We start from the raw sequence: 407,361 nt of genomic DNA on the forward strand, positions 1-407,361 counted from the left end.
GCTGTCGCTGCAGAGGGTGACTTCCACCCTCCTCACCCTCGCTACGTTCTCCTCCCCACCTAGGAGAGTGCCAGGAGGTGTTCGTGGCTGTGCGGGGCAACTTCTCCAGCCCGCAGTACCCCGGCTCCTACCCCAACAACATCCGGTGTCACTGGACCATCCGCCTGCCTCCTGGCTACCGGGTCAAGGTCTTCTTCCTGGACCTGGATTTGGAAGAACCCAACAGCCTGACCAGGACCTGCGACTTTGACCATCTGGCAGCCTTCGATGGGGCCAGCGAGGAGGCGCCCCTGCTGGGGAGTTGGTGCGGCCACCACCTGCCGCCGCCCGTCACCTCCAGCCACAACCAGCTCCTGCTTCTGCTGCACACGGACCGCAGCACCACCCGCAGGGGCTTCTCTGTGGCCTACATTGGAGGTCAGCTGGGGCAAGAGGATGGGGGCCCTGGGCGGGGAGTGCTTGGTAGCTACAGCGCCTGCCTCCAGCCCACTGTCCACCCTGATCCGCACGCGGGCTCTCCTCCACTCCCTTCTCACCACCGCAGGTGTCTGCGACCTCAGAGGCCACAGTGGCGTGGCCCTTGCATATTTCCCCTGTTGCAGGGCCCTCCTTTCCCAGCGCCTAACCCTGTGCCTCCTAATCCTCCCCGTCTGGCTCCTGCCTCCCTTGGGCTCCTGGCCTCTCTTGCATTGTGGTTGCTCTCTGGTATCCAGGGCTAACACACAGAACACAGTTAGATGGTTTATGGCAAATAGTCGGTCTAGCCATGCAGATGCCCGCCAGCCCTGTTTGTATCATTCAGAAATACTGACTCATTGCACAACAAGAAGTCTGGGGCTGGGCAGCCGCTGTGTTGCTCGGGCTCAGCACTGTTTCCAGGGGTATCTCTGGGATTCTCTTAGCCTCATGGTTGCAGAGTAGCTGCCACAACTCCAGGCATGGTATCTGTGTTCAAGGCTGGGAGAGGTGCCGGCCGCAGTATCCCTTTATTAGGAAAGCAGAAGCAATCCCGGAATCTTCCCAAGTTGCTTTCTTGTGTCTCAGTGTGAACCCCAGCGACACCACGCCGTACTGCAGAGGAGGCTGAGGGACGTGGGTGCTTAGTGTTTTCCCACATCTCCATGGCACTGGTTAGATTTGTCAGCCAAGAACGCCACCCTCTCCCCTCTCTTCCCAACACCCTTCCATGGGCTATGGGCCCTCAGTGCCTGTGCCCTGGACCCACTGTGCCCTCTGCCTAACCTGGCCAAGCTCCTTGTTGTGCAGATGGGAAACGACAAAGGGCTTCATTGCAGTCCCGCGGGCAGCAAGCTGGTGGTGGGGTCATGACCCTGGGCAGTGCCAGTCCCCCTGAGCTGTGTAAGCTAGGCCGGGAAGCCAGGGCTCTGCTGGGACAAGCCCCTCCCTGATTCTGCCCCCCCCCACCGTGGGAGGGCTGGTATGTCCCGCCCTCTCTCGGGGTCAGTCCTCCCACTTGCGAATGAGGACGCGGACTGGAAGGTTCTGAAGTCCCTTTCACCCTTGACATTCCCATCCTCTCCCCACTCTGGGTGATTGTCTCCCTCGGTGTCTCCAGAGACTGGGGCCAGAGGCAGCTCCAACCCTGGTTCCTGTTCCTGGGGCTACAGAGCCGGATCCCACGCCTGCCCCTCCTCCATCCCTCTGCCGATCCCTGCGGGAGCCTGGGGCAGGCAGGGCGCGGGCCCTGGTCGGGGCTCCAGATGCAGCCCAGGCTGCAGGCAGCCTCACTCCCCACCCCCACCCTGGGGAGGGCAGCCACAGCATCAATCAGGGGTGACACACAGTTCAGCGCCACCGAGATCATCGCAGGAGACGGCGGGCCCATAAATCCCTGGCTGCCCAGACACCAGGGGCTGAAATATGTCTGAGCCATTTCCCGAAGAGGGGCTGAGAGTGCCAGGCCCTGGCCCGCCAGCCCTCTTTCCCTCTCCTCTGCCAGCCATGGCCTTCCTTTTCCCCACACTCGCCCCTGCCCCCATCCACACAGACACACACACACACAACATGTGTGCACAAACATGCACACACACATGCAGATCCAGACACTCAGAGTCATGCACACCCACCGGGCTGCAAGGGCATGGGGGCGGGGCTGCCGGATGTCGGGGGGAGAGTACACACTTCAGAATCCTGCAGACCCCAAGGTCAAAACCCCAGCTCATCTACTGCAAACAACTTCACCTCTCAGCTTCAGCATCCGAAACTGTAAAATAGGTTTGCCGTGTCTGCAGCACGGGGTCAGGCTGGGAGGGAAAATGGGGCTCCCCTCCCCACCTTTCCCAACAGCACAGCCGTCCTCTGCCTCCTCCCTGTCTTTCTGCACTGCTCCTCCCGGGCACGCTGATGCTTCTGTGTATTCTACACGCCGCGGTCTGTCCCCCAACTGCCACCAGGCATTTGAAGCTCTTTTTTTTTTTTTTTTTTTTTTTTTGGTTCATTTCTGTATCTGTGGCACTTACAATAGTGCCTGAACATAGTAGGATATCAATATAGGTGTTTGTTAAGTGATTGAGTGACTGAATGGCAAATGGCAGAACAACTAGCAAAGAGTGGCTTTATTGTGATTCGTTCATTCATTCAGCATTCACTGGGCCTGCCAAGCTCTGTGCTAGGTGTAGAGGACAATGGGAGCTCCAGGCAGGCAGGCGGAGTGGGAAATACCCCACATCGTGCCCCGTGGGATCCCACAGAGCCTTCCCCACTCCACGCCTCAGTTTCCCCTCCACCCTGGGGAGACGACGGGGAGGAGAGGGTCCAGCTGCCGGCCCCAAGGCCTCTGGCTCCTCCCTCTTTTCCAGTGGTGCCCATGAACGTGAGCTGCTCCCGCACAGACTTCCAGATCCTCATCTCGGCGCAGGCGCTGGCCCCGCTGGAGCGCACCAAGGTCTACCTGGGCAGCCGGAGCTGTGCCGCCCAGGAGGTCGGTGGCAACTTCCGGATCCAGGCCCGCTTTGACACCTGCGGCACCGAGTCTCAGGTAGGAGTCCAGCGAGTGGGGGTGGGGGAGACACGGAGGTGGGGGCGGCTCTGCCCCCTGCTGCAAGGCACCTGCCATTCCAGAGAACTCTCCTCCTGGCTCTGCAGATGCCACCAGCCTGGCTGTAGCGCGCTGCCCCTCTTGGCCTTATTTAGCTGTACACATGTGCTCAGGGTGACCACCACACAGAACCCAGTCGGGCTGACAGCCCAGCCCGGGGGCTCCGCTGGCCTCTCCTCCAGAGAGCCCCATCAGCTGGGCCACAGCTAGGTTCTTTGCCATCCCCCTCATCCCCAGGAGGGGGGGGGGTTCCCTCCCCTACCCCGACCTCCCACCCCCTGCCAGGCCACTAAAGTCCTCACCTCTCCACCAGGGGGAGTTGTGGGAGCCCGATCCCTCCCGGGCCCCTCCCACCTGGCATTCCAAGTCCCCACCCCCCAGGCTGCGCCAATACACGGCTTTTCTAGCCCTGGCAGCCACCCAGGCAGCCACCTCCTGCCAGAGCCTGTGAGGCTTGCAAACCAATGTTTTCTAATCGCCTTGTGTTTTGCATGCGGTGAACCAGACGTGGGGCCCTTGGAGGGTCACAGGGCAGTGGCCCAAGCCCCCCCGCCCGCCCCATGCATCCACAGGAGACAGGTCATGAAGAGAGTGGGAGAGAGGAAGAGCGATGCCCCATCTCGGGCTATGGGGGTGCAGCCTGGCTTGACAGCAAACCCCGGCGCTGGCCACACGTGTGCCGCGGGCCCTGCAGCCTGCCCCTCGGCCTCCCCAGCCCCCTGGCCACCACGACGTCCAGCTGTCATCCCCATGCCACACTCTAAGTCCTCTGGGGGATTTCTCTGGGCTGTGGATTCGCAGGTGAATGTGAAATCCTAGAACCAAGGGCTCGCAGACACTCAGGGTCCCAAGGTCATGGAACCACCAGAACTTAGGGCCTCTTTGCGTATCTCTTTTCTTTTCTTCTTCTTCTTTTTTTTTTTAATTAATTAATTTATTTGAAAGGTGTTGTTACAGAGAGGGAAAGGCAGAGGCAGAGATTCACTCCCCAAAAGGCCACAATGGCCAGAGCTAGGCCACACTGAAGCCAGGAGCCAGGAGCCTCATCTGGGTCTCCCAAGCACTTGGGCCATCTTCCACTGCTTTCCCTGGAGCAGCTGGGACTCCAACTAGAGCCCATACAGAATGTTGTATGGCCCTGCCCTGATTTTGTATATTTCTTTCTTCCCTTTTTTTTTATTTTATTTTTATTTTATTTATTTTTTTTTTTTGACAGGCAGAGTGGACAGTGAGAGAGAGACAGAGAGAAAGGTCTTCCTTTTCCATTGGTTCACCCTCCAATGGCCGCTGTGGCCAGTGCACTGCGGCTGGCACACCGCGCTGATCCGAAGCCAGGAGCCAGGTGCTTCTCCCGGTCTCCCATGGGGTGCAGGGCCCAAGCACTTGGGCCATCCTCCACTGCACTCCCTGGCCACAGCAGAGAGCTGGCCTGGAAGACTAGACTAGACTAGAACCCGGTGTGCCAGCGCCGCAGGTGGAGGATTAGCCTGTTGAGCCACGGCGCCGGCCGATTTTGTGTATTTCTAAAACCATTAGAGGGGCCGGCACTGTGGTGTAGTGGGTAAAGCTGCCGTCTACAGGGCCAGCATCCCCTGTGGGCAACAGTTCAAGTCCTGGCTGCTCCACTTCCAATCCAGCTCCCAACTAATGTACCTGGGAAAGCAGTGGAGGATGGCCCAAGTCCTTGGACCCCTGCACCCATGAGGAAGACTCAGAAGAAACTCCTGGCTCTTGTCGGTGGCTTGGCCCAACCCTGGGCTTGCAGCCATTTGGGAAGTAAACCAGCAGGTGTAAGCTCTCTGTCTCTCCTTTCTCTGTAACCCTGACTTTTTTGTTTGTTTGTTTGTTTTGTTTTTTGACAGGCAGAGTGGATAGTGAGAGAGAGAGACAGAGAGAAAGGTCTTCCTTTTGCCATTGGTTCACCCTCCAATGGCCGCCGCGGCCGGCGCGCTGCAGCTGGCGCACCGCGCTGATCCGATGGCAGGAGCCAGGTATTTATCCTGGTCTCCCATGGGGTGCAGGACCCAAGCACTTGGGCCATCCTCCACTGCACTCCCTGGCCACAGCAGAGAGCTGGCCTGGAAGAGGGGCAACCGGGACAGAATCTGGCGCCCCGACCGGGACTAGAACCCGGTGTGCCGGCGCCGCAAGGTGGAGGATTAGCCTAGTGAGCCGCGGCGCCGGCCTGTAACCCTGACTTTGAAATAAATAAATAAATCTTAAAAAAAATCCTGCTAAGGACTTGACTTCGCAGCCGTCAGCACCGCACCTATGTGGCTTTCCCATCCTTCTCAAGTCTTTCATCAAAACCCCCTTGCACCTTCCCCTCCCTCCCCTCCCTTCTTCATTGTGCAGGTTAACCTGGGCCTGTCCCTGGGGCCCCTGGCACTCCAGATCCTGTCTTACTTTGTTCTGTACCCTGATGTTGCACCCCCCAAATCCTCAGAGGGTAGAGAGGAAGACGGGCAGAAGAACAGGGAATCAGAGGAAGTGCAGAGGGGAAAGGGACCCACGGACGCCTGGTCCCTAAGCCTCTGGGTGGGGCGCCCTGCAGCCCCCCTCCGAGGGATCAGATCACCCAGCCCACCGGTGCTCGCTGCTTTAGGCAGCTTGGATTTGTAGGAAACCCCCTCCCCTCGGAAGTGCCACCCACAGGACACGGCCAGTGTGGGTGGCCTGGAGAGGGGAACGGTGTGGAGGGGGAGGTGGCCTTGCAGCCCTCCACTCCAGTCCACTCCAGACTCGCATGCAGTCCCCGCCCCGCCCCTGGGCCCAAATGCAGCCTGTGTCCTGTTTCCTGTGTCCAGCGGGTGGGGAGGAGGGCAGCACTGGACCAGGCGCCCCACCTCTCGCTCCTCGCTGGCTCTTCCCAACCCTGGGCTGATGTCCCTGGAGTGACCCAGGACTCAGCAGTAGGGACAGCTGCTGCAGACATAATTGGGAGGAAAGATTCCAGAGGAAGACCACGCAACGCCAGGGACAAGCTGCTAACAGAGGGGCGGGAGACTTGCCTTCCAGACCTGGCTGTGGGCAACCTACTGCCCTTCTGGGCCTCAGTAGTCCCATCTGTAAATCCCTGAGCACGGGGATCGGCTGATGCTCCACCAAGTCCCCTTGGGTTCTGTGTTCTGAGGTAACAGCACAGTTATGAGTTGGGCACAACTGTAATGCTGTGTGACCTCAGATGAGGAAATGAGCCTCTGGGCCTCAGTTTCTCCATCTGTAAAATGGAGACATTAATTAGAGAAGGCTGTTGTGGGAAGCAAACAATACACTTACAGCACAGAGCCTGGATCATGCTACATGTTACATATTACACACTACATGTCACATGCTACATGTCACATGCGACGTGTTAGCTGCTGTTGCTGCTGCTTTCTTTGACCCTGGCTCCTGGACGCTGGAGCAGACGTTGTCCAGTCAAGTCTGACAATGTCCTTCCAGACAGCCCACCCTCATAGCGCCCCTTTCCCAGAGGGGAACTTCGAGGAGCCAGTGGCCGAGTTGGAGTGGAACCCGGGCTGCCGGGGCTCAGTCCCCTTGGTGCTGCGTCCCCGTGTGTCCAGGGGAACGGGGGCAGCCCAGGGCCCCTCAGGTGTGAGCCAGTGCCCTGCGTCCCCGCAGAGGAGAAACAACACGGCGGTCATCGTCAGCGTGCTGTACATCGACTTCTCGGCCGCCGGGCGGGAGGACGTGCACGAGTACGAGGTCCTCTGTGAGCCGCGCCGCAAGGAGGCGGCCGTGCACCTGCTGTCCGGCTCCCACTGGCTTGGGCCCTACGCCGCCACTGCCGAGCACCTGCAGGAGGCGCCGCCCAGGGATGAGGCGGAGGTGCTGGAGGGCTCAGGGACCGTGGTGGCCCAGGACACCAGTGACATCATCTTCCTGGGCCTTTGCATCCTGGCCGGAGCCCTCATGATCATCGCCATCGTGGTCCTGATGCTGCTGTGAGCGAGCAGGGCGGGGCCCAGGTATCCGGCATCCCTGGGGCAGGCTGGGCACCCGCATAGGGGCGGGATGGGTGTGTGACCATCGGTGGGTCCTCTCCCTCCCCGAGCCTCTGCCTCCTGGGGAGGACCCTCTGCCCTGCTCTGTCACGGGGCTGGCACCAGACCCAGCAGGAGCGGGAATGAGTAAGGGCTTTGCAACCTGTAGCGTGCCGTGTGTGTGTGTGTGCAGTCGGTGACGTGATCCTCAGAAACCTCAGAGCTGTCCTGCTACGCGGAGGGCTCTCCCGTGTGCTCCCTGCCTGTGCACTCGCTTGCGACTTGTGCAGTGGCTGCACCAAGGCAAGGCACACCTGCCCCCTTATTTTCCCAGTTACTGGCTCATCCCCAGCCTTCATTAGCAGGGTGTTCAATGCCCATCCAGGGGCCTCCACCCTCCTGGACTGACCCAGCAATCCTGAGGATTTTGTCTAAAGCAGTCAAGCTCTCAATTTCAGGAACAGAGAGAGGCAGCAGCTTTACCTGCTACACCACAACGCCAACCCCTATCTTGCAAACCGACCACCCCTCTCCAGAGCTCTCCCTGTTATCAAGAGTGGAGCAATCTTAATAATAATAATAATTATAGTAATAATAATAAAGGGTTATCACGACCACTTTCTCTTGCACGCCCTTATGTTTGCATAATGATCGCTCAGGTGAGCCTTTTCACAATAACAGAATCTCCAAATTGACCGCGCTGGTTGCTGGTATCATGATCAAGACGGTGGCCCAGTTGCAGTTCAATGAACAACCCACCAGGGGCTGGTGCTGTGGTGTAGCAGGTAAAGCTGCTGCCTGAGGGGCCGCATCCCATATGGGCGCCAGTTCAAGTCCCGGCTGCTCTACTTCCCATCCAGCTCTCTGCTATGGCCTGGGAAAGCAGTAGAAGATGGCCCAAGTCCTTGGGCCCCTGCACCCACGTGGGAGACCTGGAAGAAACTCCTGGCTCCTGGCTTCGGATCGGCATAGCCATTGCAGCCATTTGGGCAGTGAATCAGAGGATGGAAGACCTCTCTCTCTGCCTCTGCCTCTCTGTAACTCTGCCTTTCAAATAAATAAATAAATCTTTAAAAAAAAAAAAAACACCAAGCAGCCATTGCTTCTCAGGTTTTGCATCTGTGGTTGTGACCAGCCCCAGGCCTGCTACAGTGCACAAACAGAACAGACTCCTGCCTCCAGGATGCTTGGATGGTGGCACAGCAGAACTGGGGGCAGGGGCAGGATGAGCTGGTGACTTGGAGAAAAAATAACAGTGAAAAGAACCAACACAGTAAGAAGTGCATTAAACAAGAGGAAAAACTGTCGCCTGGACATTAGGAATTGAATCAGGTTCAAGTTCACACTCTTCCGCTTCTTACAAGTCACTTTGATTCTATGAAGCTTAACTTCTTCATCTGAAAAACGGCACTGACCATGTGCGACACCAACCTCCACACTGTGTGACGGGGTGGGAAGAGCAGAGACGGGCAGGGGTGCTGATGGACAGAGAGCAGGGTCTGCGGCGGGGGCTGGGCGCGGAGGCCCCCTGCTCTTCCCTGCCCCCTCACCATCTCCATGCTCTCTGAGCCAGGTCCCTTCCCTTCCACTCTGCAAATGCCTCACAGACCCCGGGGGTCTTAATTTCCCTGACTGGGGGGCACTGCACCCACCCTGGAGCTCTGCCCTCAGGGACCGTGGACTGAGCCTTGGTGTGCCGCTGGTGGGACCTGGGCAGGAGCCGAGCTGGGCCTTGTCCTTGTCAGCTCTTGGAGAAAGCAACGGCCTAGCCTGGGTCAGGCCGGATCATGGCAGCTGCATGTGTGCACGTGCGTGTGTCCGTGAGTGCACGTGCGTGTGTACCTGTGTGGGAAAGCTGGGGGCTTCATTTCTGCTCCCTCAAGCTGCCCTGCAAGGCCAGTTCCCACAGGCCCTGTGCTGGGCTATGCCAATCACCTGCCTAAGCCCCACCCTCTCACCTGCCACGGAAGGAGAACACCACCTTCTTCGCTGGTTCCTTGTGGGAGTGAGAGGAGCTAGGGTATAGGACAGCACCCAGAACACAGTAAGGTGTCAGAAAAACACCGGGGACCTGAGTCCGTGGAGACACCCAGAGCTAGAAACTCAGGTCTGGGCTCGGCTTTGCTGCTGATCTGCTGCGGGGTGACCTTCGGGAAACCCATTCCCTTCCATGGTCTCAGGTTCCTTATTTGTAAAACGTGACAAACGTCATGATTATCTCCCGCACCTGTCAGAGCTCCTGCCCCTCGGTGCTGATCACGTGGCGAATCATCTCACTGGCGTCACCTTTCCAGGTGGGCATCCATACCCCCATTTTACAGACAAAGAAACTGAGGCTTTGGCAAGGCCACACAGCTGGGAAGTGGGGAAGCCAGGCTGCAGGGAGATGGTTCTTGCCTGAGTAGAGGCCGTTGTACGGCAGGCCAGGGCCTCTTGGGGACCCTAGGCCCATGTCCTCAAGCGTGAGGCCATGGAAGGGCCTGGGTCGGCAGAGGAGGAGAGGGTGGCGTAGTCTTAACAGACGTGCCCAGACCCGCCATTGCCAGCCCTCCAGGCGGCCAGCGCGCTGATTACCTGCGTGAGAGCGGGAAATGGCAGCCTTCATGGCAGCACAGTGCCTATTAGAAACGAGAGAGCTGAAATGATAGCCACTCGCCTGGCGCCCTGGCGCCCCGGCCCGGGGAGAGTGTCGGCCTGGTGGCAGGACGCGGCCACCCGCTCCCCTGCCCATTCCCCTTCCCAGAGACTGGGGCCTGGGGGAAGAGTGGGGCTGGAGCTGTGTGCGGCCTGCACCAGGAATGGGGGAGGAGCGCTGGGCTGTGGGATCCACCTGTCACCTACAGGGCTGAGCCCCCCCCCCCCCCACCCCGGTAGCCGCCAGCAATTGAACACACTGATCTCAAGGAATGCCCCTCGGCTGCAGGTCAGGAAGACCTGGCTTCACTTCCGGTTCTTTCTCTGACGCTGTGGGACCCTGAGCAGGCGGCTTAACTGCTCTGAGCGTTAGTTTCCACGGAAGTGGCTAGAAACACCCTCTGCACAGATTATTATGAGGATTAAGTGAGAGAACAGGAGGAGAGCGCCCACAGGGGCTTCCCACGATGGAGTCAGGCGGAGGTTGGCAGGGGGTCCTGGGCTGGGCGCGGGCTTCCCATAGGAGTCTTCCGATCTAGCGCCCTGCTCATGCGCCTGGGAAAGCAGCAGAAGATGGTCCAAGTGCTTGGACCCCTGTACCCATGTGGGAGACCCAGATATAGCTACTGGCTCCTCCCGGCTTCCACCTGGCCCAGCCCTAGCCTTTGCTGCTGCCATCTGGGGAATGAACTGGTAGAAGGAAGAACTTTCTCTCTGTCTCTCCCTCTCTCTCTGTCACTCTGCCTTTCAAATAAATAAATAAGCACTTAAAAAAAATCTTTAGCCGGTGCTGTGGTATAGTGAATAAAGCCGCCGCCTGCAGTGCTGGCATCCTATATAGGCGCTGGTCCAAGTCCCGGATGCTCTACTTCCAATGAGGCTCTCTGCTATGGCCTGGGAAAGCAGTGGAAGATGGCTCAAGTCCTTGGGCTGCTGAACCCACATGGGAGACCTGGAAAAGTCTCCTGGCTCTGGGCTTCAGATCAGCCTAGCTCCAGCTGTTGTGACCAACTGGGGAGTGAACCAGTGGATGGAAGACTTCTCTCTCTGCCTCTGCCTTTCAAGTAAATAAATAAACCTTTAAAAAAATCTTAAAAAAAAAATAAGAAAGGAAGCAAACACGGGCTACGAAGGGACAGGAAGACTCTGGGTCGCTGGTGTCTTTTCCCTTCACCTGCTGCACCTCATGCTGTCTGCAGGCCAAGCTGCCGCCTCCTATGGAGTAACCCCGGCTGAGCAAGCCCCCAGTTCTCTGGGTCTGCTTCCGGAAGCACTGCCTGTGCACCCACCAGGAGCCAGGACCAGGCTGGGGCGTTAGAATCCAGGGAGGGGTGAGGTCGGGCCCGCGTCAGGAGACGGGGTTCCAGGTGTCCCCACCCTGCTCTGCCTCTTGCTGCCTGGAAGCCCAGGCGGATTCTGTGACCTCTTTGAGCCTCCTCGTCTTTAAGTGGGGAATAATAGCAGCCATGTTTTTTGAAATTAACTCTCCACCAGACATTTTTCTTGATTTTGCTTTTTGCATTTATTTTTCTTTTTTTTTTTTTTTTGACAGGCAGAGTGGACAGTGAGAGAGAGAGACAGAGAGAAAGGTCTTCCTTTTCTGTTGGCTCATATTCATAGTTTTATTTGAAAGGCAGAATTACAGAGAAGGAGAGAGAGCGCTTCTGTCTGCTGGTTCACACCCCAGATGGCTGCAACGGCCAGGCCTGGGACATCTTCCGGTGTCCTGGGTAGGTGCAGGGGCCCAAGCACTTGGATCATCTTCCGCTGCTTCTCTCAGGCGCATTAGCAGGGAGCTGGGTAAGGAGCAGCCGGGACCCAAACCGGCACTCATATGGGATGCAGCTTAACGTGCTACGCCACAACACCGGCCCCTGCATTTACTTCCTCACGTATGTCTCTAAAACAGCCCCTGTTCTTATTCCTTCTAAGAGAGGAGGAGAGGGAGTAAAACCCTGGTGGTAGGTGGAAGAGCAGGTGCCAGATCTCAACCATTAGAGGGGAGTTCGTCCGAGGCATCCCCGGGAAAAGACAGCAGCCCTCACACATGTTTAAGGCTGAAACAGAATACACCCCAAGCTCTCAGCATGCAGCCTGCTGCTGTTCTAGGAATCTAAGCACTTTCCGTGAATAAGTTCTCCGAATCTGTGTATGAACATGAGGACGATACTATTATGGGCCCCATTTCACAGATGAGGAAGCTGAGGCCCTGTGCGAGCAGCAGGTGGAGGTCACAGCTAATAGCTCCTGCTGGGTGGAACCAGGAATCGTTGTAGGCACTCACACTGTAGAGGTCTCATGACCGAGGAACTGAGCCACAGAGAGACATTGGTGACTCGCCCACAGCCACGCTGCTGGCCCTGTTCCCAGCCCCCAGCTCCAGCGCTCCCCCTCCACAGGGAGAGGAGGGCCTGGGCAGAGCGTGAGCTGATGGTAGCACTGACCTACAAGACGCAGGCCTGCCAGGGGGCTGGACGATGGATGCTGGGCCCCCGGGCTCTCAGAGGAGCCCTGAGAAGCTGCTGTGTGTCACAGGGGCCTTGTCAGAGCTCAGGCTGCTTCTGGACAAGGCTTCCAGGAATCCGTGGCCGCCCTGGCCTTCTGGTCGTGTCCATGCAGGGACCAGGACACAGAGCGCCGAAGCCGTGCCCAGCTGCCCTGCACACGGCACCTCGGGGCCTCCCAGAGCTGCCGGAGCTTCTCCCCCCAAGCCGCCTTCTTCCTGGAAAATCACCCAGACTCATGGTCATCTGCTGGTTCCCTCCAAGGGAGGGGGGGTGTACCAGCTTTCCCAGCACCCTCACGCCACCTGGGGCTGGCGCTCTCTCAGACCCACAGCCTCCCTGGCCGCTGCTCCAGGTAGTGCACTGCACCGTGCCCTGGCCGCCAGCTCCCTCACCGTGGCTGGCAGAGATGGCACTACAGTGACAGCGCACCTGCCCTAGCCCTCACAACCAGCCCGCTTTGCAGGTGGGAAAGTGGAGGCCAAGCAAAGCTTAGGGGCTCACCGAAGACCACCCAACTGGTGATGGAGGAAGTGTTGAAGGGGGACTCAGGCCCTGTTCCATGGGGAGCCTCTTTCCATTGCATGGGCTGTCCCCAGTGCCCACCGCCAACCGGGGGTCACTTCAGGGGTATTTGTTTGTGGCTTAGAGTGTCAGGCCCCAAGCCCGACGGATGTTGGTTAGACAGCAGCAAACGCAGGAGTCTGGGGAGACCCTACCCCCAAACCAACAGTGACACAAAGTTAGTGAGCAGAAGAGCCCGAACACAGCCTTGGGGAGGGGGGAGGTCTCCTGCAAGAGGCTGTGTCTGGGCGGGGTCCCAAAAGGTGCCAGGAAGAGAGGGGAGAGAGGTGGCCAAGGTGGGCGGTTCAAATGGGGGCGGCTGCCAATAAGGGCTTGGGGAGGCTCAAAGCAACTCTAAGTTCACACGATGGCTTCAGTGCAGGGCGGGAAGGAGCAGAGGGGGGCAGGGAGGCCAGAAATGAGTCAGGGCAGGCCTGGCTGGAGCCAGACTCCCCACACAGCAGGGCAAGACCTGGGGAATCTTGGGTGGCCAGTTTCTGGTTCCTGTTTGGTGGCTCCTCCACCTCTGATGGAAGGGGCTCTCCCCATCATAAGTTCTGTGCACCGCCCTTTTTAGCTGAAGCCCAGAGAGACTGATGGGCCCAAGGCGGCCCCAGGCAGCTAGAACCACACCCAGGGCTCCTGGCTCCCGGGGACAGTCTCACTGCCCTTTCTCCTCCTGGGGGGGCTGAGTTTCAGCCTGATCACCGCAGGGGGTGATCAGGCGCCCCAACTCTCGGAGTTCCCCTGGCAACTCTGCTGCCTAGGCCCCACCCACTTCACCTGGGTGAGGGAGTTTTCCTGTTTTTGAAATTAAACACAAACAACCCCCAGAGAGCTCCAGATAAACCCGAACCCATGGGGCGTGCACACCTTTTGGCTGGCATTCAGGAGAGGGGAGGAAGCAGATGGGGCTCAGTGATTTACAGTTTGCAAGGTGCTTTCCCCAGACAGTCTGTCCTCTGAATGAGCGAGCGAGTATGTGGCGCCAGCTGCATACAAAAATAGGACCTAGCGGGTTTTTTTTTTTTTTTTTAAAAGCTTTATTTATTTATTTATTTGAAAGTCAGAGAAAGAGGGAGGGAAGGAGAGACATCTTCCGCGCACTGGGTCACTCCCCAAATGCCCACCGTGTCTGGGGCTAGGAAGACAATACCAGGGGCCTAAAACTCCACCCGGGTCTCCCACAGGGAGGGCAGGGACCCGAGCACTTGGGTGATCACTTGCTGCCTCCCAGGGTGATCCTTAGCAGGCAGCTTGAATCAGGCAGCAGGGACTCAAAGCCAGGCCCTCTGATGCGGGACGTACGCACTCCAAGTGACATCCTAACCACTGTGCCACAAGGCCCACCCCTCACAGTGTTTCGGGCACCAGCCACGTGCCAGCTGTTTTGTCTGGGATCAAGGCTGTGAGACTTGGGCTAGTCCTGCAGAGGCCTGCACACTGGCACATGTGTGAGCACACACGCTCACACACACCCACAGATGCACACAGCACAGCCAGCCAGGCCACACTCCTCTCGCGTGAGGTCACACTGCCTCGCCCACCGCCTGGCAGGGTGAAGGAGCCTGCAGGCCAGGTACCAGGCGGAGGGCAGGGCCGGGGTGGGAAGGAGCGCGGTGGGCTCTGAGGCCCGCTCACCCACTTCCTCCCCTGGCCCTGCAGCTTGCCAGCATTCGGCACTGCCAGCTGCGGTGGGCTGGTGAGATCCTCCCTTTTATCCGGTCTCCCCACCCATGCAAGCCTGTACAAAACCACAACGGCCTGTGTCAGAGGGTGCCAGCAGGGTCCTTGTGCCTCTGGCAGGCTGGGCCCTGTGCAAACAGAGTTCTTTACAAACAGGCGTTACTCAAAGAGATTCATTGGGTACCCAAGGCCACCCGGGAGCTCTGATTTAGGGGTGCTGGACCCCCTGGCCCAGCATGCCCCTCAAGTCCCAGCAGGGTCCACCAAGCCCCCTTGAGGGTCTGGTAGGGGACACCCAGCCTCAGGGAGTGGGGAGGGAGCAGAGCCTTGCCGGGGCGGGGTGCTGGTGGGGCGCAAGAGCATGTTCCTGGAGCTGACACCAGGGCTGAACTTGGTGCTGGCCAGGGCCAGTCTGGAGGTGTAGGGTGACCTTAACTGGGCCCCAGGCCCTCTTCCCCGGCTCAGCTGTGCAGCAGGAAGGGCCACTGCAGGGCCCGCTGGGTGTCAGGTGTGCTGTCCTCATGGTGGTTCTGAGCGTGGGTGAGTTGTGTGCCACGCGCCCTGTGCTGGCCACAGGCATGGCTGCCGCCGGTTCCTTGTGTGTGTGTGTGCCGCCGGGGCTGTGCATGTGTGGGCGTATCTGGCAGTGCTGGAAGATGTACGTGTGTGCAGTGTTGCCCCGCTGCACCCTCACGGTGCCCGGCCCGCTTCAGTCTAGGAAGTCCTGTCTCCTGCAGGCGCTCATGTGATGCCCACCCTGGGGCTGGGGGGCACCGTGGTGGGGTCCTGGGAAGGGAGACTGCAAGGGGAGGAAGGTAGGGTCCCTGCAGGGCTCCAGGACGGGCGCCTGCCTGCAGGAGGAGGCGTGTGTCTCTGTGTGTACGCATGAGTGCGTGCCTATATCTGTGCCTGCGTGTGTACATACATGCACGTGTGTACTTGTGCGCTCTGTCTAGAAGGACTGGAACTGATGCTGCCTTAGTCCCTCCACTCGGCCCCCTCTTCCTGCAGGGCATTTGGGGTCTGGTGGGCAGGAGAGTCCTTCTGGGGACAAGGGTGGCTTCTGTGTGTGCGGTAGGTGCGTGTCTGAGCCCCTGAGCCCTACTGGATGGCAGGGGTGGGGGGGGGGAGCCACGCTCTGGGGACTGCTCAGCAGTCCTTGTGCCCACCTGGCAGAGGCCTGGGTTGGCGATGGGGACAGTGCCACCTTGTGGGGCTGTGGGGAGGGCTCTTGTGGCACCCCAGGGGAGCTTATGGCCGCTCTGAGGAGAAAGAACCAGGAGGAGCGTGGCCTGGGGGACTGGGCCCTGGGGGCCATGCACACCCTCTCTCCTGTCTGCTCCTTCCCCTCCTCTCCCTGCTGCCTTCCTGCCCACACCCAGCCCCACTGCCTTCAGCTGTTACCCTGGTTCATCCAGACCCCAGGCTGACCGCGGAGTCTGGTATGGGCTGGGGGATGAGGGAGAATGCTGGCCAGGGCCTGCAGCCAGGCCCCAGGTCCTGGGAATCCTCACTACGCCAGCCCACGAACACGTTGTTGTCCCGACCCCACACTGCTGGGACTTGGCTTCCACCTGCTCCTCGAAGGGCTCCGTCGGGGAGGCCAGCCGTGCCAGTGCAGGCCTCTCTACTCTGTCCCCATGGTGTGGCTGGTGGGGCCTCCCGCCTGGGCACCATGTGCCTCACCCCCAACCCCCAGGCTGAAGATAGCTCCTTAGCGTGGCCCCAAGCCCTGCGTGGCTGGCCCCACGGCTCCTGCAGCGACACCTTCGGCTGCTGCTTTTGCCCGTCTCTGCTCTGCTATGGCTTTTCTGTGCTCCATGGAGGATGATCATGTGTGTGCAGCGTGTGTGTACTTGGTGGTATTTGTGTGTGTGATGTGACCGTGTGGGTGGCTGAGTGATGTGTGTGCAGTGGCTGCATTAGTGCTTGTGAGTGCACAGTGGTTGTGATGAACATGTGTGATGGTTGTATGGCCTGCATAATGGTTGTTGTGCTATGTGGTTGTGATGTGTGTGTGCATGGCTGTGATGGTGGGTGTGACAGTTGTGATGGTGTGCGTATATGGGGTTGTGGCAGTCTTCCCATGGTGGTGGTGGTGGTGGTGATGGGTGTGATAGTTGTTGTGGTGTGTGTGTGGTTGTAGTGGTTGTGATGGTGTGTGAGGGGTTGTGATGATCTGTGTGCACTTGCAATGGTGTGTGTGAGTAGTTGTGATGGATGTGATGGTGCATGTGTGTGCTGGGGGGTGTGGTGGTGGTGTGTAGTAGGGACTGATAGGGACGCCAGGCCACTGGCCTCCACTTGCCCCACTTGTTCTGGAGAGCAGGGCCCCACACATGACTTTGTAACAGGGCTGCTGGGGCTTTGCCAAGTTGGGAGCTGGCTGCTCCGGGCAGAAGCAGCGGCTCGCGCTTCTCCTCGGTGCTGGCAGGTTTTCCTCTGCTCCCGAGGGCCTCCTCCTCCGCCGGGGGGAGGTGGCCCTGGCCAGTGCCCAGCTCCACTCTGCTCTGTGCCCCGTCTCAACCTCCTTTATGTCCCTGTCTCATCTGTGGGAATGAGAGCTATAGACCGAGTTCTTTCCGCTAATATCCCCCCACCCCCACCCCGGCTCTACCCTGCTGACTCACACGGAGAGGAACAGAACCCCCGCCGGGTTCTCGGGCAGCATGCAGCCTGGGGGAGGCAGACACACAGATGATGACATCAGGGACACCAGCACTGTGACGTGGGGGAGCCTGGAGGCCCCGACCCAACAGAATGGAGGCAAGAAAGGTTTCCCAGGAAAAATAATGCCCCGGCGTGGTTGTAGGATGTGACGCGTGGGGCTGGAGGAGGGGTGGGGAAAAGGCCTAGGCAGCAGAGACCGCATGTGCAAAGGCCCAGAGGCACTGGGAAAGATGCCTGGCTCCTAAGGTGAACTGGAAGCATCAGAGACTGCCAGGGTGCTTGTGGGGTACTGTGGCCTGACATAGGGGTTGGGGAGGAGCCACGCCACAGGGGCCTGCCCAGGACGAGACCCTAGGGAGCTGGAACTTCATCCCAAGTTGCAGACAGCTGAGAAGGTACTGACAAAGTCAGACTGAGCTAAAAAAGTAACATACTGGGTTGAAATTCACATTAACCTTGAGCACTTCAGAATGACCAATTCAGTGGCATTGTGTGTGTCCACAATGTTGTCCAAGCAGCATCTCTAGTTCCAAAATGTTTCCATCACCCCACAGTGAAACCCTCTCACTCGTCCGGAATCGCTCCCTCGCTCCCTCCCCCACGCCCTGGGGACCGCCACCTGCATTTGGCCCGTTATGGGTTTATCTGTTCCGGACACTTCACATCAGTAGACTCACACGACCGTCTACGTATGGCCTCTTCACTTAGTACGGCGAGTCTGAAGTTCACCGCCTACGCCATTCCTTTGTGTGCATGAATGACATTCCGCTGTTTGTTCCTCCATTCACGCCCTGGTGGACAGTGGCCGGTCAGGGTCACTCTTGCTCCATCTGTGTCCGTGCAATGGTTTACAGGGACCAGGAAGATGAGCTGGGGGTGGCTCAGCGGTGCAGGCCTAGGGCAGGTGGTTGGAAGGGAAGGAAGCTAAAGAGAGGAGTGAGAAACGCCTCCCGAGTCTGTGGCTTGTAAATTCCATGGTGGCCTTCTCCGAGAAAATCAGAGCGGAATCTGAGTCTGGCTGGGATCTTGCAAGTCAGAGTTGCTTGTGGCCCCTTGAGGTGTGGGCGTGGAGCTGGGAGAAGGTGCAGGAGGGAGGTGGGGGCCCGGCGTCATCAGCACGCAGCTGGCACAGTCAGGAGTGTGCTGGGGAGACAGGAAGGGCTGGGGCCGTCAGACCGTGAACTCCGGAAGGCAGGTCCTCAGCGTCTAGCTCATCCCTTTGTCATCAGACCCAGGCACGGGGACCCACACATACAGTCCTTCCCATCCTGATTGGATGAACGACGAGGGGCCCCCAAAGCCAGAGAGTTAGGATGTTAGAAGCACAGGAAGGAGCAGGTTTCAAGAGCTGTCAGCCGGGGAAGGACGACAGCCTGGACTCTGGTGTGGGATTGAGGTCAGCACAGGTGGCCCAGCAGGTGAAGCCGGGTCAAGGAGGGTGTGGGGGTGAGGAGCCGGAGACAGGGCCAGACACGGGGCCCTGCAGAGCTCAGCTGCGAAGAGCAGGGGCCGGGGGTGGGGTGGGGTTGCCAATGGAGGCAGGCAGAGGTTTGATTGGTTTGTTTAGGATTTGGTGTTGAGGATGAGAGGGTTTGGGTGCTTTTCGATATTGCTGGGAAAAGCTAAGGAAGGGGGTGGGTGGGGACATTGACGTGGAGAACCCTCCTGTCATAGGGCCCTGGATGGCACCTCCATCCCAGAGAGCCCAGCAGGGGGCACACCTGCCGGGGGAGAGGGGAGCTGAGGGAGCCCATGGGATGCTTCTATTCCTTCATGGCCTGGGAGGCAAGGCCATGTGTTTGGAATACGGGAGGGGATGGTGGGTTGGAGGGCTGAGGCCCGGGAGAAGCCGGGAGTGGGGGTGCTGGCCACAGTCAGGCGGCAGAGGGAGTGCCCTGTGGAGGGCTGGCTAGGAGCTGCCACTGGGACCAACCTGCTGCTCCAGGAACAGCTCGGTGAGTGGCATGAGGACAACAGCCGAGGCTGCTTCCCACTTCTGTGCCCCACTGCCCAGCTGAGGCCTGGCACGGCCAGGAACCATGGCGCCCAGTGAGCGTCAGGCTTGCAGACTGGGGTGAAGCCGGGGCAGTCTCAAGACCCTTGTGGGCAGCAGACAGTGAGCTGGGAGGCCTCCTCCACGTGGCTGGGCCCTGGCCCGGAGGCCTCATCTGGCTGAGAGGCCCTGGCTGATCCCTTCCCCTCCCAGGGAGGTGAACGGCGGCTGCTTGTGGAGATGAGCGGTGCCCACTTGGTGCTGTGACGAGGCCCTTGGCCCTGCAGGGGAAGCGCTCCTGCCTCGGGAGTGCGGACGGAGGTTTCAAGTGGCCCAGGGAAGGAGGTGGGTGCACAGAGTCAAGCTTCCAGCTGCTCTGCCAGGATTTTCAGGGCTCCGAGATGGTTTCTTTCCTCCCCACAGCTGAGATTTGCCGTAAGCCCCAGGCAGGCACATGGGCTGGGAGCGGGGAAGGCACCCGGGAGAAGCTGGGAGGCACCAGGAGCACTGGAAACCGGGGTTTGCACTGCATCGATGGCTCAAAAAGACAGGTGCTCGTGCCCGCTTTGCCTGTCACTCACAGTCCTACCTTGGCCTCAGGCCTGAGCGTGTGCAGGGTCAGAGCCCTGCAGGGCTGGGTTAACCAGCACAGCTCCTTCCCACCCAGCTGCTGATTCAGTCCCACCCCCAGGCCTGCACGGCTACCAAGCGCCCAGGTGCTGGCCTCTGACCGACCCTGGTTCTCCTGCCTGTCTCCTCCCAAGGGGTGCTGGGAGGCTCAAAGCAAAAAGCCATGTGAGTTAAGGCACTCCTGAGAGCTGACCGAACTCCCCACAGGAAAGGAAAAGACACCAAGGACCAGCGAGACGCAGCCCGGTCTCACAGTCAGCATTCGGAATCTGGGAGGGGATGCTGGGTGGGAGGGCCGAGGCCTGGGAGAAGCCTGCAGCTGCTGCTGCTGGCTTCAATTAGCTCCCAAGCAGCCTCCAGCCCCCTGGCATGGGCCCCAGGCTGTTAGCAGCTCGTCTTTCAGATGAGGCAACACTACTTGGTGCTTGTAGCAGATGCTGGGGGTGTCCTGTGCCCCTTGCTGTTCCCCGTTCCTGTGCATGCTGATCTGTGATTCTGCCCGAGGGTTTTCTCTGGCCTCAGTGCCTCTCAGGCCTGGCCTGCCTGCACGCAGGAAAGTACCAGGGAGCTAACACCCATTCCCCGATGGCAGACCCCAGTCAACGACCGCCAGATGCACACCCCTACTCCCCGCCCCTTGGGGCACGTTCCGCGCCATTGTCCAGAAGTCCTTAGTGGAGTCGAGCCCTGGCTGAGTACAGCAGAAATCTGCTAACACATCCTGTGTTGGCTTCTTCCCCGCCCTGTCTCACCTTCAAACACTACTACAGGTGCTTTTCCTGACCACCTCTGAAACCACTTGTCTGAAATCCTTGTTTCCTTTCCTGGGGAACCCGCCTCGGAGAGTATAATAAGAATGGTGCCTGCCATTCACTGAACACCTACTGTGTGCCAGGCATTGCACACATGCTCTCACGTGATTTCCATGACAACCCTTACTGGTGGTTGCTATCTCCCTGTGGCCACTTGAGGTTGCTCAGGGTCAGAGAGGTGAGGCAGTCTGGCCAGGGATCCCCAATCCACCAGGGAGAGGGGGAGCAGGTAGGTCAGACTCCTCTCTGCATCTGTTCCTTAAATGTTATTTATTTGAAAAACAGAGCAAGGTGGGGGGGAGATAGAGAGAGAGAGAGAGAGAAACAGTCTTCCATCTGCTGCTTTACCCCCCAAATACCCATAATAGCCAGGGCTGGGCCAAGCCAAGAACTAGGAACTCTGTTTGGGTTTCCCACATGGGTGGCAGGGACCCAAGTTCTTGAGCCATCAGCTCGTGCCTCCCAGGGGGCACATTTGCAGAGAGCTGGATGGGAGGCCGAGTGGAGGTGGCATCTCTGGTATGGGATGTGGGTGCCCCAGGGGCAGCCTAACCTGCTACAGCATGATGCCCAAGTCTGCAATACATTCAAGGGACCTGGGCATTCAGGCCCAGTCCTGTGACCCGTGGGTGGCCATGCCCAGAGAAAAGGCGGTGTGGACACCAGGATGTGACCCCTTCGGCCCCGACACTGTCCTCGTGGTAGACATCACCACCAGCAGCTGCAGTGGGACGACTTCCGAGGGCTGGTCCAGGATACTGATGGAGGAGGAGGCTGAGCTGGAGAGGAGACCTGCAATACCTCATGGTGACTGCAGCTGATAGGCTGGTTTGTGGCTATTCTTGGGGACTCCCAGGAAGAATTAGGGACCCCTGGAGATGGGTAAGTTCTTGCTTACGTAGGCAGGGGTTCAGGGTCACTGTCTTTCGGGTCAAAATTTTGTAACCCAGGCTTAGGAAGCCATAAAATATGAGGCTACATCTGACAACATTTCTACTGGGTTTCTGGGGACAGAAGATGGTCTTGGTGTATGGAAATGCAACGCTTTGCTTCTGGTTTAAGTTTCAATGCAAGTCTCCATGCTGCACATCTTTGTTACAGGAGCAAGCAGTTGGGTCACGTGGTAGAGCAGCTCCCTCGATGGTACTCAGGGGCCCCCATCAGACGTCCCATTGCTGGGAGCTTTGAGAGCATCTTCCTGCGTCTGGCCTCAGTCCCCTCATGTGTGACAAGCCAGGCGGCTGCACCGGCCCCAGGCTCTCTGAGGTCCCACGTTTGACAGGGCCCCTGGCTCTCCCTCAGTGCCACCTGGAAAAGCTAGGCAGGTTCCTGCCCCAGCCGGGCCTGGACGCAGATCTGTAATTGAGCCTGCAGGGTCTCTGTGACAGGCAGAGCCCGTAAATCGCAGCCGGGGAAGCAGCCCAGGGAGACACAGTGTGCAGCTGCTCTTGCTCGTGCTCTGGGACAGCCTGTCCCTGGGGTTCACACGGAGAAGGCGGAGCTGCCACGGTCATTCCCCACGGTGCAGACACCCAATGGGCTGGAAGATAGGAGGCCCAGGAGTCGTGGTGGGGTGGTGCTTGCTCCTCAAAGCCTGCAGACACAGACATGGACAACTTACACAAATTGGGGCTTGGACAGAAGGAACACACTGGCATGGAGGGGTCACACCCCCCTCTCCCCTCCTCTGGGTCCCTCCCTGGTTCTCAGACCAGAGCTTGGTACACCCAGCACAGGCACCAGTAGAGAGCAGGCATCACTGAATACAAGTGGCAGAAAATAGTAATGACCTGGGCCAGGCCCTGTGCTTGTTACTCTATTTCTACGATTTACTCCTACGTAAGCCCAGGAGCTACCCTGATGCTTGAGCCGAGAAGACACCTCCAGAGCACCGGGTGTTAAAGAACTCGTCCAGGCTCACTTAGCTAATGACGAGTGGCTAAGGCAGGCTTCAAACCCAAGCCTGGGGTTTTGCTCCAGAGCCTGGGCTCTGAACCACGCTGGGAAATGACTGGTAGTGATGATGACAACAATGCAGACACCTGTCACAGGGACACGGGGGAATCAGCAAAGGATGGGAGGAGTCGGCCAGGAGCCCTGGCAGAGGGAGCGTCAGGTACAGAGGAAGAAGCCCTTGCAAAGGCAGGTTTAGAAGGACTGCAGTGCAGAGGGCTGCGCTGGGAGATGACCCTGGGGCCAGGTCCCTGAGAGCCTCAAGCTAAGGTGCCAAGTGGAGGGGTACGGGCTCTAGCCAGTGGCCGAGGTTTTCAGCAGGGGCAGGGGCAGGCAGTGACATGGCAGGGTACCAGACCACCTCCCAGTGGCCCTGTGGCCTTGGGCGCATCACTTCCCCTCTTAGGATCTCAATTTCTGTATCCGAAACGAAGTGATCTTTCCTACCTCACAGGGATGAGGCAAGGACTAATGAGACAATGGACAAAAAGGATTTTGTAGACTCCTGATTTTACAAATGCAAGATGGTGGGTGGGGTGGGAAGTGGCGGGCAGATCAAGTCAGCTTGTTTTACGTAGAGGCTCCCAGATTCACTCCAACTTCATTGCTACTACAAGCTGATATTTGCTATTGCCATCTGGCCTTCATTACATCACCTGAGGACACCCCAACTCTTCTGAATCGAAAGAAATTCTTTCCATTTCACAAGTGAACACACTGAGGCCCAGACAGGAGCCAGCCGCCCCAGGCCGGCAGCCCAGAGGGGCAGTAAAAGCAGAACCGTGTTACAGCTGCAGAGCTGTGCCCTGCCTCCTCTGCGTTTCACATAACCCTGTTCATATAGAGCAGTTGGTCTGAGCTGATGCCTACAAGTGGCAAACCATGGGCACACAGGGGCAAGGGGGCAGGCAAGGACTAGGCGCCATGGGGACTGTAACACCCGAAATTGTCATTAACCTTGAAGGTCTACAGCAGGTCATAAATTCAAATTCTTCAACTGCATGATCAGTGTGTGCACCAAAAGCCCCATAGCGAGGAGTCCCGCCTACGGCCTGGTGTACGTATCTCAACGCAACCTCCGGTTCTTCCTGTAGGGACAGCGTAGGCCCCAGCACCGACCTCAGAGTCACCCCTTCTGTAGCTCAACCCCAGCTCTGCTGCTGGAGGCTGACAGGTGCTGGAAAAGCCGCATCCTGGCTCTGAGCTTCAGTGTCCCGGAGGTAATACAAGGATCATACAGGGAACTTCGAAAAGGTCACAGAAAGTGAAATTAAAAGATAAGCTTATTTTGGTGCAAAAACAAAACCAAAACCAAAAAACCCTGAAATGCATACATACTTGTAACACCTACCTACAGGGATGTTGAGAGGATTAAATGAGACATTCCCAGACTCTCTGCAGGACGCTCAAGGACCTGGTCACAGTGTGGTCTTGGGAAGGCACACAGGGGCACAGGGAGGAAGACTGACTTTTTTGGGTAATCTTTTTTTTTAAAGACTTATTTACTTATTTGTAAGGCAGAGAGTTACAGAGAGGTAGAGGCAGAACAAGAGAGAGGTCTTCCATTCGCTTGGTTCACTTCCCAGATGGCCACAACAGCCAGAGCTGTGCTGATCCAAAGCCAGGAGCCAGGAGCTTCCTCCGGGTCTCCCACGCGGGTGCAGGGGCCCAAGGACTTGGGCCATCTTCTACTGCATTCCTGGGCCGTAAGAGAGAGCTGGATTGGAAGTGGAGTAGCTGGGACTCAAACCAGCACCCATATGGGATGCCGGCACTGCAGGTAGTGACTTTATCCACTATACCACAGGGCCAGTCCCAACCTTTGTTTTTTTAAGCAATGTGTATAGGGTTCTTTGTTCAAATTAATGGAATTTCAAGAATGAGAAATTGCATGTAAAGCACTTAGGACAACCTTGGCACCTAATTAGACACAATATTATACTGATTTTTTTAAAAAGGTTTATTTGAAAGTCAGAGTTGCACACACACACACACACACACACACACAGAGTGAGAGCGAGAGAGTGAGAGAGCGAGAGAGCGAGAGAGAGAGAGAGATTCCATCTGCTCATTCACTCCCCTAATGGCCGCAACAGCCAGGGCTAGGACAGGCTGAAGCCAGAAGCCAGGAGCTTCCTCTGGATCTTCCACGTGGGTGCAGAGATCCAAGCACTTGGGCCATCTTCTCCTGCTTTCCCAGGCACAGTAGGGAGCTGGAGCAGAAGTGAAGCAGCCAGGACAGGAACCAGCACTCATATGGGATGCTGGCATTGCAGGTGGAGGCTTAACCAGATATGCCACAACACTGGTCCCTATACAGTGACTTTTAAAGAACTCTGTGAGAAAGGACCCCTCCCAAAGCTAAATGCTCCTTGATGGAACTGAAGAGAAAGTAGGGAGCTGAAGACAAGTGGCCTTTCTCAGCCAGGGCACACCTGCCTTCCACTTGGCTCTGTGTTGGTGGAGCCCGGGCAGGAGCCAGAGAACCAGGGCAGGGCAGCTTCAGTGCAGAGGGAGGCGGGCCCACCAGGAGGGCCGCACTGTCCGCCAGTCGCTGGTACAGCCTGTCTCTGTGGCCTATTGGCTCAGTCCCAGAGCCTCGTGGAGCCATCGGTTTTGCATGTATGGAATGAGGACAACACTAGTGGACAGTGTGCTGGGCTGCTGTGAGGGCTACACCAGGCAGCTGGGCAACAGAGCCCCCAGTCTCAGGTCCCACGAGGCCCCTCCGAGCAGCACCCCAAGCAGGAGGATGGCTCTGGACTGTGGCAGAGAGAATCTGAATGTAACTAATGGCGCTCTGCCTTGTCCCCTCGCGAGGAGGGGGTCGGTGTTTACATTTGTTCTACTTTGAGCAAAAGCAACTCCGACTGCTAAAAGCTGTGCTTCCCGGTGGGCTCCACACCATCTGCTGGCACGTGCACCTGGATTAGCTGTGCTGCTGGGCTGCGTGCCCTCCAGGGGCCCAGCTGTGGAGTGGGGGATGGGTCCGGGCCCACCCTTGCATCCACACATTCATTCAGCGCATTTGCGCTGGGCCCTGTCCAGGCTATACCTGGTGCCGGGCACTGGAGAGACACGCAAGGTCGCTACTCCCAGGAAGTGTGTGCTTTGTGGGGAAGAAGCCAAAGAAGTAAGCAGAGGAACGGATAAGTGACTATGGTGAGTCCCGAAGTCCTGATGTGTCAGAGAGCGCCTTGGGTGGGCCTCGTTGGAGACAGTGGCGGTGGAACAACTCTCCCTGGGCCGGAAGGACAAGGAGGCCCCATGAGACCACCAGCGTGTGCTGGGCAAAGGGAAGAGCGGATGCAAATGCCCCAAGGATGGGGCACAGGCAGCGAGGCTGAGGGACAAAGCCCGGCGTGTCTGCAGACAACATGGAGACAGCGCCAGAGCGCAGGGTACTCGTGTCTGAAGCGCAGGCAAACAGGGTTTTATGCAGAGAGTGGTGGGAGCCACGGAGGGCTCTGAGCAGGGCAGCGGCGGGACGTGCCCCTGCGCTCACCGTGGCCACTGCTGCATGGGGAGAACTGATTATGGCAGGCGTGAGAGGCCCCCAAGGAGACCAGGTCCGAGGCTCCAGCAGGGGGACGAAGTGATTACTGAGCAGGGATACGCTGGGCAGTGGCAGTGAGACTGATAAAGTGTGTGAGGCCCTAGAACCGTCTAGCGTGTGGCAGCTGCTCACTGCAAGGTGGCCGGGGCTTGGAGCCCCCTCGGCCACATGGGCTCCCTACAGTAATACCTCTGACAAATACCAACATTGGATCAGCACAAGTACTGGCCTGGAGGCCGCTGTGGGCTGGCCTCCAGCGTGCATCCCAAGGCCACGTGGGCTGCTCGCCTCCGGAGGACACTGCCACAGGCCGCGTGTGCTCTGGCTCGGATTCGCACCAGCCTTCGGGCTTCCCCAGAGTCTCACTCCGCGTCAGGCAGGACAGCGTGCGGTGCCTGCAGGGAGAGGGTCCGGCTTCCAAGCCAGGCGTAACCGTGGCTGAGGGAGGGTTTGGCTCCCGGTCCTGCCTGCTGTTCAAATTTGCTCATTCAGTGTTTGTCGAGTTCCTGGGCGGACCAGACTCCGCCGGGGATTCAGAGATGCACCTGACGCAGTCTGCCATGGAAGTCCCGTTTGGGTGGAGGGGAGAGCAGACACACTGGCCCGCGTGTAACACGTGCTCCGTATTTGTTGCTAACAAGCAGGGGCCCCCACAGTAAGCCCCTGGTATGTGGAGCCAGATTATTACTCAGGAGTTCCTTCGTCCTGAAATCCTTGAACTTCTCCAAGCATAGCTTCCCCGCCCCAGCATCCGGGGCCCCGCTTTGCTCTTGTCTCACGTGAGGCTACTCTTCCTCTTCCTATAGCTTGGCTACCGCCATTATCACACGATTTATTGTTCCCTCTTCTTAGACAGTCCTCAGCCTACGCAGTCGCACACACCCTCCCTTGGGCCTGGCTACCTGGTACCTGTTAAAGCCCAGTTAAAAAATCAGCATTTTGGGGTAAGCACTGTGGCGTAGCGGGTAAAGCTGCCGACTGCAGTGCCAGCATCCCATATGGGTGCCGGTTCGAGTCCTGGCTACTCCACTTCCGATCCAGCTCTCTGCTATGGCCTGGGAAAGCAGTAGAAGATGGCCCAAGTGCTTGGGTCATTTGGGGAGTGAACCAGCATATGAAGACCTCTCTCTTTCTCTCCCCTTCTCTCTCGGTGTAACTCTTTCAAATAAATAAATAAATCTTAAAAAATCAGCATCTGCAGAGCCTTTCCTGCCTCCCTCCAGACTAGGCTCCTCCTCCACCCTGCACCGCGTGCCCCTTTCCTGTTCCTGGGCGGACCTGCCACTGGGCGTGGCTCAGAGGAGTGGGTGGTCAGCCAGCACTGCCACTTGCGGGAGTGGGTACTGGTTTCTATGAGAGTTGCCATAACACAGGAGCACAGACTGAGTGCCTTAGGCCAAGAAATTTACTTCCTCACAGCTTTGGAGATCAGGATGTTGGCAGCTTTGGCTTCTCCCCAGACCTCTCTCTCTGGCTTGTGGCCGGCTGCGTTCCCGCCGTGTTTGTGTCTTCGCCTCCTGCGACCAGGCTGCCAGCCACACAGGATTCGGGTCTACCGACAGAACCTCTGTCAAGAAGCTATCTCCAGGGGCCAGCGCTGTGGCGCAGAGGGTTAATGCCCTGGCCTGAAACGCCGGCATCCCATATGGGCGCCAGTTTGAGACCAAGCTGCTCCACTTCTGATCCAGCTCTCTGCTACAGCCTGGGAAAGCAGTAAAAGATGGCCCAAGTCCTTGGGTCTCTGCACCCATGTGGGAGACCCAGAAGAAGCTCCTGGCTCCTGGCTTCAGATCAGAACAGCTCCGGCCATTGCGGGCAATCTCTCTCTGCCTCTCCTTCTCTGTGTAACTCTGACTTTCAAATAAATAAAAGTAAATCTTTAAAAATAAAAATAACACACTACCTCCAAACAGGGCCTCATGCCCTGGTACTGGGGGTTAGGACTTCAATATGTGAATTTGGGGGAGGGCCCAATTCAGCTCACAACAGGCTGTGAAGGGCAGCAGTGTCTGTGGCATCAGTGGGCGAGAGGCACAAGGGGGAGGCCAAACAAGCCGGCAGGTACTTGGCTGGCGAGCTCTTGAGCGCCAGGCCTCAGGCTAGATTTCAGCCATGAAGATCAAGCTGAGGAAGAGGAAAACTAACTCCCACTTAGAGGGGCGAGAGCGCAGGGAAGGAGAACTCTTTGGGGCTGGGATAGGGGATATAAATATTGATCATGTTTATGAGATGTTCTCAACGGCTATTAGCTCCGAGCTCATTTTCCAACATAAATAAAAGAAGATAACCATTAAGGACTGAAGGTCTAAGAATAGGCAACAAAATACCTGGACTCTCATAAACAACAAACATTCACCCCCTTCTCCACCTCTGAGGCCATTTCAAGAAACATCCCCTTACTTGAAGGGGGAACTCACATGGGGAGAGGGGAAGCAGCTCCTCAAAGGCCGCGCGTCTAAGAGCAGGAAGCCGACTGCTACCCTACTCACAGACAGCCACAGAGAGGTACAGAGGCAGAAATCTTGCCAATCACAGGACCTGTCAGGACCTGTTTCTCACCTGCCACTGTTATCTGTATATTTTCCCGATTAAAAAATAAGCAGTACATGAATTGTCTTCCCCGTGAAGACAAGAATCAGATCGCAGTGTATAAAACGCAGCAATGAGTTCACATGGACATAAATTATCTAACTAAGTGAGGGAGAGAGGGCAAATCCTCCGGACAGACGGTTCCAAATAGCTGAAGGAGGTCCCAGCTCTACCCTGCAGGAGGGGAGCCGTGGTGGGCCCCAGCCCGCCCAGCCCTTGTGCAGTCTGGATTTAGACTTCCTTCCAAGGAATCAAGCACCGAGCGTGGACTGTAACTCACCATGGAAACGTGCCTGTAAGCACCACCTTGACCAAGCATTGCCGGTGATTAGGTCAGGTGGTTACTGTGTGCCCACATACCCAGTATGACGTGAGGAGAAGGGTGCCTTACCTCCACTGTATTCTTCCCTAGAACCCATAATCCCAATTTAGTCAGAGGGAAATCCTCAAGCTCAAGTTTAGGGCCCGTCTACCAAGTACTTGTGGCCATGGGAAGAAAGAGTGAGACATGGTCATGGAGCAGGAGATCAGAGAGACGTGACGGCCAAGGCCAGCCGAGTCCTGGAACAGGAACAGGGCATTAGTGGGAACACTGCTGAAAGCTGGCTAACAGGAATACATCAAGGGTGGGGTTTTAATTTTGACAAATGGCCACTTTAAGGTGTGATGTTAATAATAGTGAATAATAGTGGATACCAGATGTGGAGTATACAGGAACCCCACCTTTTGTAAGTCAAAAGTTATCACAAAACGTTTAGATAAGGAGAGAATGACTCTCCCCCCACCAAAAACAAACAAACAAACAAACAAAAAAACACAACAAACCAATAACACCTTTCTCTTCTAAAACCTCTCTCTAAATTGGACATATATCTGTACATATCTTTTCCTTTTTCCCCACTATGGAAACAGCATTTTCCTTGCATAAATGGTTCATATTATACATATGGTACTGCAACTTCCTTTTCTTTTTCATTTAAAAGTATGTTTCCACGTCAGTACCTACAGATCTCCACTATCGAATATAGTAGCCACACGTGTGGCTATAAGCACTTGAAAATACAGACAGGTCAAACTAAGATGTATTATAAAATAAACACAGAGACAAGTACTTTTCCCCTAAAGAATATAGAGGGGAGTGTTGCAGCACTGTAGGTTACGCCCCTGTTTGAGATGTCTGCATCCCACACTGTCTGCCTGTGATCAAGTCTCACCTCTGCTGCTGATCCAGCTTCCTGCTAATGCACCTGGAAGGCAGCAGGTGAGAGCTCAAGTACTTGGGTCCCTGCCACCCACACAGGAGACCTGCATGGAGAGCTCGGCTTTGGGGTGGTCCAGCCCTGGCTGCGGAGGGCATATCCAACCAGCAATGGGAGATCTCCATCTCTGCTACTTTGCCTTTCAAGTAAATTTTTAAATGAATAAACATTAAACTATATTAAATATCTCAGTAATTTTCATATTGATTACATGTTGACATGGTAACACTTTTCAGTATATTTGGCTCAAAATATATTATTAAAAATTCATTTATGTTTCTTTTTACTTTTTTTAAGATTTATTTATTTGAAAGGTAGAGTTACAGAGAGGGAGAGGGAGAGGGAGAGGGAGAGAGAGAGAAAGAAAAAAAAAGTCTTCCATTCACTGGTTCACTCCCCAAATGGCCACCATGGCTAGAGCTGGGCCAATCCAAAGCTAGGAGCCTGGAGCTTCTTCTGGGTCTCCCACGCAGGTGCAGGGGTTCAAGGACTTGGGTTATCTTCTACTACTTTCCCAGGCAATAGCAGAGAGCTGGATTGGAAGTGGAGCAGCTGGGTCTCAAACCAGTGTTCACATGGGATGCCGGCACTGCAAGTGGTGTCTTTACTCACTGCACCACACTGCCAGCTCCTCTTTTTACTTTTAATGTGGCTCTTAAGTTTAAAATTACATATGTGATGTGGATTATATTTCTATTGGCCAATGCTGTTACACAGCCTAAATTTACTTTTTTTTTTGCTACACAGTATTCCAGAATCTGGATACATTACAATTTCTTTATTCATTCTTTTTTTCTAATGTACATTTAGACTGTTTCTGAAGTTTTACTATTATCAACCATGTTGTAATTAAAATCTTTGTACATGTCTGCTTTGTATACACATAAAAAAAGTAAACAGTAGCATATGAAACAAATCAAAAGCATGAAGCCTATTACCATCAGCAGACCATGTAGTTCATTTTTTTTTTTTTTTTTGACAGGCAGAGTGGACAGTGAGAGAGAGAGAGAGATAGTGGGAAAGGTCTTCCTTTACTGTTGGTTCACCCTCCAATGGCCGCCGCGCGCTGCGGCCAGCACACCGCGCTGATCCGAAGGCAGGAGCCAGGTACTTATCCTGGTCTCCCATGGGGTGCAGGGCCCAAGCACCTGGGCCATCCTCCACTGCACTCCCTGGCCACAGCAGAGAGCTGGCCTGGAAGAGGGGTAACCGGGACAGACTCCTGCGCCCTGACCGGGAACCACTGTCTTGACCCCTCAAGGTCAAGATTGCTTCCCAAGAGGTTAAGTTAATGGCTCTATGACGTCCACACTCTCAGAATATCAAGGTACACAGGTCCCTTCCCAAGCAGGAGCTCACACATGGTCAAACTTTTTGAGGTTTGAGTGCCAATAAGCTAATGAGCTCAAAGGCAAAGGCAGGAACCCACCCCAAGGTCTGGACTACGAAAACTACTGACAGTCACAGAAGTAAGGTTCCAAAGAAGACTGTCAACACAGCATCCCTCATGGACAGCACAAACATAAATTCAGGGGAAACACCTGTGGCATCTCAAACACTATGTAGTTTGGTAATCTCTTGAATAAAAGCAAACTTTTAAAAGATTTCTAAGACAGAATGATGAAAAATAATGTGGTAAGCTGGCGCCGCGGCTCAGTAGGCTAATCCTCCGCTGGCACACCGGGTTCTAGTCCCGGTCGGGGCACAGGATTCTGTCCCGGTTGCCCCTCTTCCAGTCCAGCTCTCTGCTGTGGCCCGGGAGTGCAGTAGAGGATGGCCCAAGTACTTGGGCCCTGCACCCCATGGGAGACCAGGGGAAGCACCTGGCTCCTGCCTTTGGATAGGCGTGGTGCGCCGGCCGTGGCGGCCATTGGAGGGTGAACCAACGGCAAAGGAAGACCTTTCTCTCTGTCTCTCTCTCTCACTGTCCACTCTGCCTGTCAAAATAACAATAATAATAATAATAATAATAAGGTAAATGATTATATTATCAGCTTCCTTGTAATGAAATCCTATCAAATACACAGCATTAAAAAGTAATCAAAGGGGCTAGCACTGTGGCGTAGCGGGTAAAGCCGATGCCTGCAGTGCCAGCATCCCATATGGGCACCGGTTCGAGTCCCAACTGCTCCAGTTCTGATCCAGCTCTCTGCTTTGGCCTGGGAAAGCAGTAGAAGATGGCCCAAGTCCTCAGGCCCCTGCACTCATGTGTGTTTTCCTAATGGTGGGAGTGGGGTACGGAATCATTTGTCTTTTTTTTTCCTTAAGATTTATTTATTTATTTATTTATTTATTTACTTACTTACTTATTTGAAAGGCAGAGTTAGAGAGAAAGAAAGAGCAAGAGAAATCTTCCATCTGCTGGTTCACTCCCCAAATAGCAACGGCCAGGGCTGGGCTAGGCTGAAGCCAAGAGAAAGGAACTCCATCTTGATCTTCCCAGGTGTGTTAGCACGGAGCTGGAGAGGAAGCAGAGCAGTGAGGACTCAAACCAGTGCTCACGTGGGATGCTGGTGCTGCAGGCTGCAGCTTAACCTACTGCACCACAACACACGTCCCAAGACTCACTTATTTATTTAACAAACAGATTTCCCACCTGCTGGTTCTCATTTGTCTTTTACTTTGGAGAGAATGTCCCTCGCATATCTGAGTCCACTGGCCCCTAAAAAATGTTACTGGTCTATCAGGCCCCTGAATTTTCACGGGGTTTCCTCACCCTCTCAGGAAAGCACGTGTCTCATTCAGGCTTCTAAGATACTTGCTGTTTCTCGCTCCTTTGGCCCAGAGTACGCTGCAGCAGTGAGACGTTCTGCACAATGCCTAGGCAGCACAGATCTCTTCACACCATATTGTGAGAGGGCAAGGGAGCCAGCCCTAGGCAGCACGGGGAATGTACTCGGCCTGTTGCAAGCAAATGCGAACGATTTCTGACTTTCCTTTCTGGCAGGGAAGGGAAAGGAATTCATTCACATCAATAGCAACATACACGTACCTGAGAACATGCTGACACACTCGAGAAAGATGCCGCATTGGCACAGCTGCCACAGGAACTACTGCTCGGTGGATTCTGCTGTAATCCCCTTTCAGGATCCTACTAGTTTCTGTGGGGAGCAGACCAATGACTGAAAAAGAGGCCTATGAGGGGCCGGCACTGTGGCGCAGCAGGTTAGCGCCCTGGCTTGAAGCACCGGCATCCTATATGGGTGCCGGTTTGAGACCTGGCTCCTCCACTTCCAATCCAGCTCTCTGCTATGGCCTAGGAAAGCAGTAGAAGATGGCCCAAGTCCTTGGGCCCCTGCACCCTGTGGGAGACCCAGAAAAGCTCCTGGCTCCTGGCTTTGGATCGGCGCAGCTCCAGCCATTGTGGTTATTTGGGGACTGAACCATCAGATGGAAGACCTCACTCTCTCTGCCTCTCCTCTCTCTGTAACTCTTTCAAATAAATAAATAAATCTTAAAAAAAGAGGGCTACAGGACCCCCTTGCCCCCGAATCCTTTAGGTCTTGAAGGATGGCATGAATCCTTTGCCATTTTCCCGATAACCAGCAAGGCTGAACATCTTTTAATGTTTACTGGCTTTCTGATTTCCTTTCCTTTGAATTCCTGTTAGTCATAATGCTTATTGTCTGTCTCCTTCACTAGACTGGAAGCTCCCTGAGGCCAGAGACGGCCTTACTTATCCCTGTGACCCTTGTACTTGGCACGTAGGAACTCGGAACATGCACACTGAATGAGTGACTTTCACAAGACGGAAAAACAGCACTTGAATGGGTACCACAGTCTTCTTGGCTCTTGAAACTGGTCTCCTCTGCTTACGGGTGAGTCTATCCCTGACAGCATCATGTCATTTTGGTTGATTTAAAAGAAAACACAATGTCATTCGATCAAATGGTCTTTCCTTTGAAATCATGGCAGTGTTACTTAAACTAATCGAAGCTCCCAAATCCTTGTTTTCTGGATGGACTCCCTTTGACGGCAAGACTGGGCAGTAACAAACTGAGCCCTCGCCCCATCGAGCTGTGATAAACGCATCCAAAACACATTACAAATCTCATAGTGAGGCCCTGGGGCCTGAGGCAGCAGCAAAAGCAAACCAAGGTTGACAGGCACAAGTTTAAGAACATTATATTCTATAAATGAAAAAAGGCCAGCTGCCTGTTCCTTCACCAATAAACACAGTAAATGCATTATCTGGGCCTCCTGCCATTTTTCAAATCTGGAACTCTTTAATGATACCTGTTCGGGCAACTCTAAACTTCATTTGTCAAAAAAAGAAGAAGAAGAAAAAAAAAAACCACAAACCCACACACTTTAATTTACTGACTCTCAAGTGTTTCTTTGCTTTCCTTTAAATTTTTTTTTTTAATGTTTCAAACTTTTTTAGGTATCTGTACAAGAACATTCTCATGCTTCTGAAACACACGTCTTTAATTTTTTTAAAGATTTATTTATTTATTTGAAAGAGTTAGAGAGAGGAAGAGGCAGAGAGAAAGAGAGAGGTCTTCCATCCACTGGTTCACTCCCCAGATGACTGCAATGGCTGACACCGTGCTGATCCGAAGCCAGGAGCCAGGAGCAAGAAGCCCCTCCCACACAGGTGCAGGGGCCCAAGGACTTGGGCCATCTTCCATTGCTTTCCCAGGCCATAGCAGAGAGCTGGATCGGATGTAGAGCAGCCGGGACTTGAACCAGCGCCCAAAGGGATGTCGGCACTGCAGGCGGTGGCTTTATCCACTACCCCACAGTGCTGGCCCCGAAACACACATCTTGTTAGGCCCTGGCCTCCTCAAATACTTTCACAGACTGCCATCCTCTGGAGGTCGAGGCCAAACTCCTTGATGAAGCCCTCCAGGCCCTGGTGACTGCTCTGCTCCATTTCTCACCACCACTCGGAAGAATCTATTCTTCAGTTTCCTTGTGCTATTTGCCTTTACTGAAACTAGCCATGATCTTCACTCTGCTTTTGTACACAGACTGCTCCCGGCCCCTTACGCCTTGTTTCAAACATGATCTCCTACATAAGTACTTTCCTCCTCTCAGGGCAGTGTTGGTCACTCCTTTCTGCATTTTCTCAGTATTTTAAATAAACGTCTATAGAACACCCAATATGCTATGCCCTAATTATTGACTGGTGCGCCTGTCTCCCCACCAAACAGGTCCTCAAGCATGAAAATCAAATTTCACTGGTGTTTCCCCACTGCCAGTCCTTAACACACAAGATGAACAACACCTATTTGTTGAGTGTATGAACAAAGATAGACTCAGTCTCTACCAAAAGACAAGGAGCTCCAATTTAACCACTTGCAAGAAAAGCATCAGTGAACTGCCCATGCCAACTCTGATGGTGTTTACTTTCCCAAACTTCCTCCAGAAACTGAGCACACTTGGAAAACATGGGTTCACGCCTAGATTTACAGGTAACTCAGAGGCCCCAGAATACCTCTCTGCCCATTTCAGGCACATCTCTTTCATTTTTAACAGGCTAGGGCCCCAAGGCGCTTCTTATTGGGTGGGCAAGGATGTCTGCAAGGCTCCTCCCCTTCGGCAAGTGTTCAGAATAGCTCCATTAGTGATCATGGGAATTCTGTAGACGCATCAAGAAGAAAACAGCCATAAACAACACGGCCTGCTTTCCAAATCTCCAAAGCACATCTCTGCAATCACTCTACTTTCTAACCATCACCACTGAAGACTTTCAGCCAGAGAGCGCTTTGTTTTCAACTTACTCTGGATTCCTAAGTTAGCAAACTCTTTGATTGATTATGAGGCTTCCTATGTCCAGTCTCTCTTCCTGCCCCAGCTTCTCTTCACAAAGCCTGTTAACACAAACCTGACCAGTTTCTGCTTGGAGTCAGCCCCAATGTCTTTACCCAATTCTCAAGTCCCTTCCAATCTGGTCCTGGGCCTAGGCCTGGCCTTTCTCTCCTGCCTCAGCTCCAGCCCCACTCCTGTGTGTTCCTCCTCTACTGCCACATTGATCAGCTTCCAGTTATCTCCATCTGAGTCTTTGCAGACCCTGCTCTCCCTGCCAGGCGTCCACTTACACCCTCCCATGAACTACTACTGCCCTTAGGACAGCACACAGGTGTCACCTACTCCAGGAAACATTCCCTGACTAGATTACATGGCTTTGTCTTACAACCACATAACCAGTCATTCAACTATTCAATCAATAGTTAAGGAGACCTAGAATGTATCAAGCTGTATTCCAGGTACTGGACTATGGCAGGGAACCAAAGATTCTGCTTTCATCAAGCTCCAATTGTTAAAGTGGAGGGATACACAAAATATAAATGTGAGGCTGGCGTTGTGGTGTAGCAGGTACAGCTGACGCCTATGATGCTGGCATCCCACATGGGCACTGGTTTGTGTCCCAGCTACTCCACTTCTGATCCAGTTCCAGCTCCCTGCTAATGTCTGGGAAAAGCAGCAGAAGGTGGTCCAAATGTTTGGGCCCCTGCCACCCACATAGGAGAACCCGATGAAGCTCCTGGCTCCTGGCTTTAGCCTGGCCCAGTGCTGGCTCTTGTAGCCATCTGGTGAATGAACCAGCAGATGGAAAATCTTTCTCTGTGTCTCCATTTCTGTGTGTCAAAGTGTACTAAACATTCTGAAGAAAAATAAAGCAAGGTGGAGTATTAAAGGGTAGTCGAGAGGGTAATTTTAGTTAGGGTAATTAGTGAGGCTGTTCTGATAAGAGAAATCAAAACCCTGAATCTCGTGAGGGGAGGATCATGCAAATTAGACATCTGGGAAATGAGCACTGAAATCACAACAGTAAGTTCAAAGGCCCCGAGGAAGGAGCATGCTTAGGATGCACATGTAAAACAGCAAGGGAACCAGGGGACCACAGGGGAGTGAGGTAGGGAGAGAGCAGGGAAGCTGTTGTGTAGCTGGTAAAGCTGCTGCCTACAATGCTAGCAACCCATATGGGCGCCAGTTCATGTCCCGGCTGCTCCACTTCTGGTCCAGCTCCTTGCTGATGACCCAGGAGGGCAGTAGGGGATGGCCCAAGTGCTTGAGTCCCTGCCATCCATGTTGGGAGACCCAGATGAAGCTCCTGACCTTGGTCTGGCTCAGCCCTGGTCATTGTGACCACTTGGGGGTGAACCAGCAATGGAAGATCTCTCTCTCTCTCTCTGTCTCTCCCTTTCTCTGTAACTCTTTCAAATAAATAAATAAATCTGAAAGAGAGAGAGAGAATGAACGAATATGTCAGAAAATGAGATCAAAGAGGCAGCCAGGGCTTACATCACTCTGGGTCCTGGAGGAGACAGTAAGAGCTCAGGATTTTATGCCAAATGAGATAGAAGCCTCTGGGAGGTTATAAGCAAGGAAGACATGATTGTCTTACATTTTTAAAGGTTCATTCTGGTTACTCTGTGGATAACAGACTAAGTGGGGAACAAAGAAGAGCACAGACATCTGGACGTCAGTAAATTCCACATGTATCTGTGGGCTACTCTATGGACAAATACGTTCCAAGTGCCTAAGATACCCAGTAAAACAGGCTTTCTGACTTCAAGGAAGTTAGTCTAGTGGGAGACAGGGTCCTAAGCATAAGCAAGGAACACAGGTACAGCAGAACACAAGGCTTTTACAGCAGGGGCCAGAAAAGGAATTAGGGAAGCAGAAACACATGACAACGCTCAGATGCTTCAAGAAATCTGATGCAGTCAGAAACTGCAAGCAGCCTCGTGAAGACAGAGGGTCAAGTTGGGGACAGAGCTTGGAAAGAGGTGAGAATGGCGAGGGAGGAGACCTTTATATTAATTCTTAGTAAAATTAGCCTAGATCATAGACAGCCCTGTACACCAAGGTTAAGGTGCTTATATTTTACCCTACATGTGATAGGGATCCACGGATGGGTTTCAGTGGAGAAGTGATGGATCACTAATTTTGTATTTGTATGTTTTCACTTTAAATATTTATTTATTTATTTGAAAGGCAGGATGAGATAGAGAGGGAAGCAAAGAGAGAGAAAGATCTTCCATCTGCTGGTTTCACTCCCCAGATGGCTGCAACGGTCAGGGTCTGGCCCAGGCTGAAGCCAGGAGTCTGGAACTCCAGATCTCCCACATGGGTGGTAGGGGCCCAAGGACTTGGACCATCTTCCTCTGCTTTCCCAGGCACATTAGCAGGCAACGGGATCAGAAGTGGAGCTGCTGGAACTCAAACCCACACTCTAGCATGGGCAACTGGTGTCACAAGCAGCAGCTTAATCTGCTCACCACACCACCAGCCTGGGGTCTCTAATTTTGCCATGTCAGTTTGTTTATCGTGTGGAGAGGCAACTGTGAAGAGGGCAAGACTGGGGTAGAGAGAGCAGTTAGGAGGTAAAGTAGTCTTCTGGGCAAGTCCTGATGTGATAGCACAGATGAAGAGGCAGGAGATCCCAATGTATTTGGGGAATAAAATGTTTAGGACATGGCTAGCTGTGAGTAGATGTGGGTTTCTGCTGAGCTCCCTGGGGTTCCTACCTGAAGACTGAGAGAAGACATGTTACATCTTAGATGTCCCTGCGACATCCAGGAGATAGCATCTGAAACTAGGGCTAAAGGTCTGGGCTAAAGATACAAACTAGAGTATCACCATATGATATGAGCTGGGGGCAGGTGTTTGGTTCAGCAGTTAAGACACCTGCATGCCATATTAGAGTGTTTGGGTTTAAGTCCCTACTCTGCTTCCAATCTGGCTTCCTGCTAATGCACACCTTGGAAGGCAGTAGGTAAGAGCCCAAGTACTTGGGTCCCTGCCACCCACATGGGAGACCCAGATGGAGTTGTGGGCTCCTCACTTTGGCCTGTCTGAGCCCCAGCTGTTAAAGGCAACTGAGGAGTGAAATCAGTAGACAGAAGATCTCTGTCATTCTGCCTTTCAAATAAGTAAAAATAAATTTTTAAAAAAGAAACTGTAAGGATGGATTAAATCAACCAAGGAGACTGTCTACAGTCAGAGACCTGGGTTCTGAATCTCAGAGCTGTAGCGCACTATCTGAGTCCTGAGTAAGTCACCATACATTTCTGAGCCGCCCTTTTCTCATCCCTAATTGGGTATAAAGGTTACCACAGTGCTGGCACATGGTACCCACTCTATTATTCTAGCGGGAAGCTGAGCAAGATGCCTCTGCTGGGGGAGCCTCAGGGGCTGGCGTGGAGCTCCTGCTCAGCAGCCCCTGTGCACCATGAAATGGGTACTCAGCAAACGGCTGCTGAACAAATGAGTGCATCTAAAAAGCTGAAACAGTGCTGCCTTCACGGAGCAGGTGAGAGAATGAAACAGGACTTTAAGCAATATAAAAAGATCCACGTAAATGTTAGCAAATCATCTTAGGAAAAGTACCTAGCACTGGGAAAGCTAAGACAATAATGTTAGCCCTTTCTCATCTATTCTTGCTTCTCAACCCTTTCTTCTTTTGGGGGATTTTAAATCTCCCCCTCTCCACTGGCTTCTTTTTAGATTACAGATTTGCTTTGGTCTCCTCTAATCTAAAATCCCTCCCTGGGTTATTACCTCCCTCACACTTCTGTCCCATCACTCTTCAATTTCACTAACTTAACCCTTTCTCAACTCAAAATACTTTTAAATGCACAAACCACTCCTTTTGTTTTAGGAAAAAAAACCCAGTTTATTATTTTTAAAAACCAAGTATCATTTACATAATTGTTCAAACAGGCCCATATAGAGGTACTTCATTTTAAATTATGGATGGATGTAGTTTTTTCGACTGCAATAATTCATTTCAAGAGAAATTTCATTATGTATCTTCCACTGAGCCCCAGACCAAGAGCGGCCGCCGTATTCAAATCAACCCCGAGGTGGGGGGAGCTGGAGGCCAGCTCCTCATTAGAAGCCACAGCATGGGGGCTCCAAGACCAACGCGGAAGGTCTTCCAGGGAGAGCTGAAACGTTCAGATAAGTGAGCTCTGGAAAGAAGGGTAGTGTGCTGGCTCTGGCAGGCTCACCCCTGGGGTAGAGCAAAGAGAAGCGAAGGGGAGTTCTGAGAGGCACCAGAGCTATCTAAACTCAGGGGGATGGAACCGAGTGAGCAGCAGCAGTAATTGAGTTTCAGTTACCTGCAGGGTGGGGAAATAAAGCAGTAACTTCATCTGCCTGACATGGGGAAGTTTAGAGGTGTCCTTGGCGTACTCACAGTGAAATCCATCACCCTTTCACCGTGTTGGGTGACGGCAACCGTACGGCGCTTCCCAGTGACAGCCAGTGTGCGTCCTGTTAGGCAGCGGCAGCATGCTACAGCTAATGAAGCATGTTCCTGCAGGCCTGTCTCCCAGGGCTCTCTGCTTCCTCCCTCTGAAGGAATGGCACCATGGGAAAATTTAGCACAGCCCTCACCAGCCATCACCCAAACTCAAAAGAGTCTTTGAATGGCAGAGAGAGGCCCATTTCCTCTCTGCCTGGCCCAGGGTTGGGACCGTCCCCGGGTCACTTTTTGTGGGTCTGTACAAACGTGCCGACCGGCAGCGAGCCGCTCTTCACCTGAGCCCGGATTTCAGCTTGGTGCTTTAATGTGAAGACCAGAGCTCTCACCGTCCGCCGGTATGGCCCATTAATGAGGCGGGAGCAGAGATGAAACGTTTCCCGCTCAATATTTTCAACCAGTAGGTGATCCATCTAAAAAACAGCAAAATTATCAAATTAGGTCCTTGCATTGCATAAGGATTAAAAGCAAGAGAGGCTGGAGCACTCTGCTCAGAGGCCTCCATTAATCAAGTGAAATTCAAGGACATCTACTTCCTGTCACAAGAGAAACAGGAAGAGCAAATTAATTCCACCCTGGCAATTAAGGAACAAGGCCATGTGCTTTGTGACAGGGACCTCATTCACAACCCCTGCCGGGTGGTAATATTTGCCATTATAACAGGAAACTGGCCTGAACTAAGCAACGGGTACTGGGCCCTGTACTTTACCAACCAGGAAATGAAGACCAAGAGTAATAAATCAGGGTAACAGTTTATACTTTGTGTGTGTGTTTAAGGTGCCTTTTAACCCCTTATAGCATTTTAGAAATGCTAGGTCTGGATCCTTACATGTGCATAGAGCAGTTTATAAATCACTTTTTGTAAGATTTATTTTATTTATTTGAAAGACAGAGTTACAGAGGGAGGGAGGGAGGTGGGGGAGAGAAAGAGAGAGAGAATGAAACTTCCATCTGCTGGTTCACCCCCAAAATGGCTAAAATGGCTGGGGATGGGCCAGGCAGAAGCTAGGAGCTTCATCCCGGTCTTCCACGTGGGCTAGCCCAAGCACTTGGGCTATCTTCTGCTGCTTTCCCAGATGCACTAGCAGGGAGCTGGAGCAGAAGTGGAGCAGCTGGGACTCAAACTGGTACCCACATGAGATGCTGGTATCGCAGCCAGCAGTTTAACCTGTCACTACAACACCAGCCCTCCATTTTTCACATTTAATGCTTGAACTCTTAGGATCACATTTACAGATAAGGAAACTGGTTCAAAGGTGAAGGGTCAAGGTCTTACAACTACTAAGAAACAAGTGAAACGGGGACCTAGACTCCAGGCTGCAAAAGTTCATGTTTCCTCCCTTTCACTACACTTACTACCCCCTCAATAGTCCAGCTGAGATGGGCTGAATTTAGAGCGACCCCTGTAGGTTCAGCTGATCAGAGCAGGCCAAGGGGATGGGATCCCTAGAAATTCTAGGGTAATGCCAGCGCCGCGGCTCACTAGGCTAATCCTCCGCCTAGCGGCGCCGGCACACCGGGTTCTAGTCCCGGTCACCGGGTTCTAGTCCCGGTTGGGGCGCCGGATTCTGTCCCGGTTGCCCCTCTTCCAGGCCAGCTCTCTGCTGTGGCCAGGGAGTGCAGTGGAGGATGGCCCAGGTGCTTGGGCCCTGCACCCCATGGGAGACCAGGAAAAGCACCTGGCTCCTGGCTCCTGCCATCGGATCAGCGTGGTGCGCCAGCCGCAGCGCGCCGGCCGCGGCGGCCATTGGAGGGTGAACCAACGGCAAAGGAAGACCTTTCTCTCTGTCTCTTTCACTGTCCACTCTGCCTGTCAAAATAAATAAATAAATAAATTAAAAAAAAAAAAAAGGAAATTCTAGGGTAATTAATCTGCCTCAGCCCCAAGCTATCCTGAGTCACAGACGGAAGCAAAGCCAGGTCTGGGATTTTGCTCATATGCTGTGGCCAGGCCAGGCTACTTGTCAGGGCATCCCAAACCTACCTTCCTCTCTAGGACCATCCCCGCTCTCCCCCTCCCCAGTGCTGGCCATGGCCCAGCTTAAGCACTCCAAGCTGTGTGCTGCACTGCCCATGCACCAGCACATGCTCCGTTGGCAAGGTATACTTTTCCTTAGGAACCACACTCTGCCTGTGTGTCAAAACATAGGCAAACAGCCTAATAAAAACACCCCAGCACAAAGGACGGATAGTTCTCCAGACTGCCACGATGACCTGAGCTTCCTCATTATTATCAGAAACCATGATGTGGTCTATATACTGCATTTGTCTCTGTTGGTAGTAACTTCCTGAAAAGTTCTCTCTCATTTCTTTTTTCTTCCATTCCTTCCTTCCTGACCTCAGCCACTTATTCAGGTATTTGTCTAGCACTTGCTTTGTGCCAAGCTCTGCGCTTAGGCCAAGGAACAAGCAGTGACCAAGGAAGGCCTGGCCTTTGGGTCCCTGGGGTGGGCGGTGGGTAGGAGACAGAGATGGAAGCGGGGACTGTAACAGCGCTGAGCAAGTGCCAGGAAAAAAGAGAGGTGCGAATGCTGGCGAGCAGCTACAGCAAAGCCGCCCAACTCACAAGGGCAGCACCTGGCTCCAGGAGGCAATGTTTAACCACAGACCTGGAGACAGAACAGGATCTGGGTGTTTGCTTCATGACGAATTCTCTAAGCTGTTCATCTCTGTTTTGTGTACTGTTCCATACATATATTGTACTTCTACATAAAAAGCAAAGTTTAAAAAGAAAATATGCCTCCCCCAAAAAAGGTCACTTGACATTTGATAAAATGTCCTAACATAAAAGACAAATAGGCAGTCCAGGGAACCATGGGGCAGCGTGACAGGTGCAGGACCAGCAGCGTGGTGGGAACAGGAAGCAGGCACATGACAGTTCTCATGCATGCCTCTTCTTAAGGGAGGACCAGTCAGAATGGAGAAAAATATGGGACATTAAAATGCAAATCACAAGGGAAAATGATTCATGTGCCATGTGTTAAGTCACTTACAAAGTGAAGAATGCCTAATTTATAACTGCCTTTGGGTAATACAAACCTACTCAGCAGATGAGTCCCTTCCAGTGTGTCCTAACCTGGTACCTCAGGTAAACCCCTTTGGTGAAAGGACCAGAGGCTCACCAAGACTTTGAGAAAAAAATTTTTTTTCTATGAGATATAACTATGTAAATGGGATTGGGAACAGGAATGTTGCAAGGAACCTAGGGGTTTACTGAGGGACCCAGATCCTTTCTTTGTGTTTCTCCTGATCTGCCTGGTCTCTTTCTCACATGCTTTGGCTCTTCTCTGTGGGTATTACTAACAGTTCTAACTGCCCTCCCCCTAGTGTACACATCTTCTCTAACCAACAGCTCTGCTTCCTCAAAATTCCTTCAACATCCCTTCCGTTTCAAGTTGTTTTCTTGGTATTTCCTGGTTCCTACTTCTCAGACACAGAGAATCTGATTTGTCTTCCTTATCTGCCTGTGCCTGTGTGTTGTCCAATCTTGGATGAACCGGCCATCTCTGGGGGAAAAACATAAAACATGATCACCTAGAGCTGTGCTTCTTCAAGGATTTTGGATTTAGTGGGAAATGGCCATAATCAAGCAGTGATGGCTGCCATCTGTAAGCTCTTTAAAAGCAGGGGAAGGAGTTCTTCATGTGGTTATCCTAACTGCAGAACTTCCCACACTGTTTTGTAACTATTTGTCTACCTTCTTCAGGGGAATGCTTGTGTCTCTAGGGCCCACACCACATTGAATCCATTTATAAATCTCCTATGTCTACCACAGGTACTGGTAAACAGTAAGTGCTCAATAAATATTTATTACATAAATGTCCTTTCTCCATACATGCATCTCTCTCCATTCCTGCTCTTTCAATAACATCATGTATGTAGCAGATAAAATTCCTATTTTATATGTTTTGATTTTATGTGTATTTTCTTGTTAGCAAAATCCTACCCATCTTACAAGGTGAGTCCAGTTGCCATTTCTTGCATGGAAACCACCCAGATTCCTGTATTAGATTTAACCACTTCATATTTTGAGTGTCTATACACTTGCTAATGCCACTGTCTCTGATTTAACTAATTTTAGTTAGTCCCTTACAGGCTCTCAGCCAGAACATAGTAGGCTTTAATAGAATACAGAATGCAACTCATTTGTTTGTATTCTCCCCTGGTAGTCAGCAGATCCCTACAAAACACTTGTTGAGTTGAATAGCTGCTGAAAGCAAACTTTGTGTGGGTTTTCCAGTAGCATGAGTGAATTTGTACATATCTGCCCACACTTCTTTTTGACCACTTGAATACATTTATGAGAGAGCTGGTCAAAGCCAGGGGGTACAGTTTGAGGCCATTAAACAAAGAAAAAAGTAGAAGTCCCACATGGGGACATACCCCTGACCTGGATCTCATTAGCACCATCTGACAACCAACTGAGCCAACCAGCCAGTGTTTCCTAACTCTTAATGATACAGGCTCACTCTGAGAATCAGGTTCATTTTTTTAAATGACATAATAGGAAAATGATCACAGGTTGGAGGTAGGAAGAAGAGTGGATAATGAGGAAGGGGAAGTAAGAGAATGACACCACAGGGGACGTTCATACGAGGAAAGATCTAAAAGACAGGGAGGAACAAAGAAGATCTGGAAGGGAGAAAGTAAAAGGGAATGGAGCCCCGGTTTCAGTGATGGAGTTTTTATTCATCTATCCCATTATTCCAAGAACAAGGAAATAATCCATGGATCTAGAAAGCAAGCTCTGTAGGGTAATGAAGAGATGTACCTTTAGTTGTGTATATATTCTTCATCTGTGGCTTTTACTATTAAAGGCTATAACTGAAACAAGAAAGACGGAAACATCTTTCTCTACAAAAATGCAATCGGTACATCTGGTGTTTGCAAAAACAAATGCTAGGATCAAATTGAAAAGGCTGTTTTAGTACCTGGGTTGGTAACTTAGCCCACGGTTTACTACTGCCCGATAAAGTACATTTATGGAGATCTGACGCTGACTTGAATGTACTCAACACTGTCAAAGACCAGATACTGGATTAAGTGGTTCACTGATTTGTCCTAATATGGAAATGCTTTAGATGATGATAGGTGCTAGAACTAACTTTATGTAAAAATGTTTGTATTTATATTCTTTGACATGCCAAGCTAACAAAAATACTATCAAATGCCATTTGTGCAAGAAAAACAGATTGGTTTTGTGGTGTTTTTTTGGCCAAGGAAGACAGTGAGATGCATATTTTTAATTTTTAAAATTTACTCTTTGGGAACAAAACCATTCAGCTGTGCTTAATCTTGATATTTCTTCCAATTACATTGGAAAGCACTAACGAATGTATCACTTTTTTAACTTTGCTTTGTAACACTTGAGTGCTTACCACTTGATGTGCCATTTAAAGGATAATTAATGGATAAACTAAAAGGATAATTATTATAGAGTTTAATATAGCAGGCAAACTGCTCATTAATCCTTGCAAGCATAGCTTCGTTATTATCATTTACTTAAAAAGATACCACAGGGAACTGGTATTTACCACCACATTAACTACATATTATATACCCACACTGTATGTTTCTACAATAATTTTAGTTCATATAAAAATAAACTTTATTTAAAATAGCAAATCTTGCTGAATTGATATTCTGACTTCATATTTTGCTGTTCTTTGAAAGGTTTAATATTCATTTTAAAGCTTCCTTTAAAAAAGTTACACAAACTTACAGCATATCAATTCACCAAACTGTCAAATAGACATTAAAAATTATAAACATGAAAAAATAAAGACATTAGGAAAAGATATACAAAATGACACTAACCGAAATTGATCAAGATTAAGGAGACAACACAAATATAAATAATTATGTCAATTTTCTGCAATGCCATTTGAATAATCAATAAAAACATCTTATAGAATATTTGGAATATAATTCGCTTTACGCAAATCTCAGATAACTGTAGCTTGTCCAGATTCATTGAAAAAGCTATAATAATTTACTAAAAAAGGAAATGCACGAAAATGTTAATAAGATTATGTCTTGGTGGTAAGATCAATGGTGATTTTCTTTTCCTCTTCATATTTTTCTCATTTTCTATTATACACTCAAATTTTAAAAATCTAAAACTTTCTTTTGTAAACAAAAGTAAATGATATACAAAAGGTCCGTTTGCTTTTTTTGTGTGTATAAATAGTTGAGATAGGTTAAAATATCTTTTCAGAAAATGTAGTAACAGATCTAACATTTAAGCCATATTTTTGAATTGCTTCTTTTGTTAATAATATTAAATGACTCCTTAAAAAATTTTAATAAGAATACCCTAGGATATCTTGGAGACAGGAAAAAATATATTTATGTCTGATTTTCCAGAATGTTAATTAGCTTACAAGACCTGTTGTTGATGACAATGACGATGAATATTACTGTTAATACACAAAAATCCCTCTCCTAGCAGGAATACCTCAAACCATTAATAACATCCAAACTGCTGGTTATGAAGATGACAGGAAATATGTCTATCCAAATGATTTTATGTCCAAGAACTAAAGATGTGGGTGTCGTCAAAGAAATGGGGGAGTGGAATCTTACACTTTTACCTTGCCACTGATATTCCAAAACATAGTCTACCCTAGAATTTTTACTTGAGCGGGAAAGGAAAGAAATTCTGATGGGAAGATAGCAACATTCATGAAATATCCTCTAACCAGCAGGCACACACATCATTTCTTTGTATAAACGGCTAATTCTTCCTATGACCTCACATGGTAGGAATTATATTCTCATTTTCCAAACAAGGAAACCAAGTCTCAGGGCTGGTGTCGTGGCACTGCCTGTGATGTCGGCATTCTATATGAGTACTGGTTCAAGTCCTGGCTGCTGTACATTTGATCCAGCTCCCTGTAATGTGTCTGGGAAAGCAGCAGAAGATGGCCCAAGTCCTTGGGACCCTGTCACCCATGTGGGAGACCCAAATGGAGTTCTAAGCTCTCAGCTTTGGCCTGGTTCAGCCCCAAACCTTATTTCCACCTGGGAGTGAACCTGCAGATGTAAGATCTCTGTCTCTCCCTCTTTCTCTGTAACTCTGCCTTTGAAATATATAAATATTTTAAAAAGAAACAAATCAAGTCCCAGAAATCGATTTAAGGCATCAAAACTAAAAGGTACTAGTAAAAGGGCTTCAACTCAGGTGTTGCTAGTTCTAAAATATGCACTCCTACGACACTGTCTCTCAGAATGCTTAAAGAATATCCTGTTTGAATAAATCCACAGCATTAAGATTACAAAAGCTAGGGACTGGAGTTGTGGAGCAATGGGTTAAGCCACTGCTTGTGACATCAGCATCTCACATCAGAGCACAGGTTCAAGTTCTGGCCACTTTGCTTCTGATCCAGCTCCCTGCTAGTGCACCTGGGAAACAGGGGAAGATGGCCCAAGTGCTTGGGTCCCTGATTCTCATGTAGGAGACCAGGATGAAGTTCATGGCTCCTGGCTTCAGTTTGGCCCAGACCTGGATGTTGTAACCATTTGGGAAATTAACCAAATGGAAGATCTCTATCACTTTGCTTCTCAAAATAAAAGTATCATGAAAACATAAGGCTCATTTATCCTAGAATACCTAGCAATCATATTCTAACCAGGACATTACCTTTAATTCCAAGGCTTCTGACAGTAATTTTTTGGCATTTTTCCTAAAGGACTCAGTTTTGGGATCACTTCGAACTTCAATAGCAGGTCTATCCAAATGTTTTTCAATGAAAGTTTTCCACTCAGTATATACTTCTCCGGCAAGACAAGCCACCTCTGAATCTGAGTGTTTGCGCATCTTGTTCACAGTATGACCTGGAACAGGGAAAGAGAAACTAGAGGTAAGGTTCTTCTGTAGTAATCTGAAAAGCACAGGACTAGACAGACTGATGTGTGGCTCTAAGAAACTCATGCATGGGTCCAGAGCTGTGGTGCAGTGGTTTAAAGCCCCAGCCTGCAGCGTTGGCATTCAATACAGGTGCGGGTTTGAGTGCTGGCTGCTCCTCTTCTTTTTTTTTTTTTTTTTTTTTTTTTTTTATTTTATTTTTTTTTTTATTTTTGACAGGCAGAGTGGACAGTGAGAGAGAGAGACAGAGAGAGAAAGGTCTTCCTTTGCCGTTGGTTCACCCTCCAATGGCCGCCGCTGCAGCCGGCGCACCGTGCTGATCCGATGGCAGGAGCCAGGATCCAGGTGCTTTTTCCTGGTCTCCCATGGGGTGCAGGGCCCAAGCACCTGGGCCATCCTCCACTGCACTCCCTGGCCATAGCAGAGAGCTGGCCTGGAAGAGGGGCAACCGGGACAGAATCCGGCGCCCCGACCGGGACTAGAACCCGGTGTGCCGGCGCCGCAAGGTGGAGGATTAGCCTATTGAGCCACGGCGCCGGCCTTTTTTTGCTCCTCTTCTGATCCAGCTCTCTGCTAATGGCCTGGGAGAGCAGTGGAAGGTGGCCCAAGTGCTGGGGCCCCTGCACCCATGTAGAAGACCTGGAAAAAGCTTCTGGCTCTTGGCTCTGGATTGCCTCAGCTCCAGCCACCAGGGCCATTTGGGGATCAGCTCAGCTCCGATCACTGCAGTGGTTTGGGGAATGAACCAGTGGATGAAGACCTCTATCTCTTTAACTTTGTCTTTCAAATAAATAAAATAAATCTTAAAGAAAAAGAAGACTGGTATGGAATATCTATACATAAAATATAATTAAAAAAAAAAAGAATAAACTCACTCACATATCCAAGGTTCTTGTGCAAATGAGACTAATTTCACAAAGGCTGAAACAACAAGATAACCACTGGGAAGAGCCACCAGACCAGCGGATGTGGTAAGTCATAAAACAGAAGCATGACCAACTGATTCTCTTTTTAACTGTTTATTATTTGCATTTATATCAAGGAGTGAGACACAGAGAGAAAGAGAAATCAATATTCCATCTACTAGTTTACTCTGAAGTGTTCACAACAGCTGGAATTGGGCAGGCAAAATCCAGGAGCCAGGAACCCCATGTGGCGGGGCTCAACACTCGAGCTGCCTCCCAGGATGTACATAAGCAGGAAACTGGATCAGAAGAGGAGGCAGGACTTGAACCAGGCACTCTGATAAGGGATACAGCAGCATCTTCACCCACTCTGCCACAATGCCTACCCCATATCAATAGATTCCTTAAAAGAACAAAAACAAAGGCATCAATTCCTTAATCTAAAAGTTACAATAAAAGAAAATTAATTATGCATTTTTCTTGCTTTTTTGAGTGTATTTCAAAAAGAAACAGACAGTTCTCATTGAGAGAATGTTCTTTATTTAGCTAATAAGTAGGGAAAGATTGACAAATTAGAAACGATTTTTGCACCTCCTGAAGAAATAATTCATTCAGTAGACAATCATCAGTCGATGAAATTATTACGTTCAATGAAAGGCTGATGGGGAAATGTAAAATGGGGGTCAGGATAAGCTTCATCACTTGAGTCCACTACTCAATGCCAACTTCCCGAAAAGTGGGACCTTCGGGCAGTGGAAGTACTTCATAGCCCTACCTATGAAGCAGTCTTACACCCTCTTCCCAAACAAGGGATGAATCACAATCCATTAGTCATTCGGAGCTCACTTCCAGCTTATAGGAAGTAAGAGAGAAACAGATTATAGAACAAATAAACAAATTCAGAATGTGGGATATTCCACAGGACTACAGACATGGTCTCTTCAATAGTCAGGGGCTTTTTTTTAAGGGATTAGGGCTAAGAACTGTTATAGATTAAAAGTGTCCTTAGAGGGGCTGGCGCTGTGGTGTAGTGGGCTAGTCTCCACCTGTAGCACCAGCATCCCATACATGTGTCAGTTTTCAAGTTCTGGCTGCTCCTCTTCCGATCCAACTCTCTGCTATGGCCTGGGAAAGCAGTGTTGGATGACCCAAGTAGTTGGGCCTCTGCACACACATGGGAGATCCAGAGGAAACTTCCTAGCTCCTGGCTTCGGATGGGCTCAGCTCCAGCCACTGTAGCCATTTGGCAAGTGAACCAGCAGATGGAAGACCTCTCTGTCTCTTCCTTTCTGTCTGTAACTCTACCTCTCAAAATAAATAAAATATTTTTTTAAAAAGTGTCCTTTGAATCCAAAGTACCAAGTAAGACATGTGATTCAAATCCCAGCTGGAACAAATCAACTGCTAAAAGACATTTTGAAATAAACAGGAATGTGACTATCTACTAGATATTAAATTATACAAAGAGGGCCAGCACTATGGTATAGCAAGTTAAAGTCCCTGCCTGCAGCGCTGCATCCCATATGAGTGCCGGTTCATGTTCCAGCTGCTCCTCTTCTGATCTGGCTCTCTGCTGTGGCCTGGGAAAGCAGTGGAAGATGGCCCAAGTGCTTGGGCCCCTGTACCCTCATGGGAGACCCTGAAAAGGCTCCTGGCTCCTGGCTTCGAATCGGCTCAGTTCTGGCCATTGTGGTCATTTAGGGTGTGAACCAGCAGAATGGAAAACCTCTCTCTCTCTCTCTGGCTCTACCCCGCTCTGTAACTCTGCCTTTCAAATGAAGAAAATAATTATTTTAAAAAATTATACTAAGCAATTATTGTAATTTTGTTAAGCATAATGGCATTGCGGTTCCAAAAGCAGGTATCCATATTTTTTAGAGTTACTGAAGCATGTGGAGCTGGAAAGACAAAAGGTCTAAGATTCTGGTTTTTTTTTTTTTTTTTAAAGATTTATCTATTTACTTGAAAGTCAGAGTTACAGAGAGAAGGAGAGGCGGGGGGGGGGGGGGGGGGAGGTCCTCCGTCCACTGGTTCATCCCCCAAATGGCTGCAACAGCCAGAGCTGTGTGGATTCGAAGCCAGGAGCCAGGAGCCTCTTGCAGGTCTCCCATGCCGGTGCAGGGGCCCAAGGACCCGGGCCATCTTCTGCAGCTATCCCAGGCCACAGCAGAGAGCTGGATCAGAAGTGGAGCAGTTGGAACGCAAAAGATTCTGCTTTAAAATAATTCAGTAACAACACAAAAACAAAAAAGGAAACAATCAAATGGGGCTAAAACTTAGTAGTCACTGAATCTAGATGATAAACATCTAGATGACAGGAGTTTGTGGCACTATTCACTTTATGTTTGCATATGTTTGAGATTTTCACAATATAATGGGAAAAAGAGAGGAAAGGTCAAAAGTATCGATATATAAAAGTACTTAAAAATAAATATCTACAAAAGCCAAGGAAATCAAGTAAACATTTAAAACTTAAAAAAAAAAAGGAAGAATGTAAGACAGATAAAGTCAACAGTTTTCTTAAGTCAGCAGCAACTAGTCAGAATACAAAAAGGAGAAAGCCCTGTTTAAACAAACTAGTAGAAACCACCCCAGTTAGTAAAACATCCACAAGAGCGGTGTGTGAGTGTGCGCACACACTTCTTGTGTACTTCCTAACTACTCAAGACTCTGGAATTGCTCCACCCCTGTCCTTCCACCCTGTAGCTAGAATGGCCTTTATTTAATGTCCATGGGTTTTCTTTTAGGGACATTTTTTCCGAGAACACACATTTGGCCATTTCACTCCTCTGCTTAATTCCTTCAATCACATATCCAAACTGCTATCTTTTCAGACAAGTCCCTTCACAACCTGCCACCCGCCCACCTACCTTCTGCTTCACTTTCCTCCACTCTCACGGTCAGCCTCATCTCAGCTACTTGTAGCTCCTAAAGTATTTGAATATTTTGTCTTGTTTCTTTTAAACACACACCCCAGCGAACATCCTGTTTTTCTCCCCTCTTTATCTGGCTTATTTTCTTTTCTTTTTTTTTTTTTTCGCCCCGACCGGGACTAGAACCCAGTGTGCCGGCTCCGCAAGGCGGAGGATTAGCCTAGTGAGCCGCAGCGCCGGCTATCTGGCTTATTTTCAATGAGCCTTAAGATTCATTCAGGGGACGGGCGCTGCGGCTCACTTGGCTAGTCCTCCGCCTGTGGTGCCGGCACACTGGGTTCTAGTCCCGGTTGCTCCTCTTCCAGTCCAGCTCTCTGCTGTGGCCCGGGAAGGCAGTGGAGGATGGCCCAAGTGCTTGGGCCCTGCACCCCATGGGAGACCAGGAGGAAGCACCTGGCTCCTGGCTTCGGATTGGCGCAGCGTGCCAGCCACAGTGTGCCTGCCGTAGCGGCCATTTGGGGGTGAACCAACAGAAGGAAGACCTTTCTCTCTGTCTCTGTCTGTCTAACTCTGCCTGTAAAAAAAAAAAAAAAAAAAAAAAAAAAAAGATTCATTCAGAAGTCCCTCTCTTCCAGGAAGTCTTCCTTAATACCCTAATTTTGGTTGGTACCACTACTCTAAGGTTTCTTAATACCTTGTCAGAATAATTAGTATAGTATGCTGTAATTATCTGATGAGTTAATCTTTTTCTTTTTTTTTTAAGATTTTATTTATTTATTTGAGAGGTAGAGTTACAGACAGTGAGAAAGAGAGACAGAGAGAAAGGTCCTCCTGTTGGTTCACTCTCCAAATGGCCACAACAGCTGGAGCTGCGCCAATCCGAAGCCAGGAGCCAGGAGGCTTCTTCCAGGTGTCCCATTTGGGTGCACTTGGGCCATCTTCTACTGCTTTCCCAGGCCACAGCAGAGAGCTGGATTGGAAGAGAGGCAGCCAGGACCAGAACCGGCGCCCATATGGGATGCTGGTGCCGCAGGCAAAGGATTAACTTACTGCACCACAACACTGGCCCCAATCTCTTTTTCTAAAATTTTTATTTAAATATTTTTTGAAAGATTCATTTTATTTATTTGAAAGACAGAGTTACAGAGAGAGGCAGAGACAGAGAGAGAGGTCTTCCATCTGCTGGTTCACTCCCCAGATGGCCGCAACGGCTACAGCTGTGCCAATACGAAGCCAGGAGCTTCTTCCGGGTCTCCCACATGGGTGCAGGGGCCCAAGGACTTGGGCCATCTTCTACTGCTATCCCAGGCCATAGCAGAGAGCTGGATGGGAAGAGGAGCAGCCAGGACTAGAACTGGCACCCATAGGGGATGCTGGCGCTTCAAGTCAGGGCGGTAACCCGCTGCGCCATAGCACTGGCCCCTATTTAAATATTTGAAAGGCAATTAGATCTATGTTGAGCCGGCGCCGTGGCTCAACAGACTAATCCTCCACCTAGCAGCGCCAGCACACCGGGTTCTAGTCCTGGTCGGGCCCCGGATACTGTCCCGGTTGCCCCTCTTCCAGGCCAGCTCTTTGCTATGGCCCGGGAGTGCAGTGGAGGATGGCCTAAGTCTTTGGGCCCTGCACCCCATAGGAGACCAGGAGAAGCACCTGGCTCCTGCCTTCGGATCAGCGCGGTGCACCGGCCGCAGCGCGCCGGCTGCGGCGGCCATTGGAGGGTGAACCAATGGCAAAGGAAGACCTTTCTCTCTGTCTCTCTCTCTCTCACTGTCCACTCTGCCTGTCAAAAAAAAAATGTTGATTTGCTGTTTCCCTCCCCAGATGGCCACTCCAGAGTAGGTGGCAGGGATCCATCTTCCATTGCTTTCCCAAGAACATTAGCAGGAGCAGTACCAGAAATGGAGTATTCAAGACTTGAGCCAGAGCTCTGATATGGGATGCCAGCTTTGCAGGCAGCGGCTTAACTTACTGTGCCACAATGCAGGCCCCTGGTCAGGCACCTCCTTTGCTCACCACCGTGAGCCTTGAAAGAAACAGCTGTGACATATTCATCTCTATCTCCAGCAGTGAGCACAGCGGCAAGAGACAGGGACCAGGAAAGGAAGCTGGCTGAACAAGAGATCCATATGAAAAATAACATGCATTTCTACTGTATTATACTGTACTATGAGATAGAAAGATAAAAACTAAGATGCCAATATAGAAATTAACTTGTAGATTTAGCGAAAATCTCAATAGGCTATCTTTATTAGAATGCAACCAAATGGGCCAGTGTTACAGTGTAGGTAAAGCCACCACCTCTGATGCAAGCATCCCATATGAGCGCTGGTTTTAATCTTGGCTGCTCCACTTCTGATCCAGCTTCCTTCAAATGATCCTGGGTCCCTGTGAATGTGCCTGGGAAGGCAGTGGAAGATGGCCCAAGTACTTGGGCCCCTGACACCCATGTGGGAGACCAAAAGGAGTTCCTTGGCTCCTGGCTTCAGACCGGCCCAGCTCCAGCTGTTGTGACCATTTAGGATTTAGGAAGTGAACCAGCAGGTAGAAGATCTTTCTCTGTCTCTGTAATTCTGCCTTTCAAATAAATAAATAAATATTTAAAAAAAGAATCCAACCAAAGATTTCTGTACTTTTTTTTTTTTTTTTGACAGGCAGAGTGGACAGTGAGAAAGAGAGGCAGAGAGAAAGGTCTTCCTTTGCCGTTGGTTCACCCTCCAATGGCTGCTGTGGCTGGCGCGCTGCGGCCGGCACACCGCGCTGATCCGAAGCCAGGAGCCAGGTGCTTCTCCTGGTCTCCCATGGGGTGCAGGGCCCAAGCACTTGGGCCATCCTCCACTGCACTCCCTGTCCACAGCAGAGTGCTGGCCTGGAAGAGGGGCAACCGGGACAGAATCCGGTGCCCCGACCAGGACTAGAACCCAGTGTGCCGGCGCTACAAGGCGGAGGATTAGCCTACTGAGCCGCGGTGCCAGCCTCTGTACTTATTTTAGAACTACATCTGGGCAAGAGTAAAAAACAGTATTCTGAAAAAGAGGAATTCTGAGGTACAATAAGCCTTATAAGGTATTAGAAAATATTATAAGGCAAGAAACTATTTAAAATTCCCACATTCCATAGTGCAGTGCCTGAGTTCAAGTCCTGGCTCAGATCCCAAGAGGCAGCAAGTGACGGCTCAAGTGGTTGGGTCCTTGTCACTCACATAGGAGACCTAGACTGAGTTCTTAGCTCCTGGCTTCAGTTTGGGCAAGGCCCAGCTGTTGTAGGCTTCTGGGGAATAATCAAGCAGATGAGAGGTATCTGTCTCTGCCTTTCCTCCTTTCAAATAAATAAAAATTCTTGGCGGGGGGGGGGGGGGGGGGCATTGTGGCATAGCAGATTAAGCTGCAGCCTATAATGCCGGCATCCCAAACTGGAGAGCTAGTTCAAATCCCAGCTGCTCCTCAAATTCAGTGCCCTGCTAAGGCACCTGGGAGGCAGTGGATGATGATCCAAGTCCTTGGGTCCCTGCCACCCATGTGGGACACCCAGATGAAGTTCCAGGTTCCTGGCTACCGCCTGATCCAGCCACACCTGTTACAGTTATTTGGGGAGTGATCTCTTTCTCTCTTGGTCTCTCTTCTCCCTCTCTGTCATTCTGCCTTTCAAATAAATAATAATAAAAAGAAATTAAACTGTTTTAGTGAAAATAACAACAAACTAATGGTTAAAACACTATTTAAAACTAAGTCATGGCTGGCACTGCAGCTCACTAGGCTAATCCTCTGCCTGCGGCACCGGCACCCCGGGTTCTAGTCCCAGCTGGGGCGCCGGATTCTGTCCTGGTTGCCCCTCTTCCAGGCCAGCTCTCTGCTGTGGCCCGGGAGGGCAGTGGAGGATGGCCCAAGTGCTTGGGCCCTGCACCCCATGGAAGACCTGGCTTTGGATCGGTGTGGTGCGCCAGCCGTTAGCGGCCATTTGGGGAGTGAACCAACGCAAGGAAGACCTTTCTGTCTGTCTCTCTCTCTGTCTGTCTAACTCTGCCTGTCAGGAAAAACAAAACAAAACAAAACAAAAACTAAGTCTTACAAAAATAGATGGATTGAGCTCAGCATTGTGGCATAGAGGGAAAAGCCACCACCTGCAACACAAGTATCCCATATGGGTGCAGGTTTGAGAACTGGCTGCTTTACTTCTGACCCAGCTCCCTGCTAATGAGTTTGAGAAAGCAGAAGATGGCCCAAGTGCTTGGGCCCCTGTATTCAGGTGGGAGACTCAGAAGAAGCTCTGGGCTCCTAGCTTCAGCCTGGCACAGCCCTGGCTGTTGTGGCCATTTGGGGAGTGAACCAGCAGATGAAAGTTTACTCTCTCTCTGTAACTCTTTCAAATAAATCTTTTTTTAAAAAAAAAAGATGGGGGCTGGCACTGTGGCACAGTGAGTTAAAGCCCTGGGTTGCAGCATCAGCATCCTGTATGGGCTCCAGATTGAGTCCTGGTTGCTCCGCTTCCAATCCAGCTCCCTGCTACCGCACCTGGGAAACCAGCAGAGGATAGTTCAAGTCCTTGGGCCCCTGCACCCATGAGAGATACCCGAAAGAAGCTCTTGGCTCCTGGCTTCGGCTCAGCTCAGCTCCAGCCATTGTGGCCATTTGGAGAGTGAACCAGCAGATGGAAGACCTTTCTCTGTCTCTACCTCTCTCTGTAACTCTGTATTTCAAATAAATAAAAATAAAAATAAATCTTCAAAAAAGATAGACATATTTATGGAATAAAAAGTAAAGCTCAGACCTAAATTATGTAAGAATTTAATATAGAGTAAAAGAGGCATCATTGAACAAAGGGCAACAGAAAAAGGATTTAAAATTGGAGAGATGGTAAAAATATATAGGAAACTTCTCCAATTATGTCCCTGCATAGCCTATAGCTTATTTATTTATTCTCCACTATTTACTGAAGGCCTATTTGTGCTAGATAGGCAACTATGCCAGGTACTAGTCATGTAGGACTTGAACAAGAAATTGTCCCCACTTTAAAGATTCTATTATAAAAATCCTAAAGGTAAAAAAAAAAAAAAACACTCTAAAAGGGAGACATGGATAACATAATATTAATTCTTTAACTTCACACTGTAAACAATTATTTATCAGGAATTTTTCTACTGACCAGGGTACATCAATCCTTAACAATGAGGAGGAGAAATGCAGAGCACTCATTAGAAATGATTTAGTGTACTTCCTTGCAGGCAGTGCATAGGAAAGTGCTTCTGAAACACACATTACTTAAAAGCAGAAAGTGCTACTGGGTACTTCCCCTTTCTGGGCAGAGCTCTTCACGTCCCTGTGAAACTCAATCAGAAAACAATTTCTGTGTGCTATTGGTCTGTCGTAGATGACATTCAAACACTTGGATGAGTATCTCCTTCATGCCTGTGCTGAGGGTGCAGAAGTGAGGAGGACACAGTCACTTGCCCTGACAAAGTGTGCAGAGAAGATACACACAAAAATACTCTCCAATACCGTATGCGGTGGCGAAAAGCTGAAACAACCTACAAGATCATTACTAAAGGTCTAAGATGTTAAATATGTCATAGTTCCTTTAAAAAACAATTACTTTGCAATTATTAAAACCTGGAATAGCTCTACATGTAGTAACATGGCCAGATGATCACTTCCTTCAGTTAAGTGAAAAAAGCAGGTCTCAAAAGAGCACACAGTATGAGCCAATATTTATTTTTAAAATTACATATGTGTATACATATAAACACCATATTTGTTTATATGCAGAGAAAAAAGTCAAAGAATTTACAGTAAGATTATTAACTTGTCTCTTCGGCAGGATGCATACATCTATGCTGTTCAGCTCGCAGTCTAGTGGGTGGGCTCAACATGTAAGCATTCCTAACGGCCAGGCTGTGCTATCACGTAGCCACATGGACGTGCCTCGGGAAAAGAGAGCCTTCCCTTCATGGGATCCCCACCTCATCCTTTTCTCTCTCCAAGAAAGGCACAGCTGCCCCAGCTTTCAGAAACGAAGATGCATAAGTCCCTCAGACAGAGTCCTACTCGCCAAATCCGGTGGAACTGACATTACTTTCTCTGTGGCATCTGAAGCTGCTGTGTTTTCCTTCAGAAATACTTTCACTGCCTTTTTTGAGATACCATGTGTTACTGACTCTCCCTTTCCTTCTCTATCTCTTCTTCTTTGCTAGATCTTCAATTATCTGCGAACCCCAGCTTGGGTGTTATCCTTTGCCTCTTTTTCTACTGCCTTCTCTGAGTAATCTTCCCCACTCCTATGGTCCAACTAACATTTGCAAGTAGGTGGCTTCTAATAATCTAACTCTAGCCAACAGTTTCCACTACGCAAAGACCCCAAAACTTTAATCCTCTACTGGACATCTTCACCTGCTTATTCTATAAGCACCAATAAGTCAACATTTGTTGTCATAAAATAGCACCACCACCCACCCATTCCTCTAGGTTTTACCGTCTTTTCTCACGTTCACTCAATCATGCCAAGTCATACAGATTCATTTCTTTAACATCCTCTGTACCTTCTCTTCTTGCCAAGCCATACAGATTCACTTCTTTAACATTCTCTGCACCTCTCTTCCTCCCCACCTTCCTGCTCATTCCTACTGCCCCTACTGTCCTTATCACCGCTCCACTGGTCTACTACAACAGTTCACTAAATATCTCCCAAGTATGGCCCTTCCTAACTCATCCTCTAAACTGAAGTCATGATGACCTGTTAAAAAAACGATTTGATAACGACACGCCCTTACCAAAATCCTTCGATGGCGTTCCAATGCCTTACAGTTAACTTCTAGGTACAGCATTAAGGTTCTGGATAATCTGGAGCCTCTTCGGCCTTCCTCTCACCAGGTCACCCTCTTCCCCCCTCCCCTCAACCCCAGCCCTTTCACCCCTTGTCCCCCACACACAAAGTTCTTGCCATAGAGAGCAACATTCATGTCCTTGTTTTAGATAATACTCTTTGGCCTTCTGACATTTCTGTGCCTTAGCTCATAGTATTCCCTCTGACTAGAAAACTTAAATGCCTACTTTCTCTTCTAACATCTTGAGAGCAGAACCTTTACCTTACATCAAGTTGTAGTCCTAGCTCCCAGAAGAGTGTTTAACACAGAAGAGACAATGTTTACTGTACTGAAGCAAACAACTGAATAATAAATTATTTGCATTTGGCTTTCAAATTGGTTTAATACTAACATTTGAATATGAAAGCAGTTGATTGGGAAATCACACAATTACACACCAATTAATGGAACTATACTGTGAAGAATTGAATTCAAAGGTTCTATTGAAAGAAAACACTGGGGGCCGGCGCCATGGCGCAGTAGGTTAATCCTCCGCCTGCGGTGCCAGCATCCCATATGGGCGCTGATTCTAGTCCCGGCTGCTCCTCTTCCAATCCAGCTCTCTGCTATGGCCTGGGAAAGCAGAAGATGGCCCAAGTGCTCTGGCCCCTGCACCTGCGTGGGAGACCGGGAAGAAGCACCTGGCTCCTGGCTTTGGATTGGCACAGCTCCGGCTGTTGCAGCCATTTAGGGAGTGAACCAACGGATGGAAGAACTTTCTCTCTGTCCCTCTCACTATCTGTAACTGTACCTCTCAAATAAATAAATAAAATCTTTAAAAAAAAAAAAAAAAAGAAAGAAAGAAAACTCTGTAATTCCTATCCACTGCTGAGAATCCTTACTGCTTATCAATACAGGCAAATTATCTCATCTAATTTTTCTAACTAAACAATGGATTCAGGGCCACTATTATATCTCTTTTTACAAATTATAAACTGAAGCTCTGCACAGTAACTTGCCTAAGGTCTCACAGCTATTAAGTATGGAAGACAGGATTGGAACACCTGATTCCATTTGAAGCAAGTTGATTCCAGGGCCTGCACACTTAACCACTAATATCCTATACTTACCTGCTATTAGGAACTGGTTATTAGAGAGTGTTCAATAAGGCTCCTTGGAGATAATGCTGTTCACCTTCTTAGTATTCTCAAACCAAATGCATCAGACCCTGAGAGGAGGCTAGAGGGTGGAAAGCATCAACTCTCTGGTCAGGGCAGTGGAGTCCCTGCTTCTGGCCTGCAGGGGCAGTACACCCCACAGGTATGTCCACAGGAGCCATACCCAGACTGGTCCCACATGGAGGAAACCAGCCCAGGCAGGCAGAGCTATAGGAGCTTAAGGGGAATTTAAGTCTAGCAAAAGAGAAGAATCTCCAGAGAGTAAGAGCAAGAAAGGCAATCCAAGGTGCCGGTGCTGAGGCGTCGCGAGTAAAGCCACCACCTGCAGTGTCGGCGTCTCTTATGGGGTTATCTTTTTATATTTTTAAGATTAATTTATTTGAAAGGCAGAGTTATAGAAAGGCAAAGGCAGAGGCAGAGAGAGGTCGGTCTTCCATCCGCTGGTTCACTCCCCAAGTGGCCACAACAGCCAGAGCTAGGCCAACCTGAAGCCAGTAGCCAGGAGCTTCTTCTGGGTCTCCCATGCAGGTGCAGGGGCCAGAGTACTTGGGCCATCTTCTACTGCTTTCCCAGGCCACAGCAGAGAGCTGGATCAGAAATGGAACAGCTGGGACTCTAACTGGTGCCCATATGGGATGCCAGCACTGCAGGTGGTGGGTTTACCCTCTACGCCACAGTGCCAGCCCCTAAACAAATCTTAAAAAAACAAAAACAAAGAAAGGCAATCCAGTCTGGGACAAGGAAAGAAGAGAGGAGATCTGAGGAATTCCCTTCTAGAAAAATATGGAGCAAAATCGTAAATCTTAGCTCATAAAGGAAATTTCATGGCAACATTAATGACAGCCATTGTGCCAAACACTTTATCTATCTTAACTTAGTCTTCAGAACAACTCAAGGAAGTGAGTGTTTTTGTAATTTTCCATTTTAGAGGCAAAGTACCTGAGGTACTGAGAGGCTAAGTAATTTGTGAAGCACGGCAAGAAACAGAGTCAGGTTTCAAATCCATACACAGGGAGTCCAGTCTAGGACTCACGCATCCAGCCTATGTTACTGTGTCCTCTTGATCTGGATGAAAAACATGAGGCTCCATGACCTTTCCCCAAGGTCACAGGAAGTTAATGGTCTGCAAAAAGTCATTATTTGCTTCATGAACTTTACATTTTTAAGTAGGCAGTGTCACTGGCTGGTCTTATAACCTGGGTCAAGTCCCCTGGTTTTAAGGTCAAGGGGCTTCTACCTTCCAGCACACTGTTAAAGACAAATTTCCTGCGGGAAGCAGTCTCTTGTTCATTTAACAAACACAACCAAATACCAGACATGTACCAGGCCCTGTTTTTGGGCACTTGGATAGAACACTGAAACACAGCCCTTGGTAGTGTTCAAGGAGCTCTTGGTAGGTCCAAACACAAGGGAAGCACTATACTTCCTAAGACGATATTGAACAGAGAACCTCATGAAGGGCCAAAAGGATAGAACAATCAGTTGAGCTGGCAAAGGGGCCCAAGGATACCATAAAAGGGGTAATACTTATCTCTAGTCTTGACAATGATTAAGGAAGGCAGAAATGGGAAAAGGAGCAGAGTGAGCAAGAGCACAGAAGCCTGAAATAGCAAGGCATAATTTAAGGATTATGGTAGACAAAACAATGGTCCCCGAAGGTGTCTATGCCCTACAACTCAGAACTCATGACAATGTTACCTGACATGAGAAAAGGGACTTTTGTAGGTATGCTTAAGGTTAAGGACCCTGAGATGGAGAGATTAGCCTGGATTTTCCACCTGGGCCAAATCTAATCACATGAGTCCTTAATATGGAAGAGTCAGAAAAGTGGATAAGAGAGATGGAATGTGGGAAGAATTTGATCATTGCTAGTTTTAGGATGGAGAAAGGAGACCACAAGTCAAGGAATGCAAGTGGCTTCTAGAAATTGGAAAAGGCAAGTAGTTGTTGTTGGAATTCCATTCCTTTATGGATACTGTCCACAGAGCTTCCATAAAGGAATGAAATTCCAACAACAACTTGATTTTTACTTTCTATGCATCTTTAGGTTTTAGGAGGTAGTATAACATGGCATAAAAGTATCAGCTTTTTAAAAAAATAGATCCATTTTATTTATTTAAAAGGCAGAGTTTCAGAGAGAGGAAAGGAAGGAGAAAGAGATGGAGAGAAAGAGAATGAGAGATCGATCTTCTATCCACTAGTTCACTCCCCAAAAGGCCACAACAGCTAGGGCTGGGCCATGCTGAAGCCAGGAGTCTGGAACTCCATCTGGGTCTCCCATGTGAGTGGCAGGGACTGTAGCACTTGGGCCATCTTCTGCCATTTTCCCAGGTGCGTTAGCAGGGAGTTAGATTGGAAAAATGGAACTGATGGGACTTGAACCAGTGCACTATACAGGTGTTGGAGGTGGCACTTAACCCACTATACCATGATGCCAGTCCCAAAAGTATCTTTGCTTTGCCACTTATTTGGTTGTCTGATCTGGGACAAACTACTTTCAACTCTCCAAGCCTCAATTTTTCCATTTGTAAAGTGAAAAAAAAAAATAATAATTACACTTCCTTTCAGAATTGTTATATAGACCAAATGAGGTCACATATGTATATATAATCAATCATAATTGAAAATAAAGCAACTCTGAAACCAGATCAATACGAATGACATAGTTTCCTGAGAATATTCATATACACAGTACTGCAAAGTGAAGCTTGCCTGCTCACCGGGTTGACATTGCAAGATCTTAATTCCACGGCCTCATCATCAGCTGTCTGACAGATACCTCCTGACCACTAGTTTTCTTTGTAACAAAGGCACCCATTCACAGAGGCCCTGTAACTGCTAGGTCCATGGGCTTTTTCCCAACTGGCCTTCAGCTTCTCTTGAGAACAAGGAGGCCCTCACAAGCGCTGCCTACACAAGCACTCTCCTCCACGGCCTGCTTGTCCCTGTACTGCCCTGCCTCTCTTCCTCTCTCTAGCCACACTCCCTCAGCTTCTTCCACTGGCTCTTCTTCCTCTTTTCACGTCTCTACCATGATTTTTCCCCCAGGTCCAGGCTTCAGCTCCTTAATCTTTCTTTTTACTCAGAGAATTCACCAACTTATGTGATTTTAAACAAATACTTCCTGGAAAATGACTTCTCAACATGCATTTCTGGTTTAAACTTCTCAGTTGAGGGGTGGCATCCATATGGGTTGCCAGCTCCCTGCTAATGGTCTGGAAAAAGCAACAGAAGATAGCCCAAGTGCTTGGGCTCTGCAACCTAAGTGGGAGACCTAGAAGAAGCTCCTGCTTCAGCCTGGCCCAGTCCTGGCTGTTTTGGCCATCTGGGGAGTGAACCAGCAGATGGAAGATCTCTCTCTCTCTCTCTCTCTCTCTCCCTCTCTCTTTAACTCTGAATTTCAAATAAATAAATAATTCTTAAAAAAACAGAAACAAAAAAATTACCAGTTGAGATTCAATTCCACATCTTCAACTTCCTACTGGACATGTCTACCTAAACAGTTTACATTAGGGCAAAATGCTAGGGATAGTAATGAAAATGCAAACACTAGGGTGAGACTGCCATTTGAAATATGCAAAGCTCTAAATTCTGATTTACAAGAGGTAAGACTGAGCAGATGGCAGACCCATAGAGATGGTCCAATAAAATAAAGGCACATATGGCTCAAGTACAGGGCACAAAGGCAGCCTGCTCACCAGGAAGCAACACTGCCCAAGAGATCTGGGTTCTCATCACATCTCTGGCACTAACTCACTGTGTAGCCCTGGATAAGTCACTTCATTTCCCTGGGTCTCAGTTCTCCTGTTTCTAAATTGAGCTAGTTAAATGGAATTATAAGGATTACAACATTGACATTTTTACAAAACTCACAAAAATGGATGAGAAAAAATTATAATATCTCAATTATAAATGGACAAAGAACACAGATAATTTACAAAAAAAAAAAGGACTAAGTACTACTGAAAACAATTCATTCTCTACAGCAAATGAAAATAAAAGGCTATTTTCACCTAGTAAATCAGTAGAATTTTAAGAAAGTGGTAGGATTAGAAGTAAATTAGAACAAACTTCCTAAAAAACTAAGAAGAGTGGGCTTTTGGCACAGCAGTTAAGATGCTATTTGGGATGGCTGGATTCCATGTCATGTCTGAGTTTGAGTCCTGCCTCATCTTCCAAGCTAGCTTCCTAATAATGTGCACCCTGGGAGGCAGTAGTAATAGCCCAAGTACGTGCATTCCTGCTACCTACAAGGGAGACCGTGATGGAGTTCTTGGCTCCTGGATTTGGCCTGACCCAGCCCTGGCTGTTGTCAGCATTTAAGGAACAAAACGGTGGGTAGGAGACCTCTCTCTCTCCCCTCCATCCCGGTCTTTCAAATAAATAACTAAATAAAAAGGCTTTTAAAAATCTTTAAAAAATGAAAATCAGGGGTTGACGCTGAGGTGTAGTAGGCTAAGCCTCCACTTGTGGCGCTGGCATCCCATGTGAGCGCCGGTTTGTGTCCCAAACACTCCTCTTCCAATCCAGCTCTCTGCTGTGGCCTGGGAAAGCAGCAGAAGATGGCCCAAATGCTTGGGCCCCTGCACCCATATGGGAGACCCAGAAGAAGCTCCTGGCTCTGGATTGGTCCAGTTCTGGCTATTGCAGCTATTTAGGGAGTGAACCAGTGGATGTAAGACCTTTATCTCCATCTCTCTTTCTGTCTGTAACTCCACCTTTCAAATAAATAAACAAATCTTAAAAAAAGAAAAAAAGAACCAGGACAAAAGATCCATGACCAAGAGGAGTCTGGATTAAGGCTTCAATTAAGCTGGTTTTCTGGCTAAGTGTTCTGAAGCAACAACAAAAGACTGAGAGTTGAGCTTTAGGGAAAAGCACCCCTGTTAGGGGAGAGCGGACAAGGACAGAAAAACCAGAGAAAGGCAAGAAACAGGCATATAGAAGGCTAGATGAGCCATGGAGAAAATCTTGTCCAACTTTGTCATTTTCCCTCATTTGACAAATATATCCTGAACTCCCACCATATGCCACATTAATGCCTCAAATATACTTGCTGAGTAAAATAGCATGGTCCTGGCTGGCATGGAGTTAACGCCTAACAAATAAAAAAAAAAAAAAAAAAAAAAGAAGTAAATAATTAAATAAGTCATTACAAACTGAGATAAGGGCTATGAAGGAAACAAGCACTTTAAAAATAGATAGATACAGAATTGGCAACCAGTTCAGTGTCACTTATGTCAACAGAAAGAGTAATCAATGGTTTCAAATTCACGGTTCTGGGAAGATGAGAACAGAGACAAGACTGTTGGATCTGGATGGGATGAAATCACTCGTGTCCTGGCAGAGTAGTAGCAGTGTGGGAGAAGCCAGCTTAAAAAAGCTTTAATGAAGAGATGGGAGGGCCAGAAATGGGGGCTTGTATCAATCATTTTTAAAGGAATTTGACTGTAAAAGGAAGAGAAATAAGGGTCTGGAAAGTGGCAAAGACAACTAAAGGGAAAGATCTGTACAAGTCTGAAGGTAGGAAAAAGCCCATGAAGCGGAAGAGCGAGGCGACAAAGTCCAGTCCACTCCCCCCAATCGGTTCTCTGTCATCTCCACTGTCCTCCACGTGTTCACAGTGTCTCATCTCAATGAGCACAGCCGCACTTGGTCCTCACAGTTCACTCTCTCCCTGCCTTCAACTTTCCGCTCAAAGGTCTCTCAGTGAGGCCTACTACTGCTTCTCTCATAAACGTTCATAATCCTGCACTTGCTCTGCTTTTCTCTTTTCCATAGCACTTTAAACAAAACACTGTCTCCTCACTAGAATGTAAGTTTCACCAGGGTGGGGATTTTTGTCTGTTTTGATCATGGGCTTCCAGAATAGTGCTTGGAATGTGGCAGGCATTCAATAAGTATCAGCTGAACAAATGCCTGACCGACCTCCTATCTGATCTCCTTTCTCCATTCCTTCCCTATACACTCTTCTGTTGGCCACCAGAAACCCATACCATGTCATTCTATAGTTTAAAGACATTAAACTGTTCCAACAGCATTTTTTCAAAAGCTCATATATGTTGCTAACAGATACTCACTTAAAGAAAATTCCTTGGAAAATCTTGGATAAAATAAATTAAACAGGCTTATTTATTGTGAGATTTTTCCTGGCCTATAACATGAGAACATGCACTGAAAATTTGTAAGGGACACAAGACAGTAACATAGCATTTTTTCCAATTTATTTGAATCCAGAGCTTTTTCTTCAAAGTATGCCCAAAGAAATACACACTTGAAACTAGCATATAGGGTAAGCATATAAGGAGAGCTGATTAGTTCTCAAGTTTCTTTAAAACCAGGCTCCATCTCTACCCAATTCTGCCTACCCTAGTCATGCATCCTAGACTTTAGCGGTGCTCAGGATTTTTAAGTTTTCATTCCCCCCTTGCTCTTATCTCTACTGGCAATGAGCTTGCCATTTACTAGGCCACTCTGACCCAGCAAAATTCTGCCTCCCCTATGAAAGCCCCTCCTAATTTACCCAAGCAGTAGTCATTATCCCCCCTATATTCCCACAAATCTTTGTACATCCCTCGATTTCAGCATTTTCACATTATTCATAATGATAAACTATATGCCTATTTCTTCAGAGAGAGTATGAGTGCCTTATAAATATGGAACATGCAGTATGCCCTAGCACCTAGCGTAAGGCATCATACATGGAAAGCCCTCAGTATGTGCTGAATGAAAGAATGACCCTAGATAAAACACACATATCAGATGATGATCCAAGGTGTTTGCTAATCCTCATCTTACTCATCAATCTCAACAATTTAGGGTTTCATCCTTTTATCTTTCTCCTACATTAACTTCTCTTACTCTATCAGATTCTTCCCACTACTATTCAAAATATTGAGTCTCTCCTGTCTTAAAAACCAGAATTTTCTTCAATTTTACTTCCTTTTCTGATATTGTCACCTTTTCCTTTTCTTTCAACACCAAACCTCTGGAAAGAGTTATGTTTTCATAATTTCATTCCACATTTCCTCCTTGTTCCTCAAGATTCTGCCCATAATCTTGCCTTTGAAACTCTTCTAACCAAGATAATACCTTTATTTTATAAAATCTAATGTATAGTTTTTAGACTTCGCTTACTTGGCATTTGACAACAATGGACACTGTTGTCCTCACATTTATCCCTTTGCATTCCATGACTGCATTCTCTTCCATATCCCTGGTGACACCCTCTCAGTCACCAAGTCTGACTTGAGACCTGTCACTCAAACATTGGTGTGCTTCAGAATTTGGACTTGGTTCTTCGCTTTTCTTATAAACTCTACCTGGAAAAGCTTATCCATTTCCTTCACCTCAATTCCAAGCTATATGTTGATAATGACTCCCAAGTAGATAGTCAGTCTGTCCTTTGCTTCAGCCTTCTACATTCAACATCTTGGCCATTCCCTCTGGGATGTTCCACAGTAAGTCTAAAACTGAACTCATTATTCCTCCCTACTGCCAAACCTGCTGCTCCCCACCTTAGTAAGTGGTACTGCTACCCACCTACTTACCCACATCAGAAACCTGTGCTCAGCCTTCACTCCTTCATCTTCATTCCCAACATTCACTCTCTGGGTCTCCTGGATGTTACTACATGTATTTCTCTTGATTCCAACTACATTTCTCCAACTTCATGTCTACTATTCCATCCAGGGCACCCTCATTTCTCATTTGGATGTTTTAGTAGCTGGGAAAGCAGTAGAAGATGGCCCAAGTCTTGGGCCCCTGCATCCACATGGGAGACCTGGAAGAAGCTTCTGGTTCCTGGCTTCAGGTTGAGTGCCGCTCTGGCCATTGTGGCCACTGGAGAGTGAACTAGCAGATGGAAGACCTCTCTCTCTCTGCATCTGCCTCTCTGTAACTCTGTCTTTTAAATAAATTGATTAAAAAAAAAAAAAAGTTAGCAAAGGCTAGAAGAATAGGATCAGGGAAGAGTACAGTAACCCAAGGGCTACTAGCAAAGCAGGGACCAGTCACTGTGGTGCACACTGCTGCTTGCAATGCTGGCATCCCATAATATAGTGCAGGTTCAAGTCCTGGCTACTCTGCTTCCAATCTAGCTTTCTGCTAATATACCTGGGAAGGCACAGCAAGATGACCCAACTAGTTAGGCCCCTGCCACCCATGTGAGAAACTCAAATGGAGCTCTTGGTTCCTGGCTTCAGCCCAGCCAGGCCAGCCCTGGCTGTTGAAGGCATTTAGAGAGTAAACTAGCAGGTGGATGCTCTCTCTCTCTCTGCCTTTCAGACAGATGCATAGATAGATAGATAAATAAATAAATAAATCTTAAAAAAGCCTAGCAACACTGCTGAAATACTTAGCTTTAGGCCCGTGGTAAGGTAAGAAAGCTAATCTTGGGACTCCCACACTGAGGTGGGATCCTTGAAAGGTGAGCTAAAGTACTCTAGGTCAGCGGTGGGCCCTGTTTTATGCAGAAACAGAAGAAGCTAATCCCCTTTAGTGGGAAGTTTCTTCCAACTTAGTCCCATAGGATTCCTACAGCCTGAAATAAAACAATGAGCTCACAATAAAAAATCAACAAGCACATGGGAAAACATGCACCATGTGAGTCAGCAGAAACAATATATAAGAGATTTAAATCCCCAAACACTATAAATATTATTGAAATTAAGAATATAAGAGCTATATGTTAAAGATTTAAAGAAATAAAAAGTACAATAACAAGACTGCAAATAACATGTATAGGACACGGGGGAAAAGGAAAATGGTAAAAATGAAAACAGAGGGGCCGGCGCTGTGGTGCAGTGGGTTAACGCCCTGGCCTGAAATGCCGGCAACCCATATGGGCACTGGTTCGAGACCTGGCTGCTTCCAATCCAGCTCTTTGCTATGGCCTAGGAAAGCAGTAGAAGATGGCCCAAGTCCTTGGGCCCCTGAACGCAGTGGGAGACCCGGAAGAAGCTCCTGGCTCCAGGCTTCAGATTGGCCCAGCTCCAGCTGTTGCGGCCAATTGGGGAGTGAACCATCGGATGGAAGACCTCTCTCTGTCTCTCCTCTCTCTGTATAACTCTTTCAAATAAATAAATAAACCTTTAAAAACAAATGAAAACAGAATTTGTGAAATGACAAACTGAGTGAATGAGTTAAATAACAGATTAGAGTCAGCTGAACAGAGAATTAGTAACTTGGATTAAATATATCTAAAAAATTACAGATTTCTGAGAGACAAGAATATAAAAATTGACACAAGCTGAGTGATATGGAAAATATAAGGCTTAACACTTGTAACTGTAGAATCTCAGAAAGAGGTAATAGAGAGAATGGAGGCTTTTTTCTTTTTTTTTTTTTTCTTTTTTTTTTTTTCTTTTTTTTTTTTTGAGAAGTACAGAGAGTCAGACAGAACAAGCTTCCAACTAGTAGCTCACTGCCCCAAATGCCTACAATAACTGAACTGGGCTGTGCTGAAGCTAGAAGCAAGGAACTCAACCTAGGTCTGCCAGATGGATGGCAGAAACCCAACTACTTGAGCCATGATTTGTAGGAATTCAGAATCAGAATTTGAGACTCAAACCCAAGTATTCCAATATGGGACACGGATATCCTAATCTGTCTTAACCTCTACCAAATGTTCAAGAGAGGCATTTTTTAAAAAAGATTTATTTACTGATTTGAGAGAGTTAGAGGGAGGCAGGGAAGGAGGGAGGGAGGTGGAGAGGCAGAGGGAGAGGGAGAGGGAGAAGAGGGAGAGGCAGAGGCAGAGGCAGAGGCAGAGGGAGAGGCAGAGGCAGAGGCAGAGGCAGAGGGAGAGGGAGAGGGAGAGGGAGAGGGAGAGGGAGAGGGAGAGGGAGAGGGAGAGGAAGAGAGATCTGCTGGTTCACTCCCCAGATGGCTACAACAGCTGGGGCTAGGCTAGGCTGAAGCCAAGAGTTGAGACCTCTTCTAGCTCTCCTACATGGGTAACAGGAGCCCAAGCACTTGAGCCATTTTCCACTGCTTTTCCCAGGCCATAAGCAGGGAACTGCACCAGAAGTGGAGCAGCAGAGACAGAAATCAGTGCCTATATGAGATGCTGGCAGTGCAGGCAGTGGCTTTATCCACTACACCACAACACCTGCTCTGAGAGGCACTTCTACAGATAAATTGTGCTAGGCTGCTAGGTCCAGCCTAGCAGTGTGTCCTACTTCATAGTAGCTGGATTACAGCCCCAGCTCCAGCTCTTGATTCTAGCTGCCTGCCAATGTGTACCATAAGAGGCAGCAAGTAATGGCCCAAGGCTTTGGGTTCCTGGCTACCCTTGGAGGAGATGTGGACTGAGTTCCCAGCTCAGTTTCAGCCCAAGCCAGTCCCACCTGTTATAGGCATTTAGGGAGTTAACCAGTGGAGGGGAGCTCTGTCTCTCAATTAAAAGTAAATAAATAATGGCTCTAAGTTTTTAACAAATGAACATGGAATGAATCTGCAAGTCCAGGAAGTGTAACAGATCTAGGATAAACAAAAAGTACACGCTGTGGTAGCCAGGCTACAGGGCAGCCCTTAGATTCCGATTTCCTGGTAGTCATACCTTTTTGTAGTTGCCTTCCAAATCATACTAGGATTGGTCTCTGATCCACAGAGAATGACAAGAATTGTGCGTCACTTCTGAGATTAGGTTATACAAGACATTGTGGTTTCTGTCTTGGTTGTTCTCTCCTAGATCACATGCTCTAGGGAAAGCCACCTGCCATGTCCTAAGTAGCCCTAAGGAGAAGCCCATGCGATGAGGAACTGAGGCCTCCAGCCAGCAATCATGCCAGTGAGCCATTCTGAAGCAGATACTCACACCCTGGTCAAGCCTTCAGAAGACTGCAGCCCCAGTCAACAGCTCAGCTGTATCCTTTCGGGAGACCCTGAGCTGGAACCACCCAAATAAGCTGTTCCCAGATGGCTGACCCTCAAAAAAACTGTGTGAAATAATATTTTAATCAGTTAATTTTACACAGCAATGGATAACTAATATACATGCCAAGATCAAACAGTTTTGAATGGCTTACCAAGAGCCTTCTCCATGTGGTCCAGACTGTCTCTCCAGTCTCACTTCTTGCCACACTCTCTCCAGCACATCACATTTCAAACACACTAAACTTCTTTTAGTTTCTGGAATGTGCATGTGCTCTCCCACCCCCACATTCTGTACAGCTCACATGTTGTACCCCCTATCTGACACATTCTTCAACACCTCTCCCCTTCTCCCAACATATACACTTACTTGGCTAACTTCCTCTCATCATCACACTTGTTAAACTATCTGTTTTTCCATGAGACTTCAGGCTCTAAAAAGGCAGAGACAATACATATTTCCTTCATTATTATGCCAGCACAGTTCCCAGCACAAACAAGGACTCAGTAAATATTTGTCCCTTATAACTCACAGGATAGGGACAGACAGGAAGGCTAAAGGTTGAAAAATGTAAACGCTCTAAGGCAGTGGCCCAAATGGTATCTTTAGCATAGCAACTGACATAACTACCATAAAGGAATCAATAAACTCCTATATACCACACAACCTCAGGTTTAGGAAAGGCTTGGGGTGGGGTCAAAACTCAAAAATTAGATGGCTTCTGGCTTCTCCTAAGACAAGTCCTTATATGTGCCTTCATTATGACCCTTGAATTGAAATCTCTTAATATCAGATCCAATCATTCTTGTAAGCTCACTCACAATTATACCCAAAGGCCAATTAGAAATGATTTTTTTAAGATTTATCATCTATTTTACATTTGTAGGACAGTCCAACCTATTATGTTGATATTTAAAATCTGATCCCATATGGTAGTTGTGGTATGAGCCTAAATATGAATATATATATACACATAAATGCACACTTATATACATGTCATAAAATATTAATCATTAGTACCCTCTACTGGTGGAAATTCCTTATCTGCTCATATGAATGATATTATTGCCCTCTAGTGACCACAACCTATAAAGACAGAAAATCCAGCAGCAGATGGAACAATCTCCTTGGCTACAATGATAGGGTTTTATGTTCTTTAAGCATCTCATTTTCTCAGATTCTGGTTTATATTACAGGGGTACAACTCTAAAACTCTTGGGGGGCCCTCTGGGGATTCCACACAACTCTTCCCAGCTGTTAGGGCCAGTGTGAAGCTGCTCTCTCTCCTATTTCTCATGAACAAGAGGTCAAGGGAGGCAGACAAGGCAATGGCTGCATCAGTGAGGGCAAGACAAGCAGCTGTGAATGACTTCCCTGGACTCCCTGGGGAACCGGGAGCAGCTTGAAGAACACATGTTGGCTCTTCCTTGCATATTATCCACAGTTGAGTACTGTACTAAAATGGCAATTCAATGTAGTCTCTCACCTCTTAAATATCTCCAAAGCCTCAGTAAATGATGCAGTAGCAAACACTGCTATTATTTGGTTCTATAAACTAAGCTTTCTAAGTTATTTCTACTCAAGATATAAATCCAAATCTCTTTCCAGATGTAAGTGAAATGTCCCCTCCTCTATGAGGCCTTTTCTGAATTCCAAAGACATGACTGCTGTCCTTTGTGCTAGCATATACCTTGTATAAATCAGAATGGCACCCAGAACATGAATGTTTCCCTTTATAAGCTGCAAAACTGCACTGCCCCCATTTGTCCACACGTTAGGCTTACCTTCCAAACCCTAAGTTCCCTGAGGTCATGAAACATGTCTTAATCACTTCTGCACACTCAGCACCAAGCACACTCAAAATGTTATCCATATACTATTATTAGTCCACAGGATCACTACAGAAACTGAATGCAAGCATTGAGGAGCTTTTTTTGCAGTTTGACAGAGTAATTTTATAACTACTAAATCTAATAAAATATTGGGAGCTTATATTTTGTATACTTCAATTCCATTTCTCAGATAATTTTTATTCTATACTATGGAAGTATTGACTGCCAACAAATGGAGAATTTTTAAAACAATGGTCCTTTACCAGAGATAGTTTGAAAAGCACTGATATGGCACATAATGTAATATTTGAGGAAGTGAAGAAAAAAAAAACAAAATTCACTATTTTTCATAAAATTCAGAAGGAACATACCTATCCTTGTTGATTTTAACACTTCCCTGGAGGGTATTTTCTTCTTTAATTCTTGTAAGGCTTCAACTAGATTCTCTTTGGTTTGATTAGGAAGCTCCAACATAGTATTCCATCTTTTTATGTCTTCTACAACCACAACTCTCTGGGAAAAAGAAAAGTCATTTGGAAAATGGAACATTTTCATTAGAAAGACATCTGCCTTCACCTGAGCTAATGGGGCTCCTATTGACATATGAATTATTGATTTTGACCTGAACTGAAGCACAGTGTGTCTGATGGCCCCAAATGATGCATAATTGCTTAAAAGCAGGTCCTGCTTACTGCAAATCAGGAAGAGAGTTGCATCTATTAGGAAAAGTGCAAGTTTTAATCTTACCATGTCGGACACTACTGGGCACTTAGCAGTGAGAGGCAATAAATATGAGAAAAGAGTAACGAGGCTGAGGTGAATCAACGCTATAGCTCACTGAAGAGTGTCTTCATTCATAGGCAAGGACAGAGAGCAGAAAAATCAGATGTGTTTATTTCAACAATAAGAAGCACTCTTCAACGGCCCCCCACCTCCTGCAGGATGAAACTCAAACTTTCCCTAGTAGAAAGAATCTTTCAAAAGTTCAAATGTGTAGAAAGGTATAGAGTAATCCATTTATAATAAAAGAAAGTTTAAGATGCTGCCATCCTATACAATCAAATGTTGTAACGTTTGAGTTCCTTTACATCCTTCACCAAATTCACTCCCTTCCTTCTCTTCCTAGAACAAACTATCATCTCACAGTTGGTATACATCTTTCCAGTTAGTGTAAAATATTAACAATTAAAGAATCTGGTGAGGATGGGAAAGTTCTTTGTACTATGTTACAACTCTTCAGTAGTTTTGAAATTATCTCAACTAAGAGTGAAAGTAAACTAGGAGACAAAACACTGAAGGTGCTTTCATACTCATTAAAGAGATACTCACCTTGGATCACTACCTTGAGGAGGCGGGCTCAGTTAAGAGACTGGAAGAATTTATAAGACTCTTGTAAAGTTTCTTGATCTAGAACTAGTGTCTTCACATTATGAAAAATCCCACAGGAGGTACAACTAGGATTCATGTAATTTAAAAAATTCTTTTAATGACTGATTTTTTTTTTATCTGAAGGAGAGACAGAGAAAAGACAGAAATCTATCCACTGATTCATTCCTCAAAAGCCCAAAACAGCCAGGGCTAGATCAAGCCAAAGCCAGGATCCGAGAACGGCATCCAAGTCTCCCACTTGGGTGACAGGGATCCAGGTACTTGGGCCATCAACTGCTGCCTCCCAGGTACACATCAGCTGGAAGCAGAGGTGGGACTCAAACCCAGACACTCCGATATGGGATGCAGGCAACCTAAGTGGTGTCTTAGCGCCAGCCCTTGTGTAGCTTTCTATATGGTAGTCTGACAGAAATCAACCAAAAAGTGTTGTCTCCTTCCTTTAACTAGGGTCTACTTCCAGCCTAGAAACTGCTGGAAAGGGGGGGTGTGATTCCCCTATTTCTCATCTTTGCTTCTCTTCCTCCCCAGTCTGCTTATCTGCTTTGGTTTCTGGCCCTTCTAGGTTCAAGCCTTAGAAAAGGAGGATAGGAAATCAGGCTTTAGCCCTCTAGGGACTTGGCAGACGTAAACTTTTTTTCCTCTCTTAAAGGGTCGTGCCTTGGAAAGCTCCCTTCTCGGAATCATGTGGCAATGCCTCTTCCAGCCAGCTGCTTGCAAGTCTGCCCTGACGACCCCAGCTTTTGAGAACGCACTTCACACAGATTCTCTCTATAAGGATCCTTGTGAACCCAGCCACTTTAATTCAAGCCCAGGCCACCATTTTCTCCCACCATTGCCCACGTCTATGTCCTTAAAAATTCTGGGAGGGTAACAGCCTTCTCCATGTAGCCACTTCTCCCTTTGGAAACAATCACTCTTTTTTTTTTTTTTTTTTAAACCTTCCCAGGCACAGGTGTAATGTGTTCATCAACTCAAGGAACTGAAGTCAAGTTCTCCAAGTGAAAATATCAGCACTCTCACTTAATTCAAAGGAATTCTTTCTCCTATTCCTTCAATTTCAATCTTCTATAAAGCGATGGGATCAGGACTCTGAAATTGTACTGCTGTTACAAGTTCTGGCACAGCAAGTTAAGACTGCCTGAGGTACTGACATCCCATATAGGCCCTGGTTCAAGTCCCAGATGCTCCACTTCCAATCCAGCTCCCTGCTAATGGCCTGGGAAGGCAGGTGGCCTAGGTGCTTGGGCCCCTGCACCTATGTGGGAGACCTGGAAGAAGCTCCTGGCTCCTGGCTTCAGATTGGCCCAGCCCCAGCTGTTGCAGCCGTTTGGAGAGTGAACCAGTAGATGCAAGGTCTCTCGTTCTCTCCCTCTCTCTGTAAACTCTGCCTCCCAAATAAAGTTATAATATATAAATATATTACATAAATATAATAATTATTTATTTACTTGAGAGTTTAGAGAGAGGAAGAGACAGAGACAGGAGCTTCTTCTGGGTCTCCCACTTGGGTGCAGGGGCCCAAATAGTTGGGCCATCTTCTGCTGCTTTCCCAGGCACATTAACAGGGAGCTGGATCAGAAGTGGAACAGCCAGGACACGAACCAGTACCCATACGAGATGCCAGTATCAAGGTAGCAGCTTTACCCATTGTGCGATGATGCCAGCCCCTAAATAATTTTTTTTAAAGATTTATTTATTTGAAAGAGAGTTACAGAGAGAGGTAGAGACAGAGAGGTCTTCCATCCGCTGGTTCACTCCCCAAAGCGGCCACAACGGCTGGAGCTATGCCGATCCGAAGCTAGGAGCCAGGAGCCTCCTCCGAGTCTCCCAAGTGGGTGCAGGGGCCCAAGGACTTGCGCCATCTTCCACTGCTTTCCCAGGCCATAGCAGAGAGCTGGATTGGAAGTGGAGCAGCCAGGACTAGAACCAGCGCCCATATGGGATGCCGGCGCTTCAGTCCAGGGTGTTAACCTACTGTGCCACAGCGCCGGCCCCAAAAATTTTTAAGACAAAAAATGTCATTTAGGAATACTGTTTAATATCTATTGCTTTGTTTTTGCCTTTAGGGCACAGTCAAAATTCAAAGTCCTTTTTTATTATTCATTATAATATATAATAGTATTATTAGTGTTAAATGGTATGAAAAAGAAAAGAAGCCAAGGGGATGTTTTTAATAGGAAGGTGTAAATATCATGCTTTTGACATTAAATTTTTTTAAGATTTATTTATTAATTTGAAAGAGTTACAGAGAGAGAGAAGGACAGGCAGAGAGAGAGAGAGAGAGAGAAAGAAAGAGAAAGTCTTCCATCTGTTGGTTCACTCCCCAATTGGCCACACCAGATGGAGCTACGCTGATCCAAAGCCAGGAGCCAGGACCTTCCTCCGGGTCTCCCATGTGGGTGCAGGGGCCCAAAGACTTGGGCCATCTCCTACTGCTTTCCCAGGCCATAGCAGAGAGCTGGATTGGAAGTGGAGCAGCCAGGACTTGAACCGGCACCCATATGGGATGCCGGCACTGCAGGTGTCAGCTTTATCCACTATGCCACAGTGCTGGCCCCAATGATGTATTTTTTTTAATATTTATTTATTGAAAATCAGGTTTAGAGAGAGAAAGAGACAGAGAGATACTGATTCATTCCTCAGATGGCCACAATGATCCTCAGATGGCCAAAGCCAGGAACCAGGTGCTTCATCCAAGTCTCCATGTGGATAGCAGGGGCCCAAGCACTTGGTCCATCTTCTACTGCTTTTTGCAGACCATTAGCAGGAAGCTGGATCTGAAGCAGAGCAGCCGGAACACAAACTGGCACCCATATAGGTTGCTGGTGTCGCAGGCAGCAGCTTTACCCACTAGGCCACAATGTGCCCCCTCCCCTATTCCTGTGATCCATTTTAATAGTATTGGACATTATTCCATTATTTTTATATACAAAGGTCTCAGAATTTCAACATCTATTTCCCCATGGGTCTTTGGGGGTTTCCTTCTGCCATTATTTTTCCTGTTGTAAACATGGCTTCAATGAGGTTCTACCAATGACAGTTTCCTTTGTACATTGTCTTCCATCCTTTTAAACTTTCTGGGTATTTTGCTTTAGCATATATTGCTTTATTTTGCTTCTGACTATATCTGAGAATCTTAGGCATATTAAGTCCATTTGTATATATATGGTTACTAATTTTAAAATCCCTATTATATGTTTTCTTTAATATTTCTGTATCTTCACCTCTCTGTGATACCTTCTAAGCAATTTTTTTGGATCTAGCTTTCAATTCACTAGTTCTCTAGTTCTCTCTCTCTCTTTTTTTTTTTTTTTTTTTTTTTTTGACAGGCAGAGTGGACAGTGAGAGAGAGAGACAGAGAAAGGTCTTCCTTTTGCCGTTGGTTCACCCTCCAATGGCCGCCGCGGCCGGCATGCTGCGGCCGGCGCACCACACTAATCCTATGGCAGGAGCCAGGTGCTTCTTCCTGGTCTCCCATGGGGTGCAGGGCCCAAGGACTTGGGCCATCCTCCACTGCACTCCCGGGCCACAGCAGAGAGCTAGCCTGGAAGAGGGGCAACTGGGACAGAATCCGGCGCCCCGTCCAGGACTAGAACCCGGTATGCTGGCGCCTCTAGGCGGAGGATTAGCCTAGTGAGCCATGGCGCCGGCCTTCTCTCTCTTTTTAAGGTTTATTTGAAAGCCAAGGTGACAGAGAGAGGAGGAGACAGAGATCTTCCATTTACTGGTTCACTCTCTAAATGGTTGCAATGGCTAGGACTTGGCCAGGTCAAAGCCAAGAACCTGGGACTCCAACTGGGTCTCTCGTGTGGGTGGCAGGAGCCCAAGTAGTTGGGCCATGTTCCACCGACTTCCCAAGTGCACTAACTGGCATTCATATGGTATGCTGGTGTTGCAGGTGGCGACTTAACTTACTCAGCCATGGTGCCAGCCCTCCCCCCGCCAAGTTTTCTCCTCAGCTATGGCTTGTGTACCTTTAACCTATTTAATGCATTTCTGCTTCAACAGAAATGATTTTATTTTTTTCCTCCAAATCTGTTTTCTTTTCATAGTGTGCTGTTCTTACTTTATGATTTCTATTCCTCTCTTTATCTCAGGGAACATTTTAAATGTATTTGGCTTAAAATTTCTTCAGGTTGTTCTCATTATTTCTATTTGCTGGGGTAGAAATTCTATTACTAACATTTGCAAATTTTCCCTTCAGATATTTTCTTACAGAGTTTATAATTTTTGACCATGAATTCATCTTTAAGGGGGAATATTTCCCGTGAGAGTTCTGTGTACTCTACAATATGAAGAATCTTATCAGGGAAATCTCCCATTTGCCTCTGCCAAAGTCTTTGAATTTTCTTGGTTCTAGTTCAGTTTTTATGTTAATTTTTTTAGCTTTACAGATAGTGTGAATTTAAATTACATATGGTAAGAAGTCTATGGTTCTACTTTATTATAAATTAATTTTCCATCCAAAATCTTGAGATTATAATCTTCATACTGCTTCCTGGGGCCAGTAGACAGAGTTTCTTAGCTCATTTTCCACAAACATCATAATCCTATTCTGGCCTCTAGCTTCATATGTGAGGTCAATTCCAATTCCCCATATCACATGAGCTTCAAGTTCTATCTCATATCTCCATACTGATCTTAAAACACCAGTCCCAGGCTAGGCACTGTGACACAGTGGGTTTAACGAATGCTTGGGACACCCATATCCCATATTAGAGTGCCTAAGATCAAGTCCCCCCTCTGCTTCTAATCCAGCTTCCTGCTAATACAAACCTTGGGAAGTAGCAGATGATGGCCCAAGTATTTTTGGGTCCATGCCACCCATATGGGAGATCCAGATGGAGTTCTTAGCTCTTGGCTTCAGCTTGGCCCAGCCCTTCTCTCCATTTCTTCCTCTGTCACTCTCCTTTCAAATAAATACGTCTTTTTTTTTAAAGCCCTCCTGAAATGGGCATTTGATCTAGCAGTTAAGATGCCAACTAAAATGGATGCATCCCATATCAGAGTACCTGAGTTCCAGTTCTGGCTCTTCTTCCGACCCCAGCTTCTTGCTAACGCACACCTTGGAAAGCAGCAGGTCATGGCTCAAGTGGTTGGGTTCCTGCCACTCACAAAGGAGACGTGGATTGTGTTCCAGGCACCTGGTTTCAGCCTCACCCAGCCTTAGCCATTGCAGGCTTTTGGAAGTGAACTACGAGATGTTAGCCCTCTCGGTTTGTCCATTTCTCTGCCTCTCAAATAAAATAAAAATACAAAATAAACCCAGCTTCTAAGCATTATATATGGTTTTAACATTCCTTGAACTGTTCAGCTTTAGCTCCCACTTTTAGCTCTAGGATGAGATTTACTCTCTCTTCCTCGAAGCTGGGGATTTCCCCTTCTTACTTTCAATCAAGCTCAGCTCTTTACTGGATACCTTAAAAACAAAAGATTTATTTATTTGAAAGGCAGAGTTGCAGAGGAAGACAGAGAGAGATATCTTCCATCCACTGCTCACTCCCCAAGATGACCCCAATAGCCTGGGTTGGTACATGCCAGGGTCAAGAGCCTAGAACTCCATCAGAGTCTGCCACATGGGAGGCAGGGGCCCAAGCATTTGGTCATCATCTACTGCTTTCGCAGGCACATTAGCAGGGAGCTGTATCGGAAGTGGAGCAGTGGGGTTTGAACTGGTACTCATAGGGGATGCTGGTGTTGCAGGCAGCAGCTTAATCTGCTGTGCCACAATGCTGGTCCCTGTATTGGAGACTCTAGTATTTCCACGTGGTTGGAATCAGGTTAGGGGTTCCATATCAGATCATCTCAAAACGGGTAACTACAGAAGTTCAAACTCTTCAGCGTGGCATAAAAGGTCTTCCATTACTTGGCTGCTGACATCCTTTCTGGTCTCCTAATTTGTTCCAGATACACCAAACTATATGCAGTATCCAAAATGAATCACTGTACTTCAAACCCTTTGCCTGGGATGTTCTTTGTCTAATACACACCTATTTGTTTACTTATTTATTTTTAAAATTTCATTTACTTGGAGGGAAACACAGAGAAAGTTCTTCCAACTGCTGGTTCACTCCCCAAATGGCCACAATGGCTGGAGATGAGCTGATCCAAAGCCAGAAGCCAGGAGCTTCTTCTGGGTCTCCCATGCAGGTACAGGGGCCCAAGGACTTGAGCCGCCTTCCACTGCTTTTCCAGACCATAGCAGAGAGCTGGATTGGAAGAGGAGCAGCCGGGACTAGAACCAGTGCTCATATGGAATGCTGGCTGCTGCAGGATGATTAACCTACTGCGCCACAGTACTGGCCCTACATCTATCTATCTATCTATTTATTTACTTATTTATTTTTTAGAGGCAGAGTGGACAGTGAGAGAGAGAGAGAAAGGTCTTCCTTTTGCCATTGGTTCACCCTCCAATGGCCGCTGCGGCAGGCGCACCACGCCTATCTGAAGGCAGGAGCCAGGAGCCAGGTGCTTCTCCTGGTCTCCCATGGGGTGCGGGGCCCAAGCACTTGGGCCATCCTCCACTGCACTCCTGGGCCACAGCAGAGAGCTGGCCTGGAAGAGGGGCAACCGGAACAGAATCCGGTGCCCCGAATGGGACTAGAACTCGGTGTGCTGGCGCCGTTAGGCGGAGGATTAGCCTAGTGAGCCACGGCGCCGGCCTCTATTTATTTTTTAAGACACTCTTGAAGAGCCGGCGCCGTGGCTCACTAGGCTAATCCTCCGCCTTGCGGCGCCGGCACACCGGGTTCTAGTCCCGGTCAGGGTGCCGGATTCTGTCCCGGTTGCCCCTCTTCCAGGCCAGCTCTCTGCTGTGGCCAGGGAGTGCAGTGGAGGATGGCCCAGGTGCTTGGGCCCTGCACCCCATGGGAGACCAGGAAAAGCACCTGGATCCTGGCTCCTGCCATCGGATCAGCGCGGTGCGCCGGCTGCAGCGGTGGCCATTGGAGGGTGAACCAACGGCAAAAAGGAAGACCTTTCTCTCTGTCTCTCTCTCACACTGTCCACTCTGCCTGTCAAAAAAAAAAAAAAAAAAAAAAAAAAAAAAAAAAGACACTCTTGAAGCATCATTTCTTCTATGAAGGTGTTTGCTTTTTTTTTTTCTTTTTTTTTTGCCTTCCTCCTATCTAACCATACTCCCCTTTGGATCCTGTTGCCACTTGGGACAGACTGCTATTACTACATCTATACTTTCTGTATAAACTTACGAAGTAGGTTGTCTTCCCCATTAGATTCTGAATAACTTAAGAACCTCAGCAATTCCTTCCTTCCTTTCTTCCCTCCCTCCCTTCTTCCTTTCTTTTCTCTCCCTCTTTCTTCTTGAAAGGCAGAAACACAGACAGAGCTCTCATCTGCTGGCTCACTCCCCAGATGCCTAAAATCAAAACTAGAAGTTGGAAGCCAAGAATGCAATGCAGGTCTCCAATGTGGGTGAAAGGCACCCAAGTATTTGAGCCATTACCTGCTGCCTCCCAGGGTGCACATTAGCAGACAGCTGGAATTGGGAGTGAAGCCAAAACAAAAATCCAAGTACTCCAATATGGGACATGGGCATCTGAACCAGTAGGCCAAATACTCACTCCTGGAACAATTTATTTATCTATCACCAGGGTATTAGTAGGTAAAACTGAGCAAACTTTTACCTTCAAGACTCAGTACTGGGGCCGGTGCTGTGGTGTAGCAGTGCCTGCATCCCATATGGGCGCTGGTTCGAGACCCAGCTGCTCCACTTCCGATCCAGCTCTCTGCCATGGCCTGGGAAAGGAGTGGAAGATGGCCCTAGTGCTTGGGCCTCTGCACCCGTGTGGGAGACCCAGAAGAAGTTCCTGGTTCCTGGCTTTGGATCAGTGCAGCTCTGGCCGTCGTGGCCAATTGGGGAGTGAACCAGTGCATGGAAGACCTCTCTCTCTGCCTCTCCTTCTCTCTGTGTAACTGACTTTCAAATAAATACATACATCTTAAAAAAAAAAAAAAAAGACAGTACAGTTTTAGGGTAGAAATAGGAAAAATAGTCCCTTCTAGAACAAAAGAAACCCATATATATATATGTATATATATATATGAAAGAAATGTCTCCTAATATCTTTCTAAATACAAGCCAGAAAACAGACATTTCAAATTCTTACCTGAATTATTCAGGACACAGATGGACACAAGAGAAATGGACCCAAAATATCAATAAGGAAGCTACAACGAATAGTGGGACGGTTTTTGCCAGAAAGAAGATGTGCTCTCCAATATACCATCTGGTCTTACAGTTGTGGATGGCTGAAATATCAGGTTTGACAAAACCAATTAGAGAAAATGATTTACTCAAAAGCAATAACATGGGAACTATTTCACTGGTCAGAGCAGGAAACAACATATTGGCTAGTCAATTCTATAAAGGTTTATAGAGCACTCTAAGTGCTGAACCTAAAAGTATTAGCATATTCTAGGATATTTTCATAAAAAAATAAAATCTATTGTAACCAACAGAAGAAATCATTTCCCTTTAAGGGAGCAAGAAGAAATTAACCAAATTAACCTTTACCATTTAAACATGTATTACATAAGCCCTAGTGAATATTAGTTTTATTCAATGTGATAAGGCTATGACAAAATCACTTGTAAAATTCTGATAAAGAACCACAATGGTCCTAACATTTGAAGATTTTTATAACTATTCAGCTTGGCATTCATAAACTTCTAGTTTAGTTCCCCTTTTGGGGGCACACTATGAACCCAGACTGTTTAGTTAAAACCCCAGCTCTGCCATTTATATATGTAAAACCTTAGGCAAACCACTAATACTTGATCTCTCTGTGCTTTAGAGTCCTCATCTATAAAATACAAATGATAAAAGCATGAATTTCACAGAGCTATTATTAGGATTTAAAGAGTTAATATAAGGGGCTGGCGCTATGGCCCAGTAGGTTAATCTTCCACCTTTGGCACCTTGGGCACCAGTTCTAGTCCCAGCCGCTCCTCTTCCAATCCAGCTCTTTGCCGTGGCCTGGGAAAACAGCAGAAGATGGCTCAAGTCCTTGGGCCCCTGCCCCCACCTGGGATATCCAGATGAAGCTCCTGGCTTCAGATCAGCCCAGCTCCAGCCACTGTGGCCATTTGGGGAGTGAACCAGCAGATGGAAGACCTCTCTCCCTCTCTCTCCCTCTCTCCCTCTCACTGTCTGTAACTCTACCTCTCAAATAAATAAATAAAATCTTTTTTAAAAATAGTTAACATAAGTAAATATTAGCACAATGGCTGGCCCACAGAAATGGGATCAACAAATGTTACTAGTTACCATTATTAATACCATTACTAGCATCATCATCATCATCATTCTGGGCTTTAGTTGGACTACATAGTTTCTTTATTCTTACATGAGAAGAGAAAACTACGTGCCAGGCACAACGCACAGCCCTTCCAACACGATGATCCTGCAGATTAGGCATTTATATTCCTGACAAAACTGATGGGGAAACTGAGGCCTGAACATTCAGCAGATTCTTGGTATTAAACCATGACGTTAGCATGTGGGAATAAGTTATTTGGCAGAGAGTGGGCTTATTAATACTCTAGAATTGACAATTAACTCATAGTTTTTAAAGTATGTTTTAAATTTTTTTCATTTAGAGGCCAGTGCTGTGGTGTAGTGGGTAAAGCCACCTCCTATGGCGCTGGCACCTCATATGGGCACTGGTTCAGGTCCTGGCTGCTCTACTTCCCATCTAATGTGCTCCCTGCTAATGTGCCTTGGAAAGCAGCAAAGAATGGCCCAAATCCTTGGGCCGCTGTACCCATGTAGAAGACCCAGAGGAAGTTCCTGGCTCCCGGCTTCAGACTAATCTGGCTTCAGACCAGCCCATCTCTGGCCTTTGTGGACATCTGGGGAGTGAACCAGTGGATGAAAGATCTCTCTCTCTCTCCTCCTCTCTCTGTAACTCTGCCTTGAATTTCAATTAAATAAATAAATCTAAAAAGTTTTTTTCGCTTATTTAATCAATCTATTTATTTGAGAGGCAGAGAAACAAAGAGAACTCCCATCTACTGATTCATTCTCCAAATGCCCAAGGCCAGGCTGAAGCCAGGAGCCAAGAACTCAACCCCAGTTTCCCATGTGGGTGGCAGGAACCAATTACTTAGAGCCATCATCATTCAGTGGGTCTGCCTTGGCAGGAATGTAGAACCAGGAGCCAGAGCCAGGAATTGAACCCAGCCATTCTGAGATGGGATGCAATTGTCTTAACTGCTAGGAAAACATCTGCCCAATTTTTTTTATTAAGATTTATTTATTTATTTATTTGAAAGTCAGAGTTACAGAGAGAGAGGGAGAGATAGAGAGATCATCCATCTGCTGGTACACTCCCCAGATGGCCACAATAGCCAAGTTTGGGCCACCTTGAAGCCAGGAGCTTCATCCAGGACACCCAAGTAGGTAGCAGACGCCCCAGTATTTGGGCCATCTTCTGCTGCTTTCCCAGACTATCAGCAAGAATTTGGATGAGAACTGTAGGAGCCAGGAAGCGAACCAGTACCCATATGGGATGCCAGTGTCACAGGCAGAGGCTTTACCCACTAGACCACACTTCCCACCCCTCCAACTTGTTTTTAATTTGCCACTGTGTACATATGGAAGTACTGTGCATGAATAAAGGAAACAGAACAGCATATCATATACCACTTATTAAATCATTATATGCCAGTATTTTTGTCTACCTAGCCAGATCGTCAATCTCCTCAAGGCGCCTTGCCACATAGCCTTTTCTGACTACTGAAACACTGAGCTCTCACCGCTCTTAACTCTGTCTATATGACAATTTTGTAATAGATCATGTATGGTTTTTGCATATCATGTATTAATTTCTTCCATGAAAGCGCATATTTTGAATTTAAATTTCTCTTGCATTTACTATAACATCTAGCATAATATAGGACATAAAAAGCTATTCAGCAGTATGTGTAGAATGGTATATTATCAAAAACCCCTGCAAGGGCACACCAAAATAAGGATGAATATTGTTCATTAAATAATTTTTCAAAGATTTATTTATTTAATTGAAAGGCAGTGGGGCTGGTGCTGTGGCGTAATTGGTAAAGCCGCTGCCTGCAGTGCCGGCATCCCATATGGGTGCTGGTCTGAGTCCTGGCTGCTCCACTTCCGATCCAGCTCTCTGTTATGGCCTGGGAAAGCAGTGGAAGATGGCTCAAGTCCTTGGACCCCTGCACCCGCGTGGGAGACCTGGAGGAGACTCCTGGCTCCTAGCTTTGTATTGGCATGGCTCCAGCCATTGGGATGATTTGGGGAGTGAACCAGCCGATGAAAGGCCTCTCTGTCTGCCTCTGAACTCTGCCTCTCAAATAAATAAATAAAATATATTTTTTAAAAAAGGCAGAGTTACAGAGGCGCAGCGAGAAAGAGAGAGATAGAGAGAGGTCTTCCATCTGCTGGTTCACTCTCCCAATTTCCCTAATGGTTGGAGCTGAGCTGATCCAAAGCCAGCAGCCAGGAGCTTCTTCAAGGTCTCCCACACGGATGAAGGGGCCCAAGCACTTGGGCCATCCTCTGCTGCTTTCCCAGGCCATTAGAAGGGAACTGGATTGGAAGTGGAGCAGCTGGGACATGAACCAGTGCCCATATGGGATGCTGGTGCTGCAGGTGGCAGCTTAACCTACTATATGCCACAGCATCAATCACTCATGAAATAAATTTTATATACAATGTAGCTGGCACTGCATTAACTCTTAGAGCAGAATTAGAACATAGCAAGATACTGAGGAGTTTTAGTGGACTGGGAAAAACTACAGGTAACCACATACTTACAATATAGTAAAATAAGTGCCACGACAGACTATTGAACCTAGTGTTAGGAGAGTACTGAAGGGGAAAGGATTAACACTCCCAAGGACCCAGAAAGCATTTCAACATTTATTAACAACGATTTACTGACTACTTATTGTGCGCCAGGCACTGTGTAGGTCCAAGGACACAGAGATAAATAATCAAGGTCCCTGAACACATGAAACTTATCATCTAGGATTAAGGGAATATGGTACTTCAGTGGGTTGACAGGTAAGTAGGAATTCACTCTGTAAAAAGAAAGAGAAGTGCTTTCCAGGAAAGGGACCAGCATCAAGCCAAAGAAAGCCCTGGAGACATGAAAGAGACTACCTTACATAAAGAACAGCAAGAAAGGGCATATGGCTGGAATGCATTCATATAAACGTGTGAATGGTGAGCCACAAGAGATGAGATGATAAGGCATGGTGGGGTGGCACAAGAAATGTCTCATATGTCATGTTGAGTCTTTTAAAGTTTTAGCTCAATTGCTCATTTAGGAAAAAATATTGTGGCCTACTATATGACACATTCTGGGAACACAAAATCAGAAAGATACAGTTTCTAAAGACGCTGAGAGTGTAGCAGGGCACAGGCATTTAAAGAAACAACTGGGCCGGCGCCGCGGCTCACTAGGCTAATCCTCCACCTAGCGGCGCCGGCACACCGGGTTCTAGGCCCGGTCGGGCCCCGGATTCTGTCCCGGTTGCCCCTCTTCCAGGCCAGCCCTCTGCTGTGGCCAGGAGTGCAGTGGAGGATGGCCCAAGTGCTTGGGCCCTGCACCCCATGGGAGACCAGGAAAAGCACCTGGCTCCTGGCTCCTGCCATCAGATCAGCACGGTGCGCTGGCCGCAGCGTGCCGGCTGAGGCGGCCATTGGAGGGTGAACCAACGGCAAAGGAAGACCTTTCTCTCTGTCTCTCTCTCTCACTGTCCACTCTGCCTGTCAAAAAAACAAAACAAAACAAAACAAAAAAAGAAACAACTGTATAAGTAGGTGTAATGATAGAGGCATGTGAAACTTATAGTCATGGCTCAGAGAAGGGATTAGACTGGCTCTGTACCCCGGGGAGAGACAGGCGGTCAGCAAAAGTCTCATAGCAGACTCTCGAACTAGATCATGGGAGTCAAACAGGATTTCATAAGTAGTAATAATAATGAGCACAAACAAATTCAAGGACTTGGTATGTACCAGACTCTGTTCTAAGCATTCTACATATGTAGCCATACTCAAACTTCATAAACAGATATTATTATTAATTCCCATTTAATAAATGAGGACACAGAGGTCAAATAAACCAGCCTGATGTCACAAAGGTGGTAAGTAGCAGGGCTAGGATTCTAACATAGGCAGTTCTGAGTTATTACACTGTGTTTCCTCCAAGATAAAGAGATGGTGAGGCCAGCGCTGTGGCATAGCAGGTAAAGCTGCCGCCTGCAGTGCCGGCATCCCATATGGGCACCGGTTTGAGACCCAGCTGCCCCACTTCTGATCCAGCTCTTTGCAATGGCCTGGGAAAGCAATAGAAGATATCCCAAGTTTTTGGACTCCTGCACCTGTGTGGGAGACCCAGAGGAAACCCCTGGCTCCTAGCTTCGGATCAGCACAGCTCTGGCCACTGCAGCCAATTGGGGAGTGAACCAGCAGATGAAAGACCTCTCTCTCTCTCTCTCTCTCTCTGACTCTCCTTCTCTGTGTTAACTCTGGCTCTCAAACAAATAAATAAACCTTTTAAAAAAATAGAAAAAGAAATGAGGGTATTCCAGGCAGACAGAAGATTGTATGCTATGGTGCAGAGGTGAACAAGCACGATGTCTTTGTGGAACTGTGAGAGGATGACAACGATGGTGAGTAAACAGTAACAGCTGCAGTGGGGATCTGGCCTAGCAGTTAATAGGCCAGTCAGGAACACTCCCTGCATCAGAGCGCCTGGATTTGAGTTCCAACTCTGTGTCTGAGTTGGAGCTTCCTGGTAATGCCTACCCTGAGATGCAGGGGTAATGGCTCAAGCAGTCGACCTTAGTCAACAGAGTATGGAACTGCTCTAAGTGAGAAATAACAAGATTTTTAAATCAAAGTGAAAGACACGAGTATTGGCAAGAAGAGGCGTTATGAAGCAGAACTGAAAACTGGATTTAAGAGAAAAGAGTTAACAATGGTTCTTAAGACGGGTGTTGTGGCACAGTGGGTTAAGCCACCGCTTGGGATACCTGCATCCCATATCTGAGTGTCTGGGATCAATTTCCTCCGTGGCTTCCAATCCAGCTTCCTACTAATGCACTAGGAGGCAGCAGGTAACGGCCCGAGTGCTTGGGTTCCTGTCACCCACATGACCTGGATGGCAGTCCTAGCTCCTGGCTTTGGTCTCACAGTCCAGGATGTTGAGGGCATTTGGGGAGTAAGTCCATGGGAGGATGCTTGCATGCTCGGACTCCATCTTCCTGTCTGTCACTCTGCTTTTGAAACCAATAAATACATCTTAAAAAAAAAAAAAAAAAAAAAAAACATGGTTCCTAGTTCGAATTACTCGGTAGATAGATACAGAAGTAGGAGAAGAGGAACAAGTTTGGAAGAAAGCTAACACATTTAAGGGGCATGTTAGCTATTCCACATGCCTGTTATTTATTCAAATTTTGTAATGTTCACATCACTAACTTTCATCATCAAACTGATTCCCAGCTGGGGCACAAGTGGGGACTCAAAAGGGAGGAAGGGTAGGTGGAAGCACAAGAGTAATTCAGAAAGTGTGGAAAACTTGAATTAAGAGACATGTTTATTTTGATGCAAAAAAATTTGGAACCCATCCAGTTTTTTCATAATACACATTTTCCATGAACTTTTGGAAGTACCTTCACTGTTAATTATTTAAGCAGAATTTGGTTCCCCAAACTCATGTAGACCTTTAAGCCTTAAAGTCTTTTGTTAACAGTTAATGAATTAATGTTAATGGTTAATGGATTAGGGTGGAGGACTGATCCTGTTATGGTGTCTGAAGGTGGGCCCTTTGGGAAGTGACTGAGTTACGTTGCTGAGGTAGAGCCCCATTATGGAATCACAATGGCTTTATGAAGACACCACACAGAGGGTAGATGAAGAGTGTGTTCCTTGTGACTCTCTGCTTTCTGGCTCATCACATGATCTTCCCTCCATATGTGTATACCATCCATTGCCCTCATTAGACACCAGGCTAATGCGTTGCCATGTCTTAGACTGTGAATCTCCAAAATTGTAAACCAAAATAAAACTCCTTATTTCCTAAGAAATCCCTCTCAAGTATTTAGTTAAAAAATAATAAAAAGTTATTGGGGCCGGCGCCGCGGCTCAATAGGCTAATTCTCTACCTAGCGGCGCCGGCACACCGGGTTCTAGGCCCAGTCAGGGCGCCGGATTCTTTCCCGGTTGCCCCTCTTCCAGGCCAGCTCTCTGCTGTGGCCAGGGAATGCAGTGGAGGATGGCCCAAGTGCTTGGGCCCTGCACCCCATGGGAGACCAGGAGAAGCACCTGGCTCCTGCCTTCGGATCAGCACGGTGCGCCGGCCGCAGCGCACCAGCCGTGGCGGCCATTGGAGGGTGAACCAACGGCAAAGGAAGACCTTTCTCTCTGTCTCTCTCTCACTGTCCACTCTGCCTGTCAAAAAAAAAAAAAAAAAAAAGTTATTGGAGTGTCTAGATTTGCGTCCCAACTCCATTTCCAATTCCAGCTTCCTGCTACTGTGTACCCTGTGAGGGAGCGGGTGACTGCTGGTTCAAGTACTTGGGTTCCTGCCACTCATGTGGAAACCTGTATAGAGTTCCTGGCTTCGGCCTGGTCCAGCCTCAGGCATCTGGGGAATGAACCAGCAGACAGAAGATCTCTCTCTGATTCTGTCTGCGTTTCAAACAAATGAAAATAAATAAGTAAAAATTAAAAAGAAATTAATGAAACTAAAAATAAGTAATGCAATGAAAAGCTAATACACTTGTATATTAGAATCTGGGTGTTCATAGGTATATGTGTATGTGTAATCTAATTATTATCCCCCTCCACTGTCCTCCACAGAGTCTGATACCACAATGTCTCCTTGAGAATCGCTGTCTACTATATCTATGAATATGCCGATAAAGAAGATGCTGTTGAGAAAAATGAATGTGTCCCATGAAGTCACAGAACTGTAAGACTAGGAGACTTTAAAGAACATCTGCACTTACTAGGAGTCAACCAAGAGCTGCTTGGAAATACACAAGAGCATTTTTGGTTGTCATAATGGGAGGTGCTACCGACATTTAGTGCCTGACAGCCCAGGGATGCTAAGCATCCTGGAAGTAGAGGACAGCTCCAAATGTGAAAACTGCAAGGGCCAGGCATTGTAAAGTGGGTTAAGACACTGCCTGTGACCCTGCATCCCATATCAGAGCACAGGTTTGGTTTAAGTCCCAGGTGCTCTGCTTCTGATCCAGTTCCCTCCTAATGCATATGGTAAGGTAGCAGAAAATGGCACAAGTGTTTAGGCTCCTGGCTTTGGTCTGGAACAGCCTTGGCCACTGTGGCCATCTGGAGAGTAAACCAGCAGATTTAAGATCTCTCCCTCCCTTCCCTGCTCCTTCTCTTTGTAACTATCTTTCAAAAAAAAAAAACTAAAAAAAAAGTGCAGAGTCTTCAAAAAGTTCACAGAAAACACTAGTTACGAAAACTATGCATGGATTTAAAAATCAATAAGTTTATCTTTTAATACTTTTCCAGGCGTTTTTGAAGCTCCCCTGTATCTTGCCCCAAACCACAACTGCACCCTTTGAAGAAAAACTTTAAACTCCACATCACATAGATGAGGGAACTGACATCCCAGAGAAGGCAATGATTAGCACCCTCCTGCACAGAAGGGCCTTTTACTCAGGGCTTTTGTCCATATGCCTTTTTTTTTTTTTTTTTTTTTTTTTTTTTTGACAGGCAGAGTTAGACAGTGAGAGAGAGAGACAGAGAGAAAGCTCTTCCTTTTTCCGTTGGTTCACCCCCAAGTGGCCGCTACAGCCAGCATGCTGCAGCTGGTGCACTGCACTGATCCAAAGCCAGAAGCCACGTGCTTCCTCCTGGTCTCCCATGCGGATGCAGGGCCCAAGGACCTGGGCCATCCTCCACTGCACTCCCAGGCCACAGCAGAGAGCTGGACTGGAAGAGGAGCAACTGGGACAGAATCCAGCGCCCTGACTGGGGCTAGAACCTGGGGTGCCGGCGCTGCTAGGCAGAGGATTAACCTAGTGAGCCACAGCGCTGGCCATATGCCTTCTTTACTGCTTTCCAGTGTGGTTCTGGCAGGCTTGTGGGCCATCACACTGCCTTGTTATCACAGCCCATCTTCTCTAGTTCAAGATCCCCACCTTCTCTTTACAGAGATTTAGGCTGGAGATGCAGATGTGAAAGTCATCAGACGGCCGACGCCACAGCTCACTAGGCTAATCCTCCGCCTTGCGGCACCGGCACACTGGGTTCTAGTCCCGGTCGGGGCGCCGGATTCTGTCCCGGTTGCCCCTCTTCCAGGCCAGCTCTCTGTTGTGGCCCAGGAAGGCAGTGGAGGATGGCCCAAGTGCTTGTGCCCTGTACCCCATGGGAGACCAGGATAAGTACCTGGCTCCTGCCATCGGATCAGCGCGGTGCGCCAGCCGCAGTGTGCCAGCCGCGGCGGCCACTGGAGGATGAACCAACGGTAAAGGAAGACCTTTCTCTCTGTCTCTCTCTCTCACTGTCCACTCTGCCTGTCAAAAAAGAAAAAAAAAAAGTCATCAGCATAGAAAGCCTTGAGATGGGTGAGGTCACTCTGACCAAACATAAAAGCAATACACAGCTCTGGGGACATAAACATTCAGAATCTAATGGAAAAAGAGGAACCAATAAAGGAAATTGAAAAGAAAAAGTCAGAAATGTAGGCAGAGAGGTTCAAGATGACATAATGAACTAATGATAAGCTCTGTTTGTTTTAAAAATAATGACCACTTATCAGTACCTACCTTCATTGACTTATTGAATGTATTCTTTGTTTCTTCCTTGCTAACACAAATCAGAATTGAATTTGAGGTAGGCAAGGATCCATTAAGTCTCTTTCCCAGTCTCAGCTGTGGCTGTGGAGGCCATGTGATCCATCCTCACCAGTAAGATGAGTGCGGTTGGGCACCCCCTCTCACGCCTGACTGAGCTTCTATAGGGCATAGAGAATCCTATTTGGTAGGTACTCTAACATTCCTAACAGAAAAGAGAATTTTTCAAAATAACTAAGGGAGCTTGTCCTACCAGCTGGCGAGCATAGCATCAAGTCCAGCAATGAGAAGAGCCTTAAGAGGCACAGGAAGTGATACCCGGAAGTCTGTATGGGGTTGGAGGGAAACTACAGAGCGGGCTGGTACACTCTGGGGAGGGGTTACAGCTTGAAACAGTCCATAAGAGAACCCCTCGAAGCCTCCCTGCTACACAGTCCCACACCCCTCTCACCTTCAGAGATTCAATCGTGGCCTGCCTGTAAGTCTTCCCTCCAGCATCTTTCTTCCGAGGGCTACTCTGGACTCTGGGCGTTCGAATGACGAATTTATCCATGGCCAGGGGACTTCCACTACCTTCACGTGCTTGCAGCGTGTTCTGCGAGAGAGAGAGAGAGAGAGAGAGAGAGAGAGAGAGAGAGAGATGCTAAAGCTTCCCCGAGACTGCTGGGATGTGTGTTCCCCAGAGCGACACGGCTGGGGTCTTGGGGAGCACTTCTGGATTACGGGAGCCCTTGGGTGGGACTGCCAGGAAGGCTGCTCCTGGAAAAGCAAGCTCGTGCCGAGAAATCAACCTGGGCACAGTGATCGGTCTACTTCCTGAGCTGGGGGGGGGGGGGGGGTTCCTGGCTTCCAGGGGTGCACACCATGGAGGGCGGTCCGACATCGCGCCGGGCGCTCAGCCTGCAGACTTCGAAACCCTCTTCCGACCAGGACTGGGCCGGTTAGGGATCCACTGGGCTCAGCGAAGCCCGCCTCACCACCGCCCATCACAGCCGCAGGCCCAAGGATTGCCTTGACAACCAGCACTAAAGACTACCGCTCCTCAGCAGGGACCATCCCCAGGAGCACCTGCCCGGCGCTCCCAGGACGCTAACCACGACGGTCACGCTCTGGACCCTCGAGCGAGACGAAACGGGCACCCGACACGGGTGTGACAGGAGACCCACCAGGGAGAACAGCCTTTGCAGCAGCAACAGCAGCAGGGCCTCCTCAGAGCGCACCCTCTGGGCCCCCAAGGCTGGGTCCGAACGCTGGAACCGAACCGATGCCCCTCGCCCCGACCACGGGTCCACAGAAGCGGCTCCCGGGACGGCGCGCTCGGGGACCCCGCCGGCTCCCGCCCCGGCATGCACTGCGAAGGGAGCGCGCGGCCGTGGTTTCCCGAGAGCGCGCGCCGCCGCCGAGAACTACCCGCCCCAGCCTGCCCCAGAAGGCGCGCCGGCCGCGCTAACACTCGCGATGGTTGTCGCCGCCTCCGCACTCCTGCCTACGAGTTCGTGGACACCGAGGGGGAGCAAGAGGCTGCGGCTCCGGCGGAGGCGGAAGCGGAAGCAGCGGGCGGCGGGGCGGGGAAGGGGGCCGGCCCCGGAAGGAGGAGGAAACCCTGAAAAGAAAACAGCAACAAGCCGAGCTGCCGTGACAGAGGGGGACAAAATGGCGGCGCCGAAGGGGACCCTCTGGGTCAGGGCCCAACGGGGGCTCCCGTCGCTGCTGCTGCTCACGATGGCCCTGGCCGGGGGCTCGGGCACCGCTTCGGCTGAGGCGTTTGACTCGGTTTTGGGCGACACGGCGTCTTGCCACCGGGCCTGTCAGTTGACCTACCCACTGCACACCTACCCCAAGGTAGGGCCGGTCCGAACCGGGCTACGACCCTTCCTGGCTCCCCCACCCCTGCGTGGGCTCTGGGACTCTGGCGGTTGAGCGCGCCCCTGTTATAACCGCTGCCTCCCGCCGGGGTGGCTTCTGTCTCCCTCCCTAAGCCTGCCTGCACCCCGTCCCTGCCGGAATCACCGGAAGTTTGTGCTGCACCAGGCTGGGGGACACAAAGATGGGACAGACCGGGTCGCGTTCGTGTGGGAGCCCGCCGGGTCCTCGCGGGGCGGGAGGCAGGCGCGTAGCCGCTGCGTTGCTGCGCGAGGCCGGGGGAGGCATTCCACGTAGCCGCCCCCGGGCTCAGCGGCGCGACGAAGGGCTCTCCCCTTGTGCACTTGCTGTGTGCGGGAGACGCCGCGCCCGGGGGGACGCAGAAACTTGGCGCTCTGTGCGGCTGGCAGGGAACCCCTGGAGGCCGACGGGAGGCCGCCTTCCTAGGGCTTCCCAGCTCGGAGAGGGGGGTGACGGGGTCGCCCCCGGCCCGGGCTGCTGCCTCTTACAATTCCACTCCCCCTCCTCCAGGCGCTCTTTCAGCTTCTTAAGAACAGTGTTTACTCAAGATTTTAAATTGCTTGGTGTCTCTCCCCACACCTTCGCCATATATAATTTGGGTGCACACACCCTACGGGTTATAAAAGCTTCTGCTGATGTTGCTGGGTTTTTTTCTTCTTGTCCCTGACACACACACACACACACACACACACTCTCTGTGGGTTATAAAAGCTTTTGCTGGTGTTCTTGGTTTTGTTTTTTTTTTTCTCCTCCTCTCTCTCTCTCTCTCTCTCTCTCTCTCTCTCACACACACACACACATACACACACGCACGCTGTGGGTTATAAAAGCTTTTGCTGGTGTTGCTGGGTTTTTTCCTCCTTGTGCCTTCGTCTTCTGTAAGTTGTTTGCTTACCCATTGTGGCTGGCCTCTCTGCCCTCAAACTACAAAGTGAAGTTGAGGATGTTGCGTGGTGGCAAGTGCTTTCAGGTCCTCCAAATGAAAAGTGCTCAATGCTGTCACTTCCCGTGCTGTACTTATTGCCAGTTTTCTCATTGCCTGAGGCTTATATCTACCTTCAAGGAAAAAGAGTGGGGGGATTATCCTAAATCATTGTCAATCAAAATAAGAAGTTGTAACTTCCAGACTGAATATTGCCCCTTTCTTTGATGAACTTAACATCATTAAGAGGATTGTATGAGGAAACTTATTAATATTGATTTGATCTACAATTGGGCTGAGACTTTATTTTGTATTGTTCTAACGCGTTTCCTTTTTTAAGATGTTTTTCCTAGCAAATTTGTAATATGAACCAGAATGCTGGGAGAACAACGAAATTATTTGAAAGGCTATACATTCCTGGAATCTTTTGATACTTTTTATAATATCTGTTGTTTTCTTTTTGGGAAAAAAAAAGATTTATTTATTTGAGAGGCAGAGTTACAGAGAGAGGAAGACACAGAGCAGTCCATCCGCGGTTCACTCCCCAATTGGCCACACCAGATGGAGCTACGCTGATCCAAAGCCAGGAACCAGGAGCTTCTGGTTCTGGACCCAGAAGGTCTCCCATGTGGGTGCAGAGACCCAAGCACTATGGGCCATCCTCCACTACTTCCCCAGGCCATAAACAGAGAGCAGGATCAAAGTGGAGCAGCCAGGACACGAAATCAGTGCCCACATGGGATGCCAGTGCCACAGGCAGAGGCTTAACCTACTGTGCCACCAGCACCGACCCCTGATATCTGTTACTTTCTAACAATTGGTGTGATACCTATAAATAATTTTTTACTTACTCATTCCAGCTATTTTTTTTTAACATTTATTTATTTGAAAGAAAGGCAGAGACAGAGAGGTCTTTCATCTGCTGGTTCACTCCCCAAATGGCCGCAATGGCTGGAGGTGGGCCTATCTGGAGCCAAGAGCTTCTTCAGGGTCTCCCATACAGATTCAGGGCCCAACCTCTTGGGCCATCTTCTACTGCTTTCCCAGGCTATAGCAGAGAGCGGGATTGGAAGTGGCACAGCTGGGACTCGAACTGGTGCCCTTATGGGATGCCGGCGCTGCAGGCAGTGGCCTTTACCCACGCCGCCAGCCTCCCAGCTGTTCTTGACAGGAACTCCAAATCCTCTGACCCCCTGTATGTCTGGTCTTAAAACTTACTCTCTACTTAAATCTGTTTGCCAAATATAAAGCAGGGGAGGGGAGTTTATCATGTCATTATCTCTAATTCTCAAGACAGCCCTGCAAAATGAGTTTTACAATTAAGTAAATTGAGGCTCCAAAAGGTTAAGAGACTTGCCCAAGATCACGTAACCGAGAATAAGTGGTAGGGTAGGAATTCAGTCCTAAAATTTAATACACCAGTGCTGCCTCATGTTAATTAAGTTGCATCAAAATATTTTTGTTTCACGATTTCTGTTGGGCCTGTCTTTGAATTATTGTGCTTTGCAGCTAGGAAAATGCAATGTATATTATAAGAAATTAGATTAATTTACAAGTCCATATTGCCTCTCTTGGTTTGATATTTGTAATTGCCAGATAGAAATCTCATTTTAATGACTCTTTTTCAGAATTAATATTGCATTGCAAGAAAGTAGAATACTTTTCCTGTTTGTAAGTAGTTACTTTTAAATTATCTTTTATCTTTTAACTGTGCTCAAAAATATAATTGCACAATTTGCCTAGGTTCTAATACAACTGACATGTTGTGTTAATAACAAAGCTAATTAGAGCCAACCTAATTTTTTTTTAAAGATTTATTTTTTTATTTATTTGAAAGACAGAGTTACAGAGAGAGCTAGAGACAGAGAGAGAGGTCTTCCATCCACTGGTTCACTCCCCAATTGGCCGCAACAGCTGGAGCTATGCCAATCCAAAGCCAGGAGCCTCTTCTGGGTCTCCCATGTGGGTGCAGGGGCCCAAGGACTTGGGCCATCTTCCACTGCTTTCCCAGGCCATAGCAGAGAGCTGGATTGGAAGTGGAGCAGCCAGGACTTGAACCGGCGCCCATATGGGATGTCGGCGCTTCAGGCCAGGGCTTTAACCCACTGCACCACAGCACCAGCCCCCAACCTAATTTTTTAACAGTGTGGGTTCTGGAACCTTACAAACCTAGGTTCCATTTCTAGCTACACTCTTCCTGTGTATCCTTGATGATCAATTCTCATAACTTTTTTGTTGTTACTGTAAAGATTTACTTATTTGAAAGGCAGAGTTAGAGAGATCTTCCATCTGCTGGTTCCCTCCTCAAATAGCCACAATGGCCAGGGCTGGGTCAGGAGCTTGGAACTCCATCTGGTCTCCCACATGGGGCACAGGGGTCCAAGTACTCCAGCCATCTTCTGTTTTCCCAGGAACATTAGAGGGGGCTTGCTTGAAAGTGGAGCAGCTGGGACTTGAACCAGTGCTCATATGGGATACTGGCATATACCTTGTGCCACAGTGCTGACCCTTATAACTTCTTTTTGTCACATGTGGGGGAGAAGAAACTTCATACCTTGCAGAGCTAGTGTGAGGATTAAAGATAATACGTGTGACAGTCTTAGCACAGTGCCTAACACACAGCCACAGATAATTATTTCTTCTGTCACATGTTATAAAACCAGTTTGGTGTGTATAGTATTACTACCATGAATAATTAGAGAATAATTAGCTTGACTTAGCTCATGATAAGAAAATGCATATAGGGTTTGGTGTTGTGGCGCAGCAGTTAAGCCCCCTCCTGCAATGCGAACATCCCATATGAGCGCTGGTTGGAGTTCTGGATGCTCCACTTCCCATCCAGCTCCCTGCCAGTGTGCCTGGGAAAGCAGCACGGGATGGCCCAAATACTTGCTTGGTCCCCTGCACCCACATGGGAGACCTGGAAGAAGCTCCTGGCTTCAACCCAGCCCACTTGTGACCATTTGGGGAGTGAACTAGTTGATGGAAGATCTCTTTCTCTCTCTCTCTCTCTCTGTAACTCTGCCTTTCAAATAAATAAAAATAAATCTTAACAAAAAAAAAAAAAAAAAAAAAAGGAAATGTATTTAGGCTCTCAGTTCTCTCCTGAGATGCCTGCCTGGTCTATTGGATATACTTTTCCTCATTAAACTTTGCTTCAATATTTACCTGCAAAAAATGGATATAAAAGCTATAGATGTTATCATTGATGGACAATCTCTTTACTTAGCTGATATTCAGTATGGTGGGGAGCATCATTTCCTTGTGCCTTAAAGCAAAGGAAATAAATGTTTAAAATATTTTATTTATTTATTTGAAAGAGTGAGAGATCTTCCATCACTCTCCAAATGCCTGCAACAGCCAGGGCTAGAACAGACTGAAGCCAGGAGCCTGGAACTCTTGAGTCTCCCATGTGGGTGGCAGGGACCCAAGTGCATGGGCCATCATACGCTGATTTCTCATGTGCATTAACAGGAAGCTGGATTGGAATAAAAGCAGCCAACACTCAAACTGGCACTCTAAGTGGAATGCAGTCATTGCAAGTGATCTCTTAACTGTGCCACCATGCCTGTCCCAGAGGATGCATTTATATCACCTGACCCATCATATGAAATATTTACTGGACTTGGAGTGATAATATAGAACATGAAGTATTTAAAATAAGGATGATTCTTGAGAGCTATTGATTATCTACCCTGTGCCCAGTGGTGTAGTAATGTTAAAAGTTACCGTGATGCTTCGTACATGTGTGTTTTAAATGTTACTGATGTTACGTCTATTCATTAAATAATACTACATAATAGTAATTCTATTGTAGATATAATGTATAATCCTCCTAATAAGGAGGATTGACTTAAGAGTGTTGTCCTAATTTTAAAATAAGGAAACTGAGTCACAGATTTAGTAACCTGCCCAAAGTGTACAGAGTAAGTAATGAGGCTGAGCTCAAACCAGGGCTGATTGTTGAACCAAGGCTCTCTTCACTGTGCCCCATGCTTTTCTGAAGTTGGTGCTGTGTGCTTTATTGGATTGGTTTAACAAAAGAAAGCATCTCTGAGAATGAAATGGCTTGTGGTCTAGCTCATACTAGTAAATTCGCTCATGCTTTCTCTGTGCAAATAAGGAGTAAGTGGTACTCCAGAGAAGAGAGAATTCTTCCACTGTTTTACAAAACCTTGCAAGAGCTCCTCAGGTATAAACTCCTAACAATAAATGCAAGTAGCACTGAGGTCCAAAAAATGTGCTACCTTCAGTTATATAATAAAGCATATTTAATATTAGACTGCAGCCCTCACTTCATACGGGATTATTACTGCTGCAATAACCCCTCTGTTGGGAAGAAGTGTCTCTCTTTATTCCATTGGTTGTTATCTGGTGTAAGAACATGCTGTTTCCTTGTTAGTGCCTGCCAATTTGAACACAGTAGGTCACACAGTAAGTGGAAGGGGCTTCCGCGTGTGCCCTTGCTGGTTTCCAGTACCATGTGTATTTTACCAAAGAAAAACCTGTCGAAGATACTGGTCTTAGTCTTATTAAGCAGCTCATATTTTCCAGTAATGGAGAACTGTGCGTCCATCCTATATTGAATTCCCACGCATTTGCAGTGATGCCTCTAATGTTTTCTATTTTTAAAATCCATTAAAATGATTAACACTGCTGTTTATTGAGCACATTCTATGTTCCAGACACTGTTCTAGGAATAACTATCTTCCAGAATTATGAAGGGTTTGAAGGTAAAAAATATTGTCCCCTTTTATGATGTGAAAACAGATTTTGACAGGTAAAGTAACCTGAACAATCATCTAAAAAGTTTGATCCCAGTCTGGCTAATTATAGTAGTTTCCTGTATCACCTTGTTGCTCTTGTTTGTGTTTTCAGTTAAAGTAAGCCAAGTTCCATATAAGCATTTTTATACACGTATCCCTTACTTTGTCAGGGCCTTTGTGTCCCCCTGTTTCCTGAAAAGCCTGATGACATGGATGTGGCAAAGTATATCATCCCACCTGGAGTACTTGCTTACTACTTTCTGCCTTGGTTAAAGTCTTAATTATACCACTGTTACTTTTATTTTCAATCCCCCCACCCACCCACACACACACAAATTGTGCCACAGAGTATGGGAAAAGGGTGATATTTTTACCCACTAAGCTTTTTTTGTTGGTGTCACTTTTAAATAAGGATCTAAAACTTATTTATATGGCAAAGGTTTGGGGTGTGACCTGACTCTCTAATTCTTTTCTTTCAGCTGTAAAATTATCAGTCTAAAATAAACATACTAACTTTGCTTTCTTTTTAACTGTTTTTCCCGTGGGGGAAAAATAATGTGTTTTGATGATCTTCCCTGTTCTTGGCCTTCCTAGGAAGAGGAGTTGTATGCGTGTCAGAGAGGTTGCAGGCTGTTTTCAATTTGTCAGTTTGTGGATGATGGAATTGATTTAAACCGGACCAAATTGGAATGTGAATCTGGTAAGATGCTGTGCTGATGACATTATCTGTTTATGACACTGGGGTTTTCTTTGAGTTGTGTTAAGCTTTTTGTCTATTTTCCTTAGAAAACAACAAACATACTATTTAAACTGCTTATCCAACATTGTAATTATTATGAATTTAGTTTTAGTAGCTGCTGCTACAAATTTCATGGACTTTAAATTTCATCTGTTTGTTCAGACAGTGTTTATTTTGTACTATGGATAGGACAACTTTGTTTAGCCAAGCATTCTGTATTGAAAAACAGGGTAGTAATTACTACTCATAATTCATCACTACCTTTTCATAGATAGTATAATTTTCCTAAGCCTTTCAATCAACTCTTGGCTGACTTAGCTCCAAGGTTTTTACTGAATCAAGCCTTTGACTCAGTATTTAATAGTGTATTATTCTTTGTTGATCATGCCAATAAAAGAAGTAACCAGAGGCTTTGTCTGTTAAACCACTATTCTTACCTTTGCTGAAAGAGATGGGTTTATTGAAAAAACAAAAGCCTGTAATCAGGACACAATGCACATTTAACTTTGTTAAAATTATACTGGTATTTTCTCCATTCATTACAGTTTATTCATTGTAGCATGAGGTATCTTTTCCCTTGTCCCTGTGTCATGACTTACATCTAGTCTTATATAACCTTCTTTTATGGTTCAGTCTTCTAACTGCCCGTCTTTAAATGTGAACAGTGCTGTTCAGTTTATTATCTGGCACCTCTGAGAAGTAGATTAAAATCTGACTGAGTTGAGAAGAAAAATAAAATTGTTACCGTGGTGAAATGTTATATAAAAAGAAAGTCACTTTAATGAACTAAATGAAGAGACTGTGTCCATAGGGACCCATTTCAACTTTGAGGCACCTGCTGTTAGAATTTAGGATGTCAGACAGATTGCTTTATTTTTCCCTTGCTGTGTGAATACCCTTGCTTTTCAATTAAGTGATCCAATTCTTAACAGTCACATCAAATATCTGTATAAATCACTACTATATGTTATTTCATTCAACCCTATATAGTGGGTAGTCTAATTTCCATTTTAGACATATAGAGATCAATAGTCAGACGGTATACATTTCTGCCTCGGTCTCAAATATAGCCATCAGATGATAAAGCAAAAACTTTGAATGGCATCTTCAGGATTGCTAGTTCATTGCTTTTCTACTACGCAAACCTTAGGTGTGAAAATCACTTTATATGAGTATGATCTTGTGTAATAAATAAATTAATACTTGAAAGATTTGACTTGTGAAAGGGAGATAATATGGGGTTTTATTAACACAATGCATTTCCTACTGTTGCCAAATACAGAAATTCATATTGATGAAATGCTTTTTTTAGTATAGTAAATTTCTTTATAAAATGCCAAGTCCCTTTTTTATTCTTACCTTTTTTTCTCTCTCCTTCTTTGTAATTTGACTGTTTTTCTTTTACAGCATGTACAGAAGCATATTCCCAATCTGATGAACAATATGCTTGCCATCTTGGTTGCCAGAACCAGCTGCCATTTGCTGAATTGAGACAAGAACAAGTACGAAACAATACTATCTTTCAAAATTGCCTGTTTGGATGGCACTGACTTTTATTGCTTGAAATGTTTATCACCCACTGGCAGTATATTTTATATTTGGTTTACAGCAAACAAAATTATGTTTGCAAATAGGAAAGTCAATTGAATAATTACTTTTGTATAGTGCTTCACTGTTGAAAATTATATACACATCCACAATCTTATTTTGTTTCCTCTCAACAGTCCAGTGAAAATATTATCACCATTTTATGTAAACCTGAGATTCAGAGAAATTGATATTTCAGAGCCCTTTATTTTCATCCCAGCTATCATTGCCTTAAATCATCATCATTTCTGACATTTTTAATAAATTAGCTTCCAAGCTGTTTTACCACTTATCCCTCTCTAGTCCATACTTTATTCTGGGCCCAGACTTAGTTTTTTCTTCCAAATATCATGTCATCCTCCTATCTTGGATAGTTGTAAAGCTCCCAGTTACTTAAAAGTTTAAGTCTAGGCCGGCGCCGTGGCTCACTAGGCTAATCCTCCGCCTAGCGGCGCCGGCACACCGGGTTCTAGTCCCGGCTGGGGCACCGGATTCTGTCCCGGTTGCCCCTCTTCCAGGCCAGCCCTCTGCTGTGGCCAGGGAGTGCAGTGGAGGATGGCCCAGGTGCTTGGGCCCTGCACCCCATGGGAGACCAGGAAAAGCACCTGGCTCCTGGCTCCTGCCATCGGATCAGCGCGGTGTGCCGGCCGCAGCGCGCCGGCCGCGGCGGCCATTGGAGGGTGAACCAACGGCAAAGGAAGACCTTTCTCTCTGTCTCTCTCTCTCACTGTCCACTCTGCCTGTCAAAAAAAAAAAAAAAAAAAAAAAAAAAAGTTTAAGTCTAAACTGCTTATCACATTATCACTCCCAATTCCTCTCCAGTGTCATCTTAGAACTCCCTACCCTCTCATACTGTATCCTACAAATATAATGCAAAAACTTTTAAAATTTTTGCATAGGAAATATACTCACATGGCATAAAACTCAGAAGGTACAAGTATTTGGGGAAAGTCTTCTACCCCTGTGTCTCTTAGCCACTCAGTTTTCCTCCACTCATATACAGAGATATTTTATGTACATACAAAGATGTGCATATGTATTTTTGGTGGCAAATTGAAGTAGCCTGGATTTGAAGCTTTACCATAGTTATATAGGTTACATGGATAACTAAGAGTTTACTCTAATGCTAATGATTTTGGTAGAGTCATTTAATTGTTTATATGCTGTCCCAATAAGGATTTGTTGAAACTCAATTATCTCGAATGTACATATATTAAAATTGTATTTCTCATGATTTAATTTTTTTTTTTAAGCTTATGTCCCTGATGCCAAAAATGCATCTACTATTCCCCCTAACTCTAGTGAGGTCATTCTGGAGTGACATGATGGACTCTGCACAGAGCTTCATAACCTCTTCCTGGACTTTTTATCTTCAAGCTGATGATGGAAAAATAGTTATTTTCCAGGTAACAACCATGCTTCACAGATTCTTCTAAATACAGCAGCAGATAGATATGTCATAAACAGTATTTTGCTATAGGACTGTGTACTCGGTCATTTATAAATATTTGTTATCAAATAATAATTATTTATTTGGCCTTCATGAAAACATTGGGTGTCAGAACATATGATTAGACTTCCCTCTGCTCAATGGAAGCCTAGTTCTTATCTGAGTCTTAAATTGAGTAGTGGTTAAATTGATGAAATAAAGTTTTTAGATACAGAAGATAAGAATTAATGTGAACATAAATAGTCAAATATAGGGATATTAGAGAAAAGCAATATGACAATATTTAGTTTCATGGTGCTTTTTTGAGTTAAGTCTTATAAAAGAACTCATTGAATTTACCATATGATGTGATAATAATAGCCGCTAATACTTGAAGGCTTTGTTGTAGAAAGCATCTTATGTATGTAGTTATCCTTGGGTATATATGGGGGATTGGTTCCAGGAACCCCTGCCTATAATAAAATCTGAGGATGCTAACGTCCTTTATATAAAATTGCATAGTGTATGCATATAACCTCAGGTATACAGTCAGTCATTGCTAGACAGCATAGACAGGAACTGGTTCTAGAAATGCATCGACATACAATTTCATTGTTGTGTGAACATCATAGAAGGTACTTAGACAAACTAAGACAGCTATGACATAACTAAGGACTGTAATCTTATATGCCATCTGTCCTTGACTGAAGCATTGTTATGCAGCACATAACTGTACTTTAAATCATCTCTAAATAACTTTTGATACCTAATACAATGTAAACACTATGTAAATAGTTGTATTGTTTAGGGAATAATGACAAGAAAAAAGTCTGTACATGTTGAGTACAGGCACAGTTTTTTTCTAGAATGTTTTCTGTCCATGGTTGGTTGAATCTGTAGATGTGGAACTATGGATATAGAGCTCCAACTATATTATCTCAAATCTTCAAACTTATCAGTTGATATTATCCCTATATTATTGACAGTAAACTGAGAATCTTAACTTGTTTAAGGTCACACTGCTAGTAAGTAACAGAGCTAGGTTTTAAACTCAGGGAATTTTAACTCCAAGACCCACATACCATCCTATCATGCTACTTTCCTTTTTTTTTTTTTTTTTAAAGATTTTATTTATTTATTTGAGAGGCAGAGCTATAGACAGTGAGAGGTAGAGACAGACAGAAAGGTCTTCCTTCTGCTGGTTCTACTCCCTAAATGGTCACAACAGCCGGAGCTGCGCTGATCCAAAGCCAGGAGCCTCTTCTGGATCTCCCACACGGTACAGGGGACCAAGCACTTGGGCCATCCTTTACTGCCTTCCCAGACCATAGCAGAGAGCTGGATTGGAAGAGGAGCAGCTGGGACAACTAGAACCAGCGCCTATATGGGATGCTAGCACTGCAGGCAGAGGATTAACCTACTGTGCCACAGCGCTGGCCCCAGCTACTTTCTTTGTAATTCCTCAGTTTTGCCAGTTATACACAAATTATGTTGCATTATATTCCTTTCTGGTAATAAGTAAGGCATGCCTCTTGATATAATAAATTATTGCTAATTGGGTGATGGTTTGTTATATGATTTTTAGTACTATCCTGAGCCTGGAGTCCCTTGTGCTTAGTTTAGTAATCAGTAAAACACAGAAAATTTCTGTTTAAATTCATAAGCAAGTACTGTGTCCTATAGCTACTTATGTTACTTAAGTTGAATCTCAAGAGTAGAACTCTCATTCATTTCTCATTAGAGGTGAGATTACTTTGTTTCTTTCTGAAATTTTTCTCAAATTTAGTGTGAGTGGGATGGACAAACTTCCATTCCAGGGGATCAGACTTGTATAGGAGAGTGAAAGTTTGGAGTGTTTGGCTATAATTTATGAATTGTTCATACTTAGAGAAGAATTAGATGAAAAAGAGATAATATGTGTTAAGCAAATTATTATTAGTATGCTAAATTATTCCTGATCAACTAGAATTAGAACTTACTTTTGCAAGATATAGTATTTAATGTAATATTTTGTTACAGTGTTTCTTTTTCTCTCTTTTTTAATGTTGTTCAGAAAATTACACTGACTAAATAGTTGATGCCAGAAATCTGTTTCTTTGCCAGGCACTGGAGCTAATGTTTAGGAAAGGCTGTTAAAATATATTGTGGTTAATGTGTTTTATTTTGTATACCCTACTGTTTTACTCTTACTTCATTTTAAATGTTTACATAGATGATATGTTGTAGAACTTTTTACTATAAAAAGCTAAAGAAGTACAAATGACTTAATTGCTTTCATTATCATTTTAGTCTAAGCCAGAAATTCAGTATGCACCACAGTTGGAGCAGGAGCGTACAGATTTGAGAGAATCATCTCTAAGCAAAATGTCCTGTAAGTTTTATTTGAAATAGCTTGCATTAAAACATGAGTAGTGAAATCTGTTGTGGTAGAGTTGGCTGTGTGTGTGTCTTTACAGCAATAGGAAGTGAAAGATAACTTGTGATAGAAGGTGAACAGATCATTTCTAAAACAGTGCTCTCAAGCTTTCATGTGCTTCAGACTCTGAAGAGCTTGTTGAAACACACAGTGCTGGGGCCCACCTCCAGGGTTTCTAATTTCCTGGGTCTGGGAGCAGATCTGAAAATTTGCATTTCTAACAAATCCCACATTTTGCTGATGCTGCTGATTGGGGGACCACACTTTGAAAACCAGCATTCAGAAAACACTTAGTTTGCTTCATGGGATGCCTTGAGTGTAATGAAATATTCTAGTTTCTCCCAATATGTTAAACAGTGAAACTCCTGAGAAGTATGACTTCCTATTCTATTTTAATTTCCATGCCAGAAGTGAATTTTAATTCATAGGAATATAAAATACGAAACTAAAACAGAACTTAGCCTTTAAAATTCACTAACTCATGGCTTATTTTTTATGTTGATTGAATTAACCTGATTGCTTTTGTGGGCGAATGATAATGGCACATAAGGCCAACTTTAATTAGATTAAATTCACCAGGTTTTGTTGCTCAAGACCAAATATAATTAAACAGAAGGTATCATATTGATAAAAATTTGAAAATAATACAGGAACTCCATTATGTGGTAAAATATCCATTTGGTTTTTGATGTGCCAGAGCACTTAGGTACATTATAAGATGTGTCATGTTGTACATACAAAGACAGTTGGCTATCTTGAGATTATATAGATCTAGAAGTAATCATATGAGACTAGCTTTTAGGATATTATAAAACTTTCACCTCATTATTTCAGCAGATCTGCAGATGAGAAGTTCAGAAGCACACAGAAACTATCTTGAAGATGGAGAAAGCGATGGCTTTTTCAGATGCCTCTCTCTGTATGTATTCCTTTATAAATATATAGGAGATAAAATCTGTGTCACAGAGGTACATTCATTTTTATTATCTTAAAATTATATTAGCAGCTCAAAAGTGGAAAAAGGGGCAGACATACAGTATCTGGGTTCAGCACCTGGCTCTGCTCCTAATTCTAGTTTCCTGCTAATGCAGACTCCAGGAGACAGCAGTGATGGCTCAAGTAATTGGATTCCTGCCACGCATGTGGGAGACTTAGGTTGAGTTCCCAGCTAGAACAGGGAGCCAAGAACTCCATCATGGTCTCCCATATGGGTGGCTGTGTCAGAAGCAGAGCAGCCAGGACTCAAACCAGCACTCAGGATATGGATATGGGATGCCAACATTTCAAGGTGCAGTTTAACCCACTGCACCATACCACTGGCTTCAATGTATTTTAGTGTTGTTCTTCTAAATCTAACATTTTAAAAAATAATGTCAGGAGCTGGCACTGTAGCGCAGTGGGTTAATGCCCTGGCCTGAAGCACCAGCATCCCATATGGGCGTGGGTTCAAGACCCAGCTGCTCCACTTCCAATCCAGCTCTCTGCTGTGACCTGGGAAGGCAGTGGAGGATGGCCCAAGTCTTTGGGCCCCTGCACCTGCATGGGAGACCTGGAAGAAGCTCCTGGCTCCTGACTTCGGATCAGCGCAGCTCCGGCCGTTGCGGCCAATTGGGGAGTGAACCAGTGGAATGGAAGACTTTCTCTCTCTCTGCCTCTCCGCCTCTCCTCTCTCCTCTCCCCTTCCCCTCTCCCATCCCCTCCCCTCCTCTCCTCTCCGCCATCCCCTCCCCTCCCTTCCCCTCCCCTCCTCTCTCCTCTCCTCTCCTTGTGTAACTCTGACTTTCAAATAAATAAATAAATCTTTAAAAAAAAAAAAATGTCGTCGGGGCCAGCACTGTGGCTTAGCAGGTAAAGCTGCTGCCTATAGTGCTGACAGCCTAAATGGGTCCCAGCTGCTCCACTTCTGATCCAGCTCTCTGCTGTGGCCTGGGGAAACAGTAGAAGATGGCCCAAGTCCTTGGGCCCCTGCATCCACGTGGGAGACCCAGAAGAAGCTCCTGGCTTTGGATTGGCACAGCTCTAGCTGTTGCAGCCAATTGGAGAGTGAGGCAGCGGATGAAAGACGTCTCTCTCTTTGCCTCTCTTTCTCTGTGTAGCTCTGAACAAATAAATAAATAAATCTTAAAAAATAAATAAATAATGTTAAGTGTTAGAGTAGAAAACAACTGATTTTATAACTAGAGATGTTCTTTAGATGTTTCTGTGCATAAGCATGAATTGTTTTAATGATGTCCTATATTTAAATATATTCTTTTTTTAAATGCTTTTTCCAGTTAGTGATCTCATTTTACTCTTAGAACATTGCATTGTGATAAGTAGGTGGATGAGAAAGGTGAATCGAGTATCTCCAAAGTTACACCATCTTTTTCAGTTCTAACCCAGCTTTTCTAATTTTACATCTTGTATATGCATGCTGTTCTTCCATGGCTGTCTATTTCTTAAAGGGTCATGATTTTTCCATTATTACATACAAGATTAGCCAGCCATTTAGTGAAATCTTGTCTTTGGACTCTTTCTGCAGTGCCTCTTTTCATTGTACCACATAGCTGTTATGGAGACACCTTCGAAAATTGTGGTCACACTCACTTTTTTCACTGGTCATTTCTTTTTGGACAGTCTTGTGCCAGGCACTGTACTTTGAATTTGAGAACTAGGAGAGCTGATCAGTCTCTGCCTCTGTGGTGTTCTCATGTTTAGCCAGACACGAAAATAATGAGCATCATAATGATGATTGTTACACAGACATACAACACATGTCTTAGATACAGAGTACATGGAGAGCATACCTAAGTCTACTAGAGGTTTCAAGGGAAAGATTTATGGAAGAGGTAGAAATCAGTCTTAAATGATGAGTAGAGATTTTTGCTAACTGTAACTGAAGTCCTTAAACTTTTATTTTAGACATACTGCCTGGCTGAATGTATGAGGTGTATCGCTATGGTATGGTATGAAGGGTCAGGAGAGTCAGAAATTTGTCCAAAGCAGATAGACAGGAACCAGTGAGAAGCAGGAAAGTAATCAGGTGTGTCAAGAAGAGGCCTCTATGTGAAGGGTAGATTGAAGACTAGGTTGGAGAGCTTTGATCACTCAAGCCAGAAATCAAGAGACCGGATCGAGGGCAGTGAAGAAGAACAAGAGTTAAAGCAGGAGGTTGAGAACTGATAGGATCTAGTCATTGTTTAATTGTGAAGGTTGAAGAAGGGGGACTCTAAAATGAGCTCCAGTTTTCAGGCTTAACTTAGTTGCTACAGCAATCCAGAGATCAAATATATCCTCCTCATTTCATGCTAGGTAAATTGCTTAGTATCCATGTTGAGGCTGGAACATATATAGCAAAGTGGGTATTTTTTCTTCAAAGTAGTTTTTAGTGTATTACCTTTATGAATTGGAATACATAAAGCAAACCATCATGTTCAGTGCACTGTGTCTCCAGTATCCACCCTTTGCTGGGAGGCAAACAGTAACTGCATACTATATCCCCAGCACATCCATGTGTTTGCAAACCAAAGGAATGGCTTCTTGTGAGTGTGAACCTTTTATTGGGCCGAGTTTGATGAGTGGGGATCTGAAAATTAGGGACTTACCTGTGTTACACAGCTTTTCAGAGACTGCTAGATATTAAAAAAAAAAACAAACTTGAATTTCCTGTTCCTTGAATCTTAATAGGTCAATTATGAAAAAAAACCTCCAGGTACTGACTCTTCCTTGGCCTTCTAACTTAAGATATTTTAATCAAAAGGAAAACGCAACTATCTTTACTGAGATATGCTGCAGTGGTTACAGAATGACTCATAATAGATGTGCTTTTTAAAATTGAAGTTTAATTAAATTGTAGCAAATTAAACACTTGAGATGTTCTAGGAAATTTTGCTTCTAGAATCCTGTTACAAAAAACTTTATAAAACAAATGGTCATTTCATACTTTATTCCATACCTTAACTTGTTGAAATATTGAGTTTTTTTAAAAGTGTTTTATTGTAATATTGATTTTTTCTTAAAGTGGAAGATAATATGTGACTTTTTTTTAAGATTTTATTTATTTATTTGAAAGTCATAGTTACACAGAGAGAGAGAGAGAGAGAGGTCTTCCATCTGCAGGTTCACTCTCCAGTTGGCCGCAATGGCCAGAGCTGCGCCGATCCGAAGCCAGGAGCTTCTTCTGGGTCTCCCACACAGGTGCAGGGGTCCAAGGACTTGGGCTATCTTCTACTGCTTTCCCAGGCCATAGCAGAGAGCTGGATCGGAAGTGGAGCAGCTGGGTCTTGAACTGGTGCCCATATGGGATGCCGGCACTGCAGGCGGCAGCTTTACCCACTGCACCACAGCGCCGGCCCCAATATGTGACATTTTGTATAACAGTTCAATTTACGGAACACTTTTATTTGCCTTATCTCATTTAGTAATTAGAAATACTCTTGACAATAGTTTAGTTTAATTTTATATATTTAGCAGAAAATCAGTATGTCTGATTCTATTATTTTAAAAATGACATAGCTGGGGTCAGCGGGTTAAGCCACCACCTGCAACCCCAGCATCCCATGTGAGCGCCGGTTCTAGTAAATCACTGCTAATGCACCTAGGAAAGCAGTGCAAGACAGCTCAAGTGATTAGGCCCCTGCATCCACATGGGAGACCTGGAAAAAGCTCCTGGCTTCAGCCTAGCTATTGTGGTTATTTGGGGAGTGAACCAGTGGATGAAAAATAAATCTTAAAAAAATAAAAAGATATAGCCATAGCCATGTTACAGAAACTTTGGAAATAGAGGAAAGAATCATAGCACCCTGGCCAGCACCGCGGCTCACTAGGCTAATCCTCCGCCTTGCAGCGCTGGCACACCGGGTTCTAGTCCCGGTCGGGGCGCCGGATTCTGTCCCGGTTGCCCCTCTTCCAGGCCAGCTCTCTGCTGTGGCCAGGGAGTGCAGTGGAGGATGGCCCAAGTGCTTGGGTCCTGCACCCCATGGGAGACCAGGATAAGTACCTGGCTCCTGCCATCAGATCAGCGAGGTGCACTGGCCACGGCGGCCATTGGAGGGTGAACCAACAGCAAAAGGAAGACCTTTCTCTTTCTCTCTCTCTCTCTCTCTCTCTCTCTCACTTTCTCACTGTCCACTCTGCCTGACCAAAAAAAAAAAAAAAAAAGAATCATAACACCCTAATATAGTAGCTGTTATCATAATATTTCCTTCTATAAGAATGTTTTTAAATAGTTTTAAAGGTAGTACAGAATTTTTTAATTGTGTTATTAGACTAAGTAGGTAACATTGATTGTCTTTAGTTAAATTAAGAGCCTCCTAGTTTTTACATTATGAAATTTTGAGCCACTGTCTTGATTTTTTTTTTTCCCAGTAACTCCGGGTGGATTTTAACCACAACTCTTGTCCTCTCGGTGATGGTACTGCTCTGGATCTGCTGTGCAACTGTTGCCACAGCTGTGGAGCAGTATGTTCCCTCTGAGGTAAGTTTAATTCTGGCCCTTGGGCCACTCAGACACTGACTTTTAAATGCCTTATTTACTTAACTAGAAAAACAAGGCCTTTCTGCCAGTAGAATAAGAGAGGATTTGAGGATTCTAATTTGGTTGGATTGGCACATGTGAAAATTAGCAGGTTTGCAGTACAAGAATCTCTGGTCACATTTTTTTGTGATGCTGGCTGCCAGAGTTGATGTAATGTCTTGGTTCTCCAAGACTGAAGGAACCTGGTGGTATCCATTTCTGAGATGGTATTTTGGAGAGAAGACTTGTAGAACCACTTAAAATCTGAAATTAGTGGCCACAAATGTAAGGGGTATTTGCTGGTTTAGAAGCATCAAGGGATCCGGGGTGCTGTGGCATAGTGTCTAAAACTACTGCCAACTGCAGTGCCAGCATCTCATATGGGTGCTGTTTTAAATAATGTTTTTAAATGAAGTTTTTTGTTTGTTTGTTTGTTTGTTTTTTTGTTTTTTTTTGACAGGTAGAGTTATAGACAGTGAGAGGGAGAGACAGAGAGAAAGGTCTTCCTTCCATTGGTTCACCCCTCCAAATGGCCGCTACAGCCGGAGCTATGCCGATCCAAAGCTAGGAGCCAGGTGCTTCTTCCTGGTCTCCCATGCGGTGCAGGTGCCCAAGCACTTGAGCCATCCTCCACTGCCTTCCCAGGCCACAGCAGAGAGCTGGACTGGAAGAGGAGCAACCAAGACTAGAACCTGGCGCCCATATGGGATTCCAGAATTAAATTAAGGGCGGAGGATTAGCCAAGTGAGCCACGGCGCTGACCCCATTAAATAAAGTTTTAAATAATGGCGGTCTTGACCTGAACTTTGAAGAATGAGTAGTGAGGTTCAGATTAGCAAAGAGGAAGGTGGACAGTTTTCCAAGGTACAGACAAGAAAGAATAAGCTGTTAGGGAAGTTAAAAGGCTTACTTTAGGAAATTAAACCAAATGGATACAGTTGGACTGGATTAGGAGAACTTTGAATTGTGGAAGTTACAGAGAATAGGTAAATTTCTGCAGAATTCCTTTGTTTATGATATGAATGTATTGGTAAAATTATCTTGTTACATTTATTTAATATGTTCCCTAGTGTCCATATTTCAGTCACTTTATTATTCCTGATAAAACTGAAATTATATGTATCTTAATGTAGGATTGTTTTTATCTATTACTTTGTTGAGCTGCTTCTTGTAGTCCCAACTCTTATGGCAACAAACATATAGTAAAACATCTTTGTTAACCACCTCCCAAACCTGTGCCATTTTATTCCCTTTCTTCTATCCCTATTTTTTCTCCTTATTCCTAAGATGCCCCTTGTGGGGTGGGGGAGAAGACACACATAGACTTTGGTCTGGCTATTGCCAGGAAAGACTTATGGGGGGTGGTAGGGCTTCCACTGTAATTTGCCTGAATTCACTGCAACCTGGATTCTGTCCCCAAACTTACCATTGGGCACTGTTTAAGTATTTTGTGTAAATTGGTTCATTTAGTCTTCACAGAAATCTGTTACCTATCTTCATTTGCCAGATGGGAGAACTACAAGGAAGAGTTTATAATTACACCAGCGAGTAGTAGAACTGGGACATGGACTCTAAGTTAGTCTAAGTTAGTCTGACTGAAAAGTGTTTGCTCTGAAGTCCCATTAGTTAGCCTGCAATTATAGTTATGTGCTTCTTACCAGAAGCTGATACTCTACTGCCTTCCTTGACACTAGGAAGACACACAGCTGTGGGACCATGTGGCTCATGTTTTTGAGCCAGCATGTGCAAACTCTGTTATCTGACATCTTCTTGGATGGCAAGTTCCTGTCTCCTGTCTTGACTCAGGGAAGAGACCCCCTCTTCAGGTGGTGGTCACACTTACAGTGCCTCTCATGGTGGTTATGGTTACATCTTGTAGACCTGGAAATGCTTTCTGCCTTTTCAGATGATTCTTGATCTTTCTCTTTCTTTTAGATACATCTTTGCTGTGATGAGTTTTGTTTTAATTATATAACTTTGATTCTGTGACAAATTTTCTCCCCTTATTTCTGATTTCCATATATGGAAATATACGTCCCCCAGACCCTGGTGATCATAAATCATGAACATCCACAGCACACCTGGGGGTCTGTTGGTTGCTATTACATTCTTTCCACATATCATTCACAAGGGTGTTACTCTCCTGTCCTTCTGTAGAACTCTTTTCTTCCTACCCTTATCAATTAAAATTGTGGCTGTGCCTCAGAGGACCTATATTTTTCTAAGGGCATGCATTTTTTTAAGTATTTTTTAATTATTTATTTATTTACTTGAAAAGCAGAGTTACAGAGAGAGGGAGAGATCTTCCATCTGCTGGTTCATTCCCCATATGGCCACAATGGGTGGAGCTGAGTAAATCCCAAAGCCAGGAGCCAGGAGCCAGGAGCTTCTTCTGGGTCTCATGTGGGTGCAGGGGCCCAAGCACTTGGACCATCTTCTGCTTTTCCAGGTACATTAGCAGTAAGTTGGATTGGAAGTGGAGCAGCCAAGACTTGAAGTGCCCATATGGGATGATGGCGACACAGGCAGTGGCTTTACCCACTGCACCACGGTGCCAGCCCCTGAGGATGCATTTTCCAGACAGCTGTGGAAAACAGTCAGATATACTACTTTTAGACTTAGTATTTTACGTATACTTTGTATAATAAAAACATTATTATATTTATTTATTTGTAAGAGTTACAGTGAGAGAGGCAAAGACAGAGACATCTTTCCATCCACTGGTTCACTTCCCAGATGACTGCAATGGCCAGTGCTGGGCCAAGCCAAAGCCAGGAGCAGCTTCTTGGTCTCCCATGTGGGTGGCAGCAGCATAAATACTTGGGCCATCTTCCACTGCTTTTCCCAGGCCATTAGCACGGAGCTGGATCAGAAGTGGAGCAGCCAGGATGTCAACTAGCACCCATATGGGATGCCAGTGCTGCAGGCAGTGGCTTTATCCACTAGGCCACAACACTGGTCCCCAAAATATTATATATTTAATATAGAAACTTACAAGGTCCATATAAAAAGGTGGAAAAAGTATTATTCAGTGAGTCATCTAGAGCTTTACTTAGTGTTTACATTTTAGTGGATTTCTTTTCAGGATAAGCAATTTATAGTACATATTAATATCTTATTTCCCTTTTTAGATTATTATAGTATAAATATTTCAGTCTTTTTTGGTATTTTCTCCTTTGTTCACTGTACAAAGAAATTAGAATTTTTTTATAAAAAGATTTATTTATTTATTTGAAAGTCAGAGTTACACAGAGAGAGGAGAGCAGAGAGAGGTCTTCCATCCGCTGGTTCACTCCCTAGTTGGCTACAAAGGCAGGAGCTGCGCTGATCTGAAGCCAGGAGCCAGAAGCCCGGAGCCCCAAGCCCCCTCAGGGTCTCCCACGCGGGTGCAGGGGCCCAAGGACTTGGGCCATCCTCTACTGCCTTCCCAGGCCACAGCAGAGAGCTGGATGGGAAGTGGAACAGCCAGGTCTCAAACCGGTGCCCATATGGGATGCTGACACTTCAAGCCAGGGCATTAAGCTGCTGTGCCACAGCGCCGGCCCCAGAAGTTAGAATTTTGTGCTAGGAAAGTTGCTCTTGGGGCCAGCATTGTGGTATAGCCAGTTAAGCCGATGCCTGCAATGCTGGCATCCCATATGAGTGCTGGTTGGAGTCCCAGCTGCTCCCCTTGTTTTTTCTTTTCTTTTTTTTTTTTTTAAGATTTCTTTATTTGAAAGGTAGAGTTGCAGAAATACAAGAGTCACAGAGAGAGAGAGAGAGAGATCTTAAATCCACTAGTTTATTCTCCAAATGGCCACAACAGCCAGGCTGAAGCCAGGAGCTGCCTCCAGGTCTCCCACGTGGGTGCAGGGGCCCAGGTCCCTGGTCCATCCTCCACTGCTTTTCCAGGCATGCCAGCAGGGAGCTGGATTGGAATTGGAGTAATTGAGACTCGAACCAGTTCCCACATGGGATGCCGGCACCATAGCTTAATCTGCTGAGCCACAGTGCCTGCCCCTGCTCCACTTCTGATCCAGCTCTCAGCTAATGCGCCTGGGAAAACAGTGGAAGGCCGCAATGCTTGGGCCCGGCCACCCACATGGAGATCTAGGTAGAGTTCTTGGCTCCTGATTTCTGCCATTGGAGCCACTGGGGAGTGAGCCACTGGATGGAAGGTCTCTCCCTTTCTCTCTCTCCTCTGTCTGTATCTCTGCCTTTCAAATAAATAAATCTTTAAAAAAGAAAAATTTCCTCATGGGCAGGCATTGTGACACAGTAGGTTAAGCCTCTGCTTGGTACTCTTAGATCCCATATTGGAGTGCTAGTTTTGTGTCCCCAAACCTTCACTTCGGATCCAACTTCCTGCTAATGTGCATTCTGGGAGGCAGCAAATAATGGCTCAAATGTTTGGGCAGCCGCCACCCACATGAGAAACCCAAGTGGAATTCTGCGTCCTGGCTTTAGCCTGGCCCAGTTCTAGCTGTTGCAGTCATATGAGGAGCGAACCAGCAGTTGAAAGATTGCTCTTACTCTGTTGCTCTGCCGTTCAGGTAGATGAAAATAAGTGCTTTTTTTTTTTTTTTAATTTTTTTTAAAGTTACTCAGATTTTCTTGGCCAGAAGTCACCTTTTTAAAAAATAATGTTTTTGGCCGGTGCCGCGGCTCACTAGGCTAATCCTCCGCCTGCGGCGCTGGCACACCGGGTTCTAGTCCCAGTTGGGGCGCCGGATTCTGTCCCGGTTGCCCCTCTTCCAGGCCAGCTCTCTGCTGTGGCCAGGGAGTGCAGTGGAGGATGGCCCAGGTGCTTGGGCCCTGCACCCGCATGGGAGACCAGGAGAAGCACCTGGCTCCTGGCTCCTGCCATCGGATCAGCGCGGTGCGCCGGCCGCAGCGCACCGGCCGCGGCGGCCATTGGAGGGTGAACCAACGGCAAAGGAAGACCTTTCTCTCTGTCTCTCTCTCTCACTGTCCACTCTGCCTGTTAAAAAAATAATAATAGGCCGGCGCCGTGGCTCAATAGGCTAATCCTCCACCTTGCGGCGCCGGCACACCGGGTTCTAGTCCCGGTCGGGGCACCGGATTCTGTCCCGGTTGCCCCTCTTCCAGGCCAGCTCTCTGCTATGGCCAGGGAGTGCAATGGAGGATGGCCCAGGTGCTTGGGCCCTGCACCCCATGGGAGACCAGGAAAAAGCACCTGGATCCTGGCTCCTGCCATCGGATCAGCGCGGTGCGCCGGCTGCAGCAGCGGCCATTGGAGGGTGAACCAACGGCAAAAGGAAGACCTTTCTCTCTGTCTCTCTCTCTCACTGTCCACTCTGCCTGTCAAAATAATAATAATAATAATAATAATAATAATAATAATAATGTTTTTTTACTTGAAAGAAAAAAACAGATGGGATATGGGTGTCCCAAAAAATGTCTTAACTGCTGTGGCAGATACCTATTCCAAAAGTCACCTATTTAAAATCTTCATGAAGCTTTTTCATGGGCTTTGTTGTTGGAACATGAGTTATTTTCCATCCATAGTAATACAAGACTCCATTTTAAGTTTGGTAAGTTTGATAAGCCCTGGGGACAGCACTGTGGCATAGCAGGTTAAACCTCCTCCTGTGCTGGCATCCTATATGGGTGCTGCTTTGAGACACAGCTGCTCCGCTTCCTATCCAGCTCCCTGCTAATGTGCATGGGAAAGCAGTGGAAGATGCCCCAAGTGCTTGGGTCCCTCCACCCATGTGGGACCCAAAAGAAGCTTTGAGCTCCTGGCTTTGGCCTGGCCCAGCCTTGGCCATTGCTGCCATTTGGGGAGTGAACCAGCAGATGAAAGATTCGTTCTCTCTCTCTAACTCTCTAACTCCGCCTTTCAAGTAAATTAAAAAAAAAAAAAAAATTAAGTTTCTATAAGATAGCTCATCCATGAGCAGTGTTACTTGTGGGTTTTTTTATGTTATGTAGAAATATGATCCTGGGGTGTTTGTGCTGCCCTTGGCTCACAAGTTTCCTTTTAAATCACCATAAACAAAGCTTAAAATGGTAGGGATAGGCCGGCACCGCTGCTCAATAGGCTAATCCTCTGCCTGCGGCGCCGGCACACTGGGTTCTAGTCCCAGTTGGGGCGCCGGATTCTGTCCCGGTTGCTCCTCTTCCAGTCCAGCTCTCTGCTGTGGCCCGGGAAGGCAGTGGAGGATGGCCCAAGTGCGTGGGCCCTGCACCCGCATGGGAGACAGGAGAAGCACCTGGCTCCTGCCTTCGGATCATCGTGGTGCGCTGGCTGCAGCAGCCATTGGAGGGTGAACCAACGGTAAAGGAAGACCTTTCTCTCTCTCTCTCTCTCACTGTCCACTCTGCCTGTCCAAAAAAAAAAAAAAAAGGTAGGGATAAAGGTCAGAAATGTGATCTTAGAAATTGAAGAGCTGCTTTGTGTTTTTTCTTATTTAGGAAATCACTGAAATAATTTGTTAATACACTTGACAAGTAGTACATATTCATCGTGTATGATTTGATTGTAAGGGCCAGAAGGAGGTAGCCAGCCAGGAATTCCATTTCCTTGGTTGATCTTTTTTTTTCTTTTTTTTTTTTTTTTTTGGTCCTTGGTTGATTTTAAAGTAGTGAGATTTGAGTGACTTACAAATTTTTTTTATCTTCTCTCCACTTTTTTCTTATTTCTTTTTTCACATTTATGTTGTCATTTTTTAAGCCTCATGGGATGAAGCTTTCTCTTGTCGAAGTGTCTGTTTAAGGTTATTCAGTTTGGTGGTGGTCTGTCAGGCAGGACCTTGCAGGAGAACTGCATTCAGCAGTGTTAGCTGCTCTTCCTAGAGGTCAGGCAGCAACAGAGGGTAATGGCAGGGCGCCGACCTCGTGCCGCCTCACTACCTGCGTGCTCCCTTCTGGCTGTTTCTGGAAGAGCAGAGCAGCATTCTGAGTTATTTGTCAAGACCACAATCACCTGATGGCATTCGGTCTGTTAAGGGATAAGAGGACTCCTAATACCTACCATACATGTTAGTAAATCACACACAGTTATGCCTGATACCATTCATGTTAGTAAATCACTCACAGTTATGGATAACAAAAGTACCCTTTTCAAGGAATTGGCGCTACAATGAAGAATAAGACCAAGAACCTTCCTCTTTAGAAGCTTCAAGTCTCATAACAGAGTTAGACAATCAGGAAACAATGTAAGTGCTGCCACTTAATCCAGGTTCTGTTAAGAAACTGAGTTTTGGGGGCTAGCATTCGGTGTAACGCTGAAGACTGTGTTTGTGATGCCCACATCCAAGAGAGGAGTTCTTGGGTTCAATACCAGGCCCTGCTCTCGATTCCAGCTTCCTGCTGACTGCGCCCTGGGAGGCAGCAGATGATGACTCAAGTATTTGGGTCCCTGCTACCCACATAGGAGACCTAGATGGAACTCCTGGCTCCTGGCTTCAGCTTCACCCGGTCCCAGCTCTTGAGGGTCTTTGGGGAGTAAACCAGTTTGGATGGAAGATCTTTCTCTCTCTGCCTTTAAAGTAAATAAAATAAATAAGACTTTTTTTTTTAAAAGGATTTATTTATTTACTTGAAAAGGCAGAGTTTACAGAAAGAGGAGAGAAAGAGAGAGCTTCCATCTACTAGTTCATTCCCCAAATGGCTGCAGTGGCTGGATCTGGTCTGATCTGAAGCCGGCAGCCAGGAGCTTCTTCTGGGTCTCCTATGTGGGTGCAGGGGCTCTACTACTTGGGCCACCTTTCACTGCTTTCCCAGGCACATTAGCAGGGAGCTGGATCAGAAGTAGAGCCAGAACTTGAACCATTGCAGACCGCAGCTTTACCCGCTACACCACAGCACCAGCCCCAAAACGTAAGAAATTTTAAGAAATTGTGGCCAGCGCTGTGGCTCACTAGGCTAATCCTCCGCCTGTGGCACCGGCACACCGGGTTCTAGTCCCGGTCAGGGTGCCGGATTCTGTTCCAGTTGCCCCTCTTCCAGGCCAGCTCTCTGCTGTGGCCCGGGAAGGCAGTGGAGGATGGCCCAATTGTGTGGGCCCTGCACCCGCATGGGAGACCAGGAGAAGCTCCTGGCTCCTGGCTTCAGATCAGCGCGGTGCGCCGGTCGCAGCGCGCCAGCCATGGCGGCCATTGGAGGGTGAACCAACGGCAAAAAGGAAGACCTTTCTTTCTGTCTCTCTCACTATCTACTCTGCCTGTCAAAAAATTAAAAAAAAAAAAATTTTTTTTAAAAGAAATTTTAAGAAACTGAGTTTCAGAGAAAGAGGTTAAGTAACTTATCTAAGCCCAAAACCTAGCTGGTGACAGAACTAGGCCTAAAGCCCACACACATATTTACTTAGTAAATTTATATTTTTTAACTTTTCGGAGTAGTGCAGACATATGGCATAAAATTAAGTCTTTTTCTTCCTCAATACTTTAGGTAAACTGCAGTCAATAGTTTTTTAAAAATTCTCCAGTTGTCATTTTTTAGTTTTATCATTTTTTATTTTATCAACTTTAGACATTATCTAGTGTATCTTCCTACTGAGGGATGGGAAATATAGTTCCCTTATGCTGTCTTCTACCTCACCTTTCTCTCTTTACTCTCTGATTTTTGTAATAGATACTGTTATTTTGTGTACTTTTCATGATTGCTTTGTAAAATAATCCTTGCTACCTTTTCTTCCCCCCTTTTCCTGTACTTCTTTACATTTTCATTGGGTATTATAACTCTCAACAATAAAATAAATACTGTATATTTACTTCCATGCTTTTTAGGTTAATTTGAAAAATTAAAATGTATTAGGCAGTAGTTTTCATACTGTGACTATGTGAATACTTAACAGTAGGACCAAATACTATGATTAGTGATTAGAGACATGTTAAAAAAAAAAAATATATATATATATATGTATGTATGGGGGGCCAGTGCTGTAGCCTAGCAGGTAAAGCTGCTGTCTACAGTGCCAGCATCCCATATGGGTGCTGGTTCAAGTCCTGGCTGCTCCACTTCCAATCCTGCTCTCTGCTATGGTCTGAGAAAACAGTAGAAGATGGCCTAAGTCCTTAGGCCCTTGCCACCCACGTGGGAGACTTGGAAGCCTCTAGGCTCCTGCTTCATATCGGCCCAGCTCCAGCCATTGCAACCATTTGGGGAGTGGACCAGCAGTTGGACCACCTCTCTCTCGCTCTCTCTCTCTCTCTCTCTCTGCCTCTGTCTGTCTATAACTCTGGCTTTCAAATAAATTTTTAATATATATATATATATATATATATATGCCTGAATTCTTTAAAGTTTTCCCAGGAGAATGTTCCAAATACCTCCACTTAATGGATCTGTTTGTTTTGTTGTACCTTTCTTCCCATTTTCTAAATCATCTCAACTGTTGCTGTTTCTTGTATTCTGTGTTGTTTTCTTTCAAATATTTTGCTGGAATAGCGTCTTAATTTTTTTCATAAAGAATGCTTGGGTGGTAAACTTCTTAACACTTCTGAAAAGATACCTTATTGTATTATTGTGTCTGATTGATAATAAATCCTTTTACTATTAGTAAGAAAGCTAAGATCTTAAAGGACTTGATCACTTAAGATATTCAGCAGACACCGAGAATCAACGCATATGAACTTGGGAGCATTCCTGGGCCACCTTGCTCCCTGCAGACTTGAGATTAACCATCCCACATAGAAAAAAGAAAAAAAAATTTTTTTTGAAGACTTGATTGAAAAGATTTTAATTATCCACATTACTAATGGACTTTGTTTTTCATTTGCAGAAGCTGAGTATTTATGGTGACTTGGAGTTTGTGAATGAACAAAAGCTAAACCGATACCCAGCCTCTTCTCTTGTGCTTATTAAATCTAAAACTGAAGATCATGAAGAAGCAGGGCCTCTGCCTACAAAAGTCAATCTTGCTCATTCAGAAATTTAAGCTTCTTTTTTTAAGAACAGCGTGATAGACATCTAAGTTTCCATTCCTCATAGAGCTTTTTGAAATGGTTCCATTGGATATAGGCCTTAAGAAATCAATATACAATGCAAATAAAGTTACCCAAATCCATGAAGACTGTATTTGCTGTAACTTTACCTGTATTTTTTTTCTAGTAATTTAAAAAATGGATGTTTGGGATTATATTTTTATTTTACTAATATCTGTAGCTACTTTAATTGTTATTGGCATTAGTATTTTTCCCTTTCCTCGTCAAATTCTATGAGCTGATCATTGTTCTTCCCTACCTCCTACCATGATACTGTCAATTTTACCTTACTCCATAAGCTGAATACTTAGTAGGATGTAGTGCTTCTGCTCAGAAATGGCCCCTGAGCCGTAACTTTAAATTTAGCAGGAAATGCCCTTTAATGACACTACATTTTCAGTTGTATTGAACTGAAATCATTAAAATTTTATTTGAATAATTATGTGCTGAAATCTGAGTATCTGATTTTTCTGGTCTTTCTTCCTACCCTTACCCAACTCAGAAAACATTTAAAATGGTCTGTGTTTATTGCTGTTTAATACAATAAATATAGGGGTACATGCTGAAGCAAAAATGAGCCTCTTGACAATACATACTATGTTATTTTGCACAAGTTATAAGTTTTTGTTGAATGAATCCTTCCAAAGGACTGTTTTTCCTCTATTAGATAGCATCAGATTCAAGGTAAAGATATTTTCAGAGAAAACTCTTCATTCTGATGGTAAGAGACTTCTTTGATTTAGAATTACATATAGATTTCACTTGGCAAAAACTGTTAACTACCACTCCTTTACCTGTGCAGATTTAAACATAAAAATGATTCCACAGAACACCAGAATCTTGCTGTGACTCAGTGTCATTATGCTGTGAACCAACTCTCCGACGGTCCTGTGTCCCACTTTCCTTTCTTGTTTCTTTTTCTTTTTTTTTTTTTTTTTGGACAGGCAGAGTCAGAAAGGTCTTCCTTCTGTTGGTTCACTCCCCAAATGGCCACTACAGCCGGCGCTGTGCCGATCCGAAGCCAGGAGCCAGGTGCTTCCTCCCGGTCTCCCATGTGGCTGCAGGGCCCAAGGACCTAGGCCATCCTCCACTGCCTTCCTGGGCCATAGCAGAGAGCTGGACTGGAAGAGGAGCAACTGGGACTAGTACCTGGCTCCCCAACAGGGACTAGAACCTGGGATGCCGGTGCCACGGGTGGAGGATTAGCCTAGTGAACTGCGGCGTCGGCCGTCTCGTTTCTTTTTGCTTCCCGTGTAAAATGTGCCTGAGACAGATACCTTCATTCCTTTTCAAAGTATTGATCCATTTTCACCAAATTATTTCCCTTGTTTGTAAGACAGTTCCTTACAATTGGAAACACCCAGTAGCAGACACTCTTATATCTGTCTCCTCCCTTTTAGTTTAGCATCACTAAACCAGACTGACAGTTTCTTTTCTTTTCTTTTCTTTTCTTTTTTTTTTTTTTTGACGGGCAGAGTTAGAGACAGAGAGAAAGGTCTTCCTTCCGTTGGTTCACTCCCCAAATGGCTGCTAAAGCTGGCACGTTGCACTGATCCAAAGCCAGGAGCCAGGTGCTTCCTCCTGCTCTCCCTTGGGGGTGCAGGGCACAAGCACTTGGGCCATCCTCTACTGCCCTCCCGGGCCACAGCAGAGAGCTGGACTGGAAGAGGAGCAACCGGGACTAGAACCTGGGGTGCTGGCATCATAGGCAGAGGATTAGCCTAGTGAGCCTCGGTGCCAGCCAAGACTGACATTTTCAAAAAGACAAATTTCACTTTTTTTTTTTCAAAGATTCATTTATTTATTCAAAGAATTAGATCATTCCCCTAATGGCCACAGTGGCCAGGGCTGGGTGAAGTCAGAGCTAAGAGCTTCATTCGGGTCTCCCACATGGGTGCAGGGGCCCAAGTACTTGGGCCATCTTGCATTACTTTCCCAGACACATTAGCAGGGAGCTGGATTAGAAGTGGAGCAGCTGGGACTCAAACCTGTGCCCATATGGGATGCGGGCACTGTAGGTGGCAGCTTAATCTGCTACACCACAGCACTAGCCCCTGGGTTTCACTTTCCAAAAAACGAAAAAGAAAATTAACCCCCATAAGTATGCAACATAAAAATGTTTCTGATCTTGAAAATTCAATCAAAACAATAAAACAGCCTCCAGGCCACTCCTTAAAGTAGCAGTTGTGACTTGGGTGGGCCCAAATTATTGGCTCCTTGCTTCCACCAGGAAGAGACATCTGGAGAGTCTTCACTAGGCCAGTTCTCAACACCACAGGCCTCTGGTTCACACCTACCCCACTCCTGGAGTCCTTGCTTCAGGGTCCCTCAGCTGAGAGACACGCATGCAGACAATTAGAAAATAGTCATTACCACGATGAATGATCCTAGGCCTGGGTTCCAAATCTTTTAACAAAACTGTGTGGCACCTTTTATCTGATAAATTTTTTGGTAAATCAGAAGTTACTGGGGCTGGCACTGTGGCACAGTAGGTTAAAGCCTCAGCCTGCAGTGCCAGCCTCCCATATAGGTGCTGATTCTAGTCCCAGCTGCTCCTCTTCTGATCCAGCTCTCTGCTATGGCCTGGGAAGGAAGTAGAGGATGGCCCAAGTCCTTAGGTCCCTGCACCCGCGTGGGAGACCCGAAAGAAGCTCCTGGCTTCAGCTCTGGCCATTGCAGCCATTTGGGGAGCGAACCAGTGGATGGAAGACCTCTCTCTGTAACTCTTTCAAATTAAAAAAAAAAAAAAAAAAGTTACCAGATTATCTGGTTTCAGTGTTGTCTCAGAAACAAGTGATGCATCAGTCTGCTATTGATCACATAAACATAAAACCTTGTTACTCTGAGTCATATTCAAGCCAAAAAGAAACAATCCACCATTTGTTATTTGCCTTCAACTTAGATAAATGAGTCATTTCTATGAAGATTTTTTTAATCCATAAATAGCTCCTTTGTAATTTTTGTGGACCGTTAAGTATCAAGACCACATATTGTGGGGCTGGCACTGTGCCTTAGTGGATTAAGACTCCACCTATGCTGCTGGCATCCCATATGGGCCAGGGTTCAAGACCTGGCTGCTCCACTTCCGTTCCAGCTCCTTGCTAATGGCCTGGGAAAAGCAGCAGAGGGTGGCCCAAATGCTTGGGCCCCTGCACCCACATGGGGGACGGATAGAGCTGGCTCCTGGCTTCAGCCTGGCCATTGCTGCCATTTGGGGAGTGAACTAGCAGATGGAAGACCGCTCTCTGTAACTCTCAAATGAATAAATACATCTTTAAAAAAAAAAAAAAAAAAAAAGACCATATATTGGGAATCATGGATCTCGAGGTTTCTAGTTATTTGCACCACCACACGAAGGCCATTTCTGCCTGGAGACCCTAGTTTACCTGTTCAACAACCACTTGCCAACCCTGAGGGAAAGTAGGCTCCAATTGCTCAGAGTCCAATGAGAGGGACAACTACTGTGGTAAGTGCTATGGAAAGATGGGCACATAGGAGGAGCCTAAACTTCTGAAAGGAACAGCCAGGCTTAAACCTGGAGGCGGAGGCAAGCGGGGTGTAGGGAGCAGCGTTGGGGCAGTGGAGATGGGATGCATAAAGACTGAGGCCAGCGAGTCCAGGACTGCGCATGGTTCAGTTAGCTGAGCTACAGCCTACAAAAGCACCGTAATAGATGGGGCGAGACGCGTCAGGTAATAATGGGCTTTACTAGACCTGCGCTGGATTCTGAGCCCAGCAGAGAGGTGTTGGAAGGTTTTAAGCATGCTTCCGCCCCAGTGAAATCCACTTGCCCTCAAGTCCTGTCCTAGGGTCTGACTCCTGGGAGCCCTAAGTTGAAACGCACCCTTCGTCTAGTCTGTCTCCTAGGGAGTGGAAGCAGGAACTGAGGCCCGGGAAGGGGGGTTGCTTGCCCACGTGAGAGCCGGCTGCAGGGCCTGACCAAACCCCGTTTTCCTGGTGCGGGGCTCAGCTGTTTCTCTGTAGCTCCCCGCTTCCTGAGGGCTGCCCCTATGTCTGCCCTCCTCACCCTTGTTCCCAGGGAGTGGGCGTTTTATTTCCCAGTGCAAAAGAAACGGCTGGCCATAGGTGAACAATCTAGGGGCATCAGAGGCAGGCTTCCAGGGGACCCCAGCCTAGAACCCCTGGGCTGGTTTCTGGAGGAAGACACCTCCCCTTCTCCCTTGGTCTGGGCTCTGGTCCAGAGTGAAACGCTTCTGGGACGATGGTCTTCCTAGCAGGGAGCTAGGCTGCTGGGGAGACTGCAAGTGGGTAGACAGATGGGTCGCTGGGGGGAGGCTGGTGCTGTGGTGCAGCAGGTTAGGCCACCGCCTGCAATGCCGGCATCCCATTGCAGCACCAACAGCAGTTCCCAGTCCTGGCTGCTCCATTTCCAGTCCAGCTCCCTGCTGATGCACCTGGGAAAACAGCAGAAGATGGCCCAAGTATTTGGGCCCCTGCACTCACTTGGGAGACCTGGAAAAAGCTCCTGGCTTTGTCCTGGCCCACCCAGCCATGGTGGCTATTTGGGGAGTGAACTGGCAGAGGGAAAAGCTCTCTCACTCTCTCTCTCTTTCTCTCTTTCTCTGTCACTCTGCCTTTCAAATAAACAAAATAAATCTTTAGTAAGGGATCACTAGAGCCAACAACCTGCCCCTGCCTCATCCCCACCCCCAGCACTGTCTCAGAGAAAACTAGAATGCACTTGCCATATTTTAATTTTATTTATTTATTTGAGAGGCAAAGAGACACATAGAGACATACAGGAGAGATCTCCCATTTGCTGATTCATTCCCCAAATGCCTATGACAGCTGAAACTGGACTGAGTTGAAACCAAGAGCCAGGAACTCCATCCCAGTCTCCCACGTGGGTGGCAGGACCTAAGCACTTGAGCCACCTCCACCTGCTGCCTCCCAAGGTGGGCACTAGTGGGAAGCTGGAAGGGAGTGGAGCTAGGACTCAAGACCAGGTACTCTGAGACGGAACGCAGGTGTCCTAACCACTAGGCCAACGCCCGCCCCGCCACGTTTCGTGTGCTTGTTTTGTTTTAGCAGTTTTAAGTGAAAGTTGTCTCTAAGATTACTTTATTCCGCCATCTTCCTGAGTGCTGCTTCCTCACATTTGCCCTTCCCCTGTCAGACTTGGTGAGACCTGGCTTTGCGTTCCAGGATCCTTTTACGTGCTGTGCAAAGAGCGTGCTTTCAAGCTGAGAGGCCGCCCTCTGCCAGCACCATCCCGGTGATTCCGCCAGGGCCACCTCTGCCACCTGTCCAGGTAAGAACAAAAGAGGCTGCCTCCCGGTGGCCCTGTGCCGCAGGGCAGGGGAGGGGTGGCTTCCTCCTGGGCCGGGTTCCTGAGAGGCTGCACCTGGGGACCTGTTTGACATCCAGCGCTGGGCTCTGACCACTCCTGAAGACACTGTGCTCCCTGGGACCTGTGACACTCAGAGGTCGGAGGGGGATAGAAAGGAAAAAAAAGGATCTTTTTTGTGGTGTTTGTCCAGTTTCAAGCCAGCAGGAACCACCCTGTTGGATGACTGCCACAAGGACAGGTGTGCCTGTGGCCTCTTCCGCCGCACCTGTTCAGTGTGGATGGCAGATTTTTTCCAGTAGCCCCGGGCCATGCTGCCCATCTGCCGGCCCTCACGGTGTCCTCGCACCTCTCGCACTGCGCCTCCTTTCACACGGGCATGGAGCACACCTTGAACTTCTGTCTCAGCTCTCCCGGACGGGGGAGACTCGGCCTTCCTGCATTGCAATGCCTCCTTCAGCCACAGAAGGGTTGAGCTTCATCTCAGCCACAAATGGGAAAAGCCCCTGCCACATTTTTAAAGAAAACAATGAAAAATTACAGTTGCTTTATAATTTAGTGGGAAATGCATATTCTTTTTAAAAGATTTATTTATTTACTTGAAAAGCAGAGTATGTGTGTGTGAGAGAGAGACTGTCCATCCGCTGGTTCACTCCCCAAATGTCCCCCACAGCCAGAGCTGTGGTGATCCGAAGCCAGGAGCCAGGAGCCTCCTCCGGGTCTCCCATGTGGGTACAGGAGCCCTAGGACTTGGGCCATCCTCTGCTGCTTTCCCAGGCCATAGCAGAGAGATGGACTGGAAGTGGAGCAGCCAGGACTCAAACCGGTGCCCATGCGGGATGCCACAGGCGACAGCTTTACCTACTATGCCAAAGCACCAGCCCTGAATTCTCTATTTAATTAAATGACCCTTCTTACTGGCCACTGACACAGTGACCTGTGCCATGACTGGCTGCCTCTTCACACGCTGAGGGCTGCCGGCTCCCAGTCTCACCGCAGGCCCTGCAAAATCGCTGGGCTTAAGTCTCACCCCTCCCACCTGCTGTGTCTCCCTCTCCGAATCTCGGCTCTGCTTGCGGTCTGTAAGAGGGGAATGAGGATTGCAGCCTTGGCGTGTTGCTCTTGGACTGCAGAGTGGGGAGAGGCCTGGCGCATCAGGACCCTGCTCTCCTTTCCTCTGCCTGGGAGGGCGTGGCCAGGGCGAGGCCCCTCCTCCAGGCTGCCCTGGTGACAAGGGAGGGAACCTGCCCTGTATCCCTGGAGACTGGACGCTGAGAGCTGGAAACATGAACAAGGTCTTCCCCCAGGTAAGTGCGGCCCTGCGTAGCTCCTGATGCAGGAAGCAAACTCAGGTGAGGGCAGGAAAGGGGCCAGGTTAAGACTGCACCTGCCCCAGCCACTGAGGTGAGTCAGCTCCCACCCTGCCCCAGGGGCTCACTCCCAGGTATCAGGCCCCACACGTGACACAGCTGGACAGTTCAATGATGAACTGGGAGGAAGCTGGGGTGCAGGTGCACAGGGGCCAGGGGAGTGGATGATGTTAGGAGATCAGGGAAAGCCTCGCTGGGGAGCTGCCTGGGCAGGTTTGAGGGGCGGATTGTGGCAGGCAGGCAGTGGAAGAAATGGCGCTCCCAGCATGGGGCACGGGGGACAGGTGTGTAACTGTGACACAGTCAGGGTGACTTAGGGCGATTAGCACCCCGCGTTGGGAGGGTCCAGTGATTCCATCTGAAGCTGTCCGTGACCCCTGAGGCTGCTGACTCCCTTACCCAAGTACACCCCCTGCTCTGTTCTCTTGGCAGGGAGATGGCACTGGCAACGCTGCTGCTAGGACCAAAACACTCTCCAGAGGGGAAGGTAAAAGGCGGGCACTCCCCACGCCCAGGGGGGCTGCCTGAAGCTGGGCTGGGGGCTCTGCGGGAGCCCAGACCTCTGCCTCCCACTGTGGTGTCCTCTGCTCCCGGCGTCCCGGCCAGCCAGGTCCACAGTCACTTACTGAGCACCTACTAGCGCCGCCTATCGCTCAGGTGCTGACAGTGCACGCAGTACCCACCGGTAGCAGCAGTGGGTGACCTGGGCAGTTCTCTTTACCTCTGAGGGACGATGTGAGTCAGGATCACACGCTTCTTTAGCGCCTGCTAACACGGCAGACTCACTGTGTGGCTAGGACAGCACTCCGTACCTTCACTGATGGGGTGTCTCCCATGTGTTCCGTCTCGGCCCACGTTGCAGCAAGGGGAAAGAGCCCCGGAGAGATGACGCTGCCAGCCGCAAAGGATCAAGCCCCTACTGTGTACCTGGCACCACAGGGTCTTTTTCAACCCTCAGGGCCCCTCTGAGAGGGGGGCCCTGTTGTGGGCAGGAACAGCTGAAGCCATGAAGTTAGGCAACCAGGCCAAGGTCATAACGCTGGGAGGGAGCTTTGGGGGCCGGAGGGTGCAGGTCTCGAATTCCGAGGTAGGGCAGCACGGCCCTTCTGGTGGTAGCGCCCCAGTGCCCTTGTTGCTTCAGGCTGGTGTTTGTGGATTTCCAGGTGCGGGCTCGTGGTGGGGGTGGGTGTGGAGCAGAGGCCCTCCCCTCTAGCTCCAGCTCCAGCTCCAGGGAGAGGCTTGGCCACCGAGGGCGTCCAGCTCAGCAGTGCAATGTCTCGAGTCTCTCTTGTGACCACACCTTGCACACGGCTGGCCAGGCCACACAAGTATTGGAGGAGCGGCCTCTGCTGGCCCAGTGACACGTCGTCTCCCTGGTTACCTGAGTGAACCTGTGTTTGCCAACAGACCCGGGAGCCGCTGACCCGGGCTGCGGGAATCATCTGTTTTACTAACTTATCTTTAAAGATCTATGTATTCATTTGAAAGGCACAGAGAGACAGAGACAGAGAGGGAGATCTTCCCTGTAAATGGCCAGGGCTGGGCCAGACCAAAGCCCGGAGCGGGAACTCCATCCCGGTCTCCCACGTGGTGGCAGAGACCCAAGCAGTTGAGTCAGTATCCACTGCTTTCCCAGGCAGGGAGCTGGATCCGAAGCCAGGCAGCCGGGGCGTGACCGGGAGCACACAGGGGATGCAGCCTCGCGGACACAGCTTAGCCTGCTGTGCCAGATGCTCCGACTGAGATTCGTCTGCATCGCCCACTGTCTCCTCTCCCCGTGCACACCCATCCTGGGCTCCACCCACGCCAGGCCACTTCCTGTTCCCCGTCCCCCAATCCTGGCTGCATGCCACCCAACAGGCCGTTCCTCCTTCCACACCCTCACTGTGCCCTCCCCAACCTGCCCAGCCCCCCTACCCCGGCACCTGGCCCATGCTTCTTCGCTGCGCTGACACCTGGCGCTTGGGGCTGGCAGCACGTGGGCACGGGTCCACCTGGAGGCAGCTCCGGGGAACTAGGAGGGGTTTGAATGAAAATGACCCACGCGGATGCAAACTGGGGGCCTGCCCTTGTCTCCCTGACCTCTGGGGCAGCCTGTGCACTAAGCACTTACAAAGCACCTACTGTGTGCCCGCCTCTGGCCTGGACTCTGCTGTCACAGGCATCGGTGAGACCTGCTCCTGCCCCTTTGTCCGCGGGCCTGAGACCCGGACAGGACGTAGCTCACGCTCTCCCTCATCTGTGCCCGCCCCTTGCTCCTAAGGGCAAGGGCCACAGTGACAGCTACTTCTGTGCTCTCTGCAGAGAAGGGCGCCCAGTGGGTCCCCAGGGAAGCTTTCTTTCCTTGTTTTGCAAGCAAGGGAGAATTCAAGGAGCAAAGTACAGGCCTGCAAGAGCAGAGGCGGCCGCAGTCACTGCTGTTCCCCCGTGGTTAGAATGGAGCTCGGCACACGGCAGGTGCGCCTGGGCCACAGCTCCGTGCAGACCCCCTCCCACACCACGGACTCTCGGCAAATGCCGGGGTAGCTCCTGTGAGCCCCACTTCCCACCTGAGGAAACTGAGGCACACGGAAGTGAAGGGACTCCCCGCAGCCCCGCTGGAAGGCAGCCGGCAGCCTGGCGGGCTCCCAAGTGGACAAGCAGCCAGACGCGTGGAGAGGGCATGGGTTGTGGCTTCAGACAGGGACTCGCATGCCAGCCCCGCAGGCAGTGATGTGGACATCCCCGCCGAGCTGCAGGTTCTTCATCAGTAACTTGAAGGACTTGGGGTTTCTGCCCTGTGGTAGGGGTTGGAGCCACATGTGCCTGCCCCTGCCTGTGTCCTGAGGAGGTGGATGGGAGGCTGGGGCGTGGAGCAGAGGCCCAGGCCACGGCCAGGCACCTGGCGAGGGGTGGCTCCGGACAGTGGCACAGAGCGGTGCAAAGGTGTCCCTGCCCCAGCCCATGCGAGGGGGAGGGGCGGCCGACAGGGGTCAGGTGCGGGGCTGGGGGACCCCAGGACCCCAGCCCTGGTGCCCATGCCTGTGTCTCCCTCACAGCAGACTGCAGCCCCCTCTGCTGCTCGCGCCGGGGAGCCTGCCTCTCGGCCTCTCTGCTGCTCCTGCTGGCCACTCTCGCCGCCCTCGTCGCGCTGGCCATCATCCTTGGACTCCCGCCACGCACGCCAGGTCTGGGGTCGGCGGCGGGAGGCAGGGGGGGGGGGTCAGCAGGGGAGAGCCAAGGGGCCACAGGTGCAGGAGTCCTGAGCCCGCCAGACTTCTCCACGAAGTGACTTTGGACAGACTCCTGTACACCCACAAACACACGGGGGCGCTATAGAAAGTTCGCGGAAAGTGTGCATGATGAAAAAACCATGCATGGAGCTCAAAAAATATTTGCACCAAAATAAATGTATCTTTTACTTTTCCGCGAGTATTCTGAGGTCCCCTTGTGTGTGACTCTGAGCCTCCATTTGCATACCTGTGATGCGAGTTTATCGAGAGGCTCTGCCCTGGAGTCCTCCTTCAGGAAGCCTTCCTTGAGCCCCAGGTTGGGTTAGGAGCCTTGTCTTCCCACACTTGCTCTCACCTTGCCCCAGTCCCCCTGGGAGGTCTCATCCACCTATGCACCTGTCTCCACCCCAGAGATCAGGGCCGTGTCCAGTACATTCCAGCAACCTGGCCCCAGTGGCTACCAGCCATGACGTCCCTCTGAGTAGCACACTCAGACCAGGCTAGCGGGAGGGCTGAGTCTGGAGCAGCGGCTCTGGTCCAGTCTCAGAGGCAGGATGGCCCTTGGAGAAGCCACAGGGCACTGAGCATGAGGGGAAAGAGGGGAGTGGTTGGTGGAGGGAGTGTCAGGACAAGTCACTCAGGCACAGGGAACAGCATGTGAGCAGTTCCTGGGGATGGAGGAGGCGTGAGGACCAGCAGGGAAGGCGTGTGGACACCAGTGGCTGGGGCAGTGGGTGAGCTGGGAGCCCGGGGCCTCCAAGGCTGCCCCGGGGAGGGAGTTGTGGTCCAGGAGCCATGGAAGGGCGTAAGCTGGGGGCTAGGGTCACCTTCTCCTCTCTGAGTGATCATTTCATAGCCAGGCAGGGCAGGTGGAAGAGGCCCCAAGGCTGCCCCGGGGAGGGAGTTGTGGTCCAGGAGCCATGGAAGGGCGTAAGCTGGGGGCTAGGGTCACCTTCTCCTCTCTGAGTGATCATTTCATAGCCAGGCAGGGCAGGTGGAAGGGAAGGAGGTGGGGGAGGAGGTACCATTCACAGTCTGTCCCAGCCTGGGCGGGGTATGTGTGGGCTGCAGTCACACACCCACGTGCCTGTGTTTGCGTGTGTGTCTGTGCGACGATGCACATCTACATGCATGTGCCAGCGTTTGCAGGGGTCTGTGAGTGCACATACCTGACTGTGTGGGAGTATTTGTATGCACATCTGTGTGTGTGTGACAACACCAGTACCCCTGAGAGCCAGCTCCCTCCAGCAACCCAGGCTGGTCTGAGGACCAAGACAGGGTTAACGTGCGCAGGACACAAAGATGCTCTCACCCCCACTCAGTACCTGTGTGCACATGTGGTCTGGGGGGGCCCGCCCGCCCAGCTCATCCACCATTTCTCTCCTTTAACTCCTTGACACAGCCTAGGGGAGGGTCTCCTATTCCCCTACGGTGGCTGATGAGACTTTTCAGGGGAGTTTGGGGCCCAGTGGAACGAACACGGATCAGTGCTGTTCAGGCAGTAAAATTGGGCGCAGAGGGAAGGGGCGCTGACTGCACTTGAACTGGCACCGGCAGGTGCACCGCAAGGGCCGCTTCAAGGAACGCAGCGTGGCCCCGGCAGGCGGCTGCGAGGTGTGGCTGGGTTTCAGCAAGGAGAGGTACTCCTGGCTCTGTACCCATCCATTTGCTCCCCACCGCAGTTAGGTGGGGAGGCGCTATGGTCCCCACTGGCCGGCAAAGCAACAGAGGCTCTGAGAGCTCAGGTCACCTGCCCGAGGCCAAGCAGCGGGAAGGGGACTAAGCTGGGGCTCAAACCCCACCTGCACCGCTCAGTCCAGGGTCCTGGGTTTGCCCCCTGCCCAGCCCCTGCCCCAGCTCAGCTAGGGGGTGCTCCAAGGAGGGAACCTGGTCAAGTCTGACGTCTGCCTAGCCGGGTGACGCCCTTGTGAGCACCCTCTTTGATCCCCTGCCATTCAGGGGCCCAGGCCTGTGTGACACGGACAAATAGGACGGGCTTCCTGTGCCACGACCGGAGGAGCTGCATCCCGGCCAGCGGGGTCTGTGATGGCATCCGCACCTGTACCCACGGCGAGGACGAGGACGAGGCCTTGTGCCGTGAGTATCTGCCTGCTCCTGCCCCAGCCCCAGCCCCAGCCTCAGGGGTCACCTGCCCCCGACCCTCCCTGCAGCCACCCCAAAGCTCCGCTGACCCTGAACATACCTCACACCCTCGTGTCCACGTGTCTCGGATGATGGGTCGCCCCCAGCCAGGAACACCTGCCCCCACCCTTTCCCAGCCATGCACACACATGAGTCACCTCCACTCTCGGAGAACCTGTACTCATCCTTGAGGCAGTGCTCAAGCGTTACCTCCTCCAGGAAGCCTTCCCTGACTCCCACACCAGGTTAAGTTCCTTCCATTGGGCTCCCACAGCCCCTGAGCCTTCCTGTGTCTCAGCCCTAGTGACAATAGTTGTCACCCTCGATTGGCACCTCTGCCACCCCTGTCAGGCTGTGAACCCCCCCCAACCCCGGGGCAGTCCTGGTCTGCTTGATGGTGGGGCTGCAGGGCCCGGGACAGAGGGCAATCAGGGTTGCTGAATGGATGAGGGGGTGAGTGACTAGAAAGGCCTGGGCCCACACCTGAGAGAGCTGACAGTTCCCACGGAGAGGAGGCGTGCCTCCTGGAGCAGGCATGGAACCTGCGGGTCAATGGCAGGACCCACAAGAGGGAGGGGGTCGGGGATGTTGGGACCGGGGTAGGTGGTTCGGCACAGACCCTCCAGTGCAGAAGCGATCCTCAGAGTCACCCAGTCAGCTCCATCGGGCCCGACGGTGGCCGCCCAGCCTCGGCTTGCATACTCCTGGGAAGGGGAGCTCACCACACGTGGAGCAGCCACTCCCAGCATGAGGTCTTCCTCGCCCAGAGCTCAGAATGGCCGGTTGTCTCTGGCTCCAACTCTGCCCTCCATCAGCCCCGCCTGCCCGGGGCGAGCCGTGTTTTAACCCCTCTCCCATGATCATCGGCTGCAGGGCAGAGATTTGGAGATAGCGCTCTTGCTCCCCAGCCCACACCCTGGCCCCCACTCCTCCGTGCCCTGTTCCTCATCCTCTCCAAACACGTCCCCAGTTATTCAGCACAGGCCCCAGGCGCACCCAGGCCGTCTCTGGCAGGGTCTGGCCACCCAAAGAGCACGGGCTCGTCCCCTCCCCGGTCTGGGCTCCTGTGCCTGTAGTGATGGGGCCGCAGTGCGTGTGAACGTTCTGGAGGCCTGTCTCACAGCTGCCTGCCGTGGAGCTGACGTCCAGGCAAGGGGCAAGCCCACATTCCCGAGCGCTGGGGCACAGGTGTGTGGTCTCACACGGACACTGTCGCATTCCCATTGGAGGCGCTTCCTGGAGGGGACTTGAAGGTGGAATGACTCCAGAGAAGGGTGAGGGAGGAGTGATGCCAGCAGCGGCATGGGGGTGTGGGGCCGGGGGCAGTGGCTCCCAGGGCTCCTCGCTGGGGGTGCTGGAGAGAGCGTGCCTCCCTTCCACTGCACCCCCTCCCCCTCCCCAAGCCCCTTCTGCAAGAGGTGGGAGATGCCCCTGAGTGCGGCAGCTGCTGGCGTGGTCAGGAGGATCCACCTCTGGCCCCCCCGGGGCAGCCGTGCCGGGCACGGACTTCCTCCCACCCCATCGCTCCCTCTGCAGGAGACGCACCCCGCAGCCTCCCAGGCTTCCTTGTGGCCCGCTGCGGGGACCCAGCCTCCTGGATCTACTCAGACCAGAAGTGTGACGGGACCAACCACTGCGGTGACTGCTCGGACGAGCTGAGCCCAGGTGGGGCTCTGGGCAGAGGCTGGCCTGGGGCAGGGCGCTAGAGCATAGAGGCTGACCGGGCGTCTCGGGGGTCCTAGGGACGGGGTGCTCACTACCACCCCCGTGGCTCCTTCTGGAGGTTCGTGGTGGGGACGCCACGGCGAGGGGAGGGCACGGAGGAGGACCCTGGGCCTTGAACCTGAGTTCCCTCATCTCCTCTGCCCCTCCCCACAGCTCTGGGGGGAAAGCAGGCAATCAAGCCCCGGCCCCAGCTCACATGCTGGCCAACAGAAGCTCCCAGGGGAAAAGGCACTTGCTACACTGAGGGAAGGGCAGGGGCGGCCACAGGCACAGACCACTTAGTTTGCTCTAAGTTCGATCAACAAACACATCCTGAGCACTGCCGGAGCTGGGGCTGACACCAGAATTCAGGCACATTCCTACTCCCAGGACCCCATCTTACACTAAAAGGAAGTGCCAGAGCCCAGGAGGAATCAAGGGAGACTTCTTGGAGGAGGCAGCATTCAGCAGGCCTTAGAAAAGAGGCAGGGCCCCAAGCGGCCGAGGCTGGGTAGGCGAGGACTGGGGGGGCCCAGGGCGCAAGGTAACGGAGAGAAGTCTGAGAGGCGCCTCAGTGAGTCCTAGTGGGTTGGTGTGGCTGGAGCTGGGGGTGGACGGGAGAAAGCACAGGGCAGGCGATGTGCACCTGTTAAACTGTGAGTCCTGCCTGCCTGCCTTGGCTGTCTAACAACCGGAGCCAAGGAGGAGACCGAGGCTCAGCCGGGTCGAGCAAGGTCACCGCGGCAGGATCAGGATTACAGTCAGCTTGTGTCACGTGGGCCGGGGTCTCGGGAGCTGTGGCGGGGTTCCGGGCTAGGGAGGGCCCTGGGACACAGGGCCCAGGACCCAGCAGCTGTTCTCTCCCCAGTGAGTGCGTGCCCGCCCTGCGGCCCTGGCTGGTGGCGCTGCCCGCCCACCGTCTTCAAGTACTGCAGCTGTATCCCGAGGAGCCTGTGCCGGGACCACGTGCAGCACTGCTCCGACTGGTCAGACGAGTACTCCTGTCCCGGCCTCTAGCCTCCACGCAGGCCGAGGACCAGCGATGGAGTGGCGCCGACAACCCTGCTGGTGACCGTGAGCAAGGGAGGAGGAAGGAGCCTTCTGCACCTTACCTGTAGTGGGATCTACACACCGACTGAACAGTGATCGCCTCTTGCACACCTCCAGTGACAGGGAGCTCACTACCATGCCAGACAGCTTCTCACAAAGATGGGGGCAATCTGCCTGTCCCTGGGGACCGAGGGCGAATCCTGCTCCTCCGCTCTGAGACAGACTTGTAGCTCCCGAGCTGGGCCCCCTGAGGGAGAGCTCTGGGTCCTGGATGCAGCCCCGTGGGGCCACCTCATGCCCATCTGGCACCTGTGGCAGGTGTTACTGGACTTGCACGCAACCTTAGCATTTCTCTCCACTGAGCTACCCTCGCAGGGCACCCAGTGCTCGCAGACAGGCCCTGTGGTCCCACCCTGGGAAGCCGCACCCGGGGGCTCCACGCTGTGTGATAAGAGACTGGGAGGCACAGCCACCAAGGGGCCCCTCCCCACGCCCCGGCCACGCCCCCAGCCCCGCCCTGGCCCCCCACCCCACCCCACCCCAGGCGCCCAGCTCTCCTTACATCAGGGGCTACATTCGGTCCTGGAGTCCGAGTGAGCTGCTTCTCTGCATGCCTTCGCAGCACCCAGGCAGGCAGGATGGACATCCCCACTAGCCAGATGGCAAAACTGAGGCCTGGAGCAAGGGAGATGACGGCCCGGGACCATTCATAGAGTCAGGGCTGGCAATGGGACGCCAGCACAGGCTGTGGCAGCCCCGCCCAGGGGCCCTACCGGCCACCAGTGACTATACACTGGCAGGTGCGGTCAGGGATTTTAAAAGGTCGCCTCAGCAAGTGTCCCTCCCTTAGTCTGAAAGAGGCCCCGGGGATCCGGCCAGTGGGAGGGTTCCCGGCGAGGGAGACAGACGTGCCCCACCCCCGGAAATCAATAGAACTGATGCTGTGTATCAGACTTCCTGTGAGTGTTTCCAATCCTTCTCCTCTTGTTATCATTATTTTTAACTTTATCTGAAAGACAAAGACAGTTTTCTTCTATCTGCTGGTTCACTCCCCAGAGAGCCGAACCAGCCAGGGCAGGGTCAGGCTGAAGCCAGAAGCCTGCCACCACCGGCTGCCTCCCTAGGCGCCCATTAGCAGGAAACTGGAATCGGGAGCAGAGGAGCCAGGACTCAAAGCACACCAGGCCCTCCAACGCCACCACTGAGCCAGACACCTGCCCCTCGTGTGAGATCTACAGAGAAAAGGGGCGTCCCGGAGCCCGGCGCTTTGGTCCCTTCACTGCCTCGCTCATCCGTTCCTTCACGGCCTCCGCACACTGTGCAGGGCCAAGCCGCGGGCCAGTGCCGGCCCCCAGGGAAGAGGCTCCTAAGGAGGTGGCACCTTGCACCGTGGAGGGGCGAGTGGGACAGCAGGAAATACTGGGCGCAGGGCAGCAAGGAGTGAACCTTACAGAGCCAGGACAAGTGCATTTCTGGCCCCCTCCAGCCGGGGACCTGCTCCCGGAACAGGGCCCCCTCGGACCCTGCCTGAGGCATGGGCAGCTCCAGGCTCTGCAAGGGCAGTGCAAGCCGCAGGAGTCCTCTGGTGTCCCTTGTTCTGATGACCCGGCTGGAGCCTTCCCTCCCCAGGAGGGAGGGAAGCTGGGGGGTTGGGAGGCTCTCCGGGGTAGCGGTGGGGGAGGAGGGCATCACTGCTAGGCAACCGGGCCCCCGTGGCCAGAGCATAGGGTGGCAGGGAGGGGACAGGCAGTGACGAGGTGAGAGAAGAGAGCAGGGCCCGGCTCCCAGAGAGCACAGCGTGCTGCTTCATCCCATGGGCAGTGGGCCACAGCGGTCTCAAACTACATCTCTGTGAAGTAGCCGCTGTTTCCAAAGAACACAACACACCTGTCGGGGAGAGGCGAGGCTGCTCGCCGAGGGCTGTGGAGCCAGGTGTGCCCCCTGTGAAATCTGGACTCTGGCCACGACAGCTCACCATTCTGTGCTATCTCCAGGGAGATCAGGGAAGGCTTCTAGGAGGAGGTGGTGCCTGAGCAGGGTCTTGAAGGATTGGGAATGGGCCAGGTGGGGAGCAGGGATAGGGCCTGCCAGGTTGAAGAGATGGACTGGTCAGTGCAGGGCAGGACAGGGGCGTGTGCGGGGGCTTCCCGGACGGTGCAGGGAGGGTGCCGGGAGTATGCAGAGAGCCTTGTGTTCTGGGCTGTGCAGAGGGCACGTGACTGGGGGGCCGCAGGGGCTGGCAGAGGTTTGCAGCAGGTGGGGTGCCACTAAGGCGTTTCTCCCCACACGTGATCCTTGCTGGCCAACCTGGAGGAAGCAGCAAAGCGCCAGGCAGAAGGAGGGCCAGGCGCAGCACTGGAGGCTACCCTGGGTGGTAAGGAGCCAACGCTCAGTGGCGTCTGGCCCGTGCCCAGCACTGCAAACCTTCCAGAAACTTCCTGCGGCTTTGCTCAGTGGTCTGCATCCTCTGCTCCTCTCGACCACCATTCTGGGAGCCTGGGCTGGGCCCTGCACTTTGCATAGGCACAGAGACACCAAGCAACCTTGCCTGAAATCACACAGCTTTTTAGAGGAAGAGCCAGGAGCTACACCTTGATAGGCGCAAATCCAGAGCCTGCCAAGCTCCTTCTGACGCTTCGCTATCCCAGCCGGGTGCCCCCCTCACCAGGAGGAGAGCTGGAGCCCAGGCCAGGGGGCCTCAGCCTGCAAACGGGAGGTGGTCGCGTGTTGGCCAAGGGACAGGCATTTGTTCTTCCCTTGCTGATTGGTTCTTCCTTTCAGAAGGGAGCAGGTGTCGGAGCCCGTGTCGTGGTGCAGTGGGTTAAGCCTCCACCTGCGATGCGGGCATCCCACGTAAGCACTGGTTCGAGTCCCGGCTGTTCTGCTTCCAATCCAGCTCCCTGCTGATGGCCCAAGTGCTTGGGCCCCTGTACTCACGTGGGAGACCCAGACGAAGCTCCTGGTTCTTGGTTTTGGCCTGATCCAGCCAGCCTTTGCAGCCATTTGGGGAGTGAACCAGCCACCTCCGGAAGGCGCGGAGCGAGGGGTGCTAGGGCAGCCAGTCAGGCCCCTCCCCTGGCTCATGTGGGCAGAGCCGCCTGCAGCAGGAACCAGCGTCAATATTTGCCATCTCTCAGCCTGCCTGGCCCCAGCTCGGAGATCAGTACTTTCAGTACAACAGGTTCCTGGCTGTGCAAACACGCGCGGATAGATTAATGGAATTTAAAGTGGCTCAGGCTCGGCCCTAGGGACCGGCCTGGAAATCTGCTCCGGTTTAGCTGTCTGCCGCCACTGTTTGCCGAAGACTCTCCCTGCAGCCTTACGCTCACAGAGGCGCAAGCCTTCGAGCCAGCCAGGAGCTCAGGGCCCCGCCAGGCTTTTGGCAAAAGAGGACCCCCTCTCCCCAGAGGGCGGAGGCCCCGGCGCAGAGTTCTGAGGGTCCCCAGCAACTCCTGGTCCTGGTGCGGGTCTGAGTCCTTTTGGAAACAATTATGTACATACATGATCATTATATATAATTATATATATTACATACAGTGAAATGCACAGATCTCAAGTACACAGTTCAGTGAGGGTTATTTAACAGCCTGGTTGAGGTATAATTGACACACAATAAGCCATAATGTTAAAGCGTACACTTTCTTTTTTTTTTTTTTAATTTATTTAATGAGCATAAATTTCCAAAGTACAGCTTATGGACCACAATAGCCTCCTCCCCGCCCCGTGTCTTCCCTCCCATCCACAACGCTCCCCTCTCCCACTCCCTCTCCCCTTCCCCTTCACATCACAATTAATTTTCAATTATCTTTATATACAGAAGATCAATTTAGCGTATGTTAAGTAAAGCATACACTTTCATGAATTGACATCTGCCTAGGAGGGGACAAAAAGTTCCTGGGAAATGGAACCACAGGTAAGCTTGCTCTGAGGAAACCCTCAGAGGTTTCCTTCGACTCCTTGGTAGTCCCTCCCTCACACCCCCTCCCCCCACCCAGCTGGGCGACCACTGATTCACTTTATCAGTACAGAAGAGTTTGCACTTTTCTAGAATGTTCCACCCATGGGATAATGCAGTTTCTACCCCTGTTCTATTAAGTTGGAGAGGCAGAGAGGAAGAGACAGATGGATAGAGAGCTTCCACCTACTGGTTCACTTCCCAGACGTCCACACCAGCCGAAGCTGGGCCAGGTTGAAGCCAGCAGCCAGGATCTCAGTCTGGTCTCCCGTGTAAGTAGAAGACACCCAACCTCTTTAGCCATCCCCTACGCCACTCGGGGTCTGTATCAGCAAGGGCTGAATGGAACTGGGACTCAACCCCAGGCGCCAAGGCACTCCCATATGCAATGTGGGTGTCTGTGGGTTTTTGTTCTGCTGCCAGGGAAGGCAGCAGAAGATGTGGGAGATTAGGATGGAGTTCTCGGTGCCTGGCTTTGGCCTGGCCTGGCCTGGCTATTGCAACCATTTGAGGAGTAAACCGTAGATGGAAGATCTTGGCCTCTCAAATAAATAAACAAATATTTTTAAAAAGAGAGCAGAAAGCTTTTAGTTTGATTAAGTACAATATATAAATTTTTAAAATAAATCATGCTTTTGGTGTTATAATTTTAAAAAAATCATTGCCTAGAGGCCTGTTTTGTAGCACAATGGATTAAGCCATTATCTGCAATGCAGGTATCCCATGTGGGCACCTGTTCGAGTCCTGGCTGCTCCACTTCTGATGCAGCTCCCTGCTAATGTGCCTGGGAAAGCAGCAGAAGATGGCCCAAGTGCTTGGGCCCCTGCCACCCACATGGAAGACCTGGATGAAACTCCTGTATCCTGGCTTTGCCCTGGTGTAACCCTTGCCAATGCAGCCATTTAGAAAGTGAATCAGCAGATGGAAGGTCTCTCCCCCTCTCCCTGTGACTCTGCCTTTCAAATAAATCTTTAGGAAAAAAAATAATTTTGACCTATTTCTTGTACCATATGCAAAAATTAACCCAAAATGTCTCCTAGATCTAATTATGTATAGCATAACATAACATATATAAAGATTTATATATTTATTTGGGAGGCAGAGTTACAGACAGAGAGAGGGAGAGACAGAGAGAGAGGTCTTCATCTGCTGGTTCACTCTCCAAATGGCTGCAATGGCTGGGGCTGGGCCAATCCGGAACAGGAGCCAGGAACTTCTTCCGGGTCTCCCATGTGGGTGCAGGGGCCCAAGCACTCGGGTCATCTTCCACTGCTTTCCCAGGAACATTAGCAGGGAGCTGGATCAGAAGTGGAGCAGCTAGGACTCAAACCAGTGCCCATATGGGATGCCGGCACTGCAGGCGTGGAGGCTTAACCTACTAGGCCACAGCACCAGTGCCCCTAGATCTAATTATAAAATCTAAAACTATAAACCTTCTAGAAGAACAAGTAGGATAAAAGCCCTGTGGCCTTGGGTTAGGGGCCCAAGCACTTGGGCCTTCCTCTGCTGGCTTCCCAGGTGCATTAGCTGTGCCGCAACGCTGGCCCCTGTTTTTACATGTACCCTCACAATGCCTTCTGCCTTTTGATTGGGATATTACGGTCATTTATGGTATTTAATGTGATCATGGATATGGTTTCAATGTGCTCACAGTTTGTTTTCTCTTTGTCCCATCTGTTCCTTGTTCCCTCTTCCCCGCCTTTACGTGACTCTGTCTGAGTTAAATACCATTTATCATTGCGTGTTACCCCCGTGTCGGCTCATAAACTAAAACTGCACTTCACTCTGGAGGTGCTCTGGGGTTTCTGCACAAACCTTCCACTTAGCCCTGGCCCCTCCCCCAGTGCTGTTAGCGCATTTCACTCCTGTGAGTGGGAGAAGATTCTAGAATCCTGCCCTTCCAACGCCCCCTTCCAGCCCTGTCCAACTGCTGTGACACTTTACAACCCACCGCTGACATTCAAGCAGCCGCTCGCCTTCAGAGATGTTCAGACACCAGGAAGGAGACGTGCGTTTAGCCCGTGGTTCCTTCCAGGGCTCTTATGTTCACGTACAGATTCACATCCCTGTCTGGCATCGTTCTCCGTCTGCCCGAGGACTTCCTCTAGGAGGCTCTGCTGGTGGTAAATGCCTTCAGTGCCCTAAAGAGGTTTTTTCACTGAGAAGTTTACTGTTCCTTTAGGCCTATGTGAAAGGTGTCTTGTCTTTCTTTGGCTGTTTTTAAGATTTTCTTGGGGTGGGCACGTGCCCAGGGGTGAGCTGTAGCTTGGGAAACCCACCTCATGTATCAGAGGGCCTGGTTTGAGTCCCGGCCACTCTGCTTCCAGTTCAGCTCCCGGTTACTGTACACCCTGCAGGCAGCAGCTGATGGCTCAGGTATTTAGGTCCTTGCCACCCACATATGAGACCAAGATGGAGCTCCGGGTTCCTGGCTTCAGCCCAAATGCCCAAGCCAGCCCTGGCTGTTACAAGCATTTGGGAAGTGAACCAGCAGACTGAAGACTGTCTCCTCTCTCTCTTGCACTCTCCTTCCTTCCCTATTAAGATGAACAAACTTTTTTTTTTTTTTTTTTTTTTTTTTGACAGATAGAGTTAGACAGTGAGAGAGAGAGACAGAGAGAAAGGTCTTCCTTCGGTTGGTTCACTCCCCAAATGGCTGCTATGGCCAGAACTATGCCAATCCGAAGCCAGGAGCCAGGTGCCTCCTCCTGGTCTCCCATGGGGTGCACGGCCCAAGGACTTGGGCCATCCTCCACTGCCTTCCCGGGCCACAGCAGAGGGCCAGACTGGAAGAGGAGCAACCGAGACTAGAACCTGGTGCCCATATGGGATGCTAGTGCCGCAGGCGGAGGATTAACCTAGTGAGCCACGGCGCAGGCCCCGAATAAACTTTTTTTTTTTAAACCAACTTTATATTGGTTTTGAATAATTTGATGATATGTGCCTAGGTGTGTTCTTTTTTTCATGTCTTATACGTGGGCTTCTTGGATTTGTTTTCACCAAATCTGCAAAAAAAAAAAAAAACTTTTTCTCTTTTTTTTTTGTAAGATTTTTTTAAAAAAATTTATTTGAAAGCAGAGTTACAGAAAGAGGGAGAGACAGAGATCCTCCATCTGCTGGTTCACTCCCCAATGACTGGGTCTGGGCCAGGCCGAAGCCAGGAGCCAGGAGCCATCCAGATCTCCCATGTGGGTACAGGGGCCCTAGGTCTTAGGGCATCTTAGAGCATCTTCCCTGCCTTCCCAGGAGCATTAGTGGGGAGCTGGATCAGAAGTGGAGCACCGGAGATGTGAACTGGTGCCCATACGGGATGCCAGTATTGCAGGCTGTGGCTTAACCCACTGCACCACCATACCAGCTCTGAATCTGCAAAATATTTAATCCTTATTTCTTTAGATCCTCCTGTTTCATTTTCTCTCCTCTCCTTCCAAGTCTCCAGTTACACACATACACACTGGGCTGCAAGATGTTATTCTTTTTTTAAAAAAAAGGTTTATTTACTTATTTGAGGCAAAGCAATAGACACATGGAGGGGAGGGGGAGAGAGATTTTCCATTCACTGGTTCACTCCCAAAATGGCCTCAAGGGCTGGAGCTGGGCTGATCCGAAGCCAGAAGCCAGGATCTTCTTCTGGGTCTCCATGTGGGTGCAGGGCCCAAACATCTGGGCCATCCTCCAGTGCCTTCCCAGGCTACCAGCAGAGAGCTGGACCAGAAATGGAGCAGCTGGGATTTGAACCGGCGCCCACGGGATGCTGGTGCCGCAGATGGAGGTTTAGCCCCCACTACAACACAGTGCCGGCTCAAGATGGGGTTCCACAGCTCACTGATGCCTCACTCATGTTTTACACATTATTTCTCCTCTGTGTGTTTTGTTTTAAATACTTTCTATTGCTGTTTTCAAATTCACTACATTTTTTCTCCTGAAATATTTAATGTGCTATTAATTTCACCTTAGATAATGTTGTCTTCACCTGTAGGAGTTGGACTTGGGTCTTTTAAATCTTCCATATATTTCCTTAACTAAATTTCCTTAATGTTTCAACATACGCAACACAATTATATCCTTCAATGTCTCTTTCTGCTGAGTCCACCTCTGTATTAGTTCTGAGTTGATGCAGATCTATTGATTTTTCTCCTCATTATGTATATTTTCTTGCTTCTTACAATGAGTATTAATTTAACAACTTTATTGAAGTATAATTTATGTACCATAAAATTCACTTGTTTAAAACATACTTTTAGTATCTTCATAAAACTGGGCAACTCATATTTCCTTTTTTGAAAAAAAAAAGTTTTATTTATTTGAAAGGCAGATACAGAGAGAGAGAGAGAGAGAGAGGGAGAGACAGAAAGAGAATCTTCCATTTGCTGGTTCACTCCTCAAATGGCCCCAGTGGCCGGAGTTGGGCTGGCTGAAGCCAGGAGATAGGAGCTTTATCTGGGTCTCCCATGTGGGTGCAGGGGCCCAAGCACTTGGGCCATCTTGTGCTGCTTTCCCAGGTGGATTAGCAGCAAGCTGGATCGGAAGTGGAGCAGCTGGGTCTCGAACTGGTGCCCATATCAGAGCACTGGTATGAGTCCTGGCTACTCCACTTCCAGTTCAGCTTCCCATTAATGGACTCGAACGGGCAGCAGAAGATGACCCAAGTACTTGGGTCCTTGCCACCAATGTGCGAGACCCAGATGGAGTCCCAGGCTCCTGGCTTCAGCCTGGCCCAGCAGCAGCTATTCTGCCACTTGAGGAGTAAACCAGTGGATCTCTCTCTCTCTCTCTTGCTCTGCCAAATAAACATTAAATCTTCATTTAAAAAATTATTACCTAGGATTAACTCTTGCCCACTACTAGGGCAAGGCTCTTTGAATGCCATCCCCACTACCCCGCGGATAACGAGGCTCTTCCCAACCCGTGAGTCCGTCAGGACCCCGCTTCTTTCCCTGGCATGGGGGAGCTGCCAGCACTCGGCTGGGCACTCTGGGACGTCCCCATGACTCTTCTGCTGGCCACGTCCTCCTCTCCTGCACTCTGTCCTGTGAACTCTGGCCGCTGCCTCGCTTTCCCCCGCTCCTGCTAATCACTTAACTTCAGGGAGTCTGTGGGCTCTGCTACGTTTTCTCTTTAGAAATCCCTGTCCTGGGGACGGTGTTGTGGAGTAGCTGGTAAAGCCACCACCTGCTGGCTCCTAGCCTTAGGCCTGGTCCATGGGGCCATCCGGGGAGTGAACTAGCAGCTAGAAGATCTCTCTTTCTATCTTTCCATCTCCCTCTCTTTCAAATAAATCTTTTTTAAAAATATTTTTTATTTATTTGAAAGGCAGAGATACAGAGAGAGGAGATAGGTCTTCCATCTGCTGGTTCACTCCCCAAATGGCTGCAATGGCTCAGACTGAGCCAGGCCAAAGCCAGGAGTCCAGAACTCCATTTGGGTCTCCCACTTGGGTGACAGGAGCCATCTTCTGCTGCCTTCCCAGACACATTAGCAGGGGCTGGATCTGAAGTAGAGCAGCCAGGACTTGAAGTGGTACTACAATATGGGATACAGGTGTCGTAAGCCAGGACGTAACTCACTGCACAGCAACACCAGTCCCTTTTCCTCTCTTTATAAGAACATTTAATTCCATCGTGGGAGCTCTGCCCTTGTGACCTAACCCAACTCCAATTACCTCCTAAGGACCCTACCTCCAAATACCACCCCACGGGGAACTAGAGCTTCAACACGTGAACGTGAGAGCCAGAGCCCACAAACACTGTCAGTGCAGCTTTCTCAGTTACCCCACTCGGTCGTGAGATCCACGCCTCGCAGGTTTGTTCTTAGTTCATCCAGGACACAGGGCACCACTGCTTCACTCTGGATGAAGACAGACGTGGTGACCTGCACCTCGTGTGTTTGCCGGGTGGGAGGAGGGAAGAGAATGCGATTAGGCCTGCCACGGTCTCCATTTCAGCCTGCTCAGAGCCACTGGAAAATGCTGGACATTGGGGCCAGTCTGACCTGGGATTCACCCCTGCCCCCAGACTTTCCTGGAATGTCCATCACAGCAATGAGCCTTTTTTTCCCCATCTGCAAAACACGTGCCTACTCATTCAGCACTTCAGTTGGAGGGTGTTTTCTAAAAGATTGATTGATTTAAAAGGCAGAGTTACAGAGAGAGAAGGAGAGACAGAGGGATCTTCCATCTGGTTCACCCTTCAAATGGCTGCAACAGCTGGGAGCTTGGAACTGCATCCAGGTGTCTCACAATGGGTGGCAGGGCCATCTTCTGCTGCCTTCCCAGGCACATTAGCAGGGAACTGGATCAGAAGCGGAGCAGCTGGGACTCACTCATACAGGATGCCGGAGTCGCAGGCGGAGGCTTAACCTGCTACGTCACAGCACCGGCCCCAAGTTGGAGGATTACTGTCTCCCTCCTCCCACCAACGTCATCCCGTTTCTCCAAGAGGCGTGCTGGGATGCGCCCCATGACTGGAGGGACGGAGGGTCCGCTTGTGTGAAGTACACGTGCTAACCCCGGCCAGTGCTCCAGAAGCAGAATGCACTTCCACGGCTCCCCAGCTGGCCGTTGCCAACTTCTGGAAACCACTGCTCTGCGACCTGGCTCAGTGATTTCCTTGGTGAGGGCCACAGCGCTCGCCAGATGTGGCATTTTGCTAACTCACGCTACCCCTTTCTCTTCATCTCATCAGCAGTACATGGCATGATTTCTTTTGAATTTCCTTTTTCACCACGTCACAAATGCCTTCAAGTTGATTAGGAACACCTGACAAGCCTGGAAGGGAGCAATCCCAAACCTCTGAGGTCTGGATTGTCTATGAGCCAGCCCTGCCTCCGAGTCACCTCCCAGCATCAGAACACTTGAAGAGAAGCACCTTTCTCCCCCTCCCAAGTGTTGTGACTTTAGAAATTTCCTCCTAGGGACTGGCGTTTTGGCACAGCCCATTAAGCAACCGCCTGTAACACTGGCATCCCTTAGGAGCACTGGTTCGAATCCTGGCTGCTCCACTTCTGATCCAGCTCCTTGCAAATGCGCCTGGGAAACCAGTGGAAGGTGGCCCAAGTGTTTGGGCAGAGTTCCTTCTTCTTCTCTCAAGGCCTTCAACGGATTGGCCAGGGGCTCACCCACATGTCGGAGGGTGATCTGCCCTACTTCAAATCTGCTCACCTACAAAATACTCTTACAGAAACATCTGGACTGGTGTTGACCAAACAACTGGGCACCATGTAACCGTCCCAGTGAGTCAGCTTCTCTCTGCTCAGCTTCCCTCTGTAAAACGGTGAGCTGTGACAAGGTGCTAGGATTCTCTGAAGAAATCATTAGAATTTGGTAACATCTGCCTTAGGCTTTAGAGTTGAGCACACTTTTCCTTACATCCCTATCATTGAATTCCGACAACAGTTCTACCAAGCAACTTGTACTGTCTTCTTTTCCACATGGGACGGAATGAAGATCCAGGGAGGAGAAGAGATTTGCTAGCAGGTGGCAGAACCTGGACTGCAGCCTGGTTCTCAGTTACAGCTCATCCTGCTGGGCCAGAGAACTTTCTCTGAGAGGAGAGAGAGAGAGAGAGAGACAGAGAGAGACGCCGAGACTTCTGCTACAGAAACTTGGAATAAGCCCTTTGCAGTAGATGTCAAAATGGCCTGGTCAGGCCAACCTAGGAATCCAGAACATAATCTCTCTTCTCCAGTTGAGAGGTTCAGGTGTGGTGGGGGTGCAACACCTGGTATAGTAAGAACGACCAACCTGGGGCTAAGGCTGACTTTCAAATGGCACAGGTGACAAAAGATGGGTATTAAAGGTGGCCAGGGAAGCTGGGCCATCATCCTTTACTTATGAGGACTCAGGTAGCACTTAACATTGCCAGAATATTCTTAGAAATCTATTCTGAAGCTATTTCCTCATTTAACTCCCAGACCAAAGCTGCGAAGGCACCTTCCAAGGAAGGACTAGAGGCAGAGCAAGGCCTTCTAGCCAAGGCTTCTATTTGGATTCCCTTGGTGCTACTTCTGCTCACTCACAGCACCCCGGAGCTCAGTTTAACACTGTTAGGGCAGAACCAGAAAGGAATCTGCTCCGCAGTCCCTTGCGATTGGGAAAACATCACTTGCTCTTTAGCACTGCTGGGCCTTCCCGTCCTGGTGTGTCCCCTCTGCCTGGAGGCTCCGGGGAGGCCCCATTGCCTTGCCTCTTTCAGGATCGGATCAGGCTCCTTCCTTGCATGGCTCCAACCTCTTGCTTCCATCGTCCCTTCTCCTACTATTGATTCTGATCCTCCTGCCTGGATCCACCGGGCTAATGCAGGATATTCTTGAGCGCCTTTGCTTCATCACACCTGGCAACAAAGGGCCTGTTACCATGGAACGTATTCCCGGACATCTTGGGAAGAGAGCATTGCATAGCCCAGCACAATGGGCAATGACCCACGGAGGGGCCTCTTCTATTTCATTTTTGAACCCCAAGACCCTAGTTGCAACCAGAAATTGGAAGTTTTACTCCCTTACACAAAAGTCTGCAAATTGTCTGTAGTCCTGGTCTCCATTTCCTCATTTCCCACTCTCTTTAACCTATTACAGTCGTTTTTTTTTTTATTCTTAGTTTTTTCTTACACATTTTCACCTCTAAACATATAATATGTGCATTCTTGTTTTATCTCCACCTCCAGCACGCACTCCCCGCCCTGTCCCCAGGTGTGTTGAGCTGTCCCCTCTTCCTCAGCCGCCCTCTGTAACCCCTCCATGCATTACCAACTGAAATGACGCCCTCACCCGTCTCCCAGTATCCTACCCCTTGGCCCCTTTTCTTCAGTCCTTGGAGTATGAACTTGGCTTGCTGGCTGACTGTCCTGTTTCCTTCCTTCCTGCTAGGATCTCTGCATCTTTTTCTTTTTTGAAGATTTATTTGTTTGAAAGTCAGAGTTACACAGAGAGAAGGAGAGAGAGACACAGAGAGACAGAGAGACAGAGAGAGAGGTCTTCCATCCGCTGGTTCACTCCCCAATTGGCTGCAATGGCCAGAGCTGAGGTGATTTGAAGCCAGAAGCAGGGAGTTTCTTCCGGGTCTCCCATGTGGGTGCAGGGGCCCAAGGACTTGGGCCATCTTCTACTGCTTTCCCAGGCCACAGCAGAGAGCTGGATCGGAAGTGGAGCAGCCAGGACTCGAAGCGGCGCCCAGAAGGGATGCCGGCACTGCAGGCGGCGGCTTTACCCACTACACCACAGCGCCCCCACCCCCCAGGATCTGAGCATCTTAAAAGCAAATTGCTGGCTGGCACCGCAGCTCACTAGGCTAATCCTCCGCCTGCGGCGCCGGCACACCGGGTTCTAGTCCTGGTCGGGGCGCCGGATTCTGTCCCAGTTGCCCCTCTTCCAGGCCAGCTCTCTGCTGTGGCCAGGGAGTGCAGTGGAGGATGGCCCAGGTGCTTGGGCCCTGCACCCCATGGGAGACCAGGAGAAGCACCTGGCTCCTGGCTTCGGATCAGCGTGGTGCGCCAGCCGTGGCGGTCACTGGGGAGTGAACCAACGGCAAAGGAAGACCTTTCTCTCTGTCTCTCTCTCACTGTCCACTCTGCCTGTAAAAAAAAAAAAAAAAAAAAAAAAAGCAAATGCTGCTTTCTGTTCCCTCAGTGTTGAGTCCCCAGCAGCTGGTCCATGCTAAGTGTTCCACACTTTTCAGATAAATGGCTCAGGGTTTTTGTTTGCGTGTTTGTTTTTGGTGAATGCACGAAAAGAAAAAATTGGCTTACTGTCAATTCTCACAAAGACTCTGATTCAGTAAATATGGGTAGGATACAGAATTTTCATTTAAAAAATTCCTCAGAAGGCTCTAGGGTAGAGTCCAAGGGACTCCTTTGGAGACCACTAATTCATTCACTCTTGCATTATGGAAGTAGGCAGCCCTCCCTCCTTTAAAAATTTATTTATTTATTTATTTGAGAGGTAGAGTTACAGAGAGAGGGAGAGACATAGAGAGAAGTCTTCCATCTGCTGGTTCACTCCCCAGATGGCCACAATGGCCAGAGCTGGGCTGATCCAAAGCCAGGAGCTTCCTCCAGGACTTGCACGTGGGAGCAGGGGCCAAGCACTTGGGCCATCTTCCGCTGCTTTCCCAGGTGCATTAGCAGGGAGCTGCACGGAAGTGGAGCAGCCGGGACTCAATCCGGTACTCATATGGGATGCCGGCACTGCAGGTCAGGATTTTAACCTGCTGCACCACAGCACCGGCTCCAATAAATAAAATCTTTTAAAAAAAATAGCTTTATCCTCGCATGTAAGTTAAACACACTTAGAAATCACCCCATCTGTCTTACACAGGTCATAAATTCTTATCTCAATCACTAACACACAACATCCCTAAAACAAAGGCAGACTTCAGTGACTCCATTGTGGAGACTGGAATGAACCAAATGTTTGAATCCCCAGCAAGGAAGAATGTGAGCCTTGAGGAAAGGATTAAAGAAAAATGAAATCTGAGCTTTCAGTGCACACCGTGTATCAATCCGAAGTCACTCTGAGGCCGCTGTGGAAGAAGATCTGCCTTCCCACGTGATCAGAACGGGCACAGTGTTTGAGGAGTAACTCCAGAGGCCACTTTTGTTGTTGTTAAATTTATTTGAAAGGCAGCGTGAGCAGAGAGGGAGAGACGGCGAGGTCTTCCATCTGCTGGTTCACTCCTCAGATGGCCGCAGTGGCCAGGCTGAAGCTCCTTCCCAGGCTCCCACATGGGTGTAAGGGCTGTTTTCTCAGACCATTAACCCAGAACTGGATTGGAAGAGGGGCAGCCAGGACACGAGCCGGCACCCATGTTGGCCGCCAGCATCACAGGTGGTGCCTTTACCTGCTGCGTCACAGCGGGAGCCACTCCAGATGACGCCCTGACACCACAGTGCACTACAGGCACCAAGGTGAGGTGGTGTGGGGGCGGGGATCAGACTCAAGTCTGACTACAATGTATGCAAGTTTGACAAGTAAGGCTGCCTCTTTATTTGCTGTGGCGACTTGGCAGGGTGTCCACCCAAAGGACTTTTTTTTTTTTTTTTTTTTTTTGACAGGCAGAGTGGACAGTGAGAGAGAGAGAGAGAGAAAGGTCTTCCTTTGCTGTTGGTTCACCCTCCAATGGCCGCCGCAGCCGGTGCGCTGTGGCCGGCACATCCTGCTGATCCGAAGCAAGGAGCCAGGTGCTTCTCCTGGTCTCCCATGGGGTGCAGGGCCCAAGCACTTGGGCCATCCTCCACTGCACTCCCTGGTCACAGCAGAGAGCTGGCCTGGAAGAGGGGCAACCAGGACAGAATCCGGCACCCCGACCGGGACAAGAACCCGGTGTGCCGGCGCTGCTAGGTGGAGGATTAGCCTATTGAGCCGCGGCGCCGGCCCCAAATGACATTTCTTAAACAATCAACTTTACTTTTGCAAAGGAAAAAAAAATCTACACAATACTTACCTTTTTCATTTTACAAATTATGGAAATCAGGGCTTTTGATAGGATCCCAGGTAGCAGGCCCCCGTGGTGGAAGGAGCACCTTGCCTAGCTCTGAATATCAAGTAAAACACCAATTGGATCCAAGAGGTACATTTACTAAAATCCAGGCTGAGCTCCATGGCATTTCCAAATGTCGAACCAATCTTCTCAATTTCTTGAGGTATTTTCTCCTTTATTTTTATTTAGCAGTAACCCAGCTTTTAGTTCACCTGTTCACCTTTTTTTTTTTTTTTTTTTTAATTTGATGGGTAGAGTTATAGACAGTGAGAGAGAGACAGAGAGAAAGGTCTTCCTTCCGTTGGTTCACTCCCCAAAAGGCCGCTATGGCCGGCACTGCGCCAATCTGAAGCCAGGAGCCAGGTGCCTCCTCCTGGTCTCCCACGCGGGTGCAGGGCCCAAGCACTTGGGCCATCCTCCACTGCCTTCCTGGGCCACAGCAGAGAGCTGGACTGGAAGAGGAGCAGCCGGGACAGAATCCGGCGCCCATAAGGAATGCTGGCACCATAGACGGAGGATAAACCAAGTGAGCCACAGCGCCAGCCCCCTTAGTTCACCTTCTAAAGACAGATGTGGTCTGGGGCACCACTGCCCAACAGAAGCACAACCCACACCACAAATTGTCTGATTTTAAATTTTCTAGCCACATTAGAAAAATAAAAACAGGTGTAATTACTTTTCACTGCCATTTTAACATGTAATCAGTACTAAACACCATGGTATTTCACTTACACTTTTGGGTCCTAAGTCTGATTCAGGTATCCAGTAGGTAGTCTTTTTTTTTTTTAAGTTTTATTTATTTATTTGAAAGGCAGAGTTACAGAGAGGCAAAGGCAGATAGATAGAGAGAGAGAGAGAGAGAGAGAGGTCTTCCATCTGCTGGTTCACTCCCCAGATGGCCACAATGGCTGCAGCTGTGCTGATCTGAAGCCAGGAGCCTTGAGCCTCTTCCGAGGTCTCCCATGCAGATGCAGGGAACCAAGGACTTGGGCCATCTTCCACTGCTTTCCCAGGCCATAGTAGAGAGCTGGATTGAAAGTGGAGCAGCCAAGACTCGAACCAGTGTCCATATGAGATGCCAATACTGCAAGAGGCAGCTTTACCCACTAGGCCACAGCACCAGCCCCTCCAGTGGGTATTTTATAACACATTTCAATTTGGCCTAGCCAGATTTCAGGTACTCAGCGCATCCAGGGGAAGGAGCTGGCATTGCGGCACAGAGTTAAGTCACTGCCTGAGATGCCACCAGAGGAACACCAGTTTGAGTCCTGGCTGCTCTACTTCTGATCCACTTCCCTGTTAACGTCCCTCGGGAAGCAGCTGACAATGGCCCAAGTTGGGCCCCTGCCACCCATGTGGGAGATGCAGATGGAATTCTAGGCTCCTGGCTTTGGCCTGGCCCAGCTCTGGCTGATGCAGCCATTTGGAGAGTGAACCAGTGGATGGATCTGTGTCTCTAACTCTTTTAAATAAATAAATAAATCTTAAAATAAGATCCATGTAGCCAGGGCTGTATTATTGGCCAGTGAAAGTCTAGTACTTTGCTACTCATGGTGGCCCACAAAGGAGCAGCACTGGTGCCCGCTGGCCACCAGTTAGAAATGCTGAATCTTAGGCCCTACTCAATCAAAATCTGCATTTTAACAAGATCTCCAAGTGATTTGTGAGTACATTAATGTTTACAAAATAACTGATGCGGGGGCTGGCGCTGTGGTGCAGCGGGTTAACGCCCTGGCCTGAGGCGCCTGCATCCCATATGGGTGCCAGTCAAGTAAGTCCTGGCCGCTTCATTTCCGACCCAGCTCTCTGCCATGGCCTGGGAAAGCAGTGGAAGATGGCCCAGGTCCTTGGGCCCCTGTACCCGCAGAGAGGGAGACCTGTTAGAGGCTCCTGGCTCTGGACTGGTGTAGCTCTGGCTGTTGCAGCCAATTGGGGAGTGAGCCACTGGATAGAAGACCTTTCTCCATCTCTCTGCCTCTCATCTCTCTGTGTAACTCTTTCAAATAAATACATAAAAAAAGCTTTAAAAAAATAACTGATTCAAGGCAGAGGTTGACAAACCATGGCACACAAGGTACTCCAGTGAGCCCTTGTTTTTGTAAATGAAACCTGGAGTACAGCAACACTCGTTATGCATTGTCTATGGCTGCTTTTGTGCTTCACATGCAGGGCTGAGTAGTTGCTTTCAAAGCCTCACACATTTACAACCCGGCCCTTTACAGCAGAAGTTCATCTCAACAAAGAAAGGAGCCTCTGCCTCTTTCTCAGGCAAGTCACTGGTCTCAGGTTCTTGTCTAACTAATGCGAAGATTCCTGCGGTTCACTTAACAGTCAGGATTTTAATAAATGGGAATAATTACTTAAGAAAGTAATGCAGGGAACTGGCATTTTGGCACAGCAGGTTAAGCCACATCAGAGAGCTGGTTTAGGTCCCCGCTACTTTGCTTCTGATCCAGATGCCTGTTAGTGCACCTGAGAAGGCAGAAGATGGCTCAAGTGCTTGGGCCCCTGCCACCCAATGTGGGAGCCCAGGATGGAGTTCAAGGCTCCTGCCTTGGCCTGGTAAGGTATTGTGGCCATTTGAGTAAACCAGAGTATGGGAGTGCTCTCTCCCTCTGCTACATATATATATATACACACACACACACACATATACATATATATATATATATACATTTTTTAAGAAGGCAATGTGGGTGGTACTGTGGTGTAGTGGGTAAAGCCATCACTGCCTGTACTGCCGACATCCCACATGGGCGCCATTTCCAGTCCCAGCTGCTCCACTTCTGATCCAGCTTTCTGCTATGACCTGGGAAGCCAGTAGAAGATGGCCCAAGTCCTTGGGCCCTTGCATCCACATGGGAGACCAAGAAGAAGCTCCTGGCTCCCAGCTTTGGATCGGCTAGCTATGGCCATTATGGCCATTTGGGGAGTGAACCAGCAGATGGAAGACCTCTGTCTCTCTGCCTCTACTACTTCTCTGTAACTCTTTCAAATAGTAAATAAATAAATCTTTAAAAAAAAAAAAAAAAAAAAAAAAAAAAAAAAAGGTGGCATGGTGTTGGATGGAAGAGTATCAATCCTGACTCTGACTTATAAGTTCTGTGACCTTGAACAACTCACTTAACTTCAGGCTGGGTGAGTTTTCTCAACTCTAAATTGAGGCTGGCTCCTATCTTCCATGGTGGTTTTGGAGAAAGGGCACACATCACATAAAATTCATATATATATTCTACTCCATTCATATATACATTACATTAGATGGGTCGATATTCTTTAAATTTTTATTTTCATTTTTTTTTTAAATTTATCTGAAAGGTAGAGTTACAGATAGTGAGAGGGAGAGACAGAAAGGTCTTCCTTTCATTGATTCACTCCCTAGATGGCCACAACAGCTGGAACTGTGCCAATCCAAAGCTAGTCTCTTCCTGGTTTCCTACGCGGGTGCAGGGGCCCAAGCACTTGGGCCATCTTCTACTGCTTTCCCAGGACATAGCAGAGAGCTGGATCAGAAGTGGAGCAGCCGGGACTAGAACCAGTGCCCACAGGGGATGCTGGCACTACAGGTGGAGGATTAACCCACTGTGCCATGGAGCAGGCCCCTATTTTCATTTTAAAATGAGAGAGAGACCTTGTTCATTCACCAAATGCCCACAATAACCAGGGCTGGGCCAGGTTGGAGCCATGAGTCTGGAATTCCAACTCCCACGTTGTAGGGGCAGGGACTCAAACACTTAAGCCATTATATCCTGCTGTCCAGGGTACCCATTAACAGGAAGCCAAAATGGCCCATGGAGCTGAACCGCAAACCCAGGCACTCTACTAGGGGATGTAGGCATCCTAAATGGCGTCGTAACCACTACAGTTGGGCCAAATTGTAACAGGAACAGGCCATGCCAGGCTGCTGTTAGTTCACTTGGCCTTCTGGCCTAAACTGCTGCTTCCTGTGGCTCCAACCTATAATCCATAAGCAGAACTCAAGGAAAGGGGCGGGCACTGTGGCACAGCAGGTTAAATGGCTGCTTGAAACACTGGCATTTCATATGGCAGTGCCTGTTCAAGTCCTGGCCACTCCGCTTGTGATCCAGCTTCCTGCGAATGTGCCTGGGAAGGCGGCAAAAGATGGCGCCAGTACTCGGGCCCCTGCCATCCACATGGGAGACCAGGATGGACTTCTGGGCTCCTGGCTCTGCCCTGGCCCAGACGTTGCTGTTGTGGTCATTTGAGGAAACCAGCAGACAGAAGATCATCCCTGCCTCTGCTGCTCTGCCTTTCAAATACATAAATACATTAAAAACAAAAACAAAAAACTTAAGGACAGCAAAAACGTTTATTTGAAAAAATTACTATGTATTGAAAATATACATTAGAAATTATTACATACTTCCATAGCATTCCCCTCCCCACCACAAAAGTAGAAATATCTGCTTGCTATGCTAATGCTATAGGTAAATTCAAACAAAAAGTAAATCATCATCAATCCCCTTTCTCTTAAGTTAGAGTTTTGGGAAAACAGGTCTGCCTGCAGCTGCAATCAGTAGGAGTTTAGCAAGTCCCAGTCCTGCACGGTGAGGCACACGCACTTCTGCTTGGAAGCCTGTGAGGAGCTACTCTGCTCCTTCTCGGACTCCTCAAAAGCTCTCTTCTTGCTCTTGTTCGCCTCCTGGGTTGAGCCAGCCTCGTGTTTCAGCGGCGGCCCGTGAGAGTCTGCAGTCTTCTCTCTGTAGAACTGGAGTTTCCCAGAAGAGTGCATGTAGGTGTCTTCCAGGGGACACCTCAGCGAGGCCTCCGTGAGAAACCGGCTGCTATCTACAAGAGTCACAGGAGGGAGGTGATGAGCCCAACACCCTGGCGTGCGAGCGCCTGCTCAAGTCTAGAAAGATACCCACGGGAAATGACAGACACGATGTTTATATTAATTTTCTTTTGTTTCGAGTGCCCTGTGGAGTAGGGTGGTATACACAGGAGCACGGGCTGAAGGAATGGACTCATTTTGGAGTCTGACAGATTTGGGTTCAAATCCCAGATCTGACTCTTTCTAGATAGGAGATCTCGGGTGAGTGACTTGCCTGAGATGCAGTTTCCCATCTTTCTAGCACATAAAACCTACTGCAGGGGTGCGTGTCTGGTCTAGGGGCTAAGATGCCCATTAAGAATCCTGCACCCTGTATCACAGTGCCTGGGTTCACCTCTCAGCTCTGGCTCCTGTCAGTGCAGATCCTGGGAGGCAGTGGTGATCTGGACTGAGCTCCCAGCTTCCAGGGAGAAAACGGGCAGATCAGAGTGCAAGGGTGTGCGCAGGCTCCTTTCCTACCTCTCCCTCCCTCCTCACACACAGAGAAAATAAAAACAACATAAGCAGCTGGCGCTGTGCCACTCAGGTGGGAGACCCAGATGGAGTTCCTGGTTTGAGGTTTGAGTCTGACCCAGCCCCAGCCATTGTGGCCATGTGGGGAGTAAACCAGTGAACAGAAGATAACTGACAGGCTTCCTCTCTCTCTCTGCCTTTCAAGTAAATAAAGATTTTTTTTTTAATTTAAAATCCTTTTTTTGTGAGGGTGGTATAAAGATAAATGTCTACAAAGTGCTTAGCATAACGCTTGGCAAGCACTGAAGGCTCAAAAATTGTTAGCTGTTACTACTCAGAATCTACACTTGACTCTCTTTTAAGAGCTAAATTTACACCACAACTCTAGCCAACAGCACAATCTTATTCCATGTAATTTGATCAGTCCTAGATTCTTATTTTAATATCTTTACATTTCCTTCATTTTGATTTTGTCCCGGTAAAATATACGTGATATCAAACTTGCCACCTTTCCCAACTTGAAGGGTACACCAACACTGAGCCACCATCATCACCCTCTTTTCTAGAACTTTTCCCTTGCCAAACTAGACACCTGTAGTAAACAGAGACTCCCCAGTCTCCCTGCCCCAGTCCTACTACAATGTAGCCCAACCACAATTCCAACTTATCTATGAATCTGACTACCCTAGTAACCTCATGAACAATCATGTAGTATTTTTCCTTCTGTGACTGGATTATTTCACTGACCATAATGTCTTCAAGGTTCACTCATATTGTAACACATGTCAAAATCCCCCCCCCCTTTTTTTTAAAGATTTATTGAAAGATGGAAAGACACAGACAGTGAGAAAGAGAGATCTTTTATCTACTGGTTCACACCCCAAATAGCCACAACAGCCATGTCTGGGCCAGGCCAAAGGAGCGCTATCTGAGCCTCCCACATGGGTGGCAGTGCCCAAGCATCTGGGCCATCTCTTCTGCTGACTTCCCAGGGGCATTAGCTGGGAGCTGGGTCAAAAGCAGAGTAGCCAGGATTCAAACCAGCACCTGACACGGAATGGCAGTGTTTTAAGGAGTGGCTTACCTGCTGAACAACAACGCAAGCCCTTCGTTACTTTCTAAGACTGGATAAAACTCTACTGTATGTCAAGACTACGTCTTTTTTATCCATTCATCTTTTGAGGGACTCTTGGGTTGCTTCCGCCATTAATTCCTTTCCAATCTTCTATACTCTATCTACTTTTGTGCCATCATTGACCTGTTTTGGAGAGCTGGTACTGTGGTGCAGTGGGTTAAGCTGCTGCTTGGGAAGCCTGAATTCCATCTGGAAGTGCTGATTCGAGTCCTGGCTACTCTGCTTCCAATCCAGCTTTCTGCTGATGCACCTGGGAAGGCAGTGGAAGATGGCCCAAATGCTTGAGTTCCTGACACTGGATGGAGTCCTAGGCTCCTGGCTTCTGCCTGGTCCAGCCCTCACTACTGCAGGTATCCAGGGCAGGAATCAGTGGACAGAAGATCTCTCTCTCTATCTCTCTCCCCTCCGTGTCACTTTGCCTTTTTTTTTTTTTTTTTTTTTTTTTAAGATTTATTTATTTATTTGAGAGAGGCAGAGTTATAGACAGAGAGATGCAGGGTGAGAGACAAAGAGACAGGGATCTTCTGTCTGCTGGTTCATTCCCCAAATGGCCATTGCAGAGCTGGGCTGATCTGAAGCCAAGAGCCAGGGGCTCAAGCACTTGGCCATACTGCCACAGCAGAGAGCTGGATCGGAAACGGAGCAGCCGAGACTCGAACTGCTACCCACTTGGGATGCTGGCACAGCAGGCGGAGGTTTAGCCTACTATGCCACAGAGCCAGCCTGACTGTGCCTTTCAAATAAATAAATCCTAAAAAACAAAACAAAACAAAATAAAAAACTTTCTTGGAACAAGATGGAATATAAGTAACTATAAAAAGCTATCTTCCTGGCGCTGGTGCTTAAAACTAAGGGTGAATTTACACTGCAGCTATCTTGAGAGAATGTAAGTCTTGGTGATCTCAAAGTCAGTGCTATTATAATTTCCCCACTGACTAAAGACAGGCTGACTGCTAGGGGTATAAAGACCTAAGGGCAAAAAACTACGAAGTAGGGGGGTTTCTCACAGAAGTACTGCGCTGCTTTCCGAGGCTCCGCTGCCATTGGTGTCTTGACAGATTTCACCGTCTTCCGCTCCCACTGCCGCACGATCTGCAGTATATTTGGAAAGATTTGAATCTCATTACAATCTCGAGATTTCAACCCTAGGCTTCCTTGTTCCCCACTGCTCTCTTTCCGTAACACAAACCCCTGCGGTAAACGTTACTTCATGATTGGTGACGGGGCCCAGTGCAGTGCGGCCTTTCTGTTCCCAGGCCGGAGCAGAGGCAGAACACGCACGCCGGGCAGATGCATCTGTGGGACGCAGGAAATCGACGAAGCTGACTTCCTATCTTCACCTTTATTCCAAACTAAAAATAAACCGCATATCCTCTAACTGGGTACGTACTGAAACTTTGGTCATAACACTTTTCACACATTCTTAGACCGCTCTCATGCTTTAAAACACACAATTATAACTCAAACTCATGCAAAGCGTCCCGTCTCCATATCCTCAACATTTCACAATTCTGTTCCATTTTTATACAAACTGTTACAACTGTATTTTTATTATAAGCTTCTACAAATTGTCTTAGAAATTTGGCTAAATGCAAATATACATAAGTAACATTAATGATCATCCTAATGTGCCATTAGTAAAAAGAACTTCACATTCACTAGTTCTCATTATGGTATACAAAGACCCGATCAGCAAGAAAACCACGAGAAACACTACAGGACACAGAGACAGCAGAACACAGTTGCAGAGTTGGCTCTAGCACTCCCCGAGTCTCCACTTCCCATCCACAGAACGAGGATTAACAACAGTCCACACTGCGCGGGCTGCTCGAAGGCTGAGATGAGAGAGCATGCAGGAGGCTCTCAGCACAGCACAGGCCGCAGAGAGAGCACGCAGCAACTGCAGCTGCTCTCCTTCCTGTACCCCTTCCTGGTTATGGAAAACGGGCGGATCTAAGAGAAGGCCGAGATCAGGAACTAAACGTGTTGACTTGGCAGCCAAGAAAGGAAAACTGTTTTTTCACTAACAGAAATATTCTGAGAACATCAATGAAGAGCCATTTGGTAATGGGGAAGAAAATGGCTGCACCGGACAAGCCAAACTTGAGGCGCCAGGAGAGAGTACAACACGACAGTAAAGGGTCTGTGTCTGAGGGATGGCAGTCACCCTCACAGGGGCCGGCAGAGCCCTGAGAACGGCTATGATGGCTGGCGGAGAAGAGAGCAGTGAGGCCGGAAGGACAGACCACAACTGGGGGAAAAGAAAGCCAGGGAAGAGCCAGGGAGAGGCAAGAGGAAAATCAAGGCACGTGTGCTCGCACAGAGGTGCACAGACTCAAGGAAGGCGGGGCAGGCGGTCCCTTGCCACCTCGGGAGAGCACGCGCAGTGGAGCACTGGGGGCAAGAACACCGAGCAGGCAGGGAGGAGCTGCTTCTCTCTCTGGTTCAGATAAATATACAGGATACAGAAACAACACGTGGTTATCCTGGGAATGAGGGACAAGTCAGAATAAGGACAGCCTACATCTGTACACAAAAAACATGCCACCAGAGGATGGTGGTCTGGGACAAAACAGCTGAGGAGTCTTCCGGCCTCCACCAAGAGTCATCAATTCAAAGTGTCTGAGAAAGGCACCAGCCACAAGCTAGCTGGCCTACTCATGCTGTCCTACTTAAGCCTGTATTTACTTAAGCCTGTATTTATTTCACCAAGTTGAAAAAGACAATCAAGACAGCAAGAGATATGGCCTGGGAAAGCAGTGGAAGATGGCCCAAGTCCTTGGGCCACTGCACCCGCGTGGGAGACCCGGAAGAAGCTCCTGGCTCCTGGTTTCACATTGGCAAAGCTCCAGCCAGTTGCGGACAACTGGGGAGTGAACTAGTGGGTCGACAACCTCTCTCTCTCTGCCTCTCCTTCTCTGTATAACTCTTTCAAGTAAATACATCTTTAGAGAAAAAAAAAAAAAAAAAAAAAAAAGCCAGAGAGAGCTCGGGCAGCAGGAGCAGCAGCTGTGGCTCCACAGCCCAGCTTCATGAAGGCTCTCGCTGTGCCACAGCCCGCAGGCACCCAGCATGCCCTCCCCCCCCCCCCCCCCACTGCTGAGCTGCCCAAGAGGAAGGTCGGCTCTGCTGAAGAGGGGGTGAAGGTGTCAGCTAATCCTGCTCCTGCAGATGTGGAAACGAAGCCTGAAAAGGGCAGTCGGGATGGAGAAGCCAGCAGACAAAACAGGGCAGGCAGAGGGAAGAGGAGCAGCGGGCAACAGGCCGAGGTGGCTAGCCAAGAGACTAGCAATCCGCCTGAAGGAAACACAGAAACTGAAAATAAGGAGAGTCCAGAAGAAAAAAGAGGCCAAGGCTGATTAACGCTACATGTGTCTTATCAGTGGGCCCAGTCTCATTCTGCAATCCCAGGGAACATTTGTTTTTAAAGATTTACTTTGTATTTGAAAGTCAGAGTTACACAGAGAGAGGAGAGGCAGAGAGAGAGGTCTTCCATGTGCTGGTTCATTCCCTAGCTGGCTGCAATGGTCGGAGCTGCGCTGAACCAAAGCCAGGAGCCAGGCACTTCTTCTGGGTCTCCCGCATGGGTACAGGGGCCCAAGGACTTGGGCCATCTTCTACTGCTTTCCCAGGCCATAGCAGAGAGCTGGGTCAGAAGTGGAGCAGCCAGGACACGACCTGGCGCCCATATGGAATGCCGGCACTGCAGGTGGTGGCTTTATCTGCTATGCCACAGCACCAGTCCTGCCAGGGAACATTTTTAGCAATTCTTTTGTAAATATAAGTTTTTTTAGTAGCTTTAGAACCATTTTTAGAGGGAAGCCCACCTCATCCATTTTTGAAGTATAAATGATTTTTTTGAAAAGAGGTGAAATCATTTGCTGGTTGTTTATTTTTTGGAACAGTCAGAACACATACTGAATTATGAGAAGCTTTGACTAACTTGGGTGCCAGCTTAACATTCCACCGGTGGGGGGTGGTTTTCAACCCTACAATACCTCACATACTAACCAGCAATTTGGAGTCAAAGTTGTACATTTAACCTGTCTTGAATATTTTCAATTACTTCTAGTTCCATGTTGTTTACAAGAATTGTTTCCTACAGAAAACCACTCCCTGTTGCTCTGTCAGAACCATATGTACTCTGTTAACATCTCTGGTTGGGGAGTCCAAATAGACCAATTTTCCAAATTTTGTTAATGAGCTGTGAAAGACTGAAAATTTGGGAGGCTGGCATTGTGGCATGGTGGGCATCCCATACTGGAGTACTGGAACAAGTCCTGGCTGTTCCACTTCTGATCCACCTCCTTGCTACTGTGCCTGGGAAGTTAAGGGAAGATAGCCCAAAATCTTGCCACCCATTTGGGAGACTGAGATGAAGTTCTAGTCTCCTGGCCTCAGCCTGGACCACCCTTAAGAGTTGTGTCCATTTGGGGAGTGAACTGGAGGACAGAAGATCTCCTTTTCTCTTTCAAATAAATAAAATAAATCTTGAAAAAAAAAAAAGTTAATTTGAAGCTGAAAGTTGTTTTAGAAACAGGGGCTGGTGCTGTGGTGTAGGTTAAGCCTCTGCCAGCAGTGCCCGCATCCCATATGGGAGCCAGTTTGACTTCCAGCTGCTCTACTTCTTCTTCTTCCATTTTTTTTTTTTTTAAAGATTTATTTATTTATGTGAGAGGACGAGTTACAGAGAAAGAGAGGGAGAGACAAAGAGAGAGGTCTTCTATCTGCTGGTTCACTCCAAAAATGGCTCCATTGGCCAGAACTGAGCCAATACAATGCCAGGAGCCAACAGCTTCCTCAGGGTCTCCCACGTGGGTGCAGCTGGATCGGAAGAAGAACAGCGGAGACACGAACTGGCACTCATATCGGATCCTGGCACTAGAGGTGGAGGCTTAACCTACCATACCACAGTGCCAGGCCCCTGCTCTACTTCCACTGCGGTTCCCTGCTAATGCGCCTGGGAAAGCAGCAGAAGATGGCCCAAGTTCTTGGGCCCCTGCAATCACATGGGAGACCACAAAGACGCTCCTGACTGCTGGCTTTGGAATGGCCCAGACCTGGCCGTTGCGGCCATTTGGGGAGTGAACCAGCAGATGGAAGACCTCTGTCTCTCTCTCTGTAACTCTGCCTTTCAGATAAAGACAAAAAAAAGGGGGGGGGGGGGCGGCGCTGTGGCACAGTGGGTTAACGCCCTTGCCTGAAGCACCGGCATCCCACGTGGGCGCCAGTTCAAGACCCGGCTGCTCCACTTCTGATCCAAATTTCTGCTGTGGCCTGGGAAAGCAGTGGAAGATGGCCCAAGTCTCTCACCCACATGAGAGACCCAGAAGAAGCTCCTGGCTCCTGGCTTCAGATCAGCACAACTCCGGCCACTACGGTCAATTGGGGAGTGAACCATTGGATGGAAGACCTCTCTCTCTCTCTCTGTGTAACTCTGACTTTCAAATAGATAAGTAAATCTTAAAAAATAAAATAAAATAAAATAAAGAAACAATGACAATTCATGGCTTTTCAGATATTCAGTCCTTGTAATCAGTAGATGGAAGACCTCTGTCTCTGTTACTCTGCTTTTCAAATACATAAGGGAATATAAAAAAAAAAAGAAGATAAGGATGACAGTGAGAGAATCAAAGTAGAGTTCTCTCATTCATCAGAGAAGGATAAAAACGACATTCCTTACTAAGACTCTTTGGGAGAAATCTATCCAGAGAAAGGGAAGAGTTGGCTATGAATCCTTGAACACGACATGCGTTTATTCTTTCTCCAGGACATTACACACTGCTCAGAGAACCAGTCCTGAAGTTAGGTCAGACTGCTTCTTGGCATACTCAGCAAGAATCCACTTATTTTCCAAGACATCTGTAAGATGTTATTTTTCCTAGGTTGAGGAAGGAGGAGGCACAGCAGAGATCAGGGCCCGAGATATGAGATATAACATCCAATGCTAACTCCTTAAGTAGATGGCTCAGTAGCAGCCCTTCAGTGTCTGTGATGTGACGCTAAGATGACAATTCAGCCAAGGAGCATCAAGAGGATTAATGCATGTTCCGCTTGGTGGATGAAAGGCCAGAGCCTCAATGAGAAGCTGTTAACTGTAGGGGAGGCAAATGCAGAGTACCTGATCAGCCCAGCCCTCCGTCTTGCAGTTACTGTGGTCGAATTCCTTCAAGGGCACTTTGGAGTGAACAAGGCCTATGTGTGTCTGCAGCTTGTGCTTGACGGCTTTTACATCCTAGTGAGGGAGACAGACGAGAAATGCAAACACATTTGTCAATTCTTACTTGCTTTCAGTAAGCAATGAAACACCATGACACATATCAGCACTTTCCAAACACCAGTTATCAGAAGCAAAATATGAAATTGCAGAGCACGAAAAAAATGAAAGCAGGAACAAAAAAGTCTTACCTTGAGCCCAGTCCCAGAGATATCTAAGCAGTTTAGTTTTCTGAAAGAAAACAGGTATCCGATTCCCGCATCTGTGATCTCAGGGTTACCTGGATGGCAACAACAGGGAGCATTCAGTTTCAATATAACTAATGCTAAAATACCAACCATAAGTTCAGAAAAATGCAAGGAAAACTATGAAATATTGAATGGGCAAACTTTTCAGAGTAAATTAAATGTAGAGTTATTATCTCCCATCTGTAACACGAAGGATCAACTAGATGATCCCAAAGACCCTTTGTTGCTCTAACTTCCTAGAAAAATAAATGATCCAGGTAATTACCCCAAACGGTGGAATTTTGAGTCACACATAAATAGTATATAAAAATGTATTAGGCCGGCGTCACGGCTCACTAGGCTAATCCTCTGCCTTGTGGCACTGGCACACTGGGTTCTAGTCCCAGTCGGGGTGCCGGATTCTGTCCCGGTTGTCCCTCTTCCAGGCCAGCTCTCTGCTGTGGCCCAGGAGTGCAGTGGAGGATGGCCCAAGTGCTTGGGCCCTGCACCCCATGGGAGACCAGGAGAAGCACCTGGCTCCTGCCTTCGGATCAGCACGGTGCGCCAGCCACAGCGCGCCGGCCGCGGCGGCCACTGGAGGGTGAACCAACGGCAAAGGAAGACCTTTCTCTCTGTCTCTCTCTCTCTCACTGTCCACTCTGCCTGTCAATAAAAAAAAAAATTATTAAAATGCCCCATCATATATTATTCCTGGCCATTTTACCTCCAAAGTAATGGAATTTATTTACATTTTTAAAGTTTATTTATTTGAAAGGCAGAATGACAGAGACAGAGCAAGATCATCTACTTGGTACTGCACTTGCCAAATGCTCTCAACAGCCAGAGCTGGGCCAGGCTGAAGCCAGGAGCCAGCAGCTCCATCTGGGTCTCCCACATATGGGTAGCAGGGACCCAACTACTTGAGTTATCACCTGCTGCCTCCAAGGAGGAAGCTGGGTCTGAAGTAGAGGTGGGACTTGAACCCAGGCACTCCATATGGTATGTGGGTGTCCCAAGCAGTGGCTTGAACCATGGTGCCACAAAACCTGCTTCAATATTTATTTTAAAAAGATTTTCAAAAGTACTTTGACACAGGAGCTGGTGTTGTGGCACAGTGGGTTGGGCTACCACCTGCAATGCTGGCATACCATATGGGCATCAGTTCAGGACCCAGCTGCTCCACTTCTGATATAATCCCCCACTTTTTTTTTTTTTTTTTAATTTTTAAATTTTTTTTGACAGGCAGAGTGGACAGTGAGAGAGAGAGAACAGAGAGAAAGGTCTTCCTTTGCCGTTGGTTCACCCTCCAATGGCCGCTGCGACCGGTGCATTGCGCTGATCTGAAGCCAGGAGCCAGGTACTTACCCTGGTCTCCCATGGGGTGCAGGGCCCAAGGACTTGGGCCATCCTCCACTGCACTCCCTGGCCACAGCAGAGAGCTGGCCTGGAAGAGGGGCAACTGGGACAGAATCCGGCGCCCTGACTGGGACTAAGTAGTACTGAACTATTGTTCAGTTTATAAAGAGACCAAAACAAAAGCACAGAGAGGTTAAATACTTCATGCAAGGGAACACACTCAGAAATGATCTCTGTCACGTTTCTATGACTGGAGTCAATATCTGGTTTATCATAATTGTGGGTTTACCCACCTTTGGATCAGGCAAATGCTGATAAAAAGGACCAGGCTGACGGACACCATGGATCAGACTCAAAGTAGAGCTGAGCCAAACGTCCTTTATGGAGGCTATGAACATGATGAAAGCAACCTCATCTGCACTTGGTGAGGAGCATCGTGCAGTCTGCAAGGGCGTTTCCCAAAGGGCGTTTCCCACCCTGAAGAGGTGGCAGTTGCCAGAAAAGGTGCTTGGCCAGGGGTCAAAGGCCCCTAGCTCTAGTACTGCTCTGCCACTAACTTGCTGTGGCACCCAAAAAAGCCATCTTTTATCACTTCTAAAGTGAAAGTGGAGAACCTGATGACTGCTAAGGCCACTCTTCCAACAATGATCCATCATTTCTAATAAAACTTACAAGATAAGTCTAATAACGTTAGATTTTCAAGGCCTCTTTTCATGACTCGAACAGGGGCTGTCATTTTCCTCACCCCAGCATCAGACAAACAATTATCCTTCAGGTGGAGTTGAGTGACACTAGGGAAACAAAAGTCCACAAAGGAATTAAAGAGAAAGTCTACATGAGAACATGCTTTGAAAACTTTCATTTAAAAGTACAAAATGTCCTCCATCCCCTTCTGTTTCACACCTAATGCATTTAACGGAGTTAAAGACTGTCAGCAGCACTTCAGTTACCCAGGGAGGGTTCATCCAGGGATCACTGTGTCCTGCAGTACTGATCTCGAACGGCAAAGGGCACTGAAGATATATGGTCAGATCAGGTAATCAGGGCCCGCCAGTGGGATACATACACCTTACCACAAACACTGTGTTTCTGACAAAGCTTGTGCAAATCAAAAGCTTTCTAAGTATCTCAAGACAGTCTACTAAGGAATTCTCAGAGTTTCTTTTACAAAGCTATCAATCTTCTCATTTTAAGCAGCTTTACAAGTCTAGATTTTCAGACTGGGTTTATAAAGTTATCCTCTTAATCCAATCCATCCACTAACCTGAAATCGGTGTGTTTATACGCTCCCCTGTTCCTCACAACAAATTGAGGCCTTGGTACTAACCTCACACAAAAACACCTCTGTATGGGGCAGCCTGTAATTGCTGCTATCAGAAGCAGACCCCAGGGAGCAGGTCACACCACCCCCACCCCCACTGATAATGCGCTTATTCTCCTGAGTGTGTTTAAAACCACAAAGGAATCCTTGCAGCCTCCTCTCTGTTCGCCAGACTAACCTGAGATCAGCTGAACTACTTATCAGTGATATGAACTTGGCCATTTTTTAAAATCATGGTTCTCATAAAGGATTTATTTGGCTGCCATTAATAGTTCATATTCCTTATAATTTATACTCTGCTTATAGTTAGTTGATAATTGTGAGAAATGGTATAACTCTCATCTCTTGCCAGAATAATCCAGGAATAGACAAATAGAGGCCAAAAACCATTTTCAGCCCAGGTAGCTTCAGGTGCTACATGTTAACACAAAGGTTTACAAAAAGGAATCATCAGACTGACTTTCCTAAGGACTGTTCAATTTATATTCTTGGACCAAGTAAATGGAGACTGAAAATACTTTAGAAAAAAAATTAGCAGATAACTACAGGAATGGAAAGTAATTAGCATTTCTCATGGTGACCCCATCAGATCACATTTAAAAAAATTCCATCTACCAGTGGTGGCAGGTCAGTACCTGGACAGAGCCTCATTGGTGAGGTGTTCTAGAAGTTCGTGGTCATCTCCAAGCTTGCAACAGGAAAGATCCAGGCAGGTCAGCTCGCGGAAAGACTTAATCTCCTCAAGCTTTTCTGAAATCACCAGATATCTGTGGATGGTAGAGAAAAATCAAGACTTTTTTTCTTTTTTTGTAACATTACCATGCATGGCTTTGAGCCACGGTCAACACCCCATCATCCCATCGGGACACAGTACTGTGTAAGAAGCAGACCTAACTGATTACTATCTGGTCACAAGTTGAATTTTTAATTAGTGAATACCTTGAACGTCTCCTTCACAACAGTGGTATGAAATGTTGAATAAGTAAGTAAAAGGCTACAAGCCAAGGCAAGTCACCAGAGAAAACATTTGCTGTTACTAAAGGGACAGACCTTGGCAATGGTGCTGAGACCTTATCTGAGAAATTCCCAACTTTAGGATACTCAGAATATGAACTTCTCTTTATAAAGTTGCTTTTAATCTGATATTTAGTATCTAGTGATCTGAAAACTACAACATGGCCAAGAAATCTTGAGCTCTAAACATACCAAGAGATATTTGATAGATGATAATTCTTCTTTCCTATTCCAACACAAGTTTGATTCCTTGTCTACCCCACTGTGCCACGGCTGTCCTGCTAACTTCACTTCGAAAGTATGTGCAGCACTACTCCTACGAGGACTCACTCCAAGCTAGATGGTCATTAGGACCGACCGCGGCAACTTAATTACACTGACACACCTTGTGCCAAATTGTTATCAGGAAATATCAGGGAGGCCCTGGGAGGAAAAAGGAGATCCCAATGGCATTCCAGAGCCTGGGCTCCACCCAGCTCATCTATTTCAGATGAGGTCAGTGAGGAAAAATGAAAGGGATTAGGTGTGACAGGAAACAGAGGAGAGGAGCCTAAGAGAACAGGGGAGCTGACTGTGGCAAAAGCACGCCTTGCTCATGCACCCTCCTTTTGGATGGGTAGTCTACACAGCAAGAGGGTGAGCTAGGACCAGCAAGGTTACACCGAGAGTTCACACCTTTCTGAAGCACAAACACTACTGCCTAAAACAGGACAGAATAACCAGAGGGCAGCAGGGAGGTCAGATTTTTCTTCCTCCTTCCAACCAAAGCTGTACTCAAACTGATCACAGGCCTGCCAGCTAAGTACAGATTGTTGGAGGCACTGACAGCCCCTTCAACCAGGGGAACCTAAGTGCCTGGAGACCAAGCTCAGCTGGGTCCACAAATGAGCCTTATTTACTCAGATGCATTTTAACTGCACTGTAAACAGAGCCACTGTTTTCCATCTTCCAATCACAGAGCTGAACTGTTAATAGGGATTTAGGAGATTACTGGCAATCAGAGAAGGGAAAACACACACCCTTTGATCAATTAACCAAAAGATCTTTAGTAATTCTGAAACAAGGGTTTTCTGTGAAGGACATAAGGCTGTGTAATGTGATTAACAAATATTACAAAACTCAAAGCTGAGGAAGCAAAATGGTAGGCCACAGCATCAGGAGATGCTAATCGAAGCTCTGGGTTACAGCTGGCAACTGGTCTTCCAATTTGCCCCTTGAAGGATTCAGTACAGTATGGGGGAAGACACAACACAAACAGCATACGTACAAGTGCTTTAGTGCCAGAAAGACCTGACATAGGATCATAAAAGCCCTCATTACTCATATAATTCTAAGTTACTTAATCTTCCTGAGCTTCAGTTTCTCTAGCAACAAAATGTGGCTGATTTTTTTTACCAGTACTGTAGGCCAGGGCTTTAACCAGCTGTGCCACAGCAATGGCCCCTAAATGGCAGCTATTATTATTACTTCAGTAACAGTGATTTTTATGGAAAACATAACTTGCCCCTCTGTGACCAATGGGATTAAAAATCCTGGAGAGGGAGCCAGCGCTGTGGTGTAGGAGTTAAAGCCTCCGCCCACTGTGCTGTCATTCTATATGGGTGCCAGTTTGATTCCCAGCTGAGTCCCAGGTGCTCCACTTCCAATCCAGCTCCCTGCTGATGCACCTGGGAAAGCAGCAGAGGATGGCCCAGGTCCTTGGGCCCCTGCACCCACATAGGAGACCCAAAAGAGGCTCCTGCCTCTTGCCTTCAGTTTGGCTCAGCTCCGGCCATTGTGGCCATTTGGGGTGTGAACCAGTAGATGGAAGACCTCTCTCTCTCTGTAACTCTTTCAAATGAATAAAATGAATCTCTAAAAAAAAAAAAATCACAGAGGGTAGAGCCATTGTTGTGACATAACTGGTTAAGCCACTGCCTGAGACACTGGAATCCCAGAGCAGAGCACCAGTTTGGGTTGCTCTGCTGCTGATCCAGCTCCTTGCTATTAGGCCTGGGAAAGCGGTGGAAGATGGCCCAAGTGCTTGGGCCCCTGTCACCCAGATGCAATTCCTAGCTCCTGGCTTTGACCTGGCCCAGCCCCAGCTGTTGCAGCCATTTGTGAACCAGCAGGTGGAAGACCTCTTTCTCTGCCAATCTGCTTTTCAATAAATAAAATCTCTAAAATCACAGTTTTAACACAAGGGAAGAAAGCATCTTTGGGTTGCAAAGAGCCCCCCTGGCTGTTCCTTCTGGCAGGCAGCTTTGTGACCTAACCAAAAGGAAGGCGGCACCAACCCAATTATCTTTTTTCTTTTAAATAAAGATTTATTTATTATTTAAAAGTCAGAGTTAGAGAGAGAACCTTCCATCCACTGGTTCATTCCCCAGATGGCTGCAATGGCCAGGGTTGGTCCAGGCTAAAGCCAGGAACCCGGAACTCGATCGGGGTCTCCAATGTGGATACAGGGGCCCAAGCACTTGGGCAAATTGTTTGCTGCTTTCCCAGGCACATTGGCAGAGAGCTGGCAGCTTAACCTGCTGTACCAAACACCAACCCCATAACTACCTTATTTTCAATTATTTTCTCAAGCTCATTCCCTTTGACCGGGATCCTTCTGTTCTGGTAAAACCTTCATTGCTACAGTTTCAACAAATACAACTCTCAATCTGCCTTCTCTCTTCCTTTAAGGATTTAAAAGAAGGTGTTTTTTTGTTTTTGTTTTTTGACAGGCAGAGTGGACAGTGAGAGAGAGACAGAGAGAAATGTCTTCCTTTGCCGTTGGTTCACCCTCCAATGGCCGCCGCGCTGCGGCTGGTGCATCGTGCTGGTCCGAGGCCAGGAGCCAGGTGCTTCTCCTGGTCTCCCATGGGGTGCAGGGCCCAAGCACTTGGGCCATCCTCCACTGCACTTCCAGGCCATAGCAGAGAGCTGGCCTGAAAGAGGGGCAACCGTCCCGGCGCCCCGACCGGGACTAGAACCCGGTGTGCCGGCGCTGCAGGTGGAGGATTAGCCTAGTGAGCTGTGGCGCCGGCCAAAGGAAGGGTTTTTAAGGCTGGAGTTGTGGGTTAAGCCACTGCCTTTGATGCCAGCCAGCATCCCTCACGTGGGTTTGAGTGTGGCAGCTGCTCTACTTCCGATCAGCTCCCTGCTAATGCACCTGGGAAAGTAGTGAAGCTGGCGTGCTTGCGTCCCTGGCACCCATGTGGGAGACCCAGATGGAGTTCTGGGCTCCTGGCTTCAGCATGGCTCACCCCAGCTGAAAGTGGAGTGAACCAGTTGGTTGGAGGATCTCTAACTCTGCCTTTCAAATAAATCTTTAAAAAGCATATTATGTTAATAGTTATATATTTTATCCTATAAATGGACCATAATCTGCTTAACCAATTCCCTATTGTTGGGCATTTAGTTTTCAATTTCTCTCCAGGACAAACAATACTGCAATGAACAATTATGTAAAAATATTTGCTCCTATCTGATTATTACATAACAGATTAGAGATTTCTAATAAGTGGAATTAATTGGCCAAAAGTTTATATGTTTTTAAGCTTCTTGATACATACTGCCAAACTGCTTTCCAGAAATACTGTACTATTGTATGTGTTCATCAAACGTGAATGAAAGTGCTATGCTCATCACAGTCTGACCACTGAAACAATATGCAGACATCACAAATGAATAATCAGCAATTTCAGCAGTATGGGAAATATTTAAGCTATGAAAACAGGTGGGCGGGAGAATACAACTGTAGAATCTATTCCCAAGTGCACAAAAATATGTATCTGAAAATTATTATCACGGTGGAATTATGATTTTGTTTTTAAATTTTACTTATTTACTTTAGAGATAGAGACACAGACACAGAACTCCCATCTAGAGATTCACTCCCCAAATGTTCAAAACGGCCCCAGCCAGGGCTGAAGCCAGGAGCTGAGAACACAGAATGCAGGAACCCAATTATCTGTACATCACTGCCTCCCTGGGTTTACAGTAGTAGGAGGCTAGACAGGAGCTGGAACCAAGCATCAAACCCAGGGACTCAAACTACCAGGGTAAGTATCTGCTTCCTATGAGTATGTTAGATGTTTGTTTGTTTGTTTTAAATAGTACAGCTTATGTACTGCCTAAATGGTATGGACTGCTTTTATAAAATAATTTAAAATAAGGTATACATGAATAACTTTGAGTACCAAGGAGTAAAATGTAAAAACATTAGATCTATGAACTATATCAATACACTGCTTGACTTTCTCATTTCTCATTACTTTCCTTCCCACTGGCAGCTGTGTCAACCTCAGCACCTAGCCAGAGCTTCTGTGAGGTGCCTGCTCCAGAGTTCTGTTCTTTTCTGCATATGTCTATTCTTTCTAAAAATTCAGTATTTGGCCTGGGGCAAAATCATTACTCCTACAAGCTGATTCTTTTCTTAAGCATATGAGTTTAGCTTATATTTTCTGATTATCAATTTCTCTTCTCTGACTACATTTTGTTTAGCTTCATTTTAATGGGCATAGTGACTATACATCTTAATAGTCAACTGCCATTCACAGTTTCTAATCACAAAAAAGTTCTGCTACTGTTACACTATAAAGTTACTTTTAAAATCTACAAGTATTGGGGCAGGTGTTCTTTCCAGTAGTTAAGATACTAGTTAGATGCCTGCATCACACACTGAAGTACCTGGATTATGTTCCCAACTCAGGATTCCAATTCCAGCCTCTTGCCAATGCAGAGCTGGAGGCAGCATGTGTTAACACAAGTGGTGGGTCCCCGCCACCAAGCCAGGAAACCTGGACTGAATTCCTGCCTCCAGGTTTTCACCTGATCTAGCCTCTGCCTTGTTGAGGACCAGTGGATGGGAGCTCTCCCTGTGCCTGTATATATAAGATCAAAAGCAAGTCACAAGAGAAAACATCAGCTTTCTTAGGAGACAAAACTTTGGTGTGTTTCTCTTTTTGCCTATCAAATAAATAAGTTTCTTAAATCTACAAGTATAGGTGATAATTTATTTTGAAATTATGTGAAAGCAAGGTGCATAAAAGAGTATGTACTGGGCTGGTGTTGTAGCATAATAGGTAAAGTTGCCACCTGTGATGCTGGCATCCTGTATGGGTGCTGGTTTTTGTCTCAGTTGCTCTACTTCTGATCCAGTTTCCTGTTAATGGCCTGGGAAAAGCAGTGGAAGATGGCCCAAGCACTTGGCCCCTGCCACCCACATGGGAGGCCTGGATGAAGTTCCTGGCTCCTATCTTCTGCCTAGCCTAGCCCCAGCCATTGCAGTCACCTGAGGAGTGAACCAGCAAGTGTAAGATCTCTTTCTCTCCGTCTCTCCCTTTCTCTGTAACTCTGTCAAATAAATAAATAAATCTTAAAAAAAAAAAAAATGGAATGTATGCACTGTGCTGCCATTTATAAAACAAAGGAGCTAGCTATGTAATCATGTATATGTATAGAGTATTCTTGGAACAGTATGAAAGAAAGTACTAATACAGCTGGCCTCTGAGGGGAGGACACAGGAGAGATGACAAGGAGACTTATGTTTTACTTAATACTCTTGTGTTTGTAATTTGCCTTGTTCATTTTCTTTAAAAATTTTTTAAAATTAGTAGATGCTTTAGAAATGTTTTTACATGATGGCAGACTAAAAAATTTAAATAAATAAATAGATATCTAATATCTAAAGCAAGTCACAAGTGAAAACATCACCTTTCTTAGGAGACAAAACTTCGGTCTTGGAACCTTACCTAACAATTTCCAAACTTTAGGACACATGAAGTTTTTCTCCTTCTTTAAAGGTTGCTTTTGATCTAAGAGTCAATACCTAGTGGTCTGCAAACAGAAACAGGACCAAGAACTCTGGTTCTTGGTGCAGATCTTCACAGCCAACTCAGCAGTCTCCAGTGGAGGCATGTGACAGACCACATCTTGTCTTCTCTACCTGCTATTACAGAAGTTGGTAAAAGAGTATCCTCTGGGGCTGGCACTGTGGCGTAGCAGGTAAATCTACTATGGGATGCACTGCTGGCATCCCATATGGGTGCTGATTCAAGTCCCAGCTGCTCCACTTCTGATCCAGCTCTCTGCTATGGCCTGGGAAAGCAGTGGAAGATGGCCCAAGTGCTTGGGAGACCCAGAGAAAGCTCCTGGCTCCTGGCTTTGGATCAGCACAGCTCTATCCACTGAGGCCACTTGGGGAGTGAACCAGCAGATGGAAGACCTCCCCATCTTTCTGCCTCTGTAACTTTGCCTTTTAAATAAATAAATAAATCTTAAAAAAAAAAAAATGAGTATCTTCTGCCTAATGGAGGAGATGGGGCAATCAACTGATCCTTGAAAATGTTCCTGCAGTAAAGCTCACTGCTCTCTGGGGGTTGGGGTTGGGGGAGACAGACACTGCTTTCTTTCCAAATGACCTGCCACTGTTCTAAGGGGAGGTGCTCTTTGATGTGGTAGCCCCCAGGCCCACTGAGCCCCAGCACCCAACAGAATCAATACACCCAAAGGATCCGATATCCTGACCAGAACACCCACCTGTTCCGCAAACACAGGGAGCAAAGCACCAGACTTCCATAGGCCTCAGTAAATTTCTGCAAAGCCCTCAGCCCTGCACCTGGTTCTGTGAATTTCTGTCTGGCTTCAGCAGCAGAGAACAGTTTTTCGGCAATCTGCTCAGGAAAGCCGATGAGGGAATCAACGTGATCAACGTTGTCAGAGATGAAGCCAAGGACGAGGTTGAAGAGGGATTTGGCCGAGTACCGGAGATTCCCCTCCCGGGTGTACGTGAAGATGAAATGATCAGTCTTCTCTTTCTGTGCAGTGTCATCTTCCCTGTTCATGCAAAGCTCCACAGAAAAGCCTTTGGAAAACAGGCGGAAGGGCCTCGGCTTCTGCAGGCTGCTCCTGACATTGTCCAGAGCCAGACTGACCATGTGCAGCTGACCGTTTTCTCGCACATAGATGGGACCTGGGTCCAGGTGGTTTTCTGAATTGAGGTAGTAAGACATGGCCTTGGGTGTGACTGTAAAAGCAAGACACAGGGAAGCAAGTCCAATTAAAATGCCATCTGTAACTTCATCATGCTGTGCTCAGGGCTTTATGAGCCTCCCAGGCAAGCCCTGTGGCTGGTGTGGGGAAAGCCGGGCTCACCTATGAACTTTGGCACTTGAGGTTGTTGCTACTGTCTCTACCTGGAATGCCCCTTCGCACCCTTTTCTGGGATCTACTCATCTTTCAAAACCCAGCTCACATCTCATTTCTAGAATGCCCCCAAGGAAGTTATCAGATATTGGCACAGATTCATCTACAAATAAATTCATCACAGCCCAGTTATATACACACTTGGACACAACCCAAGAGCCCAACAGTTGGGGTGTAACGAAACAGTTCATGACACATCCATACTACATGCTATATGCTATAAAGGCACTCAAACTGTAGAATTATTTTTTAAAATATGTTTATGTACAGAAAAAAAATAAAGACTAAAAATAAGCAATTCCCTCACTAGCTTGGCACTCTCTACACACTTCTTTATTGCACTTGGCTTACTGTTTTGCTACTGCTTTGCTTCTGGGCCCACCTTTTGCTGCTTTGAGCGCCTTGAGACGAAAGATCATGTTTAATTCATCCGGACTCCCTAACACAGTGCTCTGGCATGTTATAGGCCCTAAACAGATTATTTGTGGAACTAAAGTTTATTAATTTGCTAAGCCTCACCTTCCCATACTCCACAAGTAATGGAATTTTTTGCATTTACAAATAAAGACCACCATCAAAAGAGCTAATGAAAGCCACTCTACCCCTTGGAAATATGTCTTTTAAGGTTCTATTAGGGCCGGTGCCGTGGCTCACTAGGCTAATCCTCCGCCTTGCGACCCGGTTCTAGTCCCGATTGGGGCACCGGATTCTGTCCCGGTTGCCCCTCTTCCAGGCCAGCTCTCTGCTGTGGCCCGGGAGTGCAGTGGAGGACGGCCCAAGTGCTTGGACCCTGCACCCCATGGGAGACCAGGAGAAGCACCTGGCTCCTGCCTTCGGATCAGCGGGGTGCGCCGGCCGCAGCACGCTGGCCGCGGCGGCCATTGGAGGGTGAACCAACAGCAAAGGAAGACCTTTCTATCTCTCTCTCTCACTGTCCACTCTGCCTGTCAAAAAAAAAAAAAAAAAGAAAAAGAAAAAAAGAAAAAAGAAATAAGGTTCTATTAGGGTACTTTTGAGATAAGGCAAAATTTTAAAAAAGAAAACAAAAACAGTGGGTATTGCAGCAATCATGTGGGTGACATTATGTGCTCAAAGACTAATTGAATACTTGTTATCCTGAGTAATTGCATGATTTCAAAATACAAAAAACTGCTAAGTTAAATAAAATGACAGTATTTTTCTTTTTTTAAAGATTTATTTATTTATTTGAAAGGCAGTGTGCCGACAGAGAGAGACAGAGAGACAGAGAGAGAGAGAGAGAGAATCCTTCATCTGGTAGTCTGCAATAGTCGGGGCAGGCTAGGTCAAAGCCAGAACCAGGAACTCCGTCTGGGTCTGCCATGTGGGTGCAGGGGCCCAGCTACTTGGGCCATCATTCACTGCCTTTCCAGGCACATTAGCAGGAAGCTGGATTGGAAGTGGAGTAGCCGGGACTCCTATATGGGATGCAGGAGTCCCAAGCAACAGCTTAACATACTGCACCACAAGACCCAGCCTTAGGAGACAAGTAAAATTTAACACAGGCCTGATATTCCTACAAGACTCTGATGTTGCCCCCAAAAAACTGACAGACATTTGGAGTGAACCAACTCAGCTTCTTCTGCATCAACATAGGGCCAGACAAGTGTCAGCAATTAAGTCAGTGATCAAAAATGCGGAGTCTCTGGAGATTCAACAACGCTTACTTGTGGGAATTATTACTATCCATGTTTTTCCTGAGGATAATTAAGCGTGTAAAAGCATAATGGAAAAGAGGGCTCTGCCTAGTCCTGGGGCCTCACCTTTCCCCATTCACCTTCTTGTACCCCATACTCTCCAGCCGGGAAAACCTACTGGCCTTTGCCTAGTCTGCTTCGTTTGGCTGGAAATCTTCCTCTGCCTCCCTAATTTGGCTAATGCCTATTTTTTTTTTTAAAGTATTTGAAAGCAAGACTTATTAGAGGGCCGGCGCCATGGCTCACTTGGTTAATTCTCTGCCTGCGGCGCCGGCATCCCATATGGGCACTGGGTTCTAGTCCCGGTTGCTCCTCTTCCAGTCCAGCTCTCTGCTGTGGCCCGGGAGGGCAGTGGAGGATGGCCCAAGTGCTTGGACCCCTGCACCTGCATCATGGCAGACCAGGAGGAAGCACCTGGCTCCTGGCTTCAGATCGGCGCAGCGCCAGGTAGCGGCCATTTGGGGGGTGAACCAATGGAAGGAAGACCTTTCTCTCTGTCTCTGTCTCTAACTCTACCTGTCAAAAAAAAAAAAAGATTTATTAGAGTCAGGAACCTCCTGCCAGAGTGGCATGGAGGGGGCCTCCAAGAGAGGCAAAACCCAAAGGGGCTTGTGGTAGTGGAGTTTTTAAGCACAATTTTTGGGAAGAAAAAAACTGACAATCATTAGTAACAAGGCAGGGACAAAACCCATCAACAGATCTGATTTGTTATCTTATTTGTCCTGATTGTTCATAAAACAAAAAGCCACCCAGAAGGTGACTTGTTTTCACCATAAACTGTGAGCTCAGAAGGTTGGAATCACTATTCCCTTGCTATTCTCATGGTAAAACTGGGAATTCTTAAGGAATGGGGCAGGCAGTTTTGACCTGGCTAAAGTAACTTTTGGGGAAAGCAAACATTTTGCACCCTAAATGTCTACTGGTACCACCTTGCCTATTAACCCGGCTGACTCCTCACTTCCCTCCCCCAGAAGAATGGATCTTAACTTCTGTTAGGAGGCATGGGATGACGAAAGCTCTGGCTTCTTCAAGCTGAGTAGGGGTGGAATAGCATTTAAGACACAGTTCCAGGAGCAGGTGGGGGACACAGTACCAACATGCAGAAACAGCTTCCATCCGAGGTTTCATTTATCACTAACACTCAACTCATGCATCTTCTCTCTCCTGGAAAATTTTCCCAAATTCTGTACCAGGATATGCCTAACTGGTCTTTTTTAATTTTTTTTAAAGATTTATTTATGTATTTGAAAGGCAGAGTTAGAGAGAGATCTTCCATCTGCTGGTTTACTCTCCACATGGCCGCAACAGCGAGAGGTGGGCCAGTCCAGAGCCAGGAGCTTCCTCCGGGTCTCCTTTGTGAATGCATGGGCCCAAGCACTTGGGGGGCCATTAGCAGGGAGCTGTATTTTAAGTGGAGCAGCTGGACTCAAATTGGCACCCATATAGGATGGAAAATGCTGGCACCACAGGCAGTGAGTGGCCTTACCCTCCAAGCCACAGAACCAGACCACCTGACTAGTCTTTACCCAGGGTCTCCTATACAGCACTCACCACCAGTACTGTCTGTTCACTTGTCAGTGTACCCAGAGCTGTGAGCTCTCTGAAGGAAAGACACTTACTTCTCTCTTCCCAGGCCAGACATAACTCCTAGATATGAGTTAGCTCCCAAAAGATATTTGCTGGACTGAGTAAGAGAGGGAGGGTGAGACCTGAAATGGATGGACTTAGTGCTCTGAGTTGCTGGCCTGCTGACACTGTTGCTAGGAGCCAGCTTTCCTTCCAGGCAACAGCTGCAGGTCCCTCCCCCACTTGCCCGAGACTTCTGCAGGTGGTAGAAGCAGAGCAGATGATGGGAGTATATTGGTACTGGGTGGGGGAGGGAGGAGGAGGAATATAATAAGGGGGGAGGGGAAGGGAACCTGTCACAGTGCCAGCTCTTATGACCCACACTCTTCTCTTGCCAGCATTCAGTGTCTGCTACTAAGGAGACACCTCCCTTATAGCTCTCCAATAGGGGTATTTGGCATTTGGCCCCTCCAACCACGAGCAGACCTTAATCTTGACAAGAAGATAAAACAGATCTCCTTTGATCTCTAGCCCCCTGACTGGACATTTAGAGCCCAGCTCAACCAGGCATGGCCCTAAAAAGCAATGACCTGCCTTCAATAGTAGGGACAAATTCTATGAAATTTAATACATAATAGATCAGTACACTGTGAAATGCTTATTTCTCCTATCTCTCATCCCCAACAGTGCTTTCCACAAATTCCAGAGAAAAATGGACAGATGGATGGGTGACTACTATGAGAAAAGTCTGATTCCATCCAGCAGGGGGCATAAGCAGCTGGAGACCCTAACCCAGGCTGCCCAAAATTCTGGCAGCTTCAACTTCATTTCTCGAGAAAAAAAAAAAAAAAAAGACAATTATAGCTATATTTTATCTTCCAATTTCTTATCAAATGCTACTTTTCTTTCAAAATTATAAAAATTCAAAATTCATGAAAAGCAAACCCACATCATCTGTCCAGAAGTCCAAGGCTTCTTTTTTCTTAATCAGCTATGAACTGGAGGAACCAACTGTGATTCAGGGAATCCTGGTATCTTTGATTTCTCCTCCTAAATTTGTGCATCCTAAATTGTATCAGTAAGGGGGTTTCCTGAGTGTTTAAGAAGTAGCATAAGATGATCTAAGAGATAAATTAATGTTTAGACTCTTTAAAGACCATAAAAACATGAGATTCTACACAAAACTTTTGTACTTGGCTTTGCTTGCCCCTGGTTATTATACAGGGTGGTCTATTACAAAGCCGCCCTCACCCCTCCGCTCCTGCCCCTAGGCCAGGAGACAAGGTCTATCCTATAGCATGGTAAAAGTCCATACAAAATGGAAAATCAAAATAAATCAGTATCTGCAAGGTAACAATGTTCAGTGTCAATCTAGGGTAGCTATATTATATATTAGGTCAACAGAGTGACAGAGGCATTCTGATTGCCTCCCAAACCACTTAGAGGCAGTTCTGTAACTCGTACATATCATAGAAAAATGTTACAACAGCATATGTTCTAGTATTTGGTCACCACATAGGAGCCAAAGTAACCACAAGCATATCATTTCATCAAGTAACTATAACCTCACTACACGAAAAACTCAGTTCTCTACTTCTTTGAAGAAGAGGCAAGATAAAATAATTGATAACTAAATATGAGTTTTTAAGACCCTGAAGCCGGTTTACCAAGCATAAAGCATGATTCTTCCAGTCAGGTGCACTGAGGGAGGGAAAGATAACCGGGTGAGTGGTGAGCTGGGTCTACAGCTATGGGATTTTAAAAGAAAGCGCCTAATTCAGTAGGTAAAGTCCGTGAAGAAGGCCCTAACAATAACAAGTTCTAGTACTTACTGACCGATGTTCATGATGCTGGATGTGATAGCTACCACTTATTAAGTGCCCTCCAGCTGCCAAGCACTACGCAAGGCCCTCTATAAAACGACCTCCTGTGGTCCTCAACAAGGCGATGAGGTCACTATTATCATTTAATACACAAAGAGGCCCAAAGAAAAAATTACTTATCTCATTAAGTCCCAAGTTTTTTATTCCACAGATGTTTCAACTACACCATACTTATTTCACCTCAAAATTACAAGAGCGGTATATTTATTGCTCAGTTTAATTCTATCTAGACATCCTATATACAGGATGATGAGACATAAGTCAAGCCACAGAGCCAGAATTCAATCTCTGGGCTCTGATTACTGCAAAACTCAAGTTCTATCCACTGCATGATGTTGTCTCTCAAGAATAAAAATACGACATCAGCCTTAAGGATTTAAAAATGTGTAAAAAATTAATCTCACCCACCTGTTGGATCCCTCCAGGACTCAATGGTTCAAGCTGGTGGGATGGGGGCAGGGAGGAGGCACAAACAGAGGACATCTAAGAGCTGCAGGGAAGAGAGCCAGGACAGTACAACCAGGCCTCCTTTCTTCCCTCTGCCGGGCCAGAAACTGGCCATATCCACACACCAGGAAAACATCTGTCCACCCATGGCCTTCATCCCAAGGCTGCAGACATCCTTGGCTTAGTTGAAAATGTAGCATTCTTGAGAAATTTCTAACAGAAACCTCAACAGAAACTAGTTGCGTAGTACTCCAAACCAACCCACGATCCAGCTTCAGGGTCTGGGATCACTGCCATTATCCCAGATACTCGTTCCCTCCCCTCCCAGTCACTTCCCACCTGCCTTCCCTCTCTCCTCACACCAGCCTTTCTTCCTTCCAGATACCCCCGACAACCCCGGAGCTTCTCACGCAGAACTCCTCAGCTCCTCCGCCCCACCCTCACACCCCCCTGTGCCCTAGCTGAAAGCCGGCTCCCGGTCGTCCCCATCCCACCTCCATCCGGCGCCCTTCCCCCACATCGCCCCTCACCCCGGCTCTCCTTCCCCACCCACTCCCCCCTCTTCCCACTTCGGCTCTACCCACTCCTAGGACCCCAATCTCCGTCCCTTTCCAAGTCTTGGGTCCTCAAACCTCACAACCCCCCTCCCTTCACGCCTCACTAAACGCGACTTCACAACCTACAAGACCCAACTTCTTTCTTCGCGGCCCCCTAGACCCCACCCCTTGCCCACTCGAGTCCTAGTACCCTTCCTCCTTGCAACCCTCAGACTCTGCCCTTCCCAGGACAGCAATCCTCCGACCCTCTCGCGATCCCCAGGCATGCCCCTCCTCGAATCCACTCGGGCTAAGCCCGCTCCCACCCCCGCCCCGAACCCCGATGCTCCACTCGCCCCACAGCGGGCCCTGGCACCCCGACCCCTCCTTTAAACCCACGTCCCACGCCCTCTACCCTCACCCCCCCATCTCTCCCCGACCCACCCCACATCCCGTCCTCTCGGTTTTCCCCTCCCCCACCCCCTCCTCCCTCACACCCCGCCCGCACTCGCAGCCCCGGGCTCCCGGAGCGGCCCGGCCCGCGGCCGCCACCTACCTGTGCCCCTACCCGGGGCAGCAAGCGGCAGCGCCTCGGTGGCGACTCCCTCCTCCCCCGGCGCGGCTGACGGGGAAACGGCTCGGCACCCCGGGCACAAAGCTAGGAGGGTGGGACACAGACAGGGCGGGAGGAGGGAGGGGGCTGGGGGCGACCTGGCGCCGTGGGACCGCGGGACCGGCAGCGCGGGGGGAGGGCCGGGCGGGGAGGCGCGCGTGCGCGGGACCCGGCATGAGGGGCGGGGCTGGGCCCGGGGGCGGGGCCGTGCCCGAGGCCGAAGACCTGAGAGCCGAGGGCTCCGAGCCGGCCTAGGTGGGCACTGCGCGTGCGTGCCCTCGCGAGGGCGGGTCCCCTGGGTCCTCCGGGCCTCAGGGACACCGAGCTCAGCTGGAGGTGGGGGTGGTTGGAGGGTTGGCAGCGCGCATTCTGGCAGTGGCCTGGGGAAAGACGCTAGGGCGGGGCTGCGCCGAGAGGCGGGGCCTGGGAGCGGGGCGGGGCTGGGGCGGGGCGAAGAGCCGGGGACTCCGCGGAGGCGCGAGGCTGGGGGGCGCGGGGGCGGGGCGCTCGAGAGATCCGGAGCCTGGAAGGTCTGCGCGCCCGGAGCTAACGGGAGGCTCAGGCCAGCGGGTCGGTGGGGCGGGGTAGGCCGGCACTGGGGGAGGCGGGAGTCTGCCGGGCGCGTCAGGCGGAGGCGCGTGCGGGTGGGGAGAGGCGCGAGCGGGAGTGCGCGGGTTGTGAGGAGCCGCGCGGCGGAGGCGCGCCTCAGGAGCCCTGGAGCGGGCGGTCTGAGGCGGGCCTCTTCCCGCCCCTTGGCCCCGGGCTCGCCGGGGCCGGCCAGCGAGTCATTTTGGGGCCTGGAAGAGTGTTTTGACTCCCAAAAGGGAAAACGGACTGCAAGTCGAAGTTAATAAATTTACCAAAATGTAAGATGTGAGCTGCACCGTAACCCGTATACTCATGAATTGCAGTGGATGTCGGCACGGGCGCACCCAGTGTGTTTTATGTTACCGGGGCGGGGCCTCGGGGGCCTCAGATGGCCTTAAACCGAGGAGCTTGGGTCTGGTGTGGGGGAGTGTGTCCCAGGGAGACGGTGGTGGCTGTTGGCTGGTTTACAGGCAGGTTCCGGTGGCGGGGGGGGGGGGGGAGGTTCTGCGGAGCGCGGTTCTAAGAGCCCCGGCACCCAGGGCTTGACCCTGACACGTTTCTGGAAAGAAAGGCCCCTTTAAAAGGGGCTGTGGCCGGCGCTGCGGCTCACTAGGCTAATCCTCCACCTTGCGGAGCCGGCACACCGGGTTCTAGTCCCGGTCGGGGCGCCGGATTCTGTCCAAGTTGCCCCTCTTCCAGGCCAGCTCTCTGCTGTGGTCAGGGAGTGCAGTGGAGGATGGCCCAAGTCCTTGGGCCCTGCATCCCATGGGAGACCAGGATGAGTACCTGGCTCCTGCCTTCGGATCAGCGCGGAACGCCGGCCACGGCGGCCATTGTAGGGTGAACCAATGGCAAAAGGAAGACCTTTCTCTCTGTCTCTCTCTCTCTCACTGTCCACTCTGCCTGTCAAAAAAAATAAATAAATAAAAAAGGGGGCTGTGACCTGGAGGTGACACCGGTGACCCCGGTTAAGGACGAGGGCCCAGGATTTAAAAAACTAGAAAGGCTCCGTGAACTGAGGGCCAGGGTGGTTGAAGGAGAGCTGCCGTGTGCATGACGGTGTATTTCATAATCTCCCACCAGAGTTGTGACAGCCCGGACCCTCTCCAGGGGAGCAGAATCACCCCAGACCTGGATGACAGGATAGAGCTTATTGCTTTTACACTTGATCTTAGCCAAAAGGCCGAGAAGCGATGAGCCTATTGCTTTTAAACTTGCTTTTAAAGCCCTTCATTATCTGGTCCCTGTCTACCTTTCCTAGAATTTGACTTTGCCAGGAAGAACTGCCCATGCAGGAATCCTTTCTTTGGCTTACTCTTAGACACTTTCAGGAATGGAAAAGATTTAAAGTCTCTACTTTGCTAAAAAGTTTCTATATCTATAAGGGCTTTCTCTTTTTTTTTTTTTTTTTTTTTTTTTTTTGACAGGCAGAGTGGACAGTGAGAGAGACAGAGAGAAAGGTCTTCCCTTGCCGTTGGTTCACCCTCCAATGGCCGCCGCTGCAGCCGGCGCACCGCGCTGATCCGATGGCAGGAGCCAGGATCCAGGTGCTTCTCCTGGTCTCCCATGGGGTGCAGGGCCCAAGCACCTGGGCCATCCTCCACTGCACTCCCTGGCCATAGCAGAGAGCTGGCCTGGAAGAGGGGCAACCGGGACAGAATCCGGCGCCCCGACCGGGACTAGAACCCGGTGTGCCGGCGCCGCAAGGTGGAGGATTAGCCTATTGAGCCACGGCGCCGGCCATAGGGGGGCTTTCTCTTAAAATCGTATTTGTTGAGTCCAGTTTGCCCTTTTGGAACAGTAAAACTTTGAATGGTTTTCTGTCTGTAAGAATTACTGATATTTAAAATTGTAGTCACATTTCACTCACTGTTTTATCTCCTTGAAATCATTCAATCCTATCTTTTGGCTTTCTTCATGTAACATTGTTTACAGATTATCATGAACATTCTGCCCTGAACAATGTGAAACAAAACAATGTCCTACTTAAAACATTCTGCCCAGAGAGATCACAGCATTCTGACTGGATAACATGATCTTAGCGCATAGCCTATTGAATTGTTAGTTGATGCTTGTCCTCTTCTCCCCCCTCCCCCAAAGGTTTATTTTATATTTGAAAGAGTTACAGAGAAAGGTAAAGACACAGAGAGCAAGAGAGGTCTTCCATCCTCTGGTTCACTCCCCAAATGGGCCCAACAGCCCCAAATGGCCCCAGCAGCCCCAAACAAACCCAACAGCTGGAGCTGAGCTGAACTTACCCGAACCCAGGAGCCAGGAGCTTCTTCCAAGTCTCCCATGGGGATGCAGAGGCCCAAAGACTTGAGCCATCCTCCGGGTCTCCCATGTAGGTGGTGGGGCCCAAGGATTTGGGCCATCCTTCTGCTGTCTTCCCAGGCACATTACTGGGGAGCTGGATGGAAAGTGGAGCAGCTGGGACTCAAGCTAGTGCCCATATGGAATGCCAGCGCTGTAGGCCTCGGCTTTCACCCACTGTGCCACAGCACCAGCCCCTGTCCTCTTCTTAACTCAAGGCAGGAACAAAGTCTTAGTCACTTAGGTTGTGCTCATCTTTGCATTGCTAGCGTAGAGCCTGACCCTTAGTTCAGAAAGCCGTGGTTGGTATTCACAAATTATTGGACTATAAATCCTGCCTTCACTCTAAAATCTAAGAGAGATACTCTTTTACCTCTAGAGGCAGATATAGAACATTGATTTTGTGATCAACCTATAAGTTTGATCTAGATGAAGGACAGACAACTTTTTATATAGATAATAAATATTTTAGGTTTTATGAAGCTGATAGTCTGTCACAGTCACACAACCCTTTCACTGTGGCACAAAAGCAATCACAGAGAATATAAATGATTTAGCATGGCCATGTTGAGATCAAACAATAGTATACATTAAAATATGAATTTCATATAATTTCCAAGTACCACAAGAGATTGTAATTTTCAAAAGTAATTTTTTAAAAAGGCTATGCATAGGGTTTAAAAAAAGATTAATTTTTCTTTGAAAGAGTGACACAGTTCTTCCATCTTCTGGTTTACGGTTGAAATGACTGCAATTGTCAGGTAGAAGTCAGGAGCCCAGAACTCCATCCAAGTTTCCTTTGTGGGTAGAAGGGGCCCAAGCTTTCCCAGGCACGTTAGCAGGGAGCTGGGTTGGAAGCAGAGCTGCTGGGATTCCAGGCAGCACTCTGATATGGGATGCCAAGCCTTGCATGCGGTGGCTTAACCTGCTGCACCACAACACTGGCCCTTTTAAAAGTTAAACAGTAAAAAGCATTTTTAGCTTATGAGCCATACCAAAAACAGGTGGCAGGCCAGATCTGGCCCATAGTTTGCTCACCCATGATGTGGGCAAATCTTTGTATGATTGATTTTTTTTTATTTTAAATTAGTTTTGGGCCGGCACCGTGGTACAGTAGGTTAATCCTCTGCCTGCAGTGCTGGCATCCCAAATGGGTGCCGGTTCTAGTCCCGGCTGCTCCTCTTCCCATCCAGCTCTCTGCTATGGCCTGGGAAAGCAGTAGAAGATGGCCATAGTCCTTGGGCCCCTGCACCCACATGGGAGACTGGGAAGAAGCACCTGGCTCCTGGCTTCGTATTGGCGCAGCTCCAGCTGTTGCAGCCATTTGGGGAGTGAACAAATGGAAGGAAGACCTTTCTCTCTCTCTCCCTCTCACTGTCTGTAACTCTACCTCTCAAATAAATAAATAAAATCTTTTTTAAAAATTAAATTAGTTTTATTTGACACAGATCTTCCATCTACTGATTCACTCCCCAAATACTCTCAATAGCCAGAGCTGGGCCAACAGGAAGCCAGGAGTCTGAAACTCCATCCAGGTCTTCCATAGTGGTGGCAGAGACTTGAGCCGTCACCTACTAATGGTATGCATTAGCAGGAAACTGGATTAGAAGCAGAGTAGCTGGAACTTAAACCAGGCATTTTGTGTGGGATGCCAGCACCTCAAGCAGCAACTTAACTGTTGTACCAAAAGCCTGCCCCTGCACCTTGTAGATTGAGTATTTTTATGATATTCCCCTCCCCACCCCCCCATCCTCCCCGTTGGCTTTTGTCTTAGTCATTTTGTGTTGCTGTCACAAAATAGTTCAGGCTCTGGAAGAGCGTGATGCCAGCATCTTTGGTGAGGGCCTATTGGCAGATAGCTTATTTGAGGAAGATCACATGATGAGAAAAGAAGCAAGCGATTGGATAGGGGCCAGGATCACTCTTAACCTGTTCTCTCTGGAACGCACTCTCCTGTGACACCTAAGCTGCTCTGTGAGATGACCTTTAATGCCCTCATGAGGGTAGTCATGATCTAAACACCTCATTCAGCCTCACCTCTTAAGGGTTCCATGACCTTTCAGTACCATTACATTGGGGACCAAGCTTATAGCACATGAATCTTTGGGAGACAAACCTACCCAGACCATAGTAGCCTTCTTATACCTCTTTGGTTTTATGGTTTTTATTTTTTAAGATTTAATTATGGGACCGACAGTATGGTGTAGCAGGGAAAGCTGCCACATCTGGCACTGGCATCCATGTAGGCATCAGTTTGTGTCCCAGCTGCTCCACTTCCAGTCCAGCTCCCTGCTAATGGCCTAGGAAAAGCAGTGAAGATGACCCAAATGTCTGGGTCCCTGCTATCCATGTGGGAAACCTGAAAGAATCTCCTGGCTCCTGACTTTGGCCTGGCCCAGCCCTGACTATTGTAACCATCTGGGTAGTGAATAGAAGATCTCTCTCCCTCTCTCCCAGTAATGGATTTTCAAATAAATAAGTCTTTAAAAAAACAATAACATGTATTGCAAGTTTGTTTATAATGGCAAAAAACTGGAAAGCAAAAAACTATATCTAAATGTTTATTAGGTAAATGGAAGGATACTTTAGAGCAGTTAACACAAATAAATAGATTTACATGCATCAACCTGATCGAGTACTAGACCAGCCTGTGGCATGGTCGTTTGAGCCATTAATGAAGCCAGCAATCGATGTCAGAGCACTGGTTTGAGTACCAGCTGCTCCACTTTTTATTTATTTATTTGAAAATCAGAGAGAGAAGTAGAGGCAGAGAGAGAGAGAGAGAGGTCTTCCATCCCATGGTTCACTCCCCAATTGGCTGCAATGGCCAGAACTGTGCCTATCTAAAACCAGGAGCCATGGCCGTTGCCGCGGCTCACTAGGCTAATCCTCTGCCTTGCGGCGCCGTCACACTGGGTTCTAGTCCCGGTCGGGGCGCCGGATTCTGTCCCGGTTGCCCCTCTTCCAGGCCAGCTCTCTGCTGTGGCCAGGGAGTGCAGTGGAGGATGGCCCAAGTCCTTGGGCCCTGCACCCCATGGGAGACCAGGATAAGTACCTGGCTCCTGCCATCGGATCAGCGCGGTGTGCCGGTCGCAGCGCGCTGGCCATGGCAGCCATTGGAGGGTGAACCAACAGCAAAGGAAGCCCTTTCTCTCTGTCTCTCTCTCACTGTCCGCTCTGCCTATCAAAAACAAAACAAAACAAAACAAAACAAACAAACAAACAAACAAAAAAAAAACAGGAGCCAGGAACTTCTTCCAGGTCTCCCATGTGGTGCAGGGGCCCAAGGACTTGGGCCATCTTCTGCTGCTATCCTAGGTGATAGCGGAGAGCTGGATCGGAAGTGGAGCAGCCGGGACTCGAAAAGCCAGGGCTCGCCCATATGGGATGCCTGCTCTTCAAGCCACAGTGCCGGCCACGAGCTGCTCCACTTTCTATCCACCTCCCTGCTGATGTGCCTGAGAAAGCAGTGAAAGCCTGAGAACATGGACCCGTGCCACCCAGATGGAGTCCCAGGCTACTGACTTTGGCCTGCCTAGGCCCAGCCATTGCAGCCATTTGGGAAGTAAACCATGGGATGAAAGAGCTCGCTCACTCTCTCCCTTTTGCTCTGTCGCTCTGCCTTTCAAATAAATAAAAGAAACCTTTTTAAAAAAAAAATGATAAAATATAGAAAACATAATATCAGGTGAGAAAAGCAATACCAAAAGGACTTATACACTGGAGTAACTAAATTTTAAAAGAACAGTACATTTGGGGCTGGTGCTGTGGGATAGCGGGTAAAGCTGCCACCTGCAGTGCTGGCATCGCATATGGATGCCAGTTCGAGTCCCAGCTGCTCCACTTCCAATCCAGCTCTCTGTTATAGCCTGGGAAGGCAGTAGAAGATAGCCCAAGTCCTTGGGCACCTGCACCCATGTGGGAGACCCAGAAGAAGCTCCCGGCTCCTGGCTTCAGATCAGCACAACTCCGGCTTCTGCAGCCATCTGAGGAGTGAACCAGCGGATGGAAGACCTCTCTTTCTCTCTCTCTGCCTTTGCCTCTCTGTGATTCTGCCTTTCAAATAAATAAATAAATCTTTTAAAAAAAAGTACATGTTATTCATGGATGCATACATGGTAAAAATATAAAAATATACTCAGGAAGATATCATCAACTTCGGAATAGCTATTACTTTGGGCAAAGAAGGGGGTGAGTCCAGTGAGGGGCTGCTACTTATTTCTAAAAAGCTTAAAGTAAATGTGAGGAAATGTCAACACTTAATAAATCTGTGCAGTGGGTGCTTGTTGAATATGTATGATATTTTCTGTGCTTTCTGTTTGGTTGTTTATTTGAAATAGAGCCTCAGTATAAAGGTATTGGGTACCACGTGAAACCTTGCCCCCTTTTCTGAGTTCTCTTTGTCATTTCACACTTAACAGGATAAAGCTCTCCTGGTCACTGTGTAGCTGTGTATTGATTTGTGCCCTGTCACCACCAGATCAAGTAGGAGGTTGACGAGGTCTGATAGAATCTTCTCTCCAACTTTCCTGCAGCCTCCAAGATCCTTTTTAGTTACTAAAATATAACCTTACAAGGGTAAGCATTTGGCCTAACACTTCAGATGCCCAAGTCCCATATCAGAATCCCTGGGTTTGATACCCACCTCCAGCTCCTGACTCCCAATTCCTGCTAACATAGACCATAAAAGACAGTGGTGATGGCTCAAGCCTGCCACTCATGTGGAAAACCTTTATTGCATTTTTAGCTGTTATTGTGAGCATTTGGGGATTGAACCAGGAGATGGGAGATCTCTTGCTCTGTCTCTGTATCTGCTTCTCAAATAAATATTTTTTTAAAATTAAAATATATAGGGGCCAGCGCTGTGGCACAGCAGGTTAAAACCCTGGCCTGCAACACCAGCATCCTGGTAGAGGATGGCCCAAGTCCTTGGGCCCCTGTACCTAGGTGGGAGACTCGGAAGAAGTTTCTGGCTCCTGGCTTCAGATTGGCTCAACTCCGGCCATTGTGGCCATTTGGGGAGTGAACCAATGGATGGAATACCTCTCTCTCTGTCTAACTCATGTCTATCAAATAAAAAAATAATAAAACAAAAATCTTTAAATTAAAAAATATATAATTTGATTGCTTAAATATGTTTCAAGTCCATGACTCAAAGTGCTTGATGAGAATTTTAAAATAAGTAAATGTTATTTTTCTCTTATCTCACATTTCTGCTCAAACATAATGATGATAATGTCTTTTTAAATATTTATTTATTTGAAAGAGTTACAGAGAGGGAGAGGCAGAGAGAGAGAAAGAGAGGTTTTGATCTACTGGTTCACTCCCCAGATGGCCTTAAACAGCCAGGCCTGTGCTAGGCCAAAGCCAGGAGCCAGGAACTTCATCTGGGTCTGCTACATGGGTGCAGGGGACCAAGGATTTGGGCCATCTTCCACTGCCTTCCCAGGCACATTACCAGGGAGCTGGATCGGAATTGGAGCAGCGGGGACTTGAGCCACTACCCATATGGGATGTCAGTGCTCCAGGACATGGCTTAACCCACTGTACCACAGCACCGGCTCCCAAAGTATGTTTTTATTCTTCAGATTTCTTTAAACTTAAGAAACAGAGCTATAAGCAACTTTTGAAATTTGCCCACTGAGTCATGTCACCCTAGCTTGTTAACTGTTTCCATGTAATTGTTGAAGATTTTTAATTTTAGAAGTAGAAAAATGATGTCAGAGTAGTCAGGGACTTTGTGGAGCGAAGTGGAAAATAGTCACACCCTACACAGTGTCCCTAGTAGAAGTCAGTTTATTATGTAAATAAACACGTTAGGGTTCCTCCTGCTTGTTGAATAGCTTGCATGTTGCACTGTGTGCTAGGCAATAGGCTGTCCTCCCTTCAATGAAGCTCAGAACCAGGAAGCAACATTTTTGTTACTGGTTTGTTTTGTTTTGTTTGTTTTTGCAGGCTAAAAGTATTAAGATGAGAAAAGTTGATCTCTGTTTGAGCTCTGAAGGGGCAGAAGTGATTCTAGCCACATCAAGTGATGAAAAACACCCACCTGAAAGTGTCATTGATGGGTAAGAGTTACTGTTTTTCCTAAAGTCTTAGATTAGGTCAATGAACCTCTTGAGTCCTGGGCCTATACGTTTTACAGCAGTTTGCTCCGTTAACTGTAGTTGAATAAATGGTTGGTGAAGTGGGTTACCTGATAGGATCCTTCCTGGAACTAGTTGTGGACATTGAGGTTTTTGATCCTTTTCTTTGCAGTTTCTAAACTGACCTCTTCATACATGTACAAATAGGTTTTCTTAGAAGCAGTTTACCAAGATAAAGCTGCAAACAATAACAACTTTGTTATATGGAAGTATAAATTGTAGTGTCTGGTTATGGTTTTATTCCAGCTTTTTCTTGGAAATAGGGATATAAACATCCTAACTTCTTATCTTCTCCCCATCTCCCTGTTGGTCTGAGCAGCATCGGGGAACTGAATGCTTCACTTCCTGCTGTCCTTCTGCACTATTTGCTTCTCGGCTTCCTGATAACATTCCAGTTGCCACTCTGTGATCTGCTAGACCTTATTCTAGGTAGAGATAAAATATTATCCTCAGACTTTCAATTCCAAGAAAAGTAGTTAATGAGAGAACTCCTTTTTAGTAGTTCTGGCTTAATTTCTTATTCTCTCAAACCAAAGTTTGACTAATAGAATTATATCATTTTGGATCTGGAAGGACTTACAAGTTCAGCTTTCCTACACCATTTTTTACTTTATTTTAAAATTATTTGAAAGGCAGAGAGACAGAGAGATCATCCATCCATTGGTTTACTCCTCAGATGCCTGTGACAACCAGGACTGCACTAGGCCAAAGCCAGGAGTCAGGAGCTCCATCCAAGTTCCCACATGGATGGCAGGGACCCAGCTATGTTAGCATCTCCAGCTGCCTCTCAGGATGTGCATCAGCAGGAAGATGGAGTTGAATCCGAGCATTCTGATACGGGATGCAAATGTCCTAAAGTGTATCTCAACCCCTGAGGCAAACACCCTTGCCTAAACTATTTTAGATCCGTGGTAAGAGAGGCCTGTGGTAAGAGGTTAAGTATTAGTTTTAATTGTTGGAAGCGGAGAGAGTTGCAATGTAAAGATTTGATGATTTTTGTGTTTGGATAAACTTCTAACAACTTGACCTCTTCCTTTAAGGCTAGTTGTAACCTCCTTTCTGAAATCTACCCTTTTTGCCTCAGGTAGGATTAGTTTATCTTGCTTCTGGGCTCCAATAACATGAGGTGTATACTCTGTTATCTTATTTATCTTATTTCTTACTATGTAATTTAAAACATTTTTGATGTTTTTCTCCTCTCTTAACTGTGAATTCCTGACAGAGACTATACTGTTCATCTTTGGCTCCAGAGTATTTTATTTATTTTTCTTTATTGGAAAGGCAGAGCAACAGAGAGAGAGAGAGCGAGAGAGCGAGTGAGCAAAAGAGAGAATCTTCCACCTGCTGATTCACTCCCCAAATGCTCACAATGGCCAAAGCTGGGCTAGGCCAAAGTCAGGAGACAGCTACTCTTTCTGGGTCTCCCATGTGGGTGGACCCAAGTACTTGAGTCATCATCTGCTGCCTCTCAGGGTATGCATTGACAGGAAGCTGGATTGGAAACAGCCAGTATTTGATCCCATGCACTCAGATGTAGCATCTCAAGTGGCAGCTTAACCCAGTGCACCACAATGCCTATCCCAAAGTATCTTTTTTTTTTTTTAAATAAATACATAAATAAATCTTTTAAAAATTAGATTTAGGGGCCTACGCTGTGGCGCAGCGGGTTAGCGCCCTGGCCTGAAGCTCTGGCATCCCATATGGGTGCTGGTTCTAGTCCCGGCTGTTCATCTTCTGATCCAGCTCTCTGCTATGGCCTGGGATAGCAGTAGAAGATGGCCCAAGTCCTTGGGCCCCTGCGTCCATGTGGGAGACCTGGAAGAAGCTCCTGGCTCCTGGCTTTGGATCGGCACAGCTCTGGCCATTGCAGCCATCTTGGGAGTGAACCAGCAGATGGTAACTCTGCCTTTCAAATAAATAAAATAAATCTTTTTTTAAAAAGTGACAAAATCAACTAATACTCATGTCTTGTAACAAAATCCTACTTCAGAGTTCTTTGTACTTCATTATCATTTATTCAGACTTAAAGTTTGAATGAAAAATTTAATACCCAATATTTGCCTATTTATCTTCTAAGTTCTTGGTATTTTACATCCTGAAGTTCAGATATAATTATTTCTCCCACTGTGACTTGGAGTAGAAAAATCAATGTGGGAACTGCTGTGAAGATACACAGAAGTGTATGGATTTGCCTTTAAGTTGTTTGCTAGAAATAGAAATCTTTCCAGAAACATTCCTTGTCTACAGCTGGAGATAGATCATTTTTCCCAAGGCAAGATCAATTTGTCTTGCACCATTCTGGTGACCACTCTCTGAAGGGAATCTGTTCATGGATCACTAGGATTCGCTGTCAAATGGAGCAGATAATATTTTAGGCTCTATCTGTCCATATTAACGATTAAGGATATAATATTTTTTAGATTAGATAAAAACTACAAAAAGCCAAATGGTGTAGAGTAAAGTTAGTTACTGCACTGGTAACTGAACAGAAAACATCAAAGACATTGCATATGCAGTTCCAGCAAGTATAGTTAGATTTTAATTGGTAGATGTTGATTACTTTCTATTCATAAGTTGTTTTACTTGTCCTGTTAGGAAGTAACCTTAGGGTTATTTGGAAAAAACAGTGCTATAAATCTGTCACTCTTGGACAGCCTGGGTGGTTTTATGGCCCCACTTCGGCTTCTCCATTTCCTGAGAAATAAGTGTGCAGATGACCATTCTTCTGTTTCCGCTTGATACTACTTTGCCATCCAGTATTTAATATGCTGATGAAAAGGAGAAAAGGAATTCTACACTAGGAAAAAAAATGGTAATTGGAGTGGACATTGGGTACACCACTTGGGATGCCCACATCCCATTTTGAAATGTTCAATTCATATTCCTACCTACTTCCAATTTCAACATCCCTGCTAATGGAAATCTGGGAAGGCAGCAGACTGTGGCTCGAAGTGCTTGGAGGTGCTGGCATCATGGCATAGCAGTTAAAGCATCTGCCAGCATCCCATATGGGCACCAGTTCGAGTCCCAGCTGCTCCTCTTCTGATCCAGCTCCTTGCTAATGGCCTGGGACAGGCAGTGGAAGATGGCCCAAGTGTTTGGGCCCCTGCTACCCACCTGGGAGACTGGGACCCAGGTTAAGCTGCTGGCTCCTGCCTAGCCAAGTCCTGGTGGTTGTGGGCAAATAAAGTGAAAATAAATTAATAACATTTTTTTAAAAAGGAAAAATTTAGTCAGGAAAAAGAGGTACAAGACAGACTTGGTTCTTTTTGCATGGTGTGGAAGAGTGGATACTAGGGCCGCTGGTGAGGGAACTAACCTTATGTGTTACCTTGGGCAAAAAGTACATGTGTTAGCCTCTGAGCTCCATTCTGAGAATGATCCTTTGCTTACCCATATCAGAGTAATGGAGGAAAAAATCATAAAATAATAAATGTATAACAATTGTTAGGAGCCATAGTTGTGGCACAGTGGGTTAAGCTGCTGCCTCTGATGCAGCATCCCATATCAGAGCCCTGATACAAGTCCAGTTCAAGTCCCTACTACTCTGCTTCCAATCTAGCTCCCTGCAAATGCACCTCGGAAAGCAGTGGAAGAGGGCCTAAGTGCTTGGGTCCCTGCACCCATGTGGGAGACCTGGAAGAAGCTCCTGGCTCCTGGGTTCAGCCTGGCCCAGCCTCAGCCATTTCAGTCATTTAAGGAATGAACCAGCAGGTGGAAGATCTCTCTCTCTCTCTAACTCTTGCTCTCTCACTCTCTTGCTCTCTCGCTCTCTCTCTGTCCCTCTTTCTGTCATGCTGCCTTTCAAATAAATAAAATAAATTTTTTAAAAAAGTTGTTAGCTATAAATCCTTTTTAAAAAGAGAACTACTACTTTGGCAGATTCCTTATATCTAATTATAATGATTCAGTTAATATATTAAACTTCAAGTGTGTCTCTACATAATATTTGATATTATTATTTTGGTGGAGCATCCAGGACATGAACGGTCACCTATATGGAATGCCGGCATTGCAGGCAGCACCTTTTACCTGCTGTACCACAACACCGGCCTCCAGGAAAGTACTTTTATGACATTGGAATAGGCAAAGATTTCTTTAGGAAGACAGATAAAATTGGTGAGATTAAAAGAAAAAATAGGCCGGCGCCGCGGCTCATGAGGCTAATCCTCCGCCTTGTGACGCCAGCACACCGGGTTCTAGTCCCGGTCGGGGTGCCGGATTCTGTCCCAGTTGCCCCTCTTCCAGGCCAGCTCTCTGCTGTGGCCAGGGAGTGCAGTGGAGGATGGCCCAAGTCCTTGGGCCCTGCACCCCATGGGAGACCAGGATAAGTACCTGGCTCCTGCCATCGGATCAGCACGGTGCGCCGGCTGCAGCGTGCCGGCCGTGGTGGCCATTGGAGGGTGAACCAATGGCAAAGGAAGACCTTTCTCTCTGTCTCTCTCTCTCACTGTCCACTCCGCCTGTAAAAAAAAAAAAAAAAAAGAAAGAAAGAAAGAAAGAAAGAAAGAAAGAAAGAAAGAAAGAAAGAAAGAAAGAAAGAAAGAAAGAAAGAAAAAATAGGGGCCAGTGTTGTAGTGCTACAGATTAAGCTGCCACCTGTGATACCAGTGCCCCATGGGAGAACACCAGCGCAAATCCCAGCTGCTCTGCTTCTGATCCAACTCCCTAAGGCACCTGGGAAAGTAGAAGATGACCCAAGTGCTTGGGCCCGTGTCATCCATGTGGGAAATCTGAATGGAGTTCCAGGCTCCTGGCTTCCTCCTGGCCCAGCCCTGGCTGATGAGGCCTTTTGGGGAGTGTACCAGCAGGTGGAAGACTTATGTCTCTTTCTGTCTCCTGCTCTTTCTTTATCACTCTGCCTTCCAAAGAAATTTTTAAACATCTGTAATCCAAAAGTTGTACTTATGAAATTTATATTTATTAAATAAAAGCTTTCTATAAAAAATAAATAAAGATCAAAGAAAATCCGGTTTAAAAAAAAAGAAAATTAAATCCATGGACTGAGAGAAAATATTTATAATATCTAACAGGATTCCTACACATGTATAGTAAAATTGCAGACAGTTTAATTTTAAGGGGCCAGCATGGTATCACAGCCGGGTAAGCTACTGCCTGTGATGCTGGTGTGCCATATGAGCACATGTTCAAGTCCTGGTTGCCCCACTTCCAATCCAGCTCCCTGCTAGTACTCCTGGGAAAGCTCCTGGAGGATGGCCTAGGTACTTGGGCCCCTGCCATGCACGTGGCAGACCCTAACAGAGTTCTGGGATCCTAGCTTTGGCCTGGCCCAGCACCAGCCACTGTGACCATTTGAGGGGTAAGCCAGTGGACAGAAGATCTCTCTCTAACACTGCCTTTCAAATAAATAAATCTTAAAAAAATAAAATGAGTGAAAAAAAAAACATTTCACAAATGAAATCTATGAATGACAATTACAAGTACTTAGCATCATTAGTTATTAGAAAATGCAATTTAAAATGAAGCAGGATATTATTTCACATTTACTAGACTGGGTAAAATGAGAGAGACTGACAACAACAAACTTTAGCAAGGATATAGAGCAACTGGAACTCTCTGACCTTTCAGCTTACAAACTTAAATATACCTTGGCTGGCACCGCAGCTCAATAGGCTAATCCTCCGCCTGTGGCGCTGGCACACCGTGTTCTAGTCCCAGTTGGGGCGCCAGATTCTGTTCCGGTCACTCCTCTTCCTGTCCAGCTCTCTGCTGTGGCTCGGGAGTGCAGTGGAGGATGGCCCAAGTCCTTGGGCCCTGCACCCGCATGGGAGACCAGGAGAAGCACCTGGCTCCTGGTTTTGGATTGGCGCGATGCGCCGGCTGCAGCGCACCGGCCGCAGTGGCCATTGAGGGGTGAACCAACGGAAGAGGAAGACCTTTCTCTCTGTCTCTGTCTCTCGCTGTCCACTCTGCCTGTCAAAAAAAAAAAAAAAAAGTTAAATATACCTCTACTTTATGAGCCAACAATTCCATTCCTAGTAATTATCCCCAAGATAAATGCAGTCATGTCCACAGAGACACCTGGGCAAGTATGTTTCTAGCAGTTTTATTCAAAATGGTCAAAAACTGGAAACAGGAGCTGACACTGTGAGACAGCAGGTGAAGGTGCTGCCTGTGATGCCAGCATCCCATGTAGAAGCTGGTTTGCAACCCCGCTGCTCCACTTCTGATCCAGCTCCCTGCTAATGGCCTGGAAAAGCAGTGGAAGCTGGTCCAAGTGCTTGGGCCCCTTCATCTATGTGGGAGACCCAGAAGCATTTCCTGGCTCCTGGCTTTGGCCTGACGCAGCCCTGGCCTTTGTGGCCATCTGGGGAGTGAACCAGCAAATGGAAGATATCTCTGTCTCTCTCTGTCTCTCTTTCTTTCTCGCCAGTTCTGACTTTCAAATAAAAATAAATAAATCCTGTGGGGAGCAACTCGGACTATACTGTTACTGGAATTAGGACTTGTTCTGTGCATCTGCTCTCCCACAATGTGGCGCTGGGAGAGAAGAAAACAGCTTCTACACAGCTGCCTCCAGTTCAGCCAATAAACTGTAGGACTTGCTCCTGATTGGAGGAGAGCAGTGTACTCGGCGTGTGGGCAGCCGAGTTGGGATTGGCGGAGGAGGACTATGGGGGAGGAGAGAGACGGCATGCACCAGGAACATCTAAGGGGAACATCTAAGGGGAACATCTAAGGGGAACACCTGTGCAGCCCCCGAGAGAGCCGGCCGGCGGTGTGCCACTCCCCTGCGGAAGTGGGGAATGTGGCAGGGGGAACCGCCCTTCCACGGAGGTGGAAGGGACAGTAGCCAACCCGGGAAGAACCAGCAGCAAACCCGGGGAGGGCCGAGCAGACAGGAGAACAGCGCAGGGTCCTGTGTCGTTCCTCCACGAAGAGGGGGAGCGACAAAATCCTTTAAAAAATAAAACCTGGGAGTAGTCCAAATAGCCAACAAAAGAATGAATAAAAACACTGTAGCATAGTCCTTGGTGATAAAAATAAAAGCAGTGGTGACCTAGGGGCAGTAGAGACTGCTGAGAAGACAAGGAAAATTTCTGGATTCATGGAAGTAGTGTCTATAGTGATTGGGATATTAGTTGTCCTAGGTATTGGTATTAGCATAATAAACATTTATTATCATCAAAACTCATAAATTATGCACATAAGGTTCAATTTACTTCCAAGAGGAAAGAAAAAAAGCTTATATAGTTAAAACAATACTGAGGAGACTAGATTAATAGGTAGTAAGGACCACCAGGTAGTAAGGGACCACCAGGTGTTCAGACAGGAGTGCTAGTAGTTCTGTTCCTATGCTTTGTATTTGTTTATTATTTATTTGAGAGGTAGAGAGACAGATACAATGGTCCCATCCACTCGTTCATTCTCCAAATGCTTTCAGTAACAAGGGTTGTACTGGGGCCAAAGCTGAGAGCCAGGAACTCAAACCAGGTCTTCTACTTGAATGGCCGGAAACCAATTACTCAAGCCATCAAAGTCTGTATTAGCAGGAACCTAGATTCAGGAGCTGAGCCACTAATTGAATCCAGTTACTCTGAATTGGGACATGAATATCTTATTCACTAGGCTAAATGCCCACCTATGTTCCTATGGTTTAGAAGAGAACAGTTGTAAGGAAGAATTATTAAAGTTGGGGAGGATTAGAAGCAGAATTAGCCATTAGAAAGGGTCAGAAAATAAAAATTAGTAGTTGTTTTTATTTTTAAAGATTTATTTATTTGATTTTTTTAAAAGATTTATTAAATTTTTTTTGAAAGGCAGAGTTAGAGAGAGAGAGATCTTCCATCCATATTCTTTCCCCAAATGGCCACAATGGCTGGGGCTGGGCCAGGCCAAAGCCAGGAGCCAGGAGCTTCTTCCGGGTCTCCCACGTGGGTGCAGGGGCCCAAGCACTTGGGCCATCTTCCACTGCTTTCCCAGGCACATTAGCGGGGAGCCAAATGGGAAGTGTAGCAGCTGGGAGTTGAACTGGTGTGCTAGCAAGGAGCTGGATTGGAAGTGGAGCCCTGGAGACTTGAAGCAGCACCCATACAGGATGCGGGTGTTATTTAATCCTCTGCGCTACAATGCCAGCCCTGTTTATTTTTTAAAAAGTGCTTGTTCATTAGAGTTTTATGATTATCACTTCTATTTGGCTAATCCTCTTCCTTTAAAATTAACAATAGGAATCCAGAAACGTTTTGGACTACCACAGGAATGTTTCCTCAGGAGTTCATTATATCTTTTCACAAACATGTAAGGATCGAAAAGCTTGTAATCCAGAGTTACTTAGGTAAGCAAGTCACGTGTCACTCTCCCTCACCCTTAAATGTCTCCGTGGGCAGAGAGCATATGTGTGAACTTTGGCAGAACATGATTTTCCTTCTCAGCATGGAAGCCAATTAGATGGCTGGGGTGGGAGGGTGAGGTTTATAGGTGCATGGCCGCAGGCACACTAGCCTCACTGGAACTACAGAACTGAGCCCCTTCCAAGGCATACAACCATGCACTTCACTCTGTGAGAGTCTTTGGCAGAAGACCCTGTTGGGAACGTAGGAAATCAGCCTGCCAGGACACCAGGTGCTGTGACATCTTTCTATTCTAGACTCATTTGGCGTGGGGTTCTCTGTCAGATTCTTGCTGAAGATGTGATAGCCCTGATGATTCACAGTGATAGTTCTTCTATTGCTAGTGGTATTGTCTCGTTTGGGTTCTCCCGTGGTGGCTGGGGGTAAGACCAGTGCGGAATCATGACACAGACACTGGGAGTTGGGTGGAAGCAAGCTAGTGCTCATTTATTTCAGTTAGTGCAGCAGCTTATGTAGGGGTTCCAACCAGTCACCTCAGAGGGCGTTTCTTTAGTTGGCCTATAGGTGCTGGTTGCTGGACAGAGTACTTCTGTGGCTGCTCCCTGCCCCCATTTCCTGGTCGCTCCTTTAAACATGGCTTGTGGCCGCCAGCGCCATCTTCTGTGATGGCTTGTTTTCTCCACATAGTGGCATCTTCTTTAGGAAGAGAATCCCCCAGTGAATACCATTATAATCCTCTCTATGTTTATTGAAGACAAATCATATCCCAGATGGTTCAAATGCAGAGGCTTTATTGATGGAACGACTTAGAGAATTATGGCCTGGGCTAAGGGACCAAACAAAGGATGAGGAGGCCCTCAGAAACTGGCCAAAGCAGGAAGACATTCACACTCCTGGGACAAGGGAAGGAAATAGTGACAGGGGAGCCTAGTGAGCACCAGAGCCTATGCCAGAGGGGCTGCCCATCAGGAGCTGGCATTATGACGGGACATGGTACTGTCAGAAACAGGGTGCTGTAGCTGGAGGGAGTGCAGATAAACTCACCTGACTTCACTGCTTCACTGTCCTCTGGCATCCACTTGGTGCCAAATCCAACCAGCAACACATGCGAGAGTCTAGGCAATGCAGTCTACAGAGATCAGCCACTCAGGACACAGAACAGAATGGAGAAGGAGAGCAGTAGATCCGGTACAGCAGAGACTAGGTCAGGGACAGTGGAAAAAAGCCAGTACAGAAGGAGGATAGCTGTGCTCCTGAGATGTCTCCTCTGTCGTTCATAGTCGAGGCTCTGGAGCCAGACAGGCCACAAGCTTGCATTCTAGTTCTGTAACTACTAGCTCCATCCTGTTGAACACCGTGCCTGGCTTCTCGAAGCCTGTTTCCTCATCAGGAAAGTCGGTTACTAATACCTTTCTCGCAAGAGTATAGTCAACAGTGAGTGAATAAAAGTGCCTGACTTACAGTGGGTTCTCTGTAAAGGTTTATGACTAAAACCACACAGTAGTGGTACAGATACTAGTAAATAAAAAGGGGGGTGGTGGTTCCAAGTTTTAAAAAGCCCTACTGTCTCTATTGTATAATTACAAACATTTGTAAGATTATAGTTATACAAGAAAGCACTTTGCCACAGAGATTTATAGAAACACATGATGGATAACTTCCAGAACATGGTGTTCTTAGTCCCAGTACTGTGTAGTCCCACCAGTGTGTGGCAGTAAGATGTGGCGGGATGGGGGTGGGGGCACACAACATAGAATCTGGTAGGCAATTTACTCTTTACTTACTGTGTTTATTTATATTGTCAGTGCGGACCTTGAGGATCGAAAAGAGCACATCTAAGGAGCCAGTTGATTTTGAGCAGTGGATTGAAAGAGGTATGTGCTTATCTCAGCAGCACTGCTCTGAGCATGGAGGTGGAGGCCGTTGCCCTCTGACTCTGCACTTCCAGTCTGCCTACATTCTGTGAAGGATGATTTTAATGATTCTTAGGACACATGTAGGGCCTAAAAAAAGGCAGGTTTGGATATGAGACTATTTCTTCACTTATTGGCTACATAACTGTTAACATATTACTGAATTTCTTTGAATTTCAGAATCCTTATCAGAAAAATGGAAATGATACCTACCATTTTTTAAAGATTTATTTATTTGTAATATTTATTTTATTTTATTATTTTTTTTTTTGACAGGCAGAGTGGATAGTGAGAGAGAGAGAGAGAGACAGAGAGAAAGGTCTTCCTTTTGCTGTTGGTTCACCCTCCAATGGCCGCCATGGCCGGCGCACCGCGCTGATCCGAAGACAGGAGCCAGGTGCTTATCCTGGTCTCCCATGGGGTGCAGGGCCCAAGGACTTGGGCCATCCCCCACTGCACTCCCTGGTCACAGCAGAGAGCTGGCCTGGAAGAGGGGCAACCAGGACAGAATCCGGCGCCCCTACCGGGACTAGAACCCGGTGTGCCGGCACCGCAAGGCAGAGGATTAGCCTAGTGAGCCGCGGCACTGGCCCAAGATTTATTTATTTGAAATGCAGAGTTAGAGAGAGAGGGAAAGACACGGAAAGAGAGAGAGAGAGAGAGAGAGAGAGAGATCTTCCATTTGCTGATTCAGTGGCTGCAACAGCCAGGATTGGCTAGGCTGAATCCAGGAGCCAGGTACTCTATCCACCTTTCCCATGTGGCTACTAGGGGCCCGAGCACTTGGGCCATCTTCTGCTGCTTTTCCAGGAGCATTGGCAGGGAGCTACTTCAGAAGTGGAATAGCCAGGACTCAAACTGGTGTATATATGGGATGCCAGCATAGCAGGCAGTGGCTTAACCCACTGAGCCACAATGCTGGCACCAGTACCTACCATTTAAAGTTTTTGTGACAGGCCTGCTTTGTGGGTAAAGCCACCACCTGCAACACCAGCATCCCATATGGGTGCCAGTTCATGTCTTAGCTGCTCTGTTTCTGAACCATCTTCCTGCTAATGACCTGGGAAAGCCAGCAGAAAATGGCTCAGGTGTTTGGCCCCCTGCCCCCAACATGGGAGCTCCTGGCTTCTGTCTGACCCAGCCCTGGCCATTGTAGCCATCATAGGAATGAACCAGAAGATGGGGTATCTCTGTCTCTCTGTGACTCTGACTTTCAAATAAATAAATCTGGGGGCCGGTGTCATGGCTCACTTGGTTAATCCTCCACCTGCGGCTCTGGCATCCCATATAGGCATCGGGTTCTAGTCCCAGTCGCTCTTCTTCCAGGCCAGCTCTCTGCTGTGGCCCGGGAGGGCAGTGGAGGACAGCCCAAGTGCTTGGGCCCCTGCACCTCCATGGGAGACCAGGATAAGCACCTGGCGCCATTGCTCTGGCATCTAGTATAGGCTGATGGTGGTGGAGTGGGTATGAAGGGACCATCTATCATATAGCAAGCCCAGAAGCAGAGACCCAGGGAGCACGCTTGACTATATAACTGACCCCTTCATGAGAACATCTGCTAAGGGCAAGCCCCAGTGTCCGAGACCTCCTGCCAGGCCCACCTACCATAATTAAATCAAGTCTTCACACTTAATCCATCAAGCAGGGTTTAAGCAGCTGCATGAATTTGGGGAGCCAAGTCCTGTTCAATCTATAACAGTCTACCCTTGGCTCCCCAGAAGTCATGTTATTTCTGCACATAACATAGAAAAGTCCTAAAATCTTAACTCAGCCTAATATTAAAAGTCCAAAGTTCACATTCTCACGTGAGCTTCAAGGCAAACTCCCTTAATGGTGACCGCAGAACAATAAAAACCAAGTTCCTTACTTCCAGGCTTTGATGGTGGGACAGGTATGGGATATAGATTTCCATTCCAAACAGGGGAGACAAGGAACAGAAAGGATTAATTAGGGCAAAACAAAACCAGAGCAGGGCAAACATTAGGCCCTAAAGCTCCATGTCTGGCATCCTGGGCAACTGTGGTGGAGGCTGGGCTCCCTGTGGCTTGGGAAGTCCCATCCCTTTGGTTCTGTTGGTGACAACCCATGGACTCTCATCTCTGCAGCTCCACTGGGCATTGTCCTGGGAGAGACTCTGCACCACTCCAGCCCCACTTTTCCACTTGGCATTGCCCTAGTGGAGGCTCTTTGCAGTGACTCCTCTCCTGTGACCAATCTTTGTCTAAGCCCTGAGTTGGTCAGAAACATCCTTTGAAACCTAGGCAGAGGCCGCTGTGCCTCCATGGCTCTGTTGGTCTTTCCCCAAGGGGCTGCTCTCTGATGTTTGAAGTTTTACCAGTCTTGCCTGGCACAGTGCTTGCAGCTTTCCTCAGTGTGTGCCTCATGTTTCTGGCACCTATACTTTTCTGAGGTTTCCTCTGCACTCTCATAGCTTCACAAGGCGTTGCTCCCTACAGTAGCTCCAACTCTGCAGTACAACTCTGCTGAGCCTCCCAGGCTTTCCTTTGAATTCTCTGTGGAAGCTGCCAAGTCCCCATAACTCTTGCATTCTATATGTTTGCAAAACCAGCATCACCTGGATGATGCAACAGTATGTTGCTAGCAGGAGCCAATCCAGTCACTTGAGTCAAGGCTGCAGGAGCCTCAGAATACTTGGTCCTCAAGCCAGAATCCAGAGCTGACCCTGGGGTTTCAGGAAGCAATTCTGCCCTCTCAGGCCTTGGCTTGTGATGAGAGGGGCAGCCTCAGAGATTTCTGAAACCCTTAGGGTGTTTCTCCTGTTGTCTTGTTCTTTTTTTTTTTTTTTTTTTTTTAAAGAATTATTTTATTTCTTTGAAAGACAGAGTTACAGAGAGAAAGAGGTCTTCCATTCCTCTGGTTCACTCCCCAAATGACCACAACGGCCAGAGCTGAGCTGATCTGAAGCCAGGAGCTGGGTGCTTCTTCCAGGTCTCCCACGTGGGTGCAGGGGCCCAAGCACTTGGGCCATCTTCTACTGCTTTCCCAGGCCATAGCAGAGAGCTGGATTGGAAGAACAGCCAGGACTTGAACTGGCACCCATTTGGGATGCTGGTGCTGCAGGCTGGGGCTTTAATCCACTGCGCCACAGTGCTGGCCCCTGTCTTGTCCATCAGCACAGGGTTGGTTCCTTTTTACTTTTATTGATCTCTTTCACAAGTGGTTTCTCCACCTTACTTTTCATTCTCCATCGAGCTTTTTCTTTGATATTTCCCTAACCAGACTACAAAATTTTCCAAATTTTTAAAAAATGTTTATTTATTTATTTGAAAGGCAGAGTTATAGAAAGAGAGAAGGAGAGACAGAGAAGAGTGAGAGAGAGATCTTCCATCTGCTGGTTCACTCCCCAGATGGCTGCAATAACTGGGCTGGGCCAGGCTGAAGCCAGGAGCCAGAAGTTTCCTCCAGGCCTCCCACTTGGGTGCAGGGGCCAAGGACTTGAGCATCTTCTGATGCCAGGCATATCAGCAGGGAGCAGGTTCAGAAGTGGAGAGCTAGTACTGGAACCAGTGCCCATATGGGATGCTAGCGCTGCAGGTCATGGCTTTAATTTGCTGTGCCACAGCATCGTCCCTGAAAGAGATCTTTCATCTGCTGGTTCACTCCCCAGATGGCCTGGATCATTTTAGACCTAAGCGAGGAACCTGGAATTCCATCCTGGTCTCCCATATGGTGGAAGGGGCTGCTTTCCCAGGTGCATTAGCAGGGAGCTGGATCGGAAGCGGAGCAGCTGGGACTCAAACTGGAGCTCTGATGTAGGTTGCTGGTGTCAAAAGCGGCAGCTTCACCTGTTACACCACAGTGCCAACCTCAAATTTTCCAAATCATTATGTTGTGTTTCATTTTGCTCCTGATTTTGATCATAAAACTTAACTAACAGCAGCCACTAACATCAATGCTGCAGCCTAAGGTTTGGTGTTTTTGCATCTCTACCAAACAAACCAGTCCACCATCTTTAATTTCAGCCTCCCACAGCATCTTGAAATGGCCTCTAGTCCAATTCCCAGTAGAATTCTCATTTCCACCTGAAAACTCATCAGCCTGGCATTTACCACCCACATTTTTACCAGCATTCCAGGCTTCCAGGCCCTCCCCAGAGTCACCTGAAACACTCTGCCTACAGCATTCTAGGGCTTTTCTAGCCTGCTCTTCCAAACTCTCCTAGTCTTTTCCCATAAGCCAATTCCAAAGATTCCCGGACTTCTTCAGGTACAGTTAATAATAACAGCCCTGCTGCTGGTACTGATTTTCTGTATTTGTCAGCTTTTTGTTATTATAAATATATATCTGTGATCCTGGACAGTCAGGGATCCTGTGTGCCACCATGGCCATGAGAGGTCTTGGCTTCAGTGAGAGATGGCAGTCAGTCCTGAATGAGCAAAGTGAAAGCAAGGCCTTTAATTAAAGAGAATGGCAAAGGATAGCAGGCAGCTCCACAGACAGGGCAGCCCTGTGTGTTGTTTCAGCTGTCCTTTGTGAGGTTTGGCAAAAGGATGTTAGCATCTGGGTCACGGTTCATCTCAAATCTAGAAATAAGAGGGTGTCTTCCAGGAACTCAGGATCCACCTTTTTGTTCTTTACATGGTCACATCCATAGGTTGTCATGGCAATTGTAAACTGTCATGCATGAGAGGAGTTATTTTAATTATGCTAACACAACATGATGAGTGTATAATGAGGGTTAGGGTCTCCTTGAGGCTAGGTTTGGCGCCATGTTGGATTTAGCTAATTCCAACCAGTTCTTTTGCCTGTGTCTTTTTTTTTAGCTCACTTCTGGGTGTGTAGAACTGGGCTTGCCACATACCATCTTACCTGAGAGGAGCTTCTTGGGAAGGAAGAGGTGTTTTGTGGCTGACAGTTGGAAGTTTACAGCCCAGGGTTGGGCAGCACCATTGGTCTGGCATCTGGTGGAGGCTGGCAGTGGTGGGGCAGGGACAGAGGATGAGCACGTGGTGAGCTGGGAAGCACGTGTGGCTAGATAACCAACCCTCTCATGAGGACTGCCTTATGAAGGCAAGGCCCCAGTATCCTGAAGACCTCCCGCCAGGCCCTCCTACCAAAAGCCATACTTAGATCAGGTCTCCACTGTTAAGCCATCAATCAGGGTTTGACTATCTACACAAATTTAGGGAGACAAGTCCTCTTCACTCCATAACACCCTCCTGAAATATCATGAAAATAGCAAAGTCATAAGTCTGCAAGGACAAAAATACAAACAACGGGAAAATTAAGCAAATACAAGAGATCAATATATATTATAATGGAGGGAAAGCAGATTGAGGAGTAGTAACTTCTGTAGCTGATTGCACTCCACCTAAGTGCCTGCCAAAGAAACTATCATTGAAAAGTAAGCCATTTTGCCACACAGAACCCCAGAAAGATCTGGAACTTGGCAACAGGTACCAGGGAAAGTTTGAGTAGAACAGGGCCCAGATAACAAGGGTGATTTGAATCTCTATATAAGATAGTGGTTGGACTCTAGGTACCTTCTCCCACCCCTCAAGGCTAAGGGACTGCTCCTTTCTCCCACAGACCTCCACCACCACGTTCAAGAGATGCATAGGGACAAGCAACCACATAGGAAACCAGGAAACCAAGCATAGTACAGAGAGTGAATGAGACAGGGAATTGAAAACAGGCATTGGAAGTAGAAACCTACTCTAGTTTCTGCTATTAATGACAGCAACTGAGAGCATAATACAAACTAGGAAATTAGAGGACTTATCTTTGGAGAAAGTGAATGGCCCCAGAAAAAAGATCTGTGGCTTCTGACAAAGGCCAGTTCACTCTTCTTCTCCCTGTTGACATCTATCAGTCCAGACGCCTGGTTCATGCACAGTTTTGAAATGGTTTGTTATTCATAAGTAACAAAAGACAGCTAAAGATAACCAGATATTTCATGAAGCCCTCAAATTCTGAGTATAATCAAGCCTTTTGCTCTTATTTCCTATCTGTAGGAAATATAGAGGATAGAACAAATTAAATGAAACCACAAGGGGGCAAGATGACAAAATCTAGAATGAGATGTGCTGCAGGACAACTGACCTGGTCTCTTCAACAAGTCAGTGGCTTTAAAAAATGTGTTTGTGGGAGAGGAAGCAGTTCAAGATTAAAAGAAACTTAATTCTGATTTGAATTAGCCAACTATAAAAGACATTTGAAGGACGACAGTAGGGACTGGGAATTATATGATATTAAAGCATTACTTAAGTGTTTGTATAATAATGATGTTGTGGTTATGTAAAAATGATCTTTATTTTATTTTATTTTATTTTTGACAAGCAGAGTAGACAGTGAGAGAGAGAGAGACAGAGAGAAAGGTCTTCCTTTTCCATTGGTTCAACCCCCAGTGGCCGCTGCGGCCGGCGCACCGTGCTGATCTGAAGCCAGGAGCCAGGTGCTTCTGGTCTCCCATGCGGGTGCAGGGCCCAAGGACTTGGGCCATCCTCCACTGCACTCCCGGGCCATAGCAGAGAGCTGGACTGGAAGAGGAGCAACCGGGACAGAATCCGGCGCCCCAACTGGGACTAGAACCCGGTGTGCCGGCGCTACAGGTGGAGGATTAGCCTATTGAGCCACAGTGTTGGCCGATCTTTATTATTTAGAGATGGAAAGTCACATATTTAGAGGTTAAGTGTCATAATGTCTCTTATATTTGCTTTAAAATGTTTTATAAGGGGCTGGCATTGTGACACAGTGGGCTAGGCTGCTTGCAATGCCAGCCTCCCATATGGGAGCACCGGTTTAAGTCCCAGCTGCTCTACTTCCAGTTCATCTCTCTGCTAAAATGCCTGGGAAGGCAGTAGAGGATGGCCCAAGTACTTGGACCCCTGACACTGTCTTGGGAGACCAGCTCAGAGTTCCTGGCTCCTGGCTTCAGCCTGGCCCAGCTCTGGCTGTTGCAACCATTTAGTGAGTGAACCACAGGATGGAAGATTTCTCTTTTTCTCTCTCTCTGTTGCTCTACCTCAAATAAATCTTTAAACTATTTTAGTAAAAAATGAAATCATCTATCAAAACTATGTTGGGGCTGGCTTTGTGCTGTAGCGGGTTAAAGCCCTGGCCTGAAGCACCGACATCCCATATGGGTACAGGTTCTAGTCCCAGCTGCTCCTCTTCTGATCCAGCTCTCTGCTATGGCTTGGGATAGAAGATGGCCCAAGTCTTTGGGCCTCTGCACCCACATGGGAGACCCAAAAGAAGCTCCTGGCTCCTGGCTTTGGATCGGCTCAGCTCCAGCTGTTGCGGCCATCTGGGGAGTGAACCAGCAAATGGAAGACCTCTTTCTCTGTCTCTCTTTCTGTAACTCTGTCTTTCAAATAAATAAGATAAATCTTAACACACACACACACACACACACACACAAAACTATGTTACTGTGTTCTCTCTTTTTCTATGTATCCTGGAAATTTTCTACTTTTTCCTCACTAAAAGAAAATAATAATAAAAAGGGGGAAAATAAGCAAATAAAAAAGAGGTTATCGTTTAGTTCTGGTAGAGAAGTTGTATAAGAAAGAAAATGTCACCATAACTTAATAGTTATTTCAGCTGTGAGTAACATTTATGTAGACATAATCATATAACTGTCAAGTACTGATTTCAAAATTGAGAGGATAAAAGGAGGGAGAAGTTACAGGAGAAAGAAGAGAATATTGGTTTAAGAAACCTAAATTTTCATATGCCATAATATAATGTCAATAAAAAGTTGACCAAGAAGAAAAGGAATATAAGCATACTGTTCTAGGGAAAACAGCTTAAAGAGTTGAAATCATTTCCCACAGGGCCAGCACTGTTCATAGTAAGTAAAGCCTCCACCTGTGACACTGGCATCCCATATGGGCACCAGTTTGAGTCCTGGCTGCTCTATGTCCCATCCAGCTTCCTGCTAATGCACCTGGGAAAGCAACGGAGGATGGTCTAAGTGCTTGGTCCCCCGCACTCACATGGGGGACCTGGTGGAAGCTCCTGGCTCTTGGCTTGGGTCTAGCCCAGCCCTGGTTGTTACAACCGTTTGGGGAGTGGTACAGTGGATGGAGGATCTCTCTTCCTCCCTCCCTCCCTCCCTCTCTCTCTCTCTCTCTCTCTCTCTCTCCCTGTCTCTTCATCTGTCTCTGCGATTCTGACTTTCAAATAAATAAGAAAATCTTAAAAAAAAAAAATTGTTTCCCGCTAGAGAGAGGGACTGGAGGAGAAAGGAGGGGTAAAGCAGGGGTTACTGTTCTTCCTGATCTCAGAGGAGGGTCACGAAACAGAGACATGTCACCCACAGTCTCATTCCCAGAGACTTCCCCTTTTGTACTGAGTGGCTTTTAAAGTCATGTACATTAATCACTTTGATAGAAATAATATTAATGTCTAGTAATGTCGATAGTTGTATCAGTTAAACATTTCATGTTTCCAGAAGAATGCTTGATATTAACTCATGGCCAAATAAATTAATCTGGCCTCCAGTTATATAAGTAAAGGTTTTTAAAACTCAGCTGCCAGGAAAGATCCCTTGCACGGGGCTCAGAATTCTGCATTGCAGTGAAAATGCACTGTGAGAATCTGAGCCCTCGTGGCCATTCATGGGGACGGTGAAATGGCTCCTTTCAGGCCTCTTATTACTCTTAGTGACTTCATCCATAAAAGGGATTTTCATGATTTAAAAATGTCTTACTTTATATTCTTTAAATGTAACTTACATTTGCATTTCATTTTGCTGACAAAGATATTTTATAGGTTATGAAATGTTTGTCTTTTTTTAACCTTCTGTATCAACTCTCTCTGTTTATATCATTTTTTTTTAAGATTTTATTTATTTATTTGACAGGTAGAGTTACAGACAGTGAGAGAAAAACAGAGAGAAAGGTCTTCCTTCTGTTGATTCACTCACCAGATGGCCGCAATGGCCGGAGCTGTGCCGATCCGAAGCCAAGAGCTGGGTGCTTAGTCCTGGTCTCCCACGTGGGTACAGGGGCCCAAGCACTTGGGCCATCTTCTACTGCCCTCCCGGGCCATAGCTGAGAGCTGGACTGGAAGAGGAGCAACTGGGACTAGAACTGGCACCCATATGGGATGCCAGTGCCGCAGGCGGAGGATTAACCTATTGTACTATGGCACCGGCCCCTGTTTATATCAAATTTCAACCCCTACCCCAAACATTAATAACTCCTTTACATCTTTTTTTTTTTTTTTTTTTTTTAACAGGCAGAGTGGACAGTGAGAGAGACAGAAAGGTCTTCCTTTGCCGTTGGTTCACCCTCCAATGGCTGCCGCGGCTGGTGCGCTGCGGCTGGTGCGCTGCGGCCAGCGCACTGCACTGATCCGATGGCAGGAGCCAGGTACTTCTCCTGGTCTCCCATGGGGTGCAGGGCCCAAGCACTTGGGCCATCCTCCACTGCACTCCCTGGCCACAGCAGAGAGCTGGCCTGGAAGAGGGGCAACTGGGACAGAATCCGGCGCCCTGACCAGGACTAGAACCCTGTGTGCCGGTGCCGCAAGGCAGAGGATTAGCCTAGTGAGCCGCGGCGCCGGCCTACATCTGGTATTAACTTAGCATTTGCCACAGGTCATGTTCTGCTGAACCTAAATCTTAGTAGCTATCTTCACTGTATTTTAAGCTTTTTTTTTTTTTTTTGTTAATTTGTGTTTTAGAATTCACACACACCGAGGGACAGCTTCAGAATGAGATTATGGTGAGTAAACACACTGTGTAGAGAAGAACATGTGCTCTGACAGCCGTCTCTGCAGACGCAGAGTTAGCAAGCATCCTGGTGCTCTCACAGTTCTGCTCCCGACCCAACAGGACAGAGGTGGTGCTCAGTGGTATTTCCCGTTTGATGTGTTCTTAGGTGCTCTTATCTGTCCTGTAAGGGTGACAGCAAGGATAAAACTATTCATTCATTTGGTTTTTATTGTATTTTGCCCATTCATTTATTTTGCAGTGTTTATTTGCTTTGCTTTCTTTCATTTCATCCTGTAGGCCTTTTAGAACAGGAATCAAAAAAGGCGGAGATGTCAGAATTGGGTGTTAATTTAAGCGTGAAAGGACAAGGGAGACTCAGATAAGGGGAACTGGAGCATAGGATCAGCAACAAATAAGCCAAAGAGAGATGAAGTGGAAAGAGAACAAGTATTTTCGACAGCATTCCATCGGGCTTTGCTTGTCCAGTGGAATGAATGGCCGCTGATGAGGAAGCTGCTGCTTCATCAGGAGTTGCTCGGTCCCTGTTGGCTTGTCAGGCCCTGCTTTTAGACAAACACAAAGAAGGAAAACAACTGAATGTGTGGTTTTTTAGGTAGCGGGTGTTTCTTTAGTGAGGGTTTGTGTAAATGAGGGTTATCGCCCTACCTTGCCCCTCACATCTTCCCAGGAGCTTATGTGGAAGCCATTTCCAAAGATTCCATAGAATGTTTCCGACTCCCGTGAATTCCCTTCTGGCCCAGCAGTCTGCCCGATGACTGGGGAGGCGAGTGCAGCCAGAAAGAGGACTACATTGTGTCTTCCCACTGTCTTCTATCTTATGCAGTGGAGTCAGGATTAGTAAGCCTCCACGTGGTCTGACAATTCCTTCCAGGACTCACTGAGGCTGTGGGAAGGCATCCGAGGCAGTTTGGAAAACACGAAGGAGGAAGGGGAAGCTGGGAATCAGCCATTTGTCACCCATCACAGTGGCCTTTACTGTGTTTTCGCTCTTCCAGCCGTGAGCACAGGCATCACACGCTTGCAGTAACACTGTATGGACAATTCCATGTCATTTTTAACTCAGTGTTCTGCCACAAGCTTCCTACATATGATTTCAAGATCACATTTGCCTATTTACACACATTTAAGATAATTTCCTTTTTTCTCGAAGGGGACATTCTATGCATGTACTGGTTACCACACTTTTAACTTTTTGCTTTTTTTAAATTATTTTCTTCTTTTTTTAAAAAAAGATTTATTTTATTTATTTGAAAGAGTTACAAAGCCGGCGCCGCGGCTCAATAGGCTAATCCTCTGCGTTGTGGCGCCGGCACAGTGGGTTCTAGTCCTGGTCGGGGCTCCGGCTTCTGTCCCGGTTGCCCCTCTTCCAGGCCAGCTCTCTGCTGTGGCCAGGGAGTGCAGTGGAGGATGGCCCAGGTGCTTGGGCCCTGCACCCCATGGGAGACCAGGAGAAGCACCTGGCTCCCGCCTTCACATCAGCGCGATGCGCCAGCCACAGCACGCCAGCCGTGGCAGCCATTGGAGGGTGAACCAACAGCAAAAGGAAGACCTTTCTGTCTCTCTCTCACTGTCCACTCTACCTGTCAAAATAAATAAATGAATAAATAAAAAAGAGAGTTACAGAGAGAGGTAGAGAAAGAGAGGGAGGTCTTCCTTCTGCTGGTTCACTCCCCAACGGCTGGAGCTGTGCCAATCCAAAGCCAGGAGCTTCTTCTGGGTCTCCCACTTGGGTGCAGGGGCCCAAGGGCTTGGGCTATCTTCCACTGTTTTCCCAGGCTATAGTTGAGAGCTGGATTGGAAGAGGAGCAGCCGGGACTAGAACCGGTGCCCATATGGGATGCCGGCGCTTCAGGCCAGAGCTTTTACCTGTTGCGCCACAGCGCCAGCCCCTATTTTCTTCTTTTTTAAAAGATTTATTTATTTACTTGAAAGGCAGAGTTATAAACACAGAGAGGGAGAGACAGAGAGAGAGGTCTTCCATCTGCTGGCTCACTCCCCAAATGGCCTCAAAGACCAGAGCTAGGCTGAAGCCAGGAGCTTCCTCTGGGTCCCCAACACAAGTACAGGGGCCCAAACATTTGGGGCATCTTCTACTGCCCTCCCAGACCATCAGCAAGGAGCTGGATCGGACAAGGAGCAACCAGGACTCGAACCAGTGCCCATATGGTATGCTGGTGCAGCAGGCAGACGCTTGACCTACTACGCCACAGCACTGGCCCCTTTTTGATTATTTTCTAAAATTAAATTTCATAGGATAGAATTACTGGGTACATAGGGTATAAACATATTCATGTATCCAAAATCTTTTCCACAGAAATTATATAAATATGAAAGTATAGCCATGCTTCAGGGAGTATATTCTGAGTCCTCCTGAACCAAGGACACAGCTTATCATAAAAAATGCTTTAGGAGGACACTTTTTCAAAGTGGATTGTGAGTGTACAGTTGCAGCTTGTAGCCATACCCGCTACTTTGCACCAAACTGATATGGGCTGATTTACAGGCGAACAACTGTATGTGCAGCTGGCTTAGCTTCTGAATGTTACATGCCTGGAATATTGTTCTGACCTCACTCTTTTCTTCAGCGCGCTGCTTGCTCTTGGGTAACTAGGACCACTAAAAGCATCCCTGTTGATTTCTCCCCACAGGCATGCGAATGCTCTGCCACTTACTTGAGGGTCATTATTGTATCAGCCTTTGATCATTTTGCATCTGTGCACAGCATTTCTGCAGAGGGAGTAGCCATCTCAGATCTTTCTTAGTAATTACAGCACAATGTTCTGATGATTTTTAACACTATTACCATTTAAACACAAAGATGTCACTGATATACTCTATTAAAAGGATTTGTATCAATGTGTCTCAGATTTCACTTATGTTTCCTTCAGTGTTTTGGCCAAAGAGATTCAGATTTCATCAATCAGCAGGCTATCAAGGAAGTCACTGTACATGAAGATTTGACTGATAAAATACATTGTTATTTATTCATTACTGACAAAATACATTTATGTTGTGGGGAAAGCATCTCGTTTGGTGCTCATGAGATCTCAGTGCATTGGTAGTTTGATTGATTAATGCAAAGGACTAGGTGAGCAGTCTACACCATAAACAATGTAAGAGTTCAGATAAGAGAGAGTGCTCATGGGAAGGTCTCAATGAGGTCATAGAACCTGAGCTGGATCTGCCTGTCAAATAGCAAAAAATAAAAAACACACCCTATTGCTATAGGAAAAGAAGAAGACGATGTGAAGGTAAGTACTCATTTGTAAGTTGCACTTACGGGTGGTAGTGGATAGCACGGTGTGACTGGAGCCCAGAATGAGCCAGGACTGCACCACAGCGCCGTTACAGGGCTGACACGCCTTCCATTCTTTTCAGGTGACAGAGCCATTTCAGGTTTTTGGAAGGCATGTAACTGTAGAGCAGTTGTGTTCATTTTCAGTGGAATGAAATGCTGGGGATTTTCTTTTTGCCAGATTCCCAAACTGCAGTGCCACTTTGCTTGTGTGAGAGGCCCTGCGCGAAGGCGCACAGGTGGCTGGAAGGGGTCCCCCGATGGACCTCTTTGACACAGGCCTCATGAATCTTCTTCCAGTCCTTGTTCTCCACCTTCTGTGGATACGGAGAACAACTGGTCAGTGTAGTGGTGATAACACCTAACTTAGGATGTCTGATGACAGCTTGTTTTCTGAGTCTGTGAAAACTCATCTTCTCCTCGTAAAACCATTCCACGTATCAACCAATAGATCAGTGCCCACGCGTCACCTTTTTGTTCCATCTGAGTGTTCACTGCTGAACCCCAGCATCATTTCAGTCTGGTTTGTCCTCACTAGGCCCCTGTCTCCCTCTCCAACGGCTGCCCATGGATCCCTACCCGCCCTGTGCTGTGTGCTTGTGACCCTTGCCCTGTGGCTTCTGCTCCCCAGGGATCTGTACAGTCTGTGGCCTTGGTGCCCTCAGTTACTCCAATGCCCCTTCCCTGGGAACTGGTCACCTCCCCCTAACACCCGCTAGCAACAGAAACACGTTTAATCCTGCTGTTTTGATTCTCTCCCTTTTTTTTGCATTAGGGACCTGAGGAAGCCACCTGTGTTTGGTGCTTCCAAAGAGTTCTTAAACCTTACATTCCTTTTCTGACTACTTTTTCCCCCTTCAGTGAAATCCCACAGGTGCTAGGAAAGGAGAGGGGAGGGCAGCCTGCCTTTAAGTGCAGGTATCTTAGGAGGGGGTTGCCCTCAGCTCTGGCCCTGCTGCCAGCTGTGTGGTGCATGGTTTTCTTACTTGTCATGTAAATTGTGCTTATTGTCTTTTGCCCTCACACATGCAGGGAATTCTGTTGCTCCAGATCACAGCCTTAGGATTTAGCTCAGTGTCCAGCACACAGGTTTTCACTACCTGTTTGAACATTATTCATTCATTTGTGTCTCATCTCTTGATACTGTGAAATATTTAAGGATTTCTTAAGATTTTTTGTTTATTTGAAAGGCAGAGTTACAGAGGGAAGGAAGGCATGAGATCTTCCATACTGTTTCACTCCCCCAAAATGGCAGCAATGGCATGGGCTGGGCCAGGCTGAAGCCAGGAGGCTGAAACTCCATCCTGGTCTCCAGGCACTTGGGCTATCTTCTTCTACCTTCCCAGACACACTTGCAGGGAGCTGCATCAGAAGCAGAGCAGCTGGAATTCAAACCTGCACTCGGATATGGTATGCACGTACCCTAAGCAGTGGCTCAACTGACTGCACCCCCAACCCCTGCCCCAAGGAGTTTTGGTGTCTTTGTGTTTGTTTGTTTCAAGATTTATTTATTGGAAAGTTAGAGTTACACACAAAGGAGAGACAGAGAGAGATCCTCTTCCTCTGGTCCACATTCCAGATGGCCGCATTGGAACCAGGAGCTTCTTCCAGGTCTCCCATGTGGGTGCAGAAGCCCAAACACTTGGGACATCTTTCACAGCTTTTCCCAGGCCATTAGCAGGGAGCTGAGTTGGAAGTGGAGCAGCTGGGATTTGATCCCATTCCCATACTGTATGCCAACATTGCAGGATACAGCTTAACCTGCTATGGCACAACACCAGCTCCATCCTAAGGCAGTTTTAATAATATTAGCTAATAATATGTATATTTTTGGATTATGCACCATGGACCAATGACTATGACAGTGCTTTTCATAAGTTAACCAATTAAAATTTATTTAAAGGAATGGATTGAAAAATAAAATTAATGATCTTTTAACCAGATACCCATAAAAGCAAATAAATATTAGAGAAGAAAACTATTGTGCTTATCACTCATTCATGCAGATTTTTAACAAATTTTGCAATTGTGAGTCCCCTCTGCAGAGGTCACCTCTGAAGGCTTTATCTTCTAGGAGCCTTTGTGAATTGACTCTGATATTGAGTCTTTAAATGGTAGTGTGTGGCAGTGCGCATCAATGTTTTAAACTTGTATTTGGCTTTTAAACAGAATTTTCTAGAAACATAGTGAAATAATCAGTTAAGGGACACAGGAAAAATAGACAGAGATCAGTAGCAGTATTGTTTATATAAGACAGAGAATTGCTTCTCGGCCTTTTGGCTAAGATCAAGTGTAGTATTTGTTCTTACCAATTTAAGACAGAGAAACCAGCAACTACTGTGCAGCTATACATGAGAAAGTATGAGATACCCAGATGTCACACAGCATCCTTTTTTTTTTTTCTCAAGATTTTATTTATTTATCTGAGAGGCCAAATTATAGAGAGAGACATACAGAAAGGTTTTCAATCCATTGGTTCACTCCCCAAATGGCCACAACAGCTGGAGCTGGGCCGATTTGAAGCCAGGAGCTTCTTATGGGCCTCCCCTGTGGGTGCAAGGTCCCAAAGACTTGAGCCGTCTTCTACTGCTTTCCCAGGCCATTAGCTAGATAGGAAGAGAAGAAGCCGGGACTTGAACCAGTGCCCACATGGGATGCAGGTGCTGCAGGTGGAAGCTTAGCCTACTATGCCACAGCACTGGCCTCACATAGCATCCTTTATAATGGAATATAAATCACTGGGTTTTGCCAAAAAGGTCATGGAAAATGCAGTTAAAAGATAAGTTTAGAGGCCACAGCACCAAACCCTAAAGTAAATCTTTATAAAAAAATGGAGTGAAAGGATTTTTTACTACTACATCCCCTTTCTGAAAATTATTATTCACAATGAAAAGAATGCAAGAGGCTGGTGCTGTGGCATAGGGGTCTATGCCTCTACTGTTGGCATCACATATGGGTGCTGCTTCCTATGCAGCTCTCTGCTATAGCCTGGGAAAGAAATAGAAGACACAAATCTTTGGGCCCCTGCACCCACTTGGGAGGCCTGGAAGAAGCTCCTGGCTCCCAGCTCCGGATTGGCACAGCTCCAGCCATTGCGGCCATTTGGGAAGTAAAACCAGCGGATGGAAGATCTCTCTCTTTCTCCCTCTCTCTGTAACTCTACCTCTCATATAAATAACACAAAATTAAAAGCAAAAAAATTATCTCTTTAGAGTGATTCTCCAGACCAAAGTATCAAAAAGTTGTGTTTCCTTCTATTAAAAAATAAAATCTCATTTTAAAGGAACTAGCTATAGCGCTTAACCTTACGGTGGCACCCGTGTCTACACTTTCTGAGTATGGTGAAGTTGGAGTTTTCCTGTGGGAAGAAGTGGAGAACTGAATGCCCTCCCAGCGCTGGAGACCTTCCCACATGGGGCAGTTACGGAAGGCGTCTCCAGCGATCCTGGGCCAGCTCCAAAAGGGCAGTAGGTGGCTTTGATGTGGGCAATGAATACATTAATTTTTGATCCAGGTTCTTGTCTACTGCAGAGAGAGAAACTAAGTGGATACTGTTTCCCTGTGCAAGTAGGAACAGTGAGGGAATTAACATACTTTGATGCAAGAGTGTGGGCTGCCCCATCCAGAGAAATACCCAACTTGAGTGGGTCAGAGAATTGTCCATAAACTAGAAAGAAAGCAAAAAAATCTGAAAACTACCTTTGTTGGTCAAGCCCTGTGGTGAAAGAACACATGAGAGAGCCAGAGGCGCACGTCCCAGTGTGTTCACGCTGGAGAGAGAAACCTGGATCTGGCCCTCTAAACAGGCTAACGTGACAGAGCTCTCGGCCACTCCCATCTCTTTTTATAAGGAAGTGGGTGGTGCTCCAATTGGAATGCAAATATGGTGGAGTCTCAGCAGGCACCCTCGGCCTGGATGTGACAGGTGCATCCTGGGAAGGTGAGTATACCAGAGTTAAAGAGAAAGCATCATTATGCAGGGATACAAGAGCCCCTGCTGTAGGTGGTCTTTGTGGTGTAGCAGGTTAAAGCCATGGTCTATGATGCCCGCATCTCATATAGGTGCTGGGTCTATTTCCTCTCTAGCTCCCTGCCAATGTGCCTGGGAATAGCCCAAGTGCTCAGGCTCCTACACCCATGTGGGAGATCCAGACAAAGCTCCTTGCTCCTGGCTTTGGCCTGGCCCAGCCCCTGCTCTGGCAGCCATTTTGGGGAATGAACCAGTGAATGAAAGATCTCTGTCTCTCCCTCTCTCTCTGTAACTCTTTCAAATAAATAAATTTTGTTTAAAAAAAAACCAGAGTTCCAGCTCAAGCTAACTAACTACCCACTTAATCCCACACCAGCTAAGGAACCGGTGTTGTGGCATAGCAGGTTAAACTGCTGCCAGTGATGCCTGCTGCTAGAGCCTAGGATGGTGTTCTGGGGAGTAGATCACTCCATAGATAAGACTGTGCCATTTTACTAACATTCCTTCCTTTTGTTTTTTATAAAGCAAGAGTTGTATGGGATTACATCAGTCCCAAAGTCCAGAAGGGATGGAGGGTTGAGAATCTGTCTTTAGAGCTACTTCCTGCTGACATGGGGCAATGTCTCAAGCCACTGTCTCCTGGATGGGAAGCTGAGTATATCCCTGTAGCAGCATTTGGTTGTGCACCTGGTTGGTGAAGGCTTTGGTTTGTTCCATTATCACCTCCTATGAACACTTAAACAGACACAATAGTATAAAAGAAAGGGTGAGAATAGAAAATAATGACCCTAAGAGTGGCATTAACCAAGTAATGAAAGGATTTCATAGAGGAGAGGAAATGAGGGGGGTCTCTGGACCCTTGCGAAGACTGGTGGACGTGGTTTGAAACTGATCCCAACCAAGACTGGGAGAAAGATCACTCATCTTTTGTGGGTAGAGGGGTTTGCCTGTAGAGAAATTCTGAACAATCATACAATATTAAGTAGGGGAGAGGACCGTCAATACACACAGGTCAGGAATAGAGCCATTGATGTTAGAGTAGAGGCTATGATTACAAAGGAATGAGGTCCCAAGTGAGCTAGATAGGGTCTAGAACAAAAGATGGAGTCATTATTGGAGGACCTAAGAAAGGTGCTAAGCCACAAATAAGTTTTCCCACTGAGAGGCAAATAGAAACTGACAGAAGGGGCCCGATAATAATCAGATGAGCTTTAAGGACTTGCCAGTTATGAGGCCCAGGGCTAGGTATTTCTTCACATGGGTTACATCTGAAGGGAGGTGTGAACCTCCTTAGGGAAGGCACCTTGTTGACTTCCATTACCTAGCTTGCCCGGGAGGAGAGCTGGCCAGGTAAAGGCAGCTGGCATCTCTAACAAGAAATTTACAGTTCTGCCTGCAATGTTACTGACCCTACTTGGTCATCCCCTCAGCAGCGGTGGTTACTTTGGAAGCTTGGCTGAGTGAAGAGCTTTTCAGCTTAGAGCCAACAAGATCTGTGGCTCTGACCTGAAGTCCTTCGACTCCAGGACAGTTCTGTTTCCAGTGACCCAACTCTTGGCTGGCAGGGTTCTTCATAAGCTGACTCCTGCTGAAGCCCTGGCTTTCCACATTGAAAGACCCAACTGCCTTTTGGGTCTCCTTGATAGCAGATCACTGAACAGAGAGCAGCCTTAATTGGCTTGTCACCTATCTTTACATTGCTTTTGATGCTTAGCTTTCTTTTCCTCCTTGTTTTTGTTAAAGCAGACCAGAGGATGCAAGTCAAGGGGAGTGTTAAAGTCCCACCTCTAATCTTTGGTGGCCTAAACTAGAAGCCTATAGTCACAGGCATGTTCTGATGGTGGTTTTTCTGTGATGTGGACAATGCCCATGAGGAAAGCTAAGTCCTTACTTTAAAACTTTCTCTCCCTTAGGTCTGAAAGGGAGGTTTTTGCCTGTTTACTGTGCACATGGCAAAGTCAATCTAGCTGTGAAATTGTAATTTAAGCTCTCCTTCTAGCTATGCTATTACAGAAAAATGTTAGCCATCCCTTTTTAGAAGATCTAAAAATCAAATTATGCATTTTGGAGAGTCACTCAGTATAGTCAGTTTCCCACCTCGAATAGAATAAAGAAGTGAGGGAACAAGTCAGCCTTAGAATAGAGAAATGAGGGAGCAAGTCCCAGATCGCTTACTGACAATAGCAATAACAAATAAAAATTTAGCTAGCAATTTCAACCATTAAATAACAACTATGAAAACATTTACCAGAAGGTACAATACCCTCTATAAACTTTAAGAATATGCATATTTGGAAACTTTTTTTTTTTTTTTTGACAGGCAGAGTGGACAGTGAGAGAGAGACAGAGAGAAAGGTCTTCTTTTGCCGTTGGTTCACCCTCCAATGGCCACCGATCCGAAGGCAGGAGCCAGGTGCTTCTCCTGGTCTCCCATGCGGGTGCAGGACCCAAGCTCTTGGGCCATCCTTCACTGCACTCCCTGGCCACAGCAGAGAGCTGGCCTGGAAGAGGGGCAACCAGGACAGAATCCGGCGCCCTGACTGGGACTAGAACCCGGTGTGCTGGCGCTGCAAGGCAGAGGATTAGCCTAGTGAGCCACAGCACCAGCCTGCAAACATCTCTTAAATATCTAACATGGTGTAGCTTGTTTTGACCAGCAAACTCAAGCACAAAAATATAAAAACATTTTTAGTTTCTTTCTACCAGCAAATTTAAAACATCTGATACATAGATTCAGGTCACATGAATCAAAATGTATCTTCGATTAATTTTAGCAGTTTAAATTTATGGGCAGTCTTTTATCTATAAGCCAATTAAAACAGAGTTCTTAATAAATTCTGCCTTGTAGACATACAATATGTATACATGTATGACATAACAATAAAGCAGTTTCAGTAATAGCTTCTTAAAATCTGTTTCTAAAATTACCAATTGATTTGAATTACTTTTTGCTCTTAGTAACCTCAATTAACCATACTTTCTCTCAGTTGGAACCTGTAGTGCATTATTGGCTTCTTCTGTTTACAGACTTGTATACAATAGAAGTGGCTTGAAAAAGTCCATTGGATTCTATAGGAGGACAGCTAAAAACAGAACCAACAATGTTTAGTTTTATAAGCAGCAAATCTGATATACAAAACTGTGGATGACAAAAGACTTTAAATTGCCACGTTTAAAATTATAAACTCATTAACCAACAAGAGGCACTTGCTTATTCCACACAGTATTTTAGAAAGCACCTGTAGGATTTTTTAAAACATTTAACCCTTTTAGGCCTCTGGGCCTTTCTCATTAAGATAGCTATCACATCTGGTAAAATCAGATCATTAGACTTTTTAACTTTTGGGCATTTGTATCTGTAGCATTTTACATTATCATAACTTAAAATTTAGCACCACTTCACATCTTGACAGTACTTCTAATATAATCCAAATAGCCCAAATTCTTTGGAACTTTGATTTTCTTTCTTGCTTGCTTGCTTGCTTGCTTGCCTGTCAAGGATGCCAAGAAGGCTTAAAATATCTGGTTGAAATAAGATCCCTTGGGGCTGGCACCGTGGCTCACTTGGTTAATCCTGTGGTGCTGGCATCCCGTATGGGTGCTGGGTTCTAGTCCCAGTTGCTCCTCTTCCAGTCCAGCTCTCTGCTGTGGCCCGGGGAAGGCAGTGGAGGTGGCCCAAGTGCTTGGGCTCCTGCACTCACATGGGAGACCAGGAGGAAGCACCTGGCTCCTGGCTTCAGATCTGCATAGTTCCAGCCATGGTGGCCATTTGGGGAGTGATCCGATAGAGGGAGGACCTTTCTCTCTCTCTCTCACTGCCTATCTCTCTGTCAAATAAAAAAAAAAAAGAAAAAAGATCCTTTAACATCATGACATAATATAGGCAAGATTTGATCACTGTTACAAGGTGATTACTCAAGGCTGGCGCCGCGGCTCACTAGGCTAATCCTCCGCCTTGCGGCGCCAGCACACCGGGTTCTAGTCCTGGTCGGGGCGCCGGATTCTGTCCCGGTTGCCCCTCTTCCAGGCCAGCTCTCTGCTGTGGCCAGGGAGTGCAGTGGAGGATGGCCCAAGTACTTGGGCCCTGCACCCCATGGGAGACCAGGATAAGTACCTGGCTCCTGGCTTCGGATCAGCGCAGTGCGCTGGCCACGGTGGCCATTGGAGGGTGAACCAATGGCAAAAGGAAGACCTTTCTCTCTGTCTCTCTCTCTCTCTCTGTCCACTCTGCCTGTTAAAAAAAAAAAAAAAGGTGATTACTCAAATGTTTTAGAATAAGCATGTATTTAAACAAGCCATAATCCTTAATAAAAAAAATCAACTGTTTTTAAATAACTAGAATCTAACAGAGACATTAAGAGAATGTAATAGATTACTTTAACTCATTGTTTTAACAGAGGGTCAGATTCTAATTCTGTATCAAAGAAAAATAGATTCATAGCTTTTGTGTCCAAAAATTTCTTTCTTTCATAGCCTTCTGTGACTTCCACACACCTTCTTCAACTTACTTAAAACTTTCTATCATTTCCATTCCAGTTTAGAGTAAACTAGCCATCAGGATAAAGTAATTCTTACAAACCATGTCCTTTTTTATTCAAAAAAACTCTTTTGTTATTAACCTTCCTTACCAAGAACACATTTTTATACTTGTGACCTTTTTCTATCTGCTGATTTTCTTGATTAATATTTTGAAATAACTTGTTAAAAATCTCCAAATTAAGACAATATTTTCTAAATAAGGTAACCCATCCAATTTCAGCCTTAGTTATTTTTTTTTTTTTTTTGACAGGCAGAGTGGACAGTGAGAGAGAGAGAGAGACAGAGAGAAAGGTCTTCCTTTGGTTCACCCTCCAATGGCCGCCATGGCCGGCGTGCTGCGGCTGGTGCACTGCGCTGATCCGAAGCCAGGAGCCAGGTGCTTCTCCTGGTCTCCCATGGGGTGCAGGGCACAAGCACTTGGGCCATCCTCCACTGCACTCCCTGGCCACAGCAAAGAGCTGGCCTGGAAGAGGGGCAACCAGGACAGAATCCGGCGCCCCGACCGGGACTAAGTAGTATTGAACTATTGTTCAGACAGTTTATAAAAATGTATTTGTTACCAAGCCCAAATAGTTTTTCTATAGAATATAAGGTGCTAAAAGTACCAAAGTTTACATTTAGATTTATCTCATTTGCCTTTACCCAGCTTACATTTAGCAGTTACACCGTAATGACTTAAGATGCTGATATTATATTATACCTCTATTTGAATTAAGGCCAAAGTTGCATTCATATGGAATTCTACTCCTTTTATAAAACTCTAGCTATAAATCAATGACATTAAACCAGAGATTGCAAAATCTACCTTAGGGACTATAACAAGTACTGGTTACCCATTGCTGTTTCATCGAGTACTGATTACCCATTTCTATAGCATCAGAAATCTCTTAAAATAAATTGCAAAATAAGTTCAGCAAGTTACAAAGCAATATTTTTAAAGGCAGCAATCTTCCTAAATTAGAAGAGAAAAATTTCTTCAAACCTAATGTTTAGTTACGGTTGTTTTTTTACCCTAAGAACACAGTAGGCCAATGATGTCCTAGTCAACAGTCAGCCACTTGGGACTGCCTCTGAAACAAAAGTCCAGGCAGCTGCCAGACAGGTCCCAAAGGTGACTGTGGGCCAGGGGACAATGTGCCAGGGACAAGGAGTCCACTGGAGATTGTTCACCATTATGTTAGGTTTAAAGGGGGGGGGGGTGCATCCATCAGAGTAGATAATTGGAGAGAGAGATTTTAAGGAGGAGAGTCAGATAGGTGACAGAGTAAGGGGCAATTAGGAGATATATCTGAAAATAGTAATTAACCCGGTAAGCCGGCTGGTTTAAAGGACCAGTCTAGGAAATGCTCGCTAATGGGACCAGGAAATCAAAGTTGTAGGAATTCAGGAGACCTAGCAAGTCAGCTTCGTATTCAAAAGACCTGATTATCCTGTCTGGCTTGCTCATGTAAAACAAAAGAGCCATCAAAAGGGTGGGATACCTAATTTGTTTTGCAGTAAAGAGGGAGCTCAGAAGGATGGGATCACCACTCCCTTGCTATTCTTACAGTAAAATTGGAACAGGATGGGGAGGGGCAGTTGGAGGAATAGGGCCAGAAGGTGAAGGCATGGAGTGGCCCGTTCCCAAACTTGCCCTTGCTTCTCTGGGAGGAGGGTGTTAGAGAGGATCATTGATAAGATGTGAGAGAAGACTTTGGACAAGGCCTGGTTCTGAGATAAGGTTGGAATTCCTGGATAGGAGGGGAAGGTACAGTGGGCTGAAACAGTGAGAGCTAGGGCCTCGAACATAGAAGAAAGGGGTATTGGCTTTTTTGGTGAGAGCTTTGAAAGTTAAGAGAGTTTGAGCCAGAGAAAATTTAGAGCTGAGATAAGAGAAAGCTTAGACCTAGGAAAGCTTCCACTTTTCCAAACGCTCACAGAAGTGGTAGAGATATCAATAATGTTGGGGTTAAATGTGTCATTAAGCAGCCATTTGGACTGAGGTGTCAAGGTAGTAGACAACCGAGAGGAGGGTTGGACAGAATATGGGACAGAGAAATTCCCACGGTGACCCATAGAGTCAGATTGGTGGATATCAGGCATTCCCAGGATCATGGCCATCCAACGAGAGGATATGGGAACAGATGGTGGGGGTTGTCACCCAGGTGCCCACTGGAGCCCAGGACTTATCCCATAGAAGAGAAACAAGAGTTGAGTTGTCACCCAAACCCACTGTTGCCCAGACACAGAGTCCATAGAGGCACAAGGCTGTAAGAGTTGTGGTGCCCAGTACCAGAACTTTGAGACAAAGCAGAGTGAAACCACAACCCATAGTGGAGTCACACTGAGAGGATCCTCCACCCACCCCATCTTAACTCAGGAATTTGAGAGGCCAGTGTGTGGGTGTAGATCATGGAGAATTTGGTGGTGTGGAAGAAGATCCGGAGGTGTGTTTTGTGACTGGCAGAAATCCAGGACCTCAAAGCAGCTCAAATCCCGAATGGAGAGCAAAAAGTCAGTGGGGGATCTTGGATCTCAGTCACGGCACCAAAGTAAGGCTGCCATAAAGCAAACACTGCAGTTAGAGGAAAGGTTTATTGTCAGGTAGGGGAAGCCCAATGGGCAGGGGGAGAGGGTAAAAGAGAGGAGAGTGTGTGAGAGAGATCAAGAGAACTCGTGTTCAGGAACAGGTCCTCTTAAACCTTTGTAGGGGCGGGGGCAGGCAGGGAAATAGGAGTAACCAATCCCACTAGGGTTTGGTAACCATAGCCCCTATGGTTGGGCTATGTGGTTACCTGGCTTCCAGCAATGACAGTGGGGGTGGTGGTGGTGGTATGGTGGTGGGCTAGAGCCTAGGATGGTGTCCAGGTGTAGATCATGCCACAGATAAGACTGCGACATTTTACTAACAGACACAAAGTAAGGAGCCTGGCAGCTATGCCTAATTCCTGGTTCCCCAGGGGAGTAAAGGCAGAGAAGCTTCAAGTTCAAAGGTGGGGCTGATAGGTGCCTGTTCAGTGCATGTCCAGGTTCCTGGCCGGAGCTGCTCATGCCTTCCTTGACTAGTCAATGTTCTTTGCGCTGAGCTTCCATCCAGAGGCTATGTGCAGGTGGTGGTTGCTTCCTGCCCTAGGCCAAAATTCCCAGAAATGAGACCCTTTGAGATGATAGGGATCATCAAGATGCTAATTGGAGGACTTCACTGGGCCAATACCTCTTCTCAGTGAGTTTGGTAATCACAGAAGAGGTGGACACCTTCAGCTAGGTGTGGGGGCCTGGAAACCTGGAATCTGACACCTCACAAGGTATCCCACCCTTCTGATGGCTCTTTTGTTTCATCATGAGCAAGCCAGACAGGATAAAGATTGCAGATCAGGTCTTTTGATAGGTTTTGTCCCTTTCATGTAACTGAATATTGGGTTTTTTTTTTCTTCCCCAAAATTGTGCTTAAAAACCCCAGGACCACAAGCCCCTTTGGGTTGTTCCTTTCTTGGAGCCAACCTCCGTGTCACTCTGGCTGACTTAAATAAATATGACTTAAAATAAATCTGACTTTTAAATCTTTAAATCTTGCTTTTCTCTTTGCCTTGTCCACTTGGAAATTCTTCTTCCATGTGAGACAAATAATTTCTTCTGCACTGCCATTTCACCCACAACAATTGCAACCGGAGCTCAGCCTCACCCTGACCTCACAGGGTGCTCTAGAGCACAAGGGCCACTCTCCCCACCATGTTGCCAGGGCTGAGGCCTTGGCTGTAGGCCACACTTGGTTGGAGTGAAAGGCAACCACAAAACAAGGGAGAAGGCCTATTGTTGGGAGGGGGAAATCCATCAGGCTGGCTCCCTGTGCATGAGAGAACAGCAGCCTGTACTAGAACAGGTCTTATATAGCTTCACAGAGGTAAGGAAGTGGGAGCAGCAAATCCCATTAGAGTTGGGGTGGAGCTGACCCTTGTGGTTGACGTCTAGTAAGCCATGCTGGGTTTAGGATGGAAGCTTATTTTACAAGAAGCCAATGGGGCCAGAGCCTAAGATGGCATCCCAGGTAAGACAGTATCATTTTACTAAGAGGAGGAGGTCACCTCCCATACATTTCTGGCTAAGATAGTGCACGTCACTTGAGGGCAGTTCTCAGGAAAAGGGGTATTTGTGAGCCATGAATAGCCCAAACCCACAGCAGCTGGCTGCCAAGCATGCAGGCTTAGCAAAGGCCACTGGGCAGAGCACCAGCACTGTCCACTGCAGCAGTGCTTCTCTAGGGACCACTCCTGGAACAGCAGCCTCAGCCTCATCTGGGAACTTTTTTTTTTTTTTTTTTTTAATTTGAGAAGCAAAGTTACAGAGAGGCAGAGAGGGAGGGAGAGGTCTTCCATCCACTGGTTCACTCCCCAAATGGCCACAATGGCCAGAGCTGGGCCAATCTGAAGCCAGAAGCCTGAAGCTTCTTCCATGTCTCCCAGGTGGGTGCAGATGCCCAAGCACTTGGACCATCTTCTTTTTAAATTTATTTTTTAAGGAATATAAATTTCATAATTACAACTTTAGAAATATAGTTATTCTTCCCACCATACCTGCCCTCCCACTCACACTCCCACCCCTCCTCCTCCTCCTTTTCCCCTTGCCAGTCCCATTCTCCACTAAAATTCATTTTCACTTAACTTTGGACACAGAAGACCAACTCTATACTAAGTAAATATTTCAACAATTTGTGCACGTGCACACACACACACACACAACTGAGAACTAGTTTTACAGTTAACTCATAATGCAACTCATTGAGGACAGAGGTCCTGCATAAGGAGTTAGTGCACAGTGACTGTAAGGCCGCCACAAAACATACCACACACCAGAGTAAGGGAAAGAGTTTATTGGGGGAGACCCGACAGACTGGAGGGAAGGGGCAAAGAAGGAAAACAGGAAGAAGGAGAGCAGAAGAGAGAGAGAGACAGAGACAGAGGTCAGGAGACAGTGAGGAAGAGAGAGCCAAGTGTTCAGGAACAGGTCCTTTTAAAACTTTGCTGGGCAGGGAAGTAGGAACAACAAATCCCATTAGGATGGGGGTGGGGCTGACACCATTGGTTGGGCCAGGTGGCTACCAGGCTTCCAGCAATAGCGGCAGGAGCTAGAGCCTCGGATGGTGTCAGGGTGTGGATCACACCATAGATAAGACTGCGCCATTTTGCTATCAGTGACTCCTGTTGTTAATTTAACAATTAATACTTTTATGTATGATTTCAGTGACCACTGAGGCTCTTGACATAAGCTGCCTAGGCTGTGGAAGCTTTTTGAGTCCACAAACTCTGTCAGTATTTGGACAGGGCCGTAAGCAAGTGGAAGTTCTCTCCTCCCTTTAGAGAAAAGTGCATCCTTCTTTGATGGCCAGTTCTTTCCACTGGGGTCTCACTCACAGAGACCCTTCATGTAGAACATTTTTGCCACAGTGCCTTGGCTTTCCATGCCTGAAATGCTCCCATGGGCTTTTCAGCCAGAGAAGGAAGATTTAAGGGCTTATTCTGAGGTCAGAGTGTTATTTAAAGTGATTGTCATTTTATGAGTCTGCTGTGTGGACTGCTTCCCATGTTGGAACATTCTCTTCTTTTTAATTCTATTAGTATTACCAGGCACTTGATGCTATTTATATGATCTCTTTAACACTTAATCCTATCTATATGTTCACTTCAACACTTACTATGATTACTTTACTAATTAAGATGGCATTTTTACCACCAAACTTAATTGGATTTGGAGTCCCATGACAAGTTTTTAAACTGTATCCTTAGAAGTAAGTCTGTAGGAATGTATACAGAACTATAAAGCTTTTTTTTAAAAATAAGATTTTATTTATTTGAGACATAGAGTTACAGACAGTGAGAGGGAGAGACAGAGAGAAAGGTCTTCCATTCGCTGGTTTACTCCCCAATGGCTGCAATGGCCAGAGCTGTGTCAATCCGAAGCCAGAAGCCAGGAAACTCTTCCGGGTCTCCCACGTGGATGCAGGGGCCCAAGGCCTTGGCCTGTCCTCCACTGCTTTCCCAGGCTATAGAAGAGAGCTGGATGGGAAGAGGAGCTTCCAGGACTAGAACTGGTGCCCATATGGGATGCTGGCACCACAGGCAGAGGATTAACCTACCACACCACAGCACCAGCCCCAAACTATATAGCTTTATGGTTACAAACTTCCTCCTCCCTTTCTTATTCCCACTCTTATTTTTTTACTGAGATCTATTTTCAATAGATTTTCTACACATATGATTAACTATGTTAAATAAAGAGTTCAACAAATGGCATGAAGAAAAAAATAAATTAAAAAATGAAATTTTTCCTTGACAGTCAAGATAAGGGCAGCTGAAGTCATCCCTTCTTGAAGTGTCAATTTCACTTCTACAGATTTCATTTTAGGTGCTCTATTTGTTCTTACAGATCAGAGAGAATATATGGTATTTTACCCTGTGGGACTGGCTTATTTCACTAAATATGTTTTCTAGATTCATCCATCTTGTTGCAAATAACCAGATTTCAATTTTTTTCACCACTGTGTAGTATTCCATGGTGTATATCCTATAATTTCTTTATCCAGTTGATGGGCATTTGTGTTGATTCCATGCCTTAGCTATTGTGTATTGAGCTGTAATAAACATGGAGGAGCAGATAACTCTTTTGCTTACTGATTTCATTTCCCTTGGGTAAATTCCCAGGAGTGGGATGGCTGGGTCATATGGTAAGTCATCTGTATTCAGATTTTTGAAGTATCTCCATACTGTCTTCGATAGTGGCTTTATCAGTTTACATTCCCACCAATAGTGGATTAGTGTACCTTTTCCCCCAATATCCTCGCTAGTATTTATTGTTTGTTGATTTCTGTATGAAAGCCATTCTAACCAGGTGGTTTTGATTTGCATTTCCCTGACAGGTAGTGATCCTGAACATTTTTTCATGTGTCTATTGGCCATTTGGATTTCCTCTTTTGAAAAATGTTTAAGTCCTTGTTGGGCCATTTTCTACTGCTTTCCCAGGTCATAGCAGAGAACTGGATTGGAAGTGGAGCAGCTGGGACTTGAACCGCTGCCCATATGGGATGCCAGCACTGCAGGCAGTGGCATTACCTGCTGTGCCACAACACTGGCCCCATATTTTTATTTATTTTTAAATTAGTTTTGACAGGAAGAGAAACAGAGAGCAAGAGAGAACTTGTTCACTCTCCAGTGGCCCAAAATAATGGGGCTGAAGGCTGGAACTCAACCTGGGAACTTTTCAGAAATGCAAATTCCCTACCCAACCCTGATCCATTGGATCAGAAACTCTGAGGCTGTGACTCAAAAATCTGGGGGGTGGTGGTTGTTGCTGATGATTTATTTATTTATTTGAAAGAGTTACAGAGTGGGGGGAGATAGATTTTCCATCTGCTAATTTACTCCCCAGATGGCCATGACAGGACTGGACCAGGCCAAAGACAGGAGCCTGGAACTCCCATCACTTGGGCCATCTTCTGCCTTTCCAGGTGCATTAACAGAGAGCTTGGTTGGAAGTGGAAGATACTAGTGTAGCAGGCAGTGGCTTAACCCGTTACTATCCTATAACATAAGCCCCAAGAATCTGATTCAACAACCCCTCCAGATGATTGCTTCATGCCAGCAATGGACATCATGGGACTGTGAGGACCTGTGACTAGAAACTGTCCAACGACTTTTATTAAAAAAAAAAAAAAACTAGGGCTGGTGCTGTGGCATAGTAGGTTGGGCATCTGTGTGTAGCACTCACATCCCATATGGGCACTGGTTCATGTCCCCAGCTGCTCCACTTCTGATCCAGCTCCCTGCTGATGGCCTGGGAAAGCAGCAGAAGATGGCCCAAGTGCTTGGGCTTCTGCACCCATGTGGGAGATCCAAAAGAATTGCAGCCTTTTGGGGAGTGAACCTGTGGATGGGAGACCTCCTTCTCTATCTCTCCCTCCCTCTGTCTTTAACTCTCTCTCAAGTAAATAAATAAATCTTTTTAAAAAAAGAAAAAAGAGAAAAATCTAGAAAGCAAAAGTTTTTTAAATGAGGCAAATACAGAACATTTGTTGCAAGAGAGATTAAACAAAGAACATGTTGAGTTGAAGCCTGTAGTTATCTTTCAGAATGACAAGAACTGCTCAAAGAGAAACAAATTCAAAGAAAAAAATGACACAGAGGGAGAAAGGTGAGTTGGCAGAGCTAAGGAAAGGAATGCGGGGAAGAGGTACTGTGGCACACTTGGAATGCATCCTATGTAGCAGTGCCCGGTTCGAGTCCCAGCTCCTCCTGTCCATCTGCATCACTCTGCACCAAGAAAAGAAGCAGTGTCCAGTTAATGTTTGAGGCTTTAAACTGAGGAGAATTTATTGCAGTGGAGACCCCCCGATTATATTATGGGAATTGAAAGTAGCTGGGCTTGGCCGGCGCCGTGGCTCACTAGGCTAATCCTCCGCCTTGCGGCGCCGGCACACCGGGTTCTAGTCCCGGTCAGGGCGTCGGATTTTGTCCCGGTTGCCCCTCTTCCAGGCCAGCTCTCTGCTGTGGCCAGGGAGTGCAGTGGAGGATGGCCCAAGTCCTTGGGCCCTGCACCCCATGGGAGACCAGGATAAGTACCTGGCTCCTGCCATCGGATCAGTGTGGTGCGCCGGCCGCAGCATGCCAGCCGTGGCGGCCATTGGAGGGTGAACCAACGGCAAAGGAAGACCTTTCTCTCTGTCTCTCTCTCTCACTGTCCACTCTGCCTGTCAAAAAGAAAGAAAGAAAAAAGAAAGTAGCTGGGCTTGTAGAGACCTCCAGTTAGACTTGGTCCAGGTTCTTGTTTTCCTGCATGTGAGAATACAACCAGGAGATGTAGAGAGAGGTGAACAGTAGATGTAGATCTTGCCACTGCACCTGGGTCGGCAGTGGAAATTGGCCCAAGTACTTGGATTTCCAGGCACCTGGCTTCTGTCTGACCCAACCCTGGCTTTGTGGCCATTTGGGAATGAAACTGTGGGTGGAAGATCTCTGTCTCTTTCTCTTCCTCTCTGTAACTGGCTTTTAAATAAATAAATCTTTAAAAGAAAAAAGAGGGACTGGTGCTGTGGCCATTTGGGAATGAAACAGTGGATGGAAGATTTCTCTCTCTGTCTCTTCCTCTCTGTAACTGCCTTTTAAATAAATAAATCTTTAAAAGAAAAAAGAGGGACTGTGCTGTGGAGTGGCAGGTTGAGCCACAGCCTGCAGCACTGGCATCCCATGTGCATGCTGGTTCGGGTCTCTGCTGCTCCACTTCAGATCTAGCTTCCTGCTGATGCTCCTGGGAAGGCAGGAGAGGATGACCCAAGTCCTTAGGCCCTGAACCCACATGGCTTTTGGCTTTGGCCTGGCCCAGCCCCGGTTGTTGTAGCCATTTGGGGAGTGAACCAACAGATGGAGAATCTCTCCCTGTCTCTCTTCCTCTCTCTCTCTGTGACTCTGCCTTTCAAATAAATTAATAAATCTTTAAGGAAAAAGAACAGAAAACCAGGATTTATTGATAGGCAAAGGGCTAGTACACATTCAGGTGCCCCCACCCAGACTGGGGTAACAATGGTGCCCGGGCAGTGCCTGATTGAAGATCAAAGGAGTCAGAGTCTGGGGAGGGGCTGCAGTGCTCATGGTGATCTCCAAGAAGGTGCACTGGTGTCTGGTGTCTGAGGAAAAGAGAGCTTTACCTGCTTGAGGAGGGGTGATTGGCAGTCTGCAGCCATGTTGAGTCCACATGGAAGGTGATAGGATTTGGGCAGTGCACATGGCTTGGGTGTTGGCAGTCCGCAGCTCCTTGTCCCCCAGTGACTCCCTGCCTCCTCCCCATCAAATTGAATTGAGAAGCCTAGAATTTCTTTTATCATTCAGAAAACTTCTCAGGGGGCCTGTGACACTAGCATCTCATATTGGAGTGTTGATTCAAGGTGCGGCTGTTCCTCTGCTTCTGCTCCAGCTCCCTGCTAATGCACCTGGGAAAGCAGAGGAAGATGGTCCTAGTGCTTGGGCCCCTGCACCCATGTGAGAGACCCAGATTTGCTCTGGGCTCCAGGTGTCAACTTGGCCCAGCCACAGCTATTTTGCCCTTTTGGGGCGTGAACGAACAAATGGAAGACCTCTCTCTCTCTCTCTTTGTAACTCTGCCCTGCAAACAAACAAACAAATAAGTTTTTTTTTTTTTTTTTTTTTTTTAAGAACAACTCATTTCTGGCTCCTGGCACCTGTTGGAGCCTGGCAGTGTCTGTGCAGGTGTAGACCTGAATTGGAGGGCCACCTGGGAAGTGACCCTCGCGAGTGCTCGTATGGTTCTCAGCTGTGCTCCAGTCTCTCCATTCTCGCAGCTGCTCATCCTCAGTGCAACTCAGCCTCAGGCTTGTCTTGCTCACTTTGCAGGATGGAGAGTTTTTATTTAGTATCCCTGCTTTCCTGATCTTCCGTCCTACCTCCCAACCCCCAACAAGGGGGCCCAAGGAGGCAGAGCCAAAATTTCTAAGCCATTTTTCTCCAAGCTGGGCACAGTTCTGAGAGCTTCCCTTAGAATCCCTTATGGGCCGGCGCCATGGCTCACTAGGCTAATCCTCCACCTTGCGGCGCCGGCACACCGGGTTCTAGTCCCGGTCGGGGCGCCGGATTCTGTCCCGGTTGCCCCTCTTCCAGGCCAGCTCTCTGCTGTGGCCAGGGAGTGCAGTGGAGGATGGCCCAGGTGCTTGGGCCCTGCACCCCATGGGAGACCAGGAGAAGCACCTGGATCCTGGCTCCTGCCATCGGATCAGCGCGGTGCGCCGGCTGCAGCGGCGGCCATTGGAGGGTGAACCAACGGCAAAAGGAAGACCTTTCTCTCTGTCTCTCTCTCTCACTGTCCACTCTGCCTGTCAAAAAAATAAAAAAATAAAAAAAAAAATAAAAAAAAAAAGAATCCCTTATGGAGAGGTGCTGTTGAAGTCTCATTTTACAGTTCAAACAATTGAAGTCACACATCAAAGCCAGGACCCAGGCTTTGGGGTATGGGGTTTGAACCTTGGTTTGTAACTTACTCATTGTGAGAACTTGTAGCTACTCAACTTTCTGAGCCTTGGTTTTGTCTTGTAAAATGGGCATAATAATAACGGTTTTCAAAAAAGGAGAGACTAAATGAGAACCTACCTGAAAGTGCCTGTGCCAGTAGATGATTAGTAACTATTTTTATAAGTGTAAATGCCAGGGCTGGGGTTGTTGTGTAGCAGGTAAAGCCCTGGCCTGGAATGCTGGCATCCCATATGGGCGCCGGTTCACCCTGGCTGATCACTTCAGATCCAGCTCCCTGCTATGTGTCTAGGAAAGCAGAGGAAGATGGTCCAACTGCTTGTCACGTGGGAGACTCAGAAGTTCCTGGCTCCTGGCTTTGGCCTGGCCCAGCCCTGGCCATTGTAGCTATTTGGGGAGTGAACCAGTGGGTGGAAGATCTCTCTCTATCTCTCTCTCTAACTTTTCCTCTCAAATAAATAAAATAAATCCTAAAAAAAATGTAAAGATAACACTAGTAATAACATCATAGCCACTACTTGCAGAGCCAGAGAGGATGTGTTTCCATGCGAGGAAGGTGTCTCCCACGTCCATTCTGCCATGTGCTGTGAAGGCAGTTTGATTCCATGTGAAAAAGCATTTCCCTCCAGCAGGAGTCTGCACAAACCCACCTTTCACATCACCCAGAAACACTGGGTGTTCCTCCCCACAGTGTGAGGCCTTCCAGCCGTGCAGCACTTTTGCTGGTCGGGTTACACTGGGCTACAACATGAGGCAGATGAGGCTGACACAAAGATCACACGGAAGCTGTACCAAATAGGCTGGGAGATTTTAATCATTCTGCTTTAGCTTGCTGCCTCTTAAAACATTTTCTTTCAAATCAAGCCACAACCGTAGGTGCTTTAAGCTGTGGCCGTCATGAGCAAATATGAAAGAAGCAGAGTTAAAACACATGAACCCCAGTGGTTATCCACTAGGCTGATGCACTCAGTGACCACTAAGAGACTTGTAAAAGAATCAGAAAGAGGACTTCAGATACGGAGTTTCTGCCCAGTTGAGTGGCAGTGCTCACGGTGCCTGTTGCCTGGGTTGGTCAAGGTTGTCATGCTTGCTTTAGAAAGCCAGGTTTCCCCTTCAGATGCCCGTTGAAGGGTGACAGTAGTGAAAGATTCCAGAGTAGAAGCCAGATTTCCTTGAAATGTACTCAAAGATGGTAAAGTGAGTTCTCTGCTCGTCCTGTTAGAATTGGAGATGTGTTACTGTGGACACTCATACCTCCCCAGCGCCAGTGCCAGCGCCAGTACCATGCCAACTGGCTACAGCGTTTTGACAAGGAAAGGATTCTTCTGTTCTAACCCTCCCCTCTTCCAAGTCCTCATCTGTCTTTAGCATCAAGAATTCTTCCCATGCTGTGTTCTAAAAACCAAGTTAGTGTCTTGAATGACCAATCCCATGAATGGCAAATTTGGCTGAATGACGGGATCTGACACATGGATGCCATCAGACCCTGCTGGGCAGGGGGCAGCTGGAGGGCCACAGCACAGAAGCAGGCTGGGGACGATGCCATGCCAGGTCTGTGTCCCCATCGTGGGAGCCACATGGTGTTGTGGGGGCTCTAACACTCTGGGCCATGAGCAGCAGCCCAAGGGCCATTCCATTTTCTGATTCCAGCCATCCATCTTGATTGGATGCACTCCCTGGTTGGGAAATGTTTACTTGGAGCAGAAAAATCTGAGCTAGTGATTCAGCCGGGAACACAGTCACAGGCAGAAGCCGGCTGGGTTAAGGGGACAGCCACGCCTTGAGGAGCCCTCCTGTTGGTCGCCTGGAACAGGGGCTCTGTGCACGTTAACTGTGGAGCTCTTCCAGAACAGCACGGACCTCCTCTGGGTTGTAGTTCCAAGGGCCAGACTCACCCTGCAAGAGAAAGGAACCGTGCACTCCCAGATGTCCAATGTGTCAGCAGTGTGTGGGGCTGGCACCGGCCACCAAATCTGTGGGAGTCGACGGTACCGTGTGGTCACCAGCAGAGACAACCACGAGATGGGAAAGATCACCCAGGGAAAGTAAGGTGAGGAGCCCCCACTGGTGGTGGGGAGGCTGGACTGAGAATGAAGCTAGAGGAGGTAAACTGACTTGGAGTTTCAGGAGGGGAAAGAAAGAAGAGGAGCATTTCGACTGCTGTCAGATGTCAGGCGGGCTGGCCTCCGCTGCCTCTGCCATGCCTCTTCCCTGGCTCAGCCCTCTTTATCCCTTCCCTGGGCAGCTGCCACCCCTCCTGTGCCCAGGTCCAGTCCCTGCTACCCTCAGGCTGCTCTTCACCCGGTAGCCTATCATCTTTCTAAAGCAGACATTTCTCTGCTCAAAACCCCTGTATATGGCTCTTCTGTGCCAAACCAGACCCCTGTCATCCAGATGTCCCCAATTCTCTATTCCCCGTCCTCTCTAATCTACCTCTGTGCCCCTACCCACCCTCTTCCCTGTATTTGCAATGATTTTCACTCATTGTGCTCATTTGGCCAACTCCTTCACCTTGAAGGCCCAAGCAATTGCCACACCCTCTGAAAAGCCTGCCCTGCCCCAGGGGTGGGGTGGGGTGGGGGTGGGGGGGGTCAAGAAATCTGCAGCCAGGGCAGCGCAATTTGGACCACAAGGTCAGCAATACTGATTACCTGGTCCTTTCCAGGAAAGGTTTGCAGACCCCTGCCCTGGCATCCTTCAGCACTGGGGATGCCTGCACCACTCTCCCTAGGTCTTCCTGACCATCCCCCACAGGCCGTGAGCAAAGTTAGTGTGGGTGCTTTTAATACATCTTCCAGTTTCCAGCACTTGCACAAAGCCTAACCCAGGACAGGGGCTCAGCACCCACCTTGCCTCGGGCTGTCTGAGGATCGTATCTCAGGAGAGGGAGATCTTGAAGCCCGGCTCCCATGTTTGCAGCTCCTGACTATTTCCCGTGCCCACCCTCCAAGGTGAGGCCTGCCTCCTGGATCAGCACCCGCCAAGCCTCCCACTCCTGCCAGCCCATCCAGGGGATTCCGAATTGAAATCAGAGCCTTGTCTAGTGAGACCTCGGGTACGTCAATTCCCCTCTCAGAGCATCATTTAGAAAATGGAAACACTGCCTTTCTGTCTCAGCTTGAACCAAGCCAGGGCCGGGCCAGTCACCTGGACTCAGGAGGCTGACCCAGTCCAAATGCCTTTTATGGGCACAGTTGCATCTCCCGTGTGCTGGGAACAGCACTCTGATTTTGCAGAAGAGATGGAAGTTCTGTGAGGGGAAAGGACTCCACCGTGGTCAGTGACTGGGCAGTGAGGCAAATGCAGGTATCCCTGACACACAGCCCCGTGCTTGCCCTGGCCCTCCCGGGGCCCCCTTTGGCCTCCCAGGGCCTCCTGTTCCCAGGTTACCACCTTGTAGAGGATCCTGCCCTGCCGGAGGACGTAGAGCCTCTCGGGCAGTGCGGCGTAGAGCTGGCTGCTCTGGTTCTGCATCGTGTCCACCACCACGGGGCACTGGGGACTTCTGGCCAGCAGCAGGCTGGCTGCCCTCAGGCGATCCTGCAGGTTCCGGTGATTCTTGATGTCCACGTTGTTCTTAAAAGCCCAGCCATCTACAAGAGAAAGGCCAGGCCCCGGCCCCACAGGCTTGGCACACACTTCCTACAGACTAAACAACCCCCACTTATAACTCAGAGTGCCAGACAGAGGAGCCCTCGGCCGTGAAGTGGCCCAGTTTCCTGTTGTGCGTGAACAAGCAAGGTCGCACAGGGAGTTACTGACTGATCCGCACTGAAGCCCAGGGCTCCTGACTGCAAGCCTCTGCTCCCCCATGTGAGGTGACCCAGAGCCATGCTTCTGGATGAATCACTCAGGGACCTCATTACAGCAGGATTCTGAGACAGTGCGTCTAGGATGGCACTGACCATACTTTGAGAGGCCAGAGTCTAGAGCAGGGAGTGGGTGGTTAGCCCAGTGATGAGGACACCTGCCTCCCACATGAGAGTGCCTGAGTTTGATGGCAGCCGCGGCTCCTGAGTCCAGCTTCCTGCTAATGCAGGCTCTGGGAGGCAGCAGGGGATGGCGCCCGTACTTGGGTCCCTGCCATCGATGTGGAAGACCCAGAGTGAGTTCCCAGCTCCTGGCTTCCTAACTCCAGCTGTTTTTGCAGGCATTTGGGGAGTAATGGACAGAAGATCTGTCTGTCTCAGACTCCCAAAAATAAGTAAATAAATGGCTGGCGCTGCGGCTCACTAGGCTAATCCTCTACCTAGCAGCGCCGGCACACCGGGTTCTAGTCCTGGTCAGGGCGCTGGATTCTGTCCTGGTTGCCCCTCTTCCAGGCCAGCTCTCTGCTGTGGCCAGGGAGTGCAGTGGAGGATGGCCCAAGTACTTGGGCCCTGCACCCCATGGGAGACCAGGATAAGTACCTGGCTCCTGCCATCAGATCAGCACGGTGCGCCGGCCGCGGCGGCCATTGGAAGGTGAACCAACAGCAAAGGAAGACCTTTCTCTCTGTCTCTCTCTCACTGTCCACTCTGCCTGTCAAAAAAAAAAAAAAAAAAAGTAAATAAAGTAAGAGTCTAGAGCAGTGGCTGTTTAGGTGTTTGGTCCCGGAGGAGCTGTATCAGCTTTTTGCTAATGCAAGTACCCAGACCCCTCACTGGACCAACCAGGAATGGGGCCCAGCAATCTGTTTTACAGCAGACTTCCAGATGATTTTGCCGCACACTAAAGTTTAGGAACTAGTGCTCACCACAGTGCTCTCTCCAAAAAGGGTATCTGACCAAGTCACTTCCAGTTTAGCTCTATCTGGAGCTCCCTCTTGCCTTGGGGTAAATCCCAACTCCTTCATGGGGTCCCCAGGCTCTTGGTGACCTGGCTCCTGTACCCTCTTGGCAGCCGTCCCCCCAGCTCTATGCTGCAGGCGGGTGGATGGAGTCCTTGGCTCACCCCTCCTCAAGCTATCATATGCGTCTGTCTACTTCATCCAAGCAGCCGGCTCCCCCACCATGTGAGCTGATTGATTTGGGTACCAGGACTTCTGCTACTACAGCTGATGTTGCATTCGCTCTACTGACAGTCGCAAGCCACTCAGGGCAGGCTCATAGCCAAGTGCAGCTGCTAACCTGGAAATGACCCTTGTTTTATCTCCACCTAAGCGGCCTTCCTGTCTCCTAATGACACATCTTCCAACCCATTACTCCCACCTGTCCTTTAGAGACTCACAATAGTGGGCCCCTAAATTGGAAGAGAAATATCAACTGCCAATGGCCTTGCCCATTTACTTGCTCCATTGCTGGGGACCCCAGAACCAGATGATGTAACCACAGGCTCTCTGGGAAGTCAGGTGGCCTGTCTAGAACCAGAGGCTTCTGTGGCCAGGTGAGGTATCTCAGTGTGCCGATAGGTTGGCTCCACCTCCTCCGTGCTTCCGCAGTGTCTTACTCAGAAGCCTTCCCCTAGCAAAACCAGCTCTCCAGAGAAATCCACACCAAGATACAAATGCCTGGCCAAAGTGCTATTACTTAGCCTCAAACTTGCTGATGACAAATAACACCAGCTTGCATTCGTGGCATGTTGAGGCAGCCCTGCCCTCCCGACAGCTCCCTGGAGCAACACAGCAGCCTCCAGGTTGTCATTAACTATTGTTGAATGGTGGTTCTGTGAGGAAGGTGTCGTCATCCCATTTTATTGCTTCAAAAACAGGCACAGAAAGGGGGTTTGCAGGTGCATGTGGCCAGCACCTGCGGCACTAGGACTTACACCCAGGTGTGGGGCTGCGAAATCTGCAAGCTTCCTACCATGGCTCATGTCTGCCTATATTCTACCTGGACAAACACGTGGTGTGTGAAGAGGAAACCGGCTGATTTAGGCCACAGCCCTCAGCCCTGCTGGGACTGGTGGAACTGGCTCTGTGCACTTGACTTCTGAAGGTCAGGCCATACCTAATTCTGTCTGATGGACAAAAACACAGACCCTGGGGCGGGAGCTAGGGAGGGGAAGATACAGGGTGCAGGTGTCCCAGGCAGCACCTCAACTGCTACACCAAATGCCTGGCCCCCATGCTTTTAACATTTTAAGTGTCCTGAAGTCTTTGTGAGGCCAGAAGCTGAGAGTGGAATGAATACAGTATGAAGTTGAAAGCAGTTGTGGGAGCCGGCGCTATGGTGTAGCAGGTAAAGCTGCTGCCTTATGCAGCATCCCATATGTGCACCGATTTGGGTCCTGGCTGCTCCACTTCTGATCCAGCTTTCTGCTGTGGTCTAGGAAAGCAGTAGAATAAGACCTAAGTCCTTGGGCCCATGTACCCACATGGGAGACCTGGAAGAAGCTCCTGGCTCCTGGCTTCAGATTGGCACAGCTCCAGCTGTTGTGGCCAACTGGGGAGTGAACCAGCAGATGGAAGACCTCTCTCTCTGTCTCTCTCTGCCTCTGCTTCTGTGTAACTCTGACTTTTAAATAAATAAATAAATAAATCTTAAAAAGAGCAGTTGTAAAACCATTATGTGCATATACACTAAGAGGCCCTGGGGTGTGCATTTCATCAGGCAACCCAGATGTGATACCAGGGATCTGGGGATCACGCTGGGAAGAGCACTACGATGCCAGCTTGGGTGAGAAGTTAACCCAGAGCAACCTTGCTCTCAAATGCACAAACCAGCAAGGCTAACGCTGGCCTCACCGATCACTCCATCACTCAACTCCTCCAGAGCTCTGACTTCATGACATGGACTCTGCCAGGTGCTGGGTGACACGGACCAATCAGACAGCATCTCTCCCATCAGACACATGAGCCTTCTGGCCTGCTTCAACCCCTGGCTCTGAGACTTGCACCCAAATCATGGGTTTGTCCCTTTGAAGGGATTTTGCTGGCTTTCTTATCTCCAGCAATCTAAGTCTGGGAGTTGAGAGTGTGTCTGACCATTTTGCACAGTTTAAAGAGCTTGAGGTCGATGGTCCACAGGGGACACGGCTGCTCACTGTTAGGAAGGGCTGTCCAGGAGAGGAACAAGATTTCCTGGGAAGTAATGAAGGCAGGAGACCACTTGCTGTGGCTGCAGAAAGGGCTACCAGCCCAGGGGAGAGTTGGCCTAGAGAGTGGTTCTCAAAGGGTGGGCCCAGCCCAGCAGCCCAGCAGCCCCAGCCTCGCTGGAACTCGTGAGAAATGCACATTCTCAGGCCCTCATCCCAGGTCTGCCCACCCCAGGGGTGGCCTGGATGTCTCTTCCTTCCTTCCTTCCTCTCTCTTTCTTTCTTTCTTTCTTTCTTTCTTTCTTTCTTTCTTTCTTTCTTTCTTTCTTTCTTTCTTATGATTTATTTGTTTATTTGAAGGCAGAGTTACAGAGAGGCAGAGGCAGCGAGAGAGAGAGAGAGAGAGAGAGAGAGAGAAAGAGGTCTTCCATTTGCTGGTTCACTTCCCAGATGGCCACAACAGCTGGAGCTGTGCTGATCTGAAGCCAGGAGCCAGGAGCTTCTTCCAGGTCTTCCATGTAGGTACAGAGGCCCAAGGATTTGGGCCATCCTCTGTTGCCTTCCCATGCCATAGCAGAGAGCTGGATTGGAAGTGGAGCAGCCGGCACTGGAACTGCCACCCATATAAGATGCCGGCACTGAAAGCAGCAGCTTTACCAGCTGAGCCGCAGCGCCGGCCCCACCGGTTGCTTCTGATACTCACCAAGGTTCAGGAGCTGTCAACTGGGGATGAACTGTAAAAAAAGCCCCTGGGGTTTTTTTTGGTTTTTTGTTTTGTTTTAAGTTTTGACTTTTAGTTTAAATTTAAATTGTATTCATTTTATTTGAAAGGCAGAAAGACAGATAAAGACAGAGAGAGAGAGAGAGATCTTCCATCCTATGGTTCACTCCCCAAATGCCCACTTCAGCCATTGCTGGGCCAGGCTAATGCCAGCAGCTTAAACTCCATCCAGGTCTCCCACTTGGGTAATAGGGACCCAAATACTTGAGCTGTCACCTGCCACAGCTGTCCCAAGAGATGACTTTATGTGTGCTCCAAACGCACGGCCCCATAATGTCCCTGTAAGTCTTAGGCTGCATCTTACAGACAGCTGGACCAGCACTGTGACATTTTACGTCTGTATTCCCTCTAAAGTGCTCAGGTCCCTTCCTTGCCCTGGAGTTCCCATTCAGGAGGTGAGAGCTGTCTCCCGGCCAGGCCTTGCTCCCTGGGCTGCTACTGTGACCAGCTTGAAAGCGCCTGCGGGGTGAAGCTAGGCCCCGGGAGATGGTGAGCGCTCAATGGAGAGTCCTCTTTCCCTTCCTCCTCTCTATGAGCTGGTGATGGGCTGGGGTGGGGGGAGGAGCAAGGAGGGAGAGGCAGGGTCTGTACCAGATGCGTGTGCCTCTTCGATGTAAATGATGAGAAAGTCTGCTATGGAACTGAAGTCTTGGATAAGTCTCTTGAATTGGTCAAATTTGGAAAGAAATGAAGGTCAGGTGCAGCTGCCAAAATTCAGCACGAGGGGCCTGTTACCTAGAATAGAAACAGAACCCTCGTAAACCAAAAAGTCCACACACTGCATTTACTTCTGTTACCCTTACTGTACCTTCAGGTGGGTCCTGGGCACAGTAGAGGGTGGGGTGCAGAAGCCCAGAGAGTGCAACTTAGCTGAAGTCAGAGCCGATTTACTGCTCTCTACAGTGGGGGATTTGGGTTAGGTGGTCTCAGGGGACCACCTGCAGCCACTGTGCGGTAGTTAAAATCACGGCAATTCACGGATGAAGAAACTGAGTCTTATAGATTTGCTCTAGGTCACACTGCAGGCAATGCTGGAGGTAAAATGCACACCCTGGCTTCCGGACTCTCAGTTCAGTGCTCTTTCCATCTATAGAACCTCAATGTCCTGGTTCACAAGTCGATGTCATCATTATGATGATGATCATCAGTCATCATCATCATCTGGATTGTATAGAGCTGTCATGGGGATTAAACATCCCACCACGGGCTCAGAATCAGGGCTTGGCCTGCCACTGCTGCAGGTGCCCCTCCCTCAGCTCCATCTCCTCCCTCCGCCAGGATGGGGCTCCACAAAGGGAGTGGAAGGTGGGGGCAGGACCTGCCACGTAATCTGTTGAGCCTGCTGAGGGACACAAACACAGGCTCCTTGTTTCAACAGTGAGGGGAACACCATGAAACCTATTAGAATAGAAAGGTCTTTCGTAACTTCCGTGGCCTCTTTACCCGGCATGGTGCTCTCTACTTGCCATGCAATGTCCCACTCTCCTGGGCATGGGGATATTCGCAGGATGGGTGCAAACACTCCCAGTCACTCAGCACCCCTGCAGCTCAGTGGGCCCCTGCACCTGCCTGTGGCCACCAGCTTCCCATCCCTACAGCCCCCAGACCAATGTACTATGCCCCACCAGGAGCACAAAGTCGAGCCAGATGTTTGCCCTTCCCACCTGGCTACCAGCCCAAGCTCAGCAGATGGCACCCTCCATGCAGAGACATGCAGGCACCTCGGGGGAGGCTTCTCCCTGCAGCCACTCCAGTCACCTGGTGAATTTCCCTGTCCATGGCCCAAGGGTGAGGACAGCCCCTCCAGGCTTGCCGCTAGATGCTGGTGGTTCCCTCACCTGACCTGGGCCTTCCCCAGACAGCATCCAAGCCCTCTTAGGGACCAGAAGGTGACCTCAGTCACTGGGTGAGAGCAAGAAGAGGATGCACCCTGGGGATGGACAAGTGGGCCTTGGAGCACACGTCCAGGAGAGGCAGGGGGCAGGAAATGGAAGGCAGGACCCTGTGCGAGCCCGAGGCCCTGGGCAGGCTCCATTGTCACACTGGGATTCATGTTTGGAGATTAAATGACTAAGAATTTCAAGACAGCCATTTCTGAGCATCAAACCCCAAGCACAAGGCCCTTCTGAGTGTGAGGCCCTGTGTGATTCACTGGTCCCATGCCCATGGAGGCCATGTGGGTGGGAGCCCTCTCTAACTCCCCCAGCTGTGGTGGGAGGTGATTGTGGGGATCTGCGGTATCCTGTGGTTTCTTAGAGCCAGAGCTGGCACTGCTGACCCCTCACCACGCTTGTATTGGCACATGACTGACCTGTCACATGTGACCTGGCTTGTTTTAAGTGTCCACATCCCCTCAGGCTACAGATTGCCCCTTGAGGTCAGGGGCTGTCCCTGGTTTACCCTTGCGTCCCCATTGCCAGGGACATGTTCACTCTGTCCACAAACAGGCACGCTGTGCAGGGCTGCCTGCCACATACGGGGCATTTGGCAGAGAGCGAGGCCAGCGGGTCTCTGCCTGCATGCAGTTTGAGGTCTGTTCGACAGGGATCTGGACAAAAAGCCATAAACACATCCATGAAGTCACTTCGGATGGTGTTGTTATGAAAGACACTGTAAAGGAATGACCTACTTCGGATAGCTGGATCGGGGAGGCCTCTGAGGAGCTGAGGAGAGAACGATAAGGAAGATCCAGCCCTGGGCAAAGGGAGAGGGCATTCCAGGCAAAGAGAGTCCACGTACAAAGTCCCCCAGGAGGCCCAGCGCTTAGTTTGTGCAATGCCCCACAAGACTGTTGGCTGGAACCAGGCAGAGGGGGCTGGTGAGAGGGAGAAGTAGTTGGAGAGGGAGGCATGGGCCAGAGCAGGCAGGCTCTCCTCGGCCTTGCTAAAGAACCTGGATTTCAGTCTAGGAACAATGGGAGATATGAACCAGGGTTGTGCATATTGATGCAATGTTGATAGTGTGGCTCCTGACCGTCCTTCCTACTTGAATCCCCTGTTTTGTGCACTATTGATGGAAAAGTGTGCCCAGCCTGGGTCAATGGCAGACCAAGCATCCAAGGCACAGGCTGTGAGCCCAGAGGGGCTGGGTAGTCCCTCCACCTAGATCTTTGAGCCCGGAATGTTTGAGAGGGCGGACTTCCTTCTCTGCCCAGTAAGGGATAGTGATGAGTTCTCACGGCAACCAGTGACAGCAGGATCCAGGCCCAACTGTTGATGCTAAGACGGTCTCAGCCTAGGGTTTCAACTGCTGTTGCCTCTGGGGAGCCCCCCAACATCTCTCCAGTATGTTCCTTTGAGGAAGCATGTGACAAGAAAACCAGAGTGAGTCCCTGTTGCTTGCTAACCAGAACTCTAACTGCTACAACAGGGTTGAGTAGTGATCACTCTGGCTGCCCTAGGGAGAAAGAATGGAGAGTGAGGATGGAAATGGAGGAGAAGCTGGTCAGGAGTACTGGAGGAGTTCCCATGAGAGATGTGGAAGCCTGGGCTGGCGTGTGGAGAAGGTGGGATTTCAGGGCTGGCAGGCAAACAGGGGACTTGCTTGTCACTTATTTATGTATTGCCTTGTTCTGCAAAGGACTTGAAGCAGCTTATACATATAATAAAATATATCATGGAACAAACACCACCACCACCAAATTGTGCCCCTGGGGGCTGCACAGAAGTGAACAAGAGGAGAAAATGGCCCGCGAAGAAAGGCCAAAGGTCCTGAGCTGCCTGTTGGAGCTCCCGATGGCCAAGTACTAGGAGAAGCAGCTCTGTAGCCCTCCCTGTCAGCCTGCAGCCCGAGGCGTGTGGGCTGGCCGTCTGCGCCTCCAACGCCTGCCTTGTCCTTGGCTCCCAGGTGTTTTCATAGGAGGCCCCAGGAGGCCTTGAGTGGGCCTCTGGGCCTCTGCTTGGTCACATGATGGTTTCTGAGCCACGTGACAGGGAGGCCCAGGCCCCAGGGGAGGCTCAGACGTCAGCCGTGGCCAAGTAGCTGAACCACTCGTCCGATGAAATCTCAACAAATTTAGGATCAGAACCAGCTCTAAATATCAGCTGTCAGGAATTTTGGTTTCAATTGGGAAAGCAATGTGGAACACTCACTGGATAGCCACCACCACCACCCCCCACACCATCCCAGACGGGACAGCACCATGTGTTTAATTATTTATAGCGTGGCTGGGGATAGTGAGCAATACTGAGGGCAAAGTTTGCACTTATTTCCTGCTGTCCTGGTAGCAGAGAGAGGAAGGACAGGTGCAAGGGGCCAGACCCTGCCTGAGTGCACAGGCCACAGGATGTCGGGCAAGGACTGCCAAGGCCACTCCTTTGTTCTAGAGCCAGACTTGGACTCACCCCTCGTGACCCCAGGCAAATAAGGTGAGCCCCACAGCAGGCTCCCTCCGTTGAGAAATCCCATTTGTAGCTGCTGGATGGTGCTTTGTAAGGACAATTGGAACGATGATAGGAGATTTTAAACAGGAGCTGAAATAAAACTGGTTTCAGATGAACTCTCAGGTACCTGGAACTGGTGTTGTGCTTTGTGTGTATGTGTGTGTGTGTGTGTGTGTGTTGTGCATGTGCATGGATAGGCAGAGGGAAGACGATGGGGGATCTCTCTGAGCCCCTGATGTCTTTTGCAATAACAGAAAGTACACCAGCTGAGAGTCAGAAGGCTCAAGTTCAAGTTCTGGCTCCCCTGTGAAATCAGGCTGACACTGAACAAGCCATTTACATCTCTGGGCCTTTGCATCTGAAAAATGAAAGAATCCCTTGAAATTTGCTGGAAGGGATCTTGCGGGACTGCCAACAGGTGGCTCTAACATGAGCTCAGAGTTTATACTCAAAGCACGCAATGGAGGGGGCTTCTGAGGCCATTACAGGGGTCTTCCTAGGAAGAGGAACTGAGCGGGTTAACCGTGTAAACCATCCCAGAACTCACTGGCATCCCCGGGAAAATGTCCACTGCAGATCAGACACAAAAGGCCCCCAAGCTCTGGTCCTTGTTGGTGTCTCCAGCCCCATGTTTCACCCCCTTTACCTCCTGCACCCCACTTCTGCCCAGGGAACCATGTTCCCCAGACCTCTGCTCCTCCCCCTCCTCCCGTCTTGCCCCCAATCCCCTCTCCCTCACTTACCCCAAGACTTCATGGTCCCCAGACAGCTCACCACACTGCCTCCCAGGGAGCCTCCTTGGGCCACCCCCTCACCCCAGAGCCCTGTGCTCCTCACTTCGGCTGCCCCATCCATCTCCCTGTGCTATGGAGGTCTTCCAGGGCAGAGGCCAGCCGTGTGTACTGCGGTGTCGCCGACCCCTCTTACTTCAGGGGACTCCAGGTCAACGTGCTGCAAGTCAACTCTGCTTTATAAATACAGGGGTGGCTTAGCCTGTCAGGGTCCCCCCTCACCATTTTTCAGTCTCAGCGGTGGCAGCAGGAAGCAGAGACAAACTGGACACTCTTTCATATAAACATCTGCAGGCCTGCTGCACGGGGACAGTTGCATGATGCAAGGAGATTCTGTGAATTGGCCCTGAGGTAAACGGGCTTTCAGGGAGCTGATCTGTAAATGGCTGACAGGCAGCAAACTGGCCCGGGTCCCTCCTGGGGCGTGGGTGGCACGTGGTGAACACGCAACACGGGTTACATGGTGTCCTCATTGCTCTCGCTCTCCATGACTGTGTGTAAAGGCATTTGTGCACCGTACTTCAAAACCATTAATGAACAATAACAAAAAAGAAACTCTTGGCCTTCTCTCTGCTTGAAACACTTCCCTAGTCCTGTCTCGAGCTACCAGAATCTTACTCATCCTTCAAGGCTGGGTTCCAGGGCCACCTCCTCCAGGAAACCTTCCAAGTCCTGCATGCAAAAGCCATGTCATGATAGCCTTCCCCCCTCACAGGACAGTAAGGATTTCCTCTGTTCTGCACCCAGCCAAGGCACAGGCTCAGCCCCAGCTTGGAGTCCCTGCCCCAACGCTGAGGCCTGGCACACAGTGGGTGCTGCCGAGTGTTGACTGGAGAGCACTGAGGACGCAAGGCAAGGAGGCCTGATGCTGGGTCAGACGCGGTCGCTCTCCGCCTCTGTTACCTTGACCTCGTAGCTCTCCCCATTTCACCTCTAAAGCCAGGGCTGCGGACGCGGGGAAGGTGGATTAGGTCAGCGTTTCCCAAAGGGTGTCCTTCGGAATCAGCATAACGATCGTGGGCGCTTTCCCAGGTGCAGAATGGTGTGCTTGCGTGTGTGTGTGTGTGTGTGTGTATGCGCACATGTGTGTGGAAAACAAGTCAGTGCTGTGTTAAATAAAGATCGTCCCAAGTGTTGTGTTTGCTTGTGAGTGTCAGGACCTCGCCCAGCCTCTTCTGTGCTCCTGTGCCCCGGGAACCTGCGGGAGGACTCAGGCTGCAGTGGTTCCCAAACAACCTGCACAAGGGAACTGTGCACAGCCAAGCTGGTCTGTGGCACATGGGTCCCAGAGGACATGCTTTGAGAAACACCACATCAGCCAACTACGCCACGGGTTTCTCTGCACCACTTGCTGTGTCTAGGCCCTGAGCTAAGCGTGCTGAACAAGTCAGAGGTTAAGTCAGGCCACAGGCCCTCTCTTGAGGCTCCACACTGGGCATTTAGGGAGCCCAATGCAGGCTAGGAGAAAGCAGTGTCTGCAGGGAGGTATAGGTGGAGTCATGTGTCCAGCAGAGAGAGTTGGCTGAACTGTGGGATCCATGGTGGCTTCACGGAGGAGGAGGCATGCAGGGAAGGGGATATAGACTGTCCAGGTGGAGGAGAAGGGCATTCCAGACCAGCCAACAATATCAGCAAAGGCAAAGGCACCAGGAGTGCCCATCAGGAGTGGACAAAGCCCATCTTGTCACCCAGAGGAAGTGAGTATGAGAGGAGGCTTGGAGGGAAAATGGGAAGAAGAGCTGCACCTGGCCAGGGGCACGTCGCCCGCAAGGCTGAGCCTGGTGCCCTTCCTGAAGCTGAATGACTGGGACGTGCACAGAGACAAGCAATCTGGCAGCTGTTCCTAAGTTGGGTGACAGAGGGCGAGACGGGGAGAGGGAAGTCTTGGCAGGAAGAGAAGCTAAAAGGACAAGAGAGAGAGAAGAGCAATCGGAGAGGTTTAAGAGCCAAACAGATGGAGCTGGCTCGCCTGGACACAAGGGCTGAGGCGGGGCCATTCTTCAGCAAGCACTGATTGAGTCTTTGCCCCAGCAGCAGGCCCGGCCACAACAATGGGTCTGGGTGATGGCTTCTGCTGCACGAGTTTGTGTGCCAGTGAGGGCAGCAGCCACACATGATTACAGACCACGACAGGTGTCATAAAGAGAGGAGCCTGAAGGGTGGAGAGGATACGGCCACAGAGCAGCCCAGGCTGAACAGGCTGCAGGCTGAAAGGCACGGCTTGGGATCCCAGTGGCAAGGGAGGTAGGATGGCACTCAGGCAAAGAGAAGTCAAGGAGGATTCCTAGTTTGTTTAAGTGGGAAGAGGCCTAGTAGCCCCCAAGGAGGAGCAGGAGGAGCAGAAGAGTTCAGAACTTGCCTCCCCCCACCTCCCTCCACTTCTGCTGCTGCAAGCGCCCCTCCCACCCCCTCCTGACCTCGCATGAAGTCCCAGATGCTGCACTGCTGTCCCGAGAGGCGGACGACGGAGCAGTTTGGGGCCAGACCTCCTGGCTCAGTGGCATCCTCCAGTCGCTGCCAACGAACCTTCAGGACGAACCAGAAATACTGGGTGCTGAAGAAGGTGGGAATCCAGCTGTCCTGGGCGAAGTTGGGGTTCTGGGCTATCCCGGTCTTCTGGCCCATGGCCAGGATGTTCTGCTTAACTCTCTCCGGAAATAGTGTCATCAGCACTTTGCCCACGGCCACCTCCACGGCCACCTGCACGAGCACCCAGAGCCTCTTCAGCCACAGCCCTGGCCGGGGCAGCCCCATCTCGGCCCAGCTGGAGCTGCCTCTGAGGCCGGCAGGCAGACAGGCTGCAGCCAGGAGACACTGGGTGGAGCTGAGCAAAGGTGCAGGGTGGGAGCAGCCAACCCTGGGCAGGAGGAAAGTGCCAGGACGCAAAGTGTTTGCCTTGCTGTCAATAACGTGGAAAGTTCCAAGCCAGGTGCACAGGGGTCTGTTCTAACCCGTGCCCTTTCAGGTTCTTTGCCTTAGCTGTTCAGAGAATCTTGGATTGGAAGACTCCAAATCCTAGATTCTCCCTCTGATGAATTTTTATAGACAAGCACTTCAGATCACACTTAAAGAGACCCTCTTAAAAGATTGATTGCAGGCAAATAGCTTCAAGTGGTAACTATTCTCTTAATAAGATAAATTGTTCTTTTCCTAATGAAAGATGTTTTCCCACTCAGAACTTCCAGCTGGGGGCTGAAGATTTCCTTTTAAAAGATGTATTGTGTTTCTTTGAAAGGCAGAGTTATGGGACAGTGTTGTGGTATAGTGCATAAAGCTGCCACATATCAGGTGGGCACTGGTTTGTGTCCTGGCTGCTCTGCTTCTGACCCAGCTCCAGGCTGATGCACCTGGGAAAGCAGCAGAAGATGGCCCTGTACCACATGGGAGACCTGGATGAAGCTCCTGGCTCCTGGCTCCTGGCTTTGGCCTGGTCCAGTCCTGGTTTTTGTGGCCATTTGGGGAGTAAACCAGTGGATGAGATATTTCTCTCTCTCTCTCCCCGCCCCCTCTGTAACTATTTCAGTAAATAAATAAATCTTTAAAAAAATAGAAAGAGAGCAGAGTTACAGAGAGGGAGAGAGAGACAGACAGACAGATCTTCTGTCCACTGGTTCACTCCCCCAGATAGCTAGACACAGAGCAGCCAGGTCTCAAACTGGCACTCATATGAGATGCTGGCATTGCAGGCTGTGGCTTAACCCAGTATACCACAATGCTGCACCCAGGGGTTGAGTATTTCTGGAGGTAGAGTCCTCCCTAGAGGGTATGGATTTGGAACTTCCCAGGGAGAGCAGAACTGAGGACATCCCCAAGGAAGTTAGTGGCCTGCAACTCCCCCTAGCACTGGGCACTCTCCTTGCTCCCTGAGAAGCCATGGTCTAGTGCGGGGAACAGCTAAGTAAATAGGAAACTGCCATTTAAGACATTATGAACAGAGATGGAGGGTGCATGGGGCTCACAGGAGCCTGGAGAAGAGGCAGCTGGCTCTGTTTAGAGCAGTCTAGAGGACTGTGCCAGGGAAGCGATGTCTCTGCTGAAGCCAGATGGACAGCAAGCAGCAACCAGGCAGTGAGGAGGGCCCTGCTGGCCAAAGGCCTAGGCGCCACAGAGAGAGCACGGCTTGTGGGAGCATCTGAAAGACAAATCGCCGGGGCCAGAGTGATGACATACTGTTTAAGCCACCTCCTGCAACACTGGCATGCTATGTAAGTGCTGGTTCATGTCCCAGCTGTTCCGCTTCCTATCCAGCTCCCTGCTAATGGCCTAGGAAAAGCAGTGGAAGATGGCCCAAGTGTTTGAGGCCCCATACCCACGTGGGTGAACTGGAACAAGCTCTCGGGTTCTAGCCATGGCTGATGTAGCCATCTAGGAAGTGAACCAGTGGATGGAAAATCTCTCTCTCTCTCTCTGTCTCTGTAACTCTTTCAAATAAATAAATAAATCTAAAAAAAAAAAAGATCATAGATGCTCAGAACTGGAAAATGTTCCAATACATCTAAAATCACTTTCTTTTTTAATTATTTATTTGGGGGGGGGGGGGAGAGTGAGTGAGAGAGAGAGAGAGAGAGAGAGAGAGAGAGAAATATCTCCCATCTGCTGGTTTACTCCCAGAATGGCCACAATAGCCAGGACTGGGCCAGGCCTAAGTCAGGAGCTTAGAACTCCATCCAGGTCTCTCACATGGGGGCAGGGGCCCAAGTGCCATCTTCAGCTGTTTTCCCAGGCACATTAGCAGGGAGCTGGATTGGAGGTGGAGCAGCCGGGACTTGAACCAGTGCACATATGGGGATGCCGGCACTGCAGGCAGTGGCTTAACCTGCTAAGCCACAACATGGGCCCCAATTTTCTTTCTCTTTTATTGGGAAAACAGAAGCCTAAAGAGGGGGAAGGGACGTGAGTTAAGCCAGCTTTGGAATTCAGTCTTCTCTCCGGGGTTGTAAGTTCACAAAGCTTTGAGCTTCTCCCTCCCGAGGCATCTCCATACCTGCACAGTCCCTGGGTGTCTGTGAGGGCAGAGAGGGAGGGCAGGACGACACCTGCCAAAGGGGTCAGCCTCAGCCGCGGCGTCCTGCAGCCTCTGCTGTGTTCACTTCAGGAAGACACGAGGTGCTGCTTCTGAGCGTGCTGCTGCGAAGGCCACAGGCTGCGCCCACGAAGCACAGCACCTGCCCCTCCGGCAGTTGCACCCCTGCCAGGGGCCGAGCTCACGGCAGATCCTGGTGAACTACTCCAGCCCTGAGACTGCCAGGGGTTTCGTGTTTTTAGAGCACATTTAGGTTCACAGCACAATCGAGCACTGAGTGGAGGGCCACCCCCTGCCAACACCCTGCACTAAGCTGGCACCCTTGTCACAGTAGATGAGCCCACACCTGAGGCCTGTTGTCTACATCAGGGTTCACTCTCGGTGTTAGACACTCCATGGATTTGGAAACATATATGCAAGCAGAAAAGCTCATGGAAAAAGGGAATTAAAAGGATAAGTGTGTTTTGTTGCAAAAGTGTTTTTAAAAGCCATGTACTTTATAATACACACTTTTATGAACTTTTTGAAGATATTGCATATACATGGATCCCAAAATTTCTTTGCACTAAAATAAATATCTCTAAAAAACAAAGATTTATTTATTTGTTCAAAATTCAGAGTGACAGAGGAAGAGAGATCGTTTATTTACTGATTCACTCCCCAAATGGCCACAACAGCTGAGGTCAGGAGCTAAGAACTCCATCCGGGTCTCCTCCCTGGGTGCAGGGACTCAAGTACTTAAGCCAGTATCTGTTGCTTCCCAGGATTGTAGCGGAGTAGCTGAGACTCGAACTGGCACTCTAATATGGGATGCAGATGTTGTAAGCAGTAGCATAACCTGCTGCTCCACTACGCCCATCCCAAAATAAACATATCTCTAATTCCATCTTCCACAAGCTTTTTGAAGTTGCTCGGTTAACGAGATGTATCCATCATTACAGCATCATTCAGAAAGAAGTTTCACTGTCCCAAAAATCCTCTGTGCTCCACCTACACATTCCTCTCCCAAACCTGGATACCCTAGATTTTTAAATATCTCCATAGTTTTGCCTTTCCCAGGGTGTGGCAAGCAGGACTCACATGGTGTGCAACCTTTTCTGATTGGCTTCTTTCCCCTCGTAATATGCCTTAAAGTTTCCTCCACGTCTTTTTCTGGCTTGGGAGCTCATTGCTTTCTCTTGCTCAGTAGTATTTCATTATCCATTCACCTGCTGGGGGACATCCTGATTGCTCCCCAGTTTTGACAGCTGTGAACAAATCTGCTCTAAACATCTGTGTGCAGGTTTTTGTGTAGATTGCACACAATTGCTGGATCGTATAGTAAGAATATGTTTAGTTTTGGAAGACCCTGCCACACTGTCTTCCCAAGTTTGCATTCCTACCAACAATGGATTAGGGCTCCTGTTGCTCCACATCCTTGCCAGAATTTTGTACCTTCAATATTTTGGATTTTTCCATTTTAATATGTGTGGAGGGCCATCTCATTTTAGGTTGCAATTCCTTCATGCCACACTATATTGAGCATCTTTTATATGTAGAAGCTCCTTGACTTATTTCCATGGGGCTAGGTCCTGAGAAGCTCATTATAGGTTGAAAGCATAGTAAATTGAAAATGCATTTAACACATCTAATTCTTCAAGCAGCATGGTATGGTTTGCTAGATGCATATCACTTTTGTACTCTGTAAAGTCGAAAACTCATTAATTAGTTGAACTTTCATAAGTTCAGGAGCATCTGTATTTATTTGCTAGCTATGTTTTCTTTGATGAGGTGTTTGTTCCTGCTTTTTGCCAATTTTTAATAAAAGTTTATTTATTTATATGAAAGGCAGTTACAGAGAGAAGAGATATCTTCCATCCTCTGGTTCATTCCCCAAATGGCCACAATGACTGAATCTGGGCTAGGCCTAAGCCAGGATCCTGGAACTTCATTCGGGTCTCTCATGTAGATGGCAGGGGTCTATGTACTTGGACCATCTTTTGCTGTTTTCCCAGGCACATTAGCAGGGAGCTGGATCAGATGTGGAGCAGCCGGGATTTGAACCAGCGCTCATATGGGATGCCGACACTGCAGGAAGTGGCTTAATTTGCTGTACCACAATTCTAGCCCCCTTTTGCTTATTTTTCAAATTATGTTGTTGGGCCAGCACTGTAGCATAGTGGGTAAAGCCTCCACTTGCAGTGCCGGCATCCTATAAGGGCACCAGTTCTAGTCCCGGCTGCTCCACTTCTGATCCAGCTCTCTGCTGTGGCCTGGGAAAGCAGTAGAAGATGGCCCAAGTCCTTGGGCCCCTGCACCCATGTGGGAGACCAGGAAGAAGCTCCTGGCTCCTGGCTTCACATTGGCGCAGTTCTGGCCATTGCGGCTATTTGGGGAGTGAACCGGTAGACGGAAAACTTTTCTCTCTGTCTCTTCCTCTCACTGTCTGTAACTCTACTTCTCAAATAAATAAATACCAAAGTAATTTTAAAAAATTATGTTGTGGCCGGCGCTGCAGCTCAATAGGCTAATCTTCCACCTAGCGGCGCCGGCACAGCGGGTTCTAGTCCTGGTCGGGGCGCCGGATTCTGTCCCGGTTGCTCCTCTTCCAGGCCAGCTCTCTGCTGTGGCCTGGGAAGGCAGTGGAGGATGGCCCAAGTGCTAGGGCCCTGTACCCCATGGGAGACCAGGAGAAGCACCTGGCTCCTGCCTTCAGATCAGCGTGGTGTGCCGGCCGCAGCGCCATGGCGTCCATTGGAGGGTGAACCAACGGCAAAGGAAGACCTTTCTCTCTGTCTCTCTCACTATCCACTCTGCCTGTCAAAAAATAAAAATAAAAATAAATTATGCTGTTTATTTTCTTACTGTTGAGTATCAAGGGTTCCTTGCATATTTTGGATAACAGTCCTTTATCAGATATGTAGTTTGCAAATGCTTTTCTCCCAGCGTGGCTTGTCCTCTCATTCTCTTGACAGTGTTGAGAATTTTTTTTAAAGATTTATTTATTTACTTGAAAGTCAGAGTTACATGGAGAGAGAAAGAGAGGCAGAGAGAGGGAGAGAGGTCTTCCATCTTCTGGTTCACTCCCCAGATGGCCGCAATGGCTGGAGCTGCGCTGGTCTGAAGCTAGGAGCCAGGAGCTTCTTCCGGGTCTTCCACGCGGGTGCAGGGCCTGGGCCATTTGGTGAAGAGACTGTGCGGGCTTTGCTTCTTTGGCAAGTATGAGTTGACCATATTTATGTGAGTCTATCTGGACAGTCTGCCCTGTTCCATTGATAAATGTGCCTATTCTTTCACAAGCCAGCACTGTCTTGATTACTGTGACTATAATACGTCTTAGAGTCACACCACATCAGTTCTCTAACCTCATCCTTTTTTTTTTTTTTTTTTTTTTTTGACAGGCAGACCTAGACAGTGAGGGAGAGAGACAGAGAGAAAGGTCTTTAACCTCATTCTTTTCCTTAATCATTGTGTTGACTCTTCTGGGTTATTTGCCTCTCCATGTAAACTTTAATGAATTGACTAATTACTTTATTAATTTTTATTTGAAAAGCTGAAAGAGACAGAGAGAAACAGACAGAGATCTTCCAACTGCTAGTTTACTTCCAAAATGCCTGCATCATTTGGGGTTGGACCAGGCCAAAGCCAGGAGCCCAGAACTCTATTCAGATCTTGGACATGGATGGCAGGGATCCATCAACTGCTGCCTCCCAGGGTGTGCATTAGCAGGGAGCTGGATGGAAAGCAGAGCTGGTGCTTTTATTTATATACATTTTTAAAGATTTATTTATTTATTTGAAAGGGAGAGATACAGAGAGAGAAGGTGAGAGAGACAGAGAGACAGAGACAGAGAGAGAGATCTTCCATCCATTGGTTCACTCCCTAAATGGCCGAAATGGCCAGGGCTGGGACAGACTGAAGCCAGGAGCCAGGAGCTTCTTCTAGGTCTCCCACATGAGTGGAGGGGCCCAAGCACTTGGGCCATCTTCTGCTGCCTTCCTAGGCACATTAGCAGGGAGCTGGATCAGAAATGGAGCCTCTAGGACTTGAAACAGTGCCCATACGGGATGCCAGCACTTCAGGCAGAGGCTTAACCTTCTACACCATAGCGCCAGCCCTGAGCTGGGTGTTAAACTCAGTCCCTCCAATATGGAATGCAGGTTTCCCAAATGGAGTCTTAACTGCTGTGCCAAAAGCCTACCCAAGTTCAACATAGTTTTAGTTTCTCTTGAGATTTCTTCTTTGACTCATGCATTATTTATTTAAAACATTATTTATTTATTTGAGAGGCAGGGGTGGGGCGAGGGAAGAGAGAGAGAGTCAGAGAGTGTGTGTCAGAAAGAGAGAAACAGCCCCGTCTGCTGGTTCACTCTCCAAATGCCACACTGCCTGGGGCTGGGCCGGGGCCAAAGCCAGGAGGTAGGAACTCAATCCAAGTTTCCTGTGTGGATGGCAAGGACCAATTACTTGATCCATCACCTCTGCTCTCAGAGTGTCTTGCAGTAGCAGGAAGTTGAAGTCAAGAGCCAGAGCCAAGGATCCAATACAGGTGCTCTGAAGTGGGACACAGATGTCTACCAGCATGTTTGCTGCTAGGCTAAATTCCTGTCCTCATGTATTATTTTGGGATTTATCAGCTATCTTTCTATTACTGATTTTTAGTTTGATTCCACCATGATTTGAGGGCATGCACTGCATGACTTTTGTTCTTTTTAATTTGCTCAGGTGTGTTTTATAGCTCGGAATGTGCCCACACGATAAGGTGTTTTATAGCCCGGAAAGTGTTAAGATAGCATGGTAGACGTTTCACGTGAGCTTGAGAAGAATGTGTTTTCTGCTGTGGTTGGAGGAAGAAGTCTATAGATGTTTGCGTCAGCTGACCAATGGTGCTGCTGACTTCTATGTCCTTGCTGACTGTCTACCTGCTGGAACTGTGTCTCTCGCTCTCTCTGTTAAGATTTATTTAGTTGAAACACTGAGCGATATGGAGAGAGAGACAGAGAGACAGAGAGAGAAAGGGAATATTTCCCTTCCTCTGATTCACTCTGCTAATGAGGCACAAGGGCCCAGGCTGGTTCCTACCGAGGCTTTTGCTCTTGGGTTTCTGTGCCTGCAAGCTGTGAATTTCTGTTTCCAAGTGAGTATCTCATCAGTTCTAGGAGCAGCATTTCCCCCAGGGAGGCTCACGGAAGCACTGATGTCCAGGGGTTTTACTGGTGGATAATCACACAGGTATGGCTGACTGCCTCCCATGGCTGACCTTCTGTCTCCAAGCCCTCCGGACAGCAAGCTGATACCACCTGACCTAAGTTCCCCACCACAAATCACACTGCTGGCATAAACTCTGTGGCCTGGCCCATAGCCGTCGGCAGCATTTTCCAAGAGCTTATAGGTTATTGCCCAAGAGCCAGGCTAAGGTTAAACTTTTCTTTGAAATGTCCAGGATTTGGACAACTCTGATCTGTTGAATAAGTCTTTAACATCTCACCATCTTCATGGATTAAAGTAGAAAGATTGCATGGTCTCTCATCAAGCCTACAAAAAGCATCTGAGAAAAGTCAGCATCTGTTTATATTTCAAAAAGAAAATCTTGAAGGAAACAAGGAGTAAGAGGAGGCTTTATTAATTGGAAAAATATCTATCTCCTACCACCTAATAAATTCAGTGTAGGGATTAGTCCTGCCCAATACAATACATCAATAAAACAATATAATGATAGATAAGGAACATACTAAACTCATTATATGCAGATAAGCTCAACTACAAAGGAAATCCAATACATTGACTGAATCAACAAATTAAACACAGTGACTAATATGAGAGTTTAGTAAGGAGGTAAGTGATAAGGTGGATGAGCCATAACCAACCAAAAATGTAATAGACGAGGCTGGTGTTGAGGCACAGTGGGTTAAGCCACTGCTGTAATGCTGGCGTCCCATATCAGAGTGCTGGTTGGAGTCCTTGGCTGCTCTGCTTCTCATTCGGCTTCCTGGATGCACCTGAGAAGGCAGAGGAAGATGGCACAAGGGCTTGGGACCCTGACACCCACATAGGAGACCCAAATGGAGCTCCTGGCTCCTGCTTTCAGCCTGGTGCAGCCCTGGCTATTGTGGCCATTTGGGAGAGAACCGGTGGATGGAAGATTTCTTTCTTTACCTCTCTCTCTGTTGTCTTGCCTTCCAAATAAATCTATTTCAAAAAATAAAAAAAGATTATCTCCTCTCTCTGTGTGTATGTGTGTGTCTCTGTCTCTCCTCCTCTCTTTGTAACTCTGCCTTTCAAATAAGTAAATATTTTTTTAAAGCTTTATTTATTTATTTGAAAGGTAGAGTTACAGAGAGGGAGAGGCAGAGAGAGAGAGAGAGAGAGAGAGAGAGAGGTCTTCCATCCACTAGTTCACTCCCCAAATGTCTGCAACAGCTGGAGCTGTGCTGATCTGAAGCCAGGAGCTTCTTCTGGGTCTCCCAAGCAGGTGCAGGGGCCCAAGGACTTGGGCCATCTTCTACTGCTTTCTCAGGCCATAGCAGAGAGTTGGATGGGAAATGGAGCAGCCGGGACTAGAACCGGCACCCATATGGGATGCCGGCACTGCAGACAGCAGCTTTACCTGCTGTGCTACAACACCAGCCCCCAAATAAGTAAATGTTTAAAAATATTTAAAGATTGCTATGAAAAAGCAACAAGGATATTATAGCTGGAGTTAAATGACAGATACAGATTATGCTGTTGCCAAAGCCAATGTGGTCATTTTTTGTGGAGGGTTGTGTAAATAACCTAGTATGGTTGCAGGACCTTGTCAGGTCTGCTGGAAGTTGGGGTGGTGGCCATGGACAGGTGCAGTTTGTCTTTTCCATAGCCAGTGTAGAGGAAGTATGAGGGCTTTGGTGAGAGGCACAGGCTTGAAACTGAAGGTTGAACCTAAAGCTTCTTAGAAAAAGAAGGCATGCTATACATTTATTACACTTTGTATTGAAATGCAAATGATTTACAAACAGTAAAATGTACTCTATTGCTTCCTGTAAATTCTAGTCAATTGGTTTTCTTTTTTTAAAATTTATTTGAGAGGCTAAGTTGCAGAGAGAGGGGTCTTCCATCTGCAGGTTCACTCCCCAGATGGCTGCAACGGCCTGAGCTGGGCAGATCCAAAGCCAGGAGCCAGGACATTCCTCCAGGCTTCCCATGTGCATGCAGAGGCCCAAGCACTTGGATCATCTTGTACTGATTTCCCAGGCCATAAACAGCTGGATCAAAAGAGGCCCAGCTGGGACTCGAACTGGTGCCCATATGGGATGCTGGTGCCGCAGGCAGAGGCTTAGCTTACTATGCCTCAGTGCCGGCCCCTCAATTGATTTTCAACAAATTCTTTCATTGATTTTTTCCAAATGCTTATTTCTGTCACCTACTTATGTCTCCAACTGATCAATGATAAAAATTTGAACATGAATGTTGGTTGATATTGTCCTATATGCTAAGGAATAAGTTGAGAGTGAAAAAAAATAAAGAACTATGTCAAAATGCACGTATTTGTTTGTGACACAAGCAATTTGTTTCTGAATACTGCCTCAATTTTGTGATAATGCCAATATTAGTATTACAGATACCAAACATATTTTTATGTCGAGTCTGCATTATTCACATTTTCTCCATCTCCATCTTAGGATCTAGATAAGGGAGGGGTTGTCAACATATGGCCTGTGGGCTGGATCTGGCTCTGTGCCTACTTTTGCAAATAAAGTTTAATTGGCATACAGCCTGCCTGTTCACGTCTGCTTTTATCTCTGTCTGCCTGTGTGTTGCAATAGCAGAGTGGAGGTGCTGCACCAGACTGCCTGGCCTTTACAGAAGATTGCTAGGGGACTGGCACTGTGCATAGTGGGCTAAGCTTCCACCAGTGGTGCCAGCATCCCATATAGGTGCCGGTTCATATCCTGGCTGCTCCTTCTCCTCTTCTTTATATTTTTTTAAATATGGAATGCTTCATGAATTTGTGTGTCATCCTTGCACAGGGGCCATGCTAATCTTCTCTGTATTGTTCCGATTTTAGTATATGTGCTGCTGAAGCAAGCTCTGCTCCTCTTCTGATCCAGCTCTGTGCTTGTGACCTGGGAAAGCAGTAGAGGACTGTCCAGGTGCTTGGGCCCTTGCACCCTTGTGGGGGACCTGGAGGAGGCTCCTAGCTCCTGGCTTCGGATCGGCCCAGCTCTGGGCATTGTGGCCATTTGGGGAGTGAACCAGCGGATGGAAGAACTCTGTCTCTCCCTCTCCCTGTCTGTGGCTCTACCTCTCAAATAAAAAAATAAAATCTTTTAAAAAAAGTTTACCAGATATAGTATAGAATGAATGGAACAATAAATTCACCCCAGCCATGGTGCAATGGCTGATCTATAATGTAAATAATTCTGCCTTGGCTGATGTGAAGCTGGAGTTGTACCAGGTACTCAGCAACCCCAAGGGCAGAGAGAAGAGCAAGATGCAGCAACACATTTTGGAAGTGGTGTTTTGTATATTATTTCCTCTCTTGTTAATACAGCTTATTTTATTGCAAATTTTTATAATTTTTATATTTATTCTATTTTTACTTATTTGAAAGGCAAAGTTAGAAAGACACACACACACACAGAAACAGACATCTTTTATCCTCTGATTCACTCCCCAAATGTCTACAATGCCTGAGGCTGGGGCAGGTTGGAGCCAGGAGCCTGGAGCTACTTTCTTTTTTATTTTTTTACTTTTATTTATTTATTTTTAAATATTTATTTATTTGAAAGGCAGAGTTACAGATAGGCAGAGGCAGGGAGAGAGAGAGGTCTTCCATCCACTGGTTCACTCCCCAGATGGCCTCAATGGCTGAAGTCAGGAGCCAGGAGCCTCTTCCAGGCCTTCCACATGGGTACAGGGGCCCAAGGACTTGGGCTATCTTCTACTGCTTTCCCAGGCCATAGCAGAGAGCTGGATCGGAAGTGGAGCAGCTGGGACTTGAACTGGTGCCCATATGGGATGCTAGCACTGCAGGCAGTGGCTTTACCCATCATGCTCTGGAACTCCATTCTGATCTCCCATGTTGTGACAGGGGCAAACACTTGAGCCATCTTCATCTTCTGCTGCCTTCCTTGGCAGATTAGCAGGAACCTGGATTGGCAATGATTCCGGAGTGTTGCAAACAGTGGCTTAACCTGCTTTGCCACAATACCAGCCTGATATAATTTTTTAAAATATTTATTTATTTTATTTGAAAGACAGAGTTACAGAGAGGTAGAGGCAGAGAGAGAAAGAGAGAGAGAGAGACAGGGAGGGAGGGAGGGAGGCAGAGAGGGAGGGGGAGAGAGAGGGAGAGAGAGAGAGAGAGAGATAAACCTTCGATCTGCTGGTTCACTCCCCAGTTGGCCCTAATGGTTGGAGCTGTGCCAATCTGAAGGCAGGAGCCAAGAGCTTCCTCCAGGTCTCCTACACAGGTACAGGGGCCCAAGGACTTGGGCCATCTTCTACTGCTTTCCCAGGCCATAGCAGAGAGCTGGATCGGGAGTGGAGCAGCCAGGACTCAAACTGGTACCCTTACGTGATACTGGCACTGCAGGCAGCAGCTTTACCTGCTGTACCACAGTACCAGCCCTGATATAATTTTTATAACGGCTGAATTTAATAACCAACTCACAGAACTCCTGAAGAGGCTCTTATAAACTGGATTGAACATGCTCTAGCACACCCCTGACATGAACTCCACCTAGATGAATGGCCAAGGCTGAGTCACTCAACCTCTCCCTATCAGACAGACTGCTGTGGTCTGAATGCATCCACGCTTGTGTTGGAAATGTAATCCCAGTGCAGCCATGGTCCAAGGTGAGGCCTAATGGGAGGTGTTTGGGTGAGGACTCCATCAGTATGAACAGGATTCATGCTGACTGTAGAAGGGCAAGGCTGTGGGTTCCATCTGTTGCCGGGTCTTGCTGTCTTGCCCTTCTGCCTTCTGCCATGGGATGCCACAGCAAGAAGTTCCATGCCAGACCCAGCCTCCAGAACTGCGGGAGATAAATTCCTTCCTTTTATAATTACCCAGCTTGTGATACTGCATTTCAAAATGACACAGAACGTGGACCAAGCTAAGGAAAGACCCCTCCTCTCCTCCTGGTCCAGCTCTAAGTCACTGTGTATTTCTGGCCCTTATGCCAACTCGACAGAAACACAGATTCACACAACTCAGGGCCTGTCTACTTCCTCAGGGTTGTATCTAAGTCCCCCGCGGCCCAGGTGGCACAAGCTTTGGGTGAAGCACAGTCTGTGACGTCCCTTGGTCACCCACGGCCACACAATTTGGAGAGTGGCTGAGATGCGTCCTTGTTCCCCAGGTATAGCATCTCCAGCCCCAGAAGTGCTCTCTGCAACTCCCAGGTCCATCCTGGGCTTGTAGGAATTCTCTGCTCCCACACGGCCTGAGCCGCAGTGAATCTCTGCTGCACTAGGCGCCTTGCCTACACCAAGTGCACAGCAGTGCTCGCCCTCCAGGGTCTTTCCACCTTGAGGTGGAATTCCTGAGACTTCCTGGGAATTAAGGGTGAACCCTCCCTGGAGGCCTTCCGATTAGGTTATCCTAGGAAGGGAGCACACACGGCCTCATTTCAGGAAAACACCCGCATCTACACCCCCATCACTGCTCAGACTCGTTCTTCCTCTCCCAGCTCAAGGGAACTTCTTCATGAACCTTCTTCCTAACTGTTCTCCTAAGGGCCTACCCACATCTTTAAAACTTAAAAAGCCTGCAGTGACCGTAAGAAGAGCTACCCTTTGGTCTGTAGATCCAGTATGCTAGGTTTTTAGGTAATTTATAAACTGCTCGTTCAGTGAAATAATCCCAGCTGGAGGCCAGCGCCCTTTGAATGTTTCTGCCAAGCTGGGGCCTTAGCTATGCCTTTGACAATTCTACTAGGCCACTACTCCTGGGTGACGGGGTTACGTTATATGGGCGGTGGATCTCATGGACATGAAAGTTGCATTTTCTTTGCTAATTAAATGGGCCCCTTGGTCTGAAGCGTTGCTGGGCAGGGTCTCTAGGCAAGAGGAATTTGCTTTCCTTTGGCACAAGGGAGAGGACTACTTCCTCCACTGTGGAAGTTTCAAGAATATCTGGAAGCAGGGACCGGCTAAGAGTCTATCTTCCCACATACTTCTCAGGTTCCCACTCATTTCCTGTAATACCTGCAGTCGTCTTTGCAACTTAACTCCCCTGCAGTCGGATCTGGGCCCTGAGTTTTCAGCTCTCTCACACTCGAATTCAAAGCTACCACGGAGACAGCTAAGGCTGTCACAAAGTGCATCAAGCCGTTTCCAACACTAGGAAAAGCCAATGTGGTCCATACTCCTTACAACTATCATTGTCCCTTTACTGTTCCAGTGCCACAGCCACTAAAGAACCCACCGCCTTATCTGCCACCTGTACTTCACCTCCATCAGCTGCAGACAGATGCTTAATGATGGTGACACTGCTCTGTCTGGGGGTTCTCCCCCGTCACCTCCTCTTCCCCAGCACTGGGGTTTTGCAGCTATCTAACTGCTGAGCAACCCCATTCCAAAATGCATTTCAGGTTCTCTTTTTTGGGGGCCACTCTTGGAACCAATTTGCCTTAGAACAGCCTTCATATAAGCAGTTTAATGGCAAGAGTGAGTCCAGGGGCTGTGCGTGAAGGACAGGAAAGGACGGAGAGCCACCGCAGAGACGCATGACCGATCGGCCACCTGCGAAGGCGTCTGCTGGCTGCATCCTGCCAGACCACTGGACAGCTGCATGAGAGTCTGCGGGCATCTATCCGAGGGGAGTGGGGAGAATCACGTGTCCATCAACTGTCAAACCCATCAGGCAAAGGTAGCTTTGCCCCGCGGGCCATCGACTACTTCCTGCCTCTGCGCTTCGAGGATGCGCCTGTCCAGGGTCTCAGCGGTTCCAGCAGAGTCCCATGACCCTGTAGCGTGGACAAACAAGCCTCGATGCAGGATGTGGGAGGCCCCAGGCTCAGGTTATAACTGCCCGAGCTGGAATGGGATCAGCAGTGGTGAAACAAGCAGTAGGCGCCACCAAGACGGTCTGAAACGGGGCCTACGAGTGTCTGATACATTTGCACACCTGAATTCCTGAACTGAGAGTCATGCCTGGCACACACTCAACCACAAGTGCCCGGCACATCTGCTGAGCATCCGCCTTCTCTTTACACAGCAGGGCTGATCATCCCAAGCTTGCAAGCCTGTTCTGAGATTTGAACGTCCTGCGTGCAGAATGCCTGGTCATCATGCCAGTTCAAGAAATGTTCTCTCCCCGCCCACTTGACTCATGTCAGACTCCAGCTGTCCTCAGGTGTGTGTTGGAACAGTACAGTGCACTCCCCTGGCTAACCTGTGACCCTGCAATCCAGGACAGATGCTCATTCTCCCAACTCATTTTGTGGTGCTGAAGCAGTCATATAACTTTATCATGAATGTGCTGTTATCTTCATTTGACAGAACTGTGCAAGAAAAGAACAAGGAAAAAGGGTATTTCACTGCAGGACTAAGTTGAAATTATCTTCTTAGTGAACGTTACTTGTGATGGGGTCTTTTATTTATTTATTTATTTATTTTAAAAAAGGTTTATTTATTTGAAAGAGTTATGGGGGGATGCGGGGGAAAGAGAGAGAGAATGAGAATTTTCCACCTGCTGGTTCACTCCCCAAATGGCCACAATGACCAAGCCAGGGCTGGGCCAGGCCGAAGCCAATCTCCCACCTGAGTGCAGGGTCCCAAGCACCTGGACCATCTCCTGCCACTTTCCTAGGTGCATTAGCAGGGAGCTGGATTGCAATGGAGCAGCTGCTGGGGCCAGTGCTGTGGCACAGCGGGTTAATGCCCTGGCCTGAAGTGCTTCCATTCCATATGGGCGCTGGTTTGAGACCCGGCTGCTCCATTTCCAATCCAGTTCTCTGCTATGGGAAAGCAGTAGAAGAACAGGGTCCATACCATCCTGCGTGGAGGATTCCCATCTAAGCGGGAGCTGCAGAGTTCATGTACAGTAACGAAGTCTGCTGTGCTTAGAAACTGAAAGGCCCGGGTCCTACAGCACTGTGTATGTCACAGCTTCCCAGAGTAGCGTGATGGCAATATACAGGTGATGCTGTTAGGTGGTTTAACTTGGGATAAAATGAGAATTCTCCAGTCGCATTTTGTATATATTAGCTATGACTAATATTTCAGGCCATTTCCAGAGAAAGAAAACCATTTGCTGCTGAATGCTTAAACTAATTTTGGTGTTTAATGTTAAGAGCTTATGTTGTTGTTTTTTATTTTTTTTTCATTTTCACAGAGGCACATTGAGGCATGTGGGTATTATTAATTATATGAACTTTAACCTCAGGATTTGCTACATGGTTGAAATTTAGCCCAGCTCTAGGCATTTTACAAATTATTCTTATTTTTTAAGATTTTATTTATTTGTTTGAGAGGTAGAGTTACAGAGGGAAAGATCTTCCATCTGCTGGTTCACTCCTCAAATGGCTGCATTGGCTGCAGTTGAGCTGATCCAAAGCCAAGTGTTTCTTCCGGGTTTTCCCAAGCAGGTGCAGAGGCCCAAGCACTTGGGCCATCCTCCACTGCTTTCCCAGGCCACAGCAGAGAGCTGGATCGGAAGTGGAGCAGACATGACTCGAACCAGAGCCCATATGATGCAAGTGCTGCAGGTGGAAGCTTAGCTCACTACGCCACAGCACCAGCCCCTTACAAGTTATTTTAAGAGCACTCTTCATTGTTTGACTTTTTTATTATTAAAGATTGAGGAAAAAAGAAATACTGTCTTAGGGGGCCAGCAGCGTGGTGCAGCAGGTTAATCCTCCGCCTGCAGTGCCCGTCTCCCTTATGGGTGCCGGTTCTAGCTCTCTGGTACGGGCTGGGAGAGCCGTAGAAAATGGCCCAACTGCTGGGCCCTGCACCTGTTTGGGAGACACGTTAGAAGCTCCTGGTTCCTGGCTTTGGATTGGCGCAGCTCTGGCCGTTGCAGCCATTTGGGGAGTGAACCAGCAGATGGAAGACCTTTCTCTCTCTGTCTCTCTTTCTGTCTGTAACTCTACCTGTCAAATAAATAAATAAAATCTTTTAAAAAAATCAACACTGGGAAAGAAACAAAGGATTTGAAACAAACAAACAGAGGGGCCGGTGCTGTGGCATAATGGGTATGGCTGTGGACATTGGGTAAGGCCACCACCTGCAGTGCTGGCATCCCATACGGACACCGGTTCGAATCCAGACTGCTCCACTTCTGGTCCAGCTCTCTGCTATGGCTTGGAAAAGCAGTAGAAGATGGCCCAAGTCCTTGGGCCCTGCACCCAGGTGGGAGACCGGGAAGAAGCTCCTGGCTCCTGATCAGCGCAGCTCCCTTGAGGTCAATTGAGGAATGAACCAGCAGATGGAAGACTTCTCTCTCTCTTTGCCTCTCATTCTCTGTGTAACTCTGACTTTCAAATAAATAAATCTTAAAAAGAAATAGTCTCTGTAACTGTATATTTATTTATATTAATTATCCGTCGATGTACAGCCGTGCCAGCTGGCCACGGGGTGCAGCGCGGTGAGGCCAAACGCACAGGTGCTGCGCGCTCCAGACAGCGCGAGCTTGCTCGCTCCAGATGGCGACCCCTGGACAGAGGCCAGCGCAAGACACCAGGGGACGAGCAGGAGCCGCTCCCAGGGACTGCGGGCTGCCAGGCGCTGACGAGGCACCGGCGGGGGGCAGGCCCCAGCGGAGGCCGTCCCTACCGCTCCTCCAGGGTCGTCCGGGGGTCTCCGGAGTCGACTACCAGTGCGCAGAGCCCACCCCTGCCCTCACTGGGCTCCGACTCACGCCTCCGCCGCAGCCTTCGCCGTTGCGGGCTGATGACACGGGTGCCTCTCTTTTCTCTCCACTCTTGCCTTTACGCGGGAACAAAGGCGTAAACCCACCGGGAGAGACCCCGTACTCCGCTCGGCGCCTGCTGCACCCTTGTCTTTAACAGCCAGAGGTCGGCCTCGGGAGGGGCGGCGGTGGGCGTGGCTCTGCGCCGCGGCGGGCGCCTTTTTCCGGGTGCGGCTGCCTCTTTAAGAAGGCGTGACTGCCTCCTTAGGAGGGCGTGGCTCTTCCCGGAGGAGGCGGGGCGGTCCCGCCCCCCGGATCTCCGGCTTCCGGCTACTCGGCTGGCCCAGACCAGAGCGGAGCATCTCAGGGCCGAGCCCCGCGAGGTGAGGCGGCCGAGGCTGCGGGTGGTCCGAAGCTCCAGGGGCTTAGGGTCTGCTGCGCGCTCGGGACGCTGCGGTCCAGCGCCTCCCCCTGACGCAAGGCCTTGCCTCGCGGTGCCCCAGCCTGCGGGGTCGCAGACTCCCCAGCCCGGCTTCATTGGCCCGGCTCCGCGCTTAACGCCTGACCTACACTTCTCCTTTGACGGCCCCCCGCGCGGTGTGAGTAGGTACCGCTATGAACCCATTTTACAGATGAGGAAAACTGAGGCCCCAACGAGGGCACACACTGCAGAGGAGCAGCAGAATCAGGAATCAAACCCAGGTCTGCCTGAGCCCCGGAGCCCTGGAGCCTGTACCCGTAACTGCTGGCTAGTGTCCTTTGTTCTTAACTGTCCCCACTGCCTCTCTCTCTCTCTTTTTTTTTTTTTTGGACAGGCAGAGTGGACAGTGAGAGAGAGAGACAGAAAGGTCTTCCTTTTGCCGTTGGTTCACCCTCCAATGGCCGCTGCGGCCGGCGCACCGCACTGATCCGATGGCAGGAGCCAGGTGCTTTTCCTGGTCTCCCATGGGGTGCAGGGCCCAAGCACCTGGGCCATCCTCCACTGCACTCCGGGCCACAGCAGAGAGCTGGCCTGGAAGAGGGGCAACCGGGACAGAATCCGGCGCCCCGACCGGGACTAGAACCCGCTGTGCCGGCGCCGCAGGCAGAGGATAAGCCAAGTGAGCTGCGGCGCCGGCCCCCACTGCCTCTCTTGAGCCACAGCCTCCCCTTCCATCTCCAGACCGCTCTTGGTCCCCAAACGTCCGCACACTGAGTGAGATGGGGTGGAGCCGAGGGGTCTCCGGGATGAGTTGCTTAATACCTGATGTTAGGGATTATCGATCAACCCATCAGCCCCCACTGGAAACGCAATACTGCTCCTAACGCGACATCGGGTTCGTTTGCAGGTGGCTTATTGTGTTACCCTAAGTTTGCGCATTTGTCCTTTTAGACCCGGGCAGACCCTCTTCCTCCTGGTCGGGAGAAGGCCGGCTGGCTGGATGGCAGCTGTAGATGACTTGCAGTTTGAAGGTACGCGGGGTGGGAACCCCTCTGAGCTCGCTGAACGCATGTGCACACGCACACACACGCACACTCACATGCCCCGCAGTGGCTTTTCCTCGCTGTGCTGCTGCCCACATAAGGAACTCTGCTTCACTCACTCCGCGAGGACTGTTGGCCACACCAGGCTTCCCCGGCGCTCCGCGTGTTGGTTTTGTTGAACGACCTTCTAGGTTGGTCGTCATAAACGGGGCGCAGCAATGACAGAAAACGCTGGTAGACTCCTGTACCAGCCCAGCAGACGTTGCTGGTCCTCTGCCACGGGTTCAGCTTGTACTAGATGCTGGAGGTTAAACGGGGAAGTTCATGTGTGACATGAGATCGGGTCACTCCGCCGTCGGCTCAGTAGGTGTCGTGAGTGTGACCACAGACAGTTGTGATTATCCGAGCGAGGGACCGAGCGTGTGCGGTGGGTTGTCTGCCTCTTGCCGTGCAGGCACCCTTATTGGAGTGCTGGTGTGAGTCCCGGCTGCTCCACTTCCCATCCAGCTCCCTGCTGATGGGCCTGGGAAGGCAGCAGATGGTGGCCCAAATGCTTGAGCCCCTGTACCCATGTGGGAGACCAGATGGAGTTTATGGCTTCCGGCATCAGCCTCACCCCCAGGCTTGGCCATTTGGGGAGTGGACCAGCAGTTGAAAGATCTTCCTCCCTCTCTCTGTGCATTTCAAATAAATATTCTTTTTTTTTTTAAAGATTTATTTATGTATTTATTTGAAAGTCAGAGAGCGAGTGAGCTTCCATCTGCTGGTTCACTCCCCAGTTGGCAGCGATAGCCAGTGCTGGGTAAGGCTGAAGCCAGGAGCCAGAACCTTCATCCAGGTCTCTCACATGGGTACGGGGGCCCAAGCATTGAGGCCACCATCTGCTGCCTTCCCAGGCGCATCAGCAGGAAGCTGGATGGGAAGTGGAGCAGCTCATATCGGATGCCTGCATTGCAGGGGGTGGCTTTGCCTGCTACACCACCATGCCAGCCCCAATAAATAATGTTTAAAAAATTGTGGATATAGGCCAGCGCTGCGGCTCACTAGGCTAATCCTCTGCCTAGCGGCGCCAGCACACTGGGTTCTAGTCCTGGTTGGGGCGCCGGATTCTGTCCCGGTTGCCCCTCTTCCAGGCCAGCTCTCTGCTGTGGCCCGGGAAGGCAGTGGAGGATGGCCCAAGTACTTGGGCCCTGCACCCCATGGGAGACCAGGAGAAGCACCTGGTGTCTGCCTTCGGATCAGCGCTGTGCGCTGGCTGCAGCGCACCAGCCGTGGCGGTCATTGGAGGGTGAACCAACGGCAAAAGGAAGACCTTTCTCTCTGTCTCTCTCACTATCCACTCTGCCTGTCAAAAAAAAAAAAAATTGTGGGTATATAATATATGTTTCAAAAAAAGAATAAATGAGTGACTAAAGCAATCAGTTTCCTAATTTATGGAGTCCTTTTTTTTTTTTAAAGCTCTGTGTGGACAGGGGTCATGTCTGTCTTTTTTCCTCCTTGCATTGTTTTGTTTTCAGTTATTTATTTATTTGAAAGGCAGAGCTACAGAGGCAGAGGCAGAGAGAGAGAGAGGTCTTCTATCTGCTCGTTCACTCCCCCAGATGGCTGCAAAAGCTGCACCGATCCGAAGCCAGGAAATAGGAGCTTCCTCTGGGTCTCCCACATGGGTGCAGGGGCCCAAGGACTTGGGACATCTACTGCTTTCCCAGGCCATAGCAGAGAGATGGATTGGAAGTAGAGCAGCTGGAACTCAAACCAGCGCCCATATGGGATGCCGGCGACTGCAGGCAGCGGTTTTACCCGCTACAGTACAGCGCTGGCCTCCATTTATAGAGTTCTTAATCCAGAGAGGGGGACTTCCATCTGCTGAGTGGTCGTTTCCAGGTGTACCTGCACACAGTGACAGTGCTGGGGAAGGAGGGCAGGGAGCCGTTAGAACCCGGGGCCCAGAGCCTGAGCTGGCTAGGGGTTGCTGGACGCTTATATAGCACTGAAATCGGACACTGTTCAAAGTGCTTTAATAACTCACTCCTCACTCACACAACGCCATGAAATCGTTTTTGTTCTCCCTGTTTTACCAGTGGAGAAACTGAGGTACAGAAAAATTCAATAATCTGCCTAACCGTCACACAGCTAGTAAATCATAGCATCAGCACCCGACCCCGGGCAGTCTGCGTCACAGCCCTCGCTCCCTGCCTCCTGTCAGCGGAGTGATGTGGAGTTTAATGGGAAATCCACTTCTCTGGCAGACATGGGCCTCGTCCTCAAAGTGCATCTAGCATCTGACTACTTCTCTCTTGTATTTTTTAAATGTTTTATTCATTTGAAAGCCAGAGAGAGACAGAGAGAGAGAGAGATGTCTTCCATCCACTGGTTCACTCCCCAAGTGCCTGCAACAGCCAGGGCTGGGCCAGGCTGAAGCCAGGAGCCTGGAACTCCATTTGAGTCTTGCGTGTGGGTGACAGGGAACCAAGTCCTTGAGCCGCCTCCCAGGTTCTGCACCAGAAGGAAGCCAGAATCGGAAGCAGGGCCAGGTCTCAAAGCCACGCACTGCAGTGCAGGACGCAGGTGTCTCGGGCCGCATCCTGGCTGCGGCTGCAGGGCTTGTCCTGTCTGAGCACTCCTCACCGCCTCTGCCGCTGCGTCGTGCTCCAGGTCAGCATCAGCTTTCTTTTTTATTATTATTATTTGACAGAGTTAGACAGTGAGAGAGAGAGAGACAGAGAGAAAGGTCTTCCTTCCGTTGGTTCACCCCCCAAATGGTTGCCATGGCTGGCGCTGCACTGATCCGAAGGCAGGAGCCAGGTGCTTCCTCCTGGTCTCCCATGTGGATTGGGCCATCCTCCACTGCCTTCCTGGGCCACAGCAGAGAGCTGGCCTGGAAGAGGAGCAACCGGGACAGAATCCGGCACCTAAAGGGGGTGCTGGCGCCACAGGCGGAGGATTAGCCTAGTGAGCCACGGCGCCGGCCCAGCATCATCTTTCATCTGAAATACGGCCCTTATCTTCCTTCTGGTCTTCCTGGTTCCTGCCTGCTTCCTCCTCAGCCTGTAGGTGCAGCTTGAGTAATCCTTTTCAAGGCCAAGTCAGATTGGACCATGCCATGCCTTCAGCACCTTCCGGTAGCTCCCGTCTCGCTAGGAACGAAGCCAGAGAGTCTTTCCTAGGAGGCCCCTACGGGTTCCAGCCCCACCGGCTGAGATCTCCCCTCCTGCCGTTCACGTCCTTTCTCTGTCTGCTCCAGCCACGCAGATCTGGTCGGTGTTCCTCTTACCCCAGGCACCCTCACAGCTTGGGACCGTCCCCGCCAGGTGGCTTGCCACCTTGCTGTGCTCTAGTGTCACATCATCCTGTGTGGGAGTGTAGTGTGAGAAAGGTCAAGTGTGGAGAACCCCACCTGCAACCCCGTCCCCGAGGAACAAAACCGCCTGTTCCCTGTTTGCAGCGGGTTGTAGGAATCCCGGGGGCCACATCCCAGGTGGGGGAGGCTTGAGAGCAGGCAGGTGGGTTTGTGCAGGATCATGAATGGTGCTGTGGGGGTCCTGGAAGGCTTCCCCTTGGAGGAAGGGTACGTTGGTGAGGAAGGTGGAGGTGGAAGGTGTGGTGTTAGGAAAGGAGCTTTGGCTGGGCCAGGAAGCAGAGGCAGAGAGGCGGATGGGGACAGGAGACTCGCACCCCGCTTGCCCTGCGGGGGCTGAACGTTCAGAGTCATCACATTGGAGGCACACGCATGGCTGTGCGCCCGTCAGTCTACGCCATTGCTGTCCCTCCTGCATGGTCCCACTGCACAGACCCTGCGTGGAGGCCGTCCCCAGCGCCTCTGGCCGTCCATCTGCCATGGCATCATTGTCTCCAGGAAGCCTTTCCCGATCCCGACACCTGAATGCCTTCTCGGCTTCCTTCGAGCCTCCTTGGCCCTTGTACTTCTCATGTGGCCTTCTCTGTTCCTCCTTCTGGCGTGCCCTTCCCGCTGGTAAACAGCTGCTTTATTTATTTATTTTATTTTTTATTTATTTTTATTTATTTTTTATTTTTTTTTTTTGACAGGCAGAGTGGACAGTGAGAGAGACAGACAGAGAGAAAGGTCTTCCTTTGCCGTTGGTTCACCCTCCAATGGCCGCCACGGCCGGCGCGCTGCGGCCGGCGCACCGCGCTGATCCGATGGCAGGAGCCAGGAGCCAGGTGCTTTTCCTGGTCCCCCATGGGGTGCAGGGCCCAAGCACCTGGGCCATCCTCCACTGCACTCCCTGGCCACAGCAGAGGGCTGGCCTGGAAGAGGGGCAACCGGGACAGAATCCGACGCCCCGACCGGGACTAGAACCCGGTATGCCGGCGCCGCTAGGCGGAGGATTAGCCTAGTGAGCCGCGGCGCCGGCCAATTTATTTTAAAGATTTATTTCTTTTAAAGTCAGAGTTAGAGAGAGAGAGAGAGAGGTCTTCCATCCACTGGTTCACTCCCCAGATGACCACAGCAGCCACGGCTGGGCCAGGCCAAAGCCATGAGCTTCATCTGGGTCCCTTATGTGGGTGGCAGGGACCCAAACACTTGGGCCATTCTCTGCTGCTTTTCCCAGGCCATTTGAAGGGAGCTGGATCAGAAGTGGAGCAGCTGGATGTTGAACCAGTGCCCATATGGGATGCCTGCATTGCAGCTGGCAGCTTAACTCACCGTGCCACAGCACTGGCCCCTAAACTGCTGCTTTTGAAATATGTGACTTCTGTGCATCTTCTTTGCCCTGACCCCCTCCAGTAAAGTTGTGGCCATCTTTTCAAAGGTCAAGGTTTTGTCCAGTTAATAAATGGCAACTGTAGTACAGTGAGTAAAGCTGCCACCTGTGGTACCAGCATCCCATAAGGGTGCCAGTTCGAGTCCCAGCTGCTCCACTTCTCATCCAGCTCCTTGCTAATGTGCCAGGGAAAGCAGTAGAAGATGGCACAAGTCCTTGGGGCCCTGCACCCATGTGGAAGACCCAGAAGAAGCTCCTGACTCTTGGCTTTGGGTTGACCCAGCTCCAGCTGTTGTGGCCATTTGGGGAATGAACCAATAGATGGAAGATCTCTCCCTCTCTCCCTCTCTCTCTGTAACTCTGCCTTTCAAATAAATAAATGAATCTTTAAAACTGTTTTTTGAACTGAATCAAAGGAGAGAGGCTTAGATTGGCTCAGACACTGTGCCAAGGATTTTACTTAGATACTTGCTTAGTTCTCCCCAAGGTCTTTGACATAACTAGTCTCCCCATTGTACAGGTGGAAACACTGAGGTTTATGGAGGTTCACGTGGTTAGTAAGGAGCCGAGCTCTGACTAAAATCTGGGTTCTTGTATCTTTGTCACCATTTTTCTGTGTCAGATTTATTTCTAGATGAGGTTTTTTCCGAAGCCTTTTGTGGTCCGTGTCAGCTAGGGTCCGTGGCAGGCAGCTTGTCTCTGAGTTGAAAGTGGAACATTTCTGGTTGTGGGTGAGGCTTCTAAGGCTTTGTGTTCTAACTTGTTTCAGAATTTGGTGATGCAGCTACTGCTCTGGCAGCAAACCCAGATGGCAGCACGATAAGCATTGAGGATGCTGATGAGACCCCAAAACATCAGCCAGGACCCCCAAGAGGCGCAGGGAGAGAAGAGGATGACGAGTTACTGGGAAACGATGACTCGGATAAAACTGAGGTTTGAACTTGTCTTTGAACTTTTTTCCCTCTTTTTAAAAGATTTATTTATTTGTTTGAAAGACAGAGTGACGGAGAGAGAGAGGAAGAAACAGAGCTTCCATCTGCTGGTTCACTCCCCACATGGCTGCAACAGCCAGGTCTGGGCCAGGCCAAGGCCAGGAGCCAGCAGCTCCATCCAGGTCTCCCATGTGGGTGGCAGGGGCCAAGCACTTGGGCCGTCTTCCGCTGCCTTCGCAGGTGCATTAGCAGGGAGCTGGATCAGAAGCATAGCAGCCCGGACTTGAACTGGCACTCCGATATGGGAAGCTGGTGTTGTAAGTGGCAGCTTAACCCTCTGCACCACAGTGCTTGCCCCTGAAACTATTTTCTTTTAAAACGTGTTCATGCATTTCCTCGTCATTGACTGTGTGCCTGGCACAGTGCCAGGCAGTGGCTGCACAAGGTCAGTGACGCCCAGCCTCTGCTTCTGTCAGGGAAATAGACACATGCATCCTTATGATCTGTGGAGTGGGCACTGGTGGAGGGGAGCATCAGGGTGGTGAGAACAGGCAGAGGTGGGTTAGGGGAGGCTTCCTGGAGGAAGTGACACTTTAATGAGTCTGGTGAAAGAGGAGGAGGCAGCCAGGGAAGAAGCTGGGAAAGGGTGCTCTGAACAAAAGGGATGAATTGATGAAGTCACAGAGGCCTGGAATTATGTGGTGCAGACAGGAATGCCCCCCGCCTTTAAGATTTATTTATTTATTTATTTGAAAGGTGGAGTTACAGAGAGGTAGAGACACAGAGAGGTCTCCATACACTGATTTACTCCACATATGGCTGCAGCAGCTGGGGCCGGGCCAAACTGAAGCCAGGAGCTGGCATTCCATCCGGGTCTTCTACATGGGTGGCAGGGGCCCAAGCACTTGGGCTGATCTCTTCCCAGGCATATTAGCAGGGACCTGGATTGGAAGTGGAGCAGCTGGGACTGGAACCGCTTTTCATATGGGATGCTGGTATGGCAGGCGATGGCTCAACCCTCTGTGCCACAATGCTGAACCCCAAGAATGTCCCCATCTTCACCTACACTGGGAGCTAACCATAGGCAAAGGCAGGAGATGAGGCTACATAGGTAGGCCAGGATTCAGCACGAGTCTGAACTGTATTCTGAAAACCGTTGAGAGCTAGTGAAAGATTTTAAACAATATGGCCAGACAGATTTAAAGACTTTTGAGATACAGAAGCCCGTGGAGTATGGGTTGCAGGGGAATGGACTAGCATCCGGAACTCCAAGGGCAGACTCCTGCAGGGGTCTGGACAGAAGTGGTGAAGTCTGAGCCGGGGCTGAGCTCAGTGAGACCTGGTGGAAAGGGTCAGGGGAGGGGGCTGGAGGACGACCCCGGGAGAGGTGTAGGCCTTCGTCTGGCTGGATGGTGAGGAACTCAGGTGGGTGGTCCAGTTCCATGTGCGCAGTGGGTGTTGCAGAAAAATCATATTTCTGTTAATGTTTTATGAATTGAGTCATGACTGTGAAGCATGACGGGTACACTGGGTTTATAGCAGTGGGTTCCCGGGCTTATTAAGAGAGAAGAGCTCTTGGTTACCAGATGTCCTGGTGGAACTCCATGAAATATCAAAATAAGCATTGAGTTGAATTTTTTTTGAAAGATACTTGCTTAGTTCTCCCCAAGGTCTTTGACATAACTAGTCTCCCCATTGTACAGGTGGAAACACTGAGGTTTATGGAGGCTCACATGGTTAGTAAAGAGCCGAGCTCTGACTAAAATCTAGGTTCTTGTGTCTTTGTCATCATTTTTCTGTGTCAGATTTATTTCTAGATGAAAGAAAGACTTATTTTATTTATTTGAAAGACTTATTTTATTTATTTGAAAGGCAGTTACAGAGAGACACACACAGACAGAGACCAACAGATTGAGATTTCCATCTGCTGGTTTGCTCCCCAAATGGCCTCAATGGCAGTGGCTGGACCAGATGGAAGCCAGGATTCTGGATTTCCCCCATGTGTAGAAGGGGTGCAAAGACTTGGGCCATCTTCTGCTGCTTTCCTAGGTGCATTAGCAGGGATCGGGATGGGAAGTGGAGCAGCTGGGACTCAAACTGGTGCTCATATGAAATGCTGGCTTTGTAAGGGGCGGTTTAACCTGCTGCACCACAATGCCGGCCCCAAGAATTGAATTTTATGCTAAATCAATGCCATTCTATAGTATATCTTGTGGGAAAGCTCAGACTTAAGAGTCTGCATTAGGGCCGGCGCCGCGGCTCACTAGGCTAATCCTCCGCCTTGCGGCGCCGGCACACCGGGTTCTAGTCCCGGTTGGGGCACCGGATTCTGTCCCAGTTGCCCCTCTTCCAGGCCAGCTCTCTGCTGTGACCAGGGAGTGCAGTGGAGGATGGCCCAAGTGCTTGGGCTCTGCACCCCATGGGAGACCAGGATAAGTACCTGGTTCCTGCCATCGGATCAGTACGGTGCGCTGGCCGCAGCGCGCCAGCCGCGGTGGCCATTGGAGGGTGAACCAACGGCAAAGGAAGACCTTTCTATCTCTCTCTCTCTCTCACTGTCCACTCTGCCTGTCAAAAAAAAAAAAAAAAAAAAAAAAAGTCTGCATTAGAGTCCTGGTCCTGCCTATCACTATAGGAAGTTGAAGGTACTTTAACTAAGCTTGCATTTCCTCATCTGAAATAGGAGAAAATGATGTGTGACTCTCATCATCGTTATCACCACAGTAGATAGTAAGAGTATTCAGTTTCATAGCTCCCAGATACCATGTAAATTTCTTTGTATACATCATCTCATTTAATCCTTTTTTAAAGTTTTTTTTTTTTTTAAGATTTATTTATTTGAAAGTCAGAGTTACACAAAGGAAGGAGAGGTGGAGAGAGACAGAGAGAGAGAGGTCTTCCATCCTCTGGTTCACTCCCCAATTGGCTGCAACAACTGGAACTGCACCAATCTGAAGCCAGGAGCTTCTTCCGGGTCTCCCATGCAGGTGCAGGGGCCCAAGGACTTTGGCCATCTTCTACTGCTTTTCCAGGCCATAGCAGAGAGCTGGATCGGAAGAGGAGCAGCCGGGACTAGAACCGGTGCCCATATGGGATGCCAGCACTTCAGGCCAGGGCGTTAACCCGCTGAGCCACAGTGTTGGCCCCTCATTTAATCCTTAAAACCTGTAAACCAAAAGCTATTTATTTTAACTTTTTTTTTTTTTAATTATTTGTTTACTTGAAAGGCAGAGTTACAGAGAGGCAGAAGCAGAAAAAGATCTTCCATTTGCTGGTTCACTCTCCAGCTTCTCTGAAGCCAGGAGTCAGGAGCTTCTTTTGGGTCTCCCACTCAGGTGCAGGGGCCCAAGGACTATAGCAGAGAGCTGGATCAGAAGTGGAGCAGCCAGGACTCAAACCGGCACCTGTATGGGATTCCGGCGCTGTAGGCAGTGGCCTTACCTGCTAGGCCACAGCACTGGCCCCCCCTATATATATATATTTTGTAACATACCTCTAATCACTAATCACAGTATTTGGTTCTACTGTAAATATTCACATAGTCATAGTATGAAAACTTTTTTTAAGATTTGTTTATTTGAAAGAGTTAAAAAGAGGGAGGGAAAGGTCTTCCATCTGCTGGTTTACTCCTGGACTGGCTGCAACTAACCAGGCCTGGGCCAGGCCATCCAGGTCTCCAACGTGGGTAGCAGGGACCCAAGCACCTGGGCCAACTTCCTCTGCTTTCTCAGGCCATTAGCAGGGAGCTGATCAGAAACTGAGCAGCAAGGACTCAGACTGGTGCTCTGATATGGTGTGCTGGCATTCCAGCTGGCAGCTTAACCCCTGTGCCACAATGCCAGCCCCCGAGAGCTTTTTACCTTCACCTTATAAATGAGAAACTTGAGGCACAGAGTTTAAGTAACTTTCTGTGGGGCCTGCAATTGGCAGGAGGCAGCGGGAACTTGGAGCTGAGGTCGGGGGAGCCCAGAGCCTGTGTGCGTCCCCTCTGTGCTGGTGTAGGGCAAGTGCCTGTGAGGCTGACAACTTCAGGGTACCAGAGTAATCCTTCGCATAGCTGAGTGCTTTAGGGAAGCAGTGGAGAAAGGTTCTTTCCTTTTCTTTCCTTTAGATTTATTTATTTAAAAGGCAAAGTGACAGAGAGAGAGGGAGATACAGAGGTATCTGGGTCACCACTCCCCAAATGTCTTTAACAGCTAGGGCTGGGTCAGGCAGAAGCCAGGAACCAGGAGCTCCATCCAGGCTTCCCACATGAGTGGCAGGATCCCAGGTACCTGGGCCATCTTTTGTTGCCTTTTTTTTTGTCCAAAGCCAGGAGCCTCATCCAAGTCTCCCACATGGGTGTCAGGGGCCCGAGAACTTGGTCCACCATCTGCTGCTTTCCTAGGCACATTAGCAGGGAGCTGGATTGGAAGAGGAGCAGCTGGGACTCAAACCGGCACCTGTATAGGATGCTGGCACTGCAGGCCGTGGCTTTACCTGCTATGCCACAGCACCAGCCCCATGCTTGCTTTTTGGAGCAGCTGGGACTTGAACTGGCACTCATAAGGGATGCTGGCATCTCAGGCGGTGGCTTAACCCCCTGTGCCACAACACCAGCCCCAGCTATCCCTTTTGGAAAGGGGAGCTGAGCCTGAGAGGAGCCCGGGGGTTTACTGAAGTCCCTCTAGCAGAGGACCCAGGATTTGGAGCCTCTGGTGGGACTTGGGAACTGATGCTTGTGCCTGTGCCAGCTGAGTTGGACATCGGTCATCGAGTACAGAAGAGTCTGGTGTTTGGGACATTTTAATTTTCCATTTGCTCGGCTCCCTGCCTCCCTCTCTGTGTGTTGCCTCTGTGTGTTGTGGACTAGGAGATTGCCTGTGTTCACCGTGTTGTCTGATCTCTGGCAGTTACTCGCTGGACAGAAGAAAAGCTCCCCCTTCTGGACGTTTGAATACTACCAGACGTTCTTTGACGTGGACACGCACCAGGTCTGTGGAGCAGTTGCACGCTTGCTCTTTCTTGTCTTTCTGTCTTTCTTTCTTTCTTTCTTTTATTTATTTATTTTTATTTTTTGACAGGCAGAGTGGACAGTGAGAGAGAGAGACAGAGAGAAAGGTTTTCCTTTGCCGTTGGTTCACCCTCCAATGGCCGCCACGGCCGGCGTACCGCGCTGATCCGATGGCAGGAACCAGGTACTTATCCTGGTCTCCCATGGGGTGCAGGGCCCAAGCACCTGGGCCATCCTCCACTGCACTCCCTGGCCACAGCAGAGAGCTGGCCTGGAAGAGGGGCAACCGGGACAGAATCCGGCGCCCCGACCGGGACTAGAACCCGGTGTGCCGGCGCCGCTAGGCGGAGGATTAGCCTAGTGAGCCGCGGCGCCGGCCCTCTTTCTTTCCTTCCTTCTTTTCTTCCTTCCTTCTTTTCTTCCTTCCTTCTTCCCTCCCTCCCTTCCTTCCTTCCTTCCTTCCTTCCTTCCTTCCTTCCTTCCTTCCTCAGATTTATTTATTTATTTGAAAGGCAGCGTTACACACAGAGAGAAGGAAAGGCAGAGAGAGAGAGAGGGAGAGAGAGAGGGAGGGAGGGGGGAGAGAGAAAGAGGGAGGGAGGGAGAGAGAGAGAGAGGTCTTCCATCTGCTGGTTCACTCCCCAGTTGGCCTCAATGGCCAGAGCTGTGCTGATCCGAAGCCAGGAGCCAGGAGCTTCTCCCAGGTCTCCCACGTGGGTGCAGGGGCTATCTGCTGCTGCTTTCCCAGGCCATGGCAGAGAGCTGGATTAGAAGTGGAGCAGCTGGGTCTTGAACCAGTGCTCATATGGGATGCCGGCACTGCAGGCGATGGCTTTACCCACTACACCACAGCGCTGGCCCCATGCTTGCTTTTTTGTGTAGTGGAGATGTTTTCCCGGTGCTCAGTGAAATGCAGTGGAAGTCTTTGCGTCCTGGAAGGGGTCTGACTGACAGAAGGGGCTGTGAGCATTTGGAATTCGGTAGTGATTGGGTTCCAGGAATCCTGCCTCGAGTGACTGCTCTGTTGTTCCCCAGGTCTTCGACAGGATTAAAGGCTCTCTCTTGCCGATCCCGGGAAGGAACTTCGTGAGGCTGTACATCCGCAGCAACCCCGATCTCTATGGTACGTGTGCTGCCCGTTGCTTCTTTACCAAAGGCTGCAGCTGAGCGCAGGTGAATGTATGGGTTGCGTGGAGAACGGCACAGTCTGTGGGGTGTGAGGCTTGATGGCTTTAGTTCTGGGGGGTTTGGAGGTGGGGTGGGCCTGCAGGAGGCGATCGCACAATTTCTCATTGATGCACTGTGTTGTAACTCTGCCTTCACGTGGGCGGACTCCCCTGGTGTCTGGCCACCAATGCTGGGAGTCTGAAATGAGAATGGGCTGTGGGATGGCCATCACTCTCAACCTTTGTGCTGTTTGAGAAGAACCTGGAGGCCACCTGGTACTCCTGAGGTGAGGGCCCGACAGCACTGACCTTCTGTGTTTAAGGAAGAAGAAAGCTGGCGGCACTGGGTGCCCTGTGTGCCAGGTGCTGTGTGCTGGACTCTGCTTGGCCATGTTGTGTTCTTGCAGCAGCCCCTGGGGAATAGCCCTGCTTTTCCAGGGAGGAAGCTGATGCTCAGGAAAGTTCCTTACTAGGTAGCCCAATCCTAAGGGTGTGCACTGAAGCAATGATAAATGTTGATTCAAAGAGGTTAAGGAGGGGCTGGCGCTGTGACTTTGTTGGTAAAGCCGCTGCCTGCAGTGCCGGCATCCTCTATGGGAGCAGGTTTGAGCCCTGGCTGCTCCACTTCCAATCCAGCTCTCTCCGATCCAGCCTGGGGAGCAGTAGAGGATGGCCCAAGTGCTTGGGCCCCTGCACTCATGTGAGAGACCCAGAAGAAGCTCCAGGCTCTTGGCTTTGGATCAACTCAGCTCTGGCCGTTGCAGCCATTTGGGGAGTGAACCAGCGGATGGAAGATCTCTCTGTGTCTCTCCATCCCTCTCATAACTCTGCCTTTTAAATAAATAAAATAAATAAATTTATAAGAAAGAGGTAGCACTCTACAGTAACTTGGTGTTCTCTAACGCTTCTCTTGTTCCCAACACACTGGTCGTTTTCCCCCGGTGGCTTCGTAGAGGCCCGGAGCATCCCGCATTTTACCACAGTGAGGGTGGAACTCCTGGGTGGAGCTTTGGGATTAGCTCCTTGCACTCAGCCCCTCTCCCTGGCTCGTCACCGGAAGTTCCTCCACAGCCTTCTGGAGCTCCAGGGAGCCTGGTGTGGAAGCTGGCGTGCTGGCCGGACCTCTCACGAAGGGGAGTCAGGCAGTGTCTCTTTCTCTGTCCCTCACTCATCCTTGCTTCCAGCCTGAGAACTTCTGGAGCAGCTCTGTGGCAGGAGTCATCCACGTCTGCAGTGCGAGGTAGAGGACTTGGCACCAAGCAGGTGCTCAAAAAAAGTTTACTTAAAGATATGCTTATTTATTTGAAAGGCAGAGTGACTGAGCGAGAGGGAGAGACAGATCTTCCATCTGCTGATTCATTTCCCCAAGTGGCCACAGCAGCCAGGGCTGGGCCAGACCGAAGCCAGGAGCAGGAACTCCATCCAGGGCTCCCATGTGAGTGGAAGGGGCCCATGTACTTGGGCCATCATCTGCTGTCTGTGGAGCAGTGCTCCAGTATGGGAGGTTGGCATTGCAAGCAGCAGCTTAACCCCCTACCTCACAGCACTGCCCTCTTGTTGAGCACCTTAACTTTTTTTTCAAAGATGGATTTATCTATTTGAGAGGCGGAGTTACAGAAAGAGGGAAAGGTGGAGAGAGGGGTCTTCATCTGCTGGTTCTCTCCCCATGTGAACACAACAGCTGGAGCGGAGCTGATCTGAAGCCAGGATCCGAGAGCTTCTCCTGGGTCTCTCACGTGGGTGCAGAAGTCCAAGGACTTGGGCCATCTTCCACTGCTTTCCCATGCCACAGCAGAGAGCTGGATCGCAAGTGGAGCAGCCAAGACTTGACCTGGCAAGGCTTAACCTACTATGCCACAGCGCCGGCCCCTGAGCACCTTATTTCATGCTAAATCCCGTGGTAGAGGCTGACGATTTAAAAGAAGGCCAGAGATCACAGCCTAGGGAGGAAAAGAGAAGATTGACATCTACTGAGCTCCTATGAGTGCCGAGCATGGAGATGAGTGCCTTGGTACTATTTTATGCTTTTTTATTTTTTTAAATATTTATTTTATTCATTTGAAAGTCAGAGTTAACAGAGAATGAGAGGCAGAGAGACAGAGAAAGAGGTCTTTGATCGACCGGTTCACTCCCCAGATGGCCACAACGGCCGGAGCTGCGCTGATCCGAAGCCAGGAGCCAGGTCTCCCACATGGGTGCAGTGGCCCAAGGACTTATGCCATCTCCTACTGCTGTCCCAGGCCACAGCAGAGAGCTGGATTGGAAGAGGAGAGCTGGGACTAGAACTGGCACCCATATGGGATGCCAATGCCTCAGGCCAGGGCTTTAACCCGCTGCACCGCAACACCGGCCCCATATTTTATGCTTTTTTATTTCCCATTATCTGAGGTAGCCTTATCTTTCAAAAGAGAAAATTGAGGCTTAGGGAGTGTAACTTACCCATAGACACAGCATTAGCAATCCTAATAATCCCAGCAAATTCTGACAGTCACACATTTGGGATGCCATTAACAGCATGGAACAAGTAGTAAGTTATGTAATCCTTGTCGCAACCCCAACTTTATAGGCAGGTACTATCATCCCTATTTTATTTTTAAGGATTAGCTATTTTTAAAAATTATTTATTTTTTTCTCCAGAAACCTTTTATTTAAGGAATACAGACTTTCATGCATTTCATAAGTACAACTTTAGGAACATAGTGATTTTCTTTTTTTTTTTTTTGTTTTTTTTTTTTTTTGACAGGCAGAGTGGACAGTGAGAGAGAGAGACAGAGAGAAAGGTCTTCCTTTGCCGTTGGTTCACCCTCCAATGGCCGCCGCGGCCGGCGCACCGCGCTGATCCGATGGCAGGAGCCAGGAGCCAGGTGCTTTTCCTGGTCTCCCATGGGGTGCAGGGCCCAAGCACCTGGGCCATCCTCCACTGCACTCCCTGGCCACAGCAGAGAGCTGGCCTGGAAGAGGGGCAACCGGGACAGAATCCGGCGCCCCGACTGGGACTAGAACCCGGTGTGCCGGCGCCGCTAGGCGGAGGATTAGCCTATTGAGCCGCGGCGCCGGCCGGAACATAGTGATTTTCTTCCCACTGTACCCACATTCCCACCCTTCTTACTCCTTTTCCTATTCCCATTCTTATTTTTTACTAAGATCTATTTTCAATTAATTTTATACACATACAGTTAACTCTGTACTAAGTAAAGAGTACAACAAACAATATGGAAAAGAAACTGTTCCTCAGCAGTTGAGACAAGTGCTATTCAAAGTCATTGCATCTAAAAATGTCAGTTTCACTTCATAGATTACCTTTTAGGTGCTCTATCAGTTACCACAGATCAGGGAGAACATATGGTATTTGTCCTTTTGGGACTGGCTTAGCTTATTTCACTAAGTGTGATGTTTTCCAGTTTCATCTATTTTGTTGCAAATGACAGGATTTCATTTTTTTTACCGCTGTGTAGTATCCCATGGTGTGCATATCCCATAATTTCTTTTTTTTTTTAAAGCTTTATTTATTTGAAAGGCAGAGTTACAGAGAGGCAATAGCAGAGAGAGAGAGAGAGAGAGGTCTTCCATCTGCTGGTTCACCTCCTAGAGGGCCACAACAGCCAAAGCTGCACTGATCTGAAGCCAGGAGCCAGGAGCTTCTTCCGGGTCTCCCATGTGGGTGCAGGGGCCCAAGCACTTGGGCCATCTTCTACTGCTTTCCCAGTTCATGGCAGAGAGCTGGATTGGAAGTGGAGCAGCTGAGACTTGAACCAGCTTTACCTGTTCCACAACAGCGCTGGCTCCTCATAATTTCTTTATCTGGTCTTCAGTTGACAGACATTGGGGTTGATTCCATATTTTAGCTATTGTGAATTGAACTGCAATAAACATGGGGGTACAGTTAACCCTTTCATATGCTGATTTCATTTCCCTTTGGTAAATTCCCAGGAGTAGGATGGCTGGGTTGTATGATAGATCTATATTCAGATTTCTGAGGTATTTCCAAACTGTCTTCCACAGTAGCTGTATCAGTTTACATTCCCACCAACAGTGGATTAGGGTACCTTTTTCTGCACATCCTTGCCAGCATGTTGTTGGTTGATTTCTGTATGAAAGCCATTCTAATGGGGGGGTGGGTTGGGGAGGTGAGGGAAAACCTCACTGTGGTTATGATTTGCATTTCCCTGATGGCTAGGGGTCCAGAGCATTTTTTCATGTGTCTATTGGCCATTTGCATTTCCTCTTTTGAAAAATTCCTGTTTAAGTCCTTTGCTCATTTCTTAACTGAGTTGTTTGTTTTGTTGTTGTTGAGTTACTTTATCTTTTTAAATATTCTGGTTATTAATCTTTTATCAGTTGCATAGTTTTCAACTAATTTCTCCCATTCTGTTGGTTGTTTCTTCACTTTGCTGAGTGTTTCTTTTGCAGTGCAGAAGCTTCTTAATTTGATATTATCCCATTTGTCAACTTTGGCTTTGATTGCCTGTACCTCTGGGGTCTTTTCCAAGAACTCTTTGCCTATGCCAATGTCTTGCAGGGTTTTCCCAATGTTCTCTAATAATTTGATAGTATCAAGTTGTAGATTTAGGTCTTTCATTCATTTTGAGTGGGTTTTTGTGTAAGGTGTAAGGTAGGGGTCTTGCTTCATATTTCCACATGTGGAGATTCAGTTTTCTGAGCACCATTTATTGAAGAGACAAAAATTATTTGTTTATTAGAGAGAATGTGTGTGCTCCTATCTTCTGATTCACTACCCAAATGCCCGCATCAGCCAGGGAGACTGAAGATGGGAGCTGAGAACTCCATCCAAGTCTTCCCCAGGGGTGGCAGGGGCCCAAGTGCTTGAACCATCACCCTACCAGGGTTTGTGTTAGTAGGAAGTTAGAGTCAGGAGCTGGGGCTGGGAATTGAACCAAAGTACTCCAGTGTGGGACGAGGGTGTCCTAAGTGGTCTGTAACCTCTAGGCCAAATGTCCTCCCCATATCCCCAACATATAGATAAGGACACTGAGTCACAGAGAGGGGCAGCTCACCTGAGTTTATACAGCTGGTAAAAGGGCAAGCTCAGCTTTCAGACTCACACTGTAGTCATAATCTACGTTCTGCATCAGAGGCTGTGTCGCCTGTAGTGACACAGTGAGGACTTGAACCCCAAGTTTGCTGCTCTCTGTAACACTGGCAGCCTCATGAGCTCAGTGAAAAGGTTAAAAAAGGAGGCTCAGGGGCCGGCGCTGTGCTGTAGTAGGTTAGGCTTCACCTGTGGTTCTGGCATCCGTATGGGTGCCAGTTCAAGACCCAGCTGCTCCTCTTCAGATCCAAGCTTTCTGCTGATGGCTTGGAAAAGCAATGGGGGATAGCCCAATGCTTGGGCCCTGCATTCGTGTAGGAGACCCAGAAGAAACTCCTGGCTCCTAGCTTTGGCCTGGCTTAGTCTGGGGAGTGAACCATTAGATGGAAGACCTCTCTCTCTCCCTCCCCCCCTCCCTCTCTCTCTCTCTAACTCTGCCTCTCAAATAAATAAATACATCTTTAAAAAATGGGGGGGGGGGCCAGGAAAGGTAAAGGATTTCATAGTAGAGTAGACAGGGCCTTAAGCATCAGGCTGGAGAAAGGTGGTCAGGCAAGAGATGGCAGAAAGGGTACAGTATGCAGTCGAAGGAAAAAAGCGACGATTTTAACTGCAGTTCAGTTAACAGCAAGCATTTCTGTTCAACAAAATAAACTGTAAGCCAAGTAAGATAAATAAGTACATAATCCAGGAACTAAAAGAAATAATTGTAATGCACATAACTCCTGATGAACAACTCTGTGTGTAAAACTTTTACAAATTCCAAGCAGATTTGGGGAAAAATGGACAGTTCACAGAAGAGGACACCCAAGTGGCCTATAAATATCTGAAAAGATGCTTAGCCCCACCTCTGATCAGGGAAATGTAAACTAACCCAAGCTATTTCTGGCCACTATTTTAGCAAACATAAGCAAGCTGGTTTGTCTTGGTTCACTCATTTAATCAATGCAACAAACATTGCTGTGAATTAAGCAGACAAAAATGCCTGCCCCTTGGCAGTTTACAATCTGCTGAGCCTAGTAATGAACGAAGAATAAGTCAAATATGAAGTGTGCTAAGATGCAAGTCTCAAAGCCGAGAGAGAAAACCGGCATTTAGCCTAGCAGTTGACATCAGAGTGCCTGGATTTGATTCCTAGCTCCAGCTCCTGCCTCCAGCTTCCTACCTTCCTACTTGGCACAGTGATTGCCAAGTAGTTGGATTTCTGCCATTCAATGTGGGACACATGGATTATGTCCCTGGCTTGCATTCCTGGCTTCTGGTTCCACCATTGCTTCTTGGACATTTGTGGGGTGAACCAGTAAATGGGAGCATTTCTTTATCTTTCTGCTTCTCAAATAAGTACTTTTTTTTTTTTTAAGCAGAGAGTAAGGACATGAAATGTTTGTATAGGTGTATGGACTTGAAATCTTAAAAAGCTGAGTTTTGAGTTAAGATTTGTAGGAATTGGAAGTGACTCGTGTAGATAGCTAAAGGATGAGCATTTGCAGTGGCAGGACCAGCAAGTGCAAAGGCCCTGAGGCAGGAGCTTGCTTATAATGTCTAAAGAACAATGGTGCGAGTAGTGTGACTGGGCCAGAGTGAGCAGGAGGGCCCAGTAGGGGCAGAGGTCAGCAAGGTGATATGGAGGGTGGGTTGTGGAGGGAAGACTTTGGCTTTGGCTCAGTTGAGGAGCCCTTGGACAGTTTGAGCAGAGGAGTGCTGTGCTCTACATCAGAGCCTCAGTCTGTCAAGGATGTGCTGCAGGTGTAGTGCTGGGGGCTGTGCATCCGCGCTTTGAGGATGTTCCCGGGGCTGGCGCTGTGGCACAGCAGGTAAAGCTGCTGCCTGCAATGCTGGCATCCCCCTTGGGCACCGGTTCACGTCTCTGTATGTTTCTCTGTCTCTCTCCATAACTCTTTCAAACTAATAAAGAAATTTTTTTTTCAAATGTATTATTTAGCAGGAGCTGAATAGGAAACAGAACTTCTGGGACACAAACAGGAGCACTAATATGTAATGCCGGCATCGCAAGCAGCAGCTTAACTTGCTGCACCACAACACTGGCCTAGCATTTATCTTTTTAAAAAAAATTTACTCTGGGACCAGTGGTGTGGCACCGTGGGTTAAAGCCCAGCCTACAGTGCCGGCATCCCATATGGGAGCAGGTTTGAGTCCTAGCTGCTCCACTTCCAATCCAGCTCCCTGCTAATATCATGGGAAAGCAGCAGAGGATGACACAAGTCCCTGGGCCCCTGCACCCACGTGGGAGACCCAGAAGAAGCTCCAGGATCCTGGCTTCAGATCAGCACAGCTCTAGCCATTGCGGCCAACTGGGGAGTAAAACAGCAGGTGGAAGATCTCTTTCTGTCTTTACTTCTCTTTCAAATAAATAAAATAAATCTTTAAAAAAAAAGATTTATTTTATTTATTTGGATGACAGAGTTACGGAGAAAGGGAGAGACAGAGTGAAAGAGAGAGATCTTCCATCTGCTGGTTCACTCCCAGAATGACCACATGGCTGGGACTGGGCCAGGCCAAAGCCAGGAGCCAGGAACTACATCCAGGTCTCCCCTATGGGTGTCAGGGACCCAGGTACTTAGGCCACCTTCTGCTGCTTTCCCAGGCACATTAGCCGGGAGCTGGATTGGAAGGGGAGCAGCTGGGATTCAAACCAGCACTCACTTGAGATGCTGGCATCACAGGCTGTGGCTTAACCTGCTGTGCTAAAACACCAGCCCCTGTTTTTTTCATCCCTTGTGCTTTTCTATGTTAGAACACACACTCTTTCTTTCTCTCTGTTTCTCTCTGTCTTTAAGATTTATTTGAGGGGCCGGCGCTGTGGCACACTAGGTTAATCCTCCACGTGTGGCGCTGGCATCCCATATGGGCGCCAGTTCTAGTCCCGGCTGCTCCTCTTCCAGAGAGTCCCAGGGAGGAACCTTGGACTCCATCTGGGTCTCCCATGTGCATGACAGGGACCCACGCCCTTGGGCAATTTCCTCTGCTTTCCCAGGCGCATTATCAAGGAGCTGGATAGGAAGTGGAGCAGCAAGCACCTATAGGGGATGCTGGCGCTGCAGGTGGTAGCTTAACCTGCTGTGCCACAACGCCAGCCCATGGAACCATCTCGTAAGACAAAATGTATTGTAGGAGATTTCAGTTACAGACACAGACTAAATCACGGCTCTCTTCCACCCCCACCCCCAATCAGAGTAGGAATTTGGCAGGAAAGGGATAGAGGGAGGTGGTGTGGAGCCATAGGCTAGTCTTGGGATGAGTGGGCGCTATCTCTGGAGTCCAGTCTTGTCGGGCATAGTCAGAGACGTGACAGAGCCCAGGTCATGGCGGCTTTTTACATCAGTCTGAGGATTTGGGATTTTTGTCCTGAAGCAGCAGGGGTCCAGGGAAAGGCTACAAAGCAGGAGCCACATAGGGTGACAACCGAGGAGACAAGAATACTAAGGGTCAGGAAAGGTGGATGAGTTACTGATTTGGGGGCGGAGAGAGGCAGTGGATGGGCAGGTGTTAGGACCTTTCAGTCTCTCCTGTCCAGCTGCTGCTACGCCAGGGTGGTTGGTGGCTTAGGATAGGGGCACCCAGAGAATGCTGGACAGTCTAAATCAGCACAGCTGCCTCCCATACCAGCCTCCTGTTGGAACTTCCAGCTTACTGGCAGAGCTTCTGTCCTTGTCCTGGCTTCTCCATCTCTGTTTGCTTCTGGCCTCAAGGTTCCTTGGCCTTGAACTGTTTTCCTTGCTTCTGAGTCTCGTCTCACACTGTCCTCTCTTCCAGCCTGCTCTAATCCCTGCTCTTCACTTGGCAAACCTCTGCCTGCTCTTCTTTGGACCCCAGCTTAGACACCACTTTATCTGTCAAAACTCTTGCAATTAGATTTTTTAGTGTATTTATTTATTTATATTTGAATTTCTATTTTTATGTATTTGAAAGGCAAAGAGAGAGAGAGAGAGAGAGAGAGAGAGAGATCATCCATCTACTGGTTTGCACCCCAGATGACTGCAACAGCCAGGGCTGGGCCAGGCCAAAGCCAGGATCTGGGGGTTTTATCTGGGTCTCCCACATGAATGCAGCACTTGGGCCATCCTCTGCTGCTTTTCCCAGGCTGTTAGCAGAGAGCTGGATCAGAAGTGAAGCAGCTGGGACACCAGCCAGCACCCATATGGAATGCCAGCATTGTAGACTGTAACTACCCACTATGCCACAGTGCCAGTCCTGCGATTAGACATTTTAATGTGTGTCTCCCCAGTGTGCCTGAGAGTGCAAGGGGCAATGCATGTGTTTGTTGTGCATTGCTATGTCCCTGGCATCTCACCCAGGACCTGGAAGGTAGTGGGTGTTGGGTAAACAATGCTGTGCTCTCTGGTTGTATTGTACTGTAAGTTTATACTTTGGCCACTTGCATGTACGTGTGACTGGATTGTCTCAGCCCATCTATATAGCACAGAGTCAGTTTTGTTCGTGTGTTCAACAAAGCATTTTGGGTGTGGGTTTTATGTGGTTGGTTGGTTTCTTTCTTGGATCTCTTACATGTTTGGCACTCAAAGTAAGGACAATGAGATTTAGTCACTGGCTGCAGCAGAGAACTTACACCCTAGCGAGTGAGTGACAGTTTGTGGAAAGCTGACATTGGCGACTCCTTGGAGCCTACCAGCTGACTGCTTGTGTCCCTTTCCTATCTGAAAGAGACAGTGCTTGGCCTTGGAAAGTCCTGATCCGTTTCTGCTGATCATCTTCCCCAGGACCCTAATTTTCTTAATTCTGTGATACCTCAGGAGAGCTGATATTACCCAAAGGGTGTTTTGAAGTCTTAGTGAAATTGAAAAATGAAATTCATAAAATTTCTTGTGTTCCTCAGTTTTTCTAGGCAGGGAGACAAAAGGATGGTGCTCATGAAAGCAACTAAATGATGACAAGGGCTTGAGGAGCCCACTGCATCCATCCACTCGGTGGAGTATTTATAACCATTAAAGAAACAAGCTGATTTTTACGCAGTGCAATGATAGGGTCTTGAGGCTATATGAAGGCAAAAACAGAAAGGTGCACAGCAGGATGACATGCGTGTTCTCTGTATGAAACATGCACACATACGTACATATGTGTCTGCTTGTATGTGGCGAGCATATTTCTGGCACGAGTCCAGAAACTGGTTGCAGTGGCGAGCTCTGGGTACATGGGGTAGAGCGTAGCTAGGACACAGAGACAGAGGGAAGCTTATCTCTCTGTGTATTCCTTCCCTTTTGTACCTTTTCAACACTGAGCTATGTGCAGGTATTACTTTGTCCTTGAAAAAAGAAAGAAAAGAGAATCACACACACACAGACACACACACACACACACACACACACACACACGGTGAACCAGCTGATCAGAGTAACTCTGCCCTATAATGTGCTTGCCCTGCTCTTCATTTGTGCTGTGGAAGGACTTGCCGATTTCACCTACTTTTCTCTGGCATTGACATTGGGCACTAGGGTAAGGGAAGTAATCTGTACTCCTTGTGCTCTGACGGAATGCAAAAGAAAAGTGGCAGTGGATGTGTTTGACGAGCCTCCAGTGAAAGCAGCTGTACACAAGTCAGTTTCTTATTCACCTGACTGTGGGAGATGCTTTCTCCTTTGGATGCTAATCCCTCAGTCTTTAAGGCAGCTAATTACTGAGTTGTGTTTTGACCCTTTAACAAAGAAAATTAGTGTTGATTACATCTCAAATGCATCTCCCCTTGTTTATATGAATAGGGAGAGGGAGATAAATTATTCTAGAAGCATCTAAAGGGTTCATTTTCTTGTTTCTGAATGTTCTGGTTTCTTTTGCAGGCCCCTTTTGGATATGTGCCACGTTGGTCTTTGCCATAGCAATCAGTGGGAATCTTTCCAACTTCTTAATCCATCTGGGAGAGAAGACATACCATTATGTGCCTGAGTTCCGAAAAGGTTGGTGAATGGCCTGACTCATTTGAATACTGTCATTTTCTCTTGGATCTTAAAAAAAAGTTTTATTTATTTGAAAGGCAGAGAAAGAGAGAGAGAGAGAGAGAGAGAGAGATTGATTGATTGATTGGTTTTCTATCTGCTGGTTCACTCCCCAAATGCCTGCAACAGCCAGAGTTGGGCCAGGAAGAAGCCAAAAGCCTGGAACTGCATCTGGGTCTCCCATGTGTGTGGCAGAAACCCAAGTACTTGTGCCATCATCTGCTGCCTCTCAGGCACATTAGCAGGGAGCCGGATCGGAAGCAGAGGCAGGAATTGATCACATACACTCAGATACGGAATGCAGGTATCCCAGGAGGCAGCTTAACCCAGTGCACCATAGCACCTGCCTCTGGATACTGTCATTTTATCAGCATGAGATCCTTTTATCCACTGAACTCTTTTTTTTTTTTTTTAAGATTCATTTATTTATTTGAAAGGCAGAGTAACAGAGAAAGAGGGAAACATACACACACACAGAGCGAGAGTGAGCGAGAGAGAGAGAAAGAGAGGGAGAGAGAGAGAAAACAAGATACAGATCTTCCATCCTCTGGTTCACTCTCCAAAAGGCTGCATTGGCTGGAGCTGGGCTAGGACAAAGCCAGGAGCCTCATACTCCATCCAGGTCTCCCATATGGGTGGCAGGGGTTCAAGCTTTCGAGCCATCTTCTGCTGCTTTCCCAGGTACATAAGCAGGGAGCTGGACTGGAAGTGGAGCAGCCAGGACTCAAACATGTACCCATAAGAGATTCTGATATTGCAGGCAGTGGCTTAACCTGCTGCATCATGCCGACCCCACCCACTGAACTCTTGGGCCATTTGTAGGTGCTGCAGACCCCTACTTTGCTGTTTAGAGTTCAAACATAGCTACTGTCTTAGAGCTGACACTATATAAATCCATATAGTTTTTTTTTTAACTATGGCGAAATATATGTGATGTAAAAGGTACCATTTAAAGTATGCAATTCAGTGGCGTTGAGTCCATTCCCCATGTCATGGGTCCACACAGCCTTTTGAAAAGCTGTAGGGCAAGCCCAACAGCACTGGAATCTATTCTAAGAAAAACACACAAAATAAATAAAAGCAGCATGCATGAAGGCCTCCATTGTAGCATTATTTGTATTATCCAAATGTAAGAAACAATAGAGCCAGTGTTACATAAGTTGTGATGGCCCAACCAGCTGGCGGAGTCTGTGGCCGCTAATGATTAAGCACCTAGTGGGGCCAGGAGAGCTGATGGCTCTGCTAAAGCTTGTTCTGTTAGCAGCTTTACTAAGGGGAAATCTGCCAGCGCTCAAGGCCTGGAGGGGAGAAGCAGAAATGTATGTGTCCTAGTGGTGGGCCTGGGAACTGACATTCTTGCTTTGGTTTGTTTTTTTTGAGAGACAGAGCTCCCCACTGGTTCACTCCCCACTGCCCACAAGTGCTGGGGACAGGGGAGCAGCAGACTGAAATTAGGAACCCGGAACTCAGTGCAGGTCTCCCACGTGGGTGGCAGGTCCCAAGTACTGAGCCATCACTGCTGCCTCCCAGGGTACATATTAGCAGGGAGCTGGAGTCAGGAGCTGGCGCTAGGAATCAGGTACTCCAGCATGGGATGCAGACATCCCAACCAGCATCTTAACCACTAAGCCAAACACCTACCCCTCCATTCTTGTTTTAAAGCTTCCTTTCTTGTTTGTGTGGGTGTTGGGTAGTTAAAAGAAAAAAAAAAAAAAACAGTGCTAGGGACTTGGAAATGACAGTCACCCAAAATGAGAACATGTGACCATGTGGATTTGGGGCAGACTGACCCCTCTCTATTCCCTGCCTTGCTCCCTGCACACTCTCCTGGTGAGAGGCTGTCAGGAGCCTGGAGAAGAACGCGGGTCTGGGTTAGACCCGGGGCTGGAAGTTCCAGCTCCTGCACTCACTCGATTCCACCTTGTAGGGAAATTCTTTCACCTCTCTTGGCCTGAGGTTCTTCATGAAGTGGAGTAATACTGCTCATACTATAGGCTATTGTAGGAATAAAGAGTTGGTACATGCAAAGAGTTAGCATTTGTACAAAAAAGAGTTCCATGAGTATTAGCTATTGATATGTATACACACACACATGCATATATTCATGCGTGTGTGTGTGTGTGTGTATGAGATGGAGAGAGAGAGTACCTGTGTGTCCTTCTTTCCTCTCTCCCCCTCTGTCTTGCATGTCCATTTTCTCTTCCCATCTCCATCATGAAGTCAGACTCAAGCCCAGCCAGCTTGTTCATCAGATGACCTTGGTTTGAGTTTAACTCAATACCTGTTATCTGTGAGCTATCAGGACCTTCCTTCAAGTAGCTCGGTGGTCATGTGAAGGAAGATAGATGACTAGTGCTGTGAATGGTGTGTGTTAATCTCCTTGTCAGATGCACAGGAGTGACCTGCCCTGCCTAATGATCTGGAAGCCCCAGGGGGTCTTTATCTGTCCTTTACTCTCTTTTGGCTGGCTATCCCGGCAGCAGGAAATGATGTGATACATGTGCCAGCAGGGCAGTTGCTGGGCCTGTCAATAAACGTCTTCTGGCTATGAATAAAGGTGTGAATCACATCTGGGATTCAGTCCTGCTCTGCCTACTTATGGACTATGTGACCTTGACCTTGACCAAGCCACCCAACTTTTCTGATCCTGTTTTCTCATCTCTGAATTGAAGGTCTAGATCATAACAATAATGATAATTATTGGTTGTCATTAATTGAACTATGACAACCATATGGGAGACTCCTGGTCACCACCACAAAGGTAAATGCTGAAGACCCACTAACGCGGCAGGCACTCAGGGAGCGCGTGCTCTGGGCCAGGGCGGGGGGAGCACAGGGCACTGAAGTGGACTGAAGCGTCAGGAGCCGATGTCGGTGGGCGTCACAAGCCCCCTGATGAGAGAGCCTCAGAGGGGTGTCCTGTCGTCCTCAGTGTCCATAGCGGCCACGGTCATCTATTCCTATGCCTGGCTGGTCCCCCTGGCGCTCTGGGGCTTCCTCCTGTGGCGAAACAGCAAGGTCATGAACATCGTTTCCTACTCGTTCCTGGAGATCGTGTGTGTCTACGGGTACTCGCTGTTCATCTACATCCCCACGGCAGTGAGTACCAGGTCTGGGTGGGTGGGGGCGGGGCAGCCGCGTGCCATCCCCCACTCTGGAGCCCCTGTCGTGGAGGCGTTTGGCTCACTCGGTGGCTGGTGCTGCCCTGCAGCCTATGCTGCACAGCCGGAGGGCCCTGGGGACCCAGTGTGGGTGGGCTCTGGGTCTTTTAAGGCACGTATGTGCCTGGATGCACAAAGACCCCTCTGAAATGACTCCACGGCAGCACCCCCTTCCTGCTTTTCTTTTCTTTCAGATCCTATGGATTATCCCCCAGAAAGCTGTGCGCTGGATTCTAGTCCTGATTGCCCTGGGCGTCTCGGGGTCTGTCCTGGCAATGACATTCTGGCCAGCTGTCCGTGAGGATAACCGGCGCATCGCCTTGGCCACTGTGGTGACAATCGTGTTGCTCCATATGCTGCTGTCTGTGGGCTGCTTGGTATGGTCTCCTTCCTCCCTACCTCCCTTCCTGTCTTTCCTCTTTTAAAGATTTATTTATTTGTATTTGAAAGAGTTACAGAGAGGGAGAGGGAGAGGGAAAGAGAGAGAGAGAGAGATACTCCATCTGCTCCCCAAATGGCTGCAATGGCCAAGGCTGGGCCAGGCCAAAGCTAGAAGCCAGAAGTTTCATCCAGGTCTATGTGGGTGCAGGGGCACTTGGGCCGTCTTCTGCTACTTTCCCAGGCACATTAGCAGAGAGCTGCATTGGAAGTGGAGCAGTTGGGAGTCAAAACTGGCAGCCTATGGGATGCTGGCTTCTCAGCTGCTGCTTAGGCAACACTGGCCCTATTGATGTGTTTTCTATACACGTGCTAAAAGACCTCAACCTGTTAGGCGGAATGAGTCATTTAACACTGGCTGGCTCTGAGAAACAAGTATCACTTTCAGTGACCTCTCCTAGATGGGAAGCAGTAAAATGGGGAGAATTTGGGTTCAGTCTCTAGTTTTACTTCCTTTCTGTGATGGGGTCAGTGTCCGGCCAGAGGAGGTGGGAGCGGCTAGTGGAGAGCCGGAATGGGAGGGTTCTACCTTGGGCTGCCTCTGCTGGTGATGTTGAGATCTAAAGTTACACAAGTGGATAGCTTGAGCATGGAGCCAAGGATAGGAAAGTGGAGTTTTTGAGTTCCTGAATATAGGTGTCTTTTTAGGGAGGGCATGTATATTTAAGTCGGGCCCAGGTAGAAGACCAAGTCAGTCAGTCACTTAGGTGCTTCATCTGTAACATGGATATAATATTTCCTGCCATGTAGGGTTGTGCTGAGGAGCAAATACAATCATATCTATAAAGCACTTAACAGAACCGTAAGGATTGGCCCCGTGGCATGGAGGGTTAAGCCACTGCCTGCAGTGCTGGCATCCCATATGGGCACTGGTTGGAATTCCGGCTGCTCCACTTCCAGTATAGCTCCCTGCTAATGTGCCTGGGAAAGCAGTGGAAGATGGCCCAAGTGCTTGGGCTCCTGCACCCACGTGGGAGACCTGCACAAAGCTCCTGGCTCCGGGTGCGGTCTGACCCAGCCCCAGCTGTTGTGGCCATTTGGGAAGTGAAACAACAGATAGAAGATCTCTCTTTCTCTTCTCTGTAGTCCTGCCTTTCAAATAAATAAAATAAATCTTTAAACAAACAAACATAGAACCGTACACTTGCCCCATTAGGTATTTGCCCATAAGTTAGGTCCCTTTCTTTAGAGCCTAAGGAGATGTGGTTTTATATCTTCTGTACACGTTGAGCACTGACACTGCTGTCTGTGGCCTTAACAAGCTCTGTTGCAAATTTTGAAAAAAATGACAATGTTTAAAACAGAACTGTCCAACGATGTTAAAGTCACTGAAAAAAATGCAAGAACTGGCCCAGAGGAAAATGGCTTGGAACACTTAAGAAAGCATCCACGCAGCAGGCGTCCAGACCGCCAGTGAAGCTGGCAGCTGTAGGAGTGTTTCTGTAACATTTTTGTGTAGGTGACCATGTCTCATTAAATGCGTGAATAAGATCCCAATATTTGATCACTGAACGAGTCTCGGAAGAAGTTCCAAGTTGTAGAACACAGGCCCTGTTGACAGTACTTTACATGGGCCGCAGGTTTCAGCTCTTGGCCAGGACTGTTGGCTTGACCCACGGCAGAGCAACGGTGTTGATTGGGCCGCGTGGACTCTGCCTCGATCCCCTGCAGCACCTGTGTCTGCTGAGGAACGGCGTCTTCACTGTGCCTGATGCGCTAGCTCTGGCACCTGTGCGGGCATCTTCCCGGCTCCGGTCTCCACTTCTCCCCATTGTCTATACACCTGGCTGAGGAGTTAGTGAAGAGAAGGCAGCAGGAAAGGCCTGGCCTTGCTGGTTCTATAGGGGATGGAGAGATGCAGGGTAGAGTGGATGGTACAGCAGGAGGGTATTATCATTATTTTTTTTAACTTTTTTTTTAAGATTTATTTTATTTATTTTAAAGACAAAGTTAAAAAGAGAGGTAGAGACAAAGAGAGAGGTCTTCCATCTGCTGGTTCACTTCCCAAATGGTCACAATGGCTGGAACTGAGCTGATCCAAAGGACCCAGGAGCTTCTTCCGGGTATCCAATGTAGGTGTAGGGACCCAAGGACTTGGACCATTCTCTGCTGCTTTCCCAGGTCATAGCAGAGAGCTATATCAAAAGTGGAGCAGCCAGGACTCGAACTGGCGCCCATATGGGATGCCATCACTGGGGCTTTAACCTGCTGTGCCACAGCGGCAGCCCCAGGTATTATCATTATTAAAATATACATGGCCGGCACCACGGCTCACTTGGCTAATCCTCCGCCTGCGGTGCCGGCACCCCAGGTTCTAGTTCGGGTTGGGGCACCGAATTCTGTCCCGGTTGCTCCTCTTCCAGTCCAGCTCTCTGCTGTGGCCCGGGAAGGCAGTGGAGGATGGCCCAGGTGCTTGGGCCCTGCACCCGCATGGGAGACCAGGAGGGGGCACTTGGCTCCTGGCTTCTGATCGGCGCAGTGCCGGCTGCAGCAGCCATTTGGGGGGTGAACCAATGGAAAGGAAGACCTTTCTCTCTGTCTCTCTCTCACTGTCTAACTCTGCCTGTCAAAAAAAAAATATGCATTTCACTGGTACCTGTGGCAGGATCTTTCAGCTCCTTTTTTTTTTTTCCAATATACTTATTTATTTGAAAAAGCAACAGAGACAGAGACAGATAGAAATCTTCCATCCTTTGGTTCATTCCCTAAGTGGCTGCAACAGTCATGGTTGGGAGCTGGGAGCCAGGAATTCCATTCAGATCTCCCACATGGGTGCAGGACTCAAGCACTTGGGCCATCTTCTGCTGCTTTCCCAGGTGCATTAGCAGGGAGCTGGATCAGAAACAGAGCAGCCAGGACTCGAACCTGTGCTCAGTTATGGGATGCCGGTGTCGCAGGCGGTGGCTTAACCCACTGTGCCACAGTGCCAGCCCCTCAAGACTTTCTGAAAGAGCACTACTGATGAAGCAGAGAGAAACCTGGTCTGGTGGTGTTTGGCCTTGTGATCCTGGGCAGGTGACTTCATTCCCAGAGCCCTGATGTCCTCATCTGCAGATACACTCATGTTTTGTGGACTTTGGTGAGAGATTCCATGAGGTGGCTGCGAGAGCCCTGTGCACGTGAGGGGTCTTCAGAGTGCGCACCAGGCACATGCTGGGAGAAACCAAGCGTGCTCTTCGGAATTGCTTGCACCAAGATAAGCTCATCTTTAGAAAAAGATTTATATATTTATTTGGAAGGCAGAGTGACAGAGAGGAAGAGAGAGATCTTCCATCTGCTGGTTCATTTCCCAAATCACCACAACGTGGCCAGGGATGGACCAGGTTGAAGCCAGGAGCCTGGAATGGTGGCAGGGGCCCATGTACATGGGCCCTCTTTCACTGCTTTCCCAGGCATGTTAGTGTGGTGCTGGATTGGAAGTGGAGCAGGTAGGGCTTGAATTAGCACCCATGTGGGGTGCTGGTGCTGCAGGCAGTGGCTAACCCACTGAGCCAGAGTGCCAGCCCCTAAACTTATCTCTTAGTTCCATTTTTCTGTGAACTTTCTGAAATATCCTTGTAAGTTTATCCAAATCATAGAATGTACAACACCAAGAGTAAACCCTGGTGACGTGGATGTGTCTGGTGGGCCCATTGACGGTGACAGAGGCCGTGCTGCGGTGCAGGATGCTGATGCTGGCCGAGTGTTCTTCCCTGTTGTTGAAAGGGCCCTGTGTCATCGGAAGCTGCCAGGGCCAGTCTGCTGCCCCAGCGCTCCCGGTAAGAGCGGCCCCAGGGCACAGAGCTCGGGCGAGGACTGGCGCTCAGGCCGCCCACTCTAACCGCAGCGCCCTTTCCTTGGTGCTTCTGCTGGTGGCCAAACGCTCGCCTGAACTCCTCACCCACTCCGTTCCCAGTTGCAAAGCTGGCAGAGAGCAGGAAGCCAGAGGATATGCAGTGTCCTGCAGGGCACTCAGAGGCGCGGGTTGATTGGACCTCGCAACAGGGGGCTGATCGAGGCCTGCAGGAGCCCCTCTTGGGGAGCAGGGCCTGGTTGTCTCCTGGAGGAAGGGAGCCATGCCAGGGTCCCGTGTGTGGCCTGGGCCTGCCCTCCACCCTGGAGATGGCCTCCTCATCCCCGCTGCACCTCCCTGCCTGAGGGTGTCCCTCCTCAGACTCCCATTTCCCCACTTGGAAAAGCAAGCTGCTCATGCGTGCATGGTAAGGTGGTTACTGTTATTGTAAGGATTACGTGATGTTTGTAACATGAAAAATAGGACGTCAGCAAGCGGAAGACATTATTATTATTGGAAGGCCAGAGAGGAATTGGCAGGGGAGTCACTTGAGCTGAGGGGCACTGGCTGAAGCAGACAGCGTGGCGTCCTCCCTGTCCCCAGGGGAGCACGGATTGGTGTGCTCGCCTCAGAGCAGTGAGGCGTGTGACAGCCCCACGCCCGTGGAGGGCCCGTCCATGACTGCACATGCGCATGCTCTCTAAGAGTGTGTTGGGACGCATTTGGCAGACAACTAAGGAAGCCCCTGGAGGAGGGGTCCTTAGCTGCTCCGGCTGGTGGTGGTCTCTGCTGATGCCGGAGGGGCCTGCCCCTGGCCTTGGAGGGCTGCTGATTCAGTTGCAAGGCCCCACATATCTGGGCTGGGCATGGACTAGGTGCCAAGTGGCAGGCTATTCCGGGGATGAGAAGAGCATGGACTGTGGAGGCAGGCACCACCAGGTGGGAGTCCCAGCAGAAGTGCAGAGTTGTGTAGCCTTCGGAGAGTCTATCTCTATGAGCCTCAGTTTTCTCATCTTTAGAATGGGATACAGTTATGACAGGGTTTCTGAGTAGATTAGTGATCAAGTATGTGGTCAGTGCAGTCGGCACGCCCCAAATGATTGCCATGTTTTTTATTTAAAAAAAAAATTATGTATTTATTTGAGAAGCAGAGTTACAGAGAGGCAGAGACAGAGACAGAGAAGTCTTCCATCTGCTGGTTCACTCCCCAGATGGACGCAGTGGCCCGAGTTGGGCTGATGCGAAGCCAGGAGCCTGGAGCTTCTTCTGGGTCTCCCATGTGGGCCATCTTCTGCTGCTTTTCCAGGCCATAGCAGAGAGCTGGATCAGAAGAGGAGCAGCTGGGACACTAACCAGCACCCATGTGGGCTGCCGGCACTGCAGGAGGTGGCCTTACCCACTGCACCACTGCGTCAGCCGCACTGTGGTTGTCATTAAGCATTTGTGGAATGAAAGAGCCATAGCGATGATGCTTGTCCAGGGAAGGCTCCCTAGAGATTGTTTTTTCCAGTCTCCACATTTTCCAGATAAGACTGAGGCTCTCCAGGAGTGGGTGATTTGTCCAGAGTCACAGCATGAATTAGTAGTAGTGCAAGCGCAGAACCTGCGCCCCTGGCACCTTCCTCCTGATGAGCGTTTCCCCTGCTAGCCTGTAAGGAAGGCATTATCCCTGTGTCCCAGGGCCTGGGTGCACCTGCGAGAGAACTGGAGGCGGAGCCTGCCATAGTGCGGGCAGTGTGGCCTCTGTCCTCCCCTGAAGTTAGCGACTGTCCTTTCCCTGCCCCCAGAAGACAGCTGCAGGCAGGGATGGACACCTTTTAAAAGCCACCCAGTTGCTCTGAGACTAGGGTGAACTACAGAGAGTCTGCAGCAAAGGCAGCCCTGGACCCTTGTTGGAAAGGGCTGGTAAGTTCCCGGGAGCTGGGAATGCTGGGGAAGCTCTGTTGTGTTGCGCTGCTGCCCCCTCCTGGCTGGTGCTGAGCAGGGCTGGTGGAAAGCGGCGCTCCACTGGGCTTTGGAACTTTGGGCAGTCCTGAGCATCCAGTTGTCCTTGACTGGGAGACAGGTTTGCCTGTCCTTTGAACAGCCAGTGTTCAAGGCCAGTGGCATTGGTATTTGTCCTGTGCTGCCATTAGGATTTTCAGGTCGTGAGACAGGTGGGAAGCTCTTCCTTAATGTCTTCCCTCATTCAGATTTTTTTTTCAAAGATTTTTACTTTTTTATTTGAGGCACAGACTTACAGACACAGAGAGGGAGAGACAGAGAGAGGGCTTCCAGCTGCTGGTTCACTCCCCAGATGGCTGCAATGGCCGTAGCTAAGCTGACCTGAAGCCAGGACCCAGGAGCTTCTTCCAGGTCTCCCATGTAGGTGCAGGGGCTCAAGCACTTGGGCCATCCTCTACTGCTTTCCCAGGCCATAGCAGAGAGCGGGATCGGAAGAGGAGCAGCCAGGACACAAACCAGTGCCCATATGAGATGCTGACACCACAGACGGAGGCTTAGCTTACTGCGCCACAGCGCCGGCCCCCTCCTTCAGATTTTTGACCATTAAATTGTGTATGGTGAGTGGAAAACTGAAGAGCCAGGAGGTAACGCGTGCCCTGCACTGTCTTCAGGGTCTTTGCAGAGAACCAGCTACCTGGGTTAGCGCCCTGTAGGGGGTTGGTATAGTACCTATTGTTTACATGGTGTGTGTGCCAGGCCCTGTGTGAGATGTGGTGACACAAGGACAAAGAAGGACACATCCTTTGCCCCAGGGGAGAGACTAAGGCAACCAAGAACGTGCACTTGGGAGTCAGGCGGACTCCGCTGTGAGTGCTGACCGGCTCCCCGCTTACATCACGTGCACCTGATGGAGTGTCAGTCCCTCTGAGCCTCAGTTTCTTTATCTGTCTCATGAAGATAACAGAAACTATTGAACAGGGTTCATGTGAACATGGATGCATAGCATGTGAGTGTAGTAGGTGCCCAGTAGATGCTGGCTAAGGTTCAGAAAGATCCAGCTGAGTGAGGGAGACATGCAAGCAGCGAGGCTTGGAGTGCGCTGTGCTGCCAGATGTGATGGGGAGGAGATAGGGGCCGTGCGAGCCCCGCATTGAGTCCAGGGCATTCGTCTGGCCCTTTGTTTTTATTCTCTCATGGGTCTCCTCCTGCAGGCATACTTTTTTGATGCCCCCGAGATGGACCATCTCCCGACAGCTACAGCTACTCCAAACCAAACCATGGCAGCAGCCAAGTCCAGCTAACGGGGAAGGTAAGAGATTCTTGCCATGCGGTGTGGTAAGCAACGGGCAGATGGGTCAGTTCTGTGACTTTAGCAGGAAGGGCCAGGCCCTTGACCGTGGGCGTGGATGTGGGTGTGTGCATGTCTGTGCATCTGCCCCTTTTGGGGGAGGCTGTGTAGAGTTGGGGAACAGGAGCTTAGATCCTTCTGTAAGGGAAGCCCCTGCCTTTGGTCACTGTGCCCCCTCCTCTCCCTGTGCCCTCCAGTGGCACAACATGTGTTTGTCCCATATGGTAACAGTTCTGGTGGCTTTTTCTAAAGTCTCCGGCACTTCTTAGGCCAGCCTTGCACCCTAAGGATGGACTCCTCCTGAATAACTCACGGGGTTTTTATTAGTCAGATTTTTAAAAAAAATTTTTTTCTTTCTTTCTTTGAAAGAAAGAGTTATAGAGAGAAAGGGAGAGACAGAGTGGGAGAAATCTTCTGTCTATTGGTTAACTCCCCAGATGGCTGCATTGGCCAGTGCTAAGCCAGGCTGAAGCCAGGAGCCAGGAGCTTCTTTTGGGTCTCCTATGTGGGTAGCAGGGGCCCAAATACTTGGGCCATCTTCTACTGTTTTTCCCAGGCCATTAACAGGGAGCTGGGTCAGAACTGGAGCAGCTGGGACATGACCCAGCACCCACTCGGGATGTCGGTGTTGCAGGTGGCAGCTTTACCCATCGTGCCACAATGCTGGGCCCAGTCAGCTTTTGTGACTTTTAACTGTAGTGCCTGAGAGGAGCTGCCTGGGAAAGGAAGGTTTGTTTCAGCATCAGTTTGGAGGTTCTCAGGCCAAGATCAGGTGGCCCCACTTGTCAGGTGGTGGCAGAGCGTGTGCGGAAGGATCCCTTGGCGAGCCAGGAAGCAGAGAGGGGAGCTAGGCCAAACTGGACTTAAATAACCAACCCTCTTGCAAGAACTCCCTTCCAAGAGCAAGTGTCCAGTGCCCTGAGGGCCTCCTACCAGCCCACTTCCTGGCCACCATCATTTGACCAACTCTCACCCTATCCATCAACCATTAGCAGCAACCCATTGACTGCTCACATAAGATTTTGGGAATGAGTTTGGGGAGCCACATCTTTTTCAGTCCAAAACAGCGTTCTCCAAAACTTCCGAATTTTCCTGCTGCTTTTATCCTCAGGGCCTCTTCTGGTGATTCCACTGCCAGTGGTAGTGCAGTGGGTCAGAATACAGGAAAGGACCCAGCGTCACAGCTGGTCCCTGCCCCTGTGTCCTGTCTCCTCCGAACACTCAGGCTGCAGCCACGCTGAACCTGGTGCCTTGGACGCATCGTGCCTTTCCCCTTGCTGTTCCACTTGGCTGCAGTGTTCCTCCCCCTCCCCCAGCCCCCACCCGCCCTGTGACCCTTTACACTCTGCACTGTGCTTCACTGCTCATGGTGCTTGAAACACAAGTGTCTGTGTGTGCGTTCACCTGCCTCCCCAGCTGTTTGTTCAGTCCTTTGTTCATCCACTCATCTGTGCCGGGTACTAGGGTGTCTCCCCAGTCAGCCTCAGTGCAAGGAATGTGTGTTCCTCTGTGTGTTGTAACCCACCACGTACCTGGTACATGTTGGGTGCTTAGTAACTGTGGGATGAATGGATGAAGCCACGCCCTGCACCAAGATCCTTTACTTTGTTTTTGTAATCACAGTCTTTCCTGGCCGCTCCGCTGTCTCCTGGAACAAGAGGGTATGTGCAAAGACCAGGGACTTTGGGTTCAGATGGAAAGAAAATTAAGTCCTAGTCCTGCCATTTACTAGCAATATGCCTTGGGCCCAGGGGCTTGCTCTTTTTGACCCTCGACCAACTTATTTGTAAAATGGAGACGACACAGCTGTGTGAGGAGAGTGTAGTGACGGTTGGACGATGTTCACAGACGCTCCTGGCACAAGTTAAGGTGCTCAGTCATAAAACCACAGCTGCTGCCCCTCTGAGAGTGGACCAGTCACTGGTACTGAACATTGATGGTTCCCACTGACTTTTCTGGGGCCTTTTATTTATTTTGCTGTTGTTAAGCAAATAGGGATTTCTCCTCTTAATTGAGTAATTCAGGCTGCAGTTGACAAGATGTGAATAGTCGAGGCATGGCCAGTGACCTCACTGGTAAGACGGCGCCCTGGCCAATGGGATGCAAGGGAAGCATTGTAAAATGTCACAGGCCACCGCCCTCCCCTCCTCCTGCCCTCTCAAGGCTGTGTGACGTTCGAGTCGAAAGAGTACCAGGCCCTTGTAGAAGGTCTGGGCCTGGAACAGCGAGGAAGCTGGGGCCTTGCCCATGGCCAGCCCAGAGTTTGGCAGCAAACCAGCATGCGCCTTTCATGTTCTGTTTCACAGCGCACTTCCAGGTCACTCCAGCTCAGTGGCCACCCGCACCAGCCCTGTTGGCCCCATTGGACCAGGGAACTTCAGAAAGTTCCTGGGGGAGCCGTTGCAGTGGCACAGTGGGTTAAAACCCAGCCTACAGTGCTAGCATCCCTTATGGGTGCTGGTTCAAGTCCTGGCTGCTCCACTTCTGTCCAGCTCCCTGCTAATGGGCCTGGGAAAGCAGCAGAGGATGCTCTAAGTGCTTGGTCCCCGGCACCCACCTGGGAGACCTGGAAGGAGCTCCTGGTTCCTGGCTTCGGATATCGGCCCAGCTCCGACCTTTGTGGCCTTTGGGGAGTGAACCGGCAGATGGAAGACTGTGCTCTCTCTCTCTCTCACTATATATATATATATATATATATATACACACACACACACACACACACACATATATCATTTGACCAACATATATGTGTGTGTGTGTGTGTATATATATTTACCTTTCTCTGTAACTCTGTCTTTCAAATAAAGAAAGAAGAAAAGAAAAGAAAAAGAAAGTTCCTGGGAAGATAGAATTAAAAGACAAGCTTATTTTGGTGTGAAAAAAAATTGAAATCCATGTTGTTCTTTCATAATATTAATTTTCCATGAACTTCTTGACCATCTCTTATATGCATAGACTTCAGAATGTTTTGCATAAAATAAGCTTATCTCTTCATTCCATTTTCCACAGACTTTTCGAAGTTCCCTCATGGGTGAGGAGGCAGGGCTTGGTAGGTCTGAGCTAAGATGTTCTAGCTCTTAGAGCAGACACTCAAGTATAGATCTTAGGGAGCCACTCTCTGAGGTTATCCACTTTCCTGCTTGAAACCTTTTTTATCATTTATTTTCATTTTATTTGAAAGGCAGGAAGACAGAGATCTTCCATCTGCTGGTTTACTCCCCAGAGGCTCACAATAGCCAGGACTGGGCCAGGCTGAAGCCAGAAGCTGGGACCTCTATCTGGGTCTCCCAGGTGGGTGGCAGGAGCCCAAGTGCTTGAACTATCACCTGTGGCCTTCCCAGGGTACGCACTGGCTGGAAATTGGAACAGAAGCAGAGCCAGCCTTGGGATTGGCCACTCTGAGGAGGGATATGGGTGTCCTAAGCTGCATCTTTTTTTTTTTTTTTTTTTTTTTGACAGGCAGAGTTAGGCAGTGAGAGAGAGAGAGAGACAGAGAGAAAGGTCTTCCTTCCATTGGTTCACCCCCCAAATGGCCACTATGGCCGGCGCACTGCGCCGATCCGAACCCAGGAGCCAGGTACTTCCCCCTGGTCTCCCATGCGGGTGCAGGGCCCAAGCACCTGGGCCATCCTCCACTGCACTCCTGGGCCACAGCAGAGAGCTGGCCTGGAAGAGGAGCAACCGGGACAGAATCCGGCCCCCAACCGGGACTAGAACCCGGGGTGCAGGAGCCTCAGGCAGAGGATTAGCCTAGTGAGCCGTGGCGCCATCCTAAGCTGCATCTTAAGCCCTGCACCAGACACCCACCCCCACCTTTCCATCAGAGCTCACAGGCTGCCACTGTTGGCAGCTTCTGTATAGATGTGACTTTTATTTGGGGCCCTCCCGTGCTGGTCTGGAGATGGTTTAGTTCAGGGGCCCCCATACTGTGATTGCATGTCCTGTCAGCTATGAGTCAGAGTGCTGTGTTAATTACCTACTGCTGCCCTACAGATTTCCACAGACATGCTCCCTCACATCTGTGGGGAAGGAGTGTGCACATCCCAGCCTGCTCCAGTCCTTCCGGTCCTCTCCCAAGGCAGCCAGCCGTCAGAGCACTGGCCAGGGCTGGGGGCTCATCTGAAAGCTAGAATGGGGACAGGCCTTCCCAGCTTGCGTGCTGGTTGGCAGGGTTCCGTTCCTGGAAGCTCGTTAGCTGGCAGGCTGCCACCTTGCTGGGGCCCTCAGCCACCTGCCACGTGGGCCTCTCCACGGATGGCTCCCTCAGCCGTCAGCAGCCTGTGAGCAGGGCGGAAGTTACAGTTAATAGAAACACGCAAGGGACATCTGTCACCTTTGCCACATTCCACTGATTAGAAACAAGTCACAGGGCTCACCCACACTCAGGACGACCCACAGGGGCCTGCATTCCTGGAGGCTGGGGTCCTTGGAGGCTGTGAGAGTCTCAGCCACAGCACACGCCGGTGTTGTGAGTGTCTGAAGTAGTTGCATGTGCTGTTACCAATCGGTAGAATAACTATTAAAGCTCAAGTCCCAACTTCTGGGTGAAATCTAAACAGAAAGTCTAGTGTTTTCTTCTCACCACCTCTGCGGATTGTGGGGTGCCGCCCACCTCCCAGTGAGCATGCTGGTGCCTGTCGGCCTCACGGGGTCATTGTCTGCGCACTTGTTGGGCTCATCCTGTGCGTGGACTCCTTTGACTGACGGCAGAGAGACTGCAGGACAGGAGGAAGGGGCACCGTCTGAGCTGACCTGGACTCCCTGTATCTAGCCTAATGCCTGCCTGGCACAGTTAGGACAAGTGCTCAGTTAACGCTGGGTGGATGGCTGTGGCCCTTTCCAAGGTCTAGGCAAAAGGCAGGATCTGGGCTGAGGTGCCTCGACCCACTGAGCCCTGGGCTGTCATTTGCTCTACTGCTCACAGAATTACGCAGGCCACTCTGGCCCGGCACTGGGGGCCTAGACATTCAGATCCAGGCTGCCTTAGGAGCTTCAGTCGACGGGTGAAACAGCTCAGCAGCGAATGGCCGTGCCGTGTGGGGAGCACCAAGGACGAGCGGCTGTCACCTGAGCACCATGGGGCGCAGAAGGGAGTGGCCCCGCCAGCCCCGGGGAAGGTCTCACAGGAGGCTCTTGTTTGAACTGGGTCCTGAGGTTGAGTAGAAGCAGTTTCCCAGCTTCCTCTGGCTTTTGGGAAGGTGGCGACGTTGCCATTCAGTGGGAGTCGATGACACACGTGGAGAGGGACGGGGTGGGGAGCTCAGTGGCGACAGTGGCCCAGGTGTCTCCCTAGGCCCCGAGTACCCAGCTTCACCTGGGCTGGGCCTTCAGCCCCTTGGATTTTGCTTGTGAAGGCTGAGGCCGAGAGCCTGCAGAGAGTCGGCAGCGTCTGAGAAGAGCCTGGCCCTCTCACGTCCTGGGCGACACAGACTTGACGCATTGGGCCTTGCTTGGCTCTGTACACACGGAGGTCCGCGCTTCTGAACGAGGTAGCCACGGAGCTTCTTCACACCTCCCTGGCAGACGCCTCGGCCGCTCGGCCAACGGCAGGCGCTGTCCAGAGCCCTGGCACTGCCTGGTTAGGAGCTGGCTGTGCCTTCCCCTGCAGCCTCTGAAAAGACTGTTCTCTGATGCCACAGTGACCTTCCCCGTGTGTGGGGACTCTGAAGGGCTGTGCCCAGAGGGGCTGCCGCCCCGGGGTGGTGACGAGTCCTCTGTCCGGGGACGGAGGACTACACTGCAGTGTGCTAAGAGCTGTAGTAATGATGAGTGACGGCTTCCGGGAGTCCCTCGTAATTGACCCCTTCCTGGTTGGAATCGCAGGGTTGGTGTGCTTTAGCTTCCGCTCGCTCGTGTCTGGAGTGTTCATTTCCCAGGCTACGGGAATAAACCATTGTACTAGGTTCACACACAGCGATTCTCTTGTTCCTGAAATCAGCTTTTAGTCGGCGCTGGAAACCGTTTCACACAGCATCCAAACTGCCTGCCCTCGCACCGCACTGACTGGGTTTCCTGGCTTTTCCGCACCATCTCAGAAATGCCCCCGCCCCGAGAACCTGTTAGTTCCTGGGCTGCTTCTCCCTGTTTCCTTCTCCATCCCCTTTCTTTTTTTTTTTTTTTTTTTTTTGTTTGTTTTTATTTTTTGACAGGCAGAGTGGACAATGAGAGAGAGAGACAGAGAGAAAGGTCTTCCTTTGCCGTTGGTTCACCCTCCAAATGGCCGCCGCGGCCGACGCGCTGCGGCTGGCGCACCGTGCTGATCCGATGGCAGGAGCCAGGAGCCAGGTGCTTTTCCTGGTCTCCCATGGGGTGCAGGGCCCAAGCACCTGGGCCATCCTCCACTGCACTCCCTGGCCACAGCAGAGAGCTGGCCTGGAAGAGGGGCAACCGGGACAGAATCGGCACCCCGACCGGGACTAGAACCCGGTGTGCCGGCGCCGCAAGGCGGAGGATTAGCCTAGTGAGCCGCGGCGCCGGCCCTCCATCCCCTTTCTTTGAGGTAGAGTTAGGGAAATTGCCAGTAAGTGGACTAATGCAATCATTCTTTATTCCTTATTAGGTTAATTTCATTTCTAAAAAAGATTTATTTATTTATTTACCTGAAAATCAGTTTCAGAGAGAGAGAGAAAGAGAGAGAGATTGATTTTCCATCTGCTGATTCACTCCCCAAATGGCCACAATGGCCGGGGTTGGGTCATGCCAAAGCTAGGAGCCCAGAACTCCATCCAGGTCTCCCACTTGGGTGGCAGGGCCCAAGCGCTGGGGTCATCCGCTGCTGCTTTCCCAGGGACTTGAATTGGCCCTCATATAGGACACTGGCATTGTGGGTGACAGCTTAACTTTCTATACCACAACGCTGGACCCTTAAGCTTATTTTAATGGAATTTTTTAAAAGATTTATTTATTTATTTGAAAGTCAGGGGACTGGTGTTGTGGTGTAGCAGGTTAGGCAGCCGCCTGTGGTGCTGGCATCCCATATGGGTGCCGATTCGAGACCCGGCTGCTCCACTTCTTATCCAGCTCTCTGCTATGACCTAGGAAAGAAGTGGAAGAGGCCCAAGGCCTTGGGCCCTGCACCCGCGTGGGAGACCTGGAGGAGGCCCTGGCTCCTGGTTTTGGATCGGCACAGCTCTGGCCGTTGCAGCCAGTTGGGGAGTGAACCAATAGATGGGGGAACCTCTCTCTGCCTCTTCTTCTTTCTGTGTAACTCTGACTTTCAAATAAATAAATCAATCTTTATATATATATATAAAAATAAAGTCATAGTTACACAGAGAGAGGAGAGGCAGAGAGAGAGGAGAGGCAGAGAGACAGAGAGAGAGGTCTTCCATTCACTGATTCACTCCCCAGATGACTGCAACAGCTGGAGCTGCGCCAATCTGAAACTTCTGGGTCTCCCACGTGGGTGCAGGGGCCCAAGGCCTTGGGCCATCTTCCACTGCTTTCCCAGGCCACAGCAGAGAGCGGGATCGGAAGTGGAGCAGCCAGGACTTGAAACAGCGCCGATAAGGGATGCTGGCACTGCAGGCGGTGGCTTTACCCACGACGCCACAGCACCAGCCCCAGTGGAAAATTTTAAATGCAGAGGAAAGCCAAGTGAATAGTTAAATTTACAATTTGTTTTGTACAATTGTGTGCTGTTTATTTTATTTTAATATCAAATATTCTCCAGTGTTTGAATTTCAAATTAGTTTATAGACATCACAGCTTTTTTCATCTTATTTTTTTAAGATTTTATTTATTTATTTGAGAGGTAGAGCTACACAGAGAGAAAGAGTTATAGAAATCTTCCATCTGCTGGTTCACTCCCCAAATGGCCACAACGGCAGCCAGAGCCAGAAGCCAGGAGCCTCTTCTGGTGTCCCACATGGGTGCAGGGGCCCAAGGACTTGGGCCATCCTCTACCGCTTTCCCAGGCCACAAGTAGAGTTCTGGATTGGAAGAGGAGCTTCTGGGACACGAACCAGCCCCCATATGGGATGCTGGCTTCGTAGGCAGAGGCCCAGCCCAACGTGCCACAGCCCAGCCCCTTTCAACTTATTTGAATCAGATCCAAATAAGGTCCATTTAGTCCCTGGGTTGAGGTGTCTCTTACATGTTCTTAAATGACAGATTTCCATTCTGCCTCCCCACCCTCTCCCCTTGCCGTTTCTTGGTTGAAGACTCATTTGTTCGTAGACTCTCACTGTGCGGATCCTGCCGAATAGAGCTGCATGAGTCATTAGCCCGCTGCTCTGTCCTCTGTGTTCTGTGGATTGGTGCTGCATTTAAAGCCTCGATCAGATTCACGTTTGTCTTGGGCAAGATCACTTGGCGTAAGCTTAGATGCTTCCATCGTGATAGTGTCTGGTTCTGTCTTTGATATTAGTGGCCATTAGTAAGCAGTGCCTAGATCTGTTAACCCCTTAAGAGTTTCAAAACCTTGGTGTAGTGCTTGCTTCGGCAGCATGTATACAAAACCATGATACCTCAATTCTGTCTTTCCTGGCTAACTAGAATATGTCTTCAATAGAAACCTCCCTTCATCTGCTCTTTGCCTATCCAGGACACAGTGTGTGTAACCAAGGCAGGAGAAGTGATTCTTTTCCCTTGCTCTCCTACCTTCAGAACAGTCAGTACACCAGCACCCTTCAACCCCCAAGCTGAAGTCTCTTACAAGTGATGATCTTCTTCTTCTTTTTTATAAGATTTATTTATTCATTTGAAAGGCAGAGTTACAGAGGGGGCGGGGAGAGACACAGAGAAAGAAGCAGGGAGAGATCTTCCATACATTGGTTCAAATCCCAAATGGCTGCAATGGCTGGGGCTGGGCTGGGCCAGGCCAAAGCCTGGAGCCTAGAATTTCGCTTGGATGGCAGGGACCCAGTACTTGGACTGTCTTCCCCTGCTTTCCCAGGTGCGTTAGCAGAGAGCTGGATTGGAAGTGGGGCAGTTGGGATGTGAATGGATGCTCATATGGGACGCTGGCGTCACAGTGCTGGCTTTGCTTCCTATGGCACAACACTGAACCCAGTGTTGACCTTCTTCTTTAAAGTATTATTTATTTGTTTGAAAGGCAAAGTACAGAGAGAGAGAGAGAGTATCTTCCACCCACTGGTTCACTCCCCAAATGGCCCCATAGGCCGGGACTGGGCCAGGCCAAAGCCAGGAGCCAGGAGCTTCTTCCAGGTCTTCCACATGGGTGCAGGAGCTCCAGGACTTGGGCCATCATCCCTTGCTTTCCCAGGCCATTAGGGAGCTGGACTAGAGTGGAGCTGGCGCCCATATGGGATGCTGGTGTCACGGGCAGTGTTGACTTTCCTGATGCTCAGCTTGCCGCCCTGTGGCCATTGGGCGCCTCCTAAAGGTGGTTTCTGAGCCCCTGGTTACTTCCTCGTGTCTGCTAGGATGAAATGTCCCCAGCTCATTTTGAGCATTTCCCATTCTAGGCCAGCCGAGCCATTCCTCCAAGGAGTCCTGGCTCCCTTCGTGGGGAATAGATCAGCATCTGGGGGCCGGCGAGATTCACTGCCGCAGCTGGCTCACAGTTTCCTGCCTTTTGAGTCTCAGGCCATTTGGTGTTTGGTTGTTTGTTTTTTAAAGAAGGTGCAGTGTGGGTCTATACCAGCACTTCCGATCGCTATCTAGTGGTACAATATTTTTACCCAATGCTTTGATCTTTCATCTTCATCTCCTCTCCTCCAAGCTGAGGCTCTCACTTGTCAGCAGTGCAGTGATGATGGACATGGGATATCACACAAGGCCCTGCCTGCTCTACCCACCATGCACTCACTACAGTCCAATAGCAGCAGTGCCGACACTACCACTGGTGGCGGGAAATACTACTTTATTTTTATTTTATTTTTTTTTTATTTTTTGGCAGGCAGAGTGGACAGTGAGAGAGAGAGACAGAGAGAAAGGTCTTCCTTTGCCGCTGGTTCACCCCTCCAATGGCCGCCGCGGCCGGCGCGCTGCGGCCGGCGCACCGCGCTGATCCGATGGCAGGAGCCAGGAGCCAGGTGCTTTTCCTGGTCTCCCATGGGGTGCAGGGCCCAAGCACTTGGGCCATCCTCCACTGCACTCCCGGGCCACAGCAGAGAGCTGGCCTGGAAGAGGGGCAACCGGGACAGAATCTGGCGCCCCGACCGGGACTAGAACCCGGTGTGCCGGCGCCGCAAGGCGGAGGATTAGCCTAGTGAGCCGCGGCACCGGCGGGAAATACTACTTTAAATGGTGTTTTAGAAGTGTATTTTCGGTGCTGGAGTGCACTTCCTCACCGTGTTTACCAGGCAGCTTCTGGACCCCCCTCGGACACCTGCTCCCCACTGTTCCTTCCTCCCCGTGCTCCCCAGCTGCTCCTGTGTGTCTTCTGTGACAGTGACGTTCTCACTCATGCCAGCCTCACGGGCTGGGGCTCCTTGAGGGCGCAGCCTCATTTACTAGTGTGGGCCCGGCAGGTGTTTAGGAACAGCTTGGTTTTGAGCAGGTGACTTGCTGCGCATCCCAGGTGGCACCCAGAGCGTTCCTGGGTGCATTGGCAAGTTTATTTGCAGAGTCTCTCCTTGTTTGTTCATTACCTCCCCTGTGCTCGGAGCGGGGTCTACAGGGGCAAACCAGTTAGACACATCGTACCCTCCAAGAGTCCAGCGCCAATTTAATGTCTCAGGCATCCCAGAATAGAAGGCCTCCTGGATTACAGAGAGAACCATGGCTGTGGGAAGTTGGACGGGACCGGCTCACACCAAGCACCACACCAAGCACCAGCCAGGCCTGGGATCAGGTGTGGGGGCAAGGGAAGGAGCAAGGAGAGCCCGTGCTGCGGGGCAGTCACCCGGTGGTCGCAGTTCGGCTTGGGGGCCGTCTCTGAGGACGTGCTGGCGGATGGTGACGTGGGCCGTGGGTGGCGCCGGGGGCAGTATCTTCTTTCACTCCTTGCCTTGGCCTGCGTGCCAGAGATTCTCAGCACCTCCTCCCCAGGCCGCTCTTTCAAAGTCGGCAGCGAGGAAAGGGAATTTTTTGTCTTCAGATTCTTCTCTCATCTTGACAGTCATTTGGAGCAAGCAGCTAGAAAGACGAGAGAAAAACAGAGCCTTTGTGTATGAAAATGGAGTCTTCCTCGGCTGCCCCGTGGGCCGGTTCCTCCCAGCTCCGTGCAGTATTTCAGAAGCCGGAGCTGCCATTTACTGGAAGGCCAGTGAGGGCGGGAGTTTCTTTCACTCCAGCCAATCACAGCCTCCCTTTCTCCAACCACGCCTCCTGGAGGTTTTACTGGCAGTTGTCTAAAGAAAAAAAAGTCCAAATTCCCTGTATTGCTACAAACTACCCTCAGTCTGTTGTCCTGCCTCATATCCTGCCATCGTCCCCGTATAACTTTGTGTTTCAGCTACGACAAACAGCTTTCCAGTTCCCAACTTTCCCAAAGTCTGCTCCAGAGAAAGCAGAGAAAGAAGGAACAGTGAGGTAGCTTTGGGATCGGGGCCCGAGGCCCCTGGATTTTCTAAGGAAGCAGAGCAGAGCTTTTAGAAACATCGCCTGCCAGCCAACAGTACCTCTGCCAGGGGCCCAGACCTGCGGGGCCAGGGCTGGAGGTTCCTGGGGTTAGAGGGCAGTGCTGCAGCTACACCCCTTCCTGTAGGGGGCTCCCTGTCTTCCAGGCTTCTCTTGTTTTCCAGCTCTTGTCTGTGGAGTGTGGCAGTTTGCGACCCGGCATCTGCAGCAGCAAAGCAGAATGACCCAAGCACGCAGGGACTGGATGTCATGGCACCCGCCTCCTCCCTCTGGCTGGGCCGCGCTGGAGCCTCATCACCTGTTTCACAGACACACGCGTCTTTCAGCCCTTCGTCGGCACCTGTCCGTGAACTCACTGACGATGCGCTGGCTTGGGATGGAATATGGGGGAAGGGGTTCGCACTCCCTCGGGTGCCTCCTACCTGCCTCCCGTGGTCAGGTGACCCGCTTCCCCAGGTCCGTCTTGCACTCCTGAAACTGACCCAGCCCACTTTCCCACGTCCTTTCTCTGAATTACGTAGACCGCCTGGCTGGGCATCCTACAGTAGCCCAGCAGTAGGAACTCTGGGGTTAACTGGGAGCTTGAAAATTGGTCTTTGGTAACCTGATACTGGGCAGCTGAACCTAATGATTGCAAAATAAATACCTCATAGGATGTCTGCTTATTTTTTTTAAAGATGTATTTATTTATTTGAAAGGCAGAGTTGCAGAACAAGAGAGACAGAGATCCTCCATCTGCTGGTTTACTCCCCAGGGCTGAGCCAGGCCAAAGCCAGGACCCAGGAGCTTCATCTGGCTTTCCCATGCATGTGCAGGGACCCAAACACTTGGGTCATCCTCCGCTGTCCTCCTGGGTGCATTGGCAGGGATCTGGCACAGAAGTGGAGCAGCCAGAACTTGAATTGCTTGCTCTGATGTGGAATGCTGGCGTTGCAAGCGGCAGCCTAACCTGCTGTGCCCCAACACCAGCCCTGTCTGTGTGCGTTTAACCCCAAGTTTTTCCTTGGTGTTCTATCTTCAGCACACGGGAGGCTGCTGGGAATCTGGTACAAGGTACGAGCTGTTGCAGTGTGTTGATTGGCATAGACGTCTGACTTTTACCTCCTCTGAGCATGGAACATCGGGTTTAAAGAATGCACTAATTTACAACCCATTTTAACATAAATTTTAGAAAATTCTCTTCCAGTACTCCGAGTGCCTCCTTTAGGTGAATTCCTGGCTCCAGTGCCAGGAATCAGAGGGAGAAACCAGACACCACAAAGCCACGTTTTGTTCTGAACGCATGCTCTCTGGGATCCTGCTTCCGGCAGGCCAGGTCTGCTGATTCCTTACCACTTCCTGTTGGCCTCTTCCAGACACAGTTCCGTGTGTGTTTCTGAGATGGCTACAAAACACACATAGATGTGAAAGGTTGGCCATGCGGGCGAAGGAAGATGCGTACAAACTCGGGCTACTGGGAGTCTGACCCCATGGCAGACCTCCGTTCAGTGCTGACTATGCCCCAGCGACATACTCAGCACACATGTGCCAGGCTCGGGCCCAGGTAGAAGAGGGAGGGCCCAGCTCGCCACCAGCAGCGGCTTGCCAGGAGCCTTGGCCTCCGTGCACAGCCTGTGGTATGAGGAGGACCTCTGCTGTGCTCACTGCTGGGCCTGGCCCTGCCCTGCCCCTGGGCCTCACAGAACCGACGCTGCCTCTCCCTCCTGTGTGCTCACACTGAAGGTGTTGCAGGAAGCATGAGGACAGGGAACAGAAAATACCCATTCCAGACAGCCATGCTCATGAGAGCAGATTAAAAACTCTTCACTTCTCACTTCGCATTGCAAAAGGTGCTCAAAGAAGTTGGGAAACCGGGACAAGATGTGAAAGGAAAGCACTCGTCAGAATTGTGAAGCAGGAATCAGCTCATAGAACTCAGGGGAGAACTGGAAAGCAGAGGGAGAAGTCGTCTCACCCCGGTGCATACACACCACAGACAGTGCTTCGGGGATATAAAGTGAAAAGGGAAAAATTCATTCCAGGCTGACTAAGGAGAAATCCGTGAATTCAAGAAAAGGTGAGAAGACAGGCAAAGATGACCCAGAGATGTCTTAGTGATGTCCCCGAAGGAGAGGGAAGAAAAAGCAGAAGAGGAGAATAATGGAAAGAACAAAGACAACACATCGTTAGCTTTTCCTGGGCCAGCCTTGTGGCGCAGCCCGTTACGCTGCTTACAGCGCTGAAGTCACACCCTTTGGAGAGTGAACCAGCACATGGAAGATCTCTCTGTGTGTCTCTTTCTCTTACTGCCTTTCAAATGAACAAAATCAATCTTAAAAAAAAAAAATTTCTAAAAATTTAAGACAGAGACACCCTATAAAAAATGGGACTCCTCTTACCTGGGGAAATCAGCACAGATGATCAGTGCTAAAACAGAATCTTGTAAAATTAGTGACTTAGGGCCGGTGCCGCGGCTCACTAGGCTAATCCTCCTCCTTGCGGCGCCGGCACACTGGGTTCTAGTCCCAGTTGGGGCGCCGGATTCTATCCCGGTTGCCCCTCTTCCAGGCCAGCTCTCTGCTGTGGCCAGGGAGTGCAGTGGAGGATGGCCCAAGTGCTTGGGCCCTGCACCCCATGGGAGACCAGGATAAGTACCTGGTTCCTGCCATCGGATCAGCATGGTGCACCGGCCGCAGCGTGCTGGCCGCGGCGGCCATTGGCGGGTAAACCAACGGCAAAGGAAGACCTTTCTCTCTGTCTCTCTCTCTCACTGTCCACTCTGACTGTCAAAAAAAAAAAAAATTAGTGACTTAAATGAAAAGATTTATTTGAAAGGCAGAGTGACAGGGAGAGAGGGAGAGACAGAGACCTTCCATCCCCAAATAGCCACAACAGCCCAGACTGGGACAGGCCAAACCCAGGAGCCAGAAATGCCATTCAGGTTTCCTATGTGGGTGGCAGGAGCCCAAGCACTTGGAACATCCTCTGATGTTTTCCCTGGCACATTAGCAGGGAGCTGGATCAGAAGTGGAGCAGCCAGGACCCAGACTTGTTTTCATGGGATGCTGGCATCACAGGCGGCAGCTTAACCCCACTGCACCCAAATTAGTGCATTTTAAAGTAACAGAAAAAAGATTTGGAGCATCCAGGCAAAAAGGCAAATTCACTTAAAAGAGAAATAAAAATGAGGTTGTCACAGATTTTTTTGATTGGTTGATTGATTTGAAAACCAGTTACAGAATCGTCCACTCACTGGTTCACTCAGATGCCTGGGGCTGGGCCAAGTGGAAGCCAGGGACTGGAGCTTTATCCAGGTCTCCCACATGGATAGTAGATATCTACTGCTCTCCCAGGCCAGAGCAGAGAGCTGGATCGGAAGTGGAGCAGCCGGCACTTGAACCGGCGCCCATATGGGATGCCGGCACTGCAGGCGGCGGCTTTACCCGCTGCGCCACAGTGCCAGCCCTGAGCCGAGGATTTCACTTGTCACCAAACTGCCTGTGTTGATAGAAGATATTATCGACCTGGAAGACCACAGGGAATACTCAAGGGAGACCTTTCCAACACGGCTTGCAGGGAACCCACTCCCATTTCAGAACGAGTGGCTAGACAGGGGTGTGACGGCTTGGGGGCTAAGTAGGTCTTTAAATCTGCCTGCAGAAATACGAATGAATGATGTGAGGGGCAGGGGTGGGGAATACCTGCAACGGTGGCCCCAGTACATTTTTTTTTTTAAATGGGGAGAGCATTTTAAAAGCAGAGCAAGTGCACTGGTTGCCTTGTCATTACTGAGCATGAAAGAGCATTGCTTCCCAGCAGCTGCTGGAGGAGAAAGGCCGCAGGAAGTGGCCTGCACGTGACGTCTGTGCTGTCCAGGAGGGCAACAGCAGGCAGCTACAGCTGTGCTACACAGCAAATGATGGGACTCAAGCGGCAAGCCCTGGTCGACATTTTTAAAGCGTGGGGAATAACCAGATGAAATCGGCCACAGAGCGTGAAGTTGTGCCACCACGTGCCAAGTTGATAGGAAAGAGTTGAGCTGCTCATGTCGGCGTGAGTGTGAACCCCTGCTCCTCTACCCTCCTCGGCGTGGCCTCCGTGAAGAGGAGCTGAACGAGCGGTGAGGGGGCCAGCGTGACGGTGGACGTGCTATGACGGGGGTACGGCCTCCCATACATATGGTAAGTGTCTCCAGCTCTCCGGGCCAGGGCTGGCTGGCTCCGTAGTTGGCGCTTTCTCTCCCACGCCACTGAAGACAGATGTTACCCAGGAGTGGTCAAATCATGGCATTTGTAGAAGGCATTTGCTGGGAAAGGTGTCCTGGAGGACTTTGAAGATGCAGAGGCCACACGAGCAGCGGCCTGGAGGCAGAGCACTGTGCGCCGTGCGAGGGAGCGGTGAGCAGTACCGTTCCAGGGTGTTGGGCCTGGGCTTGCTGCCTCCGGGCATCTTCCACGAGCAACTTGTTGACTGCGGGCTCCTCACCGGTTCTACCAGCTGCCACGGGCAGGAGTGTGCTTGAGGAGACGGCGTGTCACAGATGGGGCTGCTGCTTTTATTTTTCTGAGATTTTATTTATTTATTTGAAAGGTACAGTTACAGAGAGGCAGGGAGAGAGAGAGAGAGAGAGGTCTTCATCTGCTGGTTCACTCCCCAATTGGCCACAACGGCCGGAGCTGTGCCAATCCGAAGCCAGGAGCCAGGAGCTTCTTCTGGGTCTCCCACGGGAGTGCAGGGGCCCGAGCACTTGGGCCATCGGCTGCTGCTCTCTGCGGTGCATTAGCAGGGAGCTGGATGGGAGAGGAGCAGCCGGGACTGCTCACGATTCATGGCGAGAAGTGCGCTCCTACCTGGGCCTGGAGGGCAGAGAGCTGGGAAGACATGGGTGGCAGTGCTGATGGCCATCAGGCTGTGTGGCAGGTGGGCCATGGGGCCTGATCGCTAGACAGAAATAAGGACAGTCTACACTCACCCCTCCGCGTATTGGTTCTAGCCAGGCTGCCCCTAGGCAGGAAGCTAGGCCTCCAAGGCCTGCTTCCCAGTGGGCCCTCGAAGTAGTCACGTGAAAAGCCCCTGATCCCACCTCCTCCCCATCTGCTTGGAGACCAGACACAGACCCAGCAGTCTCATTTCCCTGCCTCGGGGTCATGGGCAGAGGGGTAAATCAGACTGCAAACAGCCAGGGCAGTCTTTAAGGGGAGGAAATGAATTATTTGTGCAGCCTGGATTTCACACTTGGCACACACCATGTGGGTTTTCCCTCGTGGATCTCCTCCTGCAAGACCTGACTCCCAAGGAGCAGGCAGCAGAGGGCACTCCCACCAAGCAGCCCATCAGGAATGCATCCTGCTGCAGGGCAGGGCCAGCAAAGCAAAGGAGGAGTACTTGAGCCATCATCTACCTACTGCGTCCCAGGCCTCCACTGACAGGAAGTGGAGTCAGGAGTCAGGGTCAGGAATCAAACCCAGGCGTTCTGTCTGCGACATGAGCATCTTTCTTTCTTTCTTTCTTTCTTTTTTTTTTTTTTTTTTATTTGAAAGGCAAGGTTAGAGACAGAGAGAGCTTCCATCCGCTGGCTTACTCCCCAAATGGCTGTAATGGTTATGGGAAGCTAGGAGCCTGGAACTCCATCTGGGTTTCCCACCTACTGTGGGTGGCAGGGGCCTAAGCATGGGGGCCGTCTTCTGCTGCTTTCTCAGGCGCATTAGCAGGAAGCTGGGTCAGAAGTGGAGCCGCCAGGACAGGAACCAGCGCATATATGGGATGTTGGCATCCTAGGCAGCTGTGCTGCAGCACCAGGCCCTAAGGGGGTTTTTAAAATCATTCTCTTAGATGTGCTCATCAAGTGACTTTCTGATGACCCTACAGCTGCCGACAGAGGAGCTATTCCCACCCGTGTTTATCTGGCTCCAAAGCCCGTGTTCTGTGCCTGATAAGTCCTCTAATACAGCGCCCTGCCGGATGTTTCTCTCTTCATTGACATGGAAGCTGGAGCTCAGGGAGCAGCGGCAGCATCGTGGGCACGCGTGGCAGTTGCAGCAGCACAGGGTGCCGGCCGCTGTGGCCCTGCTCGGTGGCCCTGCGCTGAGCAGGGTCGTGGTAGCGTCCTGACCTGACCTGACCTGACCTGTGAGCAGTTACGCCGTGCTCCTTGCTTGCTGCCACGACCCCATCCTTCCTCCCTGTGCTCCCTCAGCCCTTCCAACACACTTAGTATTAATTCCTCACAGTAAACCTTTGATTCAGATAGCAAAGGTTATTGTCCCGGATAGACATTGTCTGGTACAGTTAATTTCTTCCACTCATTAGTTTGCTTATTAATCAGACATCCTTGGGCTGCTTACTAACATGATGGGCACTTTGGTAACAATGATAGACAAGATGGACAAGTCCCTGCCCTCCTGAACTCTGCTGACAAATGGGAAGTCAGACAATAAGAAGTTAACATATATCACCGCCAAATGATTTAACATTGTGTTAAGTGCTACAGAAATAAAAGTAGCTTAAACAATAAATAATTGTCTCTCTCTTGTGTAAGAGACGCCAGGAGGTAAAGCAGGCAGCCCAGGACCGGTGTGGTTGCCTCACTCCTCAGGTCTCCGATAAGCTCAGTACTTCATCTTCCCGTGGTCTGACAATGCTGCTAGAGCGCCACCCAACACTTCCAAACCCCAGGCAGCTGCGTGGGGCAAGGGATTGAAAAGAGGCAAGGATCCCGCGCCAGCTCCCTTCTGAAGGGGTTTCTGCACGCTCCCAGGCGGTGCTTTATGTTCCACCTGCCTGCACTCGCTCACTGGCCACCCCTAGCCGCAAGGGGGGCTGGGAAAGGCAGCCTTGGGCCGCGACTTAACCCAGCAGCTGCGGTCTCCGTTTGCTCTTCAGTGCGGCCAACATAGCTTCACACGTGAATGTGATGTAATCTTAGAGCGACTCATTAAGTCGTTATTGGCGACCATTACAGAGCAGCATCTGTGATCCCGTGTCTCTCACCAGCCTGTGAGTTCCCACCGAGGCTGTGGCTGGCGTTCTAGGGGATGAGCGTGGACTGTACCTGAGTACAAAAGGTGTTAGCAGCATTCGCCCGAGGTTCTCACTGACCTAACGCAATCAGAGAGAAGAGTTCATTAAGAGGCATTGGGATTGGTAAAAAGCCTTTCTCCCTACGGGCAGGAATCGATGATAACCAATATTTGTACAGCATGTATTTACAGCCTCAGGACACTATTAGGATGCTATCTTTGCCTATATAATTATTTTAAAGATGAAGAACTAGAAGCTCGGAGAGGATCCGGGTGTTCCACGGAGTAGGTGGCAGCGCTGGAGCTAGAAACCAGATCCCGAGAAACCAAAGGCAAAATTTTGAGGGAGATAAGATTTCAATAGAAATCGCTGAAGACATATCGTGAGCGGGCCAAAACATGCTTCGAGTTCACTTTTAGGCAGCTGATAAAGTAACCGGGAGAAATGAAGGTAAGTGTTTTTGCTAGAACATTTTAGATCAGGGGTTTAGATGCAGGGTTTAGATCAATCAGCACGACGACCGGGTTTTATAAAAGACTACGATTCCCAAAATGCCTCATGGCACGACCCAGACGACTTCCACTCCCAGCATGCCGCTGTTTGGAACTGCGAGTTCCAGAATGCAACGCTCCCAACCCTGGGCCCCAGAGAGCCGTCGAGACTACAATTCCCAGCATGCAGGGCCGCCCCCTTGTTCTGGCGCCCCGCAGGTCCCTGCTTCGCAGGGACTTTTTGGATTCCAGAGGCCGTTTCCTGGAGTCACAGCCCCGTTCGGATGACGTGAATTCGGGGCCGTTCTGGCCCGTCGAGCCTGTCCAGACGAAGTCCCAGAGGGATGGCTCAGGGCTTGTGCCCGGCTTTGCTCAGGCAGCGTTTGAGGCATCCCCAAAAGGGTCCTTCTGGGGCCTTCCCCCCTTTGAACTGCGGTGGCGGGCGGGCACTCTGTCTGCCGCACTGCTTGGAGTAGGGGCCGCCATCTCCATGGTCACGGCCATGAGTGGGCCCCTGGCCGGCGGGTCGCGGGACATCCTGTGGCGCGTGAGTACGGCGCTCTGTGGCGCGCGCTGCGAGGATCGGGCGGCGCTGGTGGGCCGCGGTCGCGCGTGCGCTCTGGCGGGAGTGGGCAGTCCCAGAGTGGCGTGGGGCGAGCGCGTGGAGAGGGGACCCCTTGAGGGGCAGATGACGGGACTGGGTGGGGGAACAGCGCGAGTGGAAGCCGCTTATGGCTGGGATGGGCGACCTGCATGGAAATTGAGGCGGGGAGTGGAGTTTGGATGCCTCGGTAGTGGGTCCAGCAGGTGCAGAATAACTAAGTTGTTGATTCTGTGGGGTAAGAAGTGAGGAAGAGTGTCCAAAATTGGGGGGAGTGCGGCCTTCATCAGAGGCTGGGGTTGGGGACCCAAGTAAGCAAGGCAGGTCGAGTTGGGGGTCTGCCTTGGGATTGAGCTCGGAGCTGCTGCCTCGTTGAAGTTGTTGAATCATGGGTGCTGCATCTGATCCGCGGGGAGCAGAGAGAAGCGGGAGCGAGACCCCCTGTAGGAGTGGTGCTTCTACCCAGTGCACCGCCGTCCGCTCTGTACTCCTAGCTGAAAGCTCTTCTGTGCTATTATAATCACCCAGGTCCTCGATCACAAAGCCCTGTAGCTTGTCCCCCTGCACGGCGGTTGCAACCCGTTACTTTTCCCTTTCCCATCGCCCCTGCCTTTGTGTGGACACTGTCCGTAGCCTTTGGCTTGGGCGGTGCTCATGGGTGCCTCCTGACTGCTCTGTCACTTGGCTGCTCTGGCCGGCCCTGCACCAATAAACACAAAGCCGTTGTACCTTCCAGAACACACATGTGGTTTTGACTTTCATGCTGAAACCCCTCCCCCTCCCCCATATCCCTCCTTGTATTCACTGACAGTCTTCTGCCTCCTATGTTGTAGGCACTGGGGATTCAGATGTGAATGAATACATTGTTAAAATGCACTAGTTGCTTAGTGCAAGAGAGTGTCTCAAATAATTGTAATAAATTGTAGATGTAAAATGCATATGGGTCCCATAAAGTGTATACAGCCTTTGGATATTTTTTTTAAGATTTATTTATTTATTTGAAAGTCAGAGTTACACAGAGAAAGGAAAGGCAGAGAGAGAGAGAGAGAGATCTTCCATCTGCTGGTTCACTCCCCAATTGGCCGCAACTTCTGGAGCTGCACCGATCCGAAGCCAGGAGCTTCTTCTGGGTCTCCCACGCGGATGCAGGGACTCAAGGACTTGGGCTATCTCTTACTGCTCTCTCAGGCCATAGCAGAGAGCTGGATTGGAAGTGGAGCAGCCGGGACTCCAACTGGCGCCCATATGGGATACTGGCACTGCAGGCGGTGGCTTTACCTGCCACAGCGCCAGCCCCACAGCCTTTAGATATTAATGTAACTATAAATTAGACTTAGTTGCTGTCAACTAAGAAAGACAGTTTCACCCCAGCCCCAAAGTGTGCTGTGACTGACTCCCAGCCTAGTGCAAGATTTGATTACAAGGGATTTGGGTATAAATACTGGTGATCAGCATTAGCATCCTATATGAAAAGGTAGGATTTGCATAACAAATAATTTAACTGGCTTCTTGACTGAGGGGCTGCTTTGTGTAATTGCAGATTTTGGGCTGGAGGATCATTTCAAGCATTGTTTGGTCGGTGCTGCTTCTACCCGTCTGCACCACGGTGTTTATCATCTTCAGCAGCATTGATTTATTCCATCCTGTACAATGGCTGTCTGGTAAGTGCTCGCCAATTTGGTGAAACCATTCCTAAGACCTCCTTCTCAACTTTAGAACCACATTATGTTTCCAATAATGTAGTGCTAATGATTGCCCATATTGATACATCAGAGTATCCGCATTGAGATAATTTTAAGCCATTTTAGCATAACATAAACCATCTTTTATTGTGTAGGTTAGTAAACCTGTCAGACTGAGTTCCTGGCTCCCAGCTAAAGCCTCTGCCCAGTCTCAACCGTGGCAGGCACTGGGGGAATAAGCCAGCAGATAAGAGCTCTCTAATCTGTCTCTGCCTCTCTAATTAATTAATTAAAGATGAAGAAATTAAGGAAGATAAGTGCTATATTCTTGAGATTTAAAATTGCTAAAAAATTTTTTGGAGACAAATATTTCTAAACTCATTAAAATATAACTTGTTTTATGCTAATTAATAATAGTTACCAATTATTGCCTGTCTGTGCTGGGCACCACGCTAAATACATGTCCGTATGTATGTGTACACACACACATACACACACACAGCCTGTTGTGCTCCCTATGACTCTATTTATTTTTCACTTTATTTGGAATGCAGAGAGAATTAGGTTATTTTTGAAGAGTTACCATCATTCATTCTTTGTTTTTTAAGTCTTATTTTTACTTATTTGCAAGGCAGAGTGACGGGGGTGGGGGGGGATCTTTCATCCACTGGTTCACTCCCCAAAAGGTGGCAGTGGCCAGGGTTGGGACAGGTTGATGCCAGGAGCCAGCAGCATTCCATCCATACCTCCCACATGTGTGGCAGAGGCCCAAATACTTGGGGCCAAACTCCACTGCCTTCCCAGGGAGCTGGATCAGAAGTGCATTATCTAGGACTGCCATATGGAATGCTGCTGTGCTTTTATTTATTTATTCTCTAAAAATTTATTTTTTATTTATTTGAAAGGCAGAGAAAGAGAGGGCCTCCATATGCTGGTTCACTCCCCAGATGGCCACAATGGCCTGGGCTGTACTAGGCTGAAGCCAGGGGCCCAGCACTTGTTCTAGATCTCCCATGTGGGTGCAGGGACCCGAGCTCTTGGGCCATCTTCTGCTGTTTCCCCAGGTGCATTATCAGGGAGCTGAATGGGAAGTAGAGCAGCCAGGTCTCACACTGGTGCCCGTAAGTATGCTGGCATTGCAGGTGGTGGCTTGACCCACTACACCACAACACTAGCCCCAGTCCTGGTTCTTTTAAAAATAATTGGTCTTGTTACTAAGTCTTAGTCTACTCAGCAAGTGTATATCCCATTTTATTTCTCTTGTTTAGGTTTTTAGGCATACTATATACATAGGTTGAACTTTGAAATGGAGTGTCAGTTGTTGGACTACTCCACAATGTGACTGTGTTAGTATTCACAGAGACGTGGTTTGTTCAGATGATTTATGGATTCTGCTGTTTCCAAAGATGTTACTTTGACTTTAGCTGTAGGAGCTAATTGGGTTTATTAAGAGATCTGAAAAGTATCATTTGCATTTTAGGGAGAAACTGTTGGTTTGCTGTTGAACATTGTGTCTCTTTTTTGCATGATGAAGTGTTTACACATGGTAGTATTTTATCTGATGTTAATGTCTGTAGCATTTAAAAGAAATTCTACTGTAATTTTAAAGTACACAAAGCTAAGTTCAAATAATAATTTGTGATTCTTGAGTTTTTCCAATGAACCTGTCTGCAAGGTACATTTAGAATCTTCAAGAAAAGATAATTTTTTAAAATTATTTTTTATTTTTTTGACAGGCAGAGTTAGACAGAGACAGACAGACAGAGAGAAAGGTCTTCCTTCTGTTGGTTCATCCCCCAAATGGGCGCTATGTCCGGCACTGCGCCGATCCGAAGCCAGGAGCCAGGTGCTTCCTCCTGGTCTCCCATGCAGGTGCAGGGCCCAAGCACTTGGGCCATCCTCCACTGCACTCCCGGGCCACAGCAGAGAGCTGGACTGGAAGAGGGGCAACCGGGAAAGAATCCGGTGCCCCAACTGGGACTAGAACCTGGGGTGCCAGCACCGCAGGCGGAGGATTAGCCTAGTGAGCTGCGGCACCGGCCCAAGAAAAGATAATTTTAATGTTAAAGTTATCCTTGCTGTTCAAGAACCCTTACATTGCAATATGTTGAACAGGACGTTGAGACTGAATAAACGTCACTAACCCATCTCTCCTGTGTTTCAGATTCCTTCAGTGATCTCTACAGTTCCTATATAATCTTTTACCTCCTATTGCTGTCAGTGGTAATCATAATCATAAGTGTTTTCAATGTGGAGTTCTACACAGGTGAGTTTCCCGTGTTAACCATGTTAAGAATATGAATATATTTTACTAAGGGCAGACTTCATGCATTTTATATGTGGACAAGTGTAACAGGCTGTGTTTTGTGTCAAAATTGAAAAGTGCACAAAATCATATCCTTTGAATGATATACCTTAAAATTCATTCGGGTGCTAGTTTCTCTTGTTAAATTTAAAACTTTCAGGAAAAATATTATATAGGGCTACCTAGAATAGTCAAAATCAGACAGAAAGTAGGAGGGTGGTTCCAGGCACTGGGTGTTGTTTATGGGCAGTGTGTCACTGGGGGAGATGGAAGAGTTGGAGATGAGTGGTGGGGATGGTGTACAGCACTGGGAGTGTACTCAGTGCCACCCAGCTGTGCACTGAAAACTGGTTCAGATGAGAAATCTCATTAACGTGTCCATTACCACAGGAAAACAAATGCAAACCTTGAAATAATTCTTGGCTAGTGTCTTTTTTTTTTTTTTTTAAGATTTTATTTATTTATTTGAGAGGTAGATTTACAGACAGTGAGAGAGAGAGAGGCAGAGAGAAAGGTCTTCCATTGTTGGTTCACTCCTCAAATGGTAGCAATGGCTGGAGCTGGGCTGATCTGAAGCCAGGAGCCAGGCGCTACCTCTGTGTCTCCCATGTGGGTGCAGGGGCCCAAGCGCCTGGGCTATCCTCTACTGCTTTCCCAGGCTGTAGCAGAGAGCTGATTGGAGGAGGAGCAGCCAGAACTAGAACCGGCGCCCATATGGGATGCAGGCGCCGCAGGCGGAGGATTACTACTGTGCCACAGCACAGCTAGTGTTAACGCTGTGATTTAGCCAATGTATTATAAAAAGAATTCTTTTACAGGGTAGCAGATCTAGACCAGGTGATTTAATTTCAAATATAAAAGCCTGTCATTCTATGACTGTCACAAAATCTTTAGAGCACTACGTTTTGTCTCAGGAGAATCACCTGTTAGATTGTGGCGCTTGTTATACTCAGTTTCTCTTCTACTCTTCCTGCCTTTTCAGATTCCCGAGTCTGTCCTTAAGGCAGAATAACAAGGCTTTCTGCCACTTGTTCTCTGGCCATAACTTCATTCTTCCTTTTAGCTCTTTGGTACTCCCTTGTGAAACCAGGTACAGCATTTCAGACCCTAGCTGGGCATGCTACAGTGCATTTCCTTTTCCTTTGCTTTCCTGCTCCCTCACTAGAGGTGGTTGGGTCTCTTTCTCCAACTATTTTTAGAGATTTATTTCTTTATTTGAAAAAGTTGGAGAGGGTGGGGAGAGAGAGAGACAGAGACAGACATGTAGAGAGATCTTCCATCTGCCTGTTCATTTCCCAGGTGGCCACAATGGCCGGGGTTGGGACACGCCAAAGTTAGGCGCTTCATCTGGGTCTCCCACATGAGTGGTACAGGCTCAAACATGTGGTCCACCTGCTGCTGCTTTTCCCAGCCCTTTAGAGGGAGCTGGCTTGGAAGTGGAGCAGCGGTGCCCGTAAGGGATGCCGGTGTTGCGAGTGGCAGCTTTACCAGCTATGCCACAGCACTGGCCCCTCTTTCTCCATCTTGGAGCATGTGCTCTTTCCCCCTCTGCATGTACCTGCATCCTCTGTGTAGATTCCACAAGTCATGAGTCACTGGCTCATTCCTTCAGTAACATTCTGTATGCATTTTCTGTGTGCTTGACATTGTGAGTGGAGAAGAGAACAGTGGTATGTCCCAGCTTTCTCCAGGGCATCACAGTTACTGGGAGACAGACAGCAGACATTAGCATGTTTGATTGCAGTACACTGAGTGGGAGTGGATAGGAGTACCACTTAGCCAGCCGGGAGCTTTTCGAGAGATGATGATTAAACCAAGCCTTCAGGGGAGCAGTTGTGTTAAAGAAGGAAAATGTTCTTGAGAGAGAAGGAATAGCATACAGAGAGGGTTAGTGACAAGAGGGGTTTAGTATATTCAGAGACCTGTAAGTCAAGTGCACAGTCCGTGTGCCTGGTGGGCACGTCGGGTGGAGAGCGAGAGGTGACAGCAGCCGCTTCCCCACACACCCTGTGCTCCAGCTCTTCTCTGTGTGGATGAAAGAACACCTGCACAGTAGGGAAGGGACACCCTGGCCAGGTGAGCGTCCCTCACCTCTCATCCATTCACACCTGCCTTGGATTGTCAGAGAAGTGTTAGTGATCACCTGTTTTAGTTTGTCACAGGTGCATTGCATGCTGACTGTTTCAGATGCTGACAAAGTCAGCTTGCTGGAGGGCAGCAGCCAGCTCTTTCTTCCGCTTTCTTTTAAAGATTTATTTATCTATTTGAAAGACAGACTGACAGAGAGACAAAGGGCAAGTGACAGATCTTCTTTCTGCTAGTCCACTCCTAAATGACTGCAAGGGCCACGTCTGGGCCCATCAAACCAGGAGCCAGAAATTCCATTCAGGTCTCCCTGCAGGATGCAGGGGCCCAAGCACTTCCCAGGCGCACTAGTAGGGAGCTGGATCAGAAGCAAAGGAGCTGGGACTGGAACCAGCTCTCTGATACGGGTGGCAGCATTGCAAGAAGCAGCTTCACCTGCCATCTTTCTTCAGTTACTATCTGTTCTGTTGTGGTGCTTCAGAGAGTACCAGTGTGTGCACCAGGGAATTTTAGTGAAAAATGAAAAATGTGGCCGGCGCTGCGGCTCAGTAGGCTAATCCTCCATCTTGCGGCACCGGCACACCGGGTTCTAGTCCTGGTCGGGGCACTGGATTCTGTCCCGGTTGCCCCTCTTCCAGGCCAGCTCTCTGCTGTGGCCAGGGAGTGCAGTGGAGGATGGCCCAAGTCCTTGGGTCCTGCATCCCATGGGAGACCAGGATAAGTACCTGGCTCCTGCCTTCAGATCAGCGTGGTGCACCGGCTGCGGCGGCCATTGGAGGGTGAACCAACGGCAAAGGAAGACCTTTTTCTTTGTCTCTCTCTCTCACTGTCCACTCTGCCTGTCAAAAAATAAAAAAATAATAAAAAAATTTAAAAAAAAAGAAAAATGAAAAATGTTAGTTGTACTGTCTTTGGGTTTCATCCCTAGATGTTTTGGCTTTTCTTGTTTGTGTATGTCTGTTATTGATCTTCTCTAATTTTGGTAACTTAGTATTTTTTTTTTTTTTTTTTTTTTGACAGGCAGAGGTAGACAGTGAGAGAGAGAGACAGAGAGAAAGGTCTTCCTTCCATTGGTTCACCCCTCAAATGGTTGCCACAGCCAGTGCGCTGCGCCAATCCGAAGCCAGGAGCCAGGTGTGCTTCCTCCTGGTCTCCCATGCGGGTGCAGGGCTCAAGCACTTGGGCCATCCTCCACTGCTTCCCCAGGCCACAGCAGAGAGCTGGACTGGAAGAGGGGCAACCGGGACAGAATCCGGTGCCCCGACCAGGACTAGAACCCGGGGTGCTGGTGCCACAGGTGGAAGATTAGCCTAGTGAGCCGCGGCGCCGGCCTCTGCAGTGTGTTTCACAGTGTGCATTCCTTCCTCCCCTGTGTGTGTGGGAGGAGAGGTGTGGTCAGATCCTCTGACTCCACGTGCCGTGGGTTGTGACGCACAGTCCTGTTTTTTCCTTACAGTCGTGCCTTCCGTTCCCTGCTCCAGACTGGCCCTGATAGGAAAGGTCATTCACCCTCAGCAGCTCCTGCACTCCTTTGTCCATGCGGCCATGGGAATGGTGATGGCGTGGTGTGCTGCCGTCATCACCAAGGGCCAGTACAGTTTCCTCGTGGTTCCCTGCACCAGTACTGAGAGGTAAGAGTAGATGCGTTTCCTGAGGAGCCTTGCTAGCTTCTAAACCCCAGGTGACCCACGCAGGTTAGTAGTTTCTGGACACCCTTTGGTTTCCAGACTTCTAAAGAAGGGGCTTGTTTATCTATTTCAGATGTTTTTGGTGTTTTCTGTTTGTCGAATTCAGCAAGTTTAAAAAACTGCTGTGTGTGCCAGGTGCTGTGCGAGGTATATTTGGTTTGTGAGAGTGAATCAAACCTAGACTATAATAATCAAACCTAGACTCTCTTGGAGAGAACAGAAGGGAAATCAAGACCTGGATGTGGATGGATGCAGTAGGAAGAAGAAAGTGAGAGGTGCAGATACGCTCTGGGAAATGAGAAAGCAGGGAGGACCCACACGTGTCCTTAGATGAAGTGGCATTCAGCTTGGAGTGTGAAGGAAGGGTGGTATGAAAAGAAGGAAAAAATAATTTTAAATAATTATAATGCTTTTAATAGAGTGCTTTTACAGTGTTGACATTTAAACAGTTCTTTAGCACAGGGCATTGATACAAATTTCAAGTTGATATTTTGACTTTAAAAAACAAAAAAGAGGGCCAGCATTGTGGTGTAGTGGGTAAAGCTACTGTCTGCCGTGCTGGCATCCCCTATAAACGCCAGTTCCGGCCCGGCTGCTCCACTTCTGACCCAGCTCCCTGCTAATATGCCTGGGAAAGCAGTGGAAGATGGGCCCCTGCCACCCTTGTAGGAAACCTGGAAGAAGCTCCTGGCTTCAGCTGGGCACAGCACTGACCATTGCAGCCACCTAGGGAGTGAACCAGCAGATGGAAGGTCTCTCTTTCTGTCTGTCCCTCTCTGTAAAACTCTGCTTTTCAAAATAAATAGAAATCTAAATAAAAATAAAAAGTAAAAACTGGAGTGGTCTTAAGATCCCTACTGTCCCCTGTATTTTAGTTTTCTTTTGACCCTATTTTTTTTTAAGACTTATTTATTTTGCTTGAAAGTCAGAGTTACACAGAGAGAGGAGAGGCAGAGAGAGAGAGAGGTCTTCCATTGGGTTCACTCCCCAATTGGCTGCAATGGCCAGAGCTGTACTGATCCGGAGCCAGGAGCTTCTTCCGGGTCTCCCACGCAGTGTAGCGGCCTAAGGGCTTGGGCCATCTTCTGCTTTCTCAGGCCACAGCAGAGAGCTGGATCGGAAGTGGAGCAGCCAGGTGCCCATATAGGATGCGGGACTGTAAGTGGTGGCTTTACCTGCTACGCCACAGTGCCAGCACCCTTAGCTATTGTTCTACAAGGAGTCTGCAAAAGGTTCATAGGAAAATGGATATTATGCAAAACTTATGCCTGGGCTTCAATTTTTTTTTTTTTAAACGGCTCATGTGGGATGCTGGCGTTGCAGGCAGTGGCTTACTCATTATGCCACAACTCCATCTCTTAATTTTTTTAAAGATTATTTAATTTATTTGAAAGGCAGAATTATAGAAAAAAAGAAAGAGGAAGACAGAGAGAGACCTTCCATCGCTGGTTCACTCCCCAAATGGCTGCAACAGCTGGGGTTGGGCCAGGCCGACACCAGGAGCCTAGAACTCCATTTGAGTCACCCACATGGATGGCAGAGACCCAAGCACTTCTGTCATCATCTGCTGCGGTCCCAGGCACGTAGTAGGGAGCTGGATTGAAAGTGTAGCAGCAGGAGCTGGAACCATGTGGGATGCTGGAGTCACAGCGTAGCCTCACAGCTGCTCCCCAATACCAGCCCCGGAATTTCAATTTTCTTACACCAAGAAAAAGGTAGCTTTTTATTCCATTTTTCTATGAACTTTCTGAAATATGCTCATATAAGACAATTTTTCCCCCAATATGTTTGCTTTAGTGAAAATTGTACTGTTGATAAACATTAAATAATAAATGCCATCTCTTAGTAGGGAAGTGTCAACTGTTCATCTTGATGAATCTTAAATTCTTTGCACTTCTCTTTTTTTTTTATTTTTAAAGATGTATTTATTTATTTGAGAGGCAGAGGCAGAGAGAGAGAGGTCTTCCATCCGCTGGTTCACTCCCCAGATGGCCGCAATGGCTTTAGCTGTGCCAATCCAAAGCCAGGAGCCAGGAGCTTCTTCTGGATCTCCCATGTGGGTGCAGGGGCCCAAGCACATGAGCCATCCTCTACTGCTTTTCCAGGCCATAGCAGAGAGCTGGATTGGAAGTGTAGCAGCTGGGACTTGAACCGGTACCCATATGGGATGCTGGCACTGCAGGCGGCGGCCTTACCTGCTACACCACAGTGCCAGCCCCTGCACCTCTCTTCAATGGAGAGGCAGTGAAGTTCTAGGGAGCAGAAGGCAGCAACAAGCTATAAGCTCTTAAAGGGATTAGTAGCCATTTGAAAAACAATTTTTAAATTTATTTGTGGGCACCTGCACCCATGTGGGAAGATCCAGAGGATGCTCCTGGCTCCTGGCTTCGGATCAGCTCTGCTCTAGCCATTGCAACCAACTGGGCAGTGAACCAGCGGATGGAAGACCTCTCTGCCTCTCCTTTCTCTGTGTAACGCTGACTTTGAAATAAATGAATAAATTTTATTTTATTTTATTTTATTTATTTATTTATTTTTTTACCAGCAGAGTGGACAGTGAGAGAGAGAGAGACAGAGAGAAAGGTCTTTTGCCGTTGGTTCACCCTCCAATGGCCGCCGCGGCCAGTGCACCGTGCTGATCCGAAGCCAGGAGCCAGGTGCTTTTCCTGGTCTCCCATGGGGTGCAGGGCCCAAGGACTTGGGCCATCCTCCACTGCACTCCTAGGCCATAGCAGAGAGCTGGCCTGGAAGAGGGGCAACCGGGACAGAATTCGGCGCCCCGACCGGGACTAGAACCCGGTGTGCCGGCGCTGCAAGGCAGAGGATTAGCCTGTTGAGCCACGGCGCCGGCCCAAATGAATAAATCTTTAAAAAATTGTTTGGGCCAGCGCTGCGGCTCAGTAGGCTAATCCTCAGCCTGCAGTGCCAGCACACTGGGTTCTAGTCCCGGTCGGGGTGTCGGATTCTGTCCCGGTTGCCCCTCTTCCAGGCCAGCTCTCTGTTGTGGCCCAGGAGTGCAGTGGAGGATGGCCCAAGTCCTTGGGCCCTGCACCCGCATGGGAGTCCAGGAGAAGCACCAGGTTCCTGGCTTCGGATCAGCGCGATGCACCATCTGCGGCAGCCATTGGAGGGTGAACCAACGGCAAAGGAAGACCTCTCTCTCTGTCTTTCTCTCTCAGTGTCCACTCTGCCTGTCAAAAAAAAAAAAAAAAAATTAAAAATAAAATAAATTGTTTCTATTTGTTTTATTTGAAAGACAGCAAGAGAGAGCTCTTCCAGCCATTGGTTCACTCCCCAGACCCTGTGACAGGATTGGACCAGGCCAAAGCCAAGGATCTGGAACTCAGTCTGGTTCTACCATGAGGGTGGCAAGACCTTAAATACTTGAGCCATCATCTGCTACCTCCCAGGGCACACATTAACAGGAAGCTAGATTGGAAGCAGAGTAGCCAGAACTTGAACCATTCACTCTGATATGGGATACAGGTGTCCCAAGTGGTGTGTTAACCATTGTCCTAATGCCAATTATTAATATATTTACTGATGTTTCAGTCAGAGGTTTTGGCAAAACTAATCTCTTTCATCATTTTGTAACTCATAATCTAGAAAACAGTCAGTCTGGAGTCTGACTTCTCATGGTGGTAGGACATATGACCGTCCTACAACCTGTACTTACTCATGAGAAATTGACTCCTGCTGAATTATGATGTGTTGGTACTCTACACCCCCGGACAACTGAGAGTTTATAGTCTTACGAAACTGTCAAGGGAGTTTTAGAGTTGATGTTCACCAAATAGACAAGTTCTTACGCTAACAACTAAAAGGCACTGTCAGGCAGAACTGATTGGGAAGTGGCTTAAGGCAGCATCCACCAGGGGATCCTCTTGGATTTAACTAAATATTCAGGACTTAAAACCGTAGATTGTCAGCTGGGAAGCATCCTGAGCTCCTCTGAGCAGGAGCCCCTGAAGCAGTGTTTACAAGGTCCCAGAGCCATCAGAGTTGTCTTGCTGGTGATGCAAAGCAGCTCCAAAGAAAAGAGGTCTGCATGAGACGGGTGTGGGGCTGCCTGTTTAAAGGCTTTGTGCCCTACAGGATCCAGGATCTCTTATGGCAACTTTATGAGCATAGCATCCAGTGTTCCCAGAAGGGAATGCTGTTATAAGAGCTAAGACAGGGAGAGGCCCAAAGTTAGGGGATCTCTACCAGATGCAAATACATAGACTTTGCTCAGTCCAGATACAGTTGTCCAACTCTCAAGCGACGTTGCTGATTACGGTAGACATTCTTACCCATATTGGGTTTCCAGGGGACAGAGCTAGAGTCAGATTCTTTTATTTATTTGTTTGAAGGAGTTACAGTGAGAGGGTAAGACACAGAGAGAAAGAGATCTTCCCTCTGGTGCTTCACCCCTGTGGTGTCCAGGACTGAGCGGGGAGCCAGGAGCCAGGAGCTTTTTCAGGTCTTCCACGTGAGTGGCAGGGACCCAAGCACTCGAGCCATCTTCTCCTGCCTTTCCCAGGCACATTAACAGGGAACTGGATCAGCAGTGGAGCAGCTGGGACTTGAACTGGCACCCGTAAGGGATGCTCGTGTTGTACGTGGTGGCTTTATCCACTACACCACAACGCTGGCCCTTAGGGTCAGATTCTTAAGCTTGTGCAAAATGGGTTTTTAATAAATTCTGCTCATACTTGCCTAAAATTAACCTTTTTATTAGAATTTGGGCCATTCCTAAGTGATCAACTTAGAGCTTTGCCTTCAGTAACTGTTGAAACCAAAACAGTGATATATGTCCCTGACTGTTGAATCAATAACTTTACTTTTGCTTCCAGCTTAGATCATCCTGCTACACAGATGTGCTTAAATGAGTATCATCTTTTCTTCCTGTTGGCTGGAGCATTTATGGGCTACAGCTACAGCCTTCTGTACTTTGTTAACAACATGAACTACCTCCCGTTCCCTATCATACAGGTAAGATACCGTTTGGTCATTACCTTATGCCAAAATTTGACAGGGTAAAACTGGCCTTGGTGTATGGGTATATAAGTGGCCTCATCTGATTCATTTGAGGTTTGATCAGCAAAACCTAGGACTGAACAACTCAGTGCCATTTAGAGAGAAAAGATTTGTCTTCAAGGGGTTTTAGCATATTTTAAAAAATTATTTATTTCTATTAATTTAAAAAGCCGAGAGAGCGATATCCATGTGTTGATTTACTCCCCAGATGCGTGCAATAGCTAGTCTCCCATGTGGGTGGCAAGGGCTCAAGTCTATGAGCCATCACTTGCTCCCTCCCAGGATCCACGTTAGCTGGAAACTGGAATTGGAATTGAAATTGGAGCCAGGACTTGAACCTAGGCACTCTGATGCGGGATGCAGACATCCCAAGAGTGTCTTAACTGTTGCACCAAATGCCTGTCTTCTTAGCATATTTTTGAGTGCTGTCACTGACCTTCCTTCTGCTGGTTTCAGAGTGCTGCTTTGCTCTGCTCTGTCCTTTCTGCTAGGTGGTGCATTTGCTGTGACCAGCAGGTCTGGGGGAGGATGATAATGGCATTCATGCAAAGTGTCTCCGTGCAGCTGCCACCTTTTTGAATTTAACCTCATGAGCATGCAGGTGTGCAAGTAATTTTAGAATGTGTCAGTTACTGTCTCACAAGGCAAGTGTGTATAAATACATGCAGTAGTTTCAGCTGGTTTGAGGGGTACAGTATAAACTTTCAGTTGGGTTTTAAAAAAATCTTACCTGTGGGAGTTGACCCTGGAGCTCAGAGCCATCTCCTCTGGTAAGAGAAGTATGGGTTGAGATGTCTCACTGTCAGAGCAGGGCTCTCCTCAGCCTGCTTCCACAATTACCAGTTGGACTATGACTCACTTCACTCCTGTGGCAGGCAGTGACCTGGGAATGGGAGCAAAAATCTTAGAACCAGCCTGTAACAGTAGGACCCAGTCTGGTGGGAGGAGGGGGCATATAAGCAAATGTGTCGTAATGAAAGCATCCTACATGAGACTGTGGGGGCTAGGGTGTCCCGGCTTCATTCCAGTTTGTATATGCCTGTTGCATCCATGAGGACAATCTGATGCAAATAGACATGCTGCAAGGAGCCGGTGCTCATCGCCTGGGGCCTGGCCCTTACCTCCCTGCAGTCTGTGAGTGTATGAAAATGTCTCATTTAGAAATTATTTTCTTGTGAGGATGAGTTAAAAGCAGGATGTCAACTTTGCTACCTCAAAATTTCACAAGGAAACCAACTCCAAAGTCCTTTGCAGAGATGTCTGTGAGAAATTGTCTTTGATCTAAACGTCATTAAGAAATAAAGCAACAAAGAGCAGAAAAATGAGATATCTGAGAATACCTTGCTGGACTTTTGTGACCTCCATTACATGTGACCATGTATTTAATATCATGGATGTATGGCCGGCGCCGCGGCTCACTAGGCTAATCCTCTGCCTTGAGGTGCCGGCACACCGGGTTCTAGTCCCGGTCAGGGCGCCGGATTCTGTCCCGGTTGCCCCTCTTCCAGGCCAGCTCTCTGCTGTGGCCAGGGAGTGCAGTGGAGGATGGCCCAAGTGCTTGGGCCCTGCACCCCATGGGAGACCAGGAGAAGTACCTGGCTCCTGCCATCGGATCAGCGCGGTGCGCCGGCCACGGCGGCCATTGGAGGGTGAACCAACGGCGAAAGGAAGACCTTTCTCTCTGTCTCTCTCACTGTCCACTCTGCCTGTCAAAAAAAAAAAAAAAAAAAAAAAAATCATGGATGTGCAGTGGACACACAGGAGCAGTCCAGTAGTTGACACTGATAATGTGTTGTTTCTACCATGTACCGTCAAACTGATAAAAATTTTAAGTGATGGATGTCCCTTTTATTTTAAGATTTTTAAATTGTTTAAAAGGCAACATGACAAAGAGGAAGATACAGAGAGAGAACTAGAGAGAGAGGATCTTTCATTTTTTTAAAAAAAAGATTTATTTATTTATTTGAAAGTCAGAATTACACACAGAGAGAGGAGAAGCAGAGAGGTTGGTCTTCCATCCGTTGGTTCACTCCCCAATTGGCCACAACGGCTGGAGCTGCGCCGATCCAGAGCCAGGAGCTTCTTCCAGGTCTCACACTTGGGTGCAGGGGCCCAGGGACTTGGGTCATCTGAGAGAGGATCTTTCATCCACTGGTTCACTCTCCAATGGCCACAACAGTCAGGGCTGTGCCAGGCTTACGCCAGCACCCTAGAGCTCCATCTGGGTTCCCCATGTGGTGACAGAAGCCCCGGTACTTGTGCCATCATCTTCTGCCTTCCCAGGCACATTGGCACTGAGCTATATTGGAAACGGGGCAGCTGGGATTTGAACCAGCATTTCACTAGGGGATGCCTGCTTCGCAAGTGGTGGCATAACCCACTGTGCCACAGCGCTGGCCCCAGCACTAAAATTTTTATAATTTCTTGTAAATTTTTAGATGTAGTCTTTTATCTCTGAAGTATTTTCTGTAGCGGTGATAGGTAATATTCAGCTTTGACTTTATTTTCAGCTTTTGCAAAATATTGATTTTTTTTTTCTTGAGAAACAGAGACATACAGACTGAGAGCCACATTCCTTCTATCTTCTGGTTTACTCCTCAAATGCTGGCAGTGGCTGGGCTGGGGACCAGAAACTCAGTTCAGGTCTTGTGTGGGTGTCAAGAACCCAATTATCTGAGCCACCATTTCTGCCTCCCAGGGTCTGCATTAGCAGGAAGCTAGAAGCAAGAGCTGGAGCTGTCAGTTGAACCCAGGCATTGTGATGTGGAATGTGTGCTAACTGGTTGGCTAAATGCCTGCCCCAGAATATAGATTTTTAAATTTGAGCAGAATATATATTTGGGGTATCTCTTGTGGCCATGAGTGTGTGGTGGAATTGATGTGCATCGTAGAGTGCTGTTCTCCATCCTGGGATTGATTGGAGCAGGGGCTGGGCCAGGTCAAAGCAGGAGTTGGGAACTCCATCTGGGTCTCCCATGTGGGCAGGAACTCAGGCACCTGGGCCATCTTCCTCTTCTTTCCCAGGTGCATCAGCAGGGAACTCAAATGGAAGTGGAGGAGCCAGGACTCAAAGAGGGACTCTAATATGGACGCAGATGTCCTAAGGGGCTACCTAATCCTTCAGTACCACAAAGCCTGCCTCCAACTTTTTTTTGTTAAGAGCCAGACTGATCAGGGGACATTAGGCTTTAAAGGCATCCTTTTTTCAAAAACAAAAACAAGCAGTGACAACTATTAGTGTTATCACTCCAATTTTTGGTGCTCCCTGTCAGCTAACGTTCCAAGAGTGTGTTGTAACGTTTTTATTTTAAAATATTCCAGTGCTATAGATATTGAAAGTCACACTTGACTACTTCCTGTCCCATTTCAGTCTTTGTGCCAGAGATAACCATTGTTTCCAGGTTAATGTATATTCTTCCAGCTCCTTTTTTATACGTTTACATAGATAGGTATACCTGTAACATTTTTCGGAGGAAAGGTGGCAAATATAGCTTCATATTACATGTATTATTCAGTGAATACTTTTTTCATGTAACCTTTGAAAAAATGGATCTTTTAAAAAACCATCAATTTTTAAAAAACGTTTATTTATTTGAAAGGCAGAATTAGAGAGAGATCTGCTACTGCTTTCCCAGGCACATTAGCAGGGAGCTGGATGGAACGAGGAGAAGTTGGGCGTCAAACCAGCACCTACTTGCTAATACCACTAAAGGTGATTCTGTTACTCTTGCCAGATTTTGAATGATCAAGTGATAGGGAAAAGCAGAGTGTTAGCATGGAATAGGGGACAAAGAAATGGATAGTATGGCAGGGCTTGGCAAGCTATGCCACTAAGACTGTTGAAAGTATTAAATGATGTAAGATTTATAGAGCACTTAGCATAGTGCCTGGTCTGTGCTAAATATTTGCCAAGGGTGGCTCATAGCAAAACCACAAAAATCCTATGGGGAATTAGCAGTCACTTCAGTTTGGGAACAAGAGGAGGTACGAGAGGTGTTCTGCACACATCTGCTGAAGTGTACCTGCTTCCCTAGCTTCTGTGTACCCTTGTGGGTAATGGTTGAGATGAGAGCAACAGTAGGAACAGAATAGGAACTATGCCCAGTGGGAGGTTGGCATGCATGGTGGTGTAGCACCCAGTGGCTGCGTGGAGTACTGCACTTCTGCATTTTGCAGTTTAAAAATATTTGAATAAACCAATGTAATTGAAGCTGTACAGTCTGCAACTGAGTATTCACATGGGCTGCTCTAGGAGGTTACTGTGGGCATCTGCAGAGGTGGTTTGAAGATGTAACGTTTACATAATATCTGATTCTTTGTTGTCCTTTAGCTTCTGAAATTCCTCAACGCAAAAGCAGTCCTAGTATTAGCACAAAATAAAGCCAGAATTTGGAAAGTTCATCTTTGATTCATTAGGTTTCCTTGGATTCTTTTTAATAATTTGTTTTTCTCCAGCGATATTTTGAAGGTGGGGAGTAAGAAGGAGAGAGGAGGAGACAGCCTTTGTTTAAGAAGTGCAGGGTTTTAATTTTATAATTGTGAATTTTGTGTTTTAGTTTCTTTATTTAGTTTCTTTGAAGATTTACTTATTTGAATGGCAGAGTTAGAGAGACGGAGGGAGGGAGGGATTCTGTCTGCTGATTTACTCCCCAAATGGCCTCAGTCACTGGAGCTGGGCCTAGAACTCCATCTGGATCTCCTACATGAGTGGCAGGGGCCAAGCCATGTTAGCAGGGAGCAGGATTGGAAGTGGAGCAGCTGGGACTGCAGCTGGCATTCATGGGATGCCAGCATTGCAGGCAGCAGCTACAGCTTGCTGTGCCACGATGCAGGCCCCAAGTGCAGTTAAAAAAAAAAACACAAACTTTGATGTGTTTTCTAATTTGGTTCCTTTCTCTTAGGTCATTAAATTGGCAGGTACATACTAAGGATCCATTTCTATTTAGCTGACTCAGTCTTGTTATTTCCCAGAAGGAGATGTAACTTGCTGAAGGTTGCACAGAGGGAGGGAGCACTAGAATTCGTGTGTCCAGGCGCCTGGGCTAGTGTCTTCTTCACGGCTTTACTTTTCTGCAAACAGCTGAGTATATAGGCAGTGTGCATGATCTTTAGGATTTGTGGCTCAGATTTTCTTTCCATGTGCTAGTTGGTAACATTGCTTACGTTACTAACCCTTCTCTGCCGCGGTTTCTTCGGCTCTAAGATGTGGATGACAGCAGAACTTCACAGGGCTGCAGTGCTTAGAACAGTATGCGGTAGGCACCCAGAGAATGTCAGCGGTTACTGTTGTTCCCGTCGTCCTCTCACCCCTGACCCCATTCGCAGTTTGGCTTTGTGCACTTTTAGTTACCCAGCCACAGTCCTAAAGTATTACATGAAACATTCCAGAAATAATGTCTTATGTTACTTGTATTGCAGTATATTTCACTATTTTATTGTTATTGTTGCTGATCTCTTACTGTGCCTCATTTATAAATTAAACTTCATCCTAAGCATGTATGTGTGGGAAGAAAACATGGTCTGTGTCTGTGGCTTCAGGCTTCCACTGGGGATCTTGGAACATATCCCCATAGATAAGTGGGACCGCTGTGTTAGTGTATTTTTTGTACTTTTTTTTTTTTTTTTAATTTTTTTATTTGAAAGGCAGAGTTAACAGAGAGGAGGAGGGGCAGAGGGAAAGTGATCCTCCATCTGCCAGTTCACTCCTCAATTGGCTGCCAGGAGCCAGAAGCCTCTTCCAAGTCTCCCACATGGGTGCAGGAGCCCAAGCACTTGGTCCATCCTCTGCTGCCCTCCCAGGCACACCAGCAGGGAGCTGGATCTGAAGTGGAGCGTCCACATGGGATGCTGGTATTGCAGGCGGAAGCTCAACCTACAGTGCCACATGCCGGCCGCGTTTTTTGTGCTTTCTCCACTTCCACAGTGCTTAGTGTTAAGTAAGGATTGATGATGTTGATTTTCTTATTTCTGATCTCGTGTCAGTGAGGTGGTCCCATAATGCAAAAACACTACGTATTTTAACATCAGAATTAGTTAACATTTTGCCCATGGAATAGCCTTTATCTGTTGGTACAGTGATTGTGGTTTTTTCTATGTTGACTGTTTGCTTTAGAATGCTGTGGAATGTGTCATTTGATTCTGCCTTTCCTTTTATCCACAGCAATACAAGTTTCTGCGCTTTAGGAGATCTCTGCTCTTATTAATGAAACATAGTTGTGTGGAATCACTGTTCCTGACCAGAAATTTCTGCATTGTGTATTATTTTCTTGGTAAGAATCTCTGCTCTTTGATACAGTGTTATGAGCTCATAGCTTAGAAAATGTCAGTTAGAAAGACATCTAGATTTTGTTTGTGTTGAAGGTATGTGGTTAGCCCAACTGATTCATTTTTTGAAATTATCAGATAATATGCATTTAGTTAAGGGAAAATATTGTTAAAGAAAATGGGATGCTTGCATATGATAAAATATTGCTCAGCTTTTCAAAAGAAAGCAAGCTTATCATGTTGAGGATGTTATGCTAACTGTGATAACCCAGTCACAAATAGACAAATACTGCCTCACTCCACCAATATGAGGTATCTAAAGTAGTCAAACTCATAGGAACAGGAAGTAGAATGGTGGTTGCTAGGGCCAAGGAGATGGGAGAAAGGGCAGTTGTTCAGGAGGCATAGAGTTTTGGTTTTATAAGATGAAAAAGTTCTAGAAATTTGTTAGACACAGTGTGTGTCATTCACACTACTGCTTTCTACCCTGGAAAGTGGTTAGGGCTGCAAAGCTTATGTTGCTTTTACCACTGTAAGAAATGTATGCTATTTTAAAAAGGAAAGAAAATAATGTGTCGTTTGGTCATTACTCTAAGTAATGTAACTTTTTATAAGTTTGTAACTTTATACCAATGCAATCGAAATATACTGTTGGTAAGGGAACCTGGTAGGATTTAACATGAATTTGAGGCACAACATCTAGAATAATGAATAGTAATAAAATGATTATTCTCATTAGCAACACATTAATACAAACAAAATCTAACACTTGGAAGTACTGTTTTCAGACTTTTTCTGATCCTTCTTTTTTCTGTGGTGATATAATTTATAAAATTGTTCTCACCGTGTATTGGTCATTCTGTTTGCTGTTTGTAGTTAATACGCTCCATTTTCCTACATAGCCCTTGTAATTGTCCTGATGTCAGCCTGGCTGCTCCCTGGAGGTGTATCTTTGTGCTGACATAGCGGCTGTGGCAACATTCCCATGTGAGATTTTTCTTCTATAACTCTGTGGATATTCAAGTCAGAAATCGTTTTCAGCATTACCACTATTTTTTTAAAAGATTTATTCATTTATTTGAAAATCAGAGTTAAACAGAGAGAGGAGAGGCAGAGACAGAGAGAGGTCTTCCATCTGCTGGTTCACTCTCCAGTTGGCCACAACTGCGGGAGCTGTGCTGATCCAAAGCCAGGAGCTTCTTCTGGGTCTCCCATGTAGGTGCAGGGGCCCAAGGACTTGTGCCATCCTCTGCTGCTTTCTCAGGTCATATCAGAGAGCTGGATCGGAAGTGGAATAGCCAGGACTCGAACCGGCGCCCATACGGGATGCTAGCAGTGCAGGCTGTAGCTTAATCCATTATGCCACAGCGCCAGCCCCTACCACTTTTCATTTCTTTGCTGGATGTTCATCATTTTTGGCCAGTTTACTCTTTATTTACACTGTTCATTTTTATGAAATATCATATGAATTTATCAAGGAAGCAACACAACTGCATACTTTCCTCTGTGTGTCTAGTCTCAGTAACAGCTGTGAGTGACCGTCTCTAGCAGACTGGGAGGAGTGAGCAGTGATGGCTCAGTCACAGATGGTAGCACACATCTGTCATCTGCTTACTGGCTCTGAACAGCTAGAAGTGCCATACGCAGTCGCTCATGGTTACCACACCATTAAAATTGGAACGCTGGTGTTGCGGGACTGCTATGTTTTAACTAAACCCTGGTATCTGAAATATATTTATAGCAAAACTGAAAAAAGCAAGGGCCACCAGTGTTCATAGAGTACTCTTTCTCTACCTGTTGCTAATCAGACGGTCGCATTTGACAGGTCTTGGTGTCTGCTTTGCGATTTCTTTGACATCGTTTGCAAAGAATGATTCAGGTCTGTTTTATTAACTTTTATGTTCTTAGCTTGGTATTTTTCCCCCCTCAGGCCATATTCCCAAAGCTTGGATTAGCACTGCTATGGACCTTCACACGGATGAGTAAGTGATGGATAAAAAGTCTGATTGTAACTGTTTCCGTTCTTTTAGATGTTTACTGCTTTCCAGATGTTTTTATTTATTTTGTTTAATTTGAAAGACAAGGAGACAGAGACAGGCAGACAGAGATCTTCCATCTACTGGTTTAGTACCCAATGGCTGCAACAGCTGGGGTGGGCCAGGCCAAAGCCAGGAGTCAATAACTCAATCTGGGTCTCCCATGCGGGTGGCAGGGACCCAACTACTTGAGCCATCATCTGCTACCTCTTAGGGTGCATGTTAGCAGGAAGCTAGCATTGAGAGTGGCCCTGGAATTTGAACCAAGTGCTCCAATATGGGATGTGGTGGTGTAACCACTGCACCGACCACTCACTCCAGTGTTTTTAAAATTGCATTCATTTTTGAATACATATAGCATACAATCCCAAAGATATATAAAAAGACTCTTTCTATCCCTGTTTCCAGTCACCCATTTCCTCTCCCCAGAAATAAGCCATGCTAATCTCTCTTGTTGTAGTTATTTGCTGCACCTTTTACACTATACAAAAGTGTGTGTTTACTTGAAAGGCAGAGTTATAGAGAGACAGAAAAAGAGAGAGAGAGAATCTCTTCCATCTGCTAGTTCACTCCCCAGGTGGTCACGATGGCCAGGCTGGGTCAGGCTGAATCCAGAAGCCTGGAGCTCTATTCAGGTCTCCCACCCGAGTGGCAGAGGCCCAAGCACTTGAGCCATCTTCTACATGAGCAGGGAGCTGGAGTGGAAGTGGAGCAGCTGGTACTGCATTCGATCCATGCTCCTGGGATGCCAGCATTGCAGGCGACGGCTTAGCCTGCTACGTCACACAGCCAGCCCTTGTTCTTTTCTGTCAGTCATCCTGTGGTACCTCATGGTATACACCAGTGCTGTGTTATTGCCTGAATTTTGCCCAAGAGGAAACTGAAATGTTGCAAAATCTAGTGATCCGGTGAAGTTCGCAAGTGGCTATTATGTGGTAGCACTGGGTGTGTTCCTGTTGTCCCCAGTGAACTTACATATAGGTAAAGGTTTAATCTGTTATTTGCCTGAAAAGTGTCAGTTTCTCTCAGTATCGTTCTTTTTTGTTTGTTTGTTTTTTAGATTTATTTATTTATTTAAAAGAGAGGAGAGAGGTCTTCCATCTGCTTCTTCACTTGCCAAGTGGCCACAGTCTACCGGGAGACTTTTTGTGTTTTATGTGGAATTCACTAATGTCCACTTTTGGGAGTAGGGATATTGGCATAGATGATTATTTAAGAGATGTTTTGTTTTTCACAATACAAATTTCTATTCCTTACTTTTCATAGTTCCTAGGTAAATTTACTTTTTTCTTCTATTTAATTACTAGGCATGAAACCAGATACCTAGATCATTTTATTATGTTCAGATTTTAACTTTTTCCTTCAGGAAGTGTTTTGTTGGGGTGCATATTGTTGTGCAGTGGGTTAATCCACCTTTTGGGACACCTGCATTCTGTATTGGAGCACTGGTTTGAGTCCTGGCTATTTCACTTCTGATCCAGCTTCCTTCTAATGTACCTGTGAAGGCAGTGGATAATGGCCCAAGTGCTTGAGTCCCTGCCTCCCATGGGGAAGACCTGGTTAAAGTCCCAGATTCTTGGCTTTGACCTGGCCCGACACAGCCCCAGCTGTTGTGGCATTTGGGGAATTAACCAGCAGATGGAAGATCTCTCTCTTTCTATGTCTCTGTCATTCTGCCTTTCAAATAAGTAAATAAATCTTAAAAAGAGAGAGTGAGAAATGTTTGTTTATATAGCTGAGTGCCTGTTGTTCTGTCCTTCATGTATATCAGGTTTTCAGTAAATTCCTTCTTAGAGGTGAAATTAACTCCATGATATGTTACACTCTCCCTCCCCACCCCCCGGCCTCAGACACTATGCTGAACACTCCTATGTAGGCTGTTGTAAGTCTTGTGGTAGTCCCTTGGTCCAGTGAAGAGGTTGCGCCACAGTTATAAGGGTGAAGAAACTGAGTGGGACAGGTTGAGTGCCTTGCCTTACAACAGCACTCACAAATGGCAGGTCAGCGATTCCGATCCCCGTCTTCACGGGAACTTGTTGTATGGTTATAGGATTATGACTTTGCTCACTGATCTGTTCCAGTGTAGTGATGGCAGTGTTTGCCTTATTTCTAACAGTTTCTTATGTTCTAGAAGTAAAGTTCATTATTTTTGTAACACATGCTTAACCATTATAAAATTGTTTCTAAGTTATGAAAATAAGGTTAAAAGTCTGTTCCAGGAGAAGTACCAATCATGTTTAATGATTTTAATTATTAAGCAACAAAGCAGTTCTTTGGGTGAACTTTTACCCAGCTCCAAGGAGGACGAAAGGAGACTATCCACAAAGTTGTTTAGAGATAGGATTCATTTCTCAGTGTGGAGTCCAAGTCTGTTAATGTTCACGTTCTGTTTTCCCATAGGATCAATCACTAATTAAATCAGCAATTTTTGCTTTCATAGGCGGTCTCATAGGCCTCTTGACTCCGTGAGTGGCCTCTTGAATATCTCACTGCTCTACCATGTCTGGCTGTGTGGAGTCTTTCTCCTGATGACTTGGTATATCTCCTGGATGCTCTTCAAAATCTATGCCACAGAGGTTAGTATTGAGTTTCTCGTTCATACCTCTGTGTTTTGGAGTGCACACATTGATTCTGAGTAGAGCACTGATCAGTGTGCGTGCCGAAAGCAGTTAGAGTAGGTTGGTTTGTCATCTCTCTTGAGACTTTATTAGGTTATATCATTTATAACCATCATTTACTGTGTGTTGGTTTTTTTTTTTCCCCTGAGGAAAAGAGTTGATATCCACTTCATCTTTGGGAATTAAGTTGAAGGATTACTATGCTTTTTTGTAGTCTAGTTCTCTTCTGGAGGATTCTCTTCTCCATTGAGTATGTACTAAGTGAACCTGAATTTTCAATTATTTTGACATAGACACTATTAAAATATTTAAATATATGGAAATTAACTATTTGGTTTTGAAGGAAAGTTTTTTTTTTTCCCCTTGACAGGAAGAGTTAGTGAGAGAGGAGAGAAAGGTCTTCCTTTCATTGGTTCACCCCCCAAATGGCCGCCATGGCCAGCGTGCTGCGGTTGGCGCGCTGCACCGATCAGGAGCCGAGAGCCAGGTGATTCCTCCTGGTCTCCCATGCGGGTGCAGGGCCCAAGTACTTGGGCCATCCTCCACTGCCTTCCCGGGCCACAGCAGAGAGCTGGCCTGGAAGAGGAGCAACTGGGACTAGAACCTGAGGTGCTGGTGCCGCAGGTAGAGGATTAGCCAAGTGAGCCGCGGTGCCGGCTGGAAAAGTTTTAATATTATATTGAAAATATCATTTTGGAGATGGAGGTGATGATGTCAGTTTGGATGTGCTATCTCCTTTTCTAATAAATTTCTATTAACACTTACATATGTAACAAAGTATGGAAGTAATCACGTGCGTCGTCTTTTTGTCTGTTTGCTAGGTGCACGTGTTCCCTGTTCAGCTCCCGTTTGCAGAAGAGTCAGATGAATGCCTCCCAAAGGTTTTAAACAGCAACCCTCCCCTCATCATAAAGGTGCCGTGACTGTGCGCTTTGATCTTTATGTGTGCGCTTCTCATCTAACAGAAGGGACTTCACTTAGAATATTTAAGCATTTAGAAAATTTTTGAGAGCTTTGAGTATTCTAATATTGGTGTTATAAAAATAACCCACCTACAAACGCTGTTTTTTTTAGTTTTTGTTGCAAGTGTATGTTGTAGCATATGTGTACAACCTAGCCAATTCTCTATTCAGAGAAGATATAAATGTATCTCTAAGCATAGAATATGGTGATATTCAACTATATATGTTAGCTTTTCACAAATACTGTTTATATTTTAATCACTAAATCAAAAACATTTTTAATCATAATGTTGTTGGCTTTTGTGATCACAGATAGTGGTTGGTAGTGGGAACATTTAGTGAGTTCTCTCTGAATATGAATAGGTGATAATGATCCTAAAATAAATTATAATCAAAAGAGTTTAAGGAAGTTACAGTAAGTTTACAAATCATGTCAAGTGAGCATAAATTGTTTTAATTCAGATTGTAATTTGAAATTTTAAAGCACATCATTTTAAAGTATGTATGATTCTCTGGAAAGGTTTAATACTTCAAAAAGAATTGAAAGAAAAGAACTGAGTTTTGATCACTCTCTGGAGAAGTTATAAACAAATAAGAAAATGAACCATGAGGCTCTAATTACCTTTAAACATCAATTATGACTAATTTGTTAGATAAAAATTTTGGTTACTTGGCTGCTCACTAGCAGATCTTTTCTTAGTGAGCAGGTGTCAGTCACTGCTAGTTGCTTCCAGTAGGATGATGTCTAAGGCATAGCACAGCCTTGTGGAAAAGGCAGACACAGAAAATGATTACAGACTACTGTGGCAAGTGCAGTGAGGCCATTCATTCTGCTTGGGCCAATACCAGAAAGCGTCTCAGATCTTGAAGGGAGAGTAGAGAGTTTTGCCTGGGAAACAGAAATTGTGTCTCTGGTGTGTCAGGCGCTGAGTTCGGGTGTGGTAGTAAGATGTGGTAGCAGTATGATGTTCTCACTGTTTGGGAGGAAGCCGATGAGACAAACAGATAGGCAGTAGTAATATGTTTTCCAGGTGCCATGGTTGGGAGCTGTGTGAGGGAGGCCAGCGAAAGTGCTAGGAGGAAGTAATGTGTACATTTCCCCCCTGAGAGGTAGAAAAGAACACAGAGAATTCTGGAGTTCTTCAAGGGTGGGAACATCCGGTCCCTGGGCTATCTGGCCATGACAAGGTGACTGTAGGCAGGCCTCAAAGCTCAGCATATCTATAGCAGGCTAATTTTTAAGTAGATAATTTTTTAAAATAAAGATTTATTTATTTGAAAGGCAGAGTTACAGAGAGAGGTCTTCCATCCACTGGTTCACTCCTCATGTGGCCACAATAGCTAGGAGGCTAGGCCAAGCTGCAGCTCAAACCTGGAACTCCTTCCGGGTCCTCCGCTTGGACCATCTTCTGCTGCTTTCCCAGGTGCTTTAGCAGGGAACTGATTGGAAGTGGAGCAGCTGGGACTCCAACCAGTGCTCATCTATGGAATGCTGGCGTCACAGGTGGCTTAATCTGCTGCCCCACGATGCTGGCCCCTTAGGTTGCTAATTGTTTGTGACCTGTGAATGATGTTACCAATAACCAAATGCCCTTGGTAGAAGAAAGAGTCCCCAGGCCTGTCTGCAACCTACAGTGGATAGCAAGAGTAGAATCAGGAAGGTTTTGTACGTCTAGAAGGAAGATGTGGTGCTGAAGTGTTTTCATTCAAAAGCCCATCTGATTTATTCCTGGATTGAAAGTCATGCCTTGCTTAACGGTGGGGATAGGTTCTGAGAAATGCAGTTAGGTGATTTCTTTGTTGTGCAAAGATGCCTAGATGTCATCAGCAGATGTACTCTCATGGGATCACAGTCGTATATTCAGCCGGTTATTTACCAGAATAATGAGCCCAATTTGTAAATAAGATTTTATGTAGAGGTTATATCAAATAATGTGTTTTTTTTTTTTTCTTTTAGTATTTAGCCTTGCAAGACCTGATGTTGCTTTCTCAATATTCTCCCTCACGAAGACAAGAAGTGTTTAGCCTTAGCCAGCCAGGTATTGCTAAAAGTAATGGACTTGATTAAGCATGTGTGTGCAGAAAGTGTTCCAGAAAAGTTTCGGTGAGAGAGGTGTATTTAATAAAATACCTCACCTCAGCGAGTCTATTAAATTCTATTGATTTAAATCTTACACAACTTAAGTATTTGCATTGCCATGGGTAAAATTTTTGTCACCAGGAAATTTTTTTTTAACTTTATTTATTTGTTTGAAAGGCAGAGCAACAGAGAGAGGGAGAGATTTATCTGTTGGTTTACTCTCCAAGCGGCTGCAGCAGCCAGGTCTTGGCCAGGCTGAAGCCACGAGCCAGGGTGGATCCAGGTCTTCCACATGGGTAGCAGAGGGCTGAGTACTTGGGCTACACTATTACTCTGTTACTTCCCAGACTCATTAGCTGGAAGCCGGATCAGATCAGAAGTGAAGTAGCTGGGACTCAAACCAGTGGTCTGATAGGGGAAATGTATCACAAGCAGTGCCTTAACCTGCTACACCACAACACCAGCCCCACCAGGAAAAATATTTTTAAACTTTTGTGTCTTTTAGCTCCCTCAATACCTTAACCCAAATAAATTCTGAAATAGGTTGACAGTTTGAGAATAGAAAAGCACAGTTTAAAAATCCTAAAGTTTTAATACTACATGGGGTCTTTAAAAATCATTTGGTCTAAACCCTAGCTGGGAGATCTCAGAGACTAAGTGATGTCAGAACTGGAGTAAGAAGGCGTCATTTGACTCCCAGGTACAGAGCTCCCTCTTTCTGCTGTGCTGTTCCTCTCTGTGGGCAGAGTTAGGTAGGACATGGAGTTGATGGTGAACGGCTGCTCTTGGCGGCTCTGAAATGCTCCTCTGCCATTGCTCGCCAGCTGCCCGGGCTGCAGCTCTGCACGCTCTCTGTGTTCCGGCCCAGCGACAGCCACCAAAGCGGAGCGAGAGTCTGCCTGGCTTTTTGTCTCCTTTCTGATTAGCTCTCCTTGTTCACTTGCCAGTTCTCAGATTGTAAAATAAACCTTCTATAGTTAAAGCTTTTATGGAAATGAAATCCAGTTATATAAAAATATGATTGATTGGTACCCCTTTCCTTTTAGTAGCATGAGAAATCCAAAGCCAGCACTATAGAAATGAATTGTAGTCGTTTTCTACCAGCCTCGGGGTAATGTAGGAATTCTACAAATGTTAATATTTTGATCAGAGATTCAAGTAAACTGCAGCAGGATGGCATGTGCCCTTGCAGAGAACTTGCATTCAGGGCATGCTGTTAAAATTTAACTAGACTGTTACACTGTTCCCAGCGGGCCTTGAGTTACAGCAATGCAAAACATCCTGGGACCTGTTGATGAGGCATTTTGTGTGTTTGTTTACAGGCTAAGTGGTATTTTTCTTGAGTTGTGAAAGGGGGAAGTAGGAGTGAGTTTTTGGCATACAGCACGGGGAAACCAACCTTTAGTTAACTTCTGCCGTTCTTAACGTAGAATGAAGCATGCTTGATTTTTATGTAGCTCTAAGAGACAAAGATTTTAGAAAATCAACAGATAATGAGAAGTAAATAGCTTTTTAAGGGAATGGAATCACAGTATTTTATGTCATAATAAAGTAGCAAATATGTAAACTTTCCAAATATAAAATGTGAGCATTATCAAATAATGTGTCACTCCTACAGATAGAATAGTAAACAGGGGCTTTTATATATGGTATTCTCTGCCCATACAAGGTGAATATGTTCTAAGACATCCAGAGGCTGCCTGAAGCCTCAAATAGTACTAAATGCTATATCTACTGTGTTTTTTTTTTTTCCTATATATACATACCTATTTATTAATTAGACATAGTAAGAGATTAGTAAGAGATTAACAACAACTTGTAGTAATGGAACAGTTATTATGACATGCAGTACTTCCAGTACTGTGCTCTGGGGTCTTTATTAAGTAAAATAAATGTTACTGTTGTCACTTGAACACAAGCACTGTGGTACTGCACACTTGATCTGCTGAGACAGCCGCAAGTGGCTAACAGCAGGTGGTGTAGTCAGTGAGGCTGTGCCAGGCGGAGGGAAGACTCATGTGCCTATGGGACAGAGCAGGATGGTGCGAGACAGTGCCAGATTTCCTCCTGCTACTCAGAACTGCATGCAGTTTAAAACTTGAATTGTTCTAGAATTCTCCATTTACTATTGTCAGACTGTAGATGACTGTGGGTGACCTAAGACAGTGAAGCTGCTGATATGGTGGGACGAGTATAAATGAAATACAAGGAAGCACGTGGGTCAGACACAGTGACATAGGGACATTGGGGACCATGGGGGACATCACATTGATGGTCCAGATTTCATTGTCTGGATTCATTTTTTTTATGGTCTAAGTAAGCAGTCTATTCAATACTGTTGAACAGGTAACCGTGGTCTTTCTTGCTCCAACCATGACCTAGCGTTTGGTTTTATTTTGGTCACCACATGAGAGGCTTTTTATTCGGAAATAGCAAGTTTCTTCTTGTAGACTCTTTGAGAAATTAACTTCTCTAAGTATTTATTGAATTCCTGCTGTATATTAGATGACACTAGTATGAATATTAGCTTGACTAAGAAAAGTGGGCCCTGGTGCAATTATATAGCATTTCTCATTGATTTTTTCCCCCACTTTGATAAAAGAATATAAGATTATCTGCATTTTAAAAGCTGGTGTTTGGCTCTCCTAGGTGGACATCCCCATAACTGGACAGCTATTTCAAGGGAGTGTTTGAATCTTTTAAATGATATGACTCAGAAACTGATTCTCTTTCAAGAAGTTGCTGCTACGAATGGCAGAGTGTCTTCATCGTATCCAGTGGAACCTAAGAAATTGGTTTCTCCAGGTAACTCCTAGTTCTACTGAGGGAGGAACGTGCTTATGTTGTGCTTCCTAGGAAAGATGACACTAGTTAACCTAAGGATAATTACCTAAGTGTGGGATATGTGTTTTCAAGAAAAATCTACCCAACATGTGGGGTGCTGTATTAGACCAAGAAAAAGACCTGGATATCATTGTAAATTGAAAATTAAGTTCAAGACATCACATTGTTGTACACCATAAATATATATAGCTTAAAAATATTAAGCCCTGTATTGTAATATTTAAAAGGCTGACAGTTGGGACCAGAGTTGTGGTGTAATGGGTTAAGTCCCTGCTTGCAATGCTGGCATCCCATGTGGGCACTGGTTTGATTCCTGGCTGCTCCACTTCCAATCCAGCTCCCTGCTAATGTGCCTGGGAAAGCAATGGAGGATGGCCCAAGTCCTTGGGCTCCTTTATCCACGTGGGAGACCTGGATGAAGCTCCTGGCTTCGGCCTGACTTAACTGTAGCTGTTGCAGCCATTTGGGGAGTGAACCAGAGAATGAAGGATTGATCTCTCTGTCGTTTTCTCTCTTCCCCTCTCTCTGTAATTCTGCCTTTCAAATAAATAAATAAACTTTTGTTTAAAGTTTTTTTTTTTTTATTTTTTAATTTATTTATTTGATAGGTAGAGTTACAGACAGTGAAAGAGAGACAGAGAGAAAGGTCTTCCTTCCGTTGGTTCACTCCCCAAAGGAAGTACAACACCGCTATGGACAGCACTGCACCAATCCGAAGCCAGGAGCCAGGTGCTTCCTGCTGGTCTCCCATGCGGGTGCAGGGGCCCAAGCACTTGGGCCATCCTCCACTGCCTTCCCTGGCTACAGCAGAGAGCTGAACCGGAAGAGGAGCAACTGGGACTAGAACCCAGCGCCCACATGGGACGCCGGTGCCACAGGCGGAGGATTAACCAAGTGAGCCACAGCGTCGCCCCCAAATAACTAAACTTTTTAAAAAGATTTATTTATTTATTTGAAAAACAGAGTTGCAGAGAGGCAAAGAAAAAGAGGTCTTCATCCGTTGGTTCACTTTCCAAATGGCCACAGTTGGAACTGAGCCAGTACAAATCCAGGAGCCAGGAGCTTCTTCCTGGTCTCCCACGTGGGTGCAGGGGCCCAAGGACTTGGGCCATTCTCTTCTGCTTTCCCAGGCATGTTAGCAGGGAGCTGATCAGAAGTGGAACAGCCAGGACCTGAACTGATGTCCATATGGAATGCCAGCTTTGCATGAGGCAGCTTAACCCACTTTGTCACAACACCACCCCTTCCATCCCCCACGCTGTGTTTTTTAAATTACTTCTCTGGTAGGGTCATGGCTTCAAAACATAGATTACAAATCAAAAATGATTTAAATAAGTCCATTAATGTCATTTTTTTTAACATCTATTTATTTTATTTATTTGAAAGTGAGATTTACAGAGAGAGGAAGAGATCTTCCATCCACTGGTGTGGCTGCAACAGCCAGGTCTGGGCCAACCCAAAGCCAGGAGCCAGGAAGAACATCTGGGTCTCCCACATGGATGGCAGGAACTCAGGCACTTGAGCCATCATATGGTGCCTTCCCAGGCACATTAGCAGGGAGCTAGATCAAACCAGAGCAGTTAGGACTCAAACCAGCACTCCAATATGGTTTAAATAGCATAAAAACCAACTGTGCTACAATACTGGCCCCCAATGTTTAATTTCTTATGGAGCTTTTATTAAGAAGGTAGAATTTCCTATTGCTGTTTGTTTATCTTTGTGCCTTGTGCTCGAGTAGCAGGAAAAAATTCCTTTATTTTTGTACAATAGGCTCTATAAATTACTAGATTTATAAAATGATTTTTTTTTTAAATTTTTGATAGAGTAGACAGTGAGAGAGAGAGAGACAGAGAGAAAGGTCTTCCTTTTGCCGTTGGTTCACCCTCCAATGGCCGCCGCAGCCGGTGCATCGCGCTGATCCAAAGCCAGGAGCCAAGTGCTTCTCCTGGTCTCCCATGGGGTGCAGGGCCCAAATACTTGGGCCATCCTCCACTGCACTCCCGGGCCACAGCAGAGAGCTGGCCTGGAAGAGGGGCAACCGGGACAGAATCCGGCGCCCCAACCGGGACTAGAACCCAGTGTGCCGGCGCCGCTAGGCAGAGGATTAGCCTATTGAGCCATGGCGCCAGCCTAGATTTATAAAATGATTTTTAATGATGCTGTTTACCAAACAGATTTATAGATACTCTGTGCATATTAGTATTTAGTGTGAATTGTGTTAATTTGAAAGAACTTTGGGAAACTTAGAAGATTTGCACTTTTTCCTATGCATTTTTATAATATAAATTTAGTATATTTTGCCAAGTTATAGTTAAAGTAGGAACTTGCAGTAAAGTGGGCAAGGTTCTTTTTTTTTTTTTTTTTTTAGGATTTTATTTATTTATTTGAGAGGTAAAGTTACAGACAGACAGAGGGAAAGACAGAGAAAAAAGTCTTCCATCTACTGGTTTACTCCCCAAATGTCTGCAACTGCTGGAACCAGGCCGATCTGAAGCCAGGAACCAGGAGCTTCTTCCGGGTCTCCCATGTGGGTGCAAGGGCCCAAGCACTTGGGCTGTCCTCTACTGCTTTTCCAGGCCGTAGCAGAGAGCTGATCAGAAGAGGAGCAGTCAGGATACAAACCAGTGCCCATATGGGATACAGGTGCAGTAGGCAGAGGCACTGTCCCCTGTTCTTCTTCTTTTTTTTTTTTTTTTTTTTTATAAAGATTTATTATTTATTTGAAAGGTAGAACAATAGAGAGAGAAAGAGTGAGAATGAGCAAGCAAGCAAGAGGTATCTTTGACGTTTGCTGGTTTACTCTCTGCAACAGCCAGGGCTGGGCCATACTTAAGCCAAGAGCCAGGAATTCCCGTATGGATGGCAGAGACCCAAGTACTTGGGCCATCTTCTGCTGTCTTCCCAGGGACATTAGCAGGAAGCTGAGTCAGAGGGGGAGCAGCCAGGACTTGAACCGTGGCAAGTGGTGGCTTAACCTGCTGTGCCATTATGCCTGTCCCTGCAGAGATTCTAATGTGAAGTTGTTGCCACATCAAAATAGAATGGATACTGTTAATTGAAAACAGCTTAGAGTTAGAGAAAGTGGCCTTGGAGATGAAAAGATGTTTGTGAAAGGGAAACAAAGGAATGGCTACAGCAATCCGTCAGAAAATGTATAAAACTCCTTGACTAGTCACTGAAGTACGGTAGTAAAACTTGGATCTGAGGCTGTAAACCTAAGTGGAAGCAATGTACTGAGCCATGGGTAAAGGTGTTACGCACGCTATTGGTGTGTCTGAAACTCGAGAACCCCCTTCATCGCCTGCTTGAAGGTTCCTCTTCAGCACTGATCTGTTCTTTTACAGAAGAAACTGCTTTCCAGACTCCAAAATCTGGCCAGGTGCCTCGGCCGTCAGTGCCGTCGTTAGTTAAAACATCGCTGTTTTCTCCAAAGCTGTCTACACCTGACATTGCAAGTCCCCTCGGGAGTGCATTTGGCCCGAGCGTAGTGGATCACATGGCTGGGCTTTTTGATGTGAACACTTGCTGTGGGTCTCCGCAGAGCCCTCAGCTGATCAGAAGGGGACCCAGGTTATGGACCTCTGCTTCTGGTGAGGACTGTTTCTTTCTAAAATGCGAAGTGCTGTAATGGCAGGGGATCATATGCCCTAGGTTCGCACTCACTGGCCTTTTGTTTTTAATATATAGATCAACAAACGACAGAATTTTCTAATCCTTCTCCATATACCTTACTTAGAGCCGAGGGTAAGGCAATGAGAGAGCCCAGCATGGTTTATTCGTGGATGCAGAATAAGCGTGAACAGGTAGGGTGATCTGGTTGTAGGATTTATGTTTGCATGTCATATTGGGAGCATAAAGGGTCTTATACTGTTAAATCATTAGGAGTAAATTGTTTTTTGTGTGCTTCATGTATTAAGTTGACCCATATGAAATTGCAAATATTCTGGTTTTGAGCTATATTCATTATGTTTTCATATGGTTTAGCCTACCACAATGCCTTTAACATGTGATTTCTTTCCTTTAAGAAATATTTGGGTTCTTTTTATACGCAGAGTGTGGTTTTAGGCACTGGGAAGATAGCGAACAACAGATTCCTTCCTTATATAGTGTTCACATACTAGCAAGGGGAAACAGATGAGCAGCTGAACGTATTATACTATATTTCTTTGAAATATAAAGTGCCGTTAATTTTAAGATTGATTTTATGTGCTACTAACAAAGTTGCCTAAACTATGACATGGTTTTAGTTGTATGATTCACACTACAAAGTCATGTTTGATATGAAAACTATGTTTGAAAAGTAAAAAAATTGATTTGCTTGAACTGTTGCACAGAAAAATCAGGCAGTTCAGGGAAACAGGACCTACGCGTGGACACAGCATTGATAGGGAGCAGCAGAAGGCAGACTTGGGGCAGGAGTATCCCTGGCCTGTGGGAGGAACATCATGGACCCTCATGTGGCTGCAGCAGAGTTAGCAAGGAGGGAGGGCAGCTGAGTGAAGAGATCATAGAAGTAGCAGACACCTAGATCTCGTGGGGCCTGTTAGCTCTTAAAAAAAAAAAGTGGCTTTGCTGCACATCAATGGAAAGCGACTGGTTTTGCCCACAAGAATGACAGGATGTAATTTATATTTTGCACATGCAAATCTTTTTTTAAAAGATTTATTTATTTATGTGAAAGGCAGAGTTAGAGAGAGGCTGAGGCAGAAGAGAGAGAGAGAGGTCTTCCGTCTACTGGTTCACTCCCTGGATGGCTGTAACAGCCAGGAGCCAGCAGCTTCCTCCAAGTATCCCACATGGGTGCAGGGGCCCAAGTATTTGGATCATCTTTTTTTTTTTTTTTTTTTCAACAGACAGTGAGAAAGAGAGAGAGACAAAGGTCTTCTTTCCGTAGGTTCACTCCCCAAATGGCCGCTATGGCCAGCGCACTGCGGTCGGCACTCTGCACCAATCTGAAGCCAGGAGCCAGGTGCTTCCTCCTGGTCTCCCATGCTGGGGTGCAGGGGCCCAAGCACTTGGGCCATCCTCCACTGCCCTCTGGGGCCACAGCAGAGAACTGGACTGGAAGAGGAGCAACCAGGACCTGAACCTGGGGTACTGGCACCACAGGCGGAGGATTAACCAAGTGAGCCGTGGTGCTGGCCTTGGATCATCTTCTACTGCTTTCCCAGGCCACAACAAACAGCTTGATCTGGGCCGGCGCCGCGGCTCACTAGGCTAATCCTCTGCCTTGCGGCGCCGGCACACCAGGTTCTAGTCCCGGTCAGGGCGCCGGATTCTGTCCCGGTTGCCCCTCTTCCAGGCCAGCCCTCTGCTGTGGCCAGGGAGTGCAGTGGAGGATGGCCCAGGTGCTTGGGCCCTGCACCCCATGGGAGACCAGGAAAAGCACCTGGCTCCTGGCTCCTGCCATCGGATCAGCGCGGTGCGCCGGCCGCAGCGCGCTGGCCGCGGCGGCCGTTGGAGGGTGAACCAACGGCAAAGGAAGACCTTTCTCTCTGTCTCTCTCTCTCACTGTCCACTCTGCCTGTCAAAAAAAAAAAAAAAAAAAAGAAAAGAAAAAAAAAGAAACAAAGAGCTTGATCTGAAGTGGAGCAGCAGGACTTGAACCTGCACCCACATGGTATGCCGGCACTGCAGGTGGTGGCTCTGGCCCTGAGACTAGACTCTTTTTTTTTTTTTTTAAGATTTATTTATTTATTTGAAAGAGTTACACAAAAAGAGAAGGAAAGGCTGAGAGAGAGAAAGAGCGAGGGTGGAAGGGAGGAAGGGAGAGAGGGAGGTCTTCCATCTGCTGCTTTACTCCCCAGATGGCTGCAACAGCCGGAGCAGAGCCGATCCGAAGCCAGGAGCCAGGAGCTTCTTCTGGGTTGCCCACGTGGGAGGAGGAGCCCAAGCACTTGGACCTTCTTCTACTGCTTTCCCAGGCCATAGCAGAGAGCTGGATCAGAAGAGGAGCAGCCAGGACTCAAACCGGTGCTCATATGGGATGCCGGCACTTTAGGCCATGGCTTTAACCCGCTGCACCGCAGTGTCAGCCCCAAGACTAGACTTTTTTTTTTTTTTAAGATTTATTTATTTGAAAGAGAGACAGAGAGAGAGAGGTCTTCTGTTCGTTGTTCACTCTGTAGATGGCTGCAAGGCCAGAATTGCACTGATTCAAAGCCAGGAGCTAGGAGCTTCCTCCAGATCTCCCACGTGGGTGCAGGGGCCCAAGGACTTTTGTCATCTTCCACTGCTATCCCGGGCCATAGCAGAGAGCTGTATTGGAAGAGGAGCAGCCAGGACTAGAACTGATGCCTGTATGGGATGCTGGTGCTTCAGGTCTGGGCTTTAGCCTGCTGCGCCGCAGTACCGGTCCCCCTCAAGACTAGATTCTTTTTTTTTTTTTTTTTTTTTTTTTAAGATTTATTTATTTGAAAGGCAGAGTTACAGAGGGAGAGGGAGAGGTTTTCTTTCTTTCTTCTTCTAATTATTTATTTGACAGATGGAGTTAGACAGTGACAGAGAGACAGAGAAAAAGGTCTTCCTTCCATTGGTTCACTCCCCAAATGGCCGCTACGACTGGCGTTGTGCCGATCTGAAGCCAGGAGCCAGGTGCTTCTTCCTGGTCTCCCATGCGGGTGCAGGGCCCAAGCACTTGGGCCATCCTCCACTGCCCTCCCGGGCCACAGCAGAAAGCTGGACTGGAAGAGGAGCAACTGGGACTAGAACCCAGCACCCATATGGGATGCCAGCGCCGCAGGCAGAGGATTAACCAAGTGAGCCACAGCGCCAGCCCCAAGACTAGATTCTTCTCTCTCTTTTTTTTGACAGGCAGAGTGGATAGTGAAAGAGAGGGACAGAGAGAAAGGTCTTCCTTTGCCGTTGGTTCACCCTCCAATGGCCGCCACGGCTGGCGTGCTGTGGCCGACGCACCACGCTGATCCGAAGGCAGGAGCCAGGTGCTTCTGGTCTCCCATGGGGTGCAGGGCCCAAGCACTTTGGGCCATCCTCCACTGCCTTCCCGGGCCATAGCAAAGAGCTGGCATGGAAGAGGGGCAACCGGGACAGAATCCGGCGCCCCGACTGGGACTAGAACCCGGTGTGCTGGCGCCGCAAGGTGGAAGATTAGCCTATTGAGCCATGGCGCCGGCCAGACTAGATTCTTAATAGAAGCAAAAGAACAATGTGAAAACTATTGCCATAACTAGTGAGAGCTGGTAGTTCTGAGGCTGGTATGACGGGGGTGGGAGGCAGTGCTACACGAGCTGATGAGTCTGGATGTGTATCTTCAGATAGTTGTGATAGGATCTGCTTGTGTTTTGGTTGGGGTCTGTAAGAGAAAAAGTGTCAGTGTTGACTAAAAGTTTTGTTCCAAGGATCTGGAATACTTTAATTTGCCATTTTTTGAAAAGGTTTATTTATTTGAAGGGCAGAGCTAGATAGAGAGAAATCTTCATCTGCTGGTTTGCTCCCCAAATGGCTGCAGTGGCCAGAGCTGGGGCAATCTGAAGCCAGGAGCCTGGAGCCTTTTCCAGGTCTCCCACGTGGGTTCAGGTGTCCAAGCACTTGGGCCATCTTCCACTGCCTTCCCAGGCCATTAGCAGGGAGCTGGATTGGAGGCGGAGCAGCTGGGCCTTGAAGCAGTGCCCGTATGGAATGCTGGCATCACAGGCACCAGATGTTTCCGCCATGCTGTGGTGCCAGCCCCTTAGTTGCCATTTATTGAGTGATTTACTTGAGGAGGAGATTTGATAGGCATGGGAATCAGGAGTTTGATTTGAGACAGGCCAATTTTGATAGACCTATCAGACAACCAAGTGAAATAGGAAGTGAGATATGTATGTGGAATGTAGGGAAAGGTGTGTGCTATAAATGTAAACTTCAGACTCATCAGTGTATAGATAGTATTTAAATCCAGGAGACTCAATGTTGACTCTTGAGGAGTAGGGATACAGGAGAAAAGAGATTCCCAGCGGTCAGGGTTGTGGCATAGCAGGTGAAGCCTCTGCCTGTGATGTTGGCATCCCATGTGGGTGCCAGTTCATGACCAAGCTGCTCTACTTCTGATCCAGCTCCCTGCTGGTGTACCTGGAAAAACATTGGAGGATGGCCCAAGTGCTTGGGCCCTTGTATCCATGTGGGAGACCTGTGGGATGTTCTGGGCTCCTGGCTGCGACCTGGCCCAGCCCTGGCCATAGTAGCCATTTGGGGAGTGAACTCTGCCTTTCAAGTAAATAAAAAGTAAATCTTCAAAAAAAGATTCTCAAACTGGGCCTTGCAGGGATTGAAGATGGATTTGAGGAGGAGTAGCAGAGGAGTCTGAGGAATGGCTATTGAGGTGAGTAGAGAGCCAAGAGGAGGAAGTGTCTCAGGGGAACGAGGGGTGTGTGGGCACGGGACACCAACTGAGAAGTGACTGGCGAGCCCGGAATGTGGACAGGAACTACCGAGTGGAGTCATGGGACGCAAACCTGACTGGCGTGGGTTCAGGAGAGACTGGGAGAGGAATTGAAGACTGCAGGAAGGACTGCTCCGTTAGGGAGCTTTACATTTTTTTTTTTTATAAATTGTAGTTTAGTTGTACTTCTGGTCTGATTGTTTAAGCATGTCTTTCTGGATTCTAGATGTGCTTATTTCTATTTTTTTTAAGGTTTATTTATTTGAAAGAATTACACGAGAGAGAAAGAGAGGCGGAGAGAGAGGGGTCTTCCATCTGCTGTTTCACTCACCAGATGACTGCAATGGCTGGAGCTGCACCAATCTGAAGCCGGGAGCCAGGAGCTTCCTCGGGGTCTTCCCACACATGTGCAGGGGCCCAAGGACCTGAGCCATCTTCTATGGCTTTACCAGGCCATAGCAGAGCGCTGGATCAGAAGTGGAGCAGCTGAGACTCAAACCGGCGCCCATAGGGGATACAGGCACTGCAGGTGGCAGCTTTACCTGCTACACCACAGCACTGGGCCCAGGAGTTTTACTTTTAAGTGGAGCAGAGAAATGAGGCAACAGCTGGGGGTGGGGGGTCATTGAGGGGCCAATGAATGGCTTTTTAAGATGAGGGGAATGCTAGTGTGTTTGCTGATGGAATGATAGATTAGCAGAATGAGGGCATTTTATAAATTTTGGGATCCTGTGAGGCTCTGAGTGCTGCTGTGTCACTTTTTGTGCAGCAGCTCAGCAGGTACTGCCTGCTGCATCCCTCTGACTAGTCACGTAGCTTCGGTACAGTTCATTTGAGTTAGCCTTCAGGTCGACGTAAGAAAATCTGTTTCCCTATAAATATCATCTAGTAAACGAGTACCTCAGGGGCTGGCGCTGTGGTGCAGCGGGTTAAGCTGCTGTCTGAGGTGCTGGCATCCCATTCGGGCGCCAGTTCGAGTCCCGACTGCTCCACTTCCAATCCAGCTCCCTGCTAATACACGTGGGAAGGCAGTGGAAGATGGCCCAAGTACTTGGACCCCTGCACCCAACAGGAAGACCAAGATACAACTCCTGGCTCCTGGCTTCAGCCCAGCCCAGCCCAGCCCCGGCAATTGCAGCCATTGAGGGGGAGTGTGATGAACCAGTGGGTGGAAGATCTCTCTCTCTCTCTCTCTCTTTCTAATTCTGACTTTCAGATAAATAAATAAATAAATAATAGCAGCTCATGTCTTACAATAATTTTTTTTTCTGTAGGGGAAACCTATGTTTTTTGGTATTAAATTAAAGGGCAAGGCAGTTGTAGCAAATAGAGAAAGAATATGGTGTTAGAAAATACCACCAAAACACCTTAGAATTCCTTGTCTTATGTCAGGGCTCTAATTTGGGGGTTAAATGTGTGCACCTGGGAATATAGGCAGGTGTCAGCTAATATCAAGGGCTTTTTCTGACAAATGTATCCTCTGGCACTTTTGTTGTGTGAGCATTTTGGATGGCTTCAATCTTATGGGACCGCTGAACCGTCTTTACTTGGCGTATGACTACAGTTCAGGTGATTTATCCAGTTTATAGTACGAAGGTATTGCTTACATGTTTACTTTAAAAATTGTTCTTTCTCTGCAAGATATGAGGTATTTCATTTTTTCAATCAAATTTATGTCAGAAACAAAAAATGTATAATATATCTGAATAAAGTATTAAAATGTAAATATTTATTCTTTTTTTCCACTCAGATTAAGAATTTCTTGTCTAAACGAGTGCTGATAATGTATTTTTTCAGTAAGGTAAGACTGTAGTTACAGTGATGGGAATGGGGGAGGGGGGATGAACGATCACATGAAGCAGCAGGTAGGGTCCGAGCTGTAATCAGCTTAGCCCCGGCAGCCGTGCAGCTTTGCGTAGGCCTCTGTGAACCTCGCTGTGCGGGAGCTGCTCTTGGACGTGCAGCACACCTCAGTAGCGGCCTGAAGCGTGGCTCACCGGCTGGCCTCCCAAAGCTGTTGGCTGCCAGCAGCTTCGTGCTGGGGTCCAGCACTGGCCCCTTTCAGCTGCCTGGGTCTTCAGAAAGTGAGCAAGTCTCTCTGAGGCTTCATGGCTCGTTGTCCTGCTGACATCTCTGTGGCCATTAGGTGTTCAAAAGAGAGATGGCTGTACATGTATGATGGCTAAAAGTTATAATTTAGGCCACAAATGAAATGACTTTCCAGCTTGCCCTGTCAGCTGTTCTAGCTGCCACAGGAGTGTAAGTTTCAGCTGCACAAACTACAGATTTACTCATTTTTACTTTGTTGTTGTCTGTTAATTGATCCTTTGACAAACAGCTTGCCCAAATGTAGAGGAAGAGTTTTCGCTTTTAGTTTTCTTCAATCTAGCTTCTCTCTGCAGATATTAGCTAATGGACTAATAATACTGCACTCAAAGGTTGCATTGGCATGTGATACTCAGTGTTACTCCTTGGCAGTCGTGCTGCGGCGGGGAAAGCGCTCTGAGCAGCTCTGAGGGAATGCAGGCGCACAGAGCTCTTTCAGGTTCTTGCAGCTGCTTTTTTTTTTTTTTTAAGGTTTATTTTATTTATTTGAAACAACTGCTTTTTCACTCCTGTGGAGGGAAGATCCATCCAGTCGCTTGTACCAGAAATTACTGACCTTGACCTCTCCGTTAGAGGAAGATGTCTACTACCAGGGAGGAGGGTTGTGTGAAATTTCACTTCAGTGCTTGGTTTCAGAAAGTGAAAAGAGCTCAACTTGAGTGTCTCACCTGTGCCTTAAAGTGCTCTCATTTAATTCTTTTTTAAGATTTATTTATTTATTTGAAAGGCAGAATTACAGAGAGGTAGAGAGAGAGAGTGAGAGAGAGTCTTCCATTTGCTGGTTTACTCCCCAGATGGCTGCAATGGCCAGAGCTGCACCGATCTGAAGCCAGGAGCTTATTCCAGGTTTCTCACATGGGTGCAGGGGCCCAAGGACTTGGGCCATCCTCCATTGCTTTCCCAGGCCATAGCAGAGAGCTGGATCAGAAGTGGAGCAGCTGGGTCTTAAACCAGCGCCCATATGGGATGCTGGCACTGCAGGTGGCGGCTTTACCCAGTACACCACAGCGCTGGCCCCAATATGTGACATTTTGTCTAACAGTTCAATTTACAGAACACTCGATGCACTGCAGGCGGCAGCTTTACCTGCTACACCACAGCACTGGCCCCTCTCATTTAATTCTAATAGAATTCATGCCTGTCAGGTCTTTTTATCCTCCTTTTATAGATAAGGAAACCTGAGTCTCGGAAGGGTTAAGTAGGTAGCCTGAGGCACATCGTATGGTCACCGAAAAGCAGACCCAACCAAGGTGGTCTCTTCCTTGGGAGTGAGGGCTGCTCTGATTCTCATTTTGCAGGTGGATTTATTGTATAATAAGGAGTTGTAGATTCTGGTGCTTGATGGTGAGAAATGCAGTTTGGTAGGTTTACTTTGTTGTACTAAATAGACTTCATTGGGTACATAATGAAAAGCAGTAATTATCTAACTGGGCCAGTTGTTGCTGCGTGCTGTTTAACCTGGTATTTTAAAGAAGTTCCCAAGACGGGTGTTGTAGCACAGCAAGTTAAGGTGCTGTTTGGGGTTTCTGCATCCCATATCCCATCTTGGAGTGCCAATTCGAGCCCAGGCTACTGTGCTACTGATCCAGTTTCCTGCTAGTGCTCCTGGGAAGGCAGCAGGTGTTAACCCAGGTATTTGGGTTCCTGCTAGCCATGTGGGAGACTAGGATGGAGTTCTTTCAAGTGACTCTGCACTCATTTTTTGAGATACATTGTGCACACTCCTTTATTAATTGAGAACTCTAGGCACGTGAAAATTTAGAGATTTGTCAAGAGTTACACAAGAAGTTGATGGGAGAACGCTTTATTGTAACTAAATCATATTGCGAGAGGATTTATTTTGGATTTTACTTCTTGGAACAGCTGAGACTTTTCAGTTGTTGTAGTCTACATAGTTGACTAAATGACATAATAGAGTTTTTGCCCAGAGAAACTTACTTTGATGTCTTTCTTTTATTTGTAGCATCCAGAGGCCTCCATTCAGGCTGTATTTTCAGATGCCCAAATGCACATTTGGGCATTAGAAGGTAAGCAATCTCTGGGGAGTATTGGGCCCCTGCCACCCAAGTGGTAGACCAGGATATAATTCCAAACTGCCGACTTTAGCCTTGCCACCCTGACTGTTGTGGCCATTTGAGGAGTGAACCGGTGGATGGAAGACTTCTCCCTCTCTGTCACTCTGCCTTTCAAATAGATATGGGATGTTGGTATCAGGCAGCAGCTTAACCTGCTACAACATAATGCCACCCCTTTTACCGATTTTTTTTTTTTTTTTTTTTTTTTTTTTTTGACAGGCAGAGTGGACAGTGAGAGAGAGAGACAGAGAGAAAGGTCTTCCTTTTGCCGTTGGTTCACCCTCCAATGGCCGCCGCGGCCAGCGCGCTGCGGCCGGCGCACCGCGCTGATCCAATGGCAGGAGCCAGGAGCCAGGTGCTTTTCCTGGTCTCCCATGGGGTGCAGGGCCCAAGCACCTGGGCCATCCTCCACTGCACTCCCTGGCCACAGCAGAGGGCTGGCCTGGAAGAGGGGCAACCGGGACAGAATCCGGCGCCCCGACCGGGACTAGAACCCGGCGTGCCGGCGCCGCTAGGCGGAGGATTAGCCTAGTGAGCCGTGGCGCCGGCCCCCCTTTTACCGATTTTGACAGGCAGATTTAGAGAGAGACAGAGAGAAAGGTCTTCCTTTCCATTGGTTCACCCCCCAAATGGCCGCTACGGCCGGCGCTCTGCGTCGATCTGAAGCCAGGAGCCAGGTGCTTCCTCCTGGTCTCCCATGTGGGTGCAGGGCCCACGCACTTGGGCCATCCTCCACTGCCCTCCCGGGCCACCGCAGAGAGCTGGACTGGAAGAGGAGCAACCGGGACAGAATCTGGCGCCCCAACCGAGGCTAGAACCCGTGGTGCCGGCACCGGCCCCTTTTACCAATTTTTGTATCGCATTGCCTCCTTGTCTTTAATTGTAGTTCTTTTTATATCTAGAATATCAATCCCTTCTCGAATAGATGTATTGCAAATGGAAATTCCTGAATCCTGCTTCACTTGTAACTTTTTTTTCCCCCTTGAGGTCTGTCTCACTTAGTGGCGGCATCATTTACAGAAGATAGATTTGGAGTTGTGCAGACCACACTACCAGCCATCCTTAATACTTTGTTGACACTGCAAGAGGTATGCAGCCTGTGCGGTGTGAGGATTGGGAGAGGGTTCCTTAATACTTTGTTGACACTGCAAGAGGTATGCAGCCTGTGCGGTGTGAGGATTGGGAGAGGGTTGTGGGCGTCTGCCCCATTCATTTCCTGTTTATTTCTTATGTATCAGATTTACTGAATTAAAACATTTTGGAAGTTATAATAACAATACTGTTCTTTCTCTCAGGAAATTAAAATCTAAAAGAGATCAATAAGAGAAAAGTTTTAATTTGCTTATAGAAATTTTGTAGAAACAAAAAATATACTATATTGGTAAGCTATACCTATGGTATTCAGATAACTTAGGATACGGGAATTATGTTCAGTGATGTGGGTGTGGACCCTGCACAGTTTGTAGCTGCTGGAAGTGGCTGTAGGTGAATTACACAACTGGTAAGTTCCCAGGTGCCAGAGGATACCTAGCACCGGACTGGGTGTTTAGTTTTAACTACAGATCTTTCTAGTCTTATATTTAAGAACAGTCTGAGAAATAAAACATGCTTCCTGCTTTCCAGTAGCCTTCCTTCCCTAACTTTATTATTTTTAAAAAATTTTATTGGAGCCAATGCTGGGCAGAGCGGTTGAAGTTGCTGCCTGCAGCTCTGGCATCGCATATGGGCGCTGGTTTGAGACCTGGCTGCTGTACTTCCAGTGCAGCCTGCATGAGGCTCCTGGTTTGGACCTGGCCCAGCCCTGTCCCTGTGGCTATCTGGGGTGAACAGCAGATGGAAAGTCCCTCTCTGCCTCTCCCTGTCTGTCACTCTGCCTCTCAAATAAGTAAATCTTTAAAAGAGATTTATTTACTTATTTGAGAGGCAGAGTGACAGAGAAAGAAAACAGATCTCCCATCCACTAGTTCACACCCAGAAAGACTGCAACAGATAGGGCTGGGCCAGGCCAAAGCCAAGAGCCAGGAACTCCATCTGGGTCTCCCATGTGGGTGCAGGTGCCCAAACACTTGAGCTGTCTTCTGCTGCTTTCCCAGGTGCGTTAGCAGGGAGCTGGCTCAGAAGTGGAGCAGTTGCAACTGGTGCTCTAATGCTGAATGCCAAGTGGTGGAAGCAGTGACTTAACTCGCTGCACCACAGTGCCATTCCCTTCTTCCCTAACTTTGTATTGGGTGATATGTGTTATGCCAAGTGATAGTATTAGTTATGTGTCACATGAGAGGTATAAACACTGAGTGCTTGAGGCATATAGGTAGTGACTGAGGTGTACAGTAGGTTCTTGGGAGCTGATGATATGCAATTAGGCCTGAGGGGTAACAGCTGGTGCCTTTAGGTCTTGAAAAGCCATTTACCGTATGAAGAGGAGGGTTGGCCTTTTTCTAGTGGTGAAAGTGCTGGTTTGAGAAACCTGCATCCTATATCGGAGTACCTGGGTTTACCTCCTGGCCCTAACTCCTGATTCTAGTTCCCTGTTAATGCAGATCTTGGGAGGCAAGAGTGATGACTCACATGGTTGGGTTCCTGCCACCCATGTGAGAGACCTAGGTTGAGTTCCTGGCTCCCAGCTTCCATCCCCTTTGCTATTGTGCGTATTAGGGGAGTGAACCAGTGTGCAGGAGAGCTCATTCCTCCCCATCTCTTATCTATGTACCTCTCAAATAAATCAAGAATGCTTTTATTTTTATTTTTACATTTTTTAATTACTTTTTTTTTTTTTTTTTGTGGACAGTGAGAGAGAGAGAGACAGAGAGAAAGGTCTTCCTTTGCCGTTGGTTCACCCTCCAATGGCTGCCGCAGCCGGCGCACCGCGCTGATCCGAAGCCAGGAGCCAGGTGCTTCTCCTGGTCTCCCATGGGGTGCAGGGCCCAAGGACTTGGGCCATCCTCCACTGCCATCCCGGGCCACAGTGGAGAGCTGGACTGGAAGACGAGCAACCGGGACTAGAAGCCGGCGCTGCAGGCGGAGGATTAACCAAGAGAGCCATGGCACCGGCCCTTATTACTATTTTTTTAAAAGATTTACTTATTTATTTGAAAGGCAGGGCTACAGAGAGGCAGAGGCAGAGAGGGAAAGGTCTTCTACCCGCTGGTTCATTCCCTAAATGGCCTCAACAGCTGGAGCTGGGCTCATCCAAAGCCAGGAGCCAGGAGATTCCTCTGGGTCCCTGATGCGGGTACAGGGGCCAAGGACTTGGGTCATCTTCCACTGCTTTCCCAGGCCAGAGCAGAGAGCTGGATCAGAAATGGAGCAATGTAGCAGCCGGGACTTGAATCAGTGCCCATATGGGCTACTGGCGCCACAGGTGGCAGCTTTACCACTACGCCCCAGTGCCAGCGCCAACAACATTTGTAAAAATAATATCAAGAGGAAGTATTCCTTTATTCAAAACTCAATTCATTTTACTCCTCACCCATCAAAACAGTTCTGAATACTGTTTGTGTCCACTTTCTCATGAATGTTACTGGAGACATTTTTGTTTTCATGGGTGGTTTTATTGTTTAAATTCTTCCCAAGCTACATTTCTCTGAGTAATTTTCTAGTATTTCCCCACAAATTCTAATATTTGGCTTGTGTAGCCATACAATAAGGTAACCGTGATTTGGGCATTGCCTTTGGTGCTCATAAAGTAGTGTGTTTATTATCCCTAACTTTATAATTTAAACCAGAATGACAAAATCAATTACACTGTATGGAGTGATTTCATAGCACAGTTTTACTTGGTCCTCGTAAGCATCGTGGAGAGCTAGCACAAGGAGGTGTTCAGTCCTGAGTTACGGGTGAGGGAAGCTCGGTTGTTTGGCCACCTCCTTGGTGCCAAGCAAGGCTTTGGGCGGCAGAAATGTGACTTCCTGCTGCAGTCGCAGGGCGTCAGCTGTGAAGCACCTAGGGAGGAGCTGCAGATCCACACCCTTGTTCTTCCTGGGCTTGTTCACCATCTTAGCCTGGCCTTTATTTTTTCTTCAGATGGGGTTCTATCTTCAGGGACAACGATTTCACCCATAGAATTGTGGCTTTCAACCTTTCAGACCATGATCTACAGTATGTTTCCTTTAGAAGGAAGATTCTTGGGACCTTTCCCGTTCCCAGCCCTGGCTGTGTGGGTGTTTGGGGAGTGAATAAGCACATGGAAGATCTCTCTTTTCTGTCTGTCTGTGTGTGTCACTCTACCTTTTGAATAAAATTATTTATTATTTATTTTTAAAGCAAGCTGGTTAAAACTCACTGAGTTGATTTCACACTGGCTTAGAGGAACTTTGTTCTCATTTCTGCTGCTGTCACATTGTTAGTTCTTCATCCCAGTTGATTAGCGGTAAAGCAGTCTGCTTGTTTGATTATAGTCATCCCTTCCCTCAGGGAGCAAGGTGAGAATTAGGGATTTGTCAAGAGGTTGGGCTCTATGTACTTTGCAGAGGAGTTGGAATGGAGAATAGAAAGAGATGAGCCGATTTTGTAGCGTTGGGAAGAGGTTAAAAGAACAAAGAACTGGGCCAGTGAACTGCTGCTAGGCTCCTGAGGATGGAGCCCTCTGTTTCCCTAAGCCACATAGCAGTCAGCCTCTGGTCCTGGTCTGCAGTCATCAGATTTTGCAAACTCCCTCACAATCTTTGTTTTCCCTCCCCACATCCTGAGGTTGATTGTAATAAGCAATTGATGGTCCACATGGCTAATCTGCCCAGCCCTGGCTGCACAGTCCTTTGACTTCTCTGTTCACTACCCATTTGTGTACCCTGTCAATCTGTGACTATGATGTGGGCCTCATAATCCTCTGATTTAACTCTAAATTTTAGTCTACCCTCTAAGCCAGACCCTTTTTTTAAAAATTTTAATTAGTTTTTTTTTTTTTTTTTTTTTTTGACAGAGTGGACAGTGAGAGAGAGGGAGGGAGAAAGGTCTTCCTTTCCTGTTGGTTCATCCCCCAATGGCCGCTGCGGCCGGCGCACCACGCTAATCCAAAGGCAGGAGCCAGGTGCTTATCCTGGTCTCCCATGGGGTGCAGGGCCCAAGGACTTGGGCCATCCTCCACTGCACTCTCGGGCCACAGCAGAGAGCTGGCCTGGAAGAGGGGCAACCAGGACAGAATCCGGTGCCACTACCGGGACTAGAACCCGGTGTGCCGGCACCGCAGGCTGAGGACTAGACTATTGAGCCGTGATAGATTCAATGTGATATATAGATACAAGTCTAAGAACATAATGGTATTTCCTTCTTCCCTCCACCCCCCCCCCCCACCCTGTTTTTTTAAAGATAGAAAGAGAGAGATTCCATCCTCTTAGGCTGGGCCTGGACTAGGCCAGACCAAAGCCAGGAGCCAGGAGCTTCTTCCATGTGGGTGCAAGGACTCAAGTACTTGGGCCATCTTCCAGAGCTTTTCACAGGTGCATTATCAGGGGGCCAGATCGGAAGTTGAGCAGCTGGGACTTGAACTGGCACCTGAATGGGATGCCAGCACTGCAGGTAAAGGTTGAACCTACACCGTAGTGCAGGCCCCCCTGCCTCCCCCTTTGTAAGTCAGAATCCTTAAATGTTCATGCGCCAGAGCTCCCTTTGGCAGTCTGGTGAAGCCTATTGACTTTTTCTTAGAGTAATGTTCTTAAATGCATACCATAAAGTACTTGTGATTAGAAAGGAAATGAATTGTATTGAAATATTAACTCCAAGATACTAAATTTGTGATAAAGTAGTATGTGCTATTTTATTTTAAAATTTTTTGAAAAGATTTATTTATTTATTGGGAACTAAGGGTTACAGAGAAAGAGAGGGACAGAAATCTTCCATTTGCTGGTTCATTCCCCAGATGGCCACAGTGGCCAGGACAGAACCAGGCCAAAGCTGAATCTGGAGCTAGGAGTTTTCTCACATGGGTGTTAAGGGCCCAAGCACTTGGGCCATCTTCCACTGCTTTTCCCAGACCATTAGCGGGGAGCTGGATTGGAAGTGGATCTGCCAGGACATGAACTGGCACCCATATAGGATGCTGGCACTGCAGGTGGTGGCTCTACCTGCTACACCACAGTGCTGGTCCCAGGAGCTGAGCCTTGAATCCACTGCCTGGGATGCCAGTGTCAACTGCTGTGCCAGATGCCTGCCCTATCTTATTTTCTGAACTCTAACTGTATCTGATGCCTATTTTTTCCCTTGTTTGCCTAGAGTTTTTTTTTTTTTTTTTTTTTTTTTTTGTCTCTGGCTCTGCCTTGTAACCCTCATGTCAATGGTTTGCCTTTATAGACTTCTCTTGTTTCTCTATGGGTTGGAACAGAAGCAGGAACCTTGTCTCTGTATTCCCAGCATCGGATATGGTACCTGGCAAATGATGGAACTTACTGAATTCTTGTTGAATGGTTCCTGGATTGCACCATTGCTGGGGCATTGGACAGAAGCCTCTGTTATGGGATTTGGAGTGACAGTTCTGCTGTGGTGGATGATTATAAGGACCCCAAATCACCCTTTCATTTTGAGAGGCAGGGGTGTTACATTACTCATATGAGCCCTGTTAGATGTTTTTGGGTATTTGCTCTTAGTGGAGAGAATGAGGTCTGAGTATCTACCATAATTTAAAGCAAGTTGTGCAACTGGCTTCTGGGTGTTACTAAGGAACAATTGTGTGGAATTGTTCAGTTCTTTGGTTTTACTTTCCAGGCTCAATAACATCAGCCATTTCACTGTGAATCATTAGAAGCAAAATGTGAAAGGGGAGGGGAGCCTTTTGCTCTCAAACCGTGCAGGGGGCACGGAGTGGAGAGATGGGTCTGCTAGAACAGCGGCTTCCACCAGTGCCAGGCTGTCCTGGGAGGGCACAGTTACTGTAGGAGCTCATGAGTCCTCACGTGTTTCTGTAATCTGAGCAATGAATGTGTGTCTAATGAGTTTACTACAGAGGTGTTTTTGAGAGGTTTCTGTGTGTTGTGGTTAATTAAAATATCAACTCATTTGAAAGCATTCTTGCGTTCATAGCAGTACTCATTTCTTCCTCAGTAGATGCAGAACAGTTCGTATCCTGTGGGAGTCTACGGTTAGCTCCTAAGGACATGACTTCTAAAAGCCTTATACCCATTTTTTATTTGAAAGACAGTTACAAGGAGAAGGAAAGAGAGAGAGGGAGAGATCTTCCATCCATTGGTTCAGTCCCCAGATGGCTGCAATGGCTAGAGCTGGGCTGATCAGAAGCCAAGAGCCAGGAATTTCTTCTGGGTCTCTCACAAGGATGCATGAGCCCAAGCATTTGGGCTGTTTTCTTCTGCTTTCCCAGGCACATTAGCAGGGAGCTGGATTGGAAGAGGAACATCTGGAACTTGAACCAGTACCCATATAGGATGCCAGCACTGTAGGTGGTAGCTTTACCTGCTATGCCACAGTGCCAGCCCCAGGATTTCAGATTTTTGGATTTGAGATGCTCAATCTATAGTATCTTACTAAGTTATTATGAGAGTTAGAGAAAATGTCTACAAAAGTCTAGAACTATACCTGGTAGGTGTTAGGTATACAATTTTTTTTTTAAGGTTTTTTTTTTTTTTTTTTTTTTTTGACAGGCAGCGTGGACAGTGAGAGAGAGAGACAGAGAGAAAGGTCTTCCTTCCGTTGGTTCACCCCCCAAATGGTTGCTATGGCCGGCGCGCTGCGCCGAGCCAAAGCCAGGAGCCAGGTGCCTCCTCCTGGTCTCCCATGTGGGTGCAGGGCCCAAGCACTTGGGCCATCCTCCACTGCCCTCCCGGCCACAGCAGAGAGCTGGACTGGAAGAGGAGCAACCAGGACAGAATCTGGCGCCCCGACCAGGACTAGAATCCCAGGGTGCCGGTGCCACAGGTGGAGGATTAGCCCAGTGAGCCGCAATGCCGGCCATGGATAAGTAATCTAAGCCATCAGCATCGGAACTATATTGGTGCATAAAATGAGTGTTAGTAGTAATTATTTAATCTCACTGCTGATTGCTAGTATTTCAGTTCTCCTAACCACGGAACACATCATCGGATATATAAAACAGTGTTTCCTAGATTGGAGTTTTTCATACACTGCTTTCATGATTGTGGTTTTACCTGTTTATTAGCGCCTAGTGTTGTCTTAATTTTAGTCATATTTATCTGAACATTTATTTACTTAGTTTTTTAAGTGATTCATTTTTAACATAAATTTATTTAAAAGGAAATTTTATATCACTATTATAAAAGCAAATCTAGGAGTTGGTGCTGTGGCATAGCAGGTAAAAGCTGCTGCCTGCAGTGCCGGCATCCCATAGGGCACCAGTTCGAGTCCGGCTGCTCCACTTCCGATCCAGCTCTCTGCTATGGCCTGGGAAAGCAGTGGAAGATGGCCCAAGTCCTTGGGCCCCTGCACCCACATGGGAGACCCAGAAGAAGCTCCTGGCTCCTAGCTTCTGATTGGTGCAGCTCTGGCTGTTGTAGCCAATGGGAAGTGAACCAGCAGATGGAAGACTTCCTCTCTTCCTCTTCTTTTCTCTAACTCTGACTTTCAAATAAATAAATAAAGAAGTCTTCAAAAAAATAATAAAGCAAATCTGGTTTGGAATCGCTGAACCTGAAGCTCATCTGTTCTGAAGGAGCTCGGTGAGATTGGAGGGATGCCAAGGACAAATCAGCTCCAAGCCGAGGCTTTCCTCCTTATACCATTAGGGTCTGTTGCGCCTTATTTATTTCTTGCAGTTTTTGTTTTTTTTTTTTTTTAAAGATTTATTTATTTATTTGAAAATCAAAGTTACACAGAGAGAGAAGGAGAGGCAGAGAGAGAGAGAGAGATCTTCCATCCGCTGGTTCACTCCCCAATTGGCCACAATGCCGGAGCTGCGCTGATCCAAAGCCAGGAGCCAGGAGCTTCCTCTGGGTCTCCCATGTAGGTGCAGGGGCCCTAGGACTCAGGCCATCTTCTACTGCTTTCCCAGGCCATAGCAGAGAGCTGGATCTGAAGTGGAGCAGCCAGGATTTGAACCAGCACCCATATAGAATGCTGGCACTGCAGGCTTTCCTGCTATACCACAGTGCTGGCCCAAACAGTTTTTTTTTTTTTAATAGTTCAAACTCTGTAAAGATTGATGCATTGTTACTTTTATTCTTTCTTAGAATTATTTCAAAGAACGGGGCCAGCGCTGCGGCTCACTAGGCTAATCCTCCGCCTTGCGGCGCTGGCACACCGGGTTCTAGTCCCGGTCGGGGTGCCGGATTCTGTCCCAGTTACCCCTCTTCCAGGCCAGCCCTCTGCTGTGGCCAGGGAGTGCAGTGGAGGATGGCCCAAGTGCTTGGGCCCTGCACCCCATGGAAGACCAGGAAAAGTACCTGGCTCCTGGCTCCTGCCATTGGATCAGCGCGGTGCACTGGCTGCAGCGCACCGGCTGCGGCGGCCATTGGAGGGTGAACCAATGGCAAAGGAAGACCTTTCTCTCTGTCTCTCTCTCTCACTGTCCACTCTGCCTGTCAAAAAATAAAAATAAAAAAATAAAAAATAAATAAAATAAATAAAAAGAATTATTTCAAAGAACGAAGAGAAAAATTACTTATAAGAAGTTCATTCTCTTATAATTATCCATATTGTAGTGTTTCATCTACTTGTTCACTCCCTAAATGCCACAATACCTGGGGACTGGACCAGGCCAGACTCCACCAGTGTCTCCCATGTTGTGGCAGGGACCCAAGTACTTGAGCCATCACTTCTCAGGGTAACCATCAGAAATAGAGTGGGAACTCGAACCCAAGTACTCTCATTTGGGGGATTGGCGTCTCAACTGCTGTGCCAGTGTCTCTCCTGCAGTTGTAGTCTATAATCTTCAGATAATAATATTCTAGGTGTATTTTCTCCAACTTGAGAATTGATGATAGAATGATAAGTTCTTAAGGAGAAAAAGGAACTATTTGTGATAGTCTCATCTAGTGAGCCATTGTGTTCAACTTGCAGTCTTTTGAGTCCTCCTATTTTGCTGAGAGTTCATGAGATGGCTCCTTCACTTGTGCACCAGCACTTACTTGACCTAGTTGGTAAGGGGCTGAGTGCTATAGATTATGAAAAGGAAACAGGTGAGATTGAAGTCATGGGTTTGATTATGAGTTTATATTTTTAAACCTAAAAATGAGTATGTTTTGCTATTACAGTATAAAGAAAATGACTGTACTCTCTTCAACAAAATTATGAGCTACAACATTTTCAAAAATACCGCATTTTGGTGGTACAAATGCAAGAACCAGAACCGGAAGCATTGATGAGTGGGAACCTGTTAGAGCAGTGTCTTCAATTTGAGATCAAGGTTTTCCAGGTGGATGTGTCCCAGCTTTATGCGTGACACTGAGGAGCAGCTGGCTGCATTCACAGGACATTGCCCATTTCAGATGTGTAGATCTAAAAACTGGGAAAATATGGGACAAAAGTTTAGACAATAAAAGTAAAATAGGGGCCGGTGTTTATGTAGTGGATAAAGCTGCCGCCTGCAATGGTGGCTTCCCTGTGGGTACCAGTTCAAGTCCTGACTGCTCCACTTCCAATTTTTCCGCCTGCTAATGGCCTGGTAAAAGTGGCAGAAGATGGCTCAGGTATATGGGCCACTGCGCCCACGTGGGAGACCTGGAAGAAGCTTCTGGCTCTTGGGTTCTGCCTGGCTTTGTGCTGGCTGTTGCAGCCATCTGGGCAGTCAACCAGTGGATGGAAGATCTCTCTTCTGTGTCTCTCCCTCCCTCTCTGTAACTCTGACTTTCAAATCAATCAATCAATCTTTAAATAAATAGATTTTGTTGGACGCAAGTGGTTTCTGATGACTATTTTTCTTGGTGTGCTGAGGGTTAACCAGAATGTTCTGCAAGAAGATCTATCTATCTATCTATCTATGGCCAAGTTACAGAGAGATCTGGAGCCAGCGCTGTGGCGTAGTGGGTAAAGCTGCTGCCTGCGGTGCCGGCATCCCATATGGGCACCGGTTCAAGACTGTTCCACTTCTGATCCAGCTCTCTGCTATGGTTGGGAAAGCAGTGGAAGATGGCCCAAGTCCTTAGGCGCCTGCACCTAAGTGGGGGACCCAGAAGAAGCTCCTGGCTCCTGGCTTCAGTTGGCACAGCTCTGGCCATTGTAGCCATTTGGGGAATGAACCAGTGGATGGAGGACTTCCTCTCTTTCTCTCTCTCTTTCTCTGGCTCTGCCTATCAAGTAAATAAATCTTTTTTAAAAAAAAAAAAGTACGTCAAGTAGATCCGAAGATTCTGTCTTGCTGGGTGATTGTTCCTTCCCTCCAGTCCCAAGTTTATCCTCCACGCAGAGAGAAGGACTGGGCGTCAGGCGCAGTTGTGAGCATGCCCTGAAAGTGGGGATGAAGGCCGCAGTTCTTCCCCTGGGTGCTCAGAGCAGGAGCTCGAGGAAATGCGTGAAGAAGACCTGCAGTGAGTCCTGGGGGCTCGCTCCGGAGAAGTCCACGTAGATCGCGCAGCGAAGCCTCCAGCTGTGCGTGCAGAGCTGCTGGTCAGTTCTGTAGGACGTCCCACTCGGGGGCAGGAGCCAAGACTCCCAGGTCTCTCAGGAAGGTCTAGTGCAGAAGGTAGAGACCAAAAGAAGCAAAGTGGCAGCTCGTAAGAAATTATGAAAAGCCTAAAAAAGCTATCATTTAAATCCTCAGGATAAGAGGATACTGTATCCTTGAAACAAAAATAGAATGCTAAAGGGAGAAGAACACTCAGATGACATGAAAGAGCCTTGAAATTAAAAACATGATTTTAATTATTTTTGTTTCAGTTCTTTCAGTGGTTATATCCATAACTATAACTAATATGCTTGTACTGTTATTTCTTGTTTTGCTAGACTTACCTTGCCATAATAGGTTAACACACTTTTCATCTTCACATCTGCCTTCTCTTAATGTAGCTTTATAATTTGCCTTTGGACTTTGAAAGATATTTTAAAATCTATTTTTTAAAAAAGATTTATTTGAAAGGCAGAATTAAAGGGAGAGACACAGATTCACTGGTTCTCTCCCCAAATGGCTGCAACAGCAGGCCTGGGCCAGGCTGAAGCCAGGAGCCAGGAGCCAGGAGCTTCAACCGCGTCTCCCATGTGGGTGCAAGGGCCCAAGTACTTGGACCATCTTCTGCTGCTTTCCCAGATGCATTAGCAGGGAGCTGGATTGCAAGTGGAGCAGCTGGGACTTGAACTAGTATCCATATGGGATGCCAGCATTGTAGGTGGTGGCCTAAACTATTATGCCACAATGCTGGCCCCAAATTCTGTTTCTTATTTTTTCAATGATTACAGCCGGTTTCACTTGCTTTGGTGTTGTGGCTGAGACCCACAGTAAAGGTGTTGCTGGAAGTCCTGCACCCCACGCTGAGGAGGCTGGCAGCGTCGCCTGTCCCGGTTCCACATTCTCAAGGCTGCGGAGTTGCAGCTGCTCAGCAGGGCGCAGGTCTGGACTTTGCTGCAGCCTGCTAACTGCTGGCGTCACTGAGCCTCTCTTGCATGGTTTTTCAAGCTATTTTGATAATGATCCAAAATAAGGAATATATTTTACAGTATGTCTGTGCGTATTTATAATTCTATCTGCCTCTCTCTAAAGTAAAATCTTACTAGTTGCACAGAGTTGCCTTAAGAAAATTTTTAAAAAATTATTTATGTTTAATTATTTAAAAGGCAGAGAGAGAAATCTTCTATTCTCTGGGTCACTTCACAAATGACTGCAGTAATTGTGGGGCTGGGCCAGGCTGAAGCTGGGAGCCAGGAACTCCATCCTGGTCTCTCGGGGGTGACGAGGACTCGAGTACTTGAGCCGTCGTCTGCCGTCTCCCTGGGTATGCGTTAACCAGAAGCTGGATGGTACGTGGATCCGGGACTCCAATCTAGGACTCCTGTATGGGATGTCAGTGTCCCAAGCTGCAACTCAACTGCTGTGTCAAATGCCTACCTCAGAGTTCCTTTTCTTGATAATGTGAACGAATGTGTTTTCTTCGTTTCTTGTCTAGGCAGTCGACAAGTACTTCAAGCTTCCTCATGCCTCCAGCAAACCACCCCGGATTCCGGGAAGCCTTGTGGACACTTCTTATAAGACATTAAGGTTCGCATTCAGAGCATCCCTGAAAACTGCCATCTATCGAATAACCACTACGTTTGGAGACAATCTGAAGTAAGCATACCTGTTTTGATCCAGGCTAATAGTCTACTCGCAGGGGTCTCTGGGATGCAGATGAGTTCATTGATTGTAAAGGCTCACGTGGTGAAGTGCGTTCTTTGGTGATGATGCCCACATAAATGAACAGCTTGGATGTAGGCATAACCCTTATGTTTTAAAACCTGGCCTCTTACAAACTTTGGAGATTTCTCTCAAATGAATGAAAGAATAGAAAGTTATAAAAGCAGCAAGTGTAATTGTTTACATATGTGTGTATATATTCTAATTACTAAAGACCTTTCGAGGAGAAAAAAGACAACACACTGAGTCCCTCTCCAGAAAAGAATGAAGGCTAGTTCTGGTGTTACTTTAGTCAGCAGACAAGACTGGGGTGAGCAGCATAAGCCGCGGATGAGACCTGCCCTTTCTGAATCACACTGGGAAGGCACTGACAGGTGCCGGCCCCTTCCGAGCCTAGCCTGTTTATATTTACAGTCATTGATGTTTACCGCTTTTCTCTCGTGAAATGCTCCAGCGAGGCAGGACGAGGGACAGTAGTTTATTAATTGAACTATGTTTATCATAATTATAAATGCACTGTAGGAGGCATGGCAGGTTGCTCTGCGTCTTCTCTCTGCAGTCATACGGAGCTGACGACTTCCTCAGGATGCCTGCTTTCAGAATCTGGTTACGTATGCTGCTGCTTTTACTTCTGTAATACGAGGCAGCAGCAGGATCCAGTATTTGCGGAGCACTTTGGTTCTGAGTGGGAATAAAAAGAGCTGAAGAATCCTCTTAAGAGGTTCATTAACTTGCTGAAAAACCAACCGAAAAGGGGCTGGCTTTGTGTGGAGTGAGTTAAGCAGCCGATTGTGGTGTTGGCATCCCATATCGGAGTGCCAGTTCAAGTCTTGGCTGCTTCTCCACCCCCCTTCTTAAGGGTGGGGTTTGTCATGGAAATGTAGTCAGTTAAAGGTGGTCAGGGAAGAATTTTTTTTTTTAAGATTTATTTTATGTATTTGAAATAGTTGCAGAGGGAAAAAATATATATTTTATATATAGAGAGAAAGATTTTCCATCCTTTGGTTCACCCCACAAAGGCCCACAACAGCTGAGGCTGGGACAGCCCGAAGCCAGGAACCAGGAGTTTCATCCAGGTCTTCCACGTAGGTACAGGGGCCAAGGATTTGGGCCATCACCTGCTGCTTTCCCAGGCACATTAGCAGAGAGCTGGATTGGAAGTGGAGCAGTAGGACTTGACCTGGGGTTGCAGATGGTGGCTTAACCCACTGTGCCACAACACTGTCCCAAGTTGTTCTCTTCTAATCCAACTCCCTACTTATGTGCTTGTGAAACACTGGAGGATCGCCCAAGTGCTTCAGCCTCTGCCACTCAAGTGCGAGACCCAGATGGACTTGTGGGCTTTTGGTTTGGCCTGGATCAGCCCCTGCCTTTGTGCCATTTGGGGAGTGAATCAGCAGATGAAAGATACCTGTCTTTTCCTCTCTGTCTATCTCTTCCTTTCTCTGTCCCTCTGCATGTCACATACAAGAATAAATACATCTTTAAAAACCAAAACCAAAAAAATTATTTATTCAGTGTCTTCTAGAGATGTGCTGTCCAAAATTTCTGTTAATTCAAGTTAAATAAAATTTAAAATTCATTTTGTCAGCCACACTAGCCACATTTCAAGTACTCAGTAACTACATATGGCCTGTGGTTACCAGACTGGACAACATACATATAAAACATTTCTATTATTTTTTTTTAAATTTATATGATAGAAACACTCCATCCTAGTCTCCCACATGGGTAGCAGGGGCCCGAGGACTTGGGCCGTCCTCTGCAGCTTTTCCAGGTGCATTAGCAGAGAGGTGAATGATAAACGGTACTCTTATTTATGATGCAAGGATTACAGGCAGTACTTTAACCTTCTGTGCCACACACCAGCCCCAAAATAATTTGCCCTAATGACTTGGCTACGGTTATACAGGTAGTAAGTTGCAAAAACCAGAATTCAGACTTAAATCTTTCCAGCCCTTGTTCTATCTGTGATGTCTGTATTGCTAACTAGCGAACTGTTGTCTCCCCAACCTCTAATCAGCTCTTTTTTTGTTTCTGTTTTTAAATTTTTAAAATTTATTTATTTATTTTGTACAAAGGGCAGGGACTTAATCAACACAAGCTTATGACCCACACTTATTGAGAATTTGTCGTTCATGGGGAATAATTGCAATCTCCAATCCCTGTTGAATGGGGTTCAACGGGTTACCCGTGCCTACCGGTGTAGGGTAGGTACACGCTGAGCCAGTCAGGGTAGCGCACCTGTAGCCCTGAACATCTAAGGGCATCACAGACCTGTTATTGCTCAGTCTTGGGTGGCTGAACGCCATTTGTCCTTCTAAGAAGTTGGGGGACACCGACCGCTCAGGGATTGTGTAACTAGTGTGCATGCCAGAGCCTCATTCGTTATCAGAATTAAGCAGACAAATCGCTCCACCAACTAAGAACGGCCGTGCAGCACCACCCACGTAACTGAGAAAGAGCCATCAATCTGTCAGTCCTGTCCATGTCTGGGAGATCAGCTCTCTCTGACACTGTTAATGCTGCCAAGAGAAGGGAGTGCCGTCCAACCTGCTGTGCTTCAGTTGCTGTTGAGAGAGGTACACTGGGCTCATCCACTTACAATGTCACTGCACTAATTTATTGTGACAGTGGCTGTCACCCAACTGTTCCCTGCTCAGAGCCCCACTTCTGAGAACCAGGAGTAAATGCAGTAAACCCTTGAGCTGATGGTGTGCTTTTTCAAAAGTAAATTTTACAGTGTATATTTGAGGTTTACAACATGACTGTGGGATGCATATAGTTAGCAAAATGATGCCTGCAGTGAAGCAGGTTAACATATCTGTCATCTCACACAAGTTTTGGCTGGTGGCAGGAGGACCTGAAATTCTTCTTTGACCAGAACTTCTAATGCAGTTTTATGGATTGAAGTCTTCACATTGTACATTAGATCCTACAGAGTTGCTCATTCTACATCTCTGCTACTTTGTATCCCTTGACCTACATCCCTCTATTTCCTCCCCCCCTTTTAATTTAGGTGATTAAAAGTTATTGATTTTCATTTTATTTGAAAGACAGAGAAACAGGCACACAGACACAGATCTTCTATCTGTTAATTCACGCCCCAAATGCCCGCAACAGCCAGGGCTGGGCCAAGCTGAAGCCAAGAGCTTGGAACTCACTCCAGGTCTCCCGTGTGGACAGCAAGGCCCTGAGCACTTGAGTCATCACCTGCTCTGGTTCTCCGTCCACAGTACCAAGTGGAGAAACCTGCCCTCAAACCAGACCTTCCTGTGGGATGCCGGTAGCCCACGTGGGATTTAACTGCTGAGCCAAACGTCTACTCCTCGATTTAGGCCCATTGTATTTGCTGCTTTTCTAGTATGTAACATAGCAAGATGGATTTGAGGGGCAGAGGTCGTTCCTAGTGGTGGGCGCACTAACGATAGATGGTACGGGCTACTTCACTGCTGGGAGTCCAGGGAGCGCCACAGCTGTGGTGCTGGAGAGCGCTCGGAGCGGGCAGTTAGAGACGCCAGCCTCAACCTCCGGAGGGCACCTTTGCACAGGGCAGTGCTCGGCGTGCTTTCCGTGTGGCTTCAGAAAGCAGAGGTGTTGTGTATAAGGCGTTTTAGGACGATTTGTAGCAAGCTGATTAAAATAAGGCCGTCTTTATACTTTAAGGTGGTGACCTTTGGTTACCTGGAATTTTATTCAGTAATGACACGTTACAGTGAATACAGTGAATCTTTCGCTGTATTCCAGCTTTGCCTAAATTTGACAGGCAGTTTTGGATGCGTTTCCGCGCTCTGTGCTGGTTTTGTCCAGGTGCCGCATTTCTGCGGTGCTGAGGGTGCAGCACACTGAGCGCCCCCTCCAGAACATGTTGGGTTCAAAGGGAGACGGAAATCGAAACCACCAAGCTGTTACCTTTGAAAACGATTAATGTAGTCTATTGTGTTTTAACCAAACATTTTAGTTTAAAGGATTTTCTATTAAAGGCAATTCAAATACTCCGCAGCTCAAAGATAATGTTGGAATCTGGTTTAAATAAAATAATAAAATCCAGAAAATGGACTGCAAGGCCTGCAGCTCTGCACAGCAGGTTCCACAGCAGAGCAGGTTAACATCGATGCCTTCACTTGTCAGTCTCAATTTGCTCTGGTCCTTTAGAAGGTAGAAGCATGCTGTTACTGAGTGCAAGCCCTCCTCTTCAGTAGATTAAAAAGGGTTTTTATCCGATGTTTTTCAGAAGTACTAAATAAGTGAAGATTTCTATTCATTTTTAATTGTTTTGAAAAATATTGACTCTGTGCTCTGTGGTTCACTTAATATGCTTAATGTAAAATAAAGCTTATGCTTTGAATTTATGTTTCATTTAGTGCTGTGCAGGCATCTGCAGAACATCAGAGAAGACTTCAGCAGTTCTTGGAGTTCAAAGACTAGTTAAGTAATATAAACTGTGTTCATTACACTGCTGATACAGCTACAGATGGGACAGTAAATGTTCGGCATTCTTGGATCAGAAGAAAATGGACTAATTAGATGCTTCCTTTGTCGTGGTGGTTGCTTTGAAAACTATACTTTAATGGGAGAAATCATGGAAAGAAATTCTCAACAGAATAACTGAAAACTGCCTTTTCTGTACCGATTGTTTTTTGTGTGTGTGGTATAATAAAATCTTTATTCAATTTTACAGAAGCATCTATGGCAGTAGAAATGTCTCAAGCTCATATAACTTAATAATAATCACTCAAAATTTTTTAGAATTTGCTTTTGAAAAGAATGGAGCCAGTTCAGAAGTTACATATGTGTCGACTAGATACAGTCTCCCTAATCATTCTAAGAGTTTAGCTCTCTATAAACGTCAGGTGACATAAACCTTTCTAGAGTAGTTTCTGTTTACTGAAGGACCAAAACAGTAACAGTGGAGAGAAATTCACAGAAAAATATTGTCTGAAAGACATATTTTGTTAATCTGTTAGGTTGTGTTTTTGTTTCCAGGGACAAATTAAATTTGCATGATTGTCCAAAAAAAAGTCTCAATTTACAGATGCTAACTCTATATAAAGGAATGTGGAAAAATTCAGTTCTTAAGTTACAAGATTAAACGTTCACATTTGGTTTTTGAAAAACAATAGACAATATGAATTTATTTTGTATCATGCTAGTAAACAATAAGTATATGAGTATTTTCCCAACTAGTTTTGCTTTCTTTTTCTGGAACAAAACATTAAGTAATTGCAGAGTTTTTCTTTTTTCGTTTTTGGCAGAGTTTTTCAAGCAAGAGAAAAAAATTTTCAAGAAAACCCAGGGAATGTTCCTTTTTTAACCCCATGTTTCATCTTCATTAGGTCGGGTTATTTCGTCTTGCTTGTCTGGCCTCACAGAGGGAGGGGCCTCTGCTGTGGTAACTGGCTAATTAAAATATAATAGGAAAATCTTTAAAGCCAGATACAACTTAGTCATGAAAGAGTGAGCGAAAGCCAGCGTCAGAGAGATTACTGTACTTGGTGCGTGTTGTAAGTCCCGAGTGTGAGTGAGGTAATTTTATAATTTATTAGATCAACTTCTCTGGAGATGAAAGATTGGAAGTCCTGGTGGTAGATATTCGTAGGACCAGCTTTGGACTGAAATGCTCCCTTGTGATTCTTTGCTTATTATCTTTTCCCTCTAGAGTCCCCCGATTTTTTTCTTTCAAGTCAGCACAGCATTGTGTATGGGAGTCTTTAATGTGGCATATATGTCTACCATTTGTCTGATTCATTGATGTATTATATCTTTACAACAGAATATTTTAGCTCCGGGCCCTGTTGCCCCTTCCACCAGCACATGCCAAATTATAAATGAATCCTGCTGGCCTTTAAAGTGTCTTTATGGGACAGACAGTTCCCCATTTGTCAAGCATTTGGGTGTTTAGGCTATTGCCCTTGGCTTTAGCTTTTCTTTTTTTTCTTTCTTTTTTTCTTTTTTTTTTTGCATTGTGTCTGAAGTTGCGTTGACCTCCGTTGTTGAATGTTAAAAGTCGAATTTTGATGAGGTGGCCTCTTAGAGATGACCAGAGATTGTGGCCGGGTCGACTGAGAACTGTGTGTTCCATGTTTTAGAGGCATGTGCTGTGCTGCCCCTGGCTGAGGCATCTGGGGAGACAAGGATTCCTAACCTGCTTCCTTTAAAGAATTGGGTATTTGACCCATTATGTTTTCCTGAGGCTAAAGATGGGATGATTCCTTCCAACTCTTGACTTGTGTAAAATGAAAATGTCTGAGTTTAGGTTTTTGCCGTATACTTCAGGGAAGGTTATATGGGATGCTAACGTGAATGCTTCTGAGATGTTTGTGCCTGCCTTCTCTCAAGACAATGTGCTGTGCACGAACTACAGGCCACGTCGTGTCTGCCTGTTGGCAATGTGGAAACTGCCTCCCTAGATCTGTGTGTTTAGTAGATAAGACCCGGCCACTGTGTATTGATAATCTCTCCATCTGTTGGGGCTGGGGTCTTACTACAGAGGGCTTCTACATATAAGGAGGACCTTGGGGGAGCCAAGAAGAGAGAAGCATTTCCTTGAAGTCACCTCCTGTCCAGTTGCCCACTGATGCTGTAACATTGGCATGAAAATTAAGAGAATGTTCTTTCAAAGCCTCTTTCTGGCTGTCAGTCAAAAACATGAGTGTATCAGCTCTTGTAATGTTTGCGTGATCCTTATGAGAGGTGTGAATCCACACAGCTTCTTCCCAGGGAAGTGGGAAGCTGTTCTCGAATGCACGTTGTGCAGATGGGTGGACTTGGCTAAGCAGCAACTCGGTACTTTGCCGGATTTCTCCCTTGGTCACTGGCTTTTGTGTCCTCCCGTAAATATTTATGATGCTCTGTTTATATACTTTGTATATCATTGATACTGAATTGGGTGGAAAAATAAATGGCCAGTTTTTAAAACCGGGACTATTTAGTGAACTATGTGTGTTTACAAGGTCAGTTAATGAATTTCTGGGGTGGGTGTGTGGGTGTGTGTGTTTGTGTGTTTAACTGTTGCAGTTTAGTTGCTTATAAAACTTGAAAAGGTTTAACTTCATTTGAAAGGCAGAGTTACAGAGGGAGGGAGATCTTCCATCCATTGGTTCACTCCCCCAGAAGGCTGCAAAGGCTGGGGCTGTGCCAGGCCGAAGCTAGGAGCCTGGAGCTTCTTCAGGTCTCCCACGTGAGTGGCAGGGACCCATGCACTTAAGCCATCTTCTGCTGCCTTTCCCAGGCCTTTAGCAGGGGGCTCGATCGGAAGTGGAGCAGCTGGGTCTTGAGCTGGTGCCCATATGGGATGCCAGCATCACAGGCAGAGGCTTAACCTACTGTGCCACAGCACTGGCCCCAAGGTTTAACCTCCTGAGATCAGCTTTTGCCCTTAAGTAGACTGACTTGGTGAGCAGTCCGCGTTTCGTGGTAGCTCCGAGGAGCCTGAATTCTCCAAGTCTGTCTTGGTTGTCTTTCTTCCAGAACTAAACAAAGCATGAGGTGCTGAAAGCCTTGTCTTCACAGAGGTTTCTTTCCTTGCCAAGATAGTGCTTCTCAAAGGAGCCTATCTCCCAGGCTAACATTCTGGCATCGTTACATGAATTGGCCTGAACTTCACCTCTAGTAGGTAGTTGAAGTACAAGGGTCCTCCACTCGCTCTCCTTAGATCCGTAGTCCCCTCTCCTTAGAACCAGACAGCTTCACACACAGATGGCCTCATTCAGCAGTTACCAGTCGGACTGTTCGTAGCAAGCTGCTGACGGCCACTTTTAAATAAGCAGAATTTTCATGGTGTGGAGGGCAAGAAAGGGGACGGCAAAGCACATTGCCTCGCTCTTCTCAGTCGGCTCCTGAGCGGCCTTGGCACTTGGGGCCGTGATGTGGCGGGCGATGCGGAGCTGGCCGATGGCTCGGCAGCGTTCACTGCGTGTCTGTTGTGGCACAGCTGGCCGGCTGGACAGGATGGCCCTCGAGGGCTTGACAGTCTAGCGCAGTGGGTTGGGGGCTTGGTGGGCGTACGATTCACCGGCCGGGCCTGTAAGGTGTGCAGAGTCTGGACCAACAAGCGTCCAGGTGGTGCTCCTGCCGCCCACCAGGAGGCTGCACGTCGGGATTTGGGTTTGCCCCGTGCTGCCCTCTCGGGCAAGTGTCTGAGGTATATGAACCGTGACTGCTATTCTTCAGCCAGCTCATTGGTTGGAAAACACCCACAGGTGGTGCTGACAGCCACTCAGGGGCTCGTAGACTCGGGTTGGAGTTGCTGTGGTGCGCTTTTACGCACGGCGCTTGTCCCATTGCCTGAGTTCCTGCCTTTTTGCAAACTTCCCATTTATTTATTTTTAAGATTTATGTATTTGAAAGGCAGAGTTACAGAGAGCGAGCGAGCGAGCGAGCGAGAGTGCTCTGCAGTATTGCAGAGTGCCTGACAGCGCTCTTCCTAGCTAGCTCGCAGCTACAAGCACACAGTCTCCACCTGCAGTTAGCATAGGAAGGAGGGTTGATCCTGAGGGCCAAGGGAAGTCTTGGTGGTAACAAGCATGGATTTTCTTCTAGACCCCATGCCTAGGGGACTTTCAGGACCTCTAAATGGTTCTCCGCCTCTTTGTGCATCGGTGTTCTGTTCTCTCTGCAGCTGGCATTCTACTCCCTGCAGCGTCCCTCCGCCTCCGGGGTTCCCATGTAGTAGGAGTTGACCCGCTGTCTGTGAATGCCAGTCAGAGTCTAGACTCAGAGAGGCCCCAGTGCATCAGTCTCTCCGAGGGTTGAATGAGGCTCGCGGGACAAGATCCTGCAGTGCCAGCCTGGCTGCTGAGAGCCCGTCTGTTGATCAGGATGAGGTGGAGGGCGGGGGGCCATTGTGAGTCTCCCAGGATAAAGGACAAAATTTGGAGTTGAGGGCCTGCAAAGAGGAGCTGGAAATCTCATTGCTTGGGTTGGAACCCCAAATCATAAATCCTCCTGAGGAAAACACCCTAGGCCTCAATTGTAAAAGTACTCTACAGGCAAGTTCTCAAATACAGTGTCTCCACACAACTGAAACTAACTGGGAACAAGAAGAAAACAGCAGGGATGAGAACCAAGAAAAGGAACAGAGAGAGAGACAGAGAGAAAGGTCTTCCTTTGCCGTTGGTTCACCCTCCAATGGCCGCCGCGGCTGGTGCGCTGCAGTCGGCGCACTGTGCTGATCCGATGGCAGGAGCCAGGTGCTTCTCCTGGTCTCCCATGGGGTGTAGGGCCCAAGCACTTGGGCCATCCTCCACTGCCTTCCCGGGCCATAGCAGAGAGCTGGCCTGGAAGAGGGGCAACCGGGACAGAATCCGGTGCCCTGACCGGGACTAGAACCCGGTGTGCTGGCGCCGCAAGGCGGAGGATTAGCCTAGTGAGCCGCGGCGCCGGCCTAGTTATTGTTTTTTAAAGATTTATTTATTTTATTTGAAAGTCAGAATTACACACAGAAGGAGAGGCAGAGAGAGAGAGAGGTCTCCCATCTGCTGGTTCACTCCCCAGCCGGCTGCAATGGCCAGAGCTGCGCCAATCTGAAGCCAGGAGCCAGGAGCCTCTTCCAGGTCTCCTACGTGGGTGTTGGGGCCCAAGGACTTGGGCCATCTTCCTGCTTTCCCAGGCCACAGCAGAGAGTTGGACGGGGAGTGGAGAGCCAGGTCCTGAACTGGCGCCCACATGGGATGCCGGCACCACAGTGGTGGCCTAACCCACTACACCACAGCTCTGGCCACGGTTATTTTTTTCAATGAGATTAAAGCATAAAATTCTGATTCATTAGGGGATTGGAAGGTATATACATGCATATATACTTTATGGTTCTATAGTTTTAAAAATTTATATAAAATTTTAACACAAAAATATTCTAGATAGAGAAATAGGTTAACCAAAATTAAGCAGTCTGGATAGGTTTAACTGCAGATAAGACAAAGGTAGAGTGCCTTGGAAGCTAGGTTAGAAGAAAACTCCAGAATGAAGCATGAACAGAGATATTGAGGACAAGATACACATGATACGGGAGGGTGTTTAGCCAGAGGTTAAGATGCCCATGTCCCACTTTGGAGAACCTAGGCTCAGGTCCCATATCCAGTGCCGATTGCAGCTTCCTGCCAATGCAGCCCCTGCAGGCAGTGGTGATGCCTCAAGGACTCGGGAGAGCTGGAGAGCATTCTGACTCTTCTCTGGTAGACGTTTGGGAACTGTCTCTCAAAAAGAAAAAAAAAGATGGCAAAATGAGAAAATTTATGAGCATAATTGGAATCCTGGAAGGAGAGGGGGATCTAATGGAGAAGTAATTTTGGTGATTTAATAGAGAACTTAGAAAAATTGATGACATAAAGCCACAGATTGCAAAAGTTCTGTGAATGTTAAATAAGTACAAGGAAGCTGCACTGGCATACATCATAGTGAAATTGCTAAAAAAAAAAAAAAAAAAAAAACAAAGAGGTTGATTTATAGAAGGCCAAAACAAGGGTCGGCCCTGTGGTGTAGTGGGCGAAGCCTCTGCCCGTAGCACAGGCATCCGTATGGGCACCGGTTCCTATCCTGGCTGCCCCTCTTCCAATCCAGCTCTCTGCTATGGCCTGGGAACACAGTAGAAGATGGCCCTAGTGCTTGGGCCTCTGCACCTGTGTGGGAGACCCAAAAGAAGCTCCTGGCTCCTGGCTTCAGATCAGCTCAGCTCCGGCCATTGTGCCCATTTGGGAAGTGAACCAGCGGATGGAAAACCTTTCTCTCTGCTTCTCCTCTGCCTATAACTCTTCCTCTGAAATAAATAAATAAATCTTTAAAAAAAAAAAAAAAGACCAAAACAATAATTAGCCAACTTCTCAGCAAACACAGTCGAACACAGTGGAATGGAAGGTATAAAGTCCTGAAGTTTTCAAAGCAATCTGCTCTCTTGGACTTCCTCATGGATCTTCCAAGTGGCAGGGAAATACAGACATTTCACACAGAAGTGGGGAGTTTCAGCAGCAGCCATCCTAAAAGGAACTTAGGTTATCACAGTAGCTTTCTCAGGGAGAAGGAGGAGGAGAATGGTCAGAGAAGCAGGAAGAAATTGAAAACAAAAAGGGAAGTATGAATGTTGATTTATGAAACTTAGAGTTTTAAATATAGAAAGAATTTTATTACACAGCACAATGGCAGATAAGTCAGGTTATTACTAAAAAGGAAAAAGAAATATAAAACAGGACCAATAGAATGCACATAGTAAAAATGTAGATTTAAACCCAAACATATTGCTAATTACATTAAGCAGATACATGAAATATTCCAATTAAAAAGCAAATAGAAAATAAAATCCAACAACTATTTGCTATTTTTTAAAGGATTTATTTATTTGAAAGGCAAAGTTACAGGGAGGCAGAGGCAGAGAGAGCTTCCATCCACTGTTTCACTCCCCAGATGGCCACAACAGCCAGAGCCATGTCGATTCAAAGCCAGGAGCCAGGAGCTTCTTCCGGGTCTCCCATGTGGGTGCAGGGGCCCAAGGACTTGGGCCATCTTCCACTGCTTTCCCAAGAGCATTAGCAGGGAGCCAGATTGAAAGTGGAGCAACCAGGACTCGAACCTGTATCCATATGGAATGCTGGCACTGCAGGAGGCGACTTTACCTGCTATATCACATTGCCAGCCCCCCCCCCCCCATTTGCTATTAAGAAGAAATATATCTAATATGTAAGGAGAGATATACTGAAAGTAAGAAACGGGCTGATGTGGTGCAGTGGGTTGAGCCGCTACTTAAAATACCAGCATCCCACATGGTGGTGGTGCCAGTCCAAGTCCCACTTCTGATCTGCCTTCCTGCTAATGTACTTGGACTCCTGTCACCAATGTGGGAAACCTAGATGGAGTTCCTGGCTCCCAGTTTCATCCCTGGCCCAGCCCTGGCTGTTGTGGCCATTTGGGGGAGTGAACCAGCAGATGGAAGATCCTCCCTGTGTCTCTGTGTCTCTCTGTCACACTCTCAAGTAAATAAAAGCAGGAAAAGATGAGGCATACACGCAGTGAAGAAAAGCTCATGAATTATGCAAGGTTTTGATAAAGTATATGCATACTTGAAGGCAAAAAGCCTTACTAGAGATAAAGAGGGCCACTTCAAAATAACCAACGGCTCGGGGCCAGAGCTGTGGAGTAACGGGTAAAGCTGCTGCCTGCAACTCTGGCATCCCATATGAGCGCTGGTTCAAGTCCCAGCTGCTCCACTTCCAATCCAGCTCCCTGCTAATGTGCCTGGGAAAGCAGCGGAGGATGGCCCAGGTCCATGAGAGACCCTGATGAAACTCCCAATTCCTGGCTTTGACCTGGCGGAGCCCTGGCTGTTGTGGCCGTTTAGGGAGTGAGTGAGTCAGCAGATGGAAGACCTTCTCCCCCCACCACCCGGTGACTCTGACTTTTGAATAAATAAATCCTTAAAAAATTTACAAAATAACAAAGATGACGCAAGCTTCAATTCCCGAGAAAGATACATTTCTAAATGTGAATGCACCCAGTGACACAGCTGCGAAGTATGTAAAGCAATTTGGGCAAAAGGTGCACAGGCACTTTGCAAAGGAGTTCATCCAGATAGCCTATAAGAGAAGGAAGGTGTGCAGCACCATTAGTCATTAGGGAAACACAAACTTTTTTTTTTTTTTTAACTTTTATTTAATGAATATGAATTTCCAAAGTACGACTTATGGATTACAATGGCTTCCCCCCCATACCGTCCCTCCCACCCACAACCCTCCCCTTTCCCACTCCCTCTCCCCTTCCATTCACATCAAGATTCATTTTCAATTATCTTAATATACAGAAGATCAGCTTAGTATACATTAAGTAAGGATTTCAACAGTTTGCTCCCACACAGAAACATAAAGTGAAAAATAATAGATGATTTTTTTTAAATGATGATGAAATCAGATCAGACCTATTGTCATGTTTAATCCCAGTGAGAGTCAAGTTGGGAATTGATAATTTCTTTCTTTCTTTTTTTTTTTTTTGTACAGAAGATCAGTTTAGTATGCATTAAGTAAAGATTTCAATAGTTTGCACCCCCATAGAAACACAAAGTGAAATACACTGTTTGAGTACTCGTTATAGCATTAAATCTCAATGTACAGCACATTAAGGACAGAGATTCTACATGAGGAGTAAGTGCACAGTGACTCCTGTTGTTGACTTTACCAATTGACACTCCTGTCTATGGCATCAGTAATCTCCCTATGCACCAGTCATGAGTTTCCAAGGCTATGGAAGCCCTCTGAGTTCTCCGACTCTTATCTTGGGGAAACACAAACTTAACATATGATGTACCACCTGCAGATCCATCAGAAAGGCTAAAAATAGGCAACAGGTGTTTATAAGGATGTGGAGAAACCAGAACTCAGAATCATTGAAAGGAGAGAAAAAATTGGCAACATGTAAAGCTAAGCCTGTGGCCACCCTGGGACCTGACCATTCCACTGATTGCTGTATTCTTAGGAGAAATGGGTGCATACGCCCAGCAAGGTCACCTTTAGGAAGCCGCATTTTTCAAGGACAGTTCAAGTGTCTGCCAGTAGAATGGATAAGCGGCGCTGTGCTGTCACAAGGCAATGCTGCCCAGCGGTTAGAGTGACCACTGCTGTACGTAACCACACGAGTGAAGCTCACAGACCTTCTAAGCAAAAGAAGCCAGACACTAAGGAATGTGGTGTGCGATTGCGTTCATTATATGTGTTTCAAGATCGGTAAAACTTAATGAAACAACAGTGGTCATGGGAAAGAAGGTAGCATATTGAGTTGGTGGGCACGAGGCCAGCCTCTGGGGGCTGCAGATGTCTGTGTTTTGGCTTGGGTCACGTGGGCATCTACATACATCAAGCCATGGGCTGTCTATGTGAGATTTATAGGCTTTATGTATGGTATGCCGTAAAGAAAAATACACTGCAATGGACAGAACCGCAAGGAAAAGCAGACAAATCCCTCATTCTAGCAAGATGCTTCTCACCCCTCTCTCAGTAACTGGTGGAACAGGTGGATCAGGAATCGGCAAGGGCGGAGGTGATTTGGGTGACATATCGGTGATCCATGGACCCCCAGCAGCACCGCCCCTGGTCGCCGCAGAGCGCTTGTTCCTGAGGCTCAGGCTCGCGCTCACAGACCTGCCCGATGGGGGTCTGTGGAGCGAGCTGCCACGGAGTCCAAAGATTAAATCATTTCAGGTATGGCTGTGAAGGTAGGGCTCAATTGAAAATGATCATTAGAGCATTGCAAGTGTTCTGAAAGAAATGCACTTTTTTTTTTTTTTAATTTATTTGACAGAATTAGTGAGAGAGAGAGAGAAAGGTCTTCCTTCTGTTGGTTCACTCCCCAAATGGCTGCTACGGCCAGTGCTGTGCCGATCCGAAGCCAGGAGCCACTTGCTTCCTCCTGGTCTCCCATGTGGGTGCAGGGTCCAAGCACTTGGGCCATCCTCCACTGCCTTCCCAGGCCACAGCAGAGAGCTGGCCTGGAAGAGGAGCAACCGGGACTGGAACTTGGCACCCATATGGGATGCCGGTGTTGCAGGCAGAGGATTAACCAAGTGAGCCACGGCGCCAGCCCCAAGAAATGCACTTTTAAATCACCTACTGGTTCAAGAAGGAATCACATGGGTAGAAATTAGAAAAATATTTCTCAACGAGTGATAAAAATGCATGTTGAACCCACAGCCATGCTGGAGTGTAGAGGGGGAATCTGTACAGTAGTCGCCTACGTGTCTGTGGCTTCAGCCAGCTGCTGTCAACCGAGGCCCACAAATATGAAATGGAAAACTGCACAAATAATTTGTAAAATTTATTTACTTTTTGAAAAAGATTTGTTTATTTGAAAGGCAGTTACACACAGAGAGAAACAGCGGGACAAGTCTTCTTTTTTTTTTTTTTTTTGACAGGCAGAGTGGACAGTGAGAAAGAGAGAGAGAAAGGTCTTCCTTTGCCGTTGGTTCACCCTCCAGTGGCCGCCGCGGCCGGTGCACTGGGGCCGGCGCACCGCACTGATCCAATGGCAGGAGCCAGGTACTTCTCCTGGTCTCCCATGGGGTGCAGGGCCCAAGGACTTGGGCCATCCTCCACTGCACTCCCTGGCCACAGCAGAGAGCTGGCCTGGAAGAGGGGCAACTGGGACAGAATCCGGCGCCCCGACCAGGACTAGAACCTGGTGTGCCGGTGCCGCAAGGCGGAGGATTAGCCTAGTGAGCCGTGGCGCCTGCCCAGGACAAGTCTTCCATCCACTGATTTACTCCCAGTTGGCCACAAAGGCCGAAGCCAGGAAGCCAGGAGCTACTTCAGTGTCTCCCACAGGGTGGCGGGGGCCCAAGTTCTTGGGCCATGTTTTGCTGCTTTCCCCAGGCCATTAGCAGGGAGCTGGATCAGAAGTGGAGCAGCCGAGACATGAACTGGCTCCCATATGGGATGCTGGCATTATAGGCAGCAGCTCAACCCGTTATGCCACGCCACGGCCCTTCTCCTCTCTACCCCCAACAATGTGAGAGACCTGGATGGAGTTCCAGGCTCCTGGCTTTGGCCGGTCCAGCTGGGACTCGAACCAGCACCCATATGTGATGCCAGCACCACAGGCAGTGTGGCTTAACCCACTGCACCACAACACCAGTCTAATTTGTAAGTTTTTGTTAATCTTACTCTGCCTGATTTGTGAATGAGAAATTTTCATGTATGTATAGGAAAAAAACATAGTGTATATGTGTGTGTATATATATAGGGGTGGACACTCAGGTTTCAGGCATCCATTGAGGATCGTGGGATGTATTCTCAAAGATCAGGAGGCATGAGAGAGAGCAGACAGCAGTGAGCTAAGTGCCATCTCAAAAGTCCAGAAACGGGATGTCATCACTGTGGCCCTCGCCACTTCCGTACTTTTCCAGGCCCGTGTCACAGGGTATGACCCTCGTCAGCTTATTTGCTCTCTTTCCAGGGACCTGTGAACTCAGGTTCAGGGCTTGCATTTGATCCTCTGGACACGCGCAGCACACGGCTGCACCGAGCTCATCATCCGTGACTTAGGGTTGTTACAGACCCAGGGCCTCAGCCTCAAGTTCACCAAAGCCAGGCAGGTGAAGAGAAGAGCGTGGCTGGCAGAGCCAGGACCGGGCAGGCGTGGCTGCTGGGCTCCAGGGGGGTGCTGTGGGGCAGGACACTGGCCCTGTAGGGTTAGATGTCCCCGCTTGTTTACAAGAAGGCAGAAATTCGGATTTTGATGTGAACGCTCCGTTTTCCAAGTACTGGCAACTAATTAATTTAGAGCGAGAGCCAAGCAAAACCTCACAGGGCCCCGACCGTTGGGTGCAACCTGTGTCATTTCACACGGTGAGAGGGGCGAGAACACTTTGTATCTCGGCGTCCCGTCGACCGCAGCATGTTTCCGCCTGCAGGAAAGGGTCCTCGCGGCTTCCTAGCTGGATCTCTGGGTCCTATCAGCACGGAGTTTGCGGGGCTTTTTAGAGCTTGCTTTGTAGTCGGCTGTTTACTCCAGCTGAATCAGACATGTGCTCCCGGAGGGTTTTTTCCCTCCTTTTGTTGTAACATTCTTAATGATGCATTCTGACTTTTTCACTCTGTTTTCTACACATTTGTCACCACTTCTGCCTTTGGATCTTCATGCTGGAAAATCTGAGGCTTACATGGAAGATTGATTTTTAATGCCCCTTGCGTTGTTTTTCTGCTATAACATTTGCATGCAATTATGACATTTCAAAAATAGGAGACCAGGGGGTTTGCAAAAGGAATCTTCTGGGCGGATGAGCAAATGGAAAGGCCGGCCTTTAATTTTGTTAACATCCCAATTACATCGTGGGAACCCTTGTGAAGGTTTCTGTCCCTTGTAATGCAACACCTGGTTCCTGTTCCAGGGACAGCGACCAAGCCTGGCGCACCCAGCTCTTGCTCAATCCCGGGAGTTGATTGGATCGCTCATGTTTTCTGCTGGCCAGCAGAGGTCACTATTTCGAAGTTGTTAGAGGGAAAACTGTCTACAGTCCATAACATCTCTTTTTTTGTTGGGGGAGTGGAGAGGGTTCACAGTACTGATGGGAAGTTTTAGGTTTTTTTTTTTTTTAGATTATTAAAAATTTTATTTGAGAGGCAGAGTTACTGATAGAGAGAGGGGAGACAGAGAGAGGTCTTCCATCCACTGATTCACTCCGCAGATGGGGGCAACGGCCGGAGCTGGGACAATCCAAAGCCAGGAGCTTCTTCCAGGTCTCCCACATGGGTGCAGAGGCCCAGGCACTTGGGCCATCTTCCACTGCTTTCTCAGGTGCATTAGCAGGCAGCTGGATCAGAAGTGGAGCAGCCGGGACTCAAACTGGCACCCATAGGGGATGCTGGCACTGCAGGTGAAGGCTTAACCTACTATGCCACTGTGCCGGCCCAGGGAGGTTTTTTTAATTCATACTTTTCTGTACTTTCAAGATTTGCTACAAAATGAGTTATTTTTATGTGTTATAAGGTGCTGATGGCTTGAGCAGACTTCAGTAGGTAGTCACTGCTGCAATGTTGAGAGGCATCATTTAATGAGCACCTGTTATGTGCTGGGCCCTGTGCTCCATACTCCACATGTATTATCCCTCGAAGCCATCTACTGTTCAGGGTTGTTGCAAAGGTAACCAGAGGAGCCTCAAGGAAGGAAATGGTCTGCCCATGGTTACAAGTTGGCGGACTGGAATTCACATACAGGCAGGTCAGTCTTCAAAACCACGCTCTTAGGGGCCAGCACTGTGGCGCACTAGGTTAATCCTCTGCCTGCGGCGCTGGCATTCCATATGGGCGCCGGTTTGAGTCCCAGTTGCTCCTCTTCCAGTCCAGCTCTCTGCTGTGGCCCGGGAGGGCAGTGGAGGATGGCCCAGGTGCTTGGGCCCTGCACCCGCATGGGAGACCAGGAAGAAGCACCTGGCTCCTGGCTTCAGAACGGCACAACGCCGGCCGTAGCAGCCATTTGGGGAGTGAACCAACGGAAGGAAGACCTTTCTCTCTGTCTCTCTCTCACTGTCTATAACGCTACCTGTCAAATTAAAACAAAACAAAACAAAAAAACCACGCTCTTAGATTTCCTGGGAGCTGCGTCTTTTTCCCAATGAAGGCATGTTGTCGGAGTAGTGTGTGCTTTTGAAGCAAAACCTTACAAACAGGTTGATGTTCATTCCTCTGCAAAATCTGCTGCGTGCTTGAAGAAGTGCGACTTTGCCTCTGGGTCGTCTGCGGGAATGGGAACTGTGGTGTCCTTGTCAGCTTCGCCCCGGCCTCAGGTGGAGACAAACGGCGGCAACACAGTGTCTCCAAACAGGCCTGGGCTAGCCAATAGAGCTCGCAGGGCTGGCCGAAGACCCGCTAACCGTGAAAGGAAACAGGCTGTGAATGACGAGGTAAACAAGTCTTAGTCGACTTTAATGCTGGCATGGATGTTGGCACGCCCCCCATCGGGGCGCCTGTTCGTGTCCTGGCTCCTCTGCTCCCCAGCCAGCCCCCTGCTCGTGTGCATCTCAGAAGGCAGTGGAAGGACGGCTCAAGTGCTTGGGTCCCTGCCACCCACGTGGGAGACCCCGGTGGAGCTCCTGGCTCTTGGCTTCGGTCTGGCCCAGGCCTGGCTGTTGTGGGCATTTGGGGAGTGAACCAGTGGATGGAAGACTCTCTGAATCCCCAGATGTCCACTGAGCTGGGGAGTCCTGCCTGTGTTCGTCCCTGGGCTTCGAGAGGTTGTGCTGACGCTAGAGCAGGAAGAAAAGGCTGCCTAAGGATGACATTGGGTTCAGGAGTCGTGTACTTCTGTCCATTGTTATTTTAAAAAATGTTGCTGTTCTGTGCTTAATATTAACCACAATAATAATTAGCAGATTAGGAAATGAAGATGGCTAATTTTTGTTGTCAGCAAATTCAGCCAGTTTCCCCCGGGAGGCAGTAGCTCCCTTAGCAGTAGGGGTGCTGTGTGTGAAGCAAATAGCTTCTTAAGCCATACCCTTGGGGCTGGCACGGTGGCATAGTTAAGCCACCACCTGTGATGCCAGCGTCCTATATGGGCGCCAGTTCAAGTCCTGGTTGCTCCACTTCTGATCCAGCTCCCTATTAATTTGCTAATTAATGTGCCTGGGAAAGCAGTAGAGGATGGCCCAAGTCCTTGAGTCCCTGCACTCACGTGGGAGATGCAGAAGAAACTCCTGGTTCCTGGCTTTGGCCTGGCCCAGCTCCAGCCATTAAGGCCATTTGGGGAGTGCACCAGCAGATGGAAGATCTCTTTCTGTCTCTCCCCACCCTCTCTGTAACTCTGCCTTTCAAATAAAATAAATCTTTAAAAAAATACCCTTGGGCCTGAGTTTTCAGAGAGGCAGTGTGCTATGGGTAAAGGTTCAGCGGTCATGTGCTCAGTCAGTCCATCAGTGACCACCAGACGCTGTTGTGGACCCCAGGAGCACAAGTCAACAACCCAAATAAGTTTCCCATTCCAGCAGGTGGCGCTGGACTGTGACTCTGAGGCTATCGGAATTAAAAGATAAGGCGTGTTTTCCATGAAATTTTGAAGTCCCTTGACGTAAACAGATGCCCTGTGGTGATAAGTGCTCCAAAGGACAGCTGGGGTGGGGAGAGTAGAATGGGGTTCTTTTTAAAAAATAAATAAATATTTATTTATTTGAAAGGTTGAGTTAGAGAGGGAGAGAAGGAGAGACAGATCTTCCATCTGCTGGTTCACTCCCCAGATGGCTGCAACAGCCAGAGCTGGGCCAGGCCAAAGCCAGGAACAAGGAGCTTCTTCTGGGTCTCCTACATGGGTGCAGAGCCATGGGGACTTGGGCCATCCCAGACATATTAGCAGGGAGCTGGATCAGAAGTGGAGCAGCCAGGCAGGACTCGAACCAGCGTCCATATGAGATGCCATGCCAGCACTGCAGGCTGGGGCTTAACCAGCTGCCCAACAGCGCCATTCCTTGGAAGGGTTTCTATGTTAGGGTTGGTCAGGGAAGTGCCCCGATTGAATGACGTTAGGTCAGAGGCCTGTGCGGCTCCCTGGCGGGGGAGAGATCCACAAAGCAGAAGGGCTCAGGGAAGAAGCCTGCGTGGTAAGTTCAAGGGTAGCGAAGCACAGGATGGCAGGTGCACAGGGTGAGAGCGGAGAGCGGTCGTGGGGCCAAAGACATGGGCAGGCGCCTGGTCCATCAGCCAGACAGACGGTGGGAGGGACTTTGCTCGCGCTCTGAGTCAGCAGCAGCCATTGGAAAGTCCTGAGCAACATGGGCCGACTGCTGTTTAAATTAATTCTGGCTGTTCCGTGGGAAATGGACCGGGGAGAGGGGGTGGCAGGCAGAGTGAAATCAGGGAGACTGGTAGGGGGCTGCTGGTGTCTACCAGGTGAGATGTTGGGAACTGAGACCACAGTGGTGGCGGTGAGGGCAAGCGGATGGAAAACGTCTCTGCACACAAGATTATGCAAGAAGATGTCAAGCAGATATCGCAAAAACGGATTTTGGAAACCGAAAGATTCATTTCCAACATATTCATGAGTATGGTTGTGTCTTCCATGTTTCAGAATGCTTTGTGCGTAGGGGTATGCCACCCACAGTGTGTGTCTGAGGAGAAGCACATGAAAGAGAGTGTTGGGTTGTACTGTGTGAGCTTGTTTATGTTATAAGAAAAATTTTAATAAAAATGGACTAATCAATGACTCTACTCCTTATTCCACATATCTCGTCGTTTCAGCCTTGTTTACTTGTTTTGTTTTTGACCTGTTCGATCCATTCAGTACACAAGTTCAAGTCCACAGACTGCTTTCTGAGCATCTCCCATATAAATGGCAGTCAGAAAGTGCACCCACGGACATGCAACACGGCAGGGAAGAAGCGTTCTGAGAGGGGCCATGCCTGGGGACGGTCGCAGGGAGGAGGAATGGCAGGGGCTGGGTCGGTGTGTGGTTGGGAGGAAAAGCAGACGGCATGGAGTAGGGGCCAGCTGGAGACCTGGGAATCCTGGCGGAGGGGAGTGGCCAGCCAGAAAGGCAGTTCCGGGTGAGAGGAGGAGAAGGGGCAGCGACAGGGACTGGCCCATTCAGCTGGAGATGAGAGGAGGTGACCTGGTGGGAAGATCCTGCTGGTCGGCGTCAGGCAGACCCAGCTGCACCCCGCGGCTGCCAGTGGCCTCGGCCTCCTTTTCTGCATCTCTAGGAGACAGCAGTACCATCTTCACAGGCTTGCTGTCCACAGTGAACGTGAAGATGTAGGGTCACCTGCAGCGTGGGTGGAAGAGCACCTGCCGCAGGTGTGCTACCACGTGCCTCCGGGAGCCACGGGCCCCTTCTCCTTGCATAACCAGTACTGTCCCTCACAGTGCCTTCCTGTCCTCCCTAGCAGCGTTCAAGGTGCATTTTGTATTAAGTTAGATGCTGTTTCCCCGCCGAGAACAGCAGTGTCCGAAGAAGCACGTTTCTGTGGAAGAGCAGGTGCCTAGTGATGAGCACAGGGAAGGCGTGGAACTCAGGGGCCTGGTGAGTGTGGCACCTTCTTTGCGTCCGGAAGCCACCGTTGAGGACGAGGAAGCGGAGGAAGTGTCAGACGCGAAAGCTGCTATCCTTTTAGACACCCGCTCTTGCTTCCCAGTATCGTCATCGCCCGGGGGCCTTCTGGTCCCTCCGCCTCACCTGCACCACCCCTGGCTGCCAGTCCAGGCCCCTGGGCACCTCCCTGGGACTTGCGCCTGCTCCTCTAGCAGCACTCTTGCCTCTTTCCTGGTCCATTTCCCACGTGATCTGCTGTTTTCAGAGCAGACCTGGTCATGGCAGTCTTGAGCCCAAGCTCCTCCATTGCTGTGAGGATTCAGCCCTTCCCCTCCCCATCTCCTCCGGTGCCCTCCTGGCCCTCACTCCAGCTCCATGTGCACGGCCCCTGGCTTGGTTCCTCTGGTTTCGGAGCTCTTAGACAGTCTCCTCTGTCCTGCTGGAAAGGGTTCCCTCAGCTCTGCAGATACCGCCCATCCTCTTAGATCCCAGTGTCATCATTACGTCCACAAGAAAGCCTTCTTGGACCCCTGTAAGATGGGGTCAGGCCTCTGGCCCCTGTCTCCACTTCACGTCCTCTCAAAGCACACAGCACATCTCCCCATGTCTTACCACTGTCTGCGATTACGCCCTCACTTGCACGACCATGGAATACTCTTCCCACCAGTGGGACGCTCCACGAGTCTGGCACCTAGGACATTGCCCACCACGTGGTAAGGATTCAGTCACCTGCTCTGGAATACAGACCTTGGTGACCGCTCTTTGCATCTTAGCTACTGTCTGCTGACCTCTGTGGATGAGATTTTGGGGGAGGGCCTTGTCCCTCTTTCAGTAATTCCTTCGTTCACTGGATTAACGTGTGCATTTACTCATCTGTCGTTCGCTGAGTACCCACAGACACCAGGCACTGAGCTCCGTGCCAGGGCTCCAGGGGGGAAATGCTCAGTTCCTGCCCTGCCCCACCCTGCTCCCGGGGACTCAGACAGCTGTAAACTAGAAGAGCAACGTGGTTGGAGCAGTGATGCAGGAAGCCCACGGGGGGTGCACTGAGGAGGATGGATTGGAAGTGGCCATGCTGGACGTGGGGCTCCAGATGGGCAGCTGGCCCAGTGGTCAGCCTAGACAAGAAGGCCGCAGCTGTGCCCGTGGAGAGGAGCAGTGAGGCAGCTACTTAGGTGGTGGGAATCAAAGGCCTTGGTATCTGATGAGGCAGGGAGCAGGGAGCCTGGGATCACCCCCTAGGATCCAGGCGGGGCGGTGCCATCATTCACGTCAGAAAGCCCAGGATGAGCACGGGAGAAAGGGGGGGGGGGAGGCAGAGACAAGCCTGGCAGGACTTGGCTGCCCGAGCCATTGAACCTCCCATTTCTGACCTTTCATTCAGAACACAATCTACTTTAGGCATGGTCGAGTGGACTCTTCTGTTTGTGTTAAATTTACATGCAGTGAGGCTCACGGTGTACAGATCGGAACACACGCACCGCGATGGCAGCAAGTCCCTCAAGCCTGGTGCTGAAACCCTGCCTTCCCGACCCTTGACTCCTGGCAGTCACTGTGGGCTCTCTACAGTTTTGCCTGTTCTAGAATGCCCTAAGTGGAATCCTGCTGTGTGTAGTCTGGTCTGTTTTCCTTAGCACAATTTGAGATTTGTCCGTATTGTTAATGTATAGCGGTAGTTAGTTCCATTTTATTCTTGAGTGATATTCCTTTGAGACTGTTGTAGTTTGCTCAAGCTGCTGTGACAAAATACCATCGATTGAGTGGCTTAAACAAGCAGCATTTATGTCCCGCAGCTCTGGAGCTGGGAAACCCAAGCTCAAGGGGCCAGCAGGTGTGGCGTCTGGTAAGGATCGGGGTCCTGCTTCGCAGGTGGCCGGCTTCTGCAGCCTTTCATGGCAGAGAGAGGGCAAGCATGTGAGCCTCTTCTCTGCCCGCCTCAGGACACTGATTCTGTGGTGGTGAGGGTGGGGGCAGCCTCCACCGTCAGGCCCTCCTCTAAAGACCTTCCAAAGACCCCGCCTCTTAACACCACCCTATTGGTGTTGGGGATTTAGTTTATGAATTATATAAACTAAACATACATTTGCAAGAGAGACATTTGGATTTCCCATTTGGGGGGATTACAGATAAAGCTGTAAACAGCTTTCATGAGCAGGTTTTCACGTGAACGCGGATGGGTGTTCATTTCCCCTGGGTAAATAATGGGAGTGATCTTTCCGGGTCGTATGGTACTGTGTTCGACTTCATAAGAAAACCTCAAACTGTTTTCCAAAGTGGTTGTAACTTTTTGCATTCCTACCAGATGTCTTTGAGAGTTCTATTTGCTCCGCCTCCTTGCCAACATTTGGTATTGTAACTTTATTACTTTAAGCCATTTTCTTAGGAGTGTGGTGGCATTTCAATGTGCTTGTAATTTGTACTCGCTAATGACTAATGATATTAAGCATCTTTCCATGTGCTTATTTTCCATATGAGCCTTTTCTTTTTAAAACTTCTTCTTTATTTTAGGGGCTGGCATTGTGGTATTGCTGGCAAACCCACTACCTGCAATGCCAGCATCCCATATGCATGCCAGTTTGGGTTCCAGCTGTTCTACTTCCCATCCAGCTCCCTGCTAATTGCCCTGGGAAAAGCAGTGGAAGACGGCCCAAGTGCTTAGGGCCCCTGCTGCCCACGTGGGAGACCTAGAAGAGGCTCCTGGCTCCTGGCTTCTGCCTTGCACAGTCCTGGCCATTGTGGTTGTTTGGAGGAGTGAATCAGTGGATGGAAAATCTCTTTCTCTCTCTGCAACTCTTTCAAATAAATAAATAAATCTTTAAAAAGGTCTTCTTTATTTAAAATTTGTTTTTTTTTATTTGAGAGGAAGGGAGGAAGACAAGGAGGGGGAGAGGAGGGAGAGAAAGACTCCATTTTACTGGTTCACTCTTCCAATTTCTACAACTGTGGCTGGGGCTGGGAGGGGGAACGGCGTCCAGCTCTCCCACGTGGGTACTTGAATCATCACTGCTGCCTCTGGGGTCTGCTTGGCAGGAGGCTGGAATCAGATGCCGAAGCTGGGAATTGAACCAGGAACTAATTTTTTGCCCATTAAAATTGTGCTTATTATCTTTTTACTAAGCTATAAGAGCTCTGCGTATTCTGAATACATCATTCATTGACTATATTAGGGGTCTTCAAAATTTTTATAGAAAATGGGTATTATGGAAACATACATAGATTTCAAACATTTTTGCACTGAAATAAACTTAACTTTAAGTTCTGTTTTTCCATGAAAATTTTACAGCACCCTTGTATAATCTGAAAATCTTTTCCTCCCAGTTTGTGGCTTTTCATTCCTTAACGGTCAGTGTCTTTTGCAGAGCAAAAATTAAAAATGTTTGATGGGGGCCAGCGCTGTGCTGCAGTGGGTTAACGCCCTGGCCTGAAGTGCCAGCATCTCATATGGGCGCCGGTTCTAGTCCCGGCTACTCCTCTTCCGATCTAGCTCTCTGCTATGGTCTGGGAAAGCAGTAGAAGATGGCCCAAGTCCTTGGGCCCCTGCACCCACATGGGAGACAGGGAAGAAGCTCCTGGCTTCTGGCTTCGGATCAGCACAGCTCCAGCTATTGCAGCCATGTGGGGAGTGAACCATCAGATGGAAGACCTCTCTCTCTGCCTCTCCTCTCTGTGCAACTCTGCCTTTCAAATAAATCTTAAAAAAAAAAGTTTGATAAAGTCCAGTTTAACAATTTTTTATTTTATAAATTGTGCTTTTGGCAACATAATTGTTCTTTGCCTAATCTTAGGTCACAAAGATTTGCTTCTAGAAGTTATGCCTTTTTATTGAGATTCATTTGAATTCATTTTGGGGTGGCATATGAGATGTGGGCTGAGTTCATGTTTTTGTATATGTATCTGTAGCTGTTTGGCATTGTTAAGAGACTACCCTTTCTTCATTGAGTTGCTTTTGTGGCTTTGACAAAATCAATTGGACAACATGTGGGTTTATTTATGGACTCTATTCTGTTCCATTGATACGAGTGTATTTCCTTTTGCCAATACCACTCTATCTTGATTGCTATATTTTTTAAGATTGATTTTATTAATTTGAAAGGCAGAGTTACAGAGAGAGGGAGCAACAGAGAGATCTTCCATTTGCTGATTCACTCCCTAAATGGCCACAATGGCTAGGGCTGGGTCAGGCCAAAGCCAGGAGCCCAGAACTCCATCCAGTTCTCTCACATGGGTTCAGGGGCCCAAGTACTTGGGCCATCTTCCACTGCTTTTCCAGGCAAATTAGTAGGGAGCTGGATCATAAGTGGGGCAGCTGGACTCCAACTGGTGATTATGTGGTTTGCCAGCATTATAGGTGGTGACTTGACCTGCTGTGCCATAAGGCTGGCCCCATGATTGCTGCAACTTTTCTTTTCTTTTCTTTTTTGACAGGCAGAGTTAGACAGTGAGAGAGAGAGAGAGAGAGAGAGAGACAGAGAGAAAGGTCTTCCTTTTTCCATTGGTTCACCCCCAAAATGGCTGCTATGGCCATTGTGTTGAGGCTGGTGCACTGTGCCAATCCGGAGCCAGGTGCTTCCTCCTGGTCTCCCATGTGGATGCAGGGCCCAAGCACTTAGGCTATTCTCCATTGCCTTCCTGGGCCACCGCAGAGAGCTGAACTGGAAGAGGAGCACCCCAGGACAGAATCCGGCACCCCAATCGGGACTAGAACCCGGGGTGCCGGCGCTGCAGGCGGAGGATTAGCCAAGTGAGCCACAGCACTGGCCTAAAAAACTTTTTAAAAAATGATTTATTTATTTGAAAGTGGGAGGGAGTGGGAGAGGGATAAATTGATTTTCCACTCTTCAAGTGGTCACAAGAGCCAGGCCTGAGCCAGGAATTCCATCATTGTTTCCCACAAGGGTGGCAGGGGCGTAAGTATTTGGGCCATCATCCACTGCCTTCCCAGGAGCATGAGCAGAATCAGAGTGGCCTAGACTGCAGCCAGCACTCTGATTTAAGATGCCAATCCATAAGCAGTGGCTTAAACTGCTGCTTCAGAACACCGGCCCTTTGATGGCTACAGGTTTATAGTAAGTTTTAAATTAAATCAGGTGGAAAGTTCCCCAACTTTGTTTTCTTAAAATTGTTTTTGCCCTTCTAGTACCTTTGCCTTTCAAAATAATTGGCAGAACTGACCTGTTGAATTCTACCAAAACTTCTTCTGGGATTTTGATTGAAACTGTGGAGAGGCTGATGGCCGATGTTGTGGCGTAGCAGGTAAAGCTGCTGCCTGGGATGCCAGCATCCCATATGGATGTTGGTACAATTCCTGGCTGCTCCACTTCTGATCCAGTTCCCTGCTAACGCGCCTGAGAAAGCAGTGGAAGATGGTCCAAGTGCCTGGGCTCCTACCCTCATGTGGGAGACCAGGAAGAAGCTCCGGGCTCCTGGCTTCGGCCTGGCCCAGCCCTGGCTGTTGCAGCTATTTGGGGACTGAACCAGCAGATGGACGATCTCTTTCTAACTGTGCCTTTCAAGTAAACAAATTGAATCTTAAAAAAAAAAAAGGGAACTGTATATTAATCTATAGATTAATTTGGGGCAAACCGACATCCTAAGAATACTGAGTCTTCCAAACTCTGAACATGGCATACCTTTTTATATATTTAGGTCTTCTCCTTCTCCTTTTCTTCTTCAGATTTATTTATTTATTTATTTGAAAGGTAGAGTGACAGAGAGGGAGAGGCAGAGGCAGTGGCAGAGAGACAAATCTTCCATTCGCTGGTTTACTCCCCAAATGCCCGAAATGACCAGGGCAGACAAAAGCCAGGAGCCAGGAGCTTCATCTGGGTCTCTCACATGAGTGGAGAGGCCCAAGCACTTGGGCCATCTTCCTCTGCTTTCCCAGGTGCATTAGAAGGGAGATGGATCTGAGTGGAGCAGCCAGAACTTGAACTGGCACCCATATGGGATGTTGGCACTGCAGCAGTATCTTTACCAGCTACGCCACAGCACCAACCCCAAAGTTTTTGTTTTAAATTTTTTTTTATTTATTTGACAGTGTTATTTTATTTATTTGACAGAGTTACAGACAGTGAGAGAGAGAGAGACAGAGAGAGAGAGAGAGAGAGAGAGAGAGAGAGAGAAAGGTCTTCCTTCCATTAGTTCACTCTCCAAATGGCTGCAATGGCCAGAGCTGCGCCGATCCGAAGCCAGGAGCCAGGTGCTTCTTCCTGGTCTCCCATGAGGGTGCAGGGCCCAAGCAAGCACTTGGGCCATCCTCCACTGCCCTCCCAGGCCACAGCAGAGAGCTGGACTGGAAGAGGAGCAACTGGGACTCGAACCAGCGCCCATAAGGAATGCCAGCGTCGCAGGCAGAGGATTAACCTAGTGTGCCATGGCACTGGCGTTAGCCCCAAAGTTTTAATTTCTTATTCGTTTTTGTTAGTACATGTAAATACAATGGGTCTTTAAATATTAAATTTGTATCCTGTAAGCTTAATAAACTCATTTATTAGTTCTAGTAGATTTGTTTTGGTAGATTCCTCCATGAGTTTTTTTACATAGACAATCGTATCATAAACCAGTGGGCAGTTTTATTTCTTCTTTTGCAATCATTTTATTCTTTTTCTTGCTAGGACTTCGGTATGCTGTTGAACAGGAATAGTGGAAGCAGATATTCTTATTCTTAGGGGGAAAGCATTCAGTCTGTGTTCCAAACTGGGAGTCTTCAGGGTTTTGTTTTTACAGGAGTGTCTTTGAGTTGTAAGATGAAGAGTAGAAATGATGGGAAAAGCTGGGTATTTCATTAGTAATCCTCATCACATCTCATTTTCTGGTTGATTTGGTCTTTTCCATCTTTGCTTATCCCACTGTGTCACGATGGCTGCCCCAGTTCTTAACTTTTTGAGAAATCAAACTGTTTTCCATAGCAGCTGAGTCATGTTACATTCCCACCAGCAATGTATGAGAGATTCCAATTTCTCCACATCCTCTCCAACACTCATTTTTTTTCTAATTATAGCTATCCTATTGGGTATGAAGTAAAATCTCCTTGTGGTTTTGATTTGCATTTCCCTAATGACTAATAATGTTGAATATCTTTTCAAGTTTATCAGCCATTTGTGTATCTTTTTTGAAGAAATGACTATTCAGGGCCCACGCCGCGGCTCACTAGGCTAATCCTCCGTCTTACGGCGCCAGCACACCGGGTTCTAGTCCCGGTCGGAGCACCGGATTCTGTCCCAGTTGCCCCTCTTCCAGGCCAGCTCTCTGCTATGACCAGGGAGTGCAGTGAAGGATGGCCCAAGTACTTGGGCTCTGCACCCTATGGAAGACCAGGAGAAGTACCTGGCTCCTGCCATTGGATCAGCGCGGTGCACTTGCCGTAGCGCGCCGGCCGCAGAGGCCATTGGAGGGTGAACCAATGGCAAAAAGGAAGACCTTTCTCTCTGTCTCTCTCTCTCTCACTGTCCACTCTGCCTGTAAAAAAAAAAAAAAAAAGAAAAGAAAAAAAAGAAATGACTATTCAAATCCTTTGTCTTTTTCTTTTATATGAAACACCATTATTTAAAAAAAAGTTTATTTATTTTCATATATTTGTAAGGCAGAGTGACAGAAAGATATCTTGTGAGGCCGGCATGGTGGCACAGTAGGTTAATCCTCCACCTGCGGTGCCGGCATCCCATATGGGCGCTGGTTCTAGTCCCAGCTGCTCCTCTTCCAATCCAGCTCTCTGCTGTGGCCTGAGAAAGCAGTAGAAGATGGTCCACATCCTTGGGTCTCTGCACCTGCATAAGAGATCAGGAAGAAGCTCCTGGCTTCTGGCTTCAGATCAGCTCAGCTCCGGCCACTGCAGACATCTGGGGAGTGAACCAACGGAAGGAAGACCTTTCTCTCTGTCTCTCCCTCTCACTGTCTGTAACTCTACCTCTCAAATAACTAAACAAAATCTTTTTTAAAAAAGAAAAGAAATCTTGTATTAGCTGGTTCATTCCCCAAATGCCTACAACAGCCAGGGCTTGATCAGGCCAAAATCAAGGGTCCAGAATTCGACTTGGGTTTCCCATGTGGGTGGCAGGGGCACTTGAGCCACCGTCTGCTGCCTCCTAGGGTGCATTAGCAGGAAGCTGGGTTAGAAGCAGAGTGGCCTGGATTTGAACTGGCACTCTGAGATGGGACGTGGGCATCCCAAGCGGCAGCCTGACCCATTGTGCCACAGTGGCACCCCCTCTCCCATTTGTAAAAATTGTTTTTTTTGTTGTTGAGTCATGAGAGTTCTTTTTATATCTCACATACTAGACTCGTATCAGATGTTATCTTCACATGCATTCCCCCCAGTTCTGCATGCTCTTGCTTTACTCTCTTCATAAATGCAGAAAAGCTGTGAATTTTGGTGCAGTCCAATTTAACTAGTTTTTGGTTGCTCATGTTGTTGGTGTTGTTTTAAAGATCTGCCAAATCCAAGGTCGAAAAGATTTTCCCTTGTTAAGTGTGTTCTTGTTAAGTGTGTCATGGTTTTAGCTTTTATATGTAGGTTGTTGCTCTATTTTTCAGTTACTTTTTATATATGATGCGAGACAGGAGCCTGACTTCATTCTTTTTCATATGGATATCCAGGTGTCTCAGTACCATTAAGTTTTAAAAATGATTTTATTTATTTTTTTGAGGTAGAGTTACAGACAGTGAGAGGGAGAGACAGAGGGAAAGGTCTTTCGTCCACTGGTTCACTCCCCAATTGGCCGCAACGGCCGGAGCTGTGCCTATCCGAAGCCAGGAGCCAGGCGTTCCTTCTGGGTCTCCCATGCAGAAGTGGGGGCCCAAGCACCTGGGCCATCTTCTACTGCTATCCCAGGCCATAGCAGAGAGCTGGATCGGAAGTGGAGCAGCTGGGACTCGAACCAGTGTCCATATGGGATGCTGGCACTGTAGGCAGAGGATTAACCTACTGCGCCACAGCACTGGCCCCAGTACCATTATTTTGAAGAGACTATCTTTATTCAATAAGTGGAAATAACATTCTTGCTAAAAGCTGACCATAGGTGTATGGAAGGCAGACACTCTTGACTGTGAAAACTGTGAGAATCATTTAATCTGGAACTTTTTTTTTCAACCTATAAAATGAGGATGACAACTTTTTTTCACAAAGCTGTTGGCAGGATCAAATGAGATCGCCTGGAGAGTGTCAGCCATGGTACCGGGTTTCCCGGTGAACGTTACCTCTTCCTCTGACGCAAGGAACAGGGGCAGTGTAACATCCGCCACCTCTGTTCCTTCGTCCTCCCATCTCTAGGACAAGGAGATCTCAGGTACAGAGATGTGCATTTTTGCCTCATCCATCTGCTGGGTGCACGCTTACACTCCTGGACAAAGATGGTGAGGAGAGAGGTCTCCATAGTGTAGTGAAGAACTTAGCTGGAAATGCAGGTAAGCAAATGAAGACGTGGTCAATCTTTAATAATTCAATCAACACTCAGCAAACATTTACCAACGCTGACTTTGTGCCAGAGTCTCTTCCAGCTCTGGGAGATACAAAGGCAAAGGGCTGGCAGTGCCTTCACAGAGCTCTGTCCAGAGGTGGACTGAGGTGGTTAAACAGGCGTTTCAGACCAGCAAAGTAATCCGGAGATAGAATGAAGAGGAGAGGGCTGTGAGAGTGTGCAGGAAGAGGGTTCAGGGGAGGCTTCCAGAAAACGTAACACTCGAGCTGGGTGTTAAATGATTCCGAGGGGCCGGCACCGCAGCTCACTAGGCTAATCCTCCGCCTAGCGGCGCCGGCACACCAGGTTCTAGTCCCGGTCGGGGCGCCAGATTCTGTCCCGGTTGCCCCTCTTCCAGGCCAGCTCTCTGCTGTGGCCCGGGAAGGCAGTGGAGGATGGCCCAAGTACTTGGGCCCTGTACCCCATGGAAGACCAGGATAA

General features: G+C 48.4%; 9 protein-coding genes, 2 non-coding genes and 1 pseudogene across 60 annotated transcripts in view; 8 read left to right on the plus strand and 4 right to left on the minus strand.

The window, feature by feature from the left end:
- Positions 1-8,026, plus strand: part of CDCP2 (CUB domain containing protein 2) — a 15,357-nt gene extending 7,331 nt beyond the window's left edge. The window contains exons 4-6 of the mRNA XM_051858225.3: positions 64-417; positions 2,820-2,998; positions 6,683-8,026. Coding sequence (XP_051714185.1) covers positions 64-417; positions 2,820-2,998; positions 6,683-7,009 — 860 coding nt within the window. The 3' untranslated portion in view covers positions 7,010-8,026. The remainder of the gene's footprint in view (positions 1-63; positions 418-2,819; positions 2,999-6,682) is intronic.
- A 12,762-nt stretch (positions 8,027-20,788) lies between these two features.
- On the minus strand, positions 20,789-93,911 carry TCEANC2 (transcription elongation factor A N-terminal and central domain containing 2). Of its 18 annotated transcripts, none has more exons than XR_016211014.1 (7): positions 92,822-93,201; positions 92,107-92,250; positions 72,812-72,953; positions 47,756-47,949; positions 32,201-32,353; positions 29,027-29,196; positions 20,789-22,131 (listed from the first exon to the last, which is right to left on the minus strand). XR_016211014.1 is itself a non-coding variant. In XM_089300588.1 (6 exons), exons 2-6 carry the CDS (start codon positions 92,206-92,208, stop codon positions 22,048-22,050), a joined length of 657 nt encoding a protein of 218 aa, XP_089156714.1. In that variant the 5' UTR covers positions 92,209-92,250; positions 92,822-93,217; the 3' UTR covers positions 20,789-22,047. The 18 variants fall into 18 exon arrangements, 10 of the variants coding, with proteins under 10 accessions (XP_089156714.1, XP_089156709.1, XP_089156708.1 ...); XR_016211012.1 differs by lacking the exon at positions 29,027-29,196 and adding an exon at positions 40,392-40,526; XR_016211009.1 differs by lacking the exons at positions 29,027-29,196; positions 92,822-93,201 and adding exons at positions 40,392-40,526; positions 93,714-93,903 and having other exon boundaries at positions 22,025-22,131.
- TMEM59 (transmembrane protein 59) lies at positions 93,272-121,278 on the plus strand. Of its 6 annotated transcripts, none has more exons than XM_008265217.5 (8): positions 93,272-93,497; positions 99,822-99,927; positions 101,374-101,468; positions 102,807-102,959; positions 105,272-105,353; positions 106,233-106,317; positions 110,745-110,853; positions 120,620-121,278. In XM_008265217.5, exons 1-8 carry the CDS (start codon positions 93,309-93,311, stop codon positions 120,773-120,775), a joined length of 975 nt encoding a protein of 324 aa, XP_008263439.4. In that variant the 5' UTR covers positions 93,272-93,308; the 3' UTR covers positions 120,776-121,278. The 6 variants fall into 6 exon arrangements, with proteins under 6 accessions (XP_008263439.4, XP_002715127.5, XP_089156704.1 ...); XM_002715081.6 differs by having other exon boundaries at positions 106,236-106,317; XM_089300580.1 differs by lacking the exon at positions 93,272-93,497 and adding an exon at positions 96,095-96,132.
- Positions 121,279-125,687: 4,409 nt separating this feature from the next.
- On the plus strand, positions 125,688-148,555 carry LDLRAD1 (low density lipoprotein receptor class A domain containing 1). 3 transcript variants are annotated; one of them, XM_008265219.5, is made up of 6 exons: positions 125,718-127,436; positions 127,932-127,986; positions 130,541-130,666; positions 132,671-132,808; positions 134,390-134,518; positions 135,426-148,555. In XM_008265219.5, exons 1-6 carry the CDS (start codon positions 127,416-127,418, stop codon positions 135,572-135,574), a joined length of 618 nt encoding a protein of 205 aa, XP_008263441.3. In that variant the 5' UTR covers positions 125,718-127,415; the 3' UTR covers positions 135,575-148,555. The 3 variants fall into 3 exon arrangements, with proteins under 3 accessions (XP_089156718.1, XP_008263441.3, XP_002715657.3); XM_002715611.6 differs by having other exon boundaries at positions 127,201-127,436; positions 130,538-130,666; XM_089300592.1 differs by lacking the exon at positions 134,390-134,518 and having other exon boundaries at positions 125,688-127,436; positions 130,538-130,666.
- LOC127493869 (small nucleolar RNA SNORD88) lies at positions 126,191-126,281 on the plus strand. Its single transcript, XR_007924406.3, has one exon. It is a non-coding gene; the product is annotated as a small nucleolar RNA SNORD88 (small nucleolar RNA).
- Positions 148,556-155,343: 6,788 nt separating the features above from the next.
- On the minus strand, positions 155,344-181,736 carry LRRC42 (leucine rich repeat containing 42). Of its 4 annotated transcripts, none has more exons than XM_051857750.3 (9): positions 181,490-181,700; positions 180,359-180,440; positions 174,121-174,607; positions 167,232-167,363; positions 165,948-166,066; positions 163,884-163,972; positions 163,597-163,710; positions 158,483-158,567; positions 155,344-155,841 (listed from the first exon to the last, which is right to left on the minus strand). In XM_051857750.3, the coding sequence occupies exons 3-9, from the start codon at positions 174,591-174,593 to the stop codon at positions 155,567-155,569; spliced, it is 1,287 nt and encodes a 428-aa protein (XP_051713710.1). In that variant the 5' UTR covers positions 174,594-174,607; positions 180,359-180,440; positions 181,490-181,700; the 3' UTR covers positions 155,344-155,566. The 4 variants fall into 4 exon arrangements, with proteins under 4 accessions (XP_051713710.1, XP_051713711.1, XP_089156723.1 ...); XM_051857751.3 differs by having other exon boundaries at positions 180,359-180,391; positions 181,490-181,676; XM_089300597.1 differs by having other exon boundaries at positions 180,359-180,577; positions 181,490-181,674.
- On the plus strand, positions 181,718-267,532 carry IFT25 (intraflagellar transport 25). Of its 14 annotated transcripts, none has more exons than XM_051857760.3 (7): positions 181,718-181,801; positions 188,869-189,025; positions 190,403-190,515; positions 198,783-198,889; positions 200,711-200,779; positions 210,473-210,513; positions 213,173-213,380. In XM_051857760.3, exons 3-7 carry the CDS (start codon positions 190,418-190,420, stop codon positions 213,284-213,286), a joined length of 429 nt encoding a protein of 142 aa, XP_051713720.1. In that variant the 5' UTR covers positions 181,718-181,801; positions 188,869-189,025; positions 190,403-190,417; the 3' UTR covers positions 213,287-213,380. The 14 variants fall into 14 exon arrangements, with proteins under 14 accessions (XP_051713720.1, XP_089156729.1, XP_089156726.1 ...); XM_089300600.1 differs by having other exon boundaries at positions 181,779-181,882; XM_051857759.3 differs by lacking the exon at positions 181,718-181,801 and adding an exon at positions 181,978-182,076.
- On the plus strand, positions 216,080-216,293 carry LOC127493903 (U2 spliceosomal RNA; annotated as a pseudogene).
- Positions 235,030-249,039, minus strand: DIO1 (iodothyronine deiodinase 1). The gene is given in 4 exon segments (NM_001099958.1): positions 235,030-235,227; positions 236,725-236,924; positions 241,658-241,801; positions 248,657-249,039. Coding segments are annotated over 4 exon segments (750 nt in total). The 5' UTR covers positions 248,994-249,039; the 3' UTR covers positions 235,030-235,158.
- LOC127493788 (U6 spliceosomal RNA) lies at positions 259,203-259,309 on the minus strand. The gene has a single exon (XR_007924332.3). It is a non-coding gene; the product is annotated as a U6 spliceosomal RNA (small nuclear RNA).
- Positions 266,426-313,186, plus strand: YIPF1 (Yip1 domain family member 1). 7 transcript variants are annotated; one of them, XM_017346281.4, is made up of 10 exons: positions 266,426-266,782; positions 267,453-267,532; positions 273,041-273,204; positions 278,096-278,176; positions 279,232-279,319; positions 290,226-290,342; positions 293,314-293,480; positions 293,737-293,919; positions 300,908-301,005; positions 312,696-313,186. In XM_017346281.4, exons 2-9 carry the CDS (start codon positions 267,502-267,504, stop codon positions 300,995-300,997), a joined length of 921 nt encoding a protein of 306 aa, XP_017201770.1. In that variant the 5' UTR covers positions 266,426-266,782; positions 267,453-267,501; the 3' UTR covers positions 300,998-301,005; positions 312,696-313,186. The 7 variants fall into 7 exon arrangements, with proteins under 7 accessions (XP_017201770.1, XP_089156724.1, XP_002715131.1 ...); XM_089300598.1 differs by having other exon boundaries at positions 266,426-266,683; XM_002715085.6 differs by having other exon boundaries at positions 266,426-266,463.
- A 6,664-nt stretch (positions 313,187-319,850) lies between these two features.
- NDC1 (NDC1 transmembrane nucleoporin) lies at positions 319,851-382,906 on the plus strand. 4 transcript variants are annotated; one of them, XM_089300594.1, is made up of 19 exons: positions 320,269-320,568; positions 322,163-322,283; positions 323,369-323,425; positions 324,469-324,570; positions 328,151-328,325; positions 333,218-333,356; positions 339,562-339,670; positions 341,596-341,647; positions 344,142-344,277; positions 345,141-345,233; positions 347,239-347,320; positions 350,011-350,166; positions 353,550-353,795; positions 353,893-354,008; positions 360,336-360,386; positions 362,655-362,718; positions 363,754-363,854; positions 375,756-375,916; positions 380,347-382,906. In XM_089300594.1, exons 3-19 carry the CDS (start codon positions 323,389-323,391, stop codon positions 380,408-380,410), a joined length of 1,884 nt encoding a protein of 627 aa, XP_089156720.1. In that variant the 5' UTR covers positions 320,269-320,568; positions 322,163-322,283; positions 323,369-323,388; the 3' UTR covers positions 380,411-382,906. The 4 variants fall into 4 exon arrangements, with proteins under 4 accessions (XP_089156719.1, XP_089156721.1, XP_089156722.1 ...); XM_089300593.1 differs by lacking the exons at positions 320,269-320,568; positions 323,369-323,425 and adding an exon at positions 319,851-319,980; XM_089300595.1 differs by lacking the exon at positions 323,369-323,425 and having other exon boundaries at positions 320,188-320,568.
- The last annotated feature ends 24,455 nt before the right edge of the window (positions 382,907-407,361 follow it).

This window comes from Oryctolagus cuniculus, chromosome 7, assembly GCF_051225735.1.
Source record: "Oryctolagus cuniculus isolate XC-2025 breed Fujian yellow rabbit chromosome 7, ASM5122573v1, whole genome shotgun sequence".
NCBI lineage: Eukaryota > Metazoa > Chordata > Mammalia > Lagomorpha > Leporidae > Oryctolagus > Oryctolagus cuniculus.

Bases quoted from the DNA above. Each gene is read 5' to 3' on its own strand.
- TMEM59 (XM_008265217.5), top strand. From the start codon at position 93,309: ATGGCGGCGCCGAAGGGGACCCTCTGGGTCAGGGCCCAACGGGGGCTC. The intron at 99,928-101,373 runs GTAAGATGCTGT...TTTCTTTTACAG, and splicing joins CAAATTGGAATGTGAATCTG to CATGTACAGAAGCATATTCC. The intron at 101,469-102,806 runs GTACGAAACAAT...TTTTTTTTTAAG, and splicing joins CTGAATTGAGACAAGAACAA to CTTATGTCCCTGATGCCAAA.
- TCEANC2 (XM_089300582.1), bottom strand. From the start codon at position 93,806: ATGCCTCCCCCGGCCTCGCGCAGCAACGCAGCGGCTACGCGCCTGCCT. The intron at 92,251-93,713 runs GTCTGTCCCATC...TCTCTCTCGCAG, and splicing joins TCCCACACGAACGCGACCCG to AACACGCTGCAAGCACGTGA. The intron at 72,954-92,106 runs GTGAGAGGGGTG...TCTTTTTCCCAG, and splicing joins CCACGATTGAATCTCTGAAG to AGAGTTGTGGTTGTAGAAGA.
- LDLRAD1 (XM_002715611.6), top strand. From the start codon at position 127,416: ATGAACAAGGTCTTCCCCCAG. The intron at 127,987-130,537 runs GTAAAAGGCGGG...TCTCCCTCACAG, and splicing joins AACACTCTCCAGAGGGGAAG to CAGACTGCAGCCCCCTCTGC. The intron at 130,667-132,670 runs GTCTGGGGTCGG...CCTGCCATTCAG, and splicing joins ACTCCCGCCACGCACGCCAG to GGGCCCAGGCCTGTGTGACA.
- LRRC42 (XM_051857749.3), bottom strand. From the start codon at position 174,593: ATGTCTTACTACCTCAATTCAGAAAACCACCTGGACCCAGGTCCCATC. The intron at 166,067-167,231 runs GTACTGACCTGC...TTGTTTCCCTAG, and splicing joins ACCAATGAGGCTCTGTCCAG to TGTCACTCAACTCCACCTGA. The intron at 158,568-163,596 runs GTACTCTGCATT...AATATACTGCAG, and splicing joins CGGAGGGCTGGGCTGATCAG to ATCGTGCGGCAGTGGGAGCG.
- IFT25 (XM_051857760.3), top strand. From the start codon at position 190,418: ATGAGAAAAGTTGATCTCTGTTTGAGCTCTGAAGGGGCAGAAGTGATT. The intron at 190,516-198,782 runs GTAAGAGTTACT...AATTAACAATAG, and splicing joins CCTGAAAGTGTCATTGATGG to GAATCCAGAAACGTTTTGGA. The intron at 210,514-213,172 runs GTGAGTAAACAC...TTCTCCCCACAG, and splicing joins AGCTTCAGAATGAGATTATG to GCATGCGAATGCTCTGCCAC.
- YIPF1 (XM_017346281.4), top strand. From the start codon at position 267,502: ATGGCAGCTGTAGATGACTTGCAGTTTGAAG. The intron at 279,320-290,225 runs GTACGTGTGCTG...TTTCTTTTGCAG, and splicing joins CAGCAACCCCGATCTCTATG to GCCCCTTTTGGATATGTGCC. The intron at 290,343-293,313 runs GTTGGTGAATGG...TGTCGTCCTCAG, and splicing joins TGTGCCTGAGTTCCGAAAAG to TGTCCATAGCGGCCACGGTC.
- NDC1 (XM_089300595.1), top strand. From the start codon at position 320,206: ATGCAGGGCCGCCCCCTTGTTCTGGCGCCCCGCAGGTCCCTGCTTCGC. The intron at 328,326-333,217 runs GTAAGAGTAGAT...TTTTGCTTCCAG, and splicing joins CCCTGCACCAGTACTGAGAG to CTTAGATCATCCTGCTACAC. The intron at 347,321-350,010 runs GTATTGCTAAAA...TGGCTCTCCTAG, and splicing joins GTTTAGCCTTAGCCAGCCAG to GTGGACATCCCCATAACTGG.